This window comes from Perognathus longimembris, chromosome 17 (genome assembly GCF_023159225.1).
Source record: "Perognathus longimembris pacificus isolate PPM17 chromosome 17, ASM2315922v1, whole genome shotgun sequence".
Lineage (NCBI taxonomy): Eukaryota > Metazoa > Chordata > Mammalia > Rodentia > Heteromyidae > Perognathus > Perognathus longimembris.
In genome coordinates, this window is record NC_063177.1 from 10,055,876 (window position 1) to 10,499,293 (window position 443,418).

Consider the following 443,418-nt stretch of genomic DNA (forward strand, 5'->3'; position numbering starts at 1 on the left):
GCCAGAAGTGGTGCTGTGGCTCAAGTGGCAGAGTGCTAGCCATGAGCAAAAAGAAGCCAGGGACAGTGCTCAGGCCCTGAGTCCAAGCCCCAGGACTGGCAAAAAAAAAAAAAAAAAAAAAAGAAGAATCTCCCAGGCTTTCCTGCCTGGGCTGTTTTCAACCTTTGATCCTCAGATCTCAGCCTCCTGAGTAGCTAGGATTTCAGGACCCAATCACTGCTGCCTGGATTTATAGAATTTTTTTTTGACACATAGTCTCATTACACAGTTGAGATTGGTTGCAAGTTTAGGATCCTCCTGCCTCCCTCTCCCAAGTGCTAAGATTAGAGGCCTGTGTCATTATATCTGGCAGGCAAAATGTTAATAATGCATGAATTCTAAATAGAGGTTAAATGGGTTACTTTGTACTATCTTTTTTTTCTTTGCATTATCTTATAGTTTCTTATTATCTTATAGTTGTTTCTAAGTAAAGCATTGTAACAGAAATTGATAACTCTACTTTAAAAAAAAAAACAATGGATTAGAATAGCCATTTATCCCAAGATAAACAAATGACCAACAAGCTCATAGAAAGGTGCTAGACACCACTAGTCATTACAGAAATGCAAGTCAAAACCACATCATACCTACTGAGTTGGCTCTAATAAAAAGAGACAGGGGGGTAGAAGCATCAGTGATGATGCAGAGAAATTGGAGCCCTGGAATACTGCAAGTAGAAATGTGAAATAATTATAACTGGGCTGGGAATGTGGCTTAGTGGTAGAGTGTTTGCCTCATATGCATGAAGCCCTGGATTCAATTTATCAGCACCACATAAAACAGAAAAAGCCAAAGTGGAGCTGTAGCTCAAGTGGTAGAGTACTAGCCTTGAGCAAAAGTAGCTCAGGGGCTGGGGATATGGCCTAGTGGCAAAAGTGCTTGCCTCGTATATATGAGGCCCTGGGTTCGATTCCCCAGCACCACATATACAGAAAATGGCCAGAAGTGGTGCTGTGGCTCAAGTGGCAGAGTGCTAGCCTTGAGCAAGAAGAAGCCAGGGACAGTGCTCAGGTCCTGAGTCCAAGCCCCAGGACTGGCCAATAAAAAAATAAAAAAAAAAAAAGTAGCTCAGGGACAGTACTCAGGCCCTGAGTTCAAGACCCATGACCAGAAAAAAAAAACACAGCAGGATGCAAAGCAGGATGGTGGTCTGCTACAGAGCATCACCATGGTATCCAGCAATGCCACTTATCTTTTTAAACAAACCTGTCATTTAAATACATATATGTATATGTATGTATACGTATGTATATGTATGTATATATACACACACATATATATGTGTATGTATATATGTATATGTATGTGTGTATATATATACACACACACATATATATGGCAAATCTTGGGGCTTGAATTCAGGGTCCAAGCTCACCTTCCCAATCAGGGACTAGAAGATGGTGCCCGCTGAGCTCCCAGGTGCTGGTCAAATCAAGGAGATTGGGTACTGAGGGAGGGCAGCCTTGGAATATAACCAACTGCCTTAGACCCCAGCCCCATGCATGGGCTCCCCTAACCCAGAAGCCCTGGGGATTTGACCCCAAAAGGGGTTTGGGAAGAAGAGGCTTTGGCCAGGTCCATTGGGAATAAAGCTGGCAGGCACACTCAGTGTGAGGCCAGCAGGGGGCAGCATAGCGCCATGGGCTCTTCCCTCCAGGATCTCCCCTTCCCTAGTTCAATGCTACTCACTGGTGGAGAGACTGGAGGCTGGGGAAGGACTGCTCAGCCTCCATCTCACATCTGAGGCTCCAGGAGGACCAGCAGAGATCACCCCACTTGAAAAGTTCTAGAGGTCCACAGTGCTGATGGTTGTATAACGGCGTGAATGTGCCTAATGCTACTGAACTGAACACTTAAAAATCATTTTAAGTAGGTGCTGGTGGCTCACACCTGTACTCCTAGCTATTCAGTGAAGTGCCAGACACGTGAACCCCATTTTCGAATTAAACCCTGAGCCAATCAGATTTGTACCTGTGTCCTAATCTTGCTTGCACACCTGATTGTTGTAACCTTGTTCTTTGCCTTTATAAGCCCTGTGTAATCACAGCTCGGGGCTCCCTCCTAACCTCCGCTGTGTCGGTGGGTAGGACAAGGCCCGAGTTGCAGCTCGCTTAAATAAAGCCTTGCCTTGCTTTTGCATTTCGGAGTGTCTGAGTCTCGGTGGCCTTCTTGGTGGTGGTCTTGCGACTTGGCACAACATCAGGAGGCTGAGATCTGAGGATCACGGTTCAAAGCCAGCCCAGGCAGGAAAGTCCATGAGTCTCTTATCTCCAATTAGCCACCAGAAAACTGGAAGTGGCACTGTGGCTCAAGTAGTAGAATACTAGCCTTGATCAAAAAGAAGCCAGGGAGAGAGGGAAAAACAAGTTAAGTAGTAAAACTGATGTTAGGTATGTGTTACTACATTTTTTTTGTTGCTGTTGTCAGTCGTGGGGCTTGAACTCGGGGCCTGGGCATGTTCCCTGAGCTCTTTTGCTCAAGGATAGCACTCTACTACTTGAGCCACAGCACTACTTCAAGGTTTTTCTGTGATTAATTGGAGATTAGCATCTCACAGATTTTTCTGCCCGGGCTGGCTTTGAACCACAATCCTCAGATCTCAGCCTCTTGAGGAGCTAGGATTACAGGCATGAAACATTGGCGCTTGGCTTTAAAACAATTTTTAAAAATATAAATGTGGGGGCTGGGGATATAGCCTAGTGGCAAGAGTGCCTGCCTCGGTATACCCGAGGCCCTAGGTTCGATTCCCCAGCACCACATATACAGAAAACGGCCAGAAGTGGCGCTGTGGCTCAAGTGGCAGAGTACTAGCCTTGAGCGGGAAGAAGCCAGGGACAGTGCTCAGGCCCTGAGTCCAAGGCCCAGGACTGGCCAAAAAAAAATATATATATATATAAATGTGAAGCAGCCTGTGGGTGGAGTCACTTTACAGTCCAGGCAAGATTAACCTCTCCAAAAGAGAAATCAATTCTTTTATTTTTATGTACAAGAAAAAAAGGGGGAATGTAATTTGGAGGTCAGATCTGGCCAGCACCATCATCAGCTGTTGAGGGGTGTCAGATTGTCTCCATCTCAGATTAGTTAAAGAGAGCAGAAGCCTACGCCATCTTCACTAAGATCTCCCCTGCCCTAATCAGGGAAGTTCCCCTTCCCTGTGATAAGATTGTATAAACTGCTTGACCACCAGAGTAGTGGAACATTCAAGGTTAAACCTGTGCCCTCCCAGGAGTAGGCGTATCTACCTGCGTCGTGAGAGCCCCACCAAATTCATGCACCAAGTCTAACATGATAGGTTGGTTCAAACAGTTGCTATGAGGCAGATTGTAACTCCATTGGCCACCTGCGTGTGGCCTGGCATGCTCTGTAAGTGTTGTAACCTCATTGGCCACCTGCCTGTGGCAAGCTTGACCATGTGGTATTTGCCTTTATAACCTGACCCCGAACATGGCCCAGCGCGAGGTCCCAGCTCCCAAGTCTGTGCTGCAGCCCTGGCTGGCCAGCCTGCTTTTTACGGTTGCAGTTCCAGCTCTGGAGTCTGGACCATGACCCTGGCCAGTCAGTATACTTTTTACTTCCCCAATAAATCCATCTTTTTACTTGAAAAAAAATATATATATATATATAAATGTGAGGGCTGGAAATGTGGCTTAGTGATAGAGTGCTTGCTTAGCATGCATTATGCCCTGGGTTCAATTCCTTAGTACCACATAAACTGCAAAAGGTGAGTGGAACTGTAGCTCAAGAGGTAGACCTCTAGCCTTGAATGGAAAAAGCCCAGGCCTAGGCCCTGAGTTCTAGTCCCCGCACCAGCATGAATGAATGAATGAATGAATGAATGAATGTAATGTTACTGAATGTAATATTACTGATATATTGACACATACATACATATAATAATAAGTTTGACTCCTGATGTCAAGATGCTTATAATAGTGCCACCATACAATGGAGCTGTCTGCACAATGCCAGTTCATGTTGTCAGGACTTAACAGTGAAGTATAAATAAAAGTGATTAATTTCAAAAAACAATAACTTTTTTAAAGGAACTGGTGATTTGGCCAGGCATAACTCTTCTGGGTGCCTGCCCCCATGAGTGTGACTACTTCAGAAGTACACTTGAGATTCTGTATGTGTGTGCCATGCCAAGGATGGAAGTCAGGCTCACATAAGGAGAGGAGAGCGAGAGCTCCTCCCCAGAGCACTGGGGATTGGTTTTAGTAGAGGCTCTTCCAGAAAGGCTTAAATCTGTCAGTTAAATTTGTGTCTCTTTTTTTTGCATTTTATTAGCATCACTTAGTTGTACAAGAGGGTTCGTTTTGACATGTCCATTTATGCATGCAATGTTCCTTGGTCTGACTCACCCCTCCATCCCTCTCCTTCATCCCCCCCCCCATTCCTAAACCAATCTTCACAGCTTCACTGCTCCACTTGTACACTGGTACATAAAGTGTCGTCGTTGTTGTTTTTACCATATTTACCCTCTCCCCACTCCCACTAATAACCCACTCCCAGCAGGACCTGTTTTACTCGACTGTCATTCATTTCTTGTTAGTGTATGCTAATTGTTCAAAAGGATTAAGAAAAAAAAAACCCTAAAGAACATTCCAGCCTTGCAGAATAAAAGGTGACAGAAAAGTCACTGGAAAATGCCGCCCAAGGAATTCCCAGGGAGTGCTCTTTAGAGGACAGCAGGCAGAGCGGCAGGTGACATGGCGTGAGTGAGGAGTGGGAGGGAGGCGCGCCCAGGGCGGTGGCACAGTCAGCAAGGGCCCCCCCACCCCCCCACCCACTCCCAACCTCACCTCTCCACCATGGAGTCCTTAGTGCTGGTCCCTGTTTACACAGCTCTTGCTGATAACAAATCTCCCCAAGACTTAGAGCTTGAAACTCCAGGAACCAATTATCATCTCTTGTGGTGACTTGGGAAGTGGGAGCAGCTTACATGGCTTGCTGAGGCTCAGTGCAGTAAGGGCTCCATTTCCAAGGTGGCTGCACCCCATGGCTAGAACAAGGTTGCTGGCTTCCTGCTGTGTGGTCTCCACAGGACCACCTGCCCATCCTCACAGCATGGAGCCTGGCTGCTCAAGGCAGATACTGAAAACCTCTCCTGATCCCGCCTATTGGTCACACTGGTCTGTCCCCACACACTGTGGCAGCCATGGGCATGGACACCAGGAAGCGGGTCAGAGTCTGTCTTGGAGACCACATCCCAAGGCTGTGAAGGATACTCTTGAAATATGTCTGTGGGGGCCACATGCTGGTGGCTCACACCTGTAATCCTAGCTCCTCAGGAGATTGAAATCTGAGGACTGTGGTTCAAAGCCAGCCTGGGCAAGAGAGTCTGTGACACTCCAATTAATCACTGAAAAAGCCAGAAGTGGCACTGTGGCTCAAGCGGTAGAGCACTAGCCTTGAGCAAAAGAAGCCAGGGACAGTGCCCAGGCCCTGAGTTCAAACTCCAAGACTAGCAAAAAGAGGGGGTGGGGGTGTCCATGTGTATTTAGCAAAGTAAATTCCAGCATTTTGTTTATAGGAGTCCCTCACTATCATCCCCCACTCAGAACTCATGGGTCAGAGTTGGGGGGGTCATATGTCCTGCCCCAGCTGCAGAAGGAGCTGGGAAGGGAGCACCCCAGGAGATCACCTCTGTCCTTAAAGACCAAGGGAAAAGAAAATGGCCACAGGGCAAGCAGATAACCACTTCCTTTAAATAGCTGACCTCCCAGTGGCCAGCCTGAGAGAGTGGCCTTCCCTTCACAATAGGGAGTGAGCACACACAGGCCCAGCAAGGAGCTGCTCTGACCCTTTAGACGATTTCTTTTTTTTTTCTTGGTAGGCCATGAGGCTTGAACTCTGGGCCTGAGCACTGTCCCTGAGCTCTTCAGCTCAAGGCTAGTGCTCTACCACTTGAGCCACAGTGCCACTTACAGTTTTCTGGGAGTTAATTGGAGATGAGTCTCATGGGGGGAGGGGAGGGGAATGAGGGAGGAGGTAACAAACAGTACAAGAAATGTATCCAATGCCTAATGTATGAAACTGTAACCTCTCTGTATATCAGTTTGAAAATTTAAAAAAAAAAAAGTCTCATGGATTGGCCAGCCCGGGCTGGCTTTGAACCTTGATCCTCAGATCTCAGCCTCCTGAGTTGCTAGGATGACAAGTGTGAGCCACTGGTATCCAGCTTCTTTAAATGAATTCTTTTTTTTTTTTTTTTGGCCAGTCCTGGGCCTTGAACTCAGGGCCTGAGCACTGTCCCTGGCTTCTTTTTGCTCAAGGCTAGCACTCTGCCACTTGAGCCACAGCGCCACTTCTGGCTGTTTTCTGTATATGTGGTGCTGGGGAATCGAACCCAGGGCCTCATGTATACAAGGCAAGCACTCTTGCCACTAGGCCATATCCCCAGCCCTTTAAATGAATTCTTGATGTGGATTCCAAGGGAGGAAAGGAAAAAGGGGGTGTGGCCAGGTGACAGAAGTGGTCCTAATTCAAGGTTCCCTGAGCTAGAGGACACCCTTGATAACAGACAGTGCCCAGACAAACAGGAGCTGACCACTGAGAAGCGCCCTGCAGAGCTCAGTCCAGAAATCCCCCAGCTGAATACAGCTGTCTTTCAGAAGGAAGCTCCCCTGACCAGATGGTGGAACAAAGAGAGCCTCTTCAATAACTGGCACTGGGAAAGCTAGACATCCATGCGTAGAAAACTAAAATTGGATCCCTGTTTGTCACTATGCAACTCAATGTCAACTCAAAGTGGATCAAAGATTTCAATGTCAGACCTAAAACTTTGAAACTACGAAACTACTGCAAGATGGAGTAAGAGAGACATTAGAACTTATAGGCACAAGCAGCAACCTTTTGAAAAGTGTCTTGGGGCACAGAAGATAGGAGAGAGAATTGACAAAAAGTTTGTGCACAGCATATAGTTCATAGTTACTAAACTAGAAAGACAGTCAACAGTCTGAAAGAAAATCTTTATTGGTAATATATCTGACAATGGCTTAATACCTGAAATACACAAGGAGCTCAAAAAAGTCATCTCCCCAAACTAATAAGCCAATCAATCAATGGGCAAAGGAGCTAATGAAAGACTTCTTAGAAGGAGAAGTAAGAATAGCAAATAATACATGAGGAAATGTTCATCATCCCTGGCCATAATGGAAAAGCAAATTAAAACAACTTTGAGATTCCGTCTTACCCCTGTTAGATGGCCAACACTGAGAATATGAACAACAACCAATGCTAGCTGGGGAAAAGGAACTTACTGCACTGTCGGTGGAAATGTAAGCAACCACTCTGGATGGCAGTCCAGAGGTCTCAGGAAACTAAACATGGGTCTTCCCTAGGACCCAGCCACATGGCCCTTGGCCGTCTACCCAGAACAGCACAAGCCAGGATATGATAAAGACGTCCATGTTCATTGCTGCACTATTCACAAGAGCCAAGTTATGCAAACAGCCCAGATGTCCTACAATAGATGAGTAGATCCAGAAAATGTGGTACATACACAATGAAATTTCACACAGTCATTAGAAAGAACAGGGATGGCAATGTGGCTTAGTGGCAGAGTACTTGCCTAGCATCAGAAAAAGCCAGAAGTGGCACTGTGGTTCAAGTGGTAGAGTGTTAGCCTTGAGCAAAAGAAGGTCAAGTACAGTGCCAGGTGCTGAGTTCAAGCCCCAGGAGTAGCAAAAAAAGAAAAAAAAGGGGGGGCTGGGAATGTGGCCTAGTGGTAGAGTGCTCGCCTTGTATACATGAAGCCCTGGGTTCGATTCCCCAACACCACATATATAGAAAACGGCCAGAAGTGGCGCCATGGCTCAAGTGGTAGAGTGCTAGCCTTGAGCAAAAAGAAGCCAGGGACAGTGCTCAGACCCTGAGTTCAAGGCCCAGGACTGACCAAAAAAAAAAGCTCAAGGACAGCACCTAGGTCATGAATTCAAGCCTCATGACTGACATGAAAAAAACCCTCTGTATATCACTTTGACAATAAATAAGTCATTATTTTAAAAAAAGAAAAGGATACTCCCTTAAGCCAGATGCTGGTGGCTCACACCTATCATCCTAAGTACTCAGGAGGCTGAGATCTGAAGATTGAGTGAGGTCCAAAGTCAGCCCAGGTAGATAAATCAGAGACAATCTTATCTCCAATGTTAGCCAGCAAAAAGCCAGAAGTGGAGGTGTGGTTCAAGTGGTAGAGCACTAACTAACTTTGACTACAAAAGCCAAGTAAAAGGACACGGCCCTAAGTACAAGCTCCAGTACCAGCACACACATATACAATCATGTACACACATGCACAAATAAATACATGAGGCTCCCCAGCAAGTCCTGTGGATTATTTAGGATCAGGCTTTCACAGCGACACCATGTGGTCATGAGGAGCTATAGCACTTGTGAGCTTTTCCAGATAAGGTGAAACCTACAAAGTAGCTAGATTCATGCAGAGTGGTCTCAGCTCCTGGTTATTTGGAGATAAGACTCTCTCTCAGCTTTATTTACCCCATGGCCTTGAACCACAATCCTCAGATCTCAGCCTCCTGAATAGCTAGGATTAAAAATGCAAGCCATCCTCTCCTTTTTTCCTTGATGTTGTTTTTTGTTGTTTTGTTTTATTTTCCTAAAGTGTCTCACTCTCCTCACATCTACTGGCCAGCCTGGACTTTGCTGCTTCTACTCATGAGTCTCTGCGGATAACAGGCGCGACCCACTGTGCCCAGCCATCACACATCCCTTGTAGCTGGAATAGTAGGTGTTCCACCAATGTGTTCATTGAGTGAGATGGAATCTCCTGCACTTCCACACAGAACCTGGCCTGGGCACAATCACCCCAGTATCCATTTCTCAAATATCAAGAGGCTTGAGCCCCCACACCTGGCTCAGACTCTGCTCTAATGAATCCAGCTCCGTCATCAGTACTTGCCAAGGCCAACAGCAATTCATCCTCCTTAGATTCTCAATCTTCTGATGACGTTTAATTTGCCGTTAATAATGGGAAGAAGATAAAGTTACTAACATCGCAATCTATATTCTAGTTCCCTACACTTTGTTCAAATCCCATTTATTCTTCTGTCAGTGAAGCTGAGACTGCTGACCTGAACAAGAGGGTAAGGTGGGGATTCATATTAGGTAGCCTCTGGACATCCTGCCATCTTTGGTCAATGTTACCCTGTGGGCCCCAAAGTCTTGTTCTCTGCCCTTGGGGATGCTTCATGGCCACTGGCTTGTCAGGCCTTACAGATACCAGGCTTAAACTACACATGGCCTTTTCCATTTTTTGGAGGGGGGGTAGATTCAGCAATTTCAGCATGGGTGGGTGCTGGGCAGCCATTTGGCCACCCCTGTCTCCCGAGCACCCTCCACAGGCCATAGCCAGCATTGCGGGGAAAACCATTGCCTTTTAGAACCATATAGAACTTTATAGAACCATATCATCTGCAAATACACATAATTTCAGTTCTTCCTTTCTTGTTTGTATCACTTTTGTTTCTTTCTCTTTCTTGCCTATAGTTCTGGCTAACAATTCCAGCTCTATATTGAATAAGGGTGTAGAGTAAACACTTGTCTCATTCCTGATTGGAAAGAATATTCTCTCTCTCTCTTTTTTTTTTATGGCTCCCCGTCGAGGAATCGAACCTCGGTCTCCCGCGTGACAGGCAGGGATACTCACCACTATACAAACAAGGAGGAAAGAATATTCTCTGTTTTCTTCCATCAGTATAATGCTGGCTATAGTTCTGCCTTACATAACTTTAATTATGTTGAGACATGTTTCTTCTGATTTTAGTTTCTTCAGGGCTTTTATCACAAAAATATGCTCAAACTTATCCAGGTTTTTCTTCTACATCTATGAAGATGATCGTGTGGTTTTTCTTCCTTGATTCTATTTATGTTCCATATTACATGTGTTGATTTACATATGTGGAACTATCTTTGTATTCCTAGAATAAATTAACGTGATCATAATGTATGATCTTTTAAATGTGTTATTTTTTATTGAGGATCTTGCATCTATGTCCATTAGGGAAATTGATCATCAGTTTTCATTCTTTGTTGTGTCCGTATCTGGTACCAGGTTAATACTGGCTTCTTAGAATGGTAACATTTCTTCTCTTCTCTTTATACTTTTATAGAATGTTTTGTCAAGCATTGGTGTTAGTTCTTTAAAGATCTGGTATAATTCAGCAGTCAATCATCAAATCCTGGGCTTTTCTTTTTGAGTGACTTTTTTCCCCCTGTTTTATTTTTCTTTGCTGGTTCCAGAGCTTGAACTCTAGGACCAGACATTGTCCCTGAGCAGCTAGGATTTCAGATGTGAGCCATGGTACCCAGCCAGAGATTTTTCTTTAAATTACTGCTTTGACCTCATTGCTTAGCACAATACTGTTGAGGTTGTTTATATCCCCCTAGTTCCATTTTGATAGGGCAATTGTCAAAATTTATCAATTCTTCTAGTTTTTCCAGTTAATTGGAATAAATCTTCAAGATTCCCTAACAATCCTTTGGATTTTACTCATAGGAGTAATAGCTCATTTTTCATCTCTAATTTCATTAATTTAGGTCGTCTCATTTTTTTTCTTTTTGCCAGTCCTGGGGCTTGGACTCAGGGCCTGAGCACTGTCCCTGGCTTCTTTCTGCTCAAGGCTAGCATTCTACCTCTTGAGTTACCGCACTACTTCTGGCTTTTTCTATGTATGTGGTACTGAAGAATCGAACCCAGGGCTTCATGCATGCTAGGCAAGCACTCTACCATTAAGTCATATTCCCAGCCCATAAGAATGAGGGTGCAGGGGCTGGGAATATGACCTAGTGGCAAGAGTGCTTGCCTTGTATAGATGAAGCCCTGGGTTCAATTCCCAGCACCACATATATAGAAAACAGCCAGAAGTGGCACTGTGGCTCAAGTGGCAGAGTGCTAGCTTTAAGCAAAAAGAAGCCAGGGACAGTGCTCAGGCCCTGAGTCCAAGCCTCAGGACTGGTGAAGCTGGGCTTCTTGCTTGCTGGGCAGGTGCTGTCCCATACAATCCAAGACTCAAATTCCCCAGCCTTTTTACTTTTTGCTTAGTTATGTTTCGTATTGAGGTTTTCTTTTTTGCTCTGGGCCAGCCTCAAGACTTTGATCCTCCTAGCTGTACCTCCTTGTGGCAGGGTTAGAGACATGCTCCAACACACCTGGAATTTTGGTCGAGATGAGGTTCTTGCTAACTTTTTGTCTGGCCTGGCCTGGCCTCACCAGGTGATCCTCCTGATCAAGGCCTCTCAAGTGAAAGAGACTGCACATGCTTAAGCTCTTGGATAGTTTGTTGCTACTGCTATGATGTGCAATGACCACCAGATGTCGCCAAATACTAAGGAAAGAACATCACTAAACTCCCTAGTGTCCAGGAATTTAACACTTCTAGGGAGCAATTCCAAAGTGGAGGGTCCAAAGTGGCTGGATTCTCCAGGCACAGGAGAACAGAGTGGAGCCAGGCATTAAATCCTCCTGTCTGCCCAGAATCTAAGCTCCAGTGCCTCAGAAAATGGGAAGTGGGAGGATGGCCAAAGGGAAGAGGCTCTTTTCTAGGTTAGGAGCTGGCCCTAGGGGCATGCTTCTGGTGCCCAGGCACAAAAGCAATTTGTGATGGAGTGGAAGAAATCATCTTCTACCGGGCTCATCTCATGGGTTGGAAGTTCCTCGATGAACATAAAGCCAGGCTTAGCTCAGGACCAACAAAAGGCCAATAGTCAGGCTGCCAGCAGACCAGAATTGGCAAGCCCCTGATGTTACTAAAAGTCATCCCAGTTGATCAACCTCCATCCTTGTATTCAGCCCCAAGACACTAATGTGGTAAAAGTAATAGAAGCCAGTGTCTCCCGCCTGTAATCCTAGCTACTCAGGAGAATGAGATCTGAGGCTCACAATTCAAAGCCAGCTTGGGCGTGAAACTTGATGAGACTCTTACTTCTAATTAACCACCCCCCAAAAAAAGCTGGAAGTAGAGCTTTGGCTCAATTGGTAGAGCACCAGCCTTGAGGAAAAATGCTTAAAGCACAGTGCCCAGGCCCTGAGTTCAAGCCCCAGAATGGATATAAACAGACAAAAACGTGATAGGAAATTTCATTAGGGCTGAGTGTCTCCTATCTGTAATCCTAGCTATTCAGGAGACTGAGATCAGAGAATTGAGATTTGGATTCAGCCTACACAGACAAATCTGTAAGACTCTTATCTCCAATTAACTAGAGAAAAGTTGAAAGTAAAAGAAGCATGGCTCAAGAAGCCTGTGCACCAGCCAGGAGAGTCCAAGGCCCTGAATTCAAGCTCCAGTATTGACACACACCTAAAAGAAAAAGGAAGAAAGGGAAGGGGAGGGAGGAAAGGAGGGAGAGGGGGGAGGGAGGGGGAGAGAGAAGCAAACAAAGGTACTAGAGGCTATTTCTGCTGCTATAAAATCACTAAAAGCTGGAGAAAATGCTGGCATCCATGCCTCCATTTTGTTATTGATTAAGCTGTTCTCTCCTTGATCACGTCATAATAAACTTGAGTTCCAGGAAAGACAGGACTGATGGATAACAGCTTTGTGACAAAGGATTAAAACTACCATAAAGAGGGGCTGAGGATATGGCCTAGTGGCAAGAGTGCTTGCCTCCCATACATGAGGCCCTGGGTTCAATTCCCCAGCACCACATTTGCAGAAAACGGCCAGAAGTGGCGCTGTGGCTCAAGTGGCAGAGTGCTAGCCTTGAGCAAAAAGAAGCCAGGGACAGTGCTCAGGCCCTGAGTCCAAGCCCCAGGACTGGCAAAAAAAAAAAAAAAAAACTACCATAAAGAATCACCAGACCTTTGCCAGGCAGACCACTCCCAAATGAGAACCATTACCAACAGTGATTAGGTTATGCATCCCCTGTAGCTGGAGAACTCATCTCACTGGAGCCAGATTGTCTCCTCAAGTGATGGCAGTGGTGGCTTCTCAGGTCATTTGTAACTGCTTTGAGTTTGTAACTCAAACTACACATTCCTGCCTTTACCTTTGTCCTCTGCACCTAACTCTTCCACTACTGAAACCTGATGCTCCTATCTGCACCCAGCACATTAGGTTTAAGTAGCACTGAAGTACCATCACCCCTGACCTCAAACTGAAGTGCCAGACTTTGAAGTCAGGCCCCATTTTACCACGTGAACCCCATTTTACCACGTGAACCCCATTTTAGAATCGAACCCTGAGCCAATCAGATTTGTACCTGTGTCCTAATCTTGCTTGCTTGAACACCTGATTCTTTTAACCTTGTTCTTTGCCTTTATAAGCCCTGTGTAATCACAGCTCGGGGCTCCCTCCTAACCTCCGCTGTGTTGGTGGGTAGGACGAGGCCCGAGTTGCAGCTCGCTTAAATAAAGCCTTGCCTTGCTTTTGCATTTCGGAATGTCTGAGGCTCGGTGGTCTTCTTGGTGGTGGTCTTGTGACTTGGCACAACAAAACCATGTCATAATTCTTCCCATAATTCTTCATAGTTTGATTTCTTTTCCAATATACATTTTCTTTTCTACTTTCTTTTTTCTTTGGTGCTGGTCCTGGGGCTTGAACACAGGCCTTGCCCTCAGAACTTCCATTCTATAATTTGAGTCATGCCCATATTTCCAACTTTTCTGTTGGTTAATTGTAGATGATCTTATGTATGTTTACCTAGCATGTGTCCAAACCTTGATCCTCGGATCCCAGCCTCCTGAGTAGCTAGGATTACAGGCGTGAGCCACCAGTGCCTGGCTCAAAACTCATCAAACAGAGATTTAGGGTCCTAACATACAGTGCTCCCCAGAAGATCAACAGCAAGAAAAATATAAACAAATAGAGAATCACAAGAATGAAGAAGTTATACCTAACATGCGACAGCCAGGAAAATTGCAAAGCACCTTCCCCGGAGTCTGCGCCCCCACAGGCTGCATGGCTACCTGGGGCCTCCACCCAACCAGGGGGATCGCAGCATCCAGACCCCCCCAGGGGAGACAGCCACACAGACCAGCATCTTGAAACCACGACTTCCAGGCCCAGAGAATTTCCACAGCACCCTGCTCAGCCCACAACCAACAAGAGCAGTGAGAACCCTGCTGGGGACCCCCTCACAGGAGACCAGCACTGGCAGTGACCCACAGAGCTTGGCCTGAAGCCTTCCCTCCTGCCCAAGAAGAGGCACCATGCCTGAAGAGGACAAAGCAGCCAGAGCCCTCCATTCATCTGCCAACTTCCCCAATCTTAAGAGAGAAAAATCTCAAGTACCTGGCAGGCATACAAAACTCCAGTAGGCAGGATCCAAAAAGAACTGCCCCCTAGACACATCATAATGAAAATACTGGACTTAAATAACACGGAATTAATTTTAAACACAGAAAAATCAAAGAAGGAGCTACGTTACAATGAAAAGAAAATCAGAAACACTGCAGATCTCTCCACACAAACTCTCAATGCAAGGAGAGACTGGAAAGGTATAATTCCCATCCTAAAGATCAACAACTGCCAATCCAAACTGTATACTCAGTCAAGCCATTATTTACATTTGAGAGTGAACTAAAACTTTACATGGCAAACAAAAATTAGAGGAATTCATGAACACTAAACCAGCATTACAAAGAATACTAAAGGGAAGAAGACAAGCTGGAGAAAACAATCAAAGTCAAGGAAACACATGAGACAAAAAATAACTAGAAGACTAGTAAGCACAGAAAGAGGAAAGAAGCAAAAGACAGGAAATTAAGAAAATGGCAGGAAACGTGACACATCTCTCTATAATAACCTCAAACATTAACAGACTCAATTTCCCAGTCAAAGGAAGTTGAGCAGCAGATTGGATCAAAAAACAGGATCCATCCATTTGTTGCCTCCAAGAGACCCATCTCACAATCAAAGATGAAAAACAAGTTCCAAGTGAGGGGATGGAAAAAGATCTTTCATACAAATGTATCCTGCAAGAAGGCAGAAGTACTGATGTCTGATAAAAGACATTTTTCATTAAAATGAGTACAAAAAGATGAGGAAGGTCATTACATACTAAGAAAGGGAATGATCCATGAAGAGAAAGTCACATGGCCAATATCTATGCACCAAATAATGAAGCATCTAAATATGTTAAACAAACACATTTGGACTTACAGAACAGGAACGACTCAAACACAGAGTAATAGTGGAAGGTTTTATTTTATTTATTTATTTTTTTATTTTATTTTATTTTTTTGGCCAGTCCTGGGCCTTGGACTCAGGGCCTGAGCACTGTCCCTGGCTTTTTCCAGCTCAAGGCTAGCACTCTGCCACCTGAGCCACAGTGCCCCTTCTGGCCGTTTTCCATATGTGGTGCTGGGGAATCGAACCGAGAGCTTCATGTGTAGGAGGCAAGCGCTCTTGCCACAAGGCCGTATTCCCAGCCCCTAGTGGAAGATTTTAATACTCTGCTCTCAACAAAGGACAGGTCAACCAAACAACCTAAGCAAAAAACCTCTGAGTTAAATGACATTATATCCCAAATGGATTTAACAGATATCTACAGAGAATTCCACCCAACAATGACCTAGTTCACATTCTTCTCAGCAGCCCATGGAACATTCTCCAAAATAGACCATATCTTAGTACACACCAAGAACCTACGCAAATACAAGAGGATTGGCATAATTTCTTGCATTTTATCTGATCACAGTGGGATCAAACTAATTCTTAGCAATGAAACATAGTAAAGAAATCACTCAAACACGTCCAGGAGTGGTGCTGTGGCTCAAGTGGTAGAGTGCTATCCTTGAGCAAAAAGAAGCCAGGGACAGTGCTCAGGCCCTGAGTCAAAGCCCCAGGACTGGCAAAAAAAAAAAAAAAAAGAAAAGAAAAGAAAAAGTTGAAGTTTTGTGGTAGTGGGTTTTGAACCCAGGGCTGACAATTGCCCTGAATTACTCTCTGAGTCACATTCCTCCAAGCCATGTTAAGATTAGGCTATTGATCTTTTCATTGTAGAGTTATAAAAGGTTTCTTTTTGTTTGCTTCTGAGTCTTTTTGTGATGATGCTAAGGCTTGAAATTCCAGGAAGTTTAGGCCCTGTCTCTGAGGTTCTTTTGCTTGTGGCTAGCATTCTAACAGTTGAGCTGCAGCTCCACTCCCATTTTGTTTTCTCTTGTCTTGTTAGGGAGAGAGGGGTAGTTTATTGGAGATAAGAATTTCAAGGACTTTCCTGCTTGTGCTGGCTTTGAACCATGATCCTCAGATTTCAACCTCCTGAGTAGCTAGGATTACACGTATGAGCCATCAGCACCAGGCTGAGTTGTTGTGTTTTGGCTTTTTTTGTTGTTTGTTTTGTTTTATAACATATATTTTTTATTTTATTCATTTGTATTTATTTAGTTTTTGTCGATTGTAGGTTTTGAACTCAGGGCCTTGGCACTGTCTCTGAGCCTCTTTGTGCTCAAGGCTAGCGCTATACCACTAAAATATATATTTTATTAGTGTCAATTAATTGTACAAGGGGTGTTATTGTGATATTTCTATATCAAGGTGTACAATATATGTTGATCAAATTCACCTCCTCTATTGTACTTAATATACATGCTTTAGCTACAAGTGAGGTTGTTGATTTTGTTGTTGTTGTTGTTGTTGTTTTTGGCCAGTCCTGGGGCTTGGACTCAGGGCCTGAGCACTGTCCCTGGCTTCTTTGTGCTCAAGGCTAGCACTCTGCCACTTGAGCCACAGCGCCCCTTCTGGCCGTCTTCTGTATATGTGGGTGCTGGGGAATTGAACCCAGGGCCTCATGTATAGGAGGCAAGCACTCTTGCCACTAGGCCATATCCCCAGCCCCTACAAGTGAGGTTGGAGGCATGGTTCAAGTGATAGAGCACCAGCCAATGAGCAAAATCATCAGATACCAAGCTGCAATCTTACACACCCACAGAGACAAATAGATACAAACCCCACACTTGATTTTTTTACCAGGCCTGGTACTTGAACTTGGGGCCTGGGTACTGTCCCTGAACTTATTTGCTTGCTCAAGGCTAGCACTCTACCATTTGAGCTGCAGCACCACTTCTAGCATTTTCTGGGTGGTTTTTTTGAGATAAGTATCTCATGGGGGGCTGGGAATGTGGCTTAGTGGTAGAGCTCTTGCCTAATAATCATAAACCTCTAAGTTCAATTCCTCAGTACCATACAAACAGAAAAGGCCAGAAGTGGTGCTGTGACTGAAGTGGTAGAGCACTAGCCTTGAGTCTATAGAGGCTCAGGGACATAGCCTAAACCCTGAGTTCAAGCTCCAGGACTGGCAAAAAAAAAAAGCCTCATGGACTTACCTGCCCAGGCCTTGAGCTTCAGTTCTCAGATCTCAGCCTCCTGAATAGCTAAGATTACAGGCATGAGCTTTTTTTGTTTGTTTTGACTAGACTTGAGTTTGAATTTAGGACCATTCCCTGGCTTGCCCAGCTTTACCACTTGAGCTATGCCCCCAGCTTGGGACTGTTTATTTCTGTTTTGTTTTTTGGCCAGTCCTGGGCCTTGGACTCAGGGCCTGAGCACTGTCCCTGGCTTCTTTTTGCTCAAGGCTAGCACTCTACTACTTGAGCCACAGCACCACTTCTGGCTTTTTCTTTATATGTGGTGCTGAGGAATCAAACCCAGGGCTTCATGTATAGGAGACAAACTCTCTTGCCACTAGGCCATATTCTCAGCCCCTGGGGCTGTTTTTGTTTGTTTGTTTGTTTGGGTTTTTTTTTTTTTTTTTTTGGCCAATCCTGGGGCTTGGACTCAGGGCCTGAGCACTGTCCCTGGCTTCTTCTTGCTCAAGGCTAGCACTCTGCCACTTGAGCCACAGCGCCACTCCTGGCCATTTTTTGTATATGTGGTGCTGGGGAATCGAACCCATGTATATGAGGCAAGCACTCTTGCCGCTAGGCCATATCCCCAGCCCCCCCTGGGGCTGTTTTTTAAACTAAAGCAGAACAAAAAACTTTTAAGTGGTGATTTTGTAAAGGTGATGCCTTAATAAAAGTATCCCTGTACTAATTATGCCCTTATTAGTGTCCTAAGCTATTCATTACAAATGGCTTCTCCCTGACTCAGCTCTTCTGGATCTCTGGCCAGTGCCTCTGTTCCCAGTGGCACAGGAACTTTTGTCAGCCTAGGTCTCACAAATGATCTGAAACAAATCTAGGAAGTCATGTGTGGGGATGGACTGGGCCAAAGGAAGGCTCCTAGGATACAACTGAGCTCTTAGAATAGGAATCACTGTCAAGCAGGTGTGATAAGGGAATTCAATTGCGAGATACAGAGAAGCCACATTCTGAGAGGTGGAAATGGAGTCTTCATGAGAAAGCCAGTTACAGCAAGTGGACACATATTCCCCAAACTCTTGCAACCTTGAACACATTTTACATTGAAGTAAGGTGATCAGGTCTGGCTGGTGCCATCTTGGCCACATGGTGAAATGTAGGATCTGCCATCTTGTCTTCATGGGTGTACCTGAATACCTAGAGGAAGGGAAGACTCACCCCTAGGTGATGGGTGTTCTTGAATCCCTGGAGACAGAGGTGGGCACTTGGCATGTAGGTTACTGAACCTGTCAGCCAAGTGCCCAAGTGGGACTGGGAGCGTCCCTGCCCCCTGACCTGGCCCTATTTAGGTGGAGACCAGCTCAGGTGCCATTATCATGCCAGGAGTCTCCTTGTTCGTATCCTGTCTCTGGCTTGTCTCCAATCACCATGGCATCCTACTTCAGCTCTCCATTGGAGCTGAATTGGTTTGCTGGTGTTGCTTTTGTTCTTCTTTCCTCTCTGGCCTGTTTCCTGACAGTATTAAGTGTATTTGTGGGCTGCAGGCCTTTGTAACAATTGGCCTCCTGCAGACTACTAGCCTTCTAATAAAGACTCCAAGATTCAATCCTTCAAAATGTGGATTCTCTGGTAATTTACCCTACAACAATATTGTTAGGAAACTGAGTCATGAGGGTAATAAAGAGAAGAAAAACAATCTCAACAAACCAGATCAACTCCAAGGGAAAGAGGTGCCATGGTGACCTCAGGAGAGCCAAGAGACACAAGGCATGGTGCAAAATGGCAGCTGAGCTGGAGAGGAGGGCAGGAGGATCGTAGTCAGAGGAAAGGGTCACGGGGAACTTGAGAGTTCAATGAGTCTCATGAGTTCACAGTATAGGTCTGGCAGATCCAGTGACTACTGTCCCAAGTTCCTTCCCAAGGCTCTATGAATTCAGGCACGCCCATCCCTTGGAGGTGGGGGTTCAGTTTCACCTCTTAAGAGTTTCCAGAAAGTTCCTATCATCCACCAAGATGGCACCAGTTAGGCCCAGTATCCATATTTCAAGATTAAAAAGCTGAACACAGTGGTATGTGCCTGTCAGCTGTGTAAATAGGAAGATCTTAGTCTCCAGTCAGAGATAAACATGTAAGAACTTATTAGAAATAAGACAAAAGCGGGGGTGGGGTAGGCTGGGAATATGGCCTAGTGGTAGAGTGCTTGCCTGGCACACATGAAACCCTGGGTTCGATTCCTCCGCACCACATATACAGAAAAAGCCAGAAGTGGCACTGTGGCTCAAGTAGTAGAGTTCTAGCCTTGAGCAAAAACAAGCCAGGGACAGGCTCAAGCCCTGAGTTCAAGGCCTAGGACTGGCAAAAAAAAAAAAAGGCAAAAGCAGGGCTGGGGTTAGTGATAGAGTGCTTGCCTAGAATGCATGAAGCCCTGGGTTCGAGTCCAGGACTGTTAAACAAACAAAAAAGAGTCTCTCAGACTTTTCTGCCTAGGATGGCTTTGAACCACAGTTCTCAGATCTCAGCCTCCTGAGTAGCTACCTAGGTGCGAGCCTCCAGCGCTGGACAAGGAGGCTGCTTTTAAAAGCCATGTGCACAGACTGCAAGCATTAGAGCTTCTCCTCTTTCCACCTATTCATGTGCAGCTTTCTGGGCCCAAGACTGTTCTCTAAGATCCAAAGGGGACTGAATTTGTCAGGCAGCCAGGGCTAATCTAGGACAAGAAACCCAAGTCTCATGATTCTGAAGCCCAGGGAGGAAAGGTAAGAACAGGAGGAACAGGAAATGTGACCAGCTTCTACACCTCTGATCCCCAAGTGTTTTTCCTTTGGATCCAAATAGGAAAAGTCCAGTACTGACTGGTGGAACTCTTTGTAAAGAGATAGCTTCTTGCTGAAGTGAGTTCTCTGACTGTAGTCTGGAGGCTCAGCCCTTGTTGCTGACTTTCACCTCCCAGTGAGGCTCTGGGTAGCTCTGGGCATCTCAGCAGGACTCCCAGTTGCTGGCACAGACATCCTTGTGGGGTTTTTTGTTTGTTCGTTTTTTGTTTTTTTGCCCGCCCTGGGGCTTGAACTCTGGGCCTGGGCACTGTCCCTGGCTTGTTTTGCTCAAGGCTAGCACTATCACTTGAGCCACAGCACCACTTTTGGCTTTTTGTGTATATGTGGTGCTGAGGAATCTAACCCAGGGCTTCATGCATGCTAGGCAAGCACATATTCCCAGCCATGAATCCCTGCTTTTGAATCAGCTTCACAGCTGAAGAGGACACAAGCAGAAAGGCAAGCCAGCAGAGCCTGCTAGAATATGAGGACTCCCAAAAGAGGCCAGGATGCTGCTTCTACGTGGTACCCCCTTCTCTTTCCCGCAGAGCCCTGCTTATACATGCCTCCTCTTTTCCTCTGGGCCACCCAGGGGATTCAGGGAGAAGCTGCCAGGGCCTGAGGAGCTATCACTGACAGGAGATGGAATATCTAGCAAGCTCATCCAGCCTCAGTACCTACCACTTTGCCCATTGTCACCTGCTCAGGAGCCAGAGAAATGATTTTGCCCTGGGTGACCTGATGGTCAGTGTCCTCTGGGAAGCTAGAATCAATGCCATTTAAAATTTTTTTCCCTTTTCCCTAGGCCACCAAGTCCCATCTTATGGATGCTACCTCAGTATTCAGTTGGCGAGCTGTCACATTTAGGAAGATCTCAGGAATACTCTTTATTGGTAAACCCACAGTGTATACTGGAATATTGAGGCCCAGGGAGGGGCAGGAATTGACCCAGAGCCAGAAGCTGTACCATGTATTCACCACTTTCTTTCATGAGCACTATATTGAAAGAGTTGATTATTTTTATAATTATTCATACACACACACACACACACACACACACACACACACACACAAACACACACTCCATACATAGAAAAGGTAAGTCATACTGGGAACCTGTGGCTCACTACTGTAACCCAAGCTGCTATGGAGGATCAGATCTAAGGATTGATGTTCAAAGCCAGAAGAAAAGTTGATGAGATTCTTTTCTTCAATGAACCACCAAAAGACTGGAAGTTAGCCTGGCACTGGTGGCTCACACCAATAACCCTAGCTCCTGAAGAGGCTGAGATCTGAGGATCATGGTTGGAATCCAGACCAGGCAGGAAAATCCATGAGAATTTTATCTCCAATAAACTAGTAAAAAGCCAGAAGTGGTGCTGTGGCTCAAATGGTAGAGCACTAACCTTGAGCAAAAAAAGTTCAGGAACAGTGCCCAGGCCCTGAGTCCAAACCCCAAGACTGGCAAATAAATAAATGAAAAACAGAGAGAATAATGCTACAATAAATATCTCTGTGCATACACCATAGACATCTTTCAGTACCTGTGGGGGAAATTTCTGAAAGTGGGGCTGCTGGGAGAAGGAATTTGTATCTGTTTTGTTGTAGATAATTGCCAGTTTATCCTCCACAAGGAAGTTGCAGCAATTCAACTTCCCCTCCAACAGCCTGGGTACCTGCTTCAGAAACCTTTACCCACTTTTGTTACTTTGCTTCTTGTTATTTTGACAATCTGCTAGAGGGGAAAAAATGGTCTTTGGGGGGCTGGGAATATGTATTAGCAGTAGAGTGCCTGCCTTGCATGCATGAAGCCCTAGGTCCGATTCCTCAGCACCACATAAACAGAAAAGGCTGGAAGGGGAGCTGTGGCTGAAGTGGTAGAATGCTAGCCTTGAGGAAGAAGAAGAAGAAGAAGAAGAAGAAGAAGAAGAAGAAGAAGAAGAAGAAGAAGAAGAAGAAGAAGAAGAAGAAGAAGAAGCAACAGCCAGAGATAGTGCTCAGGCCCTGAGTCCAAGCCCGAGGACTGGCAAAAAAAAAAAAAAAAAAAAGTATTTTCTTTCTTTCTTTCTTTTTTTTTTTTTTTTTTTTTGCCAATGTTGGGGCTTGAACTCAGGGCCTGGGCACTGTCCCTGACCTTCTTTTGCTCAAGGTTAGCACTCTACCACTTGAGCCACAGCCCCACTTCTGGCTCTTTCTGTGTATATGGTCTGAGGAATGGAATTCAGGGCTTTATGCTACGCAAGCACTGTTCCACTAAGCCACATCCCCAGCCTGCCCTCTTTCTTTACTTTTCTTTTTTCATACTGAACTACTGCCTAAGAGGCAAGTACTCTTGTGCAGTGATGGGGCTTGTTGAACTTGGTGCCTGATACTTTCACATGCCTTTTTCAATCACTACTAGTGCTGGATCACTTGACCCATGCTTCCAGTTCTGCCTCTTTGATGGTTAATTGGTGATAAAAATCTGAGATTTGTCTGCCCAGGCTGGCTTCACACTAAAAGCATTGGATCTCAACTTCCTGAGTAGCAAGACAGGAGCCACCAGTCCAGATAGGAATTTGTTTTCTGCCTGGGATCATGGCCTGCACCATGACCTGCCTACTTTAGGACTCCCTTTTTGCTGGCATCACAGGCTGAGGCTTTTTCCATTAAAGTTGGAGTCTCACAGACTTTTTTGCCTAGGCTGGCCTGAAACCAAGATCATCTAGTTCTCAGCTTCCCAAGTAGTTATGATTAAAAGGCATGAACCACTGGTTCCCGGCTTCCTATTTTTAATGTACAGTTTTTATATTATGGATGTGACTGAGGCCATAGGCCTCATCTTAGAGGCCATAGGCCAGCCTGGGGCTTTGAGGCAGATGATGTCACCCTCTCTCCTAGCATGAGTAAGTTTCTCTTGAGAGACTGGGAGAGGCATGTTTTATGCAATCACCCTGGTTTGTCCTGCTTTTCTGTTTCTGAGGGCTGGAACTTGGCCTCAGAGGCCAAAATGGGAAGATTTGAGGCTGGGGAGTGGCAAGATGAGACTGGCTCTTGAAAGTAGAGCTGGGTAAGTGGAGGGGGGGAGGTTGACAGGGGAGGAGGCTGAGTGAACACAAGTCTGAAGCAAGCTGTGGGGGTAGACCCAAAGATAATTCAGAAATGTTCCCCAGAAGTGGTAAGTGAGGTGAATGGGAAGAGGCTGAGAGAGAAAATAAGGAATGGGTAGACTTGGCTCTGGGAGAGTTGGATGAATATTCTCTCAGGGGCTATAGGAATAGAGGAGTCACAAGTCAACTGAGAGTTGTGAAGGCAGCTAGTCTGGCCACAGCAGGTTAAACCACCTCTGGGGTGTGTTCTACCCCAAGCTTTCAGCAGTGACACAATCTGGCTCCTCGAGTGATTATCAACACCAAGTGAGCTCTACTCCTTGTCTATCCCCTTGGTCTGGCTCTTTCCTGCTCTGTCTCTCTGGCTGAGGGATGAGTGAGTTAGGAGATTGGCTGTTTGCCTAGTGCCCGACAGACCTGGGGATGCTGGAGGGAAAATCAGGTGGGTCAGAGATAGAGGAGGAGCTAAGCACAGGCCGTACCCAGGCTTCCTGAATGTATTTGCTGCCTTCTTGAAAATAGCCATTGCCTCAAGGCCTCAGTGTTCTAGATCCTTCTACTTTGGAGTATGTTTCTTCCAGTGCCTTGAATCTCTTGAGTTTCTGGTCTCAAAGGAAGACTTCCCTCAAATGACAGTAAGAACTCTAATTCTAGAGTGTGTAGCTCAGTGGTAAAACATTTGCCTAAAGTGCATGAGGCTCTGGACTTGCCCCTTGGCCCCTTAAACAATACCTGGGTGCCGGTGGCTCATGCCTGTAATCCCAGCTACTCTGAGGATCACATTTTGAAGCTAGCCCAGACAGGAAAGTCCATGAGACTTTTACCTCCAACAAACTACTTAGAAAAGGCCAGAAATGGTGCTGTGACTCAAGTGATAGAGTGCTAGCCTTGAGCTGAAGAGCTTAAGCATAGCACTCAGGCCCAGAGTTCAAGCCCAATGACCACTACCACCACCAACAACAACAAAAAAGATGCTCTCAGCTGGGAAGATGGCCTAGTGGTAAACTGCTCAACTCGCGTACATGAAGCCCTGGGTTCGATCCCTCAGCACCACATACATAGAAAAAGTCATAAGTGGTGCTGTGGCTCAAGTGGTAGAGTGCTAGCTTTGAGCAAAAAGAAGCCAGGGACAGTCAGTGCTCAAGCCCTGAGTTCAAGCCCCAGGACTGGCAAAAAAAAAAAAAAAAAAAAAAAAAAAGATGCTCTCGCTAGATCCTGTAAATTAACTAAAAGTGCCCCAACTTTGTATCTGTGCCTTTTTGGTCTGAGCTATTCTCTATTTCAAGTCTCTTTGCAGTCACCTTGTTTCCAGAAGGAGAGAGCAGATTCAGTGTAAGATTCAGCTTGTGTAGGAGGAAAACTGCTCTTCAAACAAGCAATGTCTTCTCCTATTATCTTTTCTTGTCTGTGTGAGTCATGTGACTTGAACCCAGGGTCTAGGCACTGTCTCTGAGGTGCTTCACTCAAGGCTTTCACTCTACCACTTTGAGCCACAGCACCACTTCCAGTTTTCAGGTGGTTAACCAAAGATAAGAGTCTCATGGACTTTTCTGTCCAGGCTGGCTTTGAACTGGGGTCCTGAGATCTCAGCCTCTTGAGTAACTAGGATTACAGGCGTGATCCACTGGCACCCAGCTCTTCATATTATCCTTTTTTTTTTTTTTTGCCAGTCCTGGAGCTTGAACTCAGGGCCTGAGAGCACTGTCCCTGGCTTCTTTTGCTCAAGACTAGCACTCTACCACTTGAGCCACAGCACCACTTTTGGCTTTTTCTTTTTATGTGGTGCTGAGGAATCAAACCCAAGGCTTTATTCATGCTAGGCAAGCACTCTACCACTAGACCACGTTCCCAGCCCCCTTCTTATTATCTTAAAGCAAACAGTCCTTCCCCCCAACCCCCATACCCCCCCAAAATCAGATCACCTTATTCCTGTACTGTTCCAATGATAAAGTGGCAATAATTTTCTGGAACTCCTTCAGGGACAAAGACTGAACTAATTAATGGTCAAGCAGGCTATACCTGCAACCTGGAACTATTTTAACTTTCTCACTTTCTGTCCCCAATTCTCCCTATTTAACCTGAGGCCAATGCCTGTATCTTGAAGACTGCTGAAGAGCTGTTTTCCCAAAGCTGCCACACATAAATCTCCTTTCACTGCCATTCACCAAGTCTCTTTATCTGACATACAGGGCCTGGAATCTAAAATCCCAGATACATTGCCATGTAGGTAGCCCAGACTGACTTCAGTCCTTTATAGCACCAGGGAGCTTCAACTCCATTAGGTCTGCACATGATCACCAGGACACTCTGAGGTCAGTGCTCCAAGAAGCCAAGTTGCTTCTCCCACCCTCCCCCACATCCTGGGGCTTGAACTCTAGGCCTGGATGCAGTCCCTGATCTCATTTTTGCTCAAGGCTAGTGCTCTACTACTTGAGCCATAACTCCACTTCCGTTTTTTTCTGTGATTTACTGGAGATAAGAGTCTCTCTGGCAGCCAGTGTTAGCAGCTTTGGCTGGTAATCCTACCTACTCAGGAGGCTGTGATCTCAGGACTAACATTCAAAGTCAGTCTGGCCTGGGAATCAGTGGCTCACGCTTATAATCCTAGCTACTCAGAAGGCTGAGATCTGAGGATCACAGTTTGAAGCCAGTCTGGGCACAAAAGTTCCAGGGAGACTCTTATCTCTAATTTATCACTCAAAAACCAGAAGTGGCCCTGTGCCTCAAGTGGTAGGAAGCTAATCTTGAGTACAATGAGGCTCAGGGACAGAGCCCAGGCCCTGAGTACAAGTCCCGCAACTGACCAAAAAACAAAGCACAGAAAGGAGTTTATTGGGGGGAGAGCATACTGCCTGCCAGCCCGAGGCAGGGGGTGCAAGGGATGCAGGGTAAGGGAAGGAGAAGGTAAAGGGGAAAGAGGAGAAAAGGGAGGGGAACTGGAACTAACCATGGGAATCTAATATATAGGAAGAAGGCAGGGAGGAGGGGTGGCAGGAAAGACCTCAGAGCCTGGGGGCCCTCCCACTGCCCACTGAACAGCTCAGTTACCTGGCCAGGACTTCTAGAGAAAGGACCGCTTACACCAAGGGAGAACAATGGGGAAGGGGCCATTTTTCCCAGGCCGACCTAACACAACTAACCACCTGTGGCTCTAAGTGTGGTAGAGCACTATCCTTGAGCAAAAGAGCTGAGGAACACCCAGGTCCTAAGTTCAAAAGTCTCATGGTCTTTTCTGCCTGGCTTGCCTTTGAACCACAATCCTCAGTCTCAGTCTCCTGAGTAGCTAGGATTGTCACCGGATAGAGGTGAGGTTTAGTGAAGCTTCCCTTTAAATATAGGAACCCCTCATTTAGGGTCCTTGACTTTAGTTGCAGAATAAGAATTGCACCCCTTTGTACAACACCTTGTCAATAAAATTTAATTTAGAAAAAATAATTGCTGGACATGTTACAATGGTAGGAAAATTTAGCAGAGCTTTATTGAATAAGTAAACACGCAGGCAAGCAGACAGACAAAAAGCAGACAAACAGAAGGGCAGGGGCACACTCTAGCAGTGTGGGTGCTCTCATGGGGAGATAGAGACCAACACACAGAGAGACATACATGAAGACACAGACAGACACACACTCACACACACACACACAGCTCCTTGTGCTACTGGGGTATTTGTAGGGTGAAGGCAGGGGGTCTGGTAAGAATACATTCTATGGTATTAATCCCTGGGTAAGAATTGCAGTTGTTAATCCCTCAGGCCACAGAACTTTTATATTTCTAAATACCATTATTGCTTTCACCAGGCCTTCTAAGGGTAGCGTAACCTCTGCCTGTATGATTCTTTCTTTTTTTCTTTCTTCCTTTCTTTCTTTCTTTCTTTCCTTCTTTCTGCTCAAGACCAGCACTCTAACACTTGAGCCACAGCACTACTTCTGCCTTTTTCTATATATGTGGTGCTGAGGAATCAAACCCAGGGCTTCATATATGAGGCAAGCCCTCTACCACTAGGCCACATTCCCAGCTCCTCTGCCTGTATGATTCTAAATGCTGACACCCACAGACTGCTTGGCAAGCCAACCAGTGTGAGCTGGAAGGCCTTAACTGGTTTTCACCCAGCAAATTCACACAGGGGGAAATGTGTGTGTGTATGAGGAGGGGGTGTCTTCTTGGTATTGGGGCTAGGTTATTCAAAGTGATTTTGAAACTCAAAGCCTTTTTTTTTTTGCCAGTCCTGGGCCTTGGATTCAGGGCCTGAGCACCTTCCCTGGCTTCTTCTCAAGGCTAGCACTCTGCCTCCTGAGCCACAGCGCCCCTTCTGGCCGTTTTCCATATATGTGGTCCTGGGGAATCGAACCGAGAGCTTCAGGTATACGAGGCGCGCTCTTGCCACTAGGCCATATCCCCAGCCCACTCAAAACCTCCTAATAACAATAGTAATCTTGGTTATTTGTATAACTCCAAGAGGTGACCAAGGACAGCTCCAGCAATTAATTAGAATGACAAAAAAGCAGATGGGAGAAAGAACCATCATTGGGACCTCTCCCTGCTTCCTGGGACATTTCCTGTGCCTCATCGGTCTGGTAAGTGTTGAGCAGACTTAGAGGGTATTTATTTGATTGTTTTTTACCTGTTCTGGGGCTTAAACTCAGGGCCTGGGCACTATCACTTAGCTTTGTTTACTCAAGGCTGGTGCTTCACCTTCTAAACTGCCTCCAGCTGTTTTTTTGGGTGGCTAACTGGAAATAAGACTCTTGTTTTGTCTTGGGTTTTGTTTTTTTTTTGTTGTTTTTTTTTTTTTTTTGCCAGTCCTGGGGCTTTAACTCAGGGCTTGAACACTGTCCCTGGCTTGTTTTTGCTCAAGGCTAGCACTCTAACATTGAGCCACAGTGCCACTTCCAGTTTTTTCTATATATATGGTGCTGAGGAATTGAACCCAGGGCTTCATGTATACCAGGCAAGCACTTTACCACTAGGCCATATTCCCAGGCCCTGGAAATAAGACTCTTATAGACTTTCCTACTTGGGCTGGCATTGAACCTCAATCTTCAAATCTCAGCCTCCTGAGTGTCTAGGATCACAGGTATTAGCCACCAGCACCTGGCAAAATTCAGTGGTTTGAGATGGGTTCATGGGGTTTGTGTGGGACCTGAACCCTTAAGGGCAAGCTGATTCCAGCCCCGCCTGGCCTGCAAACCATTTAGATACTGATGTTTTGGGCAGTGAAAGCTGTGGCTTCCAGGGTGGGTTTGGGTCAGCTGGAGGGGCAGGGCTTGGGATGCAAGCCAGGCAGAGGGAGTGGTTGGAGAAAATTCAATCAAAATGAGACTTCTGTAAATCAGGTCTTATTTGATTTCAAAGTCCTATCTCCATTGGCGGTTTTTCTTTTTTTCTTTTTAAGTTTTTCTTCCCATTTTTGTGACGTGAATAAAGGAGCTAGGTGTGGAGGGGACATACTTCAAGCCACCAGAATTTAAGGAATGCTAGGAAGCTGTTGATGGAACTTTAGGGAATCTTTCAGAAAATGTTAAGATAATAACAATAACAATAAAAGTGGTTGTGGAGGGGGCTGGGGATATAGCCTAGTGGCAAGAGTGCCTGCCTCCTATACATGAGGCCCTGGGTTCGATTCCCCAGCACCACATATACAGAAAATGGCCAGAAGTGGCGCTGTGGCTCAAGTGGCAGAGTGCTAGCCTTGAGCAAAAATAAGCCAGGGACAGTGCTCAGGCCCTGAGTCCAAGCCCCAGGACTGGCCAAAAAAAAAAATAAAATAAAATAAAATAAAAGTGGTTGTGGATATTCTTCTCTCCCCATCAACCTCTGTCCTCTTTCCTTCCCATTCTTCCTCCTCTCTCTCCCTTCTCCTTCTGCCTCTCCTCTTATCAAGCTGGCAATCAAGCTCACAATCCTGCCTCACACCCCTGGGATGGGATTTCAGAATCTCAGACTGCACCTTGTGTCAGCTGCCCACACTGCCTTGTGGAGCCCATTGCTGCTTTTTTTTTTCTTTTTTCTCATATTGTGCTTTTGAACTTTGGGCCCAGCACATTCTCGGCAGGTGCTCTATCACTTAACCCAAGCCCTGAGCTTTATGGGCTTCTGTTTTATTTGTTCGTTTGCCAGTCCTGGGGCTTGAACTCAGGGCCTGGGCACTGTACCTGAGCTTCTTTTATTCAAGGCTAGCACTATACCACTTAAGCCACTTCTGGCTTTTTCTGTTTATGTGGTACTCAAGAATTGAACCCAGGGCTTCATACATGCTAGGCAAGCACTCTACCTAATAAGCCACATTCCTAGTCCCCTTGCTCAACTTTCTTGCTCATGTTTCTTGTTCTGCCACTTGAGCCATGCATCCACAGCATTTTTATGGTCAATGAGAGATGGACTATGTCAGACTTTTCTGCTGGGACTGGCTTTTGGCCTTCTGAGGAGGATTGTAGGGGTGAGCCACTGACACCCCAGCAAAACTCTAAAACTTAACAAATAAAACTTATAAAATTAAAAAAATTAGTGATCTTGAGTTTGACTAAGATCGATTTAAATATTATCAAGAAGTATAAATAAGGCAGGTACTGGTGGCTCTCACCTGTAATCCTAGCTACTCAAGAGGCTGAGATTTGAGGATCATGGTTCAAAGCCAGCTGAGACAGGAAATTCCATGGGACTCTTATCTCCAATGAACCATCAGAAAACTGGAAGTAGTGCTGTGACTCAAGTGGTAGAGCTGAAGAACTCAGGGATAGTGCCCAGGCCCATAGTTTAATCCCCAGGACCAACAAAAAAAAGTATAAATAAAAGGAAAAAGTAGATAAATTGGAGTTTATTAAAATAAAACTGTTATTCAAATGAAAGAAGTGAAAGAGTCAGTAACATATTGGAAGAAGTATTGGTAAAATATGTCTGAGGGGCTGGGGATATGGCCTAGTGGCAAGAATGCTTGCCTCATATACATGAGGCTCTGGGTTCAATTCCCCAGCACCACATATACAGAAAATGCCCAGAAGGGGCGCTGTGGCTCAAGTGGCAGAGTGCTAGCCTTGAGCACAAGGAAGCCAGGGACAGTGCTCAGGCCCTGAATCCAAGCCCCAGGACTGGCAAAAAATTTAAAAAAAAAAATAAAAAATAAATAAATAAAAAATATATATGTGTTGTGCCAAGTCGTGAGACCACCACCAAGAAGACCACCAAGACTCAGACATTCCGAAATGCAAAAGCAAGGCAAGGCTTTATTTAAGCAAGCTGCAACTCGGGCCTCGTCCTACCCACCAACACAGCGGAGGTTAGGAGGGAGCCCCGAGCTGTGATTACACAGGGCTTATAAAGGCAAAGAACAAGGTTACAAGAATCAGGTGTTCAAGCAAGCAAGATTAGGACACAGGTACAAATCTGATTGGCTCAGGGTTCAATTCTAAAATGGGGTTCACGTGGTAAAATGGGGTTCACATGGTAAAATGGGGCCTGACTTCAAAGTCTGGCACTTCATTTCCCCCTTTTTCTTTTTGGTACCTTGGGAGCCAATCATGGCTCCATTCTGTCCATTTCAATGGCTTGCATGTCTAGGGGATGATATAGAGGTAAGGCATGGGCCAGTAGGGCCCAATGTAGTAACCAAAGGGCCTGTCACCATTTCTTACAAGTATAGTCTCTGTACCTCTGTTTTGCATGCCTCTAGTTTATCCTGCCTCATCTTCCCAGAAACAACTCTGGTCCCTCGGTTTTAAAGGGGGGCTGATGGGTGAAGATCATCCATCTTCTGTAACTTCTTCAGGCTGACTCAGGGCGTTGACCTTACCTAGCCAGGAACCTATAACCTTAGTCTACTTTACCAAGGGACTGCAGGATTACTGCAAACTGAAAATTAACTTTCAGCTATACAGATTTACCATTAGCTGTATAGTGTTTAGTATCCAAATGTAAGCAACAAAATAATACATAAACTTCTCAGCTGTGCTCTAAGGGTGGGGTGGCTATACCCGTATTCCTGAGCAAGCCCAAAACTACCTAAAATAAGGGGGTCACCTCACTTTGGAGTGAGCTGCCAAAATAACATCAACACTAGCCAGGGTAGTAAGGAAAGAATGCAAAAAGAAAATTATAACAATATTCAGTCTAGCTTTCTTTTCTTGAGGTGAAGGCGAAGCGGCTGAGTTGGGTGGTGCTTGGAGACCTCCCATGTTCCACCATGGTAGTCGTCGTCCAGGGCAAAGGGGTCAGCTGGCCTGGCGTGGAAGCAATGAACCCAAGTGGCGATGCCGTCTAGGGTTCCTTCCACCATGGTTCTAAGGATTTCAGTCCCCTGGTCTGGGTAGGATTTCTTCCAGGATCTTCTTAGCCACTACATTCGCAGTCTCATGCTTTGTTGGATAGCCTTCAACCCATCCTGAACAGGTATCTACAAAAACTAGCAAATATTTGTAATTTCTGTGAAATCTACTTCCCAATACACACCTGGCCTATTCCCACAGAGGCGAGCTCCTTTAGTAACCTGTTGATTGGGGTCATTGGCAAGCTGACAGGCCTTGCAATTTTTAACAATATCTTCAATAAGTTGATCTCCTTGTCTAATTTTCACTTTCATTTGTCGGAGCAAGTCCTGCATTTTTCGGGTTCCCATGTGAGAAGCTCAGATTCTCTTAAGGATCCCCTTACCTAGTCCTTGTGGCAGGATAAGTTTCCCTTCACAAGTTTCCACCAGTCATTGTTTCCTTCTCTGTCCAGGGGTTTTGTGGGCCATGGGAATTTTCTTTATCCACTCCAAGTCTTCTTGGGAATACTGGGGCACAGGAGGCAAAGCTCATGGCCCTGGGTCTACTAAAGTCTGTTCCCAGGAACTCTCACTTTTCTGGCTGATTTAGGCACAGGGATTTTCAGCACAGTCTACGTGCATCTGACAGCCAACGCTTGCTCTCTTTTAATATGAAGCCCAGATGGGTGACTTCAGGTTTACAAATTTGTGCCTTTTAACATTCTAGTTTGTAAAAGCTTTTTCCTGACTGGCTGGGGAACTGATCGCTGATGACCTAAAAAAATTACCTTTGCAGGCCTTTAACAGATCTCAATAAGGACACAATCTCAGGTCTACAAGCTTTCTTTCCTAAACAGATGTATCAGCTTAAAATTCTCACTGCCAGTCAGAGCTTTGAGTAAATGCGGGGGGGGGGGGTGAGGTTTTCATCTATCCTCTCATTTAACAAACTTACCCTTACTAACCACTATCACAGATGACTGGCAAGTTCCTGCCCAGTAGACAGACATGGGCATTGGAAAGGCATGCTTATGAACTATTCTTCTAGGACTTCCCAGCTTTGATTAACTTTTGAAAGGCCAAACAGGAGTGACTCTAGGATCTGACACCATCTCTGCCATCCAAGCAGTGGCTTACTGACTCTGGATGCTCCATCACTTTTGTCCCAGGAGGAATGACTTTTCACTGGACTTGGACTCAGGGCCTGAGTGCTGTCCCTCAGCTCTCCAGCTCAAGACTAGCATCCTACCACTTTTGAGCTCCATACCACTCCGTTCCCAGCACTCTGCTGGCTGATTAGAGACAAGTCTCTCACAGGGACCTTTCTCTGCCTGGGCTGGCTTCAAACCGCAGATTTCAGATCAGTAAGTCTTACAAGGGGCCACTTTACTCCAATTATAAGCAACAAGGCGGTCCACACAGAAGTAGTTTTTAAGCATGCTCTTACCTGGGACTTATTAAGGGTCAGTATTAGATCTCGACAAACTTGTAGGAATCACCTGCTGGAAACGGTTACAAAAAACCTACAAAGAAGCTGGAATGGCAATTAAACATTTTGGTAGCCATAATTCTCCTTTTCTCACTTTGCAATAATTATTTAGGACAATTTTACTTCCAAATTTCTTATCTAGAAATGTATTCTTGATTTCCAAAGCCTTTTCTAACACTAACACAACACTTTAGCTTTTACCTGCATTGGAAAAACTGAAGCTCACAGGCATTCTGAAACCAGGTGCCGCCCTTTGTCTACGGGCTGCTTGTTTCAAAAGAGCCTCTTTTTTTTTTTTCTTCAGTCCCAGTTACTGCATGGCAAGAAGACCTTTGAATTTTTCCTTAATGCAAGAATTGCAATTAGAAATACTTAATCCATTCAGCTTTCCAATATATTAGTGAGAAACATTGGCCCATTTTGCCATTTCTTCCTACATAAATAGAGTTAATGAGAGTTTACTTCTATCCCCATTAGTTTAGTATATATATACATATATATGTATGTATCCTTTTAAATCCCAATTTCTGACACTTAGCTCTAATTTTTTTTATTTTACTTAAAGAACCCTGAGAAATCCTTTAAAGCATTTGGTAATGCCCAAACTTGATGACCCTTTGACTTTAAACTTAAACTTAGTTTTGCATCATACTGCAGTCTTGAACATGTTCACACTCACACATGCACACACACATACATTTTCAAAAGATCTTAAAGCGTGCAGAATAAGCATCGGCCGTACATTTTAAGACAAAAACCTTTAACAAATGATTTTAGCATTCTCCAGCCTCATTTTCCAGGGCTTGATAGTTTTGGTAAAACATTTTTAGTCTTAGTAAAACATTTTAGCGCACCAATTTTCTGCTTAAGAAGGCTGGGTGGGGGTCCCCCCAGAGTTCTTTTTTGCAAACACTCTCACTGACTGACTGATTGTGGGCTGTCACCTGTACATCTTTCTAGTGAGCTAAAGTCAAGTCCAGGCGAGTGGAAGGAACGTTCCCCATCATCCGTTTGTCAGTCAGGCACAGCGCAATAAAGAAACACACAAAAATAATCACAGGCACAAAGACCAGACAACACTTACAGACAGACTTAGGGAGCCGCGGCTTACAGGTTCGACTGTGTCTCTCCTGCCCCTGTGAGGGAGCAGACCACACAGTCTCACTGTGTCTCTCCTGCCCCTGTGAGGAGGCAGACCACACAGTCTCACTGTGTCTCTCCTGCCCCTGTGAGGGGGCAGACCACACAGTCTTGAGGCTCTCTCTCTCCCGTTTCTGTGTAGGAGCAGACCAGACAAGCCCGAATATAGAGTGGACTGGACGGGCACCCATTAGAAGGGCCTCCCGGTCCAGTCCTTCAGGTTCAGGGTGGTAGTGAGAAGCCTGAGCCCCCTGTGGAGGGCTTGAGGTGTTCCCCAAGTCCTCCAGGACTGCCCATACGAGCGTGTCCACTCCGGCTGGTCCTTCACTACCTACAGGTTCAGATTCAGGCGGCTGGCCAAAAGAGAAAACAAAACTACAAATCACACAGACACAGACACACAGAATAAACAGCGCTATTTTCTTACCTTCAGAGTCTGGGGCTTGGGGGTCTCTGGGGCCATCCAGGACGAAACCCCAAATGTTGTGCCAAGTCGCGAGACAACCACCAAGAAGGCCACCGAGACTCAGACATTCCGAAATGCAAAAGCAAGGCAAGGCTTTATTTAAGCGAGCTGCAACTCGGGCCTCATCCTACCCAGCAACACAACGGAGGTTAGGAGGGAGCCCCGAGCTGTGATTACACAGGGCTTATAAAGGCAAAGAACAAGGTTACAAGAATCAGGTGTTCAAGCAAGCAAGATTAGGACACAGGTACAAATCTGATTGGCTCAGGGTTCGATTCTAAAATGGGGTTCACGTGGTAAAATGGGGCCTGACTTCAAAGTCTGGCACTTCAATATGTATGTCTGAGAGGCTGGGAATGTGACTCAGTGGTAGAGTGCTTGCCTAGTATGCATGGTTCAATTCCTCATAAACAGAAAAAGCCAGAAGTGGTACTGTGACTCAAGAAGAGTGGTAGCCTTGAGTAAAAAGAAACTCAGTGGGGCTGGGAATATGGCCTAGTGGCAAGAGTGCTTGTCTCATATACATGAAGCCCTGGGTTCCATTCCCCAGGACCACATATATAGAAAACAGCCAGGAAATAGGACTGGGAATATGGCCTAGTGGTAAAACATCCAGGAGTGGTGCTATGGCTCAAGTGGCAGAGTGCTAGCCTTGAGCAAAAAAAGAAGCCAGGGACAGTGCTCAGGCTCTGAGTCCAAGGCCCAGGACTGACAAAAAAGAAACTCAGGGACAGTGCCCAGGTCGTAGGTTCAAGCCCCACAACTGGCAAAAAAAAAAAAAAAAAAAAAAAAGTGTGTGTGTGTGTGTGTGTGTGTGTATGAAAATGAACTCACAACTAGATATATGAAGAATTTTTGCGATAAAATATGAGGATGTAATTTTTATTTTATTTATTTATTTATTTATTTATTTTGCCTCGGCCTTGGACTCAGGCTCTGAGCACTGTCCCTGGCTTCTTTTTGCTCAAGGCTAGCACTCTGCCACTTGAGCCACAGCGCCACTTCTGGCCATTTTATATATATGTGGTGCTGGGGAATTGAACCCAGGGCTTCCTGTATATGAGTCAAGCACTCTTGCCACTAGGCCATATTCCCAGCCCCGAGAATGTAATTTTTAAAAACAGGGCAACTAATTTAGATTAGGTTTGGATGGTGGTTCATACCTGTATCTCGGCAAATTTTAGGCCAGTCTGGGTTACACAGTAGGACTCTTGTCACAAGCAAACAAAATGGGCCAGCCTAGCACTAGTGGCTCATGCCTGTAATCCTAGCTACTCAGGAGTCTGAGGTCTAGGGATCATGATTCAAAGCCAACCTGGGCAGGAAAGTCCTTGAGACTCATCTCCAATTAACCACCAAAAAGAGCAGTAGAACAGTGGCTCAAGTGGTAGAGTGTTAGTCAGCCCTGAGCTTAAAGAGCTCAGAAACAAAGTCCAGGTCCTGTGTTCAAACCCCAGGACCTACATCAAAAAATAAGTAAAAGGGGCCAAAAATTTGAACAGATACTTCGCCAAGGAAAATATGTAGATACCAAATAAACACTTGAAAAAATACTCAACATTATTAATACTTAGGAAAGTGCAAAGAAAAACCACAGTGATGTACTATTAGAATGGTTAGAAACTTTATCAGGGCTATATGATTCCTATACCATGACTTGACATACTCTTGGTTAGCTTGTTGTTCACAGCTGATACTTAAGCCTCTTGAGCCATACCTCCATTCAGCATTTGTTGATTAACTGGAGAGAGACCTTACAGAATTTTTTTTTTCTAGTTGTGGGGCTTGATCTCTAGGCCTGGGTGCTGTCCCTGAGCTCTTCAGCTCAAGGCTAGTGCTTTACCACTTAAGCCATGGTTCCATTTCCAGTTTTCTGGTGGTTAACTGGAGATAAGAGTCTCACAGACTTTCCTGTACTGGCTGGGCTTTGAATCGTGATCCTCAGATCACAGCCTCCTGAGTAGCTAGGATTACAGGTGTGAGCCACCAGCACCTGACTATCTTGCAGAACTTTTTTGCCCAGTTTTGAACCTCAGTCTTCTGATTTCAGCCTTCTGATAAGCTAGGATTATAGGTGTGAGCCACTGGTGCCAGAATTCATGTCTTTAAGGCCCTTAGCATCCATTAAAGCAGCCAATTTCTCTAACTTTACCATCAATTGAAGTTCTTCAGGTTACTAATGAGAAGATTCAAATTCATGCAAAGTTGCTAGAGTCATTGTTTTCTTCTTCTCCTTTTCCTCCTCCTTATCCTCTTCTTCCTCTTCTTCCTTCTCTTCTTTTTCTTATTTTATTGGTCTTGGGGCTTGAACTCGGGGCCTGGGCATTATCCTTTAGCTCTTTTGCTCAAGGCTAGCACTCTACTACTCAGAGCCACAGGGCCTCTTCTTGCCAGAATATTATAATCTCAACTAGTTTCAAAGAAGGGAAAGAAGAGTCAATAAAGGATGTAATCATACTTAAAAAGAAATCTCTACAACTGATTCTGATTCATCTACTTCAGTTAAATATCTAAAAATAGACATTTGTGGTTTAATTGCAAGCTTTATAATAATAATTTCTTAAATGTTATTTGGAAACTCTTAGAAACCTGAGACTTTCATGATTCCCAATCAATTTACACTTTTCCCTTTTTCTTTTATTTGCTGGTCCTAGGGCTTGAACTTAGGGATTAGGTCTGTGCCTGAGCTTTTTGCTCAAGGCTACCACGCTACCATATAAGCCATACCTCTATTGCTAGCTTTTTGCCGGTATATTAGAGATGAGAGTCTCTTGGATTTGTCTGCCTGGACTGGCTTCAACCTGAGATCCTCAAGCCAGGCTCTGGTGGTTCATGCCTATAATCCTAGGTACTCAGGAGGCTGAGATGTGATTAACAAAGTCACAGGAAACAAGTCCATGGGCTCTCATCTCCAATGTACCAGCAAAATGTCACAGTGGATTTGTGGCTCAAGTGACAGAGCACCAGCCATGGATAAAGAAGGCCAAACCCTGAGTTCACACCCCAGTATTCATAAACACACACACATTATTACTTTGTATTTTAAAGACTCTTCATGCCCAGCGACCTGCAATCTTAGCTACTCAGGAGGCTGAGATCTGAGGATTGTGGTTCAAAGCCAGCCCAGGCAGGAAAGTCTATGAGAATCTTATCTCCAATAAACTACTCAAAAAAAGCTGAAGTGGCGCTATGGGCTCAAGTGGTAGAGTGCTAGCCTTAAGCAAAAGAAAGCTCAGGGACAGTACCTAGGCCCAGAGTTTGAGCCCTATGACCAACAAAAATAAAAAACAAAAAATACTTCATGAATATTCAGTAGAACAAATTATACCTTTTCTGAAAGTTAAATAAAGCATGATCAAAATCAAATTTTAGGCGCTGGGGATATGGCCTAGTGGCAAGAGTGCTTGCCTCGTATACATGAGGCCCTGGGTTCGATTCCCCAGCACCACATATACAGAAAACGGCCAGAAGTGGCGCTGTGGCTCAAGTGGCAGAGTGCTAGCCTTGAGCAAAAATAAGCCAGGGACAGTGCTCAGGCCCTGAGTTTAAGGCCCAGGACTGGCCAAAAGAAAAGAAAAGAAAATTTTAGCTTATTTCTATAAAATTAAAACAAAAGCAAAAAACTACACAACAAAAGAATCAACAGAAACAATTCTTGTGTCAAGTTGTGAGACGACCACCAAGAAGGCCACCGAGACTCAGACATTCCAAAATGCAAAAGCAAGGCAAGGCTTTATTCAAGCGAGCTGCAACCCAGGCCTCGTCCTACCCACCGACACAGGGGAGGTTAGGAGGGAGCCTCGAGCTGCGATTACACAGGGCTTATAAAGACAAAAACAAAGTTATAGCAATCAGGTGTTCAAGCAAGCAAGATTAGGACACAGGTACAAATCTGATTGGCTCAGGGCTCGAGGCATTCTGGGGGCAGTCAGAGTTAAGCATTCCCAGAGGTTAGAGTTCTAGACTGGCTGGGCCCTAATAAGCTTGTCCTGGGTTTGCTCATAGGGCCTGCTTATCTCAGGTTCACGTGGTAAAGTGGGGTTCGTGTGGTAAAGTGGGGCCTGACTTCAAAGTCTGGCACTTCATTTCCCCCTTTTCTCTTTGGTACCTTGGGAGCCAATCATGGCTCCATTCTGTCCATTTCAATGGCTTGCATGTCTAGGGGATGATATAGAGATAAGGCATGGGCCAATAGGGCCCAAAATAGTAACCTAAAACAACTCTGGTCCCTTGGTTTTAAAGGGGGGCTGATGGGTGAAGATCATCCATCTTCTGTAGCTTCTTCAGGCTGACTCAGGGGCGTTGACCTTACCTAGCCAGGAACCTATAACCTTAGTCTTCTTTACCAAGGGACTGCACACATCAAACTGGACAGGACTCCTGCTCATCACACTCGGGAAGTCGCTTATTCAGGTTCGGATCCAAGTGATCTGACACATCCCAGTTGCCTGTGGCCAGATCACATAAGTAAGTCTGGCCACCAGGTTCCTAAGGGGGCTTCCTTAGTTGCTAAAATAAGGGGGTCACCCCACTTTGGAGTGAGCTGCCAAAATAATTGGAAAGGCTGGTGAGGGCTAACGTCAACATTAGCCAGGGTAGCAAGGAAAGAAGGCAAAAAGAAAATTATAACAATATTCAGTCTAACTTTCTTTTCTTGAGGTGAAAGCGAAGCGGCTGAGTCAGGTGCTTGGAGACCTCCCATGTTCCACCATGGTAGTCGTCATCCAGGGCAATGGGGTCAGCTGGCCTGGCGTGGAAGCAATGAACCCAAGTGGCGATGCCGTCTAGGGTCCCTTCCACAGTGGTTCTAAGGATTTGGGGTTATGCCTTTGGACGAACACCCAGTCCCCTGGTCTGAATAAATGGGGAGTAGGGACAGAGCAGAATCATATAATGCCTTAAGTTGGGGTCACATATTCTTGTGCATGAGCTGCAAATAATCGAGTTTACACAAAAATTCAGCATCATCCAAATCAGCAGGCAATTCAGTCTAAAGGCTAGGGATAATGGGTGGAGGGTACCCGTACATTATTTCAAAAGGAGTAAAGCCAAGCTGATAGGGAGAATTTCTTACTCTAAGCAGAGCAAAAGGAAGGAGTGACACCCAGTCTGCGCCAGTCTCTAAGGCCAATGTAGTTAAGGTCTCTTTTAGAGTCTGATTCATTCTCTCTATCTGTCCTGAACTCTGGGGTCTATAAGCACAATGCAATTTCCAATCCGTCCCCAGTGCAACGGCTATTACCTGACTTACTTTTGAGATGAAGGCCGGTCCGTTGTCCAACCCAATGGTGGATGGGAAGCCATACCTGGGTAGGATTTCTTCCAGGATCTTCTTAGCCACTACATTCGCAGTCTCATGCTTTGTTGGATAGGCTTCAACCCATCCTGAAAAGGTGTCTACAAAAACTAGCAAATATTTGTATCCAAATTTTCCAGGTTTAAATCTACTTCCCAATACACGCCTGGCCTATCCCCACGGAGGCGAGCTCCTTTAGTAACTGGTTGATTGGGGGCATTGGTGAGCTGACAGGCCTTACAATTTTTAACAATATTTTCAATAAGTTGGTCTCCTTGTCTAATTTTTACTTTGGAGTGTCAGAGCAAGTCCTGCATTCTTCGGGTTCCCATGTGAGAGGCTCGGTGGATTCTCTTAAGGATCCCCTTACCCAGCTCTTGTGGCAAGTTAAGTTTCCCTTCACAAGTTTTCCACCAGTCATTGTTTCCTTCTCTGTCCGGGGTTTTGTGGGCCATGGGAATTTTCTTTATCCACTCCAAGTCTTCTTGGGAATACTGGGGCACAGGAGGCAAAGCTCGTGGCCCTGGGTCTACTAGAGTCAATACCTCTGTTCATATAGAAGCTTGACATTCTCAGCAAACCCAGGTATCCACAGCCGGCAAAAGCCTGCTGTTGCTGTTCCCAGGAACTCTTGTCTGGCTGATTTAGGCACAGGGATTTTCAGCACAGTCTCTTTACGTGCATCTGACAGCCAACGCTTGCCCTCTTTTAATATGAAGCCCAGATAGGTGACTTCAGGTTTACAAATTTGTGCCTTTTAACATTCTAGTTTGTAAAAGCTTTTTCCTGACTGGCTGGGGAACTGATCGCTGATGACCTAAAAAAAATTACCTTTGCAGGCCTTTAACAGATCTCAATAAGGACACAATCTCAGGTCTACAAGCTTTCTTTCCTGAAAAGATGTATCAGCTTAAAATTCTCACTGCCAGTCAGAGCTTTGAGTAAATGCGGGGGGGGGGGGGGGGTGAGATTTTAATCTATCCTCTCATTTAACAAACTTACCCTTGCTAACCACTATCACAGATGACTGGCAAGTTCCTGCCCAGTAGACAGACATGGGCATTGGAAAGGCATGCTTATGAACTATTCTTCTAGGACTTCCCAGCTTTGATTAACTTTTGAAAGGCCAAACAGGAGTGACTCTAGGATCTGACACCATCTCTGCCATCCAAGCAGTGGCTTACTGACTCTGGATGCTCCATCACTTTTGTCCCAGGAGGAGTGACTTTCCACTGGACTTAGACTCAGGGCCTGAGCAATGTCCCCCAGCTCTCCAGCTCAAGACTAGCATCCTACCACTTTGAGCTCCACACCACTCCGTTCCCAGCACTCTGCTGGCTGATTAGAGACAAGTCTCTCACAGGGAACTTTCTCTGCCCAGGCTGGCTTCGAACTGCAGATTTCAGATCAGTGAGTCTTACAAGAGGCCACTTTACTCCAATTAAAGCAACAAGGCGGTCCACACAGAAGTAGTTTTTTTTTTTTTTTTTTTTTTTAAATTTTTTTTTTTGGCCAGTCCTGGGCCTTGGACTCAGGGCCTGAGCACTGTCCCTGGCTTCTTCCTGCTCAAGGCTAGCACTCTGCCACTTGAGCCACAGCGCCGCTTCTGGCCGTTTTCTGTATATGTGGTGCTGGGGAATCGAACCTAGGGCCTCGTGTATATGAGGCAGGCACTCTTGCCACTAGGCTATATCCCCAGCCCACAGAAGTAGTTTTTAAGCATGCTCTTACCTGGAACTTATTAAGGGCCAGTATTAGATCTTGACAAACTTGTGGGAATCACCTGTGCTTCTCTGTGGGCCTGCTGGAAACGGTTACAAAAAACCTACAAAGAAGCTGGAATGGCAATTAAACATTTTGGTAGCCATAATTCTCCTTTTCTCACTTTGCAATAATTATTTAGGACAATTTTACTTCCAAATTTCTTATCTAGAAATGTATTCTTGATTTCCAAAGCCTTTTCTAACACTAACACAACACTTTAGCTTTTATCTACATTGGAAAAACTGAAGCTCACAGGCATTCTGAAACCAGGTGCCGCCCTTTGCCTACGGGCTGCTTGTTTCAAAAGAGTCTCTTTTTTTTTTTTTCTTCAGTCCCAGTTACTGCATGGTATGAAGACCTTTGAACTCAAATGACAATTTTTCCTTAATGCAAGAATTACAATTAGAAATACTTATCCATTCAGCTTTCCAATATATTAGTGAAAAACATTGGCCCATTTTGCCATTTCTTCCTACATACATAGAGTTAATGAGAGTTTACTTCTATCCCCATTAGTTTAATATATATCCTTTTACATCCACATTTCTGACACTTAACTCTGATTTTTTTTAATTAAACATTTTTTAACTATAGTTCCTCTTTAAAACAATGCAATAATCCTTTAAAGCATTTGGTAATGCCCAAACTTGATGACCATTTGAATTTAAACTTAAACTCACTCAATTTTACATCATACTAACAGTCTTAAACACACACATACATATTCAAAAGATCTTAAAGCGTGCAAAATAGGCATCGGCCGTACATTTTCCAGTGGCAAGAGATATTTTTGCCAATCTTACTCCTGCAACACTCAAATATTAAGACAAAACCTTGAATATATGATTTTAGCATTCTCCAGCCTCATTTTCCAGGGCTTGATAGTCTTAGTAAAACACTCCCAGTCTTAGTAAAACATTTTAGCACACCAAATAATTTTCTGCTTAAGAAGGCTGGGTGGGGGTCCCCCCAGAGTTCTTTTTGTGGACACTCACACTGATTGTGATCTGTCGCCTGTACGTCTCATGCAGGTTTGACACAAAAGAGACTGTCAGACTTATAAACACAGAGACGACAGTGCTGCACGGTGCAGTCACTCTCTGCCACCTGCGGATGGCTTGGGCTGGCCCCATGTCTGCCCCTGTCAGTGGTGGCTACAGGTCAGGACTTGGGGCCGACGCCTCTGTGCCCTGGGCTGCTGGCGCCAGGACTGGTCAGGACCCTCCAGAGCGGAGGGCACATCTGAAACATTTTAAGAAAGGCCGAACCCAAGCTGGAGTGTCCCTGTTAACTAGTTTCCTCCAGGTGTCTGAGCTATCTCCTTGACCTCCCTCCAGTGAGCTAGGGTCAAATCTAGGGGGCTAGATGGAGGTCCCAAGCTAGAACGTTACTCATAGCTCTGATCAGATGTTTAGTTCAAAAGGCTACAAAAAAAACAAACAAACAATACAACACACAAGCCTGAGAATAAGAAAAGTTATGAGTTGGACATCTTCTAGATTGGCCCACAAGCCTCCTCCTGCTAAGCAGCAGGAGCAGACCTAAGTTGGCCCAACCTCCCACAAGGGTGCAGGAGGAGTGGACCCAAGTGGACTCAGGTAATAGTGGAGAGTCTCCTAGGTTGGCCCACAAGCCTCCTCCTGCTAAGCAGCAGGAGCAGACCTAAGTTGGCCCAACCTCCCACAAGGGTGCAGGAGGAGTGGACCCAAGTGGACTCAGGTAAGAGTGGAGAGTCTCCTAGGTTGGCCCACAAGCCTCCTCCTGTTAAGCAGCAGGAGCAGACCTAAGTTGGCCCAACCTCTCGCAAGGGTGCAGGAGGAGTGGACCCCAGTGGACTCAGGTAAGAGTGGAGAGTCTCCTAGGTTGGCCCACAAGCCTCCTCCTGCTAAGCAGCAGGAGCAGACCTAAGTTGGCCCAACCTCCCGCAAGGGTGCAGGAGGAGTGGACTCAAGTGGACTCAGAGTCTGGGGCATCCCCCAGTCTCCCCGGGATTGCCGAGTAAGCGCGTCCGCTTCGACAACCCCTTAAAGCAAAAGGAAAACAAACAGACAGACAGACAAATTACAGGACAAGACAAATAAACAAATGAACAGCGCTGTTTCCTTACCTCCGGAGTCTGGGATCTCGGGGGGTCTCTGGGGCGATCCCAGACGAGCCCCCAAATATTGTGCCAAGTCGCGAGACAACCACCAAGAAGGCCACCGAGACTCAGACATTCCGAAATGCAAAAGCAAGGCAAGGCTTTATTCAAGCGAGCTGCAACTCGGGCCTCGTCCTACCCACCAACACTGCGGAGGTTAGGAGGGAGCCTCGAGCTACGATTACACATGGCTTATAAAGGCAAAAACAAAGTTACAGCAATCAGGTGTTCAAGCAAACAAGATTAGGACACAGGTACAAATCTGATTGGCTCAGGGCTCGAGGCATTCTGGGGGCAGTCAGAGTTAAGCATTCCCAGCAGTTAGAGTTCTAGACCACTGGGCCCTAATAAGCTTGTCCTGGGTTTGCTCACAGGGCCTGCTTATCTCAGGTTCACGTGGTAAAGTGGGGTTCACGTGGTAAAGTGGGGCCTGACTTCAAAGTCTGGCACTTCACAATGAATGCTAGAAATTAATGTGTCAATTCTCTCATAGTTTGGAACATCAATTATTTCACTTAAAACATAATTTTATACCCAGCTCAACTGATAGTATTATTTATTGCTGGTCTTGGGGCTTGAACTCAGAGTCTGGTATTGTCCTTGAGCATTTGTGCTTAAAGATCCACTTCAGTTTTGGTAGTTAACTGGAGATAAGAATCTCATGGTATTTCCTGCCTAAGCTGGCTTCCACCTCTGATCCTCAGATCTCAACCTCCCAAGATGCTAGAATTATAAGTAAAAGCCGCCAGCATGTTGAAAGTTTTTTTTTCAGAAATCAGTTTCTGATTAAAATAATGAAGCTTCTGGGCTCTAGTCTTGTCCTCACAGAGGACTGAAATTTTTTTCTGGGTAAGAGAAGTCTGATTGCAACCATGAAGCACTTCTGATAACCAGTCTAAAGAGTTCTTAGGCAATGATTTGCCAAGTGTATACTTATTGTGATTTGTAATGGGGTCCTCCCAAGGGAGGGGACCACAATGTAATGGGGTCCGAGGCAGGGGAAATCCCCCATCCCTCCAAGAGTCCACCACTCAGACAGTCTCAAGTAAAAAGATGGATTTATTGGCGAAGTAAAAAGTATACTGACTGGCCAGGGTCACGGCCCAGACTCCAGAGCTGGAACTGCAATCATAAAAAGCAGGCTGGCTGGCCAGGGCCGAAGCCCAAACTTGGGAGCTGGGACTGTGTGCCCTGGGCCATGTTCGGGGTCAGGTTATAAAGGCAAATACCACATGGTCAAGCTTGCCACACACAGGTGGCCAATAAGGTTACAACACTTACAGAATGTGCCAGGTCACTCACAGGTGGCCAGTGGAATTACAGTCTGCCTCATAGCAACTGTTTGAACCAACCTATCACTTCAGTTAGGCTTGGCGCATGGATTTGCCGGCGCTCACATGATGCAGGTGGATACGCGTACTCAGGGGAGGGCACAGGCTTAACCTTGAGCTTTCTACTACTCAGGTGGTCAAGCAGTTTACACAATCTTTTCCCAGCAAAGGGGAACTTTCCTGGATAGGGCGGGGGAGATCTTAGTGAAGATGGAGTGGGCTTCTGCTCTCTTTAAGTAATATGAAGTGGAGTCAATCTGACATCCCTCAACAGCCAATGATGGCGCTGGCCAGATCTGACCTCTGAGGTGCCAGACTTTGAAGTCAGGCCCCACCACGTGAACCCCATTTTAGAATCGAACCCTGAGCCAATCAGATTTGTACCTGTGTTCTAATCTTGCTTGCACAGCTGATTGTTGTAACCTTGTTCTTTGCCTTTATAAGCCCTGTGTAATCACAGCTCGGGGCTTCCTCCTAACCTCCGCTGTGTCGGTGGGTAGGACGAGGCCCGAGTTGGCAGCTCGTTAAATAAAGCCTTGCCTTGCTTTTGCATTTCGGAGTGTCTGAATCTCGGTGGTCTTCTTGGGGGTGGTCTTGCGACCTGGCACAACATTTGGGGTTTCGTCCGGGATAGCCCCAGAGACCCCGAGATCCCAGACTCCGAAGGTAAGAAAACAGCGCTGTTCATTTGTCTTGTCCTGTAATTTGTCTGTCTGTTTTGCTTTTGCTTATACTTGTAGGGCGCTAGTCAGTTTGGTTTTTGGCCGGAACTGACCAGGAGGGCCTCCTAAATGAGACTCAACCCGCCCACCTTGTACTTGGGTCTGCTCCTTCTGCTTATCTGGCAGGAGGTTGTGGGCCAACTTGGGTCCACTCCTCCTGTACCCTGGCAGGAGGTTGTGGGCCAACTTGGAAGATCTCCAACTTGTAACTCGGGTCCACTCCTTCTGCACCCTTGCAGGAGGTTGTGGGCCAACTCGGGTCCACTCCTTCTGCACCCTTGCAGGAGGTTGTGGGCCAACTCGGGTCCACTCCTTCTTGCAGGAGGTTGTGGGCCAACTCGGGTCCATTCCTTCTGCACCCTTGTAGGAGGTTGTGGGCCAGCTTGGGAGATCTCCAACTCGTAGCTTTTCTTGTTCTCAGGCCTGTGTGTTTTCCTCCTTTTGTATTAATTGTTTTGTTTTTTGTAGCCTTTTGGACTGAACATCTGATCAGAGCTATGGATAACGTTCTATCTTGAGGACCTCCATCTAGCCCCCTAGACTTGATCCTAGCTCACTGGAGGGAGGTTAAGGAGATAGCTCATTTTTGTGTGTTTCTTTCTTGCACTGTGCCTGACTGACAAATGGATGATGGGGAACGTTCCTTCCACTCCCCTGGACTTGACTTTGGCTCACTGGAGGGATGTGCAGGTGACAGCCCACTATCAGTCAATCAGTGAGAATGTCCGCAAAAAAAAAGAACTCTGGGGGACCCCCACCCAGCCTTCTTAAGCAGAAAATTGTTTGGTGCGCTAAAATGTTTTACTAAGACTAAAAATGTTTTACTAAAGCTATCAAGCCCTGGAAAATGAGGCTGGAGAATGCTAAAATCATTTGTTAAAGGTTTTTGTCTTAAAAATGTACGGCCGATGCTTATTCAGCGCGCTTTAAGATCTTTTGAAAATGTATGTGTGTGTGCATGTGTGAGTGTGAACATGTTCAAGACTGCAGTATGATGCAAAACTAAGTTTAAATTCAAAGGTCTTCATGCCATGCAGTAACTGGGACTGAAGAAAAAAAAAAAAGAGGCTTTTTTGAAACAAGCAGCCCGTAAGCAAAGGGCGGCACCTGGTTTCAGATTGCCTGTGAGCTTCAGTTTTTCCGATGCAGATAAAAGCTAAAGTGTTGTGTTAGTGTTAAAAAGGCTTTGGAAATCAAGAATACATTTCTAGATAAGAAGTTTGGAAGTAAAATTGTCCTAAATAATTATTGCAAAGTGAGAAAGGGAGAATTATGGCTACCAAAATGTTTTAATTGCCATTCCAGCTTCTTTGTAGGTTTTTTGTAACAGTTTCCAGCAGGCCCACAGAAGCACAGGTGATTCCTACAAGTTTGTCAAGATCTAATACTGACCTTTAATAAGTTCCAGGTAAGAGAGCATGCTTAAAAACTACTTCTGTGTGGACCACCTTGTTGCTTATAATTGGAGTAAAGTGGCCCCTTATAAGACTCATTGATCTGAATCTGCGGTTCGAAGCCAGCCCGGGCAAAGAAAGGTCCCTGTGAGAGACTTGTCTCTAATCAGCCAGCAGAGTGCTGGGAACGGAGTGGTGTGGAGCTCAAAAGTGGTATGGTGCTAGTCTTGAGCTGGAGAGCTGAGGGACAGCACTCAGGCCCTGAGTCCAAGTCCAGTGGAAAGTCACTCCTCCTGGGACAAAAGTGATGGAGCATCCAGAGGCAGTAAGCCACTGCTTGGATGGCAGAGATGGTGTCAGATCCTAGAGTCACTACTGTTGGCCTTTCAAAAGTTAAAGCCGGGAAGTCCTAGAAGAATAGTTCATAAGCATGCCTTTCCAATGCCCATGTCTGTCTACTGGGCAGGAATTTGCCAGTCATCTGTGATAGTGGTTAGTAAGGGTAAGTTTGTCAAATGAGAGGATAGATTAAAATCTCACCCCCCACATTTACTCAAAGCCCTGACTGGCAGTAAGAATTTTAAGCTGATACATCTGTTTAGGAAAGAAAGCTTGTAGACCTGAGATTGTGTTGTGTCCTTATTGAGATCTGTTAAAGGCCTGTCAGCTTGCCAATGCCCCCAATCAACAGATTAACCACGGTGGAAGGGACCCTAGACGGCATCGCCACTTGGGTTCATTGCTTCCACGCCAGGCCAGCTGACCCCTTTGCCCTGGATGACAACTACCGTGATGGAACATGGGAGGTCTCCAAGCACCCAACTCAGCCGCTTTGCCTTCGCCTCAAGAAAAGAAAGTTAGACTGAGACTAAGGTTATAGGTTCCTGGCTAGGTAAGGTCTACGCCCCTGAGTCAGCCTGAAGAAATTACAGAAGATAGATGATCTTCACCCATCAGCCCCCCTTTAAAACCGAGGGACCAGAGTTATTTTCGGATACTACTTTTGGCCCTACTGGCCCATGCCTTACCTCTATATCATCCCCTAGACATGCAAGCCATTGAAATGGACAGAATGGAGCCATGATTGGCTCCCAAGGTACCAAAAAGAAAAAGGGGGAAATGAGGTGCCAGACTTTGAAGTCAGGCCCCACCACGTGAACCCCATTTTAGAATTGAACCCTGAGCCAATCAGATTTGTACCTGTGTTCTAATCTTGCTTGCACAGCTGATTGTTGTAACCTTGTTCTTTGCCTTTATAAGCCCTGTGTAATCACAGCTCGGGGCTTCCTCCTAACCTCCGCTGTGTCGGTGGGTAGGACGAGGCCCGAGTTGGCAGCTCGTTAAATAAAGCCTTGCCTTGCTTTTGCATTTCGGAGTGTCTGAATCTCGGTGGTCTTCTTGGGGGTGGTCTTGCGACCTGGCACAACACTCCATATTACATGATTCATTTTATCATTCACTGTAATTCTAACATTTGTAACATGTCCCCTCCCTCGTCTGAATCCAGGCCCTTGAAAGTTTTTTTTTCTTACTGAGGTCTGACTCAGGGCCCAAACTAAGCAAACAAAGCTTGCCAACTCAGCCCTTCCACTTTGACCACATCTTCAGCTCTGTTTTTTTGTTTTTTTGTTTTTTGGCCCTAGAGCTTGAACTCAGGGCCTGGACACTGTTCCTGACCTTCATTTGTTCAAGGCTAGCACTCTACCACTTGAGCCACAGCACCACTTCTGCCTAAAAGGATATGTCCCAGCCATCTCAGGGGACTATGCAGAGATAGGAACAGGAGAAGAAGGTTTATAAAGAGGCTTATTAGTGGGGCCATATCTCCCATGGGAGAGGGAGCAACATGGCGGCTGCACATTATCCAGGTAGCAGCTTTTCTGGGACTAAAGGGGAAGTAGGTAGGTCTTAATGGTGAGTAGGAGTGGCCCATCATAGTTCTAGGGCAGGGAGTTTAGGTGTGGGTGGATCTGGGGGCTAATGGGAGGAGCTGAGGTTCTAAGGTGGGGCGGGGATGCTAACACTGGCCTTTTCTGTTTATGTGATACTGAGGAGTCAATTCTTGGCTTTATGCACCCTAGGCAAGCACTCTACTACTAAGCCACATTCCCAGCTCCTCAAGTACTTTTCTGTGGGGGGCTGGCTTTGAATCCTGACCCTGTGAGCTCAGCCTCCTGGGTGTAAGGTTTATTAAAGTAGGTAGCTGATAGAGAACACCACGCGGTATATGGTCAGGAGAGGAAAGTTTCTTCCCAAACTGCTGGTCTGTGGCTGAGAAGAAGCATGGCCAGGGCGACCCACCGCCATCCCATGCCTTATCCAGGGCCAGGGAGGGGAGGTGTGACCAGGTGAGGGGAGGTGGCTGCCTCCAGGTATGCCAGTTACTTAGTAATGCAAGTACTGGGAGGGGACTTTGGACAGGGGAGCGGGTACATCTGCATGGAGCCCTCTTGGGGGCAGATGTTATATGAATTACTAGGATTATAGGTGTGAGCCATGTGATGAAATATTTATATACAGTTTCCTTTTTTTTTTTTTCTTTCCTAGTCTTGGGGCTTGAACTCAGGGCCTGAGCACTGTGCCTGGCTTCTTTTTGCTCAAGGTTAGTGTTCAACTGCTTGGACCACAGCGCCACTTCTGGCTTTTTCTATATATGTGGTGCTGAGGAATTGAACTCAGGGCTTCATGTATACAAGGCAAGCACTCTACCACTAGGCCATATTCTCAGCCCCTATATACTTTTTCTTAAAGAATATTTCTCAATTTGATTAAAGTCTAGTCCAAAAAAACCCAAACAAGACAAAAAAACAGCTTAAACCAGGTGCTGGTAGCTAATGCCTATAATACTAACTGCTCAGGAAGCTGGGATCTGAGGATCAGGTGTGCTTCAAAGCCAACCTGTGCAGGAAAGTCTGTGAGACTCTTATTGCCAGTCACCAAAAAAGCCAGAAGTAGAGCTGTGGTTTGTGAGAGCCAGAAAAGCCAAGCTGTGATGCCAGAAAGGATTGGGAGTTTGGAAGGCCTTTTCCCAATATACTTAGTACCTGAGAGTTTCCCAGAAAGGTCAATCCCAGAAAGATCAATCAGTTCTGGCTTAACAGGAATTCAGATCTACCCAGAGTTTGGGCTAATTCTACCCTAGCCTGGGAGCCTGAGGGTAGGCTAAGGTTTATACAAATTGTAAGCTGTTTACTGTTTAGCTCTAGTTCTTGAGATGAGGAAGTCAACTACCACTTGTATACAAAATATTGGCACATATTGATGCTTTTACCTTACTATCTGCACAAGCTTCCCCATAGGAAATTCAATATAACCCCGGGAGAATGGAGCCTTGGGTTGTGAAGCTGGCAGAAGGCTACAGGCTCTTTGGTACCCCAAACCTCAATTCTACATTTTGGTGTCTATTATTGCCTTGTCCCTGGTTGTGGCCAGTTGCAGATCTTTGGCAGGTTGCAACAGTGGTTCTATGGGTAGAGCACTAGTTGAGCAAAAGTAGCTCAGGGACAGTGCCCAGGCCCGGATATCAAGCCCCAGAATTAGCGCCTAAAAACAAACAACAAAAACCAGCTTATGCGGGGCTGGGAATATGGCCTAGTGGCAAAGTGCTCACCTCATATACATGAAGCCCTGGGTTCAATTCCTCAATATCACATATATAGAAAAAAATGAAGTGGCGCTGTGGCTTGAGGTAGAGTGCTAGCCTTGAGCAAAAAGAAGCCAGGGACAGTGCTCAGGGACTGAGTCCAAGCCCCAGGACTGGCAACAAAAGCAAAAACAAATAAACTCACTAAGTTCCCTTTTAAAAAAAACAACAACAGCTTATGTCAGGGAATGTGGCTTAGTGGTAGCTTGCTTGCCTTAGCATGCTGGAAGCCCTGGGTTTGATTCCTCAGTAACCACATAAACAAAAAGCTGGAAGTGGTGCTGTGGCTCAGGTGGTAGACTGCTAGCTTTGAGTAAAAGAAGCCCCAGGACTGGCAAACAAAACAAAACAAACAAAAAACACAAACAATGAAAAAACCCAGCTTAGCCTTTAGGTGTTATGTCCTCCTCCATTTGGGACTGGACAGTCTCTATTCTAGGCCCTTCCCAAGTATCTATCTCTAGCCCCCAAATGCATCAGCTGAACACTCTCCACCCAGGCCTAAACTCTACCCTGCCCGTCACAAAGAAAAGGCAACTTTCTTCATGGCTCCTTCTTGTTTCTCTGGGCTGGTCCTATTATTGTCATGTCAGACCTAAACTACGCCCCTGCCTAAGGGCTATCTTCAGCTCCAGCTGAAGCTGGAGCTCCAGCAGGAGCTCCAGCTCCTGCCTCTAGTCCCATGACTATAAAAACGCCCCTGAACAAAGAGAGGTACCATTTCTCCCTCTCCTGTGAGAGAACTGGCCTTGTCAGTCCTGGCTGACCAAAAACTCCTTTTGTTGTATGTGACTATGTACATGTGTTCTTTCAGGATGGTTGCATTCACTAGGTGTTCTTTCTTTTTTTGCCAATCCTGGGGCTGAGCACTGTCCCGGGCTTCTTTTTACTCAAAGCTAGCACTCTACCCCTTGAGCCACAGCACTACTTGGGGCTTTTTCTGTTTGTGTGATGCTGAGGAACAGAACTGAGGGCTTCAGGCATGCTAAGCAAGCACTTTACTGTTAAGCCACATTCCCAGCCCACTAGGTGTTATTTCAATGTGTCTGATTCAATACTTATTTGTTCCTTTCAATTCTTATTCTGGTCAGTAACAAATTGTGTGTGTAGGTGTATACACAGGTGTGCACATATTGCTGGTCCTGGGGCTTGAACTCAGGGCTTGGGCACTGTCCCTGAGCTTTTGTGCTCAAGACTAGTGCTCTATCACTTTGAGCCACAGCTCCACTTCTGGCTTCTTTGGTACTTCATTGGAGATTAAGACTTTCCTGCTGGGGATGGCTTGAACCAGAATCCTCAGATCTCAGCCTCCTTAGTAGTTAGGATTACTGGTCAGTAAGCTATCAGTGCCTGCCTCAAAAAGTGCTGTTTGTGGGTTGTTGTTTTTTTTTTTTGCCTGTCCTGGGGCTTGGGCTCAGAACCTGAGCACTGTCCCTGGCTTCTTTTTGCTCAAGGCTAGCACTGCCACTTAAGCCACAGCGTCACTTCCAGTGCTGAGGAAGTGAACCCAGGGCTTCATGTATACCAGGCAAGCGCTCTTGGCACTAGGCTATATTCCCAGTCCTGAAAATGTTTTCATAACATTATTGTAACTTTTTATTGTTGTTGCTGGTCCAGGGACTTAAATTCCTGGCCTGTGTGCTATCCTTGAGCTTTCTTGCTCAAGGTTAGTGTTCTACTGCTTGAGCCACAGGTCCATTTCCAGCTTTTTGTTGGTTAATTAGTGATGCATCTCTAAGGACTCTTGTGTTCAGGTTGGCTTAGAACCTTGATCCTCAGGTATCAGCCTCCTGAATAGTTAGAATTACAGATGTAAGCCACTGGTGTAAGCCACTGGTGCCTGGATCAGTAATTTCTATAATAAAATACAAGATTTTCAGGTTACCTTACTTGGAGGTAAGATTCTGTAGGCCCTTTGAGGGTAGATATAGAACTTCTCTGAATCTTCTATAATTCAGATACATGGTTAATATGGGTTTAATAAACATTTGTTGAAGGAATAAAATTGACAGTCATTAGTCATGACAGTGCTAGTCTTCTGTTCCATCTTTTATTGAGCAGGTTATTGATGAGGCACAAAGTAAATAGAAGAATTAAAAGTGAAATGTGGGGCTGGGGATATGGCCTAGTGGCAAGAGTGCCTGCCTCATATACATGAGGCCCTGGGTTCGATTCCCCAGCACCACATATACAGAAAATGGCCAGAAGTGGCGCTGTGGCTCAAGTGGCAGAGTGCTAGCTTTGAGCAAAAAGAAGCCAGGGACAGTGCTCAGGCCCTGAGTCCAAGCCCCAGGACTGACAAAAAAAAAAGTGAAATGCAGTTGGTATTATTTCTCTAAACTAACTTTATATGGTAAATGCTTGAATTATATGTCAGGCTTTTTTTATTTTTGGTCAGTCATGGTGCTTGACCTCTGGACCTGGGCATGTTCTTCAGCTCAAGGTTAGTGCTCTACCACTTTGAGCCACAGGGCCACTTATGGATTTGTGGTGGTTAATTGTAGATAAGTGTTTCAGGGACTTATCTGCCTGGGGCTGGCTTTGAACCGCTATCCTCAGATCTAAGCCTCTCCAGTAGCTAGGATTACAGGCCAGAGGCTTTAGGCTATATCTCTCTCTCTCTCTCTTTTTTTTTCCAGTCCTGGAGCTTCAACGCAGGGCCTCGCTGCTGTCCCTGAGCTCTTTTGCTCAAGTCTAGCGCCCTATTGCTTTGAGTCATAAGTCTACTTCCAGTTTTGGAGATGAATCACTTTTCTGCTCAGGCTGGCTTTGAACAATAATCCTCACATCAGCCTCCTGAGTAGCTAGGATTCAGGCATGAGCCACCACACATGGCCAGATTTTATTTATTTGTTGTTGGTCATGGGTCTTGAACTCAGGGTCTGGGTGCCATCCGTGGTCCCTGAGCGCTTCAGCTCAAGGCTAGTGCTCTACCACTTTGAACCACAGGTGACTTCTGGTTTTTTGGTGGTTAATCCGAAAGATGAGTCTCATGGACTTTCCTGTCCTGACTGGTTGAACTAGGATCCTCAGATCTCAGTCTCCTCAGTAGTTGGTAGTGAAGGCGGGAGTCACCAGGGCCCAGATTTTTTCTCTTTCTTTGAGACCAGATTAAGCCTCATTGTCCAGCCGCAGGCTCCAAAATGCTGGGATTAACCTGTGTGCTCAATCGCTGGCTATATTTTAGATTACGCCCTTTACGCATGTAGAGTATGAACGTTTTGTTTAAACGCCTAATGTGTTGTTTACTTCCAGACGCTGATTTCAAAAACTTTTTTGGGACTGGGAATGTAGCTTGGTGGTAGCCTGCTTGCCTCGTATGCATGAAGCCCTGGGTCTGATTCCTCAGCACCACGTAAACAAGAAAAGGCAGGAAGTGGTTCTGTGGCTCAAGGAGAGCTAGTTGTGAGCACAGACAGTCTGAGGGACAGAGCCCAAGGCCTGAGTTCAAGCCTGAAGATAGGAAAAAAAAAATCGTGCATTCTTTATATAAGGTATGTTCTCTAGTGGCACAGGTGGCCTGGGTGCGGGTGGCTCACTTCTGTAATCCTAGCAACTCAGGAGGCTGAGATCCGAAGACCACGCTTCGAAGCCGGCCCCCAACCAACCACCCAACAAGCCGGAAGCGGAGCTGTGGCTCAAATGGCAGAGAGCTGGCCTTGAACAAAGATCAGGCGCAGCGCGGCCAGGCCCGGGTTCAAGCCCCACACAGGGGGCACAGCAGCGACAAGCTCGGCTGACAGCGGCTACCCCTCAGGAGCGCGGCGACAGACGGCTGGTAGGGGCGCTGGCCAAGCCCCGGACTCCCACCGGCGGCCCGAGCCCTCCGCTCCCGAGCCCAGCGGGCTGACCCTCCGCGACCTCTTTGTCATGGCGTCTGCACGGCGCCCGCCAGGAGGCCTCCGCAGCGGCCGGGCGTGGACCTTCCTAAGATGGCGGAGGCCGGGCCGCGGCGCGCGGGGGGCGGGGCCGGCGCCGGAGGCGGGGCGGGCGGCCGAGGCCCGGGCGAGTGGGCGGGCCGCTTCCACAGTAGGCGAGCCAGCGCGCTTGCGCGGAGCGGCCCTGCGCCGAGCGAGGCCGTGGCGGGGGAAGGCACAGCGGGGCCGACGGGCGGGCTGTGGGAGGAAAGCGGGCGAGCGAAGTCCCAGTGCGCGCCGCGGCGGCCCCGGCGTCCTCCCCTTCCGGGCGTGAGGTACTGAAGAAGAGCCGAGCCGAGCGACTCGGCCGGCAGCTCCCGCCGCCCGCGCCCGGCTTCCCTCGGCGTCGCGCTCCGGCCGCAGGGCCCGGTTCCTCGGCGCTCCAGCCTCTGCCACCCCCAGGTCCTGTCCCTGCCCTTCGGCAGCCCCGGTGCCAGCCCGGGCCCGCGGCGGGAAGGATGACGGAACTGCAGTCGGCGCTGCTCCTGCGAAGACAGCTGGCAGGTGAGCTGGCGGCGGGGCGGCGAGGGCGCCGGGCCTGCGGGCTGGGGCCCGGCGGTTCCGGCGGGGCTCTGGAGGGCCCCGGAGCGGACCGGGACCGCCTTCCCGCCGCGCCGCGTGGGGTCGCGGGCGCTCCCTCCCCCCCGGCCCGCGGGCGTTGCGGGCGGCGTGGGTCCCCCCCGAGCCGGCCCCGGCGGAGGGGCGGGTCCGGGCTCAGGTGCGGCGGTGGCCCCGGGAGTCCCCGGCCCGGATATCCGCGTCAAGGCGGGCCGCGGAGGCCGGGAGTGGGCGAGGAGCGCTGGCCGCTGCCAGGGAGGGTGGCGGCAAAACTTCTCCCCGGGCAGCGCGGGTCCGCAGAGTTGGGGGGGGGGGACAACAAAAGCGGCGGCCTGGGCGCGGACGCGCGGGGTCCCAGCCCGGCGGGGTGCGGGACGCCGCCTCCCCTGCCTCCGCCTGGCACGGGCTCCGCGCGCCTCCCGCTGGGGGAGGGCGGCCGGTCCCGGGGAGGACCGCTTGCCGGCCGGCCCGGGCTTTGTGCTCGCGGCCACTCCGACTCCCGCTCGGGCCCGCAGCCCCTCGGGCCGCGGTGGCCGGTTCGGGCCGGGGCTTGGGGCTGGAACCGGGTTGCCTCCCTCGGAGACTCGCCCCCTCCCCCATTGTCCCGATCTCCGGCCGTTTGCGGCTTCCAGGTTGACTTTTTAGGGGTTGGCTCCGACTCTGCTAGGACGGGGCGAGCGGAGCATGCGCAGTGGAGGCGTACGTGTGCGGAGTGGCAGGGGGTGGAGAGCTGGTGGCTTCACAATGCCGCCCCACGTGCTGCCAGATTTAAAGAGAAATGAACCTTAGGTAACCCTGCCGCGCAACGCCCAGCATTTGTCATTCTCGGTTCAGGCAGGCTTCCCCCTCCCTAACCTACAGCTCGAAACCCTGGCTCCCGGCAAAGCCAAAGCCTGAGGTGAAGAAACTTCGCTTTGAAATAGATACGGCGTTCGAGGTGTCTGTTAAATCACCTTTATGGCTTCTTAAGGGAAAGGTTGTCAGGGGCTGTTAAGAGATTGTATAATTAGGTTTATTATTAGACCGTGAGCAAGCAGGTTTGGGCAAGTATTAATGTCCTAGATGGTCAGGGAGAGTGACTTTAAGTAAATGGAGACATTTTAATATTCTGCCTATCAGGAATAATAGGTTGGAAAAACAGTGAAATATTACAACCTTATTTTATCTTTTGTTTACAAACTCTTCCTTTTTGTGTCTTTATTTTATTTGGAGGAAGGAATCAAAACGTTCTCTTGCCTTCCAAAAATTCTTTAATCAGAATAAGTATATGTGACAGGATTTATTTATTTAGGCCTGTCCTAGGACTTGAGCTCAGGGCCTGGGTGCTGTCCCTGAGAGTTTTTGCTCAAGGCTAGTGCTCTACCACTTGAGCCACAGCACCACTTCTGGCTTTTGTTTTGTTTTTGTTGCCAGTCCTGGGGCTTGAACTCAGGGCCTGAGCACTGTCCCTGGCTTCTTTTTGCTCAAGGCTAGCACTCTACCACTTGAGCCACAGTGCCACTTTTGGCCATTTTCTATATATGTGGTGCTGGGGCTTCATGTATACAAGGCAAGCACTCTTGCCACTAGGCCATATTCCCAGCCCTTGGGTTTTTTGAGTAGTTTATTGGAGTAAAGAGTCACACAGGGACTTTTACTCCTGGGCTGGCTTCAAACTGGGATGCTCAGATCTCAGTCTCCTGAATAGCTAGGATTAGAGATGGGAACCACCGGCTCCCAGCTTAGTTTCTAATTTTTCAAGCCTCATTGTAAAGTTTCTTAGATGCCAGTTCACTTTGCTTTTTTTTGGTGCCAGTCCTGGGGCTTGATTTCAGGACCTGGGCACCGTCCCTGAGCTGCTTCTTTTGCTCAAGGCTCACACTCTTTTTTTTTTTTTTTGCCAGTCCTGGGCCTTGGACTCAGGGCCTGAGCACTGTCCCTGGCTTCTTCCCGCTCAAGGCTAGCACTCTGCCACTTGAGCCACAGCGCCGCTTCTGGCCGTTTTCCGTATATGTGGTGCTGGGGAATCGAACCTAGGGCCTCGTGTATCCGAGGCAGGCACTCTTGCCGCTAGGCTATATCCCCAGCCCCAAGGCTCACACTCTTAACACTTGAGCCACAGCACCACTTCTGTCTTTTTCTGTTTATGTAGTACTGAGGAATCGAACCCAGGGCTTCATGCATGTTAGGCAAGCACTTTCTACCACTAAGCCACATTCCCAGCCCTGTGAGTACATTTCTTGTCCAACTTGTTACTTCTTCACTAATTTTTTCCCACTTTCCCTCCTCAATTCCCTATCCCACCCTTACCTCCACCTCCCACCCTGTTCTTAATTTCTTAAAGCTTTGATGGATTTTAATTAGCATGGTCATACTTTATGGATCAGAATTTCAGAACAGGTTAACTGAAATGTAAATATATCAAGTTTATTGGAAAGACTGGTAAATAAGAGCTTTGTTTTACATTAGCAGCATATTATTTGGGCTTTGTGATAAATCATATATCACTTACAGCAGGGCACCAGTATCTCACATCTGTAATCCTAGCTGCTCAGGTGGCTGAGGTCTAAAGATTACAGTTCAAAGTCAGCCCAGGCAGGAAAGTCCATGGTATTCATTTCCAGTAAACTACCAAAAAACTGAAAGTGGAGTTGTGGCTCAAGCCATAGTCTTGTGCAAAACTAGCTCAGGGACGGCATGCAGGTACTGAGTTCAAGACCTAGGACTGCCCTCCCCCCCAAAAAAAAATTACTTGCATACAGAAAAAAATGTGGTCTCTTGAATGAACTGTTAATGTAGTTTGGTAATGAATGCTTTTAATTCTGGAAGTGACTAGGTGCCATTGGCTCATGCCTGTAATCCTAGCTACTCAGGTGGAAGAGATCTGAGGGTCATGATTTGAAGCCAGCCTGGGCAGGAAAGTCCATGAGACTCTTATTTCCAATTAACCAGCAAAAAGCCAGAAGTGGAGCTGTGACTCAAGTAGTAGAGCACCAGTCTTGACCAAAACAAGCTCAGCGACAGGCACCAAAAAAACACTCGGGAAGTATATTGAATTGAGTAGATAGCAGCATGACTCTATAAGCCAAAATTCCAAAAATTTAACTGCAGTGGTTACCTTTATTGAACTATAGTCAGTGGTAAAGATATTAATTTATAGTTGGGCACTGGTGACTTAAACCTGTAATCCCAGCTACTCAGGAGGCTGAGATCTGAAGATCACAGTTCAAAGCCAGCCCGGGCAAGAAAAGTCCATCAGATTTATCTCCAATTATCCACCAAAAAAACTGGAGGTGGCCCTGTGACCCAAGTGGTAGAGCACTATCCTTGAGCTGAAGACCTCAGGAACAGTGCCCAGGCCCAGAGTTCACTCCACACCGACCAAAAAAAAAAAAAAAAAAGACATTCACTACCTGGGAGAATATCAAGTTTGTTTTGTTGGAAAGTGGAACAAAGAACTTTGTCAGTTTCAGAAATTGGGAAATTTTGAGCAAAATGGTTCCTTGGGTTGCAGTATTTCTGAACTTTGATCCTCTTGGCCTGGGAATGTGGCGTATTGGTAGAATGCTTACTTAACATGCATGAAGCCCTGGGTTTGATTCCTTAGTACCACATAAACAGAAAAAGCCAGAAGTGGTGATGTGACTCAAGTGGCAGAGTGCTAAACTCGAGCAAAAGAACAAGGACAGTACCCAGGCCAGGCCCTGAGTTCAAGCCCCAGGACTGGCAAAAAAAACAAAACCAACAAACAAAATTTCCCAGTATTTTAGGCTGATTATTGTGGGCCTGTACTGTAGGTTACAGACTATCTAGTAGCATTCCTGCCCTTTGCTCACTAGTACTATAATCTCAGTTGTGAAGACCAAAAATGTTTCTATTGCCAAATGTCCTGAGGGAGGAAGATCTTCCCAGTGTGAAAAATGCTTGTCAAAAGCCCTGGGTTCAATTTCCCAGCACCACATATACAGAAAACGGCCAGAAGTGGCGCAGTGGCTCAAGTGGCTGAGTGCTAGCCTTGAGCAAAAAAAAGAAGCCAGGGACAGTGCTCAGGCCCTGAATCGAAGGCCCAAGACTGCCCCCCCCCCCAAAAAAAAAATGCTTGTTGAAATGTTTTAGTGAAAAACTTTATAGCTATTGTGAAGCCAGCAAGAACACCTAACAGATTGATGGAATCAGATAGCTTGTCTATTTTTTTTTGTGGTATTTATTATTAGGTTAGAATCTACTACTTTTTTTTTTTTTGCCAGCCCTGGGGCTTGAACTCAGGGCCTGGATTCTGTACCTGAGCCTCTTTTGCTCAAGGCCAGTACTCTACCACTTGACACAGCACCACTTCTCGCTTTTTCTTTTTTTTTTTTTTGGCCAGTCCTGGGCCTTGGACTCAGGGCCTGAGCACTGTCCCTGGCTTCTTCCCGCTCAAGGCTAGCACTCTGCCACTTGAGCCACAGCACCGCTTCTGGCCGTTTTCTGTATATGTGGTGCTGGGGAATCGAACCTAGGGCCTCGTGTATCCGAGGCAGGCACTCTTGCCACTAGGCTATATCCCTAGCCCCACTTCTCGCTTTTTCTGTTTATGTGTTACTGAGGAATCAACCAAGGGCTTCTTGCATGCTAGGTAAGCACTTTACCACTAAGCCATATTCCCAGCCTCAGAATTTACTTCTTGTGAATTCAATAGTGGCAGTTCAACTTTGTGCAATGCATTTTATTACATACTAAAAAGTTACTCAGCATAGGAGATAAAACTTAAAAAAAAGTAAGACTGGTGAAAATACAGAGAACAGTAGGGTAGCAATGGATCATATCTGTAATATTACTTATTTTAAGGAGATTGAGATATAGAAGATTGAATTTGTTAAAGACCAGCCTGGCAGAAAAGTACACAGTAGTCTGTCAAAATAACATAAAGCGGGGCTGGAGGCATTTTTCTTCAGTGGTAGAGTATTTGGCAAGCCCTGAGTTTAAACCCTTTACTGGTGTAAACAAACAAATAAATGGAAAATTGGGCTGAGGACATAGTTCAAGTGGCAGAGCACTTGCCCAACAAGTTCATGACCCTAAGTTCAATTCTCAGTACTAGAAACAAGTAGTCTTCAGTCTAAAAAAAAAAAAAAAAACAAGAAAAGAAAAATGTTATCATTTCACTCCTCTGATCTATAGTTATTTTCATCATTAACAATTGCATCTTTCTGTTTGGCTTTGTTTTTGTTGCCAGTCCTGGGGCTTGAACTCAGGGCTTGCTCACTGGCTCTGGCTTTTTGCTCAAGGCTAGCATTCTGCCACTTGAGCTACAGCACCACTTCCAGTTTTTTCTATATATGTGGTGCTGAGGAATTGAACCCCGAGCTTCATGTATATGAGGCAAGCACTCTACCACTAGGCCATATTCACAGCCCAACAATTGTATATCTTTCTACAGAATTGTTTTTCTGAGGCAGGGTCTTGCTATGAAGCCTGGACTAGCTTTAAAAACTATTCTGGCTCCCAAATGCTAGAATGACAGGTCAGTCAGCATGCTTCATTCCAGAGAGGTTGTTGCAGTACATTTATAAGGGTTATTTACTGAGGATTGAACAGGACTTAAAACTGTGCTGAGTACTCTACATATATCATCTCATTTAATCTTCCCCCAAAGAAGTAGCAGTTATGTGGATGTTTCCTAGTATTGCTAGGACCAAGGTCTTATTTATTTATTTATTTATTTATGTATGTATGTATGTATGTATGTATGTATTTATTTATTTTTTGGCCAGTCCTGGGCCTTGGACTCAGGTCCTGGGCCTTGGACTCAGGGCCTGAGCACTGTCCCTGGCTTTCTTTTGCTCAAGCGTAGCACTCTGCCACTTGAGCCACAGCGCCCCTTCTGGCCGTCTTCTGTATATGTGGTGCTGGGGAATCGAACCTAGGGCTTCATGTATGGGAGGCAAGCTCTCTTGCCACTAGGCCATATCCCCAGCCCCCAAGGTCTTATTTTAGACTTTTTTTTTTAACGCTGGTCCTGGAGCTTGAACTCAGGGCCCAGGCTCTGTCCTTGAGCTTTTTTGGGGTGGTTAATTGGAAGAAGAATCTCATCAAAATTAATTTTTCATTAACTGCTAATATTAGTTTTCCAACCTTAATACAATTTATTGTACACACTAAAAACTTCTTTTGTCTGTGTGTGCTAGTACTAGGTATGGAGCCAAGGGCCTTGTGCTCCTATGTTTGAGCACACACGTGCCAATCTGGGGCTTGACCTCAAGGACTAAGCACTAGTCCCTGAGATTTTGCTCAAGGCTAGTGCTCTACCACTTGAACCACAGTTCTGTTTCTGGCTTTTTTGGTGGCTAATTGGTATTGCTTCCACTGGCTTTGGAACCATGATCCTCAGATCTCAACCTAGGATTACAGGCATGAGCCACCAGCACCCAGCGATTACTGTGTATTTTTTAAGTAATCTGGAAAATTCCAAAGTCCGTGTTTCCTTGGTTACCCATATAAACAGATTATTGTGATGAGTGTGAGTCTGTAAAAATAAAGGTTCCTGGTTTCATCTCCAAAAAGCATTTGTCTCAATGGCACCCGACTATGGCACTATTTTTTGGTTTATTTTGAATCAGTAATGAAGAGCAAACCCAGGCCCTCAATAGAATACTAGATAAGTAGTCTACCACTGAGTCACTCCCCCATACTAAGATCCCCTACTGTTTTGATAGTACTAGCGTTTGAATTCTGGGCCTTGCTTTTTGATATGCAAGACATACTACTTGAGTCCTTCCTCCACCCAAAAATTCAGGGTACTGTAAGTAATTTCATATTTTTTCTTTTCACCTACAAATACCCAGTTCCTACTTTTGTTCCATTAGTAAACCCTGTGTTTAAGGTAGAGTATTTTCCAAAAGCACACATTAGTAATCACAGCATTCCAGGCCTGGGCTACATAGCAAATTCAAGGTCTGTGATAAATACTGAGACCTTGTCTCAAAAAGCAAAATAAGCCAGCATTAGTGGCTCAAACCTGTAATCCTAGCTACTTAGGAGGAGGCTGAGATCTGAGGATCATGGTTCAAAGCCAGCCTGGGCAGGAAAGTCCATGAAACTCTTGTATACAGTTATCCATCAGGAAACAGGAAGTGGCATTGTGGCTTAAGTGGTAGAGCACTAGCCTTGAGCTGAAGCGTTCAGGGACAGCACCCAGGCCTAGGGTTCAAGCCCTACAACTGACACCCTCCCCCCAAAAAAAAATTCAGCCACAGGGCTGGTACCAAGGAAGAAAAAAAAGAAAAGAAAAGGAAATAGGAAAAGAGCATTCAAGACAGAGACCTAGACTGAAAACAATGCAATGCGGTTAGAGAACATGGTAAACTAAATCACTTGGAAAGGTTAGTGTTTCTGAAAGGCGTTTGAAATATATGCTGGGGGATTGATTTAATTCCCAGCACTTTAAAATAAAAAAGAAATTGAGCCAGCCAGTGGTATCTTCTGCCTATAATCCTTGTTTCTCAGGAGACTGAGATCTGCATAGAAGCCATCCAGGCAGACAATTCCAAGAGACTCTTTTTAACTTTTTTTTGTCTTTTCTGTTTTGGGCCTGGGGATTGAACCCGGTTTGAACCCAGGATGGTGCATTTGTTAGGCAAGTGCTTTTTTTTCTTTCCTTTTTTTTTTTTTTTTTTTTTTGCCAGTCCTGGGGCTTGAATTCAAGGCCTGTGCACTGTCGCTGGCTTCTTTTTGCTCAAGACTAGCACTCTACCACTTGAGCCACAGTGCCACTTCTGGCCTTTTCTATATATGTGGTGCTGAGGAATCGAATCCAGGGCTTCATGTATGTGAAACAAGCACTGTATCACTAGGCCATATTTCTAGCCCCTAGCCCACTGAGCTACATCCCAGCCCCCAAAAGACACTTACCTATAGTTAACCAGCAAAATGCTTGAAGTGGAAGTGTAGCTTAAGTGGTAGAATACCAGCAATAAGTGGAAAAAACCCAGAGTTCAAACCCTGTTTAGGGGCGCTCTCTCTCTCTCTCTCTCTCTCTCTCTCACACACACACACACACACACACATCTGGGGAGAGAAGTGGATCACCAGTAAAGTGCTTTTTACCAGTGCTAATATTTATGACTGAGATATATGACTGTTTTAAAAAACTTTTTAAATTGAAGGTAAGAGTCAGATCAGATTTTTGAGGAAAATCCAGACGGGGGAGGAGTGTGGTTGGGAGGTATGGGGGAGAAAGATGAAAGAAAAGATACTGATCTAGATTGGACTCACAAACTGCCATGTTGAATGGCAACTACTTGGTTGTTGTTGGTCATGGGGCTTCTCTGGGCCTGGGCACTGTCCCTAAGCTCCTCAGCTCAAGGCTAGGGCTCTAGCACTTTGAGTCACAGTGCCACTTCCAGTTTTCTGGTGGTTAATTGGAGGTAAGAGTCTCATGGACTTTTCTGCCCAGGCTGCTTTGAACCATGATCCTCAGATCTCAGCCTCCTGAGTAGCTAGGATTACAGTTACAGGTGTGGGCCACCAGTGTCACCCAAATTTTATAAAAATAGTAAAAATCTATATGCATGGTGGTACACACCTGTGATCCTGGCATTCAGGAGGCAGGAAGTTCATATGTTCAAGGGCAGTATTGGGTTACATAATGAGATTCTGTCTCAAAAAAAAAACAAGGGATGTGGATATACATTAGCGTGCACAAGACTGGATTCAGTTCTAGCACTAGAAATAAATATGCTGGGTTTGGTGGTACACAATGATAATTCTAGCACTTGGGAGGCTGAGGCATATAGGAATGCCTAAGCCTAGGAGTTCAAAGTTACGCCCCCCCCCCCCTTGCATAGTGAGATCTTGCATCAAACAAGTAAATACAAAAAGCACATAAACTTGAGCCCAGACTTTATAACATTAGGTTCATTATATGAAATAATGGTCAGACTTCATGAAGTCTGTGTCACACAGACTAATAATTTGTTTGATTTCTACTTGTATACTAGTTGATAATTCTAGGGTAGACACTAGAGCACAATGCTTTACTTTACACATTTTCCTCCTTTGTACTTTTTTTTTTTTTTTGCCAGTCCTGGGCCTTGGACTCAGGGCCTGAGCACTGTCCCTGGCTTCTCTTTGCTCAAGGATAGCACTCTGCCACTTGAGCCACAGAGCCACTTCTGGCCATATATGTGGTGCTGGGGAATCGAACCCAGGGCTACATGTATACGAGTCAAGCACTCTTGCCACTAGGCTATATTCCCAGCCCTCCTTTGTACTTTTTTTGTTTCTGTTTGCTTGGTTAAAATATAATTTTGTCCAAGTGCCATTTGTGAGAGTATCTTCAGTGTACAAGAGCCATATTTTTTCTCAAAGTAGTTTAATGTTTGAGCTATATGAAAATTATGGTTTACAAAGTACCATAAAAATGAAAGTATTTTACTACTGCTGTTTTTTTTTTTTTTTTAATGACTTTAAAGTTTCTTTCTGGTCCTCTACCTTAACTCCTTCTGGATTCTCACACTAGTGGTTGACCATATTTCCAGGAGCAAAACTAAGGTAATCCTGGGCTGGGGATATGGCCTAGTGGCAAGAGTGCCTGCCTCATATACATGAGGCCCTGGGTTTGATTCCCCAGCACCACATATACAGAAAATGGCCAGAAGTGGCGCTGTGGCTCAAGTGGCAGAGTGCTAGCCTTGAGTAAAAAGAAGCCAGGGACAGTGCTCTGGCCCTGAGTCCAAGTCCCAGGACTGGCCAAAAACAAAACTAAGGTAATCTTACAATAGCAGGTAGACCGTATTATTATTATTATTATTTTTTTTTTTTGGTGCCAGTCTTGGGGCTTGTACTCAAGGCCTGGGCTGTGCCTGAACTCTTTCTGCTCACTGTGCCACAGTGCTACTTCCGGTTTTCTGGTGGTTAATTGGAGATAAGAATCTCACACATTTTCCTGCCAGTCTGATTTTGAACCCTGACCTTCCTATCTCAGCTTTGTGAGTAGCTAGGATTACAGGTATGAGCCACTAGTGCCCAGCCCTGAGCTTTTTTGCTCAAGGCTATTGCTCTACCACTCAAACCACAGCTGTTCTTCCAGTTTTTTTGGTAGTTCATAGAGGTAAGAGTCTTGCAGACTTTCTTGCCCTGGCTGGCTTTGAATTGTGATCCTCAGATCTTTGCCTCCTGTGTAGAGAAGATTACAGTTGTGAGCCACCACCACCAGGCTTCATTAATCTTTGAACTTGTCCTCTAAGGATATTGTAAGTTAACCAGGCTCTGGTGGCTTAAGCCTGTAATCTTAGCTGCTCAGGAGGCTGAGACCTGAGGATCACAGTTCAAAGCCAGCCTGGGCAGCAAAGTCTGTGAGACTCTTTTATCTCCAGTTAATTAACCACCAAAAAAAAAAATAGAAGTGAAGCATGGCTCAAAGTGGTAGAGTACTAGCCTTGAGGAAAGCTCAGGGACAATGCGCAGGTCCTGAGTTCAAGCCTCATGACTGACAAAAATTTTTTTTAAGTTATCTGTGTTGTTATCTTGGTTATTCATGTTAAGTTATCTTGGTTGTTCATGTCTATTATTCCAGGTACTCAAGAGGCTGAAATCTGAGGATTGAGGTTTAAAGCCAGCTTGGGTAATGAAGTATGAGATTCTTTATCTCAAATAAACCACCAAAAAGCCAGAAATAGAGCTGTGGCTGGGATGAAAAGGTACTAGCCTTGAGTAAAATAAGCTCAGAGGCAGTGCCCAGGCCCCAGGACTGGCAAAAAAAAAAAAAAAAAGTGGGGGAGATGGGATAGGGCCGGGAATGCGGCTTAGTGGTAGAGTGCTTGCCTCCCATACATGAAGCGCTGGTTTTGATTCCTCAGTACCACATAAACAGAAAAAGCCAGAAGTGGCGCTGTGGCTCAAGTGGTAGAGTGCTAGCCTTGAGCAAAAGAAGCTCAGGGACAGTGCCCAGGCCCTGAGTTCAAGCCAGGACTGACAGAAAAAAAAAAAAAAAAGCCACCAGATGTCAGTGGCTCACTTCTGTAATCCTATGCAGGAAGCTGTGATCTGAAAATCATGGTCAAGCCATCCCATGCAGGAAAGTCCCTGAGAGACTCACCTTCAGTTAGCCACCGAAAAATGCCTGAGGTGGAGTGGGCCAGGTATAGAGAGATAGTTTTAAAACGCAGGAGAAGTGCCCAAGGTCTGAGTTAAAGCCTCAGGACGAGTGCACACACGCGTGCGCGCACACTAGTCTGTTACCTACTCACCTGGTTGTATATTTGTAATCTGGTTTTCAATAATGCTCAATTTGGATATTTTGTGTGTATGTGTACCGGTACTAGGACTTGAACTCAGGGCCCGATCTTTGTCCTTCAAGGTTGCCTCTACCATTTGAGCCACACCTCTAGTTCCAGAATTTCATTGGTTAATTGGAGATAATGGTATCACTTTTTTTTTTTTTTTTTTGGCCAGTCCTGGGCCTTGGACTCAGGGCCTAAGCACTGTCCCTGGCTTCTTCCCGCTCAAGGCTAGCACTCTGCCACTTGAGCCACAGCGCCGCTTCTGGCCGTTTTCTGTATATGTGGTGCTGGGGAATCGAACCTAGGGCCTCGTGTATCCGAGGCAGGCACTCTTGCCACTAGGCTATATCCCCAGCCCCTGGTATCGCTTTTTTATTGGAGCTGGCTTCCAGTGTCAATCATCAGCTCTCAGCCTCTTGAGTAGCTAAGATTACAGGGGTGAGCTAGCTACTAGCTTCCCAGCTTCAATTTGGACTTTAATACAATTCTACTTTCACTGTACAAGGAAAATGAATGTAGTAGCTTATTTCCAATAATTAAATGTTTCATATATTTCCAATATTTTCATATGTTGATCCCTTAATGTAAAAAAGTATACAGTAATAAAGCTTCCATAACATTACAGAAAATTACATGTAGCAATTACTTTTCAGTCAGCCACTGAATTTATATTATTGAAGTTTCTTTAGTCATAGTACCAACAGACATTTGGTACTACACTACTTTTACTGAAAAAAATTTTCACTCAACAAATGTTTACTAACTTGTTAAGACTTGTTTATTCTTCAGATAGTCACCTATCACACAGTTCTCCTCTTACAAGATCCCCTGTTGATCTTCAGAGCATGAAATCAGAGATGGCTTCAGGATGTAGATCCACAGGTAAAAATAGAACAGATTCCAGGCACCCAACTTGAGAAGGTGCAGGAAGAACACAGCAAGCCTTATTTAAAAACAAACTCTCCTCTCTCTGTCTGTCTGTCTCTCGCTCTCGCTCTCTCTCTCTCTCACACACACACACATACACACACGCGCGTGCGCGTACGTCCTGGGCACTGCCCCTAAGCTTCTTTTGCTCAAGACTAGCATTCCACTACTCAGGAGGCTGAGATCTGAGGATAAGCATTTTGAAGCCAGCCTACCCAGGAAGGTCCATGAGACTATTTCTAACCATAAAAGACCAAAAGTAGAGCTGTGGCTCTAGTGGTACAAAAGCTAAGGCTCTAGTGAGCACAAAAGCTAAGGGTACGCACCTAGGCTCTGAGTTCTCGCCTCAGAACTGGCAAAGAACAAAAAAAAAAACCCACACAAAAATAAGAATGAACCAGTACCAGTGGCTAAGTCCTGTAACCCTACCTACTCAAAAGGCTAAGATGTAGAGGATAATTGTTCAAGGCAAACCTGGGCAGAAAACTTGCTAGAGTTGATCTCCAAAATGATCAGAAAGCCGAGCAGGAGATGTGGGACAAGTGATGTGGGACTCTTGAGTTCGAGCCTCAGCTACCCTTCCCTGAGGGGAAAAGAAGGAATGAATACTGCTAAGTTGCTTTTGTTGAGACCAGGCCTTTAGGTTGGCCATTTGGTGCTGTTACTATACTTGTCTACCTTGTGTCTCTGGTTCATAAGATCGACTCAGGGTTTAATCATGAATTTATTTATACGTACATGGAATGACAATTTTCTGATAATTATTGCTTGCAAGTAGAATTTCATCCTTATTTCTTGGCCATCTAAATGCATATTATTATAATTAATATTTATTAAGCGAAACTTTGAGTTTTGAATTGTGAGGAGTTTCTGGAGACAGGTAAGTATGTATTCAGTATTTTGTTTTATTTTGTGCTGGTCTTGAGGCCTTAACTTGGTGGCCTGGGCAATGTCCCGGAGCCTTTTTGCTCACAGCTAACACTCTAAGGCTTGAGGGACAGCTCTGTTTCCAGCTTCCAGCTATTTCTCCCTCCCCTTTCTCCCTCTCCCTCTCCCCTCCCCCCTTCCCCCCCTCCCCTGTTCCTCTCCCCTGCCCTTTTCTATTGGAGTTAAAGAGTCTTCTTACCTTTTTGTTGGGGCAACAAAAAAGCTCAAATGTCATCTTCCTGAGTAGCATAGATTATAGGCATGAGCCACCTGTGCCCCCCATATCTAGTATTTTTGTGTGCCTTAATTTGCATAATTTTTACTTTAAAATTCTATTTTGTGGACATATTCATAGTTTGTTTTTACTTTAAATTTCCTCCCCCCTATAAATTGCAGCACATTTTCCCCAGTTTTGCCTGTGGCTCTCCTCACTGTTCTCCTTAATCTGTGGTATAAAGTAACATTGTTCAGTTGGGGTAAATAGCTATATGTAACATTGTCTATTAGTTGGATAGTCATTTAGCTGTTTTTTTTTTTGTTTTGTTTTGTTTTGTTTTATTTCCTTTGGTTCTCTTCTTTTCTGGCAGTACTGGCTTTTGAATTTAGAGCTTTGCATTCCCAGGCAAGTAGCTCTACTGCCCCCCAGGGCTTTGGTCTGTTTAGTTCCTTTGTTGCAACTCCGCTTCCCCCAACAAAAAATTGGAGAAAAGTATAGTGATCTACCCTCAGCTAACAAGGCTTAGCTTTTTCAAAGTTGTACAGTTTTTTATTTTGCTGGTCCTGGGGCTTGAACTCAGTGCCTAAGCACTGTCCCTGGCTTCTTTTCGCTCAAGGCTAGCCCTCTACCACTTGAGCTACAGCGCCACATCTGGCCTTTTCTGTATATGTGGTGCTGAGGAATCGAAACCAGGGCTTCATATATATGAGGTGGGCACTCTTGCCACTAGGCCATATTCCCAGTCCACATATATGTATATTTGACTGGTTGTGGGGCTTGAACTCTGGGCCTCAGTGCTGTCCCTGTGCTCTTCAACTCAAGGCTAGCACTCTACCACTTTGGGCCACAGTACCACTTCCCGTTTTCTGGTGGTTAATTGGAGATAAGCATTTCATGGACTTTTCCTGCCACGGGGCTGGTTTTGAACCTCAGTCCTCAGATCTTAGCCTCCTGAGCAGCTAGGATTACAAGTGTAATAAGCCACCGGCGCCGGCAAGTTTTTACAATTTTTAAGTATATTTCAGCTTAATGTACTGACTTACCAAATTCAATCTTTAGATTTAATTCTAAATTTTGAAGAGTAGCATATAAACTTCTTGCTAGCACAAGAGTTTACATTTTGTGTGGGAAGATAGATGATAAACGAGACAAATTTAAAAAAATGTGTGTTAGTGGGGCTGGGGATATGGCCTAGTGGCAAGAGTGCTTGCCTTGTATACATGAGGCCCTGGGTTCAGTTCCCCAGCACCACATATACAGAAAACGGCCAGAAGTGGCGCTGTGGCTCAAGTGGCAGAGTGCTAGCCTTGAGCAAAAAGAAGCCAGGGACAGTGCTCAGGCCCTGAGTTCAATGTGTTAGTGGTAAGGGTAGAAATGGGGGGAAGGGATGGGACATTGACCTATAGCTGCTTGAGGAAGGGCTTTGAGTCAAAACAAGAAACTAGCACAAAAATCTTGAGGTGGATGAGGGCTTTGGGCAAATGGGTAAGGATTCTAACCCTTATTCTGAGTGAGATAGCTACTAGAGGCTGCATGGTCTGATACAGATTCCCTTTTTTTTTTTTTTTAAGAAAAAAAAAAGGACTTTATTCCCATCACAAAAGGCAGATTTTTGAGCGGGGGAGGAAGCTGCACCTACTTGCCCGCGATGAGGGGTTCTGCAGGACCACGATGACCGAGTCCCTGCGCAGGAACATCTTGGAGATGTAGCGGTCCTCGTTGACCAGCTTGGACTTCTTCTTGCCCTTGCTTCTTTTGGGGACCTCGGTCCACATCTCCTTCACATTCTCCAGGACCATGTTGCAGTGCCTATCGAAGGCCTTCACCCGGCCTAGGAGCTTCTTGTTGTTGCGGCAGTTGATGAGCACCTGGGTGTTGTTCTTGACTGACTGCGTGAGCACAGAGAGTGGACCTGTGTTAAAATTCCTCTTCCTCCTGCTTCTGCAGCTCCTCCGGGGTCATCTCACTTTTGGGCTTGTTGAGGAAACTCATGGTGGCTGCAGCACCTGCAAGTCGCTGGCGTGCCCTCCGCGTTGCCGCTGCTTCAGAGCAGCTGATACAGATTCTTAAAAGGTTTACTCTTGACTTTCTGTGCTGAATGTATGGAATACAGGAGGACAAAGATAGAAGCAGAAAAAGATTGGTTGTGAGACTTTGCACATGGTGCTAGGAAATGACATACAGCCAAGCCAAATTGGTCTGAGCTTACGAGAATGGGAATAAAGTGGAAAGGGGATGAAAGCAGCAGCTTTTTAAATTTTTTTTTAAATTTATTTTTTGTGCTGGCACTGGGACTTGAACTTAGGGTCTGAGTGCTGTTCCTGTTTTTTTTTTTTGTTGTTGTTGTTGTTGTTTGGTTTGGTTTTCATTTTTGTTTTGCCTCAAGACTAGTGCTGCACTAGTTGGGCCACAGTGCCACTTTGGGCTTTTGGTGATAGTGGGATAGTGTCAGGACTTTATTGTCCAGACTGGTTTTGAACTTTGATCCTCAGAGCTCAGCCTCCTGAGTAGGATTATAGACCTGAGCCACCAACACCTAGGCTTGAACGAAACTATTGAGTTGTACAGAGAATAGAAAGAAGATAGTATCTCTAGGAAGGTGGGCTTCATTTTCATGTAAAGATTGGAGAAATTATATTTGATGCTGGCTGAAATTCAACTTCTTAGGAAAGAATTGGTGACAGAAGTGGGGCAAGAATTTCTGAAGCAATCACTTGGAGGAAAACAAGATTGTATTCCCTTACTGTTCAGTTTGGAAGTGTTATTTTGAATATGGGCATTCATACCGGATAACATGAAAGAAGGTAGAGAATACATGACAGATTCTGGAGGGTAAGATAGATATGTGCAAAATTTAGAAAAGTTTATTCCTTACCAGCATAGTTTTTGTGAGCATTGGTATTTGCAAAGGCACGATTACTAAACATGGTGTTAACTACTTAGTAATCATTTCAGTTATCCCAGTTATCACCTGTAGAGCTAACTGCGAAACATTTGGTATGTAACATTGTATATGTTTGTAATATGTTTGTAAAATTACAGTGTGAGTTTTTCTTTTTTTTGTCTTGTCAGTCATGGGGTTTGAAGTCTTTAGAAGTCTTTACCTCAAGGCTAGTGTTCTACTACTTGAGCCACGGCCCTACTTCTGTTTTTCTGGTGGATAATTAGAAATACGTGTCTCACGGACTTTAACTGCATGGGTTGGCTTTGAACCATGATCCTCAGGTCTCTGCCTCCTGAGTAGCTAGAATTGCAGGCAAGAGTAATCTCCTTTAGTCACTCATGTAATTAATATTCTGGAACTACTGGCTTTTCATTCAAGACTGATGAATGAATTAATGGTTTCTAGTTAGGTCATCTGTTCTTTGTAAAGATGTTCGTTACAGATGCCAGTCACACAGAAGATCAACTTAAAGACAAGAGCTTAATATAGTGTGGGGGGGGGGGGGTTGCAGAGAGGCACAGAGAGACAGAGTGCTTGCTGTTACTGGGCCGGCTCTGTCCCTTAGCTTTTTTACTCAAGGCTGGAACGCTACCACTTGCCATAGCTCCATTTCCAGCTTTTTGGTGACGCATTAGTATTAGATTAGCTATTAGGTATTAGGTCTACTCTGGCTGTCTTTGAATCTTAATCTCAGATCTCTGCCCTCCTGGGTACACTGGCACCCAGCAAGTTTCATATAGTTTTGTCAGAAACAAGAAAATTTTCTGTTGCGCTTTTTGAGGGCTTTTTTATTTCTTTTTCTATTCCCGTTATTACACTTTCTTCTTGATTTTTCTGGCAGTATTGGGTTTGAATTCAGTGCTTTGCAGTCACACGGAAACACTCTTCTACTTAATAAGCTACGCTTTAGGTCAGGCACCTGTGACTTATTTCTGTGATCCTAGCTACTAAGGAGGCTGAGATCTGAGGGTTGTGATTTGAGGCCAGCCGAGACAAGAAAGTGTGAGATTCCAATCTCACCAAAGAGCTAGAAGTGGAGCTATGATGGCTCAAATAATAGAGTACTAGCTTTGAGCAGAAATGCTCAAGGACAGCGTCCAGTTCAAGTTCAAGCTCTAGTACCAGTACTTCCCCTCCCCCCTCAAAAAAGCATCACACTTGAACATATTTTGCTCTGGCTTTTTTGTGGGGGAAGAGGGGGAGCTAGTCCTGGGGCTAGTCCTACGGCCTGGGCACTGTCCCTAAGATGCTTTTGCTCAAGGCTAGCACTCTACCACTTGAGCCACAGTGCCCCATCCAGCCTTTTCCTGTGGCACTGAGGATTTGAACCCAGGGCGTCATGCATACTAGGCAAGTACTCTATCACTAAGCCACATTCCCAGCCTTCTGGCTGCTGTTTTAAACTTTATTGCTATTGTTAAGATGTACAAAGGGGTTACCATTTCATAAGTCAGATAATGAGTACATTTCTTTTTTTGGACAAAGTTACCCCTTACTTTGCTGGTGGTGATTGTTGTTATTATTATTATGCCAATCCTAGGGCTTGAACTAAGGGCCTAGGCACTGCTTCTTTGACTCAAGGCTCCCACTCTACCACTTGAACCACAGATCTATTTCTGGCTTTCTTGGTAGTTAATTGGAGATAAGAGACTCTTGGACTTTCCTACCAAGGCTGGCTTCAGACCACAACCCTCAGATCTGAGCCTCCTGAGTAGCCAGGATTGTAGGCATGAACTGCTGGCACCTGGCCAAAGTCTTGCTTAACTGTTCCACAATCACCTTATTTCTATTTCCCTGTCCTAGCTCAGGTTATATACCAAGTACCATACCACCACACCTAGATACTGGTTGAGAGATGAGTTTTAATGAACTGTTTTCCAGACTGGCCCCAAACTGCCATCATCCTCATCTTTGCTTCCCAAGTAGCTAGTATGACAGTGGTGACCATTGCCACTCAGCTTGTTTTTTGTATTTGATTTGGTTAGTTGTGGAGCTTGAACTCTGGGTCTGGGTGCCATCTCTGAGCTCTTCAGTTCAAGGCTAGCGCTGTACCACTTGAGCCATAGCACCACTTTTGGCCTTCTCTGTTTATGTGATATGGAAGAATCGAACCCAGGACTTCATGCATGCTAGGCAAGCACTCTACCATTAAGCCAGGCCCTAGTAGTCAATATTTGGGAACAAATGCCAGGTTACAAAATAAATTAGTTAAGATATGGGTCCTGTAATCTACAAAGGCATGTTAAAATAAGATATGGCTGGGAATGTGGCTTAGTGGTACAGTGTTTGCCTTGCATGCATGAAGCCCTGGGTTCACTTCCTCCATACCACATAAACAGAAAAAGCCAGAAGTGTTGCTGTGACTCAAGTGGTAGAATGCTATCCTTGAGCAAAAGCAGCTCAGGGACAGTGCCCAGGCCCTGAGTTCAAGCCCCAGGAGTAGCAAAAAAGAAAATAAACATTATGATAATGTAGGAATTCATGGGAAATATCCTTTAAATGATATTTCAGGTAACATGTGTCTGTTGGCTAGGGTTCTACCACTTGAGCCACAGTAACACTTATAGCTTTTTGGTGGTTAATTGGAGATAAGTGTCTCATAGATTTTTCTGCCTGGGCTATCTTTGAGCCGTGATCCTCAGATGTCAGCCTCCTGAGTAGCTAGAATTAGAGGCACAAGCGATGTAATTATTTTAAAATTAATTTTATTAAAAAACCACATGAAGCCATGTATAGTTTCATAAACTGTAATTGTAGTTCTCTGGTGGATGAGATAATCTTGAGTTTAAAACCAACTGGGGGGGGGGCTGGGAGTATGGCCTAGTGGCAAGAGTGCTTGCCTAGTATACATGAAGCCCTGGGTTCGATTCCCCAGCACCACATACATAGAAAATGGCTAGAAGTGGCGCTGTGGCTCAAGTGGCAGAGTGCTAGCCTTGAGCAAAAAGAAGCCAGGGACAGTGCTCAGGCCCTGAGTCCAAGGCCCAGGACTGACAAAAACAAAAATAAAAAACCAACTTGGGGTACCCTGTTTCAAAAAGCAAGGCAAGGGCTGGTCATATATGTGTCTTAGTGATAGAGGGCGTGTATGCTCTGGGTTTGATCTATGCCTGTATCCATTTATCTGTCCATATTTCTGTCCGTCCATCCATATGACACGAGTCAAATTTTCATTACATTTTAAAATAAAAATTCCTTAAAAAAATTATTACCAAAATGAGGGGCTGGGAATATGGCCTAGTGGTAAAGTGCTCGCCTCGTGTACATGAAGCCCTGGGGTTGATTCCTCAGCACCACATATATAGAAAATGCCAGAAGTGGCGCTGTGGCTCAATTGGTAGAGTGCTAGCCTTGAGCAAAAAGAAGCCAGGGGCAGTGCGCAGGCCTTGAGTTCAAGCCGCAGGACTGGCAAATAAATAAATACAAAAATGACCACAGAAAAGCAAAAATTGAATAAAACTATGGATATTCTCTTTATTCAAAATTACAGATTGCTTTAAAAAATATGGAAGATTTCACTGATAAGAAGCACATAGAAGGTATAGCGAGTTACTTTTATTCCAAACAGGATTGAAGTCTCCTTATGGACAAAGTTATCAATTCTGAGGCCCTACTCACCCACTCAGTTTCTAATTCCCTTCTTTTTAGTCTCTATACTAAATATTGTTATCAGATAAGGAAAGATGGCTCTTGTATGAAAGAGACCAATAGAGGTGGAAAACAACTGCTTGTGATCTTGGGACTTTGTAGCTCTTGTCATCCAACCCAGGTTCTTTCAAAATGTCTACTGTTGATGAAATTCTGTGTAAGCTTAGCCTGAGAGATAGACATGTTTCTAAGTGTCTATGTGTTGGCCAAAATCTACACTAACTTGGGCTGAAGTTGGATCCTATCAACATTAAAACAGTCATCAAGACCAAAGATGTGGATGAGGTCACCATTGTCAACATCTTACATACTAATTCAATGCACAAACACAGGATGTTGCATCACATCAAAGACATTCTTTCTTTCTTTCTTTTTTTTTTTTTGTGGGTCGTGGGGCTTGAACTCTGGGCCTGGGTGTTTGTCCCTGAGCTCTCCAGCTCATGGCTAGCACTATCACTTGAGCCACGGTACCACTTCCACATCAAAATCATTCTTATGGGCTGGGAATATGGCTTAGTGGTTGAGTGCTTAGCATGCATGAAGCCCTGGGTTCGATCCCTCAGTACTACTTAAACAGAAAATGCTGTAAGTGGCGCTGTGGCTGAAGTGGTATAGTGCTCTTCGTGAGCAAAAGAAGCTCAGGGACAGTAGTGCCCAGGCCATGAATTCAAGCCCCAGGACTGGACACACACACACACACACACACACACACACGCACGCACGCGCACACACACATTCTTATTTAGTCATCTGGAGGCAGTGATTTGGGGATCCACTGAAGTGAAGACACCTGTTTAGTTTACTACCTTTTAGTGCAGATGATTCTGTGCTCCTGGGGCTTGAACTCGGCCTTGAGCACTATCCCTGGCTGCTGCTGCCTTTTTTTCCCCCCCTCAAGACTAGCACTTACCACTTGAGCACAGAGCTACTTCTGGCTTTTTCTATATATGTGGTGCTAAGGAATCAAACCCAGAGCTTCATGTATGTGAGGCAAGCACCCTACCACTAGGCCATATTCCCAGCCCCTGGCTAATTGTTTTGACTTCATTTGTTGAGGTCATCTGGGTACTATCTAGGATTGGGGGTGTGTGGACACAGTTGTAGAGTTCTTGCCTAGAAAGCTTAAGTCTCTGGGTTCAAACCCCAGAACCAACAAAACAAAAAAACCACAAAACCAAATCCCAAGAAATAAAAGTAAATTACTTTTGAACTGCAGGAAATTGAGTTTAGAAGAAAATGGAATATACAAGACATAATAGAGAAGGGATTTTACCCCCCCCCTTTTTTTTTTGCCAGTCCTGGGGCTTGAACTCAGGACCTGAGCACTGTCCCTGGCTTCTTTTTGCTCAAGGCTAGCACTCTGCCACTTGAGCCACAGCACCACTTCTGACCATTTTCTGTATATGTGGTGCTGGGGAATTGAACCCAGGGCTTCATGTATATGAGGCAAACACTCTTGCCACTAGGCCATATCCTCAGCCCATAGAGAAGGGATATGGTTTCCTTTTTTTCAAAATTTTATTGACAAGGTGTTGTGTGTGGGGGGCACAGTTACATAATAAGTGAGTACATTTCTTGTCATATTATTACACCCTCCCTCATTTTTTTCCCTTCCCTAGTTTCCTTTCCCTAGAAGAAAATGGAATATATAAGACAAAATAGAGAAGGGATATGGTTTCTGACATCTAAGAATCTCTGCAAGCTGATACTTGCCCTTGCAAAAGGCAGAAGAGTATAGAATGTTACTGGTTATGACTGACCAGGATTTCTATGATGCTAAAGAGGAATCCTAATTCCTAAGTCGATCAGTATCATAACCCAGCAGAGTATCACTTTGAGAAAGCATTTGAAAGGTACAAGAGCTACAGGCCTTATGTTGAGTATCAGAAAGAGGTCACAAGGCACCTGGAAAATGTTGTCCTGAACCTAGTCCAGTACATTCAGAATTAATCTCTGTATTTTTTTGCTGATTGACTATGTGACTCATTGAAGGTCAGGAAGATTGGAGATAGTTTTGAATAGAATAATGACGATCTGAAGTGAAATGGACTGTGAAAATTTTAAGAGTACAGCATGTCTATTGCATCCAGCAAGCCACCAAAGGTGACTACCAGAAGGTCTTGCTGTACCTTTGTGGTGGAAACAGCTGAAGTGCAATGTGGCCTGAGTTCTGGGGAATCAGCTTTCAACAGATGCTGAAACCTCTCCCTGTGAAGATGATTAGATTAGTCTTTCCCTTCCCCCCTGCTTTAGTTGACTAATCATTGCCTGGCTTTCCCTTCAGTCTCCTTTAAGTGAAAGAAATGAACATTCCAAGGAGTTGGAAGTGAAGTCTGATGCTATGCCTCTTGAAAATAAACTCTTTTCACTTGAGAGAAGAAATTGCTGAAAGAAAAGGGGGGCAGCACTGGGGTGTGGCTTAAGCCCTAGAGCGCACAAGGCTCTTGAGTACAAACCCCGGAGGGGGGGAAAAATTAAATCTTAGGAAGAGAGGAAAAAAAGTGAGGAAAGGAAGAAGATAAAAAAGATAGTTCCAGAAGGCAACATTGAAAAAAATTACATAGAGAAGATTGTAAACAGGAGTAAGATTCTATAAAGGAAGAAACTTAAAGATTCATGAGGTAAAGGGGAGAGACAAGGTTGTTACAAGATAACATTGAAGAAATCTTTCAGGAAACTGAAAGAGAATTGAATAATTATATGTAAATGTAACAGCTAAAATGTAGAACAGACTTAAAATTGTGATGTGTTAAGAGCAGTTAAGTGGTGATTTTTCTCAGTTGTGTCAGCATTCCTCTATAATTTGTAAAAGTGGAATTTTAGATTTTATTTTATTGACCCCAAGGCTTCATGCATGGTAGACAAGCACTCTACCGTTAAGCCACATTCCCAGTCTATTTTCTAATAGCTTAATGCATTTAACTTGTAGTCATTTTAAAGTGTGTAGACTACAGCTTGTCCTATGAGTACTTGTATACCCAAGAGTTTCATATGCTGTTTGTTTATGTAGTGGGGTTTGAATTTAAAGGCCTGGATGCTGTCCTTGAGCTTTTTTTTTTTTCTTCTTCTTCTTCAAGGCTAATGTTTGACTATTTGGGCCTCACTTCACTTCCAGCTTTTTGTGTGTGTGTGTGTGTGTGTGTGTGTGTGTGTGTTCATTGGAGGTAAGAGTCTTACAGACTTTACCTTTTGGACTGGTTTTGAACTGTTACCCTCAAATTTCAGCTTCCTGAGTAGCTAGGCACCTGGCTTTAGACTCCATGTTGTTAGATCAAGGTCATTTTTTTGGACCCCAATTTGAGAAGCTTTTAATCATTTTGTGTATATTAGGTTTTGTTTTTATATTAGTCTACATTTTGTGTTTTAGTGCTTTCTTTTTCTTTTTCCTGGTTCTGGGACTTGAACTCAGGGCTCTATCCCCTGAGCCTCTCTGTGCTCAAGGCTAGTATTCTACTACTTAAGCCACAATGAATGCCACTTCCTCTTTTTCCCTTTATACATCCATCATTAGCATACTCTCTCTTTTTCTGTTGATCTTGAACTCTGGGCCTGGGTGCTGTCCCTGAGCTCTTCAGCTCAAGGCTGCTACTGCTTGACCACAGTGAGAGTGCCACTTCTGATTTTCTGGTTGTTGATCTAAGATAAGAGTCCCACAGACTTTACTTGCCTGGGATGGTTTCAAATCAGGGTCCTCAGATCTCAGCCTCCTGAGTACCTAGGGTTACAGGTGTGAGCCACCGACATCTGGCCTATTTGCTCTCTTTTATTTTAAGAGGTATATGTCATATGTCATTGTCTAATATACCAATGATTATTTTATGTTTTGTTATTTTGTATGCCACTAAGATATTTAAACTTACCTGAGAAACTCATTACGTACTATCAATTTTAATAGGCATACTGATCTCAAATATAACAAAACAGCATAAAATAGACGAAATATGGGAGTTTCATTACTAACTAAACCAGTAGGCTTAATATATTTCAGTTTGTCAGATAGTTTTTTTTTAAGCATTTGTTTGGATGTCTCAGGATTCTTATACTTACTAGTTGTTTTCAAAAAGAAATGATATCTTGGCTTTACTACCTTTCCTAATACCCAACAGACACTGTTCCCTTATGTCCTCCTATCTTAGGTTACTGCAGCAAAACCCAAGAGCAAGCCTTTTTTTTTTTTTACTTTTTGTAGGTAACCTTCTGACTAGGTATTGGTAAAATTCTTTTTTTTATTATCAAAGTTCAGCACCTTTATCATACTATGTCTTGGTCTTGGTGTGCTTCCACATTGCATTTTCCTGATATATTCTATGACGTTTGCTATTTTTTTCCCCCCTCTAATCTTTTTACCGAGGAGTGGAACCCGGGCTTCATGCGTGCTGGGCAAGCACTCATCCTCTCAGCCACATTCCCACCCTCTCTTTTGTTTTTCCTCTTGTCCACTGGGGGTTGAACTCAGGGTCTTGGCACTGTCCCTGTGCTCTTTTGCTCAAGGTTAGTGCTCTACCACTTTGAGCCACAGCTCTATTTCCATGTTGTGATGTTTAATACTGGATTCAAGAATAATTTATTTTGTGTATTTTTATTTGTATTTATTTTGTGTGGGTTCTGGGGATGAGTTCAGGGCCTGTGCACTGTTCCTGAGCTTTTGTTGCTCAAGTTTAATACTCTACTACTTTAGCTACAGCTCCCCTTCTGGCTTCTTGGTGGTTAATTGGAGGTAAGAGTCTCCTGCCTGGATTGGCTTTGAACTGCAGCCCTAAGATATCAGCCTCTTATATAGACTTCCTGCCTAGGCTGGCTTTGAACTGTGATCCTCAGATCTCAGCCTCCTGAGTAGCTAGGATTACAGGCGTGAGCCACCAGTTTAATATGTTCTTAAGAAACATCAGTTTGTGATTATTTACCTTAATTTTCTATGATTAAAAAATGCTTCCTTTGCTCTTTTCTGCTCTTTGCCATGTTATTTTCTTTGTTTGTTAATACAAGGCCTACTACTTCCAATATTGAATGTCATTTTCATTTTGTCAATGGCCTCAGTATGTTATCAGTTTTAATTATGTTTGTAACCGCACTTCAGCGTGTATCATTTATTTCTCTTATGGTTTAAAACAGGTAAGTATCAAAATTCTCCATGGACACTTTATTAGAAAAAAATTTTAAATCATGCTGTGGCATGAGATCTTTAAAAATCATTTATTTGGAGGGTGAAAGATGGATTTATTTTTCTGCAGTTGGACCAAGTTTATTTATACACAACAAGTCTATTTTGTGGTGTTGGTGTGTGGAGAAGTGTTCAATGTCATTAAAAATATTTTGAGGTCATCTAAAAACATTTCTGTGCACCACTTCTCCTCACCCCCCCTCAGGGGTTTTAACTCAGAGCCTCATGATAGATAGACCCTCTGCCACTTAAATCATGCCCTTATTCTGAAGCTCTTTTTTTTTTCCATCAGAGTGTAAATAGAACAAGTAAAAAGTACAGTAAGAAGATCTTCATTTGGAATTTCTTTATCAAATTCCAGTTGTTCCTTGTTTAATTCTGAAGAAACAAAAGTGACCAACCATATGTCCCTTGATTTTTCATTCAGAGTTAATTTCTTAAGGATTCCAAAATATTGTGCTTGATTGTCAATAATTTGGCTTCTTCTGAGATGATGCATCTTTGTAATTAACTCATTTATAGAACAAATATTTACTGCCAGAGATTGTCATGAATCCTGAAGACTAAATAAAAAGAAACCCTAACATAAATTATATGTAAATCATTTTAGAGTTTTCATTCTATTCAGGATTGGGGAGTTCAACTGAATCAATAGGAAGTTGTACTCAGGACAAGGGAATAAAATAGGTATATAAGGGTGTGTTATATCAACTGAAGAATTTTATTTTATGAGATAGTGAATAGTGCAGAGGGCATCAAGCAAAGTCCATTAAGAGGATGCAGGCTTAGGCGTGTTGGTCAAGGATGATTGAGGGCTGTTAGCCCAAGCTCAGAAGTAAAAGGTGGAAGAAAGATGCTGATTAATTCAGGAGGGCCTTAGAATCACCGAGAGAGATGAGGATGCCATTGGAATATCAGCATAATTGGATTTCACATTTTATTTAATACAATCACATCTAGTTGGTAGGGGGAAGTACTTTGCATAGTACCCGAGTACACCCATTTAGAGAAACATTTAAACAAATGAAACCTTCAACAATATTTCTATTTGATTTTTCTTTCGTTATGAAAAAGAAATGATTGATTTCTAGTTAGAAAAACACTTGTTTTTTTTTTGGCTAGTCCTGGGGCTTGGACTCAGGGCCTGAGCACCGTCCCTGGCTTCCTTTTGCCACAGTGCCACTTCTGGCCTTTTCTATATACGACGTGCTGAGCGAACCCAGGGCTTCACGTATGCCAGGCATGTACTCTACCGCTAGCCCATATTCCCAGCCTTGAGAAAAACACTTCTTGACAAAGGACGGAAGTAATATCTAAGGTTGCATATTAAAGCAAGATTAAAAATGCACAATAATTAAACATTAAGTTTAGAGCACCCGATAACCATATATTAAACTTCCAAAGGTAAAATACTGAAAAGTCCCCACCCCTCAGATACAGCTGATCTTAAAAGAAACCTTTTGGGTTCAGATCTCTTGGGGGTAGTAACTCTATGCTTCTAAATAATACTCTGACCTTATTTTTTGGTTTATGAACTTCTGACATTCTCAATTGACTTCTTGCTATGACAGATGTTTTTAGTCCCACTTCTCACTACTGACCTTCCTCATTCGACAGTTACTGCCCTGGCGCCTCTCTGGGGTTCTGCCCAGAAGATTAGCCGCCTTCCTTCGCCTCAGCCCCTCTGTGAGTATTCTGCTCTTTTGCCCCTCCACTTTGCTGGTCACTTTCTCTAGCTGTCTTCATCTTTCTGAACTGTGGTCAAGATACCTCGTCTTATTTAAAAATAAAAATTCTACTTGAAAGTTTATTCCTAAGTTTCTCTAAAGATTTTATTGGTTTAAATTCTTTGGAAAGAGAGCAGAAACAACATCTGGAGATATATCATATTACTCTTTCCAGTGCCTGAACTGCAAGACTGACTAGAGAATTAGACTGAAGAGGTTTGGTTTTTTTTTTTAGGTTGGGTTTGGTTTGCTTAGGCTCTTCTCCCCCACCCCTGGTCCTGGGGCTTGAACTCAGGGTTTGGGATCTGTCCCTGAGCCTCTTTTGTGTTCAAGGCTCACAGCCTACCACTGAAAGCCACAGTGCCACCTCTGGCCTTTTCTAAGTAATTTATTGGAGAAAAGTCTCCGGGATTTTTTTGCCTGGGCTCGCTTCAAACTGTGGTCCTCAGATATCAGCATCCTGAGTAGCAGGATTATAGGCATGAGCCACTGGCCTGGATAGTTGTTTGTTTTTTTTATTTTTTTTTATTTATTTATTTATTTATTTATTTTTTTGTTTTTTGTTTTTTTGGGGGGCCAGTCCTGGGGCCTGGACTCAGGGCCTGAGCACTGTCCCTGGCTTCCTTTTGCTCAAGGCTAGCACTCTGCCACTTGAGCCACAGCGCCACTTCTGGCCATTTTCTGTATATGTGGTGCTGGAGAATTGAACCCAGGGCCTCATGTATACGAGGCAAGCACTTTTGCCACTAGGCCATATCCCCAGCCCGTTTTTTGTTTTTTTTTAAAGTGTAGTGTATGTTTCTCAAGAGTTAGATATATGGGCTAGAAATGTGGCTTAGTGGTAAAGTGTCTGCCTAGCATGCATGAAGCCCTGGGCTTGATTCCTCAGCACCATACATATAGAAAAGGCCAGAAGTGGCGCTATGGCAAAAGGAAGCCAGGGACAGTGCTCAGGCCCTGAGTTTAAGCCCCAGGACTGGTGGGGGGAGGGGGGACAGAGTGGAGGGAGGAGATATTTGCAGTTGTTTTTTTGTTTTTTGTTTTTTTTTGTTAAGAAATGTGACTAAGTCGGAGCTGGTAGCTTATGCCTATAATCCTGACATTAGGAGGCTGAGACTTGAGGATCAAGGTTCAAAGCCAGTTTAGGCATAAAACTGAGACTTATCTCTAATTAACCACCAAAAAGCCAGAAGTGGAATTGTGGCTCAAAGTGGCAGAACACTAGCTTTGGTGCTCAGACCTTGAGTTCATGCACACACAGTATTGGCACAGAACAAAAAGAGAAACTGTAGCTGTAGTTATACTCTTCCCAAGCATATTAAATAGATGTATAACATTCTTTGATATGCTGGTACTATAACATTTCCCACATTTTGATTTTTTCAGTCACTTTCAAGTTATAAATTATTTGAAACACACAGGTACTTTTCACTGAATTTTGCTTGTGAAAAATATTTGTATAATCTTTTTTCCATCTTATCATAAGTTTCTAGGGATGGTCATTGCTGAGACAAAGAAGGTGGACATGGGCCGATCCTAGGGCCTGCACTCTGTCCCTGCGCTGGTTCTGCTCAAGACTAGTGCTCTACCAGTTGAGTCACAGTGCTCCTTGCAGGCTTTTCTGAGTAATTTATTGGAGATGAGAATCTTACAAACTTTCCTGCCAGAACTGGCTTTGAACCACAGTCCTCAAATCTCAGCCTCCTGAGTAGGATTACAGGTGTGAGCCACCATTGCCTGGCTTAAAGTTCATTTAAAAAATTATTATTAAATTTTATTGACAAGGTGATGTACAGAGGGGGTACAGCTACATAATAAGGTAGTGAGTACATTTCTTGTCATTTATTACACCCTCTCTCATTTTTCTTTCCTAGTTCATGTAAGCATATATACAATATCCAGTGTACCAAAATAATATACAGTAACCATATGGTGGCTTAAAGTATTAATTACACTGATTGCCTTCCAGAAAGCATTTGCTAATTTATATTTCAATCACCATTGTTATTAAAATGTGGTATAATACTATAAGCCACAAATAGCCTAAAGTGTCAGTAATTCTCTTAGTCTCAAAAGAAGTTAATTGTTCTCTGGGTAGGACTAAACTATCACTGGTAGACATTCATTCCTAGTGGAATTAGGCCAAATATTAAGAGCTTCCTTGGTGACATTTCATGACTCACCAGGAGAAAATTTGAAAAGATGATTAATTTGAAAAGGTTCTTATTTTCAATAAAATAAAAATACCATGTAGTGCCAGGAGCCAGTGGCTCATACCTGTAATCCTAACTCCTCAGGAGACTTGAGATCTGAGGATGGTGGCTCGAAATCAACCCAGGCAGAAGAGTTACTGTGAGACTCATCTCCAATTAGCCACTCAAAAACCAGAAATGGTGCTGTGTCTCAAAGTGGTAGAGTACTCACTCGCCTTGAGCCAAAGGTCTCAGGGACAGAACCCCAGCCCTGAGTTTCAAGCCCCATGACTGCTAAAAAAAAATGTACAAACTTAAGTTTTCATTTGCTTTTTGTTTTTGTTTGGTGCTGGTTCTGAGGCTTGAACTCAGGCCTGGGTCCCGAGCCTTTTTCACTCAGTAGGACTTGAGCCATAGCTCCACTTCTGGCTTTTGGTGGTTACTTCGAGATAAGAGTCTCATGGTCTTTCCTGTTCAGACTGGCTTTGAACTGTGATCCTCAGATCTCCAACTCATGAGATTATAGGCACTAGCCACTGGCACCCAGCTCTTATCTTAAGAAATATAGAAATATTACCTCTAAAAAGTTGCCTAATACTACAAAGAATAGAATCTCAGCCTCATTTTACCTGAGCAGAATTACTTGTTATTTTGGTGAATTTCTAATCTAGCATTTTAGGGGAGTTGGAGACATGGCTCAGTTGGTAGAATACTAGCCAGTGAGTGAAAGTAGCAAGTACTGAATTCAGGTCCCTGTCTTGGACCTTAAAACAAAAAAGACTAGCTTTGTAAATGCACACTTGGTTATACTCGTGCATGTTATTCCACTCAGTAATTAAAAATTTCCCATTTTGCTATGATCTCTTTATTGTTACTTATAATTCAACAGAGTTAAGTGGCAGTTTCATAATTTCTCATTTAGATATTTTTTTTAGAACATTTATTTGTTTATTTTTCCTAGTACTGGTGCTTGAACTCATGTATTTATTTATCCTAGTACTGGGTCTTGAATCCAGGTCCTTGCAGTCTCGATTTAGCTTCTTAAGGCTGGCAGTCCATCACTTGAGCCATATCTTCACTTTCAGCTTCTTGTTGGTTAACTGGGAAAAGAAAAAAAAAAGTTCTCACAGACTTTCCTACCTTGGCGAGGTTCAAATCACAATTCTCAGAGCTCACCCTCCTGAGTAGCTACTATTGCAGGCATGAACCACTAGCGTCCTGCAAGAAAATGTTTCATATTCTATTTTTCCACATATTGCTTTATAAATTTATACAAATTTATAATTTCAGGATTATTTCAAACCTGTTCTGTAGGAGGAAACAAGAGCATTGTTTAATCCCTTTTTATTCAGGAACACGGCAATGAATATAGCCATTATCTTAGATACTATATCTTTAATCACAAATAAGAGGTGTGGAGTGTGTGTGTATATGTGTATGTTTTGGTTGGTCATGGATATCTCTGAGATCTTTTTGCTCGAGGCTAGCCCTCTACTACTTTGAGCCACAGTGCCACTTGTGGTTTTCTGGTAGTTAATGGGAGAATAAGACTCATGGACTTTCCTGTTCCAACTGACTTTGTTATCCTCAGATCGCAGCCTCCTGAGTAGCTAGGATTACAGGCATGAGTTATCAGCACTGGGCTAAGTAATTTCAGCTTCTGTGTTTACTTCAAAAATGAATACGCAAGAAAGTTTTATTTTCCTGTTTTCTTTTCAAATAAAGTAAGACTTGCTTATCACATGCTGGTTTTAGTTCTGGTTCTCAGATGAACAACCAATCTAGCCACCATTATTTTAGTCTAGGTACTCAGTTCACATTCTATAAAACGATAGCTTATGACTTGGTGGGTTTGATTTTCTTTGCAAACCTAATAGTCTGTTTTAGAGATCCATTGGACTTAGTTTTGCTGTTATTAACAGAATAATTTTCTTGTATTGCAACAGACTAAAGTGGGCCTTTAGTTTAGGGAGAAGCACCTTTACAAGAAAGCAAGAGAGATACCATTCTCACCAAAGGGACCAAAGCAGATTTGTTTTCAGAAGTCACGTGCCAAGACAAAGATGACATGTCTTACCATATGTTTCTTTTACTGGAATAGTTGAAGAGTACTGTATTGTTAAGTTTTGAGTTAGCCATTGTTTATTATTGATGTCATCTTTGACCATATCAAAGGTTTCAAAGTGATATCAGCCACACAAGGAGATAGGAGTGTTGGTTCTTTGCTTGTTCTGCATTTATCTGGCTTATATATTTTATTCTTTAATTCTGGTTATAGTAAAATACAGTGAAACATATATAACAAAATTAACAATTACTATTGCAAGGTTGCGACAAAATACCTGTCATAAAAGGTAAAGATTTATTTTGTTTTGTTTTTTTTTTTGCCAGTCCTGGGGCTTGAACTCAGAGCCTGAGTACTGATCCTGGCTTCTTTTTGCTCAAGGCTAGCACTCTACCTCTTGAGCCACAGCGCCACTTCTGGCTTTTTCTGTTTATGTGGTGCTCAGGAACCGAACCCAGGGCTTCATGCATTCTAGGCAAGCACTCTACCACTAAGCCACATTCCCAGCCCCTAAAGATTTATTTTGGCTAGCGGTTTTAGAGGGTTTAGTCCATGATCAGTTGGCTCCATGCATTTGGGCAGAACCTCGTGGTGCGGAGTGTGTTGTGGAGGGCCTTTGTCTAGTGGCATCTGAGAAACAGAGTGAGACAGAAAGGGGCTAGGAACAAGATACTCTTAAGTTAGAACACCCTTCTTTCCCCCTTAGTGACCTGCTTCTTGTAGGTTCTACCTCCTAAAGTTTCTACAATTTCCAAAAATAGTGCTCCCAGGTTGGGACCAAGCACCTGAGTGTGTTGAGGCCATTTCATATTCAGACTGAAACTTTAACCATTTACATGTACAGTTGAGTGGCATTAAGTACAGTCACTGCTGCACAATGTTCACAAACATTTTCTATTTTCAGCATCTTTTTATGGTTTTCCTTTTTTGGGTGGGGGCAGTTCTGGGGTTTGGGACTCAGTGCCTGAGCGCTGTCCCTGGCTTCTTTTTGCTCAAGGCCAACACTCTACCTCTTGGGCCACAGCCTTTTCTGTTTATGTGGTGCTGAGGAATCAACACAGGGCATGTGCTAGGCAAGCATTCTACTGCTAAGCCATATTCCCAGCCCTTCTTATGGCTTTCCATTGAAATTGCACTCTTTATAAACTTTCTGTTTTACCTTGTCCTCCAGCCCCTCGTTCTTTGTCCTATCTCTAAATTTGATTACTGTAGGCTCTTCATTAAGTGAAACCATACGGTACTTGCCTGGATTAGTTTATGTAGTATGTTTAGTATTAGAATGTATGATAATTTTATTTATTAAATGCTGAATAGCATTTATTCCATTGTATGCATATACACAGTACAGCAGTTTTGTCAAATCATCTGTTAATGAACACTTGGGTTGTTGCCTTGTTATTACTGTTAATAGTGCTATTATAAATAGACGCATACAAATACTGTTGGAACCCCCACTTTTAATTGCTTTGGATTAGTTAAAAAGTAATGGCTGATTTTATGTTTAAATATTTTGGGTATATTCCATACTTCCTTCCACAATGGCTGCGTCATTTATAGTCCCAGTAGCAGTGTACATGGACTTCAATCCCTAGATTGTTATATTCTCTCATTTGCCCGTGTGTGTGTGTGTATTAGATGAAATTGTTGCCTCAATATTATTTTGTTGTTTGGGCTATTTTCTCGTTTTATTCTAAAAGTGGTTTGTTGTTGCTTATGAGGATTCTTGGAATGTGTAAATGTCCACATGTTTTACTTGGAGATTTTGCAAATTTCTCCATTACACCTATATCATTTATTCTTTTGTCTTTCTTTTATCCTGTTTTCACTGTTTGCCATGACTACTTCGTATAAATTTGTGTACTTTCCCTCACCAAAATAAAAAATGCTTGAGCAGAGACTATTTTCTTCATTCTCATTCTCAATATCTAACACATACTTAAAGTGAACACACTTTAAATTGGTTATTAAATCCAAACAAATTGATATCAATTAGTAAATGAGAACAAAAAAAATGTCATTAAAGTATTTGCTAAATTGTGAAAAAAATATGTACCATAAATAGTGCATACATATAAGTACATATACAACACACACATATACATTAAAGAGCGAAGAAGAGCACTTTAGTCAGCTCTGCATATAACCTGGAGTTAGTGCTTTGTAAACTAGCTTTTTTTTTTTTTTTTTTGGCCAGTTCTGGGCCTTGGACTCAGGGCCTGAGCACTGTCCCTGGCTTCTTCCCGCTCAAGGCTAGCACTCTGCCACTTGAGCCACAGCGCCACTTCTGGCCGTTTTCTGTATATGTGGTGCTGGGGAATCGAACCTAGGGCCTCGTGTATCCGAGGCAGGCACTCTTGCCACTAGGCTATATCCCCAGCCCTGTAAACTAGCTTTTTTTTTTTTTTTTTTTTGCCAGTCCTGGGCCTTGGACTCAGGGCCTGAGCACTGTCCCTGGCTTCTTTTTGCTCAAGGATAGCACTCTACCACTTGAGCCATAGCGCCACTTGTGGCCGTTTTCTATATATGTGGTGCTGGGGAATTGAACCCAGGGCTTCATGTATACGAGGTAAGTGTTCTTGCCACTAGGCCATATCCCCAGCCCCGTAAACTAGCTTTTTAAGAGCAGATTTGATGTTACACAATTCATAGTGTAGATAAAAATAGACAGAATTCTCTAGGAAGCCCAAGTGTCACTGAGGTCAGAAAATTATTCCTCTTGACTGTTTTCCCTCACAACATCCTTGACATCCTTACAGTAATATGAGAAGGCAATTGGGTTGTTTTATTTTAAGATTAAACATAGAATGATTCTCTTGATAATAGCAGTGTTTAAAAAAATGACAGAAGTTAGGCACCAGTGGCTTAATCCATCTGTGGCTCATGCTTATAATCCCAGCTACTGAGGAGACTGAGATCTGAGGATCACAGTTTGAAGCCAGGCTGGGCAGAAAAGTCCCAGAGAAACTCGTATCTCCAGTAAACTACTCAAAAACGACAGAAGTAGTGCTGGTGCTGTGGCTCAAGTGGTAGAACAGTGCCCAGTCACTGAGCTCAAGCCCAAGGACCAGCCAAAAATAAAAGCATACCTAATACTTTGTACATGGAAGACATGAGATTCAGGTAATAAGACAGATCTTTACATTTAGTAGAATGCCTGTATGTGAAAGGAGTGGAAAAATGAAGTGTTGAATCTAGATGATTGGTTCAGAAATTACAGAAGTTGAGAAAGAATTGAATTATATAGATTGAATAAAAAATACAATGCATATACTTTCCGTGGCAGTAGTTTTACTTTCACTTTCCCTTCTTCCTTTCTCAAAATAGTTTTGTTTTCTGATTGTGGAAGCATGGCATTGTCTTTAAGGTGTATGTTTGTAACTATTTTACTTTTTTTTTTTTTACATTTTTCTCATGTAAAGCATTTTAAACACCATTTACCTAATTACTTAGCATTAATAAACGGATTAGTGCGTGTATATATAGACTACACTGGAATATGTTTGCAGATAAGCATTACATTTTCAGCCAGGCCCTGGTGGCTCTTGCCTGCAATTCTATCGACTCAGGAGGCTCAGATCTGAGGATTGCAGTTCGAAGCCAGCCTGGGCAAGAAAAGTCCATGAGACTCTTATAACCAGGTAAGCAGCAAAAAGCTGCAAGTGGAACTGTGGCTGAAGTTGATAGAGCAACAAGTAGTAGCACATAACAATTTTTTTGTATTTTTATTTTGTGCCGCAATGAATGTGCTTTAATGTAAAAAAAAGCAATAGAATAATATTTTAAATATACAAAGGTGCATTATAGATGTAAAGTGTAATAAAATAAGCTAACTAAAGTAATAGAAGATTTACCTAGATGTCAGCAATCTATTGGACAATCTCTCCTTTTTCTTGGTGCCAGTCTTAGAGCTTGAAAGGGCCTGGACAGTGTCCCTGAGCTTTTTTGCTTATCACTTGAGCAACAGCTCCACTTTTTGCTTTTTAGTGGTTAATTGGAGATAAGAGTCATGGGCTTCTTCTCTAGGCTGACTTTGAACCATGATCCTCAGATCACAGTTGCTTGAGTAGCTAGGATTACAGGAATAAGACACAAGTGTCTGGCTTCTCCTGCTGCTTATAATGATTGAAATCTTAGTCCTCACTTTTTTTCCTCCCTTGCATATTTACTAAAGATTCCAGGTCTTGTTTTTAGAGTTTCCCTCAAGGTAGATGTTGCTAAATTGCTTTTCAGCGACATTCTTTGTTTTTTGGTATTTGCAGCCGTGGGCTTGGACAAGTTCATGTTTATGAAGTGAGATCACTTTGTTTCTCAAGAGGCACCCAAACATTTCTTTTTTTTTTTTTTGGCCAGTCCTGGGCCTTGGACTCAGGGCCTGAGCACTGTCCCTGGCTTCTTCCCGCTCAAGGCTAGCACTCTGCCACTTGAGCCACAGCGCCCCTTCTGGCCGTTTTCTGTATATGTGGTGCTGGGGAATCGAACCTAGGGCCTCATGTATCCGAGGCAGGCACTCTTGCCACTAGGCTATATCCCCAGCCCCAAACATTTCTTAATGTTGAAATGACATTTTGGCAATTTTCAGTTATATTTTCATTTTTCAACTAGATTGTTCATAGGAGAGACATTTGGTCAAATAGTAATAACTGCTTGAATACAGTACAGGAATATAATCTGGGTCATTTTTTTCTATCTTTCCTCCCTCCCTCCTTCCCCTTTCTCTTTCTCCCTTCCCTTCCCCTCCACTCCCCTCCCCTTTCTTAGTGCCAGTCTGGGGCTTTTGAACACAGAGCCTGTGTGCTATTTGAGCTTTTTTTACCCAAGACTAGTGCTCTATCCAGCTTTTTTGGTGCTTTGTTGGAAGATGAGAATCTGCTGGGCTTTAAATTACAGATCATCAGATGTCAGCCTCATGAGTGGCTAAGATTACAGACATGAGCCACCCCTGTCCCATTGTTTTATTCCTTTTTATTGGTTCTTTTTGTGTGTGTGTGCCTGTGTGTGTGTAGGGGCGGGTTCGGGGGTGGGGGTCTGGCTGCTGCCCCTGAGTTTTTGTTTTTAAAACTTGTGTTCTACCACTTGGAGCCACAATTTCATTTCCAGCCCCCACTTTTTTTTTTTTTTTTTTGGTGGGGAGGGTGGTGATAATTGAAGATAAGCATCTTAAGGCCTGGGTTGGTTTTGAACTACAATCTTAAGATCCTAGCCTCCTAAGTAGCTAGGATTACAGGTGTGAGCTGCCAGTGCCTGACTTTTTAAAAACTGATTTTTAAAATAACAAAGTAGATGGACTAAATGCTTATATAGTATGTTTAAAAGTATAGTCTTCAAAACCATAAAACAAATTCAAAATGGTGTAATGGTTTACCAGCATCAGGCAATAGTAACTAATACTTTTTTTGTGTTGTTTGTTTGTTGTTGTTGTTGTTGTTTCACCAGTCCTGGGGCTTGAACTCAGGCTGGGCCTGAGCACGGTCCCTGGTTTCTTTTTGCTCAAGGCTAGTGCTCTACTATTTGAACCACAGCACCACTTCCGGAATTTTCTATATATGTGATGCTGAGGAATCGAACCCAGGGCTTCGTGTACACGAGGCGAGCACTTTACCACTAGGCCATATTCCCAGCCCCTACATTTTTTTTTGTTTGTGATATCACGTATGATCTCTTGGATCTCAACATATTTGTGTTTCAGTCCTTGTGATTACTAATTTTATTGATACTCAGACTGTGACATATCTTACCACTGGGAGCTACTTTGCCAGTGGCTCTTGTGCTTTAAACATTTCTCATTATTTGACTTTTTTTTTCATCTGGTGTGTATGAGCTTAACACATTTCTTGTCTTGGGCCTGGGTCTTCAGAGAGCCCTGGTTCTTGTTGGTGGCAGATTGATTTTTAAATACGATATTCTGAGTACTCAGGATACTCATTGCTAAGACTTTTCAGTGAACAGAGCTTAGAGATGCATACTTTAAAGCTACAGCTAGCTGGGAACATGAGGTCCTTCTGCTTCAGCATCGTGAGTGCTGGTAGTACAGGTATGCACCACCACATCCACCTTTTGAGCCTTAGTCTTCCTAATGACTACATCTTAGTTTGCTTTTGCATTATTTTTATTTATTTATTGTTGGAGCTTGGACTCAGCCTGAGTGTGTCCCTCAGCTGTTGGTTGCTTTGTTTTGGTTTTTGCCTGTCCTTGGGCTTGAACTCAAGGCCCGGCCACTGTCCCTTGCTTCTTTTTGCTCAAGGCTAGCACTCTGCCTCTTGAGCCACAGCGCCACTTGCAGCCTTTTCTATATATGTAGTGTTGAGGAATTGAGCCCAGGGCTTCATGTATAGGAGGTGAGCACTTTAACACTAGGCTATATTCCCAGCCCTATTTAAAGGTACTTTTAAAAACATTTATATTTGAGAGTGAGTGGGAAAAACTGGAGAGTGGGAGGAAAGGGGTGATACCCAAAAAGAGATACACTCCACCTTACTTCTGTAACTGTAACCCTTACTATGTATATCACCTTTATAATAGCAATTGACTTTAAAAAAAACCATTTAAATTAAGATGGATGTTTTAGCATCTTTCCCTCATTTGCTTATGATTTTACTTATCTATCCACTGGCAAAATTTGAGAAAAAGCTTTTACTCCTAGTTTTCCACTTTATCTTTTTCTGAGCTCTGTGTTGGACTGCATAGATTAAGCCTGAGTGCAGACCCCCCTCTTTCTTGAGTATTATACAGTTAACATTGTTGACTCTTGTTGTTTCCTTGCATCTCATTTGGCTTCTCTCATAAATTCCCTTTATTCTCCTACTTCTCTTGTTTTTCCTCCCCTTTCTTTACCTCCCCTGTAACTCCCAAGGTCTGATTTGGTTAATTGATTCTGTCTCCTAATATTCTTGTCTATCTCCAGACTCTTTTTTTTTTTTTTTACTTTGAATATTCCCAGAATATTCTAACAGCTTCTTTGAGCTATAATTCATCTACCAGAAAATTCACCCATTTGGTCATATATTTACAGACACATGCAACGATCACAATTTTCACCACCTAAAAAGGGAATCTTCTGCAAAAGTGGCTGTATCACTTAAAATTCCCACCAGCACTATACTTGTTATCTGACTTTGTACTGATAGTCATAGTGGGTAGGAAGGTATATCACATTGTGGTTTGGATTTGCATTTCCTTGCTAATGCTGAGAAACTTTTCTTGTGCTTATTGTTAATTTTTTTTGTTTTGTTTTGTTTTTGTTTTTTGGCCAGTCCTGGGCCTTGGACTAAGGGCCTGAGCACTGTCCCTGGCTTCTTCCCATTCAAGGCTAGCACTCTGCCACCTGAGCCACAGTGTCCCTTCTGGCCATTTTCCATATATGTGGTGCTGGGGAATCGAACCGAGAGCTTCACGTGTAGGAGGCAAGCGCTCTTGCCACTAGGCCATATTCCCAGCCCCTTATTGTTCATTTGTATATCTCCCTCTATCACCAGACTCTTGAGGCATGACTTCCATGGTTACAGTAAAAGTCCCCCTCCCCCTTTTTTTGCCTCCTACAATACTATAAGACCAAGTGGTAGATCATAGACCAGCATTACCCAAAACCCAAGATATGATTTTGAAAATGTAGCTTTCACGTGGTCACCTCTTTTCTTAAAAACAAAAAACAAAAACTACACAAAACCCTTTCAAGGGTCACTATTGCCCTCTAAATAAAGTCCAAACTTGCATAGTTCAAGTCCTTTTTCTTCCATTGTGCCTAATTTGACCTGCATCCCCCATTTCAGTCAGAGACTGAACTCCATATTTCAAGTATTTATCTGAATCTTAAACTCTATCCAAATCTTTTGGCTTATCTTCATATGTAGAAGCCTTTTCTGGCCCGCATATGCATGTGTGTGTGTGCATGCCCCAATACTATGGTTTGAAGTCAGAATCTCCCACTCTTTCCCTGGCCTTTTCAGTCAAGACTGAGACTTTCTACTTAAGCCATACCTCTACTTCTAGCTTATTGCTGGTTATTGCAGGGATAGTCCCATGGTTTTACTTGCCAGGCTGGCTTTGAACTCCCATCCCTAGATCTCAGCTTTCTGAGTGCCAGAATTACTAGCACTTTTCTACTCTGATTATGTAGTATATTCTTTTTGTTTTTATTTGTTTTGTTTTTGTTGCCAGTCCTGGGGTGTGGACTCAGGGGCCTGAGTGAGCACTGTCCTGGCTTCTTTTTGCTCAAGGCTAGCGCTCTACCTCCTGAGCCACAGTGCCACTTCTGGCTTTTTTCTATATATGTCGTGCTGAGGAATCGAACCCAGGGCTTCATGTATATGAGGCGAGCACTTTACTACTAGGCCATATTCCCAGCCCGTCGTATATTGTTTGGCAAATTGCCCCCCTGCTCCATTTTTTTTTCTCTTTTTCATTCTTATTTATTATTACAGTTTGAACATTTATGACATACTGCCATTTACTTCTGGAAAATAAAGCTGATGATAGTTAAATGCAGCCAATGCAGCACTGACTGAAATTACAATGAATAACATTTTAACAAATCAGAAGATTATTTGATACATTTTTGGGCAAAGGCTTCATTGAGGAGGATAGTATAGTACTTGAACCAGACCTTGGAGGAATAATTGCTAAAGTTAGGGTAGTGAGCTGCCACTGTAGGTGAATTAAACCTGTTAAGTATTCCTGGATCTAGACCCTAGAAAGAATGGCTAGAGGTGTAACTAATTGGAAGAGAGAACAAGGCCTTGTGTTTAATATTCAGTGCTGAGATGGGGGCAGGTAGGGTGAGTGTGGGATAAGAGAATTCATAGCAGTCAAAAGTCACCACAAAGCCTTATTATTTACATGAAATAAGCAATGGATACAATGATTTCTGTGAAAGAAAACCATGAAAAATATGTGAGAGTTCCAGAACTTAGGATGGTGTATTGTCAGAAATGGGAAGCAATGATGTGCTTTATGGAAAGTTTGAGGAAAAATTTCGGGGGCAATTCTGTCTTTCTATGTTAATTTCAGAGCTTACCTACTACATGAGTAAAAAGTCATTGGGCTTATGTTAAAATCATTACTAGGAGATTTCTGGATAAATTATAGAACTTTTGATAAAACTTGTCATTGGGAGAACATGATGTGAGTTACATTTACTTCTCAAGGCGTGAATACATAAGCAATAGTAAGAAATGCAATTACTATCTCACTGTATTTGTAGTATCTTTTAATAAACTTAAAATAGTTGCTTAAATGTAAAAGTACATTTCTTGTCCTTTGAAATATAGTAGTGATTTTAGCTATTTATAAAAGTTCACTTTAGGGGTTGGGGATTTAGCTTAGTGGAGGAGCACTTGGCTGGCAAGTGCAAAGCCCTGAGTTCAACTCTCAGCTCTGCAAAAAATAAAATAAAAACAAAAGTTCCCATTGTCTATTATTGGAAAGACTCTCTTCATGTTTAAATACAAATTTTTACTTCATGTTTCCTTGGCATGTTGGGGTGTTAAATCCTAGTTGATGGAAATAACACAATTTCTGGAAGCAATACCGTTTCTCAAAGAATTAATACCTTCTCATTTAGCAGCGCATCTTGTCTGGGCTTTCATAGCATTTGCTTCCATGACACGAAGTGTCTTCAAGATAGTATTTTATATTAGAAGTATATAGTATCACAATACGATTACATGTATTATATTAGAATTACATCAGATTCCCTATCTTGGGGCTTAAAACTTTAGGGCCTGTGCATTATTCTTGAGCTTTTTTGCTCAAGACTGGCACTCTACCACTTGAGTCATAACCCCACTTTAATTCAGCTTTTTGGTGGTTAATTGTAGATGAGAGTCTTTCCTCATGGACTTTCCTGCTCTGGCTGTCTTTGAAAGACTTTCTCCTCAGATCTGAGCCTACTGAGCTGCTAGGATACAGGTATGAGCTACAAGCATCTGGTTCTCAGATGTCCATGGCTCATACCTATAACCCCTAGCTACTCAGGAGGGTGAGATCTAGAAGATTGAGGCTGAAAGCCAACTTAGAGGAATCTTCAAGACTCCATTTCCAGTGAGCTCGAGTAGTACCAGCCATGAGCAAGCAAGTTAAAAGACTGTTTAAGGCTCTGAGTTCAAGCCACAGTATGGTGTGTGTGTGTGTGTGTGTGTGTGTGTGTGTGTGTGTGTGTGTGTCTGTGTGTGTGTGTGTGTCTGTGTGTGTGTGTGTGTCTGTGTGTCTGTGTCTGTTCCTTCTGAACTAGGATGTATTGAGGATGGCTTTGGGGACTTGTGTTTTAACAAGCTCTTAAAGCCCACTTCAGGGCTACTTAACAATGGTAAGTACTTCTCTGGATAGCAAGGAGGCAGTAGTAGATGGTAATCTTCTCGGTGTTTGATTTACCCATGGCCTCTTTATATTATGTAAAGGGAAATGTTTTAGTTACTAGGTAACTTTTCCTGGCAGTTTTATGTTGAAGTTATCTAGTTATCTATCTTGTTATGTGAAAATTAGGTCCTTCAAATTTTTTATGAAAATTTTTTTCCCACAGAACTGAATAAAAATCCAGTGGAAGGCTTTTCAGCAGGTTTAATAGATGATAATGACCTCTACCGATGGGAAGTTCTTATTATTGGTCCTCCAGATACCCTCTAGTAAGTATAATGAATGGAACGGACATCTTCAAACACAAGTGCTTTTTAATAAACTGAAGTGAAAACTTATGGCAGTCTGAAATGAAAATTGTTTTTTAAGGAGCAGGTGAAATGGCTATGTTCTGTATCATTTGTAATTAATTTGATCATGTGTGTTTTTTTTTCTTTATCTAAAATGCTATTTAAACCTGTTGCTTAATAATTGAGAAGTGAATATAAAGGTTCCACACAGTACAGAACTGTTTTGGGGGAGGGGTTTGTTTATAACTTTGGTTTAGATGACTGTAGGAGAAAGTATTGTTTCTGCTGATATGTAACATATACTGCTGTGTGTATGTACATCTATAGTTATTGAATATATTGAGTTTGTTGGAAATGTAACTGTTTTGTCCACTTCGGTTTAAAAAGTATTGCAGTTTTAAAGTATTTTTTAAAAATATTGCAATATGATGCAGTTGAGTGGGCATGTATAGAAATTAATAGCCATATTGGTTTAGAAAGAAACTTAATTTTTCCCATTTGTATGGTGATATACTGCACTAAATAAGTAAACAGCTAGGTGCTGGTGCACTTAGGTACTGAGAAGGCTCAGATCTAGGAACTGAGATTTGGAGTTCAGCCCTAGAAGACAAATCTGAGAGACTACTATTTCCAAATAACCAGCAAATAACCAGGAGTGGTAAAGCTCTAGCCATGAGAGAAAATGCCCTAAAGAGAGAGGCCCTAAATTGAAGCCCCCAGTACCCACAAAATGAAATACATAAATTGAAAGTTTTTTTGTCTACATGGATTTGAGGCAACTTTGCTGTAGTTATTTTTCTGACAGGTTGTGGGACTTTTTGCTCACATCTGGTGTCAATCACAAGCTTCCTTACCTGTAGTCTCTTATGAAGTTTGGATTGCTAGCATGAGCCATTATGCCTAGCATTGGAAGGATTATTAATTGTTGTTGTGAGCCTCTATGCCTAGCCCTGGAGAGATTATTGTTGTTTGTTTTAGTACAAGTACTTGGGCTTGAACTTGGGGCCTGAGAGCTGTCCCTTAGCTTTTTTGCTCAAGGCTGGCACTCTGTCACTTGAATCACAGCTTCACTTCTGGCCTTTTGCTGTTAATTGGAGATAAATGTCTCATAGACTTCCCATCTTGAATGGCATCAAACCATGGTCCTCAGATGTGAAGCGTGCTGAGTAGTGGTTCCCCAATGAAATTCCACAGAGTACTCACCAGAAAAAAGATGGTTTTGACCCTAAATTTATGAATGCTCAGTTCCTTCTAGTTTATAAGAATTATTGTTAGAATATAAAATCTATTTTCTGGCTACAAGTTGTTGAACCAGTGATTTAATGATAGAAAGTAGAATGTAGTAGCAACAAAAAGGGAATACATGTAATACATTTTTAGATTCAAAGACTACTTTTGGAGGGGGGGTTGGTGGGATTTGAACTCAGGGCCTGAGCCCTGTACCTGAGCTCTTTTTGCTTGAGGCTCACACTCTACCACTTGAGTCAGAGCACTACTTCCAGCCATTTCTGGTGATTAATTGGAGATAAGAGTCTCTTGAACTTTCTTGCCTGGGCTAGCTTGGAACCATGATCCTCAGATCTCAGCCTATTCTAAGTATTTGCAGGCTTAAATAATATATTGGCATTTATTGCTTCATAAGATATGTCATGTCTTATTGAGGTTAATACCTGGTAGGGGTCCATACTCCTTTCTAGAAGTTGAGCTTAGAGAGGAAATGAGGTGATTTCCCAAGGCCGTGAACCAGAGTTGTGAGCTCAGCCGCATGGGGAACTTCACAGCCTCCTGTAAACATTGTCCTTAATAGTACTATTGTTTTTTGTTCCAAGATCTGAAAAAGTTTTCAGGCTATCTAAGACGATAGCCCTTTTAAACTACTGATAGTATATTCAGAACCAGGCACTGGTAGCTCATGGCTGTAATCCTACTTACTTGGGATGCTGAGAATTAAGGGTTGTAGCTTGAAGCCAGCATGGGCAGGAAAGTCTGTGAGACTCCACATAGCCGACCAAGTATCTAGGGCGTACAGAATGGAGCCATAATGCATTATCACTGTAATTTTTTTCTCGTTTTTCTTGCAGTTGTGGCAAGTATGATTAAGCTGTTTCATACTTAAACACCCGTATTTTCATCAAAGAGTGCTATTTTCTAGTCACATTCTAATTAATAGGCTGTTTTTTTTTTTTCACTAATAAAATTTTGTTTTTGCCAGTGCCAGGTTTTGAACGCAGAGACTTCACCCTTACTTAGCTTGCCTGCTCAAAGCTGGCGCTCTACAACTTGACCTATGCCTTCACTCTGGCTGGCTATTTGCTAGTTAACTGGACATGGTCTCCTAATCTTTTTTTGCCCAGGATGGTTTTGAACTGTGTTCTTCCAGAGTTCAGCCTTCTGTGTAGGGTTTGTTTAGGGATACTTGTTTTTTTTTTTGTTGCCAGTCCTGGGGCTTGAACTCAGGGCTTGAGCATTGTCCCTGGCTTCTTTTTGCTCAAGGCTAGCACTCTACCACTTGAGCCACAGCGCCACTTCTGGCTTTTTCTATATATGTGGTGCTGAGGAATTGAACCCAGGGCTTCATGTATAGGAGACAAGAACTTTACCACTAGGCCATATTCCCAGCCCGTAGGGATACTTTTCTTTACTACAAGAATTAACTACTTAATTTTTTTCCCGGTCTTCTAAAAGAATGTTTATTGACTTAATTAGAGGTTTCAATAGAATGAAGAGAATAGAGGGATTGATATCAGGATGAGCCGGGGCGGTACCTAAACGATAAGTGGTTTGCTCACCATTTAATATAGTTAGGTCAGAAAAACCTACTATTCCATAAAGTAGAGCAGCAGCTCAGTGGTAGAGTTGGTGGTTCTTATCCTCAGGAACACAAAATGTAAAAAAATAGTGTGCAAAAATATTTCAATATCTTGTTACAGGATGATTAATCTTCATTTAGTCACCAAGACCTTCCACATTTTTTATACTTGATCAATAGCTTGTACATTCAGATGTTACTTTCAGACTGGTTAAAATGGAGAGATGAGAGTGAATGATAGTAATGGAGAATGATTGTGCGGCAATGTTAAACCTCTGAATGTTGCGATGAGCATATCAGAAAAATTTAAAGCATGAGAGTAATGGGTCCTGCTCTCCATTCCTTTTTGATGGAGCAAGTTCACATTGTTAGCTTTCTTCAGAATTTCATAAAGCAATTGATTAAAGTGGGCATTTTGAGGTAATTGTCTACAGAGAATCCAGGTTACTCCTGTCCTGCTGTTTTATATGTTTGCCTTAATAGTTGTATGCTTATAAGCAAGAGCTTACATACAAGAACCTGCTTTTGTCTTTTCTAGTGAAGGTGGTGTTTTTAAGGCTCATCTCACTTTCCCAAAAGATTATCCTCTTCGGCCGCCTAAAATGAAATTTATTACAGAAATCTGGCACCCAAATGGTAAGTTTTCCTTTCATATTTGCAAATACGATGATCTGTCATTAAATATTTCAAATTGAGTAAGAATGATGTAGTTTTCAGTGAATTGTTCTGGAATTTTCTCTTACCTTTTATTGTGTTCATTATATAAACATGTCTTTTATTTTTATTTTTGTGCTGGTCCTGGGGCTTGAACTCAGGGCACGTGCACACTGTTCTTGAGCTTTTTTTGCCAAAGGGTGTTGCTTTACCACTTGATTTTTTTCTGATAAGATTCTGTACATTTAGTGTTACATTTTCAGAGAAAATTACTTGGAAAAAATTCTTACTTTCTAATAAGTAAAGCAGCAAAGAATACCCTAGAAGAGTTTTTATGAGGGCTGGGAATATGGCGTAGTGGTAGAGTGCTTGCCTCCTATACATGAAGCCCTGGGTTTGATTTCCCAGCACACCACATATATAGAAAACAGCCAGAAGTGGCACTGTGACTCAAGTGGTAGAGTGCTAGCCTTGAGCAAAAAAGAAGCTATGGATAGTGCTCAGGCCCGGAGTTCAAGTCCCAGGACTGGCAATAATAATACACTGCTATATTTTCTTAGAAAAAAATAGAAAAAAATTGATAATTAGCTATTTAAAGAAATAAGTTAGTAGTATAAGATAAAGATAGATGGCGGTTCACAACTGTAATTTTAGCATCTGGCAGACTGAATTTGGAGAATTTAAGTTTGGCGTTGGCCTTAGCTACATAGCAAGACTGTGCCTCAGGCTGACAAACAAAACACAGGAGCAAAGTTAGTATTGAAACCTGAGAAACTCATTTCCCCATATTTCACTTTTATTTTGTGCTATCCTGGGGCTTGACCCTCAGGGCCTAGGTACTATCCTTAGCATTTTTTTTTTTTTTTAAAGATGGCACTCTGTGTTGCCTTTGTCATTCTTTTTTTTTTTTTCCAATTTCTTTATTGTCAAAGTGATGTACAGAGGGGTTACAATTTCATACATAAGACAGTGAGTACAATTTTTTTTTTTTTGGCCAGTCCTGGGCCTTGGACTCAGGGCCTGAGCACTGTCCCTGGCTTCTTTTTGCTCCACAGTGCCACTTCTGGCCGTTTTCTGTATACGTAGTGCTGGGGTATGGAACCTAGGGCTTCATGTATTCGAGGCAAGCACTCTTGCCACTAGGCCATATCCCCAGCCCCAAGGCTAGCACTCTTACTACTTGAATCACATGTGTACTTCCTGCTCTTTGGTTCCTCTTCTTTCTCCTCCCTTCTTCCTCCCTCACCCCCCCTCTCCATCCTCCTCCTCCTTGTTCTCTACCACCATTTCCCTGGACTGTGACTCAAGACTTTAGGCTCTTTATTGGCCTTATTCACAGCTAGTGCATTACCATTTGAGTTGTGCTACTGTTCGGGCATTTGTTGGTTAACTGGAGATAGTCTCACAGACTTTCCTACCCAGGCAGGCTTCAAAAGCATGCTTCTCCAGGTCTCAGCATCCTTAGTACCTAGGATTACAGGTGTGAGCCACCAATGCTGACTCAGATTCCAGTGTTTCTGTAATAGTAAGTAATGTTTAAATAGGTACTCTGTGGATTGGGATCATATTCGAAATAACTAGTTGTGTATAATCAAACCAGTGATGTATTAAATGATTTTCACTCTACTTTTGCAGTTGATAAAAATGGCGACGTTTGCATTTCTATTCTTCATGAACCTGGGGAGGATAAATACGGTTATGAAAAACCAGAGGAACGCTGGCTCCCTATCCACACTGTGGAAACCATTATGATAAGTGTCATTTCCATGTTAGCAGACCCCAATGGAGACTCTCCTGCTAATGTTGATGCTGCGGTAAGATGGACATCACTCTTCACCCACTCTCCTTAATACAATTCAACTTGAGGATGTATTCTTGTTTCCTAAGGTTTTTTAACAAATATTGTGTACATCATGTTATTTTGAAATTTGTATACAGTGTAAAGTAATTGGAGGGAATTACCACCCATTATTTCACCATTTTTGTGATAACATTTGAAGTCTATTCTTACCTATTTTCAAGAAAATTATGTGCAATATATCTCTTGAATAGCTAAAGTAATATTAGCTACAATAACTTAAGTGAGGGCTGGGAATGTGGCTTACTGGTAGAGGGCTTGTCTAACATGCACAAAACCCTGGGTTCGATTTTTCAGTACCATATAAAGAGAAAAAGCCAGAAGTGGCACTGTGGCTCATGTGGTAGAGTACTAGCCTTGAGCAAAAGAATCTCAGAAATTGAAATGTAGGGTAGTGATGTGTGGAATAAAAACGAAGAGTTTTTATGTAAGATAGCAAGAGAAGGAAATACACGATTTATAAAACAGCCAGAAAATAATGACGAGCTTTTTTAGTTGTTACGGTTATGAGTGTTGATCAATAGTAGAGTGCTTGCTTAGTATGTGCAAGGCTCTGGGTTCAATTCCTAGCACTGCAAAAAAATTTTAAAAACGGGCATAGAAATGGAATGGCAAATGGTGAACAAGTGCAGCAGTGGTACTCACTAGACACTATGTTGAAAATGAGCTATGCAGTTTGTTGGAGACTGGAGAGAAAAACTGGGAGATAGGGAAGTCAGAGGTAACATTGTTCAAAAAGAAATGTTTTTAACTGATTTATGAAATGGTAAAACCTATGTTTATCACCTATTCAAAACAACAATAAAAATTTAAAGAAAAGATCAGATTAAAATACCCGTTAGCCTTTTTTTTTTTTTAAATCTCATGGTAACTAAAATCCAAAAACTTACAGTAGGTACACAAAAGATAGAAAGAAGCAGCATGAGACGGTCATATACGAAAACCGCATGATAGAGGGAAACAAAAGATCTGCCAAACAACCAGAAACAATGAACAATATGGCAGCACTAAGTCTATATTTCTTTTAAATTGACTTCCCATCCTGGCTTATATACTTCCTCCTAGTCTTTGTTTATAGGAAGAAAGTAAAATTCACACAGCATTTATCTTATTGCTGATGGGAAAGGTGATCCTGTACTCCTTTTTAAGTGACTTGTTCTTTTGTCCTCTCTTTGTTTAGGTTTCTTTTCTTCTTTTGGAATTTTGTTGCATGAATTTTAAAAATTTTCTATTCCTCCCTCCCCTCAACTCTCTTCCCATGTTCTTCCATGTCGTCGTGTCTGTTCTCCACGCCTCTTCCCCCCCCTCCCCCCCCCCCCAAATCATGGGCTTGAACTCTGGATCTAGGCGGTGTCCCTGAGCTCAAGGGTATTGCCTTACTTGAGCCACCGTGCCACCTGGGGTTTTTTTGTCTTAGACATAGAATATACTGGGAATGAAAAATATATCTGTATTGCTATTGATTATGCAAGTTGAAAATATGGACTTTTTTTTTTTACATCTTTCTCATGGTCATCTTTACCGTAAAACATGAATTTAATTAATAGAAGTAAATACTTAATGTGATTTGTGGATTGACACTTCATCTTTTTTTAAACAATTACCTCCTTCTTCATTTTCTCCCACTTACCACTCTCCACTCCCCTCCCTCCCAGATTTTACCCTTTTGTTGAAAATTCCAAAGAAATAGTTATGTTAGCATATGTCTCCCTAAGGTAAAAGATATTACTACTCAAATGAATATATACTTGGATCCTCATTCTCCCGAGTAGCTGAGTAGCTAGTTTTACAGGTGTGAGCCATCAGTGCCCAGCCATAATTTTCCATTCTTGTGTTTGGTATATTCTTTTTGAGTTTAAAGACTTCAGTTCAGGAAATGTTTCATTCATTCATTCATTCATTCATTTATTGATTGATTGATTGGCCGGGCCTGGGCCTTGTCCCTGAGCCTTCCTGTGCTTAATGGAAGTGCTCTACCCTTCAGCAACAGCACCACTTCCAGCCATTACTTTTTTTTTTTTATTAATTGAACATAAATTTTTTTACAAGGTGTTGTGCAAAGAGGGTGCAGTTACATAGTAGGGCAGTGTGTACATTTCTTGTGATATCTTACAACCTGTTTTTCCATCCCTTGTCTAGGTCAGGTATACACATATGCAATATACAATGTATCAAGCACATATACAGTGTTCACAGACTTGGTCTCTACTGTCTCTCCGTCTCCCTTTGTTAACAGTCATATATCAGGGACATCATGCCCCTTTTTGTTTTCTGTGTTCTAGGCTTGTCTCACTCAACATTATTTGTTCGAGTTCTGACCATTTCCCTGCGAATAACAATATTTCAGCATTCCTAATCGCTATGTAGTATTCCATTGTGTATAAGTACCATATTTTTTGGATTCATTCGTCTGTGGAGGGGCATCTGGGTTGTTTCCATATTTTGGCTATTGTGAATTGTGCCGCGATAAACATGGAAGTACAAATGTCTTTTTGATATCTTGGGTTTTGCTGTTTAGGATAGATGCCTAGGAGTGGTATGGCTGGGTCATAGGGCAGGTCTATATTGAGCTTTTTGAGAAACCTCCATACTGTTCTCCAAAGTCAGCCATTACTTTTTATGTGGTACTGAGTAATCAAACCCAGGGATTCATGCATGCTAGGCAAGTACTCTACAACAAAGCCAACATTCCTAGCCCCTTTATTATATATTTTGAGAATCACTTCAGATTTAATCTCTTTTTGAGCTGTTTTATTTATCACCTAGATTGAGCCCTCTTGTATTATCTTTCATTTAAGAGATGTTGATCTTGTGGGTGTTGGTTGACATGTGCTCATTCCAGGGCATTGAACATAGATGCTCCTTGTGCATGACAAGCATGCACTCACCACCAAGCTACCTCTTCATCCCATTAGAGTCAGATTTGGAGTTATCTGTGGATTTTTTTTTTTTGTTTAAAATGCTTGTTCTTTCTCTATCTAACTCCTTTTTCATGGAATCTTACATTATATAATGAATATATTTATGTAACATCTACCTATCATTATTAAGTTTTTGTTTTGTTTTTTGTCCTGGGCCTCAAACTCAGGGCATGAGTACTGTCCTTGGATTCTTTTTGCCCAAGGCTACCACTCTGCCACTTGAGCCACAGTGCTACTTCTGGCCATTTTCTATATATGAGGTGCTGGGGAATCGAACCCAGGGCTTCATGTATACGAGGCAAGCGCTCTTGCCACTAGGCCATATTCCCAGCCCTCCTTGAGCTTTTCTACTCAAGGTTAGTGCTCTACTACTTGAGTCACAGCTCCATGTCTGTCTTTTTTGGTGCTTAATTGGAGGTAAGAGACTCAGACCTTCCTGTCTAGGCTGGCTTTGAACCTTAATCCTTCTGAGTATTTAGGATTATGGGTGGTGCCTGGTGGAGGGTTGCTGGGGATTGAGTTTAGTCACTTACCATTTGAGTCACCATTGAGTCACACCTCAGAGTTACTTTTCTTCCTTTGTTCTGGTTATGTTGAGACTTTCCTAGGCTGCTACTTCTTCCCTGCTGGATATTTTAATACTTTGACATCTGATTTAATTTTTTTCTAAAAACAACCAAAAATTTCTAATTTTCTAGCAGTCCTGCATTATTACTTACTTGCCGTTTTCTTTAATATTGAGGGTTGATATCCGTGTGTGTGTGTGTGTGTGTGTGTGTGTGTGTGAGAGAGAGAGAGACAGACAGACAGACAGACAGTCAGTGCTGGGGCTTGAACACAGGGTCTGGCATTGTCCCTTACCTTTTCTGCTCAAGACTGATGGTCTACCACTTTAACCATGGCTCTACTTCCAGGTTGTTGGTGATGATTGCAGATTGCAGAGTTTCATAGACTTTCGTGCTCAGGCTGGCTTGAAACGTTGATCTTCAGATATCAGCCTCCTGAGAGGATCTAGGATTACAGGCATTGAACACCTGGCTGATTTTTTAAAATTTTTAATCTTTCTAATAGGGTTTCAGGAAAACAGATAAACATATGTACTTTTTCCTATATTGAATTCCTTTGTATATTAAATGGAAATGATAACATCCTTGCCCAACATGCATGACCCATGAGATATTGTACCTGTGTTATCTAGTCTTTTTCCCCCCACCGTCTACCAATCTATCCTTTCCCTAGAAATTGCCTTACTTCCCGCTTACTCCATTCAGAGAGAATGGCAGTCATATTACACATCTTCTACTCTTCTTTTTTTTTCTTTTTCGTTGGTTGTGCGGCTTAAACTCTAGGGTACTTATCTCTACCACAGCGCCACTTCCTACCACATGTCTTAAACTCCCTTCCACCCTTCTCTTGTGACTATTGTTTATGTACACTACCTTAATACTTTGTTTATAATCTTCCTACTCCTGGCCTTCATTCTTGTATTAAAGTTTGCTTTCTTTTTGCCAGTCCCAGGGCTTGAACTCAGGGCCTGGGCACTGTCTTTGGCTTCTTTTGGCTGGCACTCTTACCACTTGAGCCACAGCGCCACTTCTGGCCTTTTCTGTATATGTGGTGCTAAGGAATCGAACCCAGGGCTTCATGCATGCTACTCTACCACTAGGCCACATTCCTAGCTCTCTTTTTTCTTTCTTTTTTTTTTTTTTTTGGCCAGTCCTAGGCAGTGAACTCAGGGCCTGAGCACTGTCCCTGGCTTCTTTTTTGCTCAAGGCTAGCACTCTGCCACTTGAGCCACAGCGCCACTTCTGGCCATTTTCTGTATATGTGGTGCTGAGGAATTGAACCCAGGGCCTCATGTATAGAGGCAAGCACTCTTGCCGCTAGCCATATTCCCAGCCCCTCCCTTTTTTCTTTTTAAAATATACTTTTTCCTGAGACTTTACTTTTTGACAAAAATTGACCTTTTTTTCCTTTTGCTTAAAAATGAAAAAGTGGCCTTTGGGAGTCAAGGCAGAAGCATCTTGAATATGAGGCTAGTCTAGACTGGCATAGCAAGACTTTGTCTTTTTTAGTTTAAAAAAAAAGAGAAAAGAAAAATGTCGGGCACTGGTGGCTCTTGCTTGAAATCCTAGCTACTCAGGAGACTGAGATCTGAGGATTGCATTTCAAAGCCAGATGGTGTAGGAAAGGGGTAAGACTCTTATCTCCAATTAACCACCAGAAAACCGGAAGTGGCACTGTAGCTTAAGAGGTAGAGTACTAGCCTTGAGTTGAAGAGCTCAGGGATAGTGCCCAGAGTTCAAGTCTCACTATTGATAACCTCCCCCAGCCCCCCCAAAATGTCAGATACTGATAGCTCACACCTATGATACGGGCTATTCAGGAGGCTGAGAACTGATGATCCACAGTTAAAAGCCAGCCTGGGCAGGAAAATCTGTGAGACTCTTGAAGATAAACCACCAGACACTTGAAAGTGAAGCTGTGGTTCAAAGAAAGACAAAGAAACACGAACTGTGCCGGTGCTGATATGTCTTCCATTTCCACGTACTGGGCAGGGACAGTGACACACCATCTGTTTGCTTCTTCTTTCCCACAGCTAGTACCAGTACCTTCATTATGATAAATCTCACCTAGATACCTGAAGGAGGAGACACTTTTATTTATGATTGTTGCCAGTAGGAGTTGGTAATCTTTCAGAAAAATGAGTTGTTTTATTTGTAAATTGTAGCTTCCTTTTTAGCATAATTAAAACTGTGATTATTTTTATTTTAAAAGAGAATTTTTCCTGTAAAGATAATTAGCCTTGGTGATTCCTACTTGTATATCCCAGCAGGGGCTGGGGATATGGCCTAGTGGCAAGAGTGCTTGCCTCGTATACATGAGGCCCTGGGTTCGATTCCCCAGCACCATATATACAGAAAACGGCCAGAAGTGGCACTGTGGCTCAAGTGGCAGAGTGCTAGCCTTGAGCAAAAAGAAGCCAGGGACCGTGCTCAGGCCCTGAGTCCAAGCCCCAGGATTGGCCTATATATATATATATATTTTGACTGCTTTTCTGCCTAGTTGACTCTGTCATTTTTAAATGTCTTAATTACTAAAAGATGTTCAAAATTAGGGGTTTGAGAGTATAAGAAGTTTTCAGTCATTTGATAATACTTTTTGTATCTACAGAAAGAATGGAGGGAAGACAGAAATGGAGAATTTAAAAGGAAAGTTGCCCGCTGTGTAAGAAAAAGCCAAGAGACTGCTTTTGAGTGACATTTATTATACAGCTAGCAACTTCACTTATTTCAGGGTAAGTTTAAAATCAAGTCATAGTGCTCTTCTGTCGTTGATAAATGTTTATTTCTGAGAACTTGTGACTTTACGTATTTGAGTTGTTTTTATTGGCTTCAGGTTTTCTTTCTACAGTATTTTGCAATACTCTGTTGGCTCTCAGTGCTACAATATAATCTGCTTGTTTTTCTTTATGCTACCCAATCATTTTAAGCTAGATAGTCTTTTAAGAAGTAATTGTAGGGCCAGGAATGTGGCCTAGTGATAGAGTGCTTGCCTAGCATGCATGAAGTCCTGGGTTCGATTCCTCAACACCACATGTACAGAAAAAGCCAGAAGTGGTGCTGTGGCTCAAGTGGTAGAGTACTAGCCTTGAGCAAAAATTAGCCAGGGACAGTGCTCAGGTTCTGAGTTAAAGCCCCATGACTGGCAAGAAATAGTCATTGTATAGTTAGTGGTGGTCTCTTTCTTTTCACTGGTGGTTTACTTTCATGTGTTAACTAGGCCCTGGTGGCTTATTCCTATTACTCTAGCTATATAGGAAGCGGAAGTTTGAGGATTGGAGTTCAAAGCCAAGTCAGGCACTAAAGTCTGTGAGATTCTTATCTCCAGTTAACCACCAAAAAAGCCAGAATTAGAGCAGTGGCTCATCTGGTAGAGTGTTAGCCCAGGCCCTGAGTTCAAGCCCCCAGGATCAACACACATATTCATATTCATATTCATCCCTCCCCTCCGACACCCAGCACTTGCACCTTCTTCTACTAAATAATTTATATAGTAAAACATAAATATTTCCTACATTTTAAAAACGAAAGACCATACTTCCAACAAGTGCTCTATAATATTTCTTCACAAGTTTTGTTTTGAATCTAGAAGAAGTGAAAAATGGAATCTTCCCTCTGATTTAAGAGGACATTATATAGCTGGATTGATCAGGTGCTTGTTATTCAGTCTCTTTTCAATTAAAAACTAAGTTGATAAAAACAATCCCAGCACTGGGGAGATAAAGGCAGGTGGATCTCAAATCTGGATCAGCCTAAGTTCCAAAGTGAGCTCTCATCTCAAAAAATGCAGGCAAACACCCTGAGAAACCAAACAGACAAAAATCTTATGAGATATAACATTTAGCAAATCATGATTCAATACATAATTCCACATTTTTACCATTCAGTTTTATCAAGTCTGCATTTCTTTTCTTTTATTCTTGGAGTGGGGCTGTGCAGTGTTGAGAAATTAACTCAGATCTTTGCAGGTGAATTGCCTATACATGGAGCTGTAATAGATGTTTTTAAAATAAGTTTTCGTCTAAATTGATCTGTACTGTTGCGTGTTTTTCATGATTTTCTACTGCTCTAATTTTTACTGTCATTACTGCCATTTTCTGACTTGAGGTTGTGGTGTGATTCTCCCACACACTTCCCCTTTTTTGCTTTTAAAGCTCTTCAGAGTGTAGGTGTTCTTATTTCTTGCCTCACGTATCCTGAGTTTTGTCTAGGCTAAATTCCTGCAAGTGGACTTACTGTTGTTTATTGACACATACCTGTTACTTTGATGACCAGATTGTTTCCAAAGGTCTATAGATATGTATTTCTATTGACCAAAGATAAATTCCATTTGCTCCTTACCTTGTCCAGGATTTGTTATTATCACATATTTTAAAGATTTGGATACTGAAAAATAATCATCATTATTAATTTTGATGTACATTGCTCTAGTCACCAATTACATATTGTGTCATGGGTCTGACCATGGAGGTTTCCATTGTAACATGGACATCACTGCTGCCAGATCTTGCCTTGTGTGGTTTGTGTTTTGGGAGTGAGGGAAGGGTTGGTATTAGAACATGAACTGAAGACCTAGTGCTCTTTATTGCTCGTTGTATGCGCGCCGCACCCCCCCCCCCCCCAATTTCCCCCTCATTTTGCCAATCCTGGGGCTGGAACTCTGGGCATGTGTGCTGTCCCTGAGCTCCTTTTTGCTCAAGGCTAGCATTCTACTACATGAGCCACACCTCCATTTCCAACTCTTTACTGGTTAGTTGGAAATAAGAGTCCCATGGGCTTTGCTGTCTCGGTTGGATTTGAACCGTAATCCTCAGGACTAAGCCTCCTAAGTAGCTAGGATTACAGGTGTCAGCCACCAGCACCTAGCAGATAGGTCAGTCTTTCAGAAATAAAATCCTTCTTCCAAAACACACAGGTGTCTGCATATATATATACATGTTCGCGCACGTGTGTGTGTGTGTGTGTGTGTGTGTGTGTGTGTGTGTGTGTGTGTGTTGGGGTTTTTGGAGTTTCCCCCCCTCTTTAGTATTTATTTTCTTGTTGGGTGGCATATTTTTATGGAGTAAGATTTATATCCTTGTTTTGTTTTGTTTTGCAGTACTGAGAATTAAACTCAAGGCTTTGCACTTGCTAGGTAAGTGCTCTAGCACTTGAGTCCCTGTCTTCAGTGATTATCTCTTGAAATGAGAGGTAATTGAGAGGAGCCAGGCAATCATGAACTTACTTTAGTTCTTGCTAATGAGTAGTTAATTACCAACCAACACTTTGCTCCTTAGAAGGGGAAGAGATATGTATAATGCCTTAGATACATTTTCTGACAAATAGAGAGCTGTTTGTCTAGGTAGATAAACCAAATATTATCACGCAGAGAGGTTCAGAGTATGGATTTGAAAAATCTATACAAAAGTAAATATTGAATTGTTGGGATGAGGCTAAAACCAGCGCTGCTGGGTAACGTGCATTCTCCAGAATAGACAATCCATTTTGGTGTAGAGAGCAATACATAATAGACCAAGGACAACATCTTGGACAACTTCCACATTTAGGGGGGGCATTCCTCGGGCTTGAACTCAGGGCCTGTCGACAGTAGTCTTATATGAATGTACATACATAGCTTTTGAGCTATTGTATTCCACTGAGAGGTCAATTATTATTATTTTTTTTTTTGGCCAGTCCTGGGACTTGGACTCAGGGCCTGAGCACTGTCCCTGGCTTCTTTTTCCTCAAGGCCACTTGAGCCACAATTTATTAATTGAACACAAACTTTTTGAAAAGGTGTTGTGCAAAAAGGGTACAGTACATAGTAGGGCAGTGTGTACATTTCTTGTGATATCTTGCACCCTGTTTTTCTTTCCCTTCCCTAGGTCAGGTAGACATATATACAGTACACAATGTACCAAGAACATATCCAGTGTCCACGTGGCCAAGCCCTAGAAAATTCACCTAGGGCTTTAAATGTAATGTCGATATTAGACAATATGTCGACAGTAGTATTTCTTGGAAGCAGACTTTATAGATTTATAAAAGCTGAAATAATTAGGAGAATGTTTGATGTAAACTGCAGGTGAAATTGACATAAGTTCAGTTATTAATATTTAAATTAACATGGGCTTTATACAGCAGACAGCCAATATATTTTAAGATACAAGTAGAATATGCTTACAAAAAAATGTAAAACAGGGCTGGGGATATGGCCTAGTGGCAAGAGTGCCTGCTTCATATACATGAGGCCCTGGGTTCGATTCCCCAGCACCACATATACAGAAAATGGCCAGAAGTGGCGCTGTGGCTCAAGTGGCAGAGTGCTAGCCTTGAGCAAAAAGAAGTCAGGGACAGTGCTCAGGCCGTGAGTCCAAGCCCCAGGACTGGCCAAAAAAAAAAAAAAAAAAAGTAAAACAGTTTTCAGAACAGAGCATTTAGAGTGATACATGGGTAACAGATGAACCAGGGGAAACGTGAAACATGGCTCAGTTTTCACATTTAAATCTTGCTAGACAAAAGAATGCCTTTTCTGACTGAGGCCTTTCTCTGTTAAATTTTATTCAAAGGACAGAGGGATGGATTTTTCCACTGAAGAATCTAATGCTATTTTAAAGCTGGGTTCTTCCTATTAAAAGGTGGAGTTGCCTTTTAGGTGTTTAGTTATTTTCATCAGTCATTTATCTCTAGGGTATTTTCCTTAAAACCTCACTTGGAAACAGTTTGTTAATGATTCTTCTGTTGCTTTGTAATTTCTCATCCTTTATGTCATAAGGGAATTTGTACATGCCCAAATTCTGTATCCAGTTCTTTTTTCAGCCCTGGGAGATTTCTTAGTTAGACATTAATTTGGGTCTGGTATAATCTATGGAAAAACATTCAGGTAACATTACCTAAAAGTTTACAATTCCCATTCCAGTACATTTTTCTTTACATTTCAGCATCTTTCGATTTTCAAATGATAGATGGAGGGCTGTGAATGTGGCTTAGTGGTAGAGTGCTTAGCTAGCATGCATGAAGCCCTGAGTCAGATTCCTCAGTACCACCTAAACAGAAAAAGCCAGAAGTGGTGCTATGGCTCAAGTGGTAGAGTGGGTATCCTGAGCACAGAAAGGCTGAGAGAAAGAGCTTTGTCCCTGAGTCAAGCCACAGGACTAAAAAAAAAAATCACTGTTAGTTGTAGGTAAATATATGTATCTGGGTGTACATAGTAGGATTGGATTGTGATGACAGTAATATTTGTATCTTAATAAATTTCATGCTTTGCCTTGATGCTATGTCATTGACCAGTGCAATTATTTTTCAAAGAAACTTAGTAGTTGCTAAGATCATAAGGTGCCATGCCATCAAGCCAGGCATCCAGCCCTCAAAGGAGGTAGTCTAAATGACTGAGTTAGGCACAATGTAGGGCCACAGTCCACCCCATAGCTTTCTTCCTTCAACAGAGCTTTTTGCATGGTTGAGTTTGGCAGGTTCTGAGATAAATTCACTCTGGCTTTTAGAAGTCAGATTTAAATTTGAACATGTCTGATGTAAAGTGAGCATATTCTTATGAATGTTAGGCTTCTCTGTCAGGACTTTTATTACCTATAGTCCCAGACATTTGAGTTTGCCCTAAATGGTGCTTGCCTAGGAGATCTCTTAGTTCTATAATGACAGAGAAACCTACTTCACATGATGATGGTATTACTTTAGATGAGGACACAATGAACCTAACATACTCCATGGTACATCATAAGCATTGGATGATAGGATGGTAGTGATTTTTATTTAGATGTGCTTTTAACTTGCAGTTTACTTAGTGATGTGAGACCAGTAGATAGCAACCCATTAGAGCTATCATTGAGATGGTCAGTTGAAGGTGGCTAGCATAGAAATGGGTGTGAACCCAGCCTATAGAATTGACTAGACTGAGCCTGATGCTTGTCATTCCTGCTACTCAAGAGGTATATATTGGGAAGATTCAAGGTTGAGGCTAGCCCAGGCAAAAAGGTGTCTTGGTACACACTTGTAAGCCTATTTATGCAAGAAGGCTATAGTAAGGAGGGTGGTCATTTGGTGCTAATTAGGGCAAAAATGGGAGACACTGAGACATAACTAAAGCAAAAAAGGGTATGGGTGGTGGTAGAACACATCTGCCTTTCCAATTTATGACCCTCAGTTCAAAATCCAATACTTAATTTAGGAAGCATGGCAAAGGAACTGAAGGTATGGCTTAAGTGGTTGAGAGTGAGCTGTGAGCCAAGTATGAGGCTCTTGAGTTCAAGTCCCAATACTGGCGTAGCTTAAAGTTGTTTTTCTGTACATCCACAAACATGTCTAACTTTTCAGATCACTTTACATTTAAATATTTTGTTTTTCATTCTTGTTGTAACATAATGTAGAATACTAAAAAATGTAAATTATAGCTATGTTATACAACTTTCTGTCTACATTGTACTTACAGCTAAGGGACTAAAATTCCATTTCTTTGTCAGTCATGGGGCCTAAACTCAGGGCCTAAGTGCTGTCCCTGAACTTTTTTGCTCACGGCCAGTGCTCAACCACTTTGAGCCACAGCTCTAGTTTTTAGGTAATTAATTGGAGATAAGAGTCTCATGGACTTTTCCTATCCAAGCTGGCTTCAAACGGCAATCCTCAGATCTTAGCTTCCTGATTAGCTACCAGGGTCCTGTTCAATTTATGAATGTATTAATTTAGCCAGTCTTGGGGCTTGAACTCAGGTCCTGGGCACTGTCCCTGTTTTCTTTTGCTCAAGGCTACCGCTCTGTCAATTGAACCGTAGCGCCATTTCTGGTCTTTTCTGTGTATGTGGTACTGAGGAATTAAATCCAGTGCTTTATGCATGCTAGGCAAGCAATCTACCACGAACCCACATTCCCAGCCCCTATTTAATGTTAATTAATGTAAACATAAAAATAATCACTGGGTGTTGGTGCCTCACGCCTGTAATCCTAGCTACTCAGGAGCCTGATATCTGAGGGTCATGGTTCAAAGCTAGCTCGGACAAGAAAACCTGTGAGATTCTTATGGTACTCTGGCTCAGGTAAGCAAAAAGAGCCCAAGGGCAGCACCCAGGCCCCAGAGTTCAAGCACCACAACTGGCAGAGAGAGAGAGAGAGAGAGAGAGAGAGAGAGAGAGTGTCACATGCAGTGGCATTTGTAATGAGCAAGAAAAGCAAGAGCAGGCTTAAAAAGAATTAGTTGTCACCAAAAAACAATACAATTAAAAATTTGAATCAGTTAATTCTTTTGTAGTGTTGCATTTGTTACATGATGCTGTTTGTTTTGTTGTAGGTCTCCAATTGAGAAACATGGCACTGTTTTTCCTGCACTCTACCCACCTATTGCTGGACTTCTGTTGTAACAAGTTGGCATATACTGGCTGGAACTGGGCTGCAATAAAACATGCCAGTTATCAATGCTGACAAGAGCCTAACAAGTGCCAACTTACAGATGATTACGCATTTTGAATTCTAATGAACTGTTTTAACCTTCAGGAAGAATTGTAAAGACCTGTACATAGCACAACATGATCCGGATAATATATATACTGTTCATGTACATCCACAAATACACCTTGTACCAAATAATGCTTTCTTGTAGTAGAGTAAGAATCGTGTAAATTGTAAAAGATTTTAGCAGGTTTTCTTTCCCTTTTCATTGTTTCTTATCAGTTTAAAGAGACTCTTTAAAGCATGTCAGAAAAAAACCAATTAGGATTAAAGTTTCCATTTAATTTCCTTTAAACATTAAGGCTTCATTAAACTTTTCACATACTAAACTTTTGTATCTTCTTTGTTTTGACCCCCCTCTTCACTTTTATCTCTTTTTTTCTGCCAGGAAGTTCTCATATCATTTCATTCAAGTACTAAAGTTCTTACTAAGTACTTGATTTTTCACGATGACCTTCGGAGCGCTGGTCATCACTAGGTGCTTTTGTCCCTTTCGTATTCAGGTTGCACCATCTCATGGATTGGATGTAGCAATAAAATTTTCTGGCTGTTGAGAGCTCTTGATCCATCTAGACATTACCTGCAAGAACTAAAAAAAATGTTAGTTCTCAACGTACTGAAATTTATTCCAAAACGATACAAAATTCTGATCTGGTTTTATTATTGCCTGTAATTTACCTAATATTAAGGTTGGATACTTAAAGCATGCACAGCTACAGGCTTTCTTCTTGGATTTGCTTTCTTCAGGATTTGCTACTAAAAATGCCATCAGCCTGCATACCCTTCCCCTTAGTCTTCATGTTTCTTTGCCACTATTCTATACTAGAAATTTTTCTTCCCTGTTGTACAAAGAAATTGCGATGTATATTTTCATGTCATTTGATTTTGGAATTCTGTCACCTGTAGTGAGTTCTTCCAAAATACACTTTTTCCAATAATTGTCAAGTTGTTGGCTTTTATTGTATTGAATGAAGGTTATAATACTGAATGCCAGAAAAGTTCTTTTTAGGGGGAAAAAAACTCAGGTGGATTCCTTATGCAAACAAACTTAGTACTTGAAAACCATATAGCCCTGGCAGTATATGTATTGGGTTCTGTCTAGATTCTTAAGAAAAACCAAAAGCCAAGGGTAAATGCTTTGCGAATTGGCATACAGATTCTGTACAGACATCATGCATTTAGATTTGATTAATGTTTGGGCATAAGTTCTCATTTCATATTATAGTTTTGGGTTTTTGAAACAGTTCAAAAATTGGCATATGCAGACCTAAAGGCAGACCTGTTCTCCCATTTCTAAATTTTTCTTATACTCTTGAGAATGAAAATAGTGTTTGGCATGTTTGGATAATACTTAAGACATATATATGGGCGTAGTGTTTTTGAGAATTGGAGCATCTCTGCTCTGGGTTTGGAGAAATGCTTTGTCAGAATAGTGAAAGGATTTTTGCAGAAAGCAGTCACAGAGTGGTTTTTCGAAATCCTTGTCTGTTTTCTTTGCTGAAACCTTGTAAAAACCCAGATGTATAGTGACTATGAGAAAACTCTGATTTGATTTGTTGGAGCCTAACTTCTTTCAAGAACTTTTGACTCCGCCCCCCCCCCCCCCCAAAAAAAAAAAAAGTAAAAATTGTTGGCTAGTTCTACAAGGGACTTGGAACGCAGTCCTTTTAATTGTTAAATCAGAAACTACCCACATTATGGTTGCTGTGGCAATATGGAGTTAGAAATTTACCCTCCTATTGCTGTAATTCTACTAGCAATCTGTTGGTTTAACTGCTCAGCAAGTAGCAAATGATCTAATAACTCAGGGACAACTATTTCTGAACTTCAAGTGCCACTTTAATGCAGTTACTTTGAGCTAACCATATGATTCTACATTGAAGGGGATTAAATGGAATGAATGCTTCTCTCCTCACTATTTTACACCAGTTCCCCTAGCCATGCCATAAACTGAAATTCAGGTCTTAATAGACCTTAGAACTTCCTTTCTTCTCTCAGAGATGTCATCTGTGCCTTTCTCGGTGATCACCTGACAATGTGTATTTAAATGCCTCTACATTTGATATAAAGCTCACAGTCAGGTGACACTGGATCAGGTGGCTTTTGTCCCACCAGTGCCTCTCATCATTAGTGTGAGGCGATCTTTCTCTGTTTCAGGAAAAGGATGTTTTTCTTCATAACCTGGGACAACTATTGAAGTACATCTCCGTTGTCCTTTGGGTTATAGTAGAACTGTTGGCTGTTTGCTAAGTTTATTTCAAGTTCTTGTAGAGGCTTATACATTTAAGTCTGTTTATAAAGGAGGAATGGATGATCTCCATGGCTTTCCTAACCTCTTTTGAGGATTTCCTTGTCATTAAAGGCAATATGTTTATGAGGTTATTCTAGTTCTTGGGTGTCCTAGTATCATTAATAGCCTTCATTTCCAGTGTGATACTATATGTTCACTCACCCTCTACAATTCTTCCCACTTGGCGGGAGGGGTGGGTACTGCCTGTGTATCTTTGCCCATCTGGTCTCCAGTTGGTGGAATTGCCCTTTTTGTACTGCCATTTCTCAGCATCTTTGAAATTTGATATAATGTTGCTTCATTCCAGCTGGTTTTTTTTTTTTAAGATCTGTAATTTGTTGATTGTATTTAACTATGTGAGTTCTGTTGTGATGTTTACTGTATTGTAAAGCACCTCAAATTATGTGATGGGTGCTCTATAAATCAATAAATGATGACTTAGAGGCTGCATTATGAGCTATTTTGGTTTTAGGATGCAGGTCTCAAAAGTAGTGGTGGGATACTTTATGTAAACAGCACATGATACCAGATTGTCTATAGAGGAGTCTTGATGAAAGTTTTGCAAACTTCAAAGAAGGAACTTGAGAGAAGGAAGTTAACTTGACATCCAACCTGATACAATGCTGTACATTTCCAGTATATGGCCACAAACCAATTTTCACAGACTTTTTGTACAGTGACTTAGAAGTTTAAAGAACAATAGAACATGATTGGGGATTTGCCTGGCCAAACTGGCTCTACCTTAAAAATCAGCTCAATGGTGAGAAGCCCAGGCTCTAGTGGGTACTAGAAGTAAACCTCTTCCCTGCTCTGAGTAGACAGGGGCCAATACCTGCAGCATCAAAGAAGAGGCACACTTTTTTCTTTTAAAGATTACAGTATCGGGCTGGGGATATGGCCTAGTGGCAAGAGTGCTTGCCTCGTATACATGAGGCCCTGGGTTCAATTCCCCAGCACCACATATACAGAAAATGGACAGAAGTGGCGCTGTGGCTCAAGTGGCAGAGTGCTAGCCTTGAGCAAAAAGAAGCCAGGGACAGTGCTCAGGCCCTGAGTCCAAGCCCCAGGACTGGCCAAAAAAAAAAAAAAAAGATTACAGTATCTACCTGGCACTAGTGTCTCATACCAGTTATCCCAGATTTTCAGGAGGCTCAGATCTTAGGATCACAATAAAACCAGCCTGTGTGGACAAACCCTTGAGTCTTATCTGCAGTTAACTACCAAAAGCCAGAAGTGGAGGTGTGGCTCAACTTGTAGAGCACCAGCTTTGAGTGAAAAAGCTAAGCAAGAGTTTAAGGTCTGAGTTCAAGCCCCAATACTTCCCCCTCCCCCCAAAAAGCCCTAACATCTACCTTTTGTCTTGAATCCTTAGAAATGTAGTTCTTAAAAATTTAATGATGAAAAAAAATTAATGATAACTGACTTGCTGTTTTGATGTCTTTACACAATGCCTAGTGGTTGACAAGGCTTCTTTACAAAGTGAGTAAAGAACATGGAACCAGACTGTTAGAGGTGAATTAGAAACCAGATGAAAGTTCTTGGGACCAGTTTTGGAGATCATCTCTATAGAGTTTTTAATTATTTGGAATAAAACTTTTGGGTGTGAAGGGCTAGAGAGTCCCTGAATTTTATCAGCTTTGTGTATATTTATCTGAGGTATACTGTAAGGAGTGTTAATTGCTGCTCAAATGCAAATGAACAAATTGTTGGTTGCGTACTGTACACCAAGCACTAGGTTTTCATGATAAAGTTAATTTTCTCCCTCTGGAATAGGGCAGTAACCACCTTATCAAACTGAAATAGTTTACTTCCTGGAGGCCTCCAAACCCCAACAGGATTTAGTTCAGATTTGCTCAATTTCAGGTGTGCAATTTGGCTGCCACAATGGGGTGAGGCTTTTGGGATGGTTGGCTTGGTGCTCTACACTGAGCTTTAGGGAAATGATTATACAATTTTGAGTCCTGTTCATATAGGTAAGAGAAGTCAAAGGAAATAGAATTCACAAAAGGCACCCAGAAACCTGGTCCCTACTCCCTGTCAGCAGTATCCATTAGAGAAGTAAGGATAGCCAAGTGCTGGTGGTTTATGTCTATAATCCTAGCTTCAGGTAGTTGGATTAGATCTGAGGATCATGGTTAAACCATCCCAAGCAGGAAAGGCTGTGAAACCCTCACAGTCCATAAGACCCTTCAATTAAACACACACACAAGGAGAGGTGGAAGAAGAGCTGTGGCTCAAGTGGAAGAATGGTAGCCTTGAGCAAAATTGTTAGGGACAGCTCCCAGGCCCTGAGCTGTAGCTCCCCTGCCGCCACTCCCCCCCCCCAAAAAAAGAAAAAAAAATAGTGGAAGAGCAATGGTCTTTATCCCTTGCACCAAACACCAAGTAGAGAAACACAGATTAGCACTTGAATGTTCCCATCTTATTCCTAGCAAGACTGCTAGAAGCCAAATTTCTATTTAGCCTTTCCTTTGGCAGGACTGTGCTGAGTGCATCGTAAAGTATCCAGCCAAATTCCTAGAAGGGTCTTCTAATGTAATAGCTTCCTATTAGGAGACAGGTTTAGGTTGATTTGACAAGGTTGTGATTTAAGTGGGTTGCCGGGATTCAGCTCCATGTCCTGAGTACTGTGGGCCAGTATTTGAAGGTGAAGAAATCTTCAGCTCAGGAACCATCACTTTCCTGAGGTCACATAGAGAGTGGACTTATTTACAGCTGGTAGTTGGTCTAGCAATTTAGAGATTGCCTTTCTCTTGCATATGGCACTGCCTCACCAGAATCCATTCTGTGCTTGAATTTGGGGCAGACGACATCTATACTTCATCTTCTTTGCCTGAACCCTACAAATTTGAATTGGGTTAAAACAACCCATAGTCTAGTGCTGAGAATATTCAAAATTTTTGTATTTCAGTTTATATCTATATCTTAGAGTAGGTTGTAATGAAGAGAGTATAATTAGGCCCATGAGTTGCTAAGTCCCATTAAGAAAGTTCTGGTTTGTCTAGTCCAAGTACTGTAAACACATTTGTTTATTCCTGCATGTGTGCTGCTCTTCAGGGTGCTCTGGTTTTCATCAAACTCTCAAAAGATCATAACACTCCAAATCTTCAATAATCTGCATTCTTCATGAAACTGACTGAGAATCTGAGAGGCAGCGTAAATAAAACAAGTCTGCGGATCTCCCCATCACCAACACAGTAAGTCAGTACTCCCAGTATAGCACACACAGGTAATATCTCATAAAACACACTGATCACCTGTCATATATATAGGCTGGCACAAATGAGGCCAAGTTATGTGATGCAAAATAGACACTGATCTATTATCTATTTTATCTATCTTTTAGATAATTTTAATGTTAATATCCTGAGTATTTTCAGAGCACTGTAGACAGATAAGGCTGCCAAGTAGGATGGCTTCCTGAAAATCTGAACAATCTAGAAGCTCACCATTTGGCACACCTCTTAAAACACTCTCAATAGGGGGCTGGGAATGTGGCTTAGTGGTAGAGTGTTTGTCTAGCATGCATGAAGCTCTGGGTTCGATTCCTCAGTACCATATACACAGAAAAAGCCAGAAGTGATGCTGTGGCTCAAGTGGTAAAGCACTAGCCTTGAGTACAAAGAGGCTCAAGGACAGAGCCCACATCCTGAGTTCAAGCCCAGGACTGGCAAAAACAACAAAAAAAACCCAAACATTCTTGACAGGAAAGTGTTGAACAAGGCACCTCCAAGTACTCTGCCTGTTAAGTATTCTCTGTGCTGCTTTGTCTAACTGCCTTTGCTTGGTGTAGCAACTCTAAGCACCTTCCTTGCCTGTAAGCTTTCTTCACACTCTTAAGCTGTCTGCACGTTCCAATACTCTCTTCTCTTCCACCTCCCAGATGCCTATTAATCACTCCCACTTCCTCAAAACTGTGTGTGTATGTGTGTGTGCTTGCATGCGTGCAAATCTTGGGCACTCTCCCTGAGCTTTTTTGCTCAGGGATGGCACTCTACCACTTGAGCCACAGCTCCACTTCCAGCTTTGTTGTGGTTAATGGGAGATAAGTCTTAACAACTTTCCTGCTTGACTGGCTTTGAACTGCAAACCTCAGATCTCAGTCTCCAGAGTAGCTAGGATTGTAGCCTTGAGCCATGTTGCCATGGTCTAAAACTACAAATTTACTCACTTCTATACCTAATTATCCACTAGGGATAACCTTATACAGCAGTAAAATATCACCAACTTAATCCTTCCTTCAATTCTGAAACTCATGTCCTCCAAATCCCTACAGTTGTTTTTTTTTTGTTGTTGTTGTTTTGTTTTTTGTCCAAGATTAGGACTTGAATCTGATGCTTTTGCTCATTGGCTGTGGTTCCAATTGAACCATGCCTCTAAACCCCGCTTCCCTGCAGTTGTTAATGTTGATGTGGTTTTGATTCTTGAAGTTAAAAAATGCAAGCTGGGCTCATACCTGTGCTCCTACTTACTCAGGAAGCTGAGATCTGAGGATCTTAGTTGGGAGCCAGCCTGGCAGGAAAGTCTATCAGATTCTTATCTCAAACTAACCAGCAGGCTGGGATGTGGCTTACTTGCCTAGCATACATGAAGTCCTGGGTTCAATCCACATAAACAGAAAAAGCTGGAAGTGGCCTTGTGGCTCATGTTGTAGAGCACTAGACTTGAGCACAGAGAGGCTCAGGCACAGAGCCCAGGCCCTAAATTCAAGCCCTAGGACCAGCAAAAACAAAACAAAACGAAGTGGATCTGGCTTAAGAGGTTAGGGCTCTAAGCCTGCGCAACAAAGCTCAAGGATAGTGCCCAGGCCCCGAGTTTGAGCCCAGGGCTGGCGCACACACACACACACACACACACACACACACACACACACACACACACACAATTATACTCTCCCATTTGAGCCATACTTCACTATTTCTTTGATCATTACCTGCAATCTTCCCAGATATGGCCTTTCAATTGTTGGGATTACATCTGAATTCCACATCTGGTTTGGAGAGATAGGGTCTTGAAAACTTCGCCAGGGCTTACCTTGACCCTCAGTACTCTTTTTGGTCACCACCCTAGTAGCTGGAACTACAAATGTGTTCTCAGCATTTTTCTTATTTGTGATGCTGGGGATGGAACTCAAGACTTCCTGCATGATAGGTGAGCACCCCTAGTGAAAATCATTTTGAGATGTCTCTTGCAATTTAGCTATACTAGTGTGTGCGCACTGGTCCTGAGGCTTGAACTCAGTGCCTAGGAGCTGTTCTTCAGCTTTTGTGCTCAAGGCTAGAGCCCTACCATTTGGGCCAGATTCACTTCCTGATTTTTTGGCAGTTAATGGAGATAAGTCTCATGGACTTTCTTACTCCAGCTATCTACAAACGTCCACCTTCAAATCTCTACCTCCTGAGTAGCTAGGATTACAAGCATGAGCCACAGGGGCCTGGCTAGCATGGATATAGTTGAACTACTTTTTAGCCCTCCATTTTGCTTTTTTCTAATATTTTATCCATCCTTACACCAAAGATGTCCACACCTTGCTTATAGTCTTCCTTGCTTTCTATATTTAACTTCCAACATTTAATTTCCCTGGCTTCTCATTTCCACTCCATTGCCCTGTCCTGCTCTAATGTGATTTAGCTGACAAAAGTCTACTTGGTCACTTTGACCACAGGACTATCACAATCTTGTTTGCACTGTTCTGTACACAATTATTACACAATTCTACAGTTCTCAAGATCCATACATCGACCTCTCGCAAGTCTGACCACCACAATTGTAGTGTTATGGAGTTGTGTCTACTTCTGGCAATAAAATCTTAAAGCAGATTGCTTCTGCTGCTAGGTAGCTGAGTTCTAGGGGGAAAAGAAAAGACCCATCCAGACTTAGATGAGGTACTTGTAATGAGACCTTTCAATCTCAGCTTTCCTTCACATTTTCGTCCTTATTCTCCGGTCTCCTTGCCTTACAACTTCACGCATACCATTGCTATCACCGAGCCAGCTCCCTGATAGTTCTTCCTGTACACATCTATCTACACGTGTGTCTTCCCCGTGTTGTAGTGGATTAACAGGTGACCCACTTCTCGTCTAAACGTCATCCCTTCCAGAGAGTTATGTGTGGAATGCTGCAGGCACCCGGGGACCCAGGCCCGCCGCGTCCCTCCGGGCTCTCACACCCAAACACAACCCCACGACCAGCGGGCCCCTACTCCGCCCTCTCCCGGGGAAGCTTTCCAGCAGCAGTCTGGGTTCGTTGTCCTCCGCCCGGGGCGTGGACTAGAACGGAGAACAGTCGGCTTGATAAACCCTCAGCCACTGCACACCCAGCGCGCTCCGGATGCCGGCGGCCGCTTGCCGCTCTCCCTCGCTCTTCCCTCCTCTTGGCCACGCCCCCAGCGCTCTCGCGAGACTTCGCGCCCTCCGCTCCGCGAGCACTTCTCGCGAGGCTGCAGGCAGGGCTGGGCCCGACATGGCGGAAGGTAGGCTTTTTTTTTTTTTTTTTTTTTTTGTGGATCCGAGCGGGAAGTCGCGGAGCCGTCGCGGCGCGGGCTCCCGGGCAGAGCTGTCCCGGGAGGGGCTCCGACAGTGGTTGCCGGGCCCAGCGGGTTTCGGGGCCCTCCTTCCTAGGCCCTTGTGCACCTGCGAGGGCCGGGGTCCGGAGCGCGTTTCCTATGGCAACGCCCCTCCCGCGGGGGCCGCAGGAGCCGGGCGGCTGCGTGCGGGTGCAGGCGGCGCGGGACCAGGCAGGGGCCCAGGGTGCGGGGGCTCTTCGACTCCCCGGGGGTCGGACACGGGGGAGCGACCCTCTCCCGAGGAAGTCGGCACTGCTGTCCGGGCACATGACAGGACCTGCGTCCGGAAGGAAGGGCGTTGCATCCCGGCCTGCTGGAGAGCTGGGGCTCCCTCCGCACCCGGGTCGCGAGGCTAGGCTGCCGCGCCCGGGCCGGATCCCCTACCCCCATCCCGTGCCCTGTCTCCTGTGCCCTGTCCCGTCCTCCGTCCTCCCTGCCCCTGCCCCCTCCTCTGTCCCCCCTGCTCCTGCCATACCTCTATCCCTGTCCCCTTCCTCATTTCCCCTCTCCCTGTACTCTCCTCAGACCCTGTCCTCTCCTCCCCTCCCTCATCGCTCTGCCCCCGTCCCCTTCTCCCTGTCCCCTCCCCGTGCCCCTGCCTCCTACTCCCCCCTCCCTTTCCTCTGCCTTACACATGTGGACTGGTGGAAGGGTTTGCTCGGGGGAGTCAGCTGACCAAGGTCACACTGCACCCCAGGAATGTGCCAAAGCCAGGCTCCTTTGCCTCCTCTTCCAGTCGAGACCCGTTGTCTGGTTCTCTCTTTGAAACCACATGTAAAGGCAGTTCGATGGCTCAGCCTCTGCCTCCCCTACATAGCAATGTCAAGATCCTTCATTGTCAAAGCCTTACTCTACACGGGAGAGAAAAGAAGTCTGGGAGGTGGCCAGTCATTGCCAGGGAGCATCTAGTGATACTACTTACTGTACCTGGTTTGTGTGTTTTTCCTGTGTATCCTATGGATGGAGAAAAATACTCATGGCTTACGTAGAATTTATTGAGTGACCAAGTGTTCGTTGTTACAACCTGCTCCATTGGTTTTGAATTAAGCTCCGAGGAAACCCATCATTTCTTAGATTTGCACAGTTCCGGACACATTTTAGGGTTTTCTCATTTGGATGGGGTTTAAGAATAACTTTGGGACAGAAGCCTGGCAGTTCTGTTATTTGTCTTTTATAGATAAAGGAATTGAGGCCAAAGTTAATAGATTACTGAGACTGGATCCAGTTTACATCTTTGCTTTTCTCTTATTACATTAAGTCATTGGGAGAGGGAAACTAACTGCATGTGAATGTTGCAGAGAGAGGAGAAGGGAGCAACAGCAAGCTAAGGCATCCCCTGAAAGTAGGTTTTGGGTTAAGTACAAAGTATTTTTTTATTAAACTTTTTTCTTTATTGTCAAAGTATGGTACAGAGGGGTTACAGATTCATATGTAAGGCAGTGAGTGCATTTCTTGTTCAACTTGTACCTCCTTCATAAGTAAAAAGTATTTTGAGGAGAAGAGGTGGACAAGTCTGTGAAATGCAGCTTGTTCATTACTGTGAGAGGAGGGTTAAAAGGTTCAGGAAGGCTGTACATGAAATTATAGTAGTCTAGTACTTTTACAGTTAGAAGAGAAGCTGGGTGTTTCCACCAAGGTGGAAACTGGAAGGGGTCTTCATTCAGCAGTCTCCTGAACCCTGCTGGGCTAGACTCAGGTTCCAGCTTTGGGGAGTTCTTAAAGGCCAGATAGATGCCTTTTCCTGAGCTGTGTGGTAGGGTGGCTTTGAGAGACATCTAGCCAGCTGAGTAAGTATAACTTTAAACCAAACCAAACATCCTTTAAAGATTAAGTTGCCCAGGACTGAGATCAGATAAATAAGCAGTCATTAGCTCCTTACTTACAATTTTACCATTTTTGCATCCTAGTTTCCTGGCTGAAGGTCTCATGAAAGCTTCTTAGAAATAGTACTGTAAGGGGCTGGGAATATGGCCTAGTGGCAAGAGTGCTTGCCTCCTATACATGAAGCCCTGGGTTCAATTTCCAGCACCACGTGTATAGAAAATGTCCAGAAGTGGCGCTGTGGCTCAAGCGGCAGAGTGCTAGCCTTGAGCAAAAAGAAGCCAGGGACAGTGCTCAGGCCCTGAGTTCAAGGCCCAGGGCTGGAAGAAAAAAAAAAAGAGAGAGAGAGAAATAGTACTGTATTCTAAGAGGGAAAGATGCCTGAAGTGTGATAGAGGGGGTGAAACTGATTGGAATGTAGTATGGATTGGAATGTATGTGTGGAAATGAAACAATGAACTCCTCCCTGTATAACTGATATAAGCCAATTTAGAAATTCTACTGAAAATCATACTGCAGACTTTGACTAGGAAAAACTGAAGGTGTTCTCTGGCCAAGGCAAGTCATTAAACTGCAGGTGCTGCCCTGCATGATTAATTAGAAAATGTTTTGTGAGCAAGGATCTGGTGGCTCATGTCTGTAATCCTAGCTGCTCAGGAGGCTGTGGATTGTGGTTCAAAGCTAGCCCTGGTAGGAAAGTCTGTGAGACGTTTTAGCTCCAATTAACCACCCGAAAACTGGAAGTGGAACTATGGCCCAAAGTGGTAGAGTGCTAGCCTTGAGCAAAAAGAGCTCAGGGACAGCACCTAGGCCCTGAGTTTAACAAAAACCCCATGATCAACAAAATAAAGAAAATGTTTTTGGGTTGTTCCTTATTTAATGCCGTTTGTACTTTTCTCAGAATTGTCAGATTTGGCTACTGTTGTTCTGAGATACTTATTTACACACAAATAGTAAAATTTTGTGTCTTGTAACAATTACATTATCTGTAAGCATATTCCTGTAACATCTGATATTGGTAATGGTTTGTTGGTGGAATGGGTATGTGGGAATCAGTGCCTAGGAGTACTAAGTGGAACCTCAAAATTCCAAGCATACAGTAACTTCTACACAGTTATGTCTTCCGTGACTTGTTTGGAAACCAGCCTCTTTGCATAATCCATGGCTGTTGATTTGACTTCACATAGTTTGTGTCCATCCTAATATTGATTTCCACTTTCACTCTATCCTTGAAATTTTCCTGTTCATATATGCTTCTTTCTCTCCTCAAGTAGACCAAGTAGATGCTAAATATTATCTTCTTTACTACTTGATTTTTCCCTTCCCCCTACACCTATTTTCAGTTTCTACTATTCACTTTAAAACAAAACATCTTGTCTCTTCTATTCTCAATACCCCTGCCCCTCGATTCCAACTCTCATGGTTCTCCATGATCTTACAATGTATGCCAAAGCTTTCCAACAGGTCTAGCACCTGCTTAATACTGAAGCCTTATTTCCTATTTTTCATTTACTGCCCGGGTCACACTAACTGGCTCTGAGCTCCTCTGCCCTCTCCCACTTTGTCCTTGCAGTTTTGGCCTGGGACAACCTTCCTATTTCCCCATGTGATTGACAATACAATTGAAGCCACCCTCTCTGGAATGTAAACCTCATGAGGGCAGGAACGTTTCCTTTTTTGTATACTATTCTGTCTCCTACATGCCTGTAGTTGAAGGCAAGTATGAATATTGAACATTATCAGTGATCAAACTAGCTTCATGGGGGTTGGAAGAATTGTCCACTTGTTGAGCATATATTTAGCATGTACATGATGGCCCTGGGTTCTGTCCCTAGCACTGCTGGAAGAGGGAAGGAGGGGAGAGAGATGGGAGGAGAAAACGAGAAAAAGTTGCCTGTATACAGCCTTGGTTTTTGGTCTGTCAGGTAATCTGGCCAGTCCAGTAGTGTGTATGTGTATGTGTGTATGTGTATGTGTGTGTGTGGGGGGGTTGGTATTAAGGCTTGAACTCAGGGCCTCATGCTTGCTAGGCAAGCGTTCTATCACTTGAACTATGTCCCCTTCCCCAGCCCTTTTGCTTTAGTTATATTGCAGATAGGGTCTTGAGGTTTTGCCTGAGGCCAACCCAGGCTGTGATCTTATGTAACTACAGCTTCCAGTGTAGCTGGGATTGCAGGTTTGTGTTACCATGTTCAATTTATTTGTTGAGATAGGACCTTGCTAACATTTTGCTTTGGTCTTAAACTGTGTATGATCCTTCTAATTTCCACCCAGAGTAGTTGGAATTACAACTATGCACCACCATGCTAAGCCTATCAGTTTAACTTTTACTGTACTCTGAATGATGTCAGTTTGCTAAAAGCTCCCTGACTTCTTTTTCTTTTTTGAGGTGCTGAGGATCAAATCCCAGGCCTTGTATATGCTAAGCAAGCACTCTACTCCTCTGCTAACTCTCCAGCTCTTGAGAGTTTTTTGTTTGTTTGTTTTTTGGCAGTCTTGTCATATAGCCTAGATTAGCCTTAAACACTAGTCCTGTTAGCTCTGCCTCTTGAGTGCTGGAACTACGGGTGTGTGACACCACACCTGGCTTGCTTAACCAGCTTTTCAGACCTTTTTTGTTTGTTTGTTTAGCAAAATCATCTTTAATGAAACTAGTTACATACAAAAGATTCTCGGGAGTTGAGGCAGGATAAGATGTTTTGCTATACAGAACAGAAAAGCAATTCAGCAAGCACTGGTTTCTTATCCTGTCCACTAAGAGACCATTTTTATGTTAACTATAGTGCAGGAGTTGGATGGAGGCTGTTGCTCCTTAGTACAGTGCTTGCCTAGCACGTGAGAGGCTATGGGTGCAATCTTCAGCACAGCCCTCCAACAAACAAACAAACCTCGGCATAATGATGTAGAGCATAGATTTGGATTGAACTAAGCTGTGATGGTAGGGAGGTGATTTAGTTGCTTTCATTCACGGTTTGCAGATCTAAGGTAGGTAGCTGTGAGGATCAAGAAACAGCATGAGCTCTCTTAGCATAGTGCCCAATGTGTGCCTTGGCTTGCAGTTTTCCTCTTAGTCTCCTCTTAAACTGCTCTCTGCTTCCCTCCACCAAGAAAAGTAAAAATGAGAATTCAAAGAAAATGAAGAGAACTGAAAATTGAAAGAAAAAAGTAAACAGTTAAGTAAAAAAGCCTATTGTGCACTTTTTACTTAATTGAATTTGGTCAGGAAATGTTTATTTATTTATTTTTTTGTGCCAGTCCTAGGGCTTGACCTCAGGGCCTAGATGCTGTTTGTGAGCTTTTGTGGTCAAAGCTAGTACTCTATAACTTGAGCTACCGATCTGCTTCCTGCTTTTTGCTGGTTAACTGGAGATAAGAGTCCCACAAACTTTCCTGCCTGAGTTAGCTTTCAGATCTCTGCCTCCTGAGTAGCTAAAGATTACAGGCATGAGCTACTGATGCCTGGCTAGGAATATACTTTTGATAACAGTTCAGGTAACCATGTCACAATTCTGGCAAACCACTGGTCAGTGCCATGACCACTAGCCACTGGAATTTAGAGTGAAATAAAACATTTCTATTCGTCCTGTTCCAAATGCTCAGCAGTCATGTGACAGGGGTTCCCTGGAACTGGAGGATGAGGACAAGTAGAACATATGGGTCCTTGCAGAAAGTGCTGTTGGATAGCACTATTCTACAAAATGCTTAATCAGCAAGGCTGGCAGGATGAGAAGTTTGCCATCCTTCCAGTTTTGAAATTTATCTGTTTATGGTTTTATTCATTTAACATAATTCCAAAATGCTGTCTGTCTCTGCTTGGCCTCCTGGGGGATTTTTTTTCACAAAGAAATAACGATTAGGGTCTGGGACTATGGCCTAATGGTAGAGTGCTTGCCTCACGTACATGAAGCCCTGGGTTCGATTCTTTAGCACCACATATATAGAAAAAGCCAGAAGTGGCGCTGTGGTTCAAGTGGTAGAGTGCTAGCCTTGAGCAAAAAGAAGCCAGGGACAGTGCTCAGGCCCTGAGTTCAAGCCCCAGGACTAGCAAAAAAGAAAAGAAATAAAGATTAATCTACTCTGACTAAATGTGTCAGAGCAGAGCTTCTGAATTGTGCTATGCCACACTTAGTCATTGGCAAGAGATTTACTCTAGGTTATCTGAGGCATTGTGATTTATAGTCGTGTTAAGCAGATTGAGAAGGTGATGTCTCCAGAGTTTTGTTGAATCTGTATAGACCCAGGACCTTCTATGGCATTGTTGAGCTCTCCTGTAAGGAGGAGGATGGGGTAAACATGGGGGTAGTGGAGGCAGTAGTCAGCACTTTACAAAGGTTAGACATAAGTACTTTTTGTAGTGCACTTAGACTTTGAAAAGTTCAGGAAGTTAAAAACTATATGAGAAACTCTAAGGAAAAGATGAAAAATGCTTAGATGTTACTTTGAAAAGTCAGATCAAGATTTTCTAAGGAAGTGGTAGCAAGTATGTTTTGGATGGTCTTTGCTTCAGGAGACTGTGTTCAAGCTGGGCTTTGAAAAATAACCTTTTTTTGTTTAATGTTGAGACATTGGAATCAGGAGAGGCTATAATATCCTCAGTGGAAGGAGTGGTAGGATGTGAAGTCAGAAGATGAAGTTAAGGGCCAGGTGATTCTGGGTGTGATGATGCAGTAGAGTTTTTTGTTTTATGGGTCAAGGGTGCACAGTTGAGTGGTAAGTTGCCTTGTCTTAGGCTTGTTGGAAGAACTGCACTGCGGAGGAAGGGGTGGAAGAAAGGAAGCCAGGGAGGAAGCTGTAGGTGCTGAGTCATTTAGCTGATGAGGACTGACATGAGAGAGACTTACAGAAGGCATGAAGCAGGACTTTCTAAAAAGCCTTGGTGAATGTTGTCAAGAAAGAGCTATAAGGAAGGGTGTCTGGAGGATGCTAGGTCTAGCTGACTCAGATCACAGGAAGAGGAGGAACAAATGCACCAACGAATACCTTGACCTGGGTTTTAGACATACTTTGCTGTTCCCTGTATACCTCTAGTTGGTTATGTCTAGCAAGGGACTTGGAAGTATTTCCAGGCTAATAGGAATTTCAGGATAAAATGTTAGCTGATAGTTGAGCATCTTTCTGTGAAATTAGCCCTGTCAGTCCTGTACAGTGTAGGCCTTTAACTCAAAGGCTGAACAAAGCAGAGGTAAATTCTATTCAAGAAAAATGCATTTAAGCCAGGCTTCAAGTGGCTAATGCTTGTAATCCTAGCTATTCAGGAGGCTGAGATCTGAGGGTCACAGTTCAAAGCTAGCCCAGGCAGGAAAAGTCTATAAGACTCCTATCTCCACTACCAGAAAACAGGAAGTGGTGCTGTGACTCAAGTAGCAGAGCACTAACCTTGAGCTGAAGAGCTCAGGGCTAGTGCCCAAACCCAGAGTTTAAACCCCACGACCAACACCCCCCCCCCCAATGCATTTCATAGTAAACTTCTATGCTAGGGATAACAAAATGAACAGGACACATTCACTCTTAATAGAACTTCCAGAAGAGAGCTTTATTATCTACTGAGTTTTCTCTTTGGTGTTGATAATCCAGACTCTAGTCAATAACCTAGATGTCATCCCTGACATCCCCCACTCTGTAGTGAGCGCCAAATCCAGTGGTTCCTGTGTGTCTCTCATACCTGTTATTTGTGTTCCACTGTTCTCCTGTGAGCTCACACCCATGGCTCCGAACCTGCCCTGAGACTCATCTTGGGGGACTGAAACACTCAAGTTTATATATCTTTCAGCTTCACGGAACATCATTTTAATGCCATTTTTTTATACCCAGGTTAACAGTTTTATTACTTTCAATTCTTTTATATTAACTTTTAAACTTCAACTTCACTGTAGATGTTGCTGGTTTTTTTTTCCAAAATTTTATTATCAAACTGATGTACAGAGAGGTTACAGTTTCATACGTTATGCATTGGATACATTTCTTGTACTGTTTGTTACCTTGTCCCTCATACCCCCCTCTCCTCCCCCTTTCCCTTCCCCCCGCGGAGGTGTTCAGTTCACTTACACCAAACAGTTTTGCAAGTATTGCTTTTGTAGTTGTTTGTCTTTTTTTACCCTGTGTCTCTCAAATTTGGTATTCCCTTTCAATTTCCTACTTCCAATATCAGTATACACGATTTCCAATATACTCAGATAAGATTACAGAGATAGTGTAGGTACAACCACAGGAAGGTGATACAAGAACATCATCAATAATAGAAGCTACAGATACAAATGGGATGTTGAAAGTAGTTACAACTGTGATATAACAATTGTTTCCAAAACATGGAATTCACTGCACTTAGCATCATCTTATGTGTTCATAAGGGTATAGCTATTGGGCCTTGTGATGCTCTGCTATGACTTGCTTAAACCTGTACTAATTATTCCCAATAAGGGAGACCATAGAGTCCATGTTTCTTTGGGTCTGGCTCACTTCACTTCGTATAATTTTTTCCAAGTCCTTCCATTTCCTTACAAATGGGACAATGTCATTCTTTCTGATAGAGGTTAATGCCATTTTTTTAAACCAGTGATGTCTAGTAATAACTTTTTTTTTAAAGGATATTTTTTGTTTATTTGTTTTGTTTTTGTTGCCAGTCCTGGGCGTGGACTCAGGGCCTGAGCACTGTCCCTGGCTTCTTTTTTGCTCAAGGCTAGCACTCTACCTCTTGAGCCACAGCGCCACTCCTGGCTTTTTTCTACATATGTGGTGCTGAGGAATCGAACCAAGGGCTTCATGTATATGAGGCAAGCACTTTACCAGGAGGCCATATTCCCAGCCCTAGTAATAACTTTTATGGGTTTTTTTTTTGGTTATTGTTTGTTTTAATCTTTAATCACTATGGTTGAACCTCTGGGACTTATGCTTGCCAGGCAAATACTCTACTTTTTGTGTGTGTGTGTAGTTTTTAGTTTTTGTTGTTTTTTGTTTGTTTGTTTTGCCAGTCCTGGGGCTTGAACTCAGGGCCTGAGCATTGTCTCTGATTTTTTTTTGCTCAAGGTTAGCATTCTAGCACTTGAACCACAATACCACTTCTGCTTTTTCTGCTTATGTGGTGCTGAGGAATCGAACCCAGGGCTTCATGCATTCCAGGTCAGTACTCTACTGCTAAGCCACATTCCCAGCCCAATATCACCTTTTTTTGATGAAGGGGATGGATGCTGAGTGGCAGGGTGTTGTAACATGCTGTTAGTACACGCAGTCCTACATGCAGTATTACCGTCTTGTTTCTTCTTTCTCTTTTAAAAAATAGGATGTGCTATAAACTTTTTTTTCCCATTTTTTTCTGTCATTGGTAGCACCGGGGTTTAAACCAAGTCATTGTGCTTACTAGGCAAGCACTTTACCACTTGAGTCTCATCTCCAACCCTTTTTGCTTTACTTATTTTTTGGATTAGGTTCTTTCATTTATGTTTAGGCTATCCTGAACAGAAATCTTCTGCCTTAACACTTGTGTAGCTAGAATGATAGGCACATACCAGTGCACCCAGATCTTTTTTAATGATGAGGTCAGTTTTGCCCAGGCTGGCCCATGTGATCCAGTCTCCAATCTCTGCCCCCTGAGTGGTTGCTATTACTGTGCTTGGCCAGTTGAACTTGCTTTTTTTTTTCTTTTGGTGCCAGTTCTGGAACTTGGACTCAAGGGGTGGGCACTGTCAGCTTTTTCACTCAAGACTAGCATTTGACCACTTGAGCCACAGATTCACTTGCAACTTTAGCTGGAGATGAGTCTCACAGACTTTCTTGCCTGGACTGGCTTTGAACCACGATCCTCAGATTTCAGCCTGTCTTAGCTAGGGTTACAGATGTGAGCCACTGGTGCCCACCTTGAACTTGCATTCTTTAAAATTATTTTTTAACTTTCATTCTTAACAGTAAATATATTTTCTTTTTCTTTTTTTTTTGGCCAGTCCTGGGGCTTGGACTCAGGGCCTGAGCACTGTCCCTGGCTTCTTTTTGCTCAAGGCTAGCACTCTGCCACTTGAGCCACAGCGCCACTTCTGGCCATTTTCTGTATATGTGGTGCTGGGGAATCGAACCCAGGGCCTCATGTATATGAGGCAGGCACTCTTGCCACTAGGCCATATCCCAAGCCCAGTAAATATATTTTCTTATTGACTGTTGAACAGGTTTTCTTATTTACCATCTCTAAATAATTAATGCTGTTATAATACTGAGGGAAAATCAAACAAAGGCCTAATCTAAAATATACTAGGAGCTCAAGAAACCAACCCCTCCCCAAGCAAATAAACCAGTCACTAAATAGGCAAAAGAGTTTAGGAAAAACCTCTCAGAAGAGGCAAGAATGTCAAAGAAACATAAGGAAATAGTCAACCTCCTTGGCCATAAAAGATCAAAACAACTTCAAGATTCCATCTTAACCCAGTTAGATTGGCCAACAAATATTGGCAGTGATGTGGGGAAAAAGGAACCCTATTGAACTGTTGGTGGGAATGTAAACTAGTACAACTACTCTGGAAAACAGTCTGGAGGTTCTTCAACAGAGTAAACCTAGATCTTCCCTATGACCCAGCCATACCACTCCTAGGCCTCTACCAAGAACATCATGAGCCAGGATACCATAAAGACACTTGCACATCCATGTTCATTGCTGCACTATTCACAATAGCCAAGTTATGGAAACATCCCAGGTGTCCTACAATAGATGAGTGGATCCAAAAAAATGTGGCACCTAATACACAATGGAATTTTACTCATTCTTTAGAAAGAACAATGTCATTTTTAGGGAAATGAATGGACCTAGAACAAATCATAATAAGTGGGGTAAGCCAAGGGCAGAGAGATAAATGGTTCATGTTTTCTCTCTTATATAGAAGCTAGATCTAAAATATACTAGATGTGATAAATTATACAGGACTCTAGGAATTCACACACGGTGAGACTTAGGAGAGGAACACAAAGTCACAATGCTTCTGAGTCTCTGATCATATAAAATAATATTTATCAAAATGAACTCCAAGAAATGGGAACAACATTTTTTCTTTGTTGTTGTTGTTTTATCTTGTTTGCTCATTTAATCTATCTTTGGGAGAGTATGGGGGTGACAGAAATGGAGGGACAAAAGGTGAACAACTACAGCACTGGGACTCACTAGATACTATGTGGGAAATGAACTGTACAACTTGTGGGTTGGGACAGGAGGAAAAAACGGGGGAGGTGGGGGAAGGGAGGGAAGGGATGACATTATCCAAAAAGAAAGTAGTAACCCCTCTGCATATCAGTGGTGGTAGTAGTACTCATGCATCATAGTGATTCTGATGCCAACAAGAAAGTAGTACTTTAACAAAATGTTACATGTAGATAATCCTAATGTATACCTAAACCAAAAAGTATTCTAGTAATTCTTACAATGTTATAGCAATCATGTCCTATCTAACTGACATAATTAAAGCAGAGTAAAAATAAAACTTATTTAGTCACTAAATTATATAAAATACTAATTCAGCCTAAAACTGACTGAAGTGTAAGAACTATACAGAAAGAAATAGGATTGATCAAGAAGCCATTGGGTATGTGTTTCCCTGACCTTCATTTTGTTTAAACTATGCCTCTTAACATGGTGCCCAAGAGCAAGGTAAAAGAGAATGTACTTAATTGAGGTGATAAAGTGAAGATTTGAGATTTCTTAAGTGAGGGCTAGGAGTATGGCTTACAGTAGAGTGCTTGCCTAGCATGCATGAAGCTCTGGGTTCCATTCCTCAGTACCACATAAACAGAAAAAGCTGCAAGTGGTGCTGTGGCTCAAGTGGTAGAGTGTTAACCTTGAGCAAAAAAAGCTCAGTGAGAGTGTTTAGGCCCTGGGTTCAAGCCCCAGGACTGCCCCCCCCCCAAAAAAAAAAGATTTCTTAAGTGGAAGTTGGGCAGTGCTGTGGCACAAATGAATGGGGCATCTGCAGGCCAGCACTCCTGAGCACATATGTGTATTTCAGTGGAGGTCTAGAGCCACAGGCCTGCTCATACAAGGCCCTGGTGCATGTGATGTGTGTTACATATTATAATAGGATAATAATGATCTTTTCATAAAATAGGCAAATATTGTATATGTATTCAGCATTGTTTTTATTTTATTTTTGAGACAAATTTGTTTTGTAGCCCAGACTGGACTCAAATCTGTGTTCCTTGTTTCTCAGCCTCCCGAGTACTAGAAATACAGATTTGTACCACCATGCTCAGTCTTAAACAGTATTTTAAATGTTTGAAGAATTACCATCAGAAAAATATATCAAGACTTGTAAAAATTAAATGAAATTCAATTTTCACTGTTTATAAATAAATATTTTTTTGGGAGACCACAGGCACACAGTCATTTATGCTTTTATGTTTCAACAACAGTTGAATGGTGTCACTGAGACTGTATGGCCCATAAAGGCAAAAATATTTTCACCTGGTGCTTCCCAGGAAAAGTTTCAACTCCTGACTTAAGAGGAAAAACACAGTGGGGCACTGGTGGCTCACACCTGTAATCCTAGCTACTCAGAAGGCTGAGATCTGAGGATAGCAGTTCAAAGCCAGCCTAGGCAGAAAGTCCCTGTGAGACTCTTATCTCCAGCTAACCACTCAAAAACCTGAGGAGGCCACTGAGGCTCCCTGTGTGACCTACAGAAAAAAGAAAGAAAGAAAGAACACTACAAAATGAATTGTTGATTTAGTGTCTGTCCCTTGCAACTTCCAAGAGATAGTTAACTAATTTTGTTTGTTTGTTTTTGGTGCTGGCCCTGGGGCTCCTCAGGGCTTGGGAGCTGTCCCTGACCTTTTGCTCAAGGTTAGGGTTCTACCACTTAAGCCACAGCTCTACTTCCAGCTTTTTTTTTTTTTTTTTGGTAGTTTATTATAGGAGGCAAGCACTCTTGCCACTAGGCCATATTCCCAGCCCCAGGTAGATTATTATAAGAGTCTTTTGGATCTTCCTGCCCCAGCTGGCTTCAAACCACAATCCTCAGGTCTCAGCCTCTTGAGTAGCTAGGATTATGGGCGTGAACCATTGGCACCCAAGTTAACTTTATTTTTTTGCAGTAGACATTTTTAAAAATCTTATTTCAACCCAATTCCAACTATAGTTTATGCAGACTTTTTTTGTCGTAAGCATTGTCTGACCTGAGACTGTACAGATTACAAAATTGTAATAGACATTACTGACACTCTTTTTGTTGTTCTTGGTCCTGGGGTTTGAACTTTGGGCCTGGGTGCTGTCCCTGAGCTCTTCAGCTCTAGGCTAGAGCTCTATCACTTTGAGCCACAGTGCCACTTCTGGTTTTCTGGTGGTTAATTAGAGATAAGACTCTTGTGGACTTTCTTGCCCAGGCTGGGGCTGGGCTGGGATGGCTTTGAACCAGGATTCTCAGATCTCAGCCTCCTGAGTAGCTATGATTACAGGTATGAGCTGCCAGCACCTGGCACTGACATTCTTTACTCATAATTAGCTAGCATAGTTCTTCCTGTGAAACTATAGACTTAGTAAAATTTCTGTGGTGTTTTTTTTTCAAAAGGAAAGTTTGAGGAAGAAAAATTAGAATGAAACTGAAAATTGACAATAGTAAGCCTTATTCAGCTGGGCATTGTTCTAAGTGATATAACTTTTAAAAAATAAAAAATGTAGCTCAGTGCTTTTGGCTCACACCTGTTATCCTAGCTACCCAGGAGGTTGAGACCTGAGGATCATGGTTCAAAGCCAGCTGAAAGTCTGAGAGACTCTCATCTCCAGCAAACTACCAAAAAGCCAAAAGTAGAGCTGTGGCGCAAGTGGTAGAGAGCTAGTCTTGAGCAAAATGTAGCTCAGGGATAGCACCCAGACCCTCAATTCAACCCCCAGGACTGGCATAAAAAAAAAAAAAGAGAGAAAAGAAAAATAAGGCATATCACTATGTTATTTAGGCTGGTTTTTAATTCATGGGCTCAAGTGATCCTCCCATCTTAGCCTCCCTAAGTAGCAGGGAGGACAGGCATGCACCACCACTCTGGCTATAATCTTAATTACTCATTACATGGCACTTTGAGACAACATTATTTCCATTTTCCATAGAAGAAGACTGAAGCACAGAAACCAGTAATTTGCCCAAGGTCACAGGTAGAAAATAGGTAAGCTTGTATCAATTCCACTCCATGTGGCTCAGCAAACATTTTTTTTTAAACTGTCCTGTTACTTTTCTAAGACCTATAATAATAGCTAGGATCTGTTGACTACTTACTACAAGGTAGAAACTTGTTACATGTAAAAACACTTTTAATGTTTCCAGCATCCATACAAATGAGAAGCAGGTAGCTGCTTAGGGTTTTACAACTAGGACTCCATCCCAGTCAGGCTAGCTCCAGAGCCTGTAGCCACTTTTTCTTGTAGGCATTGTATAGCTTGCTGACTCTTCAAAACATGAATTTCTCTTGTTGCTTTCTAACAGAATAATATCACCTCAGCCCTGGCACTCACTTATACTATGAGGTAGGTAGTACGGTGATTGCAGTCCACTGATGGGTGCTTTTAAAATGCCTCAATGCACTTATCCTTTGGACTCTCTCCTGCAAATGCTGCTGAGGCTGAGAGCACTTGTAATTTTTTAATAAGTCCTCCCTTTCTCCTCCAAAAGAAGAAGAATAAAAGCCCAGCCATTTTTTCTTTGAAGTATACATTAGTTGTAGAAGGGAAGTTTTATTGTGATATTTCCACACAGGTGTACAGTGTATACAAATTATCCTTACTCTATCACTCCTCCCCATCTCTCTTCTTAAAACAATTGTAGCAGGTTTATGAACAACATTCATCTTCATTTGTCCCATTTGTTAGCCCTTCTCCTGCCCACTGGTGCCCCCCACCCCATCCAAGCCTGTTTTACTTTCTTTTCATTCTTTATGCTTGCTGTTTTTAATCACTGTTTTTGTTATTATTGTTATTATTTTGTTGGCCATAGTGGGCTTGAACTCTGTGCCTGGACACTGTCCCTGAGCTCAAGCTCAAGGCTAGCACTCTACCACTTAAACCACCGTGCCACTTCAGCTTTTTTCTGTGTATGTGGTACTGAGGAATTAAACGCATGGCTTTGTCCCTGCTAGGCAAGCACGTTCTCACTAAGCCACATTCCCAGCCCCTCCACTTTATCTTTTGATGGTTAATTAGAAATAAGAGTCTTGGAGTTTACTGCCCAGGCTGATTTTAAACTATGATCCTCAGATCTCAGCCTCCTGAATAGCCTCCTGATTATAGGCATGAGCTACCATTGCCTAGCTACACTTGTCATTTTAAGACACAAAAATCTTTGAGCAATCAGTGAATGAACAATGACAATCAATTCCAGGCAGTGGTACTTAATCTTCCCAGAGTAGTATGTGCATTATTTGGGAGACTTGTGCTGGGATCTCAGTGTTTCTCAAGGTCAAGAACACTGCTCTGTTTTAAGATACTTTTTCCAGTGCTACCCAGGTCTACTGAATCTGATCTGGGATTTCTTCAGTTCAGGCAGCCTAAGTGATTCTTGTGAAATAATATCACACATCTCGTCTCTGTTGTCTGCTCCTAAGATTCCCAGAGAGTTGGACTAAAAGGCTTTATGGCCCCGGAGCACTGAAAGTAAGCAATGGATGGTCAGTAGGTCTAAAGATCCCTTCCCATCGTCAAATTTTGTAATATAGAAAACCTTCACACCCAAGAATTAGAAGTTATTTACTCATAATTTATTTACTACAGTCTTTAAAATCTGTGTACTTGTTTATAAGTGTACAGGTTTTTAAAATTAGAATAAAATAAGTTGTGTTATCCCTCTTCCTGCCTCAGCTGTTTTCACTTTTCCATTATCAATCTTGTGCTTGTTTCCTCCTTGTTTACCTCTCAGTAATCAATCGTACACTGCGCTTTCTGGGTTGATCAATTACAGACATTATCTGACTTTTTATATAGTGGTCTAGGAGTTGCCTCTTTGAGAGATTCTTTTAAAGGGAAGCTGATCTTGCAGCTCTTTCCAGTGGATAACAGTGAGTGGTTTTGGGCAGTGCTGAGGAGCTAATCCTGGTACTTGTGTGTGTAAGCAAGCACATTATCACTGAGAGCCACACCCCTAGCCCAACAGTGATGATTTTTAAATTATTTTGGGCTTTTAGGCCTTTTATTTTGGGAGTTGACATTTCTGACTTGATATATGATGTAATATATATATATATATATATATATATATATATATATATATATTTTTTTTTTTTTTTTTTTTTTTTTTTTTTTGGCCAGTCCTGGGGCTTGGACTCAGGGCCTGAGCACTGTCCCTGGCTTCTTTTTGCTCAAGGCTAGCATTGGGCCACTTGAGCCACAGTGCCACTTCTGGCCGTTTTCTGTATATGTGGTGCTGGGGAATTGAACCCAGGGCCTCATGTATGGGAGGCAAGCACTCTTGCCACTAGGCCATATCCCCAGCCCCTATGATGTAATATTTAAGGTGGTACATTCAGGATTTACCAGTACTTTCCATTCTTTGTATTGTGGTTTATCACTTCATAGTTCTGATAACGCATCATTGACATTCTCTGACTTTATCTGATCAACATTAGTAACTAAGTCATTAAACATTTGAATCTCATCCTTTTTTTTGCACCAGCACTAGGGCTTGATCTCAAGGCCTGTACATGGTCCCCAAGCTTCTTTAGCTCAAAGCTATCACTCTGTCATTTTTTTTAAATTTAATTTTATTATTAAGGTGATATACAGAGGGATTACAAGTACATTTGTAAGATAGTGAATACATTTCTTGTCCAACATTGTTACCCCCTCCCTCATTTTTCTCCTACTTTCCCGCCCCCCCAATCCCTCCCCCCTCACTCTACCATTTGAACCTCAGCTCTACTTCTGGGTTTTTTTTGGCAGTTAATTGAATATAAGAATCTAATAAAGTTTCCTGCCCAGGCTGTCTTCAGTGATTCCCCCAGATCCAGTCTTCTGAGTTAGGATTACAGGTGTGAGCCACTAGCACCTGGCTCCCATTCTACTTGGTTGTTATTATAAAGGTGATAAACAGAGGCATTATACTTTTATTTTATGCTGGGGCTTGATCTCAGGGCCTTGGGCACTATCCCTTAGCTTTTTCCAATTAAGGCTGGAATTCTACCACTTGAGCCACAGGTCCACTTCTGGCTTCTTCAGTGTCGTTTGAGATAGGAGTCTCACAGACTTTTCTGTCCAGGCTAGCTTTGAAATGTGATCCTCAGATCTCAGGCTCCTGAGTAGCTAGGATTATGGGTGTGAGCCACTGGCATCTAGCCTTTTTTTTTTTTTTAATTGAAGCATAAGATACAAAATGAAATGTGTGTAATCACCACTGAGTAAATGCGAAAGGGAGTGTTACCAGCACCTCAGAAAAATCTCCTGAAGTATTCCAGTTTGGTAAAGCTCCTGCCCTTCCTCCATATATCACTTCTAAAGGGATTCATTTTGGTAGATTTGAAAAGACTTTGTTAGTCTTAACTCTATGTCCTCCTACATTTCCTAGTGCTATATCTAAAAGTTCTCGTCAAGGAGCTTAATCACTGCTAGGTGCAGTGGCTCACACCTGTAATCACAGCTACTCAGGAGGTAAATATCAGAAGGATGACATTTCTTGACAGTTTGGATGAAAAGTTAGTGAGATCCTCATCTGAACAAAAGAGGTAGATATGGTAGTGGCTTATCTTTGGTCCCAGATCACAGGCATTGGTAGGAGGATCACAGTCCAGACTAGGCCTTGGCAAAAAAACCCACCAAAAACAAAAAACCACACACACAAAAGTCAATTTTTTTCTGTTTCTTTCTCTATAGGAAAAACAGTGAGGAGTGTACCCATGATACTCACATGAATTCACTGCTCTGTGCCAAGTGCTTATTTACACTTTCAAGGTAAATAATTGCACTTCCTGGCTCATTTAGTCTGAGTCACTGTGAAGAACTCTTCAGAGCCAGTGATCTCTAAATTTCTCACACTAGAATAAAAGCACTGAGCTTAGTCTACCATAGGGATTTGGTATAATTTCAAGAGCAACTTGCCAGGATTTAGTTAGAAAATTATAGGATCATTGTAAGTGTTATTTTCCTCTGACCAATCATTGTGTGTGTGTGTGTGTGTGTGTGTGTGTGTGTGTGTGTGTGTGCGCGCGCGCGCGCGCCTGTGTTGAGTGTGCACCAGTCGTGGGGCTTAAACTCTGGGCCTGGGTGCTGTCCCTGAGCTCTTCAGCTCAAGGCTAGTGCTCTACCACTTGAGCCACAGCGCCACTTCTGGTTTTCTGGTGGTTAATTGGAAATAAGAGTCTCAGGGACCTTCCTGTCTGGGCTGGCTTTGAGGGTTGGCTTTGAACCAGGATCCTCAGATCTCAGCCTCCAGAATAGCTAGGATTACAGGTGTGAGCCACCTGTGCCTAGCCAAGTATCTAATTTTTTACTCCAGCTGTGCACTTAATGGGACAGAGGAAGATGAGGTGAGATAGGGATACACTGGAGACAAAACAGAAATTACTCTACCCTTTAAAGGCATACCACCCCCCCTAGTGACCCACTAAGATTTCCATTTCCATTTCCTCCTAGTAGCTTCACAAGTTGAGGAATAAGCCTTCAACATGAGCGTTTTGGGGGAACTTCAGCCCAGACTGTTAAGAGTTGTTAGACTTGTTGGCAGTAGCTCAGTGCTGTGGGGACATTGCTGAGAAGGAATGGATGGATGGGAGGGGGAATTGAAGGCACTAAAGGGATTTGGAGGATCCGGAGAGGGGCCAAGCCTCAGAGGTGAAGACTGCAGCCTGTGGTTCATAGTGAGAGATCTTGATTTATAGCGGTACCATTTGGGACAGTTGCTCAACTCCCTAGACCTCTGCCCTAAGAATATGCCAGCGTCAGGGTAAGAAATGTCATGACCATTTACTTCCTCAGAGAAGCTCGATTAAAATGTCTGTATTGATGGACTAGGATTATAGGCATGGACCACTGGCACCCACTCCTCAGCTTATTTATTTATTTATTGCTCAAGGCTAATGCTTTTTCCACAGGAGCCACATCTTCACTTCCTGCTTTTTGGTGATTAATAAGAGTCTCACACTCTAATCTCCAATTAACCACTCAAAAACTGGAAGTGGCATTGCGACTCAGTAGTAGAGCACTAGCCTTGAGCACAAAGAGGCTCAGGGACTGTGCCCACGCCCCAAGTTCAAGCCATATAACTGACCAAAAAACCCAAAAAACTCACATTCCTATCCAGGTTGGCTTTGAAAGGTGATCCTCAGATCTCAGCCTCCTGAGTAGCTAGGATCACAGGCGTGAGCCACCAGTGCCTGGCTTCAACTCTTTATCTTTTCCAGCACACCCATAGAGTATGACTTGCTTCTGTCTGAACCATTAGGGACTATCCTGATGGAGAGGGTGAACAGGGGAGTAGTTAATAAGGTCATACATAAGGACATAGCCCTGGAGTAGGAATGCCTATGCTCATAGGCCAGCCCTTCTCTCAACAAGCTTTATAACCTTGGGCAAATTTGTAATCTTTTTATGATCTACTGTCCCTATCTTTTTTTTTTAGGGGGGGAGGGTGTGGAGCAGTGGTGTATTGTGCTGGTGTTGGTACTGGGGCTTTAACTCAGGTCCTAGATGTTGTCCTTGAGCTTTTTTGCTCAAGGCTAGTGCTCAAACACTGGATCCACAGCTCCACTTTTCAGTTTTTTTTAGTGGTTGATTGGAGATAAGAGTCTCATGAACTTCCCTGCCAGGGCTGGCTTCAAACCACCATCTTTAGATTTCAGCCTCCTGAGTATCTAAGATTACAGGGGTGAGCCATCTGCACTGGGCTTTCTAGTGTCTTTATCTTTAAAGTATAAAGAATAAAGCTGGTAATAGTGTATACAACATAAGGTTGTCATGAGATTACATGAGAGAGTTCATGTAAAGCTTTTAGAAAAGCATGTAACGTGAAAGTTCTGTAGTACTATTGGTGATTTGAAAAATACCAATGTGATATACTTCTTTTCTTGAGATCTCTGGCTTTTTGTTAAGAGATTTGCATAGTAGATACTTATCACATCTTTTATGTGTGTTTCTGACTTTCTTGGACTATTGGCCACCACAAACAGAAACAAAGCCATTCTTGACCTGTATGAGTAGAATGGTCATATAGCTGTTAATTTTTTGTAGCTTTCCCATACGGAGTGCTGTCTGCTTTCCACCTGCTTTACCCTTGCTTTTTTGTTTCCCTTGCAGAAGAGGTGGCTAAGTTGGAAAAGCACTTGATGCTTCTTCGACAAGAGTATGTCAAGCTGCAGAAGAAACTGGCAGAGACAGAGAAGAGATGCAGTCTTTTGGCTGCACAGGCAAACAAGGAGAACAGCAGTGAGTCCTTCATCAGCCGTTTGCTAATGATAGTGGCAGACCTCTATGAGCAGGAGCAGTACAGGTGAGCTCCTGGCACAAAGGGAAGTGAGTCCGAAGTGAGTCCTTCCACTTAACCCACAACCATGTCATAACACATGACAGCTTCTCTTTTAAAAAAATTTAGTATCTTTTAGTTATACAGGGGAGAGTACATTGTTACCTTTCCACATGTTTTACAATGTATTCTAGCCAATCTCATTCTTCTCCACCATTCTCCCTGCTCCTCTTCCCTTGTCTCCAGACAATCCTCATTCACTTTCTCTTTTTGCTTGCATTTTCTTCCTCCCTCTCTTTTTCCCTCCCTCTCTCTTCTCTTTTCCTCTCTTCTCTTTTTGATGATATACAAGAGTGTGAACTCAGGGCCATGTCTTTTCTCTGGTGCTTTACCATTTGAACTACATCTCCAGTTCTTCATTATTCACTTTCTGGCCAAATTTATTTCTCTAATAAAAATTATCAAGCCTTTGTCTCCTAGAATGTAAACTCATTGCAGCAAAGATGTTATCAATGCAACTTTATTTGAAGATGGGGGAGTCAGCTTACATGCCTAGGAATTCAGAGGGGAATGGTCATGTTCTCTTGGAATAGTCCAAAAAAGGAGTTTTGGAATCACTGTGCAGTATAGCTTAATGGGTGAGTGGATTATGGAGCCACACACTCTGTTAGCAGCCCAAGGGGTTTGGTTGGCTGTGTGACTTCAAATTATATAACACATGATAGGTTCCTAATCTGTAATAGGTTCCTAATATAGGATTACTACAATATTTACATTAGTATTGTTTTGAGGATTATATAATAAATACATTTTAGGCACTTAAGTGTGCACATCATCTGTGGTTAATTGTTTAGTTTTTTAAATTGGGTTTTGAAGTAGATGTTAAAACAACATTGAATTCAAGGTAAAGACTGATTCTATTTTTATTTTTTATTTTTTGTCAGTCATGGGGCCTGAACTCTGGGCCTGGGTGCTGTCCCTGAGTGCTTCAGCTCAAGGCTAGTGCTCTACCACCTTGAACCACAGCTCCACTTATGGTTTTCTGGTGGTTAATTGGAGTTAAGAGTCTCATGGACTGTTCTCTTTTCTGCCAGGGCTGGCTTTGAACCGTGATCCTCAGATCTCAGCCTCCTGAGTAGCTAGGATTACAGGCGTGAGCCACCAGTGCCCGGCAAGACAGTGATATTGTAAGTAAGGAGAGTAGCTGAGTAAGGGCTCAAAGATGGGAGGGCCACAGAGGGTTTAGAGGATAGTGAGAAGGGGGCCGGGTTAGCTCATGTGTCCATGTAGGGAAGTAATGAGTAAAAAGGACAAAAGGACTGGAGTGAATGTTCCAGTGGTGAGTCTAGACTTAATCCTCTAGGCAGCACATGGCAGCTTTGGGGATAGGGACTCTCTAAATCCAAGTGGTAGTTAGGAAGATTAGCTTGTAGGTTCATATGTATAAAAATAAATAGGTAAGGGGAGCTGTGGCTCATAATGGTAGAGTGCCAGCTTTGAGCAAAAGAGCTCAAGTTTAAGCCCCAGCACTGACAAAAAATAAAATAATAAAAATAAAGAGAACAGATCAAAGCAAATACCTATAATGTTGCACACAAGCTAAAGTAAAAACAATGAAGAAACAATGACTCAGGATGGTAGCTGTGGAAAACAAACAGATGTGCATGTGCGTAGTTTCATACTTGCGTAGATGCGGTTACCTTACCTCTCAACCTCTTTTTCCATGGACAAGCAAAAATTCTGCTTCCTCCTGGCCTGGAGGAGTCCCACATATGTCTGTCCCTGTTACGTCTTTGCTGTGCTCCACTTCTCTTCTGAGGGCTAGGAATTTACCATTTTTATCATCAGTGGACCACACTTCTTATGCTGTAGCTCTAGGAGACTATGAGAATGAGACTGGTCAGGTTCCCTTCTGGTGTCTTTTACCTAAGCAGATGTATGTGGTTTGATGATTCCAGCAAGTCTCCGTTCAGCTTGTAAAACCTGCCTTTTATCTAAAGAAGATTGAAATAGCTGTTTTATCTATAATTAAGTTACAGGTGGGGACTGGAGCCCCTGTAGAGGACAGCTCTTGGGATGATGTAATTGAAATTGGGAAATGGGTTTCTTTCTAAAGCAAATAGAAAAAATACCTTTGTCCCATAGCAAATTTAAGAATTTAAAATAGTGTTTACATGTGCATCCTTGTAACTGGATTCACTAACATGTAGGTTTTAAATTTTTTCTGTGGAGAAATGTGGAAAAACTCATACATACGTTTAGTATGTTTTGTTCAAGAGAACAAAACTGGGCTGAGAATGTGGTTTAGCAGTAGAATACTTGCCTAGCATGCATGAAGCCCTGGGTTCTATCCCTCAGTACCACATAAACAGAAAAAACTAGAAGTGGTGTATGGCTCAAGTGGTAGAGCACTAGCCTTGAGCAAAAAGAAGCCAGGGACAGTGCTCAGGCCCTGAGTTCAAGCCCCAGGACAAGTGGGGGGGGGGGAAGAGAGAGAGAACAAAACTGTTTAGTTCTATAAGTGATTTAAAATGATAGTTTGCTATAGTTCTTTACTGTTTTCATGGTGAATGGATGAACACAGACTATAACTTTTTCTATTGAATGTTTAAGAAACTCTTTAAAAAAACAACAAAACTCCAGTGTATTGGTACTGGGGCTTGAATGTGGGGGGCCTGTGTGCTGTCCCTGAGCTCTTTTGCTCAAGGCTAGTGCTCTTCTACTTGGGCCACAGCTCTACTGCCAGCTTTTTGGTAGCTAATTGGAGAGAAGAATCTTTGGTCCCTGTTGGCTTCAAATTGCTATCATTAGATCTCAGTCTCTTAAGTAGTTAGGAATGATAGGCATCAATCACCAATTTCCAGATTTAGTTTCTTTCTTTCTTTTTTTTTTTTTTTTTGCCAGTCCTGGGACTTGAATTCAGGGCCCAGGCACTGTTCCTGAGCTGTTTTTGGTCAAGGCTAGCACTCTACCACTTGAGCCACTGCACCACTTCTGGCTTTTTTTGTTAATGTGGTACTGAGGAATCAAACCCAGGGCTTCATGCATAGTAGGCAAGCACACAGGAGCTAAGCCACATTCCCCACACCAGGTTTAGTTTCTTTAGAAGATCGCTTTTTTTTTTTTTCCTTTCCAGTTCTGAGAATCAGACCTACTCTTTGAAAATACTTGGCAAGTACTCACCACTGAGCTACATCCTCAGCCCAGGAAATACTTCTTAATTGACTGGAATGAAGTTTAAAAAAAAAAAAATGACAAGCTGTAGCCACTGGCTCATACCTGTAATCCTAGCTACTTAGGAGGCTGAGCTCTGAGGATTTGGGTTCAAAGCCAGCCTGGGCAAGAAAGTCCGTGAGATTTTTATCTCCAATTAATTACAGAAAAAGCCAGCAGTGGCACTGTGGTTCAATTGGTAGAACACTAGCCTTGAGCTAAAGGAGCTCAGGAACAGTGCCTAGGTCCAGAGTTCAAGCCCCATGGCCAGCAAAAAAAAAAAAAAAAACAAAAAATCCAAGGTGGACCCTAGGGGCTCATGCCTGTAATCCTAGCAACTCAGGAAGCGGACATCAGAGTTTCACAATTTGAAGCCATCCTGGACAGGAAAGTCTGTGGTTCAAGGGGAAAAGTACTAGCCTTGATCAAAAAAAGCCCAAGGACCATGCCCCTAAGCCTCAGGACCAGCACAGACACACAAAAAGACTATAGGGTCTTAATTATTGCTACACAGAACTCACTAGATTTCTCTGTCTCTGTGTCTCTGTGTTTCTGGTGGTTCTGGTGTTTGAATTCAGGGCTTCATGCTTGCTCAGCTTGCTTGCTTGCAGCTGGCACTCTTACCACTTGAGCCACACCTCTAGTAAGATTTTTCCTTTGAACTTGGGGATGAAGTCTTTCAGAGTCTTCTTCCCAAGCTAACCTGAATCTTGATCATTCAGATCTCGACCTCAATAGTTAGGATTGTAGGCCTGAGCCAGTGGTGCCCAGCAATAGTGATAGGAATTATATGGAAAAGTTCATAGACAGTAAGTGCCAGGTTCCTGTGGCTCATGCATATAATTTTGTCTACTCAGGAGGCTGAGTTCTGATGATTGTGGTTAAAGCATGCCTGGGCAAGAAAGTCCCTAAGACTCTTATCTCCAATAAACTACTAAAAACAAAAACAACCCAAAAGTCAGAAGTGGAGCTGTCGCTTAGGTGGTAGAGTGCTAACCTTGAGCAAAAGAATCTGAGAGATAGTACCCAGGCCCTGAGTTCAAGCCCCAGTACCAGCACAAAAATAAAACAAATATAGACAGTAAAATTCCATTTATTAGAATTTAATTAATTTCTTTTAGAAGGCCTGACTTTCATTTGTTTCTTAAATTTTACTTTATTGTTATAAAGTTGATATACAGAGGGATTACTATTACATGAGCCAGGTAATGAGTACATTGCCTTTTGTAAATGTTTTAATTCTTTTGTAAGTATATTAGAGTTAAAGTGATTTGTACTTTGTAAGAAGGCTCTTTTCATTAGGTTTTGAAAGTTTTTAACAGGATATGATTTGAGGCAGTTTGGGTCTTCCTTTAAGTATGTGAGTTAAATAAAGATAAATATCAGTAGGGTGATGATAAGGAATAATTTTGCCTTTCTGTTATCATAGTCATGTGCTTGCTTTCATCAACCCAGTGGATTATCTGCCCAGGTACTGTTCTCTTAGCATTTGACATTTCAGAGTTAAACACAAATATCTGTTTAGGAATCTTTTTCCACATAATGATATGTCATGCATATGGATGTGGTTTGAATTTTAAAGATCTCACTATGTAGCCTCTCTTACCTTGAACTGGTGATTGTCCTGCTTCAGTCTGTCATTACAGGCTGGCACCACCACTCCTAGCTTCAGCCCACCTCACTTCTTCATAGTTGAGTTATAGGTGACAGTATTAGGTCTGAATGAAGACATATTTTGTTTGTTTAGTGTTGTTTAAGTATAGCAGCAGTGTAGTCTCAGAGCTTTCATCATGGCTTTTAAGCGTTCCATTTTTCTCTCTCTGATTTATCTTTATTTACTCTTCATAAAATATCTTTATATATGAATATTCATCATTTGACTTGTAGGTTCACTACCATAAGGGACTTATTAATAAATGTATTTGAAAACAGAGTATCATGTATGAATTAAAGTTAAAAGTTAGAATTAGAAAATATCTCCAGCAACATATTACCAACATGGACCAACATATATAAGTAATTTTTGCTCTGATTCTTTTCTTTTGTAGATGCATGTTGATCATTCAGTATCTGTGTATTTATCAGCTGTGAATCCTAGCTGTTCCTAATTGTGATCACAGTTTTCTTTTATACATGTGTATTTTTTTGTGTGTGTTTTTTTTCATCAGTGACCTGAAGATAAAGGTTGGTGGCAGGCATATCAGTGCTCATAAGTTTGTCCTGGCAGCCCGAAGTGACAGCTGGAGTCTGGCTAACTTGTCTTCCACTGAGGAGCTGGACTTGTCAGGTGAGGCTCTGATCTATCAGGGACACAAGTCACAGAAAACAAAAACTCAGCACCAAGTTGTGGTTCATGATTTTGAAATATTTTGGTTTGATGGAAGTAAAATACTTTTCTTGATGGTGAACACAAGAGACTTATAGATTGTACTCTGTGGATACTTGCCTTTGATCCCTTGGCTAACAAGTCATCCATATTTGAGTATTACAATGTTCTTTGGCAATATAAATATCTTTTATCTGCTCATTTCCTATAGTTGTTTTGTATAAATACAGTAAGATATTTTCATCTACTTCAAGAAGAAAGTTCTGCTATTAGGTTGTTTATATTTACGTGTGTGTGTGTGTGTGTGTGTGTGTGTGTGTGTGTGTGTGTGTGTGTGCTGGTTTGTTTTTGGTCTTCTGGCGTTTATTGCAGCAGCCCCTTAAAGTTTTATATAACTTCCAGAGTGCCTATTTTTTTTTTTTTTTTGGATGGGGGTAGTGGAACTGGGGATTGACTCAGGGCCTGACCCTTGCTAGGGAAGCCTTTTCCACTGGAGCCACATCTCCAGTTCACTGATTGTTTCTTTTCTTTTCTCAGTTGTGGGGCTTGAACTCAAGGCCTAGGTGCTGTCTCTGAGCCTCTTTGTGCTCAAGACTAGGGCTCTTCCACTTGAGCCACAGCTGCCACTTCTGGCTTTTCAGTGGTTAATTGGAGACAAAAGTCTTGGGGGGTGGGTTTGCTGGGAATATGGCTTACTGATAGAGTGCTTGCCTTGAATACATGAAGCTCTGGGTGCAATTCCTCAGCACCACATAAAATAGAAAAATCCAGAAGTGGCGCTGTGACTCAAGAGGTAGAGTGCTAGCCTAGAGCAAAAAGAAGCCAGGGACAGTGCTCAGGCCCTGAGTCCAAGCAAGGGACTTTTATGTCTGGGCTGGCTTCAAACCCCAATCTTCAGATCCCTCTAGGACAGTGCCCGGTTACATTGGTTATTTTTATTTATTTATTTATTTATTGATTGATTGATTGATTGATTGTCACTTGTGAGGCTTGAACTTGTAATAACCTTGGGGGCAGGGAAATTCCACCCTGAGCCATTTCACTACTGAGGACTTAGGAGGGGGCTTGGCATTAGGCTGCCTCTGGAGTAAGGGAGGGGCAGCCTAGGAAGTCCCGCCCCACGCCTGTGTGACAGCCATGGTGGCACTCCAAATTGGTCTGGACAGCCACGGTGGCACTCCAAGTTGGTCCGACAATTGGAGTGGGATGGGGCTTCAAAGCCCTCCCCCCAACAAGTGTATATATAGGCTGCCTGCCTGGGCAGCCAGGGGGGTTAGAAGGGAGAGGAGAAGAAGAGCTGGAAGAGGAGAGAAGGTGAGCAGAGAAGTGAGGTGGGGCCGGGATGGGGCCAGGATGGAGCCAGGGTGGAGCTGGGCCAGCCTTTGGAGCCTTAGGCCCCAGTCATGGGGCTAGAACTCATGGCCTCTGCACTGTCTCTGGTGTAAGGTCTACCCTGGGGAAGGCTCCATGCAGATGCTCCCCACCTGTTTAAGTCTGTGCCCAGTACCTGAGTTACCTAGGTAACTGGCACACCTGGAGGCAGTTACCTCTTCCTTCTCTGAGGTTAGAGCCAATCCACCTGGCCATACCTCCCACCTTCCCCTATATAATCTGGCTCAACACATTCCCCGCTCTGATTCTTTTTCTCTTTTTCCTTTTCTCTCTTACTCTCTCTTGCTCTTTTCTCTCTCTTTCCCTTCTTCCTCCCCCTCTGTCTCCCCATGCCTCCATCCTGTGTGGGCTGGCAGTTTGCTTTCCCCCAGTAAGCTTTCTGTCTGAACCATGTGGTGGGTTTCCTTTCTGGCAAACCTTACAGAAGGCAAGGAGAAATAAAGGGAAGGGAAAGGGCCTTAATAGCTACAATGGACATTGGGTGAATATGGAGGGAAATAGACTTTTGTTTGTTTGTTTTTGTTTTTGTTGCCAGTCCTGGGGCTTGAACTCGAGCCTGAGCACTGTCCCTGGCTTATTTTTGCTCAAGGCCAGCAGCCACTTGAGCCACAGCGCCACTTCTGTCCATTTTCTATAGATGAGCACTTTACCAGTAAGCCATATTCCCAGCTCCAGGGGAGTAGACTTGAAAATATTTTTTCAAAGTTTACTCTAAAATTGCATTTTCATTTGCTACTTTCTTAACTGCTCTGGAAAAACTGACAAGAAGTTTTAGTTGTAGTCTCATGTTAAAAGCTATTAGAGTTATAATATGGTAAGGATAATTAACATAGGACACACTGGGCTAAGGATGCAGCTCATAATTCTGTATTATGTCTTTGTTCAGAAGGTTGGAGGATTGTAACGTGGTTTCTGCCATATGGAGCTCATTCACACTCTTTTGAAGGAAAAGGGATATTAACAAATTATTTTAGTCTAGCCCACAACGTACATTATTGCAGTTGCTTTACATAATAAAGCATAGAAGTGATTTAAGTTGTGCTGGTAAGAAAAATATCAAAGGGCCAACACCTGAGCAGTGTCATAAAGAATAAGAAGGTGTTAATTTCATAGATTTAGACAAATTCACTGTGAGTGAATTCTTAATCATTAGAATTATGTCTTTGGTTGTGTGTGTCACGTGCACACCAGTACTGGGTCTTGAACTTAGAAGAGCTTGCTTGTGGTTTTTACTCATTGCTGGTGACTCTAAAGTTCATGATCATGAAGTTTTTTTGTTTTTGTTTTTGTTTTTGTCTTGAGTAGCTAGGACTATAGATGTGCGCCACCAGTGTCTGGAAGCATAGCTTGTGTTCTAGGCAATATACCATACAAAAGTGTGGCATAATTTATGTCAGACATTAAATAGAAATGATATTCTGTTTGGCTCTTCCTTTAAGTAGATGAGTTAATTAGCTTATTTAACTATTTTGCATGTATACTTGTATTTATACTAAAGCTGGAGATGTGGATGTAGTGTAGTGGTGGGGTATATTCTTAGAATGTGTGAAGTCCTGGGTCATCCCTACAAGAAGAAAACAAAATACTATCATGTTATCCTCTGTAAAAATGTTGTGACTTAAAAAAAAAAAAAGGTGTATGTGCCAGTCCTGGCGCTTGAACTCTGAGCCTGGACACTGGCCCCGGACACTGGCCCTGAGCTTCTCTTGCTAAAGGCTAGCATTCTGCCACTTGAGCCACTGCACTACTTCCTGCTTTTTCTGTGATTAATTAGAGATAAGAATCTCACAAGCTGAGCAGCAGTCTTTCACTGCCTGTAATCCTAGTTACTTAGGAGGCTGAAATCTAAGTATCTCCATTCAAAGCCAGTCAGGTCAGGAAAGTCTGTGAGACTTTTTTTTTTTTTTTTTTTTTTTTGCTGGTCTTGGAGCTTGAACTCGGGGCCCAGGCAATGTCCCTAAGCCTCTTTGTGCTCAAAGGCTAGCGCTCTACCACTTAAGCCACAGAGCCACTTCTGGCTTTTTCTGAGTAGTTTATTGGAGATAAGTGTCTTGGGGGGCGGGGGAAGTCTTCTTGGGAATTTTTCTGCCTGAGGTGGCTTTAAATCTTGATGCTCAGATCTCTGCCTCCTGAGTAGCTAGGATCCTAGGTATGAGCCACCAGCGCCTGGCTTGTGAGACTTTTTGTTTTGTTTTGTTTTGTTTTTGCCAGTCCTGGGCCTTGGACTCAGGGCTTAAGCACTGTCCCTGGCTTCTTTTTGCTCAAGGCTAGCACTCTGTCACTTGAGCCACAGCGCCACCTCTGGCCATTTTCTATATATGTGGTGTTGGGGTATTGAACCCAGGGCTTCATGTATATGAGGCAAGCACCCTTGCCACTAGGCCATAGTCCCAGCCCCAAGTTCACTTTTTTTTTTTTTTGCCAGTCCTGGGGCTTGAACTCAGGGCCTGAGCACTGTCCCTGGGTTCTTTTTTGCTCAAGGTTAGCACTCTACCATTTGAGCCACAGTGCCACTTCTGGCTTTTTCTATATATGTGGTACTGAGGAATTGAACCCAGGGTTTCATGTATGCGAGGCAAGCACTCTACCACTAGGCCATATTCCCAGCCCCTTGGGAGACTCTTATCACCAATAAACTACTCAGAAAAAGCCAGAAGTGGCACTGTGGCTCCAGTGGTAGAATACTAGCCTTGAGCACAAAGAGGCTCGGGGATAGCACCTAGGCCGAGTTTAAGCCCCAGGACTGGCAAAGAAAAAGTCACACACTTTCCTGCCCTGCTAGCTTCTCTTGAGTTGCTAGTATTACAAGCATTAGCCATTGGTGCCCAGCTTTGTCAATTATTTTTTACTTAGAAAAAGAAACATACTGATTGATCCTGCAAGAGAAACTATAATGAGTGCTAGCTCATTCTAACAAGTCTTGAGGCTAGGAGAGTACTGTTTTTTATGTAATACAGCAACTTGCATTTGGCAAAGTGGTTGTTTCTAGCCCCACTGAAGCACTTTATCAATAGCAGCTCATGTTTTAGAGAGTTGCCAATGCCTTAGCATGGGTGTTTTGAAGCTGGAGTACACGATTTCTCAAGCAAAGGTCTTTTGGTTCCCTGGCATAGAGCTTAGGGTATGAAGGCATGCAGTTCTCCTGGAATGTGTCCTGGGTCCTGTCTCACTAAGCTGCTTTTCCTCATTTGCATTCTGATCAGGAAAGCTATGCACTGAAATACCATATGGGGAGATTCCTCTGTGCATTGGTCCCAGAATGGTTTCCCAGACTCTGCTAAGGTACCCCACAGTGCTCTAGCAAGCTCAGGAGGATCTGTGTGGTATTTCAAGAGAGCCAGGAATCCTTCACATCTGTTGAGTACCGTGTGACAACTAGCTCAATATTATTTTTGGTGACATTCATAGCAGTTTCAAGATGTATTCACACATTTGTTGTTGCCATTGATGGTCCTAGGGCTTGAACTCAGGGGCTAGGCACTGTCCTTGAGCTTCTTTTTTTCAAGACTCTCTTTTAATCTTTTTTTTTTTTTTTTTTTTTGTCTGTCATGGGCTTGAACTCTGGGCCTGAGCACTGTCCCTGAGCTCTTCAGTTCAGAGCTAGTACTCTACCACTTGAGCCATAGCACCACTTCCGCTTAATTGAAGAGTCTCTTGGAGTTTCCTGCCCAGGCTGGCTTTGAACTGCAATCCTCAGATCTCAGCCTCCTGAGTAGCTGGGATTATAGGTGTGAGCCCCTGGTGCCCAGCTCTTTTAATCTTTTGTTTCTCATATTCATCTTCTCTTTTTCTTCTGATTGTGTAATTTTTTTTTTAAAGTAGGGATTGAATTCAGGGCTTCCCATTTGCTAGGCAGGTACTCTACCACTTAAACTACCCCTAGCATCTTTTAGCATTGGTTAATTTTTTTGTTCTCTCCAGGGGCTTGAACTCAGAGCCTGAGCACTGTCCCTGGCTTCTTTTTGGTCAAGGCTAGCACTCTACTGTTATGCCAAGTCGTGAAACAACCACCAAGAAGACCAACGAGACTCAGACGTTCCGAAATGTAAAAGCAAGGCTTTATTCAGATGAGCTGCAACTCGGGCCTCGTCCTACCCACCGACACAACGGAGGTTAGGAGGAAGCCCCGAGCTGCGATTGCATAGGGCTTATTTATAAAGGCAAAAAACAAAGTTACAGCCATCAGGTGTTCAAGCAAGACAAAAAACAAAGTTACAGCAATCCGGTGTTCAAGCAAGCAAGATTAGGACACGGGTACAAATCTCATTGGCTCAGGGCTCAAGACATTCTGGGGACGGTTAGAGTTAAGCATTCCCAGGCGGTTAGAGTTCTTGACCGGCTGGGCCCTAATAAGTTTGCCCTAGGTTTGCTCAGTTTAAACAGACAACAAAACAGGGGCTGCCTGAAAATGGGGTTTACTTTAACTCTTCATTCCCTCTTTGATTCCCCCCTTGTGATAGGTAACTTGAGAACCAATCGTGGTTCTCCTTGCTTATTAGTTTGATTATGACTGAGAATCTGTAGGGATAGATTGGTATTGTGCCCGCAATACCATAAGTTGTAGGTGGCGCTTTACTCAGTTCGTAGCGGGTGTGGCACAGGAGGAGGTCCAGTCTCATAAAGGGCATTTAGCTTGAGCCAGATCTCTTGGTGGACTTGCTATAGGGCTCTGAGGGGGGATAAAAGCTCATAACAAATGCAAATGCAAGTTAGGAATAACATGTAGATGACATCACACAAGCCCCTTATCCCTGCAGATGCAGGTACAGATAAACATAGTTTTACACCGAAGCCCCAATTCTGACCCTATTTATATTATAGCCAATTTGATTACATACCAACTTTACTCATATGCTCTAATTTTAAGACATACTGATACCATTTGTTACATACTCAAACTTTCTAGGGATTGTCTTTCTCACTTTTAAAATGCCAAAACCTTTTAATATAAAGGAAACATTTTTGTTTCCCCAATTCTCTCTCTAAAGTCTTTCCTTATACAGTTTTATAATCTGTGTCTTATAAAATTTAACATATCCCCACTCACACCATCTTCTACTTCTTCACGCCATCAGCAACTTACTGGAACATTCTGTGATAATTGACTTTTTAAATCCCTTTCTTATCCAGAGGAAACCATTTTCTCTATCCCTTTCTCCAAGGCTTTCTATACTAAGTTTCCTATTTACATTTCCTGGGGCTTCTTTGCTGCTAGAGTTTTAAACTGTCTACATTTTCTTTTCCTCTGGTTTGTAGAATCTGGTTTATCTCAGCTACATCAAGGCAATGTACTGTGACTCCACCCATAGGCTATTGGGGAAAACAAAGGTGGGGCAAGGGTCAGTCCTATGGGACTGCTGCTCCTAAGAAGCTAGACCAGAGCCAACTATCATGAGTTACTTATTTTAGAGTGGATTTCTCCAGTTTCCAGTGCCTCTAAGTGCCTAAGGTTGGCCAGTGGCATCTGTAAGATCCACCCCCAGGAGGGCTCCATGAAGATGCCCCCAGCAATTTAAATCTCTGTCCAGTTACCTTGGTACCTGGCACACCTGATGGCAGTTACCTCCCTCTCTTCTCTGAGGTCACACCCTAATCCATCTGGACAAATTTTAATACTCTTGGACATACCTCCCACCCCAGGCATTGCCTGGAAGTGACTCTCCAGCCTGTCATACATGCTTTGAATTTAGCAGCAGGCCGGTCTGCCTGAAAATTTCTTACAATATCCAATTTTCTTAATAGAGCAAGTTAACTCCAGTTAACTCAAGAATGTCCCCCCCAAAATTTAAGTTTTAGCAGATCCAAAGCACTTTCCAGCAGAAATCAGCTGCATGTGATAAGAGTCCCATCTGAAGATGTAGATTCTTCCAGATGACTGACTCTCCTTGATCCTCACTCAAATGTAATGGCCAGGGGCCATGGTGGTGTCAGGCAGCAGTGGCTCCCAGTGGTTCCAGTAGAATGTCACACCTTCTGCTGGGTTACCTGCAATTTTCTCCATAGATTGGTTAGAGAAGCTTAACCTAAGTTAACCTAAAGCCTAACTTCAGTCAAATTTCCTAGTATTTTCCTGATTCCTTCTTAAGCACACTAGCTTTTGTAGGCTGGCACATCACTGAAAGTCAAGACAGCTTTAGACAATCAATGGCCCTTGGGTCATTCTGCCAGGGCAATAAGTTTAAATCAGATATTTCCGATAAGGCTAGTAATATATATATATTTTAAACCAACATAGAAGGCTTGGCCTATAACCATTTCTCATAAGTGCAGTCTCTGTATACTGTTACCTCTGTTTTCCATGCCTCTAGTCTATCCTGCCTCATCTTCCCAAAAACAACTCTGGTCCTTTGGTGCTAAAGGGGAGGGGGGCTGATGGGCGAAGTTCATCCATCTTCTATAACTTCTTCAGGCTGACTCAGGGACGTTGACCTTACCTCGCCAGGAATCTATGATTTATTCTACTTTACCAAGGGGCTGTAGGATCAGATGTCCACTAGGAGCTTTACTCCAAACTGGAAATTACATTCAACATTTTAACTTTCAACTATACAGACTTCTTTTTGGGCTACCGAAGTGTAGCCTTTTAACATTCTAGTTTGTAAAAGCTTTTTCCTGACTGTGGGGAACTGATCTCTGATGACCTAAAAAAATGCCTACATTACCTTTGCAGGCCTTTAACAGATCTCAATAAGGACACAATCTCAGGTCTACAAGCTTTCTTTCCTGAACAGATGTATCAGCTTAAAATTCTCACTGCCAGTCAGCTTTGAGTAGATGCGGGGGGGTTGGGATTTTAAACTATCCTCTCATTTGACAAACTTACCCTTACTACCCACTATCACAGATGACTGGCAAGTTCCTGCCCAGTAAACAGACATGGGTATTAGAAAGGCATGCTTACTAACTATTCTTCTAGAACTTCCCAGCTTTGATTAACTTTTGAAAGGCCAAACAGGAGTGACTGTAGGATCTGACACCATCTCTGCCATCCAAGCAGTGGCTTACTGCCTCTGGATGCTCCATCACTTTTGTCCCAGGAGTGACTTTTCACTGGACTTGGACTCAGGGCCTGAGTGCTGTCCCTCAGCTCTCCAGCTCAAGACGAGCACCCTACCACTTTGAGCCTCAAAGGGACTCATGACTGTTCCCAGCACTCTGCTGGCTGATTAGAGATGAAGACTCTCACAGGGACCTTTCTTTGCCCAGGCTGGCTTTGAACTGCAGATTTCAGATCAATGAGTCTTACAAAAGGCCACTTTACTCCAATTAAAAGCAACAAGGTGGTCCACACAGAAGTAGTTTTTAAGCATGCTTTTACCATGCCAATGTTGCATCTTGACAAACTTGTAGGAATCACCTGTCCTTCTGGAAACTGTTACAAAAAACCTACAAAGAAACTGGAATGGCAATTAAACATTTTGGTAGCCATAATTCTCCTTTTGTCACTTTGCAATAATCATTTACGTCAATTTTACTTTCAAATTTCTTATCTAGAAATGTATTCTTGATTTCCAAAGCCTTTTTACTAACCTCTGCTTTAACACTAACACTTTGGCTTTTATCTGCGTTGGAAAAACTCTGAAGCTTACTGGCATTCTGAAACCAGGTGCCACCCTTTGCCTCCGGGCTGCTGTTTTAAAAGAGCCTCTTTTCTTTCTTTTTAATTTTTTTTCTTCAGTCCCAGTTACCACATGGCATGAAGACCTTTGAACTCAAATGACAATTTTTCCTTAATGCAAGAGTTACAATTACAGAATTAGAAATACTTATCCAGCTTTCCAATAAATTAGTGAGAAACGGTGGCCCATTTTGCCGTTTCTTCGTACATACATAGAGTTAATGAGTCTACTTCTATCTCCATTAGTTTAATATATATCCTTTAAAATCCAAATTTAAAAAATAGCATAGGAATCGAATCACATCAGATAAATAAACTTTTTAACCATTTAAAAAACTTTTCCAATTCTTAGTACCTCTCAAGGGGCAGTTTTAGAAATTCCAGTCAAATCATTCATTTTTACCACCAGGTTTCCAAAGTTCACCTGAAAACAAAAGAGACAAAAGAAAGGCCTCCATTGGCCTGTGCTACCCGAACGGCCTATCTCCATCCTGACTCCATAGGGCTTGAGGAATTCATGCCAGCTTGCCCTTTGTTAAATCAAGTCTTAATTTATTAAGATACCCACTTTTTTTGACTGCTAATTAAAGAACCCTGAGAAATCCTTTTTTAACTCTAGTTCCTGTTTTTTTTAAAAACAATACACTAATCTTTTAAAACATTTGGTAATGCCCAAACTTAATGACCATTTGAATTTAAACTTAAACATAATTTTGCATCATACTACAGTCTTGAACATGTTCTCACTCACACATGCACACACACATACATATTCAAAAAATCTTAAAGCGCGCAAAATAAGCATCGGCCATACATTTTCCAGTGGTATTTTGTCAATCTTAAACTCCTGCAACACTCAAATTTTAAGACAAAACCTTTAACAAATGATTTTAGCATTCTCCAGCCTCATTTTCCAGGGCTTGATAGTCTCAGTAAAACATTTTAGTCTTAGTAAAACTTTTTTTTTTTGCCAGTCTTGGGGCTTGGACTCAGGGCCTGAACACTGTCCCTGGCTTCTTCTTGCTCAAGGCTAGCACTTGGCCACTTGAGCCACAGCACCACTTCTGGCCATTTTCTGTATATGTGGTGCTGGGGAATCAAACCCAGGGCCTCACTCTTGCCACTAGGCTATATCCCCAGCCCAGTAAAACATTTTAACACATCAAATAATTTTCAGCTTAAGAAGCCTGGGTGGGGGTTCCCCAGAGTTCTTTTTGTGGACACTCACACTCTGATTGTGAACTGTCGCCTGTACATCTTTCCAATGAACTATGCAGGTTTGACACAAAAGAGACTGTCAGACTCATAAACAACACAGAGATGACAGCGCTTCACGGTGGGGTCACTCCCCGCCGCCTGCGGGTGGCTTGGGCTGGCCCCATGTCTGCCCCTGTCAGCGGCTACGGGTCAGGACTCAGGGCTGACAAGTCCGTGTCTTGGGCTGCCGGCACCCTGGGCGGGACCCTCCGGAGCAGAGGGCACAGCTGAAACATCTTCCTCACAGTCCTCTTCTTGTAGAGTTATCTGGGGTGGGGAATATGGAGGGGGAAACACTTCCTCCTCCGTGCTTCCTCCCTGGAGGACAGGTGAGTACAATTTCTTCTCTTCCTTCTTGGTTTCTCTCTTGTCTGGATGGTCCGAACAAGGAGTGTAGATTAGGCGTTGCAAAGTCCTGATCTTACCTATGTCAAAGCTCCCCTCGGGTAGCCAATTAGCTTCCTCACAAGTGGGCCATTCTGACTTGCACAGGGTGATCCACTTTTCCTTCTTAAGGGCCACACCTTGTTTCTGAGCTATCTCCTTAACCTCCAGTGAGCTAGGATCAAGTCTAGGGGGCTAGATGGAGGTTCCCAAGATAGAACGTTACCCATAGCTCTGATCAGCTGTTCAGTCCAAAAGGCTACAAAAAATAAAACAATTAATACAAAAGGAGGAAAACACACAGGCCTGAGAACAAGAAAAGCTACGAGTTAGAGATCTCTCAAGATGGCCCACAACCTCCTGCAAGGGTGCAGAAGGAGTGGACCCAAGTTGGCCCACAACCTCCTGCAAGCTAGAAGCAGAAGGAGCAGACCCAAGTACAAGGTGGGCGGGTTGAGTCTCGGTTAGGAGGCCCTCCAGGTCTGTTCCGGCCAAAAACCGAACTGACTCTCGCCCTACAAGTATCAAGGCCGGGTTCCAGGGGTCCCCCTTCAAGGGTGGAGAGTCTGGGGCGTCCCCCAGTCTCCCCAGAATTGCTGAGTAAGCGTGTCCGCTTCGACAACCCCTTCAAGAAATAGGAGTTGGAAGGGCTGTCCTCAAAAAGGAAGCAAAGCAGACAAACAGACAGACAACTTACAGGACAAGACAAATGAACAGTGGGGTTTTCTTACCTTCGGAGTCTGGGGTCTCGGGGGCGAGCCCCCAACTGTTATGCCAAGTCGCGAAACGACCACCAAGAAGACCACTGAGACTCAGACGTTCCAAAATGCAAAAGCAAGACTTTATTCAGGCGAGCTGCAACTCGGGCCTCGTCCTACCCACCGACACAACGGAGGTTAGGAGGAAGCCCCGAGCTGCGATTGCACAGGGCTTATACAGGCAAAAAACAAAGTTACAGCCATCAGGTATTCAAGCAAGACAAAAACAAAGTTACAGCAATCAGATGTTCAAGCAAGCAAGATTAGGACACGGGTACAAATCTCATTGGCTCAGGGCTCAAGACATTCTGGGGACGGTTAGAGTTAAGCTTTCCCAGGCGGTTAGAGTTCTTGACCTAATAAGCTTGCCCTGGGTTTGCTCATAGTTTAAACAGACAACAAAACGGGGGCTGCCTGAAAATGGGGTTTACTTTAACCCTTCATTCCCCCTTTCATCTACCACTTGAGCCACAGTGCTACTTCTGGCCTTTTCCATATATGTGGTGCTGAGGAATCGAACCCAGGGCTTCATGTATATAAGACAAGCACTCCACCACTAGGCCATATTCCCAGTCCCAGCATTGGTTAATTTTTATACAGCATCTTGATTTATGCCCAGGCTCTCTTGGGGTTGCAGTTTCCCTCCTTGTGCTTCTACCTGTCCCTAGGGATGACAGGTAGAAGCCATTGTGCCATTCCTTGGGCTTGATCTCAAAGCCTGGGCACTGTCCTCGATTAATTTTGCTCAAGGATAGTGCTCTATCACTTGAGCCACAGCTCTATTTCTGTCTTTTTAGTGGTTAACTAGAGGTAAGAGTCTCATAGACTTTTCTGCTTAGGCTGGCTTTGAACTGCAATTCTCAGGTCTCAGTCTTCTTGAATAGCTAAAATTACAGGCATGTGCCACTATCACCTGACCAATAGTTTTAACTGATGCATACTTTTTTCCAGTTTCTGTGATACTGAAATTTGAACTCAGGGCTTCTGCACTCCTATACAGTTATTCTATCACTTGAGCTACATTTCCAACACCTAGTTGTTTTCTTAGGATAACAACTATGCATATAGTTATGTAAAAGATTAAGTACTTTCAAAAATCTTCACTGGTGGGCTGGGGATATGGCCTAGTGGCAAGAGTGCCTGCCTCATATACATGAGGCCCTGGGTTCGATTCCCCAGCACCACATATACAGAAAATGACCAGAAGTGGCGCTGTTGCTCAAGTGGCAGAGTGCTAGCCTTGAGCAAAAAGAAGCCAGGGACAGTGCTCAGGCCCAGAGTCCAAGCCCCAGGACTGGCCAAAAAAAAAAAAAATTCTTTACTGGTCCGAGAGACAAAATATACTCTAAATTCATTTTTGGTTATTAGTAAGACTTATTAGTTTGGCACCCATGGCTCACGCCTGTAATCCTAGCTACTCAGGAAGCTGAGATCTCTCAATAAATGAATCAGAAAAAGCCAGAAGTGGTGCTGTGGCTCAAGTGGTAGAGGGCTAGCCTTGAGCACAAAGCAGCTCAGGGATAGGGCCCAGGTCCTGAGTTGAATACTTATGACTGACAAAAAAAAGGAAGAGAGAATAAAGAAAGAAGGACTTGTTAGCTATTTTTCTTGATCTTTGTGAATTATCCTTTGTCTGTTTTTCATTTGGTTATCCACATTCCCTATTTATTTGAAATTCTATTAACTTTTTGTTGTACATCAAATATTCTCTTCAGATGATTTGATCTACATCTCTAGCAGCTTCTTTATCCTCACCTACTTCCTTTTGCTGCCCATACTGCCTCATTATTTTTGTTGTATATTTATTTGAATTATGTATTTCTTTGAGTTGGATGTACTGTAATGTACTTTATTATTTTATTTATTTTGGTGCCAATACAGAGGGTTGAACTCAGGACTTCACACTCTCTTGGCTTTTTTTGCTCAAGGCTAGTACCCTACCAGTTGAGCTACACCTTCACTTTCCAGCTTTTGGATGGTTAACTGGAGATAAGGACTTTTCTGCCTGGGCTGTGTTTGAACCTTAATCCTCAGATCTCAGCCCCCTGAATATGAGTTACCAGCACTCAGCCATAATGTGCTTTCTTTAGCCTCTAATTGTAGAGATTTCCTTCAGAAAGCCTAAGTGTGTCATATGGTACTTTTCAGTTTCTCTATCTATGTTCTTCTTTTATCTAGATGCTAATCCTGATGTGACAATGACAATGCTTCGCTGGATCTACACAGATGAGTTGGAGTTCAGAGAGGATGATGTGTTCCTGACTGAATTGATGAAACTAGCGAATCGGTTTCAGCTACAACTCCTTAGGGAGAGGCAAGTCCCAGCAGATATGTTCAAGCACCTCAGATGGTGGTGGATGAGCTTTAATTATGCCAAGCTTTGGGAAAGCAGCTTCTTCTCATGTAAATAAGGTTTGCAAGGTGTTCTTTTAAAGGTGATGATGAGAAGAAAATCTGATAATCTTACTTGGTTTTGTTACCTTGTAAGCTAAATTTTTCCAAAGCTTTGTTTTTTTCTCTTTTACTGATCTATTACCTCAGGGTACATAACTGTGTGAATGGATACTTTGAATATTAAATAATATAATTCAGTGTCTAAACCCTCAACTTGCCTTCCCATTCTATTTTCTTTGAAAGTTTATTCTGCCTTATGATACATCTAGTCAGATGAAGCTTTTATTTTTGGGGAAGCACATTAATGCCTAAATTAATATAGAGAGTATAGTTTAATAAGTTTACAGCTCTGTTTCTATACTACAAAATCACACTTCATTTAAGTTATTGCTCTTTTAGGTTCCAAGGAGATAGCAGCTGGGGGTGGGGGGGCGTGTGGGTGTATGCATCCATGTACACTTGTGTGCTGGTATTAGGGCTTGAAGTTAGGGCCTGGGCACTGTCCTTTAGCTTATTTGCTCAAGGCTAGTGAGTGCTCTACCACTTGAGCCACAGTTCTATTTCTGGCTTTTTGGTAGTTCATTGAAGATAAGAGTCTCACGGGCTTTCCTGCTGAGGCTGGCTTTGAATCTCACTCCTCAGATCTCAGCCTCCTGAGTAGCTAAGATTGTAGGCATGAGCTACAAGTGCCCATCCAGCAGCTATGATTTTTTATAGTGCATTTTCTCTGTTGTTCTCTCAGTTTGGCTTCTTTTAGAATAACAGAATGTTCACCAAATGATGTCAAATAAAATGCCCTTGAGCATCTCTTGGACCTGTGGCCCTTGGTGGTCAGTTTGGTTGATAGAGTATCTTTTTACATCACATACTGATCTTTTATATTCTGTTGGATTCATTTTCTCTTAATGGTACAGGCTGGTTTCAGCCATCAAGAGACACAGTACTTGTTGCTGTATTACTCTTACATGAGAGTCAAGAGACTTTGCTGCCTAGAGCTAGTTGCTGTTTCCCCTGGGATGCAGCTGATGCCTCACACATATGAGGAGACTCATTAGTCCACACTATCTAATTGATCTAATTAATGAACCAACAGGTCAGTTGCAGTATTCAGCTACTAGCACTGCTAACTTTTCTATTAGTGTCTTGCAGTGAGGTTTTAAAATACCTCAGTAGATTGAGACAAGTTTTAATTAGATTGAGTATTAATACCATTTTTATTTGTTTGTTTTTTACCAGTCCTAGGGCTTGAACTCAGGACCTGAGCACTGTCCCTGGCTTCTTTTGCTCAAGGCTAGCATTCTGCCACTTGAGCCACAGCACCATGTTTGGCCATTTTCTATATAAGTGGTGCTAAAGAATTGAACCCAGGGCTTCATGTATACAAGGCAAATTCTTGCCACTAAGCCATATTCCCAGCCCTTAATACCATTTTTTATCAGATCATCTAAGCTCTGTCATTGACTATGTCAGAATTGCTTTGATAAAACTTCACTGGGTATGGCGTAGATTAGAGAATTGTAATCTGCATAATGGATTCTTTAATTAAAATGTTGGTTGTTTATTTATGGAGCCTCATGACTGTCAACATTAGCAGATGCTCAAATGTGTATGGTTGGATACGGGTTTTATCTGTCCTGGCTTTAAGACCTGGGATGGAAGAAAGCCAGGAGTATATTTGAGTGTTGGCTTTTCATTGGTTCATGGATGCCCCTGTTGGCAGTAGAAATAGCATGGTTGAGATAATTGAGTGGATCTGACAATGTGTGCAGCACAATTTGAGGCTTATCCTGCTTGTTCTCGTAATATAAAGATCTTGGTAGTTTCATAATGCTGTTTTTACTGAGAAGGAAGGTTTCTTGGTGTATTGTCAGGGAAATGCTCTTAATTTTAAAAGAATTAACATATTTGAACAAGTGTACTATATGTATGTTAGAAATACCAGAATGAAGCCCCTTTGCATAAAAATGTATATGAGAAAAGTGGTAACATTTTTTCCAACTACAAAACTATAGTATATTTGGAAGCTACAGAATTACATAAATTAAAAAAAATAGATCATCTGTAAATGAACTGCTCTTCACCTTTTTTGTTTCCCCTTTCAGAAGTCTTCTATTTCTCATATACATATAAAGGATTGATGGGAATACTAGACAGGGGTTAGCTGGATATTTGATTTGTAGTTAACATGGTTCATGGTTCAAGGCTAGCGTAAGCAAAAATAAAATAAAAATACAAGGCCAGGGGCCAGTGGTTATTATTTATAATCTTAGCTTCTCAGGAAGCTGAGATCTGAGGGAGGACTGAAGTTTGAAGACACCCCAGGCAATGAATTTCTAGAGACTCTTAGGTCTTATCTGTCTGTCTGTCTGTCTGTCTGTCTGTCTCTCTCTCTCTCTCTCCCCTCTCTCTCTCTCATCTTTCATTTCTTTTTTTTTTTTTTGCCAATCTGGGCCTGAGCACTGTCTCTGAGCTTCTTTTTGCTCAAGGCTAGCACTCTACCACTTGAGCCACAATGCCACTTGCAGCTTTTTCTGTTATGAGGAGGAATCAAACCCAGGGCTTCATGCATGCTACTCAAGCTCTCTACCGCTAAGCCACATTCTCATCCCAGAGACTCTTATTTCTAATTAACCAGAAAAACAATGAACTACAAGTATGATTGAAATGGTAGAATACCAGCTATGCATGAGAAAACTAAAAGAGCTGAATTCAAGCCTCAGAAGAAGTCTTGGTGTAAGGTACATGACTGTCATCCCAGCTACTGGAGGGAATTTTAACAGGAGGATTATGACCCAGGTATGCTAGGCTTTAAAGTGAGATCCTATCTCAAAATAACCAAAGCTAAGTAGCTGAGGGTATGGATTGCATGTTAAGAGCCTGCCTAGCAAGCACAAGGCTCTGAATTTAAACCCAATACAAACAGCAACAAAGTTAGGATTATTGTTGTGTATATCTGAATACTTTTTGTATATAAAATAAATATATTAATAAAAGTATTTTCCCTTCAGAGGAAAATTCACCTATATGCTACTTTTCAAACATATGAACTGACCATTTAAATTTTAAAATAAGATTACTTTAGTTGTATAGATTATATTAGATACTACTAAAGGTAATGCACATGGCAAATGGCACTCCTGGGATCTTAGAATTAGTGAAAATAAGGTGCCTACCCATTTGACAAAACATTTCTCCTGTGAAACATAGTTTTACATAGATTCCCTTGATGTCTTGTCTTTGGTAGTAAAAAAAGGAAGAGAAAGCAATCCACAGACTGAGCATTTGTCTGGCAAGTACTTTGTAGTGCTCCACAAGCCTGCATCCAGACTCTCCAGGTTCATTCTGTGTGGTAGCCCCCTGCTGTCAGAATATAAGGCTGGAAAAACCATGAATTTCTGTCATAAAAGTGGTAGAAGTGTCACATATATGAGAAGATTTTCTTCCTGGAATGCTCTGATTATATAACTGAGGTCACAGTGACTGTCAAACTTTGCTGTGGTTTAATAGGAGTTTGGAAAGGCCATTGGTACAGAAAAGTGAGATTTACCAATATGCCAAAGTTGTGAGGAACTTACATCTTATTGTCACACCTTGTTTACATATTGGTTTGAATTTCCTTTTTAAAATGCCCTGGGAGAGAAATGTTTCTTGTTACCAAGTCAGCAATGTTAACTGAAAACAAGTCACCTAAGCACAGGCCTGAGTGTGAAATAGATACCTGTGTTTACTGCTTGATGGAGAAAAAATTACAAGTTTGTGTTCTTGCTCCTGACCTCTGTCCTGCTTGTGAGGTTTGAAAGTTAGTTCATTATTCTTCTGACACCCTTTTTTTATAACTCCCTTCTCTCTTTCCCATCTTTACTCTCAGGGTCTTTCTTCATTTGTGTTACCTAAAACTCACCTAAAGATATTGGTAATTATCTACTAGCCAGTTACCTATAGTAATACTAAAACCTGTAAATATCCAAGTATGTGTTTCATTTTTTTTCTTCAGGATAGGAATTCTAGGCCCTAGAGAAAGGGAGGGGCAAAGAGATATGAAACTTAAGAGCATACCTCTTAGTTCTTTATGATGTTAAGCAGATCTAGTTTTCCTTCTTGAAAACCAAAACACTTCTCTAGGACTCTGAAATAGAAAGAATACCATTCTGATTTCAGAGGAACAGACGGGCACAGAGAGCTCACGTAATTTGAAGTAATTAACTGAGGTGTAATTCAGCTGCCTTGTAGGAAGATGTGGAGGCAAGGGAGATGGACCATGCCATGGCCTATTTCCCCTAGGGAATTCTGTTTTAGAACAACTGGGTTTTTCCATTGTTGTATCTTCTAGGTGAGGATGGTAGCCTGATTTGTGCCATCAAGGACATTTGTGTGCAGCTCTCTCTGCCCTGATAATTGTCCATGTTATATGTGTTTGTGTGTGTATGTGTGTGTACACACCAGTAGTGGGGCTTGAAATCACAGCCTGGGTGCTGGTGCTTAGTTTTTTCACTCAAGGCTGGTATTCTACCACTTTGAGCCACAGCTCCATTTCTGGCTTTGGGGGGGTAATTGGAGATAGGAGTCTCATCCTCACATTTTAGTCTCCTGAATAGCAAGGATTACAGGCTTGAGTAGCTGGCCCATGTTCTTTTATTGGTGATTCTAAGAGTCTTGTTATTGGGGCTGGGAATGTGGCTTGGCAGTAGACTGCTTGCCTCGCGTGCATGAAGCCCTGGGTTTGATTCCTCAGCACCACATAAACAGAAAAAGCCAGAAGTGGCACTGTGCCTCAAGTGGAAGAGTGGTAGTCTTGAGCAAAAAGAAACCAGGACAGTGCTTAAGCCCCAAGTTCAAGCCCCAGCACTAGCAAAAAAAAAAAAAAAGTCTTATCTGTCTTCATGAAGACCTCCATTGTAGCAACTTTTTCTCTCCTTTGGTGTTCTATGACTGACTCTTCAGTAGTTTTGCTTGTGGAAACCACAGCTATCTCCTACATTATATGTGTATATAATCTCCAAGTTCATGTGTTTGCTTTTTCTTTTAAGTCAGTTGAGATAGTGTATTTAATATGTTTATTTTAAGTTGTTTGTTTTGAACGAAAATTGAACAATCTAACATAATGAAATTTTTTGGTGTCCTGGTTCTGGGGCTTGAATTCAAGGCAGGGTCTGGATGCTGTCCTTTAGCTTTTCCCCCCAAGCCTGGCATTCTCCCATGTGACCCACAGCTTCACTTTGGCTATTTGCTGGTTATTGTAGATAAAAAGTCTCATGGACTTTTCTGCTTGGTCTGGCTTACTACGATCCTCAGGTCTCAGTTTTCCTGAGTACTTAGGTTTACAGGTGTGAGCCACCAGCACCTGGCTGAAATTCTAATACTTTAAAAAATTGGGGACCGGGAATATGGCCTAGTGGTAGAGTGCTTGCCTCTTATCCATGAAGCCCGGGGTTTGATTGCTCAGCACCACATATATGGAAAAATCCAGAAGTGGCGCTGTGGCTCAAGTAGTAGAGTGTTAGCCTTGAAAGAAAAAAGAACAACAAAAAAAAAGAACCCAGGGACAGTGCTCAGGTCTTGAGTTCAAGGCCCAAGACTGGCAAAAAAATTTTTTTAGTTATATATATTATATATAATATAATATCAGAATTCAGCTCCAATTTATTCATAAGCATGTTGATCAACCTTATCCCTTAGTGTTATTTGATGTAGCCAGCAGTACACACATTGTTTTTGGTTTATTTCTGAATGCATTCATCCTAATAATACTGTTTATTATTGATATTCTCTTATAGATGTGAAAAAGGTGTTATGTCTCTGGTGAATGTTAGGAACTGTATTCGTTTCTATCAAACTGCAGAAGAACTGAATGCCAGCACACTGATGAACTACTGTGCAGAAATTATTGCAAGTCATTGGGTAAGTGAGAGATGGAGGGGTATGGACAATGTTCTTCTCTCTGATGGTGGAGGCCCAGGTATGCAGCCTTGTTCTGTCAGCCCTTACCCTTCTGGCTTCTGGTTTGCTCTGTGACAGGACTGATGAGTAAGTAGTTAGATTAGGTGATCAGTAAGGCTCTTCTGTTCTGGAGTCTGTTAGTTATGTGATATCAGAGTAGGGGGCAGGTGACTCAGGTTCAGGAGCAGAGCTACACAAAGGGGCAACTGCTTTTGCCCTCCTGAGGAAGCTGAGGCCAAGTCTCGGGGGCAGGATACCCTGTTTCCTGGCAGACCTGGGTACTCAGCAGTCCTGGCTGCTAGGGGGAGGCATTCTTAATGTTAGATTTGCCTTTCTTGGTAGTTCTCATAGATAGAGAGATTTGTTATTTTTTGTGTGAATTGTTTAAAAGATCAATGCCATCCTTTATAAACTAGTTTCAACAGATTGCTGAAATGGGATACAACAACACAAGGATCTTAGCAGTTTTGAAAAGTTATCTGAAAGAACTAGTGTTAATGGACTGGGGATGTGACTTAGTGGTAGTGCCTAGTATGCATGAGGCCCCGGGTTTGTTTCCTTGCTACCACATAAACAGAAAAATAAATCAATAAAATTTTAAAAAAAGAACTAGTGTTGAAAGAATTGAAATAGGAGTGGTAACTTTTCTCTTTTTGCTAGTAGATTGAAATAAAAGATGTAAAATATTAGGGACCAATTGTAATTCAGTGGAGTGGATTGTTTGTGGTAGTTTTGCTTAATTCTGTAATTGCCATTGTCTGAGGCTACTGGAGAAAGGACTCTGCTCTCTTGTTGGAGGTCACCATTGCTCACACCATCTGTACTAATCACAGAGGTGCAGCCCAGCTGTGACAGCACAGGCTCAGGAGGTTCTTCTCTGGTCCAGACCCCGATGTGGCCATTTACTCACTGTCTAAGTTATTTCGCTTCTATAGGTTTCCTTTAGTGAGGATTGAATTAATTAGAAAGTGCTAAGCCCTTAGAGTAAGCCAGGCACATGCTAAGTGTTTACTGACAGTTGTTGTTCTTATTAACAAATAGTTTGTTTTATTTCCCATTGTGTTTTTAATTCTTAGGATGACTTGAGAAAGGAGGATTTTAGTAGCATGAGTGCTCAGCTGTTATACAAAATGATCAAGTCTAAGACAGACTACCCATTACATAAGGCTATCAAAGTGGAGAGAGAAGATGTGGTCTTCCTTTACCTGATTGAAATGGATTCCCAGGTACTGTAGCTGCCTTTCCATCTTCCCTGTCTTCTTCCAAACTGGGGATGTACTTGTTTTTCTCAGTAATGTTCCTTCTAAGCTGTATCTCGCATCATTTTTTAAAAAATGTATATTCCTTCTAGTAGATTGTTTCAGGAAATCTGGGTGTTTTCTATCTCATTCCTTAGAATTCTTGTATCCTCAGTCCATCATCTCCCAATGCCAGAGTCACTTCTGCATTTTTACGTGGTTATTATAGCAATACCTGTCTATCGGGTGTCAGTCTTTGAGTTTATTTGCTGCTATAACAAATTGCCACAAAATAAGTAGCTTAAAACAATACGTATTTATTATCTTGCAGTTCTGTAAACTCGAAGGACTGTATAGGTATCATTGGATTAAAATCAAGTATTAATAGGTTGGGTTCCTTTAGGGCTACTGTAAAGCGAATCTATTTCCTGCTTATTTAGGTTGTTGGCAGAATTCAGTTTCTTGTGGTAGAAGAAGAACCAAGGTCCCCATTTTTCTTGTTGGCTGTCTTTTTTTTTTTTTTTTTTTTTGGCCAGTCCTGGGGCTTGGACTCAGGGCCTGAGCACTGTCCCTGACTTCTTTTTGCTCAAGGCCAGCACTCTGCCACTTGAGCCACAGTGCCACTTCTGGCTTTTTCTATATATGTGGTGCTGGGGAATTGAACCCAGGGCCTCATGTATACGAACGAGGCAAGTGCTCTTGCCACTAGGCCATATTCCCAGCCCCTTGTTGGCTGTCTTCTGAGGGCCATTCTCAGCTTCTAGATACAATCGCATTCCTTAGCTTGTGGCTATCTGTCTCCATCTTAAAAGCCAGCAATGACAGATCAGTCCTTCTGATGTCATATTGCCCTGGCCTACTCTTCAACTTCTCTTTTGCCAGATGGGGCTCTCCTTCGGTAGGCAGGACACTTCCCACTCAAGATCTTTAGCCCTTACCATGTCTGCAGAATGGTTGTCCTTCCTTCCTGCCTGCCTGCCTTCCTGCCTTCCTGCCTTCCTGCCTTTCTGCCTTCTTTCTGCCTGCCTGCCTGTCTTTCTCTTTCTCCCTTCCTCCCTCCCTCCCTCCCTCCCTCCCTCCCCTCCCTCCCTCCCTCCCTCCCTCCCTCCCTCCCTCCTTCCCTTCTCTCACATAGACTTTTCCTTCCTTCCTTCCTTCCTTCCTTCCTTCCTTCCTTCTCCTTCCTTCCTTCCTTCCTTCCTTCTTCCTCCTTCCTTCCTTCTTTCTTTCTTTCTTTCTTTCTTCTCTTTCTTTCTTTCTTCTTTCTTTCTCTTCTTTCTTTCTTTCTTTCTTTCTTTCTTTCCCCTCCCTTCCTTCCCTTCCTTCCTCCCTCCCTCCCTTCCTCCCTTCCTTCCCTCCCTTCCTCCCTCCCTCCCTCCCTCCCTCCCTCCCCTCCTCCCTCCCCTCCCTCCCTCCCTCCCTCCCTCCCTCCCTCCCTCCTTCCTTCCTTCCCCATATAACCTAACATATCCACAGGCCTGCCTTACAGGAAGACAAGAGTGAAGTGTCTTTTATCCTGAGTGTTCAGTGTGGAAGAACATTGAACTGTTAGGAGGAATTTCTTTTTTTTTAAATATAATTTATTTATTAATTAAACAAAATTTTTTTGAGAAGGTGTTGTGCAAAAGGGGTACAGTTACATAGTAGGGCAGTACCTGGAGCTTGTTTTGATAAATAGTATTTTAAACTTTCAGAGAAGGTACACCTTGGGATTCCTTCCCTAAAGGTATTAGGAAGAATTTCTTGAACCATAGCATTTCACAAAAAGTTTTCTGAACTCGGGGCTGGGAATATGGCCTAGTGGTAAAGTGCTTGCCTCGTATACCTGAAGCCCTGGGTTCGATTCCTCAGCACCACATACATAGAAAAAAGCCAGAAGTGGCACTGTGGCTCAAGAGGTAGAGTGCTAGCCTTGAGCAAAAAGAAGACAGGGATAGTACTCAGGCCCTGAGTCCATGCCCCAGGACTGGCAGCAAAAAGAAAACAAACAAAAAGTTTTCTGAACTTCTGCTCTGACACTTGGTCCCTGCAGCCCTGTCAGTACCTCTTCTGTGATTCTGGTTCCTCCCAGACACCCATTGTGATTCTTGATAGTCTTGCATGTTTTTATATCTGTCCTGTTAATTTTTTCTTACTGTGCTCTTTGAAAGCATGTGCCTGAAGCTTGACAGAAGTTTGTGGAAAAAGTTGAATTTGGGGAGTAAGCCATGTCAGGCATTAAGATTTGACATTTGTATTGTAATGGGGTCCCCCAAGAGAGGGGACCACAATGTAAGGGGGTCCAAGCGGGAAGGGGGGGTGATCCCCCCATCCTTCCAAGAGTCCACCACTCAGAGACAGTCTCAAGTAAAAAGATGGATTTATGGGGAAGTAAAAAATATACTCACCGGCCAGGGTCACAGCCCAGACTTGGGAGCTGGAACCTTGCACCCCGGGCCACGCTCAGCGTCAGGTTATAAAGGCAAATACCACATGGTCAAGCTTGCCACACACAGGTGGCCAATGAGGTTACAACACTTATATTGCATGCCAGGTCACTTGCAGGTGGCCAATGGAGTTACAATCTGCCTTATAGCAACTGTTTGAACCAACCTATCATGTTAGACTTGGCACATGGATTTGGTGGGGCTCACATGATGCAGGTGGATAGGCCTACTCATGGGAGGGCACAGGTTTAACCTTGAGCATTCACAATCTTATCACAGAGAAGGGGAACTTCCATGGATAGGTCAGGGGAGATCTTAGTGAAGATGGAGTCGGCTTCTGCTCCCTCTAACTAATCTGAGATGGAGTCAATCTGACATCCCTCAACAGCCAATGATGGTGCTGGCCAGATCTGACCTCCATATTACAGTATAAGAGATGATACATAAGATTAGGTGAAAGAAATAACAGCCAGTTGTATTTTCCACTGTCTGGGTGCTGACTCACAAACTTACCTGTGCAGCTACCTGGGAAGCTGAATGAAGTGGATCAAAATGGAGACCTTGCATTAGATCTAGCCCTTTCAAGACGGCTAGAGAGTATTGCTACCACACTGGTTAGTCATAAAGCTGATGTGGACATGGTAGATAAGAATGGCTGGAGCTTGTTACATAAAGGAATCCAAAGAGGTAAGAAGAAATGGCTTTTATATTTTGTTCTACAATTTGTTTTTATCTTTATGGTTTTTGAAAGCTCCCCAACACATTAAGGGTTTCCAAATCATCTATACTCACTAGCTATGTGACTTAACACTTGTGATTACTGAGTCACAGAAGGACTAAAGACATTGACTGTGCCTTGTTAGCTTGGCTGTTGATGGTGCCCACAGGGCTTGAGAAGAAGAATAGGTAGAAACATGGCCTTTGAGTATCTTGTAAGCAATTGATATGGCTACATACTTATTATTACTTTTCTAGGAATAGTGCTAGGAAGGTTATTATTTTGCATCCTAGCATATATGTAAGGAAAGTTAAAATCACAAACATTAAACTTGGAAAGGGCACTCTTAGATTTATAGGGTTTTCATCTTCACAGACTAGACTTCTGTCATGACACAGTGCCAAAGTGGTCTTTATTCTAGGAAAGTTAATTTGAAATTAAACATAATTTGTTGTCAGTAGTGGGAAGAATATAGAAATGTTAGAACTGAAGTAAAATCGTTTAATTATAATGAATTGATTTTGTGTATTTTGTAGTGGCAAGGATTGAATCCAGGAACTTAGGTGGACTAGGCAGTGCTCTGCCATTGACTCATAACCCCTAGCCCTGAATTACCTTTTTTTTTTTTTTTTTTTTTTTGCCTGTCCTGGGGCTTGAACTCGACCTAAGCACTGTCCCTGGCTTCTTTTTGCTCAAGGTTTGAGCTACAGCACTATTTCTGTTTTTTTCTATATATGTGGTGCTGAGGAATTGAACCCAGAGCTTCATGTGTATGAGGCAAGCACTCTACCATTAGGCCATATTCCCAGACCCTAACTTTTTGTTTTGTTCCAGTTCTGGAGCTTGAACTTAGGACCTGGGTACTATCTCTGAACTTTTTTTTCTCAAGGCTAGCACTCTACCATTTGAGCCATAGCTTCACTTCAGGCATTTTGGTTAATTGGAGATAAGAATCTCACAGATTTTCATGCTTAGACTAACTTCCAAACCCTATCTTCAGATATCAGTCTCTTGAGTAGCTAGGATTACAGGCATGAGCCACAGATGGATTAAATACTTCCCCCTCTCCTCCCCATCCTGGGGCTTGACTCAGGACCTGGACACTGTTCATAACCTTCTTTTTGTTCAAGGCTAGAACTCTACCACTTAAGCCACAGTTTTATTTATGGCTTTTTGGTTAGTTTATTGGAGCCCAAAATCTCACAGACTTTCCTGCTATGGCTGGCTTTGAACTGGGAGCCTCAAATCTTCAGCCTCCTGAGTATCAGCTAGCATTACAGGCATGAGCCACCAGTGTCTAGCTGAAGTAACTCTTTAAGTGGGGAAAAAAGGACTAGTTTTTTTTTTCTTTTGTCTTTCCATATTTCTGTTAGTTTATATGTTTCAAATGAATCCTGCCGTGAGTTTGCAACGGTCACACAGTCACTTTTGACAGAATGAGAATTGTAGAGAGGTAGAATTCCTATATGGCTTTCAACAATGCCTGAAAGCAGGTTGCTATGGCTCAAGTGATAGTGCTGGCCTTAAGCAAAAGAAGCTCAGGGGCAGCAACCAGGCCCTGAGTTAAGCCCAAGGACCACCACAAAAAAGAATGAAATGCAATGTTTATATCTCTCTCTTTCAAGAAAGAATGCATATGTGCAATCCCGTCTCAGATCTAAAAAGAAATGGCTATTCCTCAACTGTCCTATGTCTCCCACTTCTTGTATATTTAAATTATATTAACAGGAAATAAGCTCTATTAATGGGTATAAGCTCTTTTAACAGGAAATAAGCTCTTTCATTTCACACGAGAGATGAGACTTAAAGGACACATACCTTTGGAAAGAGGATGATCTCATGAATAAGTTGAACTCCAACATATTAAAAAACCAAACCCTTGTCTCGCTCAACATTATTTGTTCAAGTTCTGACCATTTCCCTGCGAATAACAATATTTCACCATTCCTAATCACTATGTAGTATTCCATTGTGTATAGATACCATATTTATTGGGCTTGGAGGGGCTTAGTTTTTTGAGTTCTCTGTAGATGACAGATATTAGGCCTTTGTCTGTTGTTGTGCTGGTAAAGATCCTTTCCCATATGGTTGGCTGTCTTTCTGTTTTGGTGGCTATGTCCTTAGCTGTGCAGAAACTTTTTAATTTGTAGTAGTCCCATTTGTCGAGTCTTTCCCCTATTTGTTGTGCCCCTGGGACTATATTCAGGAAGTTCAAGAACACAGAAAATAAAGGGGCATGATCTCCCTGATATATGACTGTTAACAAAGGGAGATGGAGAGACAGTAGAGACCAGGTCTGTGAAACCAAAAACTGCTTGTCAAATGGTATTTCCCACAGGATTGGAGCAGTGACCCAACAGTATGTAACTAAAACCAAACAACTACTCAACATATAAAGGTCAAAAATTGACCTCTCAGTGGAATACAATAGCTCAAAAGCTATGTATGTACGTTCATATAAGACTACTGTCGACATATTGTCTAATATCAACATTACATTTAAAGCCCTAGGCGAATTTTCTTGGGCTTGGCCACGTGGATACTGTATATGTTCTTGATACATTGTGTATTGTATATTTGTCTACCTGTCCTAGAGAAGGGAAAGAAAAACGGCGTAAGATATCACAAGAAATGTACACACTGCCCTACTATATAACTGTACCCTTTTTGCACAACACCTTGTCAAAAAATTTGTATTCAATTAATAAATAAATTAAATAAACAAGAAAAACTATTAGAAGAAATAGAGAAATATCACACAGGGATAAAGGAGTTAATTCATCCAAAAGATATAGCAACCACTGATACGTATGAGTGAACCTCACAGCAAATGAAGCAAAAACTGTTAGAACGGAATGAACAAACAGAAGTATCTATAATTAAATTGGGGCTCAGTTCTGCTTTTAATAATCCATAAATCAAGCAGGGAAACTATCTGTAAGGTTATAAAAGATATAAATAACACTATCAACTAATAAAAATTTTACCCTAAAGGAAAAAAAACAACCCTGGGCTGGAGGCACGGCTGAAGTGGTAGAGTTCCTGCCTAACAAACAGGAGGCTGTGAGTTCAATCCCCAGTGACAAAAATAGAAGTCACCAGGCTGCAGGGGGCTCATGCCTTTAGTCCTAGCTACTCAAGACGCTGAGATCTGAGGATCACCATTCAGAGCCAGCCAGGACAGGAAAGTTCATGAGACTCTTATCTCCAGTTAATCACTAAATAATCCAGTAGAGCTGTGTCTCAAGTGGTAGAACATGAGCCCTGCTCGGGGACAGCACTCAAACCCTGAGTTCAAGCTGTAGTACCAGCACACACAAGAAAGAAAGAGAGGGAGAGAGAGAGAAGGAAAAGGCAGTCTCATTTGATTTTGTAGAAGAATATAGCTGGCTTGGTTGCAGTACTTGCATTATGATACTTTTATTGTCTCTGTAATTGTGTCATTCACAAGTTACTTTTTTCGAAAGCATGTTGTTTTTGTCCTGGGTAGAGATGGGAGGGAGGGAAAGAGAGAAGGAGGAAACAGCTGATACTAAGCAAAAGGAAAGAAATGTACTTGTCACTTGATATGTGTAAACGTAACCCTGCTGTATATCACCTCTAAAACAACAATTTTTTTAAAAAGAATGTTGTATTTGAATGTTGATTCTGTTGTAGCTGTGGCTTTCCTTTTTTGGGCAAAGATTTTAATATAAATATTCTAAGCCCAGTGTTAAACTGTTGGGTTTGCTGGCTTGTTCAGAGGAAATTCTTGCTCATTACTGGGTAGGAAATCCTTAGATCACCTCAGTGTCATGAACAGATGCATTTTCCCAAGCAATGCTCTGTGACATACAGAGCAATTGAGTGCTTAGCTCTGGGCCTGTGTTCAGTAGAGAAAGTTTCCATCACATAGGAATTGTTCTTTCCCACACTGTTTAGTGAGTGAGATATTTGTTTTGGAAACAGAAACACTAGTTACTGAGAAGACAAACAGAATTATGTTCCTTTCCTCTCACATAGTTAATTTCTTATGTGTGATGAAAGAATTATCTGATGACTTATTAAATATTTTTGCAATTGCTTAGTTTCAAGAATTGTTGATACATTTTTTATGTTTTTACATTATTCGGTCTTTCACTCTGAATTTATAACTTGTCTATAAGTATGTGGATTACAATGGAGATAGCATAAAATTGATGGTTGCTAACTTTAGACAGTGTGCTGTGGTTAAAAGATCACTCTGGCTTTGGAACATGAATATACCAAAGTTTAAATCCTGCTTCTGCTTAACTGGTGTCTTCTTTGCCTTATCTGTAAAGTAGGAATAGTTTCTGCTTTACTAGGCTGTTGGAAGAGAGAGAGGCACTATTTAGTAGCACACCTAGCACACTGACTGCCAGTTGACTGGTAGGATTAAGCTGTGTGGCCTTGCCCTTCCCCTCCTACTTGAGTGCTATAACCAGATCCAGTTCCTAGGAGCATTTCTCACTTATTGCTTGCAAGAATCATAAGCCATGAGTGAAAAACACTACACTCTTGACTTCTTTTTTTTTTTTTTTGGCCAGTCCTGGGCCTTGGACTCAGGGCCTGAGCACTGTCCCTGGCTTCTTCCCGCTCAAGGCTAGCACTCTGCCACTTGAGCCACAGCGCCGCTTCTGGCCGTTTTCTGTATATGTGGTGCTGGGGAATCGAACCCAGGGCCTCGTGTATCCGAGGCAGGCACTCTTGCCACTAGGCCATATCCCCAGCCCTCTTGACTTCTTGAGTAGCTGAGATTACAGTCATGAAGCACCATCCCTGAGAAATTATTACAATAATGACTCATTTACCTAGCATTGTGGGAGAATGAAGTGATAAAATAACCAAAACTCACTCTTTAAGTACAAAACAATGTAATTAAAAACAAAAAAGTAGGAAAAGATGGCGCCGACACAGTAGGGAGACACCCCGGCTCGCTCCAACTGAATAGCGAGCTGGGAACTCCAACAGCCAACACCCCATCAAGAACCCAGCAAAACCAGCAGCCAGAAGCAGTGGAGATACGCAGGAAAACACAAAGGAGTAAAAAAGAAGAGCTGAAAACCTACACGGAGCCGGAGAATCTCCGGGGCACCCTCCCTCCACCAGCCGACCCTGGCCCGAACAGGGCCAGGCTGGGAAAGGGGAACCCGGCGATCGGTAGACACGCTGCCGGGAGCGCAGAATCCAGACAGAGGGAGACCCCATGGTAACTAGGGAGGGTGCGGACAAAGACATACGACGGCGGCGGTGAGAAGTTTGGGTCCACACCGGGTTCGGACAGACAGCGGCTGGGGAACCCAGTGCGGCAGAAGGGGGGAGCCGAGGACTCCACCACGACACTTCGCCACCCCCTGAAGGACCAACGGCTGCGCGGGACACACACACAATCCAGGATCAGTGAGTCCCCCATTACCCCCTCACCCAACGGGAGACCAGCTATCAGAGACCCAAGCCCTACAAAGAAGCTAGATCTCCCTCCCTCCCCCTCCCTACCCCGAGGGAACAAAGAACCCCCAAATCAGGTGGGAAGCTCCCATCAGGCCCTGGGAAGTCAGTTTAGCAGGGGAAGGGCGGAGCAGCCCCAGGGCCACACAGGATCCTGAACTGGCAGAACCAGCCCTGCCCCCTTCCCAACAGGGGCCTGGGGACGGCCGGCAGTGCAAGCCCCACCCAAGGTGCCTGGACCTCGCGGACTCTTACAACTAAAATCACAGGCGCTGGTGGGCAATACCAACACAGCAGGGACACCTGGGCCTGATCACGCACCCCACTCGCAGAAGAGGTGAGGTCTGAGGGTGCTAACCTGCGCCCGGACAGTCGATCCCACTGGGCCCCCCACATACCGCCCCCCACAACGGACTCGCGGGAGGGTGCAAACACAACCCAACAACCTAGGGCTCGCTCTGGGAGGTGTACCCCGCTAAAGTGGATGGGGCCACAGCGCCAGCGCCTGGTGTAGCGGGCGCACAGCGCACAGGTGGGGGGGGCCCGGCGACAACGCCCGCTCTGGTAGGCGTACCCCGCACAGGTGGGCAGGGCCACAGTGGCAGCACCTACTCTGGTAGACGCGCCTACACAGGAGGGAGGGCAGAGCTATAAACCAAACCTGAGAAGCCATCCACAGATCTCCAGATGCGCAAATCACAAAGAAACATAACACAGTTCATCAAAGAGCAAGCCAACTCGCCAGCTCCAAAAAGCAGCACAACTGAAGAGGAGATGGAGAATAAAAAAGCAAATGAGGCCATGTTAACAGGAATGATGGAAAGCGTCAGAAATGAAATCAGAAAACAATTCCAGGATTTTAGAGCGGAAATCTTGAAGGACACCTAGGAAGCAAAAATGGATACAATGCAAGCCTCCTTTAAAGAAATGGAAGAAAAAATGGATACAATGCAAGCCTCCTTTAAAGAAAATCTTAACATCCTGAGAATTGAAATGCATGAAAAAATAGATTTAAAATACAACTCTTTAAAGGAAGAAATTTCACGATCAGAGCTGATTTGACAACCATAAATAGCTCTCTGACACCTATAAACTCCGCATTTGAAACCACAACACAAAGAGTTTACCATATGGAATCCAGAATCTCTCGCCTGGACGATGAAGCAGCTGACAACAACCAGAAAATGACCACACTCCAAGAAACGGTGAAGCTTCAGGGCAGACTAATCCAGGAACTAATGGACAAAGACAAGAGATATAATCTGCGCATAATTGGAATAGAAGAAGGAGCTGAATACCAGAGCACAGGGCTTAAACATGTTCTCAATAAAGTTATTGCAGAAAACTTCCCCAATCTCACAAGGGACTCCATCCAGGTAACCGAAGCCTATAGGACACCTGGCAGGCCAGACCCCAGAAAAGCCACCCCAAGGCCCATAATATTCAAGACTTCAGACCTCAAGATTAAAGAGCAAATTCTGAATTCAGCCAAAGCGAAGAAAGAAATTTTCTACAATGGGAAGAGGATTCGAATAACATCCGACTTATCCACACAAACTTACCAAGCACGAAGTGAGTGGAAGAACACCATCCAAGTAATTCAGGCTAACAATATGCAACCTCGGATCAAATATCCAGCAAAACTGGAGTTCACATTCGAAGGGAAAACCAGATCTTTCCACACCAGAGAGGAGCTAAAGGAGTATGTGAATAAAAAACCAGCCCTACAGCGAATTCTAAGAGGGGAGCCCCACCCAACAGAGATCGTACAAGACACACAGACAGAAACAGAAAGAAACTACAATAGCCAAAGTCCAACAGAAAGAACAGCTCACTAAAGACAAGGAAAAAAAAAAAGAGGAAAAAACAGCCCAACAAGAAAATGGAAGGAGAAAAAACACCCTTATCCTTGATCTCTTTAAATATAAATGGTTTAAACTCCCTGATAAAGAGGAGCAGACTGGCAGGATGGATCCGCAAACAAAAAGTTGACATCTGCTGCCTACAAGAGACCCACCTTACAGCAAGAGGCAAAAACAGGCTTCGAATGAAAGGATGGAGCAAGATCTACCAAGCAAACGCACCTACCAAAACGGCAGGTGTTGTCATCCTGATCTCAGACAAGCTGGACATTTCATTAAAATCAACTCAAAAAGACAAAGAAGGACACTACATATTAATACAAGGAAAAATCCAGAATCAAGACATCACGGTGATAAATGTATACTCACCGAACAAAAGAGGCCCTAATGTGAAGCAAATTCTCACAGAATTACAGAACAAGATAGATTCAACCACAATCATAGTGGGTGACCTTAATACCCCACTCTCTCCAAGAGACAGATCCAACACCCAGAGGATTAGCAAGGGAGCTGAGGACCTAAGTAACACCATATCCCAAATGGATCTGACAGACCTATACAGAATCTTCCACCCTACAGAGACCCAATACACCTTCTTTTCAACAGCCCATGGATCATATTCCAAAATAGACCACGTCATAGCCCACACAAAGAACCTCAGCAACTACAAAAGTATTAACATCATCCCATGTATTATATCTGATCACAGTGGATTAAAGGTAACCCTCAACAACAAAGGATACCACAGAGGCTATATACACTCTTGGAGGCTAAACCCCACACTGCTATCCAACACTTGGGCCACAGACCAAATTAAAGATGGAATCAACGAATTCATAAGCCACAATGACTATGACAACACATCACAAAGGAACCTATGGGCCACAGCTAAGGCAGTACTGAGGGGCAAGATCATTGCCCTCAGCACTCACATTAAAAGAATGGAAGCAGAGCAGGTGAATAACCTCAGGATGAAACTAAAACAACTGGAGAAACAAGAAATGACAGAATCTAAAACGACTAGGAGGGGAGAGATCACAAAGATTAAAGAAGAGATAAATCTGATTGAAAAGAGAAAGACCATTCAACAAATAAGTAAGACTAAAAGCTGTTTCTTTGAGAAAATAAATAAAATTGACAGACCCCTCGCAAGACTTACAAAAAAAGAGAAGAGATTCATATACGTAAAATCAAGGACTCCACCGGAAAAATTACAAGTACACACGATATTCAAACAATCATAAGGAGCTATTTCCAAAACCTCTACTAAGCAAAAAATAATTTTACAGAAATGGATCAATTCTTAGAGAAGTACAAACTGCCCAAACTGAACCAAGAAGAACTAAATCAACTAAATAAACCAATAACTTACAGTGAGATACAGGAGGTAATCAAGAACCTCCCAACAAAGAAAAGCCCAGGCCCAGATGGATTCACCAACGAATTCTACAAAACCTTTAGTAATGAACTAATACCAATACTCCTCAAACTCTTTCGCAAAATAGAAACAGAGGGAGAAATCCCAAACTCATTCTACGAAGCTAATACCCATACTCATTCCCAAACCAGGCAAAGACCCAACAGAAAAAGAGAACTACAGACCAATATCACTAATGAACACAGACGCAAAGCTCCTCAATAAAATATTAGCTAACAGGATCCAGAAACTGATCAAGAAAATCATACATCATGACCAAGTAGGCTTCATCCCACAGTCACAGGATGGTTCAATATCCGTAAATCAATCAACGTAATTCACCACATAAACAGATCTAAAATTAAGAATTACATTGTCATCTCAGTCGATGCCCAAAAAGCCTTTGACAAAATACAACATCCATACCTATTAAAAGCTTTGGAGAGAACAGGAATAGATGGGACATTTCTCAAAACAATAAAAGCCATATATAACAGACCAACTGCTAATATCATATTAAATGGAGAGAAACTTAAATCATTCCCCCTAAACTCAGGAACAAGACAAGGATGCCCACTCTCCCCACTTCTTTTCAACATAGTGCTGGAATCCCTAGCCATAGCAGTAAGGCTAGAGGAGGACATCAAAGGGATCCACATCGGCAAGGAAGAAATCAAGTTAGCCCTATTCGCAGACGACATGATCTTATACCTGAAGGACCCAAAAAACTCAGTCCTCAAACTTCTACACCTAATAAACCAATTTGGCAAAGTAGCAGGATACAAAATCAGTCCACAAAAGTCAGCTTTTCTGTACACCAGCAATATACAAACAGAAAAGGAAATTATGGAAACAATTCCATTTACAGTAGCGAAAAGAAGAATAAAGTACCTAGGGATCAACTTAACCGAGGACGTGACGGACCTATTTAATGAAAACTATAAAAATCTAATAAGAGAAATCAAAAAAGACACAAGGAGATGGAAAGACCTCCCATGCTCATGGGTAGGCAGAATCAATATAGTGAAAATGGCCACATTGCCCAAATTGTTATACAAATTCAATGCAATACCTATCAAAATCCCAGCCACATTCTTCACTGAAATAGAGAAAGTAATCCATAAATTCATATGGAACAGCAAAAAACCTAGAATAGCCAAAGCAATTCTAGGCAAAAAAAGCAGTGCAGGAGGTATCACAATACCAGACTTCAAGCTCTACTACAAGGCCATCATAACAAAAACAGCATGGTATTGGTATAAAAACAGATCGGAAGACCAATGGATTAGAATTGAAGATCCAGAAATAAAACCGCACTCTTACATCCAGCTGATATTCGACAAAGGAGCTAAAGACATACAATGGAATAAACATAGCCTCTTCAACTACTGGTGCTGGGAGAACTGGGCAGCCATATGCAGAAAACTCAAAGTAGACCCAAGCCTATCACCATGCACCAAGATCAACTCAAAATGGATCAAGGACCTCACTGTCAGACCTGAGTCCTTGAAACTACCAAAGGACAGAGTAGGAAAGATTCTAGAACTTATAGGCACAGGAAGGAACTTCCTGAATATAGTCCCAGGGGCACAACAAATAGGGGAAAGACTCGACAAATAGGACTACTACAAATTAAAAAGTTTCTGCACAGCTAAGGACATAGCCACCAAAATAGAAAGACAGCCAACGATATGGGAAAGGATATTTACCAGCACAGCAACAGACAAAGGCCTGATATCTGTCATCTACAGAGAACTAAAAAAACTAAGTCCCTCCAAGCCCAATAAACCTATTAGGAAATGGGCAAAGGAGCTAAAGAGAGACTTCACAAGAGAAGATACAAAAATGGCAAAGAAACACATGAGGAGATGCTCAACATCCCTGGTAATAAAGGAAATGCAAATAAAAACAACCCTGAGATACCACCTCACCTCAGTTAGAATGGCCTATACTCTGAACCCAGGCAACAACAAATGCTGGAGGGAGTGCGGGGAAAGAGGAACCCTTCTCCATTGTTGGTGGGAGTGCAAATTAGTCCAACTACTTTGGAGAACAGTATGGAGGTTTCTCAAAAAGCTCAATACAGACCTACCCTATGACCCAGCCATACCACTCCTAGGCATCTATCCTAAACAGCAAGTCCCAAGATATCAAAAAGACATTTGTACTTCCATGTTTATCGCGGCACAATTCACAATAGCCTAAGTATGGAAACAACCCAGATGCCCCTCCACAGACGAGTGAATCCAAAAAATATGGTACTTATACACAATGGAATACTACATAGTGATTAGGAATGTTGAAATATTGTTATTTGCAGGGAAATGGTCAGAACTCGAACAAATAATGTTGAGCGAGACAAGCCTAGAACACAGAAAACAAAGGGGCATGATCTCCCTGATGTATGACTGTTAACAAAGGGAGACGGAGAGACAGTAGAGACCAAGTCTGTGAAACCAAAAATTGCTTGTCAAATAGTATTCCCCACAGGATTGGGGCAGCCACCCAACAGTATGTAACTAAAACCAAACAATTACTCAACATATAAAGGTCAAAAATTGACCTCTTAGGGGAATACAATAGCTCAAAAGCTATGTATGTACGTTCATATAAGACTACTGTCGACATATTGTCTAATATCGACATTACATTTAAAGCCCTAGGCGAACTTTCTTGGGCATGGCCATGTGGGTACTGTATATGTTCTTGATACATTGTATATTGTATATATGTCTACCTGACCTAGAGAAGGGATAGAAAAACAGGGCGTAAGATATCACAAGAAATGTACACACTGCCCTACTATGTAACTGTACCCTTTTTGCACAACACCTTGTCAAAAAATTTGTGTTCAATTAATAAATAAATTAAATTAAAAAAATAAAAAACAAAACAAAAAAAAAACCCAAAAAAAGTGCTTCAGATTAAATGTAAGAGCCAGACACCAATGGCTCATACCTGTTATCCTAGTTACTCAGGAGACTGAGAACTGAGGATTGCAATTTAAAGCCAACCCAGGCAGGAAAGTCCTGAAACTCCAATAAACTACCAAAAAGCTGGAAATGGAGCTGTGGCTCCAGTGGTAGAGTGAGCAATAGAAGCTCAGGGACAGTGCCTCGGCCCTGAGTTCGAGCCCCAAAATTGGCACAGAAAGAAAAAATAGAAAAGGAAAAATAGATTAAATGCAAGGCCTCTATTGTTCATACAAAACATGCACGCTTTTTTTGAGTATACCCTAACCTTAACTATTTTTGATAGAAATCTTTCTAAAATACATTTTTTACATTCTCTTATTACAAAAAACTGAATAAGTGTGCCTTTTACATTTTCTGATGCCTTTCCTGTTGGCCTTTTTTTTTTTTTTTAGACTGCATAGGCCACATTGTCCTATAACTTGTGATCCTTCTGCCTCTGCCTCCTAAGCATATAGGACCATACCAGGCTTGTCTCTCTCTTTCTTTCTTTTTTTTTTTTTTTTTTGTCTTTTCTTTTGCTTGGTACTGGAGATTGAACCCAGGACATTACAGTTGATAGGCAAGTTCTTTGCTACTGAGGTACATCCCAGCAGCCCTTGTCTCCTTTTTTGATGTGAAGGGTTTTGTGGGTGTTTTTTTAGTCAGTTGTGGGGCTTGATTCTGGGCCTAGGAGCTTTCCATGAGCTTTTCAGCTCAAGGCTAGTGCTCTACCACTTAAGCCTTGAGTCACAGCACCACTTCCGGTTTTCTGGTGGTTAATTGGAGATAAGGGCCTCATGGACTTTACTGAGTGGGCTGGCCTTGAGCCGCAGGCTGGCTTTGAACTACAATCCTCAGATCTCAGCCTCCTGAGTAGCTAGGATTACAGGCGTGAGCCACCAGCACCCAAGCTGATGTGAAGTTTTTTTTTTTCTTCAGCTTATGTACCCACTGGGTGGATTTCCTTTAATGTCATCAAAACATTTCAGTTTCTAGAAATTCCCACATAATTGTTTCTATGGGGAGCAAAAATAAATGCATAATTATAAGAAATTTTTGGTTTTAAATTGTATTATTAAGTATGATCTAAAATATCTTTTAGCAAAAGTTAGATATAAAATGTTTATTTTGCCAGTCCTTGAACTCAGGCACTGCCCCTGAGCTTCTTTTGCTCAAGGCTAGCATTCTACCACTTGAGCCACCGCACCACTTCTGGCTTTTTCTGTTTATGTGGTGTTGAGGAATGGATCCCAGAATGTCATGTATACGAGGCAAGCACTCTACCACTAGGCCATATTCCCAGCCTGATCTGAAGTCTTTTAAAGTCAGTAGCCCTGACCAGACAAGCCATTCTCTTCCCAAGGTTTCCCAAGGCTTTCTATGAGACAGTGATAGATTAATCCCAGCTAATTGGCTACCTGGAATTTATTGAGTACAACTGCTGCTTCCACCCATCTAAGTAGAATGCCTTAATACACACACACACACACACACACACACACACACACGCACATGTATGCATACCCGCACGCACACATACATATAGTATATAGTATGGACTGGTTGTGGTGGTACTGGGAATTGAACTCAGGGTCTTGTACTTGCTAGGAAGATGTTTTATCCTTGAGCTACTGGTTCAGGACCATGTCTCAGAAAAAAAAAAGTTGTCTCCAGTGCTAATAGGATTAGAAAGAGATGAAAAGGCTGGGCACTAACCTCTTTGAGCTACAGTACCACTTCAGGCTTTCTGGTGGTTGATTGGAGATAAGCGTCTGATGGACTTTCCTGCCCAGGCTGGCTTTGAACAGTGATCTTCAGATCTTAGCCTCCTGAGTAGCTAGGATTACATGTGTGAGCCATCAGCACCTGGCTTATTGCATCTTAAAAAAGGGGAGGGGGGAACGTGTTATTTGCAAGAATCCATCCTATAGACCTTGGCAGATGAGGACTAGCCTGCATAAAGTAACTATGAGCTCCAAACAAGCTCTCAAGATAACTTAAATATGTGTCTTCATCGAAGTTATCCAGATAAATGTCAAGTTAGGGTGAATTTAATTTGGAAGCTATTTAATTGAAACCTTGATAAGACTGTATAGGCATTCGATGGTGATGACTGGAGGGTCTGAGACCAGCAGTTGTTTCCATCCGGCTAGATGGAATGCTTCAAAACATTTGTTGTGGAAAAGTTCCTCTTCTGTTTTATTGATTTTTGGTAGCACTGTGGTTTGAACTCATGGCTTTGTGTTTTCTAGGCAGATACTCTATCACTTTAAGCTATGAAGCCATTCTTTATTAGTATGAGGACCCCAGATACCTCCACCTACTCCCACCTACCCTCCCTTCCACCTCAGCCCCATCTGCCTGTTCCATCCTCTCACTGTCACAAGGGGGCCAGCATGCCCAACTCTCCCCCACAACCTGCTGACCCCAGCCTCAGTTTCCCCAAGGGTCAAGGGTGGCAGAGGGGCAGCACTGCGGGGAGCTGTGGAGACGTTCCAGGGCTTTGGGAAGGCTGGGAGTTGTGCTTACCTTTCATAGGTCCTGTGGCTGCCGAAGACGGTGGTGGGTGACAGCGGCGTGGTGTCATCTCCAAAGCCCACAGTACACTCACCCCCTTTTTCTTTAGTTATTTTTCAGGTAGCTCTTTTGTTGTTTGCTTAGGCCAGCCTCTACTATGGTCCTCTTTCCCTCATCCTCTAGTGTATCTAGTACCACAGTGGTGAGCCACCACATCTGGCTAACATTGGTAAACATAGGTCCTAATAACTTTTTTGCATGATCCTTCTGAAACTGGGATTACAGGTGTGAACTATTGTGCCCAGCCTCTTCATTATTTTTGCTCTTTTGTTATTCTTGTACTTTTTTTTAAAACAAATATGATTTTTTGTATAGTAAGCATTTTTATGTCTTAAGTGATAAATGGGCCTTTAATCATACAAGAAACATAATTTTTTATTTAATTTATTAATTAATTGAATACAAATTTTTTGAGAAGGTGTTGTGCAAAAAGGGTACAGTTACATAGTAGGGCAGTGTGTACATTTTTTGTGATATCTTACACCCTGTTTTTCTTTCCCTTCTCTAGGACAGGTAGACATATATACAATATACAATGTTTCAAGAACATATACAGTATCCACGTGGCCAAGCCCATGAAAATTCGCCTAGGGCTTTAAATGTAATGTCGATATTAGACAATATGTCGACAGTAGTCTTATATGAACGTACATACATACCTTTTGAGCTATTGTATTCCACTGAGAGGTCAAATTTTTTTTTTTTTTTTGGCCAGTCCTGGGGCTTGGACTCAGGGCCTGAGCACTGTCCCTGGCTTCTTCTTGCTCAAGGCTAGCACTCTGCCACTTGAGCCACAGCGCCACTTCTGGCCATTTTCTGTATATGTGGTGCTGGGGAATCGAACCCAGGGCCTCATGTATACGAGGCAAGCACTCTTGCCACTAGGCCATATCCCCAGCCCTGAGAGGTCAATTTTTGACCTTTATATGTTGAGTAGTTGTTTGGTTTTAGTTACATACTGTTGTGCTGCCCCAATCCTGTGGGAAATACCATTTGACAAGCAGTTTTTGGTTTCACAGACCTGGTCTCTCCTGTCTCTCCATCTCCCTTTCTTAACAGTCATATATTAGGGAGATAACGCCCCTTTGTTTTCTGTGTTCTAGGCTTGTCTCGCTCAACATTATTTGTTCAAGTTCTGACCATTTCCCTGCGAATACCAATATTTTACCATTTCTAATCGCTATGTAGTATTCCATTGTGTATAGGTACCATATTTTTTGGATCCATTCATCTGTAGAGGAGCATCTGGGTTGTTTCCATATTTTGGCTATTGTGAATTGCGCAGCAATAAACATGCATGTGCAGATGTCTTTTTGATATCCTGAGACCTGTTGTTCAGGATAGATGCCTAGGAGTGGTATGGCTGGGTCATAGGGTAGGTCTATATTGAGCTTTTTGAGAAACCTCCATACTGTTCTCCAAAGTGGTTGTACTAATTTGCACTCCCACCGACAATGGAGAAGGGTTCCTCTTTCCCCGCACCCCCTCCAGCATTTGTTGTTGCCTGGGTTCAGAGTATAGGCCATTCTAACTGGAGTGAGGTGGTAGCTCAGGGTTGTTTTTATTTGCATTTCCTTTACTGCCAGGGATGTTGAACATTTCCTCATATGTTTCTTTGCCATTTTTATATTTTCTCTTGTGAAGTCTCTCTTTAGCTCCTTTGCCCATTTCCTAATAGGTTTATTGGGCTTGGAGGGGGTTAGTTTTTTGAGTTCTCTGTAGATGACAGATATTAGGCCTTTGTCTGTTGCTGTGCTGGTAAAGATCCTTTCCCATATGGTTGGCTGTCTTTCTGAAGAAACATTATTTTTGAGTCTTTGTCATCCTTCAAGTTGAACTTTACCCATTTATTTTTATTGTTGTTCATGGGTTTGAGACAGAATCATACTGTGTAACCCACTGAGTAGTTTAGGCTGGCCTTAGATTTACAATCCTCCTACCTTGGTTTCCCTATTGCTGGGATTATAGCTGTGCACCATAATACCACATCTTGCTTTTGTCTGTTTGGTTAGGTTTTGTCTGTTTTTGTTTTTTTTACCTTTTTTTTTTTTCTGTTCTTTGCCATGCTGGATCTTAAACCAATGGAATGTGCATGTTGGACCAGTGTGCCACTGAGCCTCCCCACCCCCAGCTCCTTACAAGCATTTTTAATATGAAATTGCAGCCTGTCACATTGCTTAAATCTGAATCCATCCATGTATTTATGGGGCCAGTATCAGCTACTCTTTGTTAGTATTTGACAAACTCAATATTTTTTATGCTACTGGGGTTTGTACTTATAGCAAGCACTTTGCCACTTGAGCTATGACTCTAAGCCTGGTATTCTTAAACAGGAAAGGAGTATTGAAGGTATGAAGCTGCATAGATGATTACAGGTGATCAACAATTGAACAAGGAAGCCTTTTAAAGTAGAGTATGTAACTCCATCACAAGTTTCTTTTTTATTTTCAATTTTGTTATTGTCAAAGTGATTTACAGAGGGTTTACAGTTACATACATAAGGTAGTGAGTACATTTCTTGACAAACATGTTACCTCTTCCCTCATTTTTCCCCACCTTCCCTTCTCCCCATCCATCACAGGTTTCTTCTTGTAGGTATTGTAAAAGAGATTCTTTTCTATGCATCCAGTTATCCTTCTTTGTCTGTATTCATTAGCTACTGCCTTTTAAAGAAGTGTTGGCCAGAATAGTTTGCCCTGTGTGTTGAATCATTTATTGTTTTTGTTTGTTTCTTTTCAAGGAGATCTCTTTGCTTCCACATTCCTCATTAAGAACGGGGCCCTTGTCAATGCTGCTACATTGGGGGCCCATGAGACACCATTGCACCTTGTGGCATTGTACAGTCCAAAAAAGCACTCAGCAGGTGTGATGTCTGAGATGGCTCAGATTGCAGAGGCCCTCTTGCAGGCTGGCGCCAACCCCAACATGCAGGACAGCAAAGGCAGGTGAGTTGTGGTGTGATAGACAATGCCCTTACTACTGACCCCAGAAGGGTACATTATAGTGGCACCTAGTTATCAGACTGCGAACTTCTTGTTATAAACTGGATGTTTATTGAAGCCACAAATATGTATTCGTCATGTAAATGAGTGTCATGACTAAACTAGAGGGATTTAGGGGAAAGATTCTATCTTTTAAATCTGAAGTCTTTGGATGTCTAAGCAGTTTCTGCCACCTCCTAGTTAAAAGGAACCAGGGGCTGGGAATATGGCCTAGTGGCAAGAGCGCTTGTCTCATATACATGAGGCCCTGGGTTCGATTCCTCAGCACCACATATATAGAAAAGGCCAGAAGTGGCGCTGTGGTTCAAGTGGCAGAGTGCTAGCCTTGAGCAAAAAGAAGCCAGGGACAGTGCTCAGGCCCTGAGTCCAAGCCCCAGGACTGGCAAAAAAAATGAACCAAACTGGTGAACCTAGTCAATTATTCCAAGGGGACCTTATTTACCATTTCTTAGAGTTACTTGGATAGTTTGACAAAGAGGGGCAGCACACTAAGGCAATTGTTTTACATCTGTGAATCTAGTTAAATACTCCCCCTCTTTTGGGGAGAGTGTTGCTGCTGGTCCTGGGACTTGAACTTAGGACCTCAATGCTATTCCTGAGTTTTTTTGCTCAAATGTAGCACTCTACCACTTTATCTACAGATTCACTTCCAGCTTTTTGCTCGTTAATAAGAATCACAAATACTTTCCTGGTTGGCCTGGCTTTAAACCAAGATCCTCATATCTCAGCCTCTTGAGTAGCTAGGATTACAAGGATGAGCCATGGGTGTGGTGCTGAAAATTCTCTATTTTACATTCAGTTCTGCCCTATAAATTCTCCTACCTGAGACAGCTCATTGTCTTTACAGCTTGGTACTTCCTACTATAGCCCACCCTTCACATATTTGCCCCTTCTGCAAAGGTGTATTGAGAATTCCTTGTGGTTCGGACTCTCCAAGAGGACCACCTGTCTTTGGGGCAGTAGCATAGACGAGCACTGAAGAACAGTTAAATTCCCTACATTATCACCACCCAACCCACAGGACCCATTTATAATCCTTGCAGCCGGTATTTTACACCTTTAAATACCTCAAAAATGGGCTGGGAATGTGGCTTAGTGGTACAGTGCTTGCCTTGCATACATGAAGCCCTGGGTTCAATTCCTCAGCACCACATGCACAGGAAAAGCAGAAGTGGTACTGTGGCTCAAGCGGTAGAGTGCTAGCCTTGAGCAAAAGAGCTCAGAGACGATGCCTCAAGCCCTATGACTGACCCCCCCCCCACCCAAATTAAACAGTATCAGTGAATTTGTATGATGGATAAAGTAAGATGGATCTGCACGAATGCCTCACAATGTGGTAAATAACATTATTCCTCCCAAGTAATTGCATCCTTTATTTTCTCTGTTGCTTTCTTTTTTACTTTCTTTTTTTAAATTTAATTAATTTATTAATTGAACACAATTTTTTTTGACAAGGTGTTGTGCAAAAAGGGTACAGTTACATAGTAGGGCAGTGTGTACATTTCTTGTGATCTGTTGCTTTTTATTTTTCCTTCCAACTGCATTAAACTCTGTCAGTCTGTTCCTCTGAGCTGGGTGTCAGGCCAGGGCCTGACTCTGCAGTGGAGTCTCTGCAGTAGCATTCTCCTTCATTGCTCTTGAGTGACAAATATACATAGTGAAAGGGTTAAATGCTACTTTCATCAGTTCTTGCCTGTTACTTTGTGTGTGTCCCTGCAAAAATTATGCAAAAGGAAGGAAAAGTTTATTTTCAGAATTAGCATGAGATATAAAAAGAAAACAAAATATGTATTTGTGCAGCTAGTCTTGATGGCACATGTCTATAATCCTAGCACTCAGGAATCTGAGGCAGGAATATCTCATGTTCAAGACCAGCCTCAGCTAATATATTAGTAAGCCTTTGTATCAAAGTGTGTGTGTGTGTGTGTGTGTGTGTGTGTGTGTGTGTGTGTGTGTGTGTGTGTGTGTGTGTGTGTGTATGGGCCTTGAACTCTCATTTGGCTTTTTCCACTCAAGGCTGGTGCTTTACATTTGAGCCATACCTGTGCTTCTGGCTTTTCTTGCCCAGGCTGGCTTTGAACTCTGATCTTTAGATCTCAGTCTGCTTAGTAGCTAGGATTACAGGAGTGAGCTGCTGGCACTTTGCTTACAGAATATTTTATATCTTTTTTTTTTTTTTTTTTTTTTTTTTTTTTTGCCAGTCCTGGGGATGGAAATCAGGGTGTGAGCACTGTCCCTGGATTCTTTTTGCTCAAGGCTAGAACTCTACTACTTGAGCCACTTCTGGCCTTTTCTTTTTTCTTTTGGCCAGTCCTGGGACCTGGGCTCAGGGCCTGAGCACTGTCCCTGGCTTCTTTTTTGCTCAAGGCTAACACTCTGCCACTTGAGCCACAGCGCCCCTTCTGGCCATTTTCTGTATATGTGGTGCTGGGGAATCGAACCCAGGGCCTCATGTATACGAGGCAAGCACTCTTGCCACTAGGCCATATCCCCAGCCCCACTTCTGGCCTTTTCTATATATGTGGTGCTGAGGAATCGAACCCAGGCCCTCATGTATACAAGGCAAGCACTCTACCACTAGGCCATATTCCCAGCCCCCCTCTTTTTTTTTTTTTTTTTTTTCCAGTCCTGTGGCTTGGACTGAGGGTTTGTGCACTGTCGCTGGCTTCTTTTTGCTCAAGACTAGCACTCTAGCACTTGAGCCATAGCGCTACGTCTGGCTTTTTCTGTTTATGTGGTGCTGAGGAATTGAACCTAGGGCTTCATGCATGCTAGGCAAGCACTGTACCGCTAAGCCACATTCCCAGCCCCATCTTTCTTTTCTTTTTTCTTTTTTTTTTTTAAATTGATTCTTGGGGCTAGGAATGTGACTTAGTAGTAGAGTGCTTGCCTAGCATGCATGAAGCCCTGGGTTTGATTCCTCAGTACCACATAAACAGAAAAAGCCAGAGGTGGTCCTGTGGCTCAAGTCTGGTAGAGTGCTAGCCTTGAGCAAAAAGAAGCCAGGGACTATGCTCTGGCCCTGAGTCCAAGCCCCAGGACTGGGGGGTGGGGGGTGGGGAAGGTTCTTGTCTTTTTTGGGGCACTGAATGATTGACCATATTAGGCAAATCCATTTTGATTCTTGGATATGGTTTTGGAAACGATTATTGAAATGTGGGTGGTTTGCAGATGGGGATCCTGCCTAAGGATTCCACTCAACTCCTGTTGTGAGTAGCTCTGAATTGGTCTGTCCTGTATTGATACCTCTTTTTATTCTGCAGGACTCCATTGCACTTATCCATCATGGCCAGGAATGAATATGTGTTCAATCAGCTGCTGCAGTGTAAACAGTACGTAGGGCGACATGGAGAAACGAAAAAGCAGTTGTGAGGGTGGGATTGTGAGTGAAAAATTCTTTTAAAATGTCTTCTAGTGTTATAAATCTTAATAAGTAAAAATAAAAATGTGTCATTCACAAAGTTAGAGAGACTGTGAGGCTGTCAGCAGAACAGAGTGTCTGAAGATTCTGCTTGTGGCTCACATTGCTTTCTCATTTCAGGCTAGATTTAGACCTAAAGGACCATGAGGGCAGCACAGCTCTGTGGCTTGCAGTGCAGTACATCACCGTGTCCTCAGACCAGTCTGTAAACCCTTTTGAAGATGTTCCTGTGGTTAATGGGACTTCATTTGATGAAAACAGCTTTGCAGCCAGACTCATTCAGCGTGGCAGCAACACGGATGCGCCTGATGCCATGACAGGTGAAGAGGATCCTAAAGCCCAGGGGACTGGGAATGCAATGGAAATGCATGTTTTCCCTTTTTGGATTTTGGGGGACAAGTTGTTTTAGGGAGCTACTTTGAGAGAGGAGCTCACTGTGTAATCTAAGACTGACCCCAAACATACAATCCTGCTATATCAGTTCTTAGTAGAACTGGGATCATAGCATTGCCCCTACACCTGTAGTGTAAACAGTATCAGCAAAAATAGTAACCTAGTGACTGTCAGAATTTTGTTCCAATTCTTTTTGTATTTTATGTCAGTCAGGGGCTTGAACTCGGAGTCTGGGTGCTGTCACGAGCTTGTGTGTTCAAAGATAGCCCTCTACCACTTGAGCCACAGCGCCACTTCTGGCTTTTTCTATATATTTGGTACTGAGGAATCAAATTCAGGGCTTCATGTATATGAGGCAAGCACTCTTGCCACTACGCCATATTCCCAGCCCTTGATTGTTTGTTTTTTAGAGTCTCATGTAGGTCAGGCTGTCCTCAAACGTGAATTTTCCTGCCTCAGATTCCTGAGTGCTAGAATTAGTCATGAAGCACTAACCTAACTCTTAAAATACATCTCTTAAGTATTTGGTTTAGTGAATTTTATCTTCAATATTAATGATAGTTAGATACTAAACTGAGGATTTTTTTTTGTCAGTCCTGGGGCTTGAATCAGGGCCTAGACACTGTCCCTCCACCACTTTGAGCCACAGCTTCACTTTTAGCTACCTGGCGGGTAATTGGAGTTAATAGTCTCACAGACTTTCCTGCCCAGGCTGGCTTTGAACCTTGATCCTCAGATCTCAGCCTCCTGAGTAGCGAGGATTACAGATATGAGTTACCAGTGCCTGACTCAAAACTGAGGATACTTAAAGAGATATATTGGTTATTTCTAACAAATCACTTTGTGGAAATATACATATTTATTATAAAAATAACTCATTATCTTAAAGTAGTTGTACAAAATGGTTTCAATTCAACATGTCAGTTTATAAGTACAATACATTTTTGCAAAAGTTGGATTTTTGCTTAAAAATGTATTTTATCATTGGGTACAAATATTGCCAATTGTTTCTATTTGTCAGTTGTTTTTCTTAAAGAGACAGACTCCCTTTCTTCTTTTCCAAGAAAATGTCTACCAATGCTTCTATTTGCGTAACAGTCATAAACTAGTCATTCTGCTTCATAAGAAAAGCTTGCAGCTGGGTGCTAGTGGCTCATACCTGAAATCCTAGCTACTCAGGAGGCTGAGATCTGAGGATTGAGGTTCAAAGCCAGCCTGCGGGGGAAAGTCTCATCTCCAATTAACCACCAGAAAACCAGAAGTGGTGCTGTGGCTAGAGCACTTGCTTTGAGCTGAAGAACTCAGGAACAGCACCCAGGCCCCATGACAGACAAGAAAAAGAAAATCTTGCCATCAAACCAGGGATGCTTTTCTTGCAGACAGCACTGTCCTTTGGGGTAGCAAGAGGAACTTTAGCACACCTCTCACTGTGTCAGTTTTTCACACATTTACTCAAGGTGGAGATTGCATAATACCAGTCATTTCTTTCTGATTTCTCAAGGACCATTTGAAGTGAAACTTGCCCCTTGCTGTTGCCTAATCTACTTTCACACGTAGGTAGTGTGGCACTCCATTTGAAGCCACTGCTGATTTATGCCAGCAGTGTAAATGCCATCACAGGGAGCGAAGGTGTGAAAGTGGTTTTGACCTCATGGAACCCCTGAACTACTCAGGAACTCCCAGGAGTACATAATCACACTTAGAGAAACCCTGTTTTAGTGTGTTTCATTGATCTGCCTAAATAAAATAAGGGGATAGATATTTAATGGAGCAGGATTCCAGATATGTCAGTATTGAGTACTGTCAGTGTGTGCAACTGTGGCTAGGAGCCACTAACAGAGACCTCAGTCCCTCACAAAAGCCCCCTTGTTAACACTGTAACTAATTTAAAATAAAAATCAAAAGACAGGAGTTATACCTCTAGGGTCAAACACTCATTTAGCACATGTGAGACTCAAGTTTGATATGCAGCACAAAAAGCAAAGGTCAAACTCATACCTCTAATCCTGTCTACTCAAGAAGCTGAGATCTGAGGATCAAAGTTTGAAGCCAGCCCCTGCAGACACAGCTGAGAGATTATCTCGACCAGCAAAAAGCCAAAAGTGGTGGTATGGCTCAAATGGCAGAGAGCCAGACATGAGTGGAAAAGCTAAGCAAGCGTGTGAGGCCTGTGTGATACCCTGAGTGCAAACCCCATATGCATATATACACATAATTTTTTTTTTTTTTGGTCATACTAGGGTTTAAACCGAGGGCCTTGTGCTTGGCTAGGCAAATGCTATAACACTTGAGCCACATCTCTAGCACTTTTTTTTAAGGTGTTTTTCAGATAGGATAACACATTTTTGCCTGGAGTCAGTCTCAGACTGTGATTTTTCTACCTATGCTTCTTGCATTGCTGAGATTGTAGCCCTATACCCAACCATTTGTTTGTTGGTAGATATGATGTCACACTAAAGTTTTGCTTGGGCTGGCCTTGAACTTTGGTCTTTACATCTTTGCCTCCTGAGCAGTGGGAATTAAACAACTATGCCTGGCCTATAACAGGATTTTAAAGATCAAGAAACTGTTCTTGGGCAAAAACTTAAAGGAAGATAATATTTTTGTTTTTGCTTCTAAGATTTTTATTTAGAAAAAGGTGACAGTGCTGGTAAAAAGTTTCTAAACCAAGAACAAGCATAAGGGAATGAAACTGAAATGTTTGGAGTTTTTTTGTTCTTTTCTTGAACTTTGGGCCTGAGTGCTGTCCTTGAGCTCTTCAGCACAAGGCTAGCACTCTACCACTTGAGCCACAGGGCCACTTCTGGTGTTCAGGTGGTTAACTGGAGATAAGAGTCTCACAGACTTTTCTGCCAGGGCTGGCTTGGAACAGTGATCCTCAGCTTAGCATCCTGAATAAGCTACGATTATAGGCGTGAGCCACTGGTGCCTGGCGAAACTGAAATGTTTAAGGGGCATTTTCAGCCCCTTCATCATGCAACCCAGCCCAGGAGCTATTGGCTAGGGCAATCTTTATCATGTGTCCATGTTACTTCAGAACATTTTACATTTACAGAAATTTTTATTATTAGAAGTGCAGATGTTTTACTGGCATTTAGTGGGTGGAAGCCAGGGATATTGTTAAACATTGTATATTATGTGGGACAGGCCCCTACACAAAAGATCACCCCAGCTGTCACAGCACTACTATTAAGAATAGTCACTGCTGGACCTGGGCAGTGGCTAGTGGAATGTTCCCAGTGTATCCCTATGGGCAGTACCTATGGTGAGAAAAGGTATTGTGTTATGCACTGTGCAAACAGCAGAATGAATATGGCTGTTTTCTTCTAGGAAATTGTTTACTACAGCGGGCAGCTGGGGCAGGAAATGAGGCGGCAGCTCTTTTCCTGGCAACCAATGGTGCCTACGTCAACCACAGAAACAAGTGGGTAAGTGTAACATGGAAGTAAGGGGAAACAGTTTTGGTTTAAGAAACGGCAAGAGTGGATATACAGGAAAAATGGAATCTGGGTGCCAGTGGCTTATGCTTGTAATCCTAGCTACTCAGGAAGCTAAGAGCTGAAGATTGCAGCTCAAAACCAGCAGAGGGGATCTGGGAATATGGCCTAGTGGTAAAGTGTTAGCCTCACATATATGAAGCCCTGGGTTCGATTCCTCAACACCACATATATAAAAAAAGTCAGAAGTGGTACTGTGGCTCAAGTGGTAGAGTGCTAGCCTTGAGCAAAAAGAAGCCAGGGATAGTGTCCAGGCGCTGAATTCAAAACCCAGGACTGGCAAAAAGAAAAAACAACAACAAAGAAACAAAAACAGCCTAGGCAGGAAAGTGTGTCAGACTCTTATCTGTACCTAACCACCAATAAGCTGGAAATGGATCTTTGGATCAAGTGCTAGAGTGCTAGCCTTGTGCAGAAAAAGCTCAGGGTTTTGGAGAAAATAATACACGAGAATGGTTAAAATACAGGACAAAGGCTGGGAATGTGGCTTAGTGGTAGAGTTGCTTGCCTGTCATGCATGAAGCCCGAATTCAATTCCTCAGCATCACATAAACAGAAAAGGCCAGAAGTAGTGCTGTGGTTCAAGTGCTAGAGTGCTAGCCTTGAGCAAAAAGAAGCCAGGAACAGTGCTCAGGCCCTGAGTCCAATCCCCAGGACTGGCAAAAAAGCAACCCAAAAAACCTGGTAGCATTTTTTACATTCTCCATGATAGTGATGAATAACTTTTGATAAAACAAGGCATACAGCAATTTAAGTTTGAGCTAAAAAAAAACAATTTAGCCTATGTGATTGTAAACACATATCATAAGCATATATATATACATACTTGCACAAGATTGTGTGTGTGTGTGTTTGGCAAATGTTTACCCCTGGAGAGAAACATAAAATTAGTAATAGCTTTGTTGGGGGATGATAATTGACTCTTGGGGGCCACAATAAGATTCTTTTTGTTGTTGTTGTTGTTGTTGTTTTTTGCCAGTTCTAGGTCTTGAACTCAGAGCCTGGGCTCTGAGCCTCTCTGTACTCCAGGCTACCGCTTTACTACTTGAGCCACAGTGCCACTTCCAGCTTTTTTGAGTAGTTTATTAGAGATGAGATTAGAGTGGCGCTGTGGCTCAAGTGGCAGAGTGCTAGCCTTGAGCAAAAGGACGGTGCTCAGGCCCAGGCCCTGAGTTCAAGCTCCAGGGCTGGCCAAAAAAAAAAGTAGCAGGAGGTTCTGATAGAAGTTCAAGGTAAGGTTGGTTTGAGCAGGTTAAAGAAACAGGTACTGGCAGGCCATGGAAGAAGTGGTATGGAAACTGCTCACCTTTGGAGCCATGACTACAGTGTTTTATTGTTCTTCCTATACTTGATACTTTTTTGCCACCATTGTCTTATAAGAAGGTTATGTTATTTTCATAATTAGAAAAGTAATTATGAAAGTGACGAGTGCAAAGGAGATTATAGGAAAGGAAGAAAATGGGAAGCCACGACATTTAGAAAGTTCTTGAGAAAACACTGAGGAAAATGGTGGTGGCAGAGAGGAAAGGGGGGAAAGTCATAGAGGTCATCTGGTGATGGGAAAAGCACTGGGAACATGGGTTTCAGCATTTATACTGTCCTTATCCCTTTGCTCACATCTGGGCCATTTGTTTCCATTCAGGGAGAAACCCCATTGCATACTGCCTGTCGGCATGGCCTGGCCAACCTCACAGCAGAGCTCCTGCAGCAAGGTGCCAACCCAAATTTACAGACAGAGGAGGCTCTGCCTTTGCCAAACGAGGCTGTGATGGGCTGCACAGATAGTATCCGCCTGCAGACACCACTGCACATGGCCATTGCCTGCAATCATCCTGATGTGGTGTCAGTCATTCTGGAACAGAAAGGTAGAATGCTGGGAATTCTGAGTTTTGGACAGTTGCTTTGGTTACTTAATTAGGAAGGAGATGTTACTTCTGTAGGTTAGTTTTAAATAGCCAGTCTCTTTCTCAAAAATAACCCTCCTATAGAACTACATAATCTGAATCATAAGTACTATGTTTCCCATATATGCTTTCAGGTAGGGCTGCACATTCCACAGGATAAGCTGTGAGAATTTGTGCTTCTTGTTCAGGACATTTTTCCAGACCGTTTTAGTATAGGCCAAGCAAAGCTTTGGCGTGGCATGGGCACTGAGAACTGTGTTGGGGCAGTTCTTCCAGGAGTGGTAGTCTGCTTGTGAGCCCCTGGAGACAACTAGTGAGAGGGGAGCCAGCAAGAGAAGCAAAGGGAAGCCCTGCCATGGAGAAGCTCGTACCACACAGAAATCCCTGGCTTTTTTTCTCTTAGCGGCTCCAAAATTGTTGCACTCTTGTCCTAATCCTCCGAAGTCTAGCACGTTTTAGCATTGCTGGAAGAAAGGGAGGTTTATAGTAGAATGCCTCTTCCTCATAGTCTTTACAGAAGTTTTAAGATTGTAAGAATTAGGAAACATTGTCAGGGCATTATTTTAACCTTAGTTTTAGTAAACATGAAATGAATGTGTGTGGTGGTGTCTTTTCCTTATATGAAGAATATGATTTTTAAGTTTTACGAAATAATTTTGCCACACATTGGTAACTCACTCCTATAATCTTAGCTACTTAGGAAACTGAGATCTGAAGATTGTGGTTCAAAGCCAGCCCAGGCAGGAAAGTCCATGAGACTCTTATCTCCATTCAACTACTTTTAAGAAGCTAGAAGTGGAGCCATGGCTCAAGTATTAAGAGAAGTTAACCTTGGGTAAAATAGAGCTCATGATAGCACCTAGACCTTGAGTTCTAGCCCCAGGACTGGCACAAAATAATTATATAATTATACTATATTTTGGAACTTCCACGCTGCACAAGCTTTATCTGTTGTCTTGAAATAGAAATTATCATTTAGCCAGTTAGTTCATATCTGAGTTACTATCTTCTTGAATTCTTTAAATGTCATGAAATCAAGTTTCTTTTTCTCTTAAAAAAAAAAATCTAGCAAACGCTCTTCATGCTACAAACAACTTACAAATTATTCCGGACTTCAGCCTCAAGGATTCTCGAGACCAGACTGTGCTGGGCCTGGCATTATGGACTGGTAAGCCGTTCCAGAAGGAGCTGACATCATGCATACCCAGAATGCATAAGGGAGGGGGAGAGAGAAACTTTCTGCTTTGATTAAGCCTATAATGTCCACTGAAAAACTGTTGACTGTGAGAAGCTGCGAAGGGTATATTTGTTGTCATACAATAGCAAAGAAGTGGGGAAAGGTGAGTATGCATTAATGAGGACTTGTTTATTCCTCAGGTATGCACACGATTGCAGCTCAGCTGCTTGGCTCTGGGGCTTCTATCAATGACACCATGTCAGATGGACAGACTTTGCTGCACATGGCCATACAACGTCAGGATAGCAAGAGTGCACTCTTTCTTCTGGAGCATCAGGCAGATATAAATGTCAGGTGGGGATAAGTGGCACCTTCCACTGTAATACCATGTCATACTTCAGATGGCTCAGAAATAGAGCCTTGCTTCTACACAATATTTTCATTCCTTCATGGCTCTCATAAAGTACAAATGAGCCAGGCACTGGTGGCTCATACGTGTAATCCTAGCTACTCAGTAGTCTTAAGATCTGAGGATCGAAGTTCAAAGCCAGCTAGACAGGAAAGTCCATAACACCCCCCTTATCTCCAATTAACCACCAGAAAACTGGAAGTGGCATTGTGGCTCAAAGTAGTAAAGCGCTAGCCTTGAGCAAAAGAGCTCAGGGACAGCGCCCAGGCCCGGAGTTCAAGCCCCATGACTGACCCAAAAAAACCAAGTTACAAATGGAAGAGGAGGGTATGATTCTGTGGTGTAGCACTTGCCTAGCAGCATAAGGCCCTGGGTTTAATCCCCAACCATGCCCGTGTGCTTGTGTGTATACACACATACACACACACACACACACACACATACACACACACACACACAAATGGAGACAGTATAAATGTAGGGTTGCATATGAATATCATCAGTAGAGTATGTGGTAAAGGAAAACTGACCATTGCTCTTACTGGAATCTTTCAGAACTATTGCACAAATGTCATTATAAAAAACCATCCAAAATCAATTTGGGAATAGGAATTTCATTTGAATTAAAGAACATCTCAACAAATAAAACTACAAATAAGACTTAAGAGAGATTAAAAAATCAGTTAAATTTTTATTATAGTTGTATTTTCAAATGAACTTTTCTGAACCTCCAATGTGAAGTGATCCTGAGTCTCCAAAAGAAAGAACTGTTTTGTCAGGTAGGTAGTAGGGGTAACATTTTGTTGTTGGCATTTTATTACGATGCTATGAAAAGACCTATATTCCTATAGGAGTTCAAGATTGGGGGGGTTCACTTATCTTTGGGATATAGTAAGGGGGTAGGGCTGCATTTTCCAAAAAGGCAGAAGAGACAGACCCCACTGGCAGTTTTCATTTCCTAGTGACCAAATGAAATGTATTTAAGGGACATGGTGAAGTCTGTACTCTGAAACACCCAGAAAGGTACCCTGTATCCTTTGCAGACCCTCATCTTGGTTTTGGTGTACAGGACTCAGGACGGGGAGACAGCCCTTCAGCTGGCTATCCGAAACCAGCTTCCGCTTGTAGTTGATGCTATATGCACCCGAGGAGCTGACATGTCGGTGCCAGATGAGAAAGGAAACCCACCACTGTGGCTCGCCTTGACCAATAACCTGGAGGACATTGCATCCACTCTGGTGAGACAAGTACAACCCTTGCCTTTGCTTACACATGATGTTTTGTGTCATAAATGGACTTGATGTCTGTGTGCCAGCCAGAGGAACAGGATCTGCCAAGTCACAAATTGAGTCAAAGATGATCAGTGAAAATCATTTTAAGAAAACTCACAATGTAATGTGATCCTGGCCAAACACTTCTATATAGGCTCTTTACTAAGCAGCCAGTGGTGGGGCACTTCCTCACTACAGAGAGAAATCCCCTAATAGCTACTTTGTCTCCCTTGTGGGAAGATGTGGCCCTAAATGAGACAGACCTGGATTTTCTCATGTAGCTGTCTTGAATGGCCTGCAATGTGACATTGAGGCATTTTGAACCTGGGATTTTATCAGCTGTTACTGAGATTACCTGTTAATTACAGGTATGTATTGCTGGGGGCTTATGAGTACAAACTGTTCTCTTTCCCTTCTAGAACACAACTCCAGGGCCTTAATTAAACATATTTATATTTTGAATGCACCCCACAGGAATAGTGCCAGAATTTACACTCAGCAGATTTTAATTAGTGTTTGTAAAACTAATGAATTACACAGATTAAAGTAATTTTCAGTTAATTACATAGAGTTCTGAGTTGGTAATGGGAATTTTCACTTTTGCTTAACAACAACCCGTGTTTTTCTGCAGGTCAGACATGGTTGTGACGCCACATGCTGGGGTCCAGGTCCTAGTGGGTGCCTTCAGACACTCTTGCACAGAGCCATTGATGAAAACAATGAGTCCAGCGCCTGCTTTCTTATTCGCAGGTCCGAGAAGCTCAAGTATCTCTTCAAATCTTCCGTATCTATTCGCAGACTAGAACTCTATGTGAACCCACCTCCAGTCCTGACATGCTTGTGGCTGGCTTGTCTTTCATAATTAAGATAATGAGGGGGCCACTGTTTTGTCCTGTCAGGCCAGCCAGGGGCCAGGCTCACTTGAGAGGGGAGGGGCTCCCATGCTGGTTTCTGGTGTGGGAGCTGCATGGGTTTCTGTAGTCAGTTAAGACTAGTTCCCACTGGGAAGTCAGGAGGCTGAGAAAGAGGAGACCAGAGGGCCTCCCTCAGTTGGATCCTACCCTACTGGAGCTACAAGAGGTTCCTTTGCCCCCTCCGTGTTTGGGACATGGGTGTGGAATAAGCTTATTTAGGAAAGGCTATTAGTGCAGGGCTTCTGAAATTTTAAATATGTGCCTATCTGGGCTGGGAATATGGCCTAGTGGCAAGAGTGCTTGCCTTGTTTACAGGAAGCCCTGGGTTCGATTCCTCAGCACCACATGTATAGAAAAAAAAATGGCCAGAAGTGGCACTGTGGCTCAAGTGGCCGATTGCTAGCCTTGAGCAAAAAGATGCCAGGGACAGTGCTCAGGCCCTGACTGACTCAGGCCCAGGACTGGCCAAAAAAAAGAAAAAAGGGGCCTGTCCTGTTGGGATTTTGCAACGGTTCTGATACACAGTTATTCTCAAGACCAACTGGAAAAGAATCTCTGGCAGTGGGACTCAGGTCTCAGTATTTGATGCCAAGAACCAAGGATAGATTCTGACATAAGCAGTTTTTTGTTGGATCAGATGGGGGTGCTGCTGTTAGTCCATCCACATGTCTTTAGGCAAGGTGGAAGCATGGCCTTCCTTCTGTTTCCTTTCAGTGGCTGTGATGTGAATAGTCCCCGGCAACCAGGTGCTGATGGAGAAGGAGAAGAGGAGGCCAGGGATGGGCAGACACCCCTGCATTTGGCGGCCTCATGGGGACTAGAAGAGACTGTGCAGTGTCTTCTGGAGTTTGGTGCCAATGTGAATGCACAGGTGGGCAGTTTCTCTTTGCCAGGAGTATTGATGGCAGCCCCACAATTAGGGAAATCTCTTGTAGCAAGGGACCCTGTAGCTGGCCCCATCCTGGGCCTCTGCTTTATCGTGCGCCAGATTTTCTCTGAGTCATATAGCTTTCCTAGTAATTGAGTTGATTCCAGCTTCAGACTTCTTTATGCCTTCTCTTTCTACAACATCTTTGTTTTATTAATCTTATCCATTGTTCCTTGTCTCCTATTCCCCCTTAGTTATAGATTTCCACTGAGCGTTGATTTAGTGTCCAAGTAGCTCAAATGATCAAATGAGCTCTCCTGGTTCTTATATTCCTTGATGCGTTTCAATATTTGGACCTGGGAAGGTTTGCATTGATACCTTGTAGACGGATTAGCAATGGTACAAGCTGCAAATCTTCCAAAACAAATATTTTTTCTCCATGTCTTGTCACCACTGAGTCATGATGTAATGGGGGGGGGGGTAGCTTCTAGTCATTTGTGTATCGGCTTCTTTTTTTTTTTTTTTTTTTTTGGCCAGTCCTGGGCCTTGAACTCAGGGCCTGAGCACTGTCCCTGGCTTCTTCCCGCTCAAGGCTAGCACTCTGCCACTTGAGCCACAGCGCCGCTTCTGGCCGTTTTCTGTATATGTGGTGCTGGGGAATCGAACCTAGGGCCTCGTGTATCCGAGGCAGGCACTCTTGCCACTAGGCTATATCCCCAGCCCGTGTGTATCGGCTTCTTAAACAGCTTATTTCAGTCAGAGCTGTGGTATTTATTTCATAACTGAAATTTGGCTCAGATTATTTTTCCTAAGTTTTATCTTAGAATGGGACATTGAAGTCTGCCTTGTTCCTACAGGACGCAGAAGGAAGAACACCTGTCCACGTGGCCATCAGCAACCAGCACAGTGTCATCATCCAGCTGTTGATTTCCCACCCTAACATCCACCTCAGTGAACGAGACAGACAAGGGCTCACCCCATTTGCCTGCGCCATGACTTACAAGAATAACAAAGCAGCTGAGGCCATCCTAAAACGAGAGTCTGGGGCTGCGGAGCAGGTGAGTAACAGCACATGGAGGCTAAACAGATGCTGCCAGCCAAAGAGGTCTCTTCTACACAAAGATGTCTGTTGGAAATGACATCCCATTTTCTGAAAGTGTGGCCATGCAGACATCCAGTAGTGTTGGCTGAGATGTGGTTACTCTGCTCTATGCATCCGCCACCTGTGCACTTAGCCACACTGCACTTAGATGATAGATCTGTGCTATGTACAGCTAAGCTCATACTCACTTTTGCCAGTTGTCTGTCTTAGTGATGAATGTCTTAAGATTTCAGTTGAATTTCAAGATACTGTGTTGTGATGCTAGACAACTTACTGAGTATCTTAAGAGGCCTTAGGTTGTTATTCAACTTAGTAGGCTGTTACCTTTGTTCTTTGTGGCTCTTTATCAACTACTAAATCCAGATGTTGACTTGTTGCTCACTGGAGTAGGTGGGAAGCACAGTCAAGACCAGGATTTATAAGGATCCCTTTAATGAAGGTGAATATGGGCTTGAATGAAATGAAGTCCTAGCATGCTTGAAGATTATTGCTTTGATATTGAGCTTCTGTACCTTTGTTCCTTTTTCCTAAGTGTGATTAGATTGTGTGGGCATTTACCTCCCTGCACTTACATAGTGTAAAACATTCATTAGTGGAGATAGTCAGCTCACATTTCCTCAGCATCTATATGAAATTGCTATTGCCACTCCAAGTCATGTGCAGATGCTTTGCCTGCTACACAGCCTATGTCTGTGTATGTGCACATGTATGCGTGTGTGTGGCACAAGAGGGTAGGCAGAGAATATGGAGGTTGTGGTATCCTCACTTCCACTCACCACTCATACTGACAGCTCCTGTTGACTACAGTATATGGTGTGGTTTCATTTGTGTGTGTTCTATCTGCTTTACATCACTGAGGAAAAATCTGTGATATACTGCTGGCTACTTCCCTATTATATATTCTGTAGCTCAGTAAAAGAGGACACATCCTCAGAATTTCAGAAGTTTTTGTTTGGCTGCTCAGGGTTCAGGCTGGGTGCTTGGTTTAGCCACAGAGTGACTCAAGGCTAAACTCCACCTTTGCCTCCCTCTGAGCAACCCAGCATTTTACTCCTGTCTGTTCTTTGACTTTCCACTTCCAAATGCTGCTGCAGGAAGGGGCCAGGGCAGGTTGGGCCAGTGCAGTGGCTCCTTCTCCTGAACACAGGAGGCTGCATGCCTGGTTCTTTTAGAGGGTGGGGCATTTGGTATTGGACTCACACTGGAAAGGAATTTCCTGGAGCGGGAGGACTATATGTCATGGTCTTGTTTTTGTTTTGGGGTGTTTTGTTTTTTGTTTGTTTGTTTTTTTTTGCCAGGCCTGGGGCTTGAATTCAGGGCCTGGGCACTGTCCCTGGTTTCTTTTTTGCTCAAGGCTAGCACTCTACCACTTGAGCCACAGTGCCACTTCGGCTTTTTCTGTATATGTGGTGCTGAGGAATAGAACCCAGGGCTTCATGTATACAAGGCAAGTACTCTACCACTAGGCCATATTCCCAGCCCCTGCCCTGGTCTTTATAGCAATATAGTAGTGACTTTGCAAGTGTTCAGAGGCCCTCTTAACAGGAAGCCTAGTGTTGGGAGAGTACCTCCCCTGCAAGCCTACAGTCCCGAGTCCAAACTCCAGTACCAACAACAACAAAATTCAGTGGGGAGCTTGTTCATACTTTGGCTGCTGTTGTTTCCTTAGGTGGATAACAAAGGTCGGAATTTTCTCCATGTGGCTGTTCAGAATTCTGATATTGAAAGTGTCCTCTTCCTGATCAGTGTCCAGGCCAATGTGAACTCTAGAGTCCAGGATGCTTCCAAGTTGACCCCTTTGCATCTTGCTGTCCAAGCAGGCTCAGAGATCATTGTCCGCAATTTGGTAAGTGACACAGAATCACCACTGCATAGAACACAGTCAAAGGACAATGTAGGGTATGTGCAGAATTTCTACTCACAGGTGTTTTGCCAGGGGTTGTAAAAGGCAGCAGGAACCTGAGGAGCTAGGCAAATACATGCAGGAAAACAGGTATGTCAGGGCCTGGCAGGTGATATACTGGGGAAATAAGCTACCCTTTTTTTGGTGCTGCTCCTGGGGCTTGAACTCAGGGTCTGGGCACTGCCCCTACCACTTGAGTCACAGTTCCACTTCTGGCTTTTTGTGTTTAATTGGAGATAAGAGTCTCATGGACTTTCCTGCCCCAACTGGCTTCAAACCATGATCCTCAGATCTTAGCCTCCTCAGTAGCTAGGATTACAGGGTTTAGCCACCAACACCTGGAAACCTTTCTTTTTTTGTTAACTTACTATATAGTCAACATATTTTCATACTTATCATGTTATTGGCTACTTTATTTTACTGTCTGTGTATATTACTATTTTGATAGTCATACCTTTTTGTGAGGTTTTATTATAAGCATTGAATGTCTTTTTTTTAATTGAATGTCTTTATATAGTACAGTGCTGTACAGTTTATGTATACTAAAGCCTCATATCTCAAGAAATTGCTGTTGACATGTTGGTAGGTAATTTGCACTTCAGGACTATATGTGAGACCCTTGTGTGCCAAGCTTTGGCATCAGACAAGTCTCTAGTGAGAATTTTCAGCCATCATGTCAGAGGCCTGACCCCTATAACTAAGATCTTGATTGTGGGAGAGGCTGCTTGAGTAATCAGCTTCATCAGCTTCTTGCAGGAGCCAAGGTGAATGAATTAACCAAGCACCGCCAGACTGCCCTCCATCTTGCTGCACAGCAGGACCTCCCTACCGTCTGCTCAGTCCTCCTAGAGAATGGAATAGACTTTGCTGCTGTGGACGAGAATGGAAATAATGGTAATTCCCAGTGATTCCTGGTGATTGGGCCGTGTACATGCTGCATGCTATGAGCAGTGCAGTGGAGGCACACAGCACCCATGGGTTGGCTTCTATAGGAGCAGAGCTGTGGCAAGAACACCACGTAGGCTATCCATCCTGCTGCTGGCCAGTGTGATTGGTAGCCCTGGCAGCTTCAAGGGACATCTTGTGAAACCTCTCACCTAGGAGAGTGCTGAAACAGAAAGCCAAGGCCCATGAAATGGGAGTGGATCTGTGTACGGCCATTCCCTGCTCCGGCTTCATTGCATGTAGTGGGGTTTGTGAGAGTGGGGAATAGCTGAGAATTTTCTGTGTGTGCTCTGGGCTTGCACAGTAAGAGGATTTATTCCCCAGCTCTTCACCTCGCTGTCATGCATGGTCGACTCAACAACATCCGGGTTCTTCTGACAGAGTGCACAGTGGATGCGGAAGCCTTTAATCTGAGGTGAGTATGTGTGGTCTTGAGCAGAGCCCAGGCCTCCACATCTCCTGGCTTGCTTGTGGAAGGTGGAGGTCACTGGTGCCTCCCCTTAGCCCAGCTCCAAACTTTACATCTGACTATGGGTACCTGACCAGTTTGGCTCCCTGGTATTTTTGGTTTTATATTAAAATGCTCTTCTACTAAGACTTGAACTCAAGATATTACTCTTGCTTAGCTTTCTGCATTCAAGGCTGGTGCTGTACCACTTGAACCACATCTCCCTTTTGGCTTCAAAAAACACTTTTAGAAAATCTTTTTTTTCCTTTGTGCTGGTCCTGGGATTTTGAACTCTGGGTCTGCTTCAGCTTCTTTTCCTCAAGGCTAGTGCTCTAACACTTGAGCCACGGCTTCACTTGTGCTTTTTTGTTAGTTTACTGGAAATAAGAGTCATATGGACTTCCTTTCCTGGCTGGTTTCAAACCGCTATCCTCAGATCTCAGCCTCTGGAGTAGCTAAGATTATAGGCAAGAGCCACTGGTGCCCTGCTAGAAAATCTTTTTGACTTATCATATGTCCTTTAGATTTATCCAGCATCTCAGAGTTCAGAAAATTCTGTATTTTTTGTGTTCTGTGGACTTGCAGATACATACTAACTTTTCCAACTTGTTTCATCAGAGGCCAGTCACCACTGCACATTTTGGGACAGTATGGCAAAGAAAATGCAGCAGCCATCTTTGATCTTTTCTTAGAGTGCATGCCTGAGTATCCCCTGGATAAGCCAGATGCAGAAGGAAACACAGGTAGGTAATAAGGTGTCTGTAAGTCCTGTCTCATTTGTGCACCTTACTTCCTGGAGAAGTAGCCCAGGCATTGATGTCATTACCTGAGGGCAATCAGCTCAGTATGTTTCACATAGACTCTCAATATCAATCTCAGATCTATGTTGTGGAATTTGGAGTATCTGACATCAAATCCAGGCCATATCTTAGCCCAGACAGGCCTGCCCTTCTGTTTATACCACCCATTCCACCCTTTAACTCTTAACTAGGGCCTTTCCCAAGTTTCTTTCCATTTTAACAGAGATAAGATATAAACACTTTCCAGAGGAAATGTACTCCAAGTATGTGTTGATATAGACACCTTCTTACTGAAGGATTGATAGATCTCGCTCATGGTCTGCTCTAGCTACTCACTCAAAATCACTGTGTTTATAGTATTTTTTATGTACTTTTGCATAGTTTCTTGTTGAATGAGTACCAATGTAAGGTAACACAGGTAAAGAAACAAAGAAAAAAAAACCTAGATAAAGCCAGGCACTGGTGGTTCACACCTGTAATCCTAGCTACTCAGGAGGCTGAGATCTGAGGGTTGTGTTTTATTTATTTTATTTTTTATTTTTGGCCAGTCCTAGGCTGTGAACTCAGGGCCTGAGCACTGTCCCTGGCATGTTTGTTTTTTGCTCAAGGCCAGCACTCTGCCACTTGAGCCACAGCGCCCCTTCTGGCCATTTTCTGTATATGTGGTGCTGAGGAATTGAACCCAGGGCCTCATGTATATGAGGCAAGCACTCTTGCCACTAGACCATATTCCCAGCCCGAGGGTTGTGTTTTAAAGCCAGCCTCAGTAGGAAATTCTGTAAGACTCTCATCTCCAATTAACCACCAGAAAACTGGAAGTGGTGTTGTGACATAAAGTGGTAGAGTGCTAGCCTTGTACAATAAAGCTCAGGGACAGCACCCAAGCCCTGAATTCAAGCCCCACAACCAACAAAAAAAGAGAGAGAGAGAGAGAGAGAGAGAGAGAGAGAGAGAGAGAGAAAAGAAAGAAAGCAAGGTCTCTTTCATACTAGCTAGGTCTCTGAGCACTTTTATTTTTGCTGTATGCTCATTTATTCATTCATCTATCCCCATGCCAGACACAGAACCTCTGTGGCCTGTGACAGAAATGTCACCACAGTACTCTGAACCTTAGGTAGAAACTGGATTTTTTGCTACTGTTTCTTGGCCTTAGGAAGAATTCTTGGCCTTGACATGTGAACATGTTTTTCTTTTGTTGTTGTTTTGTTTTGCCTTTTTTTTTTTGTTTTTGTCAATCATGGGCTTGAACTTGGCCTGGGCACTGTCCCTGAGCTCTTTTGCTCAAGACCAGTACTCTACCATTTTGAGTCACAGCTCCACTTCCAGTATCCTTAATGGATACTTAAATGGAGATGAGTCTCACAGATTTTCATGCCCTGGCTTTGAACCATGATCATCAGATCTCAGCCCCCTGAATAGTTAGGATATAGGTGCAAGCCACCAGTTTTTTTTTGGGTTTTGTTTGTTTGTTTGCAGTGCTAGAGATCAAGCCCAGGCCCTTCCAAACTTTGCTAGGCAAGTATTGTACCCCTGAGCTACCTCCCAGTTCAATGAATATGTGCCTGAGCTCCTGAGGATAAGACGTGAGCTGATAAACACAGCATCGATTCAGGAAACATGACCACTCAGGAAATAGGTTGACAGGCTGGCAGGGTGGGCTTCTTATTTACAGAAACTAGATTTCACTTGTCTTAGCAGATTCATTGGGTGAATTTTCTAACTATATCTGCGCACATTTGATATTTGTAATGATAGCCCTTATTACTATTTTGAACTATTCTTTGAGCCCTATTGACTCATTGGCAGTTAAGAACCTAAATAACATTTCTGGTAAGGATAAACAAAGGGAGCTGCTGCTAACTGTAATTATTTGTTTTAAAAAAAAAAAAAAAAGACCAACCAGGGAGGGATTGTGGCTTAGCGGTAGATTGCTTGCCTAGCATGCATGAAATCCTGAGTTTGATCCCTCAGAACTACATAAACAGAAAAAGCTGGAAGTGAAAGTGACTCTGGCTCAAGTGGTAGAGTGCTAGCCTTGATCAAAAAGAAGCTCAGAACAGTGCCCAGGCCCTGAGTTCAAGCCCAAGGACTGGCCCAAAACAAAAAAGACCAACCAGATAGCTGACTTAGAGCTGGGTTCCCAGTGGACCTGCACTTTCAGGAAAGAGGCTCCATTGTATAGAATTTTCTGGAGGATTTTTCCAACACTGAGGTTTTTTTTCTCTTTATATTAAAATCAGAGATCGGGGCTGGGGATATAGCCTAGTGGCAAGAGTGCCTGCCTCGGATACACGAGGCCCTAGGTTCGATTCCCCAGCACCACATATACAGAAAACGGCCAGAAGCGGCGCTGTGGCTCAAGTGGCAGAGTGCTAGCCTTGAGCGGGAAGAAGCCAGGGACAGTGCTCAGGCCCTGAGTCCAAGGCCCAGGACTGGCCAAAAAAAAAAAAAAATCAGAGATCTTCTATTTATTATCCTGTGTAAAGAAAGCTTCATCCTTAGTAGTAAAAGCAGTGTTTTCTACCAGGGGAAACAATTACATGACAGTATCAGTTTTGGATCTCTCTTAGATCTCTTGAAGCAGAAACTCAGGTAAGGAAGAATGCGTTTCTGGGAATGTAGCTGCCTTAGGGTCTCCTGGCCCTGGGCTGTGCCTTTTGGAAGATGCTGCACATCCTCCATGGAAGTCACTAAGAGTCTCAGGTTTCTGTATGTTTGTAGAGACTTTCCTAACAAATACCTTGCCAGTGTTCTGTTCTGTCCTCTGTCCGCCCTTTGCAATGCCATCCTACCTGTGGTTTTGTTTTCCAGTGCTGCTCTTAGCATACATGAAAGGAAATGCCAATTTGTGCCGCGCCATCGTCCGATCTGGGGCTCGCCTTGGGGTAAATAATAACCAAGGTGTCAACATTTTCAACTACCAGGTTGCCACTAAGCAACTTCTGTTTAGACTATTGGGTGAGTAGCCTGCTTTTCACTGTTTCTGTGCAAGCACATTACAGGGTTGATTACCAGATGTACTGGTAATTTTATATCTCATGATGACTTGACATAAGATATGAACCAGCCATTTCTAGGTTCACAGAGAGCTGTTTCTATGAATGAGTAATACTAAAGAGGGTCAGTAGTCCCCTTTTAGAGTTCTTTGCTTTGGAGTCCCTGTCAGCCTCCTACTTTCCATGAACTTTTGAGACATCCATAAGCTGTAGGTAGGTCACCTTAACAAGTCTCTTGGCTGTTCATCTCCACACTTTTTCTCCTTTGGCTGGTTCAAAGCCCCTGCAACCTTTGAAATAACTAATGTCAGTCCTCAATGACTCTTTGTCCCTATTTCTTTTATGGAGGAAAAGGAAAGGTACTTCATGCCTGATCTCTTTTTTCATTTCTTTTCCTTTTTTGTGCTGGTCGTGGGGCTTGAAATCAGTGCTTTTTGCTTATGGCTAGCACTGTACCACTTGAGCCACAGCTCCACTTTTGGCTTTGTAGTGGTTAATTGGAGATAAGAGTTTCATGTATTCTTTTGTCCATTGTGGGTTTGAACTGCAATCCTCAGATCTCAGTCTCCTGAGAAGCTAGGATTATAGATATGAGCCAGCAGTGCCTGGCCTTCATGCTGGATTTCTTATTTGGGTTGTGTGTTTTTTCTGTGTAACTACTGAGATGGTAAAAATCAGTAAAAAAAAAAATTTTTTTAAATCAGTAAGCCCCTTGGCTAGTACTAGGTGCATGTTTATGATACCAGCACTAAGAATCTTGTGCAAGGACAGCCTGGGCAACATAGTGAGACCCTGTCTCAAAATGAGAGAAAGAAGGAGAAGAAATAATAATAGTGGCCACAAGAGGGAAGGGGGAAGAAGAGACAGAGGGAGGTTGGATAATAGCTGCCAAAATACAGTAAGGTAACTGATTTATGACACTTTATTACATATGAAGAACTAGAGAAAAACCAAGGTTTCTAACATAAAGAAATGATTACGTTTTGAGAAGGAAACATTAATTACCCCAATTTGGTCATTACATGTGCATACATGCACCAGATTACACATTCCTCATAAATAGGTACAATTAGTAGGCATGAATTATGATTTTTTAAAAGCATGGTGCTTGTGATAAATTACTTTGTTTTTCCTATGCCATGCACACAGTCAGCCTTGTAAGAGCACAGAACAATGCTGTCAGTAGATGTTCGGTTTAACAGACGCCTGTGCTGCTCCCTCCATTGGCTCTGTTTCTCTATACAGAGGAGAAGCGCAGAACTTGGCCTGCACTTAGGGCTAGTACATAAATACTAGTGATTGCTGCTGTCATCTCTACCACAACCTCCAGTTTAGTAAGTGAAGATGGAACTCATCTGCTGTAGTTCATTCTCTAGGTCGTCTCTCTGCAGGTAGTTCCCCCAGACTCTGCTACTCAGTCCAGAAACATGGGAATCATCATTTCCTTCTGTTTGCTGTCTCATTCTCATACTCTCCACTCTTCATTCCCCAAACCTCAGAGTCTTCATCCTGTTTCACTTGTCTTGTCACCTCCCACTGTGTTCTTGACCCCCTTGGCCTCTGCCAGTCTTTCTGTGCACACATCTCTGTCTCTTGCCCACCATGCCTTACATACTCTGGACAGCCTGAATGCACTTACTTGCCACTCGCAGCTGGCTCGCTGCCTCCCACAGGACTTCCTCCTCCTCCGGTCTGCCTGGCAGTGCTTGCTGCTCTCCAGTCTCCTCCAGCAGCTTTTCCTGGCTATTCCCTCCTGTCCTTGTGCACTCTCTCAGCCCCATGTTTGCCAGCTGCAATCAGAACTGATCTTCTCCTGTGTGTTGCAGATATGCTGTCCAAGGAGCCTCCGTGGTGTGACGGCTCCAACTGCTATGAGTGCACTGCCAAGTTTGGAGTGACAACTCGCAAACACCACTGGTAAGACTCCTGTCATCCCTCACAGAGGAGTGAGGGGCTCCTGTGCATGTCCTTGCTTTCACCTTGCCACAATAAGCATCTGAGCCTAAGTTGACCAAGGGATATGAGGAGATGGCAGGACTGAGCAGATCCTGCCTTGGAGAGGGCTGTGGGGAAGCCAGGGGGCACACAAGCTGTTGGCCAAGGGCACTCGGACTTCAGGCCTTTGTCACAGATGACATACGGCCTCACATGCCCAGGAGATATTGTAGGACTAAGGACTGGGGCTTCCTTCAGGCAACTCACTCAACCGTGTTGGCCTTGTTGGCCTTCTTCACTATCACTTAAGCTTAGCTATTGGTTAGAATTTTGTTTTTATAGACTAAGTTATCCATGACTTGTGAGTCAGCTTGCAGTTGGTCATGCTGGCCACATAGCAGCAGTTATGGGCTGGCCGTGTCTGCCTGTGTGGGGCAGCTGCTTTTTATTTAGTGCCCATCTCATACTTTGTTTCCTTGCCTCCACAGTCGCCACTGCGGACGTCTTCTTTGCCATAAATGCTCGACCAAGGAGATTCCTATTATAAAGTTCGATCTGAACAAGCCAGTGCGAGTTTGCAACATTTGCTTTGATGTACTGACTCTGGGTGGGGTCTCTTAGTGAGCCCCAGTCAGGTCCAGGCTATGGCCCTGGTGCCTCCCCAGCAACTGCTCTGTTCAACATCCTGCCCCCCACCCAGAGCAGGAGCTGGCAATGCCACAGTCTCCTGTGGCAGGAGACTGGAACAATTAAGGACCCTGGTGTGATCCAGTTCAGATGATTCTGTGTGATTGTCAATGTGTCAGACTGTGATCGATTTCACTAGATGTCTCACTAATTGGACCAGGCCTATTTAGCCTGAGTGATAAATGTGATAGGAATCAGACCCCATCTACTAGCAACATATAGGGATACCTGGAGACCATTTTCCTTTACAGTAGCTTAGTGTCCACCTGAGAGCATTCACAAATTCTTCGTGCCCGCTGACTGGTGAGGCAGAGCCTGACTGAGTGGGAAGCTGCTGCGGATGGACTGGCTTCCCTCTGGAGTAAGTGGCTGTGGACTTCTCCGCACAGTTTCATGAAGATAGTAGGATCCTCTTGCCCTGAGGTCTTTTCTTTTTAAAGCTAAGCTATATTTTTAGTGAGCTTCCCCTTTTAAAAAGGTGAAATCTTTCTAAACAGGGTTCAAAATGAGAGCTGAAAAATCGTGGCCTTAACAACTGAAAGCTTTACCAGTGTTCGTGCTGCTGCGGTGTCAGGAGTACAGTGTGGCAGCTTGACGCCTAACAGCTGTCTTTTTCTCTCATCTTGCTGCGTCCTGTCTGTGAAATCCTCCGTCATTGCCACTAGTGAATGGTGGAGGAAATGCACTTTTATTGTGCTGCACTTTTTATATAGCTGCATTATTGATGATTCAATTTAAAATTCCATATTCAAAAATACCCTCACAGGTCCTTGCATCATTGATTCTAGTATTCAGGTTTGACTAGACCTTGACCCACACTAATGTTAGAGGAAAATCTCCTACCAGGTGTGTCTCTTGGAGCAAGAAATTTATACAAGCCAACTGGAAAGGAGACAAACAAGACTTCAGACCTAAGCATATCTCCAGCCTCGGGCCATCATGTCCTGTTTCAGTATGAGTGCTTCTTGGCTGGGCATTGGTGGCCTGCAATCCTAGCTACTCAGGAGGCTGCGATAGGAGGACCGTGGTTCAAAGCCAGCCCAGGTAGGAAAGTCCATGAGATTCTTATCTCCAATTAACTACCAGAAAACCAGAAGTGGCGCTTTGGCTTAAGTAGTAGAATACTAGCCTTGAGCAAAAAGAGCTTAGGGACAGTGCCCAGGCCCCTAGTTCAAGCCCCATGAACAACAACAAAAAGCTTCTTGCTGAATATTCTGTGTGTGGCTCCCATTTTGTGTAGCTCGCCCTGCTTCCTAAGAGCTGACACTGGAAGCCCAGCTCAGTAGGAGCAATCTGTTTTGGAAGGCTTAAATACTGAGCAAGGACTCCAGAACTACTTGGGCCTTTATTCATATGTATTTTAACCCTGAGGTGTTAACTTTTTTGAAAGTTTGGCCAGTTTTCTAAAAATGCACCTTGAGAAAGAAACTTCTAACACTGCTTTTCAAAAAAGAAAAACAAAAACACAACTCTGAGGTAATCAATACTTGATATATATTCAGATTAACAACCTCAATCCTATATACTGCTTTTTTCAGATATTTAATAACCACTACATTTTTGCATTAATGAAGTATATGTAAAAGGGACTAAATATTCTTTTTGCAAGTCTGTTTTGCTTCTTTTTCAGATAGTGTTATGTCTTCTATGTTGCTGTAGGTTTATACATCCTGTTACCTAAGAATGTGGGTAAATATGCTGATAAACCAGAGTGCTACTTAAAAAAAATAATAATTCTCTGATTTGTAAGATACTTGTTGTCTGTGTTAATATGAGTTTGTACACATTGTTTAAAAGGAAAAACAAAATAGACCAGGTCCAGTGTATCCCACTTCATATAGAATTTGTATAGAAAAGCTCAACCAGTTTTGGCCAGTGACCATGTGAAGGATGTATCTGTTTCCATATCTATGACCTAAAATGGGCCCCCAGGACTTCTTTGGTTAGAAAGATATTGGTATATGAATTGAAATGGTTGGTATGCATATATTCTTTTAATGTTCCTAGTGAAGCAAGGAAGATGGAACATCAGTCAGGGATGAGGCTGACTACCCTCGCCTTTCCAAACCAGTTTCAGGGGTCAGGAAAATGGCCTAGTGGCAGCAGCCTCAAATACATGAAGCCCTGGGTTCAATTCCCCAGCACCACATAAACAGAAAAAGCCAGAAGTGGCGCTGTGGCTCAAGTGGCAGAGTGCTAGCCTTGAGCAAAAAGAAGCCAGGGACAGTGCTCAGGCCTTGAGTCCAAGCCCCTGGACTGGCAAAAACAAAACAACCAACCAAAAAAGCAAACCAATTTCAATAACAGTCTCCCCTATAACTGCTCTTAAAATTTTAAGACCATGCTCAACTTCTGTTTCTTCAGAGACCAGGAGCAGCTTTGACACTGCCCAGCCACAGGGACATTTTGTTTCCTTTTCAGTTCTGCCTTGATACATTCTTGGCAGTCTTTCCAGCCTTAGATCTCTGATCTTGCTGGGTTCAACAGGCTGCACTCATCAGGGTCCTCAAGGAGTGGCCACCCTGAAGGCCTCTGCCACATACTGTCCTTCTTACACCATCTCTGCTGACAAAGCTGCCTGGCTCTTGTCAAATTTTCATCCATAACTTAAGAACTCATAGCAAAAAGTTAATTTTATCCATTCAAAAAGTTGCTGATTATGTATGAATAGAGCAGGAAGAGTAAACTTTTCTGGAATGTAATTTGCTGCATTTAGTCAATACTATATTGTGCTGAATTGGCATTTAAACTGCCTATTGTTTATTGCCAGACTTAAAGTATATTCTTAACAGTTTTAAGTCAGCGGTCAAACTATGTATAAAGAATGGCTTAAACTAGTTTGCTGTGATCCTCTTAACACACAGATGTCCCTCAAACTTAAGTGCCTACTCTTAGGACTTTCCTTTCTGTGGTCTTCTCAGTGGTGTCTCACTGAATGATTGATTGGAACATGTGTTCCATTTAGGATTTTGTGCTTGTACACTGTCAGCTCCAATGAACAATTCAGTTGAGGCTGAGTTAGATGGCTCAGTTCCCCTGCCACCGTCTCTCCAGGGAGTGGGGTCCACACGACCTTTTGTCCTCTACCTCAGACTCTTGAATCCTTGCCGACACCTGTCAGCTTCCTCCCTCTGCCCCTGAATGGCCCTGTGTGTGGTCTTGCCATTCTTCCCAATGTCCTGATGTTACATTGAGCCACTCTTGCACTAGTCTTGTCCACAAACAAGGGGTAGAGAGAGGGCAGTTTGGAAGGGTGAGGAGCACTGGGTTCCTTTACTTGGAGAAAAAGAATAATCTGAACTGTATGATGCTTAGACATGAGAGGCAGCAACATCGGCAAGCACAAAAAAATGTGCACCTCCATCAGACGCTGATTCTATTCCCTCAGGCCATGCCTGGGAGGACTACCTGCAGCACTGGTGCTCCCTGTTCCAGCTGAGGAGAGGAGTACAGAGGAAGCAGCTCTTGAAAGGCATTTGGAAGCCACTCTAGGAAGAAGTTTAGTGAAGAGCTGAGTGGCAGATGCAAACGAAACATGTAAATTCCCAGAAGTTTTAGATGCCTTAAAGACTTTCTTTGGAGGACCATTGCCTGTACAGTTCCTCTTTTGTGTGGCATAAATAATATATTAACCTGTTATAACCAGTAACATTGGTTTTCTCTAGCTAGGAGTCAAGTTGAGACTGCTGTATTTGCTATCTTGCCTGTTGGGCAGATGTTCTGGAGTTGGCTGTTCCCTGGCATCCCTGTGGCACCAAGGCAAGGGCAAGGGAAGAGCCTGGGCAGGAACTGCAGGCATGCAGTGGTTGACCACCTGAGCTCTCAAGTTATGGGATGGTGGTCACTGTGGGATGACAGCACACTAGACCATGGCGTTTATTGGCATTGTTTCTTTGGAGTCTATGTGATGGAATGTATTTTTCAAATACTGAGATTTGCATTTTCTGTAACAATTCCTTATGAAAAAAAGAGGTAAAATTGTGCATTTAAAGTGTAAACTTTAATAAAGATATTTGTAGCTACTTCTAATACAGAAGTACAAATAAGCCTTGCAAACAAACTTTGAAAAACACCTAACAGACACTGTTGAATAAACACCAACAGTTACCCTAGGAAAGTTAAGATTCTAACATTTTTCCAAACAGCACTTAGAAAATAGGTGCTATAGGCCTAGTGAGCAAATGCCTAAAACACTGGGCTCTCCCATGCTGACCTGTGGTCCCAGATACAATCTGTTTCCTTCCCTCATGGAAGTTCTCCAAAAGATCCTGGACAGTCCCTCTCTCCTTCCACTATAGTGAGCTTCCTGCCAGCTGAGTTTCAAAAGGACTGGCACTGTGGGCTTAAGAGAGTGCCAAGAAAGGTTTAGGAGTCACATATTAAAATCTAGTGATCCAAAAAGCTAGCCACTGTTATCAACTGTGCAAAACAAAGAGCTCAAAATACTTTTTCCCGGGGCTGGGGATATGGCCTAGTGGCTAGAGTGCTTGCCTCGTATACATGAGGCCCTAGGTTCAGTTCCCCAGCACCACATATACAGAAAATGGCCAGAAGTGGTGCTGTGGCTCAAGTGGCAGAGTGCTAGCCTTGAGCAAGAAGAAGCCAGGAACAGTGCTCAGGCCCTGAGTCCAAGCCCCAGGACTGGCCAAAAAAAAATAAAAATACTTTTTCCCTTCAAAATACTGTCTTTGATTTTACTCTTCGTCCAGACCAGCTTGGTCATACATTTCATTCTCCAGTGGCTTCTCTCAACAGCCATGTTAAGAGTTTCTGCTCTACCTTCAGGACAGACAGTGCCATCCACCTTGTCACTGGTCACAGTATGGGCAGTAAAAGCAGCAGTCATGCTCATGTCAAAAGTCATGGTTTTGTGCAGGCAGGGGTGAGCACAGCGTTTTAGTTCTGTGTTGCCCCTGGTCAGCTGACAGAACTGGGCACATTTCCTTATATCTTTGACTTAGAGGTGACAGGTCCTCCCCATTTCGGGTTTCCTAGAGGGAATCGTTGAGTAATTAACTATGCCTTTCCCTATTTCAAGTACATAGATTTTGGTGGGGACCCAGCTCCAACCTGTGCCCAGATCAGCTCTTAGCTTTTCCTAGAGCAAATCAAGATGTGGGGCTAGGGTCTAGCAGGCCTCTTTCTGTGTGCTTAGGCTGAGTAATGACTGAAACATCCCAGCTTCCTTTTTTTCTGTATGGAAAGAGAACCACAGTCTCCTCAAGGTGCTGGAGTGTAGCTGCCTATATTTGCTTTGACACAATTCATGGGTGGGTAAAAGGCTAGGCTCTGACATGTCTGCTGGAGGGCCAGCAGGACATAGGTATGGTGGCTCTAGGAAGGGGGCTGGGGCTAGTTACAGCCCATCTGCATCATAAAGGAAGGAATATGCTGAAGGCTGGCATTGGTGACCTCAGAAGGAAGCACCTTGAACAGGACCTGGCTCAGCACAGTTGCCCGACATAAGCTAGTTTTTCTCCATTTCCCTTTGCCAGCAAATCTGACTACAACACCAGTGCCCCTGAACTGAACTGTGCATCAAAAAGCCACTGCTTTCCCCCATAGCACTGCCCATGGTCACCCCTACTAAAGAGAACAGAGAAGCTTTCAATAATTACAAGCTTGTACTGCAGAGCCCTTTGGCTCTCTAGAATGATAATCTCTCTTGAAGTAGGTAAGTGCTTCACCACAAGGTAAGGATAGTATCAGTGGAGAAATGTCTTCTACCTGGGCAGGGTGCTAAAGATGGCCAATGTGTCTTGGAAAATGGGCTCAAAAGCGAGCTCCCACCTACTACCATCAAAGAATGCTTTTGGCTGCAATGCCAGAGTGCACTTACGGCACTCGGAGGTCTGCACCTCTCTGGATTTAGTCCTCACATCCTGTACTCTTATACCAACAGTGGCCTGTGGTGCTCTAACCAGGGGTTTGCCCCACTACACTGAAGATCTGGAGGCCAGGAACTTCACTTCCTCCCCCTTTGCCTCCTGGCATATGGTGAGTGCTGCTTAACATTACTGAGTAACTAAAGGAGGTCCAGAGCAGTGGCAAGGACTGAACTGCAGTTTCAAGCACCAAGCTCTGAGCTCTCTGAAACTCAGATTAATGTCTCATTCCAGCTCTTCCCCTTTTTGTCAACTCGTCCCCTGGAGAGCAGAGATGTATGGAAATGTGGATGAAGTGTATTTAAGTGTTCTAGGTACAAAGTGAGAGAAGCTCTTCACTGTACACTTAAGGGGGGAACCCGAAGCTGGAAGAGGTTATGCAGGTTATAGGAGAGGTGAGTGAGATGAGGTGAAGGCCAGGAATCTGGGCCAGCATGAGTCTTTATTTTCTTATCTTTACAAAAAGAGCACTTGGTGCTCCTCTCTTCTTAAGTTTAGAATTTCAGGAGGTAAGTGGGCATGGACTTTTATCAAATCTAGGCGGTGACAGGTAATGTTGACTATACACAGCAGTAGATAGGTTTCAAGCCTAGCCACCTTAAGTTAGGACTGTCTATATTGGCATCTGTAGGCTTGCCCCAACTTTGATGTTAGTTTAACCAGTTATCTTTGTAGAGATATAAAATTTTTTGCCCCAAATGCAGACTTCTTCCTTTGAAAACAGACCATATTTAACTTTTTCAGACATATTTAATATTTAAAAGAGAAATCTTGCTGCATCCATAGAAATCAAAATATGTCTAGAATTAGCCTATCACGGTTTATTATCACATCTTACCCAAGTCAGTGGGCTCTGGGTTATAAATTCAACTTCGCTTAAAGGTAGAGGTTTTTAGAGAAAAGATCATGGAAGTTAGAGATCAAGAGCTTTTCCAGTAATAGTTATACAGCTTTCACTATGCACAGCTTCAGCCAGGTTTGGTGGTACACCTGTAACCTCAGCAGACTAGGATAGGAGGATCATGAATTTGAGGCAAGCATGGCCTTCATAACTTGACAGCAACAAAAAAAGAGCCAAGCATGGAGGTATATGCCTACAATCCCAGCTACTCAGGAGGCAGAGATTTGGAAGGCCACTGTTCAAAGATAGCCTAGGTAAAAGCTAGTGAGACTCCCATTTCAACAAACAAGCATATAATCCCATACATATAATCCCAGATACACAGGAAACACAGGAAGGTCACAGGTTGAGGCTTGTGAGGCAAAACAAACCCTATCCGAAAATAAAAAGGCTGCAGGTATAGTTCAAGAGGTAGAGTACCTGCCTGAGTAAGCAAAAGGCCTTGAGTTCAAACCAGTGCTCTCCCACCTGCCCCCAAATAGTTTCCTGGGATATGTCTGCCTGTCTCTGCTGAGAGTCACAGTCCCTGCCACTGCTCCAGGTGCCCACAGGACTGGGGTTGTAGGCAGGGCCCATGCTGGTAACTGATCCAAGCCACATGGGAATCCTTGGGAAGGAAGATGGAGCTCAGACTTTATTCTCGTTTGTCTTGTTAGTTCTGGGTTGGTTACATTTGTGCCATGAGTATCTGAGAGCTATGGAGGAAGACAGCTGGCAGATCTAGGAAACAGCATCCAAACAGGCTTAAGGAACAGCAGGCACTAGGCAGGCTGTCAGAATCTTGCTTCAGGCACCAGAATGGCAAGCTCCACAAGAGGCACATTTGCAGAGTGGTCAGAGTCCTCCTAGATGCTCCTGTTTGATGCTGGGAGCCACGGGAGGTATACATGAGTGTCAAGGGTGGACTTCCTTCTCTGAGTATCATCAACATACTGAGCACAAGCTTAGAGTGGAAAGGAGCATGTGATGGCCAGAGGTGGGCAGCCAGTGTATTCTCTCAAGTTGGGGTCATCCAAGTCTCCACGATTTGTGTGTACAGGGTTGTCCAGCTGGTCACTAGGGGGACCAGTTGCTCTCACACATACACAGCGGGGCTCCTTGGTCCCTGGCTTATAGAGTTTCCTGGGGACACCAATCCAGTCTCTGTTTATACCACCACTAAGGACAGAAGAAAAGAGGACTTCTTAAAAGTGTGAACTCACAAGTCTTAAAGACACACTCATTGAACAGAAGTTGCTGTACTTCCACCTCAGAACTGTTCTGGGCAGCACTCTGATGCATTCAGCCCCAGGCCTCTGCTCTCCTGACTTCCTCTGACTTCCTCCAGCTTCCCCAATATAGTGCTAATCCCAACTTCTGCAGGCTGAGGAAAGAGTCCATGTCTCTTTAAAGGAGCCCCAGCTCTCCTTGTCCCTTTGAGGTGGCAGCATCACTTCCTCGAACAGGCGCTGTCAGCTCAAAGAAGGCTCCCCTGCCTAGTGGCCTTCAAACAGCGTTCTTCCCCATCACATCCCAGCACAGGATGGCATCTTGACCTTAGGGCCAGGGTACTTGGGTGGTGGTGGCCAACTAGGAGAGCCTGGCCAGTCAGCCTTCTCTGGGAGGCCTTGACACACAGCTACATGCTAGGAGCTAGGTTAGCCTGCCCCAGGTCCTGCTCTTATGTCACCAGACAGGGATAGAGGCTTCTGCTCTGTCCCAACCCAGCCTGGCACACTCCCACCTGGGCAGGGGGACATTAACTCATCTAGGGTAGTTCAAGCCATCTCTTACAGACTCAGAGAACCCAGAAGTTTGAATTAAGCTGGCCTGATGGTTCAAACGAGGTGGAAATAGGCTTCTTCAGTTTCCCAGAACAACCTGGAATGATCCTTGTGGCATCATTTCCAATCTAGTTCACCTCATTTTGCTCTCCCAACAGACTTCCCATTTTTAACCTGCACTTCCTGCAATCAGAATGTGCAGTGCTTTGCTTTTTCTTTCCTCTCTTTTAATTTGCACTGTTAGGAATGGAGCCCAGATCTTCACACACACTAGGCAAGTGTTCTACCACTGAGCTACATTCCCAGCCCGGAACACTGTGCTTTAAAGCACCTGAGTGCACCAGAGTGTGGCCGGCCTCCTCACCCTACTCTTCTGTAAGTGGGAATGAATTCTGTGCTGACAAACAGGAAATGGAGGCCACAGGAGACTAAACAAACCCGAAGCAAGCAAGATATACTATTATTGATGCGTTCTTTGTTGGGGACAGCTGTGTCTTTAAGAGGCCACAGCTGGTTTTAGCCCATCCCCTCTTCTTCCGCCTTCCACAGGAAGCAGGGGCGAGCATGTGTCTGATGGCCAGAACCTCAGAAACCCAATCCTTGGGGGGCTGGGCCTCCACCCACAAAGGAAGTCCCCTGACATCACCTGAGGGACAGCTCTTGTAGTCCAATCGGGGGGGGGCCCCTCTCCTGGCCCGCCTTTGGGGTATATCTCTTGGGGCCCCTCATTTGAAGAAATCAGAACGCCCATGAGGCTTCTCCAGGGACCCACACATCCGTGTCTTCCTTGGCGGGTTTGGGGCACCCTGCGACCACACGCTACCGAGGGCTACCTGTGGCCATCGCTCCCACGTAAGAGTGATAAAGGACCACCCAGGAAGGGGTGGACAAGCCCCCCCCAAGCAGAGGGGAAGTACAGAGAGCCCAACACTTCTTCAAGCAAGAAATACTATGCACATTTCTCCTTCCCAAACCAGCATTCCTCCTTCAGCAGGGGCTCTGGGGGTACTAGAGATGCCCAGGACTCAACCCTACTGTTCTTATTCAGTTACTGACAGAGGTTTTGCCATCATTCTTTTTTAAAATTTATTGTTATTCTAGAGGTGATGTGCAGAGGGATTACAATGACAGTCAGGTAATGAGCACATTTCCTTTCATATGGTGTTTTCTGTTCCCTCACTCTCTCCCAGACCTTTTTTGTTGTTGTTGTTTGTTTTTCATTCCCAGAAAATCTAATGTGCAACCAAAGATGAATCACTATCATGGAGTACATGTATTTTATTTTATTTATTTATTTATTTTGTTTGTTTTCTCATGGACTTTCCTGCCCGGCTTTTTTTTTTTTTTCTTTATTGTCAGTCCTGGGGCTTGAACTCAGGGCCTGGGCACTGTCCTTGAGCTTCTTCTGCTCAAGGCTAGCACTCTATCACTTGAGCCACAGTGCCATTTCCGACTTTTTCTGTTTATGTGCTACTGAGAAACTGAACCCAGGGTTTCATGCATGCTAGACAGCCCCCGGGCTGGCTTTGAACAACAATATTCAAATCTCAGCCTCCTGAGTAGCTAGGATTATAGGGTGAGCCGCTGTGCCAGCTGGAGCACATGTATTTTGAAAAAGTTCCCCTGAGTTAGTAATCAACTCACTATTATAACTGCATTATTCCCTGAGTAATGCAGACAGGATGGCCTAGAAGTCTGATTTGGGAGGGCAGAGGAGGAAGCAGAAGGAAACTGGCTTACCTCTTTGGGGAACACCAGACCCGGCTGCCCTTGGTGGCACTCCACTCAGCATTGCATGGAGGGAACTTCTGCTTTTCTTTCTGTTCCTGTTGATTTGCCTCCAAGCCTTTGGTCATCATGTCTTTGACCTGGGCCAACTCCGGGGTAGGTAGCCCATCCTCTCCGTAGAACCTTCCTATCACCCTTCCTGTGGAGAACAGGAGATCAAGGTCAGAGCAAACAGATCTGGGTCAACAGGAATGAGGCTCAAGTTCTTGAGGTTTGGACTTCAGTGCTGCCTGCCAGGTACACATTCACTAATAACTCACTTGTGAGGAACTTCTTATTTTTTTAGTGCTAGGGATAGAGTCCAGGGCCTTGCTCATGCTAGGCCAGTGCTCTACCATCAAATCACCTTTCTGAGATAGCGTATCACTTAGAGAGCCCAGGCTGGCCTCAAACTTCCTTTTTTTTTTTTTTTTTTTTTTTTTTGCCAGTTCCGGGGCTTAGACTCAGGGCCTGAGCACTGTCCCTGGCTTCTTTTTGCTCAAGGCTAGCACTTTACCAATTGAGCCACAGCACCATATCTGGCCGTTTTCTATATATGTAGTGCTGGGGAATCGAACCCAGGGCTTCATGTATATGAGGCAAGCACTCTTGCCACTAGGCCATATTCCCAGCCCTGGCCTCAAACTTGACTTTTTTGCCTCTGAGTAACTGGGATTACAGCTCCTTGACTGGTACTTTTTTGTGTGTGTATGCTGGCACTGGGGCTTGAACTTTTTCACTTAAGGATGGTACTCTACCACTTGAGCAATTCCTCTACTTCTGGCTTTTTGCTGGTTAACTGGAACTAACTTTGTAGCCACATTGGCTCTGAACTGAAGCGATCCTCAGATCTCAGCCTCCTGAGAAGCTAGTATTACAAATGTGAGCCACTGGCATCCAGCTCCTGGGTATTCTTTTTTTTCCCCCTCCGCCAGTCCTGGGCTTGAACCCAGTGCCCAGTGCACTGTCCATGAGCTGCTTTTGCTAGAGCTGTAGAGCGTGAGCCACAGTGCTGCTTCTGGCTTTTTTTCAGTTTTTGTGGTGCTGAGGAATCAAACCCAGGGCTTCATGCATGCTAGGCAAAGCACTCTACCACTAAGCCACATTCCCAGCCCAGCTACTAGGTACTCTTTTTAAAGCATGAAAAAGACTGCACTGCTGTCCCTGTTTGAAACCTTCCTGGAGCACATGTATACACTATCAACTTCTTATCTAGGGCCCTACAACCATTGGGTTTCTATTTGCTTCCTCAAGCCACTCCTTTGCTCATTTCTTATGACTTCTGCATGCTTATTTCCTCTTCATTCCTTGACCAGGCTTTGCTACACTCCAGCTTCGTCACTACTCTTCCCTCAACCTTAATTCTCTTCTCAGGAATCAGTTAGAAATCCTCTTCCCAGGGTCTGGGAATATGGCTTAGTGGTAGAGTGTTTGCCTAGCATGCACAAAGCCCTGGGTTCAATTCCTCAGCACCACATAAACAGAAAAAGCCAGAAGTGGCACTGTGGTTCAAGAGGTAGAGTGCTTGCCTTGAGCAAAAAGAAGCCAGAGACAGTGCTCAAGCCTTTAGTCCAAGCCCCAGGACTGGCAAAAAAAAAAAAAAAAAAGAAAGAAAGAAAGAAAAGAAATCCTCTTCCCTGGTATGACCATCCTCATCTCACTGCCAGGCACCTGTTTTAACCAACCACCCACTGTAATGGTGCCTCAGATGCCCAAAGATGCAGCAAATCAGTTTTATGTATGGCATTATCTGGAGGCATCTGCTCAGTTTACTTGTTTAGGGCCTCCTCGAGAACCCCAACATGCAAAACAGCTTTGCACAGAGCAATTGTTTAAAACACTTATATAAATAAATGAAAGGATATGTCTTAGTCCCAGGTCTATAGGCTTCAATGGGTTGGGCTGGCTTGGCACAGGACTTCTGGCTCTGTATTACATGTGGACAAGTCTGTTTTGGTGAGTTTCAGTCAAGAGACTAAGGGTTAACAGAAAGAGGCAGGGCTGGGGATATGGCCTAGTGGCAAGAGCGCTTGCCTCGTATACTTGAAGCCCTGGGTTCGATTCCCCAGCACCACATATACAGAAAATGGCCAGAAGTGGCGCTGTGACTCAAGTGGCAGAGTGCTAGCCTTGAGCAAAAAGAAGCCAGGGACAGTACTCAGGCCCTGAGTCCAAGGCCCAGGACTGGCAAAAAACAAAAACAACAACAACAAAAAAAAACAAAACAGAAAGAGGCAGAGACAGAGTTCTAGACCTTGGGTCATGAGAACAGTGGTTGTTGAGCAAGTCTGTATACCAGTCTTCACTTCAGTGTGCACCTTGACAATACAGCTTTACCTGTTGATGCATCCTAAAGGTTTCTGGTGTTTGGAAAGAGCCTCACATGGTCCTCATCCCTCAGAACAGCAGGAACTATACTGAATTTACCCATCCCCAGAACCAGAACTTATTTAAAATCCTGAGGCATTTCCAAACATGTCCCCTCTACACATTCTTCATTGTTTCCACTAAGCTATTTCATGCATCTCACTAAGTACACCAGTAACACCTCCAGTTTGGACCCCTTCAGCATAATGGTGCTGTGCTGGCATCTTTTCCTACTCACAGGGCTCCAAGTTTCTTTTCTTTGTGCTGGTACTGGGGATTGAAGTCAGGGCTTCAAGTTCATGTTGGCATTTTGACTCATAGCTGGCACTCTACCACTTGAGCTGTACCTCCACTCTGGCTTCTGGTTGGGTAATTGGAGATTGTCTGTCTGCCCCAGATAACTTCTTCAAACCTTGACCCTCAGATCTCAGCCTCTTAAGTAGCTAGGATTATAAGTGTGAGCCACTGGCACCTGACTCATACTTGCTCTTTTGTGGGATTTCCCCTTCCCCCCACTAGGTTTTGAACTTGTGCTTGCCAATAGTGCTCTACCACTTGAGCCATAGCCCCAGGCCTTTTGCTTTTGTTATTTTTTTAAACAAGGTCTCACATTTTTGCCCAACGTCAGCATGGACCATGACCCTCCTATTTTTGTTTCCTGCATAACTAGAATGACAGGTACACACCATCGCATCCAGTTTGTATTAGGGGTCTCTTAAACATTTTGCTGGGGCTAGTTTGGAACCATAATTTCCCCAATCTCTACCTCCTAAGTAGCTGGGATTATAGGCATGAGCCACTGCACCAGCTATATTGGGTTTTCTTTTGTTGTTGTTGTTTTTGTTCCCAGTCCTGGGGCGTGGACTCAAGGCATGAGCACTGTCCCAGGACTGGTAAAAAAAAAAAATATATATATATATATATATATATATATATATATATATAAAAAGAAATGCTATGGTTCTCAGAACAGGAAACACAAGCAGACACGGAGAGGCTTAGGAATAGGGAACACAACTTCCCTCTTAGACCTGTTACAATTGTGAGGTGATAATGGCATTCCCTAGAAGTTAGCTATGTCCATGTGGGGCTCCAGTGAGAAGTGGAGCTACAGACAGATGGAAGAAAGTGCCTCAGCCACCTCAGTTTCCTGTGCCTGCGAAGGAATCTAGTGCTTGCTGTCTCTAGCAGTGCCTTAGTACACTGTTAGATATATTTCTATTTGAGTTGAGTTCCCTCATTATCACCAATATGTAGCAAGTGCGATACCCCAAACAGCTGGTGTTAATGTTTGATTAGCATAATGTTTACCTCGGAGACAGCTCACTCACAATTTTTGCTTCCTTAGAGAGAAAATTTAAAGAATCATACACCAATCTAGGTGTTAAGCCTCCCTGGATGTATAAAGCAGCCTAAATCCAGGAACACAGCAAGACAGAAAAGTTGAGCTTCTGGAGCTGGCTGTTCATGCATGGTACAGATGACCAAAAGGCTTTGGGCACCTGAGGCCAGAGTAAATAGCTTGGCAATCCTCTCTCAAGATTGGCCTATTCATTTCCTTCTAGGGCTACTGCTGTATCAGCCAGAATTTAAGGTGAAAAACCCGAATTTTAACCTTAAGCCCAATTCCAACAGAATTTTGGTCTCTTGAAAAACACAACCATATGAAAACTATGGAAGTAGCCTATGAACAACGTACCGACAAATACATAATTTTTCTCATAGAATGAAAGCCAATTTTGAAGTGTCAGCATCTCAGAGAAAGACAGATCAGTTATATCATCCACAAGGCCTTCTTCAGAGTAGTCTCCGGTCACAAATGCTCTAGTTGCATCTCGGCCTATGAGAGAGAAGTTTCCAACAGATTCAGCTGTAAGCCACTGATATCATACCAACTCAAAATGTCTGTTTTTTTTCTGAAAATATATATTTTTTTTGGTTATGGGGCTTGAACTCTGCCTGGGCACTGTTCCTGAGCTCTTCAGCTCAAGGCTCATATTCTATCACTTTAAGCCACAGCTTCAGTTCTGGTTAGTTGATTGGAAATAAAAATCTCACAGACTTTCTTGCCTAGGCTGGCTTTGAACCAGTCAGATCTCAGCTTCCTGAGTAGCTAGGATTACAGGCATGAGCCACCGGCATCCAGCCTTAAAAAATATATTCTAACCTCTACTCTCAAGAAAATGAAATCCCCTTCTATGACTAATGATCCTGGGAGACAACTCTCAGGCAATTGTCCTATTTTTTTCATTCACTTTCAACAACTTTTTTTTTTTTTTTTTTTTTGCCAATGCTGGGGCTCGGGACTCAGGTCCTGAGCACTGTCCCTTGCTTCTTTTTGCTCAAGGCTAGCTAGCACTCTACCACTTGAGCCACAGCGCCCCTTCTGGCCTTTTCTATATATGTGGTACTGAGAAATCGAACTCAGGGCTTCATGTATACGAGGCAAGCACTCTACCACTAGGCCATATCCCCAGCCCCTAAACAACTTTTAACAGACCTGAACACTTTTTTTTTTTACTTCCTTGATTCTACATCCTTATTTTTCTTCCTACCTCTCTAAATCCTCACTGATTACTAACTCTGAGCATCAAATACACTCCACATTTCTCTCATTTGACAATCTGATCCGCCGGTGGCTAAAAAGCCCACCTCTAGTCGGGTGTCAGTGGCTCATACTTGTAATATTAGCTATTCAGAAGGCTGAAATCCAAGGATCATGGTTCAAAGCCGGCCTCAACAAGAGTCTGTGAGACTCTTATCCCCAATTAAGCAGCAAAAAGTTGGGAGGGGAACTGTGACTCAAATGGCAGAACATTAGCCTTGAGTAAAAAAATCTAAGGGACAGTGCTCAGGCCTTGAGTTCAAGCCCCATTACCATCACAAAAACAAACAAATCCTATCTATGCCAAATGTCACCAAAGTTTAGTGTAGAATTCGCTTGAGCATCAGACTTGTGTTCCCAACTATCTAAAGTAACTGCACACACAAAAAGTTGGAAGTGAAGGAATGTCTCAAGTAGTAAGGTGTCAGTTGTCAGCAAAAAAAACTGAGTAATAGTGAGAGGCCAACAATTCAAGCCTCAGTATGAGGTATGAGCATGCACGTGCACATGTACCTGCACACACACACACACACACACACACACACACACACTCAGACAAATGATGTGTATAAATTTGGGTGGATAAAGACCAAATAGATCTGATCATTATCTCTCCAAAGATGTGATCAGAACTAAAACACTAATATAGGTGAGGTGTTAAGCCTTCCTGGTTGTGTGCTGAAGCTAAATGCTTCTCCAAAGAAGATATAGTTAACAGATCCATGAAAAAATGAAGCATTAGGGAAAAAAGTAAGTAAGACCACAATAAGGTACTACTTTAAAACTACCAGGGCTGGGTACTGGTAGCTCATGCTTGTAATTCTAGCTACTCAGGAGGCTGAGATCTGAGGACTGCAGTTCAAAGCCAGCCTTGGCATGAAAGTCTCTGAGACTTTTACTTCAATTAACCCCAGAAAACCAGATGTGGCATAGTGGCTCATAGTGATAGAATGCTAGCCTTGAACAAAAAAGCTCAGGGACAGTGCCCAGGCCCAGATTTCAAGCCTCACAACCGACAAAATAAGTAAATAAAAACAAATAAAAATAATTAAGTGAATAAAAGGAGCGAATTTGATCAATATCACAGTGAAACACCTTTGTCCAATTAATAGGCACTAATAAAAAAAACTAAAAAAAGAATTAATAGGTTGGATATGCAGCTCTGTAGCAGAAAGTTTGCCCAACATGTTCAAGACCCTGGGTTCCATCTATAACACCCTATTGCACCATTCTATTAACAAGTGTTGATAAAAAATGGGCTGGGAACATGGCCTAGTGGCAAGAGTGCTTGACTCGTATACATGAAGCCCTGGGTTTGATTCCCCAGTCCCACAATGGCCAGAAGTAGCGCTGTGGCTCAAGTGGCAGAGTGCTAACCTTGAGCAAAAAGAAGCCAGGGACAGTGCTCAGGCTCTGAGTCCAAGGCCTAGGACTGGAAAAAAAAAAAAATTAAAAAATGTGGATAACTGAAATTGCAATCCATTTCTGGTGGAGATATATAACAGTGCCAGTACTTTAGACAATCTGGCAATGTTCCACAAAAATTAAACATGGTTACCATAAGACCTAATAAGTTCACCTCTAGGAATACCCAAGAAAAATGAAAACACGTTTTACATAAAAATTGATATACAAATGTTTCTAGCACTGTTATAGAGGAAAATGGTAATAATCTCAAACTGATAAAGTGTTATATTCATACATAGCAGTATTAACTATAAAAAGAAGTATGAATATACAGGGATACATAACCTTGAAAACACAATGCTAAGTAAAAGAAGCCAGAATAAAGAAAACATGCATGATTTATTTATATGAAATACTCAGAAGAAGCAAATTTGTAGGTATACAAAGTGGAGGAGTTGCCGAGGGCTGAGGGGAGGAAGAAATAGGAATAATAGCTAATATGTAAAGGGTTTTTTAGGGGTGATAAAAATCTTCTGAGATGAGATAGTGGTGATGTTTACACATTTCTAATATGAAAAGCCACAGTATTGTGAATTTTTTCTCTTGTGCTGGTACTAAGGCTTAAACTCTGAGCCTTATACTCTTGCTTGGTTTTGCTCATGGCTGGCAGTTCTGTGGTCTTGTGGATTATTTTACTCTTGATTTTTAGAGATACCAGTGCCTAGATAACAATTATACGTCTTAAAAGGTAAGATAACAACATCTACTTACTTAGTGGAATGGTCAATAAATGAAGGTTGAATAATTGGTATAAAGGGCTCAATAGACACTAGAGTACACTGTAAAAAAAAAAAAGGCATTGCAGAAATGGAAGGCTTTATGTCCACACTTGCAAATCCATGAGAGCTGCATCAGTATATGGCAGGACAATGTGTCAAAAAGTACACTTAACTGCAGAAACAACAAAAATCCATGATTTCAGTCTCGTCTCCACTTCTACTCACTGTATAGCTCTGGCAAATGCCTTCTGCTACTGAAGAGCTGGGAATGAAAGAAATGGTTTGTATGTAAGTGCAGCTTCCCAGTCCCCCTAAGATAAGGACAAGTAGATGTTGTTTAATTATCAGCCTAGTCATTAGCCTTGTCTTTTTCTTTTTATATCTGGAAGATAGGCTGGTAGTCCAGGTTCATATACTGTCAATGCTTAGTTGTGAGGCCCTCAGGCAAATCATATTCTTCAACCTCAAGTGTAAAAAAGGGACAGTGAAACAAACCTAATTTGCTATATTTATTTATTACCCTGGGCCTTGAACTCTGGGCCTGGGCACTGTCCCCAAGCCTCTCTGTGCTCAAGGCTAGCATGCTTAAGCCACAGCACCATTTCTGGATTTTTCTTTTTTATGTGCTACTGAGGAATCAAACCCAGGGCTTCATGCATGCTAGACAAGCGCACTACCACTAAACCACATTTCCAGCCCCCTCATGGACTTTTCTGCCTGTGCTGGCTTTGAGCCTCTATCCTTAAATCTCAGCCTGAATAGGTAAGATTACAGGTATGAGCTTGATACCGGCTTGATACATGTTCTTAGACGCTTAACATATGCATAGTTTCATTCTAAGTTGGTTTTATTTGTATGCTTATTTTTTGAGACTGGGCCTTCCCTGGTTGCCTAGGTTGGTCTGGAACTCCTGACTCAAGGTATCCCTCTCTCTCAGCCTCCAGAGTAGTTGGGGGAAACAGGAACTGCACCATTGTGCCCATCTTACTCTAAATTCTAAAGGGCTGTAAGGATAACTGTTATTTGCTTTCCTGTGCTCTAACTTCATTATCTGTTTTGGTACCAGTCCTGGGGCTTGAATTTAGGGCCTAGGTGCTATCCTTGAGCTTTTCTTTTTTTTGGCCAGTCCTAGGCCTTGAACTCAGGGCCTGAGCACTGTCCATGGCTTCTTTTTTGCTCAAGGCTAACACTCTGCCACTTGAGCCACAGCGCCACTTCTGGCCATTTTCTGTATATGTGGTGCTGAGAAATCGAACCCAGGGCCTCATGTATATGAGGCAAGCACTCTTGCCCCTAGGCCATATTCCCAGCCCCATCCTTGAGCTTTTGTGCTCAAGGATAGTTTAACCACTTGAGCTACAGTCCCACTTCCGGGTTTTCTGATGGCTAGAGATAAGAGTTTCCTGGAATTTCTTGCCTAAACGGGCTTAAAACTGCAATCCTCAGATCTGTCTCTTGAGTAGCTAGGATTATAGACATGAGACATCTGTGCCCGGCTAATTACCTTTTTGAAAGTTGGACAAGTATATCTGTACTAGAAGCAACAATGAGTCAAATCAAATGTATTCTTTACGGGGAATACTGGGGCGGGATTATTTTGGATCAGAGAATTGAGGTAATTGAAGTTACTGCAGTAATGCGAAGGGACGTACCTCACAGGCTCTGCTTTAGTCTGGCACAGGGCACATATGCGGGGAGAGTAACCAACGAGACACACGTGTCTTGGGGACATAAGTCACGCACAGCCGTTGAAAGAGGGTACAGGAACCAATGACTGACCAGAAGGATGGTACAGTTGAGTCCCGGCCACTACTTTCATTGTTCTGATAACTGGGGGGGGGGGGGGGGGGGGCGGGGGAGGAGTCGGCAAGCAGCTAATAAACTAATGAATGGACTAACGAACGACGCCCCCCAGGCCGGACTGGAGGCGGCCCCAGAGCGGGCGGCTGCCGGGCCGGGCTGAAGGAGACCCGGCGCGGGCGGCCGGGCTGGTACCTGCGAAGCCGCTGTAGTGGGCCCCGGGCTCGTAGTGCTGCCGGCCCGAGGACACGTCGTAGACGCGGCCGAGGAACGCCAAGTACAGGCCCGGATCCCCAGGGCCGCCACGGTAGCGGGCCAGCTCCTCGGATGTAAAAAGACGAAGGTCAGCATGGGTGACCCACCAGCCCCTGAGCCACGCCGCCATTGCCGCCACTGCCGCCGTCACCAGTGTCCATACTAGGACAGGCCCGCAGAACCTCCGCATGCAGACGGCCGCAGGCACACCCTGCTTCCGGAAGGACACCGGAAGTGACGTCACCACCCTGCGGGCGTTCGCAGTCTGTGGGGAAAAGGTCACTCCTTGCCTCCAGTTATACTCCCCGTGCTTTTTTCCAGCAAAGCTCATGAGCACACGAGCACTCCTGAGGAAGAGAGCGGAGCAGCAGCGAAAGAGCTCTGCTTCCAATTTTCCGCCCCGAACAAAGATGGCGGCCGAGGAGGCTGCGAGGTGACGTGCAGCGCTCTTGGAAACCAGGGTTTTTGCTCCGCGGTCCGCCTTGTGGTGTCGTGACGTGGAGGAGGCCGACTGACGGCCCTTCGCGACGGTAGCGTCGCTTGACGTCCAGGAAGCCGGAAGTCGCCGCCGCCGCCCCTCCGTGTCCCCGCCCGCCGGAGCTGTCTGAGGTTGACAGGTCGAGGCCGGGCGGCGGCGGCGGCGGAGCGAAGCGTCCAGACCCAGGCCCCATGGGGAACGCGCCGAGTAACAGTAGTGACGACGAAGCAGCGGCCGCCGGGGCCGAGGGCTGGGGAACGCACGCCGACTGGGCTGCGGACCCGGGCGCGACCCCCGGCCCCGCCGCCCCGGCGCTGCCGCCCTCCGCTGCGCTGCTTGAGCCAGCCCGGCTGCGGGAAGCGGCCGCGGCGCTGCGGCCCACGCCGCCCTGCGAGTCACTGGTGTCGCGGCACCACGGCGCGCTGTTGCGCTGGCTGGAGGAGCGGCTGGGCCGCGGCGAGGAGTCCGTCACCCTGGAACAATTCCGGGAGCTGCTGGAGGCTCGCGGCGCAGGCTGCTCTGGAGAGCAGTTCGAGGAGGTCAGAGCCCGCCAGTGACTGAGGGAACCTGGGCAGGGCGTTGTCCCCAAAGGGTGTGGAGAGGTGGGCGGCTGCTTTGGAGAGGCCACGTAGGAACCCATAGGGTCCACAGGTTCTTGGAGTGGAACCATGGGGGTTGCCGGGACCCATTTGGGGCGTCTAATTTTTTATCTCCAGGCTTCACTTTTTAACCTTTGTTAGAGATATGGAGAGTCTAGGCTGTCATTGCTCTGAAGAGCCGGAAAAGCCAAGATATCTTGGTATGTCTTACTCCCGAAATGTATGCTGGTGACAGACGCTCAGTTGCTCTAGGACCGTTTCTGAGAAAGGTTGTGCGCGGATCAAGGGAGTGACAGTGAAGACCGCTGTTTTACTAGTCCATGCGGGTTTTATACAGAGCACTTTCCGAATCTATGGTGGGGAGAAACATCTACTGGAGAGACTTAGACTCCACAATCCATTCTGATCTCTAAAAAGCACTCGCTTTTCCAAACCACACGCTTGAATTTAGACCATTAAAGAACCGGCTTTAACCTCATTTGAACCCTTATGAAGCTGGACGCTGGTGGCTCACGCCTGTAATCCTAACTACTTAGGCCGTTCGAAGTTAGAAGCCAGCCTGGGCAGATACATATGACACTTATCTCCAATTAGCCAAAACTCGGAAGAGGTGTCGTTCAGGTAGTTGAGCACCAGCTTGACATGTATACACGAAGACCTGAGTTCGAGCACCAGTGCATGAACATGCGCGCACACACGCATGTGCGCACATACAAATCCTCAGAGACCTAAAATTGGTTGGCTCATAATCATAGCTTTTCTGCTAAACACTGTTTTAAGAGATAGGAAACATTGATTCAGAATCACCCAATGCATCATTTCATTGGGAAAACGGACTATCACTCAGGTATGTTGATTTTTTAAAAAAAAATATTCCACTACCTCTCCCTGAGATTCTATTTCAACTCAACAGTCTTATGGCAAGAAGGATGTTTAATTTGTGAAAATCAGTAAGTCATGTGGAATGGTCAGTCAGTGAAAGGTGAGTTACATAAAGCAATAAATCAACAAGTAATTGTCATCAAAAAGTTTTGTTTACTTAAAACTGGATGCTTTTGAAATGTTTTCATGCCATTAATCCTCACTCAGGAGGCTGAGATCTGAGGATAAAGATTCAAAACCAGCTTGTGCAGAAAAGTCTGGGAGACTTTTATCTCCAATTAATCACCCCCAAAAGCCAGAAGTGGAACCATGGCTCAAGTAGTAAGAGCAGTAGCCTTGAGCAAAAAAAGCTCAGGGACAGGGGGCTAGGAGTATGGCCTAGTGGTAGAGTGCTTGCCTTGTATATATGAAGCTCTGGGTTCAATTCCCCAGCACCACATATATAGAAAAAAGCCAGAAGTGGTGCTGTGGCTTAAGAGCTAGAGTGCTAGCCTTGAGCAAAAAGAAGCCAGGGACAGTGCTCAGGCCCCAAAGCCAAGCCCCAGGACTGGCAAAAAAAAAAAAAAGCTCAGGGACAGTTTCCAGGCCCTGAGTTCAAGCTCCAGGACCTGCAAAAACAGAAAAAGAATGTATTTCTGTACATCGTGAGAATATTCAGATAATATAGTTGGTATGTTTTGTTTTCCTCTCAAAAATGCCCTTAAGGAATCCCAACTCTTATAACCCAAAATATTGATCATATAGTGAAAGATCTTCATTAAGAAACGTGAGTACTTTCTCTTTAGTACCTACATGATTTTGAAAATATAAAGCCATGGTAGAAAGAATGGTGCAGGTTTACTTTAAAAAAAAGTCACTTTTATACAAAGGCAGATGAAGAGAAAGTTATTTCTGACATGGACAGAACTATATATGGGATTTATAAAGGTTCTGTAACATAAGGCATAGCCCAAAACGATCACTCAAGGGTTGTGGCATTATTCATTGGTTCAGGGCCTATGTTGAATGTCAGTCATTTAGATGACATTGGACTTGGTGGCTAATTGCTCTCAGAAAGTCTGTAGTGTGACTAGTCACAAGTGGCTCATATCTGTAATCATAGCTACTTGGGAGGCTGAGAACAGGAGGATTGTGATTCCAGACCAGCCTGGGCAGAAAAACAAGGGAGACCTCTTAAGCCATATCTGGGAGCAGTGGTATATACATTGTCATCCCAAGTTATGTGGAAGGCTAAGATTGGTAGAATTGTGGTACTAGGCCAGCCAGTCTGTTCCAACAAATGTCTACAAGACTCCATTTCCATGGAGGGAAGTTAGAGTATTTGGCCTGGGATTCCATCACAGAAGCCTATAGTAGGTGGATCATGGCTCAAGCTGGGAGAAGGAAACCCTAAAAATAACCAGTGAAAAGCAGGGCTGAAGGTGTGACTGAAAAGTATCCAACCAGCCTGTCATTTGTGAGGCTCTAAGCTCAAACTCCCCAATACCACTAAAAAGTAAAAAATGAGTAAAAATATATAGTGTGGGAAAAGTGAGATATTAATCTAATAATTAAAGGTTTAGTGACAGTTATTTAAGATGAAACAAAAGGCAAGCCTGGTTTAACATACATAAATTAACATATTATATCACTCCAACAGAGCCAAGGATAAGAACCACATGACCATTTCAATAGATGCCTTTGACAAAACCCAACATCCATTCATGCTAAACAACAAAAGAAGCTCTGGAGAAGCTAGGATAAAACATCCCTCAAAAAAATAAAGGCTATATTTGACAGACCAACAGCCAACATCATACTGAATGATGAAAAACTAAAACCATTTCCTCTAAAATCAAAACAAGGCCAAGGATGTCCACTGTCTCCACTTCTCTTCAATACAGTTCTGGAGTCCCTAGCTAGAGCAATAAGATGAAGCATAGGGCTGGGAATATGGCCTAGTGGCAAGAGTGCTTGCCTCATGAAGCCCTGGGTTCATAGAAAGCCCTGGGTTTATATAGAAAATGGCCAGAAATGGTACTATGGCTCAAGTGGCAGAGTGCTAGCCTTGAGCAAAAAGAAGCCAGGGACAGTGCTCAGGCCCTGAGTCCAAGCTCCAGGACTGGCCAAAAAAAATAGATTAATTAATTAATAATAAAATGAAGCATAAGGAATAAATAGCAAGTATATTTAACTTTGTCTAGGGAGTGAAGTAAGAAACATCTTAAAAGTTATCCCAGATTAGAAGGATGAAAGTTGGTAAGATGTAGACGATAGCAGTGTTTTCAGGCAAGTTTAAAAACTTGGGGGTCTCTAAGCCAACATTTTTATTAGAGCTTTGTAGAACAGATTCTCATGATATACATGATTTATTATTGCAGTGTGAAGAATTTTCCAATATAACATTCTTGTTCATTGGCCTTCTAATTTGCAGTGCTATCCATGTCCATCTACCTATCTTCCTTTCACATTCTTGTGATCTTAGTGTCTTGAGATGGAGTCATAAAACTGTTCTTGGAGTTGTACTATAGAACAAAGTCTGAAAGGTTATCATTTTATAGTACAATACACCTTTTCTTATGGTAGGTGTGGCCCAGAAGAAGGGTTTATTCATGGGGTGCAATATTCAATAGACTCCTAGGTAGAGAGTTAAAACTAAATTCTTATTTGGCATTGGATTAGAGATTAGATATTATGTTCTTACAGTACTAAGGTATACATCTAGGAAATTATGTAGCCTTTAGAGAAGAACAAAGTGCTGAGAACAGGATGATAGCAACGAGGATAGGTTTTATTAACTTGCCATATTTTGAAATCCATTGGGTTGTGATTTCTGAGGGAAGAACCATTTTGGATTTATCTCCATAGTTTTGGCAGTCTTGGCTCATAGCCAGTACATTCTACCTGAAGGTACAGTCTTCACACTTCAACCTCCTGTTTCATGTTCAATCTATAACCTTTTATTTTTTTGCCTTTGGAAGAAAGTTAAATAACAGTTCAGTGAAAACTGAAAACAGTTTTTAGTCCTTCCTGGATTTAGAGGAAATTTGAAGAAAAGCATAAAACCTCCTTTCCTATTGTCATGTCAAAAGTATTAATAGACTAATTAGAATAACTTTCAGCCCAAGAATTGTGCAACTATGCAGATGCAATTCTATGCCATTTTATGATAAAGGATATGAAAAATAAAAGTGCACCACAAATTTGCAGCAGATCAGAAGTATTGCTTACTCTTTGCACAGTAAATGAATATTCTTCTGAATGGGGTAGAGCCCTAAAGCCAGCTTATGTGGCTTTCCGACCTTGTCTGACTGCACAAGCTCCATGCTAGCTCGGGACTTTGTTCCATGGTTCAGTTGCAAGTACTTCTTACTATAGTACCACCGAGTGCTGGGATTACTGGTGTGCATCACTACTTTTGGTGGAATACTGCCTTTGTTCTCTGTGGGAACCTTGCTTTTCTTGGCTTTTCAAAATTCCCCACGTTGGCACCATCATGTGTCTCACTTCCAAGCCTGCCAGAAGCATGATTCAGATGACTCTTTGCCCTTTCCACTTTCAAGGACCACAGAGCAGCACTTAGTAGGAGCATGGAATTTGAGAAAGGCTTTACTATACCATGACATGGAAGACTAGAAGGTTTGCCTGGCAAAGGAAGAAAGATATTCCAGTAGAAAGACATAGCATATGCAAATATATTTATGTGAGAGAAAACAAATTTGGTGAGCTCTATTGGAGAGTCTAAGCTGACAACCTTAGTAACTATTGCATGCAACATGTTCCCTCTCTTTCCTTCAGTAAAATCCTGCATGGTTGTGCAGTCAGTCTGGTAGTGGTGTCAGTAAAGTTTACTTTATGAGTCTGCCTATTCTACTACTCTTCCTTAGAGCTTGAGAATCGGGCCTGGAGCCAATGTACTTGTGGGCAAATCCTTTTCTTTTTTTTATTATTTATTAAATTTTATTGACAAGGTGATGTACAGAGGGGGTACAGTTACATAATAAGGCAGTGAGTACATTTCTTATCATATTTGTTATACCCTCCTTCATTTTTCTTTCCCTTCCCTAGTTCAGATAAGCATATATACAATATCCAGTGTACCAAAATCATATACAGTAACCACCTGGGGTATGCCACAAGAAATTCACCTAGTACGTAAAACCTAACAACAAGATAAAATCCTTCTGTTTCCATCTCTTGGAGTTCATTTTGCTTAGCTTCATCTTATACAATCATATGTACATAGTTGTTGAGCTCTTGTGAACCTCTGGTAGGTCTATCCTAGACCTTTTTATGCTTATTCCGTAATTGCTTTTAGAGACATAATGTAAAGTTGCTGAACAAAACATGCGGAAATACCATTTGAAAAGAAGTTTGTTGTTTTACAGACATGGTCTCTACTGATCTCCTCCCCACCCCTCAAACAACCACATATCAGGGAGACCATGCGCCTTTGTTCTCTGTGCTCTAGGCTTGTCTAATTCAGCATTATTTGTTCAAGATCTGACCATTTCCCTGCGAATGCCATTATTTTATCATTTCTAACCACTATGTAGTATTCCATTGTGTACAGGTACCACATTTTTTGGATCCATTCATCTGTAGTGGGGCATCTGGGTTGTTTCCATATTTTGGCTATTGTGCACCAATAAACATGGATATGCAGGTGTCTTTGTGGTATCCTGAATCCTGTTGTTCAGGATAGATGCCTAGAAATGGTATGGCTGGGTCATAGGGTATGTCTATGCTGAGTGTTTTGAGGAACCTCCATACTGTTCTCCAAAGTGGTTGTACTAGTTTGCACTCTCACCAACAGTGGAGAAGGGTTCCTCTTTCTCTGCATCCCCTCCACCATTTGTTGTTGCCTGAGTTCAGAGTATAGGCCATTCTAACTGGAGTGAGGTGGTATCTCAGGGTTGTTTTTATTTGCATTTCCTTTACTGCCAGGGATGTTGAACATTTCCTCATGTGTTCCTTTGCCATTTTTATTTCTTCTCCTGTGAAGTCTCTCTTTAGCTCCTTTGCCCATTTAATAATTGGTTTACTGGGTTTGGAGGGGGTTAGTTTCTTGAGTTCTCTGTAGATGACAGATATTAGGCCTTTGTTGTTGTGCTGGTGAAAATCCTTTCCCATATGGTTGGCTGTCTTTCTAGTTTGGTGGCTATGTCTTTAGCTGTGCAGAAGCTTTTACTCATTGGCTGGCCGTCTGAGCCATGCCTCCAACCAAAGGGGACAAATTACTGTTATCTGACCTGCAGATTCTCTTGTGGCAAAGGAAGATGTGTTCTGAATGGCCTCACTAGGTGGGAATCTGGACTCAGATTTCCATTATTTACAGGAAAGAATGTTACTGCTGTCAGAACTGATCAGAAAACATGAGTTTGCCATCACTGATATATGTAACAGAAAATGGCTGACCCCTCTCAGAAGCACTGGAGGACTTATTCCAGTGGGGGTGCATGTAGATCTGGAATAATCTGCATACCTTTTTTTTCCCCAGACCTGGGGCTTGAACTCAGGGCCTGGCACCATCCCTGAGCTTCTTTTGCTCAAGGCTAGCACTCTACCACTTGAGCCACAGCGCCACTTCTGGCTTTTTCTGTTTATGTGGCACTGAGGAATTGAGCCCAGTGCTTCATGCATGCTAGGCAGCACTCAACCACTAAGCCACATCCCAACCCCAATCTGTATACTCTTAATATTCTCTCTACCCTTAATATTCTCTATTAGTTTTTTGGAGTTCTTACAGTAATGTCTGAGCTCAGTGAATGTGCTAGGCTCTTTATTCTGACCTTTGTCCATCTCTTTATCGCCTGGCCTACTTGCTTCCTATCCTTAACAGGCAGTTATCGTTCTCACACTAGCCCTGATTCTGTATCTGTGTTCACATATTCATATGCTTTCCAATTCCTGATCATCCATTAAGGCTCTGTTCAAGGGGTTCTTTTCTCTTACTTTCCCCCCTGCATATCCCACCCCACCCCCCGCCTTGGGGGATTCTGGAGTATAAATTGCCTCATGGCATAGTGGTTGGTTGTGTGGGTCCAGAATCAGACCAACGTTCCAATTAAAGCTATCATTTACTACTACCAACATACCTTTGGACAAAATACTTTACTTCCCTTTTCTTACATTTCCAAATATAGCACCTGATTTAGGGGTTGTGGAAAACTGCATAGGCTATATGAAGTGCATGGTAAATGGTTAGCGAACTTTAGCTATTATAATAGTTTATGCTGCTACTTCTTCTGTTGTTGTAATTACCACATTTGTTACTTTGCTGCTGTTGGTCCATATATCTGTCCTCTAGACTGCAGGATTTGGGAATTCACAAAGCAAAGCATGGGGTCAGGTATATGTATAATGGCTGCTTCTAAGATAGTATTGAATGAGTTTAAGTTCTGCAAAACAAGGTAGATGCTAAGAAACCTAAAAAAAAAAATTAAGGACAATGTCTGAATGTTATGAAATTATTTGGGGGGGTTAGCTGTTAGCAAAGCTGTTCCTCCCCCTTGGCTGAAATGTCTTTATTCTAAAGTTCTTTTTATTATATTCATTATCCATCAACAGATGAACAAAATCTTTTTTAAATTTAATTTTTATTGACAAGGTGATATACAGAGGGGGTACAGTTACATAATAAGGTAGTGAGTACATTTCTTGTCATATTGAACAAAATCTTGTTGTTTTTTTTTTTTTTTGGCCAGTCCTGGGGCTTGGACTCAGGGCCTGAGCACTGTCCCTGGCTTCTTCCCGCTCAAGGCTAGCACTCTGCCACTTGAGCCACAGCGCCACTTCTGGCCATTTTCTGTATATGTGGTGCTGGGGAATTGAACCCAGCGCCTCATGTATACGAGGCAAGCACTCTTGCCACTAGGCCATATCCCCAGCCCCTGTAGAATTTTTTTTTAATTTTATTAATTTTATTTTTTGCCCGTCCTGGGGCTTGGACTCAAGGCCTGAGCAGTGTCCCTGGCTTCTTTTTGCTCAAGACTAGCACTATGCCACTAGAGCCACAGTGTCATTTCTGGCCTTTTCTATATATTTGGGGCTGAGGAATCAAACCCAGGGCTTTTGTGTATACAAGGCAAGCACTCTTGCCACTAGGCCATATCCCCAGCCCTGTATAGAATTATTAGTAGTACATGGTAGGAATTGTGAGCCATAGAGCAGCTGAGGGTATAGGTGATAGAAATAGGACTTGAGTACACGTGGTGATTTAGAGAATGTGAGGCTCATTTAATGGCCTGATAAGCTTTAGCCTGGTCAGCAGGTAACAGAGCAGTTTCTACAGATTTTAATTGGAGGAATGGGATGGAGCTAAGACTTTAACCACATGGTATCCAGACTGCTGGGAACTCCAAAGGTTGTTAGATCAAAGAAGGGAGAACAGAGTTGTGGAAACTTGGTTTAACACCAGTGGTGTGATCCTGGGTATGTTCCTGACTTTTCTGTACAGCTATAAAATGGGGAAGTTAACAAGTATCCTTGCTGATCGCCTGGCACTGACACCCATTTAAAATGTTTTAACATTCAAAGTATTTAAGAATTTTCTTGATATATTTGGTAATAGTATCATATTCTTTCATGACTGTACTATTTCTCTTTTTTTGTGTGTGTGTGGGACAGTCCTGGGAACTGAACTCAGGGCCTAGGCACTCTCCCTGAGCTTCTTTTGCTCAAGGCTAGAGCTCTACCACTTGAGCCACAGCACCATTTCAGCCTTTTCTGTTTATATGTGGTACTGAGGAATCGAACCCAGGACTTCATCCATGCTAGTCAAACACTCTACCCACTAAGCCACATTCCTAGTCCCTGTAATCTTTCTTTATAATCATTTTTTCCAGATTTTAATCGGTAGTTGTGATTGCATGACTCTAAGTATGCTAAGACCCACTGAATTATACATTTTAACAGGGTGAATCTTATAATTATTTTTGTTTATTTGTGTTATTTTGTCTTGGAAATAGGTCTTACTATATATCCTTGGTGGATCTGAAACTTTTAAGTCTCTTCTCTCAGCCTCCTGAGTGCTGGAATTGTAGGCATGTACCATAACATCCAGGTCATTATATAACGTTTTCTTCTGTGTAGTTTCTCTATTCACTTCTCTAGTCACTATTCTCTATTCACTGCAGTTGATATTAAGGGTTTCCTCAAATGTCCAGTGCTTCTGGGCTGTCCACTCACTAAAAATGAAGGACTGAACTAGGCACAGTTGCTCAAGCCTGTAATCCTAGCCACTTGGGAGGCAGAGATCAGGATATCTCTGTTCATGCCAGCCTAGGCAAGAAGTTCACAAGTCTACATCTCAATCAATGGTTGAGAGTAGTTGCATGACCTTTTATCCCCCAGCAATACAAGGAAACACAAGTAAGAGGATTAAAGCCCAGAGAGACATAAAGCAAGACTCTACCTTGAAAATAACCCATGAAAAAGGGGAGACTGTCTACCTAGCAAGCATGGTTGGCTCTGAGTTCAATCTCCAGTACTGGAAAAGAAAGAAGTAGGGGGAATGTAAAGCATGAATGTTTTGTGTGTTGGCTTGTGGGCTGGTGAGCCTCTCTGTAAGATGAATGTCTGTACCCTTTCATTGGGAGATTTCAGAGGAATAAGGAAAAAGGGCAGAAGAAGAAAAGCAGAAGAGAAGTTTAAATCAATGTCTACAGCTTTATTCCTGTGGATTAGTTATGTTTTTTCATTCAGAAGGGTATAAAATTGACTACTAGTATTCTGAGAGCCATGGGGGAAAAAACAGCAAAGCTGTCTCCTCCTCCCTCCCCACCCCCCCCCCCCCCGGGGCAGAAATGTCTTCATTCTAAAGTTCTTTTTATCATGTTCATTATCCATCAACAGATGGATATTTAGCAAGTAAATGCTAGTTTCCCTATTTCTGTGTGTTAGTCTCATTTTCAGCTATGGGTGGTGGTTACTGGTCAGTCCTGTCTGTACCATTCTCAAGAGATCAGGCTTCGCCAAGACTGGAAAGAGTAGTCTTTCTCACCTTTTAAAAAAAAATTTTTTTTTTTTTTTTTGCCAGTTCTGGGCCTTGGACTCAGGGCCTGAGCACTGTCCCTGGCTTCCTTTTGCTCAAGGCTAGCACTCTGCCACTTGAGCCACAGCGCCACTTCTGGCCATTTTCTGTATATGTGGTGCTGGGGAATTGAACCCAGGGCCTCATGTATACGAGGCAAGCTCTCTTGCCACTAGGCCATATCCCCAGCCCTAAAAATTTTTTTATTTTATTTTATTTTATTTTGTTATTTGCCAGCCCTGAGGCTTGAACTCAGGGCCTGGGCACTGTCCCTGAGCTTCTTTTGCTCAAGGCTAGAACACTACCACTTTAGTCCCAGCGCCACATCCTGCTTTTTCTGTACACATGGTGCTGAGGAATTGAACCTGGGGCTTCATACGTGCTAGTCAATCACTCTACCACTAAGCCACATTCCAAGCCCTCACCTTTTTAAAATATAAAAATTGAGGGGCTGGGAATATGGCCTAGTGGTAAAGTGCTCATCTTGTATACATGAAGCCCTGGGTTCGATTCCTCAGCACCACATATATATAGAAAAAGCTGGAAGTGGCTCTGTGGCTCAAGTGGCAGTGTGCTTGACTTGAGCAAAAAGAAGCCAGGGACAGTGCTTAGGCCCTGAGTTCAAGCCCCAGGACTGGCAACAAAAACAAAACCAAACAAACAAAAATTGAAACATAATGAGCTGAAAAAGCCAGAAGTGGCGCTGTGGCTCAAGTGGTAGAGTGCTAGCCTTGAGCAAAAACAAGCCAGGGACAGTGCCCACACCATGAGTGGAGGAAGAGATAGCTTCTGGGTGCCAGTGGCTCACGCCTATAATCCTAACTACTCAAGAAGCTGCTCTCTGAGAAAGTCAATGAGATTCTTATTTCCAATTAACCACCAAAAAAATGAAGTGGAGCTGTGGCTCAAGTGGTAGATCATTAGCTTCTAGTACAGAAGCTCAGAGACAACACACAGGCCCAGAGTTCAAGCCCTCGGACCACACTCCCTTCCCCCCCCCAAAAAAAGAGAAATAATGATAATAGAATAATTTCCACATACTTGCTAGCCTATTTCAATAATTACAATTTCAAGGCCATTTTTATTTGATCTAAATTTCAAATTATTTAAAAACAAATCTTTTTTTTCCCTTTTGGTCCTGGATTTTAAACTCAGGGCCTGGGTGCTGTCCCTGAGTTTTTGTGCTCAAGGCTAGTGCTCTATCACTTAAATCACAGCTCTATTTCTGGCTTTTTGGTGGTTAATAAGAGCTGAGTCTCACAGACTTTCCTGCCCAGGTTGGCTTTGAACCATGGTTCTCAGGTCTCAGCTACCTGAGTAGCTAGGATTATAAGCATGAGCCACTGACTCTAGCTTGGAAGCAAATCTTGACATATCATTTTATCTATAAATATGTTATTGAGTACTCAGTAGCTACTTGGGTCCCAGTATGTATCCCATCACTTAATTACCTTCTAAAGTAAGTTTTTCTCCAGTCACCTCCACACCCAGCAGTGCCTATTGCTGCTGACTCCGGAGTCTTTCTAGAGCCCTGTGTATAAAGAAGCTCACTTTCCATCATTGTCCACTCTCAGTCAACTCTATGTTCTCATCTCTCTTTCATCTTCCAAAATTTTGTGTTTATTACATCCTATCCTCTTCTCTTTGTATTTGTGCTGTAAGAAAATAACAAATCTGTTTAATACTGTCTTAAGTGGGACTTTGGAAGGGAATATTGCTGATGCAGCTATTCAACCATTGCTTTGAAGCCCTGCAGGATGGAATGGACATTCCTTCTCATAGCCTCCTAATTGACTTTACCTCTAACAACAGTCAGGTAGACCTTTATGATGAACTTTGCCCTCCGATTTCTATTTAGTAAGGCCAATTTTGACTGTTGCTTCCCTCCGTCCCATAGATCATCATATTAAGAGAAGGATTCTGTTATTCCTAGTGATCTCTTCTCCACAGAAGAGATCCTGTGGTTCAGAGGTATAGCTCAATGTAGAGAGCTTCCCTAGAGTGTGCAAGGGCCATGGTTCAATACCCTATATGGCAAAAACGAACAAAAAAGTTGATATTTAGGGCTGGGAATATGGCCTAGTGGCAAGTTCTTGCCTCGTATACATGAAGACCTGGGTTTGATTCCTTAGCACCACATATACAGAAAATGGCCAGAAGTGGCGCTGTGGCTCAAGTGACAGAGTGCTAACCTTGAGCAAAAAAAAAAAAAAAAGTTGATATTTAAATTCCATCCTCCTTTAGCTATTTTCTGCAGGCCAGTTTCTAGTCATTCTCCATTATATTCTCTCCTCTGATTATTGTGTATCTTCAGTTAGCTTTTGTGACTGAATCTAATCAGCAGAACCAAGTACCTTCTCCTCTTGTGAACAATATACCTCAATTCTATTAACTTTTGATTGATCTTAACAGGTTGAATAGAGGCAAAAAGAATGCTGCAGGGCATTCTAAACTCTCACTCTCCTATGCTGCATTTATGCCCATAATCTTTGGGCTCAAACACAGGGATTTGTATTTGTTGCTGTTAAATACTACATTGTTCAGAGATCTGTGATGAGGTGGAAATTAGAATGCCCATCATGAAACTTCAGTGGGATATTTCCATGTTTCATGGAGCACAGGCAAAAAGAAAAGGGCAGAAAAAAGAAGAAGAAGAGAGAGAGAGGTCTACTTAGGAAGGAAGGCAAAAGACTCTGGAGTATTTAATGATGAGGAAATCTTTGTGTCTACTAGTAACAGGACAGAGCCATGATGAGGGAGGGATTGAAATCTAGGATTAGGGTGTAGTTCCTTTATGAGGAAGGTCTTGTAGGATGTGATAAGGGAAGTAATGACACAGAAGTTGTAGATTAGAAAGGAAGTGGGGAGCATGTCATTGCTGCTAGCTCTGTAGTGAACTCTGTTTTCATGTTCTATTTTTTTTTGGCCAGTCCTGGGGCTTGGACTCAGGGCCTGAGCACTGTCCCTGGCTTCTTTTTGCTCAAGGCTAGCACTCTGCCACTTGAGCCACAGCGCCACTTCTGTCCATTTTCTGTATATGTGGTGCTGGGGAATCGAACCCAGGGCTTCATGTATATGAGGCAGGCACTCTTGCCACTAGGCCATATCCCCAGCCCTGTTTTCATGTTCTTTATCCAGGTGGCACCTTATGAATTTTAGCATATTGCTCCATCTTTCAAATAAAAAAGCTGAGAGTTACACATGGAACCAAACTTGTTTAAGCTCACACAACTGTTTGGAGACAGAGAGGACTCAAACCAAATTCCAAGAAATAATGGATTGCCCAAATGGCCCAACATGGACAAGGGCCATGGTAGGCAGGTGAAGGTTGGAGAGGAAGGGAAAAACAAAGGCTGTGAAGCAGTTAGCCCCGGTGTTCAGTGAGTATTGAAGAGATAAAGTCTACACAAATCTTAGGTACTAGTTTGCCATGCTCTTTCCCCCGCATGCACAGAGGCCCAGCTGGCATGAGAATGTGTATCAATAGACATAAATATGTATTTTAGCCTTCCAAAAGGAGCATAGTGGGTTACATCAGTCTGCCAGATAACATTGGGCTTTAGGCCTCTGGGGTTAACCCCAGGAGATTACAGGGGAGGGACTTGCAGGAAGGGCATACATGATTTGCAAGTCCTTATAATCTTTTTTAAGTCTTTTATAGGAATTGAAGGAAAGCTCTGGTGTAACCCTCTCCAATTTAAGTGAGTACACTCATGGACTCCTTGGGCCATTTGAAGGTTTTTAGGTTGTACAATGGCCAGAGCTATAATGGTCCCATTAGTGGCCAGCTGGTCTGCCATACGATTACCTTGTGCCAGGTCCCCAGGCAATCCTTGGTGTCCACGAAGGTGCTGTAAAAATTCAGGCTTAGCCCGCTCTTTTAACAGAGACCTGACTTGGATCATCAGAGGGGTGATTGGGTTTTCATCTAATTTAATGTATGAGAATACCAGGTTGGGTAGCAAATTAACCACATACAGACTATCAGAAAACAAGTTCATTGGCTGTTTGACATGGGTCAGTGCCAGGGCGACTGCATACAGTTACTTAAACTGCGCAGATCCAGTAACTGCTTCAAAGTAATGGGTGTTTTCGTTCCCACCGGCAGGGGGCGAGGCGGAGCGTACCACTATGGCAGCCCCATCTGTAAAAACATAGGCAGCCTTGACAAGAGGCCTGGTAGAGAAAAGTACAGGAGGTGCCCATTATAGCCTGGAAAATGAGGTCACCCACCTCGAGGTGCCATAGTGGCAATCTACCTTTCCCATAAAGCCCTCCAGGGCACTGGACACACATGCATTATTCCTTCTGACCCATTCAAAATCTGACAGCCGGTAGGGAATGGTTAGCACATCGGGATCTTGCCCATAATGTCTCAGGGAAGTATCCCTGCCCTTAATTACCAAGTCAGCCAACTGGTCTAGCTGGGAATAAACTCTGGGAGCCCCCCCCCCCCCCGAGGCATGCACCCACTGAAGGGGCTCACCTGATTGGGTAAATACAGCTGAGGAGAGTTCGGATCCAGGGAGGATCCAAAGGCAAAGAGGACATTCAGGCTTGTAGCGTGCCAGCTGTGCCATATTTAGGGCCATTTGGATTTTCTGGAAGGCTGTTTGAAGTGATGGAGTTATTGTAATAACATCAGTGGGCGCTTTGCCCTTCAAAGAGTCATCGAGCGGAAGCAGCTCCTCTGTAGGCAGGTGAAGCCAGGGTCTTAACCAGTTAGTCTCACCTAACAATCGCTGCATTTCCACCAGAGTATAAGATGACTGGAAGGATAACTGGGGCTTAAGGGGGCACACAGAGTCTAGTTTAAGTTTTGCCCCCAAGATCTTAATGGGGTATACTTTCTGAACCTTGTCACTGGCTATATGCAGTCTTCCTCCTTGTAGGAGAGTTTGCACCTTGCTATAGGCAGAGTTTAGCACTTAGACATCTGCTGCTCCAATAATAATGTCATCCATATAAACATATAAAATAATATCTGACTGGCTCCTAAGAGGTTGAAGAACTTGTGACACATAATGTTGGCAGAAGGCAGGACTATTAACCATGCCCTGAGGTAATACTACCCACTCATACCTCTGGTCTGGCCCCTGATAGTTAACTGAGGGCACAGAGAAAGCAAACTTCTCACGATCCTGGGGGTCAAGGGGAATGGAAAAGAAATAGTCCTGATGTCAATTGTAATGAAATTAAGATCCCGAGGAATAGAGGGGATCCATGGCAGCCCCCGTAAAGGAGTGCCGCTCATTAATCTTTCTTAGGTCCTGTACCATCCTCCATTTACCTGAGGCCTTTTGTACAACAAATACAGGGCTGTTCCAAGGGCTCAGTGAGGGTCTAATATGCCCTAGGGACAGTTGTTCTGATACTATTTCCTTTAACTTTTCTAATTTGTTTGAGGGAATAGGCCACTGTTCCACCCAAATTGGGGCACCCGGGTGCCATCAAATGGCGGGGACAGTAGGAACAGTGGCCCTTAGGATTGGGGGTGAGGCCCTGTAGAAGAATCAGGAGCCTCCTGCCCCGAGGCCTCAGAGGGAGGCGCTTTTTAGCAGCCACAAGGGCCACCTGACAGGTCCTGGCCTGTGATGACCGCGGGCCTTAATCTTTCCCAAGATATCCCATCCCAACAGGTTATCTCGTGAGTTTGTCATTATTAAAGGACGTACTATTCCCTTGCCACCATTCATATCATCCCAGGAAAGCCAGTCCTTGGTTGTCTCACTCCCAACTGTGCCTCCCACCCCTGAGATCTGGGGGCCTGGGATTAGGTCCCACCATGGAGGCACTAGTTCCTTCTTTAATATGGTCCGATCTGCTCCTGTATCGATTAAGACTCGGAACCTCTTTCCAGATATAATAATTTTTGTCTTTGGCCTCATTTCTGGGACAATTGAGACTGCCCAGAGGGCCTTGGGCTGCTTACTGACTTGGTCGGTGGAGAATTGGTATGTCGGGCCGTAAAGCAGATGCTCTGCCCAGGGCGTGTTCGGCCCCTCTCTCAAGGACCACCCTCCTGAACTCAGGGAAATCTTTAGTTTCCTGCAACTCCCACGAAGTGGTAAGGGCTCCAAGTTTAAAACCGGCAGGGCCGTTTGCGCCGCCACTGCCGCCGCCGCGGATGTGAAGCGGCCGCTCAGCGGGACTCCTGGAATCTGCATACTATGGAGCCAAGCATCTGGTGGGGGAGGGGTGGCAAGATGGCAGCCACTGCACCTCTCGGCCGCTGCGGAAGCGGCGTCTGGATTGGGGTCCTGGGGATCAAGCTCGCGCTCGTCACTGGGCCTCTCGGAGCGGGGCGTCGGGGCCCCCTCCAGGCCAAAATTCCCTCCGGCTGCCCTCTCCTGAGTCCAGGGACTCTCCCCGGGTCCGAGGAGAAGCAAGCCTTGAAGGTCTTAATAGCTTGCAGGGCCACAAGTTGGAGTTCTTCTCCCCATTCCGTCTCATCTAGCTCCCGCTCTAGCCGGTCCCAAGTTTCCCACGAAAGTGGTTTGGCTCCAGTTAGCCACGGGACCCTGAGATTTAGCTCCTGCCAAATAAGCATGGCACAGGGTTCTGAGATATTTGTCCCCACATTTTGGAGGGTTAACCTCAGGATTTTAAGGGGCGAATTACTTCGCCTACTTTGAATCTGTCCCATCGTCTTTGATGACCCGGATGGGAGGACTGCGCATCCCGGAGTTTCCACTCTAATTTCCCTGAGGGTCTAACGGGAGCCACGGACTTCCTTGAGTGGGTTCTGGGCCCCACGTTGGGCACGAAAATGCTGGGCTCGAGTTGCCTCCCCTGGCACGGGGGTCAGGCTCTACTCTAATCCAATCGCTCCCTTTTTCACCCTCTCCCCTGGTCATCCGACCCGCAGGTAAGGCCAGAGTGGAGTGGGGGGCTCAAGAAAGACCTCAGGTGCACGCGGCCGTACGAGATCGCTTATCCTCCCTCCTTACCCATGAAGGAAGCCAGGCGTACGCAGAGTCTCGGAGACAGCTTCAAGAGCAAATCTGATTTAATAAGGGAGTGGCTGACAGTTGATATAGTAGGGGTGACGAGAAAAGGGGTGATTGACCAAGAGCTGGCGATAGGCTGGTGAGCTTGTCATAAGACCCCCTCATGAGCTAACGTCACCTGGATAGCACCACCCCATGGGCAAAGCCCGCGAGAATGGGGAGCACATGGGCTGGCGAGAAAGTTGGGGGGCTGGTCGCAAAGCTAGTTCTTCTGGTTCTGGACCCAGAGAATTGTGGCCTGCTTCCGCATTCCCCCAGGGCTGGGGGAATGGCAGCGTCTCGGGAGCTCTCTCCTCTGTCCTTCCCCCTCAAGGCCAAAGCTGAACCCCAACACTAGTTATCTAAGTTTTAAGGAATTCTTTCTAAGTCTTGCTTTATATTTGATATTTTGAGCCATTTGATTTCTTTTTTGTGCCAATCCTGGGACTTGAACTCGGGACTTAATAATTTTTGCTCATTGCTAGCATTCTGCCACTTGAGCCATTACTTTTGGCTTTCTGATGATTAATTGGAGATGAGTCTCACAGAGTCTCCTGCCCAGGCTGGCTTCAAACCGTGATCCTCAGATCTCAGCCTCTTAAGTAGCAAGGATTACAGGAATGAGCCACTGGTACCCACTTGCTTTTTTTTTTTTTCTTCTTTTTAGTAGATACTTTCTTCTGAAGTTATTTGGGAAGGTATAGGAATTACTTTTTTTTTTTTTTTTTTGGCCAGTCCTGGGGCTTGGACTCAGGGCCTGAGCACTGTCCCTGGCTTCTTTTTGCTCAAGGCTAGCACTCTGCCACTTGAGCCACAGCGACACTTCTGGCCATTTTCTGTATATGTGGTGCTGGGGAATTGAACCCAGGGCCTCATGTATACGAGGCAAGCACTCTTACCACTAGGCCATATCCCCAGCCCCAGGAATTACTTTTTACCTTCCAAAAGGTGGGGATGATAAAACTGTGTATACATATATGCTAACATACATATGTCCTACAAAGGAAATAAATTCACTATACAGAATTAATTTGTTCTTGGATATGTACAGACTCTGCTTTCAGTAACCATAATGATACATATAGAAAACAAATATTTTCTTTCATTTTTCATAATGTAGGCCTTTGCCCAATTTGATGCTGAGGGTGATGGAACAGTTGATGCTGAGAACATGTTGGAGGCCCTCAAAAATTCCAGTGGAGCTAATCTTCAGGGGGAGCTGAGCCATGTCATCAGACAACTCCAAGCCTGCTCTCTTGTTCCAGGTAAGGCTCTCATGTGAACACTGAAGATGTTCCCTTAGAAATGCAAATAAAAACAACCCTGAGATACCACCTCACCCCAGTTAGAATGGCCTGTACTCTGAACTCAGGCAACAACAAATGCTGGAGGGGGTGCAGGGAAAGAGAAACCCTTCTCCATTGTTGGTAGGAGTGCAAATTAGTACAACCACTTTGGAGAACAGTATGGAGGTTTCTCAAAAAGCTCAATATAGACCTACCCTATGACCCAGCCATACCACTCCTAGGCATCTATCCTAAACAGCAAGTCCCAAGATATCAAAAAGACATTTGTACTTCCATGTTTATCACGGCACAATTCACAATAGCCAAAATATGGAAACAACCCAGATGCCCCTCTACAGATGAATGGATCCAAAAAATATGGTACCTATACACAATGGAATACTACATAGCGATTAGGAATGGTGAAATATTGTTATTTGCAGGGAAATGGTCAGAACTTGAACAAATAATGTTGAGCGAGACAAGCCTAGGACACAGAAAACAAAGGGGCATGATCTCCCTGATATATGACTGTTAAGAAAGGGAGACGGAGAGACAGTAGAGACCAGATCTGTGAAACCAAAAACTGCTTGTCAAATAGTATTTCCCACAGGATTGGGGCAGCGACCCAACAGTATGTAACTAAAACCAAACAACTACTCAACATATAAAGGTCAAAAATTGACCTCAGTGGAATACAATAGCTCAAAAGCTATGTATGTACATTCATATAAGACTACTGTCGGGCTGGGGATATGGCCTAGTGGCAAGAGCGCTTGCCTCGTATACTTGAAGCCCTGGGTTCGATTCCCCAGCACCACATATACAGAAAATGGCCAGAAGTGGCGCTGTGGCTCAAGTGTCAGAGTGCTAGCCTTGAGCAAAAAGAAGCCAGGGACAGTGCTCACGCCCTGAGTCCAAGGCCCAGGACTGGCAAAAAAAAAAAAAATAAGTAAAATAAAATAAAAAAAATAAAGACTACTGTCAACATATTGTCTAATATCGACATTTAAAGCCCTAGGTGAATTTTCTTGGGCTTGGCCACGTGGCTACTGTATATGTTCTTGGTACATTGTGTATTATACATATGTCTACCTGACCTAGAGAAGAGAAAGAAAAACAGGGTGTAAGATATCACAAGAGGCTGGGGATATAGCCTAGTGGCAAGAGTGCCTGCCTCGGATACACGAGGCCCTAGGTTCGATTCCCCAGCACCACATATACAGAAAACGGCCAGAAGCGGCGCTGTGGCTCAAGTGGCAGAATGCTAGCCTTGAGCGGGAAGAAGCCAGGGACAGTGCTCAGGCCCTGAGTCCAAGGCCCAGGACTGGCCAAAAAAAAAAAAAAAAAAAAAAAAAAAAAAGATATCACAAGAAATGTACACACTGCCCTACTATGTAACTGTACCCTTTTTGCACAACACCTTGTCAAAAAAATTTGTGTTCAATTAATAAATAAATTAAATTTAAAAAAAAAGATGCTCCCTTAGGATGTAGGGAAAAGAAACCCTTCATATAGTTTGGGTGGAAAGGTAAACTGCAACCACTATGGAAATCAATATACACGTTCCTCAAAAACCTAAAAGTAGACCTACATAATGGCACTGCCATACCATTCTTGGGCATATATCCAAAGTAGTACAAATTAATATGCACGAAAAATACTTACATGCCCAAATTATTACATCTCTTTTCACAATGGCTAAGCTGTAGAATCAGCCAAGATGTCCCAAAAAAATGAATGGATAAAAAAAATGATTCATTTTCTCTCTCAGCCATTAAGAGAAAAAATTATGTCATTTTCAGGAAAATAGAACTGAAAAGCATCATATTAAACAAGATAAATCAAACTGAAAAAGCCAAGTGTATCATGTTTTCACTCATATGTAGTATCTAGAGCTAAAATGATGATGAGAACAAATAATAAAAGGATATGCATATAAAAGAGAAACTGCCTAGAGGGCAAAAATCAGTGTGAAAGGCATGGGGGAAAAGGAAAGGATACTGAAGAGTGAAGAATATTGAAATATACATGTATATGTGTGTATATATATGTATATATACATATATGTAAGCATCATAATGAACCATTAAACTTTGAGAAAGGAGGGAGAAAGAAGGGAGGGCATAAAGCCAGGCACTAGGAGCTCACATCTGTAATATTAGCTACTCTGGATGCTGATGTCTGGAGGATTGTGGTTTAAAGCCAGTCCAAATGGAGAAAAAAGTCTGTATCTGTCTCCAGTTAATCAATAGAAAGTCCTTCTGAAGGTGTGGCTTAAGTAGTAGAGTGCCAGCCATAAACAAGCAAGCCAAGTGAATTCAAGTCTAAATATGGGGGTGGAGATGGGAAGTGAGCTTACTCAAAGTATACTGTACACATCTATAGAATTGTCACAAAGAAGACTCCCTCATATTATTAATGTATGCCAATTCAAAATTTAACATAAAGATAACTTTGTTCTAGTGTGGTTTGAAATTAGGTTAGCTTATATCACCATGAAGTAATCACCTCCCCCCCTACCAGCATTCATTGGGCACATGATCTAAACTAGCATTCCATGTGGTTATCTCTTTTGTTCCTCACTATAGTGAATGCTAAGCAGTGCAGTGATGCCATTTTTATGAACTTTTGTCAGAAAGTTGCCTTCCTTAATATATCTCCTTACATACACTCTTTTCAGAAGCCATCTCTGGCCCCTACTGTATGTTCTCTTCAGTGTCTTGCTTCCCCCCCCACCCCCAACATCATACCGGTATGGTTAATCAACCAACTATTTGCTAAATGGTGGTCTTCACTCCTAGACTATGGGCTCCCTGAGGGTAGGGATTCTCTTATTTGTGCTATGTTTTCACATTTGACATATTTTTTTCTTTTTGTCATGTGATAAGCATTTCATGTTTTTTTTTTCTTAAGAAAGCTATTGCTCTAAAATTTACATAATAAAGATAAATTAAAATTAGCTCATGTTTTTGTATAGTTTTCATTACAGACTTAGAATCCTGTAAAGACAATAAAATTACACCTCATCTTTTTCAGGAAGACAGTAGAACTTGAAGGGAAAAATCTTTTGCACATCCCCTTTTAGTCTCAATTCATCTTTTTGAGAATGTTCCCTGGTCTAGGTACTGGGTATCACAGTATTGGGAATGTCTAGGGCAGTAATGGAGATAAGATTCGGTAGACAAAAGTAAATCTGGTTGCTCTGGACCTCTCTGGCTTATTATCAAGGGACAAGTAGAGCTAGCGAGGGATAGTAGTTTCTTGATAAAGAATGTTTGTATTTAGTTATGTAATTTTTAGAAGATTATAGGTAGCTTGTGAATATTAATATTTTTCCCAGTCTGTGGCAGTTAAAATTGTGCTTTGGATTATATTTAACTAACAGATCTTAGCATTTTTCTGATTTTCCTTCCTTGCATTGAAATATGACATCAACATATCTGTTTGCATGCCTCAGAGAGATTTTATTTTCTGTGTTGCTGGGGATCATACCAGGGCCTCACAAATACTAGAATGCTAGTCGGGTGCTCTACCACTGAGTCATACCCCCAACCTCAGAGACAATTTTTCTTGGAGACAGAAGGAAGGAGTATAGGCCATGGTAAGTATAGACCAACAGTAAGTATTTCAGTGCTGTGTCTATGGTGAGGGATGAGAGATGGTAGAGAAAAATTTAGGGTCTGGGTTAGGGTGCTTATATAGTAGGACTTTCTACTGAAAAGTTGCCATAAATACACAACATAAAATAATTGTATTATCACAGCCTCAGGATGAGCCTTTGTAAGCTGAGGTGGCATCTCACTACTTTGTTTTTGTGATTCATTGTGTTGGTAAATAAGTATTTCAAAGAGAGACAGAATCTTTATTGAATGTATTGAGACATATTCATTTGATCATTCATCCGTTCAAAGCATTTTTTATGATAGAATCAGTCTAGGTTTTTTTGTTGTTCCTTCCCCCCCCCCCTGCCCCAGTCCTGGGGCTTGAACTCAGGGCCTGGGCACTCTCCCTGGGCCTCTCTGTGTTCAAGGCTAATACCACTTGAGCCACAGCACCACTTTCTGTTTATGTGATACTGAGGAATCAAACACAGGGCTTTATGCATGCCAGGCAAGCACTCTATTCCAAGCCTCCTTCCCAGCCTCAGTCTGTTTTTTTGACATGGGTTCTGAGCAAATCCATGCAGCACCAGCAGTGTCATGAATAAGACCATGTGGGAGAGGAAAAGGATTGCCTAGGAATCTTGGGAAATCAGTTGTCTCCCAAGTTTAGGTAGGAATATAACCAAAGTAGGCTTAAGTGTAAAATTTCTATATAGCCTCATGTTTTATTTTAAAAATTATTATAAAATTTTGTTCTGTTTTACTGTTAAATCTAACTTCTGGAGACCTCTGGCATTTTGATCTAGCTGTTTGCATGGGTATGTTCAGTTTGTAAAAATTCATCCAGTGATACAATTGTATGTACTCTTTGTCATATATATATATTAGGACTCTGGGGGCTGGGAATGTGGCTTAGTGGTAGAGTGCTTGCCTAGCATGCATGAAGCCCTGGATTCAATTCCCCAGTACCACATAAACAGAAAAGGTCAGAAATGGTGCTGTGGTAGAGCACTAGCCTTGAGCACAGAGAGGCTCAGGGGTAGAACCTAGGCCCTGAGTTCAAGCCCTAGGATTGGCAATAAATAAATAAGTAAAAGTAGTTAAGTAAAAGTAAGTAATATATATGTAGTAAGTATATATATATATATGTAAGTAAGTATATATATATATATATATATATATATTTGGACTCATTAAAAAGTTTTAAGAAATCGGGGCTGGGAATATGGCCTAGTGGCAAGAGTGATTGCCTCGTATACATGAAGCCCTGGGTTCGATTCCTCAGCATCACATATATAGAAAAGGCTAGAAGTGGTGCTGTGGCTCAAGTGGTAGAGTGCTAGCTAGCCGTGAGCAAAAAGAAGCCAGGGACAGTGCTCAGGCCCTGAGTTCAAGCCCCAGGACTGGCAAAAAAAAAAAGTTAAAAAAATCTACAAATATATCTGAGCTGCTATGTTTATCCCCACTTTACTTAACCCTAGTGCTCCTAGGTTATGGATGCTTCAGTTCAAGCATGTTAAGGTAGGTCATGAGGATCCAGGGAAGGTTTTTTTTTAAAAATCACAGTAGATATGGTCTATTTTCTGTCTATGCAAGATTTCTTAGGAAAATGATGCATTTGCATTAGGAGACAGTTGGGGAGTGACATGGAGCATCTGGGCAGGACATATTCACCAGAGTTGTTGAAGCCTGAGGCACTTTAAACAGAACTGGGCTCCAGAGAAGTCACCTGGGGAGCCAGACCTGGAATGGTGGGAGGAAAAGCAAGTGGGAATGTCAAGGTCTATTTCTGGTCCTACCTCCTTCATGTTGACACTTTGGCTTGTCCCTAATGGCATATGATCTGGTGACACATGTCTTTTATCTTCACTACACAAGAGACCATAGGTAGGAGAATTGAAATCTGAGACCATCTCTAGGCCAAAAGAAGAATAAATGATGTGAAAGGAGATTAGGGGTGTTGCTCAAATGGTAGAGAGACTGCCTAGCAAGCATGAGGCTCTGAGTTTGAATTGTTCTGCCCCTCCCCTCCATACAAAAAAATGCACCTCTAGTCCCCCTACTTAGGCAAATGTGGGATGCATTATAATATTGTGGCTCAAGAAAAACAAAAATAATGGGTTGGGAATTTAGCTCAGTGGAAGAGCACTTGCCTGGCAATTACAAGGCCCTGAGTTCAATCCTCAGCTCTGCAAAAAAAAAAAAAAAAGAAAAAAGAAGAACAAAAACAACAGCAACAACAAAAAACCATCTAGTTAGTTTTTAAGTGCTTATAAAATTTTAAGGTTTGGACTAAAATAAGTAACATTGTTTTACGTTGTTTAAAATTCTGTTCAACCAAAATGAATTATTAAATTGAGATCATCACTGGCTCATTCCTTTGAAACTTATTTAGGTTTTGAAGGAGAGCAGTTGCCTTACCTGTGCAAGGCTCTAAGCTTAATCTCTGACACTGACAAAACAAAACAGTTTATGTAGGATTTTAATAGGTTGAGGCTGAAAATACAAGAAAAAAAAAACCCAAACCCCAAAACTATTAATGGCTGATTTTTATTGAGCCAATTAGGATAGACTACCAGACAGAGAATGTGGAAACTGTTGTGATGGCTTCTCAAAAACTTTGCCAAAATGAATTTTGTCTCCTTAGGTTTCATAGACATATTTTCAGAGTCAAAGGAGGGTCTTGGTATTCACTCATCAATGATACTACGCTTCCTGCATCGCAATAGAATCTCTAGCATGGTAATTCCCTATCCAATGTTGGACCACTGCAACAACATGTGTACCATGAGGTCTTCAGTCTTGAAGGAGTCATTGGAGCAGCTAGTACAAAAGGAGAAGGGTATGTATGTGAGAGGCTCTCTTGAAAATACTGTCATCATTTTTTTCTAACCCTAGTATTCACGGCAAGCACTCTACCACTAGGCAGTATTCCCAGCCCTCTAACCCTAGTATTTAGTAATAGGGGGATACACTTCTTGCCCTTATTTCTGAAAATATAACTGGTTTGCAGTCACTCTTTCCTCCTTTTCCTTCCTATCTGAGGCACCTAGTTTTAGTTTCTCATCATTCAGTTCTTTACTCAGATGTAACTTTAAGAAATGTGTTTCCTACGTACTCTACTCTATTAATGCTTTCTTCCTGTCTTCTGGTTACTATTCTACATAATTAAAAGTTCAACTATAAAGGACGTGCATGATAAGGATACTAAAAGAAGCCAGGAGCTGGTAGCTCTCAGGAGGCTGAAATCTGAGGAGATCGTGGTTCAAAGTGAGCCCAGGCAGGAAAGTCTATAATATTCTTTATCTCCAATTGACCACCAGAAAACTGGAAGTAGCACTATGGCTTAAAGCAGTAGTGCACCAGCCTTGAGTGAAAGAGCTCAGGGACAGTTCCCAGGACCACAGTTCAAGCCTCACAACTGCCAAAAAAGAAAAAAAATGGAAATGCCTATCCTACAGTAAAATAAATATTAGCTATTATATGTGTACGTGTACAGCATGTTTTATATATATATATACACATATATCATACAATGTGTATTAAAGATATAAGTAATTAAAAAAAGAAAAGACTAAACACAGGAAAAAAAGGGAAAGAGTAAATCCAGAGAATACTCATAAAAAGCCTCATAATTTGAATGTCATCTCAAAGTATAAGACCCCTTTATTTCCTCTTGGCCTGGTTTTGCAAAAATATTAGTGATTTAAAGTATTTTACTATACTGAGATAGTGATTAGTGAACTCCTTATTGGTGCCAAAGTGCTGAGCATATTTGTTAAAAGACTCTTTTCTTTTTTTCTCCTCTTTTTTTTGTTGTTTGTTTGGTGCAGGTCCTGGGGCTTAACATCAGGGCCTAGATGCTGCCCTTGAGCTTCTTTTGCTCAAGGCTAGTGTTCTACCACTTGAGTCACTTTGGGCTTTTTTTATGTGTGAGTAACTAGAGATAAGGGTTTCAAGGACTTTTCTTCCTGGGCTGGCTTCAATTCTCACATCTCAGTCTCCTGAGTATCTAGGTTTAAAGGCATGAGCCATCTGTGTTGGGCTCTTTTTTTCTTCTTTTTTTAAATGGCCACTATTGAGGCTTGAACTCAGGGGCCTAGCAATTGCTTGTTCACTTGGCTGTAACTCTACCACCTGAGCTACACATTTAGCCCAGCATTTTTCTGGTTAACTGGAAATGGAGTCAAATATTTTTCTGTCCAGGTTGGCATCTAACCATGATTCTCCAAGTTTCAGCCTTCTGAGTGGCTAGGCTTACAGGCATTCGGGACAAATGACTGTATTCTTTTTCCCTTTGTAAAAGATGTCATATGATAAGCTCTCATTTTCCTTACAGAAAACCCTGGAGAGTTAACCAGAAGCCCAGAGTTGGATAAACTCAAGTCAGTAACAAAATGCTATGCTTATATAGAGACATCCTCCAACCCTGCAGATATTGACAAAATGACAAATGGAGAAACATCGTCTTACTGGCAGTCAGATGGTAGTGCACGTTCACACTGGATTCGGTGAGTGGTACAATATGTTTTTATTCTGTTTTTATGTAATTTTGGAATGTTTTCTACTTTCTTATTTTTTTTCTGAGTGTCTGAGAAGAAGCTTTGTTAATCAAGTAAAAGGAATTATGTAGGGGCTGGGAATATGGCCTAGTGGCAAGAGTGCTTGCCTCGTATACATCATGCCTTAGGTTCGATTCTTCAGCACCACATATATAGAAAAGGCCAGAAGTGGCGCTGTGGCTCAAGTTGGCAGAGTGCTAGCCTTGAGCAAAAAAGAAGCCAGGGACAGTGCTCAGGCCCTGAGTTCAAGCTCCAGGACTGGTTAAAAAAAAAAAAAGGAATCATGTAAAATCACATACCCTTGTTCATGTAAAACTTGGTTATTACAAATTTTTTTTTGTTTTGTTTTGTTTTTTGCCAGTCCTGGGGCTTGAACTGAGGGCCTGAGCACTGTCCCTGGCTTCTTTTTGCTCAAGACTAATACTCTACCACTTGAGCTACAGCGCCACTTCTGGCTTTTTCTTTGTGGTGCTGAGGAATCGAACCCAGGGCTTCGTGTATATGAAGCGAACACTTTACCATAGGCCATATTCCTAGCCCAGGTTATTACAATTTATAGTCACATTTTTATGGTATGATTAAAAAATTTAATGGTTATTATAAAGATGGTATACAAAAGGGTTACAGTTACATGTCAGGTAAAGAGTATGTTTATTTTTGGACAGTGCCACCCATTCTCTCACACTTTCCCAGTTTTTCCTGTTTGTCCCCACACACAAATTTTATAGCTCATTTTTGATATAGTGTCTAGTGGGTACCACTGCTACATTTGTAGATCCTTTGTCCCTCTAGTTCTGTGCCTGCCCTTGCCCTCCCAAAGGCAGATAAATGACTAAACAAGACAAAAACAAAAGAAACAGCAACCAAGAGAAAAAACTCTTTTTTCCATTTCCTGGAGTTCATTTTAATAAGTATTATTTTATATGATCAGATACACATAGGCATTGTGCATTTGTGTTTCTCTTTTAAGAGTATTCTCCTTTGGTCTCACTATGTGTTAATGCCTAGAGTCCTGTATAATTTATCATGTCCCAGTGTATTTTAGATCTAGTTCCTGCATATGAGAGAAAACATGTACCTTACTGTCTTTGAGCTTGGTTTACCTCACTTAACATGATCCATCCATTTCCCTGTGATTTTAGATTCTTTTAGCTAGATTCTCAGGAAAATTAGTATCATAGGGGCAGGTATTTTTATTTTTACTTTTTTGCAGTACTGGGATTTGAACTTAGGGCTTTATGCTTGCTAGTCTGGAGCTTTGCCACTTGAGCCATGCTCTCAACCTAGAAATACATTTTGTACATCAATGTGATGGCATTTTAAGATCTTTTCCATACATTTAAAAAGCTCTTGTGTGTAAAATAATTTAGAAGCAAGATAGTCAGGGATTTTGGAATGCAATTTGTGACAGTAAACTATGGTATTTCTAGAAGTTCTGCAGCTGCTATCTAATTTTTACCAGTCCCGTCAGAAAATGGGCTAATTTCACCACTTTGGAGAACAGTATGGAGGTTTCTCAAAAAGCTCAATATAGACCTACCCTATGACCCAGCCATACCACTCCTAGGCATCTATCCTAAACAGCAAAACCCAAGATATCAAAAGGACATTTGTACTTCCATGTTTATCGCAGCACAACTCACAATAGCCAAAATTTGGAAACAACCCAGATGCCCCTCCACAGATGAATGGATCCAAAAAATATGGTACTTATACACAATGGAATACTACATAGCGATTAGGAATGGTGAAATATTGTTATTTGCAGGGAAATGGTCAGAACTCGAACAAATAATGTTGAGTGAGACAAGCCTAGAACACAGAAAACAAAGGGGCATGATCTCCCTGATATATGACTGTTAACAAAGGGAGATGGAGAGACAGTAGAGACCAAGTCTGTGAACACTGTATATGTGCTTGATACATTGTATACTGCATATGGGTCTACCTGACCTAGACAAGGGATGGGAAAACAGGTTGTAAGATATCACAAGAAATGTACACAATGCCCTACTATGTAACTGCACCCTCTTTGCACAGCACCTTGTAAAAAAAAAAAATTTATGTTCAATTGATAATAAAAAAAAAATAAAAAAAAAAAATAAAAAAAAAAAAAAGAAAATGGGCTAATTTCAGCTGGCAGAAATAGGAATAATTTCTCCTTTTTTTTTTTTTTAGCAGAAACATGTAATCTTTATCTCTAATTTATAGATGAGAGAATTTACTCAGTTTTTAAAATACTGTTTAGAAATTGCTTCTTGCCAGGTAAAGGGATTTTATTAGAATATTCTTTTTTTTTTTTTTTTGGCCAGTCCTGGGCCTTGGACTCAGGGCCTGAGCACTGTCCCTGGCTTCTTTTTGCTCAAGGCTAGCACTCTGCCACTTGAGGCACAGAGCCACTTCTGGCCTTTTCTATATATGTGGTGCTGAGGAATCAAACCCAGGGCTTCATGTGTGCGAGGTAAGCACTCTTGCCACTAGGCCATATTCCCAGCCCCAGAATATTCTTATTTTTGTTCCTTCCTGCCTTTATTAAAAGCCTAAAAGGAAATAGAAGCTCAATATTGTATTGAAAGGTTTTTTAGAGACTTTGGAAGGTCATATAGAATTTGAAATCCATAGTTAGCATTTCCTGTTCATTGCTGTTAGGAAAGTAGACTAGGTATATGAAGTGTACTCTCTTCCAGATGAGACTTGTGGACCCTATAAATGCTTGGTACCTATAAACATTTATGATTTCCTCTCTCTGTTTTCCAGGTTAAAAATGAAGCCAGATGTGGTACTCAGGCACTTGTCCATTGCAGTGGCTGCTTCTGACCAGAGCTATATGCCACAGCAGGTGACAATAGCTGTGGGAAGGAGTGCCAGTGATCTCCAAGAAGTCCGAGATGTGCACATCCCCAGCAATGTGACTGGCTATGTGACCTTATTGGAAAATGCCAACATCAGCCAGCTCTGTGAGTCAAACAAAACGAAGAGGAGTGAGGAAGGGAAGGGATATTGTTTTAGCAGCAGGACCTCTGGAAATTTCTTTTGAGACTCAATTTGTTTCTCATGAGGCATATGAAAGTAGTCCTTACTTCATGTACTTAATATTTATAGATGTTTTAACTAAGCAAAGGCTTTACATTTTATTATTTCCTTATAGGAAAATAAGAAAAAAATTGACAGAAATCTTCAAAATCCTACCACTCAGGGATCGTTGACTATAATTACCTCAATGTGGATCTTTCCCGACCTTTGTGTTTGTGTAATTATATGTGTATAAACACAGAGACACACACAAAAATGCATACTTTTAAAAAAATGGATTATATATTTGCAAATTATATATAAATATCATATATATCATATATATACCCTCATATATATATGCACACACATACCTATTTTTGTTTTGTTCTTGCTATTGTTTTAGTGCCAGTACTGGGGCTTGAACTAAGAACCTCATATTCTTTTTTTTTTTTTTTTTGCCAGTCCTGGGCCTTAGACTCAGGGCCTGAGCACTGTCCCTGGCTTCTTTTTGCTCAAGGCTAGCACTCTGCCACTTGAGCCACAGCACCACTTCTGGCCATTTTCTATATATATGGTGTTGGGGAATCGAACCCAGGGCTTCATGTATATGAGGCAAGCACTCTTGCCATTAGGCCATATTCTTAGCCCTGAACCTCATGGTTTTGCTTGGCTTCTTTGCTCATCCCTGGCACTCTGATCTCTTTCTCTCTCCTGTGTGTGTGTGTGTGTGTGTGTGTGTGTGTGTACACATCTTTTTACATTAATTATTAGTATTCTGTCTTTTTTGTGGTGCTAGAATTTAAATTCAGGGTCTCATGCTTTGTAAGCAAGCACTCTGCCACTTGTACCACACTTCTAGCTCATACACATACACATATGTGTGTGTGTGTGTGTGTTTGTGTGTATATCTTAATGTTGGTACTGGGACTTGAACTCAGGACCAGGTCACTGTCCTTGAGCTTTATTGCTGGTGTTCTGCCATTCCAGCCACACCTTTGCTTTCAGCTTTTTTATGGTTAATTGAAGATAAAAATCTCATGTACTTTTCTGCCTAGGCTGCATTCAAGCTGTGATCCTTAGATCTCAAATTCCTGAGTAGCTAAGATTACGGGCGTGAGCCACTGACATTCAGCATATATGCTGAACTCTGAACCAGGGCACTGTCCCAGAGATTCTTTTTGCTCTACTCCTTGAGCCACAGTGCCACTTCTTTTTTATCTGAGTAGAGTATTCGAGATAAGAGTCTCACAGATTTTCCTGCCCAGGCTGGCTTTGAACCACCATCCTCAGATCTTAGCCTCCTGAGTAGGTAGGATTACAAGCGTGAGACACCAGCCCCCGGCTCTTATATATATTTCTTAAATGTGTTCTTGTACTATAATTTCATTAACACCTTTTTTATGTGGTAAAAATGCATTTTAATTTTAACCTACCATATATTCCTGGCCATTTACATGTTTCCAATTTTATGTATCATATCCTTGCTTCATACATGGTATTTTGAAATAATCACAAGTCTGTGATATCGTTCCCTGTTTGATTCAGGGAGTTGTAATGCTTCATATTTCGTTTCATTTCTTCTAATGTTTTTCTTGGTCAAAAAACTAGTCTTTCTTTGCTTAAAGGAACTGAGGCCTAGGGAGGTAGAGTTTTTATGTCTCAGAAAAGAAATATGTCTGTGGAGGAGAAGCTTCCTGTCTCATACTGTGGCACTCTTCTTTAAGTTGTGTTCTTTTATTTAAACTTTTTGCTTCCTTCTTTCCAACCAAATAAATTGTGGCAGCTCCTAAAAGTTAATCATGTTTATTTTATATGCTTTGAGTTAATTAAAAAGATATTCTCACAACTGCTTATGAGCAAGCTACTCTTTGTTTTTGTTTTTCTTCAGTTCTCAAATTTCATTTTATAGGTATTGTTTTTGCTGCTTTTGGCATATACAGATACTCATTAATTGTAATAGTCAACAACTGTAAACAAGCCAATTATGCTCAGTGATACAGTGGAACACACTAACTATTGAGAATGGTACATCTCCTTTCTATATATGATTATGTAACATAATTTCCATTACATATGAAGCAAAATACACATGTACACATAAACACGTACATAGCTACATATACGAATAAGAATTCAAACACACATTGAACACAGTCATCAGCATTTGTATTTATAAATTAGCTCTCCAAGGATAAAAGAAAAAGGCCAGGGCTGGGAATGTGACCTTGTGGTAGAGTGCTTGCCTAGCATGCATGAAGCCCTGGGTTTGAATCCTCAGTACCACATAAACAGAGGAAACCAAAAGTGGCACTGTGGCTCAAGAGGTAGAGTGCTGGCCTTGAGCAAAAAGAAGCCAGGCATAGTATCCATGCCCTGAGTTCAAGCCCAGGACTGGCAAAAAAAAGAAAAAGAAAGAAAAAGGCCAAAAACATTGTACTACTTCACTCAGATGACCAGGTAAATACTGTCCATTGTCATGTAAAGGACATATACCCTCAGCATGATATAATAGTGACTCTATATCTCTGTTGTCTTGTTTCCCAAACCAGTAATACCAATATAATCTTGAAAAAAAATTATACAGGGCTAGGAATATGGCCTAGTGGTAAAAGTACTCGCCTCGTATATATGAAGCCCTGGGTTCGACTCCTCAGCACCACATATATAGAAAAAAACTGGAAGTGGCACTGTGGCTCAAGTGGTAGCGAGCTTAGCGCCTTGAGCAAAAAGAAGCCAGGGCCTTGAGTTCAAGCCCCAGGACTGGCAGAAAAACAAAACAAAAAATTATACAAAGTCAAACTGAGTACATTCTATAAAACATCTGACCAATGCTTTTTATTTTATTTTTTTGTAGATTTGAAGATTGAACTCATTAAAGTCAGGACCTCACACTGAGCAAGCTTCTATTTTATAATTCCATCCAAATTTCAAACTCTAGGAACTCTATAAGTACTATTACAAGTAGAGGTTTATTTATTTATTTATTTTTTTGCCAGTCATGGGCCTTGAACTCAGGGCCTGAGCACTGTCCCTGGCTTCTTTTTGCTCAAGGCTAGCACTCTGCCACTTGAGCCACAGCGCCACTTCTGGCTGTTTTCTGTATATGTGGTGCTGAGGAATCGAACCTAGGGCTTCATGTATATGATGAGGTAAGCACTCTTGCCACTAGGCCATATTCCCAGCCCACAAGTAGAGATTTATATAGTGTTCTCCATGTAATTTTCCTGATTTATAGTTTCAAAGCAGTTTTGGGATAAGCTACCTTTATTTTTACATATTATGCTTTAAAATCATCATTGTTTTTGTAGTGCATTTATTTTATACTAATTCCATTGCACACATTGATTATGTCTGTCATCAAAGCACAGCTTACAAATTCCCTTTTCAAAATATCAGTTATTATTTTGCTTTTAGTTCATTTACTGAGCTACAAAGTTAATCTAAAGGTGTACACTGTAAATCCTACCTTCTCAAGGAAGTTGAGAGCTGAAGCTCTAAGTATGAAGCTACCTGGGCAGATAAATCTGAGAGGCACTTATCTCTAGTTAACTAGCAAAAAGATGGAACTGGAGGTGGATTCAAGTGGTAGAGCATCATCTGTGAGCTAAAAAAGTCAAATGTGTGAGGCCCTGAGTTCAAGCCCCAATTTTCTCTCTCTCTCTCTCTCTCTCTCACACACACACACACACACACACACACACACACACACACACCACACAGTTAAATAAAAAATGTTAACTCAATACTAAACTTGTTGTTTGTGCTTAACAGATGTCCAGATTAACATAAAACGTTGTCTTAGCGATGGATGTGATACTAGAATTCATGGTCTGAGGGCGGTTGGCTTTCAGAGAGTTAAGAAGTCTGGAGTCTCAGTCTCAGATGCCTCTGCAATATGGTACTGGTCTCTGCTGACATCTCTGGTGACAGCTTCTATGGAGACAAATCCTGCCTTTGTCCAGACAGTGCTGCATAATACCCAGTAAGTCACTCTGTTTCCCACCTTGTCCAAGGTACATAAACTCTTCTGTAGTCCTTCAGCAGTCTTCCTTCTTCCAGGCTCAGCCAACAGTGTAGTACGTAGACCTGCTGTTTTGACTGTAGTTTTCAGCCCACAGTGCTCCTTTGATTGATGTTCTGACTTTGTAGACTTTGAAGAAGTGCTCATTCCACGTTCCTTTCCCTCCTTCTAGAGTTCCTCCAATGCCTTTCTTCATCTGTTCATCAAGTGCTTCAGTTTTGTGAGATCACCATTTTATTCCTGTTCTTACCCATTGGGGGCAATTTGAGTTTATACAACATTTAATATTAAGTAGAAATTTTTCAATATCAGGTCAAACAGTTTTTTTACCTACTGACACTAACATGTTTCTATAACTCATTTTATAGTGACCTTCTCTGAGGTTGCACAACTAGACAGTGTAGATCAGTTTGAATCTAAATGTTTGGACTCCTAAGTTTAGAGCTCTTTCAGTATATGTCTTGAATGTAGTGCCCCTTTGAAAACTTTCTCTTCAAAGCTGTTAGGAGACTGGGGGTGTGGCTCAAGTGGCAGAGTACCTGCCAAGTAAGCGTAAGCCCTTGAATTCAAAACCTGGTGCTTCCAAATAAAATTCTAGCTAGCAAAAAAAAAAAAAAAGATTTTGTGTGTGGGGGGGTGGTGGTCAGGCATCTAGATCTGTACTTCTGAGATCTGAGGATTGCTGTTAGAAGTTATCTTGAGCAGGAAAACCAGTGAAGTTTTTTTTGTTTGTTTGTTTTTGCCAGTTCTGTGTCTTGAACTCTAAACATAAGCATTGTCCCTGAGTTTCTTTTGCTCAAGGTGAGCAGTCCACTACTTGAGCCACAGTGCCATTTCCAGCCTTTTCTGAGTAATTTATTAGAGATAAAAGTCTCATGGACTTTCCTGGCCAGGATAGCTTCAAGCTGCAATTCTTATGTCTCAGCCTCCTGAGTAGCCAGGATTACAAGCATGAGCCACGAGCACTCGGCTTCTGTGAACTCTTATCTCTAATTAACCACCAAAAAGCCTGAAGTGGAGCTCAAGTAGCACAGCACTAACCTTGACAAAAAACAACAACAAACCCTCTGAGACAGCACCCAGGCCCTAAATTCCATCTCTCTCTCTCTCTCTCTCTCTCTCTCTCTCTCTCTCTCTCTCTCTCCCCCCCCCCCCCCCCAACAACTACCCACAAACCGTTAGGGCAAAAATTCCAAGAAGGACTGAGAATGTGGCTTAGTGCTAGAATGTTTGCCCAGCATGCATGAAGCCCTGGGTTCAATTCCTCAGAACCACATAAACAGAAAAATCCAGAGGTGGCTCTACCACTTGAGCTGCAGCTCCACTTCTGACTTTTTTGGTAGTTAATTTGAGATAAGAGTCTCACAGACTTTCCTGCCCAGGCTGGCTTAGAACTGCTATCCTCAGATCTTAGCCTCCTGAATAGCCAGGAGTATGGGCATGAGCCACCTATGTCAAAGTATTAGCCAAAAGGAAATTGTCAGTGTTTAGCTCTTTTGCTATCTTTTGACCTTTGTTGGCACTATTTCTCTCTCTCTCTCTCTCTCTCTCTCTCTGCTCTTGGTGCTGGTCCTCAGGCTTGAACTCAAGGCCTGGGTGCTGTCCTTGAGCTTTGATGCTCAAGACTAATGTTCTACCACTTGAACTATGGCTCTAGGATTACAGGTATAAGCCATTCATGTCTGGCTGACCTTAACACTTTTGAAAACTATACATCATTTTGAGTTTTCTTTTGTGACAGCATCTTACCATATAGATTAACTTGGCCTCAAACTTGTGATGATCCTATCCTAGCATACTGAATGCTGGGATTATGGGTGTTTACCATAATGCCTAACTGAGTTATTTTGAAGAATAGCCTATAGTTCTGATGTATATGTTCATCATGAAAATTTTAGTTTTTTTTTGTTTTTGTTTTTGTTTTTTAAGTAAGGTTTTGCTTTGCAGTGCTGGCTAGCCCTGGACTTACCATCAAGAAGAAGGAAGACTTCTTCCTCTACCTCCTAAATCTTCCAATTGCAGGCATGCCACTGCTATGACTTGGTAGATTTTATTTTTTTTTTTTGCAGAAATAGGATAGTGATATTTTGTTGTCGTCACATCCCATCAAGAGGCACACAACTTCAGATTATCCTGTTTCTGGGGCCAGTGATGTTAACTTTGATCATTTAACTAAAAAAGTGATCTGCCATCTTTTTCTACTGTAAAATATTTTTTGCCTTTGTGATTGAGTGAGGAGATACTTTGGGACTGTGTGAATATCCCCTTCCTCATCAAATTTCTAATTATATTAGTAAGGACTTAATTGATTCCTATTCACTGGTTTATAATTAACAATAGTGTTGATACTCAAACTTTCAGATTTAGCTGATGGTATCCCCTTCAATCTGGCTTATGTGTCCTTTGACATGTACTTTTCGTTCTTAGAAACCATCTTTTGATATGTATGTCTAGTACCAGTGCTTGAACTCATGGCCTTGCACTCTCTCCAATAGCTTGCTTTGATGGTGCTCTACTACTTGTATCATGCTTCAGTCCAGCTTTTTGCTAGTTATTTTGGAGATAAAGTACTGTGGACTTTGCTATTGGGCTAGCTTCAAATTGCACATGATAGCAGGAGTTACTGCATAAATTTGTTAGGTGACTGCTAATCAAGAGAGTTATTGCATAAATTTGTTAGATGACTGCTAATCAACACGGTTGGGGAATTCAGAATAATAACTAAGAGATGAGAGAAGAGAAACATTAACACAGATATTAATGTGTTAAGGCTGTAGCTCAGTGATAGAGTGCTTGCATAGCATGTTTCAAGGCCTTGGATTCTACCTCAGCATTTTAGGACAAAAACAAAACAAAAAGTAGTCATCAAAGTGGAAAGGTCAAGAAACAAGGCAGGAATGCTGAATGTAATAGTACTGCTCTGTTTAGGAAACAATAATTCATGACACTTATGTAGATGTTATTGATCTTAAGATACTTTTTGCAAAACAGACTTCCTACTGAGTCACACACTGATCTGTATCTTGGATCATTCTCTTAAGAATTCTAGTGCTTTATTTAGAGTTCGTGTCTTGTGCCCTCATTATTTCAAAGAGTACTGAGTTCTAGACAGTGAGGAAGCTTTTACGGAAGGCAGTGGTACTCTTAAAAAAATGAGGAAAAAAATGGAGCCCTATGAAACTATTTAGTACTATGACTCCTGAAGAAATATATCTAGCTTATATTGTATACTAGGTTCTTCTGGGAATGCTGTCTGGTTTTAAAGTACTCACCAACACAAAATGTTTCTCACAATGCGTACTGTCTAATGTCATGCCTGGCTTTCCTCAAATATCACATGTTATTTTTCTAGGAAGGCCCTGCAGCATATGCCTCCACTTTCTCTCTCACCAGGATCTGCAGACTTCTCAACTTTCTTGTCTCCCAATGTTCTGGAAGAAGTAGACAGCTTCCTTGTAAGGATAACTAGGTAAAAACAAGATTGATAAGATTTTCTTTGCATGCTTCTTAAATGTCATATCTTAGTGCTCACTTGTCCTAACTTGAAATATTTTTTTAAACTCTTTTTTTTTCTTTTTATTTATTTATTTATTTATATATTTTTTTATTAATTGGACATAATTTTTTTTACAATGTGTTGTGCAAAGAGGGTGCAGATACATAGTAGGGCAGTGTGTACATTCTTGTGATATCTTACGACCTGTTTTTCTATCCCTTGTCTAGGTCAGGTTGACATATATGCAATATACAATGTATCAAGAACATATACAGTATTCACAGACTTGGTCTCTACTGTCTCTCCGTCTCCCTTTGTTAACAGTCATATATCAGGGAGATCATGCCCCTTTGTTTTCTGTGTTCTAGGCTTGTCTCACTCAACATTATTTGTTCGAGTTCTGACCATTTCCCTGCGAATAACAGTATTTCACCATTCCTAATCGCTATGTAGTATTCCATTGTGTATAAGTACCATATTTTTTGGATCCATTCGTCTGTGGAGGGGCATCTGGGTTGTTTCCATATTTTAGCTATTGTGAATTGTGCCGCGATAAACATGGAAGTACAAATGCCTTTTTGATATCTTGGGTTTTGCTGTTTAGGATAGATGCCTAGGAGTGGTATGGCTGGGTCATAGGGTAGGTCTATATTGAGCTTTTTGAGAAACCTCCATACTGTTCTCCAAAGTGGTTGTACTAATTTGCACTCCCACCAACAATGGAGAAGGGTTCCTCTTTCCCCACAGCCCCTCCAGCATTTGTTGTTTCCTGAGTTCAGAGTATAGGCCATTCTAACTGGGGTGAGGTGGTATCTCAGGGTTGTTTTTATTTGCATTTCCTTTACTAGCAGGGATGTTGAGCATTTCCTCATATGTTTCTTTGCCATTTTTATATCTTCTCTTGTGAAGTCTCTCTTTAACTCTTTTGCCCATTTCCTAATAGGTTTATTGGGCTTGGAGGGGCTTAGTTTTTTGAGTTCTCTGTAGATGACCGATATCAGGCCTTTGTCTGTTGCTGTGCTGGTAAATATCCTTTCCCATATGGTCGGCTGTCTTTCTAGTTTGGTGGCTATGTCCTTAGCTGTGCAGAAACTTTTTAATTTGTAGTAGTCCCATTTGTCGAGTCTTTCCCCTGTTTGTTGTGCCCCTGGGACTATATTCAGGAAGTTCCTTCCTGTGCCTATAAGTTCTAGTGTCTTTCCTACTCTGTCCTTCAATAGTTTCAAGGATTCAGGTCTGATGTTGAGGTCCTTGATCCATTTTGAGTTGATCTTGGTGCATGGTGATAGGCTTGGGTCTACTTTGAGTTTTCTGCATATGGCTGCCCAGTTCTCCCATCACCAGTAGTTGAAGAGGCTATGTTTTTTCCATTGTATGTCTTTAGCTCCTTTGTCGAATATCAGTTGGCTGTAAGAGTGTGGTTTTATTTCTGGGTCTTCAGTTCTAATCCATTGGTCTTCCGATCTGTTTTTATACCAATACCAGGCAGTTTTTGTTATGATGGCCCTATAGTAGAGCTTGAAGTCTGGTATTGTGATACCTCCTGCACTGCTTTTTTTGCCTAGAATTGCTTTGGCTATTCTAGGTTTTTTGCTGTTCCATATGAATTTATGGATTACTTTCTCTATTTCAGTGAAGAATGTGGCTGGGATTTTGATAGGTATTGCATTGAATTTGTATAACAATTTGGGCAATATGGCCATTTTCACTATATTGATTCTGCCTACCCATGAGCATGGGAGGTCTTTCCATCTCCTTGTGTCTTCTTTGATTTCCCTTATTAGATTTTTGTAGTTTTCATTGAATAGGTCCGTCATGTCCTTGGTTAAGTTGATCCCTAGGTACTTTATTCTTTTTTTGGCTACTGTAAATGGAATTGTTTCCATAATTTCCTTTTCTGTTTGTCTATTGCTGGTGTACAGAAAAGCTGCTAACTTTTGTGGGTTGATTTTGTATCCTGCTACTTTGCCAAATTGGTTTATTAGGTGTAGGAGTTTGGGTACTGAGTTTTTTGGGTCCATCAGATATAAGATCATGTCGTCTGCGAATAGGGCTAACTTGATTTCTTCCTTGTCGATGTGGATCCCTTTGATGTCCTCCTCTTGCCTTATTGCTATGGCTAGGGATTCCAGCACTATGTTGAACAGAAGTGGGGAGAGTGGGCATCCTTGTCTTGTTCCTGAGTTTAGGGGGAATGATTTAAGTTTCTCTCCATTTAATATGATATTAGCAGTTGGTCTGTTATATGTGGCTTTTATTGTTTTGAGGAATGTTCCATCTATTCCTGTTCTCTCCAAAGCTTTTAATAGGTATGGATGTTGTATTTTGTCAAAGGCTTTTTGGGCATCGACTGAGATAACAATGTGATTCTTGATTTTAGTTCTGTTTATGTGGTGAATTACGTTGATTGATTTATGGATGTTGAACCATCCTTGTGACTGAGGGATGAAGCCTACTTGGTCATGATGTATGATTTGAAATATTTTTGTATTAAATTTTTTTTTAGAAATTCCTTATTACAAGAAAAAGTAAGCCAGATGATTATGGTTCACACCTGTAACCCTAGCTACTCAAGAGGCTTGAGATATGGCTGTTGGTAACCAGCTTGGGCAGCAAAGTCTGTAAGACTTCTCCAATTAACCACCAAAGAAGCTGGAAGTGAAGCTGTGGCTCAAGTGATAGGGCATTAGTCCTGAGCAAAAAAATTCAGAGATAGCAGTCAAGCCCTGAGTTCACTCTCCAGGACAAAATTGATAGGATGAATTCTGTTGTTACAAGGGTGGAGGGCATGTATGCATATTAAGTCTTTGAAAAAATTAAATCTACTCTTTAAAAGATTGACATATAAGTATTATTTGTATTTATAGATTTTGCAGAAGTATCTACTTCCCTTGCTTCCTGGGTTAACTTAGTTTTCCCATAGGTGCTGGAGGCCTAGCTCAAGTGGTAGAGCACCTGAATGATCCTGCAAGATCCTGAGTTAAAACCCCAATATCACTGGGCACTGGTTGCTCAAGCCTATAATCCTTTCAACTCAGGAGACTAGGATCTGAGGATTGAGGTTCAGTCCAGGCAAATAAATTTAAAAGACTCTAATCTACCATTAACCAGCAAAAAGTTGCAAGAGGAAGTATGGCTCAAGTGGAATAGCACTAGCCTTAAGCAAAAAAGCTAAGCAAGCATACAAGGCTCTTAATTCAAACCCCAGTACCAATACAAATGCAAACAAACAGAAAAAACAGTATGGCCAAAATAAGTATTACTTTTTTAAAAATTTACTTTATTGTCAAGGTGATGTACAGAGGGTTTACAGTTACATAGTTAGGTAGTGAGTACATTTCTTGTCATACTTGTTACACTCTCCCTCATTTTCCTCTCCCCTTCCCTCCCTCCCAGCCTGCTAGTTGTACAGTTCCTTTCCAACATATTGTCTTATGAGTATCACTATTGCATGGGTTTTCCCTTTATTCTTTGTCTCACCCTTCTGATGTTCCCTTTCCCTTCCCTAGTTCAGATAAACATATATACAATACCCAGTGTACCAAAATCATATACAGTAACAACAGGGGATAAGCCATAGGAAATTCATATAGTACATTCAAGATAACAAAAACAATAAAATCCTCTTGTTTCCATATCTTGGAGTTCATTTTGCTTAGTCTTATATAATCATATGTACATAGCTTTTGAGCTATTGTGGTCCTCTGCTAGGACTATCGTAGACAAAAAATAAGTATTTAAATATTAAGGATTTTGATCTGATCAAGAAGCACTAGACATGTGAAAAGATGTGCTAAATTGTAACTCTTGTATAACTGAAGATTTAAATATATAAAATTTAAAGATATGTGTGTATGTGTGTGTGTATAATTTAGAAAAGCATTTTGAACAAGTATTTCTTTTCTTAAAAAAAAGCACATGGCAATAAGTTTAAGCATAATTTTACATATGGGCCTGAACAATGGTCTTGAACTGTTTAGATTTTGCATACTTTAAGTAAACAGTTTTTTTTTCTTTTCTTTCTAGCTGCTGTTCTACTCCAGAGGTAGAACTGACTCTGCTGGCCTTTGCACTGGCAAGAGGAAGTGTTGCCAAAGTGATGAGTTCTTTGTGTGCCATAATTGACCAACTGGACACACAGTATGATGCCCTGTCCCTCATCTCATCCATGGCATCTGTCAGACAGAACTTGCTTCTTAAATATGGTAAATGACCTCAGCATGATGAAAATACCAACAATGGAAATATCATAAAGCCATCCTTATTCTGGTTTTCTGGTTTTTCTAGGCAATTCATAGACTGGGTGTCCTTAGTAGACCCTCATCCCTGGGTTAGCATACCCTTTGAGTGTGGGCTTTTGGCTACAGTTAGTAGAGGGAAGGGTGGTGTTCATAGTTTATAACAGTTATGGCAGGGTCAGAAGAGGGTCAGAAGGGACACATCCAAGTGTCCCTTGGCAGTCTCCTTACATTTGCTAGTACAGTCATTAAGTGTAGTGCCCCTTTGAACAACCATCTTTGGAGAAGTACAGGCTTGGGTCATTATGTTAGTCAAGAGATTTTGGAAGTTGGTATACTTCTCATCGAAGAAAGAAGCTTGCCGAGACTTGGTACAAAGAAGTCCTTGGCTTGCATCCCTCTGCATGTTCATCATGCCATTACTTTCCCTTCCTGGACCCACTAGTAGTCAGTTTTAACACTTTGTTACTGAGCTAAGATGGGTTCCCCTAATCCTTTTCAACCCAAGAACCCATGAAGTTGTTCCCAAATACTGCACTTGGCAATGTGGTGAACAACTTAGTTGTTGTCCTGGTCCCTAGTGCTAAAGTTCCTGTCCACAAGTTCAATGTTAGATCCTTTCCTCTCCAGTAATAGAGATATTACTAGGGTATTTTTGCTATAGTGTTTGTGCCTATGCCTTACTGTGACATCATTTATTGATTTATATTTAATTTTTAAAGGTAGATATTCATTCTATAGATCTAGTTTCTAGTTTTTTCATTTGGAAGGGTCTTCTCTTAAAGAGGAGGAGACCCAGAACATGCATGGCTCAATGGGAAGGAAAGATGTTATATAGAAGCTGAAAAGTGTTCTCTAGAAAAGTTTACTCTATAGACCAGTGGTTAGTCAGACAGTGGTGAATAGGGGAGGGCTGTATAGGGGATTATACATTGTGAGTAATGATATAATTTTAGGTTCTGTAATAGGCTAATAGGTATTCCTTATATTATTGAAGGAAACTAATTTTCAGTCATCTTTGATGATCATCATGATCCTCTTGTTGATCAATCATCTTTGATTCTTGAAACTTTCAAAAATTTCCTAGAGATGTTTTAAAGTACTAGGACTAAAATATTAAATGCAATTCCAATTGAACTGACTATTGGCTTCAAAACAGTATCTTAGGAATCCCCAAAATGTATTGAGTGTATAGTATTAATGTATATGTGTTCTTGCTGAAGTGATTGTTCTAGAGACTTCTTGTAATAACTGAAGGACATAGTTATACTTTGCCTCTTTCAGAAAAACAGAAGGATAGTGTCAATTTAGCCTAATACTGCTCTGTTTTAGTTTTTAAACAGTCAAAATTTTAGTCAGCAGTTTGAGTGGCCACAGGCGCTTTCTTAGTTTTTATTTCTCCATGGAGCCAATTTTAAGGTTTCCTTCTTTTCTTTGGTCAGGTAAACCTCTTCAGTTGACTCTTCAAGCTTGTGATGTCAAAGGAAAAGAAGACAAGTCAGGACCTGAAAATCTCCTTGTGGAACCATGGACAAGGGATGGTGAGTGGTGGGTCCATCTGTTTCTAGTGTAGCAGTAGGTAAGCTATGAAGCTACATCTGGTCTAGGTGACGTTTTTAGATGTGTAGTCTTTGTGTTAGCTTGTTTTCAGTTGGTGATAGTTCTGAACACTTACTCTTACTTTTCTGTACTCAGTACTAAGTAGTAATGTACTCAGTACTAATGACCTGTATAAATGTATAAATACTTGAGAGCCTGAAGGCTGTTTAACACTGTAGCTCCAAAAGCATGGATGTGGACTTCCCTTGGAGTAGAAATACTATTTTTGTCGGTATTTAAGTTTAGTTTCTCTTTCTGTTGTGCTAGCTTAAAGTATTAAGAAACACAGTGGCTCAACACCACACTGCTAGAAACATAATGAGGGAGGCAATACTAGAGGTATCACAATTCTTGAAATTTTTTTTTTAACTAGGAGCTACAATAACAAAAACAACTTGGTACTGTCATAACAATAGGCTTGAAGACCAATGGAATAGACAGGAAGACCCAAAAATAAACTCATATACTTACAGTCTTTTTTCATACTTTTTTTTGTTTGGCCAGTCCTGGGGCTTGACCTCAGGGCCTGAGCACTGTCCCTGGCTTCTTTTTGCTCAGAGCTAGCACTCTGCCACTTGAGCCACAGCACCACTTCTGGTCTTTTCTATATATATGGTGCTGAGGAATTGAACCCAGGGCTTCATGTATATGAGGCAAGCACCCTTGCCACTAGGCCATATTCCCAGCCCCTTTTTTCATACTTTTTAACTTATTATAAAGGTGATGTACAGAGGGATTACAGTTACATAAGTCAGGTAAAAAGTACATTTTTTTTTTTTTGCACAGTGTCACCCCTTCCTTTGTTTTTTTTTTTTTTGTTTTTTTTTTTTGCCAGTCTTGGGCCTTGGACTCAGGGCCTGAGCACTGTCCCTGGCTTCTTCCCGCTCAAGGCTAGCACTCTGCCACTTGAGCCACAGCGCCGCTTCTGGCCGTTTTCTGTATATGTGGTGCTGGGGAATCGAACCTAGGGCCTCGTGTATCCGAGGCAGGCACTCTTGCCACTAGGCCATATCCCCAGCCCACCTTCCTTTGTTTTGAGTCTTGATGATTCAATAAAGAATGTAGAATGTTCTAGCACTTACAAAACATCAACAGATTAATATCATGAAAATGGCCTTTTCCAAATACAGTCTATAATTCGATAGAGTACCCATCATAATCACAATGTCATTCTTCACCAAGGTAGAGAAAACAATCCAAAAATTCATATGGAACCACAAGACCCAAATAGCCAAAGCAAATCTTGGGGAGAGGGAAGCAATACTAGAGGTATCACAATTCTTGAATTTTTTTTTTAACTAGGAGCTATAATAACAAAAACAACTTGGTACTGTCATAACAATAGGCCTGAAGACCAATGGAATAGACAGGAAGACCCAGAAATAAACTCATATACTTTCTTTTTTCTTCAAATTTTTATTATCAAACTGATGTACAGAGAGGTTACAGTTTCATACGTTAGGCAATGGATACATTTCTTGTACTGTTTGTTACCTTGTCCTTCATACCCCCCTCCCTCTTCCCCCTTTCCCTTCTCCCCCCGAAGGTGTTCAGTTCACTTACACCAAACAGTTTTGCAAGTATTGCTTTTGTAGTTGTTTGTCTTTTTTTACCCTGTGTCTCTCAAATTTGGTATTCCCTTTCAATTTACTACTTCCAATACCAGTATACACAGTTTCCAATATACTCAGATAACATTACAGAGATAGTGTAGGTACAAACACAGGAAGGTGATACAAGAACATCATCAATAATAGAAGCTACAGATACACATAGGACATTGAAAGTAGTTACAACTGTGATATAACAATTGTTTCCATAACATGGAGTTCATTTCACTTAGCATCATCTTATGTGTTCATAAGGGTATAGCTATTGGGCCTTGTGATGCTCTGCTATGACTTGCCTAAACCTGTACTAATTATTCCCAATAAGGGAGACCATAGAGTCCATGTTTCTTTGGGTCTGGCTCACTTCACTTAGTAAAATTAAAACTCATATACTTACAGTCATCTGATATTTGGCAAGAAAGCCAAAAATATATGTTGGCAAAAAGCTTCATCAGTATATGGTGTTGGGAAAACTGAGCATCCATATGTAAAAAACTGAAATTGGTCCCTGTCTGTCACCTTGCATTAATATTAATGCAAAATGGACCAAAGACCAATGCCAGACCTGAAACCTTGAAACTACTACTGGAAGGAGTAGGAAAAACATTAGAACTTACTGGCATAGGCAGGAACTTCATGATTAATATACCAGGGCTTAAACCTAGGACCTCCTAAGCCCTTTTCTCAATCAGCCTTTTCTTACTTTGCCAATTGAGCCTCACTTCTAGTCATATAATTGATTCCATTAAATAGAATAATACAGACATCTGGGAAAGGTGACAGATCAACAATTGGGATGGTTTTTGGTATTACTGTTAGTAGTTATATACATTTTTGTTATTGTACTTAGAAACAAGAAAAGATGGAGATGACTTAAATTGTGTAGACAGGCTACCAGCAATATTTTTCCCATTTCAGTGTTTTTCTGTCTTTCCCAACAAAGTGTTCTAGAAGCTAACTAATCCTTTTTATTTTTCAGCTCCTAAGCCTACTTACCTTCATCAGCCTTATTAGCTTAGTCAAACATGAGTCATTGTTTTAGATATGGTTCAGGAAAATGATTGTCCAGTTTTCTTTCTTTCTGATTTAAAGTCACAGCCTTATGTAATTCTGGCTACAAGGAAGGAAGAGATAAAGCTAGCCTAGGACAAAAGCACAAGACCCTATCTGAAACATAAGCAAAAAGAGATGGGACCGTGGCTCAAGTGCCTGAGTACCCTAATGTCAAACCCCCAGTTCAACCAAAAATATAAAACAATAAAGTAATAGTCTTTATAAACATTAAGGGTTTGTTCAGGTGGCTATGTCTGTACAAAGAGATAAAAATTTGTGAAGGTACTAAATATGTTATTGTTTTCTTCCAGATAGGCTAGTTATCCTTTGCTTTTGTTGATCTTGGATCTTAAGGTTATAAATTCTAATTCTAATTTTTCTTTTTTTTTTCAGGTTTTCTTACAGAGACCGGAAAAACCAGGGCAAGTACTATTTTTTCTACAGGAACTGAATCTGCCTTCCAAGTTACACAGATAAGAATTATGGTAATTCTCCAATGTTCTTTTTACTAATTTTGGGTAATAGATTACATCTCAGAGGTCCATGTCACTGATTTTTTCATTAGGTATTTGTTTTTACTTACTATGTGTCAAGCCTATAACAGAAGGTAGGGATATACACATGTATGGCTTTGTAATTCTGTCAAGAGTATGACTATAAGGATGCTGAAAGTAAAGGAACATTCCTTGGGAAGTAGCTTTATTATTTTTCCATGGCTTAATATATTTCAAAATTATTTCATTGGGGGCTGGGGATATGGCCTAGTGGCAAGAGAGCTTGCCTCGTATACATGAGGCCCTGGGTTCGATTCCCCAGCACCACATATACAGAAAAAGGCCAGAAGTGGCGCTGTGGCTCAAGTGGCAGAGTGCTAGCCTTGAGCAAAAGGAAGCCAGGGACAGTGCTCAGGCCCTGAGTCCAAGGCCCAGGACTGGCCAAAAAAACAAAAACAAAAAAAAAAAAAATTATTTCATTGGTTTTGTTTTGCATTATGTGGTTAGATTTTTTAAACTTTATTAGAAAGGTGATGTACAGAGGGGTTACAGTTAACTAACCTGGTTTTTCTTAATTAGAATACTTTTATTGTCTCTTATTTCTATGTTGGTACCTATTTCTAGTATAGGTTTTTGTATACGAATTTTTTATTGGGTTTAAGTTATTACATATATTTCACAGAATACATTTTAACTTACACAATGATGAAAATTATCATTCTACTCTACATAGTTTACGAAGTCTATGAACTTTAACAATGAAATCATTTTCTCCATTTCAAATGATATGGTGGTTAAAATTTAACAATATTAATTGGAAGCAGAACTTTTGCCCCTTTCATGTTCTCCATCTGGCTCTCCCTTTCTAGGTTCGCCGTGGTGGTATTGGTGCTCAGTGTGGGCTGGTATTTGCCTATAACTCATCTTCTGATAAATTTCATGCAGAAGAACATTTTAAACGCTTTGAAAAATATGACAAATGGAAACTTCAGGAACTCAGGCAATTTGTAAAACACAGGTAAGAACTGAAATCTGTGCAATTACTAATAATGTGTCTAATGGAGCACTGGTGGTACATGCTTGTAAGCTAAGCTATTTGGGATGCTGAGATCTGAGGGTTGCAGTTCAAAGCCAGCCTGATCAGGAAAATCTATAAGAGTCTTATCTGTAATTAACCACCAAAAATCTGGAAGTGGCACTGTTGCTCAACTAGTAGAGTGTTAGCCTTGAGCAAAACACCTCCGGGGGGCTGGGAATATGGCCTAGTGGTAAAGTGCTCACCTCATATACATGAAGCCCTGGGTTTGATTCCTCAGCACCACATATATAGAAAAAGCTGGAAGTGGCTCTGTAGGTCAAGTGGTAGAGTGCTAGCCTTGAGCACAGAGAAGCTCAGGGACAGTGCCAAGACCTGGAGTTCAAGCCCCAGGACTGGCAAAAAAAAAAAAAAAAAAAAAAACCCAAAAGAAAACAAAAAACAGCTCCCAGGCCTTGATTCAAACCTCATGACTAGCACATGCGCATGTGCGTGTGTGTGCGCACGTGCACACACACATACCCATTCAACAAAATGTCTATTCTCTTATTATTGAGCTGTGCTTTCTTGTCTTTATAAAACAGGTGTCACTGTCCTACCTCAGTGGCCATAAGCATCCACTGCCTTCTAGTAATATGTGCAAAGATGAGTAAACTAAAATTTATTCATAGCTTACTCAAACTCTTTCACCACAGGTACCATCTTAATAATAGTTGAGGAATAATGTATGCTTGTATCTGGGAAAACTGAAGTCTTCAATGTTACCACACCCCTGGAAAATTTACCCCTTCTCTGCTCCCTCTACTTTCATTGAAAATATTTATGAAGCACCTATTAATGTGCCAGCCCTAGTTCTAAACCATAAAAATACAACATGAGGAAAGTGGCACAGCCCCTGCTGCAAAAAGCTTTCTGTGTAATGCCAGAGCAGACAAGGAGCCTAAGAGTCAATTACCTTAGGAGTGCTGTGTAGAAGGGTGCTAGGAGTAGAGAGCCTCTGTTGGTCAAGGAAATCCTCTTGTTGAAGCAGCAGTGCTCTCTTGTATTGAAGGATGAGTTACCGTTAACTAGCTGCTTGAAGTAGAAGAGTGGTTGAGCAAAGAGAAGAGCTGGCAGAAGGACCCACTAGAGGAGCTGGTAGCCGACAGTGTAACTGAGGTGTACTGTGGAGGGAGAGTGTCAAGGGACAGAGTTGGAGAGCTGGGAAAGGCCAAGACAGTAGAAGTTTCTTTGTTGTGGATCTTTGACTTTATCCTTAGAGCAAAGTGTGATTGGGAGGATAGCAAGCAGGAGGGAAGGTAGAGCAGGTTGTAGAAGAGCTTTTGAGAGATGGAGTGAGGAGGTGAACCATATGTTTTAGAAGAACTACTGTGGCTTGTGGTGTGGCAGCATGGGTGGAGGAGAGCAAGCATGGAGGCAGGGGCATAAGAAGAGGCTGACACTACTGCTCAGGAAGTCAGAGGTACAGTAGCATGAGTGAAGTAGACTAATAAAGTGGCTCCTAGAAGTTGAAACAGCAGGCCCTAGGGGCTGACTAATAACAGGAAAGGGAAGAAAGCACTGAATCTGGGGTTTAATGTGAGCAGATGGAAGACTTAGCACTTTTCTCTGGAAGGGAAAATAAATACTCTGGGGAGAAGCAAGTTTGTAGGGTGAATGAATTCAATAATGGCCCTGCTTAGTTTGACATCCTGAGGGGACCTTTCTGGTGTCTACGTGTTTATATGGACACTAGGTGTGTCAGATGAACAAACAAGTCAGGAGCAGGAGCCTGGAGGAGAAACTTGTTCTTCAGAGACAGACATAATAATTAAAATTGTAGTTTAAAATTTCAGGCATGGTAGTACATGCCTGTAATCCTAGCACTTTGCCAGCCTGAGCTAGCAAGACCCTATAAAAATGCATGGACTGGGAAGTGATGGTAACTTAAGTCGTCATGTTGCAATGCCAGGATTTAAGGACCAACAAAGAAAAACAGACTCAGAAGTAGTAGAAAAGCCAGGGTTGTATACCCAAGAAGCCAAGGAAAAAGGAAAGAAGCAGGGAATGACTGTGATTTCCAGTGTTACTTAGTAGTCAACAAGATAACAAGTAGACTGTTGGATATAGCCACAGAGGTCATTGGTGATATCTTGGAGGGTATTGCCCCTCCCCTAACCTCTTCCCCTACTGCTAACTTTCTGTTAAAACTCATGGAGCAGGACCTAGACTTACCATTTGTGGTACTGCATTTCACAAGTAACGTGTTAGATTTAATAGGACTCTTCAAATGTCATTCAGTATGGTGCTGCTTGTACTTTAATGTGCATTTATTTTTTGTTTGTTTTGTTGTTGTTTTTTTGCCAGTCGTGAAGCTTGAACTCAAGGCCTGAGCACTGTCCCTGGCTTCTTTTTGCTCAAGGCTTACACACTACCATGTGAGTCACAGCACCACTTGTGGCTTTTTCCATATATGTGGTGCTGAGGAATCAAACCTAGGGCTTCATGTATACGAGGCAAGCACTCTACCACTAGGCCATATTCCCAGCCCCCTTAATGTGCGTTTATATCACCAAGAGATTTGATAAAAATGTAGGTTCTGGTTCAGAGCTCTGGTTAGGGCCTGAGACTTTTTTGAAGCCAAGGTCTCACTAGTAGCCAAAGCTGCCTCAAATTCATAGCTCTCTCTCTCTCTCTCTCTCTCTCTCTCTCTCTCTCTCTCTCTCTCTCTCTCTCTCTCTCTCTCTCTCTCTCTCTCTCTCCCCCTCCCTCCCTCCCTCCCTCCCTCCCTCTCCCGCGCGTGCTCTCTTGGACTCAGGGCCTAAGCACTGTTCCTGGCTTCTTTTTGCTCAAGGCTAGCACTCTACCTCTTGAGCCACAGAGCCACTTCTGGCCTTTTCTGTTTATGTGGTGCTGAGGAATCAAACTGAGGACTTCATGCATGCTAGGCAAGCACTCTACCGCTAAGCCACATTCCCAGCCCTGCTCAAACTCACACTTCTGCTGCCTCATCCTCCAAGTGCTAGGATTATAGGTGTGACTAGATCACCATGCCTGGCTAAGACTTCATTTCTAACAAGTTCCCAGGTGACTCTGATACTGCCCATTAATGGACCACACTTGTGTGTGTAATAGCAATCTATAGTGTGTAGTAGCAATCTGTAAATCCCCCTGTTTGAATTTTTTAGCAGCATCCCTGACAAATTATCATTCAGCATCTGTAGAATACTAGTGCTGCCAAACTCACTCACTGTCAAGGCACTTGTAGAAAATGCAGTCTAAATCTCATTTCTACCCCATGGTTTTAATTTCAGTTCTCTAAAGGAATTGGAACAAAAGATATGCCTAATGTAAGACTTTGAAAGATTATGTTACACACAGTGACTTTCAGTCTATCCAGGATGATTTTTGTTGTTGTTATTCATACGGCTTGAACTCAGGGCCTGGGTGTCGGGATCTGAACAATCCCTTTCTCCCCGATCTCCCGGGGAGAATGCTTGAACCCTAAAATCTATGAAAGAGCACTCGGCCTTGCCTTCCGCCGGCAGAAGGCCAAGGCGTACTCTCGTGGACTTGCGCTAAGTTGAGGAAAGGTTGCTGAAGCCTCCCCTCCCCCCATTCCCCTCACATGTTACCAGGAGCAGGGATGGAAAAGAAGGCATCAGGGACACGCTGCGATGGTTGGATGCGTCTCAGCCCTCTGAGGGCGGGCCAGAGAAATTTATTATGATGACAAAGGCGGAAGGGGAAGGACTTGGGGTGACTGACTGATTGGCTGACTGTGCTGCCCCAAGTGATCATGAGACTTCTTTGGGGGCTGAACAACCCTATCATGGTGGCACGCACGTGTTCGCCTCTCAAGGGGCGGGGGGTGGGGGGGTGGGGGGGCTTCTTTTCCGGTTGAGGCTGAAAGGTGGGAGGTGCTCCCTCCCCCATTGTCCCAGGGCTGGGAGAAGGGCAGCGTCTCACTCTTGGTGCCCTTCTTCCACCAAGGCCAAAACAGTCCCCAACACCTGGGCACTGTCCCTGAGCTTTTCTGCTCAAGGCTAGTGCTCTACCATTTTGAGCCACAGCTCCATTTCCAGTTTTTAGGTGGTTGATTGGAGATAAGCGTCTCATAGACTTTCCTGCCCAGCTGACTTCAAACCGTGATCCTTAGATCCTGAGCATCCTGAGTAGCTAGGATTACAGGTATAGGCCACCAGTGCCCAGCCAGGATTTTTCTAAATCTGTTACACAATGTCTTTCAGTCTATTTAACCTACACATAGGCTTATTTGCTTCCCCCTTAATAACTTTAGCTGGTTCTAATCTGAGTTACTTGTAAATCCTGATTTCTTTGGCCTGTATATCACTAGTTCCGCTTTAAAATTCACATTTTAACGTGCATGCATTTGCTTGCCCATTTTTGTTGTTGTGTCCCTCTGTTCTACATGTTCCAGGGCTAGCTGTGCACTGGCTGTGCATATTTAATAGGATTAGTATTCAACTCTCTTTGCCCATACTGCCTACTGTGCAGTATAGATTAGTAAGTGAGTTTGCTTCTCAGTTCTCTTAGATCTTTCCATCTTTTTGTATGGCAGAGGTTTCCTTGAGGACCCATAGAGAGTAAACTTGTTGCTGCATATGGTGGCAGATACTATAGTCCCAGCACTTGGGAGCCACAGGAGAATTGAGAGTTTGAGACCAGCGTGGACTATGTAGCTACAGATTGAACCAGGGCCTTATGTATCCTAGGTAGACACTCAACCACTGAGCTGTATTGCAGCCCTTAAAGAACACATTAAAAAATCCCTCAAATTTGTATTGCAGATGAGACTTACAGTTTTGGGCTAAGCAGATTCCACCTGTTCCAGTGGGGTGACTGTATTATGCCAAGAACCATGTTAAGAAGAAAATGTATTTTCTTTATTATAGAATATACTTTGGATTGTCTTCCCCCTCCCCATTCTGTGGTTTCCTGTGTTTGTTTGTCCATTCCATATAAGCTACCTCAGTACTGCTTAGTTGGTGGCTAAGTCACAAGCTAAGTACTAAGTTTTTTGAAATGGTACTTGAAAAGACTTCCTACTACTGCTCTTTGTTCATTTAGTCCCTGAAAGGAAACAGACAGCATTTTCCTATCTACTTTTTTTTTTTTTGCCAGTGCTGGGGCTTGAACTCAGGGCCTGAGCACTGTCCCTGGCTTCTTTTTGGTCAAGGCTAGTACTCTACCACTTGAGCCATAGTGCCACCTCTGGCTTTTTCTATATATATGATGTTGATGAATTGAACCCAGGGCTTCATATATACGAGGCAGGCACTCTACCACTAGGCCATATTCTCAGCCCCCTATCTACTTCTTAAAAAAGAAGTGGCTCACACTTTCCTAGAAGGACTTTCTCTTTTTGAGGGGAGGAGTGCTGGTCCTAGGGCTTGAACTCAATGAACTCAAGGCCAGGGTACTGTCCCTGAGCTTTTGCTGAAGGCTAGCACCGTACTGCTTGAGCCACAGCTCTGCTTCCAGCTTTTTGGTGGTTAGTTGGAGATAGGAATCTCATGGACTTTCCTGCTTAGGCTGGCTTTGAATTACAATTCTCAGATCACAGCCTCCTAATTAGCTAGGATTACAGATGTAAGCCACCAGCGCCTGGCTTAGAAGGACTTCTTAAGAACTAAAAAGAGCATGGAGGCCTATGAAGAGTAAGATTTTCTTTTTTGGAGTTCTAGAGTCTGAAAGCTGTTTGTGAGTGCCCAAACCCCACACTGGTCACACATTAGTCACAGATATATGGAAAGCAAACCACAGAAGCTGGGCCTCCCTTTTCCTAGCTCTTTTTAGATATGCCCATCATTATGCCTCTCAGAGTCTCGTTAAGTTTTGTTCTTTGGATAAGGCAATATATAGAGAAGCAAACTTTCTACTTCCAGTTTACAGATGAGGTTGCTATGAATTGGGAGGGCATTTATCACTACTACTTCATGCGTTCCCAGGGGGTAGTGGGTGCTATACCTCGTTCTGCTGTTAATTGATAAGCTTTATATATGAGGTAACTGCTACATGGATGTTGCTTTACTTGTGTGACTTTGGAGAAGCTTAGAAATAGGGAACTGTTTTGATTGTCCTTCTGTACACAGGACTGGCTGTTCATCTGAAGACCTTGGAGAAGATGATCCTGTTGGCTGGTTTGAGCTAGAAGAAGAATGGGATGAAACAGATGTCAAACTTCAGCAGTGCCGAGTTGCCAAAGTAAGCATTAGTGAGCACATCCCTCACATGTTCTACTCCTATTCTCTTATTTTGTACACACTGCTAATTGTGGGACAGCCTGATGCCAAAACTGAATCCCAGAGGGGGGAAAAACCCTCAAGGAGTCCCTGGTCTAGTGGGAGAGAGAGTTCTAATACGGGCTGTGATAAAGGGATATTCAGGAGCTGTTGGAGCCCATAGGAAGAAGATTCAAAACAGCCTTGAATCCACCAAGGAAGGCTTTCTAGGAGAGGTGGTGTGAAGTAAAGTGCTAGAAGGTAAGCCATCATCCTTGGCTTGGTTGAGATGTGTGGAGAAGTTCATCTTAGTCTGAGAAGCAAGTATGTAGGTATAAATACAAAAGATGTGTTTGCCTGGCAGTGAAAGAAACTGGCAAAGAGCTATCTGGCCACTTAATTTTTTCTTAACTTCTAGTATAAGTCTGAGGGTGAGACTTAAATGATAAGAGAATTAAGGCTTTTATACAATAAGTACTCAGTAAATATTTATGCAGTTGAGTACTAGTCTTGGAAAAGTCCTTAATGAAGGAGCTTTTACTATAGAAAGCAGTTTGCACAAAAATTGGGCTTTGAACTGGTCACAGTTGCTTTGCCTATAATCTTAGATACTTGGGAAGGCTGAGATTGGGAGGATCACAGATCAAGACCAGACCAGGCAAAATCAAGTTCACAAGACCCCATCTTGATCAATAAGAAGCTATGCATCGTGGTGCATCCCTGTCATCCTAGCTGTGTGGGAAATATAAATATGTGGATTGTGGTATGGGCTGACTTGGGCAAAAAATGAGACTCTATTTAAAAATAAAAGCAAGAAAGATTGAGTTGTTTTTTTGAGAAAAGAACAAAGATAATTTATTGGAAAAAAAAAAAAAAGACAGGGGCTGGGAATGTAGCTTAGTGGTAAAGTGCTTGCCTAAAATGCATGAAGCCCTGGATTTGAGTCCTTAGTACCACATAAATAGAAAAACCTGAAGTGGCGCTGTGGCTCAAGTGGTAGAGCAGTATAGCCTTGAGCAAAAGAATCTCAGATATAGTGCCCAGGCCCTGAGTTTAAGCCCCAGGACTGGCAAATAAAAGGAAAAAAAAAGACAGTATTCAACAAATGTGATGGTGCAACTGGACAATCATATGCAAAAGATTAAAAAAAAAAAGAAAATCTAGAGCCAGATCTTATGTAACTCATTGCTCAAATTGGATTATGACCTATATATGAAACCTAAATCTAAAAAACTTTATAAAAACTTTTTATTGTTATTATAAAGGTGATGTGCAGAGGTTTTACCATTTCATAAGACAGGTAATTCTTCTTGGATGCCCTTTCCTTTGTTCTCTCCAATTTTTTCCTTTCCATACCCACCCACAAATTGTATAGTTCATTTTCAACATGGTTTCTACTGAGTACCACTGCTGCATTTGTTCACTCGATATCCCTCCATTTTTGTGCTAGTTGGGGTGTTTTCAAAGGGTAGAGCTCCTGTCTGGAAAATACAAAGCCTCAGTTCACACCCAGTACTGCCAAAAACAAACTAAAAAATAAAGTTGAGCCTCAGGAATGACCTTTGCTTTGTATAAACAAGACTGCATCCTCAAGTCCTAGCAAATGGGCTGCATATACCAATTGGGGCTTTGAGGTGATTCTTTAAAGAGAGCATTGACCATTTTCATTATGCATCAGTTTTTGTTTCAAAATTACTGTACCAAATAGCAGTCTTTTTTTACTCTTTTTAAAAATTCTTGCCCTGTTTTTTTTTTTGTCTTTTTTTATTGTCAAAGTGATGTACAGAGAGGTTACAGTTTCATATGTTAGGCATTGGATACATTTCTTGTACTGTTTGTTACCTCCTCCCTCATTCTCCCCTCCCCCTCCCCCTTTCCCTCTCCCCCCCATGAGTTGTTCAGTTGGTTTATACCAAACAGTTTTGCAAGTATTGCTTTTGTAGTCGTTTGTCTTTTTATCCTGTGTCTATCGATTTTGGTATTCCCTTTCACTTTCTTAGTTTTAATACCAGTATATACAGTTTTCAATGTATTCAGATAAGATACAGTGATAGTGCAGGTACAACCACAGGAAGGGGATACAAGAGAATCATCAACAATAGAAGCTACAATTTCACATGGCATGTTGAAAGTAATTACAACAGTGATATATCACTCGTTTTGAGTGTCTTTCTAATCAACATTCTTCTGAGAAGAATCACTGATGTAGTTCTTATAAATGGAAGAATGAAGGAAGTTGGGTTAACTGGCCTTTGATTTTGGAATTTGTATTTGTCGGGACGGGGTTGGGTTAAAATTTTTTTTTTTTTTTTTTTTTTTTTTTGGCCAGTCCTGGGCCTTGGACTCCGGGCCTGAGCACTGTCCCTGGCTTCTTCGCGCTCAAGGCTAGCACTCTGCCACTTGAGCCACAGCGCCGCTTCTGGCCGTTTTCTGTATATGTGGTGCTGGGGAATTGAACCTAGGGCCTCGTGTATCCGAGACAGGCACTCTTGCCACTAGGCTATATCCCCAGCCCTGGGTTAAAATTTTGACCTGTCATTTGTAGGAAGTCCTTTGCCCATCACATTGATAAAGTCCTTAGATTTCAGGAACCCAGCTGATTGATTGCCTTAGGAATCCTTAGTTTTCTCGGTGCTAGGATTACAGGCATCATGCTCAGTGAGGGGAAGTGTTTTTGTTTAGGGATTTGAAATCAGAATACATTGTACATGCTAAGGTGGTGCTCTATTAGCCATGCTTCCAGCTCTCTTTTGCTTTTAGTTTTATTTATTTATTTATTTATTTAATTGTGTTGACAAGGTGTTGTACAAAAGGGGTACCGTTACATAATAGGGCAGTGAGTACATTTCTTGTGATATCTTACACCCTCATTTTTCTTTCCCTTCCCTAGATCAGGTAGGCATATATACAATACCCAGTATACCAAAAACATATACAGTAGCCACATGGCATACGCCAAAGGAAATTCACCTAGAACTTTAAATATAACGTCAACAATAGAGTTTGCTTATTCTTGTCTTATATGATCATACATACATAGCTTTTGAGCTATTGTGATCCACTGAGAGGTCTATTTTAGACCATTTTATGTTTAGTAGTTGTTTGGTTGTAGTTACATAATGTAAGGTCGCTGACCCAAACCTGTGGGAAATACCATTTGACAAGAAGTTTTTTGTTTCGCAGACCTGGTCTCTACTGTCTCTTCCCCCCCCCCACCGCCCCCCACCCACCTTAACAGTCATATATCAAGGAAATTATGCCCCTTTGTTTTCTGTGTTCTAGGCTTGTCTCACTCAACATTATTTGTTCAAGTTCTGACCATTTCCCTGCGAATACCAATATTTTACCATTTCTAATCGCTATGTAGTATTCCATTGTGTATAGGTACCATATTTTTTGGATCCATTCATCTGTAGAGGGGCATCTGGGTTGTTTCCATATTTTGGCTATTGTGAATTGCGCAGCAATAAACATGCATGTGCAGATGTCTTTTTGATATCTTGAGACCTGTTGTTCAGGATAGATGCCTAGGAGTGGTATGGCTGGGTCATAGGGTAGGTCTATGTTGAGCTTTTTGAGGAACCTCCATACTGTTCTCCAAAGTGGTTGTACTAATTTGCACTCCCACCAACAGTGGAAAAGGGTTCCTCTTGCCCCGCATCCCCTTCAGCATTTGTTGTTGCCTGAGTTCAGAGTATAGGCCATTCTAACTGGAGTGAGGTGGTAGCTCAGGGTTGTTTTTATTTGCATTTCCTATACTGCCAGGGATGTTGAACATTTCCTCATATGTTTCTTTGCCATTTTTATCTCTTCTCCTGTGAAGTCTCTTTTTAGCTCCTTTGCCCATTTAATAATTGGTTTACTGGTTTTGGAGGGGGTTAGTTTTTTGAGTTCTCTGTAGATGACAGATATTAGGCCTTTGTCTGTTGCTGTGCTGGTAAAGATCCTTTCCCATATGGTTGGCTGTCTTTCTAGTTTGGTGGCTATGTCTTTAGCTGTGCAGAAGCTTTTTATTTTGTAGTAGTCCCATTTGTAGAGTCTCTTCCCTATCTGTTGTGCCCCTGGGACTATATTCAGGAAGTTCCTTCCTGTGCCTATAAGTTCTATTGTCTTTTCCTACTCTGTTGTTCAGTAGTTTCAAAGATTCAGGTCTGATGTTGAGGTCTAAATCCATTTTGAGTTGATTTCGGTGCCTGGTGATAGGCTAGGGTCCACTTTGAATTTTCTACATGTGGCTGCCCAGTTTTCCCATCACCAGTAGTTGAAGAGGCTATGTTTTTTCCATTGTATGTTTTTAGCTCCTTTGTCAAATATCAGCTGACTGTAAGTATGCGTATTTATATACGGGTCTTCTATCCTATTCCATTGATCTTCAGGTCTGTTTTTATGCCAGTACCAGGCTGTTTTTGTTATGATGGCTCTATAATAGAGCTTGAAATCTGGTATTGTGATACCTCCTGCACTGCTTCTTTTGCCTCGAATTGCTTTGGCTATTCTAGGTCTTTTGCTGTTCCATATGAATTTATAGGTTGTTTTCTCTATTTCAGTGAAGAATGTAGCTGGGACTTTGATGGGGATTGCATTGAATTTGTATAACAGTTTGGGCAATGTGGCCATTTTCACTATATTGATTCTGCCTACCCATGAGCATGGGAGGTCTTTCCATCTCCTGGTGTCCTCTTTGATTTCCCTTTTTAGATTTTTATGGTTCTCATTAAATAGGTCATTCACATCTTTAGTTAGGTTGATCCCTAGGTAATTAATTTTTTTTAGCTATTGTAAATGGTATTATTTCCATAATTTCCTTTTCTGCTTGTACATTGCTGGTATACAGAAGAGCTGCTGACTTTTGTGGGTTGATTTTGTTTCCTGCTACTTTGCCAAAATAGTTTATTAGGTGTAGGAGTTTGGGGACTGAGTTTTTTGGGTCCTTCAGATATAAGACCATGTCATCTGTGAATAGGGATAGTTTGATTTCTTCTTTGCCAATGTGGATCCCTTTGATGCCCTCCTCTTGCCTTATTGCTATGGCTAGGGATTCCAGCACTATATTGAAAAGAAATGAGGAGAGTGGGCATCCTTGTCTTGTTCCTGAGTTTAGGGGGAATGATTTAAGTTTCTCTCCATTTAATATGATATTAGCAGTTGGTCTGTTGTATATGGTTTTTATTGTTTTTAAAGAATGTTCCCTCTATTCTTGTTCTCTCCAGGGCTTTTAACATGTATGGATGTTGTATTTTGTCAAAGGCTTTTTGTATTACCCTGTTTTTTGCCTTCAAGAGAGCCATTTTTCTTATTAGGATCTTTATCAAAATTTGACTTCATTCAGTGTATTATCCTTCTTTCTTTCTTTTTTTTTTTTTTTGTCGGTCCTGGGGGTGGTCTTAGGGCCTGGCTTTATTTTTGCTCAAGACTAGCACTCTACCACTTGAGCCACAGCTCCACTTTGGCTTTTTTTTTTTTACTATATATGTGGTGCTGAGGAATCGAACCCAGGGCTTCATGCATTCAAGGCAAGCACTCGACCACTAAGCCATATTCCCAGCCCTTATCTTTCTTTCTATTCATTATATATACTGAACTTACATCTTGTATCCCCAAACATCATAGGCGGATCTTCCCAGAAAGTATCTCCCACCCCTTCATTATATCTAGTAATTCTGAGTCTTCTTGAGATCTCTTTCTTTATTCCCCCAGTATTTGATGGTGAAGTTCCTGTGCACCCGTCAGGAGTCAGCAGAACGCTTGGGAGTGCAAGGATTGAGCATCAGTGGGTACCTTCGGCCTGCAAGAGCAGAAGCAGAGCAAAGTATCCTCTGTGCCCACTGCAAAAGGGATACAGAGAGTGCTTGTGGTGCCACCCTGCTCCTCAGGACCCTGCAGTTCATCCAACAGCTTGCTCATGACCTGGTAGAGTTTCCTCAGTTTGTTAGACGGCTTCCTCTAGGAAAAACAAATGACAGTGTTAAATGAACACCAACCAATAAAAATTGGCCTTACTGAAGCCAGGACAGTATGAATGAGTACAACAGGCATCATGCTGTGTGATGAAATTGCAAGGCCAAGGAAGGTAGTGGACACTTATAGCACTGACACTTTAAATTGTTGTAAGGTCTTCAGGAGTAGACTTACTGGCATAAGATAAAGATCCCCAATCATACTTGCTCCGGGAAAGTAACCAAATGATATCATAGATTATATCTTCTGCAAATCTTAGAAGAAGTATACTGAAGTCTAGGTGAGCTTTATTTGCTAAAAGGACTAAAATGTCAAGATGTATGTTTTTGATGCTGACTTTTGTAGTCTGTAATAAAACACTATGACAACTCACTCAAAGGAAAAATCTTATAGCCATCACCATGGAATGTTAGAATCCAGTAAAGCCTTGGTGTCATTACAGAAGTGTCCACTCTTGACCTTTCTTTACTCAAGGCACATAATAAGGCTAATGATTCAATATACATATGGTCTCTTAGGTCTTTGTTTTTCAAGAGCTTTTAACACAGCAGAAAAACGGGAAAGGCCTAGCAGTAGCACTTGGATTTACAACAGTTCAGCTCACATGCAAGGAAGGGTTAGTCATACTGCAGTATAGTTCTGGATATTGTCATTACCAGTTGATTGATTTATGTTCCAAGTGCCATGTTGTAAATTCAGGGAGTCTTTGTGGGTCATGTTAGCAGTACTTAGTATTTGTGTACATATATATATGCATTTTTTGCACACACTTTAGAGAAATTATTTCACACAAAAAATTTATATACTTTTTAGTAACTAGTATGTCTTTTGTATGGAAATTTCAACCAAATAGAATCCACTCCACTCTTCATTAGTGACAAGTAAATGAGGCCTTATAATATTTCTTTATATACATTTTTCAATTTAACTTTTTCTGGTCTCTGTACTTTTTTTAGGTGCAGCAAAAGAAAAGTGGCTTAAAATATAAATCTTTTCTGGACTTCACGGGTCTTGATTTGCAGATCTTCTGGAAGTTTTACAGTAAACTAAAACAAAGGTAGGTTAGAACTCATCGTAAGAATAGTTACAAACAAAACTGCAAATACAAAATTGTATTCTAGGGGCAGGGAATATGGCTTAATGGCAAGAGTGCTTGTGTACATGAAGCCCTAGGTTTGATTTCTCAGCACCACATATATAGAAAAGGCCAGAAGTGGCTCTGTGGCTTAAGTGGCAGAGTGCTAGCCTTGAGTAAAAAGAAGCCAGGGACAGTGTTCAATTGCTGAGTTCAAGCCCAGGACTGGCCAAAAAAAAAAAAAAAAAGTATTCTAAATTGCTTTAATTCTTAATAGTATTACTATTTATTTATTTTTTTTTTTTTTGGCCAGTCCTGGGCCTTGGACTCAGAGCCTGAGCACTGTCCCTGGCTTCTTTTCGCTCAAGGCTAGCACTCTGCCACTTGAGCCACAGCGCCACTTCTGGCTGTTTTCTATATATGTGGTGCTGAGGAATCAAACCCAGGGCTTCATGTATACGAGGCAAGCATTCTATCACTAGGCCATATTCCCAGCCCTAATTCTTATTAGTATTTATTGTTCTGATATGAAATATTTGGTTATTGCTACGATAACTTCATACAAATACTTGATTTAGGAAGCATTTTCAATAACATTTTGTTATTTGATTATCTATACAAATTTTGGAATAAACAGGTCAAGTATTATAATACAGGTTGAGCATTCCTAATCCAAAAAATCCCAAATCTGAAATGATTCAAAATCTGCAACTTTTTACATGCCACAATTAGAAAATTTCACATCTGACTTCATATGATGAATCAGTCACACTTTTGATGTACTAAAAATATTGTATACCTGGGGGTATAGCTCAGTGACACAATATTTGCTTAGTGGCCACAAGGCCTTGAATTTAATCCCTAGCACCACAAAAAAGAAAATCATAGGGGCTGGGAATATATATGGCCTAGTGGCAAGAGAGCTTGCCTCATATACATGAAGCCCTGGGTTCGATTCCCCAGCACCACATATATAGAAAATGGCCAGAAGTGGCGCTGTGGCTCAAGTGGCAGAGTGCTAGCCTTGAGCAAAAGGAAGCCAGGGACAGTGCTCAGGCTCTGAGTTCAAGGCCCAGGACTGGCAAAAAAAAAAAAATCATACCTAGTTAATATAAAAATATGTATATATGGTGTATGTGAAATGTGGAATCCATCCACATTTAGACTTGGGTTCTAGCCCCACAAGATCTCAGTAGGGTACACACAGATATTCCTACATCAGAAAAAAACCCCAAATTTGAAAATATTCTATCTTGGTTCCCAGAATTTCAGATAAAGGATTCTCTACATGTCTCATTTTACAGATGATGAAGCAGGCACATATTTTACAGAGTCAGATTAGTCTGTGCTGTCAGACTCTTTTGCAGTATTCTTTCTCTTCTACCTTACTTGGTCTCACTTGGCATCCCTTTCACTGAGAAGAGTCCTGTGTAAATAGCTGTATGGCTTAGAATGTAAAAGCAGCTTGCCTTTCCACTCCCTGATGTTCTCTGTCCTTCTGCAGCCCAAGGGAAGAGTGCATCTGTGCCCAAACCCTGCTGTTGCAGCTTCTGCAGAGCTGCTTCTCAGTGCTCCAGGGAGATGTGCCTACGGCCTCCAAGGAGGGGAAGCCTACAGCTCAGCATCCAGAGAGAGTACAGGCTGCCAAGGAGCTCTACACACACTTATGTGATGGTAGGGACTGGGTATGCCTTGGATGTGACCCTCTGCCAGTGCCACAAACTTCGTACCTCAGAGAAATGTGGGTGGCAGGGGGGTTCTGTGATTATGTGAAACAATAAGAGATCACCACCATGAAAAATGAGTATTGCTTCTGATATCCATTGGAGTTACTATTTTGAATCCAGATTCATTTATTCAATTGCCTTCTCATCCTCCAACTTTCAGATATATAGCTATATCATATTGAGAATAATTATTGTTACACTGTTGAGTCTCAGTTTTAGTTAAGTCAGTGGATTGAAGCCAAGAGATTAAGGGGGGGAGACTGTAATGGTAAACTAGGATGAAATGCATGTTACTATCTGACGTTATTATTACTGTGCTGGTACTGGGACTTGAACTTAAGGGCCTGGCTGCTGTCCCTTAGCTTTTGTTTGTTTGTTTGTTTTGCCAGTCCTGGGGCTTGGACTCAGGGCCTGAGCATTGTCCCTGGCTTCTTTTTGCTCAAGGCTAGCACTCTACCACTTGAGCCACAGTGCCACTTCTAGCCATTTTCTATATATGTGGTGCTGGGGAATCGAACCCAGGGCTTCATGTATATGAGGCAAGCTCTCTTGCCACTAGGCCATATTCCCAGCCACTGTCCCTTAGCTTTTTCTCTCAAGGCTTACCACTTAAGCCACAGCTGCATTTCTGGCTTTTAGGTTTTAGTTGGAAATAAAGAGTCTCAGATTTTCCTGCCTGGGCTTGCTTCAAACCATGACCCTCAGATTTTAGCCTCCTGAATAGCTAGAATTACCAATATGAGCCACCAGCACCCATGTTTCATGTCATTTTTAAGGCTTTACCAAGTTGTGTCTGAAAAGTAGAGAAAAGTAATGAAATAAAACTCCTTACCTATACAAAAATATTTCTTGGCTTTGGCATTAACTACAAAATACTAGTGAGTCTGTAGAATGGTTTAACGGATAAACATTGAGGGAATATATGAAAGTTAATTTCATTATTCTTTTTTTATTAGTGGTAGATAAGGTAGATGGAGACTCAGTACTTGTGGAGGTTCTAAAACAAGAAGTTAAGAACACCCTTCTCAATGGGGCTGCCATATTCTTTCCTGATCGACAGACCCGTCGGCACCATCTCTTCACCATGATGGTAATTATTTACTGAAAGTGCGGATTTTTTTTTGCTAAAGTCAATTAGGATGAGATCTGTTACTTTTTATTTGCTCTTAATATTTCAGTTTGAATTTCTCAAATGTTTGTTGATACTTTAACAAAGCTTTATGTGCAATATAGATATCAAAGGACGTGACCCTGTGCTCATCATTTCTAATCTGTATTTCATAAGCTTTTATTTCACAAGTCACAATTTAGTCTCCAGCTTTATGACTTGCCTACAACCAAATAATGAGAAAATTTAAAAAAAAATACAAAAGTAAAAGTAGTCATCACCTAGCTTCAATAATGATAAACTCAGACTTATCTTGCTTTATATATAATATACCTCACCTATTCTTCTCTTCTCCCTCCTACATAGTATTGTTTTGAAGTAAGTATGTGACCTGTTTTATTCATTTGAATCTTCAAAATATACCTGTAAAGAAAATAATACCAAGTTTTGTTTCTCCAGTTTTTTTATTGCTCAGTTTTTAGACACTGCCATGTTACTCAGACTAAGTGGGCTACAGAGGTGCTTTAAGTATTTACAAGCACTCTGTTAGCAAAAGGAATATTGTTCCACTTCTTTGCATTTACCAGGTAGCTGAATGAATGATTTTTATTTCATCCTATTAAAAAAATAGAGGACGTGACCTCTTGGATAACACTAGTATCCATTAGTAGATCAACCCTGTATTCTTTTGTTTTCCTTCTTTTGCTGATGAATTGAATTTCACTAATAATATTTTACCTGAATAAGCAGTTCTTTCTCCAGCACTTATATTCATGTGACACCGCCCCCCCCATCCCCCCCCCCCCCCCCCCGTCTCCCTCACTGTCTTCTGTCAGGCTGAGTCTTTTCAAATCCCCATCAAATGCCTTACACAGCATTAACTATTTAGTATATTTATTTTAAAACAGTAAATTTCTCCAAAATAATTCAGTAGCCCTTTCTGGAGGCATGATTCCTATGATTGTGAGCATAGTCTGTAAATCCACAAGATAAGGGAAAGCTTTGGCATTGTTTAAACAAGAGAAAGCTCACACACCACACACACACACACACACACACACACACACACACACACACACACACACACACACACACAAATACTCTATCCCTGCCTCTCTTCCTCTGATAGTGTATATCTTTTTTTTTTTTTTTTTTTTGGTCTTAGGGCTTGAACTCTGGGTCTGGGAGCTGTCCCTGAGCTCTTTAGCTCAAGGCTATTGCTCTAACAACTTGATCCACAGCACCACTGGTTTTCTGGTAGTTAATTGGAGATAAGAGTTTCACGGACTTTCCTGGCCAGGCTGGCTTTGAACCGTGATCCTCAGTGCTTAGCTTCCTGAGTAGCTAGGATTATAGGCATGAGACACCGGCGCCCAGCTGATAGTGTGTATCTTTGAGAAATCAACTTCTTCAACTTTTGGATCAAACCTTCTAGAAGGAAAGCTTTCAGATACTACTTTTGTGAATGAACCTGCCATCTTTTGTTTAAGTAGTAGGTTCTTCACACTCCTGACTCTGGACAGGGTTTTATTTTTTGCCAGTCATGGGGCTTGAACTTAGGACCTGTTCCTGGCTTCTTTTTGCTCAAGGCTAGCACTCTACCACTTGAGCCATAGAACCACTTCTGGCATTTTCTGTGTATGTGGTACTAAGGAATTGAACCCAGGGCTTCATGCATGCTAGGCAAACACTCTACCACTAGGCCACATTATCAGCCCCTAGACAGGGTTTTAGTTCAGTGCCACAAGGTGGTCTGCTGAATCTGCTCTCCTCATACTTGGGACAAGTGTGTGATGTTATTTCCTGGTACCATACTCTGTGGAGTGTCATGGAGTAGATTTTCTGAATGTCCTTTTTCTGGTTTTCTAGAAGAATATCACTGAGCAAGAGCATAAGCAGTCCCTGCAGCTCACATTCCATTCACTGTGCACATATTTTAGGTAAGTTTGATTTGATTTGATTATTGAATAGTTCTAACCTTTGTAGTTCTTTTCTTTTTTTTATTTGTTTATTAATTGAACATAAAATTTTTTACAAGGTGTTGTGCAAAAAGGGTATAGTTACATAGTAGGGCAGTGTGTACATTTCTTGTGATATCTTTCGTCCTGTTTTTCTATCCCTTGTCTAGGTCAGGTAGACATATATACAATATACAATGTATCAAGAACATATACAGTATTCACAGACTTGGTCTCTACTGTCTCTCCGTCTTCCTTTGTTAACAGTCATATATCAGGGAGATCATGCCCCTTTGTTTTCTGTGTTCTAGGCTTGTCTCACTCAACATTATTTGTTCGAGTTCTGACCATTTCCCTGCGGACAACAATATTTCACCTTTCTTAATCGCTATGTAGTATTCCATTGTGTATAAGTACCATATTTTTTGGATCCATTCGTCTGTGGAGGGGCATCTGGGTTGTTTCCATATTTTGGCTATTGTGCCGCGATAAACATGGAAGTACAAATGTCTTTTTGATATCTTGGGTTTTGCTGTTTAGGATAGATGCCTAGGAGTGGTATGGCTGGGTCATAGGGTAGGTCTATATTGAGCTTTTTGAGAAACCTCCATACTGTTCTCCAAAGTGGTTGTACTAATTTGCACTCCCACCAACAATGGAGAAGGGTTCCTCTTTCCCCACAGCCCCTCCAGCATTTGTTGTTTTGTAGTTATTTTCTTTACCTATCCCTTCCTCCCATTCTTTTGGAAGGAAGAATAACTAAAATAGCAATAGACTGATCATCTTGTCAAGAGCTTAATCAAAGTCCCAGTAATTATAAGACAAGTTAGTGTTGAACCCACTGAGGACTTCCTGAGAACTTCAGTTTCTAATTAAGTTCCAAAGACAAAAACTAAACCGCAGGAGTTTGGGGTCCTCAGTCCTACATTGAAACAACTGAAAAAGCACAGAGTAATGATTTGTAGAAACATTCCAGGAAGAGAGTATTAGAGAAGCTAATAATTGTAGGTTTCATTGATGGAGGCATAGACTCTTGAAGGAGGGTGGGAACTGAGCATCTGCTTACAGGTCAGACTATATGGTCTCCATTCCAGAGTTAGGGCTATTTGTATAAAATGTGTTCAGAATCAGTTAATGAAGATGATGATAGGGCCTAGAGGTGTTGTGTGAAGAACATTTGAAGATACAGGGATCACTATCCTGAATTGTCCAGCTACCAGTCATGATATCAGATATATTTCACACTGGTATCAAGATAATATATGAGCCTATGCTTTAGGAAGGGCATATAGACAGACAGTGGCATAGTCCCAGCTATAACTACCATTTGTCTTCCTGACCCAAACTCCTGTCATTCCATAGAACTGGTGCTGAAATCTCTCTGGGTTCTTTATTGGAATCTGACCATAAAAAGCCCCTTCCTACAAACAGGTATAATGAGTTTGTGTCCTTTCAGTGATAAAGACCCAGGCGGCCTTCTACTTTTACCTGAGAAAAGTGACCTTGCTGATATGAACATTGGTGAAGTCCTAGCTGTCATGAATACCCTCCTCTCTGTGGCTGCTCGAGAGGTATTTCCTGTTTTCTTCCCTGTTCTTTGCCTCATGCTTTGTTATGAGTATGTGATAAGACAGTTACTGTGGTTTTTGGGGGGGAGGGGTGGGGGGAGTTGATGGTATTGGGTTTGAATTCACTGCCTGGTGCTTGCTAGGCAAGTGCTCTACCACTTGAGCTGTGCCTCTGTGCCTCCAAGCCCTTTTTGCTCTAGTCATTTTTAGGATAGTGTCTCACATTTTGTCTGATCTGGACTGAGATCCTCTTGATCCCTATCTCCCAAGTAACTATAATGGCTGGCAGGTACTACCACCCCAGCTATCATTTGAGATAGGGTCTAGTGAGATTTTTTTCTGGGTTTTTCTTGAACTATAATCCTCCCAATTTCCACCTCCTGCATAGCTGGGATTACAGCATTAGCTACCATACCTGGCTACAGACTTAACTGTTTTAGTAAGTGTTGGTCTTGTAACCAGTAACAAACAGGAAGTAACTCTAGTTACAATTGGAGATGGCCTTACATCACTCATCAGCGTCTTGAAGAAAGCTATAAGGGAGGTAGCCAGGAGAGTAGGAAGGAGTTTCAGGAAGAAATTCTGATGGAGAAAAGAGAAAGAGCAGGTTGGGAATGTGGCTGCAGTAGAGTGCTTTCCTAGCATGCATGAAGCCTTGAGTTCGATTCCTTAGTACCACATAAACAGAAAAAGCCAGAAATGGTGCTGTAGCTCAAGTAGTAGAGTGCTAGCCTTGAGCAAAAATAAGCCAGGCACAGTGCTCAGGCCCTGAGTTTAAGCCCCAGAAATGGGGGGGAAAATTGCTTAAAGAGGACCAGAGTTTTCAGAGCCTGAGATTTAGTAGAGAGGCTTTGCTGTCCAGGTAGTAACTGGGTAGTGTGCCAATAGAGACAGTAGAATGGGATTGAAGGAAAAGCAAAACCACAACATGAAAGGACTATTTCAAAATGAGATTCACATACGAAAGAATAGATATGGATGGGACAGTTCATGAAAACAATTTGCTATAGTATCATCATTCTTAAGTTTGTGTTCACAGGTTCCCTGTTTTTCCTTTCTAGTTATCCCAGTACAATGTGTTGATATTGCCTGTGTGAGACCTTGAGAGACTCATATAGCATACAACCTTCTGTGAAGTATTTGTTTCGCTTAACCATGTTTTTGAGGTTCACTCATGTACTATCATTTATATTCACTGGTGTATTACGATAGTCCTTTTATGACATACCATAATTATCTGTTTTAGTTGGAGGGGTATATGGTTGATTTCCAGTTTAGAGGAATTAATTATACACAGTGCCAATATTAGCATACTTCATAGTTCTTATGTGCCAGAATTTCTTTCTGGACGTTAGATGCCCCTTCAAAGAAAGCTGAAAGAACAAAGCTGACAATTAAAGAGTCATAGAAGGGTCAAGAATTATTTTAAAGCAGATTTTTAAAATAAAATATGGAAGTGGGAAAATCCCATCCTCCCTTCCATTATAAAGGCTCAGAGGTTTTTTTACACACACACACACACACAAATCAGGCACAGGCACAAATTGAATGGACATTTCTAGTGTATTGGGCTCATTAGTGTACATGTTCATCTTCAACAAACATCTCTAAGCATCTTCAGTGGTAGAAAGATTAGAAACTCAAGTCTAATTCTTCCATTTACAAATTCAAAATTCTATAGTTATTTAGTCAATTCTCCCAACTTAAAATATTTTTCTCAAAATGTCCTCCTTATATAGAGATTCCACACAGTGGTCCAATTTCAATCCTTTGGAAATTATACCTTTAAAAATGAAAAGTTTCATGAACAGGCACTGGTGATTCATTCCTGTAATCGTAGTTACTCAGGAGCTGAAAGCTGAGGATCATAGTTCAAAGCCAGCTCCGGCAGGAAAATACATGAGACGCCTATCTCCAGTTAACCACTAGAAAACTGAAAGTGGTGCTGTGGCTCAAGTGATAGAACCCTAGCCTTGAGCTCAGGGGCTCAGGGGCAGTGCCCAGGCCCTGAGTTCAAGCCCCAGGACTGGGGAAAAAAAGGGGCTTCAGAGGCAGGGAATGTGGCTTAGTGGTGGAGTGCCTGCCTAGCATGCATGAAGCCTTGGGTTTGATTCGTCAGTACTATATACATAGAAAAGGCTGGAAGTGGTGTTGTAGATCAAGTGGTAGAACCCTAGCCATAAGCAAAAGAAGCTCAAGAACAGTGCCCAGGCCCTGAGTTCAAGCCCCGGGATTGGCAAAAAAAAATAAAATAAAGGTTTCACCAGGTGCTGGATTGCCAGGCCAGATTTACCTCCCCTGGTGCGGGGATGCTAAGCTTACTCCCTTATCAGTGCTCCCCTTTCCACCCTCTCCCCTGGGCACCTGATCAGCAGGTGGCCAAGGTGGAGCGAGGGACACAGGCTAGCCTAAGGTGCACGTGGCCAAACGAGATGGCCTTTTTCCTCCCTCCTTACCCACCAAGGAAGCCAGGCGCAGACGGATCTTGGAGACGCTTCAAGAGCAAATCTGATTTAATAAGGGAGTGGCTAACAGTTGATATAGTAGGGGTGACGAGAAAAGGGGTGATAGACCAGGAGCTGGCAATAGGCTGGTGAGCTTGTCATAAGACCCCTTCATGAGCTAACGTCACCTGCATAGCACCACCCAATGGGCAAAGCCCGCGAAAATGGGGAGCACATGGGCTGGCGAGAAAGTTGGGGGGCTGGTCGCAAAGCCAGTTCTTCTGGTTCAGGACCCAGAGAATTGTGGCCTGCTTCCGCATTCCCCCAGGGCTGGGGGAAGGGCGGCGTCTTGGGAGCGCTCTCCTCTGCCCTTCCCCCTCAAGGCCAAAGCTGAACCCCAACACTGGATTACAGGCTCAAGCCTATACTCTTACTCAGATAGCTGAGATCCAAGGATCATAGCTTGAAGCCGGTCTGCAGAAAAGCCTATGAAACTTTTATCTCCAACTAACTACTTCCTTCCTCAATTCTCCCTCTCGTCCCCCCCCCCCAAAAAAGCCACAAGTAGAGTTGTGGTTCAAGTAGTAGAGCAGTAGCCTTGAGCAAAAAAGCCAAGAGGGTATTGGGAATGTGGCTTGGTGGTAGAATGCTGGCCTAGCATGCATGAAGCCCTGAGTTTGATTCCTCAGTACCACATAAACAGAAAAGGCCTGAAGTGGTGCTGTGGCTCAAGGATAGAGCACTAGCGTTTAGCACAGAGAGGCTCAGGGACAGAAGCCAGGCCCTGAGTTTTCCAGGACAGTCCCAGGACTGCCAAAAAAAAAAAAAAAAGCTAAAGGACAGCACTCAGGTCCTAAGTTCAAGCCCCAAAACTGGTACAAAAAGAAAAAAAAAATTAAAGGCTTCTATTCTTTTTCAGTTATATATATTTTTTATCATTTTGAAACTATGTAGCTCCTAGTTTTCAAATACTTTGACATTGGTCTTTAGCTTGAAATTAGACATACTTCTCCAAAAATGAAGAGGTGACATTTAGTGAGATCACTGCCCCCAGTCACATAATGTCAGTAATATCACTAGCAGGTCTGTTTTTGTTTGTTTAATCCTAGTAAAGAGGTCACATGACTCTTAACATAATTGTTTTTGATGTTTGAATTTATATTTTCATTTTCAAATAAATTGCTAGAAAATGTGGTTTTCTAGTTTTTGTCTTTCAATAATGGATTATCTTCTATTTTTCCTTATTTTTTATGATCAATTAGTTGTACAGAGTAGCTTTATTTTAATATATCCATATACTCATACAATGTACCTTGATCAGATTCACACCTTCTTTTCACTCTCCCTCAACCTCACTAGGGAGAGATTTGATTGAAGACTCAGGGGAAGGACCCAGAGACAGAAGATTCATGACAAGAAAGAGATGAACAGTAGGGTGGGTTTCTTGGGGTGCAGAAGATCTCTTGTTAAGCAAAAAATAAAAATAAAAAGTAAGTTCCACAAAACTGCAGAGAGCAATGGGGGAGATTTCCTAATGCCATTTTGCTTGGTTCACTTCTGGATTGAAAGCTTTTTCATAACTTTGCCCTATACACATAGTTTTTTTTTTGTTTTTACTTTTGCCAATGTCAGCTCTTCCTATAGAGATGGCTCCTGTCCAAGTTCTGAGAATAACCTTATTTGGATGCTTCTGTTTGTCTGTTTCTTTGTAGTGTGAGCTGTTGATGCTCAGTGAGGCACCAGGGGAAGTTGGCTCTGTGCTCTTCTCTCTTTTCTGGTCTGTGCAAGGCAGCCTGCTCTCCTGGTGCTATCTTCAGCTGAAGAGCACAGACTCTGGAGCCAAAAATCTTGCTGTGGACCTTATAGAAAAATGTGAGTATCAATCACAATCCATCAAAACAGATAGTTAGGCTAGGAATTTGGTTTAGTGGTAGCATGCTTGCCTAGCATGCATGAAGCCTTGGGTTCAATTCCTCAGTACCACATAAACAGAAAAAGTCAGAAGTGGTGCTATGGCTCAAGTGGTAGAGCACTAGCCTTGAGCACAGAGAGACAGTGCCCAGGCCCTGAGTTCAAGTTCCAGGACTGGCAGACAAAAACAAACAAACATAAAAAGAAAACAGGTAGTTATAACTCATGCATCAAGTATGTATATGGTTTACTTTATTTCAGTTCAGATCTATAGTTGTTTCTGTCTTTGTTTTTTTTTTTTGGCCAGTCCTGGGGCTTGGACTCAGGACCTGAGCACTGTCCCTGGCTTCTTCTTGCTCAAGGCTAGCACTCTGCCACTTGAGCCACAGCGCCACTTCTGGCCATTTTCTGTATATGTGGTGCTGGGGAATCGAACCTAGGGCCTCATGTATACGAGGCAAGCACTCTTGCCACTAGGCCATATCCCCAGCCCTGTCTTTGTTTTTTTTAATATGGAAGTTTCTGTTTGTTGAGACAGCATCTCACTATATGGCTGAGGCATGCCCTGAGTTCATAACTCTCTTGTCTTAACCTCTAAGTGCTGAGGTTACAAGCCTATATCACCACCATACTCGGCTTATTTTTGTCTTTTTTTTTTTTTTAATGCCAATTCTAGGTCTTGAACCTAGGGTCTGGGCGCTGTTGCTGAGCTTTTTTGCTCAAAGCTAGTACTTTAATACTTGAGCCACAGCATAATTTCTAGCTCTTTTGGTGGTTAACTGGAGATAAGAGTCTCATAGACCTTTCTTCATCAAGTTGACATAGAATCCTAGTCCTCATGTCTCAGCCTCCTGAGTAGCTAGGATTACAGGCATGAGCCAGTACTTTTGCTTGAACCTAGGGCTTGACCCCTGTCCCTTAGCTTTTTTGCTCAGGATTAGCATTCTATCCCTTGAGCCACAGCTCTGTTTCTGGCTTTTTGCTTGTTAGCTAGAGATTGAATCTCATGGACTTTCCTGCCAGGGCTGACTTCAACCTTTGATCCTCAGATCTCAGCCTCCTAGGGTTAGCTAGGGTTACAGGTGTGAACCATCAGCATCCAGCTGGCTAAGTGATTTTATTTAAAATTTTGTCATTCTACTGCCTATTCATTCTCTTTGCAATCACACAGCGCTCTTAAGTGATATATTGCCTGCCAGGAGAGTCTGCCATCTCTTTTTATCAAGTCACCCAAAAAGAGAAGTTTTGATTTTTGAAAGTCTGAGACACTACTATACCTTTTATAAGTTACTGAAAATATTGATACTTGTGTCCTTTAAATCCACAGAAAATTGTATGAAACCCAACAGACTGTGAGACACTGACTGTTCACCTCGCCAAATTTGATCTTAACAGTTGTAACTAAATGTTTAGAGTACTGGATCCTGCCACTTAGGCCTTGGCTTTAGATCAGAACCTTTAATTCATGGACCCATTGTAAACTAAAGGAAAGGGAAAGTTGAAAGCTGAGTCATTTGGCCAATTTTTCTTTTTTTTTCCCTTTCCCTTTCCTTTCCTTCACAGTACTGGTATTTGAATTCAGGGTTTTGTGCTTGCTAAGCAGGTACCACTGCGCCACATCTCCCTTTTTATGTAAGTTTTTTTTTTTTTTCACATTTATGTCTGAGCCATCTTATACAGCAGTTCTATTTGTATTTTCCAAATAGCTTGGAACAATGAGAATATACCACCATGCTCAGATTTTATTAGTTGGTTGGGATGATTCTTTCAAGATGAGGTCTCTCAAACTTCTTGTCAAGCCTGGCCTTAAATTTCAGTCCTCCCAAGTAGCTAGGACTATAGGCATAGCCACTGTGCCTGCCTCTTCTTTTTAGATAAGTTTTCAGGGTAGCCCATGCTGGTCTTGAACTTGCTGTGTACCCAGTCTAGTCTGTAACTCTTCAATTCTCCTGCCTTAGCCTCCTGAGTGCTGGGGTCACAGACATAACTTTACTTATAGAATGATATCTCTACTTCATTGAAAAGAGGCAAAGACAAAAACTCAGCTTACTTAAATATCACTCATATCACCTACTGAAATTTTCACTGCTTTTCCATCTCAGAGGAAATTAGATTGACATTGTTCATTTGGACGATGCTTAATGGTCTTTTGATCTTCTGTTCCCTTGTCCCTGCTTCTGTAGTCAGCTTCTATAACCCTCCCTACCTTTGTCCTTGCAATAACTTAGTAAATGATGTTCCTACCATATAAAATATTAACTACTTTCTTTATGTTTTGGTAGATGTGGGACAGTTTCTAGCAAGCATGAAAGTGATTTTGGAATCCCTTTTGTCACAGTATAGTGGAAAAACCGTAGTAGAAAAATTATGTAATTCAGTGTTTTCCATGGCAGCTCGTCAACTGGTAAGGAAAAGTGGCTACTTGCAATGAGCAGGGAGGGGACTTGTGGAAGCATCATCATGTGCAGTGAATACTGAGTACTGCATCTTTCCTCAGGTCATCTTCCTTCTGGACTTCTGTACGTTGGACATTTCACACTGTACACTCTTGAGAGAGTTCAGTACCCTGACAGAGCTGTTGAAGAAGCTCTGCAATGACCCTGAAGGAGGACTGAACAAGGTAACTTTGGTTGGCCCTGACCTTGTATTGTTTCTTCTCTTCAGAGAATTGTGACTATACCAAATAAAACATACTGGACTACAGATATATACAAATAAATTGTCTCTAGAAGCTTTATTGGTAGTTTTGCCAACAAGAATAATAAATACCATTTTGAGTTGTTATCATCAGCATTAGAAAGGAGGCAGAAAAGAAGCTGTATAATTTATCTAATCATTTTAGAGTACATGAAGTTACATAAAATCTCTGTGAGGGCTGGGGATATGGCCTAGTGGCAAGAGTGCTTGCCTCGTATACATGAGGCCCTGGGTTTGATTCCTCAGCACCACACATACAGAAAATGGCCAGAAGTGGCGCTGTGGCTCAAGTGGCAGAATGCTAGCCTTGAGCAAAAAAGAAGCCAGGGACAGTGCTCAGGCCCTGAGTTCACAGCCTAGGACTGGCCAAAAAAAAAAAAAAAAATATCTCTGTGAATAAAGTCTAAAAGATTTGTCTAGCCAAGTGCTTGTAGCTCACACCTGTAATATTAACTACTCAGGAAGTTGAGATCTGAGGATCTTAATCGAAGCCAGCCCAGGCAGAAAAGCTTGTGAGAGTCTCTTATCTCCAATTAACCAATGCAGAGGGAGTGGGGTGAGGGGAGTGGAGTGATAGCTCAAGTGTTGAATGCTAGCTAGTCTTGAATGAAAAAGCTCAGGGATAGCACCAAAGCCTTGAGTTCAAGCCCCATGACAGGCACACACAAAAAAAGATTGAAGTCTAAAAGAAAAGAGAAGATGTGCATGTAAAGGCAAATAAGGCTTAGTGTTTAAAAGAGTTTTCTCATGGGCTGGGGATATGGCCTAGTGGCAAGAGTGCCTGCCTCATATACATGAGGCCCTGGGTTCGATTCCCCAGCACCACATATACAGAAAATGGCCAGAAGTGGCGCTGTGGCTCAAGTGGCAGAGTGCTAGCCTTGAGCAAAAAAGCCAGGGACAGTGCTCAGGCCCTGAGTCCAAGGCCCAGGACTGGCAAAAAAAAAAAAAAAAGAGTTTTCTCCCTTATTTAATTTTTGTTACACAATGTTTGTTTATAGTCTTTTGAGTTTCATAACTGCTTGATGGCAGTAGAAAGGGCATATACATTTAGTAGATATTTTTATTTATTTATTTATTTTTTTACTGTTTTTTGGTGTGAAACAGGGACTCAAACTTAGTATCTTATGCATTCGCTCATTGGGTAGTGCTCTATCAGCTGAGCTGTGCCTCCAACTCTGATTTTTTTTTTTTTGCCAGTCCTGGGGCTTGAATTCTGGGCTTGGACACTGTCCCTGAGCTCCTTTTGCTCAAGGCTAGCACTCTACCACTTGAACCACAAAGATGCTTCCAGTTTGTTTTTTGGGGTTTTTTTTTTTTTCTGTGATTAACTAGAGATAAGACTTTCCTGACAGGGCTAACTTCCAAACACAATCTTCAGATCTCAGCCTCCAGAGTAACTAGGATTACAGATGTGAACTATTGGTGCCCGGCTTTTGTTTTTTGTTTTTAAGAGGAAAAAGGAGTGGTCCTGGTTATGCCAAGGTCCTAAGTAAAACTGTGAGCCCTTTAAACTTTTAATTCAATGTTTTTCTCCATTGTGAGTCCATACCAGTAGTAGTTTTTAGAAATAGTTCTGTCACTACTAAAATGTAAAAGCATGAGTCCCTAAAGTATAGTCAAATGTACTTGAAACTTGAGTGGTGGATGTCTGTTGATCTCTGTGTAGATAGGAAGATCAAGTATATCTTTTAGCCTGTGTAAAATTTCATCAGAGCTGTCAAAGCCTATGAACTGCAGCACTGATAAATAGTCTATTAGAACAGTTAAGTGTGTAGTAATGCCTGGTATTTTCTCTGACTCATTTGTTTTCCTAGTTGGATGTTGAGACCTGGCAGCAGGAACAGCCTGTGGTACTACATACATGGACAAAGGAATCTTCCCATAACTATGAAAATAACTGCCATGAAGTGTCTGTCTTTGTTAGCCCAGGGGCAACCTATTTTGAAGTGGAATTTGATGAGAGGTGTGAAACTGAAAAAAGGTAAGACTCACGTGTTTTTTCTCCAAAGCAATAGCACATCAAAAACAAGAGAAGGAATATAATAGAGATTATGCCTTCACAGGTATGATTATCTGGAATTCACAGACTCTAGAGGTGGGAAGACACGCTATGACACAAAAGTTGGCACTTATAAATGGCCTAAGGTGAGTTGTATGCCCAGAATAAGATGAATAGCAATTTTTGCCCTTTTTCCAGCCTTCAGATCAATAGAGATATGGTGTTTGGAAAAAGAAGGGCTAGCTAGGCTCTGGTGGCTCATGTTCATAATGTTCATAATCCTGGCTATTCGGGAGGTTGAGATCTGAGGACTGAGGTTTGAAGCTAGCCCAGCTAGACAAATCTAAGAGAGTCCTATCTCCAGTTAACCAGCCATGAGCAAAATAACTGACAAAGACTCAAGGCACTAAGTACAGCCCCTAGTACTGGCACATTTCTGGAATGTAACCACACCCATATTTCTCACAGCTGTTTTGGCACTCTACTTGTAGAAGGGAACAGTTACAACAAAGATTATGTAGCCCACAAAAGATAAAAGCTTATCTATCTGGCTCTTCATAGGAAATTTGCTAATATCTAGTCTCTAGAGTGTTGTCCAGAGTAAATTAAGAGATGTTACTCTCACAGAAAACAAAGGGGCATGATCTCCCTGATATATGACTGTTAACAAAGGGAGACGGAGAGACAGTAGAGACCAAGTCTGTGAATACTGTATATGTTCTTGATACATTGTATATTGTATATATGTCTACCTGACCTAGACAGGGATAGAAAAACGGGACATAAGATATCACAAGAAATGTACACACTGCCCTACTATGTAATTGTACCCTTTTTGCACAACACCTTGTAAAAAAATTTATGTTCAATTAATAAAAAAAAAAGAGATGTTACTCTGAGCAAGAAGGGCCAGTGGATCCAAGAGAAGGGCTCAAACCATGATGAAAGCTGGGAACCCAGCTGACACATCTGCCTAATCTCGGGGCTGGAGGCTAAGAGCCACATCAAACTATTGATTTTTCTCTCCTATCAGGGGTCTTAGTGGAGAGCAAGAACTGAGTCAGTGACCACTGGCTGAGCAGATAGTCACATGAGATTTAGGAAGCTAAGCAGCAGTTTTCTACTATTCTGCTTCATGAGTATGGTTGTGAGTTTTGTGTTTTGGTATCATCTTTGTACATTTCTCTTTTAGTAATTTTGAACTTGGAGAAACAGACCACTTTTAAGATTTTTTTAGTGACAAAGAGTATGTGTACTACTGAGTTGCTGCCTCCTTCCATTTCTTTGACAACATGACTTTTGTTTGTCTCTAGAAAGTGACCTTTAAGGATGGCCCTCGACTGCAGTTCCTCTTTCATTCTGATAGCAGTAACAACGAGTGGGGCTACAAATTCACTGTCACTGCCTATGGCCTGCCTGATGTTGCTGTGTCTTGGGGGTTAGACTTGCAACTCCTTGTCTCGCGATTGATGGGCCGCCTTGCCTCCCAGTGCATGGCACTCAAGTCTGTGCATCGTAAGTTCACAGTCTTGTCCCTTTCCTTTCTCATTACAACTGTGTTGAAGAGCAAGGTGGGAATTCTCTCTCATAGGTGGTCTCCGTATCATGATAGAGCAGGGTATTGATAATGTTACCTTTTCGTTTCCTTTAAATCACATCAAACCAGTTTGCCCACTGGGCACCATTGGGAAGTTTCTTGACTCAGACTTTGGCCCTCATCACAAAGGGTGTTGTGGATGCCCTCTACTTATGGAGGACGATTGGGAGATGGCTGTATTTTAGTAGCAGCATAGTCACTTTTACAGATTTAAGTATACTCCAACTAGAAGACAAATATAGTCATTTTATTATATGATTTTCAGTGAAATTTATGTGGATATAAATACATATATGAACATACATTTTGTCCTAAGATGAATTCTTCAACTTATTATTTTTTCCAAGGGATAGACTCATAGGATAAATCTTTTTGGGGTATTTATATCTGTATAATTTCTTAACATTTTTCTGATAGTAAAAACAAAATATTCATCCTTAATAGTCACTTTCTAGAGACAAAAGTTACGTGGTTAGGAGCTGGGAATGTGGCTTAGTGACAGAGTGCTTGCCTAGCATGCATGAGGCCCTCAGTTCAATTCCTCAGTAGCACCTCAACAAAAAATAAAATAAAATGAAAAGTACGTGGTTAAATAATTATAAGGAGGCAGCATCTCAATAGTAATCATGCTCTTGATGACTAAAAACATCTCTATTAAAAAGTGACTTTAACTGGTCACAGGTGGCTCATACCTCAATCCTAGCTATTCAAGAGGGTGAGATCTAAGGATCGAGGTTCAAAGCCAGCCTGGTCATAAAAGTCTGTGAGACTTATCTCCAAGCACTCAAAACAGGCAGTAGTAGAGCTGTGGCTCAAGTGGTAGAGTGATAGCCTTGAGCAGAAAAGCTCAGACACAGTGCCCAAGCCCTGAGTTTAAGACCCAGGACCAGCATACACACAAAAACATGACATTGGAGGGTTGGAGGCATGGCTCAGGTGGTAGATGCAAGCCAGTGGGTAAAAGCATTAGATACCAAGTTCAAGTCTGAATTTTGAAAAAAAAAAAGTGACATTGGCTGGCGCCAGTGGCCAACACCTCTAACCCTAGCTACTCAGGAGGCTAAGATATGAGAATCATGATTTGAAGCCATCCTGGATAGACTGATCCAAGAGATGCTTATTTCTAATTAACCAGCAACAAAACCTTAAGTGCATATACAGTGGCTAGCATGTGAGGATCAAAGTTTGAAGCCAGCTGAGGAAGAAAAGACTATGAGACTCTTATCTCCAGTTAACCAACAAAGAGCTGGAAGTGGAAGTGTAACCCAAGTGGTAGAGTGCAGGCCTTGAGTTCAAGCCCCAGTACCAGGATGGCTCAAGAGGTGGAGCACCAATTGTGATTGAAAAAGCCAAACAAAAGATAGAGGTCCTGAGTTCAAGTCCCAGTGTCATAAAAAAATAATAATTAAGATAAAAAGTGGAGAAAACCCAAAAGGAAAGTAAAATCATCTTTAATCTTAATACTCAAAGATAACTATTAAACTTTTTTTTTTGTCAGTGCTTGGGCCTGGACTCAGGGCCTAACCACTGTCCCTGGCTTCTTTTTGCTCAAAACTAGCACTATACCTTTGAGTTACAGTTCCACGTCCAACTTTTCTGTTAATGTGGTACTGAGGAATCGAGCCAGGGCTTTGTGCATGCTAGGACTCTACCACTAATCCACATTCCCAGCCCCAACTATTAACATTTTTATTGATTTCCACCTATTCTTTATTTATGTGCCTTACATTTAGGATAATTATTGTTGTTATTTTTTATAAAATGAAATTTACAAATTGAAGATTAGTTTCCCATAATTCCTAAATGGCTTTTTGGTAGGCCTCAGAACTAAATAAAACATTTCATTTCAGTTTATTAAACCAGAGTTGTAGTTGAAGTTCAACAAGACAGCAGCATTTCAGGACTTATGGTTTAGGTTAATCTTTGATTATATTTATGAGATGTCACAATTCCATTCTGAAAAATGTGAATGAATTTTCTCCAAGTTTTAAAAAATTATTTTCTTGGGCTGGGAATATGGCCTAGTGGTAAAGTGCTCACCTCGTATACATGAAGGCCTGGGTTCGATTCCTCAGCATCATATATATAGAAAAAGCCGGGAGTGGCACTGTGGCTCAAGTGGTAGAATGCTAGCCTTGAGCAAAAAGAAGCCAGGGACAGTGCTCAAGCCCTGAGTTCAAGCCCCAGGACTGGAAAAAAACAAAACAAAAATCATTTTCTTTGTCTTTCAAAGAATTTCAGTGTAATGAGCTAAAAATAGAACTCTCATAAGCCACTTTCTCTTCAGAGTTAGGTAGTAACCTGGCAGTACCACAGGCAAAAATGGCTTCAGTACTGAACTCCCCATTGTGGAAACCTGTCTTCAGGCATCAGATTTGTCCAGGGTTGGAATTAGAAGCAAGCTGGCCCACTCATCTACATCAGAATGAGAAGGAGGTATTTATTCTTCTGTCAACTGTCTGAGTGAAAGTTGTTTATTAATATTTATTATTTTAAGTTGTAAACATTTGTGTTATCACCTCTATTAAGATGCTAGCTACTGTGTATCTCAAGGAGCTAGTATACCATAGGTACTCAAAAATGTGTAATGAAGGGCTCTTCTGTGAAATATAATTTGTTGCAGTAAGTATCTCTTGATGGAGTCCTCAAGTATGCAAGTGCCCACTGAGCCACACTTTAAATGACTTGTGTCATCTCTTTTGTTCTCTATTCTCTATAGTATCTAGTTTAGGTATGTAATATTTTAAAAACTAAATAAGTTAGCTCTCTGTTTCTAGTTCTTATCCCTCTTTTTTCTTTATTTGATTCCTCCTTTTTCTTTCTGTCTACTTTTTTCTTCTCTCCTCTCAAGTTATTCTGATGGTTAATTGATAAATTCAGTGATTCTTCCTCTACTAATCTCTGTTACCTCTCTGTTGAATCTGCCTCCTTCTGACTCTTTCTTCTTTTGGACCTATGACAGTTCACATACTTTTCTTACATCTCACTATTCTGCCTGTCTTCTTTACTGATTTTTCTTATTCCTCCTTCTCTAAAGTGTAGGCTTTATTCAGGCATCTTTCCCTTTCTCACAATCCAAGACTTTGTCCTTTCTGCTTTCTTTTCTGTCCCATTTGTGGGAATAATTTCTAAGTATTAGTTACCAGCTCTGATTCTTCTCCAAGGGCCTAGTATCTATCTTCCCATTAGGTGTTTCCATTTCAATCATCCTGATTCCCATTAACTCCAAAGGGTAAAACCATAATGTCTCCTCAGTTCATTTTGGTTGTGATCATTATTGTTTGCCCAGACCTATCCTTCAATCACTGCTCTCTATCCTTCATTCCTGTGCTGCTTGTGCTCTTCCTTTCCAGTCACTGCAAGCCCTGTTGACCCTGCTTTGTCCCTTCCTCCTCAACTTTACTCTTCATCTCTGCTTTCCTCCATCTTTATCTAGACCTTCATCTTGTGCTTGCATTGTTACATTGATACTCCAAGTGTTTTGTTGTTTTGTTTTTTTTTTAAATCGCTACATTATCTTGTCCTTTCACTGCCAAGCTCCATTAATGGCTCCCCATTGCCCACAGGGTGAAGTCTAATCTCCTCAGTGTGACAGTCAAGGCTCTCTACAGTCTCCTTTCACCTTACCTATCTGACTCTAGCTCACATCACTCCCCAACTGAGACATCAGGCCAGGTCAGTCTCCTTGCTGACTCTTAACCTCTGCTAGTAGTTGTGTTTCTCAGGGTCACTACTGCTCATCCTCAAGGGTTTAGCCCTTAGCCTTGTTCTCCAGGAGGCTTTTCTTGATTACTTTAACCAGCCTGGAATTTTTCTCCTTTGAAATCTTAGCACTGGGCATCCCCTCTAGGCATTTGACACCAGATAATATTTTGTTTTATGGTACTGCTAGTTTTAATGCTCTTGTTTTATTTATATTTACTTTCTTTAACCCATACATTTGTCTGGTCTCTCTAAAATAGGTTTTAACATACTAAGAACAAACATCATATTTTATACTTCCATTTTGACTTAGTAGGTACTCAGCAATTTTTTTTGAATGACTGCTAAACATTATTTTTTATTCCTATTCCCAGGTTAAGAAAATCCCTGACGATCCCTGCCGCCATTTTCTCCTTGACTTTGCCCAGTCAGAACCTGCTCAGAACTTCTGTGGGCCAAATTCAGAACTGTTCAAAGGATTCATACAGGCATGTAGAAAACAGGCCCCAAAGACAGATATAGTTGCTGGTTCCACTATTGATCAAGCTGTGAACGCCACCTTTGCTGCTCTGGTGTATCGCACTCCAGATTTATATGAGAAGCTGCAAAAATATGGTAACTTATATTACAGGGAATATGTTTGATCTGAAGACTAATTGCTAAGGTTTAAGAAGGCCTAACTTAAGTGAAGACTTTTTAAAAATGAACAGATTCCTACACCCTCATCTTGTTAGTTGTACTTGCCAGTGAAGGATTGAGGGCCAGTTTATGGCTAGCAGATTGTTGTGTACGGCAAATAGCCTTGACTTCAAGAATTAGCAGATGTTTTATCATTATCCAGAATTCCCACGGGAAAACTGCTAAGTAGTTTAATCAAAAGAAAAATTAATGTGGGTTGTAATGCAACCTCAGATACTCCAAGTTGTTCTTTCTGTACTTTGATTTTCTCCTCTGTAAAATTAAGTTAGCATTGATTACCCCTAAAAATTAAGAAATTCTGATTAGGACCTACAATGTTTGTTATTGAATATGTTAATAATGAATGTGTAGAAGGAAAAAGATGTAGGTATTAACTTTTATCTTTGGACTTGCAGCTTCCTTGTGGCATATCCCATTAGGCTTCCTTTGGGTTAGCCTGCTTCTCACTACTTTCTTTCCTTCTGACCCCCAGGGTCATCTGTATGAAATGAACACACACACACACAAACACACACACACACACACACACACACACACACACAACTTGCAGCCTGATAGAACCTACAAAAAGAGAGTGTTTCCCTGTATACTCATATACATTCAAGGGAAAAGCATTTCAGGCCCTACATAAAGATAAGGCATGGATTTTCGGAGCACTTTGGCAGGAGAAATAAGCAAGAATAAATGCCTTTTCTGTTAGAGTAGGTGATTGTTGCTCCTGTTCCTGTTACAATTGCCTTTATGGCACTACAATCTGTTCCACTCCTTTAATCTCATATTGCAGGCTGTATTTCCTAGTTGTAAAACATCTTGATGACTACTTCTTAACTCTTATCTACTTAAAAAAAAAATCCACTCAAGGGCTGGAATGCAGCTCTGTGCCAAAGTGTTTTTCTAGCTAGTGTGACATCCTGGGTTTGATCCCTAGTACCAAAAAAAGAAAAAACAAAGCCAGGGATGTAGCTTACTGGTAGAGTGCCTGCCTAGCATACATGAAGCCCTGGGTTCAACTCCTCAGTACTACAAAAAAAAAAAAAAAAAAAAAAAAAGCCAGAAGTGGCTCAAGCAGTTGAGTGCTAACCTTGGGCAAAAGAAGCTTAGGGAAGTTCAAGCCGCAGGTCTGACCAAAAAAAAAAAGCCACTCAAAACTACATTGAGACATAAGTAGGAACAAATGTCATGTGGAAAAGTGTATCTCCTTGAGCAGTGTGGGATAGGTAAAGTAATCCACATGTTGGTTTTTGTTTTTGTTTTTTCAAGTCCTGGGACTTGAACTCAGGGCCTGGGTGCTATCCCTAAGCTTCCTTTGCTCAAGGCTAGTGCTCTACCACTTGAGCCACACCACCACTTCAGGCTTTTTCTTAGTAGTTTATTGGAGATAAGAGTCTCACAGACTTTCCTGCCTGGGCTGTCTTCAAACAGTGACCCTCAGATCTCAGCTTCCTGAATAAATAGCTAAGATTACAGTCATGAGCTACCAGCACTTTGCTTCCACATGGTTTTTTGAAGGAAAATAAAAATGTGTGTGTGTGTGTGTGTGTGTGTGTGTGTGTGTGTGTGTGTGTGTGTGTGTGTACTAATTGAGTTATAGTAGTAAGAAAGCTGGATCATCTTTTTCATCAGAAGGATTAGAAACTTGTGGGTTGAAAGTTGAAAACAGGGGGCTGGGAATATGGCCTAGTGGCAAGAGCGCCTGCCTTATATACATGAAGTCCTGGGTTCCTTCCCCAGCACCACATATATAGAAAACGGCCAGAAGTGGAGCTGTGGCTCAAGTGGCAGAGTGCTAGCCTTGAGCAAAAAGAAACCAGGGACAGTGCTCAGGCCCTGAGTCCAAGGCCCAGGACTGGCAAAAAAAAAAGTTGAAAACAATTGGCTTTCCTTGTGGGGGAAAATTCAGATCATGTATATATCACATGTGTTTGCAATAGAGAAACACAAGTTCAGAAGTGGAAACTAGCCAAACACTTGTAAGCCTAGTACTCAAGAGTCTGAGATCTGAGGATCTCGGTTTGGTTGCCAGCCCAGGCAGGAAAGTCCATGGGACTCTTATGTCCAATTAACTACCAAAAAAAAGCCAAAGTAGGGCTGTAGTGATAGAACACTAGCCTTAAACATGTAAGCTGAAGGACAGTGCCCAAACCCTAAGTTTAAGCCCCAAGACTAGCACAAAAAAAAAAAAAAAAAGAAAAGAAAAGAAAGAGGAACTCAAAGCTGGACCCCAGTGACTGATATAATCCTAGCTACACAGGAGGCTAAGATCTGAGGATCACAGTTTGAAGCCAGTCCAGGCAGTAAAAACCTTGAGACTTATCTCCAATTAGCCAGCCTCTCTCCCTTAAAAAAAAACAACCAATCAGTTCTAGAGTTATGGTTCAGGAGGTGGAACGACAAATGTGAGCAAGAAGACAAGCTAGAGAGCTAGGCTCTGAGTTCAAGCCACGGTACTGGCACAAAAAAGAAATAGGAACTAGAAATATCATAGATGTATAGGTTGTATTTAGGATCTTTGTCGCCCCCCCCACACACACACACCTTTAAAAAAAAAACTTCAGTGCTAGGGATTGAAACCAGAACTTTGTGCATACTAGGCAAGTACTCTGCCACTGAGCTACATCCCCAACCCCTTTGTTGTTTGGAAGGCACATATTTTATCTCTGTTCTTTCTGTGAATGCCTTTATAATACTGATACCACATCTAAGAACTACTCACAAGTTCTTTAAAATCAAGCTATGTCGAGAATGGTTTTTGTCTTGCTTAAAATTTTTTTTTGTCTTCATCTAAAAGCAGGGTTATTTATAATTATTTGGGTTTCTTGAATTACATGATATGATGGGACCCTATTGAGATAGAAATGTAGGAGAGACTTTTTTTCAAAACTAGCTTCAGACATTTATGTTAAAAAGAGGAGAAAATAGCTAGGCACTAGTGGCTCATACCTGTAGTCATAGCTACTCAGGAGGCTGAGATCTGAAATTGAGGTTTGAAGCCAGCCCAAACAGAAAAGTTCTTGAGACTCTTTATCTCCCATACCACTAAAAAGCTGAAAGTTGTGGCTCAACTGGTAGAGTGCTAACCTTGAGCAAAAAAGCTCAGAGACAGTTCCTAGACCCTAATTTCAAGTCCCCACAATGGGCACACACACACCAAAAAAACAAAAACAAACAAAAAAATCAAGGGGAGGGGGAATAAAGAGAAGAATGAATCACTAAGTCTAAGCAATTTTGTAGTCCAGCTGGACAAACTTCAGATTGCAAGGCCTGAGAATATTTTGCCTGTATTCATGACTGTACCCTCTGAGTTCTTGGTTCTGCTCTATGAATCCTTTTTACCTGAAGGGTAGTGCTTGCAACTGATAAGTTTTATCAGCTTTTATCTTATATGTAAAATTTTGAGGGTCTTACAGACTTCTTTCATTTTATCCTTGGACTGCTTGTCCACTGTGACAGTATTTTGTTGATATAAAACTCTGAAGAGGGCTGGGAATATGGCCTAGTGGTGGAGTGCTTGCCTCATATACATGAACCCTTGGGTTCGATTCATCAGCACCACATATATAGAAAAGGACAGAAGTGGCACTGTGGCTCAAGTGGCAGAGTGCTAGCCTTGAGCGAAAAAGAAGCCAGGGACAGTGCTCAGGCCCTGAGTCCAAGCCCCAGGACTGGCAAAAAAAAAAACCTGAAGAAACTCCTGTATCTCCTGTGCATGTCATGAGAACTCATTCCATTACAGAAGAGGCTCCTCCAGAGAGCTTTCTTGGAAATACCCATCTTTATTCCTGGATTCTGCTATGATGGCTGAAAGGATCCACTAATGACATATTTAATCTTTTAAAAGAACTCCGAGTGTCTCTGAATACCTTGACCTTTTCCTTCTGAGGCACTTGCAAAAAGTTAAATGTATCTTTGGCTTTTTCTTCAGAGCATGTTTACTTGAGAGCAATTTTAATTTCAACTCTTTTTTGTTTGTTTGTTTTTTGTTCTTCTCAGGGCCTGGGCAATGTCCCTGAACTCTTTTGCTCAAGGCTACTTGTTGTTCTACCACTTAAGCCACAGTCTATTTCTGGCTCTTTGGTAGTTATTTGGAGATAAGTCCCTTAGACCTTCTTGCCTCTTGAGTAGCTAGGATTACAGGTGTGAGCATTGGGTATCCAGTCTGATCTCAGTGATTTTTGATGATCTTTTTTAGCATCTGGGTAAAATGAGAATTTCCCAAATCATAAAGTTTTTGCTCCTTTTTTTTTTTTCTTGACATTTCTTCCCTTACCCTGTCTTATTTCCTCTTACCTTTTACTGTAAGCAGAAAGAAGAAGCCAGGATGTACTTTGAACATTTTGCTAAGAAAGTCTCAGTTCCATATCCAATATTGTCCATTATAAGCTTTGTTTTCCATAGAAGTATGGGATACTATTTAGCCAGTCTTTTTTTTTTTTTTTTTTTTGCCAGTCTTGGGTCTTGAACTCAGGGCCTGGGCACTGTCCGTGAGCTTCTTTTGCTTAAGGCTAGCACTCTGCCACTTGAGCCTCAGTGCCATTTCTGGCTTTTTCTGTTTATGTGGTACTGAGTAATCGACCCCAGGGCTTCATGCATGCTAGGCAAGCACTCTACCACTAAGCCACATTCTCAGCCTCAGCTTATCTTTCTTGTTCTATATGAAAAGAATTCTCTTTCTTCTAGTTTCTAAAATGGTCTGCATTATTTCCCTTTGAGTTCTCAAACCAGAAGTGTTATTATACTCCATATTTACCAATAGTCTGCTTATAATGATTTTAGTAGTCTCTAGGACAATCTAATTTTCTGTTACTTCTCTCTTACTTCTAAGTCTTTGTGAATAGCCATATTTCTACTCACAGTAGCTGTTAGTCCTGCTCCTAGTTCTTAAATGAGTTAATAGAAAGCACGTATCTGTCACCATAAGTTTATTTTTTAGTATACAGGTGATTATCTCAGTATAATTAGTTGATTTTGCAATTGTATATGTATGTCATTTTAGTTTAAAATTGTTTTTCAAAAGAAAGTTCTTAGAGTCCACTATGGTATTAAAAAAAAGTGCATAATGCCAATGTTTTTGGTGGGTTTTTTTTTTTTTTTGTTTTTTTTTTGCCAGTCCTGGGCCTTGGACTCAGAGCCTGAGCACTGTCCCTGGCTTCTTTTTGCTCAAGGCTAGCACTCTGCTACTTGAGCCACAGCGCTACTTCTGGCCATTTTCTATATATGTGGTGCTGGGGAATCGAACCCAGGGCTTCATGTATACGAGGCGAACACTTTACCACTAGGCCATATTCCCAGCCCAATGCCAATGTTAAGTGAACAATAAATACTTTTATGATTTAAACCACTATAGTGTTTTTTATATTTAAATTTAGATGTTATTCACTTTAAATAGTAGTTTCATTTTAGAAATTATTTATTTGAGCCAATTTTTTGTTAATTCACTAAATGATGCCCAACTCAGATTTCCTAACTCACACATCAATGTCGATACAGACTTTCTGCTTTCTAGACATAGTGTTGGGATTCTGTCTTAGTCAACTTTCTGTTGTTATAACAGAATACATAAGACTGGGTGATTGATAAAGAATGCTAGTTTATTTTGGCTCATACTTTCAGAGGCTGGAAGGTCCATGATGATGATGCCAGCAGCTATTCAGCTCTTAGATTACAGAGGTTGCAATGCAGAGTCAGCTGGTTCTATTGATTTTAGATATGTGCAAGGTAGAAACATCATGAGAAAAAACATAGTGCAGGAAGGCTACTAGCTTCTTGGTGGCTAGGAAGCAGAGAGAGCAAAAGAGGTGTTTTTCAACTAGAGTGTAAGCTGCATGAGGGCAGGGATGGTGTCTTTTTCTCCGTGTTTTATTCCCATTGCCTGGTATAGAGTCTGGCATGGGGTATTTTTCAGCTAGAGTGTAAATTGCATAAGCAGGAATGATGTCTTTTTTATTTTCAGTGTTTGATGTAGAGCCTGACACATCTAAACTTTCAGACAATATTTAATGCTGTATAAGTTGATGCAACAGAACTCCACCCTGTTCTAAATTATATTTTGGTTTTTGAGTGAAGAAAAAAGGCTTCATTAAAAAAACTTAGTAAGACTTTATTTTATTTTATTATTTTGGCCTGTCTTGGCGCTTAAACTCAGGGCCTGGGCACTGTCCCTGAGCTTCTTTTGCTCAAGGCTAGCACTCTACCACTAAATACTCAACTACCCTTTTATCTAGATGTATTCATATGTATAATCTATCATGTTAAATTTTACGTATATTATAAATTATTTCACTTTTTTATTTTTGTCAGTCACAGGGCTTGAACTCAGGGCCTAGCCACTATCCCTGAGCTTTTTTGTTCAAGGCTAGATCTCTACCACTTTGAGCCACAGCACCACTTTGAGTTTTCTGGTGGTTAACTGGAGATAAAAATCTCACAGGATTTTTCTGCCTAGGCTGGCTTTGAATTGCAATCTCAGATCTCAGCCCCCTGAGTAGCTAGGATTATACATGCATGAGCCACTGGCATCCCACTATTTCACTCTTTTAGAGTGAGATCTTTTATTTATTCCCTGTCTTGGTACTTGAACTCAGGACCTGGGTACTGTCCAAGAGCTTCTTCTGCTCAAGGCTCATTGCTCTGCCACTTGAGCCACAGCTCCACTTCCAGCCTTCTGAGTAGTTAATTGGAGATGAGAGTCTCATGGACTTTCCTGTCCAGGCTAGCTTTGAACTGTGATCCTCAGATCTTAGCTTACTGAGTTGGTAAGATTACAGGCCTGAGCCACCAGCACCTGAGTGAGATCATTTTGTTTATACTGCTTCAAAACTTATTTTCTTATTTAATATACCATAAATTGTTTTCTATTTTAGTATTAAAATTACTTTTAGTATTTTTATATTTAAATTTTAGATGTTATCCATTTTAAATAGTAATTCCATTTTAGAAATTAATTTGAGCCAAGTTAATCTGAGGTAACATGGGGGAATCCACTGAAGTATTTGTGGCTCAACTATTGATTTTCTCCCAAGGCTCTTACCATCCCTATCTGTGTGTTAGGAAAACTTTTTTTTTTTTTTGCCAGTCCTGGGGCTTGGAATCAGGGCCTGAGCACTGTCCCTGGCTTCTTTTTGCTCAAGGGTAGCACTCTGCCACTTGAGGCACAGTGCCACTTCTAGCTGTTTTCTTTTTTTTTCTTTTTTTTTTTTTTTTGGCCAGTCCTGGGCCTTGGACTCAGGGCCTGAGCACTGTCCCTGGCTTCCTTTTTGCTCAAGGCTAGCACTCTGCCACTTGAGCCACAGCATCACTTCTGGCCGTTTTCTGTATATGTGGTGCTGGGGAATCGAACCCAGGGCCTCATGTATACGAGGCAGGCACTCTTGCCACTAGGCCATATCCCCAGCCACTTCTAGCTGTTTTCTATGTATGTGGTGCTGGGGAATCAAACCCAGGGCTTCATGTATATATGAGGCAAGCCCTCTTGCTACTAGGCCATATTCCTAGCCCCAGGAAAACTTTTTCTGTATTTCAGGAGATTCAAAGAATATTTTGTGTGCAATGCTGTAATCATGAGTTGTGTTAACTGAATGTAATCTCTTCCTCTCTCCTTTCCCTAGTAAATAGCGGGGGCAAGATAGCCCTGAGTGAAGAGTTTGCACAGGTATATTCCTTGGCAGATGGGATTCGAATATGGATGGTAAGATTTTCGTTCTCATGTGATTTTCATATAATTTATGCTTTCCCATTATGACAGAAATTAAGGCAAGTAAGTAACATTTTTCTTAGGAGTATAATTTTGTAAAAAAAATTTTTGGCCAGTCCTGGGGCTTGAACTCAGAACCTGGGCATTGTCCCTGAGTTTCTTTTGCTCAAGGCTAACATCCTACCACTTGAGCCTCCTGCCATTTCTGGCTTTCAACCTGGAAAAACTAAATGTCTATTGATGGTAGAAAGAAAGGGAATTGTATAATACTATGTGATATGAGTAATATTACATTACAACAAAAGTGAATGAAATAGAACCATATGTATCAGCAAGATTGTCTCTCAATAGACTTGATAAGAGAAAGAAAATTGTGAAAGTATGCATAAGTATTATAATTCTTATATGTTTTATACAAACAAATTTACATATTCTATATATAGATGCATAGTAAAATTATACAAATGCATGGAAATGCTGAACACTTAGGAGAATTGTTTTTTATTCCTAAGCATATTAGTAAGTATACATTAGTGGTATTCTTTACACTATTTACATCCTTTTTTTTTTTTTTGCTAGTATGGGACTTGAATTCACATGGCATGTATTTGTATATATCTTTAACACTGGATAGTAACTGAGAAAAAAATTTAAGCAAATGGGTAGAGAATGCATAACAAAATTGAAAGCAAAAGCTGGGTGGGCACCAGTGGGTCATGTCTATAATCCTAGCTACTTAGGATATTGAGATCCAAGGATTGGGGCTCAAAGCCAGTCTAGGCAGACAAACTGGGGAGACCCTTATCTCCAGTTAACCAGCAAGAAGCCAGAAGTGGAGGTGTGGCTCAAATGGTAAAGTGCCAACCTTGAGCAAAAACTCTGAGAGGCTCAGTACTGGCACAAAAGAAAAAAAAAAAGAAATGGAAAGCAAAAGCCTAATCATAATAGCTAAATAAAAATAGCTTTTGCAACTGAGATAAAATAATCATAGGACTTTGTGAAGGATTTGAGTAGTGAATAGGAAGATGGAATTTAGGGTAATCCCAATTTTCTGGTGGATAACTTGGTGGGAAGTAGACGCATTGACCAGGACAGAAAAGTGGTCTTTGATTATTTAGGGAAGAAGTTCAGCTTTGGACCTGTTATCTGAGACCTCTAGCTAGAGAACTCAGTGCATAATCTAAGTGACTGTTGTGTCACAGACATCTGAATACAGAGGGTAACTTTAAATTATTTGTAATAGGGTTTTTGTTTGTTTGTTTGTTTTTTTGCCAGTCTTGGGGCTTGAATTCAGGGCCTGAGCACTGTCCCTGGCTTCTTTTTGCTCAAGGCTAGCACTCTGCCACTTGAGCCACACCGCCACCTCTGTATATGAGTTGCTGAGGAATCAAACCCAGGGCTTCAGGCATGCTAGGCAAGCACTCTACCACTAGGCCACATTCTCAGCCACTTTGTAATAGTTTTTAAAAAAATAATTTTAAGTATGAGTTTGCAGACATACACCCTTGGTCTGACTAGACATGGTTAGTGCCCAGAATATACTGGATAGTTAGAAACTAAAGTAAAGAGGATATCTTAGGAAAATGAAAAGGCATCATCATCAGATGGTAGGAGAATCAACTGTGAGTTTACTCAGTGGTACTCACTTAGCATAAAAAATGGTAGAACAAAAATAAAAAATGTATGCTAACAGAAAACTAGTGGTAAAATTTGAAAGGAAAGAGTTTCTAAGAATGTCAACCACATAGTTGAGGTGAAAAAAAAAAGGTGTGGCTGTTGACAAGGCATGCTATATAGATTATGCTGTGGTTAGCCTAGTATAGACTGCCAACAGACAAGATACTGGCTTTCTGTTTGAGACCTTGGCCTCTCTTATGCCTTCTGTCAGCTGCCAGCTGTCAGCATTGTGGACCATGCTGTGATCATTGCCTGGATCTGCTCTCATAGTACCCTTCTCTGCCTGAAGTCTCAGTATCACCTAGAGTGGTCCCTTCATCAGGGTAGAACAGAATTCAAAATTTAGAACAAGCCGGGTGCCAGTGGCTCATATCTGTAATCCTACTTCTCAGGAGGCTGAGATCTGAGGATCATGGTTTGAAGCCAGCCCTGGCAAAAAAAAGTCTATGAGACTCTTACTTTCAGCTAACCACCAACAGCCAGAAGTGGAGCTGTAGCTCAAACAGCACTGGCCTTGAATAAAAAAGCTAAGGGACAGCACTAAGACCTTGAGTTCAAGTCCTAGAACTCCACACATAGACAAAAAAAATTCAAACAATTTTTTCAGCAAACTAGATATATGACTGTAGTAAGGCCTCCATTTCTCTAGATCTCTAGGTTTGCCTATTCTGGTGGGATTTAGAGAAAATCTCCTCCAGCACCAGTATTTTAAGGTTTGTAAAATAATAAAATTATGTATATAAATTTCTCCTCCCAAATACCACGTAGTAGTAGATGTGTCTTTGAAAGTAGTTTTCTAGACAGTTTAAAAGGATGAAGAAAACATGTTTAGCCCATGTCCTAAGTATTAGTTAGGAAGTTTTCTATCATTTCAACACTGTGCTTTTGCAGTAATTTTCTGTGCTGCCTTGCTGCCCTTCAGGACGGCTTAATTATATGGTTTCAAATCTTCTCCCTCCCTCAGTTAGAAATGAAGCAAAAGTCCCTGATGAGCTTGGGGAATGAGGCTGAAGAAAAGCTCAGTTCAGAAGCTGTTGAGACAAACCCCGAGAGCCTGGGTGAGTATGCCTACACCAGCTGTGATCACTGGTCCATCAGGTTTTTCTTTTTAGAACTGAGAGAACCTGTGCCTGACCTCTGGGTAATTGTAGTTGAGTCTGTGTTGACCTAGGAAAAGTGATAAAGATGCTAAATGTTGTTTTCAAGGATATGTTAACAATAGAGAAAACGCCAAAAAGGACTAATTGTTTACTAACATGCTCCAAGTGGAACGTCATTCCAATTACGTCTTTTAGGAAGCTTCAGATTCTTTTTGAGCAAGATCATGTATGTAGCTCAAAAATTATGAAACAATTACTATTAATTTTGAATATATTTGTCCTGTAATTTTTGAAAACTCCCTATTTTTATAGAGAGCTAGGCTGAAACTTTTTCTTTTTTTGCCAGTCCTGTGGCTTAGACTCGGAGCCTGAGCACTGTCCCTGGCTTCTTTTTGCTCAAGGCTAGCACTCTACCACTTGAGCCACGGCGCCACTTCCAGCCCTTTCTGTTTATATGGTGCTGAGGAGTTGAGCCCAGGGATTCATGCATGCTAGGCAAGCACTCTACCACTAAGCCACATTCCCAGCCCTGGAACATCTTTCTAATTGCTTCTTTTAGGAAGCTTCAGGTTCTTTTTGATTTAGATCATGTATGTAGCTCAAAGAATTATGAATGAATTACTATTAATTTTTTAATATCTTGGTCATATAATCTTTGAAAACTCCCTATTTTTATAGAGAGCTAGGCTGAAACTTTTACAGGTAAAATAGTGTGATGCTTGGGATTTGTATGGAAATCATCAGACCGTGGGAGTAGGGAAGGCAAGATTAGCTGTGAGTTGATAATTATTGAGGCAATGGGTATATAGAGGAGTCATTTTACTATCCTTTATATGTGTTTGAAATGTTCACTATAATAAAATTTTTTTTAAATATATACTGATAGTTTTGGTAAGCTCTTGATTTATATAATGAAATAAAGTTGGATTATATTCTGTCAGTAGCTGCAGAATTTATGAAGGTGAAGTATAAATAGATTATTTTTCTCTGAAAGAAATTATGTTTAATTTTTACTTTTTCTCTCTATCATTTTACTTTTTGCACTTAGCAAAAGAATGTATTCAGAAAAGTCTTCTATTACTAAAATTTTTGCCCATGGACAAAAATTCAGAAGAAAGCTTTGAGAAGTTGGTGACTGTTGATGAAACTGATCATCTCCAGCCATTAGACAGGCACCAGAGGACCAGCTCCATGGTGGAAGAGCATTTCCAAGCCTCAGTATCTCCCACAGAAGCAGGGCCCTCAACAGCAGGAGATAAGAGTCCTGGATGGGAGGTCCCAGCGAAGCTGCCACCAAGTAGTGGGCCTCCCTCTGCAGATGTGCCCACAGCTGAGGAACCCTCCTCACCTTCCACACCCACCCGGCGGCCACCCTTTACCCGAGGGCGGCTCCGGCTACTCTCTTTCAGATCCATGGAAGAAGCCAGACCGGTGCCTACAGTAAAAGAGAAATATCCAGTGTTGAAGGATGTCATGGACTTCATTAAAGATCAATCACTCTCACATGAAAGGTGAGGCAGTCATTTTCTCCTAGTACTTTCTTTTTTCAAACCAGATCTAGTCTAGGCAAAGGCTTGAAGTTCATGTTAACAATGAAAAAATGATATTTAGGATAGAACCAAACTTGTTTTAGAATATTCAAGATTTTTTAAAGTGGTGAGTTTTTCCTTAAAGAAGTATTTTTTCCCTTAAGATTTGTGTACTATACTGCCTATAAAATATATCTCAGTAATGTATTGTTGATACTTTTTTTTTTTTGCTAGTCCTGGGCCTTAGACTCAGGGCCTGAGCACTGACCCTGGCTTCTTTTTGCTCAAGGCTAGCACTCTACCACTTGAGCCACAGCCCAGCCTTGTTGATACTTTTTTTAAGGAAGCATTTCCTTTGGTGTTGCCACTTAAAAATTTGTCTTTGGGGGCTGGGAATATGGCCTAGTGATAGAGTGCTTGCCTCGTATACATGAAGAAAATGGCCAGAAGTGCTGTGGCTCAAGTGGCAGAGTGCTAGCCTTGAGCAAAAAGAAGCCAGGGACAGTGCTCAGGCCTTGAGTCCAAGCCCCAGAACTGGCCAAAAAAAAAAAAAAAGAAAAGAAAAGTCTTTGTCGGGTGCCAGTGGCTCACACCTGTAATCCTAGCTACTCAGGAGGCCAAAATCTGAGGATTGCGGTTTAAAGCCAGCCCAGGCAGGAAAGTCCTTAAGAGTTATCTCCAATTAACCATCAGAAAACCACAAGAGGCAGTGTGGCTCCAAGTGGTAGAGCACTGTCCTTGAGCTGAATTGCTTAGGGACAGCACCCAAGCCCAGAGTTCAATGCCCATGACTGACAAAATAAAATTAAAAATTTTTTAAATTATCTTAGTTTAACCCTGGGACAAATTTAGGTTTTGATATTTTCTGGAGGCATGGGCCTACCTTCCTCCCTGAAAGTATATTGTGCTTTAAGTTAGTGAGGAATTTACTAATCTTAGGAATTAAGCTGTATTCTTGATAGGCAAGTAAAGATATCAAAGTTTTTCAAAATTATTTAGTTTTTCAAAATGAGTTAGGCCTTTGCACAATTGATGTGCAATTGATTCCTAATGCTGCTGAGTAAAAGTAGTAGATAGTAATATTCTCCCTTTCATGATGTGTTTAATACCAACAGCAGTACTTTTCATTTATAAAGCTTCAGAACTTGGGTGGAGGAGAGGTGGGTTTTTTTCCCTACCCTATCTCAGTTTTTTGCATATTCTGACTTGAGTTCTGTCTCCAGTGTTGTGAAGGTTCTTTCCTTGAAGAAAGCCCAAGCCAAGAGCATCCTCGAAGCCCTTAGGGTAATTCAGTACTGTACAGAATCCCTGGGACAGCCTCACTGCTTCCATCCACCATATATACTTTTCCTGTTGGAACTTCTGACGTGCCAGAAAGATTTTACCAAGTAAGTACAAAGGATAAATCTGCAAGGAAAATAAGCAGAGGTCATTTTAAAGAAATAAAAATGATCTTCTCTAATTAATAACTATCATTTTCATGTGGAAGACAAATGTACATTTTTGGTGCATTCATTTTTTCATCTTAAGGAAAAAAGGATTATATCTTTTAGTAGGTACCATGAACATGCATATTCAGCTGTGTTTTACCAGACTGAATAATATTCCAATCTGGACTCATTATTATTTGGTTCCTGGAGATGTGAGCTAAAATATGATGCTCATTTACAATAATGACATTAATTTACATGCTTCTCAAGGTGGTTCTAATCTTCATTCAAAATTTCACTCAAAATTTTTTGAGTATCTACTATGCCAGGCACTGTTTACAGTGTTATACATTCACATTCAGCAGTGGACCAGACTGACAAGGTTCCTATTCTAATTGAGCTTATATTCTCCTGAAGAGCAAAAGAGAACTTTTTTTTTTTTTTAAATGCTGGTCCTGGGGTTGAGCTTAGGACCTGTCACTTGAACTCCACTTCTAGGGGGGGGGGGGGGTGTGGTGTGGTGTGTGTGTGTGTGTGTGTGTGTTTAATTGGAGATTCATGGCCTTTCCTACCTGAGCTGGCTTCAAACCACAATCCTCAGACCTCAGCCTCCTGAGTAGCTAGGATTACAGGTCTGAGCCACTGGTGCCTGGCTCAAGAGAGAGAGAGAGCATTTTCAAAAGATAATATTTTGGGCTGGGGATATAGCCTAGTGGCAAGAGTGCCTGCCTCGGATACACGAGGCCCTAGGTTCGATTCCCCAGCACCACATATACAGAAAACGGCCAGAAGCGGCGCTGTGGCTCAAGTGGCAGAGTGCTAGCCTTGAGCGGGAAGAAGCCAGGGACAGTGCTCAGGCCCTGAGTCCAAGGCCCAGGACTGGCCAAAAAAAAAAAAAAGATAATATTTTAAAAATTAGCGGGGCATCAGTGGCTTATGCCTGTAATTCTAACTACCCAGGAGGATAAGATTTGAGGATTGATGTTCAAAGCCAGGCTTTGTAGACTCTTATCTCCAGTTAACAATCAAAAACTAAAAGTGGAGATGTGGCTCAAGTAGAGTGAGTACCAGCCTGATCATAAAAGCCAAGTGAGAATGTGTAACCTCGAGTTCAAGACCCAGTACTGGCACAAAACATAAAGTAAAATAAAATAAATGAAGAATATTAGATAAAGTAAAATGAAAGAAGAAAAATCAGTAATACTCTCATGTGGTTGATGATTTAATGTAGTTTGGGCTGATCAAGGAAAGCTAGCTAAAAAGATAGTACATAAACCAGCAGATGCATGAATAGGAGAGATGATAGTGGGCCAGTGCCAAAGATAGAAGGAATGATGTAGAGCTCTAGGGTGGAGAGCACTGAAAGAAAGCTTTTATAACTGAGTGAAAGAGGATATAGTATGAGATGAGATCAGAAAGTTAAGCAGAATTTGAGAAAAAAAAAAAAAGAAAGTTAAGCAGAAATTTGAATTTTGTTTGTACTGAATAGCTGATAGGAAACTACTAGAGATTTTGAAGCCCAGAATTAATACATTTCTATTTATATTTTTGAGAGATAACTATGTGGAAGGGATGGAAGTAGAAAAAGCAGTTAGTAGAGTATTGTAGTACAGGCAACAGATGGTAATTATTTGGACCACAGAGTAGTCCTGAAGATGGAGAGAAAAAGCAAACATTCAGGTGGTAAAAACATTTTGGTGGTAAAAAAAAGAGTCAAGACTTATTGATCAAAAGAGTTGACCCTGTCAAGATGCACTGTTTACATAAATTGACATGCTGAGTTGAAACCTGTATGTACCACTATTTAAAGATAATTTTTTAAATTATTAAATAAAATTATTGACAGAGAGTGAATGAAAGATAGGAATCACGAGAAAAGAAAAGAAACTCCTAGGATTGAGGCTGGAGCAGCTAGGTAGACAGTGATATATTTTACTGAAGAAAAGAAAGGGTATGGAAGAACCAGATTAGGGCAAACATTGTTTTATTTATTTATGTATTTATGTATGTGTTTATTTTATTTTATTTTTGTCAGTTATGGGGCTTGAACTCAAAGTCTGGGCACTGCCCCAGAGCTCTTTTGCTCTAGGCTAACTAACGCTCTACTACTTTGAACCGTAGTGCCACTTCGGTTTTTGAGTGGTTAATTGGAGATAAGTCTCACAGGAACTTTTTCACGCAGGCTGGCTTTGAATCATGACCCTCAGATCTCAGCCTCCTGAGTAGCTATGATTACAATCATGAGCCACCAGTGCCCTCCTATTATTTTATTTTTGACCATATTGTTTGAACTGCTTCTTGGACCTCCAAGTAAAGATATTAAGAAAACAGATCACAGGCTGAAGTTCTGGGAAGAAGTCAGGACTCAGTGTAGAGTCCACTCATGGTTGCCATGAACATATAATCTATTTGTTTAACCTATGTTTTAAGTCATGAGCCAGGCACCAGTAGCTCACATCTATAATCCTGTCTATTCTGGAGGCTTAAATCTGAAGATCACAGTTTGAAGCCAGCCTAGTCAGGAAAGTATGTGAGACTCTTATCTCCATTTAACCACCAAAAACCTGGAAGTGGAGCTGTGGCTTAAGTGATAGAGCACTTGCCTTGAGCAAATTCACTGTGGGACAGCATCCAGGACAAGTTTAAAAACCAGGACTTGCACACACAAAAAGGCATGAGAATGAGAACAGATGGTACCTAGAAAAAGTACAAATAGACAAGCAGGGGCCCAGGACTGAGCCTTCCATGCTGGCCTCATTTAGAAGTGAAAAGTGATCAAGAGGGACTGGCCCTGGAAATAGATTGAAGACCTAGGTGAGAGGGGACATTATAGAATCTAAGAGAAGATTGTAACTTCGAAGACAAAAATGACCAGTTGAATGGTGATGAGTTGGGGGAGATAAAAAAAAAATGGATTTGGCATGTCCTGGTTGAGCTATGAGGCCAAAGCTCTGTTGGACTGGGTTTAAAAAAGGATGGGGATGATAAAACAGAAAGAGAGACTGCAGCTAATTCAAGAAATTTGGTCTTAAAAGGGAAGCAGAGAAGTGCAGCATTGGAAGGGCATATGGGGCTAGGAGGGCTTTTTTTTTTTTTTTTTTCCAGAACCTCAAATAGAACCCAAGGCCTTACTCACTAAATACATGCTCTACCATGACCTACATCACCAACACTGAACCTGAGGTTTCTTTTAAAAGTACTTTTGAAAGCTGGTGGAAATTAGTAATGATTGCAAACTGGATTTAGGAGCTGACAGGACAGTTTGCAGAAACAATTTGGCTGGCCTTTTAGAATTAGAGAAGTATGTAAGGAAGAAACAGGACTTTTCATACAATTCAGAACAAATGTAAGTTGATTGAGTAGTACAAAAATGAAGAAATTTCTATATAATTTCCTTATTTTAGTGATTGAACTCAGAGGCCTCATGCTTGTTAGACAAAAACTGTACCTCTTGAGCTGTACACCCGTACCTTTTTGATTTAGTTATATCTCAAATAGGGTCTCATCTTTTTTCCCTGGCTCGACTGGATTAAAGTCCTCCTATTTTATGCCTTCTGTGTAGCTGAAATGATAGGCACTCTTCCCTATGCTAAGCTTTATTGGTGAGGCTGTGGTCTCACAAAATTTTTTGCCTGGTTGGCCTCAAATCATGTTCTTCTTGATTGATGCTTCCTGAGTAGCTAGGACAAGCATAAATCCTACCCCCAGCTTCATTTATGCTTTTATCTCTCTCAAGTTAGAATATGAAAATAATCATCAGTGAAAAGAGAGTTTGAGAAGAAGATAATGGCCATTTAAGGAGAAGAAGGTACATTTTAAATAGTAATGAAAATTGAGCTGGGTGCATGGCTCAAATGGTAGAGAAACACCTGTTTGTATATTTTTTTTGTTTTTTGTTTGCTTGAGTTGCTTCTCCCCACCCCACCCCCCAGTCCTGGGGCTTGGACTCAGGGCCTGAGCACTGTCCCTAGCTTCTTTTTGCTCAAAGTTAGCACTCTACCACTTGAGCCACAATGCCACTTCCAGCATTTTCTATATATGTGGGGCTGAGGAATCAAACCCAGGTCACTAGGCCATGTGCCCAGCCCTTGTTCCTGAGCTTTTCCACTCAAGGCTAGTGCTTACCACTTGGAGCCACAGTGCCACTTCTGGTTTTCTGGGGGTTAATTGGAGATAAGAGTCTCACGGACTTTCCTGCCTGGTCTGGCTTTGAACCACAGTCCTTCAGATCTCAGCCTCCTGAGTAACAAGCACCCATTTGTTAAATGGAAAACCCGCAGTTCAAACCCTAGTACGTGGGTTAGGGAGGTGGGGGGAGAGGAGAAGATAATTGAGAAAGCCATTCTTGGTTGCCTGACAGTTCAAGTGCTTCTTTAAGAATTGTGATTGTAAAGCTGGGCTCTGATGTCTCATGCCTGTAATCCTAGCTACTCAGAAAGCTGAAAACTGAGGATCATGGTTTGAAGCAAGCCTGAGAGAAAAGTCCCTGTGAGGCCTTTACCTCTAATTAACCACTCAAAAACTGGGAGTGGTACTATGGCTCAAAGCAATAAAGCACTAGCTTTCAACAAAAGAGCTCAGGGACAGCGCCCAGTCTCTGAGTTCAAGCCCCACAACTGGCAAAAAGAAAAAAAGAAAAGGAATTTGTGGCTGTGAATTTAAAGTGACACTAGTCAGCTTAGTTCTGTGGTGTTTCATCCATCTACATTCAACTGGATTTTTTTTGTTGTTACTGTTTTGTTTTGGTTTTTTTGCCAGTCCTAGGGCTTGAACCTCAGGGCCTGGGCACTGTCCCTGGCTTCTTTTTGCTCAAGGCTAGCACTCTACCACTTGAGCCACAGTGCCACTTCTGGCTTTTTGTGTATATGTGGTGCTGGGGAATGTGGTGCTTCATGTATTTGAGGCAAGCACTGTACCACTAGACTATATTCCCAGTCAGCTGTTTTGATAAAGGTATAAGATTCTTTAGACAAAATGGAGACAGAAAGAGACATGGAGTTAGTGTTTGCTCAAGTATCAGTGTGGTGAAAAGCTATGGAGTCTAAGGTGAGAGATAAGAGTCTAAGGTAAGCAGAGAGATAGCAAACCTGGTGGGAATGATGAACATGATGAACATGATGTGGACTCATAGGCTTAGGACTCATTAGAATTGAATTAAAAACTTGTGTGGGAATCTTCAGTAGAATAATGAGATGAGAGTCCGTAGGCAAAGTAGCATGGCTCTGAAGTAGCTCTTGCTTGATGACAAGGCCAAGGAAATGATCATCAAACTGAGATGACTAAAGGATACATGAAAAGATCCTTAGCAGTGAAAGTAACAGAGAACTGAGAGAAAAAGAAACAGAGGCACGATTCCCATGGATATTTAAGTCACCAAGGTGACAATAATCAAGATACAAAATCCAGTGAGTTTATTACTAAGTTATCAGTGAAGGGGGATAGAATGGTGGGTGCAGAGACTAAATAAAGCAATTTGTGAAAAATAAGTCACCTAGTATCTGGCCCTCAAGTAGTATGTGTGTGGTGGGGCTATATAACTAAAAAAGATGAATAGTTGTCATCTTCCTGCTTCTCTTGGACATCTCTTTTGGCTCACCCATTGGACCTACCAGTTGGTTTGTTTACTACTAACTAAAGTCAATATACTTGTTTTTACTTAAGTTTCTGTGCCATTTTGTTTAGCTTGCTGTTTCTTCAGTCTTTCATGTAAAGAATAGGATTATTAAGTTAAAGTTGTCCTGGCAATTAAGTTGATGATTTTTTCTGTTTCTAGTTACTTTGGACACTTGGAAGGCTGTGGTGCTGACCTACACAAAGAAATTCGAGACACTTACTATCAACTTGTTCTCTTTTTGGTCAAAGCAATTAAAGGATTTAGTAGTGTAAATGACAGGTACTAGATTACTTTTTTAAGTTTCTAGAGAGAAAGGTTTTTTTATGATTATAATTAGAATTCACGTGTTGTGCTAAAAATACTGAAAAATCACAAAGAATAAAGTAAAATTACCCTCTAATCTTACCATCTCTAAGCTAATTACTAGTGTTAACTTACTCGTATGTTTTCTCTTAATCCTTTTTCTGTCTCCTGTGTTCATCAGGGATAGGTCTAAGTTTACCTAAGAACTTATAATGTCTATTTTGTGTTATTTTTAATGTGTTATGTGTTTTCATTTGCTTGTTTTTGCCAGTCCTGCACTGGCAGTGGTCTGGTCACTGTCCCTGAGCTTCTTTTGCTCAAGGCTACTACTGCTCTACCACTTTAGCCATAGCACCACTTCTGGCCTTTTCTGTTTATGGGGCACTGAGGAATTGAACCCAGAGCTTCAGGCATGCTAGTCAAGTACTCTACCACTAACCCACATTCCCAGCCCTGTTATGTGTAGTTTTAAAACTTGAGTACACATTGTTTCTTGATCTCCTTAATAAATGGCTTAGATGTAATCTTAATGCCTCTTATGTAATTCTAAATTTCATAACCTTGGCTAGTTTGGTTCTGATCTTGCCATTTATTAGTAGATGACTTTTACTGCTTAGTCCTTTACTGTAAGATGCCCAGTGGTGATCCTGGCAGAGTAGGAAGCTTAAATATTTCATACTTATTTTGCTTAAGCTTTGTAGAATGTTTGTATGAGATATGAGATTTTCTGCTTTCTCATTACAAACTGTTGGCCAACTTGCAGTGACCCTGTTGTCTTTTGGTAATGGGCAGCTTTGATAACTGTCATCTGTGTGGCTTCTTTAGATCTCTGCTGCCTGCCTTATCCTGCATTCAGACAGCCCTACTTCACCTTTTGGATATGGGCTGGGAACCTAGTGATCTCGCCTTCTTTGTTGATATTCAGTTACCAGATCTCCTAATGAAAATGTCACAAGAAAATATCAGTGTCCACGACAGTATGATCAGGTAAGAATATAACCCTATACTCTGAAGTTCCTGGAGTAGAGGATGGACTATAGGAATCATTGACAGAATGGGGTGAGAGCATCTTGGCTTTGCCACTCAGAAACTAGGTGACTGTTAGCATGTTATCCAATTGCTCTGTAAGTTTGTTGCCTCTTCTTTAGAGCTGAGATGATAATAGTACCTGCATCCAAGGCTTGTCATAAAGAATGCATGAGTTATATTTCTGAGTGTTTAAAATGGTATATGGCATGTAGTGGTGCTATGTAAGTTGCTAGCAATGGTGTTGTGAACTCAGGGGATGAGGCTCCTCTGTATTTTTGGCAATCCTACTATATCTTGTTAAAGGACAACCCTTTTCTGTATTTTTTGTTATACCTATTTGTGGTGTTAGCCATTATAATCTCCTATACATTTTGCAATAGGAATGGGTTTAAAATTAAAGCTAGCTCCTCGTTAACTACCCTCAGCCCTTGCCCTGATGTCCAGTGGCAGTGATGTCAGAGAAAGGATGCAACATTGGGCAGCCATCAGCATGCTGGTCAGTCTGCCCATCATTTCAATTCTTGTCTGCACCTGCATGATACAGTCCTCTAGTGGGACAGAATGTACACAACATTCCTCACAGCACTAGTTCACAGCTAAGAGTAGGCCAGACTCATTTTGTTGGAATACATGAATGAGTGTATATATATTTATTGGAAAATACTTTGCATTTGCTATTAAGTAAATATTTTTGTGTTTAAGATTTTGGTTGCCAAAACAAACTAAGCATAATTTATAGAAATTTATGATTTTGCATCTAAAAGGAGCCTATGAGATTATCTATATGAACCTTTTATTTGAAATGAGGGAACAGGGCCAGGTCTTAAGTACAGTTGTGCCTCAGTTGATTGGTTCCAGGCACTTTCACAAATATTAAAACCTGAAGATGCTCAAGTCCTTTATATATTAATATTTGAATGTAACCTACACATACCCTCCTGTATACTTTAAATCATCTCTAGGTGACTGTTATACTCTATTATTTAGGGAATGATGACAAGAAAATCTGTACATGTTCAATATAGATGCAGTTGTTTTGAATGTTTTTGATCTGGTGATTAAATCCAGGAATACAGAACCCATGAGTATGGAATGTGCAGATACAGAAGGCTGACTGTACTATGTCAAGTCTTAAAGCTTGTAGTAGTAAATATGAAGTCTCAATATCTTCTGACTCTGGGGATGATTCCATTACAATATTCTGAGCATCCCCACCAAAACTTTTTTTTTAATCACTATTTGACCCTACTACATGGCACATGATAGGTTTATCTCACTCAGTGTATTCTGCTCTGGAAAAGATTTCTTCCTCTTTCATTGGTGTGCAGCCATCAAACAGCTAATTAAATCCTGCACTTTAAGAAAAACTGGCCTTTTCCTTCAGAAGTTAAATCTACAGCCTCTATTGAAAAGATAGGCAAGTAGGAATGGGGAGGCCTGACAAGGCAGTGAATAAAAACAGAATGGTAAAGTCTGTTGGAATATTTTTAAGAGGTAGGGAATGGGATGAGGGAATTGGTAAGGTTGGTCAGGATACATTATATGTATGTGGAGAATGTTACAATGAAACCCCCTTGTACATCTAATGTATGCTAATAAAAATGTATTTGATGATTTATAATGTAAAGTGATTAGCTATTATTTAGACATTAAATATTTCCCTTAAGTTGTTAAAAGTTATGAAATATAGTAAATTTTCTTAATTAGAAAAATAAAAAGTAAATTAAAATGCTCAGTCTATTAGACTTGTGGAACACTAGGTCTACTAACTAGCACTTTCCTTGAGTATCAGGAGAGGCATGCTTTTTTCTTGTTATGTCTTTTCAGCCAGTGGAGTGAAGAAGATGAGCTTGCTGATGCCAAGCAGAATTCAGAATGGATGGATGAGTGTCAGGATGGCATGTTTGAGGCCTGGTATGAAAAAATAGCCCAGGAGGATCCAGAGAAGCAGAGGAAAGTAAGACCTCTCAACTAGAGTAATTTGGGTGGCTTGCAAGGAGTTTGGAAAGGAGAATATGCCTGGAGTCTACCAGCATGCTGTCTCCTGAGAGAGCTCCTGGAGGGGACATTCAAGATCATATTTCTGAGATTAACCTGAGGAGCTCTGCATCTTGATATGACCCATCAGAGTTGCCCCTTCACATAGAGCTAGACTTTGCAGAAGAGTGGCTTACAAGGCTGATGTATAATAGCAGTCCGCTTTGTGTACGTTACACACAAATAGTAATGTATAAGAGACTTGAGCATCTGCAATTGGAGAATAGCTTGGACTCTTAGTGTCCCTTTGTTAGCACATTCTCTATTCCTGTAGATGAGTATTACAGAAGCCACATTCCATTTGGAAGGTTTCAGTTAGATGATTCAGATGAACAAAAGCACTGGGCTCAGGCCTGTCCATCTCCATGAGATACTGTATCTGTCACTAGCACATGTATCAGACATCTGCTGCCTCATAGCCATTCATTTTCTACATATTGAGTACCTATTGTATGCCAGCTACTTTGTTTATATAGTAGTTCTGTAGTGCTTGATTAGAACACACCAGCTGAGCCTGTGATTTCTCACATATTAATATCTGATTAGAAGCCATTCTATAGAGCTCAGGTATCATGAGAGATTTCTTCTACATATTTTCTACTTTTGCTTCTAGACTCTAAAGATAGAATGTCCTGTAATCTTCCAAGTGCATGTAGGTAACAATTGCTTAATTATGAAACACTGCCTTTACTTTTCCACAGAAAGAATTCATTTCTGGATTTTTTTGTCTTTGTTTTTATTTTTCTTGGAAGGGGAGTTAGGGGAGGGTTAAGACAGTCTCATTATGAAGCCCAGGCTGGCCTCAAACTTAGGTACATGGCACAACACTTAGCTAGTTTTTAAGTATCAGGAAGCAGTGTTCTTGCAGTGTTTTCTGTGTCTGTATGTACTGCTATTGTCCCACTAAATACCCAGACCAAACATTTGAATGCTGTTTTTGCCTGTCCTTTACCCCCATACCAAGGCTCCTACCTTGCTTCCTTAGTACCTCTTAGGTCTTCCCTGTCCTACCTGCATTCATTTCTACCCTTAGAGCCAACACTGTAGTGATCAGACTCCCTGACTCCTGTCTTGTTTTCCTTCAGTCTCTTCCTTCTCAGCCAACAGAACATTCAGAACACTAAATCTACTCCTGTTACTCTTCAGTTTAAAAAAATCAGTAATTCCTTAGACTAGCATTTGAGGCCCCAGTGGTTTAGCCTTTCTAACTACATCTGATTGTTCCCAATCTGTACTGAATTCTGCATACTGCATTATTGTCACAAACCTTTGTTTGCTCCCTTTCTATAGGAGCCATGCTATTCCTTCTATCTGAAATGCCTGTCACATTTATGCTCACTCAACTGTTACCTGTTTGTCTGTTGGTCTTAGTTGATACAAAAACTTTCCTTGACCTTTCCAATACTATGGAAAGCATCTTGTGCCTCTAAGCTCCCTAAATTTGCCTACCAGCACCCTTACAACATTGTATGGTCATAATTTGCTTTCTTGAGGAAATTCCCAGATAGACAGTTTGTTTGGCTACTAGCACCTAGTAGAGTATGCCTAGATTTTTTTTTCTTTCTGCTACTTGAACTGTATCCTCAGCCTTTTCTATTTCAGTTATTTTTTAAGCAGTCTTAACTTTTTGTGGTGAAGGGAGACAAAGGAGGAAGCCCAGGCAAGCCTGGGCTATAATCTGCCTATCTAAGACTCCTGGGTAGAGCTGGGAATGTGGCATAGGGGTAGAGTGTTTGCCTAGCATGCATGAAGCCCTGGGTTTGATTCCTCAGCACCACATATACAGAAAAAGCCAGAAGTGGCACTGTGGCTCAAGAGGTAGAGTGCTAGTCTTGAGCAAAAAGAAGCCAGGGACAATGCTCAGGCCCCGAGTTTGTCAAGCCCTAGGACTGGCAAAAAAAAAAAAAAATACTCCTGGTCCCTGAGAGACAAGTGCCACCACCAAAACCCAGCTGTTTTGTTGAGATGAGGTCTTGCTAACTTTTTGTCTGGCCTTCCTATGATCCTTCCAATTCTCACCATCCCATATCTGGGATTGCAGGTATAAGCCACAGTATCAGATGTGCCTAGAAAACTTAAGTGAATGACTTGATTAATGAACAGTGACCACATAAGACACTATTGTTTAATCGTGTTAATTTCACCTTACAGATGCACATGTTTATTGCTCGCTACTGTGACCTGCTAAATGTGGACATCTCTTGTGATGGATGTGATGAGATTGCCCCCTGGCACCGCTACCGGTGTCTGCAGTGCAGTGACATGGATCTCTGCAAAACTTGCTTCCTAGGTAAGTGTCATAGACTTGGGTGTGCCATACCCAAAAGTAAGAATTATTTATATTTTATGTGATCTTGCCATTTAAAAAAATCTCATTGTGGCTGGGAGTATGGCCTAGTGGCAAGAGTGCTTGCCTCATATACATGAAGCCCTGGGTTCGATTCCTCAGCACCACATATATAGAAAAAGCCAGAAGTGGTGCTGTGGCTCAAGTGGCAGAGTGCTAGCCTTGAGCAAAAAGAAGCCAGGGACAGTGCTCAGGCCCTGAGTCCAAGCCCCAAAATATAAAAATAAAAAATATTTAAAAAAATAAATACAAATTAAAAAAATTCTCATTGTACTAAATAGAAACACTGCCCAATGGTCTTCTCTAACTCATTGACAAACATAAACCTATCTCCTCAACTCAGCAGTAAGCTCCAGTGCTCTTATCTGAGATTCTTCCATCTCCCATGGTGCTAAGTAAGCACTGGATAAACACGTAGGATCAGTAAATATCTATTTGGTTGACTTGCAAGAAGTAGTTTTTGCTTCTGAATCATGCAATATTTACCAATTGAAAAATATATGTAATGAAGTAAACTTCAAAAATTCTTTAGTACACTTGACCTTTCTGTACTGAAGCAAAGCACACTGATAGTGGTTAACACTGGGTTTCTTGTCTGTATGGTCCCAAAGTAAAAGTTAGAGTCCCTGCCTGAAGTACTTATAGTATAGTACAAGAGTGATGTACTGAGTAATAAATGAATAGCTGAGACTTTTTGTAGAACAACTTGGTAGTATAGCAGCACTTCTATACTATTCCAATCATGGAAGAGATAAGATAAGAACTTGTCTTTGAAGAAAGTTACAGTTGGGTGATATGAACTTAGAGAGGGTAGAACAAGCCCAGGGACACAGGTGAGCATCTACAAGGAACTTAGGTAGGCACACTTGAGTGTCTGTCCAATTAAGTGATGGATTAAGACAGGCAGAGCTTAGGTTGCATGACTCCAAGATGCTAGGTTCAGCAATTTGAAGTCTGCAGATAATGGGAGTGGGGTGGACATTAATAAGATCTCAAGGAGGAAAGAATGTCTTTGTCAGGCTCACTTAGGAAATCAGTCTATAGTCACCAGGTCATTGGAGCCAGGACCAGATTCATGGTAGTGGGAACAGAAGTGATGAAATATGAGGTAATAAGCAGGGTCCATATCAGGGCTTGGAGATGCCCTGGAGTTAGAGTAAGAGGAGGCAAGAGAAGACTGTGTCATGTCTTTAATTCCCTTTCACTCACTGATCTCATTGTCCTCTGATCACTCCTCTGCACTTGCTAGCAGAGACACCAACAGATGCTTCACACTTGTCACAGAGGGTCATGAGAGAGATATCTCACAAATCTACATGTGGGCTATGTCTGCCAAACAGCAGTCATGCTGGGAATTGGTAATTGATTTTATCTGATTATTGCAGTGTGCCATTGTCCAGCAGCTCTCTGCTGAGAATATATATTTTTTTTTGATTGGTCATGGGGCTTGAACTCTGGGCCTGGCCACTGCCCCTGACCTCTTCAGCTCATGGATAGCACTCTGTCACTTGAGCCACAGCACCACTTCTGGGTTTCTGGTGGTTAATTAGAGATAAGAGTCTCACAGACTTTTCTGCTCAGGCTGGCTTTGAACCATGATCCTCAGATCTCAGCCTCCTGAGTACCTAGGATTACAGGCAAGAGCCACCGGCATCCAGCTGAGAATATAATTTTTTTTTTTTTTTTTTTTTTTTTTTTGGCCAGTCCTGGGCCTTGGACTCAGGGCCTGAGCACTGTCCCTGGCTTCTTCTTGCTCAAGGCTAGCACTCTGCCACTTGAGCCACAGCGCCACTTCTGGCCATTTTTTCTGTATATGTGGTGCTGGGGAATCGAACCTAGGGCCTCATGTATACGAGGCAAGCACTCTTGCCACTAGGCCATATCCCCAGCCCGAGAATATAATTTTTAAATAATTTTATTGTTGTTATTATTAAGTTGTTATACAGAAGGGCTATCATTTTATGACAATATCATTTTTGCACTCAGCTATCAGGGCAGAGATAACTGGTCTCCAGAAGCTGTTTGTGGTTTCTGCCCTCCTGAACACTAGATAGGGAGCAACTGTGGTGCTAGGATTGTTTTTTTGGCCCTTCTCCAAGTACTCTGTTCCATCTACTTCACACTGCTCTTTTCTGTTTAGGTGGAGTGAAGCCTGAGGGCCATGGAGATGACCACGAAATGGTCAACATGGAGTTTACCTGCGACCACTGCCAGGGTTTAATCATAGGCCGAAGAATGAATTGCAATGTGTGTGATGATTTTGATCTTTGCTACGGATGCTATGCAGCAAAGAAATATTCCTATGGGTATGTCTCAAATGACTTATACACATTTCACATCTTCTTGATGTATATCTTTACTTAATAAGAAGTCTGTTGCCTGGGCACCAGTGGCTCATCCTTGTAATCTTAGCTACTCCGGAGGCTGAGATCTGAGGATTGCAGGTCAAAGCCAGCCTGAGGAGGAAAGTCTGTGAGACTCTTATCTCCAATTAACCCCCAGAAAACCCGGAAGTGGCACTGTGGCTCATAGTGATAAGAGTGCTAGCCTTGAGCAAAAAAGCTCAGGGACAGTGGCCAGGCCCTGAATTCAAGCCCCATAACACCACCCCTTCCCCCCCCCAAAAAAAAACAAAGTCTGCTGAACTGAACCTCTTTTTTTTTTAAATCCAGATTAAAGTTGGGTACCAGTGGCTCACACCTGTAATCTTATTAACTAATCTGGAGGCTGAGATCTAAGGATCATGGTTTGAAGCCAGCCCAAGTAGCAAAGTCCATGAGACTCTTAATTCCAAAAAGCTAGAAATGAAACTGGCTCAAGTGGTAGACTACTAGCCTTGAGCAAAAAAGCTTAGGAACAGCTTAGGCCCTGAGTTCAAGTCCCATGACCAGCATGCACGCACACGCGTACATACTTGTGTGCGTGTACACACACATACACACACACCAGGTTAAAAAAAAAAAGCCAGATAATGACCTCAACTGTCAATTCACTTTTTCTGGGGTCTCCTACAATCCACCTACCCATATTGCACCAACAATTGCATTTAATGTTAAATATGGTTGAAGCTGTCCCAAAGTTCTTCCAAGAGCCTAGAATTTGGGGGGCAAAGAAGCAGGCCTCAGGTAAGAGTCTTACAGATTAGAGAACAGGGAAACTGACTCCTGGAATACAAATCCTGAATCATTCATTCATATAAATATTTATATAATATTTTCTATATACCAAGCTTGGGACAGATGCTGGAAAATAGAACAGTGAACCAAAAAGAAAGTCCCTACTCTCACATATTCTTCCAGAGCCAAGAACCAACAAATAATATGAACTTTAGTAGCAGGCCATGCATGATCACATGAGATCTGTAGTCCCATTTACTCAGGAAACAGCATTCAAGAGGATCCTGGTTTGTGACTAACCCAGGCAAAGTTAATGAAAGTCTATCTCCAACAATTAGCTAGGCATCATGGTGCACATCTGTGATCACAGTTATGTGAGAGGCTTTAGGAAGGAGTATCGCAGTCTGAGGCCTACCCCCAGCAAAAGATGTGAGAAGTCCTGGGGCTTGAACTCAGGGCCTGGGCACTATCCCTCAACTTCTTTTGCTCAAAGCTAGCATTCTACCTCTTGAGCCAAGTGCCACTTCCAACCTTTTCTGTTTATGTAGTGCTGAGGAGTTGAACCCAGAGCTTCAGACCTGCTAAGTAAGCAGTCTACCGCTAAGCCACACTCCCAGCCCCCCTCAAATATTTTCAATTAAAACTAAAAAACAAACCAAAATACAAGAGCTGTAATTTCCATTTTTTCCCCAGTAATGAGAATCGAATTCAGGGCCTCACATATACTAGACATGTGTCCCACCACTTAGTTATACACTAAGCCCTTCCTTTATTAAAGAAAGTTTTTGTTATTAAAAAAAAAATTAGGTCTGGGGGCTGGGGATATGGCCTAGTGGTAAAAGTGCTCACCTCGTATACATGAAGCCCTGGGTTTGATTCCTCAGCACCACATATATAGAAAAAAGCTGGAAGTGGCGCTGTGGCTCAAGTGGTAGAGTGCTAGCCTTGAGCAAAAAGAAGCCAGGGACAGTGCTCAGACCCTGAGTCCATGCCCCAGGACTGGCAACAAAAACCAAAACAAAAAAAAAATTAGGTCTGGGCTGGGAATGTGGCTTAACAGTAGAATGCTTGCCTAGCATGCACAAATTCCTGGGTTTGATTCTTGCTTTCCTCATATACATGAAGTACCATATTCCCCAGTACCACATAAACAGAAAAAGTCAGAAGTGGCACTGTGGCTCAAGAGGTAGAATGCTAGCCTTGAGCAAAAAGAAGCCAAGGACAGTGCTCAGGCTTTGAGTCCAAGCCCCAGGACTGGCAAAAAAATAAAAATAAAAATAAATTAGGTCTAAGAATGTGGCTTAATGGTAGAGTGCTTGTCCAGCATGCATGAAGCCCTGTCGATTCCTCAGTACTGTATAAACAGAAAAAGCTGGAAGTGGCACTTGAGCTCAAGTGATGAGTGCTAGCCTTGAGCAAAAGGAGCTCAGGGACAGTGCCCAAGCCCTGAGTTCAAGCCCCAGGACTAGCAAAAAAAAAGCAAATAAACCTAACCAAAAATAGACTAGTACAATGAACTTGTGTATACTCACTACCCAGATTCAGCAATTAGGAAGATTTTGTTATGTGTTCTAAGTTTATTAAGGTCTTTTATTCCCCCATAAAGTTGTTTTGGTTTTTTTTTAAGAGAAGGTCTCATTATGTATCCCATTCCAACCTTGAACTCATAATCCTTCCTAGAACATAATCCTCTCACCCTAGTCTCCCTCCCATGTGCTGGGATTATATGCTTGTGCTGCCACAGCTCGTTAAAGTATTAAACATATTTAATACCTTAAATCACTTCTTTCCTGTGTACTTTATAGGCATTATCTCATATTACCAAAATACTATTACCACATTTTGCAAAATTCACAATAAGGAGTTTTTATTTAGGCTGATTTCCGCAGGCAATTTTCTAGGAGGTTGTGAAATCCAGAAATGGTATACCAGTGTTTGTTCTTTCCCGCCCCCCCCCCCCCCCGGGGAGCAGGCCCTTGTTTCCCCTTAAAATTTAAATAACTACCACCTAGAGGTACTAATGTTCAGTGGCAGCCAGGCCTGGCTCCTGTTTGGAGTCACAAATGCTTAATAATGTCTTGCCTTTGCAGCCATTTGCCTACCCATAGCATCACAGCCCACCCCATGGTGACCATCCGGATCAGTGACCGGCAGAGGCTCATCCAGCCATACATCCACAACTACTCCTGGCTGCTCTTTGCTGCCCTGGCTCTCTATAGTGCCCATGTGGCCAGCACAGAGGACACGGACAGGGAGAAACTGGATCCCCAGGCCTGTAGCAATGCTGCCATCCTTCGGAGCCAGTGCATGCAGCTCGTCGGGGACTGTCTGATGAAGGCTCACCAGGGCAAAGGTGACTGTTCCTCATGCACACCCCAGGACCAGCCCCCAGCTACTGGTGGAGACAAAGCCCAGGCACCAGTGAGAGATAATGTTAGGCTCAGAGGCACCAGAGTCCTGTGGCCCACAAGAGGGATTCACCCCAGCGTGGAATTTCAGCCTCAGGCTCACTTGAGAAAACTATTGGATAAAGTAACATTTAGTTTCTCAAGATGTTTACATGATGTTAAAAAAATAAGAGTTATTTTGAAGTCTGTGTATAGAATATTTAGTAGTTGAATGTGTGTGACTTTGCTTAGGGAAGCCAGATATATATTGTATGTGAGACAAGCACACTACCACTAGGCCACGTTCCCAGCCCCCGCCAGATTATATATATATTTATTTTTTTATTTTTTTTTATTTTATTTATTTATTTTTTTGCCAATCCTGGGGCTTGGACTCAGGGCCTGAGCACTGTCCCTGGCTTCTTTTTGCTCAAGGATAGCATTCTGCCACTTGAGCCACAGCACCACTTCTGGCTGTTTTCTGTATATGTGGTGCTGGGGAATTGAACCCAGGGCCTCATGTATAGGAGACAAGCACTCTTTGCCACTAGGCCATATCCCCAGCCCACCAGATATATATTGTTAACCTTGAGGGCAAATCTGTTTCCATATGCCAGGTGAGAACTATCTATAAAGTAATTTAGCTGGCTTTGGTGTTCCACATCTATAATCCCAACAGTCCAGAGGTTGAGAGGCAAGAGAATCACACACATGTTCAAGGCCAGACTGACCTTTTCTTTTCAAAAGAAAAGAAAAATAAATGGAAACCCCTGTATATTGCTACTTAGTAATAAGAGAAAGAAAAGAAAAATAGTTTTAGCAAAAACTGGTTGATTTTTACTCCATTGGGGCACTAGGGAAAAAATAATTTCAATACTGAACTTCCGAGACATTTCTCTCAGGTAATGGACTGTCCTTCCTGTTAACATTAGGGAATCAGACCTTAGTAGATAGCAGGTGGATATCAATACTTCAGAGTGATTTTTTCTATATCTGTCTGCCAGTGGGATTTAGAATTCTGTTGTATGATGCTACTGTAGAAGTATAATGTTTATAGTTTCAAAACAGTTTTGTGTGGTTTTGTTTTGTTTTGTTTTTCCAGTCCTGTGGCGTGAATTCAGGTCCTACGTGCTATCCCTGAGCTTTTTATGCTCAAAGCAAGCACCTGATAGCTCCACTTCTGGCTTTTTGGTGGTTAATTGGAGATAAGAGGCGTAGCTAGGATTATAGACATGAGTCACCATTGTTGACTTTCTTGTGGGTCTTTTGTGTTCTGTTGTTACGTAAAGTTCAGGTTCCCTTTCTGTCTAGTTTTTATCATCTGCAGCGCTAAAGGATGTAGATGACCAGGGATATTACAACTGAACTCTCCTAGGTATGGTTAGTATAGCCCTTCCTTTGCCATCTCTGCATAGTAGCATAGTGATTTGTGGCACTTACTTTTTTTTTTTTTTACCGTTTTTATTAGCTTATATTAGTTTTCCAGAGGTGTACTTTATTGTAACATTTCCACACATTTACAATATGTTCCAGTCAGTCTCATCTGTTTATCATTCATCCTTCCCCTATTTCTGAAACAGTTTGAACAGGTTTCCTTGTTCTATTTTTGTAGTTGCAATCTTTTTCACCCATATTCATTCTCTTTAAAAATGTATTTCAAGGGCTGGGAATTTGGCCTAGTGGTAGAGTAAGTTTGCCTAGCATTCATGAAGCCCTGGGATTCCTCAGCACCACAAATACAGAAAAAGACAGAAGTGGTGCTGTGGCCTAAATGATAGAGTGTTAGCCCTGAGCAAAAAAAGTCAGGGACAATGCTCAGACCCTGAGTTCAAGCCCCAGGACTGGCCAAAAAAAAAAAAGTATTTCAAAACCATTCACACTCTGCTTCTTTTCCCTTCCCCTGTTATACCCCTTCCTACGTAGTCTTGTTATTTAGATTCATGTTTTGTGTTTATCTTTGTGTATAATTATGTAACTACATACATATAGGTATGTACATGTCCATGAATGTGTGTATCGTTTAGGTCTAGTTTCCATATACAAGTGAAAACATATACTTGTTTTTTGAGCTTGTCTTATCTCACTCAGTATGATGTCCTCCAATTGCATCCATTTTCCTGTAAATTACATGATTTCATTTTGTGTTATGGCTGTGTAATATTCCATGGTATGTGTATATGTGTCTATATATCACATAACATGATATATACATGTATATGATATGTATGTGATTTTCTTCCCACATCCTAGAGATATAAACTTTAGTCATTCTCTTGTTTTCTTCCCTTGTAGGTCTTAAAGCTCTAGCTCTTCTTGGTATATTGCCAGATGGTGACTCTACTCCAGAACACCAAGCTCTGCCAATCACAGTGTCAACGCCAACATCAGAGAAGCAGCTAGAGAAGAAAACTGTCCATCCCACTCAGCAGCTGTCAGAGACAGGCTCATTAGTGCAGTGCAATGTAAATAGCATTTCTTTATTATGCAGGATCAATGGGCTTGGGAAGCCATTCACATAAGGCATCACAGCAGAGAGGTTAAGGGCTCACACCCTCCACCAGGCTTCAGGCATGGGGTTTAGAGGTCTGCTCTGTCAGACCTCAAGTATGTTCCTATAGTCTCTTTGCCTCCATTTTCTCATCTGCAAAATGGGGATGATAATAACAAAACATGTAACAAGGGGTTTTGTAAGGAGTTATATAATTCCCACACTTTAAGATAATATATATCAAGTGGTTAGGCCATGTACATAGTAAGTTCTTTGCCAAAGTTAACTACTTCCATTACTTGGTGGTTTTTGTAATAACTGAATAAAATTATGCCATTAAAGAAGTTAGTTCCAGCCCTTGATGAGCAATATATATGTGGATTTATGTTTATAATTCAGTTAACAACTAGGTAGTACTAGAAGCTAATGGTTTAAAAATTAAACATCATAGTTTGTATATGGGTCCAGGTTAACCTATAGTAGTGACTTTTAAAGATTTTTTTGTAGATATAAAATAAAAATAGATGAACAGAAAAAGACAAACCTTTGTTGCTAGAAGAACATCAGATTGCTTCTGTGATATGATGCTATTTCCAAATCTTGAGGCCATGCTATTCATCCATCCTCTGCTTTATCAGGGCACTAGTATAAGGATTCTCCAGGTGCTGATGATAGTTCACAGGGATCCCATTGTTGTATAGAAGACCAGTAAGGGCTGGGGATATGGCCTAGTGGCAAGAGAGCTTGCCTCGTATACATGAGGCCCTGGGTTCGATTCCCCAGCACCACATATACAGAAAACGGCCAGAAGTGGCGCTGTGGCTCAAGTGGCAGAGTGCTAGCCTTGAGCAAAAGGAAGCCAGGGACAGTGCTCAGGCCCTGAGTCCAAGGCCCAGGACTGGCCAAAAAAAAAGAAGACCAGTAAAAATGCCTGGCGGAAGTGTGAAAATTAGCTTCATGACACCATGGAGCCAGCAAAAGACAACTATGTAATCTTCCAGCCTGTCTACACTACCCATTTTGCAGGACACACACCCCTGCCCCAGGAAGCCCTTTGACTTCCCTTATGATGGGGAAGAGAATGTGTTTGGGAGAAACAGATGAAATCAGCAGCCCTCAAATCTGCCTCTGGAAACATGTTTATCTCTAAACTCTCAGTTTATTTATCTATCAATTTATCCATTTATTTATATCAGGATAGGTTCAAGCATTCTATCGTTATTCAGTGAATTAAATACCTTCTTTTTCTTGTTTATCTTTATGCGTGCTCAAATTGCCCCAAGTTTGGCTAGTAGCAACTCCTTCCAGATGGCTTTTGTATTCTTTTAACATGTCACCATTGTATGAACACTTACCCTTGACTTCTGTTGTAGCAAAACCTTTCAGGTCTATTTTAGGCTTTCCTTGTGTCAGGATTAAAATGAGATTTTCTTTTTTTTTCAAGGAGGTCCCAGGGCATTATTGTTCTTCTTGAGCTAGCCCTTTTTGGATATCCTTTCCACTAGCAGCTGGACATACTCAAGATATCCCACCTTAAAATCTTTTAGCATAGTGGCTGAGAATGTGGCTTAGTGGTAGAGTGCTTGCCTTCCTTGAAGCCCTGGGTTCCATTCTTCATTACCACATAAAAAGAAAAAGCCAGAAGTGGCACTGTGGCTCAATTGGTAGAGTGTAGCCTTGAGCAAAAAGAAGCCAGGGACAGTGCCATTTCTATATCAGTAAAATCTGCACCCAAGTTTTAGATCTGATTTATTAACTTCATAATAACAATAAAGATAATATTAGATGCACACTTTTTTTTTGCCAGTCCTGGGGCTTGAACTCAGAGCCTTGGCACTGTCCCTGAGCCTCTCTCTGCTCAAGGCTAGCGCTCTACTATTTGAATCACTGTGCCACTTGTGGCTTTTTCTGTTTATATGACACTGAGGAATCAAACCCAGGGCTTCATGCATGCTAGGCAAGCACTCTACCACTAAGCCACATTCCTAGCCCATAGATGTACACTTTTAAAAATAAATGTTAATTTTCCCTGAAAAAAGAAAATACTAAAGATGCTCACCAGAGTATACTAGAAGAAAATGGCCAGTTTTGTCTTTATTTCCTCAAAGAAGAACTTTCCACACTCAGCTTCTAAGAGTTAAATTTATTTGGAAGGGGGCCTTGTAACTGCAGACTGTGACAGAGAGGCGGGCATTCAAAGGGTGTTTGAAGGGACATGATTCTATTATCTTATAGTACAGATTTATCTTAAGAAATGATTGACATTTTTCCAATGAAATTTGAAATACTTTTGGTTTATGAAGACATGGTAAAATTATGTTACAAATGGATAAACTTTTATTGTAAAAAACTTTTTTTAAAAAAGCCTATTCAATTTTATATTTAGGGAAAGAGACCTATAGAGAAGGAAATCAGACCTTTGGATTCCAGACAGAGAAAGAAGGCCAGTCTCTTGTTGATGAAAGATCCCTCATGCCAGACTCAAATTTCAGATGTACCTACAGATGCTTATACATCTCCAGGACCACCAGGTAAAGAATATTTGATTAGGCCTTTGAATATGGCCTAGTGGTAGAGTGCTTGCATCGCATACATGAAGCTCTGCATTCTATTCCTCAGCACCACATATACAGTAAAAACCAGAAGTGGTGCTGTGGCTCAAGTGATAGAGTACTAGCCTTGAGCAAAAAGAAGTCAGGGACAGTGCTCAGGCCTGGGTTCAAGCCCCAGGACTGGAAAAAAAAAAATGCTTGACCATTATCTGGATCTCTTAAAATGCTCATATACTCATTTCCAGTCTGTTTATTTTGCACTCAGTTTGGAATTGTCTGACAGCCAAGTTCTCTTTGATCAGGTGGGGCTTACAACAGAAAGCAGAACAGATGACAGAAAGTCATCTTTCCTTTCTTTCCCACCTTACTTATTCCCTGTATTTACTCAGTGCCTTCAATGTACCAAACACCATGCTAGACCCTGGGTTGAAACAGGGACTGACACTAGAAGACAGACATAGTCCCTATCTACCAGAGTTTAAGACAAAGGTGCATGTTACTGTCACTTGAAATTCTGCCCAGAGGAGAGGACCACGTGGGAGTTAACTGTGATTGATAATTCTCTGGAACATATTGTGTTCATTTAAACCATATAAAGGGAGAGATATGGGGAGTTATTCTAGGCTGTACAGTGGAAACCTACATTCAGGGCAAAAAGTGCACAATGAGCAAAAGCCACAGAACAACACAGAGAAGTAGTCCTCTTGGCAGGTATATAGCAATGGAGCAGAGCACAAGAAGATAAAATGCTGCTATATAGGACTTTGCCAAGGCCCAAGTTGTCTGCCTGGGAAATTCCAGCCTCTCAGCCTGGCAAAGGATAGAAATGGACTATCAGGATGGGGTTTTGGGGGAATAGAGGAGCAGTTTGGAGGCTAAAGGAGATACTATAGACTGATGAGACTGGGCCAGTGAACCTCACCCTGTGTTAGTCCAGAGAGACAGCATTTGTGCTATTTACTGTTCTGTGATGGAGGCCAGGAGTATTCATCTGTGGGTTAATCTCTCAGAATATGCTGTCCCCAGTCTTCAAAGTCTACCAGAGTTGGATTCCCCTGAGGACTGGCATTCTGGTTCACGCTGTCTGTCAAGTACCTCCATGTTCCAGAGATATTGCTGGGTGCTGCAGGTACATCACTGAAAGTAGCAAAAATAAACAATAAATACAAATAAACAAGATGTTAAAAGCTAGCGAACATCTAATTTAACAGGGCCAAAGGAATGGGAAGGTTTAGGAGAGAATTGCCCTCAAATAGAGCCATTGACAGGCTTCCTTTAGAAGGGGACATTGCACAAAGATGTGTTCAGCATTCTTTTTTGTATGTGAAACTAAGTTTCACTGTACAGCTCTAAATGGTCTCAATTTCATGATCTTCCTGCCTCAACTTCTTGAGTTTATAGACATGTACTACCATGTACAATTTTAGCAGGTTTTAAATAAAGTCTTAGTGGCCTGGGAATATGGCCTAGTGGCAAGAGTGCTTGCCTCGTATATATGAAGCCCTGGGTTCGATTCCCAACCACCACATATATAGAAAACGGCCAGAAGCGGCGCTGTGGCTCAAGTGGCAGAGTGCTAACCTTGAGCAAAAAGAAGCCAGGGACAGTGCTCAGGCCCTGAGTCCAAGGCCCAGGACTGGCAAAAATAAAAAATAATAAATAAATAAATAAAGCCTTAACCTTTATTCTTTACCACAATTGGACAGTGCAATGGTTTGTCTCTTTATACATATGTAGAAACTGGGAAATCTGAAAACTTGGTGTTTTGCCACACAGATGCTGAAATTTCAGACTCATCATCTCAGAGGCCAATAGAAGAAAAGGCAGTTACTCCAAACCCTGAGCAAATATTTGCTGAGTGTTCCCAGAAGAGGATTTTAGGACTATTAGCAGCCATGTTACCTCCAGCAAAGTTGGTAAGAGACAACGGCATTTTCTTTGTAAAAGAGAGGATGTTGTTATGCACAGAAAAAAAAAATGTTACAAAGCTGTATACCAAAATAAACTTGCGATTAGGCAGCAGTTATCCTTGAGAATAGCATTATAAATTAAAATTATTTTCTCTTAAACCATCTATATTTTAAGTAGATATGCAATTTATTGTTTTTGTCATAATTTTATTTTTCATTTTTTATTTGGAAAATTTTTAAGCTCAGAAAATTTGAAAGAATAATGAATGAAGATGTTCACCTAAATTTCCCATTTATTCATGTTGATTTATCTGCTTACATAGCTGTTATATTTTGTTGAAATTTTGAAAAGAAATTGAAATGATTATTGATACTTAATCCTTAGTAGTTAGCATGAATTTCCTAAAATTATAGACTGTACAAACATAATGTTGTCATATTAAAAAGTTTGGCACATACCCTTAATCCATAATACTGAGACATGAGGATCTTGAGTTCAAGACTAGCTGGGGGCTATGTAATGAGTTTTGTCTTGAAAATGAAACAAAACAAAAAATCATACAGGATGCCTCATGCCAATGAGGCATGCAATCCCAGCTACTTGGGAAGTAGCTGGCCTGAGGCCAGCCCCAGGCAAAAGGTGAGACACCATCTGAAAAAATAACTAAAGCACAAAGGGCTAGGGGCATGGCTCTGTTAGTAGAACAGCTTAGTCTAACAAGCATAGAGCCTTAAACTCAAACCCCAGTACTGCCAGTCCGGTACTTGGGTACATCCTGGTGTCAGAGGTCCCCTTGCATCAAAGGCCGCCCTTACCTCTAGTAGTTTAGTATTTGGTGGCTATATGAACTCTGCTTCCCCATGCCAGGCTGAACTCCCCACATGGATGTTCTCACTTTCCCCATGGAAACCCAGATGCCCTTCCACACAGATACTCTGCCTCCCCATTGAGAGTCAAATCTGCCTCTTTAGGAATGTGTCTTCCTCACCTCTACCTATTCTCTGACAGCCCTGCCTTGGAGACATTTTCCCCTGCTTAAGGTAGTCCATACCACAGCCCCTGATGAAACTTTCCTCTTTTTTTTTTTTTAACAGTAATTTAAAGTTTATTCCAGCTATAATGCAGCTTATTCTGACTTTAAGGTAGCATCACATGGCATACTTCTGAGTCCATTCCCGAGATACTCTGTTGTACTTATCTCTGTCTGTTTTATAGATCCGTGCAATCTCTGGCACTAGGGGGTCATCTGGGTTTGGATCACATAGCAGTGAACAAATGGATAAAAGAACTTTAGAAATAGTTAAAGCAGGAGACCACTGTGACCTTAGAATATCAAGACAAATGCTGCCATTACTGTTCATATTTGGATGATAAATTCTTTTTTTTATTTGTTTATTAATTGAACACAAATTTTTTGGCAAGGTGTTGTGCAAAAAGGGTACAATTACATAGTAGGGCAGTGTGTACATTTCTTGTGATATCTTACGTCCTGTTTTTCTATCTCTTCTCTAGGTCAGGTAGACATATATACAATATACAATGTATCAAGAACATATACAGTAGCCACGTGGCCACGCCCAAGAAAGTTCGCCTAGGGCTTTAAATGTAATGTCGATATTAGACCATATGTCGACAGTAGAAACTTTCCTCTTTCAGGAATGCCATTTTTCAGATGTTTTATTTTCATATTGTGGGTCTAGTGCCCTGTTTGAATCACAGTGAGGATAAAACTATAATTTTTATAGATTTTTCTCCAGTTTGTATGTGTTTTCCCCTAAGGAAAATAATAAGCCAGGCCGCCAATGGCTCACTTCTGTATTCCTAGCTACTTGGGTGGCTGAGATGAGGATTGTGGTTTGAAGCCAGCCCAGGCCAGAAAGTCTGTGAGACTCTTATCTCCAGTTAAACACCAAAAAAGCTGGAAGTAGAGCTGTGGCTCAAGTGGTAGGGTGCTAGCTTTGATCATAAAAGCTCAGGAACAGCACTCAGGCCCTAAGTTCAAGCCCAGAACTATCACAGAAAAAAAAGAAATGGCTTAAGTATGTACTAGGCTGTTTGTCTGTGTGGTTTTTATAATAATGAATGGGAAACAAAGGTTTTTTTTCCCTAGGTTTTAAATATAATTTTATTGTTATCATTAAGGTATTGTACAGAAGGGTTACCGTTTCGTAAGTCAGGTAATGAGTAATTTCTTTTTGGACAATGTCATCCGTTCTTTCACTTTCCCCCAGTTTCCCCCTCCTGTCCCTGCCTACAAGTTGCATAGTTCATTTTCCACATAGTGTATACTGAGTACCATGCCTGTATTTGTTCATCCTTTCTCCCTCCATTTCTGTGTTCCTCCTTACATCCCCCCCCCCAAAAAAAAGACAGAAAAAAGAAGAAACAAAGCAAAAAAAAAAGTAGAAACAAACACCACCAACAAAAACCCATGTTTTCATTTCCTAGAATTCATTTCAATAAATAGTATTTTAAATATATAGAGGAGTTATACCTCTGGGTCTTCCTGTAAGAATATCTTCTTTTAGTCTCACTGTTTGCATGTGAATGCTTAGAGTCCTACATAATTTATCATGCCATAGGGTATTTTAGATCTAGCTTCTGTATATGAGAGAAAACATGTGTCATTTGTCTCTCTGAGCTTAGCTTATCTCTCTTAACATGATTTTTCTAGGTCCATCTATTTCTCCTCCATTAGAAAGAGTAATATTACATCATTTGCAGAGTAAAATTCCATTGTAACACATTTTTTTTACCCACACAACTATTGTAGGGCATCTGGACTGTTTACAGGATTTGGCCATTGTGAATAGTCCAGCAGAGAATGTGAATGTGCAAGTGACTTTATGGTATCCTGACATGTCATGTTCTGGGTAGATGCCCAAGAGTGGTATGGCTGGGTCAGAAGGAAATTCTATGTTTAGTTGTTTTGTTTTGTTTTTCCCAGTCCTGGCGCTTGAACTCAGGGCCTGAGCACTGTCCCTAGCTTCTTTTTTGCTCAAGGCTAGCACTCTACCACTCGAGCCACAGTGCCACTTCCAGCCTTTTCTGTTTATGTGGTACTGAGGAATCCATCCCAAGGCTTCATGCATACTAGGCAAACACCCTACCACTAAACCACATTCCCAGCCACTATGTTTAGTTTTTTGAGGAATCTCCAAACTGCCATCAGAGTTGGTTATATTAGTGTACACTTCCATCAACAATGCAATAGGGTTCCTTTTTCCCTACATCCTCACCAGCATTTGTTGTTATTTGAAATCTCTATGTTGGCCAATCTAACTGGGGTGAAATGAAATCTCCAAGTTATTTTAATTTGTGTTTCCTTTATGACCAGGGATGTTGAGAATTTTTTTCATGTCTTTATTTGCCATTCTTCTTCTGAGAAGTCTCTCTTTAGATCTTTTTGGTCCATATATTAATTGGTTTATTAGTTTGGGGACGGGCTAATTTCTTGAGCTCCTGTGGAGAAAAGGTCTTTGTCAAGTGTATTGCTGGCGAAGATTTTCTCCCAGTCTGTTGGCTGTCTTACTAGTTTAGTAACTATGTCCTTTGCTATGCAAAAACTTACATTGGTGTGAACCCACTTGTCCAGTCTCTCTCCTATCTGCTGTGTCCCTAATTTTTTTCAAAAAGAGGGAAAAACGTTTTTGCATTATTCAAAGAAAGAAAATTAATTTTGTTGCTGGGAATGTGGCTCAGTGGTTGTTTGCCTAGCATGCATAAAGCCTGGGTTTGATTCCTCAGTACCACATATATAGAAAAGGCCAGAAGTGGTGCTGTGGCTCAAGTGGTAGAGTGCTAACCTTGAGCACAAAGAGGCTCAGGGACAGTGCCCAGGCCCTGAATTTGAGCCCCAGGACTGGCAAAAGAAAAACATTAATTTAGGGCTGGGATGTAGCTCAGTGGCAAAGCGCTTGCCTAGCAAGTGCAATGTCCTGGGTTTTATCCTCAGTACCAAAAAACCAAAAAAGACAAAAGAAAAAAATTAATTTAAAAATTTTAGGGCTGGGAATATGGCCTAGTGGTAGAGCACTTGCCTCGCATACATGAAGCCCTGGGTTCGATTCCTCAGCACCACATACAGAAAAGGCCAGAAGTGGCCCTGTGGCTCAAGTGGTAGAGTGCTAACCTTGAGCACAAAGAGGCTCAGGGACAGTGCCTAGGCCTTAAGTTCAAGCCCCAGGACTAGAAAAAAAAAAGTAGGACTGTAAGATGAGTAGACGTACATATCATATGTATGTATTATATCATACATAAGCTATTTATGAAAGCCACTGCATAGTTCTGTGGTTGTTAATAATACACAACAGGGATACAGTGTTTTCCTCATGTGGCTGTTTGGATTTTGTACTGAAGAGATTTCCCCTTTCTCTTGGCAGGGTCCCACACTCCCCCTGATAGACCTGGAGCATGTCCTCCCACTGATGTTTCAGGTTGTCATCTCCAATGCAGGCCACTTAAATGAAACCTACCATCTCACCTTGGGTCTTCTTGGCCAGTTAATCCTCCGTCTTTTACCAGCAGAGGTAGATGCTGCAGTGATCAAGGTCCTTTCAGCCAAACACAACCTGTTTGCTGCAGGGGACAGTTCCATTGTGCCAGATGGCTGGAAGACCACTCATCTGCTTTTCAGCCTGGGAGCTGTGTGCCTGGACAGGTAGCCTTGGTTCTCACCCAGCCTCTACTCTACCTACCAGATGGTTCATACACAAATAAATACATATTTTGTTGATGGTGGAGGGAGGGAAGTAATACCTAATTTGGAAAGCAGAACTAAAGAAAAAAACAACACCTTCCATTTTACCATATTGATACATCTGGTGCTTTGCTATATTTTTTCCTGAGCTTTTTTCTGGGTGGAAATGTGAGTGTGCTTATGCACTTGATGACTTTTTATATGCTTGAAACAGTTGCAGACTGAACACACAAGCATTTGCATGCTTTTTTTTCTGCTTTATATGGAATGCATCGCTCTGGTAAACTAACGAATGGCCTGGTCTAACTCGAGAGAGAAGTGAGTTCTGCTAAACTGAGTTTGGAGTTTTGTGCAATGCCATCTAATAGAGCTCTTGCCTTTCAGCCGAGTGGGTTTGGATTGGGCATGCTCCATGGCAGAGATTCTGCGGTCACTCAATAATGCCCCACTGTGGCAAGATGTCATTGCTACCTTTACAGACCACTGCATCAAGCAGCTGCCCTTCCAGCTGAAGCACACCAACATCTTTACCCTGCTGGTTCTGGTCGGCTTCCCCCAGGTACAGCACCCAAAGGCCTGCCTGCTTCTTCCATCTCAATAATGCTTGTCCAAGCCTTTATGAGTGTGTGTGTGTGTGTGTGTGTGTGTGTGTGTGTTTGTGTGTGTGTGTTGTAAACAAAATCATTTTTTTGCCAGTCCTGGAGACTGAACTCAGAGCCTGAGCACTGTCCCTGCCTTCTTTTTGCTCAAGGCTAGCACTCTACCACTTGAGCCACAGCGCCACTTCTGGCTTTTTCCATATATGTGGTGCTGAGGAATGGAACCGAGGGCTTCATGTATGCGAGGCAAGCACTCTATCACTAGGCCATATTCCCAGCCCCCATTGGAAGCTTTTTAATCTTCAGTTGAATAATTTGCTTTCATGGTACTGGTATATTTACAAGATTATGTTGTGGATTGTTCATTTTGTATCTTTAATGATCTAACCATTTGATTTATTTTGCTAGCTGGAAGTTTGTTTTACGTAATGGGTAACTAATATATTAAATTACAAAGAGCTTCAAAGAAAAAAATTGGTTTTCACTTTGACATCCATCTTGATCTGTTTTTGTTTTTGTTTTTTGCCAGTCCTGGGGCTTGAACTCAGGATCTGAGCACTGTCCCTGGCTTCTTTTTGCTCAAAGCTAGCACTCTACTACTTAAGCTAAAGCGCGACTTCTGGCTTTTTCTATATATGTGGTGCTGAGGAATTGAACCCAGGGCTTCATGCATGCTAGGCAAGCACTCTACTGCTAAGCCATATTCCCATCCCCCACCCCCTGCCCCTTAATTCTAATTTGTGGGGGAGGGTTGGTTTTTGGTTTTTGTCAGTCGTGGGGCTTGAACTCTGGGCCTGGTCACTGTCCCTGAGCTCTTTTACTCAAGGCTAGCTGTCTACTACTTTGAGCCACAGCTCTACTTTTGATCTGTTTTCTAATCTCTGTATCTCTCATCAGACTGGGACAAAGATGGCTATAGAAACTTGTCATCATCCAGCAAGGACATATACCAATCCTGGCACACTGACTTAGGACATGAAAAGAACCCTGTGTTTGAGTATTTCTTGAAATCCAAATGAAAGAGTCCTATCTCCATGTGGTACTGACTTGCCTTTTCTTTCTCTTTCATGTTCTAGGTTCTTTGTGTTGGAACTCGCTGTGTTTATATAGATAATGCCAATGAGCCCCATAATGTAATCATCTTGAAGCATTTCACTGAGAAGAATAGGGCTGTGATTGTTGATGCCAAAACTCGGAAAAGAAAAACAGGTATTAAATATAATTACTTTTTGTAAAGATGTAAGAAAATAGTCTATTCCCTGCTTACCCTAAAATCAATGGAGGAAATCTTGGTTCTTGCCCTGAATGTGATTTCTTTTTTTTTTTTTAACCATTCCTGGGGCATGAACTCAGAGGCTGGGCACTGTTCCTGAGATTTTTCTCAGGGCTAGCACTCTACCACTTGAGCCACAGCACTACCTCTGCGTTTTCTGTTTATATGGTACTGAGGAATTCAACCCAGGGCTTCATGCATCGCTAGGCAAGCACTCTACCACTAAGCCACATTCCCAACCCTGATTTTTTTTTTCTTAAAGCAAGTTTTTAGCTTCCTGAGCTGCTTTTTTCTCATCTCTAAAATAATGTGGTTGAATTAGGATGATTGTGAAGGCCTGTTTGCATGCTGTTCTGTGGCTATATAATTTCTCCATTTGTAGATGCTGATTATTTCCCTTTTTTTTTTTTTTCTGTCAGTCGTGGGGCTTGAACTATGGGCCTGGAGTCTGTCCCTGAGCTCTTCAGCTCAAAGTTAGTGCTCTACCACTTGAGCCACAGAACCACTTCTGGTTTTCTGGTGGTTAATTGGAGATAAGAGGATCTCAGCTTCCTGAGTAGCTAGGATTACAGGTGTGAGCCACTATGCCTGGCTGGTTATTTTCTTATGAGTAATTTAAACATGAAATTGGATAGCTACTCAGAATAATTCTTTTGACGTTAGTACAGTTTCCTATTTTGTTTCAGCAGAACACTGAAAGGGCTACATCTAAAGTACCCTTTTGACTAAATTTGCCAAACCAAAACCAATATAGGATATCTTAACCATTATGTTCTAGGTTCTGCTTCTCAAGTAATCTGCTTTCCCCTTGATTTTAGTATCAATAACTGTGTTGTTTCTGTGCCTTTAAAAAAAAAAAAAAGCTATTATTTTTTTAAATTCTTTTTTTTTTTTTTTTTGCCAGTCCTGGGGCTTGAACTCAGGGCCTGAGCACTATCCCTGGCTTGTTTTTGCTCAAGGCTAGTACTCCACCACTTGAGCCACAGCACCATTTCTGGCTTTTTCTATATATGGGTGCTGAGGAATCAAACCCAGGCCTTCATGTATGCAAGGCAAGCACTTTACCACTAAGCCATATTCCCAGCCCCCTAAACTATTTTTTTTAACATACAGTTGTTCCAGGATTCTTTCCCCATTGAATTATCTTGACGCCTTTATTAAAAATGACTCTTTTTTGTGTATGCCTATTTACATAATTTATTATGTTTTATTAAGCTATATGTCAGTTCATACTCAAGTGACACACTATCTTGACTAGGTTTATGCTCTTTTAAAATCAGATCTTCCAATTTGTTCTACTTTTTCAGTTGTTTTGTCTCTTCTAGTTCTTTTGCCTTTCTTTATGTGTTTTAGAACTATTTCTGTTGAATTGCTAGTATTTTGATTGACATTGTATTCAATGTATAGGTTAGTTTTGGGAGAACTGACCTCTTAATCTTAAATCTTTTCATCCCTGGAGAATGATATGTCTCTCCATTTATGTTAGGAGTAAATGTAGGCTCATATGATTTAAATTTAATTTCTCTCAGTCTAGCATAGGATATAACTGTCTTCTCATATTCCTAAATTGATAAATTGCATATTCTTCCTTTTGTTTTCTATATAGTTTAGCCAGAGATTTATTAGTTAATTTAAAGAACCACCTATGAGTTTGTTGATTTTTTTTCTTACTATTTTCTGTTTTGTTGATTTCTTCCCTGAACATTATTAATTTTCTTGTTTATGTTTGCTCTTAAATTGCTCTTTCTTACTTACATTTTTCTTTTTTCTTTTTTTTTTTTAAACTGGAGCTTGAACTCAGGGCCAGAGAGCTTAGCTTTTTCACTAGTACTAGTGCTGTACAACTTGAGTCACAGTTCCACTTCTGGCATTTGCTGGTTACTTTTTTACCTGGGCTGGCTTTGAATCGCTGTCCGCAAATCTCAGCCTCCTGTGTTACTAGGATTATAGGTATGAGCCACCAGTGCCTCGTCTCTTTCTTATTTCTTAAGGTAGACATCATCACTGATTTGAAGGGCCTTTCTTCTTTCCATAGCATTAGTACTATATTTTTCCCTTTAAACATAATATCAGCCATATCCCACAATTTTGTTTTTGTTGTTGTTTTTTTGCCAGTCCTGGAGCTTGAACTCAGGGCCTGAGCACCGTCCCTGGCTTTTTTGTTCAAGGCTAGCACTCTGCCACTTGAGCCACAGTGCCACTTCTGGCCATTTTCTATATATGTGGTGCTGAGGAATCGAACCCAGGGCTTCAGGTATACGAGGCAAGCATTCTTGCCACTAGGCCTTATCCCCAGCCCCACATCCCACTTTTTTTTTAATTTTTTATTTTTTTTATTAATTGGACATAAATTTTTTTTACAAGGTGTTGTTCAAAGAGGGTGCACCAGTTACATAGTAGGGAAGTGTGTACATTTCTTATGATATCTTACGACCTGTTTTTCTATCCCTTGTCTAGGTCAGGTTGACATATATGCAATATACAATGTATCAAGAACATATACAGTATTCACAGACTTGGTCTATACTGTCTCTCCGTCTCCCTTTCTTAACAGTCATATATCAGGGAGATCATGCCCCTTTGTTTTCTGTGTTCTAGGCTTGTCTCACTCAACATTATTTGTTCGAGTTCTGTCCATTTCCCTGCGAATAACAGTATTTCACATCCCACATTTTTGATATGTATATTTTCATTCAGGAAGAACTCACTTACCTTGTGATGCCTTCTTTATTCTGCAGATTATTTTAAAGTTATAATGATTAAATTTTATATATTTTAAGAATATCTCAAATATTTTTGTTACTGACTTCAAGTTTAATTATTTTGTCTGAAATCATATACTTAATTATTTCCGTACTGTAAGATTACTGCAACTTGTTTTATAGTTCAAATATTGACTTTTCCTAGAAGTTCCACGTACACTTGAAAAGTCCTGTGTAATTGGCAGTGTCTTATAGCTGTTATTTAGGTTAAGTAATCTGACAGTGTTATGCAAGTGTTTTTTGATGCCCTTCTTGCTCTCTTCTTGTTATAACAATTACTGAGAGAAAATTGTCAATATATCCATTTTTATATGTTTATGTTTTACTTCATTATAAAGAATCTCTTTTTATAATTTTTATGTTTTTTAAAATGTTGCAGTGAAATCTCTTTAATTCTTGATAATATTCCTTATTCTAAAATCTGCTTTGATATTTATCAGCCTCGTCTGCATTTTTAAAATAGCATTTACATTGTGAATCTTTTCCCATCTTTTCACTTTAACCTGCTTGTGTCTATATATTTTAAAGTGGATTTCTTATAGATAGCACATAGTAAGTGTCTTCTTTGTTAATACTGTCTGTCTTTGAGTTGTGGGGTGTTTTGTTTTACTTTGATATTTTTTGTTTTGTTTGTTGTGGTTTTGCCAGTCCTGGGGCTTGAACTTGGGGTCTGGGCACTGTCCTTGAGCCTCTTTTGCTCAAGACTAGCTAGCATTCTACTGCTTGAGCCACAGAGCCACTTCTGGATTTTTCTGTGTGTGTGGTATTGAGGATTTGAACCCAGAGCTTCATGCATGCTAGGCAAGCCCTCTACCCAATATTTGGATTTTTTTTGTCCTTTTTTTAAAAAAATGTGTGTGGTAGAACTACGATTTTAAATCAGGGCCTTGCTCTTGCTAGGCAGGTGCTCTTCCGCTTAAGCCATACCCCCAGCTCTTTTTGCTTTCTTTGCTTTTCAAGTTGAGTTTCACCTGAGTTTAAACCTGCCCTAGCCTGGACTGAAATCTTCCAATTTATGCTTCCCAAGTAGATGTGACAATAGGCACACGCTTCCATGCTCAGCTTTTACTGGCTGAGCTTTTATTACTTATTTTACTGGCTGGGCTTATGCTAGGCTGGCACAGTGCTGCTGCCCCACACCTCCAGCTAACTATATCTGTCTTTTTAGTAGTTGCTATAGGGCTAACAAGTCAAATAATTTTATATGGATTATACTATATACCTTTTTTTTTTTTTTTGGCCAGTCCTGGGGCTTGGACTCAGGGCCTGAGCACTGTCCCTGGCTTCTTCTTGCTCAAGGCTAGCACTCTGCCACTTGAGCCACAGCGCCCCTTCCGGCCATTTTCTGTATATGTGGTGCTGGGGAATCGAACCCAGGGCCTCATGTATACGAGGCAAGCACTCTTGCCACTAGGCCATATCCCCAGCCCTATACTATATACCTTTAACTCAGCATAATCTACCTTAAAATATACTTCTTAATCTTTATAACAATGTAGAAATACTACAGTTATTTCCATTCACTGTACCCATTATTTGTATTATTTTACCACACATTTTTATCTTTTTTTTCACAAATAGACCTTTTATTTGTCACTATTAAAACTCTGAATTTTAAACAGATTCTTGGACTGGTAGTTTGTATCCATCAGCTCACTCGACTTTAGCACCAGTCTCGTCCCCAGTAGCTTTTCTAGAACTACTACCTTCACCATGAAGTTTCATGAGTTTTCCCAATTCAACCTTGTGCTTCTTCAGCATTTTTACTTTTCTAATGAAGACATCATGCAGTGAATAAATAGACTGGCAAGCCTTTTCTATGTCTTTGCCAATGCTATCTGGAATCAATTTATTAACTACTTCTTTCAAGTCATTTGTCTGTACCTCTTGGGTCATGATTTCCATCATCTTCTTCTGGATCTGGTGGACCTGCTGATGCTGAGCATAGGAGGTCTTGTGGATTTGATTGTTGTGTTTTTTAGTAAAAACAACACAGAACTGATAAAGCAAATAACTGTAGTCTTGACATCAACATGTGCTTCAATCATGGTCTGCCACTTTTTGACAATGGAGCACATTTTGTCTCAGGTGAGATCCATGCCATGGAAGTTGGTCAAGCAGTTTTTGCCCTAAACATCCTCAGTAATTAGCTTGAATTTTCTAAATGCAACTTCATCATTCTGCAGATTGGCGAGGCTCACTTCAAACACTTGACCCTTGAGGCCATCAGATGCGATTTTGGTTCCTTGAGTCCTCGTGACTAATGTTTTCCCAATATTCCTTATATTGAACATGGCCAGTGTTTTCCCATCATACCAATCTTTCTTAGAAAATGGGTCAACCACTTTCTTCTTGGCTCTCTTTTTACCACCTTTTGTAAGGTGCTTGTTCTTGCCAACCATCATGGTGCTGCTGGTAAGAGAGCCAAAAGGACACATTTTTATCTTATATGACTCCCTCAATATATTATTTTTGCTTTAAAATGTTAGATATTTTTAAGTGGAAAAAATCCAATTTGTTTTATATTTAACTAGATATTTACTATTTATGGTGCTCTTCGTTGATCTTTGTAGGTTCAAATTTCCATCCAGTATCTTTTTTTTCCTTCAAAACTTTACTGTGCATTTCTGTGGTACAAAATCTCTTAATTTGTGAAGTGTTTATCTTTTTACCTCATTTAAAAATATAATTTTGGCCACAATCGATAGCTCATGACTGTAATCCTAGCTACTCAGCAGACTGGTATCTGAGGATCACATTTCAAAGCCAGCTCTGGCAGAAAAGTTCCCATGAGTCTCTTTTATCTCCAATTAACCACTCAAAAACCAGAAGTGGAGTTGTGGCTCAAAGCAAAAGAGCCCAGGGGCAGCACCAGGGCCTGAGTTCAAGCCTCACAACAACAAAAACAAAACAAACTCTGTGTGTGTGTGCGCGTGCACGTGTGTGTGTGTGTGTGTGTGTGTGTGTGTGTAACTGGATAAAAAATTTTCTAGGCTAAGAATTTTTATTAGAATACTTTAAAGGTGTTTATCAATTATCTTCTGATGGACACTGATTCTGGCATGAAGTTTGCAGTTATATCTTATTTTTGTTGCTCTTCATATTGTTTTTTTTCTAGCTGTTTTAAATATTTTTCTATTTAATAACTTGTATGATTAACATTTTCTTCATGTTCTTTTTGAACATTTATTGAGCTTGAGCTTGTTGAGCTTGTAGTTTTATTACATTGGAGACATTTCAACCATTATGTTTTCAAATGTTTTCTGCCCCCTACCAGGATACTTCCACTCTCTCTAGTGGGAAGACAAAATATCCCCAGTTTGTATGAACTCCAGTAATTGTTATGCTTAATGTTTTTCTAGTCTTGTATAGTTTCTTAGCATATATGTACAGATGAATATTCAGCTTTGGACCCACAAGGAACCTTCCATGCATCTCTCAAGAGAGAGAGTTCTCTCCTACCTGCCTCTCTTTGTGTGCATCTTTCTTCTGGTGCTATCCTGCCCCATAAAATCTCGCTGTCCTGAGTTTCCTGAACTCTGATCTCCTCAATTCATTGGGACTTCTAGACTCTACTTGATTTTCTTTTTTTCTTTTTTCTTTTTTTCCCAGTCCTGGGCCTTGAGCTCAGCACTGTCTTCTGGCTTCTTTTTGCACTGGCTTCTTGTTGCTCAAGGCTAGCACTCTGCCACTTGAGCCACAGCACCACTTCTGGCTGTTTTCTGTGTATGTGGTGCTGGGGAATTGAACGTGGGGCTTCATGTATATGAGGCAAACACTCTTGCCACCAGGCCATATTCTCAGCCCCTCTACTTGAATTTCTTATTCCCTTTTTTCATCCTGGAAATTGTCTCTAGATTTCTGGTGTTACTGAAGAGCTGACTAATTTATGGGTCTTCTTTCAGGGATCATAGTCCTGTACTTCCTATTGTCCAGTGTATAAATGCCTTTATTCCATGTTTTTTCCCATATTCTTGTTGCTCAAGGTAGGAGTGTGCATTAGTCTCTTTGCCCTGTCTTGTTTGGAGGCAGAAATCTCATGTGTGCTGTTTTTAAGAACTTACTTGAACACCCCTCCCACTCGTGCAAGTAGTGGGAACATGAGTTGTCCTTTTTACTAATTCAACAGATACATGACTCAGTACCAGTTTTATGCTTACCTTCAAGTTGGTCTTAAATGTAATGGCTATAATTGAGCCTGGGAGATTTGTGTTTCTGTGGGTATTACTTCAGTAATGCATACTGCTGTGGAAGAAACTTGGCTACAGGGAGCATTAACTGTACTTTTTGTACCCTTCTTGCTCTCTGACATCTCCCAACAGTGAAAGACTACCAGCTGACTCAGAAGGGAGGAGGACAAGAACGTAGTGACTCTGATACCCAGCTGAGCCAGTATTCCCAGCACTTTGCCTTTATTGCCAGTCACCTTCTGCAAACCAGCATGGATAGTCATTGTCCTGAGGCAGTGGAAGCAACTTGGATTCTGTCTCTGGCCCTCAAAGGTTTATATAAAACACTAAAGGTGAGCCTCTTCCATTTGGCTGAGATTTGACATGCAAAAAGGATTAACAAGAAGGAAGTGCCTTCTGATTTTGATGAATAGTTAGCAATAGGATCTGGATTAGTTTTAGAAATGATTGAAGCCTTGTACAAGGATTACTTTAAAGAGGAAATACAATTTCTCAATAGTTTTGGCTCTTTATTTTTCCTTCTACTTGGCAGCACATATGGCTCATCATAGCAAGAATAAAGGAGCTAGCACCCCATGGGAGCTTTAAGGCAGTAGGGATGCTTAAAGTTGGGTGGTAGGAGGCAGACAAGTTGGAGAGCTGGATGAGATGGTATTTGGCATAGAGAACTGAAGGCTTGATTGTAATGATTCTTCTTGTGCCTGAAGGGACATCAGTGGGAGGAAGGATCTTTCAAAATTATGCATTTCAGTTCACTTGTAGGATCATCTTCCCAACAACTCTGTCCCCCAACCCTGTTGTCCCTTACTTTGAAAAATGTTCAGCAGCAACCTAGTGGGGAAGTTACAAAGGGGACTCAGAAGTGTCTTTGAGGGCATCATAAGAGACACTTAAGAAGATCTAAGTGGCTACAGACCAGCCCTGAGAGACTATTGTAGGATTGAGACTGTTCATCTGCTGTTTGTTTTGTTTGTGGTATTTGTCAGTGTGAAATTTGTTTCATCATTGACATTATAGTAGGAAAGTGGAAATAAACTCCCTGATTGTAGAGATCTTGGAACCCCTTACTCAGTTAATATTTGTGGAGCACCAAGAGCCAGATGGAGCTGAGTGTAGAAAGCCAGAAAGCAAGTCCTTGCTCCCATGCAGCCAGACAGAACTGTTGACAGCTAGAAAGCAGGTCCTTGCTCCCATACAGCTTACAGCCTCACTGGCCAGGGAGGCATCTACCCAGAAGACTGCTAGAAATTAAAACTTTGTAAAATGGCTGAATACTAGGTGATAGAGAGTGAATCAAGATGGACATGGTGGCCTATTACTTTAATTGAGCCATTCAGGAGGCTGAGATGGAGAGAATCATGGTTTGAGGCCAGCCCAAGCAAAACATTAGTGAGGCCCCATCCCTTTCTCCATCTCAAGCAGTAAGAAATTGGGCATGATGGTGCATGCCTAAAACGCATGCATGTATAAATAGGAGTATCACAAAAAGTGAGACCCTATTCAAAAAATAAAAAAAGAGGGGTGGAGGCATAACTCAAGTGGTAGAGCATCTGACTAGTAAGTACAAGGCCCTGGGTTCAAACATCAGATCATCATCATCATAATCATCATCATCATCATCATCGTAAATACAAATAGAAGTCAGAGAGAGTAGCAAACTCCAAGACATGATTGTTCTAGCACAGAAAGAAAGCGTTGAGGGCTTGGTGATAGTGCAGCAGAAAGATGGAGCCAGGGAAGCAGATAGGATGGCGCCTTGGAGGACCTTGTCATCAACCGTAGGTAGGGATAGATTTTTAGCCTCAAGAGCATTGGGAAGCTTTTGGAAGATAGAGAGCTGGGAATGACAGAAAGTTGTGTTAAAAATGCTTGTTGTGGTGGCTGGGGATATAGCCTAGTGGCAAGAGTGCCTGCCTCGGATACATGAGGCCCTAGGTTCGATTCCCCAGCACCACATATACAGAAAACGGCCAGAAGCGGCGCTGTGGCTCAAGTGGCAGAGTGCTAGCCTTGAGCGGGAAGAAGCCAGGGACAGTGCTCAGGCCCTGAGTTCAAGGCCCAGGACTGGCCAAAAAAAAAAAAAAATGCTTGTTGTGGGGCTGGGAATGTAGCTTAGGGATAGAGTGCTTGCATAGCGTGTATGATGCCCTGGGTTCAATTCCTCAGCACCACATAAACAGAAAAAGCCAAAAGTAGTGCTATGGCTCAAGTGGTAGAGTGCTAGCCTTGAGCAAAAAGAAGCCAAAGATAGTACCCAAGCCCTGAGCTCAGGCCCCAGGACTGGCAAAAAAAAAAAGAAAGAAAGAAAGAAAGGAAGGAAGGAAGGAAGGAAGGAAGGAAGGAAGGAAGGAAGGAAGGAAGGAAGGAAGGAAGGAAGGAAGGAAGGAAGGAAGGAAGGAAGGAAGGAAGGAAGGAGGAAGGAAGGAAGGAAGGAAGGAAGGAAGGAAGGAAGGAAGGAAGGAAGGAAGGAAGGAAGGAAGGAAGGAAGGAAGGAAGGAAGGAAGGAAGGAAGGAAGGAAGGAAGGAAGGAAGGAAGGAAGGAAGGAAGGAAGGAAGGAAGGAAAGTTTGTTGACTGAGCCACTCGCAGGTTATGGTTAAGATGAAGAACTCTGGTTTTCCTACTGACTCGGGAATTTTGACTGGAAAGTCAGCTTGAGCCATTAGCTGAGACTAGGATCTGGGAAAGGCTTGCTTTTCTCCAGCTGGCCTTTACCTTTCTTACTCTCAGACAGCTGCAAATTATTCTCATTCTACTTGGCAGGCTCATGGTTTTGAAGAGACCCATACCACTTTTCTTCAAACTGATCTGCTGAAACTGTTAGTGAAAAAGTGCAGCAAAGGGACTGGCTTCAGCAAGACATGGCTCCTCCGGGACCTGGAAGTAAGAACAAGGCACCCCCTTCCACTGCTACCCAGGGCAGCTCTCCCAGCCCAAGGATCTGGCTCTGCATGCGTACTCCTATCCTGTGCTGCTTTTAAACTGTGCCTTGCTTCTGTCTTCCCTTTCAGACTTAAAGATTCTGACATCTCTCCTCCCCTATCAGGAAAAATGATTTGACTGTTTGTTCAAAGAACATTTGGGAAGTATTTTATGAAAGCACATAATTGACATTAATTATAGCATGGTAATAAAATGTACCTTTGAATTACTATTTCCCTTTAAAGTTCCTTTGAGCTAAAACCAGTTACTAAATTTGTCTTCATGTATGTTTATTTTATGTAGGATTTCTGTTGATAATTTAATTTTATTGCTATACCCCAGGGCCTTACATTTTTCTTAGTGGAGTTCCCATGGTTCCCATGGACTTTCCAGGCCTAGTGTCTGCTTCAGGCACAGGGGAGGCCATTGCCAAAGGGCTGTGGGTGCTGGCTTGTATGGCCCCATAGGAGCCTTGAAGAACAGCTCTGAATAGAACAGGGGTTCACTTAGGTGTAAGGGAAATATACTTAAAACATACTAATGATTGCCATGTAAACTCTGAGTCTTTGAGAATATTTTAAATTAGAATGTTTCAAGTTTGGGATATAACTTAAGTGGTAGAGAGCTCAAGGTCCTAGGTTCAAACCTGAATAACACATACACACACACACACACACACACACACACACACACACACACACACACGACCCAAATCTTATTTTTATTATTTAAATAATAGAACCCACGTTGCAGAAATAGAAAATTAAGACATCGAGGGCTGGGAGAGTGCTTACCTCACATACATGAAGCCCTGGGTTTGATTCCTCAGCACCACATATATTTTTTTTTAAAGCCGGAAGTGGTGCTGTGGCTCAATTGGTAAAGTGCTAGCCTTGAGCAAAAAGAAGCCAGGGACAGTGCTCAGGCCCTGGGTTCAAGCCCCAGGACTAGCAAAAAAAATAAAAAAATAAAGACATCAAAAATTTTACCTCCAAACACAGCTACTGTTAGCATCTTATGTGTTTTCTTCTAATTTTTTCCTATGTATCTGTAGTACATATATGCATTTATATTGCATAATGCACATAGCATTCAAATAGTCAAGGTCATATGTTAGACACTTTTTTCAGTAGTTATCATAACCAACCTTTGTACTTCTGATACAAGTATACAGTGTTTTTTACATATGATACAAAAAGGTCATTTGCTGTTTTTTTTTATATTAAGGCTTTATTGACCATATCTTGAATAGAACTAGTTAATGTATTCTTCTTTATATTTTGCCAAAATGCATTCAAAAAGGATGATAATCAGTTTACATTGTCAGTAAAAGTTAATAAATTCCAGAGCCTCTCTAGTTTCTATTAGCATTGCTTCTATTACAAATACAATTGAATCTATTTTCACATTTCTATTCATGTTATGTTCTTTATGTGAATTCTAATGTCTTTAAAAGTAGGCAAAAAGTTTTTTCTACCCTTAGAGGGTTAAAGACCTATATCTTCTTTTCACTCACTGAATGCTCACCTCTCTGCCCTGCCTGATTTCCTCCCTCTGTAGATTCTGTCTATCATGCTGTACTCCTCAAAAAAAGAAATCAACACTCTGGCCGATCACAGAGATCTTGAACTAGATGAGCAAGGGGACCAAGAGGAAGAGGTGGACCGGCCAGTCAGCAGTCCTGGAGAAGCAGAGCAAAAAAAGCTAGACCCTCTGGAAGGCCTAGATGAGCCCACCAGAATATGCTTCTTGGTATGTTGTCAAGGCTTCAGAGGAATGGGTCCTTTGGCTTAGGCCATGCTTCACCTTAGCAGCAGATTACTTCTTTCAGTACGATGTCCTGAGGACTCACTTTCTGAAGACGTAGTCTGTGATGTGCAGAACAGATCTAGAAGAACAGAAAAGCTCCATCACATTTTTGAGTTGTGGACCCAAAAGCTTTCAATCCTTACTCTTGCACAGTACACATTGAAATATTCACATCAAATGCTGCGTGTAATTTCCAAGGTTTACTAAAACCTGGAAATGCCTCCAGACATCTCCAAATAATAGTCGTCTTCTTTTGGTCTTGAAAATACTCTCTTGCCTTCCTGGATTAGCTACTCTCATTTGAAATGATGTGTGAAATGGGCAGGGCCTAGACTTTAAAGGGCCTGGCTGCATGAAAAGTGGGGTGTGTGTTAACTATAAGAAAAACAAGTAGCATTTTTTAAAAATCTCAAAAAAAAAAAAAGCCAAACACAATGACTCCTACTTATAATCCCAGTTACAGGAGGCAGAGATCAGGAGGATCACAGTTCAAGGCTAACCAAGGCAAAAGTTAGGGAGACTGCATCTCAACAAACAAACTGGGCATGGTGGGGCACATCTGTTATCCCAGCTGTGAGAGAGACCATTGATAGCAAGATTGAGGTTTGGAGGCTGGTCCCAGGCAAAAATGCAAGACCACATCTGAAAAATAACTAAAGCAAAAAACTCAGAAAAAAAGACAGTGTTTGAATTTGTGTGCCAATTGTCAAGCTTGGGTATGAAATGTTGCACAGAAGCTAATAGGGAGGGGAGTACAGTACAATGATGATTGTGTTTTGTTGGCACAGAATTTCCTTTAGTGTTTCACTGTTTTGTAGTTTCCTCTAAAGCTGTAGTAGCGAGTTTTTTTTACTCTTCATGCCTTCATGCTTAACATTTGATAAGTATTTTCAAAGTACCTACATGCTGTGCTGTACTACCTGTGGTAGTTTGAAACTTCATTTGGTCACTTTTGAGTTCAGATGATAAATAATTTGTTAAGGCATTTCTAGTGGTTTTTCCTTTGCTTCTCCCCTTCAGATGGCTCACGATGCCCTCAATGCCCCCCTGCACATCCTCCGGGCCATATATGAACTGCAGATGAAAAAGACAGACTCTTTCTTCCTGGAGGTTCAGAAGAGGTAAGGGACATTTGGACCCAGAAATTCCATGGGCCAAGGAAGATGGGATCTGTGGTTTCTCACCTAGCACCCCAGAGGCAGGCCATTGTCCACATGCAGGAGCAGCTCTGCTCCACAAAATTACCCGGTAGCTGATTCCAGGTGCTGTGCTCTCACCTGTGTTGTCACAATGAGCTCACCCTCGTCTCCTGTGGCTTCCAGGCCAGAGGAGGAAAGGGTGGGAGAGACACCGCATTGCTTCTGCACTTACTTAAGGGTAGGCTGTGGAAGGAGGACACCACCTCCTGCACCTCTCATTACCCAGAACGATTGCCTCACGTATCAAGCTACCATGGGACTAGGGACTAGCTAGGCAAAGAGAGAAAGGGAGATTGAATATCCTCTGTCACAAAGGTATACCTGAGTATCTGCATGTACAAATGGATGTTGTGGTTCTATTTTGCAAAATACAGTGAGTGATGGTGTCACTGGGTAATAACAGGCAAACAGCTCTGCTAACATTTCTGAGAAGTCTGCAGGTTAAACTTCTTACACTAGGTGTGCCCACCACTGTGCTCCTTCCTCCAGGTTTGATGGAGATGAGCTCACCACGGATGAGAGGATCCGCTCCCTGGCGCAAAGGTGGCAGCCCAGTAAGAGTCTGAGGCTAGAGGAGCAGAGTGCCAAAGCTGTGGACACAGACATGATCATCTTGCCATGCTTGGTATGTCACTCACCTTGGGAACAGTGTCTGCATCCACTCCCACCCCACATTGCCAGAAGACTAGGCATCTGTAATGCTGTTCTTGACTTTGTAGTCCCGGCCCACATGCTGTGATCATGCCACTGCTGAATTGAATCCTGTGACCCAGAAGCTGATCTCCAGCACAGAGAGCGAGCTGCAGCAGAGCTATGCCAAGCAGCGCCGGAGCAAAAGCGCCGCCCTCCTCCACAAGGAGTTGAACTGCAAGAGTAAGAGGGCTGTCCGTGACTACCTTTTCCGTGTGAATGAGGCCACAGCTGTCCTCTACGCTCGCCATGTGCTGGCCTCCCTGCTTGCTGAGTGGCCCAGGAACGTGCCAGTGAGCGAGGATATACTGGAACTAAGTGGCCCTGCCCATATGACTTACATTTTGGATATGTTCATGCAGTTGGAAGAAAAGCACCAGTGGGAGAAGGTAGCTAAGCAGACCAAGCTCTGCATTCACCTTCGGGCTCTTCCCCTGTCCTTTCTAGCTTCTGGCTGTGGGCTCGCTGGTGGGTGTGAATACAACCAAGATTAGAGTTGCTTCTTGCACACATTGGCCTGGAACTGAGCTCGCAGCCGTACACAGACTTGTTCTCAAGGAACATTTACCACCGTGGCCCCAAAACCTTTATCTTCTACCTTTACTGTTGGACACCTATAGCAGCCTTAAAACTCTCTGGCTCTTCTCGTAGCTCTGGGGTTTCACACAATGCACACTTTGGGGGCAGCATTAATTAGGGATCCCTGCCATCCTGTCCCCATAATACAAAAAGCCTTCAGTGAGGTTTTTACCTTCTATTTTAGAGCATTGTTTCTAGAATGTCTACCCAGGTCAAATGTTCTTCCCTCATTTACACCTGGGCTGTATCATGACCTGGGTGTTGTAAGTAGAAATCAAGCCAAGGAGGCCTATACAAACAAGGCTCTGGTATAGGGGTGGCATAGGGGATTTCATCAGGGTCTGTGCCACTCTCTAAAAATCTGATTCTCTGGTTTTAAGCTGGAAGTTATTTTCTGTTTTCTTTTTAAACTAGGCCTTCAACTTACTCTTTTAAAATAATGCTGAACAGCAGGCCTATCTTCTCCTATTGTCTGGAAGCAGAGGGCCAGTGTAACAGAAAATGTTCTGGCCTACAATTCAGCAGCCCTGGCATTTTTTCCTGCTGAACCAGAAATTTGGTCATGATTTTCCCAGATTCCAAATGCAGACATCTTTTGGTGCCTTCTTTATCCTCTTCCCTCACCATGCACAAGTGCACTGTCTATAGTATGTCTGAGAACACTGCCCATGTCTTGTGTCCCAGGTCCCTGTCACAGCTGCTGTCAGTGTACTTCAGCCATATTTGCCTCTACTAGCAAATGGGAGCCATTGTGCCTGTATTAGCTCTGGTGGTGGAGGTGCCTATCCCCGACTCTCACTTTCCACCTTGGTCATGTATCATTGTGTGTTGTGATATTAACCTGCATGGCCCTCTACTTGTTCAGCTGCAAGCTCTTTAGGGGCCAGATCCATCTCTGGTTGATTTGGTTCTGTTCTTTCAGACCTCCTAGAAATGGCATCATTCTGTGGTGGTGGTGGTGGCATAATTTGTATTTATTTTTGTTTGTTTTGTTTTATTATTAGAAGTGGTATTCTTGCTACCATGTCCTGACTTAGAGCAGGGGCCTGGTTAAATGAGATGTTGCTGATGGGGTTGGTTGGGAGCACAGGTTGCATAGGTTTTTCTGGATCTAGGATAATGCCAGCTCCAGGTGGGCCTTGGGTAGAGGTAGACCCTCCCTCTTTCCTCCTGAGACTACTGACAAGCCCTGCCTTTATCACCTTGTGTCCTGCCAGATTCTGCAGAAGGTTCTCCAGGGCTGCCGAGAGAACATGCTGGGAACCATGGCTCTGGCTGCCTGCCAGTTCATGGAGGAGCCCGGAATGGAGGTGCAAGTGAGGGAATCCAAACATCCATATAACAACAACACCAGTTTTGAGGTATGGCCCTCAGCCATTCTTCTCCTATTAGCCCTGACCAAGAATGCATTTCCATCCACTAGGTGGCGGTCACCTTCCAGGAGCCCGGGATGCTGTATAAACAAGTCTCCCCTTCTCCTGATCTTCAGTATTGTAATAAGTAAAAAAAAAAAAGGGCCACAGGCCACAGAGTTTACTTTTCTTACAGCAAGTTGCTAAGAATCCTTGGCCTCTTCCAGCAGTGAGTCTGCCTGTGGATCTAGGTTCAGTATCGTTTATTATCCCCTGATGACCTCTCCCACCCAACCCCTTTTTAATTACCTAGAGCTAAAAAGTCTCGTGTTCTCTGTCCTTACCTTGTATCTGATGGAGAGGGAGGCGTTTGGATGAGTTGGACTGGCAGTCTCCATTATTAGTTCGCATCAACTCAATGCTATGTGACTTTCCTTAGCCCTTTAGAAATGCTAAAGCCAGTGGTTCATGCCTATAAATCCTAACTGCTCAGGAGACTGACATCTAAGGATCTTGGTTCAAAACCAGCCCAGGCAGAAAAGTCTATGAGATGCTATTCTCCAATTAACTACCAAACAAACCAGAAATAGAGCTGTGCCTCAAGTGGTAGTGTTACCTTTGAGCACCAAAGTTCAGGGACAGTGCCCAGACCTATAATTCAAGCCCTAGGACCAGTACCAAAAGTCAAGAAAGATGCTGAAGTTGGCAAGACCAGCACCATACCTACCTGCAGTGGGGAACAGAAGCCTGTTCAGAACCTGGTTGTCAGTCAACTAAAATGCTTGCAGAAGTGTTGTCCTCCTCCTCTTCCTTCCAAACTTCTTCTCTTCCCCTGTTTCTGTGCTCTGTCCTCCTCTCCCCTAGCACTACCAAGACTCTGGTCAGCCAACAAGTTTTACCCCAAAAATGATCATCTTGTGTTTCCCTACTACCCTCTCCTCTTTTTTTTTTCTTTTTTCCTTCTGGTTCCTGTTGCTGCTCCCTCTTGACTCACCTCTGGCCCGGACTGGCCTGAATCTTCAGCAACTGTCAGTACCCTCCCTCAGTACCTGAGTGTAATACATAGTACTCTCTACTCTGCTGTGTGTGTGTGTGTGTGTGCGCGCGCGCTACTCCTGGGGCTTGAACTGAGGTACTGGGTGCTGTCCTTGTTCTGTTTTTTGTTTCTGGATGGTTTTTTCCCCCTCAGAGCTAGTACTCTACTACTTGAGCCATAGCTCCAGTTCTGGCTTTTTAGTGGTTTCCTGCCTGGGCTGGCTTTGAAACCACAATCTCATTTCAGCCTTCTGAGTAACTAGGATTACAGACATAAGTCACCAGCACCCAACAAAACACCTCATTTTCATGCATAAAGCGTCAGTTGTCTGTCCCTACCAATCTTTCTGGGGTCACATCCTGTCCTGCACACGCCCACAGAGCACACCTTCACCCTCCACACAGCACACCAGACCTTGCCAGTGCTGCTCCCTTCCTGAAACTCAAGTCTGTATCCATGGGCCCTTTCTTCTGAGAAACTCCTCCTGTCCTCTTCCATCTTCACAAAAAACCATACCACCAGTACTAGGGCCCTTCTCTGCCTGCCCCATTGTGCCCAGCACAGTGCCATCTTGCAGCCTGAATGTGTTTCATCACCCAGCTAGAAATGAGCCTGTGGAGGCAGGGGGGCACTCATCTTCACATCCCCAACTACAGCACCAGCCACGAGATTACCCAGTAAACAAAAATGATGTATTTTCTCTCACCCATCCCAGGATAAAGTCCACATTCCTGGTGCCATCTACCTCTCAATCAAATTTGACTCTCAGTGTAATACTGAGGAAGGCTGTGATGAGTTAGCTATGTCCAGCAGTAGTGACTTCCAGCAGGATCGACACAATTTCAGTGGGTCTCAACAGAAGTGGAAAGATTTTGAGCTTCCAGGTAATAAAAACAAATACTTGTTATGTAGCCTCTTCATATAAAATGTTTGAGCATATTGAAAAGGGAAATTATTGGAGGGTTTTTTGTTTTGTTCATTATGGGGCTTGAACTCAGAGCCTGGGTGCTGTCTTTAGCCTCTTCGTGCTCAAGGCTAGCATTCTACAACTTGAGTCACAGCACCACTTCCAGTTTTTGAAGGGTTAATTGGAGATAAGAGACTCACAGGGACTTTTCTGCCCCTGCCAGCTTCGGACTGTGATCCTCAGATCTCAGCTTCCTAAGTAGCTAGGATTACAGGTGTAGCCACCGGCACCTGGTTATGGAGGATTTTTCAATGAGCTTAGAACTATTTCATCAGAAACACTTCAATTGCTTTCCCCTGTTGCCCCTGTGTTCTGAACTGTCTCTACTTCTGTATGACCCAGGAGATACTCTGTATTACCGATTCACCTCTGACATGAGCAACACTGAGTGGGGCTACAAATTCACTGTGACAGCGGGACACCTAGGACGGTTCCAGACAGGTGTGTGCTCTGCCTTTTCTGTTTACATGATCTTCCCACTAGATTCTGTGCTGTAGATGCTTCCCACATGTGTCTCAAGAACCCCTCACCTTACTCTCAAGTATGATAGAGTTGTCTAATTGTAAACTTGAATGGTCAGATAAAAGAGCCACCATCATAGCCTGAAAGGGGGTGAGAATTTGTTAGGGCATTTTTCAAGAAGAGGGAACTAAGAATTTTTTTATTAAATTTTATTGACAAGGTGATGTGCAGAGGGGGTACAGTTACATAATAAGGTAGTGAGTACATTTCTTGTCATATTTGTTACACCCTCCCTCATTTTTCTTTCCCTTTCCTAGTTCAGGTAAGCATATATACAATATCCAGTGTACCAAAATCATATACAGTAACCACGTGGGGTACGCCACAGGAAATTCACATAGAACATTAAATGTAATGACAACAATAGACTCCTCCTGTGTCCTTCTCTTGGAGTTCTTTTTGCTTATCCTCATCTTATATAATCATGTGTATATAGCTGTTGAGCTATTGTGATCCTCTGATAGGTCTATCCTAGACCTTTTTATGTTTGCTCAGTAGTTGTTTGGTTTTAGATACATAATGTAAAGTCGCTGACCCAAACATGTGGAAATACCATTTGAAAAGAAGTTTGCTATTTTGCAGACCTGGCCTCTACTATTCTCCCCCCTCACCCCCCCCCCAACAGTCATATATCAAGGAGACCAGGCACCTTTGTTCTCTGTGTTCTAGGCTTGTCTCCCTCAACATTATTTGTTCAAGCTCTGAGCATTTCCCTGCAAATACCAATATTTTAGCATTTCCAATCGCTATGTAGTATTCCATTGTGTACAGGTACCACATTTTTGGATCCATTCATCTGTAGTGGGGCATCTGGGTTGTTTCCATATTTTGGCTATTGTGAATTCTGCAGCGATAAACATGGATGTGCAGATGTCTTTATGGTATCTTGAAACCTGTTGTTCAGGATAGATGGCTAGGAGTTGTATGGCTGGGTCATAGGGTATGTCTATGCTGAGCTTTTTGAGGAACCTCCAAAGTAGTTGTCCTAGTTTGTACTCTCACCAACAGTGGAGAAAGGTTCCTCTTTCCCCGCATCCCCTCCAGCATTTGTTGTTGGCTAAGTTCAGAATATAGGCCATTCTAATGGGAGTGAGGTGGTATCTCAGGCTGAGAATGTTTTTCCTGTATTATTTTTACAAAAAGCTTAGTTTCAGCCAGCATTTAAATGATCACAATTATTTTATCCTACTTCCTAGATTTGAACAATTAAAAATGTGTAATTATTGATATACAGTTGTTAGACTTGTTTTTAAAAATGTCTGTCTTTTGTGGGTGGGGTTGTCTAGGATTTGAGATTTTGAAGCAGATGTTATCAGAAGAAAGGGTTGTGCCTCACCTCCCATTGGCCAAAATTTGGGAATGGCTGGTGGGCGTGGCCTGCCGCCAGACTGGTCATCAGAGACTAAAGGCCATCCACTTACTGCTGAGGATTGTGCAATGCTGTACACACAGGTAGGTTGTGTTCTGTGTCTGAATCCTGTTTAAGATATAGGGTAGCAGCAGTCTTTTTCTACCTGCTCACAGTTTATAATGTCAGATGAAAAGACTGTTGTAATTTTGTTATTGTTGTCAATCATGGGGCTTGAACTCAGGGCCTGGGCACTGTCTCTGAGCGATTTTGTTTTTTTGGTTTTTGGTTTTTTTTGGCCAGTCCTGGGCCTTGGACTCAGGGCCTGAGCACTGTCCCTGGCTTCTTCCTGCTCAAGGCTAGCACTCTGCCACCAGAGCCACAGCACCCCTTCTGGCCATTTTCCATATATGTGGTGCTGGGGAATCGAACCAAGAGCTTCATGTGTAGGAGGCAAGCACTCTTGCTGCTAGGCCATATTCCCAGCCCCTCTCTGAGCGATTTTGTTCAAGGCTAGTGCCCTACCACTTTAAGCTATAGCTCCAGTTCCAGTTTTTTGGTGGTTAGTTTGAGATTAAGATTCTCATGACCTTTCCTCCCTGGGCTAGTCATGAACCAAGATCCTCAGATGTCAGCCTCCTGAGTAGCTAGGATTATAGGCATGAATCACCATCACCCAGGGACAGTTGTTTGTAATTTTAATGTTTCCCAGTTCATCAGTTATTTTCTTTATGTTAGTGCTTTTTGTATTCTGTTTAAATAATTTTGAAAGTTATGAAGATATCTCCCATGTTTACTTTTAGAAATTTGTTTTTTCTTTTACACTTAATTCTATACTCTACCCAGGATGAATTTTAGCATATCTTATGAAGTAAAGGACCAGTTTTCCCTTTGGATCGCCACTGTTTCCGTTACCACCCTGTCTCAGAACAGGTGTCCATATGTGTATATCAGTCTGTCTTGGGTTCTGTTTTTGCTTGGGTTTTTTTTTTTGGTGATCCTTGTACAACATTATACTGTCTTAAAGATTTTAGTTTTAGCTAGGCACTGGTAGCTCACACCTGTAATCCTAGCTATTCAGGAGGCTGACATCTGAGGATTACAGTTCCAAGCCAGATCAGGTAGAAAAGTTCCTGATACTCTTATCTCTAATTATCCAGCAGAATGCCAGAAGTGAATGTATAAAGTAGTAGAGTGCCAGCCTTGAGTGATAAAAACTAAGCAAGAACATGCCCCACTACCAGCATCTACAGAAAATAGTTTAGTTTATTACAGATTTATATATGTAATCATCTAACTATATAAATATTTCCACTTCTTCACCTTGAAGACTATCTTGTTTTTGTTTTGAGATAGGGGCTTCATGTATAGCTCAGTCTTCAAATCTCAGCTCCTAAGTAGTTAGGGTTATAGGTATAAGCCACGGTCCTTGGCTTTTTCCTGAATTTTTAAGGTATATTGACACAGAATGGTAATCAAAGTAGGGTGGACAAAACAAAAAGTTGCTTTCTTGGGCTGAAGGTGTGGCTGAAGAAGTAGAGTGCCTGCCTAGCAAACATGAAGCCCTGACTTTAAACCATTGTACACCCCAAAAAAAAAAAAAAGTTTGAGTCCTTAACCCCCATTTCCTATATGGAGCAAAGGAAATGTTTCTCTTTCTCCATTTCTCCCTACTCTGACTGTTATACTAAAATCCATCTTTGCTAAAACTTAAAAAATAGTCTCCTCATATAATATGGAATTTCTGTTAATAGTAAAGGAGTCAGCCAAGCACAGTGGCTCAGGCCTATAATCCTAGCTACTCAGGAGGCTGAGATCTGAGGACCATGGTTCAAAGTCAGCTAAGGCAAGAAAATCCATGAAACTCTTATCTTACCAGAAGTGGAACTGTGGCTCAAATGGTAGAGTGCTAGCTTTGAGCAAAAAAAGCTCAGGGACGGCCCTCAGACCCTGACTTCAAGCCCCAGGACCAGCACAAGAAGAAATAAATAAAGGACCATCCCAGTCAGGAAGTGAACATGATGGCTGGAGAAGTCAGCTCCTAGGTGGGAGCAGGGCAGGGAGAGGAGAAGCGGGATATGCCAGCTGTTACCACCATCTCTGTACAGACTTCAGGCCACTGAGCCCCAGGTGGGCTTCCAGTGAGAACTCAGGCTAAGATTTTTTTGTACAGCATGTAACACCTCTGTGGTCTTAGGCTGGCCTGTCCTTCTTGTCTGTACTCTTCCGTTCTGGACCTACGTCACTCTGAACTGAGGATCTGGGGCTCTCACGTGGCCTTTTCCCACTTGAAAGTATCACTATACGACTTGAGCCACACCACCACTTCCAGCTTTTTACTGGCTAATTGAAGATAAGTCTCCTGGACATTACTTCCCAGTCTACTTTTGAACTACAATCCTCAGATCTTAGCCTACTAAGTAGCTAGGGTTACAGGCTTGAGCCACCAGCACCTAGCATAAGAACCGTTTTTAAAGGTGCACAGTAATTTCTATGAACTTATGTAAGGTCCTTTAGATTCCTTAGAGTTGGCTTTGAAATTTAGACTCTGCCCCCTTTCTCCCTGCTATTAGTGATTGTCTGTGTGTCCATGTCCATGTCCATGTCCATGTCCATCCTGGGGCTTGAACTCAGGGTCTGAGTATTATCCCTAAGCTTACTTTGCCCAAGATCAGTGCTCCCACTTGAGCCACAGCCTCATTTCTGGTTTTATTGGTGCTTAATTGGAGATAAAAATATCATGAACTTCTTGCCTAGGCTGGCTTAGAACCACAGTCCTCAGATATCAGCCTCCTGAGTAGCTGGGATTACAGGTGTGAGCCACCATCATGGGCTTAGGGGCTGTTTTATGATGGCTGTTCTGGGATTGGGAGGATGTGAGAAACCTTGGTGGCTGGCCTGCCTGGTCACTAGTAAGCTGACACATCCTGGGCTCCTCCCACAGTGACCTTTGCGACCTGGCTCTGTTGAAGCCACTGTGGCTGTTGTTTACCCACATGGAGTACAGCCTGTTTGAGGACGTGACACAGCCTGGCATCCTGCTCCCCCTGCATCGAGCCCTCACTGAGCTTTTCTTCGTCACTGAGAACCGTGCCCAGGTGAGGTCATTGTCCACCTCTCACTCCGAGTCTGGGCAGGGAGGATGGTGCCACCATGTGCTTTTGCCCTTTGTTGCCCAGCATAGGACTTGGGTCAGAGATGAATCTGGAGCCCTGGTGTCTGGACAGGCTGGACCTACAAGCTGACCTTCCTCTCAGCCTTGAGAAGCCTCAGGCTAGCACCAAACTTGCTTATTTTGTCAGGCCCAAAGCCAACGTGGGGAGAAAACCACCTTGGACCAACCCTAGACTACAGAAAGCTGTGGAAAATCAAATGGATGGGTTCCTCTTCCTTCTCCTTTGTGTTCCCCTCAGCACAATAGACTCATTGAACACGTGAGATGAAAGGGACCTTTCACAGGTCTTTCCATTTATCCTCCTCAGTCAAACCAGAGCAGACTAGCCTAGGAGAAGACTCCTTTCACCCCTTGATTGGTCAGTGCAGGGTCAGCCTTAAGGCTCCTTTATGTCTCTAGAGTAAGTGGGGCCAAGAAGGCTTGGTGGGCAAGTCTCGCTTCCCTTAGATGGTTCCCTTTTTCCAAGTTCTGCCGGCATCCTTTGCTCATGGAGCGGCTGTTTTCTCCACAGGAGCTTGGCTTGCTGCAGGAGTACCTGCTAGCCTTAACCACTGATGACCACCTTCTCCGCTGTGCAGCCCAGGTAACCCACTCACACCAGCAGAGCTGGCCTCCTGGGCCATCCTGCAGCAGGTGTTGTAATGGAATTCATTTGGCAAGAAACAAAGAAGCCACATTTTGAGAGGTTGAAATGGGAGTCTTTATTGGAGAGTCAGTATCTGCAGGTAGATTCCTGTCTCAAAGACCTGCAGCCCCTAACAGAGCTTGAACCAAACTTTTGAAGACAAAAATCACATGCTTGGGGTGGAGACCAAGCTTCAACAAAAGTCAGACCTTATATGGAAGAACTCGGGTGCAAGCAGAACTTTACAACTAAGGAAGTTGCTCAGGGGTCAGCTTAAACTTTCCATATAGGAGATATGCTTCAAACTTTCCATATTAGGGGGATACTCAGAGGTGGGCAATTCAAACCATTTAGGTTCGGAAGCTGAAGGCCAGCATTCCCTGTAGCAAAAGCTCTCCCAAGACTAAAGAGCATGACACCTGCAATTCAGTGAATGGCCTCAATCACCTCTAGACTTTTCAGAACTGAGTGAAAACCCCCCTTTACCCAGCAAACACCAGGATTGCTGCAAGGACCAGGCATATTGCTTAGACCCAGTCTCCTTACTTCACAGCCAGCAGCATCTTACTGTTGCCAGGATAGTATGTGTTTTTGATGAATACAGACCTTCCCAGAGATTACAGACCTAGTCCAGTTCATTCACTTCCTTCTGGTGCTCAGAGAGCCAGTGAGCCCCATTTATCACTCATATTAAATGGTCATATTAAATAGTCAGAAGACACTAGCAAGAATTTGTGTCTTTAAAACCAAAACAACCAATGTCTTAAATTTAGTTTGGAAAATCCTGAAGTTTCCATAGAGTTATACTTCGGATATTTTTAGATGTTACTGCTTGGTCAGAAAAGTCCTTTTCTGACAGCTGTTTGGTCTCAGGGCCTATCACATTTTTATATTATGGAGGATCTAAGAGGGCTTTTGGTCATGTGCATTATCTATCTCAGTAAATACCATTAGAAAGCACTAGATTTTAAATATAGAAATTAAAATAAGAAACAAAAAAGTTTAACCATTTATCAATTCATTCTTCAAAATTGTAGTAAACATATTTCATCTTAATACGTTCTGTGAAAAACAACTTTTTTCAAAACTAACTACTGAGGGTGGTGGCCCTGAGTCCTATTTTTGCAGCTTCCTACTATTTGACTCAATGGCAGGCATCTGAATCCTCGGGCGTGCCCCTGCTCTCACTAGCGCTTGGGGGACAGGGACAGTGCAACGCCAGTTTGTGGTGCATTGGTCCCAAGTGTCCTTGGGGAAACCTTGGGTTCAAGACTCTGCATACTGTGGGGTCTACTCAACCCCCACAGCAGACAGATGAGGACATGGAGCCCCTGGGTGGGAATCCAGCTGGGACATCTCCCCACGGCAGGCCTTCTGTCTGTGGAAAGCTCTGAGCACACAGTGTTCCTGGAAGACAGGGCCTCCAGTCCCAGGCTAGGACCCTCTGCTCAGAAGTAGGAGTCCCCAAGTGAAGGTAGAGGGGCCTGCAGAAAGCTGAGGCCCGTATAGGCTGGGTGAACGAACACTCACTTCACCCCTGACAGCTTCCTGCTAGCACTGCTGCTACCACACCAGGCTTCATTGATGTTTGACAACTCCTGGCACTGGGAGCTCAACATGGCAGTTTTCCCATGGGTTTGATCTCCATGCCTGTTCCCAGGTCCAATCTTCCTTTCCACTGACTCCCTCAGCACCCATTGGCATCATTCCCTAACTTTCCTCCCCCTATGTCCTCCTTTCTTCCCGTTCCCCTCCACTCAGCCTGTGTTCCCAGGTACCCACCTTCCTCCCGCTACTTCCATCTCGTTTGTACCACATTCTTCCCCTTTTGTACCTTTGTGCTGTTCTTCCTCAAAGAAAAACTTTCCCAAAGCCCCCAGAAAACAGTGCTCCCTACTCACCAGCATGCCACTGCTGTGGGCACCAATGATTTATACCTCACCTCTGAAGTATAAATCCCGTGGTTCTGACAGTTGTTCGGCCTCCTTCCGAGCTCCATCCCTGCTTCCTCAATGCTCAGTAGAGCGTCTTGTTCACTGGTGTGTGAGGGAGTAGCCCTTGATGCTGGCTGTTCTCCTTCCGCAGGCTCTGCAGAACGTTGCTGCCATCAGCCTGGCCATCAACTACCCGAACAAGGCCACCCACCTCTGGAATGTCGAGTGCTAACCTCAGTGTGACTGTGACGTGTGTGGACCTGTTCATCTGTCCACAGGGGCTCAGAGCAGACCTCCAGCCTCATTCAGAAAAGATTCCTGCGGCTTCAGTGCCCAGCTCTATTTGAGCTCACTGTGTCGCTAAGAACTTGTGCACAGGCTCAGCATGAATGGACTATTGCACATGAGAAAAGGCAAAGCAGTGCAGAATGACTCAGAAAGGACCTGCAGGAGGCGCTTGGAAAACTTGTTCAGAGACCAGCCTCCTCCAAGGTCGCAGAAGACCTGGAAGCAGCCTTGCTGGATGGTTCTGTCTCTTCTAAGCTAGGGATGCCCATACTTTGTGTCAGTGGGTAGGTGCTGGGGAAGACACCACCTGCCAGAGCCACCCTGACGGTCCACAGTGGTCTGACTGGGTTGCCTTTGCTTTTAGTTTGTGAGATTAGGAAATCCGAACCGAACCACAGCCAGTGCAACCCCACCACCAGCCCCTCTGCGTTCAGAATGGGACACATACCAGCTAGCTCCCTGAGTGCCCAGCCATCTCCAAGAAAGCCTCGTGGAGCAAGCTCCCTGGGCACAGCCAGCGGGCCACCCTGCAGGTCCACCCACACTGTGGCTCCTGGCACCATCGTGATTTTTTTTTTCAGTTGTTTTAACATGTTTGGGGTTCCACCTCCTGTTTTTAGAAGAGAAGCACACTGGCTCCCTGAGTAGGCCTCTGGGGGATGCCAGGGACAAGCTGCTGAGTGAAAGTGGAGCTGGAGGAACTTTCCAGCCTCAGCACTTGCAAATATCAAGCTGTTCAAAGAGATCTTACTTCAGGAGGAAAACCCACCTGGCTTTATTTCTACTCGAAGGTCATGGTGGTCTTCCCCACCCATCACCCTGGGTAGCTCCTTGACTGTCATCTTCTAGCAATAATGATATGAGTTATGCTGTTTCATGTTTTTTTTCCTGTGTGATTTTAGCCTCATCTTGTGCTGAGGATCATCCACTTTCCAGAGCCATGTGTTAGCATGTGAAGCGGGATTGTCATGTGGGCCATGGCTGGCTAAGTGGTGACTCATGAGAATGAAGATCCCTGAGGTAGCTGCTTTTTAAGAGCGGGTCCCTGAGCTAGAGGCTTAGCCTCATAGGGATAAACCCAAGGAAAGCTCCAGTATGCCCCTTGGCCTCTGAAGAGGCTCAGGGGTCTGCATGGGGGTCTGGATAGGCAGAGCCTCAGTCTGCAAGTCTGGAGCCCCTTTGTGCTGGGGTGTTGTGCCTCTGGCTCAGGAGGCCACCTGCACATCCCTAGAGTCAGCTGAGTCTGTGGGTATGGGGAAATGGCCACAGAGTGGGAGGGGGTACAGAGAGACAGGAAGAAATGGGGTGGTGGCGCACGACCTACTGCCCTGATGTCCAGGAGTAACAAGAGGGAGGTTGCTGGCCAGGAGGAAGCCCCTTTGCTGGCCTTCTCTTGCTTTGCAAACTGCCTACACCCCAGAGAAGGCTCAGAATCCCAAGACAGGGGGTCAGGTTAAGTCTCAGTGCTTGGGTAAAAAAAAAAAAGAAAAAAACCACTGTAAGCCAGGCACCATGGCTCACCCCTGTAATCCTAGCTACTCAGGAGGCTGAGATCTGAGGATTGCCAGTTCAAAGCCAGCTTGGGCAGGGAAGTCCATGAAAATCATCTCCAATTAACTAACAAAAAGCCAAAAGTTGAACTGTGGCTCAAGTGGTGGAGTGCTAGCCTTGAGTACCAAAGCTCAGGGACAGTGTCCAGACCCTGAGTTCAAGCCCCAGGGCTGGCACAAAACAAAAAACACTGTGGGCTCAGGCTCAGTGACGACTGACCAACCGCTGGAAAATAGATGAGGAGAATGTGATCCCACACCACTCCACACCTCCAATAGATGGCAGGAAGGGGGCAGATAGGCTGGACACAGTGGGGTCGAGGCAGTGGCCACCAGCTCCACTCCCACCCTCTCATCTGAAGGAGCAATTGTAAATAGACACAGATTTCCCGGTTTCTCTCAGCTCACTGCCCTTCCATTTTGGTCTCAGCTTCAGTCTGCATAGAACAAACCTAGTTTTTACGCCACTGGTGTTCTCTAGCAGGGCTCTTCCTTGCCTGGCCTCCCAGCTCACTGCTGCCTCTGCCCCTGGCCACTGGGAGGTGCTGCTGAGTCAGGACCCATCCCTGGGCAGCCAGAATCCTCCTTTGACCCTCCTTAGGCAAGACTGCCTAGAATGAGACAGAACTGGCAGGAATACCACGTCATAGAAACATGTGCCTAATCTATAAAGAAATTCTGTTTCCAATCATAATGTATTGTACAGACACTGTTCTTAATGAGAGGAGTGACTTATTTTCATCATTCTTTTTAATTTGTTTTCTTACGGGTTTACGATTTTGAATTTTTCTTATTTGGTTGAAAGAAAAAATTTTGATTATATCAGCTGAGAAAGTTCAGCCTGTAAAAAGGATGTGAAGTTGTGGATAAAATATGCAAATGAAGAGAAATATATTGTATAAATTCTATATAAAAATATATAACTGTGTGTGGACTTCTTGTCCTTCCTCCTTCCTTCCCTTCCTCATGTGAAGATTTACTTGGATTTCTACCAGCCCTGGGCTCTGCCGGTGTGGAGTCACAGGAGTCACAGAGGCACTTCCCCTGTGCTATGTTACTGAACTGTCCCTGAAGCCCTTCTCTCGTTCCCTTCCCCAGACAGGCCAGGCCCTGGGTATAGCCCGGGCTCTCCCCTCTGCACAGTGCTCCTGAGGCTTGCACACCTGGATGGTGCTGCACACATGATGGTGCTCCAGCCCCACACCGTGCCGCCTTTTGTAGAGAGCAAAGAGGCACAGCTTGCTACTAGGACCTGCTCTCCTCACCTGGTTTCCCTCTTGCCAGCTTCTGGACACTGCTCTGACCGCAGCAGAGCTCCTTGCCAGCTTTCTAACCTTGGGGCTTCTTCCTCTCTCATGTCTCTGATTTACCTCTGCCCCTCAGATGCTTACCTGGAACCAAGGACTACCTTGCAACTTAGAGACAAAAAATTGCTTGTTGAGGATTCTGCCTAACTAGCATTTGAGACCCATTTGTCTGTGTCTTTTCAAAAGCCCCCAAACTGTTCTGGATCACAGCCTCCTCTCCCACCATGGCTGAGGCCAATGTCACTCAATCTCTGGCTGGCCATGGTGTTCCAGGCCTGTTATCCCAGCTACGGAGGAAGCATATTGGCTGTGTGTCTGTCATTTCCAGTGACATGGGGAAGCAGAAGAGGACTACAACCCAGGTCAGCCTGGACATAAAGCAAGACCCTACCTCAAAAATAACCAAAGCAGGGGCTGGGAATATGGCCTAGTGGTAGTGTGCTAGCTTCGTATACATGAAGCCCTGGGTTCGATTCCTCAGCACCACATAAATAGAAAAAGCCAGAAGTGGCACTGTGGCTCAAGTGGTAGAGTGCTATCCTAGAGCAAAAAGAAATCAGGGACAGTGCTCAGGCTCTGAGTTCAAGCCCCAGGACTGGCAAAACAAAACAAAAATAACCAAAGCAAAAACAGGCTGGAAGCTTGGCTCAAGTGGTAGAGTGCCTGTCTAGAAAGTGCAAGGCCCTTAGTTCAGTCCCACAGAAGCTGTATATGTCTAAGCACAGGAGACAAAGCTGGACAAGCTTGAGCCAGATGCCCAGCCCCAAAGCTGGACAAGCTTGATCCAGATGCCTAGCGCAAGGCCACAGCCAGGTGTACACACCCATCTGCTCACCAGGTCACCCAAATCTGCAGTATCCCTGGTGGTCGGCCTTCATGAAACAGCTGGCTGAAAATCCAGGCTCTCAGGCCCACACCTGACCTGGCCCTGCATGCCTGTGGTGGACCCTTGCCCACCCAGTAGGGGGTTCTCACCTCCTCTGTCCCATCCCTGCTCACATAATCCAAGTTTGCAGATGGCAAATGTCCAGATCTTCCTGCTCAAAAGGAGTTGTGATGGGTAAGCTCTGCACTGTGTACTTTTTCTCCATAGACCATCCCCAGTAAGAATGCTAACACCCTCTGGGAGGTTTGGGGAAAGGAAACCAGGGAGATCAGGAATTCAAAGATAGCAGTTCTCTGGCACCAAACCCAGAAGATACCATAAGTAAAGGAAACCATAGTGGGAACTCTCTGGGAACATGGATGCCAAGGGTTACTATGGGAACAGAAGGTAGGATTAATGTCCAAAAATCAATTAATGTGATACATTATATCAATAGAACAACAATAAAAATCATCACAAAGGATGCAGACAAAGCACTTGACAAGATCCAAAACCTATTCATGATGAAATTCAACAAACTAGGAAAAGAAGGGATCTTGTGTAGGGCATCTCTGAAAAGCCCACTAGCTTCACTCTAACAGGCAAGAGGTTGAGTGCTTCGCTGAATTAGGAGCAGCATTATGATGTCTATGCACACCACTTCTCAACATTGTATAGGTGATTCTAGCCTGAGCCAATTAGTCATGAAGATGCTAATGGCATCCAGTTTGAAAAGGAAAAAGCAAAACTATTTTCAATGACAAGATCTTGTACATGTCAAGTCCTTCAGCAAAAAGCAAACAACTACTAAAACAAGTGAGTTCTACAAGGTCACAAGATACATGATTAATCATAAAAATCAATTGTCGTCAGGCATCAATGGCTGGAGCCTGTAGTCCTTGCTATTCAGTGGGCTGAGCTCTGAAGATTGAGGTTTGAAACTCAGGCAGAAAAGTCCCTGAGATGCCTATCTCTGATCTATCACAAAAGAAAACAAAAGGCTGGACGTAGAGCTGAAGCTCAAGTGATAGAGTGCTAACTTTGAGCCCAGGCCCTGAGTTCAAACCCCAGGCAACACACACACACACACACACACACACACACACACACACACACACAATTGTAGTCAGGCACCAGTGACTCACACTTGTAATCGTAGCTACTTAGGCTGAGATCTAAGGATTGTTGGTTTGAAACCAGTCCAGAAATATAAATCCTAAAGACTCATCTCCAATTAACCAGTAAAAATCCAGAAGTAGAGGTGTTGGTCAAGGGGTAGAGTGCCAGCCTGGAGCAAAAAAAACTCAGGGAGAATGCCAGGTCCTGAGTTCAAGACCCAGTACCAGTGCATGTGCACGTGTACACACACACACACACACACACACACACACACACACACAAACACACAATTTTAGCCAGTCATAATGGTGCTGGAAAAGACATCTCAGCACATTGTCCATTCATTCTATTCAAAAATTCCTAGAACAGGGCTGGTAATGTGGCTTAGTGGTAAAGTGCTTGCCTAGCATGCATGAGCCCTGGGTTTGATTCCTCCATACCAAATAATCAGAAAAGGCTGGGAGTGGTGCTGTAGCTCAAGTGGTAGAGTGCTAACCTTGAGCAAAAGAACCTCAAGGACAGTGCCCACACCAAGTCCTGAGTTCTAGGCCTAGGACTGAAAAAAAAAATCCTAGAACAGCTGAACATTGGTGGTTTACACGTATAATCCTAGCGAGGCTGGGATCTGAGGATTTTGGTTCAAAGCCAGGCTGGGCAGGAAAGTCTGTGAAACACCGATCTCTAACCACCAATAAGCTGGAAGTGAGCAGGTGCTGGTGCCTGGGTAGAGGAGAGAGAGCATGGTGAACAAGTTTAGAATAACCACTCAGAAGCTGGGGCTTAATTGGAGTGGTTAAGGGACCAGTAAGAGGCCTTGATCATTGCCTGTAATTGGACTATATATGTCTGGATTATAGATGTCTGGACTATCAAGTATGGATAGAAGACCCACAATAAATAGAAATAGCAGGTAGCAAAGGCAAGAATTTAAGTTCCTGTCCAGTTAGAAGATAGGTATGAACATTAGATAGGCATGCTTATGAATGACTTTCTTTTGAGCTCCCTCTCTGGTTAATTTTAAAAGAGCAAGCACAAAGTGACTTCATTTAGTATCTAACACCATCAATGCAGTTTTTCCCAACTGCCTCTGGGTGGACCCTTGTGGCCAGGACCAGCTCTGACCTGGTGGGTCTAAGAGGTCTCTTCTTGCTGAGATGCTGTCCCATTTGCCTGTTGCTAGGGTGGCATATCCCTCTTGGTGCTTCTACTTATTGCTGGGATGGTATGCCTCAGTCCACATGAGTCCCACATTGGAGGCGGGGGGCAGTGTCTGACAGATTAAATGAGAGTTTTTGTTAATAGCCCCCCCCTTTATTTCCAATTGAAGCAACAAGGAAATCAATAGAAATAGTTTTTAAGTGGTACTTACCTGAAACTTAATAAAAATTAAGTTTCACCAATAAATACCTGTAAGAATTATTTATCCCCCTGTGGGTCTGACTATAAATGCTGCAGAGGATCAAATCTGTAATGTATACTTGCATTCACCATTGAGGAACTGTTACTGCTGCCTCCCACCTCCCCCCTCTCCCTGGCCTTTTACCCCTTTATTTCCTTGCCAGCAGGAAGTAGCCAGGGAGAACCAGTGCCCCTTTATAACTATCAAAAGGCTGGAATGTTAGATCAGTTTCCTTTGTTTTCTCTCCTTGGAAAACTGCACAGAGACACCTCCCACTTTGTTCTCTCTGTGCATGACTGCACATGGTCCTCCTTAAAAGACCCTGCCCAGAACCTGTAACCCAGGTACCTGGCACACCAGGGGGCAGGGGGAGGTTCCCCAGGCTCTGAGGTCACTTCCTCATCCAGTTACCTCCCCCCTGTCCTCCCTTATATAATTTCTCTCCAGCATTAGTTTGTTCCCTCTCTGCACACCTACATCTGGTGCAGTCCTGTGGTTTGGTTCTCTCAATGAACTCTCTTCTGCCTAAACCATGTGGTGGTCTCCTTTCAACAACCCTTACATTCACCACATATCACAAAGTGAAAAATTATATAATCAACTCCACTTATGTAAGACAAACTGTATTTGTTGCCTATAGAGAAAAATTGACAAAATTTACAATAAAATATATTGTTGTTCACTGGTGCTGAGTTTATGGAAAACTTTGTCATTTTGTCCTTATTTGTATTTTTTATTTTTTAAATTTATTTATTTATTTATTCGGCCAGTCCTGGGCCTTGGACTCAGGGCCTGAGCACTGTCCCTAGCTTCTTTTTGCTCAAGGCTAGCACTCTGGCACTTGAGCCACAGCGCCACCTCTGGCCATTTTCTATATATGTGGTGCTGGGGAATCGAACCTAGGGCTTCATGAATATGAGTCAAGCACTCTTGCCACTAGGCCATATTCCCAGCCCCTAATTTATTTATTTTTTGTCAGTCACAGGGCTTGAACTTGGCCTGGGCACTGTCCCTAAGCTCTTCAGCTCCAGGCTAGCACTCTACCACTTGAGCCACAGTGCCACTTCTGGTTTACTGGTGGTTAATTGGAGATGAGTCTCACAGACTTTCCTGCCAGGCTGGCTTTGAACCGTGATTCTCAGATCTCAGCCTCCTGTGCAGCCAGGATTTCAGGCGTGAGCTACTAGCGTCCCGTGTATTTTGAATTTTTTCTATGTGTCATACTTGTTTAATGAAAAGGAAAAATGATTTTTTTAAAAGATATTCTATTGTGAAAGTTGCCTTTTTCAAGTTTTGTTTTTAAATTCATTGCAGGGTTTGGCTTTCTGGGCTCCAGGCTGGAATATGTGGTCAGTTTCCTGCTTAGGGAATTGCGTTTTTTCCACATTGCATGAGAAGCACTGAGGGTTTAGAACAAATAGGAGCTGCCTGCTTCTGTGGGGGGGGTGGGGCCCCCCACAACCCTAGGTACCCTGCCACCCACAAAAGCCCTCTCCATGCTGAGCAAAGTGTCCAGGTCTGTGTATTTACTCTGGTGTTATAAGCACTGTAAGGAGAGCTTGTTCTTGTAAGTGGTAAGACACTGCACTCACACTTGTAATTCAAGAGGCTGAGACATGGAGGATCATGGTTCAATGCCAACTGGGCCAGCAAAAATCTGGGTTGGGTCACCTCTAGGTTAAGGTGTGTGGAGAGTGCCAGCTGAGTGATAGGCCCTCAGTTCAAACCCCAGTGGGTGGTGGAGAGGGGAAGAGTAGCCATGTGGCACAGACCTAGCCAATCAAAGCCTTCCATTCTCTAGCTGCAGTGATTGGCCCAGGAGTGAGTGCCAGACCCTAGACAGCCCAATGAAATTCAATCTCAGGACCTTTATTGCAACTTATGGGGAAAACATTTCACTCTGATGAGATTTCTGGAAGAAGGGAAATCATGGTTCAAAGCAAGCCAAGGCAGAAAAGTCTGTAAGACGCTTGTCTCCATTAACTAGCAAAACTTCAGAAGTGAACAGGGTGCCAATGGCTCACACCTGTAATCCTAGCTACTCATGAGGTTGAGATTTGAGGATTGTGGTTTGAAGATAGCCTGGGCAGGAAAGTTCATGAGACTCATCTCCAGTAAACTACAAAAAGAGTTGGAAGCAGAGCTGTGGCCCAAATGGTAGAGTACCAGCCTTGAGCACAGAAGCTCAGGAACAGGATTGGCAAAAACAACAACAACAAAAGGTCAGACATTGCCAGGTATAGTGGCCCAAGCTACTTAGGAAGAGTAAGATCTGAGGATGGCAATTCAGTGCCAGCAAGGGCAGGAAAGTCCATGTGTGGAGACTCTTATCTCCAATTAACCACCAAAAAGCTGGTATGGAGCCGTGAGGCAAGTCTGTCTCCCTCTCTCCCTCCCTCCTTCCCTTCTTTCCTTCCTCCCTTCCTCTCTCCCTCCCTCCCTCCCTCCCTTCCTTCCCTCTCTCTCACCTTTCTTTTCTCTTTCTTTTTTATGCCAACATCAGAGCTTGAACTCAGGGCCTCACACTTTTGCTTAGTTCACTCAAGGCTAGTGCTTTACTACTTGAGCCACAGCTCTACTTCTGTGTGTGTGTGTGTGTGTGTGTGTGTGTGTGTGTGTGTCCATGAGCATGCACGTGCATGCGTGGTGCCAGTCCCAGGCTTTCATTCAGGGCCTGGGCACTGTCCTTGAGCTCTTATTGCTTAAAGCTAGAGCTCTACCACTTTGAGCCACAGTGCCACTTCCAGTTTTCAGGTGGTTAATTGGAGATAAGAGTCTCAGACTTCCCTGGGCTGGCTTCGTACTGGGCTCTTTCAATCTCAGCCTCCTGAGTAGGTGTTGAGCCACTGGCACCCAATTCTCATGTGTTTAAAAAGTTTTTATTGTTATTATAAAGGTGATGTACAGAGGGACTGTAGTTACATAATTCAGGAAATGACTTCCTTTTTGAATGTCACCCCTTCTCTCACTCTCACCCAAGTTTTTCCTTCCCATCCTCATCCAGAAGTTGTACAGCTCATTTTCAACGCAGTGTCTAGTGAGTACCACTGCTGCATTTGTTCACCTTTTGTCCATTTCTGTACTTACCCTTACCCTCCCAAGAAAGATAACAAGACAAAAAGCAAAGAAAACAAAAACAGCAGCAAAGAAAAAAAATCTGATTGTTTCCATTTCCTGTAGTTTTTTCAATGTTTTTTTGGGGGGGAGGGGTCAGTCATGGGGTTTGAACTCAAGGCCTGGGAGCTGTCCCTGAGCTTTTCTGCTAGTGCTCTACCACTTTGATCCACAGCTCGACTTCTGGTTTTCTGGTGGGTGATTGGAGATAAGAATCTCACAGACTTTCCTGCCCAGGCTGGCTTTTGAACCATGATCCTCAGATCTCAGCCTCCTGAGTAGCTAGGATTACAGGTGTGAGCCACCAGTGCCTGGCTCAAAAAATACTATTTTGTAAGATCAGATGCACATGGGCATTACACCTTTGTGTTCTCTCATGTCCTTTGATGTACAAGTTTGTAATTTTGCAATCCCGTTTGATTTTTCATTTCTGGTATGTGCTTTCAATGTCCTACCTAAGAAACCACCGTCAAAGTCAAGATAATGGAGAGGAGGAAAGGACAGATATGGAGAAAGGAGCACAGTGGGCAGACAGAAGAGGACAAAATACAAAAGGGGGAATAACAGAGGGCTAAGAGAGTACCGAAGAGTACCAAGAGTACCGAAGGACCAGGACAGATAGGCTGGGGGGGCTCTACCCCTGAAAAAAGTGGAAGGGTCAGTCCCTCAAAAGCCCAGAGCCTGAGGTCACAGGAAGATGGGGGAGCCCATGTTGAAGGTTCCTCCCCTGTCCCACCCTTGTGCGTTGGGGGTTATGACCCAGCAAGGCAGGGTTGGAGGCCTAGCTGACAGCTCAGATTCTGGGAAAATAATTAGTCCCACACCTCACCTCAAAACAACAGATATGCCAAACACCAGTGGCTCACACCTATAATCCTAGCTACTCAGGAGTCTGACATCTGAGGATCAAAGTTCAAAGCCAGCCCAGTCAGGAAAGTCCTTGAGACTCTTATTGCCAATTAACACCAGAAAATAGGAAGTGGCACTGTGGTCCAAAGTGGTAGAGTGCTAGCCTTAAGCCAGAAAGCTCAGGGACAGCATGCAGCCCTGAGTTGAAGCCCCACAACTGACAAAAAAAAACAAACCCAACCCACTAACAAACAGAAAAACAAATGTGGCCATGCACTGGTGGCTCCTGCCTTTAATCTTGGCTATTCAGAAGAGGATTGCAGTTCAAAGGCAGCCGGGGCAGTAAAGTCTATGCAACTCTTACGTTTTATTAACCAGAGGAGGAAAAACATACAGAAGTGGCATTGTGGCTCATGAGGTAGAGCACCAGCTTTGAGTGGAAAAAGCTAAAGGACCTGACCCAGAGTTCAAGCACCAGCACCAGCACAAGACTGCAAAACAAAACAACAATAATAAGATGTTCATGGGCTGGGAATGTGGCTTAGTGGTAGAGTGCTTGCCTAGCATGCACAAAGCCCTGGGTTTGATTCCTCAGTACCACATAAACAGAAAAAGCCGAAAGTGGCGCTGTGGCTCAAGAGGTAGAGTGCTAGTTTTGAACAAAAAGAAGCCAGGGACAGTGCTCAGGCCCTGAGTTCAAGCCCTAGAACTGGCAGAGAGAGAGAGAGAGAGAGGGAGAGAGAGAGAGGGGAGAGAGAGAGAGAGAGAGAGAGAGAGAGAGAGAGAGAGAGTTCAGGAAAACAGAGGTACAGGACTCTAGTTCCTGAGAGATTCAGGGGACTTCTTGGAGGACTTTGAAGGACTGGCCAAAAAAAAAAAAAAAAAGATGTTCCTGTTTGCAGGCAAAGTAATGCAGCGGCCAAGCCTGCAAATGTAAGATCCACCGGGGACTGAGTATTGGGTTGTGTGGGTCTCTTTGCTGCTTTAGCGGAGTGCTACATACAGTAGTGTACAATACCCAGAACGGTGTCGAGAGGGTTGGGGCATGGCTCAAAATGTAATGTCTAGAAAATAAGAAATAACCCCCAGCTCAATCACCAGGAAGGGAGGAAGAGAGAGGGAGGGAAAATGAAATTCATTTGTCTTCCCTCAATGTGCGCTGGGAGGCAGAGGGAGGCTCCATGTGCTGAGCCTCTCCTGCTGTGTGGGCTGTGGTGTTAGCAGTGACCGTGGGGCCGCGTGTGAGGTAAGGGCCAGAGCCAGCAAGAAGGAGACCAAAGCCTGAGATTCCCATCCACATCAGAGTACTCCCGGAGTGGTGACATTAGTCCATCCAAAAGGATAAAACCCCCATCTCTCATCACGGCTGCTCTGGGATGGTTCCCATCCACGAACTTTGAGACACGAATCAGGAGCTGGGAGTTCCTCTCACCTCCCTGAGCTTCAGAGCCCAGCATAAGCCATCTTGAGAGGAAAGCCTGGCCCTGTGCCGGGGGCTCTGTGCCAGCACGGAGAATGCCACGGCCCAGGAGGGCAGGTACCCATGACATTTGATGACACTCATTCTTTCCATGCTTAGATTTTTCACAATAAGGTGTTGGATTTACAAGCAGAAAATGCAACAAAACTAAGGACTTAGGCCTTGGTGTCTAGCGCAGGTCCGCTCCAGGACCGAGACAGGAAGCAGAGGGCGAAGGTCACTGGATTGGTTTGACCTGAGCATGGCAGGCTGTGCTTGGCTTGGAGCTGGCTTGGCAGGAAATGCCTGTTGCCAGGAGTCCTACACTCTTTGTGTGGTGTGGTTGAGGCCGGGCCACCAAGGCTGCCTCTGGGGAGAGCTATGCTGGGGCCCGCCAGGGCTGGGCTTGGGGGTCCTTTGTAGGACGTGGCCCACTTGACAGCCCTGGGCTCTCTCCAAGAGAAGGCAACTCGTTTGGCGGCTCCCATCCATTTCTGGGGATGAAACCCCAGAGTTTGACTCTGGGTGTCAGCCTCTGACCCCATCTGGGGTGTCACATCTGCAGCTTGGCCCAACGGGGGCTCCTCCGAAGCTCCTTGGGGAGTGGGGAGCTGCCATGGTATTTTCAATGGCCAACTATGGAAAACCCATACATTAAAAGCCAAATTCCCAGAGACTCAGGGCCACCGTGGTGGGAAAGCCCGGGACAGGGAGGGTGGACACTCACACCTTGGGCACCAGTGTGGCCTTTTCACTCAAGACTCATGCTCTACCACTTCTGTTTATTCTTGCTTTATTTTTCTGCTTCTTCTTCCATTTCCTGGACACTTCTGGTGTGTAAATGTGTGTGTGTGTGTGTGTGTGTGTGTGTGTGTGTGTGTGTGTGTGTGTTCAGTTGGAGATAAGAGCTCACAGACTTTCTACCTAGCTGGCTTATGACCTTGATCCTCCGATCTCATCCTCCTAAGTAGCTAGGATTAAGGGCGTGAGCCATAGAGCCCTGCTGGAAAATTCTTGATTCACCATTTCTGAAGCCATCTGTGCCCTGGACTTTACAATGAAATCATAACTTCCCTTTGCGCATCAGACCATTGGCATGGGACTTCACCCCTTGCAGTAGAAAGAGATGGTGCCAAGCTCAGGCTGCTAGGCCTGCAAAGGCCTCTTTTTTCTGTAAGGGGGAGACAGGTGGGGTGGATCTTCCGCTGGCCTCGGGGCTCCCTTCTCACCTCAGCCTTTTGCCATCGGAAGGCTTAGAGGAACTTGGGTGTGCACCAGAAAAGGAAAGGCATAGTGGGTGCAGCTGTGTGGTGTGGGGCCTGAGCTGGGCCCCAGGGTTCCCAGCAGCCTGTGAGGGGGCCCCACACAGCTGAGTAGGTTTCCTGAGTGCCTACGAAGTACGACCACCTTCCCCAACCCCAGGGCACTGGTGGGCTCCCTGAAGCCACAGTGGACAAGGACGCCTAGGACCCTGCAGCCAGACAGTCTCTGTCCACTCTGGAGTGGGGGGCTCTGCCTCCCACCCCGAGTCTTGTCCCACAACTGAAGCAATCTCATGAGCCAGAGTAGCTCTCCAGCCTCCATGGAAGGTTTTGCCCCCAGAGACTCCATGGGTCTGGACTACTGGAGAAACTCCCCTGGCCCCAACCACACATTCCTCCTCCCACTAGGCAAGAAGGGGAAACTGAGGTCTAGAATGGGACTGGAATCTGTCCAAATGTGCACCACTAATTGTGGTCCTCGCTGCAGGGGTCTCTGGGCCTCCATGCCAGGCTTTGCCCCCCTCAGCATGGGTAGAACTGACTCCTGAGGCCAGAAACGGAGGGAGACAGTGAGGGGAGAGGGTAACTACATGGGTGCGGGGGGGGGGGGGCAAGGGCCGTCTATATGTCTGTCTGACCATATGTCAGTGTATCTGTCCCTTGTGGGGCTGGACTTGATGTTGTGTAACAATTGTTCCTGTGGAGCAAGAGATGCTTCAGAATCCATGGTAGCCAAGATAGGCAGGGCAGGCTGAGTGCTGGGGCTCTCGCCTGTAATCCTAGCTACTCAGGACACTGAGATCTGAGATTTGTTCAAAGCCAGCCTGGGAAGGAAAATTTGAGACTCTTATCTCCAATTAACCACCAAAAAGCCAGAAATGGTGTGGTACAAGTGGTAGGAGCACCAACCTTGAATGAAAGAAACAAAAAACCCAAGAGAGCAAAAGGCCCTGAGTTCAAACTCCAATACCAGTACAGGAGGAAAAGAGGAGGAGCAGGAGGAGGAGGAGGAGCATGAGGAACAGGAGCAGGAGGAGGAGCAGGAGGAGGAGCAGGAGGAGGAGTCTGTGGCAGGGTGTGCCAAGAGATAAGGACCAGCTGGGGGCTGGTAGGAGGTCTTTAAGTAGGGAATCCAATTCTGGGAGCCTGCGGTACTGGTGCAGGTGGGTTGGCACTGGGGTGCAGCAGTCAGCACAGAGCAAGGCAAGGGCCCTGACATGGACACAGAAGAGCAGGTGCATCTCCAGCCTCCTGCAGGGGCAGAGCCTGACCATCCAATCCCACCACTCCTAAGGAGCTACGCCCAGTCTTGTGGCCTATGGGCTCTTGAAGGGGCCAGACCGCAAGGGCAGCAGCATTGACAGGCCCCAGCCCAAGACAGAGATGCTTCTGTGGCTTGGGTTTTTTGGAGACCCGGCCTCGCTTATCTAGTGGCAGCAGGGGGAAAGGGCAGTGTTCTCCCAGAGGCCCTTGCTCCTGTACGAGGCTGGCTGGGGCTGGCTGGGCATGAGCTTTCTTCTAATGCTATGTCCATAGGCTGAGCTGCCTGGGGAGAGCCCTTGGTACCCACAGTTGGCCTCTGGCTAGGGGATGTTTTGAGGTGCCATCTTGTGAATTTACTGAGATCTGCACTGGGCCGGGGTCAGAGGGAAGGAATTGGAGCAGGGGGTCAAAGTGTGACACCACACACACTCACATGTGTTCATCAATACAGTCCATATGCATGTATACCTGCACACACATGTACACACATTTACACACATACAGATACTCATGCACAGACCTACCCATGCACAAGCAGGCATGTATAGGCATTTGCACACATTCACACATGCACATGCATAAACACACATGTGTGCACACAGTCTGAAATGGGCTGTGAAATTGTTCAACAGAATCCTGAGCAGGAAGCATTTGCTTCTTCAGTGGAGTGCTTGCCTGGCACTTGTGAGAGCCCGGCTTCCACACCCAGCACAAACAAGTATAAGCCAGTGCAGAGCAGTTGCAACCCCTGAAACTGGAAAGAAACTTGCAGAGGTATGAAGCTGACTTCTGGATGGAGCCCATCCTCATACTCACCCTCATCTTTCTCCTGTCTCCAATGGGGCTCAGGGCTTACCTGGATTTTCGAGGGTGGCCACCCCACAGCCAGGACTTACATGCCAGCCAGTTGTGGCAAGCAGCCTTCATTCATAAAGAAAGATGAATCACTTGGGTCACACATGAGCTGTCCCTCCTTGCTTTCTGGCTGTCCCTTGGCTGAGCACCTCTACAGATCTGATTCAAACATTGCTACACTGTGTCCCCACTATTTCAAAGTCAGAGCAGGAGGCAAAACTGGCAATCAGCAGGGAACCTGGAGCCCTCAGGGAAGCGTGGGGACAGAAGTCGGTCCAGCCTCACTGGCTTCCTGCCCAGGGCACATCTTGGTTCCTCCATTGGCTCCTCCACCTGAGCCACCTCTACACTGGAGGTTCTGAGAGCTTCTTGGAGCCGGTTCCCATTCCCCCATCAAGTGGAAAGACAAGTAAGGGGCCTCAAGTTTCCCTCCTTCCCCTTCCCCTCAGTCATACTGTGGGACAAGCACACTTCCAAGGGCACCACTGGGGGCCTTCAGCTGAAAGTCTCCCAACACACAGGTCCCATCTGCTTTGAATAAAGGCACTGAAAAATAACACAAGCTGAGCATCAGTGGCTCACACCTATAATCCTAGCTACTCAGGACGCTGAGATCTGAGGATTCTGGTTTGAAGCCAGTTTGGTAGAAAAGTCTATAAGACTTTTACTTCCAATTAACTACCAAGAAACTGGAAGTGGAGGTATACTCAAGTAGTAGAATGCTCTTCTAGAGCCACAAAACTAAGGCCCTGAGTTCAAGCTCTAGTACAGAGATCAGGAGAGGGGGGGTGGGGAAAGGAAGGAAGGAAGGAAGGGAGAGAGAGAGTGGGAGGAAGGGAAAGAGGGAGGGAGGAAGAAGGAAAAGGAGATGGGAGAGGGAGGGAGGAGAATGGAAAGAGGGAGGGAGGAGAAAAAGGAGGAGGAGGAGGAGAAGGAGGAGGAGGAGGAAGAGGAGGAGGAGGAGGAGGAGGAGGAGGAGGAGGAGGAGGAGGAGGAGGAGGAGGAGGAGGAGGAGGAGGAGGAGGAGGAGGAGGAGGAATTCTGCAAATGGAAAGTCTGGAGGTCCATCATTTCAAGCAACCATCCTTGAGGCATCTCAGGGTCCCCACACGGGCTGTCTTGGAACTACTGCTGTACCCCCCGCTTCATTCATGTTCCATGGGCAGGAAACAGGGAAAGCAAAAGCCCTGTCTTCTGAGGACATGTTTTGTTGTTTCATTTAGGAAGCCCCAGCAAAGCGTCTCCTCACATTCTGTTGGCCAGACCTGGGTAATATGGCCATCCTCAGGTTCCAGGGAAGCCAGGGTCTGGCGGAGAAAGTCTATTTGGCTTAGGTCATTCATGACATGCAATGGGGTTTGTGCCTTTGTTACTTGAGGCAAATTCAGGATACTATTAACACTAGTGGCTCATGCCTGCCATCCTAGCTACTCAGTGGACTGAGACCTGAGAGTTGCGGTTCAAAGCCAGCTTGGGTGGACAGTCTGTGAGACTCTTACCTCCAATTAACCATCAAAAAAGCCATAAGTGGAGCTGTGGCTCAAGTGGCAAAAAGAAAAAAAAAACAAACCAGCCTTGAGCAAAAAAGCTAAGAGACAGTGCTCAGGCTCTGAGTTCAAGCACCAATGATTAACAACACCACACACACAGACACAGACACACACACACACACACACATATACACACACATGTACATACCATGTAAAGGACTGGTTAAAAAGATCATGTATTTTCTCAATAACAGAAATGAGAAATGATGGAGCTGAGACCCAGAGACACTTAGCAACTTTCCCAAGATTATACAACTGCAAGCGTGTTTCTTCAGGTCTGTTTCTGTGGAGGATGCTCTTAACCCCCCCCACCCCCGCCGGGCTAGATTTACCTCCCCTGGTGCGGGGATGCTCAGCTTACTCCCTTATCAGTGCTCGCCTTTTCACCCTTCCCCCTGGGCGCCCGACCCGCGGGCAGCCAAGGTGGAGCGAAGGGACACGGGCAAGCCTAAAGTGCACGCGGCCGAACGAGATCCCCTTTTCCTCCCTCCTTATCCACCAAGGAAGCCAGGCACAGACGGATCTCAGAGACACTTCAGAGAGCAATCCGGTTTAATCTGGAGGGGCTCACAGTAATATAGTAGTGATGACGAGGATTGAGCAGGAGCTGGCAATAGGCTGGCGAGCTTGTCCATGCAAGAGCAGCTCCCAAGGACCTCCCTCATGGGCTAACGTCACTTCCCATAGTACCGCCTTCTGGGCAAAGCCCTCGAAAAGGGAGCATGTGTGCTCTCTGGCGCAAGGTGGGGGATGGTCTCAAAGCTATCCCTTCTGGTTCTGGACCCAGAAGGAGATAGGTGTGGCTCACTTCCACACTGCCCCAGGGCTGGGGGAAGGGCGGCCTCTCGGGAGCGCTCCCGAGACACTGCCCTTCCCCCCTTAAGGCCAAGATGAATCCCCAACACCCCCCCCCTTGGGTCCCTGCTGCTTAGGTCTCTCCCAAAACCATTCCCCACCCTACCCAGAATGTGATTTTTCTCAAGCTGGAAATTCACATCTTTAACTTTGTGCTCCATAGCTCAGCTGTTTCTTGCCCTCAACAAAATCCTCATCATTGACTTAAGCACAAAGCCACTTGGTTTTGATGCTTGCTGCCTTGCAACATGTTTTAAAGCCAAGAGCACAAAGCTGCCAATGTTACCTTTTAAAACAACACCTATTTTCTTTTCTTTTGTTTTCCTCTTACCATTACCCAGTTCCTGAAGTCCTGGGCAGAATTCCAATGTAAATAGCAGCCATGATGGAACTTGGGGGGAAGGAGAGGAGGGTGAAAGACCAATTGAGACCCAGAGAATGTCAGTTCCTCAGCAACTGTGGCTCTATGGAAAGTTCTTTGTTCTTGCCTGTTGGCCCTTTGCCTCCAGGATCTGGGTGGTGTTGCCCTTGGCCAGCTTCCTGGTCAGGTCACAGACAGTGATCAGGGAGAGTGCTGGGAGGAGAGGCCAGCACCAGGCTATGTCCTTGGGAGTGAATTCAAGAAACTTGGGGTGCACTCAGCCCCATATGCCCCACAAGCACCACTTCCTTCAGCACCCATGGTGGCTCTGTGGGATGGGACTGCTGCACTGCCTACTGAAAGAGGCCATTTAAAAGATGCTTTTTCTGGGTCTTATGAATTCACTAACAGTGCTCCCACTTGGTATCTGTGCCCTTTGATCTAAGCTATGCTCTATGGCAGCCAACTTTGCTATCACCGTGAGCTCCAAGAAAGACCAGCTTTGTAGATAACCATCCTGAGCTGAAGGCAAAATACTCAAGAGACCACTTGGTTCCAGTTCTGTTCCTGTAATGAAGTGGAAACTTCTCTAGCTCTCCTCCAAGGACAAGGACTGAGCGAGTGGCCAGACAGGCCATACCTGTGACTGTCTCGACTCTGAACACCTTCTTTACCTCCTCCCCAATTCTCCCCATTTCACCTGAGGCCAGCGCCTGCGTCCATGAAGTCATCTGACAACGTACTGAAGCACTGTCTTCCCCAGGCTGCTGGGGACTGAGTCTCCTTTCTCTGCCCTTCACCATGTGTCTTTATTTTGCTTATGGTGATGAGTGACCAGACCTCACTTGGAACTCCTAGATTTGGGGCCTGGAATCTCAAAACCTGATTTCACTACTTTACAAGGAGAAAATTGAGGCTTAGGGAACTCCAGTGGCTAAGGTCACATAGTGACGCTAAAACCAATGGCCTGGGCAAGGGTACCCTGGGACCTGAGGGTGTGAAGGTATACTGGGAGCCCAAAAGACCCCAGCTCATTCTCAGAGTTTGTTTTGTTTTGGTTTTTTGCCAGTCTATGTAACTCAGAGCTCAAAAGCTGGGCCTTCAAGTCTCAGTCGGGTTAGGAGTTCAACCCCACACATGGCCTCTGATATAGCATGCTAGCTCTGGTAACAGCCCAGTGGTAAGGACTAGTGTCTGGGAGCATAAGGAAGACCAGAACCTTGCTCTACTGTGTTCCAGTGTGTGTGGTCTTTGCTTCTTGGAACATGCAGAAGATGCTCTTCTAAAGCTAAGTGAAGAGAGAGTGACTGAGAAGTGGAGATTGATTTGAATATGTTGTATACATGCATGGAAATGTCATGAAAATCCACCTTGTATAACCAATGTATTCTTTTTTTAATATTGTTATTATAAAGGTGATGAACAGAAGGTCTTACAGATATCCCTTGGGATATTGCAGTTCACTTCTTGCAGCTTCACTATATTGCAGTTTGTTTTTTAAATACATAAATAGTGATCCCTCACCTCACATGATAGGTGAAAATCCGAAAAGCAGCAGTAAGTAAACCATAGTATAATGAGGGATGGCTATCACCTGTCGAGGGGCCTCTGGGATGGAACTCACATGACAGAGGCGGGATCACTGTGACAAATATATATTCTTTAGAAAATGAAAGAAAGGGTGCTGGGAATATGGCTTAGCGGTAGAGTGCTTGCCTAGCATTCATGAAGCCCTGGGTTCGATTCCTCAGTACCACATAAACAGAAAAAGCCAGAAGTGGTGCTGTGGCTCGTGGTAGTCTCCAGCAAAAAAGAAGCCAGGGACAGTGCTCAGGCCCTGAGTTCAAGCCCCAGGACTGGCCAAAAACAAAAAAAAGAATTAGGTGCAAATGCAGGCATTGCCACAGTGCCCATAATCCCACACTGGGGTGGCTGAGGCAGGTTGACTGAGTTTGAGGCAGACCCTGTCTCAAAACAATCACAAACGGGGCTGGGGATATGGCCTAGTGGCAAGAGTGCTTGCCTCGTATACATGAGGCCCTGGGTTCAATTCCTCAGCACCACATATATACAGAAAACGGCCAGAAGTGGCGCTGTGGCTCAAGTGACAGAGTGCTAGCCTTGAGCAAAAAGAAGCCAGGGACAGTGCTCAGGCCCTGAGTCCAAGCCCCAGGACCGGCCAAAAAAAAAAAACCATCACAAACGATGAAGTAAGGTGCTGCCTGCCCTGGCCTGCCTGCAGAGCTAGTCCCTGGAGCCATCTTCCCTCCACAATGGCCTTTATGAGCTGATTTGACTATGCAAATCAGGGGCATGGCTCCAGGGAATTTGAGGCAAATAGAACCCAATGTGCAAATCTGGGCATTTTCCTAGAGTGCTGCTGCTGGCAGCCCAATGACCCAGCCCCAGGGTAGCTCCCTCTCCACACAAAGCCCTGCAGCGCCCAGCAGGCCTGACCACACAGGCAGTGACACGCACCCCGCCTGTCCTATGCTCAGGGGCGGTTTTGCTGTAAATCATGGCTTCAGGAGGGAGCCCAGAGAGGTAGAGGACATGCCAAGGTCACCCACGGGGTCAGCTATGAGTGAGAGAGCCTCACCCATGTGTCTGCCCTGTCCGGGCATTGATGTCTTAGATGTAGTGCCTGGCTGGCTCTGCCATGCTGAGGAACTGGCTGCCATTGCCAACTTTCCCCCTGGCTCTCGGGCCCCACCTGGGGACCTGGAAAGGACCCAGCACACTGGGGCTGGCCGGGCAGAGGCAGGGCTCAGGCACTGGGTCACAATGGCAGGATATCCCCAGGGAGCTGGGCTGGCTGCCCACACAGGGAACACTGGGGTGGGGACTTGGCACTGCTGGAGCAGAAAGCCCGAAAGGGCACGAAAGGGGAAGCTCAGGACAGCTGGGCCTCACAGAAGGAGAATGGCCAGTGCTGTCATGGAAACCGTGACTCCAGGCGGTGGGCAGGGTGCCCACAAACAAAGAGATTTGGGTGTTTCACCACCCCAGCCTGAGAGCCAAGGGAAGGGTCCAGGTCCTGGCGGGTCCTGCCAGGAATCCTGAGCTCCAGACACAGTCCTGTCCCCTCCCCCCCCCCCTGCCGATAGAAGTCAGAGGGGAGGGAATGGCCAAAGTTGTACTGGGAGCACAACCAACCACCCGAGCCAGCCTCAGCCCAGTAACGCTCTCAAGTAAGGCTGACCCTCAGCTCTGGGCCCAGTCCTGCACTGGGGGAGACAGGCATGGCCCTCCCACCTCAGGGCCTGACGCTCCAACAGCCTCTAAAGAAAAGATTTCACATTGAGGGCTAGGAATATGGCCTAGTGGTAGATTGCTTGCCTGGCATATATGAAGCCCTGTGTTCAATTCCTCAGCACCACATAAACAGAAAAGGCCAGAAGCTTTGAGCAAAAAGGAGCCAGGGACAGTGCTCAGGCCCTGAGTTCAAGCTCTAGAACTGGCAGAGAGAGAGAGAGAGAGAGAATTCAGGAAAACAGAGGTACAGGACTCTGGTTCCTGAGAGATTCAGGGGACTTCTTGGAGGACTTTGAAGGGAAAGAACAATGAGTTTCTCAGGATAGGTAACAACATGGCAAAGAAGGAGGACATTAGGAAAAGACAGGAGAACATGACAGGATCTGGGAATGAGATAAGGCTGATAAGTGGATCTGAAGGATAAGAGGTGGCATTGATATTTCTTGGAAAGCCATAGGGAGTCACGGAAGGCTCTTGAGCAGGGGAGTGAGGAGCTATAGGGTTTCTTTAAGACAAAGACTGTTGTAGCAGACAGAGGAAGACAGGCAGGCCTGGAAGGAGCAAGCTCATTTTCTCTTGACATGTGGCTCCTTTCTGAACTTCCCGGGATGCCTCTGTCTACCTTGGGGAAGGATAGGACAACTTCCTGTCCTCAGTCTGGCCAGAGAGATAAGGGGGTGACACAAGGAAGTTACTTCAAGCTGCTGAGGAGTGAGCAGCAAGCCTGTGGTCCAGCTCTGTCCTGTGCGGGCTTGTGTGGGCCAAGGATGCAAAAGAAGAAGGTGAAGGCTCCCTGGGCCTAACTGCACACGTATCCAGGACTATCCCTTGGCCAGGCTCTTCCCTGCTGACAACCCCTCCTCCCTGGGTTCAGCAGGCTGTTTGGGCTCTGCTTCTGGGGACAGGAAGGAGCAGACAGCATGTCTACCCTCAGGGGAAGGGGGCAGAGGAGCAGGGCAGAGGCTGAGCACATTGCTGCCAGGGATCCTTTGGGTGCAGCCAGTGTGGCTAGCGGAAAGTGGGAGAAGGACTCCGTGGGGGGCAAGCTGCAGAAATTGCCAGAGGCCCCAGCTTCCACTGGGTTTGGCACAGTAGGCTTGGCTGGACTGCAGGAAGTGGTTAGGGAGCAGCTGAGAGAAGGCGATTGTGGGTGGAACTTCTGTCAGGAGCCAAGGATGGGAGGAAGGTTCCAGACTGGTGGGACCCTGGGCTCTGGAACACTGATGGGTGCAGAAGGACCTTACACCAGAGGTCCCCAAACCAAATCACCTAAAACAAAGTACTTGTGGTATACCCTCTAAAGGTCTTCTCTACACTAAGAAGAGAATTATGAGATAAGGAAAGTAAAAGTAGCTGTGTGCTAGGGGCTCACATCTGTAAACCTAGCTACTCAGCAGGCTGAGATCTGAGAACTGAGATTCAAAGCCAGGGGAGAGTCTTATCTCCAATGAACCACCAGAAAACTGGAAGTACCACTGTAGCCCACAGTGGTAGAGTGCTAGCTTTGAGCGAAAAAGCTCAGTGACAGCACCCAGGCCCCAAGTTCAAGCCCCACGACCAAACAAAGAAAAGTAAAAGCAGAAGCAACGTTTATTTGAAAGTGTGGGGAAAGGTGTCAGGAAAGGTATGGCTTGCTCTCTAGCTGTTGGCAGGTTGGTATTAACCTTCCAATCAGGATTCCCGGCTGGGAGGGCCACTGTACGCCCACTTGCTTTCGGGCAAGGAGGAGGAGGAGGAGGAGGAGGATACAGGCTTCTGGGTGTTCAGATAACAAGAAATGGGGCTTGGAAATTGGTAGCCCTGTGTAGGTTCATGGGACTCTCTTTTAGAGCCCTTTTGGGCAAGTGCCAACTGCTGTCGCATCTGGTTGAGTCATTGCCCTCCTCACCCCAAGGGGAAGGACGCCTGTCCCCCAGGGATGAGGCTTGGAACAGGGTTTATCCTGGTTCACCCGAGTCTCCAGGAAGAGGAGGTCACCATCTCTCCCTGTCTTCCCTTTGGCCTTTTGCCTCCCTGGGGATCTGAGCAGCAGGAGCTCGGGTCCTGCTAACACTCCCTGAGGGGCTGTCCAAGCAGGCCCGGCCCCAAACTCAAAGTCAGGGCTCAGCTGCAGTGCTGAGCGCCACACCTGCTCACCAGGCGCTGCTCCTCCTCGGAGAGGGCCAGGCCCAAGCCGACGGGGCTGAGTGCTTTCTTCTTGAACTCATGATCCTCATGTTTTTACCACCCTAATGCTGGGATCATGTCTGGCTGCTGTATCCATATTGATGCAAGCCCATTTACACACAAAAGGGTCAGTGGCAGGACAACTTGCCACTCTGTCCTCTCCAGAGCAGGCAGTGCCCAGCCATTTCGATCGCCTGCAGGACATCATGCACAGGGATTCTCCAAAGTTTGCACAGGCTGTTCCTTCAGTCAGGAGCACTGTTCCCTCCGTGCTCCTCCTAGTTTCTCTAGGACACCTCTCCTGACCTCCCACCTGGCCTGCCCGGTTCCCCAGGCATGGCTGGCCACACTGCAGCCTGTCCCTGCAATTAATGGCTGCTGCCCTCTTGGGAGCTCGAGGGGGAGAGAAGGCGCATCCCTGCAGGGCCTGGCACTGTAGCTGATGTATAATGGACCCGTGATACGTATTTCTGGTTGAATGATGAGTGAATGATTTAATTGAACAGAAGAGTTAGAACCCAGCCAGCCTCCATCACCTGAGCTTAGCTCCAACTTCCCTTGCTGCTGTCCTGGAGAACACCCTTCCTGGGGTATGGTGACCTCCTGAGGAAGCTAGCAATTCTCCATCATCCTTACATGTCCTGGCCCAGCAAAGGCACCCAGCAGCCAAATGCTGAGGAAAGCCTTCGACTTAGGACTAACCACACATCTGGGCTGAACTTCACCCTTTCTGGCTCCATGTCCCTCTTTGAATCTCTTCCTTTCCCTAGGCCTCAGCTTCCCCACATGCAATGAGGAGATTAAGTCTTGATCTCTTGGAGTCTCATTCAGAGGCAATAAAAAATGTTCAGGAGCTGGGGCTAGTAGCCTACAATCTAAGCTACTGAGGATGCTGAGATATGAAGACATGGTTTCAAGTCAGCCGAGGCAGGTAAGCCCATGAGACTCTGTCCCTAAGTAACCACCAAAAAGCTGAAAATGGAGCTGTGGCTCAAGTGGTAGAGCTCCAGCCTTGAGTATAAAAGGTAAGGGACAGAGCCTAGGCCCAGGAACAGCACACACACACACACACACACACACACACTCACTCACTCACACACACACCACACAAAATAATAATAGTGGGCTGGGAATATGGCCTAGTGGCAAGAGCGCTGGCCTTGTATACATGAAGCCCTGGGTTCGATTCCCCAGCACCACATATATAGAAAATGGCCAGAAGTGGCGCTGTGGCCCAAGTGGCAGAGTGCTAGCCTTGACCAAAAAAAGAAGCCAGGGACACTGCTCAGGCATGGAGTCCAAGGCCCCAGGACTGGCAAAAACAAAACAAACAAACAAAATAATAATAGTAATTATATATACATACATATATATACATACATACACACACATATATATACATATATATATATATATATATATATATATGAGCAGAAGCCGGGTACCAGTGGCTCATGCCTGCAATCTTAACTTCTTAGGATGCTGAGGCTGAGGACTGTGGTTCAAAGCCAGCCTGGGAAAAACTCTTATCTCTATTACCAAAAAGCTGGAAATGGAGCTGTGGCTCAAATGATAGTACCCTAGCCTTGTACAACAACTCAAGGACGGCACCAAGACCCTGAGTTCAAGCCCTAGGACCATCACAGAAAGAAAAAATAAGTGCAGAGATAAAGTAAATACCACAAATGAGCTACCAAAGTGCAGAGAGATTACAGGATGAGGAAGAGAAAGGGGAATCTAGGCTGGGGGACAACCTGAATAAAGAGGATGAGCTAAATGTGAAAGACCAGCTTAGGGCATTCTGAGGAAACAAGTCTTCCTGGATAGGAGTAGGGGCCAGATGATAAGTTGGCTGGTTTGGAGTATGGACTTCATCCTATGAGTACTAAGGAGCTCAGGAATATTCTTTTTTTTTTTTTTTTTTTTTTGGCCAGTCCTGGGCCTTGGACTCAGGGCCTGAGCACTGTCCCTGGCTTCTTCCCGCTCAAGGCTAGCACTCTGCCACTTGAGCCACAGCGCCGCTTCTGGCCGTTTTCTGTATATGTGGTGCTGGGGAATCGAACCTAGGGCCTCGTGTATCCGAGGCAGGCACTCTTGCCACTAGGCTATATCCCCAGCCCTCAGGAATATTCTTGAACAGAGGAATGAGGTAATGGAAGCACCATCAAGTCACAAGATCGCCAAAGCAGAGCTAAGTCTGGAGGCAGCAAAGCCAGGGAGGAGGCCAGGGAAGGGTCCAGCTAAAGAGAAAAGATGGAGGCTGGGCACTGACAGAAAACACCTATAATCCCAGCTACTCAGGAGGCTGAAATCTGAGGATCATGGTTTGAAGCCAGTCCAGGAAGAAAAGTCCATGAGACTCTTATCTCCAATTAACAACCCAAAAGCCTGAAGTAGAGCCGTGGCTCAAGTGGTAGAGTACCAGCTTTGAGAGAGGAGAGAAGGAAGCTAAGCAAGAGCTCATGGCTTTGAGTTCAAGCTCCAGGGCCAACACAAAACAGATAGGAAGGAAGGAAGGGAGGGAGGGAGGGAGGGAGGGAGGGAGGGAGGGAGGGGAGGAAAAGGATGAAATCTGGGTTCTGGCAGTGGTAGCAAGGTGGAGCATGGAGCCTATAGACTCCTCGGCTCAGTGAATGTTCTTCCAGCCTCAAGCTTGATGAGGGAACCCCATGCAGTAACCTGCCGCTTCTTGGGAACCCTAGCTGAGTGCCCTTGGACAAGTTACTAGGCTCTCTGAGCCCTTGAACACTTGCCATGCAAAATGGAACAAGAGTTGACCACCCAATTTTGGAGGCCCTATGTAAAATGAAATAGTACTACCTGCTTAAGAACCAGGGGGGAAAGCCACTAGAGTCATTAAAATGTAGAGATTTTCCTTCAATTTCTCTTAATCTGCCAATACTTTTGTCATATTCAATTTATTTGACACTAATCTTATAAGTAAGGAAAAATTAATTTATTAGCATGAATTTTCTGGGGCTTGAACTAAGGGCCTGGGCACTGTCCCTTAGCGTTTTTGCTCAAGGCTGGCACTCTACTACTTGAGCCACAGCTCCACTTCTGGCTTTTTGGTGGTTAATTGGAAATAAGACTCTCACAGGCTTTCCTGCTCAGGCTGGCTTCAAGCTGTGATCCTCAGATCTCAGCCTCCTGAGTAGCTAGGATTATAGGTATGAGCCACCAGCTCCTGGTGCAGTACCAGTTTTTTTTTTTTTTTGGTTTTTTGTTGTTGTTGTTGTTGTTTTGCCAGTCCTGGGCCTTAAACACAGGGCCTGAGTACTGTCCCTGGCTTCTTTTTTGTTTTTTTCCTCAAGGCTAGCACTCTGCCACTTGAGCCACAGTGCCACTTCTGGCCATTTTCTATATATGTGGTGCTGAGGAATTGAACCCAGGGCTTCATGTATACGAGGTAAGCACTCTTGCCACTAGGCCATATTCCTGGCCCCAGTACCAGTTTTTTAAAAGCACAATTAAGAGCACTTAATTTAAGCCAGTCATGGTGGTGCACACCTGTAATACCAGTGCTTTGGAGACTGAAGCAGGGGGATCTTGAATTCAAGTCCAGCCTGTCTCAATTGACAAGGAGTTCTGGGTGTTGCTCAAATGGTAGAACATTTGCCTAGCAAGTTCCAAGGTTCTGAGCTCAAACCCTAGAGCCACCAAAAGCAGCAACATCAACAAGAGTGTTTATCCCTATGAGCAGAGGAATGATCCAACAATGTCACAAGTCCCCTGCATTCACACGCTCATCCCCCTGCCCACCAACTTCACTCACCTAGCACAGTTCAAAGATAAATTTAAATATTAAGAGTTTTGAAATTAGAAATGATAAAATATTGGTATTCGCAGGGAAATGGTCAGAACTTGAACAAATAATGTTGAGCGAGACAAGCCTAGAACACAGAAAACAAAGGGGCATGATCTCCTTGATACATGACTGTTAAGGTGGTGGTGGGGGTGGAACACTAGAGACCAGGTCTGCGAAACAAAAAACTTCTTGTCAAATGGTATTTCCCACAGGTTTGGGTCAGAGACCTTACATTATATAACTACAACCAAACAACTACTAAACATAAAATGGTCTAAAATAGACCTCTCAGTGGATCACAATAGCTCAAAAGCTATAGATGTATGATCATAGAAGACAAGGATAAGCAAACTCTATTGTTGACATTATATTTAAAGTTCTAGGTGAATTTCCTTTGGCATATGCCACATGGCTACTGTATATGTTTTTGGTATACTGGGTATTGTATATATGCCTACCTGATCTAGGGAAGGGAAAGAAAAACGAGGGTGTAAGATATCACAAGAAATGTACTCACTGCCCTATTATGTAACTGTAACCCTTTTGCACAACACCTTGTCAAAAAAATTTAATCAATAAAAAAGATTAAAAATTTAAAAAAATTTTTGTTTGGTTTTGTTTTTGTTGCCAGTCCTGGGCCTTGAACTCAGGGCCTGAGCACTGTCCCTGGCTTCTTTTTGCTCAAGGCTAGTACTCTGCCACTTGAGCCACAGCACCACTTCTGGCCATTTTCTATATATGTGGTGCTGAGGAATCGAACCCAGGGCTTCATGTATACAAGGCGAGTACGTTACCACTAGGCCATATTCCCAGCCCTTAAAATTTTTTTTAAAAAGAGTTTTGAGGCCTGGTGTTCATGGCTCATACCTGTAATTGTAGCTACTCAGAAGGCTGAGATCTTAGGCTTGAGGTTCAAAACCAGCCCAGGCAGGAAAGTCTAGGAAACTCATATCTCCAATGAATCAACAAAAAGTGCCAAAATAGAGTTGTGGCTCAAGTGGTAAAGCACTCAACTTTAGTGAAAAAGCCAAGAGGCCATGAGTGCAAGTCTGTACAAAACAGAACAGTTTCTTTTTTCTTTCTTTCTTTCTTTCTTTCTTTCTTTCTTTCTTTCTTTCTTTCTTTCTTTCTTTCTTCCTTTCTTCCTTCCTTCCTTTCTTCCTTTCTTCCTTTCTTTCTTTTTTTCTGCCAGTCCTAGGGCTTGAACTCAAGGCCTGGGCACTGTCCCTGGGCTTCTTTTACTCAAGGGTAGCAGTCTGCCACTTGAGCCAGTGCCACTGCCAACTTTTTCTGTGTATGTGATGCTGAGGCATCGAACCCAGGACTTCATGCATGCTAGGCAAGCACTCTACTGCTAAACCACATTCCCAGCCCAAAACACAGTTTCAAGATGGTCACAGCAAAGCATGAAGTTTCTGCTTTAGACATCTGGCCCTGTGTAAAGGTATGAGTTGAAGAGCATATAAGTGGCCTGGAATGAGGAAGATGGGAGGAATTACTCAGAATTGATGCAGAATTCAATAAGGTGATTATTTTATTGCTTTATGCCTTGTAGTGCTGGGAATTAAGCCCAGGGCTTTGCACATGCCACAGAGCTATACCTCATTCCCAAATGAGGTAAATATTGTCAGGTCAGGTGGCTCTCACCTACCATCATAGTTCTTCAGGAGGCTGAGATCTGAGGATCAGGGCTCCACGCTAGCTGAGGCAGAGAAGGCTGAGGAAGAGCAGGAGACCCCGAGTCCCAGCCAGGGTACTGGCACAAAAAGGAAGAGCTGATTCTTCTTTGTTTTGTTTTGATACAAGGGCTGGTACTCTACCAGTTAAGGCACATCTCCACTTCTGCCTTTCTGATGCCGAATTGGACATAAGAATCTCAAAGAATTTTCTGTCCAGGTTGGCTTCAAACCTTGTTGTTCAGATCTCATCGTCCTGTCTAGGAAGGATTATAGACATGAGCCACTGGTGCCTGGCTTATTTTGTTTTAAGACAAGGTTTCATCCTGCAGCACAAGCTGGCCCCTGTAGCAAAGCTGGTCTCAGACTTAGGATATTTCTGACTTAACCTCCCACGTGAGTGATGGGATTAGAAGCATATGCCACCAGGCCCAGATGATATTCAACTTCTAACCTAACAAGATGGCTGCCCAGGCTTCAGTAGTTACTATTTGTGTTACTGCTTTACTGGTAGTAAGAATAATTTCCTCAGTATTCCAACAAAATCCAAGTTAATAGTTCTGATTGGCTGATTTTTGGTCACATGTTTCTCCTAAGCCTATCAGTCTCTGTGAGTAGGGAAATGTAGGCCCTCCTTGGCTAAGACAGTCATATACTTGCCTCTGAACCTAGGGAATTGGATTCATTCTATGGGAATCACACAGATTCAGGAGGAAAACACAAGATTCTACTGAACCCTGGGAGTAGGCTTTTCTTATCTCCACATATGGCTGAGACCATTTCCAAACCATTTATCTTCTTCTTTCTGACAATAACTAGACTATATTTCTCAGCTTCTCTTGAAGTTGGGTGAGGCCATGAGACTGAATTTGGGCCATTAGAATGAAAGAAGAAATGGCCTTATCACCTCCATGTCCTCCACTACCACCTCCAGGCTCTTTTTCCTTACCCTTGCTTGAGGCTGTAGATGGTGACCTTGAACCACACTGAAGATGGCAGAGCCACAAAGGGAAAGGGGTCTCAGCATCACCAGTGCTAATGAACTCTGGTCCAAAGACCAGGCTTCTAGGCACAATCCTTAGCCAAGGGCTTAAGTCCTCCAGAGTCTGTGGGGCTCAGCTCAGCTGTCTGTGGCTGAGCCACTCTGGGTTTGCAGGAGCATCTCAATCTCCTTCTAGTAGCCCCTTTAGCAGTCTGGCACCTCCATGTCGAGTCCCCCAGGAACTTCAGTCTCCAGTGCAGAGATCCTGCCCCTACCTAGCAGCTAAAGTCAGTGGACTGCAGATGATTCCTCACCTCCCTTGTCCCAACTCCGGACCATGAGTGAAGTATTTGGTCAGAGCCCCAGTGTTCTTCCTGTCAGTCCTTTTCCCACAACAGCTCCACAGGAAACTTTTGAGGTTTTTGTTGTTGTTTTGTGTGCATGCGTGCATTCGTGTTCGTGTATACTGACACCAGAGCTTGAACTCAGGGCTTTTTGCTCAAGGCTGGTGGTCTACCACATGAGCTATAACTACACTTTGACTTTTTTGCTGGTTAACTGGAAGTAAGAATTTCATGGACTTTTCCACCCAGGCCGGCTTTGAACCACAATCCTCAGAGAAGAGCTCAGCTTCCTAAGAAACTAGAGTTACTAGTGTGCCCCTCCAGCACCTGGTTCAAGGACGTTCCTGGAAGGCATCATTCCATTGCTTTTAGACATCTTCAAGCCTTTCTTTGATTTGTTGTGCTTCTGGATCTTTATTTAGAAAGTTTTGACTTGTGCCAAGGAGCCCTAGTGTTTCCCCTATCCTTTCTTGTGATATTTTCAGGGTGTCTGATCTTACATTGAGGTCTTTGATCCATTTGGAATTGATTCTGGTGCTGGGTGATAGATAAAGATCTAACTTCAATTTTTCATACATGTATAGCACCATTTGTTGAAGAGGCTGTTTTTCTTCCATCCTGTGTTTGTTGCTCTCTCATCAAAAATTAGGTGGCCATGAGTCTGTGGGTCCATTTCTGGGTCTTCAATTCCTAAATAGACACCCAGAAACACAACAAACCAAAAAAAAAAAGCTAGAAAAATGGGATTGCATTAAACTATAGATCTTCTGCATAGCAAAGGACATAGGTAGCAAGATAAACAGAAAGCACACAGATTGAGAGAAGATTTGCATTAACTATACAACAGACAAGGGCCTCATAGCTAAAATATACTTAAGGCTCAAAAAATTTAAACACCTCGAAAATAAGTCCTCAAAGAAACAACAACCCCATTAGTAAGTGGGCCAAAGGTTTAAAGAAAGACTTCTCTGGAGAGGAAATAAGAATGGCTAAGAGACACATGAAGAAATGTTCAACATCTCTGGCTATAAAAGAAATGCAAATGACATTGAGATTCCACCTCACCCTAGTTATAATGGCCATTATCAATAAAACTAATAATAACAGATGCTGTCAAGGATGTGGCCAAAAGGGAATGCTACTACACTCTTGGTGGGAGTGTAAACTTGTTCAACCACTCTGGAAAGCAGTATAGAGGTTCCTCAAAAGACTAAACACAGAGTTCCCCTATGACCCAGCAGCCCACTCCTGGGCATTTACCCTAGTGTGCACAAACAAGGCCACACTAAAGCTACCAGCACAACCATGTTCATTGCAGTATGGTTTACCATAGCTAAGATATGGAACTAATCCAGATGCCCTTCAGTAGATGAATGGATAAAGAAAATGTGGTATGTATACAAAATGGAATTCTATGCTTCCATTAGAAAGAATGATATTACCCCATTCATAAGGAAATGGAAAGACCTGGAAAAATTAGGCAAAGCAAGCCAGACCCAAAGAAACATAGGCTCCAGTTTCCCTCATAACTAGATTATGTCTATGATGTTCTTAGTAGTGGATCATAATAGCGCAATTGCTAGGTGTATAGGACCATATAAAATGAAGCTTACCAAAATGAACTCCAAGAAATGGAAACAAGAGGTTGTTCCTAATGTACTGGTTGCAGTCCTTCCTTCCTTCCTTCCTTCCTTCCTTCCTTCCTTCTTTCCTTCTTTCCTTCCTTTCCTTCTTTCTTTCCTTTTCCCCAATTTAGCTTATTCCCTGTTGTTACTGATTTTGATTTCTGTACACTTTGTCATGTATATACATTTATCTTGTCTGTGGAAGGGAAGGGGAATAACAGAAACAGTAGGACAAAGGGTGAACCAATGCATCAGTGATACTCACTAAACACTATGTTGGAAATGAACTTTACAACTGGCGGGGGAGGGGAGTTGGAGAAAATGAGGGAGTGGGACACTGTTAAAAAAAAAGAAATGTATTCATGTATTCATTAACTTTACCTATGTAACTGTAACCCCTCTGTATATCACCTTTACAATCAAAAATAAAAAGTCTTTACTACAGGCTCTGGGGAGATTCATGTCTGCATCATGCTTCTTGGATCCGCCAGCTCCTATTCTCTGTGGTCTGCCACAGTGAGGGGCTAGATCTCCATCCTTTGCACATCATCGAGGTCCCTACTCATCAACTTGTATACTTTGGACGGACTGCAACACCTTCCTCTCCCTGTGTCCAGTTCCTTCTAGGGAAGCTCTGCCTTGTTCCAGCTCTATCCTGGCTTTCTGGCGAAGCAAGCAGGCATGTGTCTGCAGTGTGTTCTGCCACCCATCTGCCCCTGGGGCAACTTGGGAAGGACTGGGTACCAGGCTTGGGACGCTGGGTCCATGGCAGCTGGGAGGTGGGGAGGTGGGGAGGTGCCCTGTGGACAGCTTGCCTTGTGTCATTTCACTCTGCCACCAGTTGTTTGTTCAGAAACAGAGGCATAACTGGAGGCACACAAGCACCTGAGCAGGTGTGGGAGTAGGAGTGGTTGCATGTGATTCGGGGACGATGAGAACACCCAGATGTGACGGGGGCAGTGGAGCAGGTGGACATACCAAGGGCTTACTGAGCTGCCAGGCAGGAGCCACAGCAGGTGGTAACCATTTGCTCTACTGGTGGTGATTTGGACATAGGGCGGGGTAGGCAGGAGAAAGGAAACATGGGCCAGGCAGACAGAACAAACAATCTGCCCTTCTGGCTCTACCTTCTAGCAAATGACCACTCAACACTGAGGGTGGGTGCAGTGGGAAAGGCTTGGGGTTAAGGTCCCCTGGGACTGGCAGACTGGGAGTCAGACCCCAGGATGTTTGTCTTTGAGAGAGCACGAGTATCTGGTGGCTTGCATAGCTATGGCATCGTGTTTCTGGGAAGGTCTCTAATGGAGAGCTATGGGCTCTGCCCAGCCATTTTTTTCCCTAGCACCCTGGGAGTGTAGAGGGACTGTTGGACTGCCTGTGTGCTGTGGTGTGGGAGGGGAAAGGCCGAGTGGTACTGGACTTCAGATCTAAAATGAAGACACAGCCTGAAAACCGCCGCGTCCATCTCCACGGCAGTGGCAGTGGCAGCGGCAGCGGCAGCAGGCTGAGCCCTGGCTGAGGGGTGACAAGCCTAAGACCCTTTCAAAGTTGCTAAGTGAACCAGCCGTCCTCCTGGTGTGTGTGTGTGGGGGGGGGGGTGTGCAACAGAAAGAGGAGGAGCCCAGTCCTGCTGGGGAGCTGGGGCGCGGGCCAGGCAACCGGAGGCTGAGGTCTGCAGCAAGGGTCCCGGGAACCCTGGCTCCCCGGCATGCATGCCTGCGGGGGGGGGGGGGGGAAGGGGCGGGGCGCTAATCCCCCAGGCTATGCGGGGTGCGCCCCCCCAGGCTGTGCGGGGCGCGACGCCCCAGGCTGTGCATTTTCCCTCTCCACTTCGGTGGGCTGAGTACTTTTGCCTTCTTACACCCTCCTCCTCCGATCTGACTCCCTCCCTGTACATGCTGGTGTGCGGGCCCCTGGTCCCCACCCTCCCTCGGCCAGGGGGTCCCCGCCGCGCCCCTCGGGCCGCTCTGAGCCCAGCCTCACTTGCCCTGTTGCACGGGGCGGCGCGGTGACCGCCGGGCTTTCGGTTTAGAGGTTCCGGATCATGGGGGACACCTGTCCTCGCGGGGTCCTCCGGGGAGCACGCCCAGTGGCGGGCTCCTGTTCTGTCTAGATGCTGCTCAAACTGCGCCAATTCGTCGGAAAGTAGGGCGCCCTCCCCGGCCTCTCCCGTTCCTCGCTCCCCGAGGGCCCACGGTGCCGCCCCCTTCCAGCCCCCGCCGCCCGGGCCGTGGCCTCAGTGTCCCCTCCGGGCCCAGCGGACGGCGGGGCGGGGCCCACGGCTGGGAGGGCGGCCGGAAGGGGTGTGGGTGCGGGCGGGCCCCGCGCCGCCCCGCCCCGGGGAGGGCGCCCCGGGCGCCGCATCCTGGCGCGGGCCGCGCTCGCCGCCGCCACTGCCGTCGGGGAAGGTCCCGGCGCGGACATGGCCTCGCTCGGCGCCCGCCCGAGCTGCGGCCCGCGCCCGGCGCAGTAGCCACGGAGAGGAGGCGGGCGGGCGGCCGGCGGACGGCATGGAGGAGGCGCACCTGCTCGCGGCCGCCGACGTGCTGCGCCGCTTCTCCGTGAGCGCCGAGCGCGGCCTGAGCCCCGCGCAGGTGGCCGACGCGCGGGAGCGCCACGGCCCCAACGGTGAGCCGGCCGGGCGGGGGGCGCCCCGCGAACCCGCGTCCTCGTCCTCGGCCTCCGGGCCCGGCGCGAGCTAGGCAGGAAGCGGGGCTCCGGAACCCCCGGCGGATGCTCTGCGGGCGCCGGGGGCTGCGCCGCCCGGGGTGGGGCGGGCTCGGGCTGGGGATCGACGCCCGCCGGCCCCCGCCTTGGCCAGGGTCGCCCCTTGAGCCCTGGCACCCGATTCGCGGTCCACGCCTCGCTGTCCCGCCCGCCCGCCCGGGCAGGTGCAGCCGCCACGCCTGTGGGGACAGACTGGGGTGACCCCAGCCCCGGCGCCCCGGCCCCAGGGGACTCGGTGAGAGGCGCCCCGAGGTGCAGCCCGGCCGGCCGGCCTCTCGTCCCCGCCCCTGCCCTGGTCTTCCTCGTTCAGCACCCGAGCGGATGTGGCTGGCGGAGGTGCCATGGCGGGGGCCCCGCCGTCCCGGGGAGCTGCCCGGAGGGCCCTGGCCCTGATTGGGGACCTGGAGGAAGCCTTCCCGCCGGGCGCCCCCCTGCCAGAAGCCGCCTACCGGCACTGTGGGCCGGACGCAGAGGCTGGCGGAGCCGGGCCGGGCCTGGCGCCCCGTGCCCACCTTGTCCGCTTGCCACGCGGAGAGAGGAGCATCTCCCCCTTGTGCCCGCCGGGGCCGCGGGCCTCGCCCTGTCCGCGTCCCAGACGCCGACAGGGCGCGCTGGCCGGGTCTCCCCGCCGAGGCTGGCTGGGAGGTTATGGAGAGCTGTCAGAAGGGGCGCTTTGGGGTTTGTATTGGTTTATGAAAACCACCTCTTACATAAATATTATCTTTCTGAAGCAGAAATCCTTTCTCAGAAAAAATTCGTTGCTATATTTAGGCGAGCTGTGGGAGGAACTGGGGAACTAAATATTATTTAGTATCCCCCATTAATGACTTGGCAGGGTAGGCCTCCTTAGCCATGGGAGGACAGGGTGGCGGGGTGGGCTGAGGCTGGGCAGAGGTGGGGTCCCACTGCCTCCCGAGAGGGTGCTGGGACCTCGAGCTTGGTTCCCAAAGAAAGCTGAAGACGCAGCCCTTGCTTCTGCCCCAGGAATCGCGGATCCTGCTCCCATATCACCCTGGCGGATCCTGCTCCCATATCACCCTGGCTAAAGCCCTTGTTCTATCTGGACTCCATTGGGTCTCCATTGCCCCAGCGGAGGTGTTGCTGACTGGGAGAGAGGCCGCCTGTAGGCCCCTGCCCCTGGTTTTGTCTTGGTGAGGCCTCTGGGGTGTCCTGTGCCCTACACACAGGTTAAGGTTGGTGATATGGCTTGGGCTGTGGGTCCATCGGTAGGTGATGTGTGCTGGAAGTGTTGAGAGCTCCTGTGCTTTGTGGTACTCATTGAACACCTACTGTATGCCAGGTAGTACTCTCAGCTCTTCATCTGTGATGGCATTGCTTGGTGCTGGCTGTAGATGAGGTGGTCCAGGCACCAGCAGGTCAAGGCTGCACAGTAAGTGGGGGAGGTTGGTGCTGGGTGCTAACTCCTCTCTGGGCTCCATTTGCATACCCAGGGGCCTGGGGTAGGCATGCACTCAGCAGGCAGCAGCCACTCTAGTTCTGCTGCTCTCCTTCCTCACACCACAGATGCTTCTTCCAGAGCTCAGGGAGTTGTCAGGTGAGCTATGGAGAGCCAGATAGCTGCCCATCCTGCTGGGTGCCGTTGTGTGGGGAGCAAGATTGAGTGTCCATCCCTGCCCCAGAGCCTCTGTGATGTGGTAACCCCTTCCCTGGCCCTGCTTCTCTGTAGCTGCGCTATCCTGGACCAGCCATTGGCCTCTCTGGATCTTCCAACTGTAGTGAGGCCCCCTCCCCCCCTCCCTCCTGTTACTGGAGCTTAAACTCAGGACTTGGGTACTATCTTTTAGCTTTTTCAGCCAAGGCTGGCACTCTACCACTTGAACCACCACTCAACTTCTGGCTTTTTGCTGATTAACTGGAGATAAGGGTCTCATGAACTTTCCTCCTCAGGGCTGGCTTTGAACCAGGACCCGTAGATCTCAGCCTTTTGAGTGGCTAGGATTAGAGGTGTGAGCCATCAGCACCTGGGTAGGACCCATGTCTTAGGGTTGTTTGTGCCTCTTCAATGAGAGCACTGACACAAGTTGCCTGCTGCAGCAGAGGAGGTGAGCCGGCAGCTAACTCAGAATGTGGGTGGTAGAGTAGGCGTGGCTGCGGGTGGAGGGGGCACCCCAGGGACTAGTGTTCTTCCCCCCCCCCACCCCACCCCCCCGCATCTGTGCACCTGCAGTGTCGTTAGCACTGGAAACCACAAGGAACTCATTTGCTTAAGTCCTAAAGTTTGCAAATTCTACCTGGGGCTTGGTGAAAATAGAAGTGGGGGTTAGCGCTCACTCTCCCCTCCCCACTCCCTCTAACCCCAGAGTTAGCATAGCCAGTGAGTGTGCCAGCCACGAATCCCCGTGCTTACCAAACGCCTGTGCCCAGCCTCGTACCGGGAACGGATTCATGCAGCGCCAGTAGAGCACAGGTGTGGGGGCCTTGGCATCTTTTAAATCAAATTGGTTTACATTTGCCTACTGTTTACTTGAGGACACAACCTCACTGTGTAGCCCAGTCTGGTCTCAACCTTGTGAGTACTAAGATTACTTGTGCATGCCACCACAGTTCAGTTTATTTTCATTACATCTTTTAGAACTTTATTTTGACCATACTGGACTTTTTAACTTGTCCTTGCCCTTGTAACTCAGGCCCTCTACTGCTTGAACTAAGCCCCTCTCCCTTTTTGGCAGTGTGGGCCTTGGGCTGCAGTCCTCCTCCTCCTCCTCAAGTACCTCGGATGACAAGCTCATACCACCCTACTTAGTGCTGAGATGAGGGTCTTGCTAACTTGTTGTCCAGACTATGCTCAAACTATGATTCTTCTCATCACTACCTTCTGAGTAACTGGGATTAAAGGTGTGAGCCACCACACCTGGCTCAATTTATTGTTTGAATAAAAAATTGTACACAGTATAACCTTCAAGAGATATAAAAGTTCTGCAGAAGAGTCTCCTGAGCCCTGTCCTAGCTACCAATTCCAGTGTCCCCAATTCCTCTTTGTTCTTCCAAGGTAGTCTGAGTACCATGACCCCAGCAGTAGGCTCTCAGGTCTTTTGCTCAGGAAGGGGAGGGGATTGGATGAGCTCTTCTGCCCTGCTTCTGACTTGACTGTGCTCCTGGAGATGGTCCCATGAGGGTCCTCCTTGGGTGCTTCCTGGGGTGTGCATGGGCCTGACCCCAGGCCCCACTTTTTTTTTGTCCATTGTAGGGCTGTCCCTGAGCTCTTTTTTGCTCAAGGCTAGCACTCTACCACTTTGAACCACAGTGCTACTTCTCAATGGGACCTTATTGCCCCAGCTGGCTTCTTCACACTGTGATCCTCAGATCTCAGCCTCCTGAGTAGCTGGGATTACAGGTGTGAGCCACCAGCACCTGGTATCATTTGGCTTCTGTGACAGGGCAACATTACAAGGAATGTCTACTGTGTACCACACACTTTTGTGTAGCTTTGCAGGATAAATTTGGGAGGGAGAAGGTGAGGGTTTTTCTAGCATGACAGTGGTTACTAACTTGCTGTCCATAATGTCCAGCCAGTTGCCCGGCCCACTCCCTGCTGCCAGGCCAGTAGTATGAGGCCAATTCAGTGATCTGGGTCAGTCTGATGGAAGACTGTCCTCTGCTAGTTTTCCTTTGCCTTTCTTTTGTTTGCCAGTTGGGCCAGGCATTATGGGATGCTCAGGACTGTCTGGTTCCATGTGGCTGTGAGCAGGCTGCTGGTCTCCCTTGCTGGAGGTGGGCCAAGGCCAGAGGCTGGACTAGGTTGGGCACACCCTGCCACGCAGGTCTGCACCTGAGTCCCTGGAGAGCCCAAGGCTGTGGGGTCAGGTGAGCTCATAGAGTGACAGTGCCATCAGGCCAGAACCTCTCCTTCCTGGGCCTTATGCTACCTACCTGTGCTATGGGTGCAGTACCTCGAGGCTGCTCCAAGACATGAGGGCAGCCTGGGCTTAGAGTTCCCCCAGCACTGTCTGGGCTGTGGCCTTATTTCCTGACAGCCCAGTTGCCACTGGGACTTGGGAAGCCCATATGCATGAGCCTGGAAACCAGGCCATGAGAGTGGGCGAGGAGGGTGATTGGAGTGGCCTCGTTCGCTGGGTGACCTCAGTGTAGCCAAGATGGGACCTGAGATACCCTAGGGACCGTGTGGGGCCTGACACTGACTCCTGAGGGGGGACAGTGTTGCCAGCAGCCATCAGGGAGCAGGGGGTATTTCAAGTTGCACTCTGGATGTCATGCCCCTGGGCCTTGCTAGGTAGGCTCAGCACCTCCCACTCCCGCTCTCCCCTCCCCCCCCCATGTGCCTGAGGCAGGGCCACGTCCACCCCACAGTGCAGCAAGACACAGGGCTTGCCTTGCCTTTTACCAGGGGAGCCAGGTGGGCTGGCCAGCACTCTGGAAAGCAGGAGGCTCCCCTCAGGCTCCTGGGTGGTTCCCCACAGAGGGAACAGGGACAGGTTGTCCACTCCAGGTAGCCCCTGGAGACAGCAGGGCTGGGCTGGGCGGGTTCTGCCCAGCGGGGCCTCTCCCTGCCTCTCAAAGTGACCATTTAATTGCTCTGCAAATTTACCTTGGAGGAAGATCTTGGAGAGTGCCCGCCTCTCCTGGCTGGCACTGACATTTAGAAGTCGAAATTCCAGTTTCCAGTGTTGTGAGGAAAAAGGAATCCAGGTGGGAGCAGGTGGTGCGGCACCTGGGGGCAGCCCCTGGGCACCTGGGCTGCTCTGTGTCTCCCCTGCTCCAGGCAGGGACCCAGAGTCTGGCCTGATGCAGGTGCAACTGAATAAACAATGGCTGGGAGGGGGAGGCCTCTGGTGAGTCACAGCAGCCTGCAGGCTCCCTCCTGATGGGGAGGGGGGCACTGCTGCTGATTGGGCAGGCCTAGGGCCATGCTGGAAGCAGGGGTTCCCATGAGAAGAGGACCCCTTTCTGACTGACCTGAAAGAAGGCGTGACCATAGAGAATACAGCTGGAGGGCACTGGTGAGGTGGGGATTAGGGCCCCACGGCGGAGGGACCACTTTGAAGACAGGGCAGATCTAGAAGATCCAGAAGGACCTGAAAGTCTGTAGTGAAGCTGCTGGAGACACAGGACGGAGCCCACAGTCCGATGGCTGTGTGGCCCACGAGCTCTCACCATCAGTGTTCACAGGCACAGAGGGGAAAACAACACAGCTTCAGGTAGCTCACCTGTGGCCCTGGCACTCACAAGACAGAAAGCAGGATTTGAATTCAAGCCCTGTGAACAGGTTCCTAGCTCCCAGCTATGAAGTATATCTCGCAACCCACACCTCTACTTCCAGCTTTTTGTTGGTTAATTGGGGATAAGAGTTTCACAGACTTTTGTACCTAGGCTGGCTTCAAACTGCCATCCTCAAATCTCAGCCTTTTGAGTAGCTAAGATGACAGGTGTGGGCAACTGGTGCCTGGTTTTCTGAAGTACCTCTAATCACCACCCTTTTGCACTGTGCTCCTGGACCTTGAGTCCACAAGCCAAAGCCCAGGTTCCCAGACCACCCATTCTGGCAACAGTACCCAGGAGCAGTAGGGAGAAGTCTCCCTATCCTCCTGCAAATGTCCAGGTAAGCATAGGAGAGGCCACGTGACCCAGGGCTAGCCCAGCCTGGGCTGGAGGAACAGCACCCTGTTACTCATTTCTGCCTGTCTCTGGCCAGCAGATAGCACTGAGCAGGCAGGTGAGGCACTTCCCTACTTAGAAAATGGATACCCATCATTGTTGAGGACCCAAGGCCACAACTTCAAGGAGACCTTGCCTGGGCCCCCACATGTAGCTGGGGTGGCTGCCCACAAGGCTCCCTCGTTGACGAGCTCTGGGACTCATTTGTGTGCAAGCAGAGTCGGGGTTTGGGGGGCTTGGGGGTTGGCAGTTGAAGCAGGCAGGGCCTTGTAGCCCCAAATATTTGAGGACCAGGTAACTTTAGTGGGGGCCTCTGGGACCACTACAGAGTGGTGGACTGATGGGATGTGAGGTCCAGCGGCCAGCACCTGGGTTGCTGCATTTTCTCAGCTGACCCTGGCAGTGGAGGGCAGGCATGGAAGCCTAGGAATCAGTACAGGAGGCTCAGAGCAGGCCAGGAGCAAGCTCAGTATTCCACATCACGTCTTAGCCATGTGGCTGTGAATTCTTTACATAACCGCTCTGTGCTTTGCTTGTCTGCTCTGTGAAATAGGTGTGAAAACAGTGAGAGAATCCTGTGTGGCTGGAAGTCTGGTGCTGTCAGAGCTGTGGCATAGCGCAGCCTTGAAGTCTCAGGTGACCTCTGGAGACCATGGGAAGGCTCTGGCACACTGCTTGCATACAGTGGGTGTTCACAACTCTGGGTGGCGAGAACCTTTCATGGGAGGGGTGGATACCTCTTCAATGCTGTGGGTCCGGCTTCTCACGTGAGGGGCTGGCCGAGCCCCCACAGGAGGAGAACATGGGGAGCCTCGTAGTGAAAGCCAGATTGGGTAGAGATAGGTTACTGCAGTACCAACCCCAAGACTCTGTGGTTGACCAGGAGCAATGGTGATGGTTATAGCCCAGCGCTGGGAAGGCTGAGGCAGGAGATCATGAGTTGGAGGCCAGTCTGGGTTACACAGTTAGACCCTGTCTCAAAACAGCACACACCAGCCAGGTGCTGGTAGCTCATGCCTGTAATCCTAGCTAGTCAAGAGGCTGAGATCTGAGCATTATGGCTCAAAGCCACCGCCGGCAGGAAAGTCCATGAGACTCTTATCTCCAACTAACCACCAGAAAACCCAAAGTGGTGCTGTGGCTCAAAGTAGTAGCACACCAGCCTTGAGTGAAAAAGCTCAAGGACAGCACCCAGGCCCTGAGTTCAAGCCCCGAGACCAGCACACATATGCACATGCACGTGCACGCGTGCACACACACACTAGAACCCCCCAAGGAACAGAGGTTGTGCCTCGCTCTGCTGGGCACCAGGGCAGCTTAGGCAGCAGGAACCCTGCCTGCCCACTTCACAGGCTGCCAAATGGAACGGCACGAGGGTCAGAGGTCTGGACTCGCTCTGCCCAGTGTGGCAGCCAGCCCCTGTTGTGTGGCTTCTTCAATTGAAATGAGTGAAGTAAGTTAAACTAGAAATGTTCTCTCTCTGCCCAGCTGGGCTGCATCCCTGTGCTGGCTGTTCTGTATTGGATGGATCACAGAACTCTCCTGCACTAGAACCTTCTAGAGAGCCTTGCACCAGCCCCTTTTGGTTGGAAACTCATGGAGCCAAAAAGCTTCAAGGTGGGAAAACCTAGAAGTATCAGGGATGACTGCCAAAGAATGGGTCCTCTGTCACGTCATTGTGGGTCAGGAAACGAGGGAAGTTCCAGGTGGGCAGGTAAGAAAGGCAAACTGGAGAGAGCCCCCCCCCCCTCCACACACACCCCAATCCCTCCAAATGGAAGGCAACAAGGTAGAAACCTGTGTCTTAATCTCAGGCCCTGCCTGGCTGCGAACAAATATCCTGGTGGTGCGCACACACCTCACAGAGGAGAGTCAGGGATACAGCAGGAGGGACTTCAGTGAGACTGCAGGCAAACAGGACCCCTGAAGAGGTGGCTGGGGAGCCCTGTGGGCAGAGCATGGCAGAAACCAGATGAAGTGTGTGGTGTGGTGCGCACTGCTGCTTCATGGTGGGGGGACGGCGAGACTACTGTAAAGGCCCCGCTCCAGGGTAGGACTGGCCCAGAAACCAGGCCAGGCCCCCACCCCCGCCTTTCCTGTGCACTTAAGTTAAATAGATCAGAAGGAAAAAGTCTGTTTGATTTTCATCTCAACGCAGGACACTGGAGATTACATTTTTCCACAGAAAATGTCAGCCGTTGCCTAAAATAGGACTTTAGAGAAAATGCTAGAAAGTGTATTTTTAGGTTATATGTCCCGTCCTGTCCCCGCAGATCCCTGAAGTCCAGCTGGGTGCTGGCTGCTCTCCGTGGGTCCCTGCCAGGTGCCGACCCAGGCCGTCCAGGCGGGTGGGCAGAAGCAGGGCCCCTGGGAAGGGCCACCTGAGGGCCAGGGTGGTGGGCTTACGCAGGGCCTGGCCCCTCTGGAAGCAGGCACTGGAAGAGGGAAGGTGGGAGCTGTCAGCAAGGACTATCCACCTGGGCCACTGCTGCCACTGGCCACCAAGCAAACCACAGGACAAGATGGAGGTGTCAGGCTGCGTCTAGCCAAGGGCCTGGCTGGCCGGGGCTGAGCTTGAGATGGGAGCCTCTCTGAACAGCCCCCTAACCACTGGGGTGATGTTCCTGCTGTGAAACCTTGTTCCAGTTGCTTGATCACTCTTGTCTTCAGTTCTATGTACAAAAAGTGGGTTGAAAATCGCCACCTTGTTTTCCTTTAAGGTTTTGGGGAGATTCAAAGAATTCAGGGACCTGAGGCAGCCTGCTCTGGCTGGCACAAGAAGTGCACCAGGAAATGTAGGGGACAGATTTGGCAAGTAAGCTGCAGCAGGTGTCTGCTCACCTGGGCCCATGGGGGCCAAGAAAGGCCTCCAGGTAGGCCTGGCTTGGAGGGCCGGGGCCGGCTGACCCTTGCAGGCTCTGTAGGGTGTGGGGCTGGCGGCCCCAGGAACCTGAGCAGCAATTGGCAGTGAAGCATGGGTATCCTGGTGTGGGGGCAGGACCCACTGGCCACACTGTGTGGCCCTCTCAGGAGGGGCTGGGCAGAGGGGGCCCATCCAGAGAACTCCAGGCCTGTTTCCCTTCTGTAAGATGGAATGGGGCTAGAAGGCACCCCTGGCTCTGAAGGTCCCAGACCACCACACTCGTGGGGTGGAGGGTGGACGCCTGAGTTCTGGCCATCTCTCCATGACCTCAGGGCTGTGAAGCTTCTGGGGGGTGGGTGGGAAGAGGGCACCATAGGGAGGGCACAGAGCCCACAGGCCCTCACTGTAACAGTCTCCTCTCTCCTCCCCATGCTCCTGCGGCTGCCTGGATCCTGCAGAGCTCCCCACAGAGGAAGGTGAGGCAGGGGACACAGTGCTTTGCCCCAGTCACAGTCAGATGATATTGCCCTTCTGTCACCTCCAAGGGGGATTGCCTACTGGAGCCCCTGAGGGTCAGGGGCATGGAGGCATCCTGCCATGGGTGGAGGGGCTGGGCTGGGCTGGGGATGCCCTGGGCAGAGGGCTGGGCTGGGGACTGGCCTCACGCACCTTCTCATCCCCAGGGAAGTCCTTGTGGGAGCTGGTGGTGGAGCAGTTCCAGGATCTCCTGGTGCGCATCCTGCTTCTGGCCGCCCTGGTCTCCTTTGTAAGTGGGAGCCGCTGTTCTGTGCTCTGGGCGGCTGGGCGGGGAGAGCTGGGCCCCACAGGGCACAGTGTCAGGCTGTGAGCCACAGGGATGCTCTCTTCTTGGTCTTCAACACCCCTCCTCTCCTCAGGCCCCCCCAAATATTCCCTGCCCTGTAGACTTCTACTTCCTGTGCTTGGACCCTTACAGCTCCTTCTCTTCCCCTTTTCCTGCTCCTCCTGCTCCTGTTCCTACTCCTCCTGCTCTTCCTCTTCACCCTCCCCCCTCCTTTTCTTCCCCCCTTCTTTTTCTTCTTCTGTTGTGGGGCTTGAACTCAGGGTCTGGGTGCTGTCCCTGAGCTCTTCTGCTCAAGGCTAGCACTCTACCATTTTGAGCCGCAGTGCCACTTCCAGTTTTCTGGTGGTTAACTGAAGATAAGAGTCTCATGGACTTCTCTGCCCTGGCTGGCTTTGAATTGTGTTCCTCAGATCTCAGCCTCTTGAGCAGCTAGGATTATCGGTGTGAGCCACTGGTGCCTAGCTTTCTTTTAATATTTAAAATCTCACAAAAGGTATATTCTACAATTTGCCCCAAATATCAAGGCTGCAAGAATAACACATTCTCTAAATCCAAATATTTTACAGCTGTACCCAGAAAGGAAAAAGAAAGCAAAAACAACTACGAATGCTTGGTTAAGGACTAATATTATCCAAGCAGCCAAAAATAAAGTAAAATATCCAAATTATTAGCATTAATTTACTACCATGATAAATTTCAGTTGTCAGTTGTTTATAATGCTTGCATGCACATGGGGTGAGCGTTGGTGTGGAAGCTGCTCTGCAGACCAGCGGCTCCACTCTGCACCTGTGCTGCCAGTCCCCACCCTCACCCCCAGCTGCTGCCCCGAGTAGGCCGGGGAACATTCTAAGCCATGGTCTGACCCAGCTCTTCCTCTCTCAGCCCAGGTCTCTGAATTTCAGCACTGTGTGTTAGGACCAGATAACTCTAAGTGTGGTGGGATGTACTATACACTGCAGAATGTTTAGGCATGGCCAGATGCTGGTGGCTCATGCTTCTAATCCTTGCTGCTTAGGACGCTGAGATCTAAGGATCACAGTTCAAAGCCAGCCCAGGCAGGAAAGTCTGTGAGACGCTTATCTCCTATTAACCCCCAGAAAACCGGAAGTGACGCTTTGGCTCAAAGTGGTAGAGCCCTAGCCTTGAGCTGAAAGCTCAGGGACAGCGCCCAGACCCTGAGTTCAAGCTCTACAGCCAATGAAAACAAACAAACAAACACCGAATGTTTAGGCAGCAACTCTGGCCAGATGACAGCAGGTCATGCCCTCCCAGTCAGACCTTGTCACCTGTCCCTGAGGAGGTGAACTTGCACTAGCTCAGCCCCTTCCAGCACTCTCCATGGACTTGGGCTCTAACCTCCTGCAACCCCCTCCTGGCTGTGGCTCCCCTTGTTCTTTGCTGGGCCTGCTGCAGGGACCCCATGGGCTCCGGGCTGTGAGGAGTGGGGGAGGGAGACATGATCATCTCCGGTGGCTGAGCAGCACCCCCAGGTTGATGCAGGGCTGGAAAGGACCTAGGCTGACATGACTCCCACCCTGGCCCTAAGCCCTGCAGGGCTGAAGAGGAGCTCAGCCTGGAAATCTGGACTGTGGAGCAGGAGGGTGCTGGCTGGGACTGGCCCTTCCCCTTGGGCCAGGTCTGGTCATCCTGGCCACTGCCCTGTGGGAACCTGAGCTCTAACGAAAGTATCCGTCCTTGCAAATGGCAGAAATGCAGAGCCAAAGGGTGCTTTGCCCTTGCAGCACCGGTGGGTCCACAGAATCAGCTGGGGGGTGTGGTGAGAGTGGGCCTGGCACTTGACCGCCCTCCACCATGTGGCACAGGCTCTGGCAGAAATGGTAGTCCTCTGGTCAATGGGCCTTGAGTTCAAGTGTGTCTTGGCTGTCACTTGGGCTTGCAAAGCCCTTTCTGAATCAGGAGGTTTGGAACTGAGTTTAAGAACTCATTCTGCCGGGCACTAGTGGCTCACACCTGTGATCCTCGCTACTCGGAGGCTGAGATCTGAGGATCACAGTTTGCAGCCAGCCCAAACGAGAGTCTGTGAGACTCTTTGATCTCCACTTAACCCAAGAAGTAAGCAGAGGTGTGGTAGAGCACCAGTCTTGACCAAGTGCCCAGGCTCTGAGTTCAAGCCCCAGTATAGGCACAGCTCCCAACCCCCCCCCCCAACAAAAACAAAAACAACCTGTGGTTCTGGCAAGTTCCCTGGTGCTACCAGTACTGTCAGGCTGCCAGGCTGGGGACCCATGAGAAGCAGTTCTGGGTAGTCGGGGAGCAGCCCTCCCATGTCAGGGTGGGGGGGGGGATGACACCTCCTCAGGGAGCAGCCCTCCCACATCTGGGGGTTGGGGAACCCCTCCTCAGGGAGCCACCCTCCCATGCCCGGGGCTCTCTGCAATGTCTCCTTGGACAGATCGGGGTTCAAAGCACAGGAGAGCAGTGGGGGGCAGAGCAGCCCAGCTGACCTGCTGTAACCTTGCAGGTCCTGGCCTGGTTTGAGGAGGGCGAGGAGACCACGACAGCCTTTGTGGAGCCTCTGGTCATCATGCTGATCCTCGTGGCCAATGCGGTCGTGGGCGTCTGGCAGGTGGGAGGCACTGGGGGGCGGCTGGGCCCTGGGGTACCCAGGTCGGATCTCTATCTGTAGGCCTTTTCTGCTGCCACCTCTGCCTCCCAGGCCCCATGGGTGTCACAGGGGGAGACCTGACAATGCACAGGTCACCTGCCTGCTTCCCTCTGCAGGAGCGCAATGCTGAGAGCGCCATTGAAGCCCTGAAGGAGTACGAGCCTGAGATGGGCAAAGTGATTCGCTCAGACCGCAAGGGCGTGCAGCGAGTCCGTGCGAGGGACATTGTCCCGGGAGACATTGTGGAAGTGGCAGGTGAGTACAGCTCTTCTTTTCTCTTCATGACACTGAGGAGCCCGGTGTCCCTCGCTTTCCGTCTTTCCAGCTGTGTGTACAGACAGTGTGGCTGTTGGATCCCCCCAGAGTGCTTCGGCCAAAGCCCCGAGGGACCCTATCTGAACCCCAGTCTTGGTTCCTGGGAGCGTCCTGTCTCCCCTGGGGTTTAGAGCCTAAAAGCTTACTCAGCTGAACCGTTCTCCCGATACAGTGGGAGACAAAGTGCCTGCTGACCTCCGTCTCATTGAGATCAAGTCTACCGCGCTGCGAGTGGACCAATCCATCCTGACAGGTGAGGCCAGGGGCTGGGGTGCCGGGCCAGGGTAGGGCCTGGGGGGTGGGCGTGCCTTCAAGGATGGCTCAGATAACAGCAGATTCCATGCCCAGGTGAATCTATATCTGTGACCAAGCACACCGATGCCATCCCAGACCCCAGAGCTGTGAACCAGGATAAGAAGAACATGCTGTTTTCTGTGAGTTCTGGGGTGCCCACAGCCTTGATGCTAGCAACAAAAATATGTTAATACTAGTTAGACTCCCATAGGAAAGGAGTTCACTGGTTATTAGAAATACTTCAGATTTATACTAATCATAATAGTTTGCATTTACAAAGGCCCAGGTGCCTGGCACTGTCTTAAGCCCACACAAAATATAGTTTATTTAATCCTGACAACAGACCTTTGAAATAAGGTTATCTGTATTATTTACTTATCTGTATTTTCTAGCTAGGAAACAGATTCAGAGAGGTTAAGTAAATTGCCCACAGTCACACAAACAATGAGTGGCAAAGCTCATTGACCCAGAGCCCAGAGCTTGTTCTCTTTCCTGTGAGGATAGCCTTCCTTCACCTGGAGAGGGGCAGAAATTGTCATTAGTAACTCATGAAAATCCTCCAGAGTAAAGAGAGCCACAGAGTGGTGGAGAGCTAGGAAACAGCTCGTTGGTGGAGTTATTGCTGAGCATTTGTGAGGCCCTGGGTTCAGTACTCAGCACTGAAAAAAAAAATAAGAAAAAAGGAGGAGAATGTTGGTCCATTTCTCAGATGGAAAAACCAAGGCCATGGCCTCCATCACTGGTTCTCCTGCGGGAGAAGGGCCTTCACTATTGGGAGAGTGCTGCCCTGTGGTCTCAGAGCGAGTCAGCAGGTGGACTCTCAGCTGCCCATGGTCAGCCTCGAGGCAAGTATGAAGCACCTGATGCCCCACGGAAGGGCCAGGCCACCTGGACGTGGCCTACAGCACCAGGAGTGCAAGCGAGAAAGCATGCCTGGAAATGGACACAGTTGGACAGTGAGCGCTCATGCCGAGCTCTTGTGAGACACCTGTCCCTGGCTGCCTTGGGACAGGGAGGAGGCACTAGTGTCTTTCTGAGGAGGGCAGGACCGCTGGCCTGAGCTGAAGGGTGTAGGGTATAGAGGGCGCTGTTCCCTTCCTCGGGGCGGAAGAGCCATTTCCACCGGTACCTGCCTTCTTGCCCCCTGCATGGCACACCTATCTGAGGGGACTGGCAGAGAAGTGGGGCTGTGTTGGGCCTTTGCTCCATAGGAGGACTCTAGGGGGGACCTGCCTGTCCCCTGTAAGAAAACCTGGGGAAAAGAGGATGCTTAGGCTCAGGCTCTGGATTCAGAAAGTACTTGTGGACTGTTTACCTGGGATCATTGTGAGACACACTCTTGTGTGGCCGTGGCAGTTGAATCCCATTTTGGTGGATTTGAACAGTGGGTCCCTGAACCATAGCAATGGATTACATTGTTGGTGTCATCCCTGAAGCCTGCTGGGTCCTGTGCAAGGCACTGGGGACATGGTAGTAAACCAAATCTACCTGCAGAGAGCAATGACCCAGTGAATGCCTGGCTCCTAAGCCTGGAAACATGACCCACAGTGGGGAGGCAGCTCAATGACCAGAGCCTGCACCATCCCAAAGGTATTGGGGGTTCTGACCCCGGCTGGAGGCTAAGCAGCGCTTCCCTTGTCCTCTCCTTGTCAGGGCACCAATATCTCATCGGGCAAGGCTGTGGGTGTGGCCGTGGCCACGGGCCTGCACACGGAGCTGGGCAAGATCCAGAGCCAGATGGCGGCTGTGGAGCCCGAGCGGACGCCGCTGCAGCGCAAGCTGGATGAGTTTGGGCGGCAGTTGTCCCATGCCATCTCTGTGGTCTGTGTGGCAGTGTGGCTCATCAACATTGGCCACTTTGCGGATCCAGCCCACGGTGGCTCCTGGCTCCGTGGCGCTGTCTACTACTTCAAGATTGCTGTGGCCCTGGCTGTGGCTGCCATCCCCGAGGGCCTCCCGGCGGTCATTACCACATGCTTGGCGCTGGGCACACGGCGGATGGCACACAAGAACGCCATTGTACGGAGCCTGCCCTCCGTGGAGACCCTAGGCTGCACCTCGGTCATCTGCTCTGACAAGACAGGCACGCTCACCACCAACCAGATGTCTGTCTGCAGGGTGAGTGAGTGGCCACGACCAGCCTGGGGTCCCCTGGGACTGTGTGACGAGATGAAGAGCAGCTGTGGGCTGGTCCCAGGGAGGGGTTTGGAGCACAGCCTCATTCAACTCCTGGTCTGGCTTCATGTATGTCACTGGAACCTATGTGTCTCTGTGGGGTCCCCAGCCTCCCCATTGGAAGAGCCTGGCTGCTAAGTGAGCCCTGCCGTGTAACCTCAAAAGACCCCAGAGAGGGTCAAGAACAGGCCTGGGCTCTGAGCCAAGTGTGCCTGGGCCTAGTTTCAGCTGGGGCCATGCTGACTGTAGACAGTGCCTGTCACTAGATATGCCAGTTCCAGTGACCCAGGAAGGACTAGGACAGGAATTATTCATTCCCTGGCACAAGTTCCCATGTCCCAGTCTACTCTCCACATGTTCCAGGGATTCTGGCAGAGACTCCAAGGGCAGAGGCTTCTCTGTGACTCAGTAGAGAGTGGCTGGGGGGAGGTGGGACCTGTGGTTGCTCCTTTCTGGGTTCCCCATTGCTCTTCTAATCCTCACATGGCCCTCAGGAACCAGCCTCAAAGTCTTTAGATCTTAAAGCCCATTAGCACTCATCAGAGCCTGGTGCTGGGGAGGAGTGCCGGAGAGGTTCACTGCCCGGTAGCCTTTGGTCTGCTCACATTCATAGGATGTCATCTGATGCGTTCCTTGACAGAAGTCAAGCTTTGGGGAGCACAGTAGAAGGGGCTTCAGGGCATATTGTGCCCAACTACTTCCTGGAAGCAGAGAGATGAGTGAGAAGGAACAGTATTGAGCACCTACTGGGTGCTAGGCTGGCCACTGGGAAAATGTGAAGCAAGGAAGTTTCCAGAAAGCAAGAACCACCTCCCTTGCAGAGCTGGAAACAGATAAGAAATAGACTGCCTAGGAGGGAGGGCCTGTCCCTGTCTGCGGTGTGAGGAAAGCGCCGGTGACCCACCAGCCTTGAGGGCAGGGGCAGAGGTGAGGATTTGTGCCTTAGTTTCCATAAAGGCCAAGAATCTATCCCCTTGAGAAGAGGGGCCAGTTAGATTTCTGCCTGGGTTACCAATGGAGAAACGGGTTCAGGAACTTAGCTGGCAAGGACTCCTAACCAGCTCCAGCCTCCTCACGCCCACAAGTGCTCCCCCATGCTGAAGAATGGGCCAGAAGCCCCTCAGGATCCAGAGGTGTGGCCATGCCAGAGGTGGACACAACTGGGCCGACCTGAGGCCTGTGCTGAGGCCCTCCCTTCAGGGAGGGAGGAAGGCTCTTTGGGGGAAACACACCAAGGACCCCATTTTCTCTGGCTCAATTCACAAAGGGAGACTACTGCCCAGCTCACCCTTGTCCCCCACAGATGTTCGTGGTGGCAGAAGTGGGTCCAGGCTCCTGCCGTCTGCATGAATTCACTATCTCGGGGACCACGTACACTCCAGAGGGTGAAGTGTGAGTGGACTAGAGGGGTGGAGGCTCCTGGAGGCCCCTGGGGGTGGCACTGGGCCTTGTTCTGACCCCCTGCTCCCCAGGCGGCAGGGCGGGCAGCTTGTACACTGCGGGCAGTTCGATGGGCTGGTGGAGCTGGCGACCATCTGCACCCTGTGCAATGACTCGGCTCTGGACTACAACGAGGTGAGCCCCCTCTTCCCCTCATGGCCTCCCTGACATCCAGGTGCTGTCCACAGGCAGACCCCTCGCCCAGCAGTTAGTGGCTCACACCTGCAATCCTAGCTATGCAGGAGTGCTGAGATCTGAGGGTCCCAGTTCAAAGCCAGCCATGTTAGGAAAGTCTATTCACCAGTAAAAATCTAGAAATTGTTCAACTTGTAGAGGATCAGCCCTGAGCAAAAAACCTAAGGAGCAGTACACAGGCCCTGACTTCAAGCCTCAGTACTGGCACTAAAAGAAATAGCTACACACATACATACCTGTGACACTGTCACACCTCCGTCTTGCTCAGGTGGGCTCTGGAACTCTACCCCTGGAGCGGGGCTGCTGTGGCAGTGGAACATGGGGAAGATATCAGTTAGCAGCCAGGACGAGGTAGTACACTAAGCAGCAGGAAAGGCTTAGTCTACAAAGGCCAGAATGTCCAGCGCTGAAGGGCATTTGTGTGGCTAGGGCAGAGACACAGGAGCAGTGAGAGGATACACCTGCCTGGGGGGCAGCCTCAGCCTGAGCCACACCACACCGAGAGCACTCAGAGAACCACCAAAGGGCTTCAAGCCAGGAGTGGGTACAGTCACACGTGCATTTGTAACCCTCTCCTAAGAGCCAGGCCCTGGTGGCTCATGCCTACAATCTTAACTACTCAGGAGACAAGATCCAAGGATTGCAGTTTGAAGCCAACCTTGGCAAGAAAGTTTGTGAGATTCTTATCTCCAGTTAACTACCAAAAAACCAGAAGTAGAGCTGTAACACAAGTGATAAATACCAGTCGAGCTTTAAGAGAAAAAGCTAAAAGACAGCTCATAGGCCCCAAGTTCAAACCTCAGTACTGGCACCAAAAAAAAAGAGAGAGAGAGAGAAGGAAGGAAGGAAGGAAAGGAAGGAATGAAAGAAGGAAGGAGAGAAGGAAGAAGAAGGAAGGAAGGAAGGAAGGAAGAAAGGAAGGAAGGAAGGAGAGAGAATCTGCTAGACCCCTGTGCAGACAACAGCATACACAGGATGAGACAGGGCAGGAAGCCTCGAGCGGCTGCTCAGTCCAGAGAGATGCCATCTAAACCCTGCCTGCAACTTCAGGAGAGGGGAGAAGGCCAGAGATTTAGGAGCTGAAAATTCTGGGACTTAGTGAAATTCTTAAGAGAAGAAGAGGTCAGAGCTCCTGTTGCGCCCTGAGGGGTCCCCCAGTGAACAAGCTCCTAGAGGCAAAACTGGACACAGGGCCTTCCCCTTGGGAGGAAGGTCTTGCATGGGCCAGGCTCTGGCTGTTGTGAGCAGGCCCAAGGCCAAAAAGGCAGGGGTTTGTAGAGCCTCCGGGTAAGAAGGTGAGGATGAGGAGTGGTATGGGCAGCAGGTTGAGCTCCCACACCTGGTGACAGAGCGGAGATGCTCTGAGAGGGAGAGCAGGAGTGTTGTTCCCACATGCCATCTAACCCCAGTTCAGCAGCTAGTAGGCTGCATACGCACAAAGCAGTGTCCCAGAACTTGAAGGCTGGGGAAACCCCCTCTGGGGTGGGGGTGGGGAGTGAGCCTCTCACTCCCTGTGCCCTGGGACTCACCAGGCCAAGGGTGCATATGAGAAGGTGGGAGAGGCCACGGAGACAGCTCTGACTTGCCTGGTGGAGAAGATGAATGTGTTCGACACTGACCTGAAGGCCCTGTCAAGGGTGGAGCGAGCTGGCGCCTGCAATGCAGTGAGTAGGAAGGGGGCCCAGGCCCGAGCTGCACAGCTGAGGGACTCAGGACACCCAGACAGGAGGAAGAAAGCACGGGGTTAGGAGGCTTCCAGAGGAGAGAGGAACTCAGACATGGGTCAGAAGTCAGCTACAGAGAGCACAGAGAGGGACGAATGGAAAAAGGACAAGGGCACGGAATTGGGGAGTCCCTGTGAGCTCTGGAAATAGCACCTGTGGGGGAGGAAGCGGGATGCCTTGAACTACAGGGTTAGAGGAGTGCAGCATGAGGGGCTCCTTGGGGCCAGTGAGAGCAGGCCAGGATCCCTGGCTCTGCCCCTTGTAACCTGACTGAACCCACAGGTCATCAGGCAGCTCATGAGGAAGGACTTCACCCTCGAGTTCTCACGGGACCGCAAGTCCATGTCTGTCTACTGCACGCCCACCCACCCTGGCCCCAAGGGCCAGGGCAGCAAGATGTTTGTGAAGGTGGGGCCTGGCTGTGTGACCTGGGGCTCTGGGGTGACAGGAGGCCTGGCTGTGTGACCTGGGGCTCCAGGGAGACAGGGGTCCTGGCTGTGTGACCTGGGGCTCCAGGGAGACAGGGGTCCTGGCTGTGTGACCTGGGGCTCTGAGGTGGGGGGAGGGGGTTTGGCTCCAGTTCTTAGTGACACCAGGCACTGAACTGCACCCAGGAAGGTGTGAGACCCACTGGAAAGCGAGAATCTAAAGTAAGGTAGCCAGGGCCCTGCAGGGCTCTGGGAGTAGCACCCAGATGTGGTAGGGATAAGGCAGGACCAAGGGACCCATCCAGCCCCTGACTCTCTGGTCCTGGCCCTGGGCCTTTCCACGTGACCATGTGACCACATGACCTTGAAGTCATCCAGGATTTCCATTTCATGGGACTGAAATCCTAATGGCACCAGGTAGGGGAGGTGGCACAGAGAATGAAAGCCCACCCCGCCCCTTGGGGTCACCTGTGAGCCTCTGTGGGCCTCAGTCTCTCCATGTGGACAGTGCTGTTGGGCTAGAAGCTCCCAGAAACCCTTTTTGCCTCTGTGGTAGGATCACTGTAGGTGGTCTTTCCTTGATGCTTCAGTTTTTGGAAACAACCCCAGGAGGAAAGGAGCCTCCACCAGCAAGGCCTCCTGTGGTTGCCTCCAAAGCTGATGTTTCTGTCCAAGCTGTGTTGGTTCCAACTCCTTGTGAGAGGAAAAGGTTTTCACACTACCCACTTTGCAGGTGTGGGGTGGACTTTAAGGAGTTGGAGACGCCACTGACGGGCATCCAAGGGACAAGTCCTTGGCCTGAGCGAGGTCAAGGCAAGACCCCAGTGGTCTTGCCTGTCACCCTTCCTCAAAGACCCACCTTCCCAGGTCACCCCCCCCTCCCTAGTGACTGCTGAGCCCCCCACATCCCTCAAGTTGAAATCCTAATGGCACTGCCAGGCAGAGATGCAAAAGATGCCAGTCTCCCTCCACCCCAAGGTGCTGCATAGCCAGGAGCGCCTCCCTATCCCCGCAGGTGTGGCTTTCTCATAAGGAGGCCCGCTTGGGTCCTACCCTGAGCCTGTGGAGAATGGGTTCTGGCCCATGCCTTGCTGAGTGCCCTTGGGTGGCCTTTCCCCATGTCCCGATGGCAGGAGGGAGGGAGGGCTCCCTGCAGTGGAGTTGCCTCTCTCTCGCTCCCCCTCCCCTCTGCAGGGGGCTCCCGAGAGTGTGATGGAGCGCTGCCGCTCAGTTCGAGTGGGGAGCCGCACGGTGCCCCTGGATGCCACCTCCAGGGAGCTGATCCTGGCAAAGATTCGGGACTGGGGTTCAGGCTCAGACACACTGCGCTGCCTGGCACTGGCGACCCGGGATGAGCCCCCCCAGGAAGGAGGACATGCAGCTGGACGACAGCAGCAAGTTTGTGCAGTACGAGGTGGGTGCTGGGAGCTGAGCTCTCCCCAGGAGGCTGATCAGGCAGCCACTCGGGCCTGAGCTCAGACCTGGTGTACATCTGCCCTCTCCACAGACAGACCTGACCTTCGTGGGCTGTGTGGGTATGCTGGACCCACCCCGGCCAGAGGTGGCTGCTTGCATTTCACGCTGCCGCCGGGCCGGCATTCGAGTGGTCATGATCACAGGGGACAATAAAGGCACAGCGGTGGCCATCTGCCGCCGACTCGGCATCTTCGGGGACACAGAGGACGTGGTGGGCAAGGCCTACACAGGCCGCGAATTCGATGACCTCAGCCCTGAGCAGCAGCGCCATGCCTGCCGCACGGCGTGCTGCTTCGCCCGTGTGGAGCCCACTCACAAGTCCCGCATTGTGGAGAACCTGCAGTCTTTCAATGAGGTCACTGCTATGGTGAGGCCCGGCTAGAGCAGGGGAGGGCTTGGAAGGACTGGGACTGGGAACTGGTTGTTTTGTCAGAGTCTCATGGACTTTCCTACCATGTCTGGCTTTGAACCACAATTCTTTAGATCTCGGGCTCCTGAGTAGCTAGGGTCACAGGTGTGAGCCTCTGGGGTCTTGGCTTGTAAACTGGTAGTTAACCGTATCTTTGGCCTCTGTGCTGACTTTGACCTCCTTCTGAACTAGATTTTTTTGCTTTGACACTTATAGGGATTCAGCCTTGAAACTGGACTCTGAACTCATCCCAGACACTCAACTTCGCCATCTTCACCTTTATTTTGTGTGGCCTCAGTTTTTTATCTGGCCTCTAATCTTGACCTTGACAGCAACTCTGTCTTGGGCATGGCCTCTACCTTAATCTGTTTCTAAAATTAATTTATTATTATTATTATTATTATTTTGCCAGTCATTGGCCTTGGACTCAGGGCCTGAGCACTGTCCCTGGCTTCTTTTTGCTCAAGGCTAGCACTCTGCCACTTGAGCCACAGCGCCACTTCTGGCCGTTTTCTATGTATATGGTGCTGGGGAATCGAACCCAGGGCTTCATGGATACGAGGCAAGCACTCTTGCCACTAGGCCATATTCCCAGCCCTAATTTATAATAATAAATTAATTGTATAATTAATTAATTAATAATTAATTGTAGTAGTAGTTTGAACCTGGTGGCTCCTTGACCTTACTAGGCAACCCCTCTACCACTTGAACCATACCTCCAGCCCTTAAATCTTGTTTTTCTCTCTTATGCTGGTCATAGGGCTTGAGCTCAGGGCCTGAGTGCTGTCCCTAAGCTTTTTTTTTTTTTTTTTTTGCTCAAAGATAGCACTCTACCACTTGAACCACAGCTCCTCTTCAGGCTTAAAAAAAAATCATTAATTGGTGATAAGAGTCTTATGGACTTTGCTGCCTGAGCTGGCTTTAAACCAAAATCCTCAGATCTGGAAGTGGCTCTGTGGCTCAAGTGGTAGAGCACTAGCCTTGAGCTGAAGAGCTCAGGGATGGTGCCCAGGCCCAGAGTTCAAGCCCCATGACTGACAAAAAAAAAAAAGGAATATATATATTTTTTAATCCTCAGATCTCAACTTGCTGAATAGTTAGGATTAAAGGCATGAGCTACCAGCACTCAGCTAATTTTGTTGTTTTCATCTTGAGGCTGAGTTTAGTTTTTTTTTAATTCTTTTTATTTTTGTTTATGTGGTAACAAGGAGTTGAACTCAGGGCCTCAGACTGCCAGGCAAGCACTCTACCCACTAAGCCACTACCCCTAGCCCCTGAGTTCAGTTTTGACCCTGACATTCATCTTGACTCCTATCACGTACCTGGCCCTTGACTTGGACCACAATCTTGAATTTATCCCTGAACTGACCAGCTTTCTCCCTAACCTTA

At 43.6% G+C, this 443,418-nt stretch overlaps 6 protein-coding genes, 2 long non-coding RNA genes and 1 pseudogene across 13 annotated transcripts in view; 5 read left to right on the forward strand and 4 right to left on the reverse strand.

The window, feature by feature from the left end:
• Positions 1 to 54,864: 54,864 nt before the first annotated feature.
• Ube2g1 (ubiquitin conjugating enzyme E2 G1) lies at positions 54,865 to 117,964 on the forward strand. The gene is made up of 6 exons (XM_048366641.1): positions 54,865 to 55,246; positions 96,862 to 96,964; positions 100,333 to 100,430; positions 102,084 to 102,262; positions 108,402 to 108,525; positions 115,067 to 117,964. The coding sequence occupies exons 1-5, from the start codon at positions 55,201 to 55,203 to the stop codon at positions 108,486 to 108,488; spliced, it is 513 nt and encodes a 170-aa protein (XP_048222598.1). The 5' UTR covers positions 54,865 to 55,200; the 3' UTR covers positions 108,489 to 108,525; positions 115,067 to 117,964.
• On the reverse strand, positions 70,180 to 70,644 carry LOC125366159 (annotated as a pseudogene).
• Positions 117,965 to 123,924: 5,960 nt separating the features above from the next.
• Positions 123,925 to 216,957, forward strand: Ankfy1 (ankyrin repeat and FYVE domain containing 1). 3 transcript variants are annotated; one of them, XM_048366638.1, is made up of 25 exons: positions 123,925 to 123,986; positions 144,127 to 144,319; positions 149,674 to 149,792; positions 163,419 to 163,554; positions 169,409 to 169,532; positions 170,648 to 170,797; positions 173,757 to 173,922; positions 190,952 to 191,156; positions 194,477 to 194,545; positions 194,755 to 194,954; positions 198,358 to 198,455; positions 200,167 to 200,389; positions 201,498 to 201,596; positions 201,806 to 201,959; positions 203,084 to 203,252; positions 203,917 to 204,035; positions 204,914 to 205,070; positions 205,925 to 206,125; positions 207,839 to 208,015; positions 208,819 to 208,966; positions 209,342 to 209,432; positions 210,084 to 210,208; positions 213,077 to 213,223; positions 215,088 to 215,178; positions 215,685 to 216,957. In XM_048366638.1, exons 1-25 carry the CDS (start codon positions 123,977 to 123,979, stop codon positions 215,815 to 215,817), a joined length of 3,504 nt encoding a protein of 1,167 aa, XP_048222595.1. In that variant the 5' UTR covers positions 123,925 to 123,976; the 3' UTR covers positions 215,818 to 216,957. The 3 variants fall into 3 exon arrangements, with proteins under 3 accessions (XP_048222595.1, XP_048222596.1, XP_048222597.1); XM_048366639.1 differs by lacking the exon at positions 123,925 to 123,986 and adding an exon at positions 124,692 to 125,421; XM_048366640.1 differs by lacking the exon at positions 123,925 to 123,986 and adding an exon at positions 141,729 to 141,786.
• On the forward strand, positions 125,569 to 126,490 carry LOC125366160. The gene is made up of 2 exons (XR_007213799.1): positions 125,569 to 126,030; positions 126,256 to 126,490. It is a non-coding gene; the product is annotated as an uncharacterized LOC125366160 (long non-coding RNA).
• A 5,234-nt stretch (positions 216,958 to 222,191) lies between the features above and the next one.
• On the reverse strand, positions 222,192 to 235,743 carry LOC125365926 (neuferricin). 2 transcript variants are annotated; one of them, XM_048366228.1, is made up of 4 exons: positions 235,353 to 235,743; positions 230,266 to 230,406; positions 226,173 to 226,359; positions 222,192 to 223,827 (listed from the first exon to the last, which is right to left on the reverse strand). In XM_048366228.1, the coding sequence occupies exons 1-4, from the start codon at positions 235,741 to 235,743 to the stop codon at positions 223,614 to 223,616; spliced, it is 933 nt and encodes a 310-aa protein (XP_048222185.1). In that variant the 3' UTR covers positions 222,192 to 223,613. The 2 variants fall into 2 exon arrangements, with proteins under 2 accessions (XP_048222185.1, XP_048222186.1); XM_048366229.1 differs by lacking the exon at positions 230,266 to 230,406.
• A 195-nt stretch (positions 235,744 to 235,938) lies between these two features.
• Positions 235,939 to 402,233, forward strand: Zzef1 (zinc finger ZZ-type and EF-hand domain containing 1). Of its 3 annotated transcripts, XR_007213754.1 has the most exons (56): positions 235,939 to 236,429; positions 254,494 to 254,638; positions 260,912 to 261,106; positions 262,604 to 262,775; positions 265,584 to 265,783; positions 269,613 to 269,823; positions 273,215 to 273,331; positions 277,385 to 277,563; positions 279,039 to 279,137; positions 282,252 to 282,343; positions 283,222 to 283,370; positions 289,484 to 289,595; positions 295,310 to 295,522; positions 296,527 to 296,627; positions 298,150 to 298,319; positions 299,329 to 299,462; positions 301,350 to 301,420; positions 302,895 to 303,009; positions 307,163 to 307,322; positions 309,644 to 309,765; positions 309,859 to 309,981; positions 311,876 to 312,042; positions 312,125 to 312,206; positions 313,374 to 313,575; positions 315,945 to 316,093; positions 317,734 to 317,974; positions 325,663 to 325,742; positions 328,390 to 328,483; positions 329,574 to 330,036; positions 331,278 to 331,442; positions 337,258 to 337,377; positions 338,227 to 338,388; positions 340,258 to 340,387; positions 342,619 to 342,757; positions 344,955 to 345,120; positions 348,021 to 348,283; positions 350,610 to 350,779; positions 353,192 to 353,336; positions 355,134 to 355,273; positions 359,651 to 359,928; positions 360,352 to 360,526; positions 361,643 to 361,775; positions 368,924 to 369,123; positions 371,554 to 371,673; positions 373,273 to 373,464; positions 374,542 to 374,642; positions 375,210 to 375,345; positions 375,440 to 375,799; positions 377,207 to 377,350; positions 379,093 to 379,261; positions 379,687 to 379,785; positions 381,153 to 381,318; positions 384,159 to 384,312; positions 384,901 to 384,972; positions 387,100 to 387,302; positions 402,223 to 402,233. XR_007213754.1 is itself a non-coding variant. In XM_048366226.1 (55 exons), exons 1-55 carry the CDS (start codon positions 236,082 to 236,084, stop codon positions 387,178 to 387,180), a joined length of 8,886 nt encoding a protein of 2,961 aa, XP_048222183.1. In that variant the 5' UTR covers positions 235,939 to 236,081; the 3' UTR covers positions 387,181 to 388,823. The 3 variants fall into 3 exon arrangements, 2 of the variants coding, with proteins under 2 accessions (XP_048222183.1, XP_048222184.1); XM_048366226.1 differs by lacking the exon at positions 402,223 to 402,233 and having other exon boundaries at positions 387,100 to 388,823; XM_048366227.1 differs by lacking the exons at positions 235,939 to 236,429; positions 254,494 to 254,638; positions 260,912 to 261,106; ... (1 more) ...; positions 269,613 to 269,823; positions 402,223 to 402,233 and having other exon boundaries at positions 265,649 to 265,783; positions 387,100 to 388,823.
• LOC125365928 lies at positions 244,384 to 263,509 on the reverse strand. The gene is made up of 3 exons (XR_007213755.1): positions 263,339 to 263,509; positions 252,671 to 252,675; positions 244,384 to 244,421 (listed from the first exon to the last, which is right to left on the reverse strand). It is a non-coding gene; the product is annotated as an uncharacterized LOC125365928 (long non-coding RNA).
• Positions 365,506 to 367,006, reverse strand: LOC125365927 (40S ribosomal protein S3a-like). The gene is made up of 2 exons (XM_048366230.1): positions 366,678 to 367,006; positions 365,506 to 365,516 (listed from the first exon to the last, which is right to left on the reverse strand). The coding sequence occupies exon 1, from the start codon at positions 367,004 to 367,006 to the stop codon at positions 366,731 to 366,733; it is 276 nt and encodes a 91-aa protein (XP_048222187.1). The 3' UTR covers positions 365,506 to 365,516; positions 366,678 to 366,730.
• A 19,038-nt stretch (positions 402,234 to 421,271) lies between the features above and the next one.
• Atp2a3 (ATPase sarcoplasmic/endoplasmic reticulum Ca2+ transporting 3) overlaps positions 421,272 to 443,418 on the forward strand; it is a 36,279-nt gene continuing 14,132 nt past the window's right edge. The window contains 15 exon segments of the mRNA XM_048365429.1: positions 421,272 to 421,528; positions 430,583 to 430,600; positions 430,808 to 430,890; positions 433,430 to 433,534; positions 433,690 to 433,828; positions 434,061 to 434,141; positions 434,237 to 434,322; positions 435,836 to 436,300; positions 437,661 to 437,749; positions 437,830 to 437,932; positions 439,525 to 439,656; positions 439,999 to 440,124; positions 441,339 to 441,497; positions 441,499 to 441,558; positions 441,652 to 441,987. Coding sequence (XP_048221386.1) covers positions 421,411 to 421,528; positions 430,583 to 430,600; positions 430,808 to 430,890; positions 433,430 to 433,534; positions 433,690 to 433,828; positions 434,061 to 434,141; positions 434,237 to 434,322; positions 435,836 to 436,300; positions 437,661 to 437,749; positions 437,830 to 437,932; positions 439,525 to 439,656; positions 439,999 to 440,124; positions 441,339 to 441,497; positions 441,499 to 441,558; positions 441,652 to 441,987 — 2,100 coding nt within the window. The 5' untranslated portion in view covers positions 421,272 to 421,410.

What these genes read in the sequence shown, in the direction of transcription:
- Zzef1 (XM_048366226.1), top strand. Translation starts at nt 236,082, where the DNA reads ATGGGGAACGCGCCGAGTAACAGTAGTGACGACGAAGCAGCGGCCGCC. An exon ending in CCATGGCAGCTCGTCAACTG is followed by an intron (nt 309,766 to 309,858) that starts GTAAGGAAAAGT and finishes ATCTTTCCTCAG; the next exon opens with GTCATCTTCCTTCTGGACTT. An exon ending in GTGCAATGCTGTACACACAG is followed by an intron (nt 381,319 to 384,158) that starts GTAGGTTGTGTT and finishes CTCCTCCCACAG; the next exon opens with TGACCTTTGCGACCTGGCTC.
- LOC125365926 (XM_048366228.1), bottom strand. Translation starts at nt 235,743, where the DNA reads ATGAGCTTTGCTGGAAAAAAGCACGGGGAGTATAACTGGAGGCAAGGA. An exon ending in GAAAAATTATGTATTTGTCG is followed by an intron (nt 226,360 to 230,265) that starts GTACGTTGTTCA and finishes TGTTCTCCACAG; the next exon opens with GAAGGGTGATAGGAAGGTTC. An exon ending in GTCTGGTGTTCCCCAAAGAG is followed by an intron (nt 223,828 to 226,172) that starts GTAAGCCAGTTT and finishes TTCTGTCCTTAG; the next exon opens with TGGTGGTATAAACAGAGACT.
- LOC125365927 (XM_048366230.1), bottom strand. Translation starts at nt 367,006, where the DNA reads ATGATGGTTGGCAAGAACAAGCACCTTACAAAAGGTGGTAAAAAGAGA.
- Ankfy1 (XM_048366638.1), top strand. An exon ending in GTGCCAATGTGAATGCACAG is followed by an intron (nt 205,071 to 205,924) that starts GTGGGCAGTTTC and finishes TTGTTCCTACAG; the next exon opens with GACGCAGAAGGAAGAACACC. An exon ending in AGATGCAGAAGGAAACACAG is followed by an intron (nt 210,209 to 213,076) that starts GTAGGTAATAAG and finishes TTTGTTTTCCAG; the next exon opens with TGCTGCTCTTAGCATACATG.
- Ube2g1 (XM_048366641.1), top strand. Translation starts at nt 55,201, where the DNA reads ATGACGGAACTGCAGTCGGCGCTGCTCCTGCGAAGACAGCTGGCAG. An exon ending in AGAAATCTGGCACCCAAATG is followed by an intron (nt 100,431 to 102,083) that starts GTAAGTTTTCCT and finishes CTACTTTTGCAG; the next exon opens with TTGATAAAAATGGCGACGTT. An exon ending in CTGCTAATGTTGATGCTGCG is followed by an intron (nt 102,263 to 108,401) that starts GTAAGATGGACA and finishes TTGTATCTACAG; the next exon opens with AAAGAATGGAGGGAAGACAG.